The following is a 569,047-nucleotide window of genomic DNA, read 5'->3' as shown; positions in this document are numbered from 1 at the left end:
TTGGTTGTTTTGGTAGATAGGCCTTGAAGGAAGTTTAAACAGTTTTTAAACATAATCCTTGTCAGACAGTAATGCAAACTAATAGTTGATTTATTTTATAAACTGCTGTTTTTGTAAAGTGGAATATAGAAGGTTTTGTTTGACTCATTAATTAAGATGATAAAAAAAGAAACTTACTTTCTGTGTACAATGAGATATTTGTGTAATTATTCACACTGGGATTTTGTGGCTGTGCCCTTCTGTAATTTTTAGTGTTTCCTGGCTGGATGAGGAGAGGGTGGGCTGATAGGGTGGGTGGGCTGATAGGGTGGGTGGCCGGTTTCCTCTCACAACAACACAAAATGCACAGGTGTTTAAAATACACTTAATTAAAGGAACTAATTGAGTTCTTAACTTCAATGATGTCCAATCTGAAGTTCTGTGGTTAACAGCAATCAAATAACATATACTAATTCTTGAATATTGTCCGTGTCCATGTCACAACTATATACAATGACCAACGTTCCCTCACAGCTAGCTAAGGTGCGAGGTGACGACTATCAGTGTGGAAGACTAGAGCACAGTGTGACATGTTGCGAACTGAGTCCTGATGCCACGTAGTGACGTACTGCAATTGAGAGATCAGCCTATATGCACGTTGCCCAGAGGGCGTTATTGCCGCGTAGCCTGGGGTATGTCTTGGTCTTATCTTGTCAAAGGCATGCCTAGTTCAGCACCTGCTATAAAATGTTTCATAGTGCTGACCAGTGTGCTGGTGAAGGCGTATGCCAGCACAGGGTTTCTTTTGTTCCTACTGTGTTTACACATTATGGAAGTTTGTGTAAAAGGCAAGAGAATCAAACCAAAGTGCAGAGTTTGGAGTGCCTGCTATGGCTATAGATAGGGGTGGACAATGCACAAAACTTTTTAGGTTGTATGTAAACACTTGCAGAATCAATTATAACCGTGTCTACACTCAAGGACGTCATTGCTCTTGCCATGGGGTCTATATAAAGAAATTGGACTCTGCAACAAGGAACTATGTCCCTGTGCTGTATAAAGTATCTTTAAAATTATTCAACTCTGTGGCAGTGAACAAGAAGTGTATTTTTTGCAACCTGCTGAAAGTGTCATTTAAAAGATCTGATATCAAAAGAATGATACTGGTTCTACTCACTTACGTACTTACCAAATGTGTGGAGTTAGTGGTGGTTGCCTTTGAAGCAAGGCTCATTTTTCAGTCCATTCATTGTGCAGTTGTGCCTTCTGGTGATGCTCAAAATGTAGTTGTATGTTTTCTTTGAGACTGTACATGAAATCTGACACTTCAGCTTCCAGTGGTGTCTGTATTAAACTGCTCGTTCACTGCCACGGAGGTGATTCATTTTAGTGAAACTTGTCACAATATAAGGCCACTATTAAGGTAAAAATGTTCACTAATACGTCATAACAAATAGTTCCTTCACAGTGCAAGTAGTGGTGATTCTTTTGTGTTGTGGTGCTGTCAGTATCTGTGGCACTTATTGGAAACAGGATCCCATCAGTTTTGTGCAGTGATAGGCCACTGCACTTCTAAATGCTTGCTCCTTGTTCAAAGAAACTACTGATTATAATTATATCATACTGTCATATGATTGCCTTTATTTGCCTAAATTGGTTACCACATGATGAGCCACTTGAGGACAATATTAGAGGTATTTTATCCCATGTAATTGCAGGTGTTTGATTGGGGGTAAGTAAGAGTTTACATACTTTTTTCAACAGGTTTTACCAGTAACTTAATTCCTACAGCTTTGGGATGTGAATAACAAAGTGAGTTCTGAAGTCTCCCCCCCCCCCCCCCCCCTCTTCCCACTCTCCACCCTTTTACCATATTCCTGACATTTGTGCTGCATTGTTAGCAGCTCAATGCAGAGCAACTCATTTTAGACATTAAAGCACCCTTTTGGCATGTTCAGTTATTTCCTAACCAAAATTCAATGTAAAATGTATATGGACATAGGTAATACCAGTACGATGTGCAAACTGTGGAGTCAATGTTCCTGGATAGGTTAGTTTCTGCCAAAACCATGCTGTCAAAGATTTCCAGTGCCCATTGGCATGTTCTCTACACAGTCTTAAGATATAGTAGTTAAAAACATAAGCAATGATAACATTGGTTTATCCCAGAAGAAAGAGTGGAGATGAACCGCTATTTTGTAAGTGGTAGATGCAGCCCACTTTTGCAGAATGAACAATGAGTGACATGCTCATTCAAATGCTTACCATATTAATGGGGTTTAAATAGGTTCAAGACATGTGAAAGAATGAAAATTTCTGACACAGTGTACACCTGTAACAATATATTCATGGTCCAGTCACATTACTGTGACCAAAAGCCTAAATAACCGCCTTTTCTCTGTGGACTGCTGTGAGATGTGCTGGAAGAGTGTCAGTGAGGTTATGGAAGGTAGTTACAGTGATGTGGAGCTATGCCAATTCCAGTGTCATGACCAGCTGTGCTAGGTTTCTCACTTGAGGATTCATGGCACAAACAGTCCAACTGACATGTTCCACAGATTCTAGATTAGGTTTAAATCCAGGGAGTTTGGTGACCAGGGGACTATGATTAACTCATCAAGCTGCTCTTTGAACCATGCACATACACTGTAAGCTGTGTGAATTGATGCATTGTCCTGCTGGTAAATTCCATTGTACTTTGGAAAAACAAACTGTATGTAAGGGTGGAACTGGTCTCCAAGGATCGTATTGATCCATTGTGCCTTCCAGAATGATGAGATCATCCATGGAATGCCACAAAAACATTCCATGGACCATAGAGGAGAGGTACGTATTATGCGATAGTTCCCTAATATGAGACACCCCAACTGTGCTCATGTTAGGGGTTGCTCTCTGGTGGAGAGTTTCTTAAACACATCTATTGCGTGCCAGACGACGACACAGCGAGCAGGACGCCATAGCTGAGCCGGACACAGTACGTAGAGGTTGATACAAAATTTCTTGTGTTTGGTTCAAATGGCTCTCAGCACTATGGGACTCAACTGCTGAGGTCATTAGTCCCCTAGAACTTAGAACTAGTTAAACCTAACTAACCTAAGGACATCACAAACATCCATGCCCGAGGCAGGATTCGAACCTGCGACCGTAGCGGTCTTGCGGTTCCAGACTGCAGCGCCTTTAACCGCACGGCCACTTCGGCCGGCTCTTGTGTTTGGAGTTTTTGCGACATCGGTGTTGAGACAATATTTCAGCTTAAAGGTGAGTGGACATTACTGCGCTCTTTTATTGTTGTTATTTGTAATGGTATTACCTATAATTATTGACAATTAGGTTCATTTTCCAACGAACGTTGTTAGCAAGTGCGTGATTCTTTGTGTAAGATGGCGAAATTCCTAATATGGGATAGTATGGGGATCCAAATACGCGACATTGTCGCATATTACGATACCTATCGCATATTGGGGAAACTCGTTCTCTCACGAATTTTTATATGTAATTTACGCAATACTATCATGAGATAACAATATTTCATCATTTATTGTAGTAAAATTTTGGCAACTGCGTTTATTTTAATTCGATTAAACTATCATAACCAGGGATTATTTTGACTAGTCTTATGATCAGATATTGGAATGTTTTCTGCAACTTGATGGACGGTACACCTGCAGGATCAATAGCAGCTTGTCATCCAAGTGGCTGGATATAAACTTACATTTTTACTCAGTGGTTTGATCATTTTGTGAGTCATGTAAAGCCATATTCAAATGACCCTGTCATTTTGATTCTTGATGGGCATTATTCCCACACAAAGAATCTCGATGTGTTAAATAAAGCACGTGAAAATAATGTTCATATTGTATGTTTGCCACCTCACTCGACGCATAAAATGCAGCCACTTGTCGTCCGATTTATGGGGTTTTTGAAAACCTACTATGCCCAATAGGTAGAAACGTGGTTGGCAAGTAACCCAGGTCGTGTTATCACCCCATTATTAATATCCAAGTTATTTGGGGTAGCTTACAACTGAACAGCAAAAATGGAAGCATCTGTGAATGCCTTAAGAAAAACAGGTCTCATCCCATGCAACAGAAACCTCTTTAGGGAACATGAATTTTCAATTCATCACCATGCTGACGCTCTTCAAGAAAGAGATGCCAAAAACGAAAATGGAACTACTGATGGTGATGGTCAGGCTGTCAGCCCGGCAGACATCAGACCTCTCCCACACATCGCAAAACCACCTGGAGTTAGTCAAATAGGTCAAACACCGCATTTGTGCTCTGCTGCATTACTAACTTCAACTCCTTATGTGAAGCAATTGCAAGAATCTAAACAGAAGAAATCAGAGGCTGAAGCTAAGAAAACAGCGAGAAAGTTATTTGGGGAGAAGAGTGGAAAATCTTCCAATCGTAGACCTGAAGCAGAAGAATCGTCTAGTGACTCGGCATCCGATGTCCATCTTGATGACAGTGGGGATTCAGACAGCAGTGATGACGATGACGCAGAGTGTCTGTTCTGTACTGGGTGCTTTTCTGAAAGCAAACACGGGGAGAAATGGGCACAGTGCACAAAATGTTATCGCTGGGCTCATGGAGATTGCAGTGTCACAGAAGACAATTTTGTTTGCCCCGGATGTCATAAATATAAACCTAAGTAGCGTGAAATGAGTGAAGGATATCAGAAATGAATGAACATGTAAAAATTGTGTATTCATAAGTCATTACTATGTAATAAAATAATTAAAGCAAAATATTATTACTGTCTCATATTAGGAAACCTTGATCTCATTTCTGTGAAATGCCTTATTTGTGAAGATTTAATAACTACTCTGAAAGATTGTTTATTATTGCAAATACGATAATTGTATGATAAAATTAAATAATGTAAGATCTTATTACCATCATAAAACATACAACTGCACTTACTTTTAGGTCTTTCAAATGGGTTTACAAAAGTGTGTCTCATATTAGGCACCTTTCCTGTAACGCTCCCTGCTCTGCCATGGATACTTCCGACAATTGTTGCAGGTAGTTTGTTTCAGTGTGCCAAAGGCTGTATGTCTGATAGAGCATAAAACATCATTCATTTGAAAAGGCTACCTGTCACCACTTGATGGACGTCCAGTTGCGTTATTGGGATGCAAGTTCAAGCCTTCATGGGGATGAACAGCAGCTGGCACGGGCGTATGAACCAGACACCAGCTGCGGAGGCCCATACGTAGCAATGTTAGCACAACGGTCGTTGAGAAGACTCCATTGGTAGTCCCTTGGTTCATCTGGTCAGTCAGTTGCACGTCTGTGCACATGTACACACCTCCGCAGCCATCGTTCACCTGTTGTCTGTGGCCCGTGGTGCACCACAGTTGCCTCGGCGCCAGTGTTTGACAACTCCACTTTGCCATGCACAGTATACTATAACCACAGTGGCACACGAACAGTTTACAAATTTAGTTGTTTCGGAAATGCTTCCACACTTGGCCATAATGTCAATGATCATGCCCTTTTGGCGTCAGGTAGATCGCTATTTTCCCTACGTTATAACGGCTGCAATGTTTACTGCATCCCTCAGACATGCGTCTATACCCTCCACTGCTAGTGCTGCCACTTATCGTCTGTGAGTGATTATTGCACATTGACGTCAAGCATAGATGGTGGTCACATTGTGATTGGACCATGTAGTTTAAATATAATGCGAAGGAAATTTCTTATTTTCTTTGTATTAGTATAATCTCCCTGAATTTGTGATTCTAACGAATATCCTGCAGTGATTTTGTTTATTGTATATGAGATGTGTCTCCAAAGAATCGCCAGACGCATTGTATCTGGTGTTTCAGTATATCTGAAATTTCGTTTCTTGCATTGTGTAGTTGGAGTTGGCCCAAACAAATAGCGACGCAGTACTTCTACATGCTTGGTGGTAGCAGTCAGCGTGGGCCAGGACATTTCTGTTGCTGCTGGAGTACTGGTTGTTCTTAGTGTTTCACAGTCCCTGTTAATACATATTCACAAAAAATATCGTACTAGACTAATCTGAGATCACTCTGTCGCATAGGCATCTAAAGTTCAGCTTTAAAAATAATTTTGTTTGTAAGGGAAACAAACCGACGCCTTCCGTCGCACTGTCGCATGAAAGACGTGATGAACACTATTTTTTTATGCTGTTTCCAGCTGATGATGATGATGATGATGATGATGATGAAGTCCCATACTCCGTGATGGAGTGTAGGGGAACGATGCGGGAGACCCGCACCGCCGTACTAGGCAAGGTCCTAGTGAAGATGGTTTGCCATTGCCTTCCTCCGACTGTAATAGGGATGAATGATGATGATGATGAAGACGACACAACAACACCCAGTCATCTCGAGGCAGGAAAAATCCCTGACCCACCGGGAATCGAACCCGGGGCCCCATGCTCGGGAAGCGAGAACACTACCGCGAGACCACTGTTTCCAGCTATACAGTGCAAAACCGAAGTTTCAAATATCTGCTGAAACACCAGAGAAAATGAGCCTGACGATTTTTAACAGACACCCTGTATAATGCAGTATTATACTCGAAGGTTAATCTTCGGTTAGAAATACTAGCGGCATTGGAAGATGAGATACCTGTGGTAAGTAATTTGTTAGTGGATGGGGGCATCATCACTAAGAAAGTAAACACATTTTTGTTGGCATTATAACTTATACAACAGGAGTAGCTGGCGTAAGAACTGAAAAGAAAATTGCTATTCACACCTAGTTGGTGGAAACATGGTAAGTGGTACTGGAAATTTGCAGAAAAGATGGATGGGAAGGAGCAGATTAGAGATAGAGAAAAGGCGGTTGATCGCAATACTGCTGGTATTATACAGGATGCCCAAAACAAAACTTGGTCTTAAAATATTTCATGTGCCTTAAGCAACCCTGCCCCCAGATGTGTATAATGTAAGTTGGATTGCCTGTCTTAAGGTTCACGCAATATTTCAGAGCAAGTTTTGTTTTGCCCATTCTGCGTTATGGAGGAGCAGAGGTGCAAGTCACTTTCTAACCGCCCTGATAAGCATGCGCGCTTGTTTGAAACAGTCTTCCTCTATGTGTATGATGCAAATGGACAGCCACAAGTGCCTGTCTTCAGGGCTCCAAAAATGTGCAAATTGCTGGGGAGAGAAAGGGACTATAAAGAAGATGTGTAACGACTTCACAGCGAAATGTCTACAGCTTACTCTTAAACAACCTTGGCAACATGTGGGCAGGCATTATACTCTAACTCAAAGATACTGTCCATCAACATCACTGGTCATTTGAACTTGATGGCGTGCTTCAAGTTTTCCAAAGTGTCCATGTACTAGAAGAAAAAAATTACCACATGTTAGAATGACGAGCAACTACCAAATAAGAAGTGGAGCACTTTACATCTACATACATTGAGGGGACAAGAGAAATGGGATACTTCCTAATATCGTGTCGTATCTCATTTTGCCCAGTATAGTGCAGCAGCTTGACGGAGGAGAGGAGCCCATGCCAGAGACGCTAGAAAGAGAGTTCTTCCACAGATGGCTCACAGTAAGGAAACAATTTAGAGGGGTCAGACCCCAACGATAATGAGAATAATCCGAAAAATATGGCAGAGTGGAAACACGAGAGAAGTCTGTTAAAGTGATAGTGGAACAGAGGGTATAGCTGGGTCGTTGTAAAGGGGAACACTGAGGGAGAAACAGGGAGGAAAGAGGAGGAGCAACTAGAATAATTGGATATGGGGAAGGAAATGTAGCCTGGGAGATAAGAGAGGCTGCAATAGCCTGGGGCCCCATGTGCACAATACACACACTCACAAAAGAGCTGTGGGGTCCCTGGGGGCTATAAATCTGTGGTTACAGTCCTCTTTCTTTTTCTTTGGTTTCTTTTTCTTTTACTAACTCCACTATGACTAATACTTATTTGGTGCCTGCATCGAGGTGAGATGTGATGTATGGGTCAACCTATTCTCGCTTTAGACTTCTTACTCAACTCATATCGCGCCATTTTAAACCGCTGTTTGCAGCAGTGTATGAAACATTAAAGAAGAAAAAACTATATGCATATCATCTTTGGTTTCAGGTATATAAGAACCATACCGAGAGCGCCACAGTTAGTTCATCACATGACATACATTGAATAAAGTCATGGTATTAGACACTAAATGTGACAATAAGAGAGTAGTGGTATTATTCATTAATTTACATGCAGGCAACAAGTGTATATTGCAAGTTCTCAGCACCAAAACATCATTCAACACACTGCAGTCAACTGTTAAGGTGCTGCTAATGCAGAATGACGATTGTAGGGCACTGGTGTTTTCGAGGAATTTTCTCAGTCCAGCCATTCTAAACACTTCGGAACAAATTATACCAGAATACATGATGATAGTGCAGCCAGAAGACTATGGATTCGACAAGGAGAGTGTTGATGCATATTAATATGCAAATGGCTTAGATCTGCAAATGTATCTAACATGATTCTTGAAATTTGTAAGAAACTTATGGACAAGTACTATAATTTGATTCCTGTGGATCTGTGCCTGTTTCCTAAAGAACGATACCTGCTTTGTGTAATATGACACACAAATTTCACAAGCTACTGCTAGTGTTTCAGAGTGATGAGTTCATTTTCACGTATGACTACTGTTGTGATAAGTATTTTCAGTTGGATGGGCACTGCGAAGCTAATGGTACACCACCTATTAAACTACGATGTTAAGATTGTAAATAAGGGACCAAATGAAAAGTAAGTTTTTTTTAGCGATGGTGGAGGCAACGCCCTTTTCTATATTTGCAAGTACCTACTGACTGTGCTAAACTAGTTGCATGTCTCCACTGTCTTTTAATAAAGTTTAGATCCTACAGTGAATGATTGTCTGGTTGGTTTGGAGTGAAAGGGGCTAAAATGTGAGGTGATCAGTCCTTTCATCCATTAAGTGGTAAACCAGGAGTAGTCGTCAAAGGAAGGAGGCGAAAGGCAAATCCTTGAAAGCCTAGGTGTAACTTATACAACAAAAAACAAAGCCCGAAAAAAAGGCAGCACAGATAAGTCATTAAAAGATCAGGCAAGACAAGACATTAAATCCAAGAAATGAAAAAGAGTAAAGTGAATAAATAGGTGGAAATGGTAGAGGACAAGCTGGCCACCCAGCAAGGGCTGCCATGGGACCCTGGGGGAAGAGGGGGGGAGGGAGACAGAGATGTGCCCCACCAACCTCTCAGGTGGTCAATGAGGCCAAAAAGCCCTACCCAACAGGGATGAACAGAAACCATCATCACAGGCAAAATGTAACACAAGGTCTGCCAAGTTGGTGTCATCTGCTAGTGCCAGAGGTAGCGTGTCAGGAAGGTTAAGATGCCACCTCAAAGCAGCCAAATTACGACAGTCTATGAATAAGTGGGCCACTGTCAGGTAGGCTCCACATCAGCAGTGAGGGCGGTCTTCATGTCTGAGAATGTGGCCATGGGTCAGCCAAAAGTGGCCAATGCAGAGTCTACAGAGGACGATGGATTCCCTGTGATAAACACACAGGAAAGACTGCCATGTGGTCGTGGTCTCATTGATTGTCCTAAGTCTGTTTTGGGAGATCAGGACAGACCAATCTGAGTTACACACTTCCAACAATTGATGACATACAAACGACCAAAGGTCCAGTCTGGAACCCCCATTTCCAGAATCAGCATCTTGGTGGCCAGCTTGGCCAACTGTCAGTTTATTCATTTCCCTGGAATCCCAAGGTGACCAGGGGTACACATGAAAACGACTGGCTGCCCAGCTTGATGGAGGTCAGAGACCAGATCCTGGATAGCTGCAACCATTGGATGAGAAGCACTCGTCTATAGCCCGAAGGCTGCTAAGGGAGACGCTACAGATTAGGATACTCTTCCCAGTGCAAGAACGAACATGGATAAGGGCTAATTTAATGGCCATCAATTCAGCAGTAAAGACTCTGCGACTATACATATGTGTATGCAAAGCCTGTTTATCCATTGACTGCTGAGCCATCGGTGAATACCACTTCTGGGCCCAGATACGGGTCAATGGAATCTTTTCAACCAAATGAGACTTGGAGGCAAATCTGAGGTTGGGGCACAAGCCATTTGGGCAGATTCAATGTCTCCCTGATCAGCGGCGACAGTTGAGGAAGTTGCAGTTCTGACCAGAGACAATGGAGGCATGCAGCAATTGTAAACCCAATTCTGGGTCACTGCTGTGGGAGGTGGGGCTCCATTCCAGGGAAAAGGACACAATAGTTGGGATGTTCATGGAAGCTACGAACGTTTATAGCATAATTCAGTAGCTATGTTGTTGCCTGATAGGTAATGGAGGGATTCCAGTCTCGACTAGTAGGCTCTTCACAAGGCTAGTTTGGAAGGCTCCTGTCGCAAATCAGACCCCACAATGGTGAATGGGGTCCAGTGTCCGCAATGCTGAGGGTGATGCTGAAACATATGCAAGACTCCCATAATCAAGACGATTGAGTCACGGCTTTTTAGAACCACAAAGCGGTAGAGCGATCTGCACCCCAGCTATTGTTACTGTGGCAGTGAGGTACTGAGGTGTCGCCAGCACTTTCATTTAAGTTGGCCATGTCAGCTGGGAATCGAAGACTAATCCCAGAAAGTGGTGTGTCTCAACTACAAGAAGTAATTGATAGACAAGGTAAAGTTCTGGGTGTGGCTGGGCAGTACGATGGCGACGAAAGCGCATGACATGATGATTGGCAGCTGAAAACTGAATGCCATGGGTTAGAGCCAATGACTGCGCCATTAGTATGGGCCCCTGTAGGCTATGCTCAGCAACAACCAAACTAGAGGAACAATAATAAATGCAAAAATCGACGACATATAAAGAAGAAAGAAGGCGACACCAAAGACCTTACAGCCGCCGCTAGACCATTGATGGCCACCAGAAAGACCCCACTCGAGTAACGTAGTAAGGATGTGGTGACGCCATGTGTCATAAGCCTTCTGTAGATCGAAAAAGAGAGTGATTAGGTGCTGACAGTGTGCAAAGGCCGTCCGGATGGTTGACTCGAGGTGAACCAAATTCTCAGCAGTGGAGCGGCCTTGGCGAAAACCCTACTGAGATGCAGCCGAAAGGCCCTGAGATTCGAGGAGCCAACACAGCCTTACAGAAAATGTCAGTAAGGCTGATTGGGCGATAACTGTCCATCTCGACAGGGTTTTTGCCTGGTTTCAGTACCAGAACTATCGCGCTTTCTCGCCACTCAGATGGGATCTCACCCTCATTCCATATCCGATTAAAGAGGGCAATGATGTAATGCTGACAATACACTGAGAGATGTTTCAGCATTTGGTTGTAGATGCGGTCTGCCCTGGGGCAATATCCAGGCAATGGGCTATGGTACTGGAGAGTTCCCATTCACTGAATGGAGCATTATATGGCTCAATGGCAACCAGACTATCTATTCCAGTTGCTCATGCTGTGGGAATGAAGGAGACCTATGAAACAATGAACACTCTCTTGGTGCTGATTAAGTACTCTGAGCATAATTGGAACATTTGCGGTGACTTGAAGGTTGTAGCCCTTCTGTAAGGAATGCAGTATGGGTATACAAAGTACATGTTCTTTCTTTGCCTATGAAATAGTCGTGATGACAAGAATCACTACATAGTGAAAAATTGGCCACCCAGAAATTTACCTGTAGTCAAATAGCACAACGTTCAACATGTACCTCATGTGGATCGTAATAAGATTTACTTATCCCCACTCCATATCCAACTGGGTCTTATGGAAGGGTCTGTTGCAGCGATGGATAAAACAAATTGCGTTTTTCAGTACCTAAACGGCAAGTTTGGAAAGACTAAACCTGATGCAAAGTTGAAAGTGTGAGTCTTCGCTGGACCAGATCCACAATTCACATTGGAGCTCACAGAACGAGAACTAGCTGGTTAGGATGCATTTGTGCTTGTCGTGAACAACTTTCTTGGGAACCACAGAGCAGACAACTACGCAGAAACTGTGGACAACTTGCTAAGAGCCTTCCAGCATCTCGGTTGCCGAATGCCACTAAAGATGTGTTTCTTGCATTCGCATCTCACCTCCTTTCTGTCAAATATGAGAACTGTGAATGACGAGCATGGTGAAAGATTCCACCGTGGAAGCAAGATACCAAGGCCGCTCCAGTGCGAACATGATGGGAGATTACTGCTGGTTTCTACAGGGGGCAGTAGATGTTCACAGGCGGAAAGCAAGAAGCTCTACACACATTTAAACGAAGCCATTGTCAAGGAAGACTTACAGCAAACTTAAGACGTATAAGGGCCAAAGAAATGTCAAAGAAATCGGGTCACGAGTTTCGAATGACTTTATCACCTAAAAAGACGAGTTTATTTTGTATTTGATTTGAGAAGTGAAGTTAAAGTGGAATCAAAAAGAATTATTTGCCACAAACTGCAGTCGAACTGATGATTTTTCAGTTTTTGCTGAAGAAAATTGTCAGCTGAAAGTCATACATCAAAGTCACCATTAAAGACGAACTCAAGAGAGCATTGCATGTATGGAACTATTTTCTTTAGTGTCATTTAGGTAAATCTCCGTAAATCTAAGTTTCTGATGAGGCGTTTAAAAAAAAGCAGCTGTTCTAAAATCCAATTTAAACGAAATGAAAAGCATTTTCGTTTAAAAAATGACAAAGAACTGGAGCAATAAGTGCAATTGGATTTCAAGTTTGTCTATTATTCTTAACACTTTTTATTCACAGATGACGAATAAGTATTTTTATTTGTGGAAGGGAATAATGTTTCGAATAATATTTGTTATTCACGAATAACAAGTAATAATTTATATCTGTATTCGTTTTTCATCATTCGCGTAAATTTCGCCCAAGTGTGGCACAGAGCTAAGCGCAAATACGCATCCTATCTGCAAGTGTGTACAAGTTTATGAAACTCACATGGCTGCAGACAAGCCCTCACACGGCTGTGCCAACTGCGTGGCTGCTGTACATGCACTTACACGACTGTCTTTAAAATAAGTAATCTTCAGCAACTTCTGCCAACGTTCGCCAAGCGTATTCGCACTCTCATTCACACAACGTAGGCGCATGTGGACCATGCCGACAGGCCACGTGGCTGGCACAACCGCTTATTCACAGCCACACGGGTTTCTCGTGCCTAAATTCACTTGCACATAGGCTATGAATTTGCAACATGCACATGCTCGATGTGTTCTGGCATAAAGTCAAGCGCTGGTACACCAGGTGGGAATGTTAGCACAGAGAAGGCTGCGAGACGATGTCAGCTAATTGCACACTGACCGAACCCTCTCCAGGATCACAATGTAACGGCAGCGCCCTCAACATGAAGATGACATAAGCGCCGCGATGCTTGGCAGCGGCGAGTTCTAGGAGTTCTACGGGAAGTGTAAAGACCAGCGAGCTGGACAGAAGCATCCACTGTATTACTTGTCTTGCGTTACAAGTTGTATATACTGAAGAGATTTCTTGTTTCTCTGTCGCCCTTTGCTCACGACACATCGGTATTTCTCAGAGTTAAGTATTGTCATTTATTTTCTGTAAATAAAATTCAGTAATACGATTTGATTGAATTGTTGTCTAGCTATTCGAGAAAGCAGATTTCCTAGGCACCCCATACTTGATGAGTAGGCAGGACACAACACAACACACTTTACTTACCACCAGACTTGGGCGAAATTTATGTGAATGATGAATACAGATATAAATTATTATTCTTATTGTTTCGAATAATATTTGTTATTCACGAATATGCACTTACACAAAAACACTTATTCGTCATCTGCGAATAAAATGTGTGACAAATAATAGATAAATTCAAACTCCAGTGCCATTTACTACTCCAATTCTTTGTCATTTTTCAAACGAATATACTTTTTGTTTCTTTTAAATTAGTTTTTTGTCAAATGTATCAGAATCTTTGTCTGATTTTCGAATATCTGCCATTGTGAAACTAAAGAAAATACGTTCTACACACGAAAAAGCATATCAGTGCATTAAATGTATCTCCTGAATTAATCTTTATTTCATAACAATATTTGACTTCCAACTTCCAATCTTTGTCGTCAAGTATTGAGAAATGATCAGAGCCACTGCAGGTTTTGGCTAATAATTGATTGCAATTCCACATTAACTTCACTTCTCAAATCACTTCAAAAAAAAAAATCTTTTTACATCATATCAGTGGAGATTCATGACTCAATTTCTTTTACAGTTCTTTGGCTGTTATATGTCTGCCGTTTTTTGTAACCATCCCTTGGTCACCGACAGCTACGCAGATTAACCACTAGTTTTTAAATTGTGGGTAAGACATTGCTACAACAATTACAGTTGGTGCAGATGGCGAGAAATTTCTTCAATCATCTCTTTACACTTTTGTGATACAAAAGTTGACAGTGTGCTGCAATATTATGAGCCCTTATGTGCTCAAACCCAGTATCTCTTCTGAAATTTTTGAATCTCTGAACTCTATATAGCTGCACAGATGAAAAACGGATCGAAAAACTATTTCATATTCCAATGACAAGCTTACTCAGAGTAAATCCTAAAATACTTTTGAATGACTTTGACTGATGTCGATGGCCAGTAGAGGGCAGTGTTGGCGCAGCATTGCACTCGCCCAGTCAGTGCGCCACCATGTCGTCACGTGAATGCACTGGCAAATAGTCTCCCTCATGGCTGGATAAATACCACCACATCTCGACCGCTGAATCAGGCAATCAATGTAGGCAACACCACCCCTACCTTTTGTCTCCTAGATTTTTACCTAACCATATATGGCCACCTCATTAACCTCAACCCTACCCTCAAGTACCTTGGTGTCACCCTCGACCGCCACCTTTCCTGGACCCCCCATCTCTGGACAGTCCAAGCCAAGGCACATACCTGTCTCCTTATACTCCTCTCTCGCCGAACGTGGGGTTTGGACCCCTCCACTATCCTCTGCACTTATAAATCCCTCATCTGCCCCATCCTCTGCTATGACCATCCCGCTTGGATTTCCACCCCTCCCACCTACTATAAGTCCACCCAAATCCTTGAAACGCCATGCACTCCACCTTGCCTATCGCATATGCCTCCCATCCCCCACGTGGATCTTTTATGACTTGATTCCCTTCCCACACCTTCTCCTTTTCCTCGAATGGATACGAATCCTTTACACCTCCCGCAAGCTCTATCCTCCACACCCACTTGTATCTCCCATTCTCACCCATCCCGGCCTGTTGCCCCACCTGTATTCTTGCATCCCGCCTGCTCTCCATCTTCACACTCTCCATACCCTTGCCCAAGGTGGCTTCCGTCAACTTCCCCTCCCTGATGATGTCCTTGTTCCGCCCATCTACCCCTCCTACTAGATCTAACCCGCTCCCTCTCCCCCTTTTTCCTCCTGGGCTCCCTCTCTTCCCCCCACATTCCTTTCTCCCCCCCTCCTCTCTCCCTTGTCTCCTTCTTTCTCCCATCCCCCTCCCAGGGCTTACGACCCCTACCCTCTCCCTTCCCTTCTTTCTCCCACTGGCTCCTTCCCCCCTCCTTCCCCCCTGCCTTTCCCCTACACCCAGTAGCAGCCCCCCCTTCATCAGTGCGTTGGTGTCTGTTTCGTGGATGATCATCTCCACAGCGGTTCTGTGCACCAGTGTTTCTTTGCTTTGTGCAACAGTTTTTTCATCGGTGTCCTACGTTCGCATATCCAACTGGATGTCTACCTTTGTTTTAACTGTTGACCACCTTTGTGTACTCACTGCCTTCAGTCGAACGGCTTCATTTTTATCGTGTTACGTTTATCATCATGTTTTACCATGCACTTTTTTCTATTCTTTGTCTTCTATTGTATCTAACGTTGTACCTATTGGCTGAAGAGCGGCGTATGTAGGGCGCTGCCGGACCGCCTCGTATGAGGAATGAATTTACAATATAGGAAAAAAAAGACCGTTGTACGATAGCGTTCGCTTTCAGTCTCCACCGTACTACTGACTACTTGCAGACGACGTCGGTTTGATTTTGGTTCTTCCCTCTGGTCTCGTTTTGCATTGTAGTTGTACTTGATCTGTTGACAGCGTTGTGTAGAGTGTTCGTCACTCTTTTTGTTGTAGGTTAGATTGCCGTGCTGTTGTTGTGTAGGGTTCACAGGAGTGGGTTTGAGTCCTGACCGCAGGCGGTCTTCTCGCCTTGCGTCAGCATTATTTCTCGCCTGTTCGCTGAGAGGTGCACCAGTGTCCGGCAACTCGCGAATATAGCAACTGGCGACGAGGGAAAAGGAAGTTGCTTCTTAGCATGGAAGCTAAATTGGTTAGCCTGCTCCAGCAACAGCACCAGCTGATGCACCAGCAGCAGATACAGACGGACTTGTTACAAAAGTCACTTCAGTTCTTAATGGACACGCTTCGTGTGCAGGAAGCTGCTGCGCCCCAAGGACCGGCGCCCCCTGCACTCGACACCACATACTGTCCTCCGTCGTTTCCTCCTTTCAATGACGCTACGGAGGACTGGGACACATATTTGCATCGACTGAAGCAAAATTTCACGGCGTTTAAAGTCACAGACGTCTCACTGCAGCGGTCGCTCTTTCTGTCTTGGGCGTCACTGGACAACTTTTCTCTACTCCGAAATTGGCGCACCCGTCTGACCCTATTGCTATCTTCTCTCAGGAGATTTGCGCTCTGCTGACTAATTATTATCCCCAGTGGTACCATGTGGTTGCCTCCAGGCTAGAATTTCATCAATATCATAAACAGCCGGAACAGTCATTCCACTTGTGGGGTCACTGACTTACAAGGACTTAGTGAAAAACGTGATTTTTATTGCACTAATCAAGGTTGTGAGGCTTCTTACGCTGATTCCTTGATTCACGATGTGGTGGTTCAACTGGCATCTGACCTGGAGGTTCGCAAGGCGGCGTTGAAACTGGATGACCCTGTCGCTAGAGGACATCTTCCACATTGCTCATTCATCCAAATTGCACAGGTGGCTAACGAACGACTCATGGCAAGGCCGCAAGTGGCGACAGCTCATGCACCACCACATTCGCGTCCCCAGCGTCGTCATCATAGGACGACCGCCAGGTTGCACTAACGTCTTATTTCGTCTTCTTCAGATGTCTCTATGACTTCTGAGCCACCAGTTGCCCTCGGCAATGGGGGGCAGGTATTAGCAGGTGGCTCTGAGGGCTCATTGTAAGAGGCGCAACAGGAAGCACCACCAGAAAAAATATTCCATCGACGAACAAGGTGGTGATGTTGCGGCTGTAGCGTAAGATTGTGTCATTTGCATGGGATTAAGATGCTCATACTTTTTTTCTGGCCTCTTGATACGCGAGACTGGATTTTACTCTCGAACATAAAAATGGAGCAATCTGGTGAGCAGGGAGAGTTTAGTTCGCTGCAGATTGCACAGATGAGGAAAGGGCACAAGGAACATTCACATGCAGAAGATGTCCACAATCCCTGCAGATAGTGCAATGGGAAGACATATGTCTGAACTTCATACACCTGAAGCATCTCATAGCAGCAGGAACATAGCGTTTTAAGTCACACCAGTAGACCATCACCTTCACCTTATCAGGCAACGTACCACCCTCAAAGGCCAATATGAAGGCCCTGATAGAAACTGTTTTCCCTTGGTCCCCTATGGACATAAGGGATGAAGCGCACATTCTGTCGCTCTAAGATGGCCCACAGCTCATCGTCAGATTGCAAAAGAAGATCACAGTGAAAGATGACACCCTGGACGATCTTGAGACTCTTGTGTGGAATGACACTCATGGGAATGCCACCCAACTTTCCCCAATAGAGCATCGCCTGTGACGGGGCAGGAGATGACATTTTAATCAGGAGGGATCCCTGTATGGTCAGGTACTTTACAACCACCCCATAACGGGATAGCCACTGTGCTGGATTTTGGGCATATGACAAAAGTAAGGAACAGTGCCAGGGCGTAAGTGCACAGAGGTGGCAGTGGGTGACCTTGCCTGGACGACATGAACTTCTGTAGATTTTGGAAAAGATGGCAAGTCAAACCCAATAATGAGGACCATGTAATTATGTTAAGATGGTGAAGATAGCACCGGGACTGAACCTACACTCATGCTCATAAATTAAGGATAATGCTGATACATGGTGAAACAACACTCTGGCGGGTGGTTTGCTGGTTTAAATCACCTCGGGGTATGACCATGCGGTGCATTTGACCTGCGGTCGCCACACGGTGGCGCTGGCAGCAGGCCACATACACAGAGGTGTGTTGGTGTATGTCAGAGTACGATGCAGCGAGTAAGTGTGCAGACGTTTTCAGACGTGCTAATGGTGACTGTGTGTTGAAAATGGCTCAAAGAACACATATTGATGACGTTATGAGGGGTAGAATACTAGGGCGACTGGAGGCTGACCAAACACAAACATGGGCCCTCTGTGTGCCACAAAGTGTGATCTCAAGATTATGGCAACGATTCCAGCAGACAGGAAACGTGTCCAGGCCATACAGTACGGGACATCCACAGTGTACAACATCACAAGAAGACCGATATCTCACCATCAGTGCCCGCAGATGGCCACAGAGTACTGCAGGTAGCCTCGCTCGAGACCTTACCGCAGCCACTGGAACAGTTGTCTCCAGACACACAGTCTACAGACGACTGAACAGACACGGTTTATTCGTCTGGAGACCTGTAAGGTGCATTCCACAGAGCCCTGGTCACAGGAGAGCCCGTAAAGCCTGGTGTCAAGAACACAGCACATGGTCATTGGAACAGTGGTCCCAGGTTATGTTCACGGACGAGTCCAGGTATAATCTGAACAGTGATTCTCGCCGGGTTCTCATCTGGCGTGAACGAGGAACCAGATACCAACCCCTTGATGTCCTTGAAAGGGACCTGTATGGAGATCGTGGTTTGATGGTGTGGGGTGAGATTATGATTGGTGCACGTACACCCATGCATGTCTTTGACAGAGGAACTGTAACAGGTCAGGTGTATTGGGACATCATTTTGCATCAGTATCTCCGCCTTTTCAGGGGTGCAGTGGGTACCATCTTCCCCCCTGGTGGATGATAACACACGGTCCCACCGAGCTGCCATCGTGGAGGAGTACCTTGAAACAGAAGATATCAGGGGAATGGAGTGGCCTGCGTCTTCTCCAGACCTAAACCCCATCGAGCACGTCTGGGATGCTCCCGGTTGACGTATCGCTGTATGTTTTCAAACCCCTGGGATACTTCAGGAACTCCGACAGGCGCTGATGCTAGAATGGGAGGCTATACCCCAGCAGCTGCTCGACCACCTGATCCAGAGTATGCCAACCCGTTGTGCGGCCTGTGTATGTATGCATGGTGGTCATTTCCCATACTGATGTCGGGGTACATGCGCAGGAAACAGTGGCGTTTTGTAGCAAATGTGTTTCTGGACGATTTTCTTAACTTATCACCAATCCCGTGGACTTACAGATCTGTGTCGTGTGTGTTCCCTATGAGCCTACGCTATTAGCGCCAGTTTTGTGTAGTGTCACGTTGTGTGGCACAACATTCTGCAGTTATCCTTAATTTATGAGCATGAGTGTGGAAAACAAGACCAAAATCGTGAATGAAGTCCAGGGAGGGTCTGCACCAAAAGGACCATCCAACGAGAAGGTAAGAGATAGTCGAACTTTAGGTTTGCAGCACAGAAAAAGGAGGTAGTGGTGCAAAGGCTGAGGCCCCGTAGTAGTCAAGCACATACTCACCAAAGAGCAGTGAGATCCTTGGGGATTCCTACAGTGAAGGCTGAGTGTTTATCATCCAGTGTGGAGGAGCAGGGACAGTGGCTAGCACACACTGCCCCCGCCTCCACTTGCATCGCAGCCATGTGCCCCTGTCACTCACCGATGCACCACTGTCTGCCACATGTGCTGGCAGCTGCAGTTCGCTCTCGGAGATGCCTGTGTGCTGCTGCACCTCTGTAACTCACCCACATGCCACTGGTCGAGCACAACGTCAGTGTGTGAAAAAAGAAAGTAGACAGATAACCTATTCCACTGTTACTTACTGTGATATATGAGTAACAAGAGCATATTTTGTCGGAGGAGAGTGATGTTACTTTGGTATTTTGTTTTACACATGATTGCAGGTTATGCATTGTGATGTTAGTCGCAGTAGCATTATATCACAATGCTCTTGCTAGGGCGTATTTTTTACTGCACTTTGGTGTTAAGTTCCACATTAAAACTATATTCTTTTAAAAAATGTAAATCAGTGAGTAGCACTGGGCTGCACTTTGTGCTGGAAATTGAAGACACTTCACGGAGGCGGTGTTGCTCGAGTGACATACAGATTAAAAATATTGTTCTCAGGATGCTCAGGGTGCTAAGAAGCAGTAGGGGCGATGTTGGGGAAGGACCACAGACGAGAAGATGCCAATATTTTGGGTCATTACTTACCATAATTTAAATGAAAGTTATCACTTTACACTAAAAGTGTTTGGACACCAGGGTACACATAAACCCAAGTCCCCCACTGAACCACCATTTTGCGTATAAATTACACAAATCATAAGGGCAATAATTGCCCATTGATTATGTCCCAAATAAAAAAATATAAGCACAAGTGAGCAGTTTGTTTACATAAGGGGAGCTAGGGCATCTAAGCGGAACAATGGGATCTTTGTCTTTGAACTGGCCTGCTGCCACTACTGATATGTATATAATTAAAGTTATAGGCAGACCCCAGTAAAAGTTGCAGATGCGTAACATAAATGTGCAAAAAGAAACCATCTATGGAGAATACTCAGTATTGGAGAACACTCAGTATAATGTCGTTTATTGAAACTGGACTTCACTTCTCGAACAATCACTATATACACACAAAAACAAATGACTTGTAGACGTCCATTCATCAAGAGCGTCGGTGAGGTCCGTCGGAGCTGGTTCTAGCTCGGCGTGGAACTGGCTGTACTGCTGCTGCGCTGGCCTTATAAAGCCGGCGGAGTACTCCAACTTTCCCTGTATCTGTGCGGCGACCTCTGCAGAAAAAGGTTCGCATCAGTCTCTAGCAAGTTCTGTTTGTTTTGAAGAATTGTTTTCCTCTTGGTTGCGCCTGCAAGTGCTTGTATATGTTATATGGTACATAGGGGTGTCTTGAGTGTAGTCTGTCTGGCAGGGGCCGTCTGTGGCAGACGTAACAATCTACAATATATCTCACATTTGGGTATTACTGTGTTGCACTAACTCCCACCAATAACATATTCTCCATTAAAAACTTTGTAGCTAGAGTATATTAACTGTTGCACTGCAGTACTTGTTAAACATTAAAAAAACATATAACGAGTGAAAGGTACTTGCTGTCTGACAGGCTGTTTTGCTGGCTGCTAGATGGTGTCGCTGCGCTGACATGAACAATGCGTGATTACTGTAGTGCTGTAGAGTTAGGTAAAGCCACGCAAGCGCACGGTCTGCACGTGTCTGTGGTCTCCAAGAGAGTGCAAATACACTTCACAAACATTGGCGGAAGTTGCTGATTTACTATACGTAAGCTCACAGCTGTCAGTTGACTTACTCGGTATCATGGGGCGCTCATTAATGCAGTGACAGACAATAGCCGCGTGCCCTTGCCACACGGGTAAGGAAACATAGCCTCTACAGTGTATACAGCTTCGACACAACATAGCGGCACTAATGGGCCTGGCAAGTTATGAAATGCATTTAGAATTAGAATTTCTTTTCAGCGGACGATTTTCCATGTTTTCTGTGGAGAAGGTGTGTGCTGTATACCTGAGATTCACCAAGTGTTACCACAATATAACGAAAATTAAAGTGAGAAGCGAATATTAAATGTTGTCGGAGGTCATTGTTTCAGTTGTGGAACTGTATATTTTCGTGAAACCATAGCTGATGAATTAAAGTTCGCTTTCAGTCAGCTGCTAAATCTCACTGACAAAATGGTTCAAATGGCTCTGAGCACTATGGGACTTAACATCTGAGGTCATCAGACCCCTAGAACTTAGAACTACTTAAACCTAACTAACCTGAGGACCTCACACACATCCATGCCCGATCAGGATTCGAACATGCGACCGTAGCAGACGCGCGGTTCCGGACTGAAACGCCTAGAACCGCTCGGCCACCGCGGCCGGCCCTCTCACTGACATGTAGACATATTCTGAACAGAACCAATTAAAAAGATTTACGTTGAGGAGTGTGGCAACAGAATATAACAGTCAGCTTTGTTCACAATTAACAAAAAAGCTTAACAAAACAACAAAAAAGCTAAGGTATCTAGATAATTATTAGAATAAGCAGATCATGGAAACAAATTTATTCACCAACAAATTATCTGTAAATTAAATAACGAGCAACATATAATGCCGCCTATTTTCGTTGATTACTTCCTTCAGTATTTGTTCCCTTGGATCAGTATAGTTTTTATTTGATAAATAACTTGTTAATGGTTTGTCCAGAAAGGTACCTTTGTGGCTCAGTGACTTGAGTTCCAGGCTACAAAATTCTCGTCGCTTCTTTCATCTATAACAATGAGAATAATGTCAAGTTAAATTGCACCGTAGTTTGGAGTATGTGTACAACTGTACATCCCAGCATATATGTTTGTTCAGAGGTGGGAGGCAGTCAAGAGGACACCACCATGCCTAGTAAAGCACTGCAGCGTTGAAACCATACTTCAAGTTGAGCACAGCTTCTCTTGATTTAGAGCATAACAAATGAAACAAAAATAGGCGAATAGCCTCAGCGGTTTGGGCTATAACGCACTAGGCAGCCGCAATGTTTAGCAGGCAATTTTGTCAGCTGGCTGACCGTCAGTCGTGACTGATCAGCCAAGCGAAATGGACATGAAATATGTTACGCCTATTTTCTAATAACAAACGTAATTTTCTATAATCATAAAAATATTTTTCGGTCGTTTGACTTGCTTTATACGCTGCGGATTATAAGTTTACTTACATGGATTTTGGAGCATACAGAAAATATAGTGACTCATCTATTTTTATACTATCAATTTTGCATGAAAATCTCGTTAGTAAAAATTTACGAATAATGGAGAAAAGCCCTGTATGAAACAATGGAGTATAGTCCACGCAGAATAGCATAGCCAGCAGATGCACAGATGGCAGGGCACGCTTAAGCCGTCGGCACATGGACCGTGCATCCGAACGTTGAGCGTGCCGAGTTTCTGACGTCACAGCGTGGAATAGCACGTTCGGGAGTCTTTCCGAACGTGGAGAGCAATATCTGGCATGTCAGATATTCTGAGCGTGCGTCTGAGCGTTGACCAACGAGATGGCACAACGCCACCTACGTCACAGGCACGCCGTCTCCCTTCAGTACAGAGTTGTAAGGCGCCATATTGGCATTAATTTCAAGCCTATATGTATATATGCCGTTTCTGAGCACCAGCAAATTGAGAATTACTGGAAAACCCGTTGTTAGTTGTGTGATTCGTTCCAATAAATTAATGAGAAACATCATATTCATGGCAAAAGAATTATTGTAACGAGCGTTTTATGAGAGTAGGCTATTTGAAGGCAGCGACACACTGAAGATCCACCCAAAATGCATGGTTCTTCGTACAATTTGTTATAATTATATTTCAATTAATAACATAATTATCTACGATTAAAGTCCGCTGTTAGCAGCGGTGGGGCAAGGTCGTCGTGCCTTTGTCCCCCTGTTAGCGTACCGCGCGCGCGAGTATTTACTGTTTACCTTCCGCTGCGACGAGTGTCACGCGTCCGTGTCTCGGTAGTGCCATGGCGCACTCATACTGCAAGTCCACAATTAAGATCACATTTCAAGCGGACTACGCAAGACGTCGAGCACTTGACATTGAACGTTTCATCCGGAAGAACTTCATATTGCACCTCAATACATCATTGGGATCCACTTTTCTATAACACAAAGTGTCGTCTACATAAAACTGATCAATGAAAAGGCGTGCACTGATGTTGTGTGCCGACACACTCATGGGCTTAAATTTAAGCATCCTGATGGCCACACAGGAACTGTCACGATCGACCACGCTGGATTAGGCCTTCGCATTCTGTGGGTCTTCGAGCTGCCATTCGAAGTCCCGCCAGATGTTGTGATGACAGCTTTCAAACCGTACGGCAACGTGCTAAGCCACTTAGCTGGAAAATGGCAAACGTTTGAGACGTACCCCGTCTTAAACAGAGTGCGACAAATTAAGATTGAACTGACGAAGCATGTGCCATCCTATTTAGTAATTGGCGGCTGCAGAGCCATTGTCATGTACGACGGACAATCGCGTACTTGCGCCAGCTGTGGCCAGGAAGGACATGTCCGATCGGCCTGCATTCAACGCCGACTGACTCAGACACCGGTTGGTGAAGTTCCATCCCCGGCGACGCCTACTTCACTCCCCATCACGTATGCAGCGGCTGCAACCGGAACAGCTGTTCCTGCCCAGGATCGTAACACCATATTGCAGTCAGTGGTCCATGGCAGTGTGGCGGACAGCATATCCCCCTCTACGACGTCATCGGCAGACTTGCCTCAATACGGTGATCAATTCTGCCACCAAGACGAGCCTAAAGAGAAGATGGAAATAGAAACGGAAATTGTTCCGACTTCTGCCTTCCTACCAATGGAGACCGCATCAGACGATTGCCGCCCGCACTCTGACACAGAACAACATGTCCGGAAACAACGGTCCTCTCGAAAACGCAAGAAACGGCGCCTTACGCCATCCGATGATTGCCTGCTTCGGACGTGTGACCCAGACGAACATCCGGCGTCGGACGACACTCCGGACTCTACCACCACAACTCACCCTTCTCATCACGATGCTACGGCGGATACAAATTCTGAGCCTCGGTCTGACAACATCACTTCTGCTACTGAGCATGTGCGCAAGCGCTCTACTGACAGCACTAATCAACAGTTACCAATTGGTGCATCTGATTCTTGGGCGGATAACGTCGAGGATGAGCCACAGCATCAGGAGGGTGCCGAAGGCAGAGATGCTCCTTCGGCTGTACCCAGCACCGACCAACCACTGTGACTACGGTCGTATCGTCAGCCTCTGTGGGGCCGCCCCTGCCGCCCACACCTGGCCTCCTAAACAACCCCGTTGCCGACCTGGCTGACCAAACATACCGTCTAGCGATGATTAACATCAACAACATACGTGCCCGACATAAACTAGCGATGCTACAGGATCTGCTCAACGCAGCAGACATCGATATTGCGCTCCTTCAAGAGGTGTATGTCGCAGACTTCAAGGAACCCTATGGCTACAAGACTTGGGTCTCACATGCGTCTGCCAATGGCAGTGGTGTGGCGATCCTCCTCCGCGAGGGTATATCTGCAGAAGACGTCGAGTATCTCCATGACGCCAGAGGCATGGCTCTTACTATCCAAGGAGTCAAACTTATTAACATCTATGCACCGTCAGGATCTGGTCGGCGACGCGAACGATCCACCTTTTTCGCTCATACAATCACGCCCCTCTTTATGGGCCGTCAGGACGCCTTGATAATCGGAGAGGACTTCAACTGTAGCCAAGCACCTAAGGATCAGTTACCACATCATTCTCCCTGCGCAGAACTTGCGACAATTATAAATAATCTTCAATTGGTGGACTCGTGGGAACATGTTTGTGGCGATCGGCCCGGATTTACTCACTACATCAGCCATTCCTCCAGCCGCATCGACCGGATTTACATCTCGCGCTCCATAGCTGTGGGGACAAGAGCTGCCGAGGTTTGGCCCACAGCTTTTTCTGACCACGAGGCCTACATCTGCGCTATTACCCTCGGCCGCCAGAAGGTATGGCACAGCCGTGGTCCTTGGAAGTTGAACGTCGCCCACCTAGCCTCTCAGGAATGCCGCCGCCTTATAGAGAACAGTTGGGACTCTTGTAGCCGTCGGCGTGGCACCTACCGGTCTACACTGTCGTGGTGGTTACTCTGCGCCAAACCAGCCCTCCGGAAGACTTGATAGGCTACGGCCGAGATGTTGCAGCATGGAAGAGACATACCATGGACTTTTACTACAGCATCTTAAGGGAATGTACAACACTGCCGTACTCACCTGCACGGCAGGTGACGGTGAACCGTGCCAAGGCACAGATCATCAGATTAACACGTTGCCACCTTGAGGGTGCGATAGTCAGAGCGCGCACTCAATACAGAGTGGGCGAGGAGGAACCGTCCATGTACCACGTCATTGCAGAACGACGGCGCCGACGCAGGACACTGATCCATGCTATCATGACGGGAGACGGACGACGCCTTGATACCCAGCGTGACGTAGGAAACGCCCTTCATGCTCACTACACTAGGCTGTACTCGGAACATCGATATCCCCTAGAGGCGATCGCCGAAGTCTCTCAACTCACTTATGGCACGATCTCTCCGACAGCGGCAGCGGATTTGACTGCAGATGTAACAGAAGAGGAAATCATTGAAGCAATACAGGCTGGGGCTGCTCTTAAGTCCTAGGGACCTGATGGCCTTCCTCTGGAATTTTACCGGACATAACAATTGCTGGCACCAGCATGGACTGATCTTATGTCTCCCACGACACAGATCTGTGGGGCTTTCCTAGAAGGACTGATTGTGCCCATACACAAACCACGAGGCGGATCCAGGATCAGTGACTATCGGCCCTTGACCTTACTCAACAGTGACTTGAAGATTTTCACCCGGCTTCTGGCGGCACGCCTAAAGCTATCAGTACGATGTGTTGTGTCGCAGGACCAGGCATCGTTAGGTGGTGACCATAATATTCGCACTGCACTGTGCCAATATCGAGATATGATCGCGCTAGCCAAAGCTCGCCAACTGCCAGGAGTTTTGGCCTCACTCGACTTTAGCCAGGCCTTTGACAGAGTCGACCACACATTTTTGATGGAGGTACTGCGACACATAGGGTATCCGGACATCATAGTTAAGGTTCTGTTGCGTCTCCTACGCGGCGGCCGGCCGAAGTGGCCGAGCAGTTCTATGCGCTACAGTTTGGAACCGCGCGACCACTACGGTCGCAGGTTCGAATCCTGCGTCGGGCATGGATGTGTGTGACATCCTTAGGTTAGTTAGGTTTAAGTAGTTCTAAGTTCTAGGGGACTGATGACCTGAGCAGTTAAGTCCCATAGTGCTCAGAGCCATTTGAACCTACGCGGCGCGACGTCCAAGGTGTTATATAACGGCCCTCTCACGCCGCCGATACAGATCCAGCGATCGGTGCGACAAGGCTGCCCTCTTTCGGCGATATTGTACGCCCTCGTCTTGGAACCACTCCTCTGCGGCCTCCGACAACGCCTGACTGGGATGTCCTTTGGTGGACACACTTTTTGCTGCACCGCCTATGCGGATGATCTGGTACTCCTTCTTCGCAGTAATGACGATGTTCGTGCAGCACTGGCGTGGGTGGCGACCTACGGCGCGGCATCGGGGAGCCATCTCAATCTCCACAAATCACACGCCCTGTCTATAGGCAGAGGTCTATCCGACGAGAGCGCCGCACCGCTACGAATCAGTGACACATTCCGCTGTCTTGGCATTGAATTTACATCTGAAATGAAGCGTTAAACAGCCATTAACTACAGGCGTTTATTGAATCAGATGAGGGCAGGAATAAGTGACCACCGTCTTAGACATCTAGACCTCCTGCAACGGACGCGATATGCTAACGTCTATTTGGCGTCCCGTATCCTCCATTTTGCACAGATACTGCCGATACCACCTACCCTGGCTCACCGCATGTTGGCGGTTTTGGGATCCTTTGTTAATGCGGGCATGTTATTTAAGATTCGTTACGAGTCCCTAACCCTCCCGAGCTGAGGAGCAGAGGGGTTTAGGCCTTTGTGATGTTCAGAACAGAGTGAAGGCCCTGTTCGTCAGCTGTCACCTGCAACTGTGGCGACGATGTCCGACGTGCCTCATTAGTCTCTTACTGGAAGCCTTACGACCAACCTCACTCGCACCCCCTGTGATGATATCGGACATTCCAGCACCTTTCTTCTACATTATCCAATTCTTCCTTGAATTAAATGGTTCAAATGGCTCTGAGCACTATGGGACTTAACATCTATGGTCATCAGTCCCCTAGAACTTAGAACTACTTAAACCTAACTAACCTAAGGACAGCACACAACACCCAGCCATCACGAGGCAGAGAAAATCCCTGACCCCGCCGGGAATCGAACCCGGGAACCCGGGCGTGGGAAGCGAGAACGCTACCGCACGACCACGAGATGCGGGCCCTTGAATTAAGCTACATCCGCACCGCACTACTACCCACACGCTTGATGACGACGAGGGCGATATATGCTGCCATGCAAATGAACAGGACGCCGAATTTGATTGAAAGTAAACACTCCACTACAAAGTGGCATGCTATGTGGCAGGCAGTGAATTCCACCACCCTTGATACTGATGTGCAATCTGCATGGTACGTCACTGTTAATGGGAAACAGTTGTGCCAGTTCCGCCTACATCACATCCACCTCTCTGATTCACCCTTGTGTGCCACATGCCAAGTGATTGACACGGATGAACATCGTTTCGAATGCGGGTCGGCAAAGGACGTTTGGTATTTGGTGCGTCAGATATTGGCTTTTCTCACACGCAATACTGCCGACAGGATAACTACCCGATCACTTCTTTTCCCCGATAAGATTTATTTCCCAAGAGCAAAAACGAACTCTGTGACGTGGATCAGCGGCCACGCTGTTCACTACCTATTCGCTAATGGCGAAAAGACAGTACCCGATTTTTGGTATTACCTCAACGACCGACATTGTGCGATCGTCAAGAACCCTAAATATAGGCAATATTTTTCTAATTTTCTTTGGAGCGCATTCCATAATACGCCTCGCGGCTGGATTATCGATGACATGAGAAGATAACCATAGCACCTCTTGCCAGTTCCTTTTTTTATGAGATTGAACAAAAACAACGGAAACAACACAGGAACGAGACGGCAGTCATCGAAAAAGTCAAAATGGCTCTGAGCACTATGGGACTTAACGTCTATGGTCATCAGTCCCCTAGAACTTAGAACTACTTAAACCTAACTAACCCAAGGACAGCACACAACACCCAGCCATCACGAGGCAGAGAAAATCCCTGACCCCGCCGGGAATCGAACCCGGGAACCCGGGCGTGGGAAGCGAGAACGCTACCGCACGACCACGAGATGCGGGCTCGAAAAAGTCGCAGCGGGTTTTAGTATGGAGCATCCTTTGTCGTAACGGGACGACTTCCTATTATTCTGTTTATGTAGCCGAAGAGAGACGGCCTTCCTTTTATCCATTTGTATAAAAATAAAATAAAATAAAAATAAAAAAAGCTGAAAAACAAACCTTCCAAAATCCTTTTTCCTTTTTTTCATTTTTGTTAAAAGAAGTGGCTAGGATAGCTGGCTATATATAAAAAAAGTGGTAATCGCCGTGCATTCTAAACTTGTGGTCGCCTGTTCGAGTACACCTGTATTTTTTTTTACCACAAAAAAAGTGTAATGAGTAGCGTCTCTGTCCGGTAACAAGTCTTCGTTGGGGAGGTGGTTCGCGTCTTAACACTCGCAATTTTTTTTTTCCTAACATTCGCGTTTTTATTTAGTTCTGATACTTTATTATTAGTTTAATATAAGTATATGCTATAATATTTGATGTTATGTAAATATAAGTTCACCTTTCTTTGAGGGATGACTTTGTTCGATTGGCTTAATTACAGGACAGCTTGCGCTACTCGTATAAAGATATTTTGCTCCTTTTTCTTTTACGCTTCGTAATTCACGTGTTGCAAAGGTTCTGCTACTGGGTAGGAACAGTGATCAAGTAAGACTAACCTTGGGGTTTTACTAAAATGTGGGAATGATGAAATAATGTTTATCTTATGCGGAGAAGTATTCTAAACTTGTACCGCACTGTTTGTAATGTAACTTTTATAAGGCTGTGTCCTTATTGATTGGACATTGTACTTTCCTTTTCGTGGACGATGGAGGAAATGTGCGTTTTAATAGAGCTAACGTGGGAATTTTACGCGCGCCCGTTGAGTAAACAGTGTGATTTACGAACTAGAAACATACCTCAACTGCCGCTGGAGTGCGTTGCGATCGCGTATACCACGTTGGGGCCCACGTACCGTATGCACAAGTCGCATCGTTCCTGAGCGTTCAGCAACACGTAGAACTCGGCACGCTCAACGTTAACGTTCGACAGCACGGTTCGTGTGACGACGGCTCGAAGAGCGGTAGTGGTGCGGGCTGCAGGCAGGCGCTGTAGCGGAAATGCTGAGCGCTGGAGGGGAACTGCCATTCTAAACTGAAGCCGTCATTTACATTTTTTGTAAATATTAAGCGGGCCCTCTCCACACCCACACTTGCACACTTGCATGGTGACCATTCAAAAAGATCTGTCACATTTGCTATTGTTAGTATCTTGTTAACCGTTTGTAACTTTCAGAGGAGTGTCAAGAGTGGCGAATTATGAGTGAAACCTACACATTTCTCTTGTTTCCATGTTAAAATTTGCCTCTTTTGCCAAAAAAACAGAGAAGTTTACACAGTCTCACCTCACTAAGATGTGCAGACGCAATTGCGAAAGAATTCTGAAACAGTGGTTTATTAAGTGAGGGACTGACGAAAAGTAAGGTCAGTATCTTATTAAGAAGCACTTCCTCGGTACAAAATAAATGTGTAATGTCTGCACTTGTGTTGTTCCAAAACCCACAACATTACTCGTTTCATCAGCTATCAGTGACCCTTAAAAATTACATTCTTTCATCGAAGAAGTCCGTAGTTGGGGGGATAACAAGGTAGATAAATAAGTTTTGCATAATAACCATATGGCAAAATACTCAGCTCTTTGCGTGCTATCATTTCCCAAAATCTCATTTCGATATCTCAAACTGTTTATGAAATATGAGGAATGTGGTGGATATGGCTCTGAGCACTATGGAACTTAACATCTGAGGTCATCAGTCCCCTAGCACTTCGAACTATTTAAACTTAACTAACCCAAGGACATCACACACATCCATGCCCGAGGCAGGATTCGAACCTGCGACCGTAGCGGTCGCGCGGTTCCAGACTGAAGCGCCTAGAACCGCTCGACCACATCAGCCGGCGGTTGTGGATATTTCACTCTGACTTTATCGCTGGCGCGCCTCGATCGCAAATGAGTGTGCTACGTCAGATCAATTTTCTCGAGATGGGCGACAGATGGAGACCTGCACCCAAGTCTAAAGAAAAATTCAGTACATTAGCTAAATTTCATACACTGAAACATATGATATAATATGCACCAAAGGCAAAATCATAGAACCCCTATGTTTTATTGCAGACTTCTTCGAATTTCGCGCAGTGTCTTACGTCCATGTATATATCACAATACCTATGACCACTAACAAAATGATGGACACATCATAGTGAAGCTGACATGTAAAGCTACAAGTAAAGCAAACATAATTTTTTTAACTAATATTATCGGATACGCGTGTCTCCATGACATAATTACGCAATTCGTGATCGTAGTGCTACAAAATGAGTTAACCAAGCCAAGCACTAAGTGGTTCCTAACGATTAACATTACCATATTTTTAATCCAAAGTCTCCTAAAACGTTTTTGGAATGCTGCTGGATGTCCAAAGTCATCCAGAATGTTTTAGGATTAACTCTGAGTAAGCCTGTCATAAGAATATGCAACAGTTTTTCGATCCGACGTCCGCCTATGCAATTAGATAGACCTTTGACATTTAAAAATTTCGGAAAACACACTGGGTTCGAGTATATGCGAGGGTTGCCCAGAAAGTAATGCACCGCATTTTTTTTTTCTCAGCTGAAAACATTGTTACGGATGTGAAACATTACGTATGTACGAGGGGCGTTCAGAAAGTAAGCTCCGATCGGTCGCGAAATGGAAACGACTATGAAAATCCGATAAAGCTTTGCACAGATGTGTTGGGTAGTGTCTCTAGTATAACCCCAGTTAGCATCACGTCGCTCTTCTCATTTCTGAGCTCGCAGTGAGTGCGTAAAGATGTCTAGAAAATAGTGTCTGCCGCCAAGTACGAGGGCCTGGTGAGAAATTTCGCCTGAAGCTATGCAGCTAACATTACATAACTGTCGTGCTGTTTCTTCTTCAAGACAATTCTCAGCCGCATTCTGCAGGGGCAATGAAGATGCTCCTGCATCGTTTTCAAATGGAAATGTGAGATTACCCACAATACAGTCCGCAATTGTCTCCCCCTGAGTTTCATCTCTGGTCACATGAACCGCTGTCTTTGAAGACAATATTTTGACACAGACAACGAGGTGTAGGCCAGCGTGGAGAATTGGCGGAAAGCACTGGCGGCTGCCTTCTATGATGAGGCTATTGAAAAGTTGGTACAACGCTATGACAAAAGTCTAAGTCAGAACGGCGACTACGTAGAGAAGTAGCTGAAAGGTGTAGCTAATTGTTACAAGTAAAACATTTCTGATGTTCACTGTGGTTTCAATTTGGCAATCAATCGGAGCTTACTTTCTGAACAGGCCTCGTATTATTTGAAGTCTACTGAGCGAGCGCGCCAAGTTCCTGTCACTTCCGACTGATAGCTTAGATGCAGGACAGTTTCAAAATGGCGTCTGTAGGTGATGTAAGTTACAAGCTAGTACTAACTAGTCCACGATAAGTTCTAACTTGTCTACGAGCTACAGCATGGAGACAGGTTTCAACACGTTTTATAAAATTAATTCCTCTGCAATTTCTCTTGTTCGTCCATCAGTCTGATTCGGAGATGACTCGAGAATAATTCGTGCTAGTGTGGTTCTCTGTTTTATTAATCAAAGGCGCAGTAAAATGCATTTATGTGATGTCGTATAAGACGATTCAGTAATTCGGTATATAGTGATTCAGTAAACGAAAGATGAATAGGAGCAGTTGTGTGAACCGTTCGGACTGCTTTTGCTGCATTTGTGGCAAGTATACGACGTCCGACCAGCGCAAGAAAATGACCAGAACGCTATGTACAGCTTACAAACATTACTTCGCATGTGAAATCGGAGATCAAACAAAATCCTGGGCTCCTCATCTCTGTTGTACCGTCTGTTACTCTGGCCTAACGCAGTGGTTAGATGGTAAGCAAAATCGAATGCCTTTTGCTGTTCCCACGATTTGACCAGAGCAGAACGATCGCCACTCTGATTGGTATTTCTGTTTCATCAACACATCCGGGTACAGCAAGAAGAACAAGTTAAAAATCGTGTATCCAGATTGTCAGTCTGCTCTGAAGCCTGTGGCGCATGGTGCAGATTACCCTGTGCCAATTTCGCCTTCATTCGATGCAATGAACAACGAAGAAAGTGATACTGAAGGTAATGACAGTGACACTGGAGCTATGGAATACAAGAATGATCCCGAAAATGACATTAAAAGGTCAAGCCGAACTGGTTCGCGATTTGTCCCTGTCGAAAGGAAAGTCTGAACTGTTGGGTTCCAGACTGGAGTCGAACTTACTCGAGAGAGGTGCTACAGTTACGCATTGTCGGGATCGCCACATGAAATTCGCAGCATACTATCTGCTGAATGCGGTGTTTCCTTCTGTCATGACCTCATAAAGGAACTACACTCCTGGAAATGGAAAAAAGAACACATTGATACCGGTGTGTCAGACCCACCATACTTGCTCCGGACACTGCGAGAGGGCTGTACAAGCAATGATCACACGCACGGCACAGCGGACACACCAGGAACCGCGGTGTTGGCCGTCGAATGGCGCTAGCTGCGCAGCATTTGTGCACCGCCGCCGTCAGTGTCAGCCAGTTTGCCGTGGCATACGGAGCTCCATCGCAGTCTTTAACACTGGTAGCATGCCGCGACAGCGTGGACGTGAACCGTATGTGCAGTTGACGGACTTTGAGCGAGGGCGTATAGTGGGCATGCGGGAGGCCGGGTGGACGTACCGCCGAATTGCTCAACACGTGGGGCGTGAGGTCTCCACAGTACATCGATGTTGTCGCCAGTGGTCGGCGGAAGGTGCACGTGCCCGTCGACCTGGGACCGGACCGCAGCGACGCACGGATGCACGCCAAGACCGTAGGATCCTACGCAGTGCCGTAGGGGACCGCACCGCCACTTCCCAGCAAATTAGGGACACTGTTGCTCCTGGGGTATCGGCGAGGACCATTCGCAACCGTCTCCATGAAGCTGGGCTACGGTCCCGCACACCGTTAGGCCGTCTTCCGCTCACGCCCCAACATCATGCAGCCCGCCTCCAGTGGTGTCGCGACAGGCGTGAATGGAGGGACGAATGGAGACGTGTCGTCTTCAGCGATGAGAGTCGCTTCTGCCTTGGTGCCAATGATGGTCGTATGCGTGTTTGGCGCCGTGCAGGTGAGCGCCACAATCAGGACTGCATACGACCGAGGCACACAGTGCCAACACCCGGCATCATGGTGTGGGGAGCGATCTCCTACACTGGCCGTACACCACTGGTGATTGTCGAGGGGACACTGAATAGTGCACGGTACATCCAAACCGTCATCGAACTCATCGTTCTACCATTCCTAGACCGGCAAGGGAACTTGCTGTTCAAACAGGACAATGCACGTCCGCATGTATCCCGTGCCACCCAACGTGCTCTAGAAGGTGTAAGTCAACTACCCTGGCCAGCACGATCTCCGGATCTGTCCCCCATTGAGCATGTTTGGGACTGGATGAAGCGTCGTCTCACGCGGTCTGCACGTCCAGCACGAACGCTGGTCCAACTGAGGCGCCAGGTGGAAATGGCATGGCAAGCCGTTCCACAGGACTACATCCAGCATCTCTACGATCGTCTCCATGGGAGAATAGCAGCCTGCATTGCTGCGAAAGGTGGATATACACTGTACTAGTGCCGACATTGTGCATGCTCTGTTGCCTGTGTCTATGTGCCTGTGGTTCTGTCAGTGTGATCATGTGATGTATCTGACCCCAGGAATGTGTCAATAAAGTTTCCCCTTCCTGGGACAATGAATTCACGGTGTTCTTATTTCAATTTCCAGGAGTGTATATAACTAATACGTAGCAGAAGAGTAGAGACATTTTATTGTGGGTGGCCACCATCTGCCCTCTGAGGGACTTCAGCTGACGGACTGAAAGCTGTCTACAATCTATCTGAGGGAGGTGCACTCACGCTGCCTTCTAGCCACCAAGATACCATCGAGCGTCGTCCTGGTTGAGCCCTGGAGGTTGGGGTGACCAGGCGATTGCTACTCAGCAATGGACGTCTGGTGTCAGCTACTACACCCAACCACACGACATTGGGACAATGCAGGCTTGTATCGCTGGTAAGAATCAGGAAGACCTGACCAGGCTGCACTCGTTCTTCACCGCTGGCAGCACTCATGGCTTCGCCTGTTGGTGGGTTGCTTGGCAATGAGGTAACTGTTTCCCACGACCCAGAATAACAGGTGTCACTGACGGATTGGGGTGTCAGTGCATTCTGCAATCGGCTTCATTTTTAAGCACACAGTACACCATGAAGGCAGCTGGAGTGCTGTATAAGACTGCTTGAATAAACACCTATCAATTATACTACTGTTCACATCTGTACCCTGGCGTAAATCTGCCCTCTCCCCCATCCTTATGCCCAGCAGTCTGGAATAGGCTGGGCCGCTACAGATGGTGTCAGCAAATGGTCGTTACACCTCCCAACGCAGGTTGTGTTGGGAGGTGTTCGTCCAACTGCTATGGTTTGGTGAGAGAAGTGATTGTTGGGTAATTCTTGACACCCAGACACTGAGATTTGATGATGAGCAGTAAGACTCGGTACTTTAGTAAATTACATACGAGCGGTGGTACTTGGCATACCTCCACTTCGGAATTATAGTCTCAGCACAATGAGGTTCAGTGAGTCTCACTTTGCTTATGTTTAATTCAGTATTTGTTCTCAGTTATTAGACCCAATCTGTGGAATCCTGGATAGAGTATGTTTAAGGCTACTTTTGCAAAGCCACCCAAACCCGTGGGCTTATCATTGTTTAAGGGCAATAGTTAACCCAATAATCTAATACCAGTAGGGACTCAGTGTTTCTGACTTCCCGGGAGGAATTGCTGTTCACTATGGCTGCAGCAGCCACATGTTTTACATGTAGACATGTAGTTCATTTGTCTCGCAACTGCCGGCCGCGGTGGTCTCGCGGTTCTAGGCGCGCAGTCCGGAACCGTGCGACTGCTACGGTCGCAGGTTCGAATCCTGCCTCGGGCATGGATGTGTGTGATGTCCTTAGGTTAGTTAGGTTTAAGTAGTTCTAAGTTCTAGGGGACTTATGACCACAGCAGTTGAGTCCCATAGTGCTCAGAGCCATTTGAACCATTTTGTCTCGCAACTGTTCAGAGTGTAGATGGGTGGATGACAATCCTAGTTTCATCGTTCTTGTTAAATGTGGTGGATGCATAAGGTCCATGCGAGAAGTATTCCTGGCGTATAATATTCTCGTCATATTAGACTCCGGGCTAGTTATATCGAACGACGTCACTGCACGACTTCAGGCCCACTGATTTAAGAAACTCGTAGTTTGCACTTGTCATCACATTGCTGTTCTGCTGTGAAGTGCCGTTTTATACCTTACGCCTATCCTGTCTTCGTTGGCAACACGGGGCTGCTGCGATCCCCTGCCAGGTTGAAGGTCGCTGCCACCGCTTCTGGGTCTCTGCATGTTCATGGTCGTTGCTGGTTCCGCTATGGATATAGTCGTGCAATGATTTCCTCCCTGCGAAAATCGACAAGTTGATTATCCTGGTCCACAACATGCGTTTCCAGATAGTCCAAAGCCTGAACTGTTACTGGGAGCGGCTGGCCGTTGTGGCCGAGCGGTTCTAGGCGCTTCAGTCCGGAACAGCGCTGCTGCTACGGTCGCAGGTTCGAATCCTGCCTCGGGCATGGATGTGTGTGGTGTTCTTAGGTTAGTTAGGTTTAAGTAGTTCTAAGTCTATGGGACTGATGACCTCAGATGTTAAGTCCCATAGTGCTCAGAGCCATTTGAACCATTTTTGTTACTGGGAGGTAAATAGCGTTGGTAGAGGTCTCAACTATCTTATACCCTGTTCCCACTGATGGAAAAGCCGCGCAGGATTAGCCGAGCGGTCTCAGGCGCTGCAGTCATGGACTGTGCGGCTGGTCCCGGCGGAGGTTCGAGTCCTCCCTCGGGCATGGGTGTGTGTGTTTGTCCTTAGGATAATTTAGGTTAAGTAGTGTGTAAGCTTAGGGACTGATGACCTTAGCAGTTAAGTCCCATAAGATTTCACACACGTTTGAACATTTTTTGAACTGATGGAAAGAATCCGTAAATTGTATAAATCAATCTGTTGTTGAGATATGAGTTTGTCGCGATGTTACACTCAACACGGATTGTACTGATGGGGAGTATATCCACCGACTGGTCGGATCTGTAGAATTTTCTTCAAAACCTGTCCTTTTGTGAAACACAGCAGCACTCCTACTGATCCTTTTTGGTTAAAGTCAGTCGTTGCACTCATTGTCTTTATTTCAGATTTAAGTGTATTGATGTCTGCACGTAGCGCAATCCCTTTTCCAGACCGTTTTAAAAACTTCGTTTTAATCGTCAATATCGTATGCACCAGGTTCTATTTCCACAATTTTTTTCCGCCATTAATTTCCAAATGAAGTTTATTGTTAGCTTCTGTGATATTCGGGATGCTGTTGTAAATCTCCTGCCCAGTCAGCGCAATACTCCACTCCTCGTTGCTTAGATCATTCGGTTGGAAGTAATTCACGCGTAATACTGACAATCGTTCTTTTAAAGTCGGAGTGTACGACATTGCATCTGTATCTCCACTGACGGGTGGATGCTTAATGCATCTCCTTATATACTGTATATGCTTCTTTGTAAACGTTACGAGTAACATGATGCACAGATGTCCGCATAAATAGGGATTAAAGTCTTGGTAGCGATGAAAATTGTTCAAATGGTTCAAATGGGACTTAACATCTGAGGTCATCAATCCCGTAGAACTTAGAACTACTTAAACCTAACTAACCTAAGGACATCACACACATCCATGCCCGAGGCAGGATTCTAACCTGCGACCGTAGCAGCAGCGCGGTTCCAGACTGAAGCGCCTAGAACCGCACCGGCCACAGCGGCCGGCTCAGTAGTCATTAGACATCGTGAGAGAGCAGAATGGGGCGCTGCGCGGAACTCACGAGCTTCGAACGTGGTCAGGTGATTGGGTGTCACTTGTTTCATACGTCTGTACGCGAGTTTTCCTTCACTCTTAAACATCCCCAGGTCCACTGTTTCCGATGTGATAGTGAAGTGGAAACGTGAAGGGACACTACATCACAAAAGCGTACAGGCCGACTTCGTCTGTTGACTGACAGAGACCGTCGACAATTGAAGAGGGTCGTAATGTGTAATAGGCAGACATCTATTCCAAACCATCACACAGGAATTTCAAACTGCGTCAGAATCCATTGCAAGTACTATGACAGGTAGGTGGAAGGTGAGAAAAGTTGGATTTTTTGGTCGAGTGGCTGCTCATAAGCCACTTGTCACGCCGGTAAGTGCCAAAGGACGCCTCGCTTGGTGTAAGGAGCGTAAACATTGGAAAAACGTTGTGTGGAGTGACGAATCACGGTACACAATGTGGCGATCATATGGCGGGGTGTGGGTATGGCGAATGCCTGGTGAACGTCATCTGCCAGCGCGGTTCCAGGCTGAAGCGCCTAGAACCGTTCGGCCACAACGCCCGGCCGAAAACTGTAGAACACACCTCGGTGAAGTGTCGTTGTAACTCTTCTGGTGGCTGCAAGTCTCCAAATGAGTCCAAGTAGTTGACATTATTTGTATTTTTCTTGACATACGCCACCCAGTGAGTTCCTTGTCAAATGGTTCAAATGGCTCTGAGCACTATGGGACTCAACATCTGTGGTCATAAGTCCCCTAGAACTTAGAACTACTTACACCTAACTAACCTAAGGACATCACACACATCCATGCCCGAGGCAGGATTCGAACCTGCGACCGTAGCAGTCGCGCGGTTCCTGACTGAGCGCCTAGAACCGCTAGACCACCGCGGCCGGCAGTTCCTTGTCCCTCAGCAACATATAAGTTTACAGTTCCACGGTCTCCAGGTTTCCACATAGTCTTCGGTAATGTATCCCGCATACACATCACAGTATCTTGGAATGCTGAATTTTTTCCTGACAAATTTGAGCAGATATGTATTTGTAAGCGGTCTGTCCGGTAGAATAGCAAATTAGCTTTTTTTTATTTATGAAGACACCAAACCCTTTCTTGTATGGTTTTAGTTATAGTCCTTTTCCGATGGCTGTTGCTTCCACCATGCGGTTATGTCTTGTTGCTTTCTCTAGCTGTTCCTGGGAGTTCTGTGTGTTCTTTATTGTTCTGGCAATAGCCGCAGTACCACCAACAAGTGAACCCATCGCTGAGAGACCTTCGGGGGCAGGAATGAGGAAGGGGGTAATTCCGCCTTATGTCTTGGGTATCGGCAGAACCCTAGGTGCTTTAACCGGTCCTTTATGCTTCAGGACACTTTTAGTTGCATACATCGCTGTCAGGATACAGCATTTTAAACACCAGTGTTTCTTCAGTGCAAGAAGTGCAGCATTCATAACTTGCTTGATTCATCACCCCTAAGCCCAACTTAATTTTAGCACGCATTGTTTTATCAACTACAGATGCAGTATCTTTTCTTCTCCATATTGCCTTGGCTTTATCAGCCAAAACTCTATCTGCAGCGTGACGTCCTGGGAAATCTGTATGTTTGCGTATGCAGTGTTGTGTTCCAAAGACGCCTTCTCAAGCAGGTTAATCCTCTTATCACCACGAGCCAAACGTTTCTGAAGCCTTTGTACCATGTCCACAATAATTATACCCCAGAATGTGTAATTCCACTGGCAGTTTGTCTAGAATTCCACCGCCTCCTATAATGCGTGCTCTGCTGGATGTGCTCTGTGCACCCCATTATACAAGAAGTCACCAGCGTCAATCCAGCAGTTTTGGTCGTCGGAAAAGCAAGCCATTTAACTAGTGCTCTATTCCCTCGACGTCTTATGACACGCACTATGAGAAACACGTGTGGTCCTGAACTCATCTTTACTTCCTCGGTGTAAAAGCATCATGAAATTTCAGTCCCATTGCTATCCTTTAATACACTCCTGGAAATTGAAATAAGAACACCGTGAATTCATTGTCAAAAATGGCTCTGAGCACTATGGGACTCAACTGCTGTGGTCATAAGTCCCCTAGAACTTAGAACTACTTAAACCTAACTAACCTAAGGACAGCACACAACACCCAGCCATCTCGAGGCAGAGAAAATCCCTGACCCCGCCGGGAATCGAACCCGGGAACCCGGGCGTGGGAAGCGAGAACGCTACCGCACGACCACGAGATGCGGGCAATTCATTGTCCCAGGAAGGGGAAACTTTATTGACACATTCCTGGGGTCAGATACATCACATGATCACACTGACAGAACCACAGGCACATAGACACAGGCAACAGAGCATACACAATGTCGGCACTAGTACAGTGTATATCCACCTTTCGCAGCAATGCAGGCTGCTATTCTCCCATGGAGACGATCGTAGAGATGCTGGATGTAGTCCTGTGGAACGGCTTGCCATGCCATTTCCACCTGGCGCCTCAGTTGGACCAGCGTTCGTGCCGGACGTGCAGACCGCGTGAGACGACGCTTCATCCAGTCCCAAACATGCTCAATGGGGGACAGATCCGGAGATCTTGCTGGCCAGGGTAGTTGACTTACACCTTCTAGAGCACGTTGGGTGGCACGGGATACATGCGGACGTGCATTGTCCTGTTGGAACAGCAAGTTCCCTTGCCGGTCTAGGAATGGTAGAACGATGGGTTCGATGACGGTTTGGATGTACCGTGCACTATTCAGTGTCCCCTCGACGATCACCAGTGGTGTACGGCCAGTGTAGGAGATCGCTCCCCACACCATGATGCCGGGTGTTGGCCCTGTGTGCCTCGGTCGTATGCAGTCCTGATTGTGGCGCTCACCTGCACGGCGCCAAACACGCATACGACCATCATTGGCACCAAGGCAGAAGCGACTCTCATCGCTGAAGACGACACGTCTCCATTCGTCCCTCCATTCACGCCTGTCGCGACACCACTGGAGGCGGGCTGCACGATGTTGGGGCGTGAGCGGAAGACGGCCTAACGGTGTGCGGGACCGTAGCCCAGCTTCATGGAGACGGTTGCGAATGGTCCTCGCCGATACCCCAGGAGCAACAGTGTCCCTAATTTGCTGGGAAGTGGCGGTGCGGTCCCCTACGGCACTGCGTAGGATCCTACGGTCTTGGCGTGCATCCGTGCGTCGCTGCGGTCCGGTCCCAGGTCGACGGGCACGTGCACCTTCTGCCGACCACTGGCGACAACATCGATGTACTGTGGAGACCTCCCGCCCCACGTGTTGAGCAATTCGGCGGTACGTCCACCCGGCCTCCCGCATGCCCACTATACGCCCTCGCTCAAAGTCCGTCAACTGCACATACGGTTCACGTCCACGCTGTCGCGGCATGCTACCAGTGTTAAAGACTGCGATGGAGCTCCGTATGCCACGGCAAACTGTCTGACACTGACGGCGGCGGTGCACAAATGCTGCCTGCGCAGCTAGCGCCATTCGACGGCCAACACCGCGGTTCCTGGTGTGTCCGCTGTGCCGTGCGTGTGATCATTGCTTGTACAGCCCTCTCGCAGTGTCCGGAGCAAGTATGGTGGGTCTGACACACCGGTGTCAATGTGTTCTTTTTTCCATTTCCAGGAGTGTATGTAAGTTCTGGAATTTGTTCTCTGCACCTTGGAAACAGAATACCTCATTCGACCAGTCTGGGACGCATGACTTCTTAAATGTTGTCTTGTGTTTTGAGATACGTACCAAATCACCTGTATCTAATTTCTGTTTAGTTGGATCAAGAATTTTAATACGATAGTACACCATATCCATGAGACCATTTTATAATTTCATTTTCATTTTTTTATGTTTGGTTCGATTGCATAGAGCAGTTAATTCTGGCAGGATATATATCGATTTGTACGAGCCACGAAGATTCAAACGCATCCACGTTTGACCTTTTATTGTTCTTTTCAGACGTTCCACGGTACTCGCCTTCAGGTGGGTGAATGTTGAGTAGTGATATATTCCATACGGCTGCATCACGGTCTTGAAATACCTATCGCAAAACTCTCCACCGAAAGCGGTTTAGAAGTTGTCTGGACATCGATTCATCCCTGCCTGCAACAAATGCTCAAACACATCCGCGACATTTCTCCACTCTTTTGTTTTAACAGCTAATGCCCAGACAGATTTGGAGAATGTATCAATAGCCATTAAAACATACACTACTGGCCATTAAAATTGCTACACCACGAAGATGACGTGCTACAGACGCGAAATTTAACCGGCAGGAAGAAGATGCTGTGATATGCAAATGATTAGCGTTTCAGAGCATTCACACAAGGCTGGCGCCGGTGACGACACCTACAGCGTGCTGATACGAGGAAAGTTTCCAACCGATTTCTCATACACAAACAGCAGTTGACCGGCGTTGGCCGGCCGGAATGGCCGTGCGGTTCTAGGCGCTACAGTCTGAGGCCGAGCGACGGCTACGGTCGCAGGTTCGAATCCTGCCTCGGGCGTGGATGTGTGTGATGTCCTTAGGTTAGTTAGGTTTAATTAGTTCTATGTTCTAGGCGACTGATGACCTCAGAAGTTAAGTCGCATAGTGCTCAGAGCCATTTGAACCATTTGACCGGCGTTGCCTGGTGAAACGTTGTTGCGATGCCTCGTGTAAGGAGGAGAAAAGCGTACCATCACGTTTCCGACTTTGATAAAGGTCGAATTCTAGCCTATCGCGATTGCGGTTAATCATATCGCAACATTGCTGCTCGCGTTGGTCGAGATCCAATGACTGTTAGCAGAATATGGAATCGGTGGGTTCAGGAGGGTAATACAGAACGCCGTACTGGATCCCAACGGCCTCGTATCACTAGCAGTCGAGATGACAGGCATCTTATCCGCATGGCTGTAACGGATCGTGCAGCCACGTCTCGATCCCTGAGTCAACAGATGGGGACGTTTGCAAGACAACAACAATCTGCACGAACAGTTCGACGACGTTTGCAGCAGCGTGGACTATCAGCTCGGAGACCATGGCTGCGGTTACCCTTGACGCTGCATCACAGACAGTAGCGCCTGCGATGGTGTACTCAACGACGAACCTGGGTGCACGAACGGCAAAACGTCATTTTTTCGGATGAATCCAGGTTCGGTTTACAGAACCATGGCCGGCCGGAGTGGCCGTGCAGTTCTAGGCCCTACAGTCTGAAACCACGAGACCGCTACGGTCGCAGGTTCGAATCCTGCCTCGGGCATTGATGTGTGTGGTGTCCTTAGGTTAGTTAGGTTTAAGTAGTTCTAAGTTCTAGGGGACTGATGACCACAGCAGTTAAGTCCCATAGTGCTCCGAGCCATTTGAACCATTTGAACAGAACCATGATGGTCGCATCCGTGTTTAGCGACGTCGCGGTGAATGCACATTGGAAGCGTGTATTCTTCATCGCCATGCTGGCATATCACCCAGTGTAATGGTATGGTGTGCCATTGGTTACACGTCTCGGTCACCTGTTGTTCGCATTGACGGGACCTTGAACAGTGGACGTTACATTTCAGATATGTTACGACCCGTGCTCTACCCTTCATTCGATCCCTGCGAAACCCTATATTTCAGCAGGATAATGCACGACTGCATGTTGCAGGTTCTGTAGGGGCCTTTCTGGATACAGAAAATGTTCGACTGCTGCCCTGGCCAGCACATTCTCCAGATCTCTCACCAATTGAAAACGTCTGGTCAATGGTGGCCGAGCAACTGGCTCGTCACAACACGCCAGTCACTACTCTTGATGAACTGTGATATCGTGTTGAAGATGAATGGGCAGCTGTACCTGTACACGCCATCCAAGCTCTGTTTGACTCAATGCCCAGTCGTATCAACGCCGTTATTACGGCCAGAGGTGGTTGTTCTGGGTACTGATTTCTCAGGGTCTATGCACCCAAATTGCGTGAAAATGTAATCACATGTCAGTTTTAGTATAATACACTCCTGGAAATGGAAAAAAGATCACATTGACACCGGTGTGTCAGACCCACCATACTTGCTCCGGACACTGCGAGAGGGCTGTACAAGCAATGATCACACGCACGGCACAGAGGACACACCAGGAACCGCGGTGTTGGCCGTCGAATGGCGCTAGCTGCGCAGCATTTGTGCACCGCCGCCGTCAGTGTCAGCCAGTTTGCCGTGGCATACGGAGCTCCATCGCAGTCTTTAACACTGGTAGCATGCCGCGACAGCGTGGACGTGAACCGTATGTGCAGTTGACGGACTTTGAGCGAGCTCGTATAGTGGGCATGCGGGAGGCCGGGTGGACGTACCGCCGAATTGCTCAACACGTGGGGCGTGAGGTCTCCACAGTACATCGATGTTGTCGCCAGTGGTCGGCGGAAGGTGCACGTGCCCGTCGACCTGGGACCGGACCGCAGCGACGCACGGATGCGCGCCAAGACCGTAGGATCCTACGCAGTGCCGTAGGGGACCGCACCGCCACTTCCCAGCAAATTAGGGACACTGTTGCTCCTGGGGTATCGGCGAGGACCATTCGCAACCGTCTCCATGAAGCTGGGCTACGGTCCCGCACACCGTTAGGCCGTCTTCCGCTCACGCCCCAATATCGTGCAGCCCGCCTCCAGTGGTGTCGCGACAGGCGTGAATGGAGGGACGAATGGAGACGTGTCGTCTTCAGCGATGAGAGTCGCTTCTGCCTTGGTGCCAATGATGGTCGTATGCGTGTTTGGCGCCGTGCAGGTGAGCGCCACAATCAGGACTGCATACGGCCGAGGCACACAGGGCCAACACCCGGCATCATGGTGTGGGGAGCGATCTCCTACATTGGCCGTACACCACTGGTGGTCGTCGAGGGGACACTGAATAGTGCACGGTACATCCAAACCGTCATCGAACCCATCGTTCTACCATTCCTAGACCGGCAAGGGAACTTGCTGTTCCAACAGGACAATGCACGTCCGCATGTATCCCGTGCCACCCAACGTGCTCTAGAAGGTGTAAGTCAACTACCCTGGCCAGCAAGATCTCCGGATCTGTCCCCCATTGAGCATGTTTGGGACTGGATGAAGCGTCGTCTCACGCGGTCTGCACGTCCAGCACGAACGCTGGTCCAACTGAGGCGCCAGGTGGAAATGGCAAGGCAAGCCGTTCCACAGGACTACATCCAGCATCTCTACGATCGTCTCCATGGGAGAATAGCAGCCTGCATTGCTGCGAAAGGTGGATATACACTGTACTAGTGCCGACATTGTGCATGCTCTGTTGCCTGTGTCTATGTGCCTGTGGTTCTGTCAGTGTGATCATGTGATGTATCTGACCCCAGGAATGTGTCAATAAAGTTTCCCCTTCCTGGGACAATGAATTCACGGTGTTCTTATTTCAATTTCCAGGAGTGTATATTTGTCCAATGAATACCCGTTTATCATCTGCATTTCTTCTTGGTGTAGCGATTTTAATGGCCAGTAGTGTATTTCTGGCACTCTCATATCTCGAAACGAGACACCTTTCTCGAACCTGTCTGCTACAGTAAAATTCCAACATGGTTTCAGTCAGTCCCTACGCATCCTGCAACTGCCCCCATTTCTGCAGCTTTGCACATGTGATCGTTCCAATTGAAGTCGGAACTGAGCAGAAGTCGGAGAAAGCCATATCCAGCACCTTCTGCAACCCATGTAGAAACAGAACGACCTGAGTTAGTGCAACAGGACCGTGTTTTGACCATTCGGTGGAAATGCAGGTGCGTCTCCAAACTAGATACAGATACTACAATCCGAAGCAGATCCACGTCCATTCACATCTATCTCCCCAACATGCTATCATCGTTATTTTGTACCACCAAACAGAGAAAAATTACGAACTATAAAAGCTCCACTAACTTCATCCGATATAGAACTCACCTAGGCGCCGTTGCGGGCGCGATGACGGATAGCTGCGATGTGGGTCCGGCACAGAGAGAGAGTTGTTGCGACGCTTCCCAGAATAGCATTCCTAATGGGACACAGCGTCCGTCATAGAATTTATCTGTCAAACTGCTGCTGCTGCCGATGCGGGACGATCCTATTAAATATACGTTTTTGATCCATTACAGAGGCCAGTTTAAGGTTTCATCACCCATACTATAGGAGGATGGTCCGCAGCTCGTGGTCGTGCGGTAGCGTTCTCGCTTCCCACACCCGGGTTCCCGGGTTCGATTCCCGGCGGGGTCAGGGATTTTCTCTGCCTCGTGATGACTGGGTGTTGTGTGCTGTCCTTAGGTTAGTTAGGTTTAAGTAGTTCTAAGTTCTAGGGGACTGATCACCATAGATGTTAAGTCCCATAGTGCTCAGAGCCATTTGAACCATTTGTTGTAGGAGGATGGCCGTGTCCCACAGCCTGTACTGCAAGTTGCAACAGATACTCCCTGTGACCCTGTGTCCATGTTTGAAATACTGTTTTCTAACATGCTTTGTAAACTGCCATACATTTTCGTTTTCTGCCACGACTCCGAGGTCTGTGTCAGGTCCTCAACTGACATTACGATGCTATGATCCACGACCTCTCGCAGAGAACTAGACATCACACAATGTAAATCATATTGTTACTGTAGCTACCATAACACGCCACAAACACTGGATGATTTTAAATAAAACAGAGTTACAACATAAGCAAATTGGAGGAGTTTTGTGGCGTTGTGGATGGTTTCCAAACTACAGTACGAAAGTGATTCACGAGCTCTGCATTTAAACTCATCTGTCACAGTCATGGAATAGCTGATGACTCTACGTTCCGTTATGACTTATTCATCATATTGCAGTCATGTACGCGATCACTGTTTCGGTGCTATCCACCCCAGAAGGTGTTGTCCATCCACCAAAACTCTTTCTCCAACTCAAACAAGCGATGTCAGTCAATCATTATGCGGTAACCAACAGTGTACCAGTGGACAGATGGGGTAGAAAAGACACCATCAATGTACTCTAATAATAAGCATCACAGTTGATAGTGTGAACGATTTTAGCAATTTTACAGTAATTTCAGTACTGATCAATGATGTGACAGCATGTTTCCCAATTTCAGTATCATAGCTAAACCACCCCTTCTCCACTTTGCGAGTATCATTGCGAACGTGGATAGATGACTGTGCAGTACATCCATTCATTGTTAATACTCGAACACATACACCATCAAAGTATATCAGACAGTGCTTTACATATTTCTAACACCTCGAGCACAGTGCTTAATTTACGATCTATCTCTCTGCGTATGGGAGTCACAGAGCATTCACGCTGTCTTAGGGTAAAATTAGAGAGTGAAAGACCCTCCTCACAATGTCATTGACCAAACTGCCCTGCAGCCCCGTTACCGATTTAATCTGCAACCGACCGGAAGTAGGCCGCTACACTCCACGTCTCGTGAATGAATGGAGCTTGCCGAGTCCTCACCCATCAAAGTGCACAAGATTTCTCGAGATGCGCCCATGTGGAGGAGGTTAGCACTCCTTATCGATGTATAGAAGCAGATTTCAAAGTGGCGTGATGTAATAGCAGACAGTTAAGAAGAACAGGAAACGAATGATTTTTATGCACGATGGAGCTCCAGACGGATGGAGTTCGACGCATTTTTACGTAAATCAACCAAGCTATCAACTCTTAAAGTATTTTTCGAGAGTCTAGGATCAGTACCTGGAAGATAATGGTAGGAGAGAACATAAACACACGCACTCCTAAGGATATAACGTTCGGCACTTAAAACGGGCTATAATGTTAGATCGCTTGCGTTTCCGACCTATCAATCGTATGGAATGTGGCGCTGTTAATATTACAATGTAAGAAATATAATTTCAAGCGGATGACATACACCCTTCTTCCCGGTTTCTCTACGATAAACTATGTTATTGAACGGTAAAACAAAAAAACTACTTCCTTAAAACATTGGCTCTGTGTGATATGAGTACAATACAACTTTCTGGAGATGTATAGCGCCCACTGTTCACATCTGATCATGGTTCGGAAATTATACTATACCTGCATCAGCCCTATATAAAATGATCGTTAGTAACGGCGAATACCTCTTACAAGGAAACAGATAAACGCATAGCAGCAGCGTCTGACATGTGAAAATTACAAGCCATTGCGCCACTAACTCTGTAAACAGCACATCTGTCAGGCAAATGTCTACATGGGGATCGCAGTGCCTCACTAGCATCTATCGCTAACTTAGTTATGAAGCTGAACTCTCGATTTTACACCCAAGATGCGACAGGGTGATGGAGTACATCGCATAAATCAAAGTTCGTTTAGTGGAATGTCTCACGTTTCATCATACATGAGATGGAAGTTCTCCGATGACCGACAGGTTTACCGTTCACGATCGCAAGTAGACAGCGCTTTAAATCACATACAGAACATGTGGCTGTATACGAGTCGAATACAGGTTATGTCACGAGAGTGATGCACCGTGACAGAAAAACTGACCTGCAGCAACTTCCCCCTCTCTAGAATGCATCATCAGCCCACCATTAAATCGTACCTCATTACAGATCCATCTCAATCGATCACCCTGTCCACTCTCTGTTATCCTTTAACACAGATGCAAGTAAGTTTAGAGGTGGATGGTTCTCTGTCTTCCTGAAAAGCATCAAATACAGTAGTCAACGCACGTGTACCACTGGTACCTCAATAGACATACAGTACAGGGTGATTCAAAAAGAATACCACAACTTTAGGAATTTAAAACTCTGCAACGACAAAAGGCAGAGCTAAGCACTATCTGTCGGCGAATTAAGGGAGCTATAAAGTTTCATTTAGTTGTACATTTGTTCGCTTGAGGCGCTGTTGACTAGGCGTCAGCGTCAGTTGATGCTAAGATGGCGACCGCTCAACAGAAAGCTGTTTAGTGATGAAGCAACTTTCCACACTAACGGGAAAGTCAACCGTCACAATGTCTGTATATGGGGCACTGAGAATCCGCGGGAAACAACTCAGTATGAACGTGACTCGCCTAAGGTGAACGTTTTCTGTGCCATTTCAGCCAATAAAGTTTTTGGTCCCTTTGTCTTCGAAGGTGCTACTGTAACTGGACTACAGTATCTGGAGATGTTAGAGAATAGCTGTTCCCTCAGCTCGAACAAGAAGCACAACAATTCATATTTCAGCAGGATGGAGCGCCACCACATTGGCACTTATCTGTCCGTAACTACCTGAACGTCAACTACCCGAGGCGATTGATCGGCCGCCAGGCAGCCCGTGACAGAGCACTTCATCACTGGCCTCCAAGAAGCTAGTGTGTCTGGAGGGGGCCATATTGAACATCTCTGAACTTGTTTTTGAGTGAAAAAAAAACCTTTTTAAATACTCTTTGTAATTATGTATAACAGAAGGTTATATTATGTTTCTTTCATTAAATACACATTTTTAAAGTTGTGGTATTCTTTTTGAATCACCCTGTATAATGCTACCTCAATGGAAAAATATTGATGTCTTTTCTGATTCCCTTCGCTTCCATGTCGACGTTTTCTCAGATGCTCTTCTTCCCGCATACTTGTTCCCCTGTACAAATTGTTCTGCGTGAACCAGAAGATACTCAAGTACTTCCTCAATTTCCCTGCATTTCGGTGTATATTCGCTCAATTTATATCTATTCCCCATCATTTTTCGCAATTCTATCGATTTTATATCAGTTCTACCCATGCGATCATGACATAACCTCTCGTTCTGTGTTCTAAAATTGCTTGCAAAGATAGCACAGCTGCCAACACCTAGCCCAAATGCATTGATTGCGGGGTGTAGTATAGCACTGTACTTTACTATATCCAGTCACCTCCACATTTGTAGAGCGTCTCCTCTGTTTTCTGTATGTCTGTGTATGTGCATGTGTTGTGAGAGGAATTTCTCAGGTGTCAAGTATGAAAGGAATGTTGCTGCCTTATACTTGAGGGCACCTGTGCATGGTTTGGCAGCGGATGCAGAGTCACTTTGCGGGGGGTGCCGGTAGCATCCTGTGTGGTCTAGTGGACAGGGGGTGGTGGACGATGCTTGCGCGTTTTGATTGCATGACTGTTGCATTACTTTGCTAGCAGGTCTGTAGACTATGTTATGCGATATTTGGACAGTTTATGAGTTGATTTCGTGTCTGCACATCGGTGTACTGCATTATTTAGGAGTAGTTTGTTGGACTGTACTGAAATTATTTCCGTAATTTAGGAGTTGTTTGCATGTCTACAGAGCATTAGTTAGGAGTAGTTTACAGGTCTGTAGGCTGTGTGGCATGAACCCAAGCATTTCAGAGCATGTGTTTTGTATTGGTGTGATAAATATACTATCTTTCAAAATCCATCCCTAAATAAATTGTTCCAAAATAAATAAAGTACTCATACACTCTTTCCTTATTCTCTCCAGCAGCCCAATGCAGGCTGAGTCATTTCTCCCTTCAGACAGTCATCTTGAGTTACGTCACGGAACAGATGTTCAAAAATGGTTCAAATGGCTCTGAGCACTATGGTACTCAACTGCTGTGGTCATCAGTCCCCTAGAACTTAGAACTACTTAAACCTAACTAACCTAGGAACATCACACACATCCATGCCCGAGGCAGGATTCGAACCTGCGACCGTAGCAGTCGCACGGTTCCGGACTGCGCGCCTAGAACCGCGAGACCACCACGGCCGGCACGGAACAGATGACAGCGCCCTCTGGTGACAGTACTGTGTACTATGTCCAGACCTCATGGTGACCACACTGTTTCCCGCCATTTTCCCCCAATGTCTTGGGCTACATCACGGAACGAACAACAATTGTCTCTGGTGGCAGTACTGTGTACTAGGTGCAGACCTCTTGGTGAACACACTGTTTCTCGCCAAAATTCACCGTGTTGGATAATAGTACTTGCGTCATCAGCTGGCGTCATGGTGGCCATCTAGGATTACGTCATGGATGAGAGCGCTCTCTGGTGGCAGTACTGTGTACTAGGTCAGTTGGACTCTGGACCTCATAGTGACCACACTGGATGGCTGCACTATATTTTTTCCTCTCCCTGAGAGCTGTCGTGGGGGGGGGGGTGTAGGGTAGGGCACGGGCCCCCCTTGCCCTCGGATATGGGCACGCTTGTTCCCTTGTTCACCTTTAAGGTGGCCTCTTGGTCTCGACTTGGAGTACTCATTCTTTTACTCACTAACCTTGCAGTGTAATCATTACCATCAATTTAATTTCACCATTAAAATTCAGCTAGGACAGGTGGGTATGATCCTCATCAATTCTGTTTATTCTGTTAGAGCATTTCTGCTCAGTTACTCCCCAGTGCCCCATGACTATCACACACTGGCGTGAGGATTACCACCCATTTTCTCCTAACGAGTTGTTTCATTCAGTGTTTGTTCTGAGCATTATTATTTGAATTCTCAGTCAATAAATGTACATGATTTGCGGCCCCTGTTTCCTTACAGGAGTTGATAGCCTCCGTCACTACTTAGTAATTTATTAATGTTTATGTCAGGGCCACCCGTCCTTCACTTCCCTTGCACACAGTTAATTACCATACAACGACCATAGTGGGGGACTTGCACCTTTAGAGGGGATACTCAGTGCATGTCTGTAGCAAACTTTATTGAGTATAGCCTAACCCCAGTGGCGCCTTGCAACATTATGCCTTGATTCACTTAAAATTTGTTAAAATCCTTGATTTGATTTTACTACATAAATTGTGGTTATGACGTGTGTGCAATTGATGTTGTTGTTGTGGTCTTCAGTCCTGAGACTGGTTTGATTCAGCTCTCCATGCTACTCTATCCTGTGCAAGCTTCTTCATCTCCCAGTACCTACTGCAACCTACATCCTTCTGAATCTGCTTATTGTATTCATCTCTTGGTCTCCCTCTACGATTTTTACCCTCCACGCTGCCCTCCAATGCTAAATTTGTGATCCCTTGATGCCTCAAAACATGTCCTACCAACCGATCCCTTTTTCTAGTCAAGTTGTGCCACAAACTTCTCTTCTCCCCAATCCTATTCAATACCTCCTCATTAGTTACGTGATCTACCCACCTTATCTTCAGCATCCTTCTGTAGCACCACATTTCGAAAGCTTCTATTCTCTTCTTGTCCAAACTGGTTATCGTCCATGTTTCACTTCCATACATGGCTACACTCCATACAAATACTTTCAGAAACGACTTCCTGACACTTAAATCTATACTCGATGTTAAAAAATTTCTCTTCTTCAGAAACGATTTCCTTGCCATTGCCAGTCTACATTTTATATCCTCTCTACTTCGACCATCATCAGTTATTTTGCTCCCCAAATAGCAAAACTCCTTTACTACTTTAAGTATCTCATTTCCTAATCTAATCCCCTCAGCATCACCCGATTTAATTTGACTACATTTCATTATCCTCGTTTTGCTTTTGTTGATGTTCATCTTATATCCTCCTTTCAAGACACTGTCCATTCCGTTCAACTGCTCTTCCAAGTCCTTTGCTGTCTCTGATAGAATTACAATGTCATTGGCGAACCTCAAAGTTTTTACTTCTTCCCCATGAATTTTAATACCTACTCCGAATTTTTCTTTTGTTTCCTTTACTGCTTGCTCAATATACAGATTGAATAACATCGGGGAGAGGCTACAACCCTGTCTCACTCCTTTCCCAACCACTGCTTCCCTTTCATGCCCCTCGACTCTTATAACTGCCATCTGGTTTCTGTACAAATTGTAAATAGCCTTTCGCTCCCTGTATTTTACCCCTGCCACCTTCAGAATTTGAAAGAGAGTATTCCAGTTAACGTTGTCAAAAGCTTTCTCTAAGTCTACAAATGCTAGAAATGTAGGTTTGCCTTTTCTTAATCTTTCTTCTAAGATAAGTCGTAAGTATAGTATTGCCTCACGTGTTCCAACATTTCTACGGAATCCAAACTGATCTTCCCCGAGGTCCGCTTCTACCAGTTTTTCCATTCGTCTGTAAAGAATTCGCGTTAGTATTTTGCAGCTGTGACTTATTAAACTGATAGTTCGGTAATTTTCACATCTGTCAACACCTGCTTTCTTTGGGATTGGAATTATTATATTCTTCTTGAAGTCTGTGGGTATTTCGCCTGTCTCATACATCTTGCTCACCAGATGGTAGATTTTTGTCATGACTGGCTCTCCCAAGGCCTTCAGTAGTTCTAATGGAATGTTGTCTATTCCCGGGGCCTTGTTTCGACTCAGGTCTTTCAGTGCTCTGTCAAACTCTTCACGCAGTATCTTATCTCCCATTTCATCTTCATCTACGTCCTCTTCCATTTCCATAATATTGTCCTCAAGTACATCGCCCATGTATAATCCCTCTATATACTCCTTCCACCTTTCTGCCTTCCCTTCTTTGCTTAGAACTGGGTTGCCATCTGAGCTCTTGATATTCATACAAGTGGTTCTCTTCTCTCCAAAGGTCTCTTTAATCTTCCTGTAGGCAGTATCTATCTTACCCCTAGTGAGACAAGCCTCTACATCCTTACATTTGTCCTCTAGCCATCCCTGCTTAGCCATTTTGCACTTCCTGTCGATCTCATTTTTGAGACGTTTGTATTCCTTTTTGCCTGCTTCATTTACTGCATTTTTATATTTTCTCCTTTCATCAATTAAATTCAATATTTCTTCTGTTACTCAAGGATGTGTGCAATTATCAGATAGAAAAAAACTCTGCATTGATCATTGTACTCGTAAAAATACTTATAGGTTCTACATGCTACTAACATGCAGGCAAATTTATACACTCCTGGAAATTGAAATAAGAACACCGTGAATTCATTGTCCCAGGAAGGGGAAACTTTATTGACACATTCCTGGGGTCAGATACATCACATGATCACACTGACAGAACCACAGGCACATAGACACAGGCAACAGAGCATGCACAATGTCGGCACTAGTACAGTGTATATCCACCTTTCGCAGCAATTCAGGCTGCTATTCTCCCATGGAAACGATCGTAGAGATGCTGGATGTAGTCCTGTGGAACGGCTTGCCATGCCATTTCCACCTGGCGCCTCAGTTGGACCAGCGTTCGTGCTGGACGTGCAGACCGCGTGAGACGACGCTTCATCTAGTCCCAAACATGCTCAATGGGGGACAGATCCGGAGATCTTGCTGGCCAGGGTAGTTGACTTACACCTTCTAGAGCACGTTGGGTGGCACGGGATACATGCGGACGTGCATTGTCCTGTTGAAACAGCAAGTTCCCTTGCCGGTCTAGGAATGGTAGAACGCTGGGTTCGATGACGTTTTGGATGTACCGTGCACTATTCAGTGTCCCCTCGACGATCACCAGTGGTGTACGGCCAGTGTAGGAGATCGCTCCCCACACCATGATGCCGGGTGTTGGCCCTGTGTGCCTCGGTCGTATGCAGTCCTGATTGTGGCGCTCACCTGCACATCGCCAAACACGCATACGACCATCATTGGCACCAAGGCAGAAGCGACTCTCATCGCTGAAGGCGACACGTCTCCATTCGTCCCTCCATTCACGCCTGTCGCGACACCACTGGAGGCGGGCTGCACGATGTTGGGGCGTGAGCGGAAGACGGCCTAACGGTGTGCGGGACCGTAGCCCAGCTTCATGGAGACGGTTGCGAATGGTCCTCGCCGATACCCCAGGAGCAACAGTGTCCCTAATTTGCTGGGAAGTGGCGGTGCGGTCCCCTACGGCACTGCGTAGGATCCTACGGTCTTGGCGTGCATCCGTGCGTCGCTGCGGTCCGGTCCCAGGTCGACGGGCACGTGCACCTTCCGCCGACCACTGGCGACAACATCGATGTACTGTGGAGACCTCACGCCCCACGTGTTGAGCAATTCGGCGGTACGTCCACCCGGCCTCCCTCATGCCCACTATACGCCCTCGCTCAAAGTCCGTCAACTGCACATACGGTTCACGTCCACGCTGTCGCGGCATGCTACCAGTGTTAAAGACTGCGATGGAGCTCCGTATTCCACGGCAAACTGGCTGACACTGACGGCGGCGGTGCACAAATGCTGCGCAGCTAGCGCCATTCGACGGCCAACACCGCGGTTCCTGGTGTGTCCGCTGTGCCGTGCGTGTGATCATTGCTTGTACAGCCCTCTCGCAGTGTCCGGAGCAAGTATGGTGGGTCTGACACACCGGTGTCAATGTGTTCTTTTTTCCATTTCCAGGAGTGTATTAATTGAAATAATGCATTTATGTGTAAACATCAAACCTTTCTTATCCACACTGTCTAACTGATAATGGAAAATTTTAATAAACCATGGAAACCCATGTACGTCCCATAACCCTACTTAATATGGAACCGTATTGCTACGGACGCTAAGACAGTGTAACTTCATGCTCTCATACCCATGTAAAGGGGTAGATCTAACAACAAATATATCACTTTCAATTACTATGACATTTGGAATAATTAGATCATGGGATACATGAAGTTAACTTGTAATGAAAATTGACAATTCCCTGTATCATAAGGTAGGGCCAGTAACACGGACTGTAACAATAAGTACATTCATAGACAGCAGCAATAAAATTAAATCTGGAAATACGGAAGCGTCCGATCCCGCCCGTCTGCTTTGACCCATGACGTCACAAATATGGCGGAAACAAAAACAAACACACACACTTTCCACAAGAAGCCTAATGACACTAACGGGACAAGCGCGGGAAATGGGGTGTTTTGGGTGGGGGAGGCAAACTAAATATAAACAAATTTAGACGCCTTGCGTAGCTACAACGTGTAAGTGAAGACAGCCATGCATGAATACCCACCAACCTCCCCAGGGGTCGTAACCCCTGCAACCCATAGAAGATAAAGATGCTTCAGTAGCTGATTAGTGTTTTTTGTCTTTTTTTAAAAAAAAATCTCACGGGATAGAACGAACAGATCAGAAAGATAAATATAATAAACTAAAACAGAAATTGTAGGAAACAGATAATTAAAATAAGTAATAAGTGTTTTTAAATAAAAAAAAATCTCACGAGATAGAACGAACAGATCAGAAAACTAAATAAAATAAGATAAAACAGAACTGGAGACAGCCACACTCGAACCAAACTCCGCGCCGTCATGACGTCACACTCGACAACACACTTACGTCACGGGTCAAAGCCGACGCGTGGGATCGGACGCTTCTGTCGACCCATAAATCTTACAAACGAAATAAATAGGTATTATTTGAAAATGGGTAGTACTGGGTTTAAATGTGTGGCTCTGAAGCGACTGTAGTAAGCACTGGTATCATTAAGAATGTGCTTAATAAGGTAAACACGATATAGATTAATATGGCTAACAGCTTACTGGATATGCACAAGGAGAGTAAAAGGAGGGCTCATTTTGAACAGCAAAGACACGTGACGGGGTACTTGCGAACACTGTGGAAGATACGCTGAACTATCCTTCTTTGACAGAAGAAGAGATAGTGTCGGCCTCGAAGAGATACAGAATAGCGTAAGTAGTACAGCAAGGGGGCAAGATAAACAGTGGGTGAAAAAAATATTAAGGCTGGCCGGGGCGGCTAAACGGTTCTAGGCGCTTCAGTCTGGAACCGCGCGACCGCTGCGGTCGCAGGTTCGAATCCTGCCTCGGGCATGGATATGTGTGATGTCCTTAGGTTAGTTAGGTTTAAGTAGTTCTAAGTTCTAGGGGACTGATGACCTCAGCTGTTAAGTCCCATAGTGCTAAGACCCATTTGACCCAAAAAATTAAGTGGGTAATGTCAGAGGCAATCGTCCACCAATATTGACAGAAGATACGATTGTGATCGCACCGCCTCAACAGCGTGAAGAAACTGTAAGACTGGAAATATGCAAACTAGCCCCTGGTCGCTGCAGATGCAAGTCATTCCACTCATAATTCTTTACCAGTAAGGGAACAACACTGACTACGAGTCTGTATGAGTCTTAAAGCAAATACACAAGTTAATCTTACTTACAGATCAAGATGAATTGACACAGGAACCTCAACAGAAAAACGACAATATAAACTAGCCAGATAATCTACACTCCTGGAAATTGAAATAAGAACACCGTGAATTCATTTTCCCAGGAAGGGGAAACTTTATTGACACATTCCTGGGGTCAGATACATCACATGATCACACTGACAGAACCACAGGCACATAGACACAGGCAACAGAGCATGCACAATGTCGGCACTAGTACAGTGTATATCCACCTTTCGCAGCAATTCAGGCTGCTATTCTCCCATGGAAACGATCGTAGAGATGCTGGATGTAGTCCTGTGGAACGGCTTGCCATGCCATTTCCACCTGGCGCCTCAGTTGGACCAGCATTCGTGCTGGACATGCAGACCGCGTGAGACGACGCTTCATCCAGTCCCAAACATGCTCAATGGGGGACGGATCCGGAGATCTTGCTGGCCAGGGTAGTTGACTTACACCTTCTAGAGCACGTTGGGTGGCACGGGATACATGCGGACGTGCATTGTCCTGTTGGAACAGCAAGTTCCCTTGCCGGTCTAGGAATGGTAGAACGATGGGTTCGATGACGGTTTGGATGTACCGTGCACTATTCAGTGTCCCCTCGACGATCACCAGTGGTGTACGGCCAGTGTAGGAGATCGCTCCCCACACCATGATGCCGGGTGTTGGCCCTGTGTGCCTCGGTCGTATGCAGTCCTGATTGTGGCGCTCACCTGCACGGCGCCAAACACGCATACGACCATCATTGGCACCAAGGCAGAAGCGACTCTCATCGCTGAAGACAACACGTCTCCATTCGTCCCTCCATTCACGCCTGTCGCGACACCACTGGAGGCGGGCTGCACGATGTTGGGGCGTGAGCGGAAGACGGCCTAACGGTGTGCGGGACCGTAGCCCAGCTTCATGGAGACGGTTGCGAATGGTCCTCGCCGATACCCCAGGAGCAACAGTGTCCCTAATTTGCTGGGAAGTGGCGGTGCGGTCCCCTACGGCACTGCGTAGGATCCTACGGTCTTGGCGTGCATCCGTGCGTCGCTGCGGTCCGGTCCCAGGTCGACGGGCACGTGCACCTTCCGCCGACCACTGGCGACAACATCGATGTACTGTGGAGACCTCACGCCCCACGTGTTGAGCAATTCGGCGGTACGTCCACCCGGCCTCCCGCATGCCCACTATACGCCCTCGCTCAAAGTCCGTCAACTGCACATACGGTTCACGTCCACGCTGTCGCGGCATGCTACCAGTGTTAAAGACTGCGATGGAGCTCCGTATTCCACGGCAAACTGGCTGACACTGACGGCGGCGGTGCACAAATGCTGCGCAGCTAGCGCCATTCGACGGCCAACACCGCGGTTCCTGGTGTGTCCGCTGTGCCGTGCGTGTGATCATTGCTTGTACAGCCCTCTCGCAGTGTCCGGAGCAAGTATGGTGGGTCTGACACACCGGTGTCAATGTGTTCTTTTTTCCATTTCCAGGAGTGTAATAAAATGTCACTACCTCAACTTGAATACAGTCATTTGGAGAGACAAAATAACCGCATGAAAAAATGACAGGTGAGTAAACCCTCAAGGGAACTTAAAAACTATAGGCTTCTTCTTATATATACCAAATTCATATAAAAAATAGAGAATGGTGAACCATTTCATTATCCTACAGTAACACACATCATTCGCAACACTAAACCTACATAATATTATCACAAATTCTACGATGATGTGTCCATGTAGCACATTTGAACTGAGACAAGTGAAGTTTCACGTAATGTAATGACGAGACAAACATGTACTCAAATTAATTACTAAGTATAATGTTTAAGTTAACAGACATAATTGTTGAGGCATAAGACAAGACGCTTGAGACACGAGACAGTGGGGCGCTCAGTTGACGCAATTATCCCGCGGTCATTTCAACTTAACAGTAGAATGCTAAGAAGGTTGACAATATAGCAGTATAACTGTTGTACACGGGGAAGAAAAAATTGTATCTAACTTACAAGAAGCGCACGAAATATTAAAATGCTTGGTTCCGTTCAAAACATGACATGTTGCAAGGCAAGAAATCATACACAGCCAGGAAAGAGCATGTGTGGATAAGAGGCTGAACGCTGTGATAAGTCACCAATCCTTGATGGCAGCCAAGAACGTGAGAGGAGGGGCAGTAAGACACAGCTTCCACGAGACGGGAGGGGTAGGAGTAGGCACTGCAAAGTGCTGAAGGTGGGGAAGCGGGGAATGGTAGCGGTACGTCGTTGCATGGCCAGTTTTTTGCAAATGCGACAGCTGTGTGCCAGGTCACGCAAGGCATTCTACAATAACACAGTTTTGTACTGGTAACTCGCTACGTAACTGTTCCAAACATCTTGCTGTTCCTGATGAGGATAAAAGAGCAAAGACATCAACATAAAAAAGGTATCATAATAGTAGTGTACATCGCTTCCACACCATTTTCCGGAAGAGGGCCACCTCTGTATCTTCACATCGATTCGTCTTTATCAGTGATCACTGTATCTCATGTGTATCAACGCTACTTTCATTTGCTTCGCTGCCTTCTCGGGGTCACAGAGGCAAATCAACACAAGTGCCCTTCATCTTCTACATCTACATATACATCCATACTCCGCAAGCCACCTGACGGTGTGTGGCGGAGGGTACCATGAGTACCTCTATCGGTTGTCCCTTCTATTCCAGTCTCGTATTGTTCGTGGAAAGAAGGATTGTCGGTATGCCTCTGTGTGGGCTCTAATCTCTTTGATTTTATCCTCATTGTCTCTTCGCGAGATATACGTAGGAGGAAGCAATATACTGCTTGACTCCTCGGTGAAGGTATGTTCTCGAAACTTCAACAAAAGCCCTTACCGAGCTACTGAGCGTCTCTCCTGCAGAGTCTTCCACTGGAGTTTATCTGTCATCTCCGTAACGCTTTCGCGATTACTAAATGATCCTCTAACGAAGCGCGCTGCTCTCCGTTGGATCTTCTCTATCTCTTCAATCAACCCTATCTGGTACGGATCCCACACTGCTGAGCAGTATTCAAGCAGTGGGCGAACAAGCGTACTGTAACCTACTTCCTTTGTTTTCGGATTGCATTTCCTTAGGATTCTTCCAATGAATCTCAGTCTGGCATCTGCTTTACCGACGATCAACTTTATATGATCATTCCATTTTAAATCAATCCTAATGCGTACTCCCAGATAATTTATGGAATTAACTGCTTCCAGTTGCTGACCTGCTATATTGTAGCTAAATGATAAGGGAACCTTTCTTTCTATGTATTCACAGCACATTACACTTGTCTACATTGAGATTCAATTGCCATTCCCTGCACCATGCGTCAATTCGCTGCAGATCCTCCTGCATTTCAGTACAATTTTCCATTGTTACAACCTCTCGATATACCACAGCATCATCCGCAAAAAGCCTCAATGAACTTTCGATGTCATCGACAAGGTCATTTATGTATATTGTGAATAGCAACGGTCCTACGACACTCCCCTGCGGCACACCTGAAATCACTCTTACTTCGGAAGACTTCTCTCCATTGAGAATGACATACTGCGTTCTGTTATTTAGGAACTCTTCAATCCAATCACACAATTGGTCTGATAGTCCATATGCTCTTACTTTGTTCATTAAACGACTGTGGGGAACTGTATCGAACGCCTTGCGGAAGTCAAGAAACACGGCATCTACCTGGGAACCCATGTCTATGGCCCTCTGAGTCTCGTGGACGAATAGCGCGAGCTAGGTTTCACTCGATCGTCTTTTTCGAAAGCCATGCTGATTCCTACGGAGTAGATTTCTAGTCTCCAGAAAAGTCATTACACTCGAACATAATACGTGTTCCAAAATTCTACAACTGATCGACGTTAGAGAAAAATGTTCAAAAGGTCATCAGTCCCTAAGCTTACACACTACTTAACCTAAATTATCCTAAGGATAAACACACACACCCATGCCCGAGGGAGGACTCGAACCTCCGCCGGGACCAGCCTCACAGTCCATGATTGCAGCGCCTAAGACCGCTCGGCTAATCCCTCGCGGCGACGTTAGAGATATAGGTCTATAGTTTCGCACATCTGTTCGACGTCCCTTCTTGAAAACGGGGATGACCTGTGGCCTTTTCCAATCCTTTGGAACGCTACGCTCTTCTAGAGACCTACGGTACAGCGCTGCAAGAAGGGGAGCAAGTTCCTTCGTGTACTCTGTGTAAAATCGAACTGGTATCCCATCAGGTCCAGCGGCCTTTCCTCTTTTGAGCGATTTTAATTGTTTCTCTATCCCTCTGTCGTCTATTTCTATATCTAGCATTATGTCATCTGTGTGACAGTCTAGACAAGGAACTGCAGTGCAGTCTTCCTCTGTGAAACAGCTTTGGAAAAAGACATTTAGTATTTCGGCCTTTAGTCTGTCATCCTCTGTTTCAGTAGCATTTTGGTCACAGAGTGTCTGGACATTTTGTTTTGATCCACCTACCGCTTTGACATAAGACCAAAATTTCTTAGGATTTTCTGCCAAGTCAGTACATTGAACTTTACTTTCGAATTCATTGAACGCCTCTCGCATAGCTCTCCTCACACTACATTTCGCTTCGCGTAATTTTTGTTTGTCTGCAAGGCTTTGGCTATGTTTATGTTTGCTGTGAAGTTCCCTTTGCTTCCGCAGCAGTTTTCTAACTCGGTTGTTGTACCACGGTGGCTCTTTTCCATCTCTTACAGTCTTGCTTGGCACGTACTCATCTCCATCGTCTCTTCATTTACATATACAACAGATCAATTCATCCATCAATAATGCATGTGCGTGAGTATGGAGTATTAAGACGTGAGGAAGAAAGAAGGTAACCACTACAGTGAGAAGACATACAAAGAAAAAGAGTAACTATGACATACAAGACGGAGGGGAAGGATTCAGTCTTTTAGTCTCACGATACGGTAGGTCACACAGCAGGTGCTTATCGTTCTTCCATGACTGTATATGCACCTGCAGGCCCAAAGTCGCCTACACACACTAGTAACCAGGATGGACGGGCTTAATGGTATGTGACGTTCCCTCCAACGTCTAGAAGCCGATGTAGCATCTGTCTCTGGCCCTGAAACAAAACTTGCACCCAAGATTCGAACGACTCGATAGCACTCAGTTGGTTTCAGTCCTCCCTAGAGTTAGCCACTGTAGATCTGTTTGGGCACCTCCCAGGAACCAGAGATGGTTTTAATAATGTTTTAGAGATTATGGACTTTTTTCGAAATTTTTGAGTGTGTGATCATTAAGAAAACGTACTGGAAGGACGGTGGCCAGTGAAATGAGCAAAGTTGATGTATCTATTGAAACTAAACGTAAGAAAATACTCAGTGATAACAGTCCTCATTTTTGCACAGACCTTGGAAAAACACAATGGAAAGGCTAGTTTTAAAGGCCATTTATATATCCAGATGTCACCAAACGACGCCTCGCTTGGTGTAAGGAGCGTAAACATTGAAAAAAACGTTGTGTGGAGTGACGAATCAAGGTACACGATGTGGCGATCCGATGGCAGGGTGTGGGTATGGCGTATGCCTGGTGAACGTTATCTGCCATTGTGTGTAGTGCCTATACTAAAATTCGGAGGCGATGGTGTCATGGTGTGGTTGTGTTTTTCGTGGAGGATGTTAGCATCCCTTGTTGTTTTGCGTGGCACTATCACAGCACACGCCTACATTGATGTTTTAAGCACCTTCTTGCATCCCACTGTTGAAGAACCATTCGGGGATGGCGCTTGCATCTTTCAGCACGATCGAGCATCTGTCCATAATGCACGGCCTGTGGCGGAGTGGTTACACGACAATAACATACCTGTAATGGACTGGCCTGCACAGAGTCCTGACCCGAATCCTACAGAAAACCTTTGGGATGTTTTGGAACGTCGACTTCGTGCCAGGCCTCACCGACCGACATCGATACCTCTCCTCAGTGCAGCACTTCGTGAAGAATGGGCTGCCACTCCCCAAGGAACCGTCCAGCATCTGACTGAACGTATACCGGCGAGAGTGGAAGCTGTCATCAAAGCTAAGGGTGGGCCAATACCACATTGAATACCGGCATTACCGATGGAGGGCACTTGTAAGTCATTTTCAGCCAGGTGTCCGGATACTTTTAATCACATATTGTAGATGGCCGATCCTCTCGAATGTGAGCGAAGTAAGCCAACCACTGCGTCACCTCGTTCACTCAACTTTTCTTGTCACACAAGGAACGTCGTTGCTGGGGTACCTTGCACAGTTTGCACACTCTGAGCTGACACGGCGCGATAGCTGATGGGACCGTAAACAACGCCACCTTGTCTCTAGAATGCATTGCCGTAAATGGGAGAATCTTTCCCATCAGCCACTGCGCCCAGTGTCAGCTTGCTTGGACTGCGCGAATAGCACCACTTTACCCTTTATCTGCAGTCATAAACGCTACTGCCGATTCTAGTCTCTCACAGTTTCCATTCGTTTTGACCATCCTTTTTTAACGTTGTAATTTTCACAAAATGTTGTGTATATGAATTTAAAAATGTCTGTCTCGCAAAAATCAACCGCCTAATTACCAAGATTAAATGAGGATACTAATATTAAATATTTATCGCACCAGAATGACACTTAAACTGAACCTTGGCAACACATTCTGATACAGGAGTACATAATTATAATGGTAACCACGAACAGAGGAAAACCACGAAAAAGTTTATTGAAAAACTAATGAGGGCAGTTACACGGCCGGCCGGAGCGGCCGAGCGGTTCTAGGCGCTACAATCTTGAACCGAGCGACCGCTACGGTCGCAGGTTCGAATCCTGCCTCGGGCATGGATGTGTGTGATGTCCTTAGGTTAGTTAGGTTTAAGTAGTTCTAAGTTCTAGGGGACTGATGACCTCAGAAGTTAAGTCCCATAGTGCTCAGAGCAATTTGACCCATTTTGAACCAGTTACACGAATCATACTCAAAGCGTGAAAGACATGGCACAGAGTAAATAAACCTGAAGATACTATTGCCATCAGTGAATTTTCACTCTCACTGTAATTAAGATGTTTTTGAAATTTCTTGTTTTCATGGTTCAGTTTTATACAGCGTAGTTGATGTCATATCGGTGCGCTATTACCTCAATCAGCAGTTACATTAAACGAGGAGGGAAGAGGGGGCATTAAATAACGGAGTTCCGTGCCTTTGCGGATAAGCGGGATGTAGTTGCAAGTTCCGATACCAGGTGGAGTTAGCTGACGGGATTGCGCACGAGACTGCAGAGCTCTAATTTGGCGGAGCGGCTTTTGTTTCAGAGGACGCCTGAAAAGAGTACTTATGTTCTTTATTTTTGACGAGAGGCCGTTTATGACCGCGCGATTCGATTGGTAAAATTGTTCTACAGTGTTTTAAAAATCGAATGTTATTTTGAATAGAATACAATTTTTTTATGATTTTTGTGTCGCAGAACCCGCAATTAAAGCCCAAATTTGGTGACAGGCTGTCATTTTTGAGAAAATTATATTTATGGCAATGTGTCTTACAATAAATGACGAAAAAAGTCAGATACCTTAACAGCGTCTTTTGTGGTCTGCCTTTGGTACCGGTACTGTGTTGCAGCAGCGTCCCTTTTCACCCTGTAGGAATCATTACGTAACACAACAACGGTCGATTTACCTCCGTAGCTTTGCTTTAATACTGAAATATCCCGGTGAAAGCGTTCACCACGTTAATCTTTCATATCACCACAATTAAAAGCGGAGAAATCGGCCTGTCATTGCAAATAGTGCATTTCTAGTGACATGTTACACTATAATTACTTACTCGCCCAGATAGCAGTGCACGTTAAGGCAGAGACGGGACAGAACTATGTGCGGCCCCGCATCCAGTCCGCCCGGCGGTTTGTTAACGGGGGTCGATGTGCCAGCCAACATACATCATGTGTTTAGACGGTTTTCCACATCCCACTAGGTGAACACTGAGCTGGTACCCGAGTGGCAATGGGAGATATCAGTTGTAAAAGCTGCTATGAGAATACTGTAATTATGAACTATTTAGTACACAAATGGATTGTTTGAGACAAATAGTCAATAGTATGGTACGAAGCACTTTGTTACAGAGTTTACTTGGCTACACTATCGGAGGCAAAAAAAAAAAAAAAAATGCAAGTCAGGAATAACAGCATAGTCAGTGCACAGGCAGTTCTCGCAGTATGCACATTTAATGAAAGGAGGTTGGTCACAGTTTCCAAATGGTTCAAATGGCTCTGACCACTATGGGACTTAACATCTGAGGTCATCAGTCCCCTAGAACTTAGAACTACCTAAACCTCACATCACACACGTCCATGCCCGAGGCAGGATTCGAACCTGCGACCGTAGCAGTCGCGCGGTTCCGGACTGAAGCGCCTAGAACCGCTCGGCCACAACGGCCGGCGGTCACAGTTTTCATGGAGACACTATTCCGTTAATCCTTCTTTGAAGCAGTACTCCAAGCGTGTGTGAAATACACGGGGAAAGTCTTTGGTGTAGCCGTACTGAAAAAAAGCAAATTTGATTAAGCTGGAGAATATACAGGGTGTTTAAAAAATGACCGGTATATTTGAAACGGCAATAAAAACTAAACGAGCAGCGATAGAAATACACCGTTCGTTGCAATATGCTTGGGACAACAGTACATTTTCAGGCGGACAAACTTTCGAAATTACAGTAGTTACAATTTTCAACAACAGATGGCGCTGCAAGTGATGTGAAAGATATAGACGACAACGCAGTCTGTGGGTGCGCCATTCTGTACGTCGTCTTTCTGCTGTAAGCGTATGCTGTTCACAACGTGCAAGTGTGCTGTGGACAACATGGTTTATTCCTTAGAACAGAGGATTTTTCTGGTGTTGGAATTCCACCGCCTAGAACACAGTGTTGTTGCAACAAGACGAAGTTTTCAACGGAGGTTTAATGTAACCAAAGGACCGAAAAGCGATACAATAAAGGATCTGTTTGAAAAATTTCAACGGACTGGGAACGTGACGGATGAACGTGCTGGAAAGGTAGGGCGACCGCGTACGGCAACCACAGAGGGCAACGCGCAGCTAGTGCAGCAGGTGATCCAACAGCGGCCTCGGGTTTCCGTTCGCCGTGTTGCAGCTGCGGTCCAAATGACGCCAACGTCCACATATCGTCTCATGCACCAGAGTTTACACCTCTATCCATACAAAATTCAAACGCGGCAACCCCTCAGCGCCGCTACCATTGCTGCACGAGAGACATTCGCTAACGATATAGTGCACAGGATTGATGACGGCGATATGGGCAGCATTTGGTTTACTGACGAAGCTTATTTTTACCTGGACGGCTTCGTCAATAAACAGAACTGGCGCATATGGGGAACCGAAAAGCCCCATGTTGCAGTCCCATCGTCCCTGCATCCTCAAAAAGTACTGGTCTGGGCCGCCATTTCTTCCAAAGGAATCATTGGCCCATTTTTCAGATCCGAAACGATTACTGCATCACGCTATCTGGACATTCTTCGTGAATTTGTGGCGGTACAAACTGCCTTAGACGACACTGCGAACACCTCGTGGTTTATGCAAGATGGTGTCCGGCCACATCGCACGGCCGACGTCTTTAATTTCCTGAATGAATATTTCGATGATCGTGTGATTGCTTTGGGCTATCCGAAACATACAGGAGGCGGCGTGGATTGGCCTCCCTATTCGCCAGATATGAACCTCTGTGACTTCTTTCTGTGGGGACACTTGAAAGACCAGGTGTACCGCCAGAATCCAGAAACAATTGCAACAGCTGAAGCAGTACATCTCATCTGCATGTGAAGCCATTCCGCCAGACACGTTGTCAAAGGTTTCGGGTAATTTCATTCAGAGACTACGCCATATTATTGCTACGCATGGTGGATATGTGGAAAATATCGTACTATAGAGTTTCCCAGACCGCAGCGCCATCTGTTGTTGACAATTGTAACTACTGTAATTTAGAAAGTTTGTCTGCCTGAAAATGTACTGTTGTCCCAAGCATATTGCAACAAACGGTGTATTTCTATCGCTGCTCGTTTAGTTTGTATTGCCGTTTCAAATATACCGGTCATTTTTTAAACAACCTGTACTAACGGATGACGGCGTAAGATGTAGTCTCTTTGCCAAAAGTTAATGTCATTGTAAGAAGATATCGTAATTGTATCTTTGATAAATGTCACAAAAGTTTTTTATGGACTTACGAAGAAAACGTTGGCAGGTTGCACGATGCGTGTGCACTTTGCTGGAATCAACTTCTTGATGACTTCGGCGTCTTCAGGAACTGCAGAGTTCGTCATCTCTATTAGCTGCCCAGGAGTCAACTAAAAGAAGGGCTTGATTTTTTTCTTGTGTATCTGGCCACATTACTTGTTCTAGGAAGATTTTTAAATCCCTTGTCACCATATTAGCAGATCTGCTAGCAAACGCGTTGATGTTCGGTAAATTTGTATTCATATTTGCAGGAAAATGACCGGTGGGATCCGCTACAAGGACTAAAAATGGGGTAACAGCGTACCATCCATCACAATGTCAGGCATTATCATATAAGAATGTGGTTGCCGCAATGGATCCAACAGCACCAAAGACTAGCTTGCTTCCCTTGACTGCGAGAGTCCGTCCAGATTGTAACTCTTTATCAAGTATTGGCTGATCAGCATTAATTACTAGATCTGCTGACAGACGTTTTTCCTCAATACGAGACCTGATTTCTCCCACGAACTGATAAGAGTTTTGTTGAAAATCGGTATCCCTTTCAACCAACCGCTTGCTAACTTTTGCGACAGATAGTCTTACTGTTACATTTAAATTTCTTTACTCACAAGTTGGAAGCTTTGAACTGCAGTGAATTGTGAGAGTCAGTGATCTTCTTCATTTTCATTGCCTAAAGTCTCAATGTGCGACCATGTATTGCGGTTTTCTGTCTCTCCGCTATAAAATGACCACGTAATTCACGATTGATATCATTGAGAAGTTTTGAGTTTGACGAATGCCGTTGATTTACCCTGTTTTCAAAGTTTTGCAACACAGTCTTACTCTTTATTTTCCTTTTCAGTGCCGACACTGTTTAATTTTCAGGCGCGGTGTCATGTTGTTGTTGTTGTTGTTGTGGTGTTCAGTCCAGAGACTGGTTTGCTGCAGCTCTCCATGCTACTCTATCCTGTGCAAGCTTCTTCATCTCCCAGTACCTACTACAACCTACATCCTTCTGAATCTGTTTAGTGTATTCATCTCTTGGACTCCCTCTGCGATTTTTACCCTCCACGCTGCCCTCTAATACTAAATTGGTGATCCCTTGATGCTTCAGAATATGCCCTACCAACCAATCCCTTCTTCTAGTCAAGCTGCACCACAATCTTCTCCTCTCTCCAACTCTATTCAATACCTCCTCATTAGTTATGTGATCTACCCATATAATCTTCAGTATTCTTGTGTATCACCACATTTCTAAAGCTTCTATTCTCTTCTTGTCCAAACTATTTATCGTCCACGTTTCACTTCCATACGTGGCTACACTCCATACAAATACTTTCAGAAACGACTTCCTGACACTTAAATCTATACTCGATGTTAACAAATTTCTCTTCTTCAGAAACGCTTTCCTTACCATTGCCAGTCTATATTTTATATATTCTCTACTTCGGCCATCATCAGTTATTTTGCTCCCCAAATAGCAAAACTCATCTACTACTCTAAGTGTCTCATTTCCTAATCTAGTTCCCTCAGCATCACCCGATTTAATTCGACTACATTCCATTATTCTCGTTTTGCTTTTGTTGATGTTCATCTTATATCCTCCTTTCAAGACACTGTCCATTCCGTTCAGCTGCTCTTCCAGGTCCTTTGCTGTTTCTGACAGAATTACAATGTCATCGGCGAACCTCAAAGTTTTTATTTCTTCTCCATGAATTTTAATTCCTACCCCAAATTTTTCTTTTGTTTTCTCTACTGCTTCCCCAATATATAGATTGAATGACATCGGGGAGAGGCTACAACCCTGTCTCACTCCCTTCCCAACCATTGCTTCCCTTTCATGTCCCTCGACTCTTATAACTGCCATCTGGTTTCTGAACAAATTGTAAATAGCCTTTCGCTCCCTGTATTTATCATATCATGTCATATCAATCGCTAATCCACGACGACACAAACGTGGAGGATCAACATTTTCATTTTTGTCCCTTGGTTGTTTAGTCCATATCTTGTACGCACCAGCCATATATCCTTCTGGAAACTCCGTTAGTATTCTTGGAGGTGACGGCTGATAAGATGAATCGCTGCTTCCGTGAATATCCGCCACTGATGACGTTACTTCATCCCTCACTGCAATGGCACTATCATTTTCTTCATCTCACGCCTCTTCATCTGTTAAAGGTGTAATAAACTCTGATTTTACAGCATCTTCTTCTGTGAGCTGTTGCTTTATTTGTTCATAAATAACACGCATTTATCCTGCGATTCATTTTCTGCAGTGTCAAAGTACTCCTCCAAATGTTTCGCAATTACAGTCAGTCTCATTTTCCAGGGTGAAACGCTTACTAACTTTGTATACACACTTCCACACCACAAATATAATCTGACCTACTCTAACAGCAAACACAAACCCATCTGACGTACTCTGTCCACTCCATTGCTTGCAGAGCAATAAGTAAATAGGGGGTGTTAGAAGAGAGGAGAAGCGTATTACCGCCCCACCTGTTTCTCCCTCTCCTGTCCATGCCGTTTCAGCATAGTAGCTAAAACTTTACAAGGAGTTTTTCTTTCGAGTCAGTAACAAAACAATAATAGTTTTGTTCTATTCCCCGCGACAACTACCGTGACCTTCCCTTGTTAGAAAGCTGGAATTTTTTTCTAAAATTATGACTGGCGACTCGACATTATACTAAGATTACGATCTGGCTTCCAAACATCGTTCTAGCCTCTGTAACAAATTGTCGTCATCGAGGCCATAAAACTCATGTAGAATGAGATCTGACATGAAGATGATGCTCAGTTGTTTCTTTAGTGTGAAAGGAAATTTTCTCTAAGAGTTTGCTTCACCAGAGCAAACTGATTCAGAGATTGTGAATATCATAGAGTAGGAATATACAGGGTGTTTCACCAAATGTGTTTGCCTCTGCCGGCCGGAGTGGCGAGCGGTTCTAGGCGCTACATTCTGGAACCGCGCGACCGCTACGGTCGCAGGTTCGAATCCTGCCTCGGGCATGGATGTGTGTGATGTCCTAAGGTTAGTTAGGTTTAAGTAGTTCTAAGTTCTAGGGGACTGATGACCTCAGCAGTTAAGTCCCATAGTGCTCAGAGCCATTTGAACCATTTTTGTTTGCCTCTGAAAGTTATGAAGTAATAGGCAACGGAAATATTTATTGCGGCAGATCACCATAAGAAACGTTACACCGTCTGCAGAGCTATGAACATAGTTTGTTGTGTTATTATCCAAAGAGAAAAAATCAAATGGCTCTGAGCACTATGGGACTTAACATCTGTGGTCATCAGTCCCCTAGAACTTAGAACTACTTAAACCTAACTAACCTAAGGACATCACATACATCCATGCCCGAGGCAGGATTCGAACCTGCGACCGTAGCAGTCGCGCGGTTCCGGACTGAGCGCCTAGAACCGCTAGACCACCGCGGCCGGCTATTATCCAAAGAGTTACAGGAAAAAGATACAATTTTTTAAATGGAACAATAGCTGTTTCTATCATGCATTGGAACAAGAAACACCAGCTGTGTATACATCAATTTAAATTACATTCCTGTCACTTTTAGTTTTGGAGCTACAACCCTTCAAAGTTTCAGGGGCAGATACCACACACGCTGCGCATAACACATTGCGCCTTCTAAATGTGGTGAGTCCGAGTTGTAACGTCGTCGGTGTCACGGAACGAGAAGCTTCCTCGATGCGCTATTTGACTGCCGACTGTCGCCGCACACGGCCGTATACCCGACAGTTCGAGCCACACAAACAATCGGGGCTCAATACACCACAGTTACTGACATCGGATGACGATGGCATGCACGAACGAGTACGTTGACATGTTGCTGGTGCTCGGCGAGTGCCGACACAATGCCACTGAAGCAGCCACGGCGTACGCCGTGAGAGATCCTAGGCGAAGAGATCCGGCAACCATTACGTTCTTGCGTGACGAACAACGACTTCGGGGAAACAGGCTGCACAGTCTGGAACCGCGCGACAGCTACGGTCGCAGGTTCGAATCCTGCCTCGGGCTTGGCTGTGTGTGATGTCGTTAGGTTAGTTAGGTTTAAGGGGCTCCGGAAAGACTCAAAATCATGAAAAGTTCAGTTTTTACTTTTTTGCGTTTTCTGAATCTGCAGACTATTACCTTTTAATAGATATATAATTTATTCAATTCCGAAGACTACAACTATTTTTAAATTTTTTTTTGAAATGTGTTCTACATGGGCGTGACCCACTGTGGCGCTGTTAAACTGCTGTCAAATGGTGTTATTATTAACGTCCGTGTTCATCAGGTACATTTTAGTGATGTGAGATAAAGTATGTGTTGTGGCTAACCTGTGATGGTTCAATATATATCGCTGGTGTGATTGTCGATTGTTTCATGTTTATTTACTCTGTCGTTATCTCGAAAATATTCGTAATTAATTCTGTTTCTTGAGTCTCTGTTTTGTTGAAGTATAATAATGAGTAAAAGTAAAGTTATTAGAAATCCTCTGAAGGCTTTTAAGAAAAGGAGAAATGTTGGAAAGCCAAAGGTATGTGTTATTACTGTAAACAATAAAGACGATGAAAATCCCCAACATAGCTTGTGTCCCAAAGAAGAAGACAGTTGGTGTAAATATAACAAAGGATTGCTAACTGATGAAGTGTACACTCATAAGCATAGTCTGCCTCATGCAATAATGGAGGTGATAAAACCTATTTTCAGAGACTTAGCAGCACCTGAACTGTTGAAAAAGTGTATTCACGGAAAAACTCAAAACCCCAATGAAAGTGTAAATAGTGTTATATGGTAGAGAATCCCCAAGACTGTATTTGTTGGAATAGAAACACTTCACTTTGGTGTGTATGATGCTGTTGCGACTTTCAATGATGGCAACATTGTAAGGTGCAAGGTATTTAGAAATATGGGAATGAAGATAGGTTCTAAGATGGTACGAGCGATGCTTGCTTTAGACAAGGAACGCCTTTGGGCTGCAGACAGGGCTGTAAAGAGTCTAGAAATACAAGCAAGAGTAAACAGGAGGAGGAACAAGAGGAAGCTGGAGGAGGAGTTTGCAGAGGATGAAGATAATCCATCCTATGGACCTGGAATGCACTAAAAAGTTAATCCAATCTTTGTCGCTCGATTCCCAAAACTTTTATTTTCTCATACTAATTACATGTTTTCTAAGGATCTTCCAAACATATTTGTTTCAAACTTTCAGTAAATGTTACACAGTACCTTCTGCATAATTTAACACAGCCTTTTTCCAAAAAACTGTATATTTTTGAATGTATAAATAAAAAATTGCAAAAAAATGTTGTGAATTTTCATTACAATTGAAAAAAAATCATCTTTAATAACTGAACTAAAATTTTGTAAAATCCCTGTGTTAAGTTGTAGCCCATATTCCAATAAATAATCTGTAAAAAGTTCAACTTCCTACCTCAAATACTTTGTGAGGAAAGATGTAATTTATAAGCGTTATTTTAACATTGCAAGTATAGGGCGTTCCGGAGCCCCTTAAGTAGTTCTAAGTTCTAGGGGATTGATGACCTCAGCAGTTAAGTCCCATAGTGCTCAGAGCCATTTGAATCAAACAGGCAGCTTGGTAATGCGCCGCAGTAACAGACGAAGAACTGCAAGAAGTGAGGAGACAGAGGTGTTTATTTTAGCTGCAGTACACCACGATCCTCATGTCAGTTTATGAGCCGTTGCTGCAGTCGATGGTGTCAGTCTCACATCTGTGTGACAGATAGTACACGGCCACAGGTTTCACCCGTACCGCCTGTCACTGACCCAGGAGCTGCATGGGAACGATTTCCCTGCGAGAGTTACATTCTGTGAATGGGCCATTCGTAATTTCACTCTGGAGTCTTTGCAAGGTGTTATGTTCTCTGATGAGTTCATGTTCACAAATTATGGTGCAGTGAATCGCCATAACGTGACTACTGGGCCGCAGACAATCCTCGGTGGGTACGACCTGTCGACCGTCAACGTAGGTGGTCTATTAATGTATGGCGTGGAATCCTTTGGGATGAAATCATCGGTCCACACAACTTCCCAGGTACACTGACAGGTGAGTTATAGCGCGCGTTTATAGTCGACAGTTTGGGTGGTCTCCGTGAACATGTGTGTCTACACACACGAGAGTCCATATGTGGATGCAGCACGATGGTCACCTAGCCCATTCTGTCCGTGCTTTTGTGGAAGAACAACAGGTTTGCCGGAAGGTGGTTGGGGTGCCATGGTCCTCATTCATGGCCCGCAAGGTCACCCGATTTACCACCATTACATTTCTTTTTGTGGGGATATCTAAATGATGGTGTTTATGTCACTGAGCCCACATCTCCAGATGATCTAAAACGGCGCATCGAGGACGCATGTTGCTCCGCGACACCAGCGATGTTACATCTCGTCGGCAGATCCTTTAGAAGGTGCATTGCATTGTGCATTCAGGAACATGGACACACATTTGAACATCTCCTTTAAATCAACTTCCCACCGCCAGAACATCCATCACCCACCACACAGCCATGTATTATGTACAGCGTGTGGTATCTGCCATTGAAAATTTGAATGGTTGTAGCTCCCAAACTAAAAGTGATAGGAATGTAATTTAAATTGATGTATACACAGCTGGTGTTACTGATTCCAGTGCATGATAGAAACAACTATTGTTTCATTTAAAAAATTGTATCTTTTTGCTGTAACTCTTTGGATAATAACACGATAAACTATGTTCATTGCTCCGCAGACAGTGTGACGTTTCTTATGGTGACCTACCGCAATAAATATTTCCGTCGCCTATTACTTCGTAACTTACAGAGGCAAAAACATTTAGTGAAACACCCTGTATATGGAGCGAGCAGAGTGTGCTGAGCATGTCACTACCCCCGGCCGGGGTGGCCGAGCGGTTCTACGCGTTACAGTCTGGACCCACGTGACCGCTACGGTCGCAGGTTCGAATCCTGCCTCGGGCATGGGTGTGTGTGATGTCCTTAGGTTAATTAGGTTTAAGTAGTTCTAAGTTCTAGGGGACTGATAACCTCAGAAGTTAAGTCCCATAGTGCTCAGAGCCAGCCATGTCACTATCAAACTGGAATTATCACTTTAGTTCAGTATAAAGCTGTTTGTATTTTGCGCTGAGATGCAAACTGTAATATTAGATGAAACTTCCTGGCAGATTAAAACTGTGTGCCCGACCGAGACTCGAACTCGGGACCTTTGCCTTTCGCGGGCAAGTGCTCTACCAACTGAGCTACCGAAGCACGACTCACGCCCGGTACTCACAGCTTTACTTCTGCCAGTACCTCGTCTCCTACCTTCCAAACTTTACAGAAGCTCTCCTGCGAACCTGCAGAACTAGCACTCCTGAAAGAAAGGATATTGCGGAGACATGGCTTAGCCACAGCCTGGGGGATGTTTCCAGAATGAGATTTTCACTCTGCAGCGGAGTTGCGCTGATATGAAACTTCCTGGCAGATTAAAACTGTGCGCCCGACCGAGACTCGAACTCGGGACCTTTGCCTTTCGCGGGCAAGTGCTCTACCAACTGAGCTACCGAAGCACGACTCACGCCCGGTACTCACAGCTTTACTTCTGCCAGTACCTCGTCTCCTATCTTCCAAACTTTACAGAAGCATATTAGATGTACACTGATCAGCCAAAGCGTTATGGCGACTGCGCACTGCGACGTTGGATGCCGCCTGGTGGCATTGTGGGCACCTGACGCGGTAACAAAACTATGTAAGTGGAACAGACACGAATGGGGGATCACGCTAGCGAGGATGTGGGATGAAAATGGGACAATCCATTGAGATAAACGTCTTTAACAAAGGACAGATTATTATTATGCAGAGCCTATGAACGAGTATCTCGAAAACGGCGAAGCTGGTCGAAAGTTCACGTGCTACTCTCGTGAGGATCTACGGAAAAAGGTACGACAATGAAACTACCATTAGACGCTGAATGGTTGGACGTGTACGAGTCTTCACAGAACGTGGGGTTCGCAGGCTTGTCTGCTCTGTAAAGCAGGACAGATGGTGATCTGTGGCATCTCTGCCGAAAGAGCACAAAGAAGGTGCACGCACAAGCGTTTCGGAGCACAGCTTTCATCAAACATTGTTGAACATGGAGTTCCGCAGCAGACCACCCGTACGTGTTCACATGCTGACCTAACGACATCGTCAGTTACTATTGTAGTGCACACGGGACCATCGGATTCTATCGTCGACCAATGAAACCTTGACGGCTCTTCGAGTGATTCACATGTTTGCTACGCTAGGTCCATGGTCGTCTCCATTAACGCCGTCATCGAGGTGAATGGCGGCCCGAAACGTGGAGCCGGCCGGAGTTCAATATGGTTCAAATGGCTCTGAGCACTATGCGACTTAACTTCTGAGGTCATCAGTCGCCTAGAACTTAGAACTAATTAAGCCTAACTAACCTAAGGACATCACACACATCCATGCCCGAGGTAGGATTCGAACATGCGACCGTAGCGGTCGCGCGGTTCCAGACTGTAGCGCCTAGAGCCGCTCGGCCACTCCGGCCTGTCCCTGAATTCGCCCAGTGAGCCGGCCGTAGTGGCCGAGCGGTTCTAGGCGCTTCAGTCTGGAACCACGCGACCGCTAGTGTCGCAAGTTCGAATCCTGCCTCGGGCATGGATGTGTGTGATGTCCTTAGGTTAGTTAGGTTTAAGTAGTTCTAAGTTCTAGGGGACTGATGACCACAGCTGTTAAGTCCCATAGTGCTCCGAGCCATTTTTTTTAAACGTGCAACGAGCCACGGACGCAGGCTGTTGGGAGCACTTTTATTCTATGGGAGACAACGTGTGGTGTATCCATATTTGAACCCTATCCCAGATGTAACACATGGTGGATCCACCTTCTAGCTCTATCACGGTCCTATACCAGGACTATCCTGTACTGTGCGGCCCCGTTCTCCCCCCCCCCCCCTCCCCCTCCCTCCTCCCTGCGAGAAACCGATACACACACATATAGAAAAATAGCACAACTGCACTACATGTTTACAGTTCTACTACATTTGCAAACAAATTTAGAATATACGGCCAGAAGCGACGTCATGATCACGTGAGCAGAAGTCTTGGCATCTTGGATCTTTAGAAAATTGTATTTGTAAAGGAAGCTTTGAAAGCAGGTCGCTCTGTAACACAATGGAGCCCGCCCGGTTAGCCATGCGCCCTACGCACTGTTTTCCGGGCGGGAAGGAGTGCCGGTCCCCGGCACGGATCCACCCGGCGGATTAGTGTCGAGGTCCGGTGTACCGGATAGTCTGTGGATGATTTTTAAGGCGGTTTTCCATCTGCCTCGGCGAATGCGGGCTGGTTTCCCTTATTCCGCCTCAGTTACACTATGTCGGCGATTGCTGCGCAAACACTGTCTCCACGTACGCGTACACCATAATTACTCTAACACGCAAACAATGGGGTTACGCTCGCCTGGTGTGAGACGTTCCTGTGGGGATCCACTGGGGGTCGAGCCGCACAATAACCCTGGGTTCGGTGTGGGGCGGCTGTGGGGTGAGCGGACTGCTGTAACCTGTTATGGGGTTGTGAACCACTGACGGGTATGGCGTGGACGATGCCTCTCCGTCGTTTCTAGGTCCCCAGTTCCATACAATACAATACAACACAATGGACGTCTGAGTTTGTTGGGTAGGTGTATCGATGGGCCTCACTGTTTCTTTTGTACGATATTTGTAACCTGTACAGAATGGAAATACTCCCACGTTCATCTCCTGAATCAGCATAGTTATGCGGTTCAACATCTGATGTGTGGGAGATTAGGTTAGATCATTCTACATGTAGAACATATGATGCGAGGCTGGCAACTTTCAAAGGCTAGTCTTTGGCTATTAAAAAGCGTCCTGACAAACTAAGAGAAGCCGGTTTCTTTTAAACTGATGATTGAGAGGAAACTGTTTGTTTCTATCATGGTGGATGGTTGAAATATTGGAGTGAAACGAATAACCCATGCGTTAACATGGTGTGTGGTTTTCCAAGTGCTTGTTCGTGCTTCTTGCAAGGGGTAACGATTTTGTGGATAATATTTGTCAGAACAGAGATGCAAAATTTACTGCTAAAGTTGCAGTTAATATTAAGTTCTCATCAAATTTTCTCAAAATAGCATCAGAACTCTAGGTGACTGTGAGAGCTTCTGACTATGCTCACCTGTGTAAAATTTGCTTCCAGGAACAAGTAGGAGTATTATTATCTCCCTACAGGCATATTGCTGTTTGGGTTAAAAGTGGACCTACACTTTCCTCTTATGCTGTGTGTCAAAGACCTATTTCAGCTACAGTAAGAGAATTTTTGAGAAAGGAAACGATGTTCTAAGATATACTATTATTTTACGATGTACTTTTCATTCTTTTTTAATACACATTGTGAAGAATAAAGTATTATAGTTAATGTAGTGGCGTGGCAAGACAGCCAAGCCACTCGGAGGTAGCCGAAAGGCACACGTTAAGCTCACGCAGATTGGCGTGAGGTCTGGAACAAGGTAAAGTAATTATCCTATAAAGAAAAGAACGTAGTTCTTGGAATACTTAACTTTAATCCACAATTGGAGAACATCGCTCTTGTTTAGACATTATTACACTGAATATAAACTGGTAATGGCACCTTGCTAGGTCGTAGCAAATGACGTAGCTGAAGGCTAAGCTAACTATCGTCTCGGCAAATGAGAGCGTATTGGTCAGTGTAGCTTCGCTAGCAAAGTCGGCTGTACAACTGGGGCGAGTGCTAGGAAGTCTCTCTAGACCTGCCGTGTGGTGGCGCTCGGTCTGCAATCACTGACCGTGGCGACACGCGGGTCCGACGTATACTAATGGACCGCGGCCGATTTAAAGGCTACCACCTAGCAAGTGTGGTGTCTGGCGGTGACACCACAGTTAAAATGCGTTCTTTTCTTTTTTTCTTACATTAACCGCACCTAGGTCTGCTCTTAATGTGACAGCTATGATTACACTGTGATCTGTGTTGCAGAATCGCGATTATTTTAGTGTCTAAGCATAGAATTGACATATAATACCACCTTTCTGCCAACGTGCGACACTGTGCCATATGATCCGCTAACAAGTGCTTTGTGAAATATACACCCCACTAAGCTAGTAGCGACTAGAGTCTGTATTGGGGTGTATTGCAGGGAGAAAAAGAAAAACTGTGTACTGCCTATGGCCATACATCATATTAATTTAATATAAAGCATTATACATCACATGTAATTGGAATTGGCGGTTGAAGGTGTTTGGTTTCCTTATGTATGCACTATATGTTGGATGAAAGGATGTCATATATCAGTACTTTAATAGGGGGAAGTGTATGCACTCTAGAGACATTGTACCATTTTCCATAGTCAAGAGCAGGGTGTATATTATGTTGAGTGGTACTTAAGATAGGTAAATAAATTAGTGAAATCAATGTGAAGTGAAGTAGAAATTAGAAAATAAATGAAAAACTTAGTTTAGTTTAGAAGAATTGCACACTGGCAAACAGCGGGCAGAGCAGCAGTGACAGAAGAGCCAATGACCATGAAGTCAGCACATTCAGGAAGCTGTCGATTCAGCCGTCAGGGCATCGCCGGACCAGCTCACGTGTTTTTCATTTGTCACATGTGATCAAAGGCCCTCGCCTACATTCCAAGAGCCAATGACCGACGTTAAGAAGATTCTTCGAGAAACTTTTCAACGTGACAGAAGAAGCAATGACCGTGAAGTCGTTCACCTCCAGCGAACTGAAGTGAATAAATACGCGAGACACAGTGGGCCTGACAAGAAGAGTAGTTTTCAGTTCAGTTTCGGTGCTGAAAGACCGTCATGCAGGAAGAGACTACATCGTACACAGAAGCACCAAGTCCGCCGCTGTAATGGAATAGCAAGCAGCAGCCTCGCCGCCAGAAGACAGAAGTTAGAAGGTATTCTAAGACTGATTTTTACGTACCCGGGTGACTCGTGAGGACGGGAAGGAGACGGCCTCACATCAGCAGTCACCTGTGAGCTGGGATGATGATCTGACAGCCGAAGACGGGCAACCTGGAGTCCGTTGTTCGAGTCCGGGACACTGGCCTTCCCCCGCCGCGCCGCTCCGCTGGCCGACGCACAACACTGACACACGCGGCCGCTTAGAAAACAGAAACACTGGGACGCCACATCCAAGGTATCACCATCCGATTCACGACTTCGTTCTCAATAATTAAACGGGCCACCACGATGCGCGTCTCCAGTCAACTGGGCGAGACGGCGACACGAGTTACACACCGCCAGGCGTAATTAGACGCCACCGCTGCCGCAGCAGAAGGCTTCGCAAACGACACAGCTGCCGCTCTCCCAGCCAGAACATCCAGTAAGGAAACAATTGTACAAAATTTTCAATAAAAGTTATCTTATGTAAAAATGCTGTTTCACTCTACCTCATACCCGAGCCAAGGAAGAACCCACGCTGCCCACATGTTGTTAAGAGAGAAGAAGTAATTTATTTAGTGTTTTTCACTCTGACATAATGGCTCTGAGCACTATGGGACTCAACTGCTGTGGTCATAAGTCCCCTAGAACTTAGAACTACTTAAACCTAACTAACCTAAGGACAGCACACAACACCCAGCCATCACGAGGCAGAGAAAATCCCTGACCCCGCCGGGAATCGAACCCGGGAACCCGGGCGTGGGAAGCGAGAACGCTACCGCACGACCACGAGATGCGGGCTCTGACATAATGCTTTAGAATCAAATACCGTTTGCAGTAATGCCCATCCTGACAATTGACTAGCGTCAAAAGAGAAAACCCAAGTTACAATTAAGATAAATTGGTGTGGATGCAGCAGGAATGTAAAACTCTATCTAAAGCAGAACTGGCTGACGCTGAAATGGGTCATCGGCCTGTATTATTGGAATGGCTTTCTATAGATAACTACTAGTTTATGGATTTGTTTAAAACGCTAGATTTTTTTTTTAATCTGAATTGATATGTGGGACTAAGTGGGACGTTGAAAAGTTCGTGCAAAGTCCGAGAGATGACACCACCGGTAGGTATCGAGTTCATGTTTAATTAGTAGCATCTTTGGAAAGAACGCACACTAAGTTTCAGCCATATTTCTTTGTCTTTGGCATCGTGTGAATAAAGGAAGTCGAGTGATTGTCAAAAAATGGACGAAAAAGAGTTTCTTATGGTGATTAAACATTACTTTATGAAAGGCAAAACGCTACAGGAGACTAAAGAGAAGCTTGATAAACAATACGGTGACTCTGCACCTTCGATTACAACGGTTTATAAGTGGTTTCAAAATTCTCGGAGTGGCCATATGGGCCCAAGTGATGCTGAACGTTCTGGACGCCCTGTGGAGGTTACGACTTCAGAAATCATTGATAAAATCCGTGATATGGTGATGGATGACAGAAGAGTTAAGGTGCGTGAGATTACTAGTGCTGTGGGCATCTCGAATGAACGGGTACATAATATTTTGCATAAACATTTGGACATGAGAAAGCTATCCGCAAGATGGGTCCCGCGGAATCGTGTGAACTGCAACACATCTTTTTGCAAAGCTTTAGGAGTCAACACACGTGACTCTCCACTGTCATTTTGAACAAGAATCACTCCTTTCTGTATAGCGAGGCTATGCCGACGTGCAAAGTTTCGGCGCACTACAGAGTTCTTTATGCTATGCAAGGAACGAGGCAGAGATGTGCTAATGTACGTTAGCAAAATGTTCAAATCTGAATCAGCTTCCGTGGCCTGTGCAATTTTCCTATAGATCAGCGGAAAAGATTGAAGCAATTCAAAATCCTGAGCATAGATGTGACAACGAGATGCAGCAGAAGCGTCAAAGTCTGTGTCAGGGCCAATCGGAAGACGTGAAAGTGCGTCCGCATTACCATGCTGAGCTGTCGGACGATACACAATCTTGTACTGGTACTGAGACAACAACAAAGCCCATCTCTGCCATTTTTGGGCATTTCGTACAAGAAGCGGTTTCGAAGGATGAAACAAGGACTGCAATGGCTTGTGATCCGTTACTAAGTAGAATTTTCTGCTGTACAAATAGTGGAGGAATTTGGTGACACCATACACAATAGCCAAAGTCTCTTTCTCAGTTTGTGAATAGTTACACTGACCTTTCAACAACACTTTTGATGCGAAAGCAATATGCCTGCTTTTATCACCAATTCTGTGCGAAAGCACTGCACCGATTCCGCAAGAGGAATCGTCAACTTGAAATACAACTGGTTTTTAAGAATTGAAGTGAACTAACCCAACCTCTGGGCGTGGCAATGGATAAGTATCAGTTACAGTTTGTGGGTTAACTGTAAGCTTAAAGTAAACACAGAGGCGAATATGACCTGAAGGTTTGGGGAGAGAAACCAGTGGACTTGCCCATTGACTAACTGGTACAGGTGCAATAGCTCTGCTATCTTGTAATTCTTTAAGTACAGCAGCGACTGTCCCATAATGCAATGGGAACAGTTCTGGCCCAGAAAAATTTCGACTGAGCATTGTCTATCAGAGTAATATGTGCAACAAAATTGTTAGCCTTGCCTAAACCTTCAGAAAAGAGTTCCGGGAATTCTTTTAGCAACTGTCTTTTGCATGGACAACATATTGTCCTGAATGTTAAAGCCAAACAAATCAAATGAGTCAAGACCAATTATGTTCGCAAAATCGCGCAATTGTAGCGCCATAGAAGTCACTGTTCGCATATGCGAGCGATACATCGCAGGCAAAGTACATTTTCTGAGAACAGGAATGTCTTGTCCAGGATAATCATTCAGTTGCGTGCTAGTTTTAGATAGTCGTGGGGAGGCTAACAGTTCATATGTGTGACAATTTAGCAATGTGAAAGAGGCACCTGTGTCCAACTGAAATTTAACGTTTCCTACAAAGAAACAATTGAACAAAGAATCATTCCATAGGCAAAACTGAAAGTCATATTAAAAACTCTCTACACTTCATTGAGAAATTGAGGGAAATTACTGTCGGTCCTAATGACATCCTTGTCAGTTTTGATATAGTGTCTTTGTTCACGATGGTTCCAGTTGATGAAGCTCTCTCCCATATAGCCGATATGTTCCCTACTGATGTAGTAGCCTTATTCCAACACTGTCTATCCTCGACCTATTTTCAGTACAATGGTGAATTTTATGAACAGATCCATGGGGTAGCCATGGGAAGCCCCCTAAGTCCCGCAATTGCGAATTTATTCATGGAATATTTTGAACATCAAGCACTGCAGTCGGCCAAAAAAAGCCCCTCGAAGTGGTATCTCGGACAACTTAACTTCTTGGATGTATCAGTTATCAAACGGGCGGATGGGTCCTTAGGCCATAAGGTCTACAGGAAAGGAACACATACTGATCGCTACCTCCGTAAGAACTCAAACCACCACCCTAGGCAAAAGAGGGGGATCATGAAAACATTAGTGGATAGGGCCAATAATATTTGTGAACCAGGCTACTTACAAGAAGAACTAAATCATTTACGAATGGCCTTTGCAAAAAATGGTTATACGAAAAACGAGATTAACCGAGCACTTCACCCAAATAGAAAAATGCCTAAAAATAGGAGACAGCAACAACCATCAGCTGGAAAAGTATTTCTTCCGTTCATCCATAATATCACGGATCGCATTGGGAAAGTACTAGCCAAGTTTCACGTAGAGACCATTTTCAGACCTACTAAGAAAATTAGTGAATGCCTAAGATCAACAAAAGATGCTCGTCACCCCCTAGCCACCCCAGGGGTATATAAAATTCCGTGCAGTTGTGGCAGGGTTTACATAGGAACTACAAAAAGAAGCATCAATACACGGTTGACGGAGCACAAAAGAAACTGTCGCTTGGGACATATCGACAAATCGGCAGTAGCGGAACATGTTTTTAAGGATGGAGATCACGAAATAAAATTTGGTGAAACAAGCGTGCTAGCGAGGACGTCGCATTATTATATACGTATGTATAGAGAGGCAATTGAAATCCACAAACATCAATACAATTTTAATCGTAAAGAAGAAGGATTAAAATTGGATAAGATATGGCGGTCGACGTTGCATCAATCACGTGAAAATCGATTGCCTGCAATCGAGAGAACAGACGATAGCCAGAGATAGCTGCACATCGACGCCACGTGACGTGCGGTGGCGCCCTCTACGATATCCATATAAGCGGCGGCCCCAGCTCCTAGCGGCCAGTCGTTGACTCACCTCCGAGGATGTTCTCCGTAGTTGAGAACGAAACGTCAGGGAGAAGAAGTTCTACAGATCGACCACGGCAACTTAGCCCGGAAGTGTTTACTGATGAACTGAACAAAGAGTTTGCTGGACTGGCGTATCAATCAAGAAACTGCACATTTGCTAGTTTTGCTAATGCCTAATGGAGACTTTGAATATACTGTATTAATGACATGGGACTTGTGACTACATTTTTGTGAGTGGGCCGAATTCTTATGATTCTTCCGTTGCAAACATACGGATTGTACATGTCCTTTCCTGCCACAGGCGTAACACTGAGCTTGTATGGAGGGGCAGTCTTGGCGTTTATGCCATGTAGGGTAAGACTTAGTTCTACTCGCCCGTGTAACCGCCTGTTTAGCGACCTACTTACGTGGCATGGATAGGTGTTTACGCAGCATGGTGAGCGCAAGCTGCCACTGAATGGGCTAGTCGCAAACAAGGGACTCAACCCGACAAATTGCTGGCTGCTCAAATTTATCGGCCGACAGGGCACCTGGATCGTACTGATCTGGTATTTGCACTGCCTGCTGAATGATGGACTGGACTGTTTCAAAATCTGTTCTCTGAGTTTGGCATCAGGTACATTGTACACGATCGCATCACGCAACATAACATCGGAATATACAATGCCACAAGCACATATGGATTTGTATTTCCTCGTCATACCCTGAAAATCTGTTACCCATTCGCGATAAGTTTGTTCTGACCGTTTTTTTCCAATTAAAGTATTGATACCTAGCTGCTATCACATTCACTTGTTGGTCATAATAGTTAGTTAGCGAATCTACAACCTGTTCGTACTAAAGTTCACTCGGAGTGGCGTTAGGAAACTGTTGTGGCGTAACAAGCTCGCTACGCCACACTGAGAAGGAAGCCGAAAGGCACGCGTACAACACACGCCGACTGGCGTCAAGTCTGGAACAGGATAAGTTATGACTGCTATAAAGAAAATACGTAGCTTTGGAATATACTTAACTTTTAATCACTCCTTGTGATACATCTCTCTTGACTATACAAATGAGACTCGTAAGATACATGCAATGATACAATTGGCGCCTTGCTAAGTCGTAGCCATTAACTTAGCTGAAGGCTATTCTAACTGTCTCTCGGCAAATGAGAGCAAAGGCATCGTCCGTATAGTCGCTAGCAACGTCGTCGTACAACTGGGGCGAATTCTCGTACGTCTCTCGAGACCTGCCGTGTGGTGGCGCTCGGTCTGCGATCACACAGTGGCGACACGCGGGTCCGACATGTACTAATGAACCGCGGCCGATTTAAGCTACCACCTAGCAAGTGTGGTGTCTGGCAGTGACACCACAGAAACAGCTTCTGGGTTAGTCTGAACACTGCACTTCCTACTGTTGAGAGAGAGTAATGGCTTTTCACAGCAAAAAATGGTTCAGATGGCTCTGAGCACTATGGGACTTAACTTCTAAGGTCATCAGTCCCCTAGAACTTAGAACTACGTAAACCTAACTAACCTAAAGACATCACACACATCCATGCCCGAGGCAAGATTCGAACCTGCGACCGTAGTGGTCGCGCGGTTCCAGACTAAAGCGCCTAGAACCGCTCGGTCACCCAGGCCGGCTTTTCACAGCACCTGGTACGATGTGGGCAATTACGTGGGTTGGAACTTAAATAGTGGCTACTATTTATTCACAACCGATACAAACGAGTTACACGTTTACACCTGTTACTGTCCTTCAAAGTAGCCACCAGCGTTGTGTAGAACCTGTTGCCAGCGATGTGGAAGGCGTAGTATACCATTAGCCGAGCCCATTCTATTGATGGTGCAAATGGAACGATTTACTGCCTGTCGAATCTCTGGAACAGTTATAAAGCGAATGCCACGAAGTGGTTCCTTCATCTTCGGAATCAAATCAAAGTCACAAGAATTTAAGTCCGGGGAGTATGGTGGATGGTACAATACTTCCGTCCCATCTACTGAACAGAGCAGCCACAGCTTGCGCTGTATGTGCCCGTGCATTGTCGTGCAAAATGATGGGTGGGTTGCTCAGAAAGTGTCGCCGTTTCTTTCGCAAAGCATTATGGGTCGCCACGAAAGTCGAAAGTGTGTCAAAGCGCCAGTATGTTGGAAACTACGGTGATTCTCGGGTACGGCTGTGATGGTGTTATCCTAACGCAGCCGGCCGAAGTGGCCGTGCGGTTAAAGGCGCTACAGTCTGGAACCGCAAGACCGCTACGGTCGCAGGTTCGAATCCTGCCTCGGGCATGGATGTTTGTGATGTCCTTAGGTTAGGTTTAACTAGTTCTAAGTTCTAGGGGACTAATGACCTCAGCAGTTGAGTCCCATAGTGCTCAGAGCCCATATCCTAGCGCATTACATTCCTCCACAGCAGACCGTCGTCAATGCACAGTATTACTGTTCGTTTTATGAGCATCACCTGCGACCAGCTTTGCGAAAGAAACGGCGACACTTTCTGCGCAGCCTAGACACGACAATGCGCGGGTGCATACAGCGCAAGCTGTGGCTGCTCTGTTCTGTCGATGGGACTGGGAAGTACTGTACCATCCACCATACTCCCCAGACTTAAGTCCTTGTGACTTTGATTTGATTCTGAAGATGAAGGAACCACTTCGTGGCATTCGCTTCAGAACTGTTCCAGAGATTCGACAGGCAGTAGACCGTTCCATTCGCACCATCAACAGAACAGGCTCTGCTAACGGTATTCTACGCCTACCACATCGCTGGCAACGGGTTCTACACAACGCTGGTGACTACTTTGAAAGACACTAACAGCTGCAAATATGTAACTCTTTTGTACCGGTTGTGAATAAAGTTGCCACTATTTAAGTTTCAACCCTCGTATATGGGCTACAGACTGTTTGCAACAACTAGAGCCATTCCTCTTCCTGCTTACGAAACTGGCGAAAAGGCGGTATAGCTGTAGGTGTTACTGTAGGTGGTGCTTGTTCCGTCAAGCGCGCAGCGTTGACCAGTAGCTGCTGCACCGTGTTGATCAGCGTAGAAATTTGCTGTGTCTGGGTCTGAAACATCTGCATTAGCTGGGTTGCATCTAACACTGGCTGCTATGGCACCTGAGCTGGGGGTGGGATAGGTGGGGTGGACATTTTGAAAGAGACAAATCCAAGAAACAGACAATGAAAGCAAGAAAAATAAGTACACAAGCAAAGAAAATTTCTGCAACACCCATCTGAAAACACTGATTAGCAAAAGAGACTGTTATTGCAAGTAAACGCCCGTGCAAAGTAACGACAAGAGAGAATTAAATGGTTCAAATGGCTCTGAGCACTATGGAACTTAACATCTATGGTCATCAGTCCCCTAGAACTTAGAACTACTTAAACCTAACTAACCTAAGGACATCACACAACACCCAGTCGTCACGAGGCAGAGAAAATCCCTGACCCCGCCGGGAATCGAACCCGGGAACCCGGGCGTAGGAAGCGAGAACGCTACCGCACGACCACGAGCTGCGGACAGAGAGAATTAAGGCGCCAGCAAAACACAAAAGAAAATTTAGTGGCCGCGAGGCGAGGGATTTGTTCGTGAATCCTCGTCGTCAAAATGTCATGTCCGGCCCACTCGTCTAATATAGGGTGCCTAGGAAGCTGTTTTCTCGGATAGCTACACATCAATTCAAGCAAATCATATTAATGGAGTTCATTACTGTAAATTGAATTGACAATACTTAACTTACCGGATTTACAATGAGGTGTCGCTAGCAAATGGCGACATGCAATTAATCAATGTCCTTCGATATACACAATTTCCATGCAAGCAAATAATACTGTTCACAACTCACGGCTCGTCTTCAAATGGTTCAAGTGGTTCTGAGCACTATGGGACTTAACATCTGAGGTCATCAGTCCGTAGAACTTAGAACTACTTAAACCTAACTAACCTAAGGACATCACACACATCCATGCCCGAGGCAGGATTCGAACCTGCGACCGTAGCGGTTGCGCGGGCTCGTCTTCCAGTGCGGCTCTTCTAGTGCGGCCGCGGCTATGCGGAGTGGAGCTTATATTCTCTTCGTATAGTGGCCGCTTCATTCGTGGTGCGGTCCTAGTCAGTGTAGTATTGGCTGACGTCGTCTCACAGCCTTCTCTGCTGTTAAGTTCCAGGCCGACGTGTCGGCGCTTGATGTTACGCTGGAACTGATTTGCTTAGTGATTTCTGTTTAAAAGTGTGTAAGATGTGTTGTACGGGCAGCTGGTCTGTTAGAATCTCCAAGTTAGTCCAAGGTTACGTAAATATTTACTTAGAAGGGGCACTGACTGAAGTGGTAAATTTGTCTTTGAACTGTTCTGCTCAGAGTCTGCCGGCGTCATTTGATGTGCACTGGTGTTCCCATTTCTTATTCCTTAGTTTTAGGCCGGCCGGAGTGGCCGAGCGGTTCCAGGCGCTTCAGTCTGGAACCGCGCGACCGCTACGGTCGCAGGTTCGAATCCTGCCTCGGGCATGGATGTGTATAATGTCCTTAGGTTAGTTAGGTTTAAGTAGTTCTAAGTTCTAGGGGACTGATGACCTCAGAAGTTAAGTCCCATAGTGCTCAGAGCCATTTGAGCCTTAGTTTTAAGTAATTCCTTTATCTGTTGTAAGTTTTGAGCAATGTTGAACCAGCTTTTGATTTTTTAATCCAATGTTTTTTTAAATTTGTTTTAGATGGGTTTAGATCTTGAGGGTCTGCAACCTCAATGTTATCTGTAAATGTTAAGCCTAAAGTCCGTGCCAGGTGGGTATGCTTGTATCTATTATTCTGTAGTTTCAAAAGAGCATTCGATGTCTGTCGATAAATCTGCTATTGGTTATCGCAAATGTCTTATCCTGCCGGCTGCTGTGGTCGAGCGGTTCTAGGCGCTTCAGTCCGGAACCACGCGGCTGCTACACTCGCAGGTCGAATCCTGCCTCGGGCATGGATGTGTGTGATGTCCTTAGGTTAGTGAGGTTAAAGTAGTTCTAAGTCTAGGGGACTGATGACCTCAGATGTTAAGTCCCATAGTGCTTAGAGCCATTTGAACCGTTTTTTTGTCTTAGCCTTTTATATTAGCTGTTTTAGTGCAGTAATTGAAATTTCTGGTTATAATTAAAAGATTTAAGCCTTATTCACTCAGCTTAGAATTAAGTAATTGCCTAGCGAACTTTACGTTACTTTAATTGCTTTATTAAGTCTTGAAAGACCTGAACACCTTACTGCCTTACGGCGCTCTTGACTCTTGCACTGTGCACGCTATTTGTTGACATCCTTGGCTTCTGAGCCGTGACATTGTAATTGACTCGGCGCTTGGCCTTGTGTAAGCACCCTTGTCGTTCGGCCTGAGCATATAGCCGGACGGCGTCTCTGGTGGCCGTTAGCCCTCGCTGGAGTTTTGATTCCAGCTGTGGCTGCCGAACAAGTTTTCCGGATATTCTATTTAATGGATGGTTTTAAGTAACTGCCGTTTTGAGCTTGCCCTGTCGTGTGATCTAGCGTAACGAACCTATGAATCTATTTTCTGTACTTAAGTTTACCAACATTTACTGCTCTTATTTTTTTGAACGTTTACATTCCATCTGTAATTCACTGCCCTTCATAGTCAGCTTGCACAAATTTGGTTGCACACTTCTTGTAACTCACTGGATGATTATCAGACTTAAAAGGTGTAAATTTGCACTTTTTCTTGGAGGACTGATTCTTGTTCTTGATTGTTGTGTAATTTAACTTAGGAACCTTTACTTAATTCCACAGTTATACCTATGTGGGTTTTATTTAAGAGCCTGATGGCTGTTTAAAATTTTGGGTTACTTTAACTTGTTGCCGGCCGAAGTGGCCGTGCGGTTAAAGGCGCTGCAGTCTGGAACCGCAAGACCGCTACGGTCGCAGGTTCGAATCCTGCCTCGGGCATGGATGTTTGTGATGTCCTTAGGTTAGTTAGGTTTAACTAGTTCTAAGTTCTAGGGGACTAATAACCTCAGCAGTTGAGTCCCATAGTGCTCAGAGCCATTTTTTTAACTTGTTGTCTACAGAGTTTTAAGAATCGCCCCAGCGGAGGTAAGGGTGGCTTCGGTCTACTCATTGTGACAAACAATAGCTATTTCATTATTGTTGTTTCATTACAAATTTGCTTGTGTAAGTGAAAATTGTCGTTTAAATTGATGTTTCTCTTAAGCACTACTTATGTAAGAGAAACTTGGTGTTAGTTATTATACATCAGCTGCAAGAGAAAATTGTGGTTTTAATTATCATTCTGACTGTTGGCGTGCCGGTCGGAGTGGCCGAGCGGTTGTAGGCGCTAGAGTCTGGAACCGCGCGACCGCTATGGTCGCAGGTTCGAATCCTGCCTCGGGCATGGATGTGTGTGCTGTCCTTAGGTTAGTTAGGTTTAAGTAGTTTTAAGTTCTAGGGGACTGATGACCTCAGAAGTTAAGTCCCATAGTGCTCAGAGCCATCTGAACCATTTTTGAACTGTTGGTGTATTTTGAAACAAATTTGTAATTTCTTAGGGAAAAACGCGCTCAGCCGGGTTTCGCCCTTCCACGTCTCCTATCCTTTGCCCATCCTAGATTCGGACATTTCAGTAGTCTTTTATAGAATCTGTCATCCCCAAGCCTCGAATCTTTAATTCCTTCTCCCAAAATTTAATTCTCTTTCCAAACATCCCCTTCGTTTTCTTTATATGGAGCAACTCGAACTGCTACATCTATGTCTTTATAGATGAGTATCACACTTAAGTGCCCGGCAGAGGGCTCGTCGAACCACCTTCACAAAAATTCTCTACTATTCCACTTTCAAGCAGATCGCGGAGAAAAAAAAAAGCGCCTATCGTTTCCGTGCGAGCTCAGATTTCCCTTATTTTTATTATGATGATCGTTTCGCCCTAGAAAGGTCGGTGTCAACAAAATATGTTCGCATTCGAGGAAAAAGTTGGTGATTGAAATTTCGTGGGAGATCCAGCCACAATGAGAAATTCCTTTCTTTTAATGATCCTCCTCCTCCCCCCCCCCCCCCTAAAATCCTGTATCATGTCCATGACACTCTCTCCCCTGTTTCTCGATAGTACAAAACTTGCTACCTTTTTTTTTTTTTTAACTTTCTCGATGTACTCCGTTAACCCTATCTGGATAGGATCCCACACCGAGCAGCGGTACGCCATTACAGAACGGAGGAGCGTAGTGTAGGCAGTGTCTTTAGTAGATCGGCTGCATCTTCTAAGTGTTCGCCAACAAAACGCAGTCTTTGCTTCGCCTTCCCCACAACATTTTCTGTGTGTTCTTTCCAATTTAAGTTGTTGGTAATTGTAATTCCTAGGTATTTAATTCAATTTACGGCCTTGACTGATTTTATCGTGTAACCGAAGGTTAACGAATTCCTTTTACCACTCATGTGGATGCCCTCACAGTTTTAGTTATTTGGAGTTAACTGCCAGTTTTCACACCATACAGAGACCTTTTCTAAATAGTTCTGCAATTGGTTTTCATCTTCTGATGACTTTACTAGGCTGTAAACGACAGCGTCACCTGCAAACAACCTGAGACTGTTGTTCAGATTGTCTCCTAAATCGTTTATATAGATAAGAAACAGCAGAGGGCCAATAACACTACCTTGGGGAACGCGAGAAATCACTTCTGTTTCACTCGAGGACTTTCCGTTAATTACTACGAACAGGAAATCACGAATCCAGTCTCATAACTGAGACGTTATTCCAAAATGGTTCAAATGGCTCTGAGCACTATGGGACTTAACATCTATGGTCATCAGTCCCCTACAACTTAGAACTACTTAAACCTAACTAACCTAAGGACATCACACAACACCCAGTCATCACGGGGCAGAGAAAATCCCTGACCCCGCCGGGAATCGAACCAAGGCGCGGGAAGCGAGAACGCTACCGCACGACCACGAGCTGCGGACCAACGACGTTATTCCATAAGCACGCAATTTGACTACAAACCACTTGTGAGGTACGGTGTTGAAGGTCTTCTGGAAATCTAGAAATACGGGATAAATTTGAAATCCCTCGCTGAAAGGAATGAACACTTCATTTGAGTAAAGAGCTGGTTGCGGTTCACAAGAACAGTGTTTTCTAATTCCGTTTTGACTATGTGTCAATAAACTGTTCTCTTCGAGGTAATTCAAAATGTTCGAAAATACACTACTGGCCATTAAAATTGCTACACCAAGAAGAAATGCAGATGATAAACGGATATTCATTGGACAAATATATTATACTAGAACTGACATGTGATTACATTTTCACGCAATTTGGGTACATAGATCCTAAGAAATCAGTACCCAGAACAACCACCTCTGGCCGTAATAACGGCCTTGATACGCCTAGGCATTGAGTCAAACAGAGCTTGGATGGTGTGTACAGGTACAGCTGCCCATGCAGCTTCAACACGATACCACAGTTCATCAAGAGTAGTGACTGGCGTATTGTGACGAGCCAGTTGCTCGGCCACCATTGACCAGACGTTTTCAATTGGTGAGATATCTGGAGAATGTGCTGGCCAGAGCAGCAGTCGAACATTTTCTGTATCCAGAAAGACCTGTACAGGACCTGCAACATGCGATCGTGCATTATCCTGCTGAAATGTAGGGTTTCGCAAGGATAGAATGAAGGGTAGAGCCACGTGTCGTAACACATCTGAAACGTAACGTCCACTGTTCGAAGTGCCGTCAATGCGAACAAGAGGTGACCGAGACGTGTAACCAATGGCACCCCATACCAGCACGCCGGGTGATACGCCAGTATGGCGATGACGAATACACACTTGCAATGTGCGTTTACCGCGATGTCGCCAAACACGGATGCGACCATCACGATGCTGTAAACAGAACCTGGATTCATCCGAAAAAATGGTGTTTTGCCATTCGTGCACCCAGGTTCGTCGTTCAGTACACCATCGCAGGCGCTCCTGGTTAAAGGCGCTGCAGTCTGGAACCGCAAGACCGCTACGGTCGCAGGTTCGAATCCTGCCTCGGGCATGGATGTTTGTGATGTCCTTAGGTTAGTTAGGTTTAACTAGTTCTAAGTTCTAGGGGACTAATAACCTCAGCAGTTGAGTCCCATAGTGCTCAGAGCCATTTGAAACATTTAAAAAAAAAAAAAAACCGTTCAGTACACCATCGCAGGCGCTCCTGTCTGTGATACAGCGTCAAGGGTAACCGCAGCCATGGTCTCTGAGCTGATAGTCCATGCTGCTGCAAACGTCGTCGAACTGTTCGTGCAGATGGTTGTTGTCTTGCAAACGTCCCCATGTGTTGACTCAGGGATCGAGACGTGGCTGCACGATCCGTTACATCCTTGCGGATAAGATGCCCGTCATCTCGACTGCTAGTGATACGAAGCCGTCTGAATCCAGCACGGCGTTCCGTATTACCCTCCTGAACCCACCGATTCCATATTCTGCTAACAGTCCTTGGATCTCGACCAACGCGAGCAGCAATGACGCGATACGATCAACCGCAATCGCGATAGGCTACAATCCGACCTTTATCAAAGTCGGAAACGTGGTGGAACGCATTTCTCCTGCTTACACGAGGCATTGCAACAACGTTTCACCAGGCAACGCCGGTCAACTGCTGTTTGTAAATGAGAAATCTGTTGGAAACTTTCCTCATGTCAGCACGTTGTAGGTGTCGCCACCGGCGCCAACCTTATGTGAATGCTCTGTAAAGCTAATCATTTGCATATCACAGCATCTTCTTCCCGTCGGTTAAATTTCGCGTCTGTAGCACGTCATCTTCGTGGTGTAGCAATTTTAAAGGACAATAGTGTAAAATGTGATAACACTGTAACGCCATAGGCTGACGTTACATTGGATGGCAGTCGAGGGCAGGCCTGAGTCAGGATACAGAGGACCCTTACTCTGAGATGCGGGTGAACAGTCCCTTGCTGAGTGGATTCCTGTCACATTCCTGGTTGACGTTAGTAAAGCGGTATTAAAGAACCAAACATTTATTGCCCAACCATACATAAACGTTGCGCTGAAGTTCTAGGCTACCCGCAGAAGCAGGGCAGAATCAGCGGGCGCCCCTCCAGAAATGTGCCAGCGTGTGGTCGGCGTGGACGCTGTAGTGGTACAAGGTCGCTTGTGAGACGACTCTGGACGTCTGTTGAGTCCGTTTTATACGTGCGACTTTCTGTTCAAAATCGACTACTCAAATTGCTTGCGCCTTTCGTGCCTGCAGGTAAATCGGCAATAAACCACGACACGAGTGTATCTGTGACGTTAATGATCTATAGACTGTGCCGCGTGTGAGTTCCAAATGTCTGAGTATGCTGCACACTGCGCATGCGCGGAGACAAAGGACTACAACGGTGCCTGCTAACATCGGAAGGTATAACGCATTCCAATGGAGCTCATTTGTATTATAGAAACTGATTTCGTGTCTTCTTAATCTTCATTTCGTTGTCTGCGGTGTTTTCGTGACACATTGAAAAGTTACACAAATTCCTGGAATTTTTTCCTACTAGTATTCATCTACAAAGGAAACAAAGTAACTGAAAGCGAAAAGTATTTACGTTTTGCAAGGAGAAAAAGAATAAAAAAAAACACCCACACTATACGTAAATAAGAACGCCAACAGACAAAGATGTTTTAACGAAAATTATTTCAACAGGGAAAAAGTCAGATTTATTGGACGAGAAAAATAATGTTCGTTGTTATTTTACACCTAGCAAGAAAACAAGATACAAAGGGTAAAGCAAAAAGGCACTATTTCCTGCGTTCTACATATTGTCTGATGAGCTTGGAAGTACACACATAAAAAAAGGTTTTGCATCGCCCCAGTTCCCAGAACTCCTGATTATAGACGTTGACTGTGGATACTGTAGCCGGCCGGTGTGGCTGAGAGGTTCTAGGCGCTTCAGTCTGGAACCACGCGACCGCTACGGTCGCAGGTTCGAATCCTGCCTCGGGCATGTGTGTGATGTCCTTAGGTTAGTCAAGTTTAAGTAGTTCTAAGTTCTAGGGGACTGATGACCTCAGATGTTAAGTCCCATAGTGCTCAGAGCCATTTGAACCTTTTTTTTTTTTTGTGGATATTGTATCACAGACACAGTCCCTTTGTTTGTTCAGAGATGTCACTAAACTCGCCCAAAGATGTAAACAACCATACATGAGCAGCGCCTATTAGACGGAGGGGGTCCTGCAGCCGATCAGTTCCAGTCATTCCACCAGGAAGGATGTACACCGCTCGTGTTGTCTGTAGTTCAACCGTGCCTAGACGGTCAATACCGCGGTTCTATCGCGCCCGCCTTGTTTCTTTGTGCCAGGAAGGACTCTCAACAGCGGAAGTGTCCAGGCGTAAGCGATGTTCGGACATGGAGGAGATACAGAGAGAGAGGAACTGTCGATGACACGCCTCGCTCAGGCCGCCCAAGGGCTACTACTGCAGTGGGTGACCGCTACCTACGGATTATGGCTCGGAGGAACCCTGACAGCAACGCCACCATGTTGAATGATGCTTTTCGTCCAACCACAGGACGTCGTGTTACGACTCAAACTGTGCGCAATAGGCTGCATGCTGCGTAACTTCACTCCCGACGTCCATGGCGAGGTAAATCTTTGCAACCACGACACAGTGTAGCGCGGTACAGATGTGCCCAACAACATGCCGAAAGGACCGCTCAGGATTGGCATCACGTTCTCTTCACCGATGAGTGTCGCATATGCCTTCAACCAGACAGTCGTCGGAGACGTGTTTGGAAGCAACCCGGTTAGGCTGAATGCCTTAGACCCACTGTCCAGCGAGTGCAGCAAGGTGGAGGTTCCCTGCTGTTTTGGGGTGGGATTGTGTGGGGCCGACGTATGCTGCTACGCTGCTGGTAGTCATGGAAGGCGCCGTAACGGCTGTACGATACGTGAATGCCATCCTCCGACCGATAGTGCAACCATATCGGCAGCATATTGGCGAGGCATTCGTCTTCAAGGATGACACGTCGCGCCCCCATCGTGCCCGTCTTGTGAATGACTTCCAACAGGATAACGACATCGCTCGACTAGAGTGGCCAGCATGTTCTCCAGGCAAGTACCCTATCGAACATGCCTGGGATAGATTGAAAAGTGCTATTTATGGACGACGTGATCCACCAACCACTCTGATTGATCTACGCCGAATCGCCGTTGAGGAGTGGGACAATCTGGACAAACAGTACGTTGATGAACTTGTGGATAGTATGCCACGACGAATACAAGAGGACGTGCTACTGGGTATTAGAGGTATCGGTGTTTACATCAGTCTGGACCACCACCTCCGAAGGTCTCGCTATATGGTGGTACAACATGCAATGTGCGGTTTTCATGAGCAATAAAAAGTGCGGAAATGATGTTTATGTTGACCTATATTTCAATTTTCTGTACAGATTCCGGAACTCTCGAAACCAAGGTGATGCAAAACTTTTTTTTGATGTGTGTATATATTTTCTAGAGCACAAAGATGTATATGTTCTCAAATGTTTGGATGACTTTGCTTATTCTTTCCGTTCTCAGGAGTGTGAGCAGTTTACCACACGACCTTTGACATGAACTTCCACTGCGAATTCTGCTTTGGTCATTAATAAACTCTGTTGTCATTGCTTGCTGCTACAATTTGTTACTATATTTCGTTTTTTCCGTAAAAACAATAGTCATTCATAACCTCGCTATCACCACTCAGATGCCAAACTGCACAGTAGACAGCTCACACAACACCGGCTATTTTGTCGCTGACGTGTAAACGAAAATGACCATTCGAAACAGACGAGACTCAGTAAAACGCTGGCCGGTTTGGAAGGGGTGATATGAGGGGGGGGGGGGGGGCACTGCAGCAGACACACTTGTCTCGAGCAGTCAGTTGAGACAAAAAAAGTCGATCGGGTAAAAGAGGCTTTACTCTGCCAGAGGCAGTCGGCAGCCGTGGGTGAAGTGTGTGGAGTCGTGCTGAGTCATCAAGTGGCCAGCTGCAGAGGAGCAGAAGGTGGACAGCGTCATGAGGGAAGAATGGCTGCACTTCTGAGTCCGCAAGGCTGCCACCGACAGCCGACATCGGCCGGAGACGGCCGATCTTTTCAAATCAGTACGCCACTACTTGTGCGGTCACACTACAGCCGATCCTACCTCCCGAACGTACAGACTGCCGACGACAATCGGTGAAATTCAAAAAGGTTTGTTTCCTTCGATCAAATCGATCGACGTTCTCGCACACGAAATATGGAGCGTGAGAAACTGATAAGTTTAGTCCAAGAAAGAGTGAGTTAGTGGCATCATGAGGCTGAAAATGTAATGAAACTGCAGGTTTATTGGAAACCTCAAAAAGGCAAAATCTTTATTAGAAATTTTAGGCATAGCTTATAATCTCAAAAATTAATTTGTTCAAGTGAAGAGGGTGGCGTATCTTATATACAGGGTGTTTCAAAAATGACCGGTATATTTGAAACGGCAATAAAACCTAAACGAGCAGCGATAGAAATACACCGTTTGTTGCAATATGCTTGGGACAACAGTACATTTTCAGGCGGACAAACTTTCGAAATTACAGTAGTTACAATTTTCAACAACAGATGGCGCTGCAAGTGATGTGAAAGATATAGAAGACGACGCAGTCTGTGGGTGCGCCATTCTGCACGTCGTCTTTCTGCTGTAAGCGTGTGCCGTTCACAACGTGCACGTGTGCTGTAGACAACATGGTTTATTCCTTAGAACAGAGGATTTTTCTGGTGTTGGAATTCCACCGCCTAGAACACAGTGTTGTTGCAAAAAAATGGTTCAAATGGCTCTGAGCACTATGGGACTCAACTGCTGTGGTCATAAGTCCCCTAGAACTTAGAACTACTTAAACCTAACTAACCTAAGGACAGCACACAACACCCAGCCATCACGAGGCAGAGAAGGTGTTGTTGCAACAAGACGAAGTTTTCAACGGAGGTTTAATGTAACCAAAGGACCGAAAAGCGATACAATAAAGGATCTGTTTGAAAAATTTCAACGGACCGGGAACGTACGGACGAACGTGCTGGAAAGGTAGGGCGACCGCGTACGGCAACCACAGAGGGCAACGCGCAGCTAGTGCAGCAGGTGATCCAACAGCGGCCTCGGGTTTCCGTTCGCCGTGTTGCAGCTGCGGTCCAAATGACGCCAACGTCCACGTATCGTCTCATGCGCCAGAGTTTACACCTCTATCCATACAAAATTCAAACGCGGCAACCCCTCTGCGCCGCTACCATTGCTGCACGAGAGACATTCGCTAACGATATAGTGCACAGGATTGATGACGGCGATATGCATGTGGGCAGCATTTGGTTTACTGACGAAGCTTATTTTTACCTGGACGGCTTCGTCAATAAACAGAACTGGCGCATGTGGGGAACCGAAAAGCCCCATGTTGCAGTCCCATCGTCCCTGCATCCTCAAAAAGTACTGGTCTGGGCCGCCATTTCTTCCAAAGGAATCATTGGCCCATTTTTCAGATCCGAAACGATTACTGCATCACGCTATCTGGACATTCTTCGTGAATTTGTGGCGGTACAAACTGCCTTAGACGACACTGCGAACACCTCGTGGTTTATGCAAGATGGTGTCCGGCCACATCGCACGGCCGACGTCTTTAATTTCCTGAATGAATATTTCGATGATCGTGTGATTGCTTTGGGCTATCCGAAACATACAGGAGGCGGCGTGGATTGGCCTCCCTATTCGCCAGACATGAACCCCTGTGACTTCTTTCTGTGGGGACACTTGAAAGACCAGGTGTACCGCCAGAATCCAGAAACAATTGCAACAGCTGAAGCAGTACATCTCATCTGCATGTGAAGCCATTCCGCCAGACACGTTGTCAAAGGTTTCGGGTAATTTCATTCAGAGACTACGCCGTATTATTGCTACGCATGGTGGATGTGTGGAAAATATCGTACTATAGAGTTTCCCAGACCGCAGCGCCATCTGCTGTTGACAATTGTAACAACTGTAATTTCGAAAGTTTGTCTGCCTGAAAATGTACTGTTGTCCCAAGCATATTGCAACAAACGGTGTATTTCTATCGCTGCTCGTTTAGTTTTTATTGCCGTTTCAAATATACCGGTCATTTTTGAAGCACCCTGTACTTATAGCTACTGTACTGGATCTTTTTTGTGGTAGGTTATCATTAGTTGTCTACAAATTATTATTAGTGCTTACTGGCGTTTTATGTCACTAGGGTAGTTATACTGTCAATATGAAGTGGTTTGCTAGTTTGGTGGACGGTATGTACTTCCACTTTTAAGTGCTTTAGGTTTTCAGAGTACTTTATGCTACACTTTATGCTTGTCTTTCACTCGTGTGCTAAATGACAGACACTGAAGGTTAACTGACGTACGTCAGCACAACTTCAGATGCATACAGCGAAACAGAGTGTTTATAACCTGCATTTGAAGATCACCACGAATTATCTCGAGTATGTAACACAACGTTTCTCCCGTCATCTCATATATTCGTAAAAGTTGTTTGGTTATTCTGATGACTGATGACAGAGTGTATAGTACTCCCCATGTTCTTTACGAGACAGTAAAGTTTTGTTGAGTGTGGGATTGTAACCCAGAAAAATAATTTGTTCAATTGACAAGGATGGCTTATCTTCTACTTATGGGTTGTGGTAGGTCGACATCAGCTGTCTACAGATTATAATTAGTGCTTACTGGCGTTGTTTTTATGGCACTAGGGTGGTGATTCTCTTACGTGAAGTGGTATGCAAATGTGGTGTACGTATTTGTTCCCCCTTTTCAGTGCTTTGGGTGTTCAGAGTATCTTACACTAAACTTTGTTTGTCTTTCACACTTATACTGAATGAGAGTCATTGAAGGTTATTTGACGTATGGCTGAACGACGTTAAATAAATTCAGCAAAACACATTTCTAGTATCCCCCTACTTGTAGAGGTGATATTCGAGCTCTATTAAAAATTTCAGTTCTCACATTAAAGATGCAGTTCTGGTTCAAGTAAAACCAGAAGCCACACTTTGATATTTGACGTCTGTCGACTACATCTTTCTAACAATTAGACCTATACCACACAATGAAAAGTACAGTTTCAAAGTTTTTGTGTGATATTTTATATGTTATTTATTTTATATGTTATGTTTGGGTAACAGAAGAAATATTGAATTTAATTGATGAAAGGAGAAAATATAAAAATGCAGTAAATGAAGCAGGCAAAAAGGAATACAAACGTCTCAAAAATGAGATCGACAGGAAGTGCAAAATGGCTAAGCAGGGATGGCTAGAGGACAAATGTAAGGATGTAGAGGCTTATCTCACTAGGGGTAAGATAGATACTGCCTACAGGAAAATTAAAGAGACCTTTGGAGATAAGAGAACCACTTGTATGAACATCAAGAGCTCAGATGGAAACCCAGTTCTAAGCAAAGAAGGGAAAGCAGAAAGGTGGAAGGAGTATAGAGAGGGTCTATACAAGGGCGATGTACTTGAGGACAATATTATGGAAATGGAAGAGGATGTAGATGAAGATGAAATGGGAGATACGATACTGCGTGAAGAGTTTGACAGAGCACTGAAAGACCTGAGTCGAAACAAGGCCCCCGGAGTAGACAACATTCCATTGGAACTACTGACGGCCTTGGGAGAGCCAGTCCTGACAAAACTCTACCATCTGGTGAGCAAGATGTATGAAACAGGCGAAATACCCTCAGACTTCAAGAAGAATATAATAATTCCAATCCCAAAGAAGCAGGTGTTGACAGATGTGAGAATTACCGAACAATCAGTTTAATAAGCCACAGCTGAAAAATACTAACACGAATTCTTTACAGACTAATGGAAAAACTAGTAGAAGCCGACCTCGGGGAAGATCAGTTTGGATTCCGTAGAAATACTGGAACACGTGAGGCAATACTGACCTTACGAATTATCTTAGAAGAAAGATTAAGGAAAGGCAAACCTACGTTTCTAGCATTTGTAGACTTAGAGAAAGCTTTTGACAATGTTGACTGAAATACTCTCTTTCAGCCGTGCGGTTAAAGGCGCTGCAGTCTGGAACCGCAGGACCGCTACGGTCGCAGGTTCGAATCCTGCCTCGGGCATGGATGTTTGTGATGTCCTTAGGTTAGTTAGGTTTAACTAGTTCTAAGTTCTAGGGGACTAATGACCTCAGCAGTTGAGTCCCATAGTGCTCAGGGCCATACTCTCTTTCAAATTCTAAAGGTGGCAGGGGTAAAATACAGGGAGCGAAAGGCTATTTACAATTTGTACAGAAACCAGATGGCAGTTATAAGAGTTGAGGGACATGAAAGGGAAGCAGTGGTTGGTAAGGGAGTAAGACAGGGTTGTAGCCTCTCCCCGATGTTATTCAATCTGTATATTGAGCAAGCAGTAAAGGAAACAAAAGAAAAATTCGGAGTAGGTATTAAAATTCATGGAGAAGAAGTAAAAACTTTGAGGTTCGCCGATGACATTGTAATTCTGTCAGAGACAGCAAAGGACTTGGAAGAGCAGTTGAACGGAATGGATGGTGTCTTGAAGGGAGGATATAAGATGAACATCAACAAAAGCAAAAAGAGGATAATGGAATGTAGTCGAATTAAGTCGGGTGATGTTGAGGGTATTAGATTAGGAAATGAGACACTTAAAGTAGTAAAGGAGTTTTGCTATTTGGGGAGCAAAATAACTGATGATGGTCGAAGTAGAGAGGATATAAAATGTAGACTGGCAATGGCAAGGAAAGCGTTTCTGAAGAAGAGAAATTTGTTAACATCGAGTATAGATTTAACTGTCAGGAAGTCGTTTTTGAAAGTATTTGTATGGAGTGTAGCCATGTATGGAAGTGAAACATGGACGGTAAATAGTTTGGACAAGAAGAGAATAGAAGCTTTCGAAATGTGGTGCTACAGAAGAATGCTGAAGATTAGATGGGTAAATCACATAACTAATGAGGAGGTACTGAATAGGATTGGGGAGAAGAGGAGTTTGTGGCACAACTTGACCAGAAGAAGGGATCGGTTGGTAGGACATGTTCTGAGGCATCAAGGGATCCCCAATATAGTATTGGAGGACAGCGTGGAGGGTAAAAATCGTAGGGGGAGACCAAGAGATGAATACACTAAGCAGATTCAGAAGGATGTAGGTTGCAGTAGGTACTGGGAGATGAAGAAGCTTGCACAGGATAGAGTAACATGGAGAGCTGCATCAAACCAGTCTCAGGACTGAAGACCACAACAACAACAACATCATTTACAATGCTCTGAATACTAATTTAAAATCTAATATTTTCACTCTTGCACCTCAAATACCTGTTCTACGTAATTTTTAATTTTTTCTAAACCGAATTTTGAAGCTATGCAAGTGTACTAAAAGACACTGTAATATTGATTTTCTTTATTAAAAGCAACACTCAATCTGAAATAGTACTGCGACCAGGAATATCGTTACCTCCTTTCTCAAATCCACTAGTGTTTAGAGAGCAGTGAAGTGTACTAGAATCTGATTATCTGAATATCGAGCCAGTACTGCATAAATCTTCGCCATGTTTACAATAAAGTGATCGACTGTGAAAACACAAATCTATCTTTCATTAATTAGATAATGCTTGCTTCCTTAAATACAAATTTTATGCATGCATCATATAACTGAAACATGTACTTTCACCACGTAAGTTAACCATTATGTGCTCATAACCTCTTTGGCAAAAACTTTAGAGACCGAAGTCGCACATCCTGCCACTGTAGCATAATAAACCACTCTCTGAACAACGTGTCTTGGTGAGATCATTAGTACAGTGTATCACTGAAACTACATTTTTTCGTAATACACGCGTATAAATATGAAATACATCAGTTACGACCTGTTAGTCTGTAAGGTGGTGGTACCATCTGACGCTAATTGCTGGTGAGAGAAGACAAGTGGCGTAACAAAGTGAAAGCGTTTTTAACTTTTGTGGTATGGTGTTTTGCCCTTCATCTCGTATATTCGACGAAACTTGTCAGGAAATTCCAGCAACTGAGGACAAAGTGTACAGTACTCGCCAAGTACGTTTGGAGACAAATACAGCTCATTTACATGTATCTTATAATAGGAAAAGCGGCACTGCAGCACTCGTCTCCAGGCACAGAGGCGTCGTGGTATCCACACCGTCCTTGGAGGTTAAAATACACAAATCAAAAAAAGTTTTGCATCACCTCGGTCCCGAGAGTTCCGCAACCTGTACAGGAAATCGGAATACAGATCAATGTAAATATCATTTCCGCCATTTGTATCGATCATGAAAACTACACATTGCATTCTGTACCACCATACAGTGAGACCTTCAGAGGTGGTGGTCCGGATTGCTGTACACACTGGTACCTCTAATACCCAGCAGCACGTCCGTCTTCTTGCATTGATGCATGCCTGTATTCATCGTGGCATACTATCCACAAGTTCATTAAGGCGCTGTTGGTCCAGATTGTCCAACTCCTCAACGGCGATTCGGCTTGGATCCCTCAGAGTGGTTGGTGAGTCACATGGTCCATAAAAAGTCCTTTTCATCTATCCCAGGCATGTTCGACAGGGTTCATGTCTGGAGAACATGCTGGCCACTCTAGTCGAGCGATATCGTTATCCTGAAGGAAGTCATTCATAAGATGTGCACGATGGGGGCGCGAATTGTCGTCCATGAAGACGAATGCCTCGCCAATATGCTGCAGATATGGTTGCGCTATCGGTCGGAGGATGGTATTCACGTATCGTACAGCCGTTACGGCGCCTTCCATGACCACCAGCGGCGTACGTCGGCCCCACATAATGCCACCCCATAACATCAGGGAAACTCCACCTTGCTGTACTCGCTGGACAGTGAGCCTAGTGCGTTCAGCCCGACCGGATTGCCTCCAAACACGTCTCCGACGAATTTCTGGTTGAAGGCATATGCGACACTCATCGGTGAAGAGAACGTGATGCCAATCCTGACCGGTCCGTTCGGCATGTTGTTAGGCCCATCTGTACCGCGCTCCATGGTGTCGTGGTTGCAAAGATGGACCTTGCCATGGACGTTGGGAGTGAGTTGCGTATCATCAACTTATCCATGTACCATGTACTTAACTTCCTACCTCTTTGTAAATTCTTAAGTTTTAATTTACAGTTCATAACCATTAAATTGTCGTCAGAGTCCAAATCTTTCCCTGGAAACGACTTACTGTTTACGATCTGTTTCCGAAATCTCTGCCTTACCATTAATCAGTCTCAAACCTTCCGGTGTGTCGCGGTCTCTTCTAGGTACACAACCTTCGTACATAGTTTTGGCTTCCTCTTTCATTCTTGTCCCCAGTCCATATTTTCCTATTACTTTTCCTTTTCCTCCACTTCCACTATCGAACTGCAGTCCCTTATAAAACTTAAATTTACGCCTCCCTTAATGAGCTGAATAGTTTATCTCATTATCGATTCTTCATTATCAGTGTTAATATCCTGCTGGTCTATCACTTAGAAAAAAATCTGCCTGTCGAGGCTTTAAATAATTCCTGGCAACTTCTTCTTTTCTGTCTTTTTAACCCCGTCTAGCTTCTTTTATTCCCATCTCCTTTGGCAGAAAAGAAGAATGCAACATCACTGCGTAGAACTCATCGGAGCATTTTTAAACCTTCTCACTAATTAGACACGCCTACCTAGTAGCTGGTGAGATCCCCTTTATTTGCGACGATGACGGCGATACGAAGTGTAATGGACTCCAGGGGACACCGTAAGCGTTGGGAAGCCATCCTGATCCGTGGACGCTCAACCGTTAACAACAGCTCCTGCAGATTGCTAGGAGGTGGGTACAAGAAACTTGTAGCCTGATGACGTGCCAGACACTCTCAGTATGAGTGAGAACAGGTAAACAAGCATGGAATGTTCCTCAAACCTTTGTGGCCTAATTTAGGAGTGATGGACTGGCGCTTTTTCTTGCTGAATATGCAGGACGCCTGTGGAGCACTGTTGCTGAACAAACGAATGCAAGTTCAGTGATGTTCGGAGGGGATAGACGATGGTAAGCGCATCTGAGGCATCAGTTCTTCTGATATAAACGTCACTCATGTGAGAATATTTCCAGCACTTGAAAAAACGGAACTTTATTGAAAAGTGGTATGTTTCCGCTTGTGTGGTTTTTGGCCTACTCGTATTCTGCCCCTAGCGTGGATTAACGCGTACGGTGATTAAATAGTGCAGGCGATCCTCATTCAAGCGTCGAATGTTCATTGCTGGTGTTTCTGATCCCATATCACATTCCGTGTGCTGAGCAGAGGTACGTGGCTTTTTTGTGCATCTTGTGAAGTGTTGATAGTGAACGGCAACTCATCATCAATACGTTGAGTTGCGGTAGTTTTGGTACAGCACATATGACGTAATTAGTTGTGGGACTATCGCTAGCATTGGTAGAGAAATAAGGGAAAAAAAAAGAATGTGTAAGAGAGAAACTGAGAGCGGACTATTCCTCTTCGTTTTCTGTTTGTTTGTTTTGCACATAACTGGAACAGCATATCGTCCAGTTTTAGTCCGCCAAGTAGTTTATGTCTTTAAAAATATAAATTGCATTTTATGGGTAATAAAAATTAGTTGATCTCGTAACTTCTGCGTTTTTATATAACCAAAGAAATTACTTTTGATGCGAGTACTGTTTACATGTTTTATATAAGCTCGACGAAGTATTCAAGCGATATTTGATACGTTTTTGTTTTGTGGTTTTCTTATTTTACCTTTTTTGAGGAAATTGTGTTTTATAGTGCAGGGGCACCTGGTAAGTGACCGATCACATACGCAAACAAGACGATCGAAATCATGTAACACCTGATAAGTATGCAACACATCTAATGTACAGGTAAGGCGGTTACGATCTTAATCGACCAAAGTTACTAGGAAAACTACCGTAGCCTACGCTGACTTACGATAGTCTACGGTAGTTTACTGTAGTTTTAAAACTTAACCAATACGCTGTTGTCCACGGCAGTTGTCTTTGGCGGCAGAGGCGGTCCTATGCGATCTGAGGCACGTAAGCCATTCCACCTCGGCAAGGTCCACATTCCACGGCGGGACTGACAATTATCCTGTGTTAAACGTAGCTTGTAATTTATAGAAGTATTGTAAGACAGTGATAACTTTGCACTCGATAAACCGGCAGACACCGAGGGATCATATAAAATCTTAAGTACTGCAACATAGGAGTGTTTGTGTAAAGGCTGCTAAGCTCAGATTGCAGTGTCAAAGAGTTCCAACGCAATTTTAAAATCAAATACGTTATTTTCACGGCTGCAATCGCTTGGACCTATCTAACAAATACAACATTGTACAGCATCTGGAGAAAACTGTGTTCCAAACTGGTCGAAGGAGCCGAGATGGAAAGTAATGTAAATAATGACGAGTTGGCAACCATTCGCTCTTAAATTGCACGAATGATAAATCCTGTATCCATTAATCAACTGAGTGCATTTTCAACAGAAGTGGTTGACGAATGGAACGACATTGACAGAAATTCAGCTACCGAAGATCTAACTGACGATGTGATATTAAAAAGCGTTTTCAATCCTCGGGAGGCACCAGAAACTGGGAGTGACAAAGAAAAAACGCCTACAACTCACATCTCTTTGGATGAGGCTTCGGAATCGTTAAACACTTTTGTAAAAATCGCTGAGAGTAGCCAACAGATTCATAACTTCAGAAGCGTTGTATTGATTAAAGTGCTCAATCCAAGAAACAAGTTAACATTCCTGCAATGTTCCATAGGGTTCAGAGGAAAATTTCAGCTAAACTATCATAAACTATCATTGGTAGATACCAGTCAGTCATATTCGACGCCCTAGGCAAAGTGAGACATCTGTGCTTCTCCTAAAGCCAGAGATGCTAATTAAATTGGGCCAATTTTTTGGTAACAGTTTTTATTATTTATCTTGATCTGGATCTTTTCAAATCAGTGTTTCTTATTTCGTTTCGTAGCTGGCGCACAAAAAATTATTTGCGTGTACTGCACTTTACTAAAACTTCGAGCCCTAAGCTGATTTAATAGAGCACTTAGTTTTTTTTAAAAAAGTAATAAATATTTTAATTTTTTTTCTATAGTCTCTCCTGTTTAATAAATAAATATTATTTGTCTTTCTCAATTTAAACTATAGGTTCTGCTTATATCGCTTTTATAAAACCGGATTTTTAAAATGTATTTGATAATCCAGCACTGACAAAAACCCGAGCATGTCGGATTATCAAGGCCCTTATGTACTTAGTATTTTGGAGAGGCGCAGTTTCCGTTCTGTTCTCCGCAAGTTAGCTGATAAATTTGGAAATTTATAAATGTAAAAAAATAAACGTTGCCTCTGCCAAAGTAGTGTATTACCAGCGTAGTGTAAATCTAATATATAAAAAAATCAATGTTTGTTTGTTCCTTTGTGAGCACGTTATACGCTGCTGTGTCGTTCGTGCGATTACGATAAAACTTTGTCTGCTCTTTGCTTGCACAAGTGAAAAACAAGTGTAGCTCACCACGCACCAATTCCCACACTTCAGTTATCCATTATTAGAGAGTAGGAGTACTAAGTGACTTGCAACAAACTTAACACACAATTTCGAATCTTTACGAAACTTTTTCTCTTTCACAACCCCCACAAAATAGAGAAAGGAAAGAAGTTTATCGCCAACTACATTTTCGCTGCGTGAAAACGAAACTGCAGGGCGAAATTCGCTACATATTCAGGTGAAACATAAGTACAAAGATGTGTGACGTATGTTAAATATATTGGAAATATATGACATGTGCATACTATGGCAAAGTTGCTGGAAAAAACCACCTCCTAAAGCCTTGGAACAATTTCCCCCAAATTTGGTACACATAGTACATACTGTCTGGAAAGAATTGTTATAGGGGTAAGAACGACCTTCCTGCTATTTTAGTAGCGGTGATAACTTGGCGATGGTGAGAAAAGGTGGAGAGGAGGAGATGGGAAGAGGCCGAAGGTGAGGGCGAGAGAGATAGAGAGAGAGAATGGGAGAAAGAATAGATGGACACATATGGGGGGGGGGAGGATGAGGAGATTGGCATAGAGAGGGGATGATGAGATTGATAGATAGAGGGAATGAGGAGATTGAAAGCGACAATGGATGAGGAAAGAGAGGGAGAAAGAGAAGATTGACAGAGAGAGGGGAGGAGGAAACTGATAGAAAGGGGTGGGTGAGGAGATTGAAAGCGAGAGGGGATGAGGATATTGAAAGAGAGAGGGGATGAGGAGATTGAAAGAGAGACAGAATGAGGAGATTGACAGAGTGAGGGGAGGAGGAGATTGACTTAGTGGGGTGAGGAGGAGATTGACTTAGTGGGGTGCGGAGATAGAGTTAGTAGGGTGAGGAGATGGACATAGAGGGGAGGATGAACTTAAAAGGGAAACTCCTCATCGTAACCTCCCTCCCCCCCAGATTTAGTGGTAAGATGGACCCATTGGATAGCATGTCAAAAACTGAACTCAGATGAAGCATGAAAACAGGAAGAAGGTGTACTGAACTCTGAAAAAGAGAAACAAAATATAAACAGTGACAGGTCCAAGACCAACATGTGCAACATCAAGCCACTTTACATGAGAGAGGTGTCGTGGTTATATGCTCACGGTGTTGGACTATGAAGGGGAAATCCGGGTTCAAATCTCTCTCGTGCTATTTTTTTTCCACAACTGTTTGTCCAGTTATTGAGATGTCATTTCGCTGTATTCAAATTTGTGTCTTTATGGTGGTGTAACGTACGTTTGCAACAGCAAAGTGTAACGAAGGGATCTCCAGACGTACGTACCTCCTGTTCGGTCTACACAAGTACCACCCTGTTATGCCTCGTGCGTTCCGTTTTGGAAGTTTTGACTCTCGAATTCCTTCGTTGTAACATAGTTCAGACCCTTTTTTTGCTGTTGTTTTCATTTCTGTCAGTGATTTATGAGGCATCTCGCCTGCTCTCACTATTCATCACATTTACTTGTGACGATCATATAACCTTATCACATGACACATATTCTATAACCAGTGTGTAGTGTGACAATTACCAAGACTACAGAAGGAGAACAGATACGTCAACGATCGGACGGGCAGTTCATAAACTGGTGGAAAAAATGAATAAAAAAGACAGGAAGGTGATTTGGACACAATCTCCCACTTTGTAGTCCAACACCGTGACCATACAACCACTAGGCCGGCGCTCTTGCACGTCGCTCAATGTTGGACATCTTGAGCATGGACCGTTCACTGTTCCTATTTTGCTTCTTTTTTCACAGTTCGGTACGCCTTTTTTTATGCTTCCTCACAAGCGACTTCTAATCAAGCTGCGGGCCTATGGCGTATCGTCTCAGTTGTGCGACTGGATTCGTGATTTCCTGTCAGGAAGGTCGCAGTTCGCAGTAATAGACGGCAAATCATCGAGTAAAACTGAAGTGATATCAGGTGTTCCCCAGGGAAGCGTCCTGGGACCTCTGCTGTTTCTGCTCTACATAAATGACCTGGGTGACAATCTGAACAGTTCTCTTAGGTTGTTCGCAGATGATGCTGTAATTTACCGTCTAGTAAGGTCATCCGAAGACCAGTATCAGTTGCAAAGCGATTTAGAAAAGATTGTTGTGTGGTGTGGCAGGTGGCAGTTGACGCTAAATAACGAAAAGTGTGAGGTGATCCACATGAGTTCCAAAAGAAATCCATTGGAATTCGATTACTCGATAAATATTACAATTCTCAAGGCTGTCAATTCAACTAAGTACCTGGGTGTTAAAATTACGAACAACTTCAGTTGGAAAGACCACATAGATAATATTGTGGGGAAGGCGAGCCAAAGGTTGCGTTTCATTGGCAGGACACTTAGAAGATGCAACAAGTCCACTAAAGAGACAGCTTACACTACATTCGTTCGTCCTCTGTTAGAATATTGCTGCGCGGTGTGGGATTCTTGCCAGGTGGGATTGACGGAGGACATCGAAAGGGTGCAAAAAAAGGGCAGCTCGTTTTGTATTATCACGTAATAGGGGAGAGAGTGTAGCAGATATGATACGCGAGTTGGGATGGAAGTCATTAAAGCAAAGACGTGTTTCGTCGCGGCGAGGTCTATTTACGAAATTTCAGTCACCAACTTTCTCTTCCGAATGCGAAAATATTTTGTTGAGCGCAACCTACATAGGTAGGAATGATCATCAAAATAAGATAAGAGAAATCAGAGCTCGAACAGAAGGGTTTAGGTGTTCGTTTTTCCCGCGCGCTGTTCGGGAGTGGAATGGTAGAGAGATAGTATGATTGTGGTTCGATGAACCCTCTGCCAAGCACTTAAATGTGAATTGCAGAGTAGTCATGTAGATGTAGATCTGTGTTCAGATTATGACGGGGTGTCCACTGAGCCACTTTACCATTAAATCGGAAGGGGGAGCGATGGGGAGTTTCCCTTGTTAGAGGGGGTAATAGGGGAAGGAATTAGAGGTAGGAAGGAGGTGATGGGCAGAAGTAGTGGAGGAGCAGAGAGGGGTGGGGGAGGCGGCAGAGGGATAGAGAGAGGGGGGAGGAGCAGACGGACAGGGAGGACAGGAAGAGATGGGCAGAGAGTGTTGAGAGGAGATGATGGATAGAGGTGGTAGGAGGAAATGGACTGACAGAAGATTGAAATCAATACATAACAGGGCAACGCCGGGAACTCGGCTAGTAGAAGATCAAAACGACAACAAAGCCTTCGGTTACTAGTAGCGCGCTGAAGAGGATTTAAATTCCCGGCTCATTACGTTTGTTAGGTAGCTACGCTGTGCTGCCGAAACAGGCGGTTACCAAAGAAGTGGTGACGCCTAGAGTGACACATTTTGCGGAGCACGGTGGCCAGGCCGTCCACCTCGACAGCAGAGGCGCATGCGTGTGGCGGGACTTGTCCGAGCGGCCGCGCGTACCTGCGGCAGGGAGGCGGCGTGGCGTGGTGGAGGGGAGTGAAAGCCCGCTGGAGTAACGGCGGCAGCGGCGCTGGCGTGCCCCACATCTCAGCCCCAGCTGACTGCCGCCTGCAGTGAAGATGTAGCGCGCCGCTGGACAACATGCTAGCGGCTACCCTCTGCGCTGGCGCATTGCTGCACCTCCTGCTGTCATGGGGTGAGTCGACTCACGCTGACAGACCGGCGCGCCTGCCGACAGTCGAGAGTTGTCGTGGTCCCGGAAGTGCGGCTACGTCGTTGTCATCGATGTTGCCGACCTCGTACCGGAAACACTTCCGTAGAAGATCAGTGACTTCGCACGAACATGCTCGCAGCAACAATACGGTTAATTTTGCATTAGCGAGACATATACACCAGTGGCACGAGCGCGCTCGCTAACACGTGTTTGTTGCTTTATTTTAACATTGCACGCACTAGCGTCATTCTGGACGAACAATCGCCACGACTTAGCTATAGCATTGTTCCAGCGTCTCTGACTCAGAAAGCTTGTTTGAAATCGCCAGAGAGAGTGCGTGCAGAACTGTGTCCTGAGTGATATTACGGCCTGTTAATAATGAGAAATATATCTCGCGAGACAAGAGAATTGGAAAATGTGGAATTATCGATACGGAAGTGGATACTTCTTGTGGCCACCGAAACATTCTGTACGGCTGTTCAAGTTCGCAACATCTGCTGTACAGTGCTCTTACCTGATGATTGCATTGCAAGATAATCGCTTGCCTAGACAAGCACCGCACGCTACTCAAAGGTGTAAGTACACAATGAGGAATGATAAAAACGCGTGTAGTTTTTAGAGTATAAACGGTTTTCCTGATTGCCCTTTTTGCAATAAAGAAAGAGATTGGTACTATATGCTATGGTGGCGCGGAGCAACGCCAATTTGTCAGAATGTAATAAGTAGACTGCCGTCTCATACGCACTTAATATTTTATTGACGACCGGTTCGGATGTCAGATCATCCATTACCGAGTTTCAAACCACGTTGAACCCTCATCACTGTTTGGAAATTAATTATGGCTGCTTACCCATCCGAAACCGGTGGTTACTAAATTGTAACCTGCCGTGTGACTGTATTTTACGTACCAAATAACAGAGTGTTCAGGAAGCAATTCCTCTTCCAATTCATATGAAATAATTTACGACCATACGAAAATCTATTGCGTGCTAAGCGCGTACGCACAAGCGCAAATATTGTTAATTCAGTTCAGTACAGTTCGTACGAAATAAGCAAATACTATGATACTAGAACCCAAACTGACCTCAGACATAATGAAGTATTTCGAATAGAATGACCTCCTTCATGACAACGAATGTGGATTCCGAAAACATGGGTCCTGCAAAACCCTACTAGCGCTTTTCTAACATGGCACTCTGAAAGTCACGAATGAAGGCAGTCAGGTGAATGAAGTGTTTCTTGACTAGCGAAAATCACCGACTCGCGACCACACCAACGTTTATCAACAAAAGCACGATCGTATGACGTATCAAACAAAATTTGTTACTGGTTAGAGGATTTCTTCATAGGGAGGCCTCGGCATGTTATTTCGGAAGGAGAGAGATCGACAAAACTAGAAGTAACTTAGGGCGTGCCTCAAGAAACTCGTAGACAAAATTAATAATACCCTCCGACTTTTTTCAGATTGTGAAGTCACTTGTGATGAAGTGCTGGTTGAAGAAAGTTGCACCGATATCCAGTCGTATCTTCATAAGATTTCGGAGGGATCCAAAACCGGCAATTTGCTTTAAATGTGCAGAAACATAAAATTGTGCTCTTCACAGGACATAGACAAATATTATCACATAATATCAATAAGTCACAACTGCAATCAATGAAATCGTTAACATACCCAGTTGTAACAATTTATATGGAATGATCACACAGGCTCAGTCGTAGCTAAAGCAGGCGATAGATTTCGGTTCATTAGCAGAGTAGTGGGAAAATGCAGCCAATCTACTGAGCAGACAACTTAAAAAATACTTGTGTGTCCACTCTGAAAACATTGCTGAATAGGGGTAACAGCGGATGTTCAACGTATTCAAATAACGGTGGCACGGCTGGCCACAGGTTTGGTTTGTCAATGTTGTGAAATACTATTGTTATCATATTGCTTGTAGAAGTATTCGGACGACATTGTGAAAAAAAAACCTTAATTGGCAGCATGTGCGGATCAAAATAGTGGTGAGCCATGACCCCTCCCCCCCTTCCCCCCCCCCCCAAGAAAAAACGTGTTAGTACAAGAGTTTCTATATTTCTCTGCGAAACTAAAACGCTGGAAAATGTCAAGGAACTCTAGAAATGTCAGGCTAAGTTTTACAGAGGACACTTTGTAGTTCCCTAAGCTCGTGGATGCGCTTGCGACCTGGTAAGAAAACAGTTCGTGAGCCCACAGGCGAACCAGCATACCTCCGGAAGATGAGTAAAGCAAAACGGAAAGGGAAAGACCCTCCACCTGAAATTCCGATATTGGCGAGTGCACACTTCGATTTCATCTTCTGTAAATTATGTCGTTATCAGTGTTGAGAGGTACGATTGTTATTATATATCTTCTTGTAGTTCGCAAATATTCGGACGAATGCTTTTCGAATGCTGTCTCTCTTTGAACTGATGCAAACAAAAAAATGGTTCAAATGGCTCTAAGCACTATGGGACTTAACATCTGAGGTCATCAGTCCCCTAGACGTAGAATTACTTAAACCTAACTAACCTAAGGACAGCACACACATCCATGCCCGAGGCAGGATTCGAACCTGCGACCGTTGTAGTAGCGCGGTTCCGGACTGGACCGCCTAGAACCGCTCGGCCACAGCGGCCGGCGATGTAAACAAAGGATGATTATTATTACGTTTTAACATTTTATGTGTTTTATTGTTGATATAATTAAAACTGTAGGCATCTATGGTATGTGCTTCCCCCATTCCTTCCTCGTCCAGAATAGAATCCTGGATAAACGCCTGTTTGGGATACGCTTGACGATGGACCTCAGAGTCAGTCTACGGCAGCCTGCTTACAAAAGTGAAGAGAACTAGTACTAACAAGGGAACCTCCCCATCGCACCCCCCTCAGATTTAGTTATAACTTGGCACAGTGGATAAGCCTTGATAAACTGAACATAGATCAATTGAGAAAACAGGAAGAACTTGTGTGGAACTGTGAAAAAATGAGCAAAATATACAAACTGGGTAGTCCATGGGCCACATAGGCAACATCAAGGAGCACATGAGCTCAGGAGTGCCGTGGTCCCGTGGTAGCGTGAGCAGCTGCAGAAGGAGAGGTCCTTGGTTCAAGTCTTCCCACGAGTGAAAATTTTACTTTCTTTATTTTTGCATAGTTATTATCTGTCCGTTCGTTCATTGACGTCTCTGTTCACTGTAATAAGTTTAGTGTCTGTGTTTTGTGACCGCATCGCAAAACCGTGCGATTAGTAGACGAAAGGACGTGCCTCTCCTATCGGAACCGAACACATTTGATCGCAAGGTCATAGGTCAACCGATTCCTCCACAGGAAAACACATCTGATATATTCTATACGACACTGGTGACGACATGTGCGTCACATGACAGGAATATGTTGTCGACCCTCCCAACTTGTACACTTGGCGAATGGGTAAAAAGATTCTTCTACCTTGCCCGATTTAGGTTTTCTTGTGGATGTGATAATCACTCCCAAAAAAGTGATGAAAACATAAGAGTTTGTCACATAAACTGAAAATAAAAAATTAAAGTTTTCACTCGATGGAAGATTTGAACCAAGGACCTTTCGTTCCACAGCTGCTCACGCTACCACGAGACCACGGCGCTCCTGCAGGCCCAGTGCCCTTGATGTTGTCTATCTTCCCATGAACTACTCAGTTTGTATATTTTGCTTATTTTTTCACAGTTCCACACAACTTCTTCCTGTTTTCTCAATTGATCTGTGTTCAGTTTTTCAAGGCCTATCCACTGTGCCAACTTATAACTAAATCTGAGGGGGGTGCGATGGGGAGGTTCCCTTGTAAGCGAAGAATCTGTACAAGGTGTCCCAGGAGGAATGCTCAATATCCAGGCATTTGACAGGAACGGTCATTCGAAGCAAAAAAAATCTAGTAAGCATGGGCTCTAAAACATATACCTTAAGAGCCATGAGCGTGGCTTCATCTGCGATACTGTGAAACATATCTCTTCTGCTACAAACGTTTTGCTTTCCATATTTTGAAAGATGGTTGCGAGGACCAAAACAAGAAAAAAATGTGCAGTAAACAAGGGCTTTAAAGTGCATATCTTAAGAGGAGGAGGAGGAGATTAGTGTTTAACGTCCCGTCGACAACGAGGTCATTAGAGACGGAGCGCAAGCTCGGGTGAGGGAAGGATGGGAAAGGAAATCGGCCGTGCCCTTTCAAAGGAACCATCCTGGCATTTGCCTGAAGCGAGTTAGGGAAATCACGGAAAACCTAAATCAGGATGGCCGGAGACGGGACATATCTTAAGAGCTATGGGCACTTGTTCCTCTTTGCTAATGCGAAACACGTCTTTCTACTGAACAAGTGCTCATAGCTTTGAAGAGATGCATTTTAGAGCCCATATTTACTAGACAAATTCTTATTATTTTGGCCCATACTACCTCCTTCCAAAATATGGAAAGCAAGTAACTTGCAGCAGAAGATACTTGGTTCACATTATCGAAGATGAAAGTACTCGTGGTTCTTAAGGTATATATTTTACAGCCTGTGTCGGCTAGACTCTTTTGCATCGAATTATCGTTCCTGTCATATACCTGAACGTTGATCATTCATCCTGGGACACCCTGCGTAGATTGCCTAGCGTTTGCAGACGATTCAGCAATCTTAACTCGCGACATTTCGTGAAACCAAAATCGTTTTGGGATAGAAACTACAGAAAAAGTTGGTCTCCAGGTACCTTTTTCTGTAGACAGAATAGATGACCTGCAACAAACAAGTATCAGAATTCATATAGGTGAAATATGGCAAAAGTGTTCCACAATATAAATATCTCGGTGAAACCATTCATGGAAATAGTATCGAAACAAAAGCAAACGAAGTTAAATGCAGATGGAAATTACATACCGACTTACGCAAAGTATCCACAACAAGAAATATATCTCCAAGCACACGAAACTAAGACATTACAATACAGTAATTAAACCAGAATGCGTTTATGGATCAAAAACACTAATTTCTTAACAGAAAAACTGACACTGAAAACATTGAGGGAAAGCAACGCAAAATCGTAAGAAAAGTTCTCGGCCAAAATCTTCTAGACAAACAATACCGACTCAGAGGCAAGCAGGAGATCAAAGAACACACAAATATCGATCGTTTCGTTAGAAAACGCAGGTTAAGATTCTACGGATACATTAGGATAATGAACCCAGGCAGACTTAGAAAACAAATAGCCTCATTCTTTGACTACTGGAGAAGGCCTAAACGGATACGATGAAACAGATTGACAAAGTCAAAACTAATCTGAAACTGGTAGGAATTCCACCGGATGATCTCGAAATCGGTGAAGTCTTCGGGTCGAAAATTCGCAAGTGGTAAGCTGCTTGGGGGGGGGAGTGAAAAAGAGCGGACAAGCATGAGCTGAAGAGAGAAATGAAGCCCACAGGAAGGGAATGATATGGGCTCGAAGGAAGGCAAATGACCACCTCTAAGTACTTTGATAAGTCCTAATCGATTTATTCGCAAATAATAATAAAGGGAAATTGTGCCTGGTAGAGTTCAGTTTTTCAGCATCTGCGTGACGTTCTCCCGTGGATGAAACAAACCTATGACCATTCGTGTGCAAGGAGTATCTGCGTAGGCAAAATCTAGAAGTTTCGAGTGGCTAGAACGTTTTACACGCGAGAACCAACGGAATGGGACGAGGTGTAATGTGCAGTCAAGTGAGTGGTGTAGAAGCCTGTGCGGATGGCGCTGTATTGGCGCGTGTGTCGCGTCGCGTACAGTTACACGAATGGCCGTATTTCGCCGACTGTGCGCTGAATGGAACGGCGTCGTTTTTGTGTGCTGAAGCGGCAAGTTTCGGGCAAAGACACAGGAAGTGTCCGGTACGGCTGTGGCGGTGCAGTGGCCAAGAAACTGGAGCCTCGTACGGCAGCAGTCATTCCGATCCACGTTTTTTGTGATTCGCCCCAATTACTCCAGGCGTGGGCCGAAGTGGCTCCTTTAACAACTCTATTACCTATTCATGCCCGCTCCTTGTCCATGTCAGCTAGTTTTCCCTCTCTAATGACATCGCTAGTGAAGGGACGGTAAACTCAAAAAAAAAAAAAAAAAAAAAAAACTGTGCGAGGCAAGAAGTACGGACGGTTCGAGAAGGTGGAAATTTTAAAAATAATTAGAGACTATTAGTAGCCAGCGTTTTAGCCGCGTGAGGGAAGTCGGTGTCCCGTCATTCAGATCTGCGATAGCAAAGCGGACCATCATCGCTTTAGCTCCCACGTGATATTTCTGACAAGCGAAGTGCGTGTCCTCCAACGCTCAGAACCGCACGAAAATGTGCTTAGAATATAAATCGCTCATTTCAAATAACAGTGGTATGAGACATTCGTATGTAAAAATGCGTATCTTAACACGAGAGACATTTGAATGATCACCTATTCCAGGTCTAAGAGAAGAAATCTGGCAACGCGAAGATACAAAATATCAAGAATACACCGAAGACAACGAAATATTTCCACCCTCATGACGTGTACTTCTTTAGGCAATATGAGCTCTACGTGAGAAGGGCACTATGTTTGTTGGACTACACTGCCAAAAACCACAAGTAATGTTACACGATCGTCATTTCATCGTCAGATTTCACTCTGTGCTATACAATCAAGTACAAACCTATGTTAAAATATGCTTTGGAAGAGGCAGGTTATGACAATGGCATACTAATATCATGCTTTCAGAATGTATTTAGCATGGCGTTTGATATTGGACAGCTTGAATGCAGAAGTGACGTTGAATGTGAAGGTTTGTGGTAACAGAAAGGGCACCCGGCCATTCTGTACTACATCATTACCAAATCCAATAATTAACAAGCCGACCTCGTGAATATGTAGGATAAAAGCCAGGAAAAACAATATTTAGACAGGAAATTACGTCGTCGTCTCGGCAGTTTCTTATTTTTTGGAAAGCTGCAAAGAACTTCCTGCGTCCATTTATTATCCATTCTCGTGGATACACGGTCAGCCCATTTCTGAGTCTCCCAGACCAGCCTGTTCCCTGATCCATTTCATGTTTTCCTGTCTCTCCGAGTCACGCATCTTTACGTTGTTCAATGAGACACCCTCAGTATATGGATGATTTTCACATTACACGTCCATGTCACACTGCCATACGTCGGTAGTGATGCTATAATTATTTTTATTTCTTTTAGTACAATCACACAACACGTTTTAAATTGTGATTCGTTTCGACCACACATTAGCGGTATTTAGATTCCATACCCCGGCGTGCCCTTAAGTAATATACGGAAAGCACGGAAAATCAATCTAGACAAACGAAGGATATTTGATAACCGCTTGTCTCGAATGCTAATATTTATGAACAAAACTGAAGTATCTTCGGGAATCTGTCGCACCGAGGTAGCATAGTGTCATGTTTCACGTTGGAGGATAGACCCAGAAACATTTCACTGAAAACCACAACCATGCCCTGCGCGAGGAACGAACCCGCCATTCCGCCTCACCACCCAGCGAAGCTACTCCGAGACGGCTGACATCAACAAACAGGCGTTGTCCTAAGAGTAAAACGGCTGATCTCTTCACTGGGTGCTAGCGTTGCTGCCTCTGGATTGTGGGGTGCCGAGATCGATTCCCGACTGGATCGAGGATTTTCTTCTCCTGGAGGCTGGGTGTTTGTGTTGTCCTCACGATTTGACCATTATTCGGGAAAGTGGCGAGACTGGACAGTGTAAAGGTTGGGATTTGGTACAGGCGCCGATAACCGCGCAGTTGAGCACCCCAGCAACTGAATATCATCATCATCATCATCTACCACTGGTGTCGTGTATTTCCAGATATTTGTTCATAGGACCTCGTGCGTTACATATCCTCTAAAGTCTAAAGAGTCGTCTCGCACAGTTTGACTGTATTGTTCAAAATGAAACTGTGTTAGTAAATCATTAACAGCCCCACGATTTTACATTTGCTCAAAACCCACACCATAAAGAAAAAGTTTTATCAGAAGTGGTTTGGAATTGCTACATTATTAACGGGACGAAATTGTTAGATGTAAACATAGCTTCGGGAGTATGGCCCACCCCGAGGCAGTGTTAAGGTGCGGTCACTGTTTAGCCTACAACACCTATAGATGAGCTAACTATTGGATGAGTCGGAAGCTCGGCGAGCTGTTGTTTATAGGACGGTTGTGCCGCCGAAAGGCTGTAGCGAAATGCAGTAAGATTTGCAGAGGATCAGCGATTGGTGCAGCGAGTGGTAGTTTGCCGTGTATGTGACGTGTTGCGCCTAAATAGAGGTATTTTTTTTGGATCACACTATTAGCGATAATACACAGGGATCAGTAGCATCCGTAAAATACACAGGGGAAATCCCCCGTAACGACCTAAAGCTGTATTTTTTTTTTAGATCTTAGGGGACTTAACTGCTAAGGTCATCAGTCCCTAAACTTACACACTGCTTAACCTAACTTATCCTAAAGAGAAACACACACACCCATGTCCGAGGGAGGACTCGAACCTCCGCCGGGACCAGCCGCACAGTCCATGACTGCAGCGCCTGAGACCGCTCGGCTAATCCCGCGCGGCACGACCTAAAGTAAAATCGTCATATAAAACTAGTTGTAGGATAATAAGATGCAAGGATGAGATTCGTTAGAAAAATATTTAACTTGCGAAATACTCGTTCGGTAGATTACTGAATATTATTCGTCAGTCTCGGACTCTCCCCAGGTGGGATTCGTCCGAAAGATACAGAAAATCTAACAAAGAGCGACTGGTTTCGACACACGTGTTCGTTTAGTAAATTCGACGACTTTACAGAAATGCTCGTGAAACTCCAGTGGAAGACGTTACAAGGGAGGTGTTAACCATCACTGAGTAGTTTAAAAAAAAAAAAAAATGGTTCAAATGGCTCTGAGCACTATGGGACTTAACATCTATGGTCATCAGTCCCCTAGAACTCAGAACTACTTAAACCTAACCAACCTAAGGACAGCACACAACACCCAGTCATCACGAGGCAGAGAAAATCCCTGACCCCGCCGGGAATCGAACCCGGGAACCCGGGCGTGGGAAGCGAGAACGCTACCGCACGACCACGAGCTGCGGACGGAGTAGTTTCTTCTGCCGGCCGCGGTGGTCTCGCGGTTCTAGGCGCGCAGTCCGGAACCGTGCGACTGTTACGGTCGCAGGTTCGAATCCTGCCTCGGGCATGGATGTGTGTGATGTCCTTAGGTTAGTTAGGTTTAAGTAGTTCTAAGTTCTAGGGGACTGATGACCACAGCAGTTGAGTCCCATAGTGCTCAGAGCCATTTTTAGTAGTTTCTTCTTAAAGTCCTTAGAGCGTAGGTTGGAAGAAGAACCAGACAGTTGTCCGTTCCACGCGCCATTCGCACATTGAACAGGAAATGACTTTGGTATCAGGGGTACTCGCCGCTCTATACCCTTACATGATCTGCGGAAAACAGATGTAATGTGTGTGCTACACAGTAATTAAAATTAAATGTCGTGTCATTATGGCCTCCCGTCGGGTAGACCGTTCGCCGGGTACAAGTCTTTCGATTTGACGCCACTTCGGCGACTTGCGCGTCGATGGGGATGAAATGATGAAGATTAGGACAACACAACACCCAGTCCCTGAGCGGAGAAAATCTCCGACCCAGCCGGAATCGAACCCGGGCCCTTAGGATTGACATTCTGTCGCGCTGACCACTTTTTTTTATTTTTTTTAATGATCTCGGGACCTCTGCCTTTCACGAGCAAGTGCTCTGCCAACCCTTTTTTTTTTTGAATAAACGCCTCAGACCGCTTTTTTAAGAACCTAGAACTATTTTTTTTATTTTATTATTTTTTTTTTTTGAAAAAGGTTTAGTAGGTCAGGGGGCAGAGTGGTCAGGGGTCGTACTTGGAGGCCTGGCCACGGTGTCCCCGTCTCCTGACAGGATAAGGGAGAGGCAGCGGGAAGGAAACATTGTACATGTATGTAATTTTTTATTATTATTAACAATATTATGTGATTTATTCATGTAATTTGAATGTCCCAAAAGAAAAATCATATATGAAAAAATATATGAAAAAGAAAGGAAAGAAATATATGGCCGAAGTGAATCAGCTACCGGGGGCGGACTACACAGTAATAAACGGTACTCTTTTCGTGATCATTAGTACACCAAATGAGGGCGTTTTAGTGAGTTGTATTCCTTCAGCAATTAGTTTTCATGTTGGTAATGAGTTCCGAACGCATCCTAACTATCATTTTCATGATCATCCAACACAATACAGACATAATGCCACTCTTAATACACAGTTTCACCACCATACAACCATCTACGCCGCGCTGAGGCGTAATCCTCCGGGCTTAGAATGACCTCGGAAGGCTGCCTCAGCCAACACTTTCCTTAATTCTTTCCATTCCTCGAGAAGACCTGTACCATATAGAGCTTTTTATCGTCATCACTCCTTTTATTATTTTTTCATTTGGGAATGGGGACTTGGAAGGCTATCTTTCAACGTATATTATTTCGTTTCCCCATTTGTTACGCATTATATGTGAAAATATGGGGAATGCGACAGAATAGCTCAGAAAAAAACTCTGCTACAGGTTTACACGAGTAACATCTTTCTTTCAGTAAGTTTTATTTGTTATTACTGCACTCTGCGTCCTCACACTATAAGGCACCGTAAGGTATACGGCAGAGGACACGTAATACCAGCATCACTTGACTCCCCTCCTAAGAAATTACAAATGTTATTTTAACTGCATATATTAAGGGGCTCCGGAAAGGCTCAAAATGATGAAAAGTTCAATTTTTACTTTTTTGCGTTTTCTGAATCTGCAGACTATTACCTTTTAATAGATATATAAATTATTCAATTCCGAAGACTACAACTATTTTTAAATTTTTTTTGAAATGTGTTCTACATGGGCGTGACCCACTGTGGCGCTGTTAAACTGCTGTCAAATGGTGTTATTATTAACGTCCGTGTTCATCAGGTACATTTTAGTGATGTGAGATAAAGTATGTGTTGTGGCTAACCTGTGATGGTTCAATATATATCGCTGGTGTCGATTGTTTCATGTTTATTTACTCTGTCGTTATCTCGAAAATATTCGTAATTAATTCTGTTTCTTGAGTCTGTGTTTTGTTGAAGTATAATAATGAGTAAAAGTAAAGTTATTAGAAATCCTCTGAAGGCTTTTAAGAAAAGGAGAAATGTTGGAAAGCCAAAGGTATGTGTTATTACTGTAAACAATAAAGACGATGAAAATCCCCAACATAGCTTGTGTCCCAAAGAAGAAGACAGTTGGTGTAAATATAACAAAGGATTGCTAACTGGTGAAGTGTACACTCATAAGCATAGTCTGCCTCATGCAATAATGGAGGTGATAAAACCTATTTTCAGAGACTTAGCAGTACCTGAACTGTTGAAAAAGTGTATTCACGGAAAAACTCAAAACCCCAATGAAAGTGTAAATAGTGTTATATGGTCGAGAATCCCCAAGACTGTATTTGTTGGAATAGAAACACTTCACTTTGGTGTGTATGATGCTGTTGCGACTTTCAATGATGGCAACATTGTAAGGTGCAAGGTATTTAGAAATATGGGAATGAAGATAGGTTCTAACATTGTACGAGCGATGCTTGCTTTAGACAAGGAACGCCTTCGGGCTGCAGACAGGGCTGTAAAGAGTCTATAAATACAAGCAAGAGTAAACAGGAGGAGGAACAAGAGGAAGCTGGAGGAGGAGTTTGCAGAGGATGAAGATAATCCATCCTATGGACCTGGAATGCACTAAAAAGTTAATCCAATCTTTGTCGCTCGATTCCCAAAACTTTTATTTTCTCATACTAATTACATGTTTTCTAAGGATCTTCCAAACATATTTGTTTCAAACTTTCAGTAAATGTTACACAGTACCTTCTGCATAATTTAACACAGCCTTTTTCCAAAAAACTGTATATTTTTGAAAATATAAATAAAAAATTGCAAAAAAATGTTGTGAATTTTCATTACAATTGAAAAAAAATCTGCTTTAATAACTGAACTAAAATTTTGTAAAATCCCTGTGTTAGGTTGTAGCCCATATTCCAATAAATAATCTGTAAAAAGTTCAACTTCCTACCTCAAATACTATGTGAGGAAAGATGTGATTTATAAGCGTTATTTTAACATTGCAAGTATAGGGCGTTCCGGAGCCCCTTAAGCCTACACGAGCATTTTGGGGTGACGAAGTGGCAGAAATGTGCCGTTGTCATCATTTAAAATTATAGATCACCCAATAAATCTTTAGAAGGTACATGCTGAAATGGCAAGTACAATCTTTCACTCCGTTGACTGGGCACATAGATGCACCTAAAATAACACTTATGGTGGTCTTCTTAACATTCATTCTCTGCCCCTGTAGCCGAGGTGGTTAACGTGCTCTGACGGAGTGGTGCTGGACCAGATGGTAGCGGTGGCACAAATTGTCATCGCCTTTGTTTAAGTGACGATGGGAGCCAAGGACAGTTCCTAGTCACTAGACTTTGGACCAATGTCCTGTGTCAAACTCGAAACTTCTCCACGTGTATCGCTGTTGATGGTGACGTGCCTTCGGCTGCGAATGTTACGTGTGGAGTCCTTAAGGATCAGGCACGTCCAGCATGAGATTTCACCCTCTAGGGTTGGCACCTCACGACGGCACCACAAGCTAGAGACAGTCGCTGCAAGACACAACCACGATTGAGAGACGTCGGTGAAGACATGCCCTCCAGAGGTTCCATACGCTGCCACTGGTGGATGTCTACTTACGTCAGAGCACAGCCCTGCTCGACCCACTCCGTGATCGCCGATTAAGAGCAACATCAACATAGTTCAGATACAGCAGCGTTATTAGTCAGAACTGTTTATCAAAGTTGGAATTTAAATGTACATTGATATGTAACTGTCCTTCAGTACTACTCAAGTACGGGGTGTTCAAAAAGCCTCTCCGCAGTGCCGTATGATTGTTCGCCTGCCTGGATTACTTTCCTTCAAGTGGACTCTCCCACCATTCCACTGTTTCGTTTATCTCAGCCAGCGTCAGTAGTATCGTTGGTGTGTGTTGTTACGTGTTGACGTGAACGTTTAAGTTTTGTTCCTTTGTTCGTTTGTTTCGTTTTTGTCACTGTTAAAATGCTAACCATTGAAGAACGTGTTTTTAGTCGAACAAGTGTTCAAAGCTGGCGGTAAATACACAGTTTCAGTTCGTCAAACATTTAATTCAGTGTCCCAGGAGACAACACTCCCACATCGCGATACTGTGCGAGATTTAATTAACGAATTTCGTAGTACAGGTTCAGTGACAGATGCACCGAGAAGTGGTCGTCCTAGCGTTCTGTCTGAGGATAAACTGCTCCATATTTCCGATAAAATTCCCACGAGTCCGAATAAGTCAATAAGAAAACTCGCCCAGGAAATCGATGTTAGTGTCGTAACGACCCACACAGCTGTAAGGAAAAGATTAGAACTTTTCCCATACAAAGTGACAGTCGTGCAAGAACTGAAAAATACTGATCATGGCAAGAGACTGCATTATTGTCAATGGTTGAAAAATTTCGTTCAACAAAATGGAAGGGATATTTTTAATGAAACGTTTTTTACTGATGAGGCGTGGTTTCATTTATCCGGGTACATGAACTCGCAAAATTCTAGTACGTGGTGTACTGCAAATCCATTGTATATTCATGAGGAACCACTTCATTCTGTGAAAATAGGAGTTTGGATTGCAATTTCCAGACGTGGGATTGTGGGTCCCATATTTTTCAACGAAACAATAAACACACAACGATACTGCAGTGATATTCTCTTCCCATTCATAGGAGAACATGTGTTAAGTGAAATACTGAACGGTTATTGTCAGCAAGATGGTGCAACCGCGCATACAGCTCGCGTTTCAATGTCACTACTTGCTGATGTGGTAATCGCATAATTTCATAGTTTCACAGGGACTTTGGCCTCCACGATCGCTTGAGCTAACACCACTTGACTTTTCTTCTGGAGTGCAGCGAAAGCAACTGTCTATAAAAACCGTCCAAATCAATCGATGAATTGAAAACTGCAATATCCACTGCTTCTTTTACAGAAGAGATGTTACAGCTTGTGTTTGGAATCATGATTAGACGAATTGAATTCTGTATTCAACAACAGGGGTGACGCTTTCAACATTTAATGTGAAAATTTGTGAGTAAAAATGAATATTCAATAAATTAATAACTTGTATTTCACTGAATTTCATTTCGGTATATTCACTGCGGCATACGGCACGCGCGGCTAACAATCATACGGCACTGCGGAGAGACTTTTTGAACACCCGTATAAACAGTATTCTTGTACTCTGTGGCAGTAAAACCTATACAGGGTGTTTCCGTAAAAGCGTGAAAAAATTTCACAGGTCGTAGAGGATGCGCCACTGAACAGTTTGAGGTAAGGAACCTGATGCCGGAGAAGCCAAGTTAAGGAGATAATAGGAATAAAATCACATTACTGTGTACTTTTTAATTTACATCAGCGACAGTTAGCTGCAAATGCCATCATTGACACAATGAGCATACCATTTGTACTGTATCGTACAAAATGTGCTGAAACTGACGGCCATCAACCTCAATTCAAGCGTGACGTCACCGAACAAAATTCTGACGCTCCCTGACAAATATCCCTGGTGTGTTTCGATTCACATCACAGGCAGCTACAATTCTGGCAACTAATTCCATCTCCGTATCTACTGGGTTCTCATACACAAGTGATTTTAGATATCCCCATCGGAAATAATCAAGGGTATTCAGGTCAGGTGACCTCGCAGGCCATGGAATAAGACCTCCCCTTCAAATCCAGCGGCCAGGAAATACAGCATTGAGATAGTTGCGGACAGCCACACTGAAGTGAGGCGGTGCATCGTCCTGGTGTATCGGCGTGCTCTGACGAACAGCCAAGGATACGTCCTGCAACAACTCAGGTAGAACTCTTTGCACGAACCTTAAGTAGTTGGGGGCAGACGGCCAGTTAGACTTCCTAGTTCAAAAAATGGCTCTGAGGTCATCAGTCCCCTAGAACTTAGAACCACTTAAACCTAACTAACCTAAGGACATCACACACATCCATGCCCGAGGCAGGTTTCGAACTTGCCGCCTTAGCGATCGCGCGGTTCCAGACTGAAGCGCCGAGAACCGCTCGGCCACACCTGCCGGCTAGGTTTCCTAGTAATCAGGCTCGTTCTCCTCGTTTCCTTGCTGGAAACAAAGAATTTAAATGTAAATAAACAGCATAGTACATGTAAAATTGTACGCATGTTAGTTGTAAATAAGCAGGAGAAGAGTAATGCTAGACAAAGCGGTAGACAAGTTTGCTTCTGAAACTTCCTGGCAGATTAAAACTGTGTGCCGGACCGAGACTCGAACTCGGGACCTTTGCTGTGAGGACGGGGCGTGAGTCGTGCTTGGGTAGCTCAGATGGTAGAGCACTTGCCCGCGAATGGCAAAGGTCCCGAGTTCGAGTCTCGGTCGGGCACACAGTTTTAATCTGCCAGGAAGTTTCATATCAGCGCACACTCCGCTGCAGAGTGAAAATATCATTCTTGAAGATTACTTCTGTATCTCCTTAAGCTGGCTTCTCCGATCCCAAGTTCCCTACCACAAATTGTTCAGTGGAACATCCTCTATATCCTGTTACATTTCGTACACTCTTATGGAAACACCTTGTATATTGTCATTCAAGTCGACTGGAACGCATCTACGTTAAGTATTCTGTGTTAAAGAGTTGTCGTAAAATGAACCAATAATTTATGTGTTTTGTAACGGTTTGACCTAATCCTGATGTAAACCCGGGCTTGCTACGATGTACAACAAATGCCGACGATGCTGTCTCAAATACGTATTTTCGTCTTCACCCAGCTGGAGCGCTGGGATGTGACAGGATAGCAGTCGTGATCTTCTCAAATGAACCATCTCAGCATTCTGCTGAAGGACATCACAGAAAAAGGAACTCTGGCTGGTGAGACAGGGATCTGAACCCTGTTCCTCCCCAGTCCCTTAACCATTGCAACACTTCGCTCGGCGTTCATTTGCGACAGTAGTGTAAACATGCACATACGTTTCTGCGGATGCGCGGTACATATCTAAAACATCAAATTACTGTAGTTACCCCCTTCCCTTCGTACTTTGCTGTCGTATTAGTTAGTGGTACACGAACGTGTGTGCCTGTTTTTCGCCATCTTTCCGTCGTTTATCCTCACATTTTTTGAGCTTCGAAGTGACCACAGTGGGAATGAACGGCAAAGACGAGCTATGTCGCAGACAATCTTGGAAGCCAGCCCAAATCAGATAATGAATAGTTAAGCTGGGCTTCTATTCGCGTCACAACAGCCGCTTCAAGGTCAAGCGGGCTCTTTGCAAAATGGTGTTCACATTTCGGTCGTTACTCAATACAGCAAGAACATCATGTCTCTTTCTTTATTCATTACTTTGAGGTCTTGGGAGTTTACCATCCTTATACTGAAGCGGGTGGAGTGACGCCTTGTGACGCGTTAAGTTTTCTTTTTATCTGATGATTTGACAACAACGTTATTGCAGATGGTTTTGAAGAGAGTCGGCAAAAGAGATAGGCAACATCGTTTGGAAGGAACCCGCCCAGCATCCGCTAAAGTGAACTTGAGCCACAGTGATCGAGCCCTGGTTAGAACGGTGTACATACGGTATTATCTAGTGGTGTATTTGTTCGAAAAAAGCTCTCTGGTTTCACAGTATCGACTTTCCGCAGCCAAACAAGCGGATGATGTCACATGCATTCATGCTCCACATCTCTATTTCTCTTACACTGTGGCAAAGCTCCACAGGTACCAACACACTATGTCGCGCAGAACTAACGGTGAAACTGAAATCACTATTGCCTGCATTTTGAGAGGGAGGTACAAGCTTTCTGAAAAGCAAGTACTACCTTCTGATACTATTATATGTGCGTACAGTGCAGCGAGTAAGTCGTTAACCGGCAAAGCGGGTTGATGAGCAAGTCCCGGCTATAATCGGAATGAAAAATATTAGAATGGTACAGACCTTGTCATGTCGCTCCAAGGGAAAACCAACATTTCACGTTAACGGCTGATCTTGGCGGCCTGAAGTAGTATCACAGCCCCAACCAGTTTTCAATTTAGTTTTTTCGCTTTTGTGGCTACGTTATTCCTATAGGGCGACGTAGTCTGGTTATCACGAGGTAATCAGACATCGCATAAAATTGCTGTATCTATGTTATAACCAGGAATAACACAATAACCTCTTCAGTCTGGTTTATTGAATCACAAATCACTTTTTAACAATTATGTTAGCCAAGCGTCTACCCAGGCTCACACTCGGAAGTAATGCAGAATTAAAGTTTGGTTATACCAATGTCCGAATGTGCATGGTGGGGTGCACGTCCCGTAAATATTCCCAAGTCCAGTGAAGTTCAGTCTCTCCAAGTGAAGTCGCAAGATTTTCCGCCGAGCAGCCAGGTAACTTCGAGTGGTGCGGCGAGTCATCCACAAGCAGCTGGAACACGGCGTACTGCACTTCCCGATGAGAACTGTCGTTTGCGGCGGCGGCCGGGTTTATATAAGGCTTGATAGTTAATGGAGCCGTCGGCTGGGGTCACTGTTTTCCAGGGAAAACCAATCGCAATGTTTCCTGGCGTAGCCAATTGCTGTGTGCTGACAAACGCGCGCGCGCGAAGGCGGCCAGTGATGGTAGCCGCGAGCCGCCCGGAGAAGTGCGGCCAGCGATGTATTTGGCGGCCGCGTACTGGAGCGCGTTGTTCGGTGTTTGTTAGAAGCGGTGTATACCACAATCTATCTTACTCAAGGAACAGCTTGTGGAGAATAAAGATTAATTATCTAACGGCCATATGGCCTCGAGGTCAATAGGATATACTTATGAGCAGTTGAATGGTACTGACTGACAAAGAAGTTGTTTTAGTGTTGTTCGTGTTTACTGTTGTTCAAAAATGGTTCAAATGGCTCTGAGCACTATGGGACTTAACATCTGAGGTCATGTCCCCTAGAACTTAGAACGACTTTTACCTAACTAACCTAAGGACATCACACACATCCATGCCCGAGGCAGGATTCGAACCTGCGACCGTAGCGGTCGCACGGTTCCAGACTGAAGCGTCTAGAACCGCTCGGCCACAACGGACGGCTTTACTGTTGCTACCAGATGTGGTAGAATATACAGGGTGAAGAAAAATTCGCGCACTCGGACTTCGCTGCGCGATTCCTCACATACCAGCAATACAAAAATGTCTCTCACAAAATACCGTCCTGCGCATGTTTCGAGTATTAAATAGATGTTAGACATTTGCAGTCTGACAACACTGTAATCACGTGTACGGTAACTACCTCTGTCAGGATACGGTAGCAGCGTTGTGTAGTTGGTGCGATGGATAGCGTTTTGGGCTAGGATAAAGGAGGTCGAGGGTTGGATTCTGGATCGAGGCTTATTTTCTTTTATTTTCTAAAAGTAGTCTGCGTGGTACGATATCTGGCGTCTTAATTGTTATACCCAGTTCTAAGCAAAGAAGGGAAGGCAGAAAGGTGGAAGGAGTATATAGAGGGTCTATACAAGGGAGATGTACTCGAGGACAATATTATGGAAATGGAAGAGGATGTAGATGAAGACGAAATGGGAGATAAGATACTGCGTGAAGAGTTTGACAGAGCACTGAAAGACCTGAGTCGAAACAAGGCCCCGGGAGTAGACAACATTCCACTAGAACTACTGATGGCCTCGGGAGAGCCAATCATGACAAAACTCTACCATCTGGTGAGCAAGATGTATGAGACAGGTGAAATACCCTCAGACTTCAAGAAGAATATAATAATTCCAATCCCAAAGAAAGCAGGTGTTGACAGATGTAAAATTACCGAACTATCAGTTTAATAAGTCACAGCTGCAAAATACTTACGCGAATTCTTTACAGACGAATGGAAAAACTGGTAGAAGCCGACCTCGGGGAAGATCAGTTTGGATTCCGTAGAAATGTTGGAACACGTGAGGCAATACTGACCTTACGACTTATCTTGGAAGAAAGATTAAGAAAAGGCAAACCTACGTTTCTAGCATTTGTAGACTTAGAGAAAGCTTTTGACAATGTTGACTGGAATACTCTCTTTCAAATTCTGAAGGTGGCAGGGGTAAAATACAGGGAGCGAAAGGCTATTTACAATTTGTACAGAAACCAGATGGCAGTTATAAGAGTCGAGGGGCATGAAAGGGAAGCAGTGGTTGGGAAAGGAGTGAGACAGGGTTGTAGCCTCTCCCCGATGTTATTCAATCTGTATATTGAGCAAGCAGTAAAGGAAACAAAAGAAAAGTTCGGAGTAGGTATTAAAATTCATGGAGAAGAAGTAAAAACTTTGAGGTTCGCCGATGACATTGTAATTCTGTCAGAGACAGCAAAGGACTTGGAAGAGCAGTTGAACGGAATGGACAATGTCTTGAAAGGAGGATATAAGATGAACATCAACAAAAGCAAAACGAGGATAATGGAATGTAGTCAAATTAAGTCGGGTGATGCTGAGAGAATTAGATTAGGAAATGAGACACTTAAAGTAGTAAAGGAGTTTTGCTATTTAGGGAGTAAAATAACCGATGATGGTCGAAGTAGAGAGGATATAAAATGTAGACTGGCAATGGCAAGGAAAGCGTTTCTCAAGAAGAGAAATTTGTTAACATCGAGTATAGATTTAGGTGTCAGGAAGTCGTTTCTGAAAGTATTTGTATGGAGTGTAGCCATGTATGGAAGTGAGACATGGACGATAACTAGTTTGGACAAGAAGAGAATAGAAGCTTTCGAAATGTGGTGCTACAGAAGAATGCTGAAGATAAGGTGGGTAGATCACGTAACTAATGAGGAGGTATTGAATAGGATTGGGGAGAAGAGAAGTTTGTGGCACAACTTGACTAAAAGAAGGGATCGGTTGGTAGGACATGTTTTGAGGCATAAAGGGATCACAAATTTAGCATTGGAGGGCAGCGTGGAGGGTAAAAATCGTAGAGGGAGACCAAGAGATCAATACACTAAGCAGATTCAGAAGGATGTAGGTTGCAGTAGGTACTGGGAGATGAAGAAGCTTGCACAGGATAGAGTAGCATGGAGAGCTGCATCAAACCAGTCTCAGGACTGAAGACCACAACAACAACAACAATTGTTATACAGGGTGGTCGGAAATTCTCGTTACAGACTTCTAGGTCTTGTAGAGGGAGTGAGCACTAGAAGGTACAATATGTAAACGTTTGGCTAGAGTGTAATATCCTCCCCCCCCCCCCTTCCCGCTCCTGAAATCTTGGTTGTGGTTACAGACTGATCTGTAGTCTAGTACGAGGTATAGAGTAGTTCCTTCTGATAAATATTGCAGCCTTCTCCAGTATGGAAAACACGAGCCGCGCCTCATCCCGAATGAATCGTTCATTCTGCAGTGAAGTGTGTGCTGTTTTGAAATAGTTTGTAATGTAGAATAGGGTACTGCCAAAACTGAGCTGTGAACACCGTTCTGGAGTCGTGGCTTTATCACAAACGCCCCTATAAGTATGATAAACGTCGACCAAGTTTTGCGACTAGATTGAAATTTTTCTCGACGCTAAACACAGTGCATGTACCTGGCTTGTTGGAAACTTGACAGTTTTTCTTGCCAAACTCAAGGAAACTGACATACAGGAATTTATTGACTAATTGTCAAATGTTCAAATGTGTGTGAATTCCTAAGGGAATAAACTGCTGAGGCCATCGGTCACTAGAGTTATTCTCATTGCAACATTTGAGTCTTAAATCTCACCTAGAAACCAGATATGGGCCGAAGGCGCAGCGTTATTTGCGTATGATTCTGGAGATAGAATAAGAAGGGAAAATGACGATGAAGAGTGCCAATTAGCCAGTAATATAGACACCTGCTGGAAAAAGGCAGTTGGGAAAGCCATGTTACGTTACAAAGAAAAGAGACTTAAAACACAGACTGCTTTGAGACTGTGAATGAAACAGAGGCAATAATAATATTATTATTACTTTAAGTGTAAGAAGGAAATGTTATGTACGTCTAATATCATGTGTACAGTTTTAATTAACAAAAACTGGACAGATCACTTTCATCTACAAAAAGTTTTAACAAATCATTCATATCAAAAACATAAATATTGATTGTTCATTTTCTTGTAATTCACGTGAAATTATTATTTTGGGAGAAAACTTAAACCCTACAGCAATTGTTACAATTCTGCTGTTTAATTTCTCTGATTTACATCTAAAATTATTTCAAACAATATATAACAGTATAAATAAAACTATTTGCAAGAAAAATTAAACAACTATTGTTGTTTAAAAATATGTTTCTGTGGATAAAAAATATTCACTGCTATAGTAGGCATTTTCTCATAATCATGACATCATCACTGTTATTATTATTATTATTATTACACTACTGGCTATTAAAATTGCTACACCACGAAGATGACGTGCTACAGACGCGAAATTTAACCGACAGGAAGAAGATGCTGTGATATGCAAATGATCAGCTTTTCAGAGCATTCACACAAGGTTGGCGCCGGTGGCGACACGCACAACGTGCTGACATGAAGAAAGTTTCCAACCGATTTCTCATACACAAACAGCAGTTGACCGGCGTTGCCTGGAAAAACGTTGTTGTGATGCCTCGTGTAAGAAGGACAAATGCGTACCAGCACGTTTCCGACTTTGATAAAGGTCGGATTGTAGCCTATCGCGATTGCGATTTATCGTATCGCGAAATTGCTGCTCGCGTTGGTCGAGATCCAATGACTGTTAGCAGAATATGGAATCGGTGGGTTCAGGAGGGTAATACGGAACGCCGTACTGGACCCCTACGGCCTCGTATCACTAGCAGTCGAGATGACAGGCATCTTATCCGCATGGCTGTAACGGATCGTGCAGCCACATCTCGATCCCTGAGTCAACAGATGGGGACGTTTGCAAGACAACAACCATATGCACGAACAGTTCGACGACGTTTGCAGCAGCATGGACTATCAGCTCGGAGACCATGGCTGCGGTTACCCTTGACGCTGCATCACAGACAGGAGCGCCTGCGATGGTGTACTCAACGACGAACCTGGGTGCACGAATGGCAAAACGTCATTTTTTTCGGATGAATCCAGGTTCTGTTTACAGCGTCATCATGGTCGCATCCGTGTTTGGCGTCATCGCGGTGAACGCACATTGGAAGCGTGTATTCGTCATCGCCATACTGGCTTATCACCCGGCGTGATTGGTTACACGTCTCGGTCACCTCTTGTTCGCACTGACGGCACTTTGTACAGTGGACGTTACACTTGAGATGTCTTACGATCCGTGGCTCTATCCTTCATTCGATCCCTGCGAAACCCTATATTTCAGCAGGATAATGCACGACCGCATGTTGCAGGTCATGTACGGGCCTTTCTGGATACAGAAAATGTTCGACTGCTGCCCTGGCCAGCACATTCTCCTGATCTCTCACCAATTGAAAACGTCTGGTCAATGGTGGCCGCGCAACTGGCTCGTCACAATACGCCAGTCACTACTCTTGATGAACTGTGGTATCGTGTTGAAGCTGCATGGGCAGCTGTACCTGTACACGCTATCCAAGCTCTGACTCAATTCCCAGGCGTATCAAGACCGTTATTACGGCCTGAGGTGGTTGTTCTGAGTACTGTTTTCTCAGAATTTATGCACCCAAATGGCGTGAAAATGTAATCAATTGTCAATTCTAGTATATTTGTCCAATGAATACCCGTTTATCATCTGCATTTCTTGTTGGTGTAGCACTTTTAATGGCCAGTAGTGTATCATTATTATTGGTTCAAAAATGGCTCTGAGCACTATGGGACTTAACATCTGAGGTCATCAGTCCCCTAGACGTTAGAAGTACTTAAACCTAACTAACCTAAGGACATCACACACATCCATGCCCGAGGCAGGATTCGAACCTGCGACGGTAGCAGTCGCGCGGTTCCAGACCGAAGCGCCTAGAACCGCTCGGCAACTGCGGCCGGCTGGAAACAATACGCTAGGCTGTGTATTAGCCATTTTTCCACCATACCCTTTGTTCCAAGTGTGCCAGTAACACAAGCTATGCAGGAGAAATTCTGTCACGTTCGGAATGAAAGACGGAAGTTCTGGCAGAAGTCAAACTGTGAGGGCGGATCTCGAATCGTGCCTTACTAACTACATTTCCCTACACTTCCTGACAAACTGAGGCACCCACAACCGGAGGAGTAAACTAAATGAAACTTCACTTGTTGAGAGGGTATGCGATGTTATTTCAGTGATTACAATATCGAGTCAAATTTGCAAAGAACCTCGCAGTATTTTCCCACTGATCAGTATGACGTTGCACCATCTCTGGCGTGGATGTATGTAACTATTTGGATGAGAAGCATGACATAAATTCTGAGCCAAGCTAGTCCAAAACTGTTGTTCAAATGGCTCTGAGCACTATGGGACTTAACTGCTGAGGTCATTAGTCGCCTAGAACTTAGAACTAGTTAAACCTAACTAACCTAAGGACATCACAAACATCCATGCCCGAGGCAGGATTCGAACCTGCGACCGTAGCGGTCTTGCGGTTCCAGACTGCAGCGCCTTTAACCGCACGGCCACTTCAGCCGGCTCCAAAACTGTTGTAACTGGTTCTCGATATCACGGATAGTAACATTGGGACAGTGTTGATGTCCGATCTGGAACCACACACGTTCTATCGGTGACAGATATGGAGATCTTGCTGTGCACAGGTGTACCTCGACATCACGCAGACAGTTCATAGAGACAAATGCCATTTGTGGACGATCATTGTCTGTAGAAAAATGGAACCGTGGTACCATCTCATTCGAAGGTAACAAATGAGGACACAGGATGTCCGTGACGTTCTGTTGTGCTGTTAGGGTTTCCTCAATCACTACCAGCGGAAGTCATTCTCAATGGCTGCTCACACAGTGACGCCAGGGGCAAAGCACTGTGCCTCTCCAACACATTGGAAAGATGAGATCTATCCTCAGGTTGCCTCATACTCGCCGATGGGATAGCACAGTGCAGTGACTCTCTGCTGAACGAAGTGAGACGTCCATGCTTCCGTGTTACAGCACCACTCCAAACGCAGCCATTTGCCTTGTTATGTTAATGGCAGCCAATCATGGGACGGTAATTCTCTAGTCCAGTTGCTGCTAATATCCGATCAACGTTTGGCAATGTTGACTGGAATACTCTATTTCAAATTCTGTAGGTGGCAGGGGTCAAATACAGAGAGCGAAAAGCTATTTACAATTTGTACAGAAACCAGACGGCAGTTATAAGAGTCAAGGGGCATGAAAGGGAAGCAGTGGTTGGGAAGGGAGTGAGACAGGGTTGTAGCCTATCCCCGATGTCATTCAATCTATATATTGAGGAATCAGTAGAGAAAACAAAAGAAAAATTTGGGGTAGGAATTAAAATTCATGGAGAAGAAATAAAAACTTTGAGGTTTGCCGATGACATTGTAATTTTGTCAGAGACAGCAAAGGACCTAGAAGAGCAGCTGAACGCAATGGACAGTGTTTTGAAAGGAGGATATAAGGTGAACATCAACAAAAGCAAAACGAGGATAATGGAACGTAGTAGAATTAAATCAGGTGATTCTGAGGGAATTATGTTAGGAAATGAGACACTTAAATTAGTAGATGAGTATTAACGTGTAACCGAAGTTAAACGGATTCCTTTTAGTACTCATGTGGATGACCTCACACTTTTCGTTATTTGCTGGCAACTTTCGCACCATACGGATATCTTTTCTAAATCGTTTTGCAATTTGTTTCGATCTTCTGATGACTTTATTAGTCGATAAACGACAGCGTCATCCGCAAACAACCTAAGACCGCTGCTCAAATTGTCTCCAAAATCGTTTATATAGATAAGGAACAGCAAAGGGCCTATAACACTACCTTGGGGAACGCCAGAAATCACTTCTGTTTTACTCGATGACTTTCGGTCAATTACTACGAACTGTGACAGGAATTAATTAACGTTATTAAAAGACTATAGACTCAGCCAAGCTCGGTAATTGTGTTAAGTGGTCATATGGTAGATTTTATAAACATAAATCGATCCGTCAAACAAGAGTGTCCCGTATCCAAACAAAAAATTCTGGTAAACCTGGGCTCTAAAATGCATACCTTAAGAGCCATGTTCACTTCTTCATCTTCCATACTGTGAAGCAAATGACTTCTATTGCAAGCTCTTTGCTTTCCACATTTTGCGGGATTTGGTACGGACCAAAACAAGAAAAAAATGTCAGATAAACGTGTGCTTTAAAATGAGTATGTTAGTAGTTATACTTAGCGAAGATGAACAGGTGCTAATAACTCTTAAGGTATAGGTTTCAGAACCCACAGTTACTAGAATTTTTTGCTTCGAACGATCGATCCCGTCATATCCCTAAATATTGACCATTCCTCATGGAACACCCTGAATAATGGACCGAATATGTCACAAAACTTTCATAAAAGCAGCGGAGGTGTAAAAGATGTGCTCCATTAATCCGAGATGAAGGGGACGCAAACGAAATGTAGAAATAGAAGCTGAACAGTAATATGGGCAAACTTATCCAACAAACGCTTAATTCTTAAAGTGCATTGCTAAGTGTCAGGTACAGAATGAAAAAGTACCAAATGAAAAGCTTAACTCAATTAAATTACGCAGAATTAGTAACTATTCACTCTGCAGAGGAAAAGAAAACCAGTAGCTCATGTTTGTGCAACAAATACGAGATGATAAACCTATGGACAAAAATTAAACTTGCTTCAATGAATGGAGGAACAGATCCAAGACGTATGAAAATAACAGAAATTTTTAAACCGGAGAGGAGGCACTATCCGCCAACAAAACAATATTTTATACCATAGTTGATCGAAAAGTTTGTCCGCTTCGTCCTAAGTGAAAGTGATAAAGAACTGGAGAGGTCTGGCGATTTTTTATGAATAGATTGGTTGTGAATAAGAGAATTTAAAAAATACTACATGTTTCAAATGTACTTGGAAGTTATTTCACAATAAAAGAATTTTTTAAAGTACAATTATTTCAAGACTAAAGAGATCTTTCCTTCACCTTAACACGTATCTTTTAAATTATCTGTATTCCTTTTTTGTAATCAAGAATAAGCAGTTCACTTCCTTTTATACGTTTAAGACTTGTGTCACAAAAAAATTCAGCTCATCTTATATATGTCTACAGAAGTTTAAATTATAATATTTGTGAAGAACGGAAACGAGTGACCATAAGGAAAGAAGGGAATAGAAATATCAATCGGTAAGGGCATTATCCACAAACTGCAAAGTTCCGGGTTCGAATTCAGGTCGAGCGTACAGTTAGTTTTAGTCTGCCACGAAATTTCAAAACAGCGCACATTCTGTGGTTTGTAACAACCCCTTTCGCGACGACGCGTTGTGATATGGTCTCCGTGAGACACCGAAATTAGTCGAAGCTGGGTCTAGGGTGCACACATTTCTATCCATGGCTCTCCCCATATATCAGTTGGATTGATTTCAGGCGATTTGGTGCCACACAAACACTCCCGTGTCCGCAGAGTATTTCTGTCCGTCCTCACACAGTTACGAAGCGACAGGGTAAAGCATAGTACTTTTGAAGATGGTTCTAGACGACTTAGTAGGCGTTCCATTTCATCCCATGTAAACATTCCACATATGAGAATACCTCCACTACCGGCCTGAACAGCGACCAGTTGGTAGTCTGCGTGGAGTGCCTCAAATTACTTCTCGACATGCTTGTGGCATTTATTGTGACTTATCAATTCAGGCGACCTTTTTCTAGGCTTAGAGCAAATAATGACAGGTTTCCTGTTGCCATTCTAATCTCTGCACCCTTTGATTTGCAGGGAGCACAGGCACACTTGTGGGCCGGAAATTTGTGTACCCTACGGCTATGAGGTGTGTCTGGATGGTATGGCAAACTCACAAGTTTTTCTTGTGCGGCATTTGACTGGCTAGTGATCTGCCGCTCTGTGGTTGGCTTATCCTCTGTAATAATCTGCGAAAGTCGACGGTGACCTTTGTCAACCATTCATTGTCGGTCACAGCAGTTTTCTCTGATGCCGGCTGGTTTCACCGATTCGGGTTACTCATGGCACATTCTAGACACGGTAGCAGGTGAAGAGTCCAGTGCCTTCACCATCTCGGAGATGCAGTGTCGAATGCTTTGGGCAGTCCGCAATCTAATTCGCGAAAAAAGTAAACGTGATGTCGCTACCAGTGTGGTGTTAGGCTTTCTATTTGGTGCCGCTTGGACAGTTTGCGTGACAATTTCACTTCGCTGTTCTATTGTAGGATCTCGTAGATTGGCGAGTGGATGCTGAGGCAATTATGCTACTTGATCGAAGGTTTCCGCATTTTACCGGTCTGTGCCGACTGAGGACTCGAGCGTGACGCGACGGTGGAGGAGCAAGATAAAATATGGAGGAGATATGTAATTTAGAATACTTTCCCTCCCAACCAGTACTTTTGCTGCTCTCAACTTTCACTTGCTACGATCTGCTGTGTCAATGAATAACGATCCAAGAACAAGCCTTCTGTGGTCGATTAATACACTATTGGCCATTAAAATTGCTACATCAAGAAGAAATGCAGATGATAAACGGGTATTCATTGGACAAATATATTATACTAGAAGTGACATGTGATTACATTTTCACGGAATCTGGGTGCATAGATCCTGAGAAATAAGTACCCAGAACAACCACCTCTGGCCGTAATAACTGTCTTGATACGCCTGGGCATTGAGTCAAACAGAGCTTGGATTGCGTGTACAGGTACAGCTGCCCTTGCAGCTTCAACACAATACCACAGTTCATCAAGAGTAGTGACTGGCTTATTGTGGCGAGCCAGTTGCTTGGCCACCGTTGACCAGACGTTTTCAGTTGGTGAGAGATGTGGAGAATGTGCTGGTCAGGGCAGCAGTCGAACATTTTCTGTATCCAGAAAGGCCCGTACAGGACCTGCAACATGCGGTCGTGCATTATCCTGCTGAAATGTAGGGTTTCGCAGGGATCGAATGAAGGGCAGAGACACGGGCCGTAACACATCTGAAATGTAACGTCCACTGTTCAAAGTGCCGTCAATGCGAACAAGAGGTAACCGAGACTTGTAACCAATGGCACCCCATACCATCACGCCGGGTGATACGCCAGTATGGCGATGACGAATACACGCTTCCAATGTGCGTTCACCGCGATGACGCCAAACACGGATGCGACCATCATGATGCTGTAAACAGAACCTCTATCCATCCGAAAAAATGACGTTTTGCCATTCGTGCACCCAGGTTCTTCCTTGAGTACACCATCGCAGGCGCTCCTGTCTGTGATGCAGCGTCAAGGGTAACCGCAGCCATGGTCTCCGACCTGATAGTCCATGCTGCTGCAAACGTCGTCGAACTGTTCGTGCAGATGGTTGTTGTCTTGCAAACGTTCCCATCTGTTGACTCAGGGATCTAGACGTGGCTGCACGATACGTTACAGCCATGCGGATAAGATGCCTGTCATCTCGACTGCTAGTGATACGAGGCCGTTGGGCTCCAGCACGGCGTTCCGTGTTACCCTCCTGAACCCACGGATTCCATATTCTGCTAACAGTCATTGGATCTCGACCAACGCGAGCAACAGCGTCGCGATACGATAAACCGAAATCACGATAGGCTACAATCCGACCTTTATCAAAGTCGGAAACGTGATGGTACGCATATTTCCTCCTTACACGAGGCATCACAACTAGGTTTCACCAGGCAACGCCGGTCAACTGCTGTTTGTGTATGAGACATTGGTTGGGAACTTTCCTCATGTCAGCACGTTGTAGGTGTCGCCACCGGCGCCAACCTTGTGTGAATGCTCTGAAGAGCTAATCATTTTCATATCACATCATCTGCGTCTGTAGCACGTCATCTTCGTGGTGTAGCAATTTTAATGGCCAGTAGTGTAATATTACGGGTGTCGCTAAGCGTCAATGTTAGCTGTCTTGTCGTTGGAATACGTCACATTCAGTGACATAATGAGTATGCTTCGGTCACAGCAAGGAAATGCACAGTGAATTTGTTTTAAAAACACAATTCCTGCGAAGAGTTATTTTCTAAACTATTAATTATAACCCTTTTCCTTTTAGTTCTAATTAAAAATTTACACGTTGACAGTAATTTATGAGGAGCAAATATAAGCTGTGGATCAGAGTTTTGTAAGTCTACCGCAAGCTAGAACTTGTACACTATGTAGTATTGTATCTGAGACTCTGGGTTAGTGCCCTACAATCCACCTTACCCGATCCCACACCGCGCAGCAGTATTCTAAGAGAGGACGAACGAGTGTAGTGTAAGCTGTCTCTTTAGTGGACTTGTTCCATCTTCTAAGTGTCCTGCCAATGAAACGCAACCTTTGGCTTCCCTCTATGTGGTCTTTGCAACTGAAGTTGTTCGTAATTTTAACACCCAGGTACTATTTATCGAGTAATCGAATTCCAACGGATTTCTTTTGGAACTCATGTGGATCATCTCACACTTTTCGTTATTTAGTCAACTGCCACCTGCCGCACCATACAGCAATCTTTTCTAAATCGCTTTGCAACTGATACTGGTCTTCGGATGACCTTACTAGACGGTAAATTACAGCAGCATCTGCGAATAACCTAAGAGAACTGCTCAGATTGTCACCCAGGTCATTTATATAGATCAGGAACAGCAGAGGTCCCAGGACGGTTCCCTGGGGAACACCTGATATCACTTCAGTTTTACTCGATGATTTGCCGTCTATTACTACGAACTGCGACCTTTCTGACAAGAAATCACGAATCCAGTCGCACAACTGAGACGATACCCTATAGGCCCGCAGCTTGATTAGAATTCGCTTGTGTGGAACGGTGTCAAAAGCTTTCCGGAAATCTAGAAATACGGAATCAACTTGAGATCCCCTGTCGATAGCGGCCATTACTTCGTGCGAATAAAGAGCTAGCTGCGTTGCATAAGAACGATGTTTTCTGAAACCATGCTGATTACGTATCAATAGATCGTTCCCTTCGATGTGATTCATAATGTTTGAATACAGTATATGCTCCAAAACTCTACTGCAAACCGACGTCTGTAGTTCGATGGATTACTCCTACTACCCTTCTTAAACACTGGTGCGACCTGCGCAATTTTCCAATCTGTAGGTACAGATCTATCGGTGAGCGAGCGGTTGTATATGATTGCTAAGTAGGGAGCTATTGTATCAGCGTAATCTGATAGGAACCTAATCGGTTTACACTCTGGACCTGAAGACTTACCCGTATGAAGCGATTTGAGTTGCGTCACAACCCCTAAGGTATCTACTTCTAAGAAAATACGAGAGTTCTCGTGTGTCAGACGGCCCTGATCTCAAAGAGTGCTACGGTGAGTTGCCATATAGGTGAAGGACTTCTGCATTCAGACGTACCTACTACGAATGTATCCGTGCTTCTATGCTGGCCACTACACATAAATTGAAGCCGGCCGAAGTGGCCGTGCGGTTAAAGGCGCTGCAGTCTGGAACCGCAAGACCGCTACGGTCGCAGGTTCGAATCCTGCCTCGGGCATGGATGTTTGTGATGTCCTTAGGTTAGGTAGGTTTAACTAGTTCTAAGTTCTAGGGGACTAATGACCTCAGCAGTTGAGTCCCATAGTGCTCAGAGCCATAAATTGAAACTCAGAGCAATAATAGGACAGTGCGTTGTGTAGATGTCTGTTGTTTCTCTTGTGTAACAAATGCGTACTTGTTCGTTATAATGTAGATAATTGAAGTACAGCTTCCGAATACATCAGTGTTTAGAACATAGTTACCGTTTGTACTCGTATTTGTACCGTTTCAGTTGTCAACAAACATGTGATGAACATCACACGCGTGTGTTACTAGGCAATATTGTGGTAAACATTTCAGTGACGTGTTGTGTGGAATACAAGCGTGCGCCGCCGAGTTTTTCCTTCAAAACTTGTAATTCCTCCCTTCTTCGGGTTATGTAAGTTTCTCATCTTCATTGTTACTGCACTGGCGACGTGCGTATAGACACTTTGCAACTGTGCCACTTAGCGACAAAAAGTTTTATTTTTAATTCATTACCTGCACGTTTCATGCATTGTCATAACTAATAAAATACTTAAAAGCTGTCTGGCTTCACATTGTTTACCATATGCAGTTCCAACTGTTCCTGTAATGGAATAGACGCGATTCTACAAGGTTGGAAATTCATCGAATAGATGGTAGATGGCCATAGCTACAAGACAGAAGCAAAAACGCTGCTGTTGAGTATTTTGAGTGCCTTCTGCATGGACTATTAATTTGTTGGGCCATCCTCATTAAGTTGTGTTTTAGTTAAAACATTAGAACGATTGCCTGTAACGTTTGAGTTGGTCAGATATTCCAGACGGTATCTACAGAACATCAAAGAAAAGCACAAAGTCTTCCGATTGAAACGTCCCCTTAGAAAAATATATGAATTACTGTGGTGATAAACCTCTTACATTATTTGATTTTCAAACAGCTGAGCAAAACTGAACGTACTCAGACATTTCTCTCTTTACTTATTCTGATCATCACTAAACTGACACACAATAGCCGGCTTTGGTCTAGCGGTTCTAGGCGCTCAGTCCGGAACCGCGCGACTGCTACGGTCGCAGGTTCGAATCCTGCCTCGGGCATGGATGTGTGTGATGTCCTTAGGTTAGTTAGGTTTAAGTAGTTCTAAGTTCTAGGGGACTGATGACCACAGATGTTAAGTCCCATAGTGCTCAGAGCCATTTGAACCATTTTTTGACACACAATATTTTTAGCGCAACGCAATCTGACTTTCAAAAATCCCTACAAAAGAATGGCCCTGACCAACAGTAACCTATACCTTTCGTGAATCACTTACTTCCCAAAAATCTTCGTTACTCGAACTACTGCAATACAGCGAGCGCCAATACTGTCAGCTAAATAACAGATTCTAACTACTGAAGTCACTAACTACTGATAGGCATAGTTAGCAAATGAAAGATTTTGATAGAGGACAAACAATGTATTTACCTTAATAGTGTTCAAAAGTCATATATATATATATATATATATATATATATATATATATATATATATATATATATATATATATCAGTTCATGACATCCAGTCTTACAAATTTACTGTCTCTGATGGACACACGTTCAGATCATCCGCTCTCAAAACTCCGCCATTTCTCTCCCCACATCCACCACTGCTGGCGGCTCACCTCCAACTGTGCAACGCTATGCGCTGTTAACAGCCAACTGCCCAACACTACAATAGCAACTATTCCAACAATGCAAACCAGCCACAGACTGCACACAGCACAGTCAGTGATTTTCATATAGAGCGCTACATGGCGTTACCAACACAAAAACCTAAACAGCCTACTTACGCGATGGTCCCACCACGAATTAGCAAAAATGTTTATTGTGTTCAGTTCACAAGAATCTAGGTGATCAAGTAAACGACAGTGCTCTGAAATTGTTCGGTGATTGCAGTAGCCATTTCAGTGTTGCCGAATGCAGCTTATAGCCTTAGCGTTGCATCCTAAGCATCACGGAAGCGATTTGCGGCCAGCAGAAGTGATGCTACCGTTTTGTGGCAGTCTTTCTGGAAAGATGCTGACAGTTAACGGAGAGTTCAATCCGAAATGGTGCTGGATTTAATGACGGCCTTCTGTGGAATGTGGGAGCCTGTAGGAGGTCAGTGACTCCGGGCACGGGGTGACCTTGCAGCCCTCTGAACCAGTTTCCAGTCAACGGAGGAGCAACACGGCTCCGCACGCTGCAAGCTGCCGTTGTCGGACGGCGTGATGGACGGCCGCCGCTGCTGTATAAGGCGACAAGTTTCGTTACCGTTCTGATGCCAGTTTCGGCTGTGTTCGACAAGGGACGTTAATGCTCAAGCATATGCGAATTTGTCAGGCACGCTATTGGAAACGACATTATTTGGAATGGTGACCTCTTTAAGCGTACATTCTACGCGACTGAGCCTCCAAACAATGGCTCGATCGAATTACGATATATCGATATTTTCTCCACAATATTTCGATATGCATCGGCGATACTTATTTGTCCGATGTACAGAAATATCGATCTCGAAATGGCAATAATGAGTGCCGATATTTTTATTTTATATTATATTTTTTCGCAATTTTCGATAAATATTTGAAATTGTTCTTTTGAGATTGTAGTAGAACATAATTTTACTTTCACTGTGGGAAGTCGTGTTACTACTTTTGAGCTTTCATCACGTCCCGTCTTTCTCTTTGACTGTGAAAAGCATGTATACAGGGTGTTACAAAAAGGTACGGCCAAACTTTCAGGAAGCATTCCTCGCACACAAAGAAAGAAAATATGTTATGTGGACATGTGTCCGGAAACGCTTACTTTCCATGTTAGAGCCCATTTCATTACTTATCTTCAAATCACAATCATGGAATGGAAACACACAGCAACAGAACGTACCAGCGTGACTTCAAAAACTTTGTTACAGGAATTGTTTAAAATGTCCTCAGTTAGCGAGGATACATGCATCCACCCTCCGTCGCATGGAATCCCTGTGGCGCTGATGCAGCCCTGGAGAATGGCGTATTGTATCACAGCCGTCCACAATACGAGCACGAAGAGTCTCTACATTTGGTACCGGGGTTGCGTAGATAAGAGCTTTCAAATGCCCCCATAAATGAAAGTCAGGAGGGTTGAGGTCAGGAGAGCGTGGAGGCCATGGAATTGGTCCGCCTCTACCAATCCATCGGTCACCGAATCTGTTGTTGAGAAGCGTACGAACACTTCGACTGAAATGTGCAGGAGCTCCATCGTGCATGAACCACGTGTTGTGTCATACTTGTAAAGGCACATGTTCTAGCAGCACAGGTAGAGTATCCCGTATGAAATCATGATAACGTGCTCCATTGAGTGTAGGTGGAAGAACATGGGGCCCAATCAAGACATCACCAACAATGCCTGCCCAAACGTTCACAGAAAATCTGTGTTGATGACGTGATTGCAAAATTCAACATTACCTTCCCTCAATTGGGCCAACTGGCGGTGAATCCAGGAAGTACAGTACATACTGACGAAACTAAAATGAGCTCTAACATGGAAATTAACCGTTTCTGGACACATGTCCACATTTTCTTTATTTGAGTGTGAGGAATGTTTCCTGAAAGTTTGGCCGTACCTTTTTGTAACACCCTGTATATCGGCGATATTTATTTCACCACGTACAAAAATATTGATATTGAAGTGGCAAAAATAAGTGCCGATATTTTTATTTTATATTATATTTTTTTCGCAATTTTCGATAAATATTTGAAGTTGTTCTTTTGAGATTGTAGTATAACATAATTTTACTTTCACTGTGGGAAGTGGTGTTACTACTTTTTGAGCTTTCGTCACGTTCCGTCTTTCTCTTTGACTGTGAAAAGCAAGTATGGATGGTACAAAGAAAAAGTCCGACTGCAATGGGTGGTGCCGGTGTGAATGGAATAAGATATCCAATTTGAAGGAATCGCACACCACTTGCGGAAAGAATGGTTCAAATGGCTCTGAGCACTATGGGACTTAACATCTGAGGTCATCAGTCCCCTAGAACTTAGAACTACTTAAACCTAACTAACCTAAGGACATCACAAACATCCATGCCCGAGGCAGGATTCGAGCCTGCGACCGTAGCGGTCGCGCGGTTCCAGACTGAAGCGCCTAGAACCGCTCGGTCACTACGGCCGGCTGCGTAAAGGAAATAACGCAGATAGTGTGCTATTTCTTCACATCGGAATTCTTGAAAACAGTTGCTGGAACTGATGAGCAAAAATCTAAATGACAAGATTGGTCTTTGCGGTGCCGGAGACGTGTGAGGGCAAATGCTGACGTAATCGGCGTTCGGCGCTACCAACTAAAACTGCAACTCCACCACGCAATTTTGGCACCATAACTGCTAGGTCGCTGGTGTTTGTACAAAAGGAAAAAACAGGGAAGTCGACACGAAGTGTTCCAGACAAATCCGATATGTGACGAAACCGAACGACGGACCCATCGGACACCTTTTATTGTGCCACTTACTTGCAGTTACCATTGTTAGTAAAGTGGTTATCGCCAAGCGTGAACGTGCATCGTTTTCCTATCAGTTATTCTCTGAGGGGCATAAGCTATCTGTAGCTTGTTGATGTACAGAATATCTAACAATAAATCAATAATTAAATATACAGCTCAAAAACTGACAGTATATTTACAATGTGCAGCCGATATTTATTTGGCTGGTACGTAGATATTTTTTCTCTCGATATATCGAATATTCTTGCGATATATAAGAGCGATAAAGATAATTATTAAGTATCGATATATCGGATTTCGGTTATTTTTAAAAATTACAACAGTCCTACTCCAAACTCGAATTTGTAGAGGTTACATTTTTCAAGAATTTATACGTACACTTGGGGCGATTCGTCAGTCCACTTCCTTACCTGGGATTTGCAGTGTAAGCTTGGTTCAAATGGTTCAAATGGCTCTGAGCACTATGCGACTTAACATCTCAGGTCATTAGTCGCCTAGAACGTAGAATTAATTAAACCTAACTAACCTAAGGACATGCCCGAGGCAGGATTCGAACCTGCGACGCAGTGTAAGCATTGTGGGCTTAAGTCTACTTAATTTTTCTGACATTGTATGACACTGAATGTGTCTATTTTCTACCAACACATTGTGTAACAAGATGACATGCTAAGTCTTCTATCCGCATCTGCGGATATTAAAATATTGTAAACCGCTTCAACATGTTAGGTACGCGGATGCTCTGGCGGTAGGCTTGACTCTGACTTTTGAACAGTCTTCTGTTGAAGACCGATCTCCTAATTTACATTCCACAGACTGATAACGTTCCTTAACTTTTGAGACGGATTCTGTTAAATTTTCTGCATAAGATTTCCGCAACATTGGGAAGACAAATGAAATCGTCTTGAAAGTGTAATATACCGAATATTGTGCTGTATTTGTGAAACGTTATTTCGTTTCCCTACGGGAAATCTGAACAATATTTTTACGATATCCCGCGAGTTATGCGCCAGATATATGAGATGGACATCGTCGATTGGTCTGCGAGAGAGCTTAGCGCTCTTTGAATTTCGGCATGAACTCCGTGACAATAGAGTTCACAAAAAAGGAACTGAGGTATACTTCATTTACGTTCGTGAGCTTGTACGAAGATGGTCGACGTTATAGCAACTATATTTTTTTGTATAGTCTAGGCATTATTAGCAGGCGTCATTACCTAAATTTCAGTACATGTTCACTTTATGTAACTACTGTGAGCTGTTTGTGAAAGAAATCGTAGCGAATGTGTAGGGCAAACGTGTACTGCTTCTTCAAGAATATACGAGGTTTGGAACTTTAATAGTGGCAACTATTTATTTACAGCTCGTACAAAATAGATACGTGTTTCAAAGTTTTACTGACCTTCAAAGTAGTCACCAGCGTTGTGTATAAGACGTTGCCAGCGATGTAGAAGTCTTAGCAGTGCCTGTTGTGTTGACAGTTCGAGCGGCGTGGTCTATTGCCCGACGAATTAGTAGCAGTTCTGAAGCGAATGCCGTGAAGTGTTTCCTTCAGTTTAGAAATCGAGTTGAGCTCACGAGGGCTTAAGTCAGGGGAGTGCAGCAGGTGGTACAGCACTTAGCAGCCTCATCAGTCAAACAAATCAGTAACAGCTTGCACTGTACGTGCTTGAGCATTGTCCTGAAAAATAATGGTCAGGTCCTGCACAAAGTGTCATCACTTCTGTCTCTAAGCTGGTAATAGGTTGTGTTCCATAAATGAACAGCATAGAGACAGAAGTGATGACACTTTCTGCAGAACCTGACCATCATTTTGCAGGACGATGCTCAAGCACGTACAGTGCAAGCTGTTAATGATTTGTTTGACTAATGGGGCTGCTAAGTGCTGTACCACGTACTGCACTCCCCTGACGTAATCCCTCGTGAGTTCAACACGATTTCTACACTGAAGGAAACACTTCACGGCATTCGCTTCAGAACGCCTACAAATGCGTCGGACAATAGACAGCGCCGCTCGAACTGTCAACACAACTGGCACTGCTAACAAGGAAACCTCCCCATCGCACCCCCCTCAGATTTAGTTATGAGTTGGCACAGTGGATAGGCCTTGAAAAACTGAACACAGATCAATCGAGAAAACACGAAGAAGTTGTGTGGAACTATGAAAAAAATAAGTAAAATGTACAAACTGAGTAGCCCGTGCGAAGATATGCAAGATCAAGGACAATGAGTTACGGAACGCCGTGGTCCCGTGGTTAGCAAGAGCAGCTGGGGAACGAAAGGTCCTAGGTTCAAGTCTTCCCTCCAGTGAAAAGTTTAATGTTTTATTTTCAGTTTATGTGACAAACTCTTATCACATCACTTTTTTGGGAGTGATTATCACATGCACAAGAAAACCTAAATCGGGCAAGGTAGAAGATCTTTTTACCCATTCGCTAAGTGTACAAGTTAGGTGGGTCGACAACATATTCCTGTCATGTGACGCACATGCCGTCACCAGTGTCGTATAGAATATATCAGACGTGTTTTCCTGTGGAGGAATCTGTTGACCTATGACCTTGCGATCAAATGTTTTCGGTTCCCACTGGAGAGGCACGTCCTTTCGTCTACTAATCGCACGGTTTTGCGGTGCGGTCGCAAATCACAGACACTAAACTTATTACAGTGAACAGAGACGTCAATGAACGAACGGACAGCTCATAACTTTGCGAAAATAAAGAAAGTAAAATTTTCAATTGAGAGAAGATTTGAAACAAGGAACTCTTGTTCCGTAGCTACTCACGCTAACCAAGGGACCACGGCGCTCTTGAGCTCACGTTTTCCTTGATGTTGCATATCTTCCACATGCACTACTCAGTTTGTATATTTTGCTTATTTTTTCATAGTTCTACACAACTTCTTCCTGTTTTCTCGATTGATCTGTGTTCAGTTTTTCAAGGCCTATCCAGTGTGCCAACTTATAACTAAATCTGAGGGGGGTGCGATGGGGAGGTTCCCTTGTAAGAGTATCGCTGGCAACAGGTTATACACAACGCTGGTGACTACTTTGAAAGTCAGTAAAACTTTGAAACACGTATCTGTATTTTGTACGAGCTGTAAATAAATAGTTGCCACTATTAAAGTTCAAACCCTTGTATTTTGTTACCTAGTTCTAAAGGTACGCTGGAGTTCAATTTTTGTAGGTAGAATGTCATACGTCTTAAACACACTGAGGGAAAAAGTATCGCAACAACAAAATTAGTCAGGATAGAGTAATGAAATTTCGGGAATGCATTTGCCTGGGTGACCTATATAAGTGATTAACATTGCCAGATCACAGATTAATGCAAGCGCGAGATAACAGGTTGCAAATATGAAACTGATTGACGTACAATTCTGCAGTCACGGTGCGTGGGATAATAAGGAGAGCGTTCGTGCTGTCATACGAAATCACACTCCAGACCGTAACTCCAGGTGTAGCTCCAGTGTGTGTAGCACGCAGACAGGTTCGTTTCAGGCGCTCGACTGACCTCCTCCTAACTAACATACAGCCATCACTGGCACCGTCGCAGAACAAGCTTGCATCAGAAAACACAACAGACGTCGACCGCTCACTCTAATGAGCTCTCGCTTGACACCACTGAAGTCGCAAATGGCGGTGGTTTTGGGTTGGTGGATTGCAGGCTACAGGGCGTCTGGCTCGGAGCTGTCCTTCAAGTAGCGCATTTGTAACAGTTCGTTGTGTCGTCGCTGTGGTGGAAACTGTTGCTCACATTGCTGCTGCAGATGCATACGCTGTAAAAAAAATGGCTCTGAGCACTATGGGACGTAACATCTATGGTCATCAGTTCCCTAGAACTTACAAGGGAACCTCCCCATCGCACCCCCCTCAGATTTAGCTATAAGTTGGAACAGTGGATAGGCCTTGAAAAACTGAACACAGATCAATCGAGAAAACAGGAAGAAGTTGTGTGGAACTATGAAAAAAATTAGCAAAATATACGAACTGAGTAGTCCGCATATGCAACTTCAAGGGTGACATGCAGCCAGGAGCGCCGTGGTCTTGTGGTTAGCGTGAGTAGCTGCGGAATAAGAGGTCCACGGTTCAAGTCCTCCCCCGAGTGAAAAATTTACTTCCTTTATTTTCGCAAAGTTATGATCTGTCCGTTCGTTCATTGACGTCTCTGTTCACTGTAATAAGTTTAGTTTCTGTGTTTTGCGACCGCACCGCAAAACCGTGCGATTAGTAGACGAAAGGACGTGCCTTTCCAATGGGAACTGAAAACATTTCATCGCAAGGTAATAGATCAACCGATTCCTCCACAGGAAAACACGTCTGATATTTTCTATACGATACTGTTGACGGCATGTGCGTCACATGACAGTAATATCTTGTCGACCCACCTAACTTGCACGCTTGGCGAATGGGTAAAAAGATTCTTCTACCTTGCCCGATTTAGTTTTTTTGTGGAAGTGATTATCACTCCCAAAAAAGTGATCGCATCGGACGGACAGACAATAATTGTCTGAAAACAAAAAATTAAAATTTTCAGCTGCGGGAAGACTTGAACCGCGGACCTCTTATTCCGCATTTACTCACATTACCACAAGACCACGGCGCTCCTGGCTGCATGTCACCTTTGAAGTTGCATATGTTACACGTGGACTACTCAGTTCGTATATTTTGCTAATTTTTTTCATAGTTCCGCACAACTTCTTCCTGTTTTCTCGATTGATCTGTGTTCAGTTTTTCAAGGCCTATCCACTCTGCCAACTTATAACTAAATCTGAGGGGGGTGCGATGGGGAGGTTCCCTTGTTAGAACTACTTTAACCTAACTAACCTAAGGACATCACACAACACCCAGTCATCACGAGGCAGAGAAAATCCCTGACCCCGCCGGGAATCGAAACCGGGAACCCGGGCGTGGGAAGCGAGAACGCTACCGCACGACCACGAGCTGCGGACGCATACGCTGTACCCGAGCGATACGCCGCACACGATTGTCTCCCATCTCGGCAGTGCCACATAGCCGTCCATAGCCATTTCTTCGTGCGACCATACATTTTCGTGAACATCGCTACCATCAAATCATGTAAAGTGGCTACATTCCTATGAAGTCTTTCTGCGGTATCGTAGAAGGAACAAAAAATGGTTCAAATGGCTCTGAGCACTATGGGACTTAACTTCGGAGGTCATCAGTCCCCTAGAACTTAGAACTACTTAAACCTAACTAACCTAAGGACATCACACACATCCATGCCCGAGGCAGGATTCGAACCTGCGACCGTAGCGGTCGCGCGGTTCCAGACTGAAACGCCTAGAACCGTAGAAGGAACATCCAGCTTCTGGTAGCCCTATTCGTTCAAACTAAATGAGATGTTGGTAATGGAGTCATTGTCGCTTTAAATTCATTCTTGACTAACATTACTCTCTACGTCGGACCTCAGAGGTAACTAATGCTCACAACCGTTGCAATGTGTATTTAAAGCAAACCTGATATGCATCCCCATAGTGGCACCACTAGCGCCACGCTTGTGCGATTGTCGCGAAATTTGAACAGAAATCATCTTTCAGACGTAGAAAAACGCCTACCAACTTTCAGTTATGTCGCAGAAGTCCTTTTCGGCGTTGCTATTTTTTTCCGTGTGTTTCGGCGATTCAGAGATTGTGCGAATCCATGAAGAGTCGGTGGATGGTTAGAACCTGCAAACACGGCCATATTCGTTTTTTTTATTTCTAAGACTTTTTTAATTACGGCAGTGCGACGACTACCCTCCACTCTCCATCTGGTGTGCCCTATTAGCACACGCGCGGACTCCTGACGGTTTATGAAGGTGAAAGTAATTATTTTATGAAGATTCTAGGGACAGATAACTTATAGTTTCTGAACGAGGTCGCAGAAACGCCGTCGAATCAACTACGAGACTTCGTCAGAAATGTTCAACAGTAAATCAAGCAAGCATTAAATACAGCTTCTCCTGAAATCGGAATTAGTATCTTTTCAGTATTAAAGGCAATGAACAGGTTTAATTTTATGAATCAGGGAAGTGTTTAAAATGTGCAGCCATTAAAAGAGAATATCTTCCCCCTTGGTCGCTACATTTTCAATTCAAAGACATTAAGTATTCAAAGCTTTCGCAATATTTCACTTTGAATTAGATTGTAGCTAATTGATGTTAGAGCAGTAGGGAAGTATTTCACAAGTTGTCGCCACACCTTGCTTATTGTTAAATGTTAGTCATATAGTTCGCTTATCAAATTGTCTTAATTCACTATAATCTGAAATCACGCTAACGTGCTGCACTTCTCACTGTAATAAGCGTTCCATTTGGTATTTATAACTTCATTTAAAAGACACTGGTAGATTCCGTAATTCCATACTGAACATGGTTTGTGTCGTATGTGATAGACAAACACGTGTCTGAACGTGAAGCGAAAATTTTAATCAGTGGATTGTCCTAGAATAGTATTTATGTGGAAACTTCCAGTAACTGCGTATGTGATCTTTGTTAATATAATCAAAGAGAAATAACTCAAACGCAAGGCAACTGGTAGTCCGATGAAAGTAGAGTTACCTGTAATTGTCGCAATCTTTAGCCGGCCGCGGTGGCCGAGCGGTCCTAGGCACTTCAGTCCGGAACCAAGCGGCTACTACGGTCGCAGGTTCGAATCCTGCCTCGGGCATGGATGTGTGTGATGTCCTTAAGTTTAAGTAGTTCTAAGTTCAGGGAACTGATGATCTCAGCTGTGAAGTCCCATAGTGCTTAGAGCCATTTGAACCATTTTTTTGTCGCAATCTTTAGCCTATGCAGATATCAACAACTCACATACTTTCGCCAAGGCAATGCACACTCAGTTCAACACAGTAGCACTCCGTCCGAATTGCGTAACAATAATTATTCTTATTGCTTAAGTAGACTGTTAAGGAAATACACAGTAATCATAATATTCTCAACTGTAATTTACTTCTTAGCAAGAAAGTAATTGTTAAGACGGATATCTGCAGAGCCATGGATGTCCACATCCATAGAGATCTCTAACGTAACTGAGAGGTGAGATGGTTTTCTGGTCTGAAGAATGCAAGGGAGTACCGTTTCCAACAGTACTATGCCAGTGCCGCTCTGCCTGATGCTTCCTTTCCTTACGATCTTACAAGTAAATTCCTTATGCTAACTAGGTGTTCGTTTCAGAAAGAGTTTAAAAAGACTATTTTTTATTTAATTTTAAGCACATAATAACAGGACGTAGACGTGTTTATCTTCCACAATTTTAAAAGTTTAGACGTTGTTTTTCTGTCTCTAAAATCAGTGCCTCGCTGTATTTTACACCCGAAAAAAAAACTTTCAAGAAGAAGGTTCTTTGCGGGAGTGAAGGGTCACCACAAATACAAATACTGAGCGGAATACTATTGCTTGCAGAAAATGCTTTTAGCACTTAAGATCGTTTCGTATATTCCTTTGAATGAGATGCTGACAGAATTTGTGGGCAAACTGATGGGAAAAGCGTCACATGGAGAGTAGTAAATCTTATTGAACGATGTTGTATTATAGGAGAAATCTGGTTTTACAATCTGGGAGAGACTAATAGAAAATTCATATGGTACCTCAGCAACATGTAATTATATCTGATAATAATAATGACAGTGTTAATAGTAATTAATAATGTGGAATGTAAGAGATGTCAGTCTTATTAACTTTAAGCGATTTCTTCATTACGTTCTTGTCGAAAGTGAGTAGTGATATCTAAAAGAAACGTATGAGAACAGTACGGAAGGAATCAATGTGGAGAAGAAGTTGGCTGGTAAGACGAAGAGCATGTAAGGGTAATAAGATTACCAGGTGAGACGGAAAGAAGAAAATACAAATGGAAAGAGATGAGTAAAAACGTAGAGGGGAAAGCTACGCCGATAATAATAAATAAAACTTAAATTTCCTCAAATCCGCGCCCGGACATCCATATTTAGATTTTCCATGATTTTCCTAATCCTTTAAGGCAAATTCCGGGATGGTTCCTTTGAAAGGGCAAGCCAGATTTCCTTCCCCATCCCTCCCCAATCGAGCTTGTGCTCCGTCCTGAATGACCGCTCAATCGAGGGGACGTTCAACTCTAATCTTTCTCCCCTCTTTTTTTCCCTCCATCTCTTCTTGAATGCAGAGTGGTTTTCGATGAGACGCACGTTACAGGGTAAGTCATATGGCTGATACGAATGAGGAGGCGGAGGAAGATTTAGCGTTGCGCAAAGGTGCAAAAATGGTTCAAATGGCTCCGAGCACTATGAGACTTCAACATTTGAGGTCATCAGTCCCCTAGAACTTAGAACTACTTAAACCTAACTAACCTAAGGACATCACACACATCCATGCCAGAGGCAGGATTCGAACCTGCGACCGTAGCGGTCGCGCGGTCCGAGACTGAAGCGCCTAGAACCGCTCGGCCACACCGGCCTGCCGCAAAGGTGCAGTCAAGGAGCTGGGCGTATCCCGTCTGGTATTGTAATTCTAAAATGACAGGTATTTCATGTGTGAAGAGGGGTGTTGAAGATGCTGGTGACTAAGAAACCGATGAAATGAACAGGTAATGTAAAAATCACGCCTCCTGTCCGGTCGCATCCAATCTGAGTATAGGAAGGACTGATATCATCAAACAGCCGAATTTTGCACACACATCTTACGCAAGCATTCATCGCTAGCTCGAGTCCTCTGGAGTTTTCATTATTTTTGCCGTGTGGAACTAAATCATAGCAGTAAAGATTTGGCAGGACTAGAGAGACTGGACTAATTTTTGTTACAAGTACGTATTTGAGGAATTGTTTCACGAAAATGTCATCTGACCAGCTTTCGGTGAGACATGAGGATGATCTGACTTCTTACGGTTTAATGTAAGACCTAGGTTTTCTACGCATCGTGAACCTGGACTAAGATCATCATACATATGCGGCACGACAGCAGCAATATTCTTAGGGCCGGCAGTTATGAGTAACTGGATATCGTGGGCACATGTTTGGAAGTTATAAGAGTGAAGCTGAGATGAAATTTCATTGCATTAGATCAAGAAAGCAACTGTCTCCGCAGCCGCGGTCGGTAATGCACATCTGTATGGAGGCGCTCGACTCGGACGTAAGCCGGTTCGAATCCTGATGGTGGATGAAATTTTCACATCCAGAATTTGGCCGGCCAGCGGAGCCTTGCTGAAATCAAGTAGTGTTAAAATGGTCGCTTTACGTCTATCCATGACATGTGTCATGTTGTCAGTCACTTTGATTGATGAAATTGCTGTACTATGGTGATTTCGGATACCTGAATGATATATGTTACGGTTGTTAGTAAGTTTTGACGTAATCCGTCAGCTGTTCACGAACAATGCGCCCCAATGCTTTAGATACTCCAAATAATATGCCGATGGGCCTAGAGTCTCCTCGTGATTCTGGGTTATTGGTTGAATTAAACTTTGCTTCCACTCAGTAGGAGATGTACCATTATAAAAAGGGAGAAAAGGATAATGAAGACAATTTTAGACCTATTTCTGTGCCGTCCGTGTTTGCTAAAGTTATTGACAAGGCTGTGTATGTAAGGATAATTAATCATTTTATATCACGTAATTTGCTATCAAATATACAGTTCGGCTTTAGAAGTCGTTTAACAAGTGAAAATGCTATATTCTCTTTTCTCTGTGAGGTACTGGATGGGGTAAACAAAAGGGTTCGAACGCTAGGTATATTTTTTATTTGACTAAGGCGTTTGATTGTGTTGATCAGAAAATATTGCTCCAGAAATTGGACCATTACGGAATACGGGGAGTAGCTCACAATTGGTTTACCTCTTACTTTTAACAACAGACAGCAAAGGGTCAATATTCACAGTGTTGAGAATGGCTGTGATGTAGGGTTTGAGTGGGGTACAGTCAAATGGGGGTGCCCCAGGGATCAGTGTTGGGGCCACTACTGTTCCTTTATATAAGTGATATGTCCTCTAGTATTACGGGTAATTCTAAAATATTTTTGTTGGCTTGGTAGTAAAGAATGTAGTGTGCAACATTGGCTCGGTTTCAAATAGTGCAGTTCATGACATAAGCTCATGGCTTGTAGAAAACAAACTAACGCTAAATCACAGTAAGACTCAATTTTTACAGTTTCTAACACACAATTCAACAAAACTCGACGTTTTAATTTCACAGACTGGGCATTTGATTAGTGAAACTGAACAGTTCAAATTTCCAGGTGTTCAGACAGATAGTAAACTGTCGTGGAAAGCCCACGTTCAGGATCTTGTCCAGACTTAATGCTGCCATTTTTACTATTCGAACGGTATCTGAAGCAAGTGATCGTTCGACACGAAAATTAGTCTACGTTGCGTATTTTCATTCTGGTATGTCGTATGGTATGATATTTTGGGGTAACCCCATTCTATTCTAAAAGGATATTTTTGATTCAGAAACTGGCGGTTTGGGCAATAAGTGGTGTAAGTTCACGAACCTCTTACCGACCCCTGTTCACGAGTTTGGGTATTTTGACATTGGCCTCTCAATATCTATCTTCCTTCATGTCATTTCTTGTTAACAATATCACCTTATTCCCAAGAGTAAGCAGCTTTCACGCAGTTAATACTCGGCAGAAATCCAACCAGCATTTGGATCGCACTTCCTTATCTCTTGTGCAGAAAGGTGTGCAGTACACTGCTGCATCCATTTTCAGTAAGCTACCACAAGAATTCAAAATCTTAGCACTAATCCACGCGCGTTCAAATCTAAACTGAACAGTTCCCTCAAAGGTCACTCCTTCTATTCTGTCGCGGAGTTTATGGAAAAATTAAGCTGATTCTTATGTTATATTGTTGACTGCGTTTACTTAAACTTATGGCTTGATTTTTGTTGGGTTCATAAACATTTTTTTATCTGTTATTACTTTTATGTTGTAATTTCATGTACTGACACGTTCCATGACCTTGGAGATTTGCCCCGCGATTTGGTCCTACGGAACTTGACGTGTAAATAAAAAATAAATAAAAATCACAAGAGAGACAGTGAAGATGTCTGTGAGAACTGAAGTAACGAAAATGTTTTTAATCGTACTTAGGCTCATTAAATCATTAACTACTGCATGAGAGGAGATTCTCATGACCAGTTTTCGCACAGTGAGTGTAGAAATACGTTTTCAGAAATACGAATCTCCCGAGAAGTTACCATCTTATGGCTGTTAAAAAAAATCATAGCTTGAGAATTGGCTGCTGTTGAGAAAAAAGCCATTCATTTCGTTTGCAGAGGCTTGAAAAACAGTATCAGATTTGGCTTTTCCTATGTTGAAGCTGCGCAGCTTTTCGCATAGTGTTACAGGATTCGATATGCTACATGTAACAGCGGACATGCCTTATTTTGGCGTTGCATATGTTTTGTTTCGCTTTGTTTCGAAGATTCCTGTATACGTAATATAGTTCAGGAGTTGCATTTCGCTTGAATTTTCCGTCTTCAGATCCACATTTATTAATTATCTGGCGTAATTATGCAGTCATCCACGAAACAGAAGTACTCTTTACTTCGACAGAACGTTAAGGGGCATAGTTATCATATAATGCAATAAGTCTACGACTTCATTCCCGGGCATTGCCGTTTAATATCGGCTAATTCCGTGTATCCTGTTATGGAACGTCTGAACAGTCCTCTTGTAGTGCACCATTGTTAACTTGTATTATGTCTATTTAGTTATTAGATTATATTATTCTCTGGTGGTCTGCACTGAGTACATTGAGTGTCTCACATCATGCAGAGCATCCTGGAGCAGAAGTCTGACTATTCTCTTTGTTTCTGTTGTATCTGCAAAGGTGTGGTGGCTGTGTGGCGTGTTGTAGGTTGTATCCAGAGGTATCATACTTATGTCTTTAGAATAGAACGGCCTCCTTAAATTCTCTGCAGAGCGAGATATTAACTGCAGGTGTGTATTTGTGCCTCCCATGACGATTAAATGTTCGTACTGTGACACTGATGAGTACATGCCTGATTACAAGGATGATAAAGTACGTATTTTGAATGTTTCATAGATTACTCAAATACATTTATTTCGAAAAACAAAAACACTGCTTCTCGTTCACCATTTCCGTCAGATAAAGTTGGTATATTCGGGTTTAGATCAGATCGAATATACGCTCTCACATCGCCTCCACGATGAGTTACACGATCAACCGCACTCTCCAAAGTATTTCAGACGATTCACACGTAGGCCTCTCCCACAGACCACGGTATATCCTTTCCATCTAATGCAACGAAAGTAGTGCTCAGTCTGAAATGACCGTCCAGTTCATGAATGTTAAAACTAAGAAACTTACCTGGGTAGTCGAGGTCACTGGCACACGTTTGTGCTGGACGCTCCGAAAAAGGGCAACCGGTTCGAATCCTGACTCCTGTTTTAAATTGTAAACCGCAGGGTCTCGTGGAAAGAAGACAAGTTACAATGTTACTTTTAATATGTCTGTCGGGCGCGGACGTCACTGGTACTAATGAAGAGGAAAAGAAAATGTTCTGGCAAGGGGTGTCACCCTGTCAATTATGTCTCATTTGCATCAGCAACACAAATATGACATCGCACCCTATCTAAAGACAGCAAGTAGCTACACGTGACACGCAAGCCGCCGAAGTGAGGTCAATTAGAAAGGCTCATACCAGGTCATAAGCCACACGAGATTAATAACACACGGAAGCGCCAAAGAAACTGGTATAGACATGCCTATTCCAATACAGAGATATGTAAACAGGCAGAATACGGCGCTGCTGTCGGCAACACCCACATAAGACGACATATGTCTGGCGCAGTTGTTAGATCGGTTACTGCTGTTAGAATGGTAGGTCATCAAGATTAAAGTGAGTTTGAACGTGGTGTTATAGTCGGCGCACGAGCGATGGGAAACAGCGTCTCCGACGTAGCGATGAAGTGGGGATTTTCCCATACGACCATTTCACTTGTGTACCGTGAATATCATGAGTCCGGTAAAACATCAAATCTCCGACATCGCTGCAGCTGGAAAAAGATCCTGCAACAACGGGACCAACGATGACAGAAGAGAATCGTTCAGCGTGACAGAAGTGCAACCCCTCCGCTAATTGCTAATTGCCTATATAAGACAACAAGTGTCTGGCGCAGTTGTTATATCGGTTACTGCTGCTACAATGGCAGGTTTTAAAGATTTAAGTGAATCTGAAAGTGGTGTTATAGTCGGCGCACGAGCGATGGGACGCAACATTTCCGAGGTAGCGATGAAGTGGGCATTTTCCTGTACGACCATTTCACGGGTGTACTGTGAATATCAGGAATACGGTAAAACATCAAATCTCCGACATCGCTGCGGCCGGAAAAAGATCCTGCAAGAAACGGTTTCAAACGGTTTCAAATGGTTCAAATGGCTCTGAGCACTATGCGACTTAACATCTGAGGTCATCAGTCGCCTAGAACTTAGAACTAGTTAAACCTAACTAACCTAAGGACATCACACACAGCCATGCCCGAGGCAGGATTCGAACCTGCGACCGTAGCGGTCGCTCGGTTCCAGACTGTAGCGCCTATAACCGCACGGCCACTCCGGCCGGCTGCAAGAAAGGGACCAACGACGACTGAAGAGAATCGTTCACCATGACAAAAGTGCAACCCTTTCGCAAATTGCTGCAGATTTCAATGCTGGGCCATCAACAAGTGACAGCGTGCGAACCACTCAACGAAAAATAGTCGATATGGGCTTTCGGAGCCGAAGGCCCACTCGTGTACCCTTGATGACTGCACGACACAAAGCTTGACTCCTCGCCTGGGCCCGTCAACACCGACATTGGACTGTTTGTGGCTGGAAACATGTTGCCTGGTCGGACGAGTCTCCTTTCAAATTGTATCGAGCGGATGGACGTGTACGGGTATGGAGACACGTCATGAATCCATGGACCCTGCATGTCAGCAGGGGACTTTTCAAGCTTGTGGAGGGGGTTGGGTTGGGTTGGGTTGTTTGGGGAAGGAGACCAGACAGCGAGGTCATCGGTCTCATCGGATTAGGGAAGAATGGGGAAGGAAGTCGGCCGTGCCCTTTCAAAGGAACCATCCCGGCATTTGCCTGGAGCGATTTAGGGAAATCACGGAAAACCTAAATCAGGATGGCCGGACGCGGGATTGAACCGTCGTCCTCCCGAATGCGAGTCCAGTGTCTAACCATTGCGCCACCTCGCTCGGTAAGCTTGTGGAGGCTCTGTAATGGTGTGTGCCGTGTGCAATTGGAGTGATATGGGGCCCCGTGATATGTCTAGATACGACTCTAAAATGGTTCAAATGGCTCTGAGCACTATGGGACTTAACATCTTAGGTTATCAGTCCCCTAGAACTTAGAACTACTTAAACCTAACTAACCTAAGGACATCACACGCATCCATGCCCGAGGCAGGATTCGAACCTGCGACCGTAGCAGTCCCGCGGTTCCGGACTGCAGCGCATAGAACCGCACGGCCACCGCGGCCGGCTACGACTCTGACAGGTAACACGTACGTAAGCATCCTGTCTGATCACCTGCATCCATTCATGTCCATTGTGCATTTCGACGGACTTGGGCAATTCCAGCAGGACAATGCGACACCCCACACGTCCAGAATTTCCACAGAGTAGCTCCAGGAACACTCTTCTGGGTTTAAACACTTCCGCTGACTACTAACTCCCCAGACATGAGCATTATTGAGCATATTTGGGATGCCTTGCAACGTGCTGTCCAGAAGAGATCTCCATCCCCTCGTACTCTTACGGATTTATGGACAGCCCTGCAGGATTCATGGTGTCAATTCCCTCCAACACTACTTCAGATATTAGTCGAATCCATACCACGTCGTGTTGCGGCACTTCTGCGTACTCGCGGGGGCCCTACTAGGAAGGTGTACTAGTGTCTTTGGCTTTTCAGTGCATGACAACGCACACTCACTAAAGATACTCTGTCGCTACGCATTACACGCAAGCCGCCGAAGTGACGTCGATTAGAAAGCCTCATACCAGGCCATAAGCCACAACTGATAATTGTATTTTATATGTGTTCAAAAGAAAAAAGGAATAGATTTAGCATGCGTTCTTATGGCATCGCAAAGTCGTTGGCTCTACTCAACAAAACGCTTGTTCAACCTGAAGGTTGGTTTGAGGCATGGTCCTGTTGAAGGTGGCACACTATCTAATCAAAAGTATCCGGACATATCTTAGTGAACATTAATACAGGGTGTGTCCACCTTCGTCTTTGTAATGGCTTGACCTCTTTTGGGGACAATTTCAACGAGGTCTCTGAATGCCTGTGGACGGATGGCACCCCGTTCTTCCTCAGGAGCCGAAACCAGAGAAGGTAACGATGTAGAGCACCGGGTTCTGCAGCGAAGTCGACGTTCAAGTTCGTCCCAAAGGTATTCCATTTGGTTCATGTCGGGACTCTGGGCAGGCCAGTCCATTTCGATAACGTTATGTCAGGTAATGTTCCCTAGGCATTCGCTTAACCGAAACACCTACATCGGTTTGGCACAGGGTGTGGCGTGATTCATGAACCCAAATTACTCGTTTCCAGTCAGCCACTGTCCAGTGGCATCGTTCTTTACACCATCTCAAGCGTCACTTAGCGTTGACTATAGAAATTTGTCCCTTTGAGGAGTTTCTACACCATTCTTTTAACTCCCTATGCACATTTGCTAGCTGCACTGCTGGTAACATTTTGGAACTCACAAGTGATTCCTTCAGTTCATTTCATGCGATTTTTACAACCACCCTCGGCAATGCTCGGTGGTCCCTGTCCATTAGCGCATGAGGTGTGTCCGGTCAACCGCGCGACTGCTACGGTCGCAGGTTCGAATCCTGCCTCGGGCATGGATGTGTGTGATGATGTCCTTAGGTTAGTTAGGTTTAAGTAGTTCTAAGTTCTAGGGGACTGATGACCACAGATGTTAAGTCCCATAGTGCTCAGAGCCATTTTTTTGTGTCCGGTCTTAGTTTATCGGTGGTTGTTGCTTCGCATTCCCATTTCACAATCACATCAACAAGAGTCGACTTGGGCAGCTTTAGAAGGGTTGAAACGTCCCTTGATGTATTTTTTACTCGGGTGACATCCAAAGACTGGTCCAGTTCGACGTCACTGAGCTCTCCTGACGGACCCATTCTGCTGTTACAGCTTCTCTGCTGACAACGCAACACTCGCCGCCTTCTGTGATACTGGCGGGTCCGTCTCTCGTGACATTAGCGGTCAATTCCGCTTTACATAGGGGTCTCTGGACGCATTTGATCAGATAATGTTTGCACATCTTCTTCTGACTTGAACCGTATTACCCAGCACGATATAGGAGGACCTAAAATTTAGCGTGCACTCCGAACTGCGATGTTCAAATGGCTCTGAGCACTATGGGACTTAACTGCTGAGGTCATCAGTCCCCTAGAACTTAGAACTACTTAAACCTAACTAACCTAAGGACATCACACGCATCCATGCCCGAGGCAGGATTCGAACCTGCGACAGTAGCAGTCGTGCGGTTCCGGTCTAAAGCGTCTAGAACCGCTCGGCCACAGAGGCCGGCTCAACGTAGATAGTGTCGGAAGTTCCATGCGGCTTTTCGCGGATGATGCTGTAGTATACAGAGAAGTTGCAGCATTATAAAATTGCAGCGAAATGGAGGAAGATCTGCAGCGGATAGGCACTTCGTGCAGGGAGTGGCAACTGACCCTTAACATAGACAAATGTAATGTATTGCGAATACACAGAAAGAAGGATCCTTTATTGTATGATTATATGATAGCGGAACAAACACTGGTAGCAGTTACTTCTGTAAAATATCTGGGAGTATGCGTACGGAACGATTTGAAGTGGAATGATCATATAAAATTAATTGTTGGTAAGGCGGGTGCCAGGTTGAGATTCATTGGGAGAGTCCTTAGAAAATGTAGTCCATCAACAAAGGAGGTGGCTTACAAAACACTCGTTCGACCTATACTTGAGTATTGCTCATCAGTGTGGGATCCGTACCAGATCGGGTTGACGGAGGAGATAGAGAAGATCCAAAGAAGAGCGGCGCGTTTCGTCACAGGGTTATTTGGTAAGTTCAAATGACTCTGAGCACTATGCGACTTAACTTCTGAGGCCATTAGTCGCCTAGAACTTAGAACTAAATAAACCCAACCAACCCAAGGACATCACACACATCCATGCCCGAGGCAGGATTCGAACCTGCGACCGTAGCGGTCACGCGGTTCCAGACTGAAGCGCCTTTAACCGCACGGCCACACCGGCCGGCTATTTGGTAAGCGTGATAGCGTTATGGAGATGTTTAGCAAACTCAAGTGGCACACTCTATAAGAGAGGCGCTCTGCATCGTGGTGTAGCTTGCTGTCCAGGTTTCGAGAGGGTGCGTTTCTGGATGAGGTATCGCATATATTGCTTCCCCTACTTATACCTCCCGAGGTGATCACGAATGTAAAATTACAGAGATTCGAGCGCGCACGGAGGCTTTCCGGCAGTCGTTCTTCCCGCGAACCATACACGACTGGAACAGGAAAGGGAGGTAATGACAGTGGCACGTAAAGTGCCCTCCGCCACACACCGTTGGGTGGCTTGCGGAGTATAAATGTAGATGTAGATGTAGAACGTAAGGTATTTGGCCGATAAGATGAGGACCAGTATTCTGGTACAATTCCCCATCACTGGTGTGTGAGTCATTGTTTCTTGGTTAAATTCCAAACCTCTCTGTTATGTCGCATGGAATGAATTGTTTCTTCTCCCTTCACTTCCGTTCCAAAATTAACATACACAATACAAGCATTCATAACGGTCTTCCACGCCGTACAGATACACTCTTGACGCATTCTGGCTACATCTACTCCTATATCTACGTCTACAACCACATATACTCCGCAAGCCACCTTACAGCGTGTGGCAGAGGGTACTTTGTGTACAAATGTCACTTCGCCCTATGCTATTTCAGCCGCGAATGGAGTGCGTAAAAACTGCTGTTCACAAGCCATCATAAGAGATTGAATGTTTCTAGACTTATCTTCATCGAGATATGTGTGGGAGGAAGCAGTATTGCTTGGTTCTAGGAAGGGCAGGAAAGATTAATGGCAATGTGAATCATTTGTACACATAGATATAAGTTATAAACGTATGAAACGAAAGTAAATGAAATAATACGGTAAACAGTCAACGCCGTCGATAGACGTTTTGAGGCTCATGCCTCTTCAGTCTAGTTTCCCGGACACCACGTTCCCGTCTAAAATATACAGTAGAGTAGCCTCTACTATCCGATTAGGTTTTACACACTTTTACAGATGCGCCCTATAAAATGGAGAATGTTAGACGTTTCTCTTTAATCGAAGGAATATTAAACGGCGACCTCCAGGTAACTTCCCGATAAACAAACATCTCATCGACCTTGACGGCCTTCCGATTTCCAGGCCACGCGATATACTGCAACGTGTTCCAGTTTTAGTAAGAAGTGGAAATCGGCCGCGACCTTCGTAGGACGACCATACGGTAGGCTATCCATGGTCATGTAAGAGGAAGGCTCTGGAAGAAATCAGACGCGCTGCTTGGTATTTCGACTGTGAGCTCGTTTCCATGTATTTTTTTAAATTAAAATATGCCTGTGAAATTCACTAGATCTTAGTTTCTCATTGTGAAATTTCTTTGTCAAGTCACACAATATCTTTCTAACTGCAATACAAACCGGAGAAGTAGCTTTTACGGAAACTATTCCTTCTAGGAAAAGGCTTACCGTGATAATCCAATCGAATTGAAAGATATCCATTACGCTGTTTTGTACTCCGAAGAAAGGAAAATTGGGGTTTTAACGTATCTTTGACGGTGAAGCTATTATGGACAGAGGCCAATCTCGGAGTGCACAATGACTGGAAAGGAAGTCTCGTCCGTGTCCATCGTCTCACAGGAAAAATTTCAGCATTTACCTCAAGTGATTTGGAAAAACTACGGAAATTTGGATGACAGAACAAGGATTTGAACCCTTCATCCCAAATTCGAGTGAACTTCTCCGATTCGCGCTGTCCTTCATGAACAAACGACTCATGAAGCCAATAACTTCAACGTATCAACAGCCAGTTCCAAACAATAACTGGATCCTGAATTCGCCGAATGATGTGATCGAGCCTGATACACGTTCTGAAGATACCGATACCAATGGGTATCGGTCATTTCATTTATAAGTAGGAAAGCTTGTGTAAACTTATACACTCCTGGAAATTGAAATAAGAACACCGTGAATTCATTGTCCCAGGAAGGGGAAACTTTATTGACACATTCCTGGGGTCAGATACATCACATGATCACACTGACAGAACCACAGGCACATAGACACAGACAACAGAGCATGCACAATGTCGGCACTAGTACAGTGTGTATCCACCTTTCGCAGCAATGCAGGCTGCTATTCTCCCATGGAGACGATCGTAGAGATGCTGGATGTAGTCCTGTGGAACGGCTTGCCATGCCATTTCCACCTGGCGCCTCAGTTGGACCAGCGTTCGCGCTGGACGTGCAGACCGCGTGAGACGACGCTTCATCCAGTCCCAAACATGCTCAATGGGGGACAGATCCGGAGATCTTGCTGGCCAGGGTAGTTGACTTACACCTTCTAGAGCACGTTGGGTGGCACGGGATACATGCGGACGTGCATTGTCCTGTTGGAACAGCAAGTTCCCTTGCCGGTCTAGGAATGGTAGAACGATGGGTTCGATGACGGTTTGGATGTACCGTGCACTATTCAGTGTCCCCTCGACGATCACCAGTGGTGTACGGCCAGTGTAGGAGATCGCTCCCCACACCATGATGCCGGGTGTTGGCCCTGTGTGCCTCGGTCGTATGCAGTCCTGATTGTGGCGCTCACCTGCACGGCGCCAAACACGCATACGACCATCATTGGCACCAAGGCAGAAGCGACTCTCATCGCTGAAGACGACACGTCTCCATTCGTCCCTCCATTCACGCCTGTCGCGACACCACTGGAGGCGGGCTGCACGATGTTGGGGCGTGAGCGGAAGACGGCCTAACGGTGTGCGGGACCGTAGCCCAGCTTCATGGAGACGGTTGCGAATGGTCCTCGCCGATACCCCAGGAGCAACAGTGTCCCTAATTTGCTGGGAAGTGGCGGTGCGGTCCCCTACGGCACTGCGTAGGATCCTACGGTCTTGGCGTGCATCCGTGCGTCGCTGCGGTCCGGTCCCAGGTCGACGGGCACGTGCACCTTCCGCCGACCACTGGCGACAACATCGATGTACTGTGGAGACCTCACGCCCCACGTGTTGAGCAATTCGGCGGTACGTCCACCCGGCCTCCCGCATGCCCACTATACGCCCTCGCTCAAAGTCCGTCAACTGCACATACGGTTCACGTCCACGCTGTCGCGGCATGCTACCAGTGTTAAAGACTGCGATGGAGCTCCGTATGCCACGGCAAACTGGCTGACACTGACGGCGGCGGTGCACAAATGCTGCGCAGCTAGCGCCATTCGACGGCCAACACCGCGGTTCCTGGTGTGTCCGCTGTGCCGTGCGTGTGATCATTGCTTGTACAGCCCTCTCGCAGTGTCCGGAGCAAGTATGGTGGGTCTGACACACCGGTGTCAATGTGTTCTTTTTTTCCATTTCCAGGAGTGTATTTAACTACAATTTACTATTTCATACAGAACTATTTATATTTTATGTTCTACGATAAGTTTGAACCTTAACTCGAAAATCTATAAAATTAGTGTTTGCTAAGTTTTGAGAAATTATGTAGCAATTAGTTGAAACAATGTCCTTGACAACGATATACATCATTTTAATCTCTTTGCCTCAGATGTAATCTTTGCGCTTCTTCTAGTTCGCACTTGGAATGAAATTGTGCAATAAAGCAGACATGTTTAGCTGGAATTAGTGGCTCCAAGAAGCGAATGGATGTTAAATGTTGTCAGTCTGATATTCGAAGAGTTGAAAATGCAAAAGTTAAAAGTGTAGACTTTTATTTCATTTCGGTGTTAGTGATTCATTCAAACAGTCACAGCCTTGGAATCAGATATATATTCTTAGTACACTCGAGACCTGTGGCCATAGTCGGACGCCTGATAAAACGACAACGAGACCAACTTCAAGGCAATAAAAAGTTATACTTTAATAAAGTGAGCATTCCCTTCAGTGACATTTTATTCAGCATAATGACAAAAGTCTGTTCCGAGAACAAGTAGTTCTATAGATGTTACTGAAGAAGCGTGTTACATCCGTAAGCGTAAACAAAGTAGTCTTTTAATGCACTATCGTCACCGTAACCGTTTCAAGAAAAACTTTACTGCCCGCTGAAGAACGTATAGTAGGTTTCGATAATAATCGGTGGATTAAGAAGAAAACTTCATGAACAGCCTTTGAAAAGTCAATGAAAATCACCAGATCGGCAGCCTATTCTACAGCTTCAAGTTAATACCACATATCAGGGAGAGCCCCCCATGAACCATGGACCTTGCCGTTGGTGGGGAGGCTTGCGTGCCTCAGCGATACAGATGGCCGTACCGTAGGTGCAACCACAACGGAGGGGTATCTGTTGAGAGGCCAGACAAACATGTGGTTCCTGAAGAGGGGCAGCAGCCTTTTCAGTAGTTGCAGGGGCAACAGTCTGGATGATTGATTGATCTGGCCTTGTAACATTAACCAAAACGGCCTTGCTGTGCTGGTACTGCGAACGGCTGAAAGCAAGGGGAAACTACAGCCGTAATTTTTCCCGAGGAAATGCAGCTTTACTGTATGATTAAATGATGATGGCGTCCTCTTGGGTAAAATATTCCGGAGGTAAAATAGTCCCCCATTCGGATCTCCGGGCGGGGACTACTCAAGAGGACGTCGTTATCAGGAGAAAGAAAACTGGCGTTCTACGGATCGGAGCGTGGAATGTCAGATCCCTTAATCGGGCAGGTAGGTTAGAAAGTTTAAAAAGGGAAATGGATAGGTTAAAGTTAGATATAGTGGGAATTAGTGAAGTTCGGTGGCAGGAGGAACAAGACTTTTGGTCAGGTGATTACAGGGTTATAAATACAAAATCAAATAGGGGTAATGCAGGAGCAGGTTTAATAATGAATAAAAAAATAGGAGTGCGGGTTAGCTACTGCAAACAGCATAGTGAACGCATTATTGTGGCCAAGATAGACACAAAGCCCATGCCTACTACAGTAGTACAGGTTTATATGCCAACTAGCTCTGCAGATGATGAAGAAATAGATTAAATGTATGACGAGATAAAAGAAATTATTCAGGTAGTGAAGGGAGACGAAAATTTAATAGTCATGGGTGACTGGAATTCGTCAGTAGGAAAAGGGAGAGAAGGAAACATAGTAGGTGAATATGGATTGGGGGGAAGAAATGAAAGAGGAAGCCGCCTTGTAGAATTTTGCACAGAGCATGACTTAATCATAGCTAACACTTGGTTCAAGAATCATAACAGAATGTTGTATGCATGGAAGAATCCTGGAGATACTAAAAGGTATCAGATAGATTATATAATGGTAAGACAGAGATTTAGGAACCAGGTTTTAAATTGTAAGACATTTCCAGGGGCAGATGTGGATTCTGACCACAATCTATTGGTTATGAACTGCAGATTGAAACTGAAGAAACTGCAAAAAGGTGGGAATTTAAGGAGATGGGACCTGGATAAACTGACTAAACCAGAGGTCGTACAGAGTTTCAGGGAGAGCATAAGGGAACAATTGACAGGAATGGGGGAAAGAAATACAGTAGAAGAAGAATGGGTAGCTCTGAGGGATGAAGTAGTGAAGGCAGCAGACGATCAAGTAGGTAAAAAGACGAGGGCTAATAGAAATCCTTGGGTAACAGAATAAATATTGAATTTAATTGATGAAAGGAGAAAATATAAAAATTCAGTAAATGAAGCAGGCAAAAAGGAATACAAACGTCTCAAAAATGAGATCGACAGGAAGGGCAAAATGGCTAAGCAGGGATGGCTAGAGGACAAATGTAAGGATGTAAGAGGCTTGTCTCACTAGGGGTAAGATAGATACTGCCTACAGGAAAATTAAAGAGACCTTTGGAGAGAAGAGAACCACCTGTATGAATATCAAGAACTCAGGTGGCAACCCAGTTCTAAGCAAAGAAGGGAAGGCAGAAAGGTGGAAGGAGTATATAGAGGGTTTATACAAGGGCGATGTGCTTGAGGACAATATTATGGAAATGGAAGAGGATGTAGATGAAGATGAAATGGGAGATAAGATACTTCGTGAAGAGTTTGACAGAGCACTGAAAGACCTGAGTCGAAACAAGGCCCCGGGAGTAGACAACATTCCATTAGAACTACTGATGGCCTTGGGAGAACCAGTCATGACAAAACTCTACCATCTGGTGAGCAAGATGTATGAGACAGGCAAAATACCCTCAGACTTCAAGAAGAATATAATAATTCCAATCCCAAAGAAAGCAGGTGTTGACAGATGTGAAAATTACCGAACTATCAGTTTAATAAGTCACAGCTGCAAAATACTAACGCGAATTGTTTACAGACGAGTGGAAAAACTGGTAGAAGCCGACCTCGGGGAAGATCAGTTTGGATTCCGTAGAAATGTTGGAACACGTGAGGCAATACTGACCTTACGGCTTATCTTAGAAGAAATATTAAGGAAAGGCAAACCTACGTTTCTAGCATTTGTAGACTTAGAGAAAGCTTTTGACAATGTTGACTGGAACACTCTCTTTTAAATTCTAAAGGTGGCAGGGGTAAAATACAGGGAGCGAAAGGCTATTTTCAATTTGTACAGAAACCAAATGGCAGTTATAAGAGTCGAGGGGCATGAAAGGGAAGCAGTGGTTGGAAAAGGAGTGAGACAGGGTTGTAGCCTCTCCCAGATGTCATTCAATCTGTATATTGAGCAAGCAGTAAAGGAAACAAAAGAAAAATTCGGAGTAGGTATTAAAATTCATGGAGAAGAAGTAAAAACTTTGAGGTTCGCCGATGACATTGTAATTCTGTCAGAGACAGAAAAGGACTTGGAAGAGCAGTTGAACGGAATGGACAGTGTCTTGAAAGGAGGATATAAGATGAACATCAACAAAAGCAAAACGAGGATAATGGAATGCAGTCAAATTAAATCGGGCGATGCTGAGGGAATTAGATTAGGAAGTGAGACACTTAAAGTAGTAAAGGAGTTTTGCTATTTAGGGAGTAAAATAACTGATGATGGTCGATGTAGAGAGGATATAAAATGTAGACTGGCAATGGCAAGGAAATCGTTTCTGAAGAAGAGAAATTTGTTAACGTCGAGTATAGATTTAAGTGTCAGGAAGTCGTTTCTGAAAATATTTGTATGGAGTGTAGCCATGTATGGAAGTGAAACATGGACGATAACTAGTTTGGACAAGAAGAGAATAGAAGCTTTCGAAATGTGGTGCTACAGAAGAATGCTGAAGATACGGTGGGTAGATCACGTAACTAATGTGGAGGTGTTGAATAGAATTGGGGAGAAGAGAAGTTTGAGGCACAACTTGACTAGAAGAAGGGATCGGTTGGTAGGACATGTTTTGAGGCATCAAGGGATCACAAATTTAGCATTGGAGGGCAGCGTGGAGGGTAAAAATCGTAGAGGGAGACCAAGAGATGGATACACTAAGCAGATTCAGAAGGATGTAGGTTGCAGTAGGTACTGGGAGATGAAGAAGCTTGCACAGGATAGAGCAGCTTGGAGAGCTGCATCAAACCAGTCTCAGGACTGAAGACCACAACAATCAGGGAGAGAGAACTGCAGTGTGAGAAAGTTTGCTCAGCATTCTGTTGGATCCAGAACATTTTCTTTATTGAGTAAGTGTTTGGTAGTTTATAAGTGGTATATAGCGATGCACAGACGGTTAGGGCTATAGAACTGTCCACGATCTCTGCCTCTGAGGATTCAATACGTTGTGAAGATCCCTCTTGCTGCGAGCTAATGCTCTAAACGACGTGGCATAGAGCCAAATATTGGATGACGTACATTCTTATGGAATCGTCTTCCATGTGGGTGGAATACGGCTGTACAAAGTGTAAACAGAAGTTGATAGTGGATTTTGGCGAACAAGTTATCGACCAATTACATCTCAGACGTGTTTGGTGCACGTTGTATGAAGTGAACATGCTGGTCTGGGAAGCGGTTATGCTCGGAATTCTTCGAAAAATGTTTGCTCACATTCATGTGAATGACAATATCTGGCCATATATAGCGAAGAATGACCAACCCTTAAAAATGTTTTGAAGAATCTTTCGTGAGCAAAACACAATTTCTTTTGTTCTCTTTTCACCCATATATGTTTCAGTTATGTTATCCCATAATCATTGCGTTTGCCTTTATTTTTGTTCGTCGTCTGCAGTACATCTGCTATTTCAATACAGTTTGTCATCTGAAATTTTAAACTACACTGAAATGTCGGCATTACTGCAGAAGACATGAACGACTTGTGCAGCTGGATAAAATGATGATGGTTCAAATGGCTCTAAGCACTATGGGACTTAACATCTGAGGTCATCAGTCCCCTAGACTTGATGATGATGATGATGATGATGAGGTCCCATACTCCGAGGAGCGCAGGGGACGATGCGGGAGACCCGCACCGCTGTACTAGGCGGTGGAGGTGGTTTGCCATTGCCTTCCTCCGACCGTAATGAGGATGAATGATGATGATGAAAACAACACAACAACATCCAGTCATCTCGAGGCAGGAAAAATCCCTGACCCCGCCGGGAATCGAACCCGGGACCCCGTGCGCAGGAAGCGAGAACGCTACCGCAAGACCACGAGCTACGGGCCCACTAGACTTATAACTACTTAAACCTAACTAACCTAAGGACAACACACACATCCATGCCCGAGGCAGGATTCGAACCTGTGACCGTAGCAGCAGGGCAGTTCCAGACTGAAGCACCGAGAACCGCTCGGTCACAGCGGCCGGCAATGATGATGGTGTAACATCATCGAAACATGTATGGGCGAAGACAAGAAAAGAAAAAAAAAACAACAAGAAATTGCGTGCTGTTCAAGGCAAAATCTATTTAAGGCTTGAAACTTCCTGGCAAGTTAAAACTGTGTGCCAGACCGAGACTCGAACTCGGGACCTTTACTTTTCGCAGGTAAGTGCTCCACCAGCTGAGCTCTCCAGGCACGACTTATGACCCGTCCTCACAGCTTTACTTCCGCCAGTACCGCCAGTATCTGCTACAATATGGATTGCGTAGTAACCTCAAGAAGAAGCAATAATCTGAGTTTTAATCCCTTCGTGAGGCAGCGTCTGCTGTGCCGATTGCCCCAGTACGTAGCGGTCGACATCTCGTATTGTATGAAATAACACGTAAACCATCATACTTGGCGTTTGTCGCCTATGCCACTCGACAATACAGGTTGCCTTATGCGGACAGCGCGTAACATTTTAACACGTATGCAGCCGCAAGTGTAAGGGAGGCTGAAGCGGGACTCGTGTGAATACAATCGACGCCGTTTACTTGTCAATTGTTGTCCGGGCGTTTGTGGTTTCGAAACACTGCAAGCCGACACAGCGGTATGTGTGCCACGGATCCACCTCATAGCCGACGCCACTGAACCGTCTACGCAAACAGGTCGGCGCCCTTTGCAGTGGTACGGTGTCGAGCCAACACTGCGTACGAAGTTGTGCGACTCGTTGGGGTCATGCTATGCCAGTGATCCTGTATCACTGTTGCAGATCCGTGTCCTGTACAAGGAAAATGCTACGGTATGTGAAACTCATTTTCCGGGGACGAATCCTGAGGAGCCTATCGACGTCACTCACATGCTGATACTACCAACTTCGGAACTTTGTTGTCTATAAGGTACACTAGCCGGTGCATTGAATTCGCTGCTTTTAAATGCCTCAATTTGATGTTTACCTGTGCTCCGCGTCTACTGAATTGTCGTCGGTGGGTCGTTAAACACTAATATTCTTTCCATGAGCCCCTTCAGACAGTAAAGGCAGAAGCTACTGGGCTCTCGCATAATTTCCTGTAGTCTTTCTCACTTATTGCTGGTTCACCGTTCTACCCATATTGCGAGTTCGGATTCCTTCAGGTTCATCTCCCTGGATGAATAAATTTTCACAAACGGTACTATACCGTAATGATTTAAGGTGGGTCACCCTTTTTGCAAGAGCACTAATTATTGTTTTAACACTCAAACATGTTTCACCACGGTTGTGGCATCGAGAGTGGGTTTCTTCCTTTATTTTTCCGAAATACATGCATACAGCTTATTTTTTGGGTTAGAAGATATGTTACATCTGATTTTGTTGCTGTTTAAATTATATATGCAAACACACACACACACACACACAGAGAGAGAGAGAGACAGAGACAGAGAGAGAGAGAGAGAGAGAGAGAGAGAGAGAGAGGAAATACAAAATATCATGAGAAAACAATGTATACACTATGTGATCAAAAGTATCTGGACACCAGGCTGAAAATGACTTACAAGTTCGTGGCACCCTCCATCGATAATGCTGGACTTCAGTATGGTGTTGGCTCACCCTTGGCCTTGATGACAGCTTCCACTCTCGCAGGCATACGTTCAGTCAGGTGCTGGAAGGTTTCTTGGAGAATGGCAGTACATTCTTTACGGAGTGCTGCACTGAAGAGAGGTATCGATGTCGGTCGGTGAGGCCTGGCACGAAGTCGACGTTCAGAAACATTCGAAAGGTGTTCTGTAGGATTCAGGGCAGGAATCTGTGCAGGCTAGTTCATTACAGGGATGTTATTGCCGTGTAACCACTCCGCCACAGGCCGTTCATTATGAACAGGTGCTCGATCGTGTTGAAAGATGCAGTCGCCATCCCCGAATTGTTCAACAGTGGGAAGCAAGAAGGTGCTTAAAACATCAATGCCGCGCGGGGTTAGCCGAGCCGTCTAGTGCGCTGCAGTCATGGACCGTGCGGCTGGTCCCAGCGGAGGTTCGAGTCCTCCCTCGGGCATTAGTGTGTGTGTGTGTGTTTGTCCTTAGGATAATTTAGGTTGAATAGTGTGTAAGCTTAGGGACTGATTACCTTAGCAGTTAAGTCCCATAAGATTTCACACACATTTGAACATTTAAAGAAAACATCAATGTAGCCCTGTGCTATGATAGTGCCACGCAAAGAACCAAGGGATGCAGGCCCCCTCCATGAATAACACGACCACACCATAACAACAGCCTCCGAATTTTACTGTTGGCACAACACACGCTGGTAGATGACGTTCACCGGGCATTCGCCGTACCCACACCCTGCCATCGGATCGCCACATTGTGTACCGTGATACGTACTTCCGCTGTTCAATTGTCCAATGTTTACGCTCCTTAAACCAAGCAAGGCGTCGTTTGGCATTTATCGGCGTGATGTATGGCTTATGAGCAGCCGCTCGACGATGAAATCCAAGTTCTCTCACCCCATGCCTAACTGTCATAGTACTGACAGTGGATCCTGATGCAGTTTGGAATTCCTGTGTGATGGTCTGGATAGATGTCTGCCTATTACACATTACGACCCTCTTCAACTGTCGGCGGTCTCTGTCAGTCAACAGACGAGGTCGGCCTGTACGGTTTTGTGCTATACGTGTTCCTTCACGTTTCCACTTCACTATCACATCGGAGACAGTGGACCTAGGGATGTTTCGGCGTGCGGAAATCTCGCATACAGACGCATGACACAAGTGACATCCTATCACCTGACCACGTTCGAAGTCCGTGAGCTACGCGGAGCGCCCCATTCTGCTCTCTCACGATGTCTAATGACTACTGAGGTCGCTAATATGGAGTATCTGGCAATATGAAAAACGTGTGTTTTTCGGGTGTCCGGATATTTTTGATCACATAATGTACATGTGGCATATGAAACAAACAACACTCTACAGAAAAAATTTAAAATGTCCAACAATACCATAGATAAATTCAATAAGGTAGCTATATAGTAGCTCACCTGTATATACGTATACAGTATACATGAGACAGACATTTAGAAATTTCAGGATAAGATGCTCAGAACATTTAAGAGCACTGAAAAGTGACAGCACGCATTCATTTGCAACGCATCTCATCAAAAAGAACCACTATCCCAGTGCCCAGTGGAGTAGAAGCAGGACTCCAAATCCTAAAACACAGTAATCATCTGTGCCAATTTCTAACAACAGAAGAAAATTACCACATCCAAAAAGCTGTCACATTGGGCAAAAAAGTTATCAATAACGAATAGTACTATGTAACAAAGCACTATTCAACACTCTAAACGAACTATTGGAAACGTAAAAAAATAACACACACACACACACACACACACACACACGTTCATGAAGAACAAACTGAACAGATTCATTGCGGACGTCAAACCAAACCAAAACAATAAACAGACAGCAGTGAAAAGCGCATCAGAAACGTAAATTAGAGCAGGGAAAGGTGTGTCCAAGTCACAGCAACATAGCAAGACGTAGTATCCACAACTGAGCAGGAAAAAACGGGAGTAAACACTGTCAAATTACGAAACGTAATCCGTGAATAACAAACTACACCAAATAGTTCTCCAACCGAAGCTTCACAAAATTTTGCCTATGTCCACAGGTTAGACTGACTACACAAAAACACATTAGGCACACAGAAACAAACCTGTCACAGCTCAGACTAGCCAAACAGTACAATTGTAAGGCCAAAAACGGGCATAAGCCACGAATTTTACCTGAACATACATTTTAAAGATCGGATTGCCGGCCGGGGTGGCCGAGCGGTTCTAGGCGCTGCAGTCTGGAACCGCGCGACCGCTACGATCGCAGGTTCGAATCCTGCCTCGGGCATGGATGTGTGTGATGTCCTTAGGTTAGTTAGGTTTAAGTAGCTCTAAGTTCTATGGGACTGATGACCTTCGAAGTTAAGTCCCATAGTGCTCAGAGCCATTTGAACCATTTGAAAGATCGGATTATAAGCGAAAGTTCAACGTGGTAGACGATATCCTAAAATCCTCTTGTTTGCAAATTACATGTTGTGCTAATTTAGACCTGTGGCTGATTTCGGTTGGTAGCCACAGGACACACACAACGTAAAATGAAAAGTAAAAGTGCATATGTAATTTAAATAGGAACAGAATCTGATGTAATGTATGTCCTAATCCATACATAATATGTATGTATGTATTCCAGAAAAATAAAAAAAAACACTGAGGATGCCACATCTGTGGTGAAACATGTTTGAGTGTTAAAACAAAACAATAATGTGTACGTACAAAATGGCGGACCCATCCATTATCCATTATTATTTTCTCTAAATACGGGAGCGGGGCTCAAAACTCCAATATGATAGTGCTATTATATATAATGTTAAGAGTTTCGAAGCGGCACGAAGTTGGTGAAATATACAAAATCTGTTGTATGAGTGGTAGGAAGGAGAGTGGATGATTTCGGTTTAATGAAAAAATTCAGTGAATCTGTTGCACATTTCCAAGCAAGACCGTGGACAAACTCTCTTGTGATATGTTAGTGAGTGTTCCTCGAGTGACTTAGACTCTTTCTAAGTCGCAGTGAAGGAAGAGAACGAAGGAATCGGAGATTTGCCTCCGAGCTGATAAATGGCCGCTTTAATCCATGGAAATGTTTAGTAGGTCCAGAGGCAACTTAAAGTATCATCAGTGCGACATCTTTCCTGGCAAAATGATGTTCAGTGAATTTAGGCAAAAAGTACCTGTCACAGACGGAAAAGGATTTTTGCTGCCGTTGTTGGTTTATCCGAGCCCTGTAAGTGCGACAAAAAGGAGGTTTTGGGAGTATAGGGATGCATACAATAGCATTTTTCTCGCTCTTCACGTGAATCGGACGGAAAAGGAGATGAATAATAATAACAACTGAATACTTTACGCCATACATCGTACACTTGCTTACGGAGTACATATACAGGTATTTCAGTCGATGTCACTGAAAACTACGTAAAAATATAGTCGATTTGCGACTTCATTTGAACGAACTGGTATACGTGGCAGGAGATTTTTGGCCACATGGTGTCTCTGATGGTTTTTTGAATTAGTCTTCACGTCCGGAGACATTTTAGGAGTACCAATATTGTATAAGTTATGTTTGTTTCTGTCTATATCCTATAGCGATACTGGGTTGTTCCCCACTTTCCCGGCTAGAAACTTTAGCTCATGAGTCACCTTTTGACCTCGTCTTTATTTTATCGGTCAGCTCTGCGAGGATTCCGTGGTACCAAATGTGAGTCGAAGCAATTGTCGAGATACAGTAACAACATTGTGGCTGATACTGTATGTGTCTGCCTTCTGAGACCGTATTCTCGCTAACGATAATTTACCCATTTTATTAGCTGTTGATCTCTGTGGCTGTTGATTACATTATTTTAAGATATACAGCGAGCAGCCACTTTTTATGTTCGTTTGTTTAAGCCACTGAGCATTTTGGGCTTTCCCCCATCATCAATTGGCGTGATAGTTTCTTAATGGCCGTCGATGTTTTTAACGGTGTGCTAACTGAAGATGAAATATGTTCAAAATGGCTCAAATGGCTCTGAGCACTATCGGACTTAACTTCTGAGGTCATCAGTCCCCTAGAACTTAGAACTACTTAAACCTAACCAACCTAAGCACATCACACACATCCATGCCCGAGGCAGGATTCGAACATGCGACCGTAGCGGTCGCGCGGTTCCAGACTGAAGCGCCTAGAACCGCTTGGCCACACCAGCCGGCTGAAATATGTCCTACACCAATTGAAGATGGGTGAAAGCCCTAAACGCATGTTGGCATGTTTAAAGATTTGTGAAAAAGTGGCTGGTCGCTGTATTTCTTAAAATAACGTATTCTCCATTTCAGTTCTCAAGCAGACGAAAATGACGATAGCGTAAATTCGGACGCTGACACAGAAAAGATTTGCAGATGACTCTCAAAGTAACTGAAGCACCTGTGTTCCTCATCGCAGCTTCTTTTTGGTGTAAAAACTCTGTTTACTGCATTTTTGTTCGTTATTTCGATAAAAGAAGTTAGTCTGCAGTGCACTAGGCTGTGCAAATGGGCACGTGGAAATTAGGGAAGTTCGGGACCTCTCCGACTTTCAGTGCGGTTATCTTTAGCCAAAGTATTGAACACTGGCAGTGTAGTTCATGGAGACGAACAGTGTTGAAGGTGATGCTCAGTGATCAAGATCGACGAACAGTGACGAAGATTGCTCCACGTAACAGTAGAGATTATGCGACGCAGGGTAGCGCCAGGACTCGATCCCGACAACCGATTTCTGCTCCCACAAAACTCGGTCCCGACAACCGGTTTCTGCTATCACAAAGCTCGATCCCGTCAGTCTGTTTCTACTATCACAAAACTCGATCTCGACAACCGGGTTATGTTATCACGGTGCGACACAGGTTGCACAAACTGCATCAGCGGCAATCGCCTCCCGCCAACATTGGCTCTTCATAAAGTAGCGTCAATACGATGCAAACGGAGCCAAGACCATGCAGTATGAAGCACCGATGACTGAGAGATTATATATTCCAATAGGTTTTCTTACATCTTGTACACATCAGGTCTGGTTTCTGTGTACCGACACAAAAAGAAGATTATTTATGGGATACGACTTTCTGCCCCTGAACATGTAGGTGGTTATCTGATAGCGTAGGCAGTAGCTCCATGTTATTCTATAGGATCCAATGTTACTTGCCAAGAATGCCTAATTTTGAAGTACAACGTTACTACTCACCAAAAAATAAGTTTTCTTTTAAAATTTACGACGTGTTTCGGAGGCCGTCTTCATCATCAGGTAGCAGATCAGGTGTTAAGTTGAGGTTTATAATGAAATAACAAGCTACCAGTTGCATAAAGGAAATTTTATTTCATCACCGGTTTCGGGCACTTAGTGCCCTTCTTCAGAAAGTTATCTCCACCGCATTATTTGCGAGTGTCAATAATAAAGTGCATACAGCAAAATGCCATGGTCCTAAAAATATGCAGGAGCAATAAGTAAAACAATACTGAAACCACTGATACAATAAAAGCGCTTAGATGCCTATATGTAGTTCACAGTATATGCACAAGTTTATTTATTTCGGAAAACAAACAATGTTGAAATATCTGCAATCCAGTGCATCTTATTTTTATACTTTCCTCGACAGCACTTCATTTGAGATCTGAACATTCACAGTGAATGTGTCTGTAGCTCTTTCCTCTTTTCATACCTCAGAAACCTTTATACATTTGATCGGATATTATTTCAGAAATGTTATTATATACATTGCAAAGTACCTTGGCTTGTGATTCATCTTTTGAACTCTGCAAAAATTTGAAGAAATTTGGAAATAATAGCAACATTTCCTCCCATTTGTTAGTTTCTGTTACTTTTGTCATTTGAACTGATGAAATGTGATATTTGCTCATGATAACTTTCTATTTTCTTTTTCATTCTCTAACACATTCCTATTATTATATCGCTTGCCTAGTTTTTATAGTATCTTCTCACTTCCCCTCGAAAACATATGTAGGACGTCAGGAAGTAAGTTACATATGTTGTAGCATGCTAAGGCCGATGTGTAGCAAATGTGTCACATTGTCAGGAGAGAATGCATGTTCCATGTTTTCTGCTGACACAGTTCGGCTGTGGTGCATCGAAGTGTGGGAACACAACTGGTAAAGTCCTTCAAAGTTGAGGTACAAAAGTCCGCAGCTCGTGGTCGTGCGGTAGCGTTCTCGCTTCCCACGCCCGGGTTCCCGGGTTCGATTCCCGGCGGGGTCAGGGATTTTCTCTGCCTCGTGATGACTGGGTGTTGTGTGATGTCCTTAGGTTAGCTAGGTTTAAGTAGTTCTAAGTTCTAGGGGACTGATGACCATAGATGTTAAGTCCCATAGTGCTCAGAGCCATTTGAACCATTTGAGGTACAAAAAAATGGTTCAAATGGCTCTAAGCACTATGGGACTTAACATCTGAGGTCATCAGTCCCCTAAACTTAGAACTACTTAAACCTAAGAGCATCACACACATCCATGCCCAAGGCAGGATTCGAACCTGTGACCGTAGCAGCAGCGCGTTTCCGGACTGAAGCGCCTAGAAGCGCTCGGCCACAGCGGCCGGCAGTTGATGTACAAGGGACGATACTGTTCTTGTTGACAAAAAGTCTAAACTGCACACAGATGCTCCGTGAAATTTCGGCGATATATGAATCAAATGCAATGTCGCGTCCAGCTGTAGCGAAATGTTGCCAACAATGTAACCAAGGCCGTACATACGGTGATGGCGATCGGGAAGAAGGCCATAGACATCGGCCACAGTCGACAATGTCTAGACAATTGACAAGCTGAAAGAACATCTGGGGAAAGAGATTTTGGAACGATGAGGACATTCACACCGCAGTTCTCGGGTGGTTCGGTGACGAAAGAGCGGATTTCTGTCGTCGAAGAGTTGAACGGTGGTAGGATGTTCCGACCATTACTTACAGAGACCTGATGGCTATGTTAAAAATGGTGTAATTATTTGTGTCACTTAGAAGTATAGTGCAGCATTCAATAAAAGTTACTTGCCGTGACATAATAATGTTTAACTTACTTTTTGAAGACCCCTCGTAGTTTAGTTTAAATGGCCATCACATCTTCGAGCTACGGTTCGGTAAATCGAGACATACGAGAGGGTACCCAAAACAAACCAGAATAACACTGCCGAGGGCGAAGCTTGCGTAGTACGCATTTATGCCTCTAGGCATGTATAGCAAAATTCATTGCCAGTTCAGTGAGATAAAAGAAATTATTTAGATGGTTAAGGGAGAAGAAAGTTTAGTAGTGATGGGGGACTGGAATTCGATAGTAGGAAAAGGAAGAGAAGGAAAAATAATAGGTGAATACAGACTGGGGGAAAGGAATGAAGGAGAAAACTGCCTGGTAAAATTTCGCACAAGGCATAATTTAATCACACTAACACTTGTTTTAAGAATCATGAAAGGAGGCTGTATTCTTGGAAGACAATTGGAAACACTGGAAGGTTTCAGACAGATTATTTAATAGTAAGACAGAGATTTAGGAACCAGGTTTTAAATTTTAAGACATTTCCAGGGGCAGATGTGGACTCTGACCACAATCTATTGGTTATGAACTGTAGATTAAAACTGAAGAAACTGCAAAAAGGTCGGAATTTAAGGGAATGGGACCTGGATAAAATGAAAGAACCAGAGATTGTAGAGAGTTTCAGAGAGAGCATTAGGGAACGATTGAGAAGAAAAGGGGGAGGAAATACACTCCTGGAAATGGAAAAAAGAACACATTGACACCGGTGTGTCAGACCCACCATACTTGCTCCGGACACTGCGAGAGAGCTGTACAAGCAATGATCACACGCACGGCACAGCGGACACACCAGGAACCGCGGTGTTGGCCGTCGAACGGCGCTAGCTGCGCAGCATTTGTGCACCGCCGCCGTCAGTGTCAGCCAGTTTGCCGTGGCATACGGAGCTCCATCGCAGTCTTTAACACTGGTAGCATGCCGCGACAGCGTGGACGTGAACCGTATGTGCAGTTGACGGACATTGAGCGAGGGCGTATAGTGGGCATGCGGGAGGCCGGGTGGACGTACCGCCGAATTGCTCAACACGTGGGGCGTGAGGTCTCCACAGTACATCGATGTTGTCGCCAGTGGTCGGCGGAAGGTGCACGTGCCCGTCGACCTGGGACCGGACCGCAGCGACGCACGGATGCACGCCAAGACCGTAGGATCCTACGCAGTGCCGTAGGGGACCGCACCGCCACTTCCCAGCAAATTAGGGACACTGTTGCTCCTGGGGTATCGGCGAGGACCATTCGCAACCGTCTCCATGAAGCTGGGCTACGGTCCCGCACACCGTTAGGCCGTCTCCCGCTCACGCCCCAACATCGTGCAGCCCGCCTCCAGTGGTGTCGCGACAGGCGTGAATGGAGGGACGAATGGAGACGTGACGTCTTCAGCGATGAGAGTCGCTTCTGCCTTGGTGCCAATGATGGTCGTATGCGTGTTTGGCGCCGTGCAGGTGAGCGCCACAATCAGGACTGCATACGACCGAGGCACACAGGGCCAACACCCGGCATCATGGTGTGGGGAGCGATCTCCTACACTGGCCGTACACCACTGGTGATCGTCGAGGGGACACTGAATAGTGCACGGTACATCCAAACCGTCATCGAACCCATCGTTCTACCATTCCTAGACCGGCAAGGGAACTTGCTGTTCCAACAGGACAATGCACGTCCGCATGTATCCCGTGCCACCCAACGTGCTCTAGAAGGTGTAAGTCAACTACCCTGGCCAGCAAGATCTCCGGATCTGTCCCCCATTGAGCATGTTTGGGACTGGATGAAGTGTCGACTCACGCGGTCTGCACGTCCAGCACGAACGCTGGTCCAACTGAGGCGCCAGGTGCAAATGGCATGGCAAGCCGTTCCACAGGACTACATCCAGCATATCTACGATCGTCTCCATGGGAGAATAGCAGCCTGCATTGCTGCAAAAGGTGGATATACACTGTACTAGTGCCGACATTGTGCATGCTCTGTTGCCTGTGTCTATGTGCCTGTGGTTCTGTCAGTGTGATCATGTGATGTATCTGACCCCAGGAATGTGTCAATAAAGTTTCCCCTTCCTGGGACAATGAATTCACGGTGTTCTTATTTCAATTTCCAGGAGTGTACAATAGAAGAAGAATGGGCACCTTTGAGAGATGAAATAGTGAAGGCAGCAGAGAATCAAGTAGGTAAAAAGACAAGGGCTAGTAGAAATCCTTGGGTAACAGAAGAGATATTGAATTTAATTGATGAAAGGTGAAAACATAAAAATGCAGTAAATGAAGCAGGCGAAAAGGAATACAAATGTTTCAAAAATGAGATCGACAGGAAGTGCAAAATGGCTAAGCAGGGTCGGCTAGGGAACAAATGCAAGAATGTAGAGGCATATATCACTAGGGTTAAGATAGAAACTGCCTACAGGAAAATTAAAAAGACTATTGCAGAAAAGAGAACCACCTGCATGAATATCAAGACCTCAGTTGGAAAACCAGTCCTAGGCAAAGAAGGGAAAGCAGAAAGTCGGAAGGAGTATATAGATTGTCTATTCAAGGGCCATGTACGTAAGGGCCATATTATGGAAATGGAAGAGGACGTAGATGAAAATGAAGTGGGAGGTATGATACCATGTGAAGAATCTGACAGAGCACTGAAAGACCTAACTCGAAACAAGGCCCCGGGAGTAGAAAACATTCCATTAGAACGACTGACAGTCTTGGGAGAGCCAGCCATGACAAAACTCTACCATCTGGTGAGCAAGAGGTATGAGACAGGCGAAATACCCTCAGACTTCAAGAAAAATATAATAATTTCAATTTCAGAGAAAGCAGGTTCTGACATGTATGAAAATTACCGAACTATCAGCTTAATAAATCACGGTTGCAAAATACGAACACGAATTCTATACAGAGGAATGGAAAAATCGGTAGAAGCCACCAATGGGGAAGATGAGTTTGGATTCCGTAGAAATATTGGAACGCGCGAGGCAGTACTGACCCTACGACTTATCTTAGAAGAAAGATTAAGGAAAGGCAAACCTACGTTTCTAGCATTTGTAGACTTAGAGAAAGATTTTGACAATGTTGATTGGAATACTCTCTTTCAAATTCTGAAGCGAAAGGCTATTTACAATTTGTGCAGAAAACCAATGGCAGTTATAAGTCGAGGGGCATGAAAGGAAAGCAGTGGTTGAGAAGGGAGTGAGACAGGTTTGCAGCCTATCCCCATTGTTATTCAATCTGTAGATTGAGTAAGCAGTAAAGGAAACAAAAGAAAAATTTGAAGTAGGAATTAAAATCCACGGAGAAGAAATAAAAACTATGAGTTTTGCTGATGACATTGTAATTCTGTCAGAGACAGCAAAGGACCTGGAAGAGCAGTTGAAGGGAATGGACAGTGCCTTGACAGGAGGCTATAAGATAAACATCAACAATAGCAAAACGAAGATAATGGAATGTAGTCGAATTAAATCAGGTCATGCTGAGGGAATTAGGTTAGGAAATGAGACACTTAAAGTAGTAGATGAGTTTTGCTATCTGGGGAGCTTGGCTACGGCAAGAAAAGCGTTTCTGAAGAAGAGAAGTATGTTAACATCGAGTATAGATTTAAGTGTCAGGAAGTCTTTTCTGGAAGTATGGAATCTAGTGAAACGTGAACGATAAAATTTTGTAGACAAGAAGAGAATAGAAGCTTTTGAAATGTGGTACTACAGAAAAATGTGATGTCACCGCCAGACACCACACTTGCTAGGTGGTAGCCTTTAAATCGGCCGCGGTCCGCTAGTATACGTCGGACCCGCGTGTCGCCACTATCAGTGATTGCAGACCGAGCGCCGCCACACGGCAGGTCTAGAGAGACTTCCTAGCACTCGCCCCAGTTGTACAGCCGACTTTGATAGCGACGGTTCACTGACAAATTACGCTCTCAATTGCCGAGACGATAGTTAGCATAGCCTTCAGCTACGTCATTTGCTACGACCTAGCAAGGCGCCATTATCATTTGCTATTTATCTTGTGATGCATGTACCGTCAAGAGCGATGTTCACCAATTATGGATTAAAGTTAAGTATTCCAGAAGCTACGTACTTTATTTGCTAGTCTCCATTACTTGTCCTGTTCCAGACCTCACGCCATCCTGTGTGAGCTTAAACGCGTGCCTTTCGGCTACCGGTCATAGTGGATTGGCTGTCTGGCCAGTCCACAACAAAAAATGCTGAAGATTAAATGGGTCGATCACGTAACTAATGAGGAGGTACTGAATAGAATTAGAGAGAAGAGGAATTTGTGGTTCTACTGGAGTACAAGAAGGGATCGGTGTTAAGGACATATTCTGAGGCATCAAGGGATCGCCAGTTTAGCATTGGAGGATAGCATGGAGGGTAAAAATCGTAGAGGGAGACCAAGAGATGGATACACTAAGCAGATTCAGAAGGATGTAGGTTGCAGTAGTTACTCGGAGATGAGGAAGCTTGCACAGATAGAGTAGAACAGAAAGCTGCATCAAACCAGCCTCTGGACTGAAGACCACAACAACAAGAAGGGATCGGTGTTAAGGACATATTCTGAGGCATCAAGGGATCGCCAATTTAGCATTGGAGGATAGCATGGAGGGTAAAAATCGTAGAGGGAGACCAAGAGCTGAAATATTAAACACCTTTTTCCAAAGCTGTTTCACAGAGGAAGACCGCACTGCAGTTCCTTCTCTAAATCCTCGCACAAACGAAAAAATGGCTGACATCGAAATAAGTGTCCAAGGAATAGAAAAGCAACTGGAATCACTCAACAGAGGAAAGTCCACTGGACCTGACGGGATACCAATTCGATTCTACACAGAGTACGCGAAAGAACTTGCCCCCCTTCTAACAGCCGTGTACCGCAAGTCTCTAGAGGAACGGAGGGTTCCAAATGATTGGAAAAGAGCACAGGTAGTCCCAGTCTTCAAGAAGGGTCGTCGAGCAGATGCGCGAAACTATAGACCTATATCTCTGACGTCGATCTGTTGTAGAATTTTAGAACATGTTTTTTGCTCGAGTATCATGTCGTTTTTGGAAACCCAGAATCTACTATGTAGGAATCAACATGGATTCCGGAAACAGCGATCGTGTGAGACCCAACTCGCGTTATTTGTTCATGAGACCCAGAAAATATTAGATACAGGCTCCCAGGTAGATGCTATTTTTCTTGACTTCCGGAAGGTGTTCGATACAGTTCGGCACTGTCGCCTGATAAACAAAGTAAGAGCCTACGGAATATCAGACCAGCTATGTGGCTGGATTGAAGATTTTTTAGCAAACAGAACACAGCATGTTGTTATCAATGGAGAGACGTCTACAGACGTTAAGGTAACCTCTGGCGTGCCACAGGGAAGTGTTATGGGACCATTGCTTTTCACAATATATATAAATGACCTAGTAGATAGCGTCGGAAGTTCCATGCGGCTTTTCGCGGATGATGCTGTAGTATACAGAGAAGTTGCAGCATTAGAAAATTGTAGCGAAATGCAGGAAGATCTGCAGCGGATAGGCACTTGGTGCAGGGAGTGGCAACTGTCCTTTAACATAGACAAATGTAATGTATTGCGAATACATAGAAAGAAGGATCCTTTATTGTATGATTATATGATAGCGGAACAAACACCGGTAGCAGTTACTTCTGTAAAATATCTGGGAGTATGCGTGCGGAACGATTTGAAGTGGAATGATCATATAAAATTAATTGTTGGTAAGGCGGGTACCAGGTTGAGATTCATTGGGAGAGTGCTTAGAAAATGTAGTCCAGCAACAAAGGAGGTGGCTTACAAAACACTCGTTCGACCTATACTTGAGTATTGCTCATCAGTGTGGGATCCGTACCAGATCGGGTTGACGGAGGAGATAGAGAAGATCCAAAGAAGAGCGGCGCGTTTCGTCACAGGGTTATTTGGTAACCGTGATAGCGTTACGGAGATGTTTAATCAACTCAAGTGGCAGACTCTGCAAGAGAGGCGCTCTGCATCGCGGTGTAGCTTGCTGTCCAGGTTTCGAGAGGGTGCGTTTCTGGATGAGGTATCGAGTATATTGCTTCCCCCTACTTATACCTCCCGAGGAGATCACGAATGTAAAATTAGAGAGATTAGAGCGCGCACGGAGGCTTTCAGACAGTCGTTCTTCTCGCGAACCATACGCGACTGGAACAGGAAAGGGAGGTAATGACAGTGGCACGTAAAGTGCCCTCCGCCACACACCGTTGGGTGGCTTGCGGAGTATGAATGTAGATGTAGATGTAGAACAAGGTTGTATTGTAAAAAGTTTGAAAAGATATTGCTTTCAAAAAGTAATTCCGGTTTGTTTGGGTACCCCCTCCCATTTTCCTTCATTGGAATACGTGCGGAACTGGAAATTTAGAGCGAGGTAGAAGCGCCGAAACGGTGCGATACGCTGGGCGCAGTCAGTAAGCGCGGGGCTGTGGCCGGCTGGACACGAGCGCAACCGGAAAGCACGTCCGCCCGCTACCGTAACGGTGCTTCCGAGTATTGCCGGCTGTTTCCTTGTCTGACTGGCTGTCCTCCGGCTGGCCGTGCTCGTCGCTAGGTACGTTACACAGCGGTCCCCACCGTGACCACGTCGATCAAAGTATACAACTGGCCTCTGAAATTACAGTACCGCGAAGGCGGCGTGCGACAAACGTGAAATTGGCACGAATTTAAACTACGTACGTGGATATGCGAAATACCAATCCAGCGCAACCGCAGAAATTACCCAGGAGTAACGCCATCTAAATTTTGCATACAGGCTGTCTTAAGCCTTTTTGGTCATATTGAAACAGGTGATAGTGGGTTCAAAATGGTTCAAATGGCTCTGAGGACTATGGGACTTAACTTCTGAGGTCATCAGTCCCCTAGAACTTAGAACTACTTAAACCTAACTAACCTAAGGACATCTTACACAGCCATGCCCGAAGCAGGATTCGAACCTGCGACCGTAGCGGTCGCGTGGTTCCAGAATGTAGCGCCTAGAACCGCTCGGCCACATCAGCCGGCGTGATAGTGGGTTCACAACCCCAGTTAGGGAACCAATGGTCGGAAATTCATATTTATTATGGTACTGACATAATAAGCGCACACTGAATAACAACAACGTAGCTAACTCCAAGACAAAATGGAGACCGCCAGTCTCAATGCATGCACGACAATGGCGTATGAAGTTCTGCCGCTCTCTCTCAATGTTACCTAGTGTCTGCTGCACCGGGAGACAGGCAGCTTGGACCGTAGCAAGCAGGTCTTCAACCGTTTCTACGGCGGTTTCGTACACCGACGTCTTGACGTAACCCCGGAGGCAAAATTTGAGAGATGTGAGATCCGGAGATCGCGCTGGTCATGGAAAAGGACCTCCACTTCCGATCCAGCGATGATAGCAGGAGTTGCTCAGGTGCTCGCGGACGTTAACATCGAAATGGGCTGGTGCACCATCGTGTTGAAACCATATCCTTTCCCGCGGGCAAGGGGTACAGTCTCCAAGAACTGGGGTAACAAATCTCTTGGGAACACGAGGTGACGTGGACCAGTGAAATGAAGAAGCAGCAAGTGAGAATGAATACGACAAATACGGTGTGTAAGTTACCACAGCGGTTGCTCAGGTTTCTCATGTCAGCCAATCAAAGCACAAGATCCGTGACGTCATGGAGACATCGTTGTTTCGTCATGCGGACTCATAGACGCCGCGGATTGAGCACGCAAACATTAAACATCTAAGATTGAGAAATGAGAATACCACAAACATTAGGCATGCAGAGAAGCTAACATACACTGCATTAAAGATCTTTCCAAAACGCGTCTTTTAGTACGATTTGTTGTGGTAAACTGTCTGGAAATGTTACGTTTGGGGATAAGCTACTTGAAGATTTTGTCTTGGAGTTCAAAAATGGCTCTGAGCACTATGTGACTTAACTCTGAGGTCATCAGTCCCATAGAACTTAGAACTACTTAATCCCAACTAGCGTAAGGACATCACACACATCCATGCCCGAGGAAGTATTCGAACCTGCGACCGTAGCGGTCGCGCGGTTCCAGACTGAAGTGCCTAGAACCTCTCGGCCACAACGGCCGGCTCTTGGAGTTCGCTTTTGATGTTATTTAGTTGTTGCTTATGAAACAGAAAGTAGATACAGTATGTAAACGTTTGTCTAGAATGTGATATTTCCCCCGCCCCCTCCTGAAATCTGTGTTGTGGTGACAGACTGATCTGCAGTGTAGCTCGAGACCTAAATTAGTCCCGATTGATAAGTGTTGCAGCCTTCCGCAGTATGGAAACCACGAGCTGTGCCTGGGCTAATCTAAAATGGGAGGGAAGTTCGTGTATGTCACAGCTGTAAATCTGGTGAAAATTGTGGGTTTTCGTGTTTAAAAAGTGGGTATGTTACGCCTCTGACGTATTTTGCCTAAGTGAGTATAGGAAGATACGTACACTCAGGCTGGCCGATATATCAGCAAGCCGTCGTTAATATCCGGGACGTGGTTTATTGTTTCTGGTTAACTTCGCTGTCTCTGCAGCTAAGGTCGTATGATCAGGCTTCTAGGATAGTTTTAATGATGTACACCAAATTTGACACTGCACACTGACGGGACAGCAGTCAAAGGAGTTTAGGGCGAAACAGAGCTATGAATTGTATATGTTACCGGCAAACTGTGATCCGGCATGTTATGGAAAGCCTAGGCATTATATAGAATACCAAAAATCGTTAATCAGGGTATAAAATTCATCTTATTTAATACTTTGCTTATGCGTTTAAGAGAATACCAGTTACGTTTAAGGTAAGGTACGAAGGAAAGATAATTTAAATATTTTTACAATTGCAAATTGCACAAACATCATTGTTTTAACAGTTTCAGTACATTTCGGCTGGAGTTCAGTTGGGTCAGTGTGTTACTTTCGATAAAATGGAGGTTGCACGTGATGATTTTGGTAATGTTGTGGTTGATGGTCGTGTAAATGCAATGAAATAAAGATTTCATAGAGAGTGGTCCTTGTCATTGGTGGGGAGGCTTGTGTGTCTCAGCAAAACAGATATCCGTGCCGTAGGTGCAACGACAACGGAAAGGAATCCGTTGAGAGGCCAGACAAACATGTGGTTTCCGAGGAGGAGCGGCAGCCTTTTCAATAGTTACAGGGGAAACATTGTGGATGACTGACTGATCTGGCCTTCTGATGTCAACCTAAACGGCCTTGCTGTGCTGGTACTGCAAACGGCTGAAAGCAAAGAGAAACTACAGCCGTAATTTTTCATGAGACATTGCAGCTCTATTGCATGGTTAATAGTTGATGGCATTCCCTTGGGTAAACTATTGCGGATCTCCCGGCGGGAACTACTCAGGAGAAAGTCGTTATGAGGAGAAACAAAACCGGCGTTCTACGGATCGTAGCATGGAATGTCAGACCCCCTAAATCAGGCAGATAGGTTAGAAAATTTAAAAAGCGAAGTGGAGAGGTTAAAGCTGGATATAGTGGGAATTTAGTGAAGTTCGATGGCAGGAAGAACAAGACTTTTGTCAGATAAATACAAGGTTATAAATACAAAATCAAGTAGGAGTAATGCAGGGGAAGGTTTAATGATGAATAAAAAAAATAGGAACGCGAATAAGCTACTATGAACAGCATAATGAATGCATTAGTGTAGCCAAGGTAGACATGAAGCCCACACCCACCACAGTAGTACAAGTTTATATGCAGACTAGCTCCGCAGATGATGAAGAGATTATAGAAATGTATCATGAGATAAAAGAAATTATTTAGATAGTTAAGGGAGACGAAAATTTAGTAGTGATGGGGGACTGGAATCCGATTGTAGGAAAAGGAAGACAAGGAAAAATAATAGATGAATACAGACTGGGGAAAAGGAATGAAGGAGGATACTGCCTGATAGAATCTTGCACAAAGCATAATTTAATCTCACTAACACTTGTTTTAAGAATCATGAAAGAAGGTTGTATACTTGGAGGAGACCTGGAGAAACCGGAAGCTTTCAGATTGATTATATAATGGTAAGAAAGACATTTCGGATCTAGATTTTAAACTGTAAGACATTTCCAGGGGAAAATGTGGACCCTGATCACGTTTTATTGGTTATGAACTGTAAATTGAAACTGAAGAATTGCAAAAATCTAGGAAATTAAGGAGATGGGGTCTGGATAAGTTGAGAGTTTCAGAGGGAGCATTAGGTAACTATTGACAAGAACAGAGGAAAGGAATACTGTAGAAGACGAATGGGTAGCACTGAAAGATGAAATAGTGAGGGTAGCAGATGATCAAATGGGTAAAAAGACAAGGCCTCGTAGAAATCCCGAGGATATATCACTTGCCTAGTACATACATAACACAGGAGATATAAAATTTAAGTAATGAAAGCAGAAAATTAAAAATGTAGTAAATGAAGAATGTGAAAGGGAATACAAACGTCTACAAAATGGGATTGGCAGGAAGTACAAAATGGCTAAGTAGGTATGGCTGGTGGACAAATGTAAGGATTTAGAAACATATATCACTAGGGGAAGATAAACATCGCCTATAGGAAAATAAAAGAGGCCTTTGGAGAGCAGAGAAGCAGCTGTATGAATATCACGAACTTTGATGGAAAACTAGTCCTAAGTAAAGAAGGGAAAGCTGAAAAGTGGAAAGTTGTACTTGAAAGTAGTAGTATAGAAATGGAAGAGGACGTAGATAAAGATGAGATGGGAGATGTGATACTGCGAGAAGAATTTGACAGAGCACTGAAAGTTCAACGTTGGAACAAGGCTGTGGGAGTAGACGACATTATGTCAGAACTACTGACAGCCTTGGGAGAACTAGCCATGACAAAATTGTTCCATCTGGTGTGCAAGATGGATGGGACAGGTAGTATACCCTCAGACTTCAAGCAAAATATAATTTCAATTCTCTATTTGACTGTATTCAAAACAAACACGAAATCTATGGAACACTATTAGTAGTACTCGAAAATTAAAGCTTCCTAAAAGCAAAAACACACGGAAGAAGAAGTGACAAGTAAGAAAAATACAGTGAATACTTACATTAATGTAGCTCGCTACACAGCAGATGTGAAGCAGACGGCAGTTACGACGACACTGACACACATGTTGACAGCTAACGTTTTTCAGGCATTCGCCAAACCCGGTCGGCTCCATAGGATTGCCACGGGTCATAGCGCGATTCGTCACTCCAAATACCTCGATTCTAGTCATCCACCGTTTCTTCGCGTTTCCATTTCAGAGTCACGTCCGCAACAGTCGACGTTGGCAGCTTTAAATGCGTTGAAATGTCCCTGGCAGATTTGTTACTCAGGTGGCATCCAATGACTACTCCACGTGGGAAACCATAGAGCTCTCTTGACCCACTCTGCTGTTGTTGCTTCTATACTGACAATACAATGCTCCCCGCCTCCTTGTACACTGGCCGGCATGCCCCTTTTGACATCTAGTGGATAATTCTGCGTTAGATAGGGCTGTCTGGATACGTTTGATTCAACAGTTTACATAACATTGCGACATCAGGCCATGTACGGGCGTGTGGTAAATAATCAATATGTTCGTACATTATGGCTATTGTAATAAACTGCTCAAATTGATAACGCCGCATTTGTACAACAATCGGTGAAAGCTCTACAGTCCAACGCGAAAAGGTTCCGCCTCCTCTAACTAGGGATGGTTCATGCTTTATTTTTACTTTCACGTCTATGTACCTACGGGAAAAGCGCGCACAAAGAAAGAATGTACAGGGAATATAACGTATTATCGTTATGAGGGCCATAAGAAGCGCGTTTGGACCAGCGAGAGGAACGAAATTTGAAAAACTGCCGTGACCTTTCTTAAGGAATTATTCCAGCGCTCGCTTGAAACGAATTAGGGAGACCGTGTGAAATATCAATAAAGTTGACTGGACGTGGGATAAAACCGGTCCTCCCCAATGCGCCGCTGAAAATTATTTGAGTGAAGATTACAACTTGTTTACAATGAGTCACACATAAGTCTTCAAATCTTACCATCTTGCACCAGTCACATTTTCCCCTGACCAGTAACGGAGACAAATAAAAACCATAACACAAGTTCACCTTGAGAAAACCTAGTAAATGGATAAATATTATAATGTTGTTTAGTAACAGGAAAAATGGTTCAAATGGCTCTGAGCACTATGGGACTTAACTTCTGAGGTCATCAGTCCCCTAGAACTTAGAACTACTTAAACCTAACTAACCTAAGGACATCAAACACATCCATGCCCGAGGCAGGATTCGAACCTGCGACCGTAGCGGTCGCGCGGTTCCAGACTATAGCTCGTAGAACCGCTCGGCCACTTCGGCCGGCTAACAGGAAAAGGTAGTAAATGCGAGATCATTCCTGTCCTAAGGTGACGCGCGATAAGCGTACTTGAGATGGCGTGACGCAGCTGACAAGCCCGCAGAAGGCCAGGGTCACTTTCTCCTAGCATCCTAACTCGGGTGGCCGTAAGCGAAACCGTGCACTCACAGACAGCGCTGTGACTCGCTATTTGCATCTCACAAACCAGAAGGTGACAGAACTTTTCTTCAACTGTTTACCTAAAATAGTTGCTTGGTTGCGCATTTGACATTCGTGTACCACCTTCATTTACTGAGAAAAGTTTTTGCAACTAATGAATCTATCACTTTTCGGCGGAGTGTGCGCTTTTATGAAACTTCGTGACATTAAAACTACATCTAGAAGCTGGAGTGGAATCCAGACCACTGCCCCGGGAACATAAAGCTTTTATATAAACTAATGGTGCTTCTATCTGTGACACGGTTCTCATAGGATTTCCACTACTAACTGCTATCAACGTTGTTCTCTGCTATAAATTCTTGTGTCTATAAACTTCATTATTTCTCTTGACTGAATTTTACTGTTTGCATTTTTTCAGTTACACTACTGGCCCTTAAAATTGCTACACCAAGAAGAAATGCAGATAATAAACGGGTATTCATTGGACAAATATATTATACTAGAACTGACATGTAATTATATTTTCACGCAATTTGGGTGCATAGATCCTGAGAAATCAGTACTCAGAACAACCACCTCTGGCCGTAATAACGGCTTTGATACGCCTGGGCATTGAGTCAAACAGAGCTTGGATGGCGTGTACAGGTACAGCTGCCCATGCAGCTTCAACACGATACCACAGTTCATCAAGAGTAGTGACTGGCGTATTGTAACGAGCCAGTTGCTCGGCCACCATTGACCAGACGTTTTCAATTGGTGAGAGATCTGGAGAATGTGCAGGCCAGAGCAGCAGTCGAACATTTTCGGTATCCAGAAAGCCCCATACAGGACCTGCAACATTTGGTCGTGCATTATCCTGCTGAAATGTAGGGTTTTGCAGGGATCGAATGAAGGGTAGAACCACGGGTAGTAACACATCTGAAATGTAACGTCCACTGTTCAAAGTGCCGTCAATGCGAACAAGAGGTGACTGAGACGTGTAACCAATGGCACCCCATACCATCACGCCGGGTGATACGCCAGTATGGCGATGATGAATACACGTTTCCAATGTGCGTTCACCGCGATGTCGCCAAACACGGATGCGACCATCATGATGCTGTAAACAGAACCTGGATTCATCCGAAAAAATGACGTTTTGCCATTCGTGCACCCAGGTTCGTCGTTGAGTACACCATCGTAGACGCTCCTGTCTGTGATGCAGCGTCAAGGGTAACCGCAGCCACGGTCTCCGAGCTGATAGTCCATGCTGCTGCAAACGTCGTCGAACTGTTGGTGCAGATGGTTGTTGTCTTGCAAACGTTCCCATCTGTTGACTCAGGGTTCGAGACGTGGCTGCACGATCCGTTACAGCCATGCGGATAAGATGCCTGTCATCTCGACTGCTAGTGATACGAGGCCGTTGAGGTCCAGCACGGCGTTCCGTATTACCCTCCTGAACCCACCGATTCCATATTCTGCTAACAGTCATTGGATCTCGACCAACGCGAGCAGCAATGTCGCGATACGATAAACCGCAATGGCGATAGGCTACAATCCGACCTTTATCAAAGTCGGAAACGCGATGGTACGAATTTCTCCTCCTTTCACGATGCATCACAACAACGTTTCACCAGGTAACGCCGGTCAACTGCTGTTTGTGTATGAGAAGTCGGTTGGAAACTTTCTTCATGTCAGCACGTTGTAGGTGTCGCCACCGGCGCCAGCCTTGTGTGGATGCTCTGAAAAGCTAATCATTTGCATATCACAGCATTTTCTTCCTGTAGCACGTCATCTTCGTCGTGTAGCAATTTTAATGACCAGTAGTGTAAATAAAAAGAAATCACTCAATCAAACAAGTAAGTATTTCTCTGATCAAAAATGAAACCTCTGCTAAAACGAAGTGAATTATTTTACAGCGTCAGAAGTGAGTTAGCAAGATAGTTCTGTATTCACACTTCCTATTTAGATTTTAACTATAACAACACGCCTCACTGTTGAGTCCTAGAGAAAGTCCGTCAATGAAGCATCACTCTTGGCTATTATGTAGCGAGCATACTGACCCAGCAGCCAAGCACACTTTTAATTTTTGCACTGAGATATCAGTTCTTGTTAGATTTTCTAATATGGTTTATAATTATTTGCGATTCCTCAGATCTAGTGATAGTGGCCACTTTCTTCTTTTTCCGTTTCCAAGTCTCAGTCTGATCCACGCACAAAAACATGTGAGGGAGGTAGTCAACTATTTGACATTGTGGACATATAGGGTTTGAAGTTAACTTGATTTTATGTAGTTTTTATCCAGTTGGGATGGTGTTATTAACGACGTAATGTTAATTGGCCTAGACGTTACATTGCAGTGTGGGGTTGTTTACAGTCTTCAGAATCATATGGCAATTTGTCTTAGGATGCTGTTGTTCTAATAGATGGCGTGATTTAGCATACAAGAGTTTCATGGTAGGTCGATTCAGTAGTTCTTGCAAATAACCGAGTTTTAAGTAGTTCAAAATTGTTCAAATGGTTCTGAGCACTATTGGACTTAACATCTGAGGTCATCAGTCCCCAAGAACTTAGAACTACTTAAACCTATCTAACCTGAGGACATCACACACATCCATACCCGAGGCAGGATTCGAACCTGGGACCGTAGCAGTCGTGCGGTTTTGGACTGAAGCGCCTAGAACCGCTCGGCCACCTCGGCCGGCTTCTAAGTTGTATCGCCGTACATAATACTGCTGCCAATACATGGGGCCCACGTTAATTGAGGATAGATGGTTGGTGGTTCCAATTCAGTAAATAAGCGTTTCGTTATGGCATTACATAGTAGTTGTTATTTATAAAGTGTTGCTCTCAGAAATAGTGCTGTTGCTTGCGCCATTTTATTTTTTTATTTATTTTTTATTCTTCAGTGGACCAAATTAAGGAGAAGTCTCCATGGTCATAGAACGAGTCAATACATGACATTATAACACGATAGTAGAAACAGCTAAAATGAAATATAAGAAACATATTCAGGCGACAAGTCGTAAGTTTAAATAAAGAAAATCAACAATGTAACACTGGAATTTGCTTAATTTTTCAGCTCTTCCAGGAGCTCCTCGACAGAATAGAAGGGGTGAGCCATGAGGAAACTCTTCAGTTTGGACTTAAAAGTGTTTGGGCTACTGCTAAGATTTTTGGTAGCTTATTGAAAATGGATGCAGCAGAATACTGCACTCCTTTCTGCACAGGAGTCAAGGAAGTGCATTCCACATGCAGATTTGATTTCTGCCTAGTATTAACTGAGTGAAAGCTGCTAACTCTTGATTCCTAAACCTCCTTCGGCCATGTTAGGGGTGGCTGTGTTAAAGGAAGTCTTAAAGATATTACCGTATCAGACGTACCACCAAGCTTTGGATTTTTTTTAGCATTTATCCATACACGACTCACAGCTTTAGTCCCGCCCATGAGTGCTGAGGTTCCGTTTTGGAGTCCTGGTCTAGCACACAGTCTTAACCTGCCAGGAAGTTTCAAAACTTGATACGCTGTGGTAGCGGAGTTACGCACGCAGCAGCTCGATCGAAGTGTGAACAATACCTCGTTCGACTACACTAATTAAATTGCCAATGAAGTTCAGCCATCACGATAATATTGATGTCTTACACGAATCAGCCAAACATAATAGCTAGTATGTGCACCCTAGGCACGGATAACAGCGGCGACGCGTCACGGCATGGAAGCAATGAGGCCTTGATAAGTCGCTGGAGGGAGTTGACACCAAATTTGTACACACAAGTCACCTAATCCCCTTAAATTCCGGAAGGGGTGGTTGGGGGAGGGGCATGAGCTCTAACGCTTCGATCAGTCACATCCCACATGTATTCGAACAGGTTCAAGTTCTGGCGAGTTGGGGTGCTAGCTCGTCAACTGGAACTCCATCACGTTCGTGGCTTTGTGACATAGCGCATTATCTTGTTGAAAAATACCACTGCCATCGGGAAACATGATTGTCGTGAAGGGATGTACACGGTCTGCAACCAGTGTACGATGCTCCTTAGGCGTCACGGTGCCTTGTACGAGCCCCACTGGACCCATGGGTGCCCCTGTGAATATTCCCCAGAGCATAAGGCACCGCCGCCAATTCGTCCCCGACCCGCAGTACAGGTGTCAAGGGGCTGTTTCCCTGGAAGACGACGCATTCACGCCCTCCCATCGGCATGATAAAGAAGGTGTCAGGATTCAACAGACCATACAACGCTCTGCCACTGCGCCAACGTCCAGCGTCGATGGTTACGTGCCCATTTCGGTTGTACACTCCTGGAAATGGAAAAAAGAACACATTGACACCGGTGTGTCAGACCCACCATACTTGCTCCGGACACTGCGAGAGGGCTGTACAAGCAATGATCACACGCACGGCACAGCGGACACACCAGGAACCGCGATGTTGGCCGTCGAATGGCGCTAGCTGCGCAGCATTTGTGCACCGCCGCCGTCAGTGTCAGCCAGTTTGCCGTGGCATACGGAGCTCCATCGCAGTCTTTAACACTGGTAGCATGCCGCGACAGCGTGGACGTGAACCGTATGTGCAGTTGACGGACTTTGAACGAGGGCGTATAGTGGGCATGCGGGAGGCCGGGTGGACGTACCGCCGAATTGCTCAACACGTGGGGCGTGAGGTCTCCACAGTACATCGATGTTGTCGCCAGTGGTCGGCGGAAGGTGCACGTGCCCGTCGACCTGGGACCGGACCGCAGCGACGCACGGATGCACGCCAAGACCGTAGGATCCTACGCAGTGCCGTAGGGAACCGCACCGCCACTTCCCAGCAAATTAGGGACACTGTTGCTCCTGGGGTATCGGCGAGGACCATTCGCAACCGTCTCCATGAAGCTGGGCTACGGTCCCGCACACCGTTAGGCCGTCTTCCGCTCACGCCCCAACATCGTGCAGCCCGCCTCCAGTGGTGTCGCGACAGGCGTGAATGGAGGGACGAATGGAGACGTGTCGTCTTCAGCGATGAGAGTCGCTTCTGCCTTGGTGCCAATGATGGTCGTATGCGTGTTTGGCGCCGTGCAGGTGAGCGCCACAATCAGGACTGCATACGACCGAGGCACACAGGGCCAACACCCGGCATCATGGTGTGGGGAGCGATCTCCTACACTGGCCGTACACCACTGGTGATCGTCGAGGCGACACTGAATAGTGCACGGTACATCCAAACCGTCATCGAACCCATCGTTCTACCATTCCTAGACCGGCATAGGAACTTGCTGTTCCAACAGGACAATGCACGTCCGCATGTATCCCGTGCCACCCAACGTGCTCTAGAAGGTGTAAGTCAACTACCCTGGCCAGCAAGATCTCCGGATCTGTCCCCCATTGAGCATGTTTGGGACTGGATGAAGCGTCGTCTCACGCGGTCTGCACGTCCAGCACGAACGCTGGTCCAACTGAGGCGCCAGGTGGAAATGGCATGGCAAGCCGTTCCACAGGACTACATCCAGCATCTCTACGATCGTCTCCATGGGAGAATAGCAGCCTGCATTGCTGCGAAAGGTGGATATACACTGTACTAGTGCCGACATTGTGCATGCTCTGTTGCCTGTGTCTATGTGCCTGTGGTTCTGTCAGTGTGATCATGTGATGTATCTGACCCCAGGAATGTGTCAATAAAGTTTCCCCTTCCTGGGACAATGAATTCACGGTGTTCTTATTTCAATTTCCAGGAGTGTAGTTGCTGATGTGGCATTGACATTGGCACATGCTTGGGTCGAACGCTGCGGAGGCCCATCGTTAGGAGTGTTCGTTGCACTGTGTGTTCAGACGCACTTGTACTCCGTCCATCATTAAAGTCTGATCGACGTTAGTTCCGCCACAATTTGCCGCCTGTCCTGTTTTACCAGTCTGCCCAGCCTACGACGTCCTACATCTGTGATGAGGGGTGGCCGCCCGACACCACGACGTCTGGAGGTGGTTTCACCTTGGTTTCGCCACGTGTTGAAGAAACTCACCGCAGCACTCCTCGAACACCCGGAAAGTCGTGCAGTTTCCGAACTGCTCGTGCCGAGCACCCGGGCCATCATAATCTGCCTTCGGTCAAACTTAGACAGATCGCGCGCCTTCCCCATTCTACACACGGACAGCGCGCTCATTGATACTAAATGCATGTGTCTGACTAGCAGTCATTCCTCGCCAGGTGCCACTGCTATTGACTGGACGGGTATATATCGATATTAGGTCGGTGGTAATAACTTTCGGGCTAATCAGTGTATGTTTCTCGCGGTTTCTCTTCTTCACTTGAAACCAACACTGCGATTGTTCCTTCCCTCTCCTTGTCCAATACAAGATAGCATTTCGTCGCTAATGACTTTGCTGCCGACGAGACATTAAATTTGCAACCTTCCTTCCTTCCCTGAGTTACGAAAATGTTGATATGATTTATTAAATAAGATCTTCTCCCATTTCTACCCCTTCCTTCTTCATCTGAGGTTTTCTCTGTTTCTAATGATTTAAGTATCGACGTGACATCATACTCTAACCTGCCTTTGTTTTTATAACATCTTTCCTATCGTGATCTATCATTGAACGCAGCATGTCATTCTCAATGGAGAGAAGTCTTCCGAAGTAAGAGTGGTTTTAGGTGTGCCGCAGGTGAGTGTCGTAGGACCGTTGCTATTCACAATATACATAAATGACCTTGTGTAGAACATCGGAAGTTCACTGAGGCTTTTTGCGAATGATGCTGTGGTATATCGAGAGGTTGTAACAAGGGAAAATTGTACTGAAATGCAAGAGGATCTGCAGCGAATTGACGCATGGTGCAGGGAATGGCAATTGAACCTCAATGTAGACAAGTGTAATGTGCTGCGAATACATAGAAAGAAAGATCCTTTATCATTTAGCTACAATATAGCAGGTCAGCAACTGGGAGCAGTTAATTCCATAAATTATCTGGGAGTGAGCATTAGGAGTGATTTAAAATGGAATGATCATATAAAGTTGATCGTCGGTAAAGCAGATGCCAGACTGAGATTCATTGGAAGGAAGTAGGTTACAGTACACTTGTTCGCCCACTGCTTGAATATTGCTCACCAGTGTGGGATCCGTACCAGATGGGGTTGATAGAAGAGATAGAGAAAATCCAACGGAGAGCAGCGCGCTTCGTTAGAGGAACATATAGTAATCGCGAAAGCGTTACGGAGATGATAGATAAATTCCAGTGGAAGACTTTGCAGGAGAGACGCTCAGTAGCTCGGTACGGACTTTTGTTGAAGTTTCGAGAACATACCTTCACCGAGGAGTCAAGCAGTATATTGCTCCCTCCTCCGTATATCTCGCGAAGAGACCATGAGGATAAAATCAGAGAGATTAGAGCCCACACAGAGGCATTCCGACAATCTTTCTTTCCACGAACAATATGAGACTGGAATAGAAGGGAGAACCGATAGAGGTACTCAAAGTACCCTCCGCCACACACCGTCAGGTGGCTTGCGGAGTGTGGATGTAGATGTAGATGAGGACGTAATTTGACTGTCATGCAGTGGCGTGTAGATAGGAAAGACGACAAACTGCCAGACACGTACGTGGAGATCACAGCGCCTTCACAGACAGAACCTGCATTGGAGGAACGTACAGAGCTATTTGAATGCATGATGGTACTACTTTGTCCGTTTACGTGATGCATTGAAGCTGAAGTTGTACTGCCGGTTTAGACAAGGCCTTGATGAAGGTCCTGACGAGGCTTTTCAATCCTTACTGGCACTCAGACAGCCGACATTGGAGACTCTGCGGTTTCAACATGACTCCTTTTAAGCGCAGTCGTCGACCTCTGTAGTTCTGTCGCTGCCTCCAAAAACGGAGACTGAAAGTTACACTTCCTTTCCGGACATGAACGTGATTTTTAAAGTGTCGTTAGTATGTATGTCGTGTTTATACATCAGAATGTTCGTAGAAAACGTTATGCTTAAAGCTGATGTGGCGTGTGCTATCTAAATGCATTGTGTGTTTGCAACATGCAGGGCGTCCCATGAGGAATGTCAGTATTCGGGGATATGAGAGGAACTATCATTCGAAGCAATAAACTCTTGTAAACAGTGGCTCTAAGATGTATATCTTAAGAGCTATGAGCACTTCTTCATCTTCGATACTGTTCTACTGCAAGCTCTTTGCTTTTCCTATTTTGAGAAATGGTAGTATTGACCAAAACAAGAGAAAAATATCCAATAAACATGGGCTCTTGAGTGCATACTTTAAGAGGTATGAGAACTTGTTCATCTTCGATATGGTGAAACACATTCTCTGTTGAACCAGTGCTCATAGCTGTTAAGGTATGGATTTTAATGCCAGTTTTGCTAGATATTTTTGCTTCAAATGATCTTTCTGTCATATCCCTGAATCTCGTTCAATTCTCCTGGGACACCCTGTATAACTTATAATTCCAAAAAGCATGTATAGCTAAATTACCGTATGCTAATTAAAAGCATGAATACACTAAGCAGATTCCAAAGGATGTAGGTTGCAGTAGGTACTGGGAGATGAAGAAGCTTGCACAGGATAGAGTAGCATGGAGAGCTGCATCAAACCAGTCTCGGGACTGAAGACCACAACAACAACAACAACAATTAAAAGAAAATAAAGTACACTTCGCTCGCACTGACGAAACATTACCGCAGCTGGTTATTAGAAAGTACACATATAAAAGCTCAGCCAGTTAGGCTGTATAAATTGGAGCCTAGCTGGAGAAGAGTGGAATCACTTAATGGAAGATATAGTAGAATGAGCACCGATGAAATCAGAAACAACGCTTCCAAAGAGCTAATCTAGAAAGTAGGAGAGAATTAGAAACGATTGAGTCTCACGTCGGCATGTAGAGACTGCTCTGATGGTTTTGCTGGTAAGTCTTTGATCAGATTCAAGTCCCGAACAGGCACACCATTATCATCTAGAATGTACAATACTTTTCTGCGTGCCATGAATGAGACAGAAGAAAATAAAGATTATTAGTGCAGATTTGAATGGAATTATTGAGGGTTTTGAAAACAGGACTTACGGTTCCTCTCCATCTGTCACAAAAATAAGGTGCCAATGCAACAGCCCACTAGTGGGGCTTATGTGAACTTTCAGAAAAATGGGAAGGGAAAAAGACTTTAATAATCATCCTAACCATTCGCCTGAAGTGAATGAGGGATATGTTACGATGGCTGAAAGTGTGTAAGTGATGCATGACGTGTGGGTTTCTGCATAACAGCACTCAAAGAAACTTGCTTTCTATACGTACAGAACAGTCACTAACGACAATTTTTGGCGCATTTGTGTTGCAGTGAAATCGCGAGGATCATACAGCACCTTAACACAGAAGCGATCATGTGTAAGATGCTATTATGTAGAAAAAAAGCACGTGTGCTAGATCAACTAAATAAATAAAAAACGTGCCTGACCATAACAAATGCTGTAATATTAAAATCGGGACAAGACCAGGAAGCTTAAAAAACATCACCTCAGTAACTGCAATTCCAAGCTGCTACAATGTGTGCCGTTTCAGATATAGACTATAAAAGGGGATAAGATGTTCTCGTGGGGGGCTGTTATGTTAGCTATCTCCTCCCATGCAGCTGATGCCCTGGCGACCAGAGGCTAACCGAAACTGATACATGCGAATGAATTTTATGTTAACGGAAAAGGAAGTTAAGAAATGAACCTGCAATACTGGTTACACAAGCCTACTCGATATTAATAAAAAGGCGAACTAGAAGATTACCTGGGTGACTTTTGACATATTTCTACTGTTGCCATTTTTCGGAGTGCACTCAGCCTAGTGATGCCAATTGAGGAGCTACTCGACCGAATAGTAGCGGCTCCGTTCACAGAAAACCATAATAACGACCAGGAGAGCGGTGTGCTCACCACACACCCCTCCTATCCGCATCCTCAACTGAGGATGACACGGCGGTCGGATGGTCCCGATAGGCCACTTGTGGCCTGAAGACGGAGTGCTGCTAGCAGAAACAACAGTCTAGAATAAGTCATACTAACGTCTTGTATACGATTTCCACTGCAGATGCACTGCATTTTTCTGTAACCCTTCCAATAATATAAGTATTACATTCGTCTTTTCCAATGCCGATTTTGCGTGTCCGCCCAGTTCATATCACTCCTTAATATTTTTTTCATCAGTAGAGAGAGAGAGAGGGGGGGGGGGCGTAAAACAGTGAAGTCGTTGTCGTAGTGCGGAAAATGAGTGATTTATCTGACGTCCAAAACAGCATGATCACTCGCTTTCGGGCCAAGGGTGGAAGCATTTCCGAAACGGTTAAGTATGTAAACTGTTTGCGTGCTGCCTTGGTTAAAGTATACCGCGCATAGCAAAACGGCGCTACCCAAACCGGACACCGAGACAAATGAAGTGCACCACGAGCCATAGAAGACGGGGCGAACGACGGTTGCAGAGATGTGTGCAGGCGAATAGACGTGCAACTGTTGAGCAACCGACCGCCCAGATGAGCAAAGGGGTTACTAACAGTCTTTCCTCAACGACCGTTCTGCGAACGTTGCTACGTATGGGCTTCTGCAGGAGGCGCTTGGTACATGCACCCGTGCTGACTGCTGTTAATCGTTGACGAAGGCTGGAATTTGCTACCGGACGTCCACTAAGTGCGACAGGGGACCTTTTAGGAGGTATCACATTATATTCTCCATCGTACAGACGGCCCTTGGCATCTACGGCATGAAACGTCAGAAAGCAAACACCCTACAACTATCATTGGAAGGGTTCAGACCAAAGGAAGGAACGTTATGCTCCGGCGAGTGTTTTCGGGGCATTCCCTTGGTGATCTCAACATTCTGGAAGGCACAGTGGATCAACACAAGTATGCGTCTATCCTTGGGGACCATGTTCACCCATAACACTACACTCATGCTCATAAATTAAGGATAATTGCAGAACGTGGTGCCACACAACGTGGCACTACACACAACTGCGCTAACAGCATAGCCACATAGGGAACACACACGACACAGATCTGTAAGTCCACGGTGTTGGTGATAAGTTTAGAAAACCGTCTCGAAACACATGTGCTACAAAACGCCACTGTTTCCTTCTCATGCACCCCGACATCAATATGGGATATGATCACCATGCACACGTACACTGGCCGCACAATGGGTTGGCGTACTATGAATCAGTTGTTCGAGCAGCTGCTAGGGTATAGCCTCCCATTCCTGCACCAGTGCCTGTCGGAGCTCCTGAAGTGTCGTAAGGGTTTGAAGACGTGCAGCGATACGTCGACCGAGAGCATCCCAGACGTGCTCGATGCGCCTTAGGTCTGGAGAACAGGCAGGCCACTCCATTCGACTGGTATCTTCTGTTTCAAGGTACTCCTCCACGATGGCAGCTCGGCGGGGCCGTGCGTTATCATCCATCAGGAGGAAAGTGGAACCCACTGTACCCCAGAAAAGGCGGACATACTGGTGTAAAATGACGTCCTGACACAGCTGACCTGTTACAGTTCCTCTGTCAACGACATGCAGGGGTGTACGTGCACCAATCATAATCCCACCCCACACCATCAAACTACGACCTCCATACAGGTCCCTTGCAAGTACATTAAGGGGTTGGTACCTAGTTCCTGGTTCACGCCAGATGAAAAGCCGGCGAGAATCACTGTTCAGACTATACCTGGAGCCGTCCGTGAACATAACCTGGGACCACTGTTCCAATGACCAAATACTGTGTTCTTGATACCAGGCTTTACGGGCTCTCCTGTGACCAGGGGTCAGTGGAATGCACCTTACAGGTCTCCGGGCGAATAAACCATGTCTGTTCAGTCGTCTGTATACTGTGTGTCTGGAGACAACTATTCCAGTGGCTGCGGTAAGGTCTCGAGCGAGGCTACCTGCAGTACTCCGTGGCCGTCTGCAGGCACTGATGGTGAGATATCGGTCTTCTTGTGATGTTGTACACTATGGACGTCCCGTACTGTAGCGCCTGGACACGTTTCCTGTCTGCTGGAATCGTTACCATAATCTTTAGATCACACTTTGTGGCACGCAGAGGGCCCGTGCTACGACCTGCTGTGTTTGACCAGCCTTCAGTCGCCCTAGTATTCTACCCCTCATAGCGTCATCAAGATGTGTTCTTTGAGCCATTTTCAACACACAGTCACCATTAGCAAGTCTGAAAATGTCTGCACACTTACTCGCTGCACCGTACTCTGACATGCACCAACACACCTCTTCGTATGTGGACTGCTGCCAGCGCCACCGTGCGACGACCGTAGGTCAAATGCACCGCATGGTCATAGGCCGAAGTGATTTAAACCCGCAAACCGCCCACCAGAGCGGTGTTTCACCATGTATCAGCATTATCCTTAATTTATGAGCATGAGTGTAATTTGTTTTCCCTCGGCAGAGTGACATGTACCAGCAGGACAACGCCGCGTGTCACACAGCTCGCAGTTAACGTGCGTAGTTCGAAGAGCATCAGGATGAGTTCAGGATACTCCGCTGGCCATCAAACTCCCCGGCTTTAAACAGAATCGAGAATCTGTCTGACCAACTCTATCGGGCTGATTGTGCCATGGATCGTCAACCGAGGAACCTAGCGCAGCTAGCCACAACACTGGCGTTGGCATAGTTCAACATCCCAATAGGTACCTCCCAGAATCTCATTGACTCTGTTTCTGCACGTCTCGCGCTGCAAAAGTGGTCATTCAGGCTTTTGACAGGTGGTCACATTAACGTGACTGGACAGTGTAATTTCTCTCTGTCTTTGTTATAGGCATTTTCTTTCATTTATACGCGTTTTAAGAGAACTGTCGTTCATTTATATCAGGTGTAAATTTTGTCCAAGTTCTTCTGCTCTTCCTTACGATTGTGCACTGACGGTGCTTTTTTTGTGTACCACAGAATCCCTAACGGATTATATGGTCAGTCCCGTAAGGTAACACACGACTGAGTTTTCAGGGATTATGGTGGCTTTACATGGATGGTTTGCTGACCATACTGGATGGAACCTTTCACCGGAGAAATGGCTCTGAGCACTATGGGACTTAACATCTATGGTCATCAGTCCCCTAGGACTTAGAATTACTTAAACCTAACTAACCTAAGGACATCATACAACACCCAGCCATCACGAGGCAGAGAAAATCCCTGACCCCGCCGGGAATCGAACCCGGGAACCCGGGCGTGGGAAGCGAGAACGCTACCGCACGACCACGAGCTGCGGGCCTTTCACCGGAGAAAAGCTGTACAAAGTGTATTCCCCTAAAAAGAGACACCATCGGAAAGTAAGTTCGTCTTAAACCTAAGATACACATTCGGTGAGATCAGTTCGAGAAATTTTATCCTTGTCCTCATGGAAGCGAGAGAATTTGTCACAGTAGTGTTTGGCGATTGGTAAACATGTGTTGTAGCGAGCACTGACTGGTCACAAGGGTTGTTCATGGTAAATTAAACCTCTTCAGGTCGAGAAGCAGGATTCAGGAAATCAATGGAACAAACGAGTTTAATCGTTATACTATGGCGGCGCTGCTACGGGAGTAGAATGAGGAAAAAAATACGTTCTATCACCAGACGACGGTGACTGCGGGCACATGAAAAAGAAAAGCAAAAAAGAGCGAGACTTCGAAGGCGAAAGTTTGAAACGTTTCCCGCACTGTCATCGATGGCCCGCTAGTTTCGCCATTCAGTGCAGAAACGGCCGTTTTTCTTCTATTAGCACATTTCTCCTAGGTCTTCCCTTTCACTATTGTCTGCTGTATTCTCGCTGCCGTCCTTTAGGAGCAATGTAGGGCAAGACCTTTGCTGACTCAGTGCAGTTAGTTGGTTTCTACTGCCAGTCATGACAGCAGAACGATCGACTTAACATTCATTTTCGTCGGTGCAGATTGAATTCCTCTGCCTCAAGTAGGGTCAAAAAGTTTTAATCTCTAAACCAAAATCGGGTGAACTCATAATACAAAATTTATATACCGGTCTGATGTTGAGGGGCATTATAAGCACACAAAATCCACTTCTGTAGGGTGTAACCGAAGACCTCTGATGACAAAGCTGCGTGCCCAGTATACAACCCCGCAGAACGTACGCACCCTATCTAATAATCCATCAGTGTAGTATGCGGTAGACATCCAACTAGAGACTCAGTAAAATGTGGCAGTTATTGCAAATGGAGTATTGTTCTGATATTAGTCTCTGACTCGACTTTACTGAAGAGTCTCAAAAAACCTAAACATAAAAATTAGAAGTCATCGTCAGTAGTACTTTATTAAAACTCTGCAATAAACCGTTTGCGGATGCGTGACCGCGCCGTCATGATGTTAACAAAACCAAAGTTTCGGCTGCAGTAGCGGGTAGTCTTCATCAGGGTGATCTATTTTCTTCATTATTAAAAAGGTTATCACGTCGAAGCACTGAGGATTGGTAACAATTTTGTGTGTGTGTTTGTGGGGGAGGGGGGGGGGAGGGGGATGGAGGGGGGGGGTCACAGTGGCATATGCTATTCCAAAACGTCATTCAGTCTTACCAAACGCGCACTAAACTTCGAAGAAACGCAAAACTATACATTTCCTTACAACAAAATGATAAGCTTAATAAACAGTAAGGCGTTGAAAGACTGACGCACATGACGCAGTTCATTAAATAATGCAAAAGGAATCCATTGTGATTAGCTGGAAAAAAATATTGGTTAGTGACTCCTTGCTTTAACGCCTGATATTACTAAAAAGTAATATATATAATTTATGTTGGTTTGGGGTCAGGGATTAATTCTACATATAGCTGCAATAGACATAACCAGCGTTTGCAGATTCTCTACTGGCATGCCGTGTCTCTCCAAGGTCCGCAAAGAAAGAAAGAAAAAAAGAAAGCAACTTAGGTGTGCAAAACTTAAGCACGAAAGTAACTTTCGCATTATGTTTAAATGTATGTGAATTCCTAAGGGACCAAACTGCTGAGGTCATCGGTCCCTAAGCTTACACACTACTTAAACTATCTTATGCTAAGAACAACGCGCACACACACCCATGCCCGAGGGAGGACTCGAACCTCCGGCGAGAGTGGCCGCGCAATCCGTGACATGGCGCCTCAAACCGCGCGGCCACTCCGCGCGCTACCTCAATAAAGAAGGACAGAAAATTTCTGTGTAGCGCATGTATGCATGCATGTATTGATTTGTAAATGTATATATGTATGTTCCATATTTCTGCCTAAACCACTGTACTGATTTCAACCAGACCTGGTGCTGATATCATTTACTGCCTGGAAAGATCAGTGTAAGATTTTCTGTCTCTCTGATATCAAGCTACGTGCGGCGTTACTAGTCAATCAACAGGTGAAATTATCTGATGGTACTGAGGAATATTTAGCGGGAATTCTATACGTCTTGATGAGTTCCGAAGTTGGTGCCCCTAGCGTGAGCACTGCGCGAGGGTAAGTCGGAACATGAGTAGACTTTAGGTTATACCTTTCGACTCCTTCGTTCCCGGACTAGGGTCCCTTACCTCACAATGATACAATTACCCTTCCCTATTATCGCTGAAAGATTGTAACATCATCACGGAATAACATTGTATGTGCATATACTGCTGGTCATACATATTGCCACACCGGAAAGAACGAAAAATAACGAGAGTCCACTTATTGTCCGTATACACATTAGGAAGAAAATGTCATTAAATTTGTAGGTGATTTGGGGTGTAAAGGGTGCGAAAATTAATACACAGTGATGCCACTTCTGACAGCAACAATGGCTCGAACCCCGATGGGCATCCAATCGAACTGAGCTTGAATGAGAGATACAAGTACGTCATTCCATGCTCCTTCAACTCTATCGCAGAGTTATTCAATGGTGAAATGAAATAATCGTATAAGATTGATTGCCATGAGTCTTCATCTGAGGAAATTCGGCCACAGAGTTACAAGTTGTTTCAGTTGACGCCTTACTGGGCGACTTGTGTGTCTATGATGATGAGGACAACACAACACCCAGCCCCCGAGCGGAGAAAATCTCAGACCCAGCCGGGAATCGAATCCGGGCCTGCTGCATGGCAGTCAGACGCGCTGACCACTCAGCTAAAGGGGCGGCTTTACTCTATGACGTGCCTGTCTGTTGGCAACCCATGCTTAGATCTGCACCTACGTGACTACTCTGCAAGTCACAATTAAGTGTCCGCCAGAGGACTCCTCGAACCATCTTGAAGCTATTTCTCTACCGTTCCACTGCCGAACAGCACGCGAGTGGAACGAGCACTTAAATCTTTCCCTGCGAGCTCTGATTTCTCTTATATTTCAGTACAATGATCATTTCTTCCTGTGTTGGTGGGCGCCAACAAAATATTTTCTCATTCAGAGTAGAAAGATGGTGATTGAAACTTCGTGAAAAGATCCTGCCGCAACGAAAAATGCCTTTGTTTTAGTGATTGCCACCCCAACTCAAGTATAATATCCGTGACACCCTCTCCGCAATTTCACGATAACACAAAACGAGCTGCCGTTCATTGTCCTCCGTCAGTCCTATCTGATGCGGACCCCACACCGCGCAGCAGTACTCCAGAAGAGGATGGACAAGCGTAGTGTAGGCAGTCTCTTTTGGTAGGCCTGTTGCATCTTCTAAGTGGTCTGTCAATAAATGCACGTATTCGGAAAGCTTACATTTCAGATTCAGTTTTAGTAACTAGGAAACTGTCTATACTGATCTCAGAGACGGCATGATGCCACACGTTCACAATGACGTCTCGAACCGCACGTTTCCAGATCGATATTTACTAGGACCTTTTTATTTCTAGTTTAGTATATTTTCACCCATGTAAGTTTTCGCTATTATGATGCACGCTGTTTATTGCTTTCTTTTTTAGGGGTGTCAAGCCTGAATCTCTTGTAGGCGCACAGAGCAAGGTGTCAAACTGATAGCACTAAACTCTACGTGGGAGGACAAAATTTAAAACTTCCGTCCAGTCGTAAACAATTACATTTTTCGTGATTTTCCTAATTTTCTTAAAGCAAATGCCGGGAGGATTCCTATCTTCCTTCCCACACTTTCTCCAAACCGAGATTATGCTCCTCTACAATGATCTTGTCAACGGCGGGACGTCAGACCTAACTTTTTCTTTGTTTGTACACGGCAATTATTTGAACGTTAAGTAGTGTGCGAGCTGAGATTGATGCTATGTACGAGGGGCTCTCAGTAAGTAATACAGGGTGATTCAAAAAGAATACCACAACTTTAAAAATGTGTATTTAATGAAAGAAACATAATATAACCTTCTGTTATACATCATTACAAAGAGTATTTAAAAGGTTTTTTTTCACTCAAAAACAAGTTCAGAGATGTTCAATATGGCCCCCTCCAGACACACGAGCAATATCAACCCGATACTCCAACTCGTTCCACACTCTCTGTAGCATATCAGGCGTAACAGTTTGGATAGCTGCTGTTATTTCTCGTTTCAAATCATCAATGGTGGCTGGGAGAGGTGGCCGAAACACCATATCCATAACAGACCCTCATAAGAAAAAATCGCAGGGGGTAAGATCAGGGCTTCTTGGAGGCCAGTGATGAAGTGCTCTGTCACGGGCTGCCTGGCGGCCGATCCATCGCCTCGGGTAGTTGACGTTCAGGTAGTTACGGACAGATAAGTGCCAATGTGGTGGCGCTCCATCCTGCTGAAATATGAATTGTTGTGCTTCTTGTTCGAGCTGAGGGAACAGCCAATTCTCTAACATCTCCAGATACTGTAGTCCCGTTACAGTAGCACCTTCGAAGAAAAAGGGACCAAAAACTTTATTGGCCGAAATGGCACAGAAAACGTTCACCTTAGGCGAGTCACGTTCATACTGAGTTATTTCCCGCGGATTTTCAGTGCCCCATATACAGACATTGTGATGGTTGACTTTCCCGTTAGTGTGGAAAGTTGCTTCATCACTAAACACGATCTTTGAAACGAAAGATTCATCTGTTTCCATTTGAGCAAGGATAAAATCACAGAAATCGATTCTTTTAATCTTATCAGCTGCAGACAGTGCTTGAACCAATTTCAGACGATAAGGTTTCATAACTAACCTTTTTCGTAGGACTCTCCATACAGTTGATTGTGGAATTTGCAGCTCTCTGCTAGCTCTGCGAGTCGATTTTCCTGGGCTGCGAACAAATGCTTGCTGGATGCGTGCTACATTTTCATCACTCGTTCTCGGCCGTCCAGAACTTTTCCCTTTGCACAAACACCCATTCTCTGTAAACTGTTTATACCAACGATTAATACACCACCTATCAGGAGGTTTAACACCATACTTCGTTCGAAATGCACGCTGAACAACTGTCGTCGATTCACTTCTGCCGTACTCAATAACACAAAAAGCTTTCTGTTGAGCGGTCGCCATCTTAGCATCAACTGACGCTGACGCCTAGTCAACAGCGCCTCAAGCGAACAAATGTACAACTAAATGAAACTTTATAGCTCCCTTAATTCGCCGACAGATAGTGCTTAGCTTTGCCTTTTGTCGTTGCAGAGTTTTAAATTCCTAAAATTGTGGTATTCTTTTTGAATCACCCTGTATAACACTTTTTTTCTGGTAGTAGGCTGGTTTTATTCACGATTCCAGTACACCACATTATTTCCCCACTCTTTTGGCTGAAAAACCCTATTTTTCAACATAATCTATGTGCAATGCGACTGCCGTAAGTCACCTAACTGGGAAGGCCTGTATGCCTGCGCGTTACCATTCTACTGGTCAACGTCGGAGCCAACGTCTTGCTCCATCAATAACCTCATCATCATCCGCTTACTGCTTCCGGCAGAGAGCCTCCTCCATTGGGCTAGACAGATGGAAGTCGGAAGGTGCGAGGTCTGACCTGTAGAGTGGATGAGCAAGAACAGTCAATGAATTTTAGTGAGCTTCTCTCGAATGCACAGACTTACGTGAAGCCATGCGTTGTCTTCGAAGAAGTTCGTTTGCAGTATTTTCATCAATTCCCTGAGAAATTTGAATGGAAATGGAAATGGCTCTGAGCACTATGGGACTTAACTTCTCAGGTCATCAGTCCCCTAGAACTTAGAACTACTTAAACCTAACTATCCTAAGGACATCGCACACATCCATACCCGAGGCAGGATTCGAACCTGCGACCGTAGCGGTCGCGCGGTTCCAGACTGTAGCGCCTAGAACCGCTCGGCCACTCCGGCCGGCAATTTGAATAGAGATCAACATAAACATTATTTCCGCCCTTTTTATTGCTCATGAAAACCATACATTGCATGTTGTACCACCACATAGCGAGATCTTCAGAGGTGGTGATCCAGATTTCTGTACACACCGTACCTCTGATACCCAATAGCACGTTTCTTGCATTGATGCCTGCCTGTATTCCTCGTAGCGTACTATTCACAAGTTTATGAAGGCACTGTTGGTCCAGATTGTCCCACTCCTCAACGGCGATTCGGCGTAGGTCCCTCAGAGTGGTTGGTGGGTCACGTCATCCATAAACAGCCCTTTTCAATCTATCCCAGGCATGTTCGATAGAGTTCATGTCTGGAGAACATGCTGGCCACTCTAGTCGAGTGATGTCGTTATCCTGAAGAAAGTCATTCACAAGATATGCACGATAGGGGCGTGAAGTGTCATCCATGAAGACGAATGCCTCACCAATATGCTGTCGATAAGGTTGCACTATACGTCGGAGAATGGCATTCATGTATCGCACAGCCGTTACGGCGCATTGCATGACCACCAGCGGCATACGACGGCCCCATATAATGCCACTCCAAAACAGCAGGGAACCTCCACCTTGCTGCACTCGCTGGACAATGTGTCTAATGCGTTCAGACTGACCAGGTTGCCTCCAAACACGTCTCCGACGATTGTCTCGTTGAAGGCATATGCGACACTCATCGGTGAAGAGAACGTGATGCCAATCCTGATCGGTCCATTCGGCATGTTGTTAGGCCCATCTGTACCGCGCTGCATGCTGTCGTGGTTGCAAAGATGGACCTCGCCATGGATGTCGGGAGTGAAGTTGCGAATGGTTCATGAAGTGTTGGCAGAAGACCCAACACCGTTTTGCTAGAGGAGGCCGAAATGCACGCGCTTAATTACACGCAGACTGGCGTGAGGTCTGGAACAGGACAATGTCTTGAGAATTGCAAATAAAGTACGTAGATGATGAAATACTTAACTTTAATCCATAATTGTAGAACATCGCTCTTGATGATACATGCTTCACAATAATAAATATCAATTGAATACGGCGCCTTGCTAGGTCGTAGCAAATGACGTAGCTGAAGGCTATGCTAACTATCGTCTCGGCAAATGAGAGCGTATTTTTCAGTGAACCATTGCTATGAACGTCGGCTGTACAACTGGGGCGAGTGCTAGTGAGTCTTTCTAGACCTGCCGTGTGGTGGCGCTCGGTCTGCAATCACTGACAGTGGCGACACGCGGGTCCGACGTATACTAATGGACCGCGGCCGATTTAAAGGCTACCACCTAGCAAGTGTGGTGTCTGGCGGTGACACCACAGTTCAAATGGCTCTGAGCACTATGGGACTTAACTTCTAAGGTCATCAGTCCCCTAGAACTTAGAACTACTTAAACCTCACTACCCTAAGGACATCACACACATCCATGCCCGAGGCATGATTCGAACCTGCGACCGTGGCGGTCGCGCGGTTCCAGACTGTAGCGCCTAGAACCACTCGGCCACCCCGGCCGGCGAAGTTGCGCATCATGCAGCCAATTACGCACAGTTTCAGTCGTAACACGTCATCCTCTGGCTGCACGAAAAGCATTAGTCAACATTGTGGCGTTGCTGTCAGTGTTCCTCCGAGCCATAATCCGTAGGTAGCGGTCATCCACTGCGGTAGTAGCTCTTGGGTGGTCTGAGTGAGGCATGTCATCGACAGTTCCTGTCTCTCTGTATCTCCTCCATGTCCAAACAACTTCCTTTTGGTTCACTCCGAGGCACCTGGACGCTTCCCTAGTTGAGAACCCTTCCTGGCACAAAGTAACAATGCGGACGCAATCTAACCGCGGTATTGACTGTCTAGGCATGGTTGATCTACTGACAACACGAGCCGTGTAGCTCCTTCCTGGTGGAATAACTGGAACTGATCGGCTGTTGGACCCCTCCGTCTATTAAGCGCTGTTCATGCATGGTTGTTTACATCTTTGGGCAGGTTTAGTGACATCTCTGAACAGTCAGAGGGACTGTGTCTGTGATAAAGTATCCACAGTCAACGTCTATCTTCAGGAGTTCTGGGAACCGTGGAGATGCAAAACTTTTTTTTTTATGTGTGTGGATGTAAATGAACCAGGCGCCTGCTTTGGAAACCTATATGCGGTTATGTTCGCTGAACGGTCGTTGAGGAGACATTGTTAGTAGCTCATTAGTTCATCTGGGCGGCCAGTTGCTCAACAGTTGCACGTCTCTTTGCCCGTAGACATTTCCGCAGCCGTCGTTCATCGCTGTCATTTGGTTTTCGATAGCGCCATTTTGCCATGCACGGTATAGTTTAAACACGGTGGCACAGGAACAGTTTACAAACTTAACTGTTTCGGAGATGTCATTTGGATGTCAGATAAATCGCTCCGTTTCCACATTACAACGACTGCACTGTTGTGCACTCCGACACGCTTTATATATAGTGCTGCCACCTGCCGTCTGTGAGTAGTTATTGGACGTTCACGTCGAACATACACGGTGGCACATTAATGTTACTGGACTGTGTGCAAGCAATTCAATTTTTACGGCGGAAACAGTGACAATTTTGGAAGCACTCAAATATGCATCTTCAACTCCTTTCTTAAAGATATTAACAGTATTCGACTCCCAGATTGTCATTAAAATTTTTTAGTATCGGAAATGGAAGAGATAACCGACCGTTATCTATTGAATGTCGTTCTAAAACATGTTCATAGTAAACTAAGGGAGCAGACAATCCCTCTGCTGTCTGTACATTCCCACATTGGCTTCCGGGATAATGAGGAAGTTGACGATTTAGTGAAGAAACTTACATCTTTAGAAACTGCCGCGTACAGACTAACTATATGAGGTCAACAACCAGAGAAAACAGCATTGGCAAAAGATGTGGAATGTGTCCCAACAAACAAAAGATGACATTACAACCTGAACTTCCAACAAGGCACTTGTTTACGGTCGGTACATTTGGACCGATAAACGATTTCCACCATCATTCAAAAATGGCTCTGAGCACTATGGGACTTAACATCTTAGGTCATCAGTCCCCTAGAACTTAGAACTACTTAAACCTAACTAACCTAAGGACATCACACACATCCATGCCCGAGGCAGGATTCGAACCTGCGACCATAGCAGTCCCGCGGTTCCGGACTGAAGCGCCTAGAACCGCGGCCGGCCACCATCATTCGACTCCACTGTAACCGCGCCTCTGTTCCTGTACATTTACACAGAATCTACATTTACTATTCTTCTCCATGTTAGTGTACTTGAGTTAGAAGCTGATTTAAGGCACATTTTGTTTTCGTGTCACAAATTTGTCTAAGAACGATAGGAATTTTTTAAAGACATTGATGATTATGGGATACCAGCTCACTCAGTCAGTTTCTTCCCTTTTGTTTACTAAAGACATTCGGCTTATATAGTTACCGTTCATTTCTTTAAAAGTGTAGTGAATATTCCATATTCTGTATACGATTCATACTTTCATCTTTATGGCTGCGCGGAGTGGCCGCACGGTTAGAGACGCCATGAACGGATTGCGCGGCCGCTCCCACCGGAGGTTCGAGTCCTCCCTCGGGCGTGAGTGTGTGTGTCGTTCTTAGCATAAGTTAGTTAAAGTAGTGTGTAAGTCTAGGGGCCGATGACCTCGGCAGTTTGGTCCCTTAGGAATTCACACATTTTTTAAACATTTTTTAATATTTTTATTTATCGCTTCTCATTAAATTTAAGAAATAGTCTGAATTGATAGCACAAAACTGTCTACTTTGCTTCTAATGTTAATCGTTAAAAATTCATTGTGGAAACTTGAGCTTCTAAATCTGTAAATACGCATTTATGTATTTTCACAGCGTATTCGAGTATACTATGTAACCATCTGTTTTAGATGCCCAAATAGTGTACAAAATCTAGAGGCCAAACAGAAAGAAAAGTTTAGATGTCCCAGTGGTTATAATATTTGACTCGCATTCTGGAGAAGCAGGAAACGAACTCCCCCCCTTTCCTAGATTTAGGCTTTCCATGTTTTCCCCATATCAATTAAATCGAATGCTGGGTTGGTTCCTTCGAGAAGACCATAGCCGATTCCCTTTCATGTCCGCCTCCATTCCGAACCCTGACACTGTGTCAAATGACCTCGTCATCGTCGACCTCAAGTTTGCTTCCTTCTTTTTGCGTCAGTTGCAATATGCGGTGTAGAAGAGGTTGCCGTTTTGAGGCGATTGTTAAAGGCTCCTCCAAAGGGAGTATTATTCATCATATTCAGAGACATAAGGAACAGATTTAAATTGCCGGATGCGTACGTGTTCAACTATCGACCTTGGCACATTGCTAAATCTTGGTAGTCAAATGGCGCTTATCACAGGGGTAGCCTGTTTGAATCACAGCGTTATAATATATTTTCATCGGTAGAATGCGGATAGGAAGGTATCCCTCTCCACTTGACATTGCGAAAGTGATCCGGGCTACATTTCAGATTTATCCACAGCGTCTCGTGGAGTGAGGACTTCACAGACAAGAGATCTGCCCGTAGGATGGGATTTCAAAGTCTACATTACCCACAGAGATCATCGAGAGGTATGGAGTGTACGATAGCACCGTATTTCAACTATTCACATCCTCTTATCCGATTATTTCCTAGCCACCCAGAACAAAATATACACTACACTACTTTAGAAGTCCATGCACTCATAGTTACCAAAACTCTGTATGTCATTGTTCCATAACAACTGTCAAGAAATGCAGGTCCTAGATTCTATTCTTGTTGACTTATAAGTTGCTCGAGGCAGCAGACGAAATTAGAAGCTACCGCAAAATGTGTGTGTGAATTCGTAAGGGACCAGACCGCTCATTGGTCCCTAGACTTACACACTACTTAAACTAACTTATGCTAAGAACAACACACACACACACCCATGCCTGAGGGAGGACTCGAACCTGCGGCGGGAGGGGCCGCGCAGTCCGGGACATGGCGCCTCAAACCGCGCGACCACTCCGCGCGCTACCGCAATAAAGAAGGACAGACGATTTCTGTGTAGCGCCAAAGCAAAATACTTGTACCAGCCAGTTACGACTGAGGGACAGATGGTGTGACAGTGAGACGGGAGTGCACTTTCGCCTTTTTCCTCTTTCGAAGTAAAATCGAAAGATACGAAGCAACCATTGTCCAGATAGCGCTTGCTGGCAAGGGGAAAGGTGGCAGGCATTTCTCCCGCAGAAAGGAAGTGTCTGGTGACGGCGAGTGCAGAGTGGCAGTGCGCCGACCCTTGCTTTCACTGGCGGCGAGAAGCCCGCCCACACACTCAGCCACCAGGGTCAGCTGCTAACTACTACCAGTTCCCATTTCGCCACTGGCCTCGCCTTCCAAGTTATTGAACTCCTACCTTTCTTCCTTACTCAACAGTAAACAAAAGTTTCGAGGCAGCTAGAAAGCTGTAACTCCATTTTACAGTCTTTTTTTCGGAATTTAAATGATCAATTATTTTTTCCGGACTTTTGCTGGTAAACGAAATAAACGAGTCTTATATTCTTTTGCTTATTTTCCGATAATAACGCTTTTATTAATTTTTTTTATTTAGCAACCATGACGCATTCCAATTTTCAATCTCACTTCGTAATTATGACTTGAATCGATTAAAAACTAATCAATCTACTGCACTGAGGTGACAAAAGTCATGGGATAGCGATATGCACATATAGGAGATGGCGGTAGTATATAAACATTCTTATTACATTCCAGTTCGCACGATTTTTATTGCTTTCATTACCTTCTTTATAATCCCTCGGAGGTGTTCGAAACAGATGAACATCGGATGCGGCCAAGTCGGGACTCTGTGGAGGATAATCAATGACAGTGAATCCAAGGCATCGGACTGTTGCAGATGTCGCAGCCCACGTGTGTGTTCTGGAATTGTCATGCTGAAGGAGAGGGTGCTCCATGTGTGAGCGAACACTTCTGCTGTCCGAAACTCGATTACAGCACGCTGTTTCTCACGCACCAACATAGTTACATGACACACCGACATATTATACGCTACTGTTCGGAGCCCCCTAACGGCAGTGGGATTGCAGCTTACGTCAACGTAGCGGAAAAGTCGACCGAGTAATACAGCGTGAGTCAAAAAGGACTTTACAATTTTGGAATGATATAGAAATTTATTGAGATAACTTACAGAGTCGGTAGATGTGTCACTTTGTAGCAAACAACCTCAAGATTGATTCACGTAGTACATCAGTACCCCACTCCGCCGCTGGAAGCGCCAGCGTTTGTGCACAGTTAAAATGGGTACTTTCACTGGTGCGCAGTGTGCTCGCTGTGTGTTTTGGTTGCATGAAACGAACTCTTCAGCAACTGGTCGTTTACTACCAGCAAGACGGTGCACCACCTCATTTCTTCACGGAAGTTTGAGGTTTCGTCGATAATCGCTTCCCAGGTCGGTGGACTGGACCTGAAGGGCAACTCCCATGGCCACCTCGCTCCTGAGACTTGACACCACTGAATTTCTTTCTCTGGGATTTCATTAGAGACAGCCGGCCGGAGTGGCCGTGCGGTTCTAGGCGCTACAGTCTGGAACCGAGCGACCGCTACCGTCGCAGGTTCGAATCCTGCCTCGGGCATGGATGTGTGTGATGTCCTTAGGTTAGTTAGGGTTAATTAGTTCTAAGTTCTAGGCGACTGATGACCTCAGAAGTTAAGTCGCATAGTGCTCAGAGCCATTTGAACCATTAGAGACAATTTAGCCGACCGGAAAAATCGAGTCTATGCTGCCATTTCACAAGTTACACCCGATTTGCTGCAACGAGTGTGGGAAGAAATTGATTACCATTACGATGTTCGCCATATCACAAATGGTAGTCATATGGACCCAAAATGTCATTTGACACTTTTAAGTGAAACTTGAAGTTGTTTGCTACAAAGTAAGTTATCTCAATAAATTTCTGTATCATTCCAAAAGTGTAAAGTTCTTTGTGACTCACCCTGTATTCATTACATGTAAAATCTCAACAGAAAATGAGAACAGTTTCAGTGTTAGAACATTAATTTGTAGCGATTTATGTGAAGGATGTTAACGTTGGTAACATTTGACGTAATTTACATCAATTCACGATGTACAGAGCTTCGCACTCGTCTGATGTTCTGCACTTCCACAGTCAAAAGGCTTATTTTTGACAATGACATGAGTACATGTTGGAGGATTTTAATATCTGACATATGCTGAAGCAAAATCTTTTGCAGTACGGCTGGCGCAAAGGCCGAAATTTCAATTGTGAAATAAATAACTTCTACAGTCAAAATACGATGTCCTTTATAAAATGTGAACCCCAACCATGAGCAGTTAATCCACTGATAATGGCGATCGCTCTGGTCGATCGTCAACTGGAATAACCAAAGAAAATGTTAAGGAAAATAGAGGTCTGATTCTGCAAGATCGTAGACATACCATCCAAGACCGTGTGACGTATTCTGTCAGGATAATTGAACAAGAAAAGGATTACTGTGAAATTTGTGCCAGAACTGCTTTAAAAAGCTTAGTAGCAACATTGCGTGAAAGTCTGCAGGGAGCTTAAATAACTCCAAAGCAGCCCATTGCCTGTCTCAGGGGCATGTGACCAGGCAGAAACGATCCGGCACAGCCAAGCAAACGATATGCATGCCCTCTCAGGTGCTAGTCATGTGAGGCCTTTGAGTTCCTGCATGGCGTTTAGCATAGCCCTCTTGCACCCATCGGTTCCATAAAAATGGTTCAAATGGCTCTGAGCACTATGGGACTGACAGTCCCCTAGAACTTAGAAGTACTTAAACCTAACTAACCTAAGGACATCACACACATCCATGCCCGTGGCAGGATTCGAACCTGCGACCGTAGTGGTCGCGCGCGGTTGCAGACTCAAGCGCCTAGAACCGCTCGACCACACTGGCCGGCTCGGTTCCATATTCGCATGGGATCATGACTAGTGCGAGCAGCAACATCGTGGAACCACAGCCCACGATCTTCCCACTGTCTAAGTTCGATACGTGCTGGTAGGCGTTTGTTGAATGCCGCTTCATGGTGTCGGAGCTATAGTGGCCATCAGTGCAGTTAAACCACTGCCACGTTGGCTTGCTGCCGTACGGAAGGCGAAAGGAGTGTCAGCGCAACATTAGATCGGTTGTAAGGACTCAGAAGGAAGGATGATTAGAGTTTACGAATAACGTCGCATTTAATGGCGCGGTCATTAGACATGGGGGAGTACTCGGTTCGACAAGGTTAAGGAAGGGAACCTCCCCATCGCACCCCCCTCAGATGTAGTTATAAGTTGGGACAGTTGATAGGCCTTGAAAAACTGAACACAGATCAATCGAGAAAACAGGAAGAAGTTGTGTGGAAGTATGAAAAAAGTAAGCAAAATACACGAACTGAGTAGTTCATGCACAACATAGGCAACATCAGGGAGAAGGTGATCTCACGAGTGCCGTGGTCCCGTGGTTAGCGTGAGCAGCTGCCAAATGAGAGGTCTTTGGTTCAAGTCTCCCTCGAGGGAAAATTTTAATTTTATATTTTCAGACAATTATTATCTGTTCGTCCGATGCGAGGTAACTGCGCTGTAGTATGGGGACACTACACCTAAACAAACTTCGAAACACACGTCAGTCGACTACAACGCACGGAAGAGAGAGTATTCCTCCTAACGAGGCTCCATGGCTGACAGTTGACTGTTCGCTACTTTGGGCGAGAGTGCATTAAATACGTGAGATGAATCCAGCAAATATAGCGCACGGACGGACAGATAATAATTGTCTGAAAATAAAAAATTAAAATTTTCCTCTGAGGGAAGACTTGAACCACGGACCTCTTGCTCCGCAGCCGCTCACGCTATCCACGGGACCACGGCGCTCTTGTGCTTGTTTTGTCCTTGATGTTGCATATGCTACGCATGGACTACTCAGTTTGTATATTTTGCTTATTTTTTTTTTCATAGTTCCACATAACTTCTTCCTGTTTTCTCGATTGATCTGTGTTCAGTTTTTCAAGGCCTATCTACTTTGCCAACTTATAACTAAATCTGAGGGGGGTGCGATGGGTAGGTTCCCTTGTCAGACGAGACGTCACGGTACTGTTTTAAGTTATTTAAGGAAAGATGAAATACATTAAATGTATTCCGAATTGCGAATGTGAACAATTGTCAGCTGTGTAATGGAATGACGACAGTAAAAATTAGTGCCGGACTGAAACTCGAACCTGGATTTCCCACTTATCGCGAGCGGTCGCCTTACCATTAGACTTTCCGATCAGGACTTACAGTCAGACTCAAACTTCCCTATGTCGTCAGCTATTTGTTGAAAACCTGTACTCGTACATACACTGTGTATATTCTCGTACAGAGAGACATTTTACTCGAAAGTCGCTTGCCCGGTTTCGGCGTATAAGTACGATATTACAGAGCCTATGCAGTGCTTGCATGTCCAGAGGAACATTGCATCGTGATTCGGAATAACAGAGGCACTGTAGTAACGCATTTATTCGCCGACACCGGGAAAGCGAGTTTCAAGTAAAATGTCTCACTAGTACGGGAATGAACATAATGGATGTACGAGTACAGGTTGTAGACACATGGTTGACGACATACGGAAGCTTTGGTCTGCCCGCGAGTCGTGCACGGATAGCCAAATGGTAAGGAGACTGGTCCGACACCAATTTTCATTGTCGTCATTCCATTCTACAGCTGATGACTGTCTGTATTCGCAATACATGTATTTCATAAAGGCTATAGTCGCCGCAGTGCCTGTTCCAAAGAAACATTGCATCGTAATTGGGGATAACAAAGAACTGAAATATCGTATATAAGGAAACGGTGGAAAGCGTAAATCCCGGTCGCCGAGCGGGAATTTGCACTCTGCTCGCCATTGTCGTGGAAGGTGCTCCACTTCGCTCGGTATCAGAAATCACCGTTCACGGAGTGGACATTTTTAAGACCGATACTCCACCAATCTGACCATCCAAGCTTATAACGGTGCCACGAGTAGTAAATAGGAGAAACAAAACTTGTAGATGAAGCTGTAAAAGTAACGCAAATGCCAATAATTTCGTGAAACCAGATGGGGGAATCAAAAAGATGAAGCAACTGTTGCGGTTATTAGCAGGAGACACCGTATTAGAGTTGTCAAAACTCGTCGTTCCTGTCCAGCAAAACTATTTTTGCCGTTCATTCAAATGCTGACAGGAACGCCACACCCTTCACTTCGAGTAACTGCTACTAGAAATCCGTGTCCTAGTGAAATCGCCTTCTACTCTAGGGTGCGGCAACGCCGATACAAGTTCCTGAATTGGGCAGAAAAACACTTCCCCTCGAAAAACTCACACGTAGAAACTCTTCGTCTAGGCTATTAAAAAATGTTTCCTAACAACACGCCTTTCATCACACTGAGGAAGGCCAGCTTTCTTCTCTCTGTTTCTCTTGATTTCGCGCTCCTGTATAATAAGAATTACAAACAAATGACCGAACGTCAGTTAAGGTAAGTTAATCCACTAAATTACAGGCCCATATCGTTAACGTCGATATGTAGCAGGATTCAAGAACATATATTATGTTCGAACATGGTGAATTACCTCGAAGAAAACTGTCTATTGACACACAGTCAACGTGGGTTTAGAAAACATCGTTCCTGTGAAACACAACTAGCTCTTTATTCACATGAAGTGTTGAGTGCTACTGACAAGGAATTTCAGATCGAGTCCGTATTTCTGGATTTCCGGAAGGCTTTTGGCACTGTGCCACACAAGCGGCTCGTAGTGACATTGCGTGTTTATGGAATATCGTCTCAGTTATGTGACTGGATTTGTGATTTTCCTGTCAGATAGGTCATAGTTCGTAGTAACTGACGGAAAGTCATCGAGTAAAACAGAAGTGATTTCTGGCGTTCCCCAAGGTAGTGTTATAGGCCCTTTGCTGTTCCTTATCTATATAAACGATTTGGGCGACAATCTTGGCAGACGTCTTCGGTTGTTTGCAGATGACGCTGTCGTTTAGCGACTAATAAAGTCATCAGAAGATGACTCCGAAATGATTTAGAAAAAATATCTGAATGGTGCGAAAATTGGCAGTTGGCCCTGAATAACGAAAAGTGTGAGGTCAGCCACATAAGTGCTAAAAGGAACTCGTTAAACTTCGGTTACACGATAAATCAGTCTAATCTAAAAGCCGTAAATTCAACTAAATACCTAGGTATTACAATTACGAACAACTTAAATTGGAAGGAACACATAAAAATTTCGTGGGGAAGGCTAACCAAAGACTGTGTTTTATTGGCAGGAGACTTAGATAATGTAACAGACGTACTAAGGAGACTGCCTACACTACGCTTGTCCGCCCTCTTTTGGAATACTGCTGCGCGGTGTGGGTTCCTTACTAGGTAGGACTGACGGAGTACATTGAAAAAGTTCAAAGAAAGGCAGTACGTTTTGTATTATTGCGAAATATGGGAGAGAGTCTCACAGAAATGATACAGGATTTGGGATGGAAATCGTTAAAAGAAAGGCGTTTTTCGATGCGACGGAATCTTCTCACGAAATTCCAATCACCAACTTTCTCCTACGAATGCGAAAATATTTAGTTGACACCGACCTACATAGGGCGGAACGATCACCACGATAAAATAAGGGAAATCAGAGCTCGTAGGGAAAGATATAGGTGTTCATTCTATCCGAGCGCTATACGAGATTGGAATAATAGAGAATTGTGAAGGTGGTTCGATGAACCCTCTGCCAGGCATTTAAATGTGATTTGCAGAGTATCCATGTAGATGTAGATGTAGATGAAGTTATAGTTGCTCGCCCGAACTGTGCTCTGTAAAATGTTCTCACAGTTTGGTTTAGCAGATGTATAGAACTCACCTGTTAGCATTTAAACATGAAAGAGGAATTCAATTTTCTCCCTATTTATGTTGCTATTATGTGGTAAGACTGTGGATCGTTGGCTGAACGGGTAAGTGTCAGATTACGAATTTGTTGGTCGGGGTTCGATCAGCTGTCTGCCCTAGGATTTGTTTCTGACAATTTACCTGTAGAAATGATTCGTTTATCTGAAAAATGATCCGTAGTTCGAAGTCACGTTAAACTGTATGCCTCCCTATGACTGTCTGGATAAGTCACTTCAAAGCCAGTAAAGCAGTCTGATCTTCAAACCAGTCCTCCGTTTGAGAACAGCTTTACGTATTTATGCGGCAATAATGTAGGGAGCATTTGATCGTGCCTTGCGTAAAGGAACAATTGCAAAATTCGCTGTAATTTATTTACACTAAGCCGAAACATTATGACCACTGATTACCGCGACATTGGATGCCGCCTGGTAGCGTTGTGAGCACGTGACGCGGTAGCAAAAATATGTAAGCGACGGGCGGGGGATCTCCCTAACGAAGATATGGGTTGCAAAAGGGGAAATCCATTGACATAAGCGAGTTCGACAAAGGGCAGATTATTATTGCGCAGAGCATGTGCGCAAGTAATCTCGGAAACAGCGAAGCTTTTTTTTATATGTGTGTGGAGTCCAATGGGACTTAACTGCTAAGGTCCTCAGTCCCTAAGCTTACACACTAATTAACGTAAATTATCCTAAGGACAAACACACACACCCATGCCCTAGGGAGGACTCGAACCTTCGCTGGGATCAGCCGTACAGTCCATGACGGCAGCGCCTTAGACCGCTCGGCTAAAAACAGCGAAGCTGCTCGAATGTACACGTGCTACTGTCGTTAGAATCTACGGAAAGAGGTAGGACAGCGAAACTACCACTAGGCGCTAAATGTTTGGACGTCCACGACTCTTTACAGAACGTGGGCTTCAGAGACTTCTCTGCTCTGCAAAGTAGGACAGATGCTGATTTGTGATATCTATGACAAAGGAGCACGAACAAGTGCTTCGGAGCCCACTCTTCATCGTACATTGTTGAACATGGAGCTCCACAGCAGACCACCTCTTCGTGTCCACACGTTGACCCAACGACATTGTCAATTACGTTTGCAGTGGGCAAGAGACCACCGGGATTCGACCGTCGATCAATGGAAACGTATCGGCTCTTTGGGTGAATCACATTTTTGCTGCGCTAGGTTGATGGTCGTTTCCACAAACGCCGTCATCGAAGTGACCGGCGACGCGAAATGTGTAGGGCGCCACGGAAGCAGGCTGTTGGAGCAGTCTTATGCTATGGGAGACATTCTCCTGCGCTTGCGTGGGACCTGTGGTAGTAATCGAAGACACGCTGACAGCTGTGACCACCTGCGTCCCTTCGTGCTTGATTTCTTCCCCGACGGAGATGTCCTCTTACAGTAGTATAATTGTCCGTGTCTCGAAACCAGAACCGAGCTAAAGTGCTATGAGGAGCATTATAGTGAACTCACGTTGAAATCTCGGCGACCAATTTCGCCTGATGCAACTAGTATGGAACCCATCTGGGTCGCTATCGGGCGCCATCACCTCGTACGCGAATCAGCGACCCATTATTTACGCGAATTACATGACCTGTGTGAACACATGTAATACCACATACTTCCACAAACCTATCAACAAACTGTCGGATCCGTGATACGCAGAATCAGTTATGTATTTCGTTCCAAAGACGGACAAAAAAGCAATTAAGCAGGTGGTCATAATGTTTTGTAGAGAAAGTACAGAGAACCTAAGCGGGACAAAAGACACTGGTTTTTTGAAGCCTTGATCGATATAGTGAAACTAAAGCGTACGAGTGCCTCAATGAGTGGTATGCTGAAAGGAAGTTCTCGCGGGCACTTGAATGGCTGTTAAAAGCGTTTTAACTCTCAATTTTTCTATTAAATACTGACAAGAAGTCACTAGAAACAGTAAGTTCCACATAATACCTAGAACTTTCCATCAGGAACTGCCTAAAGTGGAATGACCACACGAAATAAGTTGTACGAAAAGCAGACGCTATTGGATATATCTTAAGGGTATGTAATTAATCCATGAAAGAAGTAGGTTACAAAATACTTGTTCGACCGATTCTTGAGTATTGTATTGTATGGAACTGGGGACCTAGAAACGACGGAGAGACTTCGTCCCCGCCGCAGCCCGCACTGGTACACAACCCCACAACAGGCTACAGCAGTCCACTCACCCGAGCGCCGCCCCACACCGAACCCAGGGTTATTGTGCGGTTCGGCCCCCAGTGGACCCCCAGTGCAACCCCAATGTTTGCGCGGCAGAGTAATTATGGTGTACGCGTACGTGGAGACAGTGTTTGCGCAGCAATCGCCGGCATAGTGTAAATGAGGCGGAATAAGAGGATCCAGCCCGCATTCACCGAAGGAGACGGAAAACTGCCTTAAAAACCATGCACAGGCTGGCCGGCACACCGGACCTCGACACTAATCCACCGGGCCGATTCGTGCCGGGGACCGGCACGCCTTACCGCCCCGAAAGCAGTGCGTTAGACCGAACGGCTAACCGGGCGGGCTTCTTGGGACTGCTCATCAGTCAAGGACGCTGGTACCAGGTTGCATTATTAAAACAGAGAAGATACAAAGCAGTGTGGCTCGAGAGTGTAATAGAGATGATCAACAAACTCCAGCGGCAGGCGCTATAAGCAAGAGCTTGTGCATCGCGGAGAGGTTTACTGTCTAAATTCCGGCAACGTACGTACCGTAAAGAGTCGGGCAACGAATTACTTCCTCCAAGATAGGTCTCGGGAAACGACCACAACGAGGAAATAATAGAATTTAGAGCTCATTCGACTTGCTCGTATAGCGTAGTGCGCAGCGCACAGGCTGTTTTCCGCGCTCGTTTAGATAAATTCTGGGCTGTTACCAAGAAACAGTCACAGATTGTACTAGGCACAAGCAGTTTAAAGATTCATCTTGTAGTTGAATCTTACTTTTTGTCCACGTTTTCTTCTTATCCTATAATTATAGAAATACGGTTCTTACTTGAGCAAACATAATATTATTCTTGTTTGACACTCAAACAGGCTTCGGTGAAGTTTCATCATCGTCAGTGCGTTCATTATTTTTGTGTTAGTGTCACATACTGATGTTATGTGGTGACATTCGCAGTACAGCTGATATTTTTTTCCAGTGTGTCATTTTTTGTTGATTCCGCTTTTTCATGCCCCTTCTGGTATGTAAACTCTGCCTTCTAATACACACTGTCGTTGTCATTGTAACAGATATTAGTATATTAAAGCCGGCCGTTGAGGCCAAGCGGTTCTCGGCGCTTCAGTCTGGAACCGCGCGACCGCTACGGTCGCATGTTCGAATCCTGCCTCGGGCATGGATGTGTGTAATGTCCTTAGATTAGTTAGGTTTAAGTAGTTCTAAGTTCTAGGGGACTGATGACCTCAGATGTTCAGTCCCATAGTTCTCAGAGCCATTTAAACCTTTTTTGAGTATATTAAATATTATACCACACAGCACAAAGTTTACACGATTTACAGACTGATGGCGAACACTACTTCCCTATCTCTGGTTACCTTGGCGACCTTGTACTCAGGAAGGGCATTGGGGTGCAAAACTGAATAATAAAATGAAATTTGCCAAGTCCTGAAAAAGCAGACCCCGTACTAGATGGGATAAAAGATAAGGGAAGAAGAGCAAGAACTTACACTGAAATTTTCCGACAGAAATTCTTCCTAGATGTTATTTTCAAATGGAATAGGGAAGGCGAGGAAAAGATATTGGTACCAGAAGTACCCTCCAGCAAATACCGCAGTGTGACTTACCGAGTGTAGATATAGCTGTAGATGTAGAAAATATTGCAACTTCTGGAATGAATATTCCACACTGTAAAAAGTATGTAAACTGTAATGAAGGAAGGAAAGAAGATTTGAATTTACGTCTTGTCAACATCGAGGTCATTAGAAACGGAGCACAAGCTCGGATTGTGTCGAGGATGCGGAAGGAAATGGGCCGTGCCCTTTCAGAGGAACCATCTCGGCATTTTCGTGGAGCGATCTAGGGATATCACGGAAAACCTAAATCTGGATGGCCGGACGCGAGTTCGAACAGTCGTCCTCCCGAAAGCGAATCCAGTGTGCCAACCACTGCGCCACCTCGCTCGGTAGCTGTAATGAAGCTTCCTGACACGTTGTATGTGTGTGTGTTTTTCTTTTTGTCGTGCCGGTAGTATAACTTGGATACTTGCCGTTCACTGGCAACATCCTTTCAAACTGAGTCACCAGACCAGACTGAAACCGTGAGTTGGCCCTCAGGCATACTCAGAAGCTAAGACTGGAAGAGAGTTGCGAGGAAAAGACAAATGGTTCAAATGGCTCTGAGCACTATGGGACTCAACATCTGAGGTCATCAGTCCCCTAGACCTTAGAACTACTTAAACCTAACTAACCTAAGGACATCACACACACCCATGCCCGAGGCAGAATTCGAACCTGCGACCGTAGCGGTCGCGCGGTTCCAGACTGAAGCGCCTAGAACCGCTCGGCCACACTGGAAAAGACAATGCTGAAGGTTCGAACCCCCGTTCTGTTACAGATTTAATTTGTTAGGATGTTTCATTTTCAAAATCTGTTCAGCAGCGATGTTGATATGTCCTTTAATAACATATGCTAAAGCGAAATGGTCGTATTGGATGAAATACGAGCGGGTGGAGAGATACTAGGGTAAGTCTCGTTTAGTAGCGCAGCCTAGCCTGTTTACGAGTGCGGTGGTATCCATTACTTGTGTCCGCGTCGGTGGCAGGGCGCTTGTATCGGGGTTAGTAAGTCGCTTACATCACGGCTTTCTTCCGAACGCGAACAGTGAGTGGTCAGAGGAGCCGCTCTAGCCCTTTCACTAGCACCGATCCCGTCACACCTCTGTGGTTCACAAAAACAAACATCACTATTCACACCCAGCCACTTCGGTTTCCACTACAGGTAAAGAGAAAAAGACGGACGAGCGGTAAAAGCTTTTTCTAAACCAGGGAAATGAGGAAAGCAGTTGGCAGTAGGACCTACTCATCCGTCTAATAGTGATGCACAACAAATTGTATGTAGGATAGATCAGTTCATTTCCTGTATATAACTGCTAGATTTCTTTGGTAATGAAGGTCAGCTAGTACCTGAATCTGTGGTAAGTTCGTAACTTACAAGGAGAGGTCAGAGATTTACTTCATCCTTTGTGTTCCTATAGTAGGCCATTAAAAGAACGTAATGTGCAGGTAAACTATGGAAATTCCGGGGCCGGCCGGAGAGGCCGTGCGGTTCTAGGCGCTACAGTCTGGAGCCGGGCGACCGCTACGGTCGCAGGTTCGAATCCTGCCTCGGGCATGGATGTGTGTGATGTCCTTAGGTTAGTTAGGTTTAAGTAGTTCTAAGTTCTAGGGGACTAATGACCACAGCAGTTGAGTCCCATAGTGCTCAGAGCCATTTGAACCACATAATAGATGCGTAAAACTTCTCTTGCGATTTTCACGGAATTCTAAGAGCAGTGCATCTTATTACTTGCACATATGTTGTTTTAATGGCCTACTGAAGGTGTACAAAGTTTCAAGTAAATCCTTGATCCTAGCGTCGTGGTCTTCACCTCTTAGTACCCAAAAGTGAAATGGAAGTGGTGGATTTGTTTGATCACATTCAACGATAGCATGAGTAAGTCACTCCGATGATTTACATGTGGCACGTATTAGTCGACCACAATATAATTGCACCTGCGAGTGAGGGCGCTTCGATCGGCTTATCGTGCGTTTTTATTGAGATATTTAACGAGGACACGCTGGAACACTTGACAATATATGCACAGTCGTCTTGAAATCATTCGGAGTGCCGTGCGTTTTCCTGGGCTTGTTTACTGTCAAGCCACCGCGTGTTTCCGACAACGGCCACGGGAGGCCAACTGCAATAATATTGTGTGGTGTAGTATCGTGTGCTTACAGTTTTAAGTGAGGTTGTTGTTGATGTCGCTGTTATGGTAGTCAGTACGAAGACTGCTTTGATGCAGCTCTTCACCTTACTCTATCTTGTGCAGGCCTCCTCACCTCTACCTAACTACTCAAACCAACATCAATTTGAACCTGCTTCTGTAGTCAAACCTTGGTCTTCTTCTTGCGTTACAGCCTCTGTAGGACCACGGGTAGCCCCTTCGTGGACTGCATTTTCCTCTTCTTCTCCCAGAACCTCTTCATTCTTTCTCTTCTTCTCTCCAGCTCTTCTTCCGAGATCTTCAGTTTCCGTTTCTCCTGGCGGCTCCTCTGGTGACATTCTAATCTTTTCCTGTATTCTTCTCTGTCATTGATATCCGGCATATTTGTCGGTGTATATTTGTTCCTCCAATTTTCCTTTCCTTCGACCTTGATCCCGAATTCCAACCAGTCCTTTCGAAGTTCAACAATCCACTTGGTTCCTGTCTTTCCCCTTGTCCTCCCTGTTGTTTCCCACACTCTCTTCGTCATTCTGTCCATACTCATCGTAACTACATGCCCAGCAAACCTTGCCCTTTTGAGTCTGATTTCCCCGGATATTGTTCTCATGTTCCGGTTCAATTTTTCCCTAGGTCTTCGCATCCGCCGGCCGGAGTAGCCGAGCGGTTCTAGGCGCTACAGTCGGGAACCGCGCGACCGCTGCGGTCACAGGTTCGAAGCCTGCCCCGAGTATGGATGTGTGTGATGTCCTTAGGTTAGTTACGTTTAAGTAATTCTAAGATCTAGGGGACTGTTGACCTCAGATGTTAAGTCCCATAGTGCTCAGAGCCATTTTTTCTTCGCATCCACCTCTCTCCACCTCTTTTGGGACCTAGTATTTTTCTCAGTATTTTTCTCTCTTCTTTCTCTAGTTGTTCTGATCCATTTCTTCCTAGTGTTATCGTCTCAGCAGCATATAATACTGCATTCCTCACTGTTGCCTTGTAGTGGCTTATCTTTGCCTCTGTGGATATATTCTTTTTATTGTATTTCTCTCTTGACATGCAGAAGGCTGACCTCATCTTCTTTATCCTCTCTGTTATTCCCTCCTTGTTCCTGTTGCTTCCTGTTATAAATTCTCCCAGATATTTAAAGTCGTCCACCATTTGCACAGTGCCTTCCGGTGTTTCCCAGTCTGCAGTGGTGTTTAATGTCTTTGTCTTGTTATAGTCAATCCTCAGTCCCACCTTTCTGGCTACCTTACTTAAGTTGTCGAGTTGTGTCTTTGCGTCTTCTGCCGTCTCACTTACTATTGCTATGTCATCTGCAAAGGCTAGGCAGTCTATTTGAGCCCTGTTGTCCTTTTTGTCCCCCACATGGGTCTTTGGTATTCCCATTTCCTCGTTTATTGCTCTCCACTGCCTGATCGCTTCGTCCAGTGCTATATTGAACAACAATGGTGACAATCCATCTCCCTGTTTAACACCAGTCTTGATCTCAAATTCTTCTGACAGTGCTCCTCTGAATCTCACCCTTTCTTTTGGGTCTGTCAGAATTTCTTTTATGAGTTCTTGTGTCTTCCTCTACAATATTTACATCCACACACTTCGCTCCGTTACTAAACTGATTATTCCTTGATGTCTCAGGATGTGCCCTGCCAACCGATTCCTTCTTTTAGTCACATTCAAGCATTCATTTCTCTTTTCCCGAATTTGATTCAGTACCTCCTCATTTGCTATTCGAGCTACTCATCAAATCTTCATCACTATTCGATAGCATCACATTTCGAAAGCTTGTATTCTCTCCTTGTATGAACTGGTTTCGTCCGTGTTTATACTAAGCTGCTGCCAGCCCGCCCCCTTCGGGGGGGAATTGAAAATCAATAAAGGAGAAACAAAAAAGGGGCAGACTACTGTTTTGTTCAGCGTGTTTATGTTCATCGTGTGTAACAGGTTCTGTACAAATGCTCGTTGAATGGAGATCTTACACTGATGAGCCAAACCATATTGCTGACTGCTAACTGTCTGATGACGTAGTGGGTACGCGGCGCGGTAAGGAAAGTGTATAAGCAGAACAGAGACGAATGGGGAACAACTCCCCCTCCTGAATGATGCCCTCTCTTCCTCCATTTATCCCTCCTATCAACTCTGATCCTCACCTCCCCCTCTCTGCCTCTGTCCTTTTCCCGGGCTCCCTCTCGCCCCCCCCCCCTTTCCATCGCTTTTTCCCCGCCTACCCTCTCTTTGCCTCCATTCCCCCCCCCCCCCAGTCCTTTTGGTTTCCCCTCTTCTGCCTTCCCCACTCCTTCTCGCGTCCACCCTGCCCCCCTTTATATGTGTCCTCTCCCTCCATCGGCTCCCACCCCGTTTTGCTTTTTCCTCTCTTCTTCCCATTTTTCGCCTCATCTGGTCGGCTGTTCGCTTGCAGCTGCCGTGAGCCTCTATGGAAAGTACCTGAACGACAGTGAAACCACGAGTAGGCGTCAATATTGTTGGACGTCCACGCCTCATCAGAGAGAGGCGTGCACGGTCTGTAGAGATCTGTGGCAGATCTGAGGAGTACAATGCTGGTGCAGAAACAAGAGTTTTTACGCGGGTTGGCTTACAATGTTGAAAATTGTGCTTCGCAACAGATGACTTCCACATTTTCCAATGTTGACCCGACGACATCTTCAGTTATGATTGTAGTCGATACGGGGTCATTGAGACTGGGCCGCATATCATTAGAAACATTTCACCTCGTCGGGTGAATCACGTTTCTTATTACTCTAGATCGTTGGACGTGTCGGAATAAGTCGTCATACAGGCGTTAGAGCCGGCCGCAATGGCAGAGCGGTTCTAGGCGCTTCAGTCCGGAATTGCACGACTGCTACGGTCGCAGGTTCGAATCCTGCCTCGGGCATGTCTGTGTGTGATGTCCTTAGGTTAGTTAGGTTTAAGCAGTTCTAAGTTCTAGGGGACTGATGACCTCAGATGTTAAGTCCCATAGTGCTCAGAGCCATTTTGAACAGGCGAAAGGCTGCTCAAAACGTGCACCGCACCATGGATGCAGGTCAGTGGGCATTGGTATGATATGGGGAACATTCACATTGGCTTCCATGGCTAAGGCGCTACAACAGCTGTGGACTACGTGAACATTGTTCCTGACCACCTATAGCGATGCCTGCTGGATGTCTTTTTCAACGGCAATGGCACCTTCCAGAGGGGTAATTGCCTCCATCACAAGGCCGGAATCTTGCTTACACGTTTTGAGGATCACGGTATTGATCTCATGTTGATATAGATTGCCCGGCCACTAAAATTGCCTGATATGTACCAGATGAAGCGCCGCTACGCGTAGACAAACCACCGACCCGAAATTTATGGGTATTGCGTCACCTGTACATAGACAAATTACATACCTGCGGAAATCTAACAGGGACTCGTCAAATCTGTGCCAAGAAGAAACGTTGTGTACTGCATTCCAAAGATGGGCCAACATGCTATTAAACAGGTGGTCAGAGTAGTTGGATCACATGGCACTGAGCACTATGGTACTTAACAGGTGACGTCATCAGTCCCATAGAACTTAGAACTACTTAAACCTAACTAACCTAAGGACATCACACACATCCATGCCCGAGGTAGGATTCGAACCTGCGACCATAGCGGTCGCGATGTTCCAGACTGTAGCGCAATATATATATATATGTGTGTGTGTGTGTGGTTAGATGTTAGGTTTCACCTGAAAAATAGCTTGTGAACGCCCAGCACAAACATCGTGACGGAATCACAGCCAACGTAGAGAAATCGGGACAGGTATAGAATCATAAAGGATATGTTTTTCTCCCTTAGAATCGGTGTAAGCAGAAAATCACTAGCTGCATTTCACGTTAGCCGTACATTTCTATTACTTGTGCAATTTCGAGTGCTCTTATAAAAAGAAACAGTGGTTCGAATTTAATAGAATTTTTTTGTTGAGAAAATCTCGTTTTCTTCCCAATTGTTTTTGAGATATGATGTCGAAATTTCTTAAAAAAAGGTGTAGATGAATCTTCTTCCTTTTTTTAGCATCTCATCTTGCATGAACAAAACTTTTATGCAAATCGTATAAAAGCTTTAACAGTACGAATTATAGGATTATTTTAGTGATTTCGTTTAAAAATCAGTCTTTGGAAAAAAGTTTCTGAGCCCAAGACTAGTGTACTAAAAGAGCAGGCGACAAAAATGCCTGGTGAAACTGGGAAGAATGGAAACTGGTCCCCAGTTTCATAGAAAAACTCTAAATGTAACAACCTGGCTTTCTATGATATGCAATGTAGAGTGATAATTAGTAGACATAGTTAATAATGACGAAACACTAGAAGTGAAGTCACGAATCACAGACAGCTTTTTGATGTAGGTTCTGCGCAGACATTCTTAAACTACTGTCTTCGAGACTATATTCATTAGCGTGCCTTTGCGTATAGATTTACAGAGGTAGGTCCATATTGTAAATCCATCAGTAAAATGAAACTTCAGGTGTGCTGTGCATATAAGACTCGAATTTATTCGTTTCATCCTTTGTCGGGAACAGTTATAGCCCTTCTTGCCGATACGTGCACTGCAAAAGAGTTGTCCAGTGTAACGTTAAAGACAATCCTGCTGTCGTGCATCCTAGAATTAATATTTTCTCTCTTCCACCTCTTAAGATTTTCGCAAAACAGAGACCGAGGTTTGAAAAGTGCAGTAAAACTGCAAACAGGAAAAGTAGCTTTTAGTCGGCTCGAAAGGCTGTTACAGGGAAGTTCGTGACATGTGTAGTGACTTTAAGTTCCGGGACATTCTCGTTGTTAAGTTGTAATCACATGAGAGAGAAACCTTTTTAATCTAATCTCATCCATTGGAGACGTTCAGCACTGCACTTACTGTGCAGAAACAGCAACCTGTCTGAATTTATTCTGTTGAAAAATTGGTATATCAAGAAACTTGTTTCTAGCCGCTGTTGGCTAATAATCTGTTAGTTGTATTTACAGTACATTACCTTACAGTACAGTACTCTTAACAGTGCACTAAATTGTAAACAGCGAGTTGATAGTCGCCAAGTGGTAGAGGTGGTAGTAGAGGTGGTAAAGATATGTGATCTAAAATATTGCAGTATTTGTAGCGAATGAGTTTGAACCAACAAACTTCCATTATACACCGACGTGGATGAACATCACTCCCAGGTCCACGGTTTATTCCGCTGATTTTCTTCTAAAAAAATCTGAATATGTTTATGGCGACCTTGTTCCATTGCCACAAAGGTCCAACTATCAAAATATTAAATAATAAATAAAATAAATTGTTCTCAATAAATCTTTCTTTTTATTTAATTTACTATTGATTACAAAGCATTGAACGCCAGGTCATTTTCGGAAATGAAACGAGAAACCACCCGCGGTATCGTTCTATCCCAGGCGACCGACGGAAACCGAAAAGAAAATCTAAACTGCCAGGCCAGAATACGAGTGCTGTGCCTTACGAGTGTTCCATCTACCATGGTGCCAAAATATTTTGGAACTATGGAAAAGAAGAGCCAAAACGTAGCAGCCGTGTCAGAAAGGAAACGACATTGCGTCTGTATAGACAATTGATTGAAACATACAGGGTGAGCAGGAAGTCTTTCCTTGATTATAAAAATTTTATTTCTGAGGAATTATTTTTGGTACAGCTATGTGATTTGTTGCAAATGATATCTTAACTCGTGAAGTTTTTACCTGGACGTGTCGGAACTTTACGTTCCTCCTCAGTTACAGGAATTTCAGCCATAGATAGCGTGTCAACAAGATGGTGCACCACCAGTTCTTGGATGAATGCTTTCGGCACAGACGGATCGATATAAATGGTCCAAAATCATTGCCGCCGTGTTCACCAGACATAGCTCCTCTTGATTTTTTTTGGTTGGTTTACGTTGAGGACAGTGTTCAGTTCGCCAATTGCGGATGTTCAACCTCGTACGGCACGAATACGAGATGTTGTAGATGATGTCGAAAGAGATGTTGGCAAAGGCATGGAGAGATATTGAGGATCGTCTAGAAGCTCTACAGACAATAGAGGCAGCACACATGGAAGTGGATCCATAAAAAACTTTGAATTAAGGTACCATTTACAACAAAGCACATAGCTGTATCTACCATACCTCCTTAAAAATAAATTTTTGTGATCAGGAAAACATGTAGCCAAAATACTACGATCATCTAGAAAGCAAGATTGCCTAGCACACTGAAATTTGAGAGTCGTACTTTCAATTGCTTTTTCGTGTGATCGTGTTAAAAATTTTCGTTTAAAATGGAGGACATTGAATTATGATCTGTGACGAGATATATCGTTTCAAGTGCTTTAATCACATTGCGTATATAAAGAAAGTTTGAGTCGATATCAAAGAATTGTTTCCATTCATTCTCAACGATTAATAATCGGGTTGCTAAATTTAATCGCGTAGGCGCATCCATTGAAGATGATGAGTGGTCAGGACGTCAAAAAAGCTGTACGCCAGACGAAACTGTGTAAGAACTTCGTAGCATCTTACTATCATTAGAGCCCGCATCTCGTGGTCGTGCGGTAGCGTTCTCGCTTCCCACGCCCGGGTTCCCGGGTTCGATTCCCGGCGGGGTCAGGGATTTTCTCTGCCTCGTGATGGCTGGGTGTTGTGTGCTGTCCTTAGGTTAGTTAGGTTTAAGTAGTTCTAAGTTCTAGGGGACTGATGACCATAGATGTTAAGTCCCATAGTGCTCAGAGCCATTTGAACTATCATTAGAAAGTATCAATCTTTCCAACATCTCGATAGGTCATATACACCACATATTATACGAAGTTTTGGATACAGTGAATCTTTCCGCTCTATGGGTGCCGAGTATGTTAATCACTAGCCAACGCGTTCTAACTAAAATTTCTTAAAAATGTGTAGGCTTGCTCCAACGAAAGCGCTGTGAGCTTCTCCGACGTCTCACAATAGAAGATGCATCCTGGTTTCCTCATTGCACACCAGAAACGAAGGAGCAGCCATAACAGTGAGCAATAAAAGGCACCAGCACAAATAAAAATGGTTCCATCCACAGAGAAAAGCGTGACTAGCGAGCTCTTATGTTATTCCAGTATTTTGCTCATGGACTACCTCCACATGGGTAGAACCATAACCGAGGAATTTTGCGCTTCAGCACTGGACACACTGAAGGGTACTGTTTAGGTTAGACAGTCACATTTTATACAGAAAACAACAGCTCTTTCAAATGGCTCTGAGCACTATGGGACTTAACATCTGAGATCAGCAGTTCCCTAGACTTAGAACTACTTAAACCTAACTAACCGAAGGACATCACACACATCCATGCCCGAGGCAGGATTTGAACCTGCGCCGTAGCAGCAGCGCGGTTCCGGACTGAAGCGCCTAGAACCGCTCGGCCCTCGGCCACAGACAGCTCTTTCATAACGGTAAAGTGTTCTCATGTACTTCTCTCATTGTTACAGCAAAAATGTATCAAGTTCGCTTTGTAGTGCTTCCACAGTGAACTTAGCTCCCAGCGATTACCTTCTATTCTTAACATTGACACAAAGAGTGAGTGGACGAAGATACTCGCCAAATTAAGAAGCTCAAACTTATACAGAACATAATTTTGGGATTGGACAAACTGATTTTACTAAGGACGTTAACAATTTGAAAAGTTGTTGCCATTAATGTAGAAATTTACAATCTGTCGTGTAAAAAAATGAAAAAATAACATTATCTCTTAAACTTTTGTGTTGTGATTGCCAGGCGGAAAATTCTTCTAATGTCTCTCGTTCTGGGCAAGGGAATGCGCGAGAAGTGTCCAGGGATAACGATCTCCACGTAATTGAAGGTAGTTCGTGGAATGAAACAGTCGCGTTTGATTGTAAAAGGTGAGGGCAATCCAGTGTGATACACTGGACATCCAAAGTGACAGGGGAACATGGAGGAAGGAATAAGAGAGAGCGGCAACAGGGATGTAAATAAGCGTCCGAACTGCAAAACGAAAGCGTGAAGGACGGGGCCAGTCCGTGCAGAGTAGATGTGCCATGTGGGAAGCAAATGTAGGCGGAACTCAACCGTAAATTGAGGCGTGCACGGCGTGTGTGCTAGCTTTCGCCTGCGGTCTTGAGTTGCGCGAGTCCTTGGAAGGCTGCAGCCGGAAGTCAGCTCTTCTAACCCTATACAGCGATGAGCCAAAACATTGCGACCACCTGTTTAGTAGGACGAAATTAAAATTATATTAATACCGTCAGCTGCGCACGGGCGTTGATATACACTCCTGGAAATTGAAATAAGAACACCGTGAATTCATTGTCCCAGGAAGGGGAAACTTTATTGACACATTCCTGGGGTCAGATACATCACATGATCACACTGACAGAACCACAGGCACATAGACACAGGCAACAGAGCATGCACAATGTCGGCACTAGTACAGTGTATATCCACCTTTCGCAGCAATGCAGGCTGCTATTCTCCCATGGAGACGATCGTAGAGATGCTGGATGTAGTCCTGTGGAACGGCTTGCCATGCCATTTCCACCTGGCGCCTCAGTTGGACCAGCGTTCGTGCTGGACGTGCAGACCGCGTGAGACGACGCTTCATCCAGTCCCAAACATGCTCAATGGGGGACAGATCCGGAGATCTTGCTGGCCAGGGTAGTTGACTTACACCTTCTAGAGCACGTTGGGTGGCACGGGATACATGCGGACGTGCATTGTCCTGTTGGAACAGCAAGTTCCCTTGCCGGTCTAGGAATGGTAGAACGATGGGTTCGATGACGGTTTGGATGTACCGTGCACTATTCAGTGTCCCCTCGACGATCACCAGTGGTGTACGGCCAGTGTAGGAGATCGCTCCTCACACCATGATGCCGGGTGTTGGCCCTGTGTGCCTCGGTCGTATGCAGTCCTGATTGTGGCGCTCACCTGCACGGCGCCAAACACGCATACGACCACCATTGGCACCAAGGCAGAAGCGACTCTCATCGCTGAAGACGACACGTCTCCATTCGTCCCTCCATTCACGCCTGTCGCGACACCACTGGAGGCGGGCTGCACGATGTTGGGGCGTGAGCGGAAGACGGCCTAACGGTGTGCGGGACCGTAGCCCAGCTTCATGGAGACGGTTGCGAATGGTCCTCGCCGATACCCCAGGAGCAACAGTGTCCCTAATTTGCTGGGAAGTGGCGGTGCGGTCCCCTACGGCACTGCGTAGGAACCTACGGTCTTGGCGTGCATCCGTGCGTCGCTGCGGTCCGGTCCCAGGTCGACGGGCACGTGCACCTTCCGCCGACCACTGGCGACAACATCGATGTACTGTGGAGACCTCACGCCCCACGTGTTGAGCAATTCGGCGGTACGTCCACCCGGCCTCCCGCATGCCCACTATACGCCCTCGCTCAAAGTCCGTCAACTGCACATACGGTTCACGTCCACGCTGTCGCGGCATGCTACCAGTGTTAAAGACTGCGATGGAGCTCCGTATGCCACGGCAAACTGGCTGACACTGACGGCGGCGGTGCACAAATGCTGCGCAGCTAGCGCCATTCGACGGCCAACACCGCGGTTCCTGGTGTGTCCGCTGTGCCGTGCGTGTGATCATTGCTTGTACAGCCCTCTCGCAGTGTCCGGAGTAAGTATGGTGGGTCTGACACACCGGTGTCAATGTGTTCTTTTTTCCATTTCCAGGAGTGTAGATCAATGGGGACAGGTGTAAGTGTGTGCCCCGACCAGGACTCGAACCCGGGATCTCCTGCTTACATGGCAGACGCTCTATCCATCTGAGCCACCGAGGGCACAGATGATAGTGCGACTGCAGGGACTATCTCGCGCACGCCTCCCGCGAGACTCACATTCTCACCTTGTATGTCCACACACTACATTCGTAGTGTCCCACCCCAACACACTCATTACTCGTGGAAGACATTCTTCCAAGTCCCGTAAGAACATACACCATATCCATAGAAATGTATACTTCTAGCGATACCGGCCATGACCTTCTTTTCTGTGCGGATGCACACATATTCCCCGAACTCTTACGGGACTTGGAAGAATGTCTTCCACGAGTAATGAGTGTGTTGGGGTGGGACACTACGAATGTAGTGTGTGGACATACAAGGTGAGAATGTGAGTCTCGCGGGAGGCGTGCGCGAGATAGTCCCTGCAGTCGCAGTATCATCTGTGCCCTCGGTGGCTCAGATGGATAGAGCGTATGCCATATAAGTAGGATATCCCGGCTTCGAGTCCCGGTCGGGGCACACACTTTCATCTGTCCCCGTTGATCTATATCAACGCCCGTGCGCAGCTGACGGTATTAATATAATTCTAATTTCGTTCTAGACGGCTGCAGGTCATCAATGGTGTCTGTTCTTTCGGACATGTCCGAAAGAACATACACCATATACATATAAATGTTAAGTAGGATGTTGATCCAATTTTCAAACACAGTAGAACAGAGACTCTACCTGGCATAGATTCTAAAAATCCTTGACAGGATTCCTGAAGGCACTACGCACTGGTCAAGCAATTCCCCCAAATTATGGGATGGTGGTTTACGAGCTTTGCTAGCAAAGACATCAGTGTGAGTTCACTATAATGCCCCTCAAACCACTGTAGCACGATTCTGACCTTGCAGCACCGACAGTTACCCTGCTGGGAAATGTCTTCGCCGTAGGGGAAGACTTCAAGCATGAAGCGATGCAGGTGGTCCGCAATAATGTTCACATAGTTCACTGCTATCATGACGCCTTCTATTACCACAACAGACCCCATGAAAGTCCAACTCAATGTACTTCATAGCACAATTCTGCCCTCAGCAGCCCGCATCTGCGGCGCGATGCATGTTTCGTGCAGCCATTCGCCTGGATGATGGCTGTAAGGACCCAATCAGCGATCTGGTGTTATAAGAAATGCGATTCATCCGACAGGCGACACGTTCCTATTGATCCACGGTGAAAAATCAGTGATGCTGTGCCCACTGCAATCATACACTATGTGATCAGAAGTATTCGGACACCCACGAAAACATACGTTTTTCATAGTAGGTGCATTGTGCTGCCCCCTACTGCCAGGTACTCCATATCAGCGACCTCAGTAGTTATTAAACATCGTGACAGAGCAGAATGGGGCGCTCCGCGGAACTCACGTACTTCGAACGTGGTCAGATGATTGGGTGTCACTTGTGTCATACTTCTGTACGCGAGATTTCCACACTCCTAAACATCCCTAGGTCCATTGTTTCCGATGTGATAGTGAAATGGAAACGTTAAGGAACACGTACAGCACAAAAGCGTACAGGCCGACCTCGTCTGTTGACTGACAGAGATCGCCGACAGTTGAAGAGGGTCGTAATGTGTAATAGGCAGACATTATCCAGACCATCATACAGGAGTTCTAAACTGCATCAGGATCCACTGCAAATACTATGACAGTTAGGCGGGAGGTGAGAAAACTTCGATTTCATGGTCGAGCGGCTGCTCATAAGCCACACACATCATGCCGGTGTGTGTGTGCGTGTGTGTGCGGGCGTGTGTCTGTGTAAGCTCCTTAGCTGGTGTTGCCTTTTCTATAAAGGCAAAAGAGCTTACACACACACACACACACACACACACACACACACACACATACGCATTGAAAGAGAGAGAAAAAGTAAACAAATTTCAAATTCGGCGCCAAACTCTCTCGGGAACAAATCTACGCCGACTGGGTTAGGAAACACAACATAGTGCTCACCACATCTTGCGAAGTAAAAAGGCGTTTATATAGAAATAAATTACATTAATATTTGTGTGCAGTGTCCTCGGAATCCGAAAGAAGGAGGATCAGTCACAACAAAACGTGAGTAGTAACAAATATACACTCACAACATTTTGACACCCAAAAAATCAAGTTTTTAAAAGTCAAGGGATTGGTTTGCAGATGACAAGCTATCAGTGCTGGACACTATAGAGTTGGTTCCGCAAAAAGACATAATTTAAAATCACGGTAAGAAGCAAAACGAACGAGAACTTTCTTTAGGCCTCACTTGTTAAATCAATTATATCGTAAAATATTTTGAGTGTTTACAGTTTTTCAATAAACAAGAATCCCATTGATGTTGGCACAGAGAGGCTGAAACATGTTGGGAAAAAAGAAAAAGCTGTGTGTTTGCAAAAAGGCGGAATCCATATCCTATAATTTAACTGCAAATGCGGAAGGAAAGGACCAGAGCTGCAGATCCAAAAGATGAATATCCGTCTACCAACTTTCGTTTATGTCGCGCAACACCTTCTCGGTTTTGCGATTTCTTTCCGTCAGTTTATTTTCATCGAATATTGACTGTTGGCGTACACTAGAACCAACAAGTCGTCCGCATACATTGCAGCTTTTGCCTGACTTTTAATTTCTCGAGAAGTGGTTCTAAGCGAACAGCTCTAAATTTGTGGCCTTATACTGAACTTTAAGGTGTATATGATGTAGCAACTGCATAAAGTGGGTTAGGGGAATTTTGGAAATTTAATTCAAGACGACCGGCCGAGTTTTTTAAACCTACTCCACTCGAACATGAATCAAAAAGCTTTAAGCACTGCGCCACCTCGATTGTTGATCAACTTTGGAGGCAACGCGAAGTGCTGGAAGTGGCCACGCCGAGGTCAGCAGTTCTTCGCATTCAGGTTATTTGATTCAGTAACTTACTAATATTCTTCATTATCGCTTAAGTCACGTTCCTTTAATTTTGCTAGTCATATACAGTAATGGTAAACAGTATAAAAGCATGGATATTTGTAGGGAAATTAACATTGTTGGTTGAAACACTTGTGCATAGTGTTCAAATGTTCAAATGTGTGTGAAATCTTATGGGACGTAACTGCTAAGGTCATCAGTCCCTAAGCTTACACACTACTTAACCTAAATTATCCTAAGGACAAACAAACACACCCATGCCCTAGGGAGCGCCGGCCGGGTGGCCGAGCGGTTCTAGGCGCTACATTCTGGAACTGCGCGACCACTACGGTCGCAGGTTCGAATCCTGCCTCGGGCATGGATGTGTGTGATGTCCTTAGGTTAGTTAGGTTTAAGTAGTTCTAAGTTATAGGGGACTGATGACCTCAGAAGTTAAGTCCCATAGTGCTCAGAGCCATTTTTTGAACCCGAGGGAGCACTCGATGGTTCAAATGGCTCTGAGCACTATGGGACTTAACAGCTATCGTCATCAGTCCCCTAGAACTTAGAACTACTTAAACCTAACTAACCTAAGGACATCACACAACACCCAGGGAGCACTCGAACTTCCGCCGGGATCAGCAGCACAGTCCATGTCTGCAGCGCCCAGACCGCTCGGATAATCCCGCGCGGCTGTGCATAGTGTACATGCAATTGTGTGAGATCTAGTATACCGACAAATGGTATCGCGTTTGATGTCAGTAGTACAGTACATAACAAGACATCAACGTTTCGCGTGGCAGAGGGTGGAACTCGGTATAGAGGCAGTGGGCCCTGTGCGATGTTAAATTGGTTGGTTGGTTGATTTGGGGAAAGGAACCATACAGCGAGGGCGTCGGTCCATCAGATTAGGGAACGAGGTTGGCCGTGCACTTTCAAAGGAAAAATCCCGGCATTTGTCTGACGCGATTTAGGGAAATCATGGAAACTCTAAATCGAGATGACCGGACGCTGGTTTGAACTTTCATCCTCCCGAATGCGAGTCCAGTGTCCTAACCACGACGTCACCTCCCTCGGTCGGTGTTAAGTGTTTGCGTACATGTCTTAACTGTAGACAGGAAACAGACACCATTAGTGACAGTGCGTGTTGTGTTCATAAACCACGATTGTGACAATACCACGCGGAAAACAGTTGTCATGTGTTGAAGAAGCAAAAATTGGTGCGCGCGAGGAAATGGGACACTAATCGTCAAATCGGCAAGAAGGGTAACCGTTCTAGTACAGTGACTGATAATTTCCTTAGACTGGGCGCACGATGTGAACAGAACGGAAAATATGGGCAAAGTAGAAAATTATCGGAGGCATCTAAACGGCTAGTTTTGGGCAAAGCAAGGGCCACAAACCGTTATTCATCTCGAGTTGTCGCTGGTGTACAGTCGCCAGTAACTGCCAGACATGTACGACAAATTTTGTCACAGGACAAACATCTAGCATTCAAGAAATGACCGCAGAAACCTGCTCTAACACCCTAAAATAAACAGGCTTGATTGGAGTTTGCTGAAAAGCATATGTCATGGACTTCAGAATGGGATAAAGTGATCTTCAATGATGAGAAAAATTTACTTTGGATGGACTGGATACATTTCAATATGATTGGTATGATGTGAGAACAGAGCACCAGGTGAGAATGAGCAGAAATTTTGGTTGTGGAAATGTTAAGATTCGGGCAGCGTTCTGCGCTAAAAGTAGTGACGCATTTCTTGGTTGCACATTAGAACGACCTGTGCGAATGTACACGGAGATGGTAGAGACAGAACTGATTAGAAGGCATACATTCTAGGGGACGAAAGTCTAATGTTTCAACAAGATAATGCGTCTGTGTAAGTTCCTGCTACAACCAAAAGGCGATTTAAAGATAAAGATATCGATGTCTTTCCCTAGCTTGCACGTATCCCGGATTTGAACCCATTGAAAATCTTCGGAGAATACTTGCAAGGTGTGTGTATCACAATGGAAGGCAATTTGAGGCCGTATGTGAGCTGAAAATAGCGATAAGAGAAGAATGGGCGACAGTTCCACTGCAAGAATCAAAATCAACGCCGAAGAGAATTTTTGAGGTAATTAAGGAGAGCAGAGGTTGGAAAAAGTACTAGCAATACAATAAGACACCAAGACAGTGAGTGCAGTTATATCAATCTCTATTCAGGGAATGCGAACGCCTTATTTTGTTATGCATATTACGAAAGAAACTATGTAATTCCATCATGATTGTTTGTCTCTTATATGTATCTACTATTTTCATAATAATTTCGATACATATATGCTTCAGACATAACGGCCTTGCCGCAGTGGATACACCGGTTCCCGTGAGATCACCGAAGATAAGCGTTGTTGGGCGTGGCCGGCACTTGGATGGGTGACCATCCAGGCCGCCATGCGCTGTTGCCATTTTTCGGGGTGCACTCAGCCCCGTGACGCCAATTGAGGAGCTACTCGACCGAATAGTAGTGGCTTCGGTCAAGAATACCATCTTACGACCGGGAGAGCGGTGTGCTGGCCCCACGCCCCTCCTATCCGCATCCTCCACCGAGGATGACACGGCGGTCGGATGGTCCCGGTAGGCCACTCGTGGCCTGAAGACGGAGCGCTTTTTATATGCTTCAGACATTGTACTATTACTTGCGTAGGAAGCCTGCCTTTACACTGATTTCCACTACTCTGTGAATTTTGTCGACTTGTGCATATAGAATTATACAGGTTGTAACGGGTATAATTACGGATATTTTTGTATGTCTTATCTTAAAATAAGTAAACACATCAGTGTGTTGGTTTTTTTCTCTGTGCTTCAAACAGGCTTCCAACAAACATGTCACAGACCGTACTAACTGATGTTCTCTGCGTTGTCGTAACTGCTCAACTAAGTGATTACGCCTGTCAGTATAGACTAATCGTTTTGTATCCATATGTCCACACTTCGACACCTGACCTTTTGCCCAGGGGGATATAAGCGTTAGAAGCTTGCACTTGCCACAGGTACTTGGAGATATTACCCAACCTAAAAATATATGCCTTGTAATAGCTATAGGTATTAGTCTGGAAATGATATAAATACTGATGTAATGTTGTTCACAACACCGTCCTTAGACATCAATAGAAATATCTGCACTTACGCCTATTACGTCCTATGTATGAATATAATAAATGGTTCAAATGGCTCTATGCACTATGGGACTTAACATCTGAGGTCATCAGACCCCTAGACTTAGAACTAAGTAAACCTAACTAACCTAAGGACATCACACACATCCATGCCCGAGGCAGGATTCGAACCTGCGACCGTAGCAGCCGCGTGGTTCCTGACTGAAGCGCCTAGGACCGGTCGGCCACCGCGGCCGGCTGTATATGAATATAGAGAGTGTAAAAGATAACTATTTATAATGTATCACAGTGGCGTAGGGGAAGTCGAGACGAACAATGATATGAGGAATTGTGGTTTATCGAGTCGGTAAAAAAACTCAAATTTGCCTACAAAAGCCACCTGAGCTACAGTGTGTACACATCGTGTGATATTTTTAATATTCTCTAGCCCTCTTGTGCCTAGTCGTGCACTCACAAAGTGTAAAATTGACGCTTCTTGAACTTTGCTCCGCAATTTGTTGAATTTTAACAGCTTAAAATTAACAATTAAACCGTCTTGTTTATCTCGCTTTCTTGCTACGAGATGACAGTGCTTGTAAAGGTTGGGTTTATATCGAATTGGAAACGCAATTAGTTTTTGCATAATGTTTTCAAAAGTCTTTTCCTATCATTACCCTCACAGGAAAAGTTAAATTACTAATTTTAACGTAAGCTGGCCCGGCATAAGTGGGCGAGAGGATATTCAAGATCTCGCGTGGCGCGCAAGCGCTGTGTCTTAAGCAGCGTTTGTAGGGCAGTTTGAGGTTGTTTCCAGATTTCATAGACCACAAGTGTCTTATATCAAACTGTTCGTTGCTAGTTCCTCTGCACCATTGTGGTACGTTGTAATCAGTTATCGTTTACACGCTGTATACAGAGTGTTCCCGTAAGAGCGCAAAAATGTAACAGGACATAGAGAATACTCCATTGAACAATTTGAGGTAGGGAACTTAGGGTCGGAGAAGCCAAAGGTGATATGGAAGTAAACTTGTATACCACTTTGTCTAGCGTTACTGTTTTCCAGCTTATTTACAAATAACATGCGTACAAGTTTACATGTACTGTGCTGTTTATTTACATGTATATTCATTCTTCTGCAAGGAAACAAGGAGGACGTGCCTGATTATTAGGAAGTCATGATGCAGTAGGCCACCTGAATGGCCGCTTGTATTTGATGTTCGTGCAAAGAGCTCTACTTGAGTTGTTGGAGAACGTACCCTTGGCTGTTCGTGAGAAGATGTGGATATAACATGACGGTGCACCGCCTCACTTCATTGTGGATGTCTGCAACCATCACAGTGCTGTATTTCCTGCTCGCTGGATTGGATGGGGAGGTCCTATTCCATGGCCTGCGAGGTCACCTGACCTGAATCCCCTCGATTATTTGCTATGGCGATATCTAAAGTCACATGTGTATGAACCTCCAGTGGATACGGAGGTGAAATTCGTTGCTAGAATTGTAGCTGCCTGTGATGTGATTTGAAACACACCAGGGATATTTGTAAGGGTGCGTTAGAATCTTGTTCGCCGATGTCATACTCGCATTGAGGTTGGTGGCCATCAGTTTCAGAACTTTTGTAAGACACGGTACAAATTGTACGTTCATCGTGTCAATAAGGGTATTTGCAGTTAGTTTAACTAATGTAAATAAAAAAGTGCACCGCAATGCGTTTTTATTCCTGTTATCTTCCTAAGCTGGCTTCTCCGACCCCTGGTTCCCACCCTCAAATTGTTCAGTGGAGCATCTTCTATGTCCTCTTAAATTTTTGCACAGTCTTACGGAAACACCCTGTGTGTATCCTCAAATCTGTTCTTATATACCCGTTTCGAAAGCAATCTCTTACCGTTTTTCAATTTACGGTTCCAGACTACACTACTGGCCATTAAAATTGCTACACCAAGAAGAAATGCAGATGATAAACGGGTATTCATTGGACAAATATATTATACTAGAACTGACATGTGATTACATTTTCACGCAATTTGGGTGCATATATCCTAAGAAATCAGTACTCAGAACAACCACCTCTGGCCGTAATAACGGCCTTGATACGCCTGGGCATTGAGTCAAACAGAGCTTGGATGGCGTGTCCAGGTACAGCTGCCCATGCAGCTTCAACACGATACCACAGTTCATCAAGAGTAGTGACTGGCGTATTGTGACGAGCCACTTGCTCGGCCACCATAGACCAGATGTTTTCAATTGGTGAGAGATCTGGAGAATTTGCTGGCCAGGGCAGTAGTCGAACATTTTCTGTATCCAGAAAGGCCCGTACAGGACCTGCAACATTCGGTCGTGCATTATCCTGCTGAAATGTAGGGTTTCGCAGGGATCGAATGAAGGGTAGAGCCACGGGTCGTAACACATATGAAATGTAACGTCCACTGTTAAAAGTGCCGTTAATGCGGAGAGGTGACCGAGACGTGTAACCCATGGCACACCATACCATCACGCCGGGTGATACGCTAGTATGGCGATGCCGAATACACGCTTCCAATGTGCGTTCAGCGCGACGTCGCCAAACACGGATGTGACCATCATGATGCTGTAAACAGAACCTGGATTCATCCGAAAAAATGACGTTTTGCCATTCGTGCACCGAAGTCCGTCGTTGAGTACACCATCGCAGGCGCTCCTGTCTGTGATGCAGCGTCAAGGGTAACCGCAGCCATGGTCTCCGAGCTGATAGTCCATGCTGCTGCAAACGTCGTCGAACTGCTCGTGCAGATGGTCGTTGTCTTGCAAACGTCCCCATCTGTTGACTCAGGGATCGAGACGTGGCTGCACGATCCGTTACAGTCATGCGGATAAGATGCCTGTCATCTCGACTGCTAGTAATACGAGGCCGTTGGGATCCAGCACGACGGTCCGTATTACCCTCCTGAACCCACCGATTCCATATTGTGCTAACAGTCATTGGATCTCGACCAATGCGAGCAGCAATGTCGCGATACGATAAACCGCAATCGCGATAGGCTACAATCCGACCTTTATCCAAGTCGGAAACGTGATGGTACGCATTTCTCCTCCTTACGGGAGGCATCACAACAACGTTTCAGCAGGCTACACCCTGTTTGCGTATGAGAAATCGGTTAGAACTTTCCCCATGTCAGCACGTTGAAGATGTCGCAACCGGCGCCAACCTTGTGTGAATGCTCTGAAAAGCTAATCATTTGCATATCACAGCATCTTCCTGTCGGTTAAATTTCGCGTCTGTAGCACGTCATCTTCATGGTGTAGCAATTTTAATGGCCAGTAGTGTACAAGACACGGTCAAAAAGTTTCCGTTCGAAGGCCGTACAGACCAGAATCGGTATGCCAATTGGGCAAAATCGCTGTGAGCCTTGAGGCACTCATCCCACCGACGCACAAGGTTGAAGATATCCGTTCGGTAAAACACCATGTCTTTCTGTGTGAAGAAGTCCGTAACTGCCTGCTGCACATCCTCGTCCGACAGGAATAGTCGACACTCCGGGACCTTTTTTAACGGACCAAAGGCGTGATAATCGCATGGGGAGAGATCGGGACGGGAGGGCGGGAGCTCGAGTGTCTCCCACTGGAGTTGACGTAACTTCTGCGCTGCAACATTTGCGATACGAGGCCGTGGGTCGTCATGAGGCAGTACGGAACTTGGCGCACCATTCCACAAATGTGGCAGCCAAGAAAAGGATAACAGCGCGTCAGTCCTGTTTGGAAGCATTTGGTAATAACTTCGCCATAGTTCACATTTCCCGCACGCACGTCGGAAAGACAGGAATGCCTCACTATTCCCTTGCCTACATGTCGCTGATCATATACTGGCATCGGAGTAGCATTACGGGTGCATGTACGCTGCAGAGACGTCCTGAAGCGGAAATTTTTTGATCGCCTCTCATAAATTCTGATGCAACATACACGACCTGACAAAAAACATGAAGCAACCAGAAGACATGGTCGGATGCCAATGTAACTTCGTACACGTACACATCATTGGTGGGTATGTAAATGATTAGAGTTACAATTCTTTGTGACAGGTAGGACGACCTTCAGAGTGGACTGGTGTTGCTTGTTTTGGTGTTGTTACCGCGCCTGGCCGGGTAAATAAATAGTGTGAACAGCGTCACATGCTGAGTGATTACTGTGAAGGACACAGAGATGCCTCGTATTCATGCAAGACAGCGTTTTCAGCACCTGACAGAGTTTGAAAGGGGCCTGATTGAAGGCCTCCAATTGGCTCGCTGGTCGAATCGTGCAAATTTGTGGTGCATTCAGGTGTGACAGTGGGCTGGTGTTGGACTGCACACTCGTCATCAAGGTTCCGGTTGACGACAGTGGAGGATCGCCATATTGTGCACCGAGCACATCTTATCCCCTTCTCATCCGCGTCTGTCATCCGAGACCAAGTAATGGACTCCCTGCAACATTCGGCGTCATCCTACACCGTTGGCGTGAGACTAGCAGCAGCTGTAATAGGGAATTGCCATACCGAGCGTTAGCTGCCGTCGTCAGGAAGCATGGCGTCACGCTGTGCTCAGCAATTAATCACGGTTCTACACCAACGCGAATGACCGTCGTCGGTGCGTATAGCGGTGACCTCGTGAGAGGTCCCATTCCTCCAATTTTTTGAAGTGCAGCGGAGTTACTCCTAGCGGCATTAGGTGGAAAGCCATCGGATGTGACTACAGGTACTGACTGAAGGAACTATTGACTGCGCAACGGTATGTCACGTACATAGTACGTCCTCATCTGTTGCCTCTCATGTGAGAGAATTGTGGTGCCATTTTTCAACAGGACAACGCTCGTCCACACGTAACACGTATCTCTATGAAGTGTTTGCGTGATTTTATACTCCCGTGGCCAGCAAGATCCCCGTATGTGTCCCCGTTAGAACATGTGTGGAACCATCTCGGACTCCGTCCCAGCGCAAGCATCCAGGATATCGACAACCCCTTGCAGTAACCGTGACCTGGTTGCCTCAGGAGAGGACACAAAAGCTTTGACACCCTTCCCAACCGAATCTGTGGATGGTACTGATGAGAGGGCTTATACTTACAAAGAATTTCGTAAATTTGCGTTGTTTTTGTAATCAGTGAAACATCACATACCCTCTCAACCGTGAAGTTTCATTTCGCCTCCTCCTCCCCTTTGAGTGCTTCACTGTTTTAGTCACGCAATATATCTGAAAAATGTTCGTATATTCTGCAACATCTCTCCAAGTATCTGTTTCAATGTGACAGTTGCGAAAAACATGAGAAGATTCTGGTAATGCCAAAAATAGGTATTTTCCATCGAATCTTAGGCGACTATTGCAGTGACTAGTCCGCCCCCGGTAGCTGAGTGGTCAGTGCGACAGAATATCAATCCTAAGGGTCCGGCTTCGATTCCCGGCTGGGTTGGAGATTTTTCTCCCCTCAGGGACTGGGTGTTGTGTTGTCCTAATCATCAGCATTTCATCCCCATCGACGCCCAAGTCGCCGAAGTGGCGTCAAATCGAAAGACTTGCACCCGGCGAACGGTCTACCCGACGGGAGACGTTAGTCACACGACTTTGCAGTGACTGATCTTATTTTCAAGGGAGGCTTATTAGGTTTTTTTTTATTCTCGTTCTAGATCTTGATGTAGCATTCTAGCTGCTCTTTGACATCATAAATGACAACAACTTCAAAGAGCTCAACCTAACCTCCACTACACGAATAAATTCTCTCATTAGGAGTTCGTTGTGTCATTTCATTTGCTTCTTGAAGTCCTCTTCAGTTTCATTGACGGTCAGTAGAATATGTAGCAGTTGAAGATCTCCCACTGACACGAGTCTGTTCTTTTTTTTGCTACTGGTAATAGCATTATGGCTCAGTTCGTGTGAATTTATATTTTAGACAAGATTCATTGAATGTTCCGTCGGTGCGTGGCAGAACACTTTCATAATATTACACTGATCAGCCAGAACATTATGACCACCTATGTAATAGCCCCCCCCCCTCCCCCCCATGAACCATGGCATGGACCTTGCCGTTGGTGGGGAGGCTTGCGAGCCTTAACGATACAGATAGCCGTACCGTAGGTGCAACCACAACGGAGGGGTATCTGTTGAGAGGCCAGAAAAACATATGGTTCCTGAAGAGGGGCAGCAGCCTTTTCAGTAGTTGCAGGGGCAACAGTCTGGATGATTGACTGATCTGGCCTTGTAACACTAACCAAAACGGCCTTGCTGTGCTGGTACTGCGAACGGCTGAAAGCAAGGGGAAACTACAGCCGTAATTTTTCCAGAGGGCATGCAGCTTTATTGTATGGTTATATGATGATGGCGTCCTCTTGGGTAAAATATTCCGGAGGTAAAATAGTCCCCCATTCGGATCTCCGGGAGGGGACTACTCAAGAGGACGTTGTTATCAGGAGAAAGAAAACTGGCGTTCTACGGATCGGAGCGTGGAATGTCAGATCCCTTATTCGGGCAGGTAGGTTAGAAAATTTAAAAAGGGAAATGGATAGATTAAAGTTAGATATAGTGGGAATTAGTGAAGTTCGGTGGCAGGAGGAACAAGACTTCTGGTCAGGTGAATACAGGGTTATAAATACAAAATCAAATAGGGGTAATGCAGGAGTAGGTTTAATAATGAATAAAAAATAGGAGTGCGGGTAAGCTACTACAAACAGCATAGTGAACGTATTATTGTGGCCAAGATAGACACGAAGCCCATGCCTTCTACAGTAGTACAAGTTTATATGCCAACTAGCTCTGCAGATGACGAAGAAATTGAAGAAATGTATGATGACATTAAAGAAATTATTCAGGTAGTTTAGGGAGACGAAAATTTAATAGTCATGGGTGACTGTAATTCGAGCGTAGGAAAAGGGAGAGAAGGAAACATAGTGGGTGAATATGGATTGGGGGTAAGAAATGAAAGAGGAAGCCGTCTGGTAGAACTTTGCACAGAGCATAACTTAATCATAGCTAACACTTGGTTCAAGAATCATAAAAGAAGGTTGTATACATGGAAGAATCCTGGAGATACTAAAAGGAATCAGATAGATTATATAATGGTAAGACAGAGATTTAGGAACCAGGTTATAAATTGTAAGACATTTCCAGGGGCAGATGTGGACTCTGACCACAATCTATTGGTTATGAACTGTAGATTAAAACTGAAGAAACTGCAAAAAGGTGGGAATTTAAGGAGATGGGACCTGGATAAACTGACTAAACCAGAGGTTGTACAGAGTTTCAGGGAGAGCATAAGGGAACAACTGACAGGAATGGGGCAAAGAAATACAGTAGCAGAAGAATGCGTAGCTTTGAGGGACGAAGTAGTGAAGGCAGCAGAGGATCAAGTTGGTAAAAAGACGGGGGCTAGTAGAAATCCTTGGGTAACAGAAGAAATATTGAATTTAATTGATGAAAGGAGAAAATATAAAAATGCAGTAAATGAAGGAGGCAAAAAGGAATACAAACGTCTAAAAAATGAGATCGACAGGAAGTGCAAAATGACTAATCAGGGATGGCTATAAGACAAATGTAAGGATGTAGAGGCTTATCTCACTAGGGGTAAGATAGATACTGCCTACAGGAAAATTAAAGAGACCTTTGGAGAAAAGAGAGCCACTTGTATGAATATCAAGAGCTCAGATGGCAACCCAGTTCTAAGCAAAGAAGAGAAAGCAGAAAGGTGGAAGGAGTATATAGAGGGTCTATACAAGGGCGATGTACTTGAGGACAATATTATGGAAATGGAAGAGGATGTAGATGAAAATGAAATGGGAGATACGATACTGCGTGAAGAGTTTGACAGAGCACTGAAAGACCTGAGGCGAAACAAGGCCCCGGGAGTAGACAACATTCCATTAGAACTATTGACGGCCTTGGGAGAGCCAGTCCTGACAAAACTCTACCATCTGGTGAGCAAGATGTATGAGACAGGCAAAATGCTCTCAGACTTCAAGAAGAATATAATAATTCCAATCCCAAAGAAAGCAGGTGTTGACAGATGTGAAAATTACCGAACTATCAGTTTAATAAGTCACAGCTGCAAAATATTAACGCGAATTCTTTACAGACGAATGGAAAAACTTGTAGAAGCCGACCTCGGGGAAGATCAGTTTGGATTCCGTAGAAGTGTTGGAACACGTGAGGCAATACTGACCCTACGACTTAGAAGAAAGATTAGGGAAAGGCAAACCTACATTTCTAGCATTTGTAGACTTAGAGAAAGCTTTTGACAATGTTGACTGGAATACTCTCTTTCAAATATTAAAGTTGGCAGGGGTAAAATACAGGGAGCGAAAGGCTATTTACAATTTGTACAGAAACCAGATGGCAGTTATAAGAGTCGAGGGGCATGAGAGGGAAGCAGTGGTTGCGAAGGGAGTGAGACAGGGTTGTAGCCTCTCCCCAATGTTATTCAATCTGTATATTGAGCATGCAGTAAAGGAAACAAAAGAAAAATTTGGAGTAGGTATTAAAATCCAGGGAGAAGAAATAAAAACTTTGAGGTTCGCCGATGACATTGTAATTCTGTCAGAGGCGGCAAAGGACTTGGAAGAGCAGTTGAACGGAATGGACAGTGTCTTGAAAGCAGGATATAAGATGAACATCAACAAAAGCAAAACGAGGATAATGGACTGCAGTCGAATTAAATCGGGTGATGCTGAGGGAATTAGATTAGGAAATGAGACATTTAAAGTAGTAAAGGAATTTTGCTATTTGGGGAGCAAAATAACTGATGATGGTCGAAGTAGAGAGTATATAAAATGTAGACTGGCAATGGCAAGGAAAGCGTTTCTGAAGAAGAGAAATTTGTTAACATCGAATATAGATTTAAGTGTCAGGAAGTCGTTTCTGAAAGTATTTGTATGGAGTGTAGCCATGTATGGAAGTGAAACATGGACGATAAATACTTTATACAAGAAGAGAATAGAAGCTTTCGAAATGTGGTGCTACAGAAGAATGTTGAAGATTAGGTGGGTAGGTCACGTAACTAATGAGGAGGTATTGAATAGGATTGGGGGGGAAGAGAAGTTTGTGGCACAACTTGACTAGAAGAAGGGATCGGTTGGTAGGACATGTTCTGAGGCATCAGGGGATCACAAATTTAGCATTGGAGGGCAGCGTGGAGGGTAAAAATCGTAGAGGGAGACCAAGAGATGGATACACTGAGCAGATTCAGAAGGATGTAGGTTGCAGTAGGTACTGTGAGATGAAGGAGCTTGCACAGGCTAGAGTAGCATGGAGAGCTGCATCAAACCAGTCTCAGGACTGAAGATCACAACAACAACAACATCTAATAGCCGTTATGTCCACCTTTGGCACGGATAACAGCGGTGATGCGTCGTGTGATGGAAGCAGTGAGGTCTTGGTAGGTTGCTGGAGGGAGTTGGCACCACATCTGCACACACAAGTCACCTAATTCCCGTAAATTCCGGGGACGAGGCCGTGAACTCTGACGCCACGTTCAATCACGTATTGTATGTGTTCGATCGGGTTCAGAGCTGGCGAGTTGGGGGGTCAGCACATCAATTGGAACTCGCCAATGTTTTCCTCGAACCACTCCATCACACTCTGGGCCTTGTGGCAGGGCGCATTATCTTGTTGCAAATGCCGCTGCCGTTGGGAAACATAATCGTCATGAAGGGGTGTATGTGGTCTGCAACCAGTGTACGATACTCCTTGGCCGTCATGGTGCGTTGCACAATCTACGCTGCTCCCATAGACGCCCACGTGAATGTTCTCTTGAGCATAATTGAGCCACTGCCAGCTTGTCTCCGTCCTGCAGTACAGGTGTCAAGGAGCTGTTCTCCTGGAAGACGACAGATTCGCGCCCTCACATCGGCATGATGAAGCGGGTATCGGGATTCATCAGACCATTCAAAGCTCGCTCTGCCACTGCGCCAACATGCAGTGCCGATGGTCACCGATGTCGTGGTGTTAACACTGGCACGTCCGCAGCTCGTGGTCGTGCGGTAGCGTTCTCGCTTCCCACGCCCGGGTTCCCGGGTTCGATTCCCGCCGGGGTCAGGGATTTTCTCTGCCTCGTGATGACTGGGTGTTGTGTGATGTCCTTAGGTTAGTTAGGTTTAAGTAGTTCTAAGTTGTAGGGGACTGATGGCCATAGATGTTAAGTCCCATAGTGCTCAGAGCCAGCCAACATTGGCACATACAGGGTGTTTCAAAAATGACCGGTATATTTGAAACGGCAATAAAACCTAAACGAGCAGCGATAGAAATACACCGTTTGTTGCAATATGCTTGGGACAACAGTACATTTTCAGGCGGACAAACTTTCGAAATTACAGTAGTTACAATTTTCAACAACAGATGGCGCTGCAAGTGATGTGAAAGATATAGAAGACGACGCAGTCTGTGGGTGCGCCATTCTGTACGTCGTCTTTCTGCTGTAAGCGTGTGCTGTTCACAACGTGCACTTGTGCTGTAGACAACATGGTTTATTTCTTAGAACAGAGGATTTTTCTGGTGTTGGAATTCCACCGCCTAGAACACAGTGTTGTTGCAACAAGACGAAGTTTTCAACGGAGGTTTGATGTAACCAAAGGACCGAAAAGCGATACAATAAAGGATCTGTTTGAAAAATTTCAACGGACTGGGAACGTGACGGATGAACGTGCTGGAAAGGTAGGGCGACCGCGTACGGCAACCACAGAGGGCAACGCGCAGCTAGTGCAGCAGGTGATCCAACAGCGGCCTCGGGTTTCCGTTCGCCGTGTTGCAGCTGCGGTCCAAATGACGCCAACGTCCACGTATCGTCTCATGCGCCAGAGTTTACACCTCTATCCATACAAAATTCAAACGCGGCAACCCCTCAGCGCCGCTACCATTGCTGCACGAGAGACATTCGCTAACGATATAGTGCACAAGATTGATGACGGCGATATGCATGTGGGCAGCATTTGGTTTACTGACGAAGCTTATTTTTACCTGGACGGCTTCGTCAATAAACAGAACTGGCGCATATGGGGAACCGAAAAGCCCCATGTTGCAGTCCCATCGTCCCTGCATCCTCAAAAAGTACTGGTCTGGGCCGCCATTTCTTCCAAAGGAATCATTGGCCCATTTTTCAGATCCGAAACGATTACTGCATCACGCTATCTGGACATTCTTCGTGAATTTGTGGCGGTACAAACTGCCTTAGACGACACTGCGAACACCTCGTGGTTTATGCAAGATGGTGCCCGGCCACATCGCACGGCCGACGTCTTTAATTTCCTGAATGAATATTTCGATGACCGTGTGATTGCTTTGGGCTATCCGAAACATACAGGAGGCGGCGTGGATTGGCCTCCCTATTGGCCAGACATGAACCCCTGTGACTTCTTTCTGTGGGGACACTTGAAAGACCAGATGTACCGCCAGAATCCAGAAACAATTGAACAGCTGAAGCAGTACATCTCATCTGCATGTGAAGCCATTCCGCCAGACACGTTGTCAAAGGTTTCGGGTAATTTCATTCAGAGACTACGCCATATTATTGCTACGCATGGTGGATATGTGGAAAATATCGTACTATAGGGTTTCCCAGACCGCAGCGCCATCTGTTGTTGACAATTGTAACTACTGTAATTTCGAAAGTTTGTCTGCCTGAAAATGTACTGTTGTCCCAAGCATATTGCAACAAACGGTGTATTCCTATCGCTGCTCGTTTAGTTTTTATTGCCGTTTCAAATATACCGGTCATTTTTGAAACACCCTGTACATGGGTCGTCGCCTGAGGAGGCCCATTCTTAGGAGTGTTTGTATACTCATACACTCTTGTACTCCGCCCGATATTAAAGTGAGATGATAGTTCTGCCACAGTTCGCCGCCTGTCCTGCTTTAGCAGTATCCCCAGCTCGCGACGTCCGACATCTGTAATGATGGTGGCCGCCCAACCCCACGATATCTGGACGTGGTTTCGCCTCGGTTTTGCTGCCTGTTGAAGACACTCATCACAGCACTCTTCGAACACCGAACAAGTCGTGCGGTTTCCTAATTGCTCGTGCCGAGCCTCCGGGCCATCGCAATCTGACCTCGGTCAAACTCAGATAGATCGCGCGCCTTCCCATTCTACACACCAAGAGCACGCTCACTGATACTACACTCCTGGAAATGGAAAAAAGAACACATTGACACCGGTGTGTCAGACCCACCATACTTGCTCCGGACACTGCGAGAGGGCTGTACAAGCAATGATCACACGCACGGCACAGCGGACACACCAGGAACCGCGGTGTTGGCCGTCGAATGGCGCTAGCTGCGCAGCATTTGTGCACCGCCGCCGTCAGTGTCAGCCAGTTTGCCGTGGCATACGGAGTTCCATCGCAGTCTTTAACACTGGTAGCATGCCGCGACAGTGTGGACGTGAACCGTATGTGCAGTTGACGGACTTTGAGCGAGGGCGTATAGTGGGCATGCGGGAGGCCGGGTGGACGTACCGCCGAATTGCTCAACACGTGGGGCGTGAGGTCTCCACAGTACATCGATGTTGTCGCCAGTGGTCGGCGGAAGGTGCACGTGCCCGTCGACCTGGGACCGGACCGCAGCGACGCACGGATGCACGCCAAGACCGTAGGATCCTACGCAGTGCCGTAGGGGACCGCACCGCCACTTCCCAGCAAATTAGGCACACTGTTGCTCCTGGGGTATCGGCGAGGACCATTCGCAACCGTCTCCATGAAGCTGGGCTACGGTCCCGCACACCGTTAGGCCGTCTTCCGCTCACGCCCCAACATCGTGCAGCCCGCCTCCAGTGGTGTCGCGACAGGCGTGAATGGAGGGACGAATGGAGACGTGTCGTCTTCAGCGATGAGAGTCGCTTCTGCCTTGGTGCCAATGATGGTCGTATGCGTGTTTGGCGCCGTGCAGGTGAGCGCCACAATCAGGACTGCATACGACCGAGGCACACAGGGCCAACACCCGGCATCATGGTGTGGGGAGCGATCTCCTACACTGGCCGTACACCACTGGTGATCGTCGAGGGGACACTGAATAGTGCACGGTACATCCAAACCGTCATCGAACCCATCGTTCTACCATTCCTAGACCGGCAAGGGAACTTGCTGTTCCAACAGGACAATGCACGTCCGCATGTATCCCGTGCCACCCAACGTGCTCTAGAAGGTGTAAGTCAACTACCCTGGCCAGCACGATCTCCGGATCTGTCCTTCATTGAGCATGTTTGGGACTGGATGAAGCGTCGTCTCACGCGGTCTGCACGTCCAGCACGAACGCTGGTCCAACTGAGGCGCCAGGTGGAAATGGCATGGCAAGCCGTTCCACAGGACTACATCCAGCATCTCTACGATCGTCTCCATGGGAGAATAGCAGCCTGCATTTCTGCGAAAGGTGGATATACACTGTACTAGTGCCGACATTGTGCATGCTCTGTTGCCTGTGTCTATGTGCGTGTGGTTCTGTCAGTGTGATCATGTGATGTATCTGACCCCAGGAATGTGTCAATAAAGTTTCCCCTTCCTGGGACAATGAATTCACGGTGTTCTTATTTCAATTTCCAGGAGTGTACATGCACATTGCGTGTTGGTGGCAGTTATTCCTCGCCAGATGACGCTGCTATCGCCTGGATAGGTTTATGCCTACAGTATGTCGGTGGTCATGATGTTCTGGCTGATCAGTGTTTTAAGGAAAACACTTCCTAATGTTCTGTAAACTTATAATTATTTGGTCATGAACCGGCTTTCGGTTTCTCAGCTCATCTTCAGACCTGAAGATAGCTTCAGAATGCGAAAGCAAGTTGGTGACCAAATAAATATTAGAAATGTTTTCCTAACGAGAGCTGAAGCCTGTCATACCCGTAAATATTTAACGGAATTATTCAACAGAAAATTCACTTACTCAGTTTCGTGTTTACGTAGGCATATATTTTTAACTCTGCAACAGCGTCAGTCACATAAACGTATCACACAGAATTATTACAAAAAGAAAGTGCTGATCAGAAAAAACTTTTCGAGTTGCTTAGTCGCCAATTGATTATTTTCTGTTGAAAAAATTTTAATTGCACTAAAAAAACTACCCGAAATAAAGTGACTTGCAAAACATAAGATCCAACACCGCAAAGACATTTTGTGTTTATACGTTTTCTTGAAATTGGGACTGTTTTTGATCTGCTCCTTCTCATGTTACGTTTCCATTTCTGCGGAAACAGCCCACTTGTTAATGCAATTTTACACAATTAAGAATAGTACTAACTCCAGGTCACGTCTTATGCACGGTAAGACAAGTTGTTTCACAAATAAAATTTGTTTTTGACATAAAGGTCATGCTGTGGAAAAAATACTGTTATCCAAATCAAGATACAGAGAACTGATTTGAAAGAAGTCAAATTGGAAGAGTAGTTCCTATCGACATGACACACAAGAGATACACAATAATGAAAGTACAGCGACAGGCACATATTATCCACTGCTCGCTTCAGAAACAGCCAAGTCTCTGTTAGCCTTATGCATTTAAACTGACAGCGGAGCACCAGAAAGAAATAGACTCCGCAGAAAGAAGAATAACATCAGCTGCGCAGTGTAACACCGAATGAACTGACAAGACGCATCCGTTGCTCTAGAAGAACTAAGACTGTACTAGAAACCAGCGACCAGAGGAAAAATCCCTGTTAAACGCAAATGCCTGCCTTCCATTTGCTAAAGAGAATAGACTGAAAAGAAACTGGATATCCCGTGCTGAGATCTGTGTCTCTCCACCGTGGAAACCACAAATATCTGTGAGTGAAATCAGACCGCAGCCTAACATTAAACCCCACTATAAAAGCACCTAGCAGAACGCCATTTCCACCAACCACAGTGTTCGAAACCTAACGGACACCACCAGCATGGCCTAACCTGAATTCCTTTGCACTTCAACCCCAATTCCCTACTTCTTCATAGCCGAAAATGAGGCCTCACTCTTGTGTAGTTCATCTTATACAAAACTTGTCACCACAGTTCTCTAATCAAACCAATATCTATTTGACTGATTGCTTAACCTAAATCCAGTCGATAAACTGTAGTAGATTATACACTGAAGCGCCAAAGAAACTGGTACAGACATGTCTATTCCAATACAGAGATATGTAAACAGACAGAATACGGCGTTGCTGTCGGCAACACCCACATAAGACGACAAATGTCTGGCGCAGTTGTTAGATCGGTTACTGCTGTTAGAATGGTAGGTCATCAAGATTAAAGTGAGTTTGAACGTGGTGTTATAGTCGGCGCACGAGCGATGGGAAACAGCGTCTCCGACGTAGCGATGAAGTGGGGATTTTCCCATACGACCATTTCACTTGTGTACCGTGAATATCATGAGTCCGGTAAAACATCAAATCTCCGACATCGCTGCAGCCGGAAAAAGATCCTGCAACAACGGGACCAACGATGACAGAAGAGAATCGTTCAGCGTGACAGAAGTGCAACCCTTCCGCTAATTGCTGCAGATTTGAATGCTGGGCCATCAACAAGTGTCAGCGTGCGGACCATTCAACGAAACATCATTGATATGGGCTCTCGGAGCCGAAGGCCTACTCGTATACCCTTGACGACTGCACGACACAAAGCTTTACGCCTCGCCTGGGCCCGTCAACACCGACGTTGGACTGTTGATGACTGGAAATATGTTGTCTGATCGGACGAGTCTCGTTTCAAATTGTATCGAGCGGATGGAGACAACCTCATGAATCCATGGACCCTGCATATCAGCATGGGTCTGTTCAAGCTGGTGGAGGCTCAGTAATGGTGTGGGCCTTTTGCAGTTGGAGTGATTTGGGACCCCTGATACGTCTAGATACGACTCTGACAGGTACCACGTACTTAAACATCCTGTCTGATCACCTGCATCCACAAATGTCCATTGTGCATTCCAACGGACTTCGGCAATTCCAGCAGGACAGTGCGACACCGCACACGTCCTTTATTGCTACAGAGTGGCTCCAGGTACACTCTTCCGAGTTTAAACACTTCCGTTAGCCACCAAACTCCCCAGACATGAACATTGTTGAGTATATCTGGGATGCCTTGCAACGTACTCCTACGGATTTATGGACAGCCCTGTAGGATTCATGGTGTTAGTTCCCTCAAGCACTACTTCAGACATTAGTCGAGTCCATGTCAGGTCGTGTTGCTTCACTTCTGCGTGCTCGCGGGGGCACTACACGATATTAGGCAGGTGTACGAGTTTCTTTGGCCCTTCAGTGTTGTTGCGGTGCTACCAGGTTAAGGAATATAATGAAACCAGAAAAGCAAAGAGTCCAGTGAGATTTTATTGTGTTTTTTGCATGACCATTTTCCACAGCAACTGTTATACAGCGTGTTCTACAAAGTTCCTATAACTATATTTCCGGAAACCAATACCGATTTACGTATGGGCCGTTTTACTAGTGATGAGTTATGTTTAGTGTCTACGGTTGAGGCAGGATTCACGATGGGTAATCTAGTAAATTATGGTAATATATAGAGTGTCCCAGTTCCATTGCAACTGTGGCTGTGAAAAATAAAAGTGATGGATTATGTTCACAAAGCCACTGTAATTATTCAAAATAGTCTTCCCTTGAAATTAATACAAAGCTGAAATTGTTTTAAAAGTGTTTTGAAATAGTAGTAGTCTCATTTTGGAATTGCGAGTAGTAATGCAGTACTGTTATCTTGGATGTCCTTAACTGCGTCGTAACTGTGTCCATTCATTGCCAGCTTCCCTTTGGGGAACAACCAGAACTTGACTGGGGCCAAATCCAGCGAATACGGTGGGTGATCCAGGACTGTGATCCATTTGCCGGCCAAAAACTCGCCAATGATAGTGATCCTGTGCCTTCTCCTTGTTATTGTTTTCCACATATTCCTTTCCTCTCCTAATCTGCGCAGGACCTCCTCATTCCCTACCTTATCACTCAACCTAATTTTCGACATTCGTCTGAAGCACCACATGTCAGATGCTCTGATTTTCTTTTGTTCCGGTTTTCCCATAGTCCATGTTTTGTTTCACTACTATACAATGCTGTGCTCCAAACGTATATTCTCAGAAATGTCTTCCTCAAATTAAGGCCCATGTTTGATAGTAGCAGACTTTTCTTGGTCAGGAATACCCTTTTTGCCAGTGACAGGTTGGTTGGTTGATTCGGGGGACGGGAGCAAACAGCGAGGTCATCGGTCCCATCGGATTGGGGAAGGATGGGGAAGGAATTCGGCCGTGCCCTTTCAAAGGAACTATCCCGGCATTTGCCTGAAGCGAATTACGGAAATCACGAAAAATCTAAATCAGGATTGTCGGACGCGAGTTTGAACCGTCGTCCCCCCGAATGCGACTCAAATGTACTAACCACTGCGCCACCTCGCTCGGTGCCAGTGCTAGTCTGCTTTTGATGTCCTCCTTGCTGCGCCCTTCAGTGGTTATTTTGCTGCCTAGGTGTTAGGATCCCGTAACTTAATCTACTTCGTGACCATCAGTCTTGATGTTCAGTTTCTCGCTCTTCTCATTTCTGCTACTTCTCATTACTTTCGTCTTTCTCCAATTTACTCTCAATCCATATTCTGTACTCAATACACTGTTCATTCTATTCAGGAGATCATGTACTTCTTCAGTTTCACTTAGGATAGGAATGTCATCAGCGAATCGTATCATTGGTGTACTTTCACCCTGAATTTTAATTCCACTCCTAATTTTTTCTTTTATTTCCGTCATGTACAGATTGAACAGTAGAGGCGAAAGACTAAATCCCTGTCATACACCCTTTTTATCCCGAGCACTTCGTTCTTGGTCGTCCACTCTTGTTACTCCCTCTTAGTTCTTGTACATATTGTACGTTAACCGTCTCTTCCTATAGCTATTTTTCTCAGAATTTTTATTGTCTTGCACCATTTTACATTGTCGAACGCTTTTTTTTTTCAGGTCGACAGATCATCTGAACGTGTCTTGATTTTTCTTTAGTCTTGCTTCCATACCAACCGCAACGTCAGAATTGCCTTTACTAAAGAATCACTGTTTGCCAAACCCGTTGACATTTGCAGGCGTTACAGGAGCGTATGGCCAATGCATGTGACGCAGTCGGAATGGAGCCAGGTGTATTTGAGGGAGTGCGTGATTTACTGCGAAAAAGGGCTGAAGGATTGTCATGATGCATGGTAACCACTTACAGCACTGCCTATATGAGTAGTGTCTACTTCTTCGTAACAAACAGATAGGAGTGAGAGGACAGATTGGCCCTATTATGACGAGACGAAACTACAGTCGTCCGGCGATAACTGTGGGTTCCGTAATTGCTCTGGGAGATGGATCATTGGAACTACAACAGATCAAATATTAGTTCACTTTATTACATGAATGATAAAAAGATTTACTTTACTTGACACAATCCTTTCCCACAGGACTGCTGATAATTTGCAACTTTCGTTGACTATTAAAGCATCACTTGATGCACTAAATAACAAAATCTTCTTTTGGAGTACAATATTCAACATTTACAAAAGTACATTTCCATCTGAGACTCGAATAACTCTTTAATCCTACTCGATGATGCTGACTGCTTCAGCTGAGGTCACAGACTGGGAGAGCGCTATGCTGACCACGCGCGGCCGCTGATCTGCTGAGAGGGCGTGTCTTCGTTAGCCTCTCCCACTCGTCGTTTCAGATTGAAGCGACATATCGCTGAAATCTGTGGCATCAATACGCATAGGCGACTGCTGTGTGGCATCGTTATCTTTGAACGAAACCACAGGTCCATATACACTCCTGGAAATTGAAATAAGAACACCGTGAATTCATTGTCCCAGGAAGGGGAAACTTTATTGACACATTCCTGGGGTCAGATACATCACATGATCACACTGACAGAACCACAGGCACATAGACACAGGCAACAGAGCATGCACAATGTCGGCACTAGTACAGTGTATATCCACCTTTCGCAGCAATGCAGGCTGCTATTCTCCCATGGAGACGATCGTAGAGATGCTGGATGTAGTCCTGTGGAACGGCTTGCCATGCCATTTCCACCTGGCGCCTCAGTTGGACCAGCGTTCGTGCTGGACGTGCAGACCGCGTGAGACGACGCTTCATCCAGTCCCAAACATGCTCAATGGGGGACAGATCCGGAGATCTTGCTGGCCAGGGTAGTTGACTTACACCTTCTAGAGCACGTTGGGTGGCACGGGATACATGCGGACGTGCATTGTCCTGTTGGAACAGCAAGTTCCCTTGCCGGTCTAGGAATGGTAGAACGATGGGTTCGATGACGGTTTGGATGTACCGTGCACTATTCAGTGTCCCCTCGACGATCACCAGTGGTGTACGGCCAGTGTAGGAGATCGCTCCCCACACCATGATGCCGGGTGTTGGCCCTGTGTGCCTCGGTCGTATGCAGTCCTGATTGTGGCGCTCACCTGCACGGCGCCAAACACGCATACGACCATCATTGGCACCAAGGCAGAAGCGACTCTCATCGCTGAAGACGACACGTCTCCATTCGTCCCTCCATTCACGCCTGTCGCGACACCACTGGAGGCGGGCTGCACGATGTTGGGGCGTGAGCGGAAGACGGCCTAACGGTGTGCGGGACCGTAGCCCAGCTTCATGGAGACGGTTGCGAATGGTCCTCGCCGATACCCCAGGAGCAACAGTGTCCCTAATTTGCTGGGAAGTGGCGGTGCGGTCCCCTACGGCACTGCGTAGGATCCTACGGTCTTGGCGTGCATCCGTGCGTCGCTGCGGTCCGGTCCCAGGTCGACGGGCACGTGCACCTTCCGCCGACCACTGGCGACAACATCGATGTACTGTGGAGACCTCACGCCCCACGTGTTGAGCAATTCGGCGGTACGTCCACCCGGCCTCCCGCATGCCCACTATACGCCCTCGCTCAAAGTCCGTCAACTGCACATACGGTTCACGTCCACGCTGTCGCGGCATGCTACCAGTGTTAAAGACTGCAATGGAGCTCCGTATGCCACGGCAAACTGGCTGACACTGACGGCGGCGGTGCACAAATGCTGCGCAGCTAGCGCCATTCGACGGCCAACACCGCGGTTCCTGGTGTGTCCGCTGTGGCGTGCGTGTGATCATTGCTTGTACAGCCCTCTCGCAGTGTCCGGAGCAAGTATGGTGGGTCTGACACACCGGTGTCAATGTGTTCTTTTTTCCATTTCCAGGAGTGTATTTACAAGTATTGGCTTGCAGGCATATCTTTATAGGAATTTTTCTTCTAGTTTTGACCAATACTACCTCCTCTAGGAATGTGTGATCTTTTTAATCGCCTTATACAGGGTGATTTTTTCCACCGCGTACAAACTCTAGGGATTGGTCGTTGAGAGGATACGGCACAAAAGAGGTCTAATGGACTTATGTCCGGAAATGCATGGTTTCCATGCTAGAGATCATCTATACAGTCATACTTTGTTACAGAGACTGCGGTCTAATACGCGCTGTACCATGCAGCCATATGTACAGTATACATGGTTTCCTCCAAGAGGGTGGTAGTGTTCCTCATACGTCATGCTCTAGTGCCCTCTCCTGCCATAGTAACTGGTAATGTTGTGTCCGATTCACTTCTCTTCCTGGCTCACCTTGAACGTGATACAGCGTTGTACACAGTGGTTCCATATTCGAATCGAGAGCTTGCCGACATGGTGTTTACTTACGGAAAGGCATATGGCAACAGCCGGCGGGCAGCAGGGTTGCAGCCGGCCGGAGTGGCCGTGTGGTTCTAGGCGCTACAGTCTGGAGCCGAGCGACCGCTCCGGTCGCAGGTTAGAATCCTGCCTCGGGCATGGATGTGGGTGATGTCCTTAGGTTAGTTAGGTTTAATTAGTTCTAAGTTCTAGGCGACTGATGACCTCAGAAGTTAAGTCGCATACTGCTCAGAGCCAACCAGCAGGGTTGCATCAGGAGACCTATTCCTATCAACAACCACAGCATTCAATGTTAGCAACAGTGTTTCGTCGTTTGTCTCAGGCAGGGTCGTTTCAGGGAGCAGGAAACCGTGAAGGACGTACCCGGAATGTTCGGACACCAGACCTTTGGGAAAATGTAATTAACACTGTGGAAGGCGAACGCCGTGTCAGTACCAGGCAGTTGGCCCGCCAGTACAGGGTAAGCCAGACGACCGTGTGGAACATTCTCTTCAAAATGGTTGAAATGGCTCTAAGCACTATGGGACGTAACATCTGAGGTCACCAGTCCCCTAGAACTTAGAACTACTTAAACCTAACTAACCTAAGGACATCACACACACCCATGCCCGAGGCAGGATTCGAACCTGCGACCGTAGCAGCCGCGCGGTTCCGGACTGAAGCGCCTAGAACCGCTCGGTCACAGCGGCCGGCAATGTTACCACAGTTCATGTTTTCTTCTCACCAGAGGCTTTTCGCTTTTATTTACAAAGCGCATTCAATGGTCATCATTGTTTTTGCTCTTGTGTACATTCTCTGAAGATCACTGTTTTTTCCCTGGTTGCTAGCGGGGACTGAAGTCGCTCACGAGGAAAAACGCTGTGGACTTCAGAACACGTAAGTGATAAAAAGAAAACCACCACTGACCACCGAAGATGCTTGGTAAATAAAAGCGAAATGCGTCTCGCGAAACCACTCTTAAATTATATTTGGGAAAAACAATAACAATTAATACAGTGACATTTTGTTGTCGATGAACGTTATCCATCATAACTTACTTGACAAATTCAACAAAATTTTCAGATGGCGAAAATCATTCGTTGGTAATTCGGTACTAGGGTAAAAACGAATATTCAGGGGTATCTCGATTCCGACTTCCCCAAGAGATGGATAAGTACCACTCTCGGTACAGAAGTACGTAAGCCAGAGCTGGTCAGAAGATGCGGTTATCAGACGAGTAACTCTGAGGTTACAATTAGTGCGGACCCGGTTCTCTCCGGTGCTGCCATAGGAGCGACGAACATGTCGCAAGATTCGAAGGAGGCGGTTAACTGACTGAAGAAGAGCAGCCGGAGGTACCGACTAGTGCACTCCGAACAAAAGTTTTCGATACTGCCTTAAAAGGTGATGAGAAAACGGAGGAGGTGCTCATGTTCAGGAAACATACACTATGTGATCAAAAGTATCCGGACACCCATAAAAACATACGTTTCTCATATTAGGCGCATTGTGCTGTCACCTACTGCCAGGTAATCCATATCAGCGACCTCAGTAGTCATTAAATATCGTGCGAGAGCGGAATGGGGCGCTCCGCGGAACTCACGGACTTCGAACGTGATCAGGTGATTGGATGTCACTTGTGTCATACGTCTGTACGCGAGATTTCCATACTCCTAAACATCCCTAGTTCCACTGTTTCCGATGTTATAGTAAAGTGGAAACGTGAAGGGACACGAACAGCACAAAAGCGTAAAGGTCGACCACGTCTTTGACAGAAAGAGATCGCCGACAGTTGAAGAGGGTCGTAATGTGGTATAGGCAGACCATCACACAGGAATTTCAAACTGCATCAGGATCCATTGCAAGTACTATGACAGTTAGGCGGGAGGTGAGAAAACTTGGATTTCATGATCAAGCGGTTGCTCATAAGCCACATATCACGCCAGTAAATGCCAAACGACGCCTCGCTTGGACGACTGAACAGTGGAAAAGCGTTGTGTGGAGTGACGAATCACGGTACACAACGTGACGATCCGATGGCAGGGTGTGGGTATGGCGAATGCCCGGTGACGTCATCTGCCAGTGTGTGTAGTGCCAATAGTAAAATTCGGAGGCGGTGGTGATATGGTGTGGTCGTTATTTTCATGGAGGGGACTTGCACCCTTTGTTGTTTTGCGTGGCACTATCACAACACACGCCTACATTGATGTTTTAAGCATCTTCTTGCTTCCCACTGTTGAAGAGCAATTCGGGGATGGCGATTGCATCTTTCAACACGATCGAGCATCTGTTCGTAATGCACGGCCTGTGGCGGAATGGTTACACGTCAATAACATTCCTTTCATGGACTCTCCTTCACGAAATCCTGACCTGAATCCTACAGAACACCATTGGTATGTTTTTGAACGCCAACTTCGTGCCAGGCCTCGTCGACCGACATCGATACCTCTCCTCAGTGCAGCACTCCGTAAAGAATGGGCTGCCTTTCCCCAAGAAACCTTCCAGCACGTGATTGAACGTATGCCTGCGAGAGTGGAAGCTCTCATCAAGGCTGCGGGTGGGCTAAGACTATATTGAATTCCAGCATTACCGATGGAGGGCGCCACGAACTTGTAAGTCATTTTCAGCCAGGTGTCCGGATACTTTTGACCACATAGTGTACATCATCTGATCATCATCTTATTAGTGGACATTAATATAGGGTTTGTCCACCCTTCGCCTTCATCGACTTAAAGTCTTTGTGGACACTTCCAGTGAGTTGTGTGAATGTTTGTGAAAGAATGACAGCCCATTCTTCCTCAAGAGCTGAAACCAGAGAAGGTAGTGATGTTCTAGTGAGAAGTTGACGTTCTAACTCACCCGAAGGTGTCCCATTAGGTTCAGGGCGGAAGTCTCGGCAGGCTTGTCCGTTTCGGGAACATTGTGGCAGGTAATGTTCCATAGGCATTCGCCAAACTCACACTCTTCCATCTGATTGCCACGGGATGTAGCGCAATTCATCACTCCAAATGCCTCGATTCCAGTAGTCCACTGTCCAGAGCCGTCTTTCTGCACACCACCTCAAGCAAGCATCTTCCGCCAAGATCGATGATCCCTGTCCTCGAGTACGTGAAGTGTGCGTAGTCTTGTTTCAGCTGTTGTTTTTCCTTCGTGTTTCCACTTAATAATCACATCACCAAGAATATACTTCGGAAGCCTTGGAAGGATTGAAATGTCGCTGACGGATTTGTTACTCAGGTAACACCCAATGGATAGTCCACGTACGAAGTCACTGAGCTCTGCTGACCGAGCCATTCAGTTCTTACTGATAACACAACATTCCCCGACGCCTTTAACACTAGCGCTTCTACCTCTCGTGACATCTACTGGACAATTGGTTCAAATGGCTCTGAGCACTATGGGACTTAACATCGGTGGTCATCAGTCCCCTAGGACTTAGAACTACTTAAACCTAACTGACCTAAGGACATCACACACATCCATGCCCGAGGCAGGATTCGAACCTGCGACCGTAGCGGTAACGCGGTTCCAGACTGAAGCGCCTAGAACCGCACGGCCACACCGGCCGGCATACTGGACAATTCCGCGTCACATACGGGTGTTATACTTTTGGTTAGGTAGTGTAAACTGTTATCTTTGAAAGAATGAAACGTTGCTTTCATGAAACTCTGTTGATTAAATTTAAAGAACAAGTATTCGAGGAAGCCTGTGCAACAATTCTATTCCCTCGTCGTATGTCTCACGTACCACAAACGTTGGAAAAGAAAGATAAGGGTGCGTTCAGAGGATAGAGAAAAACATTGTTGCATTGCTCCATACCCAGATGTAACAGGAAAGGGAGTGGCTAACATTTGTGCTTTTCATAGTCTGCAGAGGTTATCTGTAGATGTGAAATGAAAAACAGAAATAGTTTTGTGATCATCTCAAGAGGACAAAGCTCCATGACAATAGTTAGTTAATGTTATTGCTATCAGACAGATAGCAGCGGAATTGTAGTTCCTTAAAGTGGCGTCTTCATTCGGAATGCTCATGAATTGCTCCATGTGCAAGAATCTGCACTTCTGGGATTCGTTGGTGTTCACTGAAAGTCGACGGAGGCGACGCAGCCGTTAGAGGGTAATAAGGACTGTGCCTCAGCAGCGACAAAGTTGACACGAAAAGCGTCGTGTTCGAGACTACTTTGGCATTTTTTTTAAAGGACTATAGCTTTACGGTATGAGAATCTGGCCTCATGGATCTTATATTATTTCGGTTTTAATATTTTGCATGAGAACAGGTAAGAGGCATTAACATTTGAAACGATCCTTGCGGTTCATTGTGTGAAAAGGGAGGGATGGAATATTACGGTTAAGCGTACCGTCGACGAAACGGAGTGTAAGGTCGGATATGGACGTGAAATGGTCGTGTTCTTACACAAGAACCATCCCTGCTTTCACCGTAAGCGATCTATGTAACCAATATCTGCATGACCCGATGGGAATTTGAACCGGCCCCTCTTTAGATACGCGTACATTGTCTTACCACTGCACCATCTCACTCTGTCATTGTGTATGATCGTGACGGTCTGCTGACAGCAACATTAGTGTATACGAAAAGCACTGGGTCAGAAGCCGAGGTTGGACCTCTGTTCAAAAGGGTTCAAATGGGTCTAAGCACTATGGGACTTAACATCTGAGGTCATCAGTCCCCTAGACTTAGAACTGCTTAAGCCTAACTAACCTAAGGACATCACACACATCCATGCCCGAGGCAGAATTCGAACCTGCAACCGTAGCAGCAGCTCGGTTCCAGACTAAAGCGCCTAGAACCGCACGGCCATAGAGGCCGCCGGCCGGGGTGGCCGAGCGGTTCTAGGCGCTACAGTCTGGAACCGCGCAACCGCTACAGTCGCAGGTTCGAATCCTGCCTCGGGCATGGGTGTGTTATGTCCTTAGGTTAGTTAGGTTTAAGTAGTTCTAAGTTCTAGGGGACTGATGACCTGAGAAGTTAAGTCCCATAGTGCTCAGAGCCATTTGAACCCTTGTTGAACCCAAAACAAGTACTAAATTCTATTAGGTGGAGTAAATCAATCGGAAATGATATTACAGTATTAATACATCAGAAATTTGTATATTTAATGAGAAGAAAAGGAATAATAGGAAAGCTTATGGATGGATGTAGTAGTAAACGGCAATAAAGTATAAAAGTTAGTTCTTACAACAAATCGTAAGAAACAGGATAAAGAAGTCGTAATATATTGCAGATAAAGTAAAATGAATGATTGATTTGATATAGATATCCTGGAAGAATGGAGCACGAAGAATATTTGTCAAAAATATGGACGTCCTCTAATTCCGTGACGTGCTGCGCATGGAAAACGTACTAAGATGTAAACACAACTGTCAAATCGCAACAATAACAGAGAGGGGGGGGGGGGGGGAAGGAAGGAAAGACGTGAAAATAGATACAATTGCCTTCAAACCAAAATCCTCCCGATTAAATGGTTCAAATGGTTCTGAGCACTATGGGACTTAACGTCTGAGGTCATCAGTCCCCTAGAACTTAGAACTACTTAAACCTAACTAACGTAAGTACATCACACATATCCATGCCCGAGGCAGGATTCGAACCTGTGACCATAGCAGTCGCGCGGTTCCCGACTACAGCTCCTAGAACCGCATGGCCACCGCGGCCGACTCCTCCCGATTAAGGCTATAGTCGTGAACATCGATGCTATGTCTCGAATTCAATAGAAATTAACACGTCTTTCCGCTGACGAAACCAACGAACCAAACGCGGTGACGTGACGTTGTTCTATCGTTTAGTGACCATTAAGGAATCTGCGAATGAGAAAGTAGAGCGCGACTGAAAGTGCTATTCAAACAATGGCATACGGATCAGCCCAGTTAGGCAGCGTCGCTTTCACCGCCCCCTGCGCCACATTCTGCCCGCCGCCTTCATCCCGCGTCGTTTGCAACACCCTCGTCAGCGAAATTCGAGCGCGAGCGTGATAGCGCTTTCCGTAGGCCCACGCACGCGGTTTTGCATTCCTCTTCTTATCGGAAGGTTATTGGTTCAATTATAGGGGCTCCGTCTCCAAGAAAGTTGTGCAGTGTACGAGTAATAAACTGAATGGAAACACATCTCAAAAGCTTCTGCCATGTTGCTTGTTCTCGCTAAGACGACGAGAAGATGCATGTAGACTCACAGGATCTATAGTGAGGGGGATGGGAACAACATTGATTTTTACTTTCCTTGTTTACGCGGTGACGTGTGACCCTTCGGTGCTGACTACGTGTGATATTGGTCGCATATCAACACAGCCTTGCGTTGTGTCGCCATCGAGGATAATTTTTCACTTGTTAAGCAAGGAAGAATTAGTTTTTAACAACCCGTCGATGACAATATCATTAGAGACACAGAACTAGCTACGATTGCACAAGGATGGGAAAGTAAATCAACTGTGACTTTTTCAAATGAAACTTGCCAAGAATCGCTTTGAGCGATTTAGGGAAACCACAGAAAACTAAAATCTTAATCGTCAAACGGGGCTGCAGTAGGGGATATTAAGGTGCCTGAGGGTAAACTACGGAACGCTGAGCCGGCCGTTGTGGCCGAGCGGTTGTAGGCGCTTCAATCCGGAACCGCGCTGCTGTTACGGTCGCAGGTTCGAATCCTGCCTCCGGCATGGGTGTGTGTAATGTCCTTAGGTTAGTTAGGTATATTACGCTTGTGGGGCATACCCCAGCTGATTGGATTGACAGACCTACTGGTCAGTTTCTAGTGTGTTCCTCACTTGCATCTCTGCTTCATATGTGGAGTCAGATGTCCGCAGCGAGGAGATCAGATGAGAACGTTGTTACCTCTGGCACATCTATTCACCTTCTAGTTTCCAGGTCTTGTAATTTACAGATAAGACAGAACTAATACTATTAGTTTACGGGGAAGAGCGCAGTCTTTATCCTACTATATCTGTCCTGATAAAGGTTCCACGTAATTTCTCTGAAACCCTCAGCAAATGCTGACATAGCTTTTCGTAAGACAACATGGACATTTGCTTCGCTGTCCGTTCTTAGAAACTAATCGACAACTCGCCTTGGACATTCTCATTACACAATACAGAGCGCATCTGTAGGTCAGTGGTCAGCGTGTCTGGCTACTCTGTGCGACACACGGGTTCGATTCCCGATACTGCCAGAGATTTTTTCCTTGGTACAAGGGGCACTCAGCCTCGGGCAGACATTTGAGAAGCTACTTGAGTGAGAAGTAGCGGCTCCTATGTCAAGAAAGCCGAGCGGTGTGCTGAAAAAAAAAATGTTCAAATGTGTCTGAAATCTTATTGGTACTTAACCTAAATTATCCTAAGGACAAACACACACACACCCATGCCCGACGGAGGACTCGAACCTCCGCCGTACAATATCTCCAAAGATGCCGTCGCTAGAGGATGACACGGTGGTCGATCGACGCCGACTGGCTCATCAGGGCCAGAACGTGGAGTTTTGCTTTGCTTTGATTTGCGCAATACAAAAGTTGTGACTTCGAAATACTGTACCTGCAATAAAGCATGAAGTAATATGCTTGTTTGCATGGCCGTCTGTCGAAGCAGCTGTTAAATACAGTTATTATTGGTTTTTCTGTCTTAGACCAGGCGCGTTTCGCTTTTCTTTATAAAGCATCTTCCATGGCTATTCTGCAAATTGGATACATGTCTTTGTGCATTTTTTGTTATTTTCGATTAAAAAAAGCGTTTTGTTTTTAAAGTTGAAGGGCAAACTACTCACGGTATTTCTGACACTGTATTCTCCAAACCACTGCTTTTTTTTTCTCTTCTTGTTAGACATTGTCGCTAATTTGCATTAACTCACACACACACACACACACACACACACATCCACAAACACACATACGCAACCACACACATTCACCCACTACGATCCCCCACCTTCTAATCTCTCTCTCTCTCTCTCTCTCTCTCTCTCCCTCCCTCCCTCCCTCCCCCTCCCTCTCCCACCATCCCTCCCTCCCTCGCCCCCCCGCCCATCCCATCAAGGCACTGTTGGTCCAGATTGTCCCACTCCTCAACAGCGATACGGCGTAGATCCCTCAGAGTGGTTGGTGGGACACGTCGTCCATAAACAGCCCTTTTCAATCTATTCCAGGCATGTTCGATAGGGTTTATTTCTGGAGAACATGCAGGCCTCTCTAGTCGAGAGTTGTCGTTATCCTGAAGGAAGTCATTCACAAGATGTGTACGATGGGGGCGCGAATTGTCGTCCATGAAGAGGAATGTCTTGCCAATATGCTGCCAATATGGTTGCACTATCGTATGGAGGACGGCATTCACGTATCGTACAGCCGTTACGGCACCTTGCATGGCCACCAGGGGCGTACGACGGCCCCACATAATGCCACTCCAAAACAGCAGGGAACCTCCACCTTGCTGCACTCGCTGGACAGTGTGTGTAAGGCGCTCAGACTGACCGGGTTGCCTTCAAACACGTCTCCGACGAATGTCTGGTTGAAGGCATATGCGACACTTATCGGCGAAGAGAACGTGCTGCCAATGCTGAGCGGTCCATTCGGCACGTTGTTGGGCACATCTGTACCGCGCTGCATGATGTCGTGGTTGCAAAGATGGACCTCGCCATTGACGTCGGGAGTGAAGTTGCGCACCATGCAGCCTATTGCGCACAGTTTGAGTCGTAACACGACCTCCTGTTGCTGCACGAAAAGCATTAGTCAACATGTTGGCGTTATTGTCAGGGTTCCTCCGAGCCATAATCCGTAGGTAGCTGTCATCCACTGCAGTAGTAGACCTTGGGCGGCCAGAGCGAGGCGTGTCATCGACAGTTCCTGTCTCTCTGTATCTCCTCCAAGTCCGAACAGCATCGCTTTGGTTCACTCCGAGACGCCTGGACATTTCCGTGTTGAGAGCCCTCCTTGCACAAAGCAACAATGCGGACGCGATCGAACCGCGGTATTGACCGTCTAGGCATGGTTGAACTACAGACAACATGAGCCGTGTACCTCCTTCCTGATGGAATGACTGGAACTGATCGGCTGTCGGACCCTCTCCGTTTAATAGGCCCTGTTCAGGCACGGTTGTTTACATCTTTGTGCGTGTTTAATGACATCTCTGAACAATCAAAGGGACTGTGTCTGTGATACGATATCCGCAGTGCGGCATGCAGTGCTTGTAATCTGTACAGCATAAGAACGGAAAGTTATGTTTTGGATTATTTCATTTTTAAAACCATGGAACACTACTCTTAAACGTTATATTGAGCATGACACTGGGGACAGAACAAGGCTAATTCGTATTTGAATCCGATAACCAGCTTTTTTTTTATCTTACTTTCAGGGCGTTCGAAAAATTTTGAGCGATAGTGCATATACCAAACTTTCAGAATAACCACGGAAGATGCTTCATAAATAACAGAGAAACGCCATTCTGTTTAATTAAACTGCAATAAGCCCAAGATGGATAAACCGATAATAACTGTAAACCATGAAAATTCAACAAATATTTTCAGTTGACAGTCATATCATTGATGTGCTTGAATAGAATTTCAATTTTGGTTGCCAGGTTTCGTTTGCACTGAGTTTCTATATTGCTTAGTATTCCTAGGATTGCATTTCTCGTTTCAATTTTGTGTTTCTGCCAAATATTTATATTTTTGCAGTAGCATGGGAATATATTCCTTAAAAAGACCGTTATAAATTCGGTATATGTTTTATATTTCATCATTATAAATGCTTTTACGTTCTTCGTTGGTGTGCAATAAGGTGTACCTGTAGGACTATTTGGGGACTGTAATTTGCAGTTAGTAACACGAAGCAGTTGGAATATTGCAGAATATTCCGAGTAGGGGCTGAACAATCAAGTAACGAGTGAAAAGAGGAATACTTTAATTCGTTCCCAGAGGGCAAATATTAGAAATCCGAGGCCGAGGAGGGAGCCTCCAGTCACGTAAAACGTAAGGTGTTGGCATGAAGTCGATATATGAGTGTAACGGAAGACGGTGTATCTCGCAGCAGTAATCTGCGAAACCTGATCAACCATCGCCACAAGAGGAGGAGAAGGAGGAGGACGAATTTAGGGGAAGGATGAGGAGGAGGAGGAGGATGAAGAAGAAGAAGAAGAAGAAGAAGAAGAAATAGAGGTGAACGACGGAAGAATAGCAACAAGAAGTAGAAAGCTCTTTGGATTTATTAAGACTGCAGTATTGTATTTTAGCATACTAAACTAAACTCCTCCCGCACAGGCCATGAAGGCCCAACGGTACCGACGGCCGTCGTGTCATCCTCAGCCCACAGGCGCCACCGGATGCGGATATGAGGAGCATGTGGTCAGCACACCGCTCTCCCGGCCGTATGTCAGTTTCCGAGACCGGAGGCACTACTTCCGGATCAAGTAGCTCCTCAATTTGCCTCACAAGGCCTGAGGGCACCCCGCTAGCGAGCAGTGCTCGGCAGACCGGACGGTCACCCATCCAAGTGCTAGCCCAGCACGGCAGCGCTTAACTTCAGTGATCTGACGGGAACCGGTGTTACCACTGAGGCAAGGCCGTTGGCTGTATTGTAGGATGCTAAAGAAAAATAATTCTACAAATAAAGTAAAGCGTGCAGTGATACAAACATTTTGATTCATCACCGCAAGCTGGACGTGTATAGTGAGGAAATGTTTGTCATCGACATTTTTAGATATATTTCTTAAAACTGTTAATTACATGAGCGACGGAGATAGCTCACGAAAGGCACGGCACATACTTGGCAACACGTAGCTCGTGATGCTGTACTGCGAGGAAGTTTATACAATGGCCGCTTCTTGGCAAGATAGTCAGAGCGAAGTTGTTAAGTTCAGATTGGGCGTGGCTAGCACACTGGACTCGCATTCGGGAGGACGACGGTTCAATGCTGCGTACGGCCATCCTGGTTTAGGTTTTCCTTGATTTCCCTAAACCGCTCCAGGCAAATGCCGGGATGGTTGCTTTGGAAGCGCACGGCCCACTTCCTTCCCCGTCCTTCCCTAATCCGATGAGACCGATGACCTCGCTGACTGGTCTCCTTCCCCAAACAACACAACTCAGACTGGGCAGAGAAGACAGAGATACACTATGTGATCAGAAGTATATGGTCACCTGGCTGAAAATGACTTAAAAGTTCGTCGTACCCTCCATCGGTAATACTGGAATTCAGTATGGTGTTGGCCCACCCTTGGCCTTGATGACAGCTTCCACTCTCGCAATCACATGTTCAGTCAGGTGCTGGAAGGTTTCTTGGTGGAATGGCTGCCCTTTCTTCACGGAGTGCTGCACTGAAGAGAGGTATCGATGTCGGTCGTTGAGGCCTGGCACGAAGTCGGCGTTCCAAAACATTCCCAAGGTGTTCTGTAGGATTCAAGTCAGGACCTGTGCAGGCCAGTCCATTACAGGGATGTTATTATCGTGAACCACTCCGCCACAGGCCGTGCATTGTGAACAGGTACTCGATCGTGTTGAAAGATGCAACCGCCATCCCCGAATTGCTCTTCCACAGTGGGAAGCAAGAAGGTGGTTAAAACATCAATGTAGGCCTGTGCTGTGATAGTGCCACGCAAAACAACAAGGCGTGAAAGCCCTCTCCATGAAAAACACAACCACACCATAACACCACCGCCTCCGAATTTTACTGTTGGCACTACACACGCTGGCAGATGACGTTCACCGGGAATTCGCCATACCCACACCCTGCCATCGGATCTTCACATTGTGTACCGTGATTCGTCACTCCACACCACGTTTTCTCCACTGTTCAATTGTCCAATATTTACGCTCTTTACACCAAGCGAGGCGTCGTTTGACGTTTATGGCAAGGAACCAGATGGCAGTTATAAGAGTCGAGGGGCACGAAAGGGAAGCAGTGGTTGGGAATGGAGTGAGACAGGGTTGTAGCCTCTCCCCGATGTTATTCAAATGGCTCTGAGCACTATGCGACTTAACTTCTGAGGTCATCAGTCGCCTAGAACTTAGAACTAATTAAACCTAACTAACCTAAGGACATCACACACATCCATGCCCGAAGCAGGATTCGAACCTGCGACCGTAGCGGTCGCTCGGTTCCAGACTGCAGCGCCTAGAACCGCACGGCCACTCTGGCCGGCTCGATGTTATTCAATCTGTATATTGAGTAAGCAGCAATGGAAACAAATGAAAAATTCGGAGTAGGTATTAAAATCCATGGAGAAGAAATGAAAACTTTGAGGTTCGCCGATGACATTGTCATTCTGTCAGAGACGGCAAAGGACTTGGAAGAACTGTTGAACGGAATGGACAGAGTTTTGAAAGGAGAATATAAAATGAACATCAACAAAAGCAAAACGAGAGTAATGGAATGTAGTCGAATTAAGTCGGGTGATGCTGAGGGAATTAGATTAGGATTGAGACACTTAAAGTAGTAAAGGAGTTTTGCTATTTGGGGAGCAAAATAACTGATGATGGTCGAAGTAGAGAGGATATAAAATGTAGACTGGCAATGGCAAGGAAAGTGTTTCTGAAGAAGAGAAATTTGTTAACATCGAGTATAGATTTAAGTGTCAGGAAGTCGTTTCTGAAAGTATTTGTATGGAGTGTAGCCATGTATGGAAGTGAAACATGGACGATAAATAGTTTGGACAAGAAGAGAATAGAAGCTTTCGAAATGTGGTGCTACAGAAGAATGCTGAAGATTAGATGGGTAGCTCACATAACTAATGAGGAGGTATTGAATAGAATTGGGGAGAAGAGGAGTTTCTGGCACAACTTGACAAGAAGAAGGGACCGGTTGGTAGGACATGTTCTGAGGCATCAGGGGATCACAAATTTAGCATTGGAGGGCAGCGTGGAGGGTTAAAAATGTAGAGGGAGACGAAGAGATGAATACACTAAGCAGATTCAGAAGGATGTAGGTTGCAGTAAGTACTGGGAGATGAAGAAGCTTGCACAGGATAGAATAGCATGGAGAGCTGCATAAAACCAGTCTCAGGACTGAAGACCGTAACAACAACAACATGTGGCTTATGAGCAGCCGCTCGACCATGAAATCCAAGTTTTGTCACCTCCCGCCGAACTGTTATAGTACTTGCAGTGGATCCTGATGCAGTTTGGAATTCCAGTGTGATGGTCTGGATAGATGTCTGCCTATTACCCATTACGATCCTCTTCAACTGTCGGCGGTCTCTGTCAGTCAACAGACGAGGTCGGCCTATACGCTTTTGTGCCGTACGTGTCCCTACACGGTATTTTCTATTAGTTATTTTCTAACATAAATAATATTCGCTTAGAACTTGTCCTCAAATTTTGCTGGATAACACCAGTTATCTTAAAAAAATTAGTTTTTTAGTCTTATTTTGTCCACAACAATGCAATGACCACCAGTATTATTTTCTCATTCACTAAATCTAAACTCAGCACTGAGGAGGATAAAGGCGCCTCGCTTAATGGAACGACAATTACGATTCTTACGGCGTTCGATTCATAAAGCATGCATAGCAGGTACCTGAAGATGAGGATGAAACGTCCCCTTAGAAAAATTTATGAATTACTGTGCTGGAAAACCTCTTACGTTATTTGCTTTTCAAACAGCTGAGCAAAACTGAACGTACTCAGACGTTACTCTCTTTACTTATTCTGATCATCACTAAACTGACACACAATATTTTTAGCGCAGCGCTATCTGACTTTTAATAATCCTTACAAAAGAATGGCCCTGACTAACAATAACCTATACCTTTCATGAATCACTTACCTCACAAAAATCTTCGTTACTCGAACTACTGCAATACAGTGAGCGCCAATACTGCCAGCTAAATAAAAGATTCTAACTACTGACAGGCATAGTTAGCAAATGAAAGAGTTTGATAGAGAACAAACAATGTATTTACCTTAATAGTGTTCAAAAGTCATAATATATATATCAGTCCATGACATCCAGTCTTAAAAATTTACTGTCTCTGATGGACAGACGTCCAGATCATCCGCTCTCAAAACTCCGCCATCTCTCTCCCCACATCCACGACTGCTGGCGGCTCACCTCCAACTGCGCAACGCTACGCGCTGTTAACAGCCAACTGCCCAGCACTACAATAGCAAACAACTATGCAAACCAGCCACAGACTGCACACAGCACAGCCAGTGATTTTCATACAGAGCGCTACGTGGCGTTACCAATAAAAAATCCTAAACAGCCTACTTACAAGCAATATTATCTGAAAATTAACGGCACACTGATGAGATAAACATCAAAATGAAATTAAAACAATACAGCTGCGAGGAACCTGACTTTCATTGGAATGAAAGCTAAAGACCTCTGCAACTTGCTGTGCGTATGGATGTAGTAAGGATGTCTGGTCGTCATCGTGTGACGCAAGACGAAGAAGATGTGGCAGATATGAGCGGCGGCTCTCTCCAGTGTCTGGTAGCCGTGCAGAAAGCAGAAAGCGGCACGCCAGCCCACACCAGCGCCGGGAACGAGCCGCCACCAGTCCCACACTTCGCTGCCTGCTCGCTGGCCTCTCAAGTTTCTATTACCATATAACCACGAAATCTTTCTTGTACTTGTTCTTTGTGGCTCTGTCGAGTGAACATGGGGGAAAAAATCGAGCTTACGACAATATGCTCTCATTTTCCACTGTGTCCGTGCGAGAATGTCTCCGTTGAAAAAGACACACCCAATTTCTCTCCCTATCTCTACCCAATACGAGCTTGTGTCTGTCTTCGTTGTCCTCGTTGTCGATGGAACGGACCAATCGACGGACCAATCGACGTCGGAGCCAATGTCGTGCTGCGTCAATAACCTCCGTATCGTCCACGTACTGCTTCCTGCGGAGTGCAAACTTCAATGGCCAAACAAATGGAAGTCGGAAGGTGCCAGTTCAGGGCGCTAGGATGTATGAGGAAGAACGTTCCAAGAAAGTCTTGTGATCTCCTCTCGGGTGCGTAGACTAGTGTGAGGCCTTGCGTTATTGTCGAAAAGATGTTCGTTTGCACTTTTGCAATTTCCTGAGTGTTGTGTTGGCAGAAGAGCCAACGCCGTGTTACTAGAGGAGGCCGAAATGCACGCGTTTTAGCTCACTCAGGCTGGCGTGAGGAGGGAAGGACTATACTGACGTGAGGTCTGGAACATGACAAGGAATTAGAATTCAGAAAACGGACGTAATTAGTTTGATAATTAACTTTATCCATTGATGATGAACGTCGCTCTTGACGGTACATGAGTCACAATATTATCTGTTCAGAATACATTCATAGTAACTGAATATGGCGCCTTGCTAGGTCGTAGCAAATGATGTAGCTGAAGGCTATGCTAAACTGTCATCTCTGCAAATGAGAGCGTATGTAGTCAGTGAACCATCGCTAGCAAAGTCGGCTGTACAACTGGGGCGAGTGCTAGGGAGGCTCTCTAGACCTGCCGTGTGGCGGCGCTCGGTCTGCAATCACTGATAGTGGCGACACGCGGGTCCGACGTATACTAACGGACCGCGGCCGATTTAAAGGCTACCACCTAGCAAGTGTGGTGTCTGGCGGTGACACCACGCTGAGGGTAGCACAGTACGCTTCAAAATTGATCGTTGCACCATGAGGGAGGACATCAGAGTCCCACAAGGCCATCGTCATGATGTTACTGACTTCGAATCTTTTCTTCGTTGGAGAGGTAGTATATCGCCACTCCATGGATTAACGTTTTGTTTCCGGTTCGACGTGATAACGTGATGGACCTATGGTTCATCGCCTATGACGATGTTCGACAAAAAATTGTCATGATCACTCTCGTAACGCACAGATGGTCCTTCTATTAGGCGTCTAGCAAACCCAGCGGGCACACACTCTTGAGTACTCCAACTGGCGGACAGGTGTGTCAGCACCACCAACAGAGATGTCCTGTTAAGCAGCAAGGTGTTTGATTGTTACCCATCGATCATCTCAAATGAGAGTGTCCGCACGTTGCAACGTTGTAGTAGTCACAGTTATGTGAGGCTGGCCGGCACACGGGATATCTTATAGGTTGCGCGACCTTGTTCCAATGATGACAGACACCTCGCATAACAATTGACCATGGTTTCGTTCCTCGCCAGGTCTCCATAGACATTCTGCAAGTGCCAATGAATATATACGATGCTCTGATTTCCGGCCAAAAAACTTAACGACAGCTGTCTGCTTGGAAAGCATCACCGTTAGAGACGCCATTTTGAAGGTTACGTATAGCGGCGCCGCCTGTAGGAACTTCATGAAACTATAGGAGCTGATGAGGGAATATTCCATGATGTCTCACAAAAAATCCGCATTTTTTCAACCTAAATTGGCCAAGGAAACAAATGTGTTCCATTATTTATTGAATGCCCCTCTTAAAACTCTAATGCAACGTTTTCGTCCTTTCGGTATCGGGCTTGGTCATCTAGCGATAAAGAGCGTACCTGTATACCGAGAGGTCGTGGGATCGAATCCCAGGCGGACCACGGAAACTTTCAGTTTTATTTTAATTTAGCCTTCACACCTCAACAATATGAGAAGTCGCCAGGAACGACACGTGTTTTGGATTCTACATTAAACTGTAGGTCCCCTTTCCCCGACTGGATAACTGGGGTTAATTATGGACACGCAAGTCGTCGAAGTGGAGTCGAATTGAAAGACTTGTACCCGACCATTGAGGCACAAACAAAAAAAACAAAAAACTCCTTCGGTAAGGTATCACTGTTCTCAACAGTGGTCTGTGGACTACTCTCATATTAGTTGGATTATCACGCAGTAGAGAGAGAAAATCATATTTGCGAATCACTATAAAATGAGGCAGACTGTACTGTTTATTATATTACGTTTTTAAGACATTCTTGAGTTACATTCGTTAATGCAACATGGGTGGAACGGCTGCTTATAAACCACTGTGTGATGATAATTGTTTTGATATGTGGGCCTTGTGGCTTAGATTAAACCAGATGATGTCAGTGTTTCTATACTTCAACTGGAGGGTTATGTCTGGTGGCTTGATAACAGGCTCCAGGTAGATGAGCAAATGAAATGAGGTCAAAAGCACGAAAACGGAATGAGGAGTAGGATGAGGAGTTGATTTGGGAAGTTGAAGGAGGTAATTTGTCAGATGAAGTGATAGGAAAGCATCTAGCTGTCCTCCTAATATCGATTTGGTGTTGTAGGATTAAATATAATGAACATGGGAACGCAGAAATGGTATCAGGCGAAGATACCTAGATGAGAAAGAATGAAGTGGAAGTGGTTCTGGGACTTTGTCGCCATGGCATGCAGAGGCTGCCAGCCAATTTGATGAAGGCTGTGGAATCGCTAAAAGAGATGGATATTTTGGAAGGCAGTTGTGAGAAAAAGGGTCACATATCTGTGATGGAGTTGAGACGTAAACAGTTCTTAGCATGGACTGGTGTGTCTGTGGAACAGTCCTTTCAGGTTTTTTGTGCTGTGGATTTGGTTCGCAGGTACAGGGTTTGATTCTGAAGGGGGCCACAGTTTGTTACTGTCTCCCCCTTCACCCTCAAAATAATTCCCATCACCTCCACTAATTGCCATCATGTCCACTTTTAACGTGCCAGATATGCTTACGATTTTAGTAATATCAATAAAATACGTACACGCTTCAAAAAACGTTTTGCATCACCCAATTCCCAGAACTCTTGAAGACAGACGCTGACTGCGGATATCGTATCACAGACACAGTCCCTTTGATTGTTCAGAGATGTCATTAAACACGCACAAAGATGTAAACAACCGTGCCTGAACAGGGCCTATTAAACTGAGAGGGTCCGACAGCCGATCAGTTCCAGTCATTTCATCAGGAAGGAGGTACACGGCTCATGTTGTCTGTAGTTCAACCATGCCTAGACGGTCAATACCGCGGTTCGATGGCGTCCGCATTGTTGCTTTGTGCAAGGAGGGCTCTCAACACGGAAATGTCCGGGCGTCTCGGAGAGAACCAAAGCGATGTTGTTCGGACTTGGAGGAGATACAGAGAGACAGGAACTGTCGACAACACGCCTCGCTCAGGCCGCCCAAAGTCTACTACTGCAGTGGATGACCGCTGTCTTCGGATTATGGCTCGGAGGAACCCTGACTGCCACGCCACCATTGTGAACAATGCTTTTCGTGCAGCCGCAGAACGTCGTGTTACGACTCAAACTGTGCGCAATAGGCTGAGTGGCAGCTTCACTCCTGACGTCCATGGCGAGGTCCATCTTTGCAACCACGACACCATGCAGTGCGGTACAGATGTGCCCAACAACATGCCGAATGGACCGCTCAGCATTGGCATCACGTTCACTTCACCGATTAGTGTCGCATATGCCTTCAACCAGACAATCGTCGGAGACGTGTTTGGAGGCAACCCGGTCAGGCCGAACGCCTTAGAAATACAGTTCAGCAAGTGCAGCAAGGTGAACGTTCCCTGCTGTTTTGGGGTGGCATTATGTGGGGGCGACGTAAGCCGCTGGTGGTCACTGAAGGCGCCGTAACGGCTGTACAATACGTGAATGCCATCCTCCGACCGATAGTGCAACCATATAGGCAGCATAATGGCGGGGCATTCGACTTCATGGACAACAATTCGCGCCCCCGTCATGCACATCTTGTGAATGACTTCCTTCAGGATAACGACATCGTTCGAATAGAGTGGCCAGCGTGTTCTCCAGACATGAACACTATCGAACATGCCTGGGATAGATGGAAAACGGCTGTTTACGGACGACGCGACCTACCAACCGCTCTGAGGGATCTACGCCGAATATTGAGGAGTGGGGCAATCTGGACCAACAGTGCCTTGATGAACTTGTGGATAGTATGCCACGACAAATACAGGCATGCATCAATGCAAGTGGACGTGCTACTGGCTATTAGAGGTACCGGTGTGTACAGTAATCTGGACCACCACCTCTGAAGGTCTCGCTGTATGGTGGTACAACATGCAGTGTGTGGTTTTCATGAGCAATAAAAAGGGCGGAAATGATCTTTACGTTGATCTCTAGTCTCGTCCGAAAATTTGAGAAGTTAATGTGGCACAAACTTCATTAAGTAGGTTACACATGTCGTCCCACGGTAAGGCCACTGCGTAGCAAGAGTGGTGCATTGTCATATTCTGGTTTTCCTGCAGCGACAGCACTGCTGCGGTACGGATAACAGGTGTAATACAACGTGAGCAGTAGCTGGAAACATACTACAAAGTTGAAGTACGCGGGACAGTATGATTCTTGTGGGCAAACAGTCTACATAGCACAGAGATTCACGGTTAAATTCTGGCGATATGTTCGACCAAATATAAAGTCGCGTCCAGTCGTAGTGAAATGGTGACAACTTGACCAAGGCCGCACAGACGTAGGTGGTGTTTATTCGGAAAGCAGGCCATCGACACTAATCACAGACGACAATCTCCAAACAGCTGAGGAACTGATTCGTGGCAGTCGCAGGATTTCCTTCAATGAGGACGTTCGTACGGTGGTTCTAGAATGCCTCCTTGACCAAGGAGCGGATTTCTATCGTCGAGGAGTAGAACGTTCTGACCGTTGTTTACATAGACTTGGTGACTCTATTGAAAAATTGTGTCACGTGTTCGTGTCATTTTGAAGTGTAGTGCAGCATTTCATATAAGTTACTTGGTCTGCCATAATAATGCATCACATATTAATACTTTTTTAGGTCCCCTCGTATAACAGCAACTTAAACGCTAGCACAATTTACAAAATATAAAATCGTAGTTTACACTCACCAATATTAGTATGTCGCTGAGCAGTTCGATTGTGAATACAGGTCTGTAGACTATGACTCTGTGAGTATGTAAATTATAGGAATGCTGTTTATTTCGTACGTTTCCACCTTACGTTTGGGAAGTCGGCCTTTTTGATATTCTTTTCGTAGTGGAGGGTCTGTCCTGCCCTACTCAACTTCCTGTGGTTTGCCATTCCTACCTGTCCACTCATAAATGTCACATTTGTTGTTGACGGCGGGTACAGTGAGTTTGTGAATGGGCATCTTTTCCTAGCTGGTATATTCTTTGCAGACAGTATGTCTGGAATCCCAGCCATGTGAGCAGGTCCTTGCAACTGAGAGGTTTCCTGAGTTCAGTATAGTCTGAAGTTTCTATAACTCCTTGCTATTCTTTAAACTATTAGCTGTGGTACTACTTTATTTTCTGAAAGGTACTGGTAAATTTGAAAACTGATTTATGTAAAAATACAAATGCGTTTACGAAGATTTTTTTTGTGGAGGTGGAGTGTCATGTACTCCATAACCCTTCCGTTCGCCTTTGATCCGTGCCTGGTACCACGTTGGGTGGGATGAAATGCAGGCGTTACATTGGAGTGGGAATTGCGACTCTAGGCTCTGTTTACGAATGTGATTGGATTTCAATGGGGGCAGCTTGGTAGTTTCTAGAGTGCTTTATTTAATCTATATAAAAGTTATAAATATTAACGGAATTTAACCGCTAAAATAAAAAGTTAGCTTCTTTCATATTGGCTTTACGTTTCCTTAATTGGAACTTTGTAGTTCAGTTATACCATTAACAATAATACGCCTCTTTTTTGCTTCAGTTAATATAGAATAAGGGTAAATATTTACCAACCTTCCAGGTTGAAACTGAGTGCAGTAGTTCGCATCTTATTCGTTTAAGGTTGATTGATTATACTGGACATTGTAGGAAGGAAATTTTTAGTAACGAAATGTTAGGGATCAGGAAATTCTACGTGATGTTTGAAAGGGTAAATGAGTGTGCCATGGGCAATTAGGTAGACAGTAAATAATGGGGATTAAGAAAACCTAGAGATACTATGTTTGACAACTGAAAGAGCGAGAACATACATTTCTTGATGAGTCGAGCAATGTATTTCTTCCTCCCATATACATCTTAAAAATGTTGATGGCTAGAAAATCAGAGAAATTAAATTAGAGCCCATTCAGAGATTTACCAACATTAATTGTACCCATGGTCATTTGGGAAAGGCGGCGGGAGGAGAGAGAGAAAGAGAGAGAGAGAGAGAGAGAGAGAGAGAGAGAGAGAGAGAGAGTGAGTGGGAACCCTGCTCCCCCTCACACCATAAGGTGGCTTGCAGAGTCTATATATATAGATGTAGAAGAGAAACGAGGCTAAGAACTGTGAGCATAAATTTCGTCCAGAAGAACCCACACACTGGAGATTCTGAATCTGTACGGATTCTTGTACACTACTGGCCATTAAAATTGCTACACCAAGAGAAATGCATATGATAAACGGGTATTCATTGGACAAATATATTATACTAGAACTGACATGTGATTACATTTTCATGCAATTTGGGTGCATAGATCCTGAGAAATCAGTACCCAGAACAACCACCTCTGGCCGTAATAACGGCCTTGATACGCCTGGGCATTGAGTCAAACAGAGCTTGGATGGCATGTACAGGTACAGCTGCCCATGCAGCTTCAACACGATACCACAGTTCACCAAGATTAGTGACTGGCGTATTGTGACGAGCCAGTTGCTCGGTGCAACATTCGGTCGTGCATTATTCTGCTGAAATGTAGAGTTCCGTAGGGATCGAATGAGGGGTAGAGCCACGGGTCGTAACACATCTGAAACGTAACGTCCACTGTTCAAAGTGCAGTCAGTGCGAACAAGAGGTGACCGAGACGTGTAACCAATGGCACCCCATACCATCGCGCCAGGTGATACGCCAGTATGGCGATGACGAATACACGCTTCCAATGTGCGTTCACCGCGATGTCGCCAAACACGGATGCGACCATTATGATGCTGTAAACAGAACCTGGATTCATCCGAAAAAATGACATTTTGCCATTCGTGCACCCAGGTTCGTCGTTGAGTACACCATCGCAGGCGCTCCTGTCTGTGATGCAGCGTCAAGGGTAACCGCAGCCGTGGTCTCCGAACTGATAGTCCATGCTGCTGCAAACGTCGTCGAACTGTTCGTGCAGATGGTTGTTGTCTTGCAAACGTCCCCACCTGTTGACTCAGGGATCGAGACATGGCTGCTCGATCCGTTACACACATGCAGATAAGATGCCTGTCATCTCGACTGCCAGTGATACGAGGCCATTAGGATCCTGCACGGCGTTCCGTTTTACCCTCCTGAACCCAGCGAGTCCATATTCTGCTAACAGTCATTGGACCTCGACCAACGCGAGCAGCAATGTCGCGATACTCGCAATCGCGATAGGCTACAATCCGACCTTTATCAAAGTCGGAAACGTGATGGTACTCATTTCTCCTCCTTACACGAGGCATCACAACAACGCTTCACCAGGCAACGCCGGTCAACTGCTGTTTGTGTATGAGAAATCGGTTGGAAACTTTACTCATGTCAGCACGTTGCTCTGAAACGGTAATGTCACAACATCTTCGTCCTGTCGGGTAAATTTCGCTTCTGTAGCACGTCATCTTGGTGGTGTAGCAATTTTAATGGCCAGTAGTGTATATTGTTGCGCAAGCTTGCACTGTAGCGACTACGACGCGGAGATTACGACTGGCGTATTGCGTGTTGCAGCTCTCGAGGCGGAGTGCGGTGGATCGCCGTGGGCGACGGCTGCGCAGGAGGCGGCCGACGAGCAAAACGACGCGGAGATCCTGCGAGCAGTGCTCACCTCCGTGGCCGCCTGGGAGCGCCGACAGCGCCTCAGACAACGTCACAGGTAAACACGGCTGCGCGGACGCAGTCATCATTCATTTTCGGACAACACCTCACCCCGAAGTGGATACCCGTGGGTATACTAGCTCAGCTATCCGGTGCTGAGTGGCAACCGTGTCTCCCTCTGCCTTGCGGCATCATTTACATGCGATATTTAGGACCGTGGGATCAGCACATCGCTCTACCGGTCGTTGTCGGCTTCCCAGACCTGGAAACCGATACTTCTCACTCAAGCAGTTCCTCAAGTGCTAAATGCACCTCTGTCTAGTAACCCCACCACGAAAAAAATCAATGGCAGTACCAGAAACTTTTTAAATATTTTCTTTTATCATTTTTGTTTTCTTTATTTTTTACTTTGAAACTAAAATTTCTTCGTTTCTTAGAACAAAGATAAAATCTTTGCTCTTCAAAATAAATATTCCCCGTAAGTTGGTATTAGTAGACCTCTCTCCAGCAAGTAACACAAAACAATGAAATACTTCAATTTTGAAAATAACGAAAAAAATAAGAATAACTTCTTTCTTAAAACTGACATTCTAGTCCTTAAAACGCAATATTCAACTTGGATTATTAAGATGATTCTTTGGAAACCAAAATATGTTCATATCTAATTAAATGCGCAGTGGCTAGCACACTGGACTCGCATTCGGGAGGACGACGGTTCAATCCCACGTCCGGCCATCCTGATTTAGGTTTTCCGTGATTTCTCTAAATCGCTCCAGGCAAATGCCAGGATGGTTCCTTTGAAAGGGCACGGCCGACTTCCTTCCCCGTCCTTCCCTAATCCGATTTGACCGATGACCTCGCTGTCTGATCTCCTCCCCCAAACAACCCTATGTATCTAATTAAATAAGTAACACTGTGTTCAGCTTTCAAGTATTTCTTTTCTAGATTAGATTAGATTAGATTAGTTCTTCTAGTACTGTATTAGCGATCCACCTCGGCTTCGCAGGGGTAGCACGAAGTATATACGACACGACGACTTGTCTGTAATAAATTATTCGTCGTGAATCAGACTACCTATCAGTGAAAAACGCAATCTAAATCCTCACAATACTTTCTGAGATTAGTCTTGACATACAAATAGAAAAACGCGGTGGGGGACTTTAAATTATCGTATATGAGCCAACTGGTACGAAATACTTACAAATTATATACACAAAACCTTCCTCGTAAATCAGTCTATTTAACGTTGAAAACAGTATCAAAATCCGTACGGTTGTTCTTCACATTAGTCTTCACAAAGAGACAGAAAAACGCGGATGGGGTCTTTAATACATGATATGTGCAGATAGATTCCTGTATTTTATCCGGTTACATTATCTGGTATATGTTTAGTTCGTACTACGATGTTTGTTATACACGATTTTCACGCGATTAAAGTATATTTAGCGTAAGTATTCTTAGCATATTTCCAAAGATATTCGTGTTGTTTGCATTCTCTGAGATTTTCCAAAATTCGTACGGTAAATAAGAAAGGAAGTCATTGATATTAGCTTCTCTGTTTTCTACACTGACTGAAAAAAATCACAACACCAAGATGGGGTTGTGCTACATAAACCAAAGATGCTACCCGTATGTCTACATCTCAAAGATGATGTCTATTTAAATTTCGCCCCAGTAACATAAGAGTGGCGCTAGTAGCTCCACTAGAAGGATACAAATCAGATTTGATTTAAATATATGTTGTAGTAGTCGTGAGTGTTAATTACCTTTGAGGCAGGACGTAGTGAGTTCATGTTAGTCAGGAATGTCTTTAAGGTGACAAAGACGCCATTATCAGCAACTCACTGAGTTTGAACGAGGTCATGTTACAGAACTACGAAAAACTGAATGTCCCTTTTGCGATACTGCAGAAAGACTTGGTACGAACTGTGCTCGATCGTTCGCAGCCGTGGCCACGAGAACGCACAATCGCAACAAGACCGGGCGCCAGACGGCCACGTGGTACTACTGAGAGGAGGGAAGACCGTCGTATGGCTATGGCTATGGTGTGTCGTACTGAATCAGCAATCTGAGAAGCAGTTGGCACCACTGTCACACTACGAACTGTTGCAAATCAGTTACTATAAGAACAGCTCCGGGCCAGACGCCCTGGACCCCAAACCACCGCCATTTGCGTTTCAGTGGTGTCAAGCGAGAACTCATTGGATAGCACGGTGGAAATCTGTTGTGTTTTCTTATGAAAGTTGTTTCTACTCGGTGCCAGTGATTGCCGTGTGCTGGTTAGGAGGCCAGTTGAGGGCCTACAACAAACCTGTTTGCGTTTAGACGCACTGGACATACATCTGGTGTTGTGGTCTGGGATGCGATTTAGTATGACAGGAGGAGCACTGTTGTGGTTATCCCACGCACCCTGACTGCAAATTAGTTCGTCAGTCTGATGATTCGACCAGTTGTGCTCCCATTCATGATCATCATTCCAAGGGGTGTTTTTCAACAGGATAATACTCGCCTACACGCCACTGTTGCAACCCAACATGCCCTCTGTATTGGTGGGATTCGAACCGTCGCTTCGCCCTAATCTTTCCTGCCACGGCGAACGCTAATTGCTTGCATTTTTTCATTTTGTTCTTTATTATTCGTTGTATTCGGTCATAGCGGACGTCATATGACATCCGTTTAAGTTCGTTGTTGATCCCTTCTCAGTTATTGTATTCGGTCATAGCGGAGGTCGTATGACATCCGTTGAAGTTCGTTGTTGATCCCTTCTCAGTTTTTTTATTACAGAGAGTAGCCAGCTCTCTGAACGAACACGCTCAGCTACCGTGACGGCGTTTGTTTGACTACAGTGACTTCTTGCGGTCGGTCCCTTCGCGCAGATATATCAGGTACATAATAGACGCATAAAACTTCTCATGCGGTTTTCTCGGAATTGCCAGAGCAGCGCACCTTACTACTTGCCCATCGTCTTGTTTTAAAGGCTTGATAAAGGTGTGCAATGTTTGAAGTAGACCTGTGATCCCAAGGTCGTTGCCTCCCCTTGTGAGGTTTTCCTCTATATCTAACTTCAGAAAGATAGGAACATACATAGACTGACAAATAAGTGAATGACCCAGAAGATATGGTCGGATGTCAAATGGTTCAAATGGCCCTGAGCACTGTGGGACTTAACTTCTGAGGTCATCAGTCCCCTAGAACTTAGAACTACTTAAACCTAACTAACCTAAGGACATCACACACATCCATACCCGAGGCAGGATTCGAACCATCGACCGTAGCGGTCGCGTGGTTCCAGACTGTAGCGCCTAGAACCGCTCGGCCACCCTGGCCGGCTGATCGGATCTGAATGTGATTTTCGTACAGGTACAAACAATCGGTGGGTATCAGAATATTAGAGCTGCATTCTTTGTGACAAGTAAAACGATCACCAGCGTGCATTACTGTTGTCCTTGTTCAGTGTTGTTACCAGGTCTGGTAAGTAATATAATGGCGTGAACAGCGTCAGTTGCTGAGTTATTACTGCGAAGGACGTGAAGGTGCCGCGTACACGTGTGAGACAGCGTTGTCAGCACCTGACAGTTTGAAAGGGGCCAATTGGTCAAATCGAGCAGTATGCGGATTTTGGGGAATTCTGATGTGACAATGGTCCAGTGTTGGAATGCATGGAAACGTGAGGGCAGGCATACGTGTCAAGGTTCTGGTCTGACCACCACAAGGCAGGATCGCCGTATTGTGCACCAAGCACATGGTAACCACTTCGCATCTGTGCCTGCCACGTAATGGACTCCCTGAAACATTGTGTGTCAACTCTTACCATTGGTCGTAGACTAGCAGCAGCCAGACTGGAGACTTACCGTCCCATGCGCTGCCTGCCGTTCCATTGGCTCTAAGCACTATGGGACATCTGAGGTCATCAGTCCCCTAAGACTTACAACTAATTAAACCCAACTAATCTAAGTACATCACACACATCCCTGCCCAAGGCAGGATTCGAACCTGTGACCGCAGCAGCAGCGCGTTTCCGGACTGAAGCGTCTAGAACCTCTCGGCCACATCGGCCGGTTACCTGCCGTTAAGAGGACGCACATTAATTACGTGAGTTTTTTCTTTTTAATTTTGGAACCCCTCCCCCATGGTGAGATGTAGAAGGGCCCCGTCGCCCTCCTCATTAGAGATGTTTGCCGCGCAGGCTGGTAAAAATTAATAAAAACGGAAATTTATGTATTTGATTGAAACACTTTAATAAAAAATAGTTTTATTTATATAGTATATTAAACAGTGTTTTAACACGCGATTAAAAACATTTTATTTCAAACAAACCTGAGTAATATTCGGTGGGACGGACAGACAGGGACAGACAGACAGAAATGCTTTACGAACGTAGTATTAACCATTTTGACGGATCCCTAAAAAACTGACCTTTCTTTCACATGTTACATACATTAAATGTCCTGAACCTTTACTTGCTTTTGCAGATGAAAGACAACACCGTTTGTACATTTCCTTGAGCCTTACGATTATGTAGGTTTTCAGTCTCTTTTTGTACGATCGTTAAGAGATTTTTTTGTCGGTGAACTTCATCGTAGCTTCCTTCCACAAACGGATAATTTCTTGCTCGCACTTGTGTTTCGACTCGTCTGTCGACATGCTGCTTTACATATGCATTTTAAAAATGTTGATACAAATTCGTGTCGAACACAATAACATCGGCTTTATATGAGATGCAGAATATCACGATTAACTCATTGACTGACACTCTGTTTTCAGCCAGTGCTGCAGGGGGAACTCCCGAAACGAAATTTCACACTTGTGCGGCACTTCATTCAAATCTGGGAAATCCAGGCATGCAGACGTGTAAAGCATTCATTTCACTTCAGAGAGGCCACAAAGGCTGGGGCACTTTCTGTGTGGCGCGGCATACATTTTATAAAACAAAATGTTATCCATTATAGTAATGTGTGTTCTCTGAATTAAAAAGTTGACGAGAGATTTTGATTGCCACCCCGCCCGCTTTAAATGGGGTACGGTGAGATTTTGCCGAACCCCTTCCCCTCTCGCGCAATGAATGAACGTCCCCTAACAGCACGACACAAAGGGCTGCGTTTGGAATGGTGCCATGACCGGAAAGCACGGACTGCTGACGAATGGCGTCGCATTGTGTTCGGCGATAAAACGCGATACTGCACTACTCCGGATGACCATCGTTGACGATCATGGCGTTGGCCTATGAAGACGTCGGGAAGTGACGGTGTGGGAAACCGTCGGGTATGACTTGAGGCCACGGCTGGTAGTGACTTGAGGGAACTCTTGACGGTACGTCGCAGATCTCCTGCACCGTCGTGTGTTACCTCCCGTGCAAAGTATCGTGCTATCTGCTGTATCCGGTGCAAACGTCAGAGAAACAGGTGAGAAACGGTGACGCCGGAATCGAGCAATGGGGAGGACCCGACACAACGAGAGAAAGTCAATAGCAATTTACACGCTACATAAACGATCTGGTTGATGGTATTGACAGCGGCCTTAGACTGTTTGCCGATGATGCTGTAGTCTACAGGAAAGTAGTATCACACGAAAGTTGTGATTAAATCAATGAGGATTTGCAGAAAATAAATGCGTGGTGTAATGACTGGCAGTTATCTCTCAATATTAGTAAGTGTAACCTACTGCGTATAACAAGGCGAATATCCCCATTAATGTACGAGTACAAAATAAATGCCCAGTCTTTGGAAGCGGTAACACCCGTCAAGTATCTGGGTGTGACTATTCGTAATGATCTCAAATGAAATGACCAAATTACACAAGTAACGGGTAAGGCGAACTCTAGATTACGGTTTATTGGTAGATTCCTGAAGCGATGCAGTCCTTCAACAAATGAAATAGCTTACAATACGTTTGTTCGTCCAGTCTTGGGAGTATTGTTCGTCTGTATGGGAGCCTTACCAGTTGGGTCTGATTCAAGAGATTGAGAAGGTCCAAAGAAGAGCGGCATGTTTCGTGACTGGTACATTTAGCCATCGCGAGAGCGTTACAAATCTCATAGAAAGTTTGAATTGGGACACCCATGCAAATAGACGGCGCGCTAAACAGAAGAGGCTGCTCACTAAATTGCGAAATGCGATCGTCACCGAGGATGTAGAGCATATATTATTACCACCAACTTTCAAATCGCACAATGATCACCATTCAAAGATAAGGGAAATAAGAGCTCGTACTGAGGCGTTCAGACAGTCGTTTTTCCCTCGCACGATCCGCGAGTGGAACCGACGGGGGGCGGGGATATGACTTTGTCGCGAATTGTGCCCTCCGCCACACACTGCTTGGTGGCTAGGGGAGTATATATATAGATATGTAGATAACGAAGTGCGACGAACTTTCGACACGAAGCTGTCAACAGATCGAGTACGAGCCACAGACCAAATCGAGATCAGAGAGGAAAACCAATATCAAATAGTCAGTAGTACGGTGGAGACTGTAACGAACGCTATCAGACGAAGTACGTGACTGAATGAGCGGCACCTGCTCTTCTCCTAAAAGACAACCCTGACTGTCTGTTCTGCACAGGGTAAGGTTTGTAAAATTGTTCCTGCATTCCCTCGAAGTGTATTTGTGTTCGCCGGCCGAAGTGGCCGTGCGGTTAAAGGCGCTGCAGTCTGGAACCGCAAGACCGCTACGGTCGCAGGTTCGAATCCTGCCTCGGGCATGGATGTTTGTGATGTCCTTAGGTTAGTTAGGTTTAACTAGTTCTAAGTTCTAGGGGACTAATGACCTCAGCAGTTGAGTCCCATAGTGCTCAGAGCCATTTGAACCATTTTTTGTATTTGTGTTCACCTAACTGTTTTGTTTGTGATCCCTGCGTCGTGAGCTCTGACGCGTGTGTTTTGAGCGTAGCTCACTGCCGAAGCAGGTCGGACCACCTGGTGGTCCGTCGTCTGTGCTGCTGGTATCCCAGCCTTGAAACTAGCCGATTGTCAGACTGCCGCGAAGTTTCATAGAACCTCCAAGTAGTCCGTTTAATGCAAACCCATATTGGGGATGCGTTATCCCTCGTGCAAGGCCCTGGTCGAGTAATCACGCGGCAAGTGCAAGGCGAGTCACAGAGCTCTCCCTCGCACCCCTTGGAGACGAGGAATATGGGTATCGGCTGCGTTTCCCCATACTGCGGACGCGTATTCTAGCACTGGTCGGATCAGTGCTAGATATAGCGTAATTCCACAGAGTGGAGGAAGCGTTGATTCCGGATTTAATAGGGGGTAAAGTACCATCAAACGGGCATGCGCTTTCCCGCAGACCTCATGAATATGCAGCTTCCAGGTCATATGCCTATCAAGTGCTACACCTAGATTCTTAGCCGTGCGAGACCAGGGGACGGGACCTCCCACAATTCGCAAAGGGTGAAGGTCCTGGGCACTCTACGTCGCGTTATTACCACAGCCTGGTTTTTAGTGGCATTGAACTTATGGCGCCTTTTCATAGCCCAGGATCATAGGACATCGCATGCCTCCTGTAAACAGCGACGAACGACGTCCATCCTTTGGGAACGCGCTTTGAGTGTGGTATCATCTGCGTATAATACTAGGTATACCCTATCTGTGTGCGGTACATGGGCTGTATACAAGGAGTACAGCAGGGGGCCGAGAACCGACCCCTGCGGCATTCCCGCACGTATAGGTCTGTTAGCTGAGATGCCGTCTTCGGCACGAACGTGAAAAGTCCGGTCACGCAGGTAAGACGCGATGAGTGTGACATGCGACGCCGGAAACCTCAGTACAAAAAGTTTGTAGAGGAGGCCCTCGTGCCACACGCAGTCAGAGGCCTTGGAGATGTCAAGAAGCACCGCCCCTGAGTACTCCCGACGCTCCAGGGCTCCCACCGCGTCCTCGACAACACGCAGTAGTTGGTGTTGCGGTCGAGATGTGGCGGTTTTATGACAGCCGTGAGGGACACTATTGGCAGGTGTATTCACGTGGCGACACGGTGGGGCACTCAAGGCGAGTGCAGCGCTGCAGCGACATTGCCCTCAAGCGGCCATCGAGATCCATCTATTCCGGCGGGCATTGAACTTCCGCGCGGCCCGATACCAGATGATGATGATGAAATTTTGGTTTGTTGGGCGCTCGACTGCGTGGTCATCAGCGCCCGTACCAAGTCCCAACTTTTTCGCAGTCCTATTTCTTACACAGTCCGATCTAGCCACTGTCACGAATGATGATGATGAATTGATGAGGACAACACAAACACCCAGTCCCCCGGCCAGAGAATATCCCCATCCAAGCTGGGAATCGAACCTGGGATCCCGTGATCCAGCGGCAGCAATGCTAGCCACTAGACCACGAGCCGCGGACCCCGATACCAGGCTATCGTTTTTAAACACGACATTGCTCAACTACACATAACACGTATCTCTATGAACTGGCTACATGGTGTTGAGGTACTCTTGTGGCCAGCAAGATACCAGCTCGAACGTCAGCTGCGTCCCAGCGCCAGCATTCAGGATGTCGAGGCCCAGTTACAACAGCTGTGGCCCACTTCTTCAGGAGAGGATACAACAACCTGGTCAGATACTGATAAGTGGGATCATACTACAAAGTACTTAGCACATTTGGTTCTAATGGTTCTGAGCACTATGCGACTTAACATCTGGGGTCATTAGTCCCCTAGAACTTAGAACTACTTAAACCTAACTAACCCAAGGACATCACACATATCCATGCCCGAGGCAGGATTCGAACGTGCTACCGTAGCGGTCGTGCGGTTCCAGACTGAAGCGCTTAGAACCGCTCGGCCACACCGGCCGGCTCTTAGCAAATTTGACTCGAATTTGTGAGCACTCAGATAACATCACATACCCTCTCGACACGTGAAGTTTCATTTCGTTTCCTCCTCCTCCTGTGGGTGCTTCACTTTTTTTCGCAGGGCAGCAAAATAGGGCTATTCAAAAAGAAGGAACAGATTTCAACATTTATTGCTTCCAAACTACTAAAGACAGAAACAGTTCCAACGTTCCTAAAAAATGGTTCAAATGGCTCTGAGCACTATGGGACTTAACATCTGAGGTCATCAGTCCCCTAGAACTTAGAACTACTTAAACCTAACTAACCTAAGGACATCACACACATTCATACCCGAGGCAGGATTCGAACCTGCGACCGTAGCAGTCGCTCGGTTCCGGACTGAAGCGCCTAGAACCGCTCGGCCACCAACGGCCGGCCAACGTTCCTAGAAAGAGAAAGGTTCATAATTGTATGCATTCAATGTGAGCACCATGTGTTATACGACAAATATCAAAACGGTGGCTCATTTCCTGCCACACACGAAACAGCTGGTCTCTCGTTTCCGAATTCACAGCTTCAACAATGCGACGTCGCAGACTTTCTTCAGCATCTTTTTCGTAACCCCACAGATAAATTCTCTAAGGACGGCTGACGTTACCTGAATAATACCATTCCAGGACGCTGGATTGGAAGAGGAGGAGCAGTGGATGAACGTCGTCACCGCTAGCGTCCCAGGTCTCCAGACCTCACACTTTTTGAGTTTTATCTGTGGGGTTACGTAACAGACAGCCCTTTTATCCACCCAATGCCTGACACTCTCGAAAGTTTGCGACATCGCATTGTTGAAGCTCGATAACGAGAGACCAGATGCTTCGTGTGTGGCGGGAAATGAGCCACCATTCTGATATTTGTCGTGCAACACATGTGCTCACATTGAAAGCATAAAAATTGTAACTTTTATCTTTCCAGGAGCTTTGGCATTGTGTTTCTATCTTTGTAGTTTGGAAGCAATAAATGTTTGAAATCTGTTCCTTCTGTTTGAATAGCCCTGTAGATTCACATTAGATCATTTAATCACTCTAAGGTAAATAACTGAGAAGGCATGGGAATTCAGTATAGATGTGCCACATGTTACTTCTGGATTTCAAAAAGGCCCTTGATAGCATACGTCGGCAGACACTCCTAAATATACTCTAAAAAAGTTCATCTGAGTAGTTAAAACGTGTACAGACGATACTTTTTGTAGTATGTCGTATAAGAGAAACTCAAAATTTCGAGGTGTACGGAGGGCTGAGACAAGGGGACGCCATTTCACCTACTTTATTCATTGCACGCCCCCCCCCCCCCCCGCCGGAGGTTCGAGTCCCCCCTCTGGCATGGGTGTGTGTGTTGTTTTTACCATAAGTTAATTTAAGTGGTGTGAGTCTAGGGACCGATGACCTCAGCAGTTTGGTCTCTTAGGAATCCACACACATGTGAACATTTTTACTTTCTTCAACCTTGTTTTAGAAAAGATCGATAAAGAATTTGATTCAAATAATCCACAAGGAATCCAACTAAATGAGGTGAACATTAGTAGACATGCCTATGCAAATGATGTAGTATAGTAATTGCAAAACATAATTAATCAGAATTATGCAAAATTATTACAAAAATGCTCAGAGAAGATGATTATGTGTTAAAGAAGAAAAGACAGATTACCTGTTCATAAGTAAGAAAATCAGAAATGATGTAGAATTGACTTCACTCTGAAGACTATTGACCGCTTCAAGTACTAAGAGACTCATTTTCAGTAACAACAATAGATGGGACATAGAAATAGGTGCCCGTCTAGAAACAACGAGCAAAACATACTTCAGTTTCAGCAAAATTCTAAAGAAAAGCTCAATAAGTACTAGCTTCAAAACGCGCTTGTATCAGTCGACTATTATACACGTAACATTGTAAGGATGTGAAGCATTAATATTTGAATATAAACGTTAAGCAAAACTATTAAAATTGGAAAGAAAAATACTAAGGAAAATTTTTGGACATGTACATTATAAAAATAACATGGAATGGAAAGTAAGAAATAAGGAAAAATCTTGGAAAACCATAACATCGTCGAAGTACTAAAGAATAGAAGGCTGAACTGGGCAGGCCGTATAGCAAGAATGGTAAAAAACAGAATAGCTAGAATAACATTCTGCAGAACAGTAGGTGGAACGAGAGGAAGAGGAAGACCCAGAATTAAGAGGAGAGATAACATCCAAGAAGAGACAACTAGGACGAACATCAACAGAAAATTTGTCATTTGCTATTGTTAAAAAAATGACAGCTCGGAAACTGGCCGAGTAGTATCTTTACAGTGGGCGTTTAAAGAAAAAAGTGTTGTGAAAAATGACCAGTTTAGTTCAAAGTTTTCGTTGTATGATTCTTTACAATTTTCGTAAAAGCTTAACTCATTCGGTGGATGATTTTTTACGATTTTAATAAAGACGTAAACCAACTAAAATGCCTCGAATGGATTCGGTCAGCGTTTGGAATCCAATCTTATTCAGAAAAGACTGTTCCATATTGGTTTGCAGAATTTCGTCATAGTCGTACTTTCGTCAGCGAATAATTTCGTTGAGGTCGATCAAAATCGCTTGTTGCAAATAAAATTGATATTGTGCGCAGAATGATATTATGAAGCGTAACGTAAGATAGACCCAACGTTACACGTATCGCAGACTGCAGTACGTTTCATTTTGCATCTAAGAAAAAGATGTGTTCACGGTGGATTCCGCACAATACGGTGGACAGCCTCGTATTAATTAATATTAGAAAACCCTCAAAAAGTCGACCAAGGAAACACAAAATCCGCGTACAACGTCGTCACAGGAGACGAACTTTTGACATACTCGTACGAGCCGGAAACTAAGCAGTAGTGAACTATTTACGTGGTTCGAGTTGAACAGAAACCAACAAGGTGGTTCGTTCGCGGACTTCCTGCAACCAAAGGATGGCCGCTTCCTTGGGTGATGCACTATATGTCGCAACCATTGCTTTGGAGTTTAGAAAGATCCAAAACGGTTTCGGCTGAATATTATACGACAAACTTTTCCACAGGTCATCAATGAAATCAGGAAAAGCAATCGCAAACGTCGCACCATTCTTCATCGTAAAAATAACAGCTGTCACAGCACGTCAGACGTTTGAAGGGTGAAAATGTTAACCCTTAAATCCATGATTTTATTTATTTCAAGCTGTAAAAATTACCACGTTTAGTTTACAGGGCCTACATTACGAAAAAAATATTAAAACTTTTTGAAATTAAATTAACAAATCATTATTGTTGACAATCGCTACAAACAAAAAAACAGACCTAATTTCAAATCTATCGTAAAGACACTCGAATTAACTGTCTACACCATATCTACTTACGTTTTCAAAATAAAGTAATTTTCAAACCTACAAATAAATGCACAAACACCAAAAAAACGTCTCTACTTCCCGCCAAAACACACGCGCGGCAGTAAATCCACACAGCTGATTGTCGATCTGGTTCAGTTCATCCTGCCATTTACGATCGCTATGAAGAACTACTAGCAGCTTAGCAGCTGCAGTAGAGTGTATACACTTAACTACATAACGAATTTGATACAGAATGTTGCTCAGTATAGGATACATCAAAGAAATGAAGTCTGTAGCTGATCCGCTACACTATGCATTAAACGGTTAAATCTCCCATTTGTCAGGGGAATAAAAAAACAATATATCTCTTTTTTTACATAATTTATTTATATCCAAAAAACTGAGAAGGTATTCTGACACCGCAGAATTATGCTGCTCGCTTCATCATTGCAAAAATTAATGAGACAAATTAGAGAATAAACAATTTATTTAAAGCTTTCGAAATGTCATACCAGGGAACTAACTGGTTCTAAGTCCGGTAACAAAGTTTTTGTCTCAAGTTACTGTAACACTGAAGCACGACGTTTTATGTCTGATAATGTAAGTGCAGCGATATAGCAGTAATGTTTTAACTAGTGGGATGATAGACAACAATAACCATTTCTTATATCTTTTTAATATTGTACAAGGGAATAACAAAATTAAATTCAAGAAAAAATCCCTCGGTATTGACTTTGTTCCCTACATAAATGCATTGTTGGGATCAGATGTTGCAAAGTTTACTGTAGAGCTTCCTGAGATATTGTGGAACAAATGCTTACATTGTCAAACTGATTACGCAACTGATAAACATGGTTGGCCTGAGACGAAGTACGGCAAAACACATATTAGCCATAGCCTTTCCTCCTTTGGATATATTGACATTTTTTAATTCTTCTGCTTCAGAGTAAGAATTTCAGTAGGTATTTAAAACAGATGAGTATGAGGCACTTTGATCATACTGCACTTTGAGATATTACACACCGTCTTTGAGCCTTCCAAGGCTTGATCGGACGGAGTTTAGAGTTTAGTTTAGTTCTTTAACAACAATGTTTCACCAGAAGCTTTAAAATCAAAGGAGTCAGTTTTGTACGTTTGAATTACATGGGATGGGTTTATAACTTTAGCTGGCTCAAGAATTTTGTAGAACGAAAACTTTAACGCATGGCACTTGTAACTCTAGGGAGAGGCACTGCTTGGTCCGAACTCCATGCACCATCTAGTAACGAATGTCTGAAATATTTCCTTCGCGATTTGGCACTTGGAACAAGTTTAGGGATATGCAACAGAAAACCGAGAACACAGTAGCATAAAAACGGTTTTTTATTCAAAAATTTCATATAGCACACCTGTCATGTCCATTCTTCAGTTGATTATCTGACAGAGGAAAAGCATCGGGTTCATGTCTCATTGGCCGCATTCACTGGACTTATCTCCTCACGATTGCTTTTCGTTCCCTGTTATCAAATGACAAATGCATTGACAGCGAGCTTCTTCAACGTATGGAATCGTTGAATCCTTCGAAAACCATTTTTTTTCTTGAGGCACTGACATCAGAATGAAAAAATGTTCCAAAGAATTACTTCCAATGCATGCGAAAGTATGTAAATTTTAAGGGCGAATGTTTTGAAGAACAGTAAAACGATTTGTATAAATTTTTTCTGTCATTGTTTTTGCAAAAACTGAAAATGTGGCTTCCCTATTCGCAGCACTGATTTCTGTTTCTGAAGTTTTTATGTGATTATGAGAATCATTTCTAACCACGTTACCATGAAATAAATTATCACGAAATGATACTGGATTCGTAATCGACTACAGCTCGACGTAGCCCGCATCCGGCCATACTGATCGAGGTTTTCCGCGGTTTCCCTAAACAACGTCAGATGACTGCGATTTCTTCATATTTTTTTCTTCATTGTTGTTTCATCCCCCTCGCCGCCTATGGGCGGAGGTTGGGCTGTCAGCTGTACAATCAATCCCCTCTTAACCGAAAGGGTTTATACAAACCCAAGACGAAAACAATAAATTATAATACAGGTATAATGTAGTTGCAAATATGAACCAGAGTCGGCTGCGTTGGAATGACGAGAATGAAATTTTGTGCCGGAGTGGAACTCGAACTCGTACACTACTGGCCATTAAAATTTCTTCACCACGAAGATGAGATGCTACAGACGCGAAATTTAACCGACGGGAAGAAGATGTCGAGATGCCGTTATATGCAAATGATTAGCTTTTCAGAGCATTCACACAAGGTTGGCGCCGGTGGCGACACCTACAACGTGCTGACATGAGGAAAGTTTCCAACCGATTTCTCATACACAAACAGTAGTTGACCGGCGTTGCCTGGTGAAACGTTGTTGTGATGCCTCGTGTAAGGAGGAGAAATGCGTACCATCACGTTTCCGACTTTGACAAAGGTAGGATTGTAGACTATCGCGATTGCGGTTTATCTTATCGCGACATTGCTGCTCGCGTTGGTCGAGATCCAATGACTGTTAGCAGAATATGGAATCGGTGGGTTCAGGAGGGTAATACGGAACGCCGTCCTGGATCCCAACGGCCCCCAGCAGTCGAGATGACAGACATCTTATGCGCATGGCTGTAACGGATCGTGCAGCCACGTCTCCATCCCTGAGTCAACAGATGGGGACGTTTGCAAGACAACAACCATCTGCACGAACAGTTCGACGACGTTTGCAGCAGCATGGACTATCAGCTCGGAGACCGTGGCTGCGGTTACCCTTGACGCTGCATCACAGACAGGAACGCCTGCGATGGTGTACTCAACGACGAACCTGTGTGCACGAATGGCAAAACGTCACTTTTTCACATGAATCCAGGTTCTGTTTACAGCATCATGATGGTCGCATCCGTGTTTGGCGACATCGCGGTGAACGCACATTGGAAGCGTGTATTCGTCATCGCCATACTGGCGTGTCACCCGGCGTGATGGTATGGGGTGTCATTGGTTACACGTCTCGTTCACCTCTTGTTCGCATTGACGGCAATTTGAACAGTGGACGTTACATTTCAGATGTGTTACGACCCGTGGCTCTACCCTTCATTCTATCCCTGCAAAACCCTACATTTCAGCAGGATAAAGCACGACCGCATGTTGCAGGTCCTGTACGGGCCTTTCTGTATACAGAAAATGTTCGACTGCTGCCCTGGCCAGCACATTCTCCAGATCTCTCACCAATTGAAAACGTCTGGTCATTGGTGGCCGAGCATCTGGCTCGTCACAATACGGCTGTCACTACTCTTGATGAACTGTGGTATCGTGTTGAAGCTGCATGGGCAGCTGTACCTGTACACGCCATCCAAGCTCTGTTTGACCCAATGCCCAGGCGTGGTTGTTCTGGGTACTGATTTCTCAGGATCTATGCACCCAAATTGCGTGAAAATGTAATCACATGTCAGTTGTAGTATAATATATTGGTCCAATCAATACCCGTTTATCATCAGCATTTCTTCTTGATGTAGCAATTTTAATGGCCAATAGTGTATTTCCCACTTTACGTCAGCGGTCGCCTTAACTGCTTCGGCTATCCCTGCACGAATCACGGCCAGACCCAAACTTCCGTATGTCGCTGTCCATGTGGCACGCAAGCTGCACTCGTACATCCAGGTATGTCCGAAGGAACATTGCATCGTACTTCTTAATAACGGGGGCACTGCTATTTCGTAATAAATTAAAAGGTGAAGTATTAGCAAATGATTTTAATGTTTGTGAAAGGATGAATTTTATAAAGGTTTTTATGTGAAAGAAACTAGATTTTTTCGTTAAAAAAATAAGACAGGAAAAAACTAAAAGGTAAAATAAAAATAAAAGGAATTCCTTCAAAACAGGCGCAGCCGATTTTCCACCCCATCCCCGCCCAGCTGAGCTTCGGTTCGCATGCCCACGATTTGGACACGGCGCTTAGCTCATGCCTTCTGCCGTCTCTACATTTTTCGTGTGCTTTTACTAGAACCGAGAGGAAAGGAAATCACTCGCGCGTACTTGACAGCGTATATGAAGAGTTATTTGCGATACGGAAGTAGCGCTTGACGGTGTGTAGGAAGAGAAAGTAACTAAGCCGCCCTAGAAAGTAAGCTGCACCGCGTTATAGCGAAGCGCTGCTGCACACCCACACCCGCAGCTCTAGCTGAGGCGAGAGTGGTAGACGTGGCGCGCCACGCGCTCGCGAAAGGCAGTCAGCGGAACCAAACGGTCGCTTGTTCTAGCGACATGCGTCTGGCGCCTGACCCCCCACAATCGACTCAACTTGTTTCTAACGAAAAATGTGAAAGCGAGACTAACCAACTGGCACAGATTTCCCTATCGCAGAAACTTTTTAATCCGTAGAGAGTGCGGTTTTGTTTGAGGAACGATTGCTTCTTGCAGTACCAGGTGTGGATCGAGAGCTCGAATCTGGCTAGGGGAGCGGGAGGCACATTCTGTTACTGCCCTCTCCTCCTCCATGCCAATAATGGCATGCTGGCGCTCCTATTATTAATGTACCACGGACGCCTAGGATATTAATAACAGTAACAATAAAAATCTATAATACTAAACCTGAACGACATTTTCACTCTGCAGCGGAGTGTGCGCTAATATGAAACTTCCTGGCAGATTAAATCTGTGTGCCGGACCAAGACTCGAACGCGGGACCTTTGCCTTTTGCGGGTAAGTGCTCTGCCATCTGAGCTACCGAAGCACGACTCACGACCCGTCCTCACAGCTTCAATTCTGCCAGTACCTCGTCTCCTACCTTCCAAACTTCACAGAAGCTCTTCTGCGAACCTTGCAGAACTAGCACTCCTGGAAGAAAGGATATTGCGGAGACATGGCTTAGCCACAGCCTGGGGGATTCCAGAATGAGATTTTCACTCTGCAGCGGAGTGTGCGCTGATATGAAACTTCCTGGCAGATTAAAACTGTGTGACGGACCGAGACTCGAACTCTGCACCTTTGCCTACCCAGGCAAGTGCTCTACCATCTGAGCTACCCGACTCACGCCCCGTCCCCACAGCTTCAATTCTAACAGTACCTCGTCTGCTACCTTCCAAACTTCACAGAAGCTCTTCTGCGAACCTTACAGAACTAGCACTCCTGGAAGAAAGATATTGCGAAGACATGGCTTAGCCACAGCCTGGGGGATGTTTCCAGAATGAGATTTTCTGCCGGCCGCGGTGGTCTCGCGGTTCTAGGCGCGCAGTCCGGTACCATGCGACTGCTACGGTCGCAGGTTCGAATCCTGCCTCGGGCATGGATGTGTGTGATGTCCTTAGGTTAGTTAGGTTTAAGTAGTTCTAAGTTCTAGGGGACTTACGACCACAGCAGTTGAGTCCCATAGTGCTCAGAGCCATTTGAAGGCAGATTAAAACTGTGTGACGGACCGAGACTCGAACTCGGTACCTATTGCCTTTCGCGGACAAGTGCTCTATGGTCCTGAGTTCGAGTCTTGGTTCGGCACACAGTTTTAATCTGCCTTGAAGTTTCAATACTAAACGTGTAATTATTTAACAGCTTACAGGGGCAATAAAAATTTTATTTCTAATATTTAATATAATTATTGACCAAATTTAAAAACTTAAAATGCTCTTAATCTTCTTGTTAAGAGGTATAATCTCATATTAAAGATTTAACATTGTGTATACAGAGTGTATCATAATTAATGGCACAAACGTGTACAGTTGAAAGTAGGCGGTACCAGAAGGTAAAGAGTCTAAGTAAACATGGGCTACAAAATACCTTTAGATCTATGTGCTCTTCATCTTTAATACCGTGAAAAAATCTCTTCTACTTCAAGCCCTTTGTTTTCCATATTTTGAAAGATGGTAGCACGGACCAGAACAAGAAAAAAATGTCTAGCAGGCATGGGCTCTGTAGTGCATATCTAGAGATCTGTGAGCACTTGTTCGGTGATGATGATGATGATGATGATGATGTTTGGTTTATGGGGCGCTCAACTGTGCGGGTATCAGTGCCCGTACCAAGTCCCAACCTGTGCTCAGTCCAATCTCACCACTTTCATGAATTATGATGAAATGATGAGGACAACACAAACACCCATTCATCTCGAGCAGGTGAGCTTGTTCGGTAGAACAGATGTTTCACATAAACGAAGATGAACTGCTCCTAGATCTTAACATATGCTCTTTAGAGCCCATGTCTACTGGACACTTTTATCTCGTTTTGGTCCGTACTAGGCCTTCCCAAAGTATGGAAAGCAAAGAGCTTGCCGTTGAAGAGATACAGTGGAGTGAAAAAGTCATGGGATACCGATATGCACATACACAGCTGGCGGTAGCATCGCGCACACAAGGTATAAAATGGTAGAGCATAGCGGAGCTATCATTTGTACACAGGTGATTCAAGTGAAAAGGTTCCCGACGTGATTATGGCCGCGTGACAGGAATTAACAGACTTTGAACGCAGAATGGTAGCTGGAGCTAGACGCAGGGGGAATTTCATTTCGGAAATCGTTACGGAATTCGATATTCCGACATCTACAGTGTCAAGAGTGTGCCTAGAATACTACATTTCATTCATTACCTCTCACCACGGACAACGCAGTGGCCGACGCCCTTCACTTAACGGCCGACAGCAGCGGCGTTTGCGTAGCGTTGTCAGTGCTAATAGACAAGCAACACTGCGTGAAATAACCACAGAAATCAATGTGGGACGTACGACGAACGTATTCTTTAGGACAGTGCGGCGAAATCTGGCGTTAATGGACTATGGCAGCAGACGAACGATGTCTGTGCCTTTGCTAACATCACGACATCACCTGCGGCGCCTTTTCTGGGCTCATGACATAATCGGTTGAACCCTAGACGACTGGAAAACCGCGTCCTGGTCGGATGAGTCCTTATTTCGAGATGATGGTACGGTTCGAGTGTGGGACAAACCCCGCGAAGACATGGTCCCAAGTTGTCAACAAGGCACTGTGCAAGCTGGTGGTGGCTCCATAATGGTATGGGTTGTGTTTACATGGAATGGACTGGGTCATCTGGCCCAACGGAACCGGTCATTGACTGGAAATGGTTATGTTCAGCTCCTTGGAGACCATTTGCAGCCATTCATGGACTTCATGTTGTCAAACAACGAATTTTTATGGATAACAATACGCCCTGTCACCGGGCCACAATTGTTTGCGACTGGTTTGAAGAACATTCTGGACAGTTCGAGCGAATGATTTGGCCACCCAGATCGCCCGACATGAATCCCATCGGACATTTATGGGACACAATCGAGAGATCAGTTCGTTCACAAAATCCTCCACTGGCAACACTTTCGCAATCGTGGACGGCTATAGAGGCAGCATGGGTCAATATTTCTGCAGGGGACTTCCAAGGACTTTTTGACTCCATGCCACGTCGAGTCTCTGCACTACATCGGGAAAAAGGAAGTCCGACACGATATCAGGAGGTCTCCCATGACTTTTGTCACCCCTGTGTATGTTTCACAGTATGGGGGATCAAGAAGTGCTCATAGCTCTTAAGGTATGCGTTTTCGAGCCAATGCTTACTGAGACTTTTTTAGCTTCTTTTATCGTGTACTTTCAACTGTAGTGTAACTCGCGGCGAGCAATTTATCCAGACTAGATGCATCCTGTATCTGAGAATGAGAGTACTTACCGACGTTCAATAAAAACTGACCGAGCGAGGTGGCGCAGTGGTTAGCACACTGGACTCGCATTCGGGAGGACGACGGTTCAATCCCGCGTCCGGCCATCCTGATTTAGGTTTTCCGTGATTTCCCTAAATCGCTCCAGGCAAATGCCGGGATGGTTCCTCTGAAAGGGCACGGCCGACTTCCTTCCCTAATCCGATGAGACCGATGACCTCGCTGTTTGGTCTCTTCCCCCAAAAACCAACCAACCAACCAATAAAAACTATTTCAAACCTTTCCGAAACTTTTTCTCGCTGACACCCCACCAAATGACGTAAGGAAAAAAGTTTATCACATTCTACATTTTCGCTGTTCAAGCAGTAAATCTTCAGCATCCGGTTTGACGTTCTGATTTATTACTTCTTTACTACTAACTCTATACGGAGCACATGTTCCAAACATTATCCATATATACCACTAAACGTACATGTAAATCATATCATTATACGACACGTAGTTCAGAAGATATGAGGTCATAAATATTGAGATGCGTGCAAAACTAGCTTTTGTTTAAAGCGGAGCACAGATTAATCAGACTTTATTAATCTAGTGTTTATTAACGAGTGCACTTAGCAACTTCCAACAAATTTGAAACATAATTTCAAACCTTTTGTAAACTTTTTCTAGCTTACGTGCTTTACGTCAAATATTTAACACGTTAACTCATTTGTAAAGTAATCAGACGTTCTAAACTATTTTATTAACGGTAGTACGATGCTTTAATCAAACGGAGGTGGGATGTTTACTGGTATAAAACATCCTAACATAATAATAATTTGTTTATATCAGTAATTAGTACATCGCTTTAGCATAATTTCGAAGAGACGGAAATTCAGAGAAAACGATCGCATGAAAAGTATTGTCTAAACTCTGTTTCCATGTTACTTTATCGTCCGAAAGTTTGCTGAGGTATAATCAAAATCCCCGAATGTGCGCAGCGGATAATTGACCAAATTGTCTATTTACGGCCCTAAATGTACGTCTTACTGTCTGTTAAATAAACCTCTTTTCTATGTAAAAGTTTAAGGTTCAAAGAATGTTTATATTTTCCAAGGAGCAATTATGATGCTCTAATTCTTACGTAATGTTGTTCAAATTAATAAATGTAGTGCACTGCGTGTAGATCACCAAATAAAATATCACACTGCAACGTTAGCAGTCAACTATACTCATAAAATAAAAGTGCTATATTGGAACAAACTGGTGCATATATTGTGAAACTGATTATAATTATTGTATTGTATTGAAATGGGGACCTAGAAACGACGGAGAGGCTTCGTTCCCGCCGTAGCTCTCAGTGGTTCACAACCACACAACAGGCTACAACAGTCCACCCACCCCACCTCCGCCCCACACCGAACTTACGGTTATTGTGCGGTTCAGCTACCAGTGGAGGCATTTCAGCAAGCTGTCGTGTCGACACACATCTGTCATTTTGGATGATTTGATCAATGGTCTCCTTATTCACATTACTCACTGCCGTCGATGGTCTACCGCATCGTGGATTGTCCAGAAGAGAGAAATCGCCTTCTTTAAACCTCTGCAACCACCGCTGGATACTGCTGCGATCCACTGTGTCCTCCCCATAAACAGGGAGCAACTTCCTGTGAATCTATGTGGCAGAGTCATCGCCGGTCTTGAAGAGCAACTCCCATCACCGACCGTTGCCGCAATCTGACATCTAATTCACGGTCCATTATGGCTAACCTGTAAATAAAAGAAAATACTTTTATTTACCAACTTGTAGCTAAATGTTCCAAGTATGTTCACAAAAAATTGATTCTCCTCCTGCAAAAAATAAAACAATTAGAGACGTATGCGCAAAACTTTTTGAACGCACTTTGTAGTTAAAGGAAGTCAAAAAAAGGGCGCAATGAAGGCGGTATAGGCGGACCGTTACAAGCAGCGTGCTACGGATCTGTGGCGCAGGGATTTAAATACACACCAGAACAGCAGACATGTACCTGCAAACAAACAACCAAAATATAATTGTATCATTTTATTTTTTCGAGGTGATAATTAAAACTTTGACTACCGCTTGTATCATACGAAGGTTGAAATCTGCGTGCTAAAACAAACAGGAATTCATAGTTTGCATTTATTGTGGGCAAGCACACAAGTGACAACCTATTGATTACAAACTGATACAAAAAAGATCGGTTATTGAGACCCTATATAATCTCGAAGTGCTTATCATTGTGCGTGGTGTTTGCAAGCATATTAGAAGTGGAAAAAAATGGTTCAAATGGCTCTGAGCACTATGGGACTTAACATCTGTGGTCATCAGTCCCCTAGAACTTAGAACTACTGAAACCTTACTAACCTAAGGACATCACAAACATCCATGCCCGAGGCAAAAAAATGGTTCAAATGGCTCTGAGCACTATGGGACTCAACTTCTGAGGTCATTAGTCCCCTAGAACTTAGAACTAGTTAAACCTAACTAACCTAAGGACATCACAAACATCCATGCCCGAGGCAGGATTCGAACCTGCGACCGTAGCGGTCTTGCGGTTCCAGACTGCAGCGCCTTTAACCGCACGGCCACTTCGGCCGGCCGCCCGAGGCAGGATTCGAACCTGCGACCGTAGCAGTCGCGCGGTTCCGGACTGAGCGCCTAGAACCGCTAGACCACCGCGGCCGTCTATTAGAAGTGGATTTAGAACTTCGCGTGTGGGGCTGTAGAATTCATTGGACCATCGATGTACATGATGTGGAACGTTGTGTTACGAACGTGTTACGTCTCCATTTGTCAACGGCGGCTGGAGACTTTTTCTGGCAGTCACAGGGCATGCTGCGAGATTTCTTAGCGTCTCGAGTATAGAACTGCAACTAGCATGAATCTTCTGAACAACGTGACTGGGAGGGATCAAAAATGGTTCAAATGGCTCTGAGCACTATGGGACTTAACTTCTGAGGTCATCAGTCCCCTAGAACTTAGAACTACTTAAACCTAACTAACCTAAGGACATCACACACATCCATGCCCGAGGCAGGATTCGAACCTGCGACCGTAACGGTCACGCGGTTCCAGACTGTAGCGCCTTTAAGCGCTTGGCCACCCCGGCCGGCTGGGAGGGATCTTCAGGCTCTTCAGAATCAAACAGAACAGAACAGAACTGCCCTCACAAATGCATGTTGGCACTTATTAAATCATAGGTGCACACCTCCAAGTTGCCTGTGGAGTGCTTAGACGTAGGTCCTCAGCCATTGGAGAGAACACGATCCTTTCCCACCAATCGTAATGTTGTTGCAACACATATGCACTGTCTTCCCCATCCAAACTTCCCATAGTCGTTCTACGGACTTCAGTGGCTGTCATACCAAAAATGCTGCTATTTCGGTCGAATCCATTTGAGGTAACCCAACGTGTTCTTCAGGTTAACGCGTTCTCCTCACGGTTAATCCTCTAGCTAGACGTGATGAGATCGAGACGTTCGTCGGTGTTCATTCCTTGGCATCGTTAAGTTTTAAGTAGGCTAACGTTGTCAATGGCTGTAAATCCTCTTCGGGGTCGAAAATTTTGTCGGCATATTGGGTTGGACGAATACTTGCATTTTAGTCACAACAAGTTTTGACGATTCGTCGTAATGAATTTAGGGCATTGTAAGCCATGATGGAGCATTGAGGAAGTGTTGCATCAATCTGTATAGTGAACGACAGTCTGTTTACTAGAGTAGGCCTACAACACAGCAGAGACTAGCCTTTTCTCTGGCCAATGTGTTCGTCCAGTTCAGGATAGTGTTTGATCAATAGAGCCGGCCGAAGTGGCCGTGCGGTTAAAGGCGCTGCAGTCTGGAACCGCAAGACCGCTACGGTCGCAGGTTCGAATCCTGCCTCGGGCATGGATGTTTGTGATGTCCTTAGGTTAGTTAGGTTTAACTAGTTCTAAGTTCTAGGGGACTAATGACCTCAGCAGTTGAGTCCCATAGTGCTCAGAGCCATTTGAACCATTTTTGATCAATAGAAGCGAGTCAAATCGCTGATCAGTTTGTTAGTCAGAGGAAATGATTCGCTGAAAAACAAGACGCCATGGAACACCTTCGATTTGGAGGAATCATAGTGGTATTAATATGTGCTGTCTGGGAGTTGAAGGGGACGACTGGGTGGAGCCGGCTTTCATATAACACATCGATCTGTTCCATGATTTTCTCGCCTTTTGTCACCGTATAACTCTAGGGAAACTTCGATACTCTATACGTTTACCACGAGATATCGATTAAGTTTGGCATGCCGTTCTTCGAGCCAGTAACTGTTTTTATCGCAATTAAAGCAGATTAAGGTTACGTCTGTAAAGTTTTTCTCTTTCTTTTTCACTTCTTGGAACTACATATAAAAAAATGATAGTACAGCCACAAACTAATGAGCGCAGTAAACGTGAAAGAATATTTTTCTGAAATGCTCTAGTTGCCTGAAAAATAAATAGCCACAGTTTTAGATGCCATCTCTCAACTCCGTTGATGTTTCTTCTGCAGCTTTCATCCCGCACAGAAATCAGTGTGCTGTATTTTAGAACCATTTTCCTTTTACTCCTTCCATTCTGTAGGAGAATTTCTATTTTTGTAATGTGCAAAAGATGGTGGGTAGAAATTACTCGCTCATACCTGTATTTTTTAAAAATATAAATGGTAAATGGCCAGCAAGTAGCCATATTTACAAATGAAAGTGAACGTACAATGACTCGTTCTACATCATTAAGAGTAATCGTACAAATGACTCGTTGAGTACGAAACCAGCTCACCATCATGGGCGACTGGCCTCTACTGCGGATTACGAGGCGAGCGACGATGGGGTCTTAAACTATAGGATGCAAGATTAAAGAGCAACATTTTTTGCCATTACTCCACCTCTTGAATGTCCTTGACTAGACGAGAAAAGGGAAAGACGGAGTGGCCCCCTCTCTCGCCAGGGGCGGCACGTACTGCGTGAACAAGGCCAGCCGTCATACGTGGGCAGGGCGAGAGAGCGAGTCCGTGACCGGACAAAGGCCCACACCTTCGCTAAACGCTTTCCATCCTTCCGCACCAACACACACTACCTACATCTACGTCTGCATCTACATGGCTACTCTGCAAATCACACTTAAGTGTCTGGCAGATGGTTCATCGAACGACCTTCACATTAATTCTCTGTTATTCCACTCTCGAACAGCGCGCGGAGGAAACGAACACCTATATCTTTCCGTGCGAGCTCTGATTTTCCTTATTTTATTATGAAGATCGTTTCTCCCTGTGTAGGTCTGTGTCAACCAAGTATTCTCGTATTCTGAGGAGAATGGTGATGATTGAAATTTCATGAGAAGATCCCGCCGCAACGAGAAACGCCTTTTTTTAGTGATGTCCAACCCCTATCATGTATCATGTCCGTGACACCCTCTCCCCTATTTCTTGATAATACAAAACGCGTTGCCCTTCTTTGAACTTTCTTAATGCACCCCGTTAATCTTATCTGGTAAGGATCCCACACAGCGTAGCAGTACTCCAAAAGAGGACGGACAAGAGTAGTGTAGGCAGTTTCTGTAGTAGATCAGTTGCACCCTCTAAGCGTTTTGCCAATAAAATGCATTCTTTGGTTCGCCTTCCCCACAACATTTTCTCTGTGTTCTTTCCGATTTAAGTTGTTCGTTGTTGTAATTCCTAGGTATTTAGTTGAATTTACGGCCTTTAGATTTGATTGAGTTATCGTGTAACTGAATTGTAACGGACTCCTTTTGGCACTCATGTGGATGACCTCACACGTTTCATTATTTACGGTCAATAAAATGATGAAAAATAAAAGGAAGGCTTCTGAAGTGCCAGTAAAGATGGAAACAGGGGACGGTACCGTGATTGAAGATCTACGGAATATAAAAGATCTCTGGAAAGAACATTTTAAGAAACTGTTAAACGCTGAGGAACAGGTACACGAGGAAACAACAAATAATAGAGAAATTGAGAGAAGTTGGGAGGCAGAATTAGGACAAATTACACTGGAAGAAATGGAAATAGCTGTAAAGAAGATGAATGGGGGGGAAAGCCCCAGGACCTGATGAAGTATCAGTGGACATGATAAGAGCAACAGGTCCAGTGGAAATGCAGTGGCTGTATAGAGTACTATCAAGTGTGTGGAGAAATAGTACAATACCTGACGATTGGAGGAGACATTGTTCCCAACTTCAAAAAAGGCAATAAAGGAGTTTGTAAAAACTGCAGAGGAGTAACCCTTATGAGTCATACAACCAAGATTTTGGAAAGAATTCTACTAAATCGAGTAAGTGAAAAGATAGAAAAGGAGCTGACTGAAGAACAGCAGAGGTTTAGGAAAGGAAGAAGCACGATCGACCTGATATTTTCTATCCGTCGCCCGCATCTCGTGGTCGTGCGGTAGCGTTCTCGCTTCCCACGCCCGGGTTCCCGGGTTCGATCCCCGGCGGGGTCAGGGATTTTCTCTGCCTCGTGATGGCTGGGTGTTATGTGCCGTCCTTAGGTTAGTTAGGTTTAAGTAGTTCTAAGTTCTAGGGGACTGATGACCACAGCAGTTGAGTCCCATAGTGCTCAGAGCCTACTTACTTCTATCCGTCAACTGATGGAAAAAAGTTGGGAGTATAACAAAAGGGTGATAATGGTTTTTATAGACATAGAAAAGATTAAAATAACAGGGAAAGACTCTGGGAAGAAATGAAGAAGATAGATATAAAAGATGGATACATTAATGTAATAAAGACAATGTACAGAGGACACAATTGTAGAATTAGAGCACCGTCGGGGAACTCTGAATACTTCGAAATAAGACAAGGACTTAAGCAAGGAAGTATTCTATCTCCTGCACTTTTTAATGTTGTGATGGAGGGAATGAATAGGGCAGTTAAAGATATAATAAAAGAAAAAGTCAAAAAGTTGATTTTTGCAGATCGTATGGTAATATGGGTTGATAAAGAGGTAGATGTACAATTACAACTTGATGTGTGGAAGGAAATGATGAAAAGGTATGGATTAAAAATAAATAAAGATAAGAGTGAAGTAATGGTATTTGGAAGAGAGAAAGGGATAAACGGAAATATTACCTTGAATGGAGAACCCCTCAAAGTGGTAGAAAGTTTCACTTATTTAGGGAGTGAAATATCTAGGGATGGAAGAATAACTAACGAAATTAATAGGAGGTTACAGAAGGGAGGCAATTTCTACCAAACAATAAAACACCTGATTTGGAATAAGGAAGTTTCAGAAAAAGCAAAACTCCTTATGTATAAGAATTATTAGTTCCCTATTGTCACCTATGGTGGAGAAACATGGACAATGACAGAAAGAGACTGGAGCAGACTGCAAACAGGGGAAATGAAATTTCTCAGAGCAGTTAAGGGAAAAACAAGAATGGACAGAGTAAGGGATGTATAGATTAGAAAGGACCTTAAACAAGAAGATATGAGAGAAGAGATTGAAGAAAAGAGATTAAGATGGTATGGGCATGTTAAGAGAATGCATGGGCAGAGACTCCCCAAAATTATGGACGAACTAAAGATGGATGGGAAAAGACCTAGAGGGCGCCCAAGAACACGGTGGAAAATGGGAGTGAGAATATCTGTGGAAAGGAGAGGTGTGATCTGGCAGCAAGTGGAGGAAGAAAGGTGGTGGGAGGACCGAGCCAAATGGAGAGGACTCGTCAGCACCCAGACCCCCAGTAGCTGGAGCGGGATCCGGATATACATAGACGGTCAACTGCCAATTTTCGAACCACACAGATATCTTACCTGGATCGTTTTGCAATTGGTTTTGATCTTCTGATGATATACTTGCCGATAAACGACAGCATCACCTGCAAACAACCTGGGATGGCTGCTCAGATTGTCTCCTAATTCGTTTACAGAGATAAGGAACAACAGATGGCCTATAACACTGCCTTGGGGAACGCCAGAAATCAGTTCTGTTTTACTCGATGACTTTCCGTCATTTACTACGAACTGTGACCTCTCCGACAGGAAATCACGAATCCTATCGCAGAACTGAGACACTATTATATAAGCACGCGTTTTGATTACAAGCGGCTTGTGAGATACGGTGTCAAAAGCCTTCCGGAAGTCTACAAATATGGAATCAATTTGAAATCCCTTGTCGGTAGCACTCAACACTTCGTGTTAGTAAAGAGCTAGTTGTGTTTCACAAGAACGTTGTTTTCTAAATCCGTGTTGACTATGTGTCAGTAGACAGTTCTCTTCAAGGTAATTCATAATGTTCGAACACAATACGTCCCAAAATCCCGCAGCGTATAGACGTTAATGATATGGGCCTGTATTTTAGTGGATTACTCCTGTTGCCTTTCTTGAATGTTGATGTGACCTGTGCAGCTTTCCAGTCTTTGGGTACGGACCTTATGTCGAGCGAGCGGTTGTGTGTGGTTGTTAAGTACGAAGCGATTGCGTCGGCATACTCTGAAAGGAAAGTAATTGATATATAATCTGGACCGAAGACTTGCTTACCGGATGACTTGCTTTTATTAAGTGATTTAAGTTTATTCACTTCTCCGAGGATATCTGCTTCTAAGTTACACATGCTGGCAGTTGTTCTTGATTCGAATTCTAGAATATTTACTTCTTCTTTGTTGAAGGAATTTCGGAAAACCGAGTTTAGTAACTCTGCTCTATTCATCCTGCTTACGGTTTTTAAATTTTTTCTTGCTTTCTTCATCTACTGCAATTATATGTTTTTCGGTTAAGCTAGTCGTTTAATATTTTACATTGTTCAAATCTCTTGTTTCTTGCAATTTACCTTCCCAACTCAAAAATACATTGTATCGGACCGTCTAAAGAGAGCAAGGTAAAAAATTTCTCAGACTGGCGTTTAAGATTGTTTGTTTAAGATTCCATCCGTAAAACGCTGGAAGGTCTATGAAACACCCATCGACGGCGCCTGTAATATTTATTGGACTCAGAACGTTTAGCACCCTCAAATTTCTCTAAATGCGACTGTACGTAGAAACAAGCGGTGTCGACTTCGTGAACAGGATAAATGTTCCAACAATTCGTACCTCAAACTCTACAGTATTCCGTTGACAAAGCACATATGCTCTTTGGTCTGGCATTTTCTGCAGACCAGGTCTACTGTTACTTAATTGGTCATCCAGCTGGTACAGAAGATCTTTTTTCTGTCCCAGTTATTGTTTTGTCGTCTGAGTGGATATAAGTAAGAGAAAACTTTTCGTCACAGAAAACTCTGGAACTTTCAGGAAATTAACCAGCTTTCGCCTTTTTTTTTGGCGGGACATTGGCGTACAACTACTGCTTCGATTATTTTTTTCGTTTCATGTTTGAGTAGTGGGCCACGTCTCATCCACATCATAGAAACCAGTTGGACTTTTTTTAAACGTTCAGCGGTCCAGACATTACATACAAAATTCGTTTTCCCATTTACTTTTCATCGAAATTCATAAAATAATATTCCTCACTTGGATCTGAGGCTTCCGTCCTTTCTTTCCTCATTTGCAGTTAAGTTACAGGATTTGGGTTCCGCCTTTTGGCAAACATATTGCTTTTCTTTTTACCCAGACATGTTTCAGTACCTCTAACAAAGTGAGACCTAAAGAAAGTTTTTGTTCGTTTTGCTTCTTACTGTGATTGTACATTTTGTGGTTTTGCAGGACCAACTCTATAGTCTCATAGGCTGATAGCTTGCCACCTGCAAATCAAACGATGTAAATGTAAATTTCATCTGCGATTTAACACATCCCTCGATTTTTAAAAACGTGATTTTTGGCGTGTCAAAATGTTTTGCGTATATACTTGTTAATACTCATGTTTTGTTGTGACTGATCCTTCTTCTTTTGGATTCCGAGGACACTGCGCACACATGTTAATGTAATTTATTTCCTTATGAACGCCGTTTTACTTCGCACGATGCGGTGAGCACTATGTTGTGTTTACTAACCTCGTCGGCGTTCATTTGTTCCCGAGAGAGTTTGGCGCCGAGTTTGAATTTTGTTTACTTTTCTCTCTCTCCGTGTGTGTGTGTGTGTAAGCTCGTTTCGCTGTTAATGTTGCCTTTTTTGTAAAGTTCCTTTAATGTCTTAAATAATGTGCATTTACAGAGTGTAGTGTTTTCATTTAAAACTTGTTTGCCTTTTGCTATTGCCTTCTATATGTGGAAGTTCTGCTCTATTGTCAGTTTGTGGTATAGGCTGTGGCCGGATTTCAGTATTTTTAAGTCTGCTTCTATTGTAGTTACGGGGTGGATTTGGGCTATTAGGTGGTCAACAAATGTGGAATGGGTGCTGTTACTTTTTGGGGCTCTGAGGTGGTCATTGTGAACAACCTAGAGAACAGAATCTTCACACACATATTAATACCAAAAAAATACAAAGTCATATACTGGTACCGTTACGTCGATGACATCATATGCCTAACTTATGAACCACACACACATATAGAATAGCTACACAAGGAAATCAACAAATTACACCCAAAAATTCATTTCACATTAGAAACAGAAACAGACAACACTCTAAATTTCCTGGATCACACCATACGAAAAACGAACAACACTCATGCTTTCACAATATTCAAGAAACCGACAACCACAAGCACCACCATTCACAATCTGTCGAACCACCGGTGGCAAACAAGCAAGCAAGCTTCAGATTCATACTCAACAGATTGGGGAGAACACCCGTAAACAAACTGAATCACACACAGGACCTAAACACAATAAAACAGATAGCAGAGGAAAATGGTTACAAGGCCCACATGATAGAGAAATTAAACCAACAAATTTGTAAACAGGAAAGGAACGGAAGCACAACACAGACACAAAACTTTACACAACACAACATACAAACAAAGACCACATGCAAGACAAAACAGTACAACAACACACACACAAATCAAAATCGCACATACTCACTCTGCAATAACAAAATTGTCCAGAGAACAGGCGACATATTGAAGAAACAGGGACTTCAAATGGGGTACAGGACAGACAACACAACACAGAAAAAACTCAGAACACAGGAGACACCCACAGATAAATTCAGCAGATCAGGAATATATGAGCTCACACGCAACACTTGTCAGTCTGCATACAACGTACAAACATGCAGGAACTTTAAAACGAGTTACTCAGAACACCTCAGAGCCCCAAAAAGTAACAGCACCCATTGCACATTAGCTGACCACCTAATAGCCCGAATCCACCTCCTAACTACAATAGACTCAGACTTAATAACACTGAAATCCAGCCACAGCCTATACCACAAATTGACAATAGAAGAGAATTTCCACATACAGAAGGCAATAGCAGAAGGCAAACAAGTATTAAAAGAAAAGGCTCGTTATTTAAGAGATTAAAGGAACTTTACAAAAAAGGCAACTCTAACAGCAAAAGGAGCTTACACACACACACACACACACAGAGAGAGAGAGAGAGAGAGAGAGAGAGAGAGAGAGAGAGAAGTAAACAAAATTCAAATTCGGTGCAAATCTCTCTCGGGAACAAATAAACACCGACGAGGTTAGGAAACACAAGTAGTGCTCACCGCATCTTGCGAAATAAAAATGCGTTTATAAAGAAATGAATTACATTAATATGTGTGCGCAGTGTCCTCGGAATAAAAAAGAAGAAGGATCAGTAACAATAAGACGTGAGTAATAATAAATATGTACGCAAAACATTTTGACACTCCAAAAATCACGTTTTTAAAAATCAATGGATGTGTTAAATCACCGATGAAATTTACATTTTGATTTGCTGATGAAAAGCTATCAGTGCAGGATACTATAGAGTTGGTCCTGCAAAAGCACATAATGTAAAATCACGGTAAGAAGCAAAATTAACAAAAACTTTCTTTAAGCCTCGCTTTGTTAAATCAGTTATAACCTAAAATATTTTCACTTTTTACAGTTTTTCAAGAAACAAAAAAACCCACTGATGATGGTACAGAGGTACTGAAACATGTTTGGGTAAAAAGAAAAGCAGCGTATTAGCAAAAAGATGGAACCCATATCCTATAATTCACAAAATATATAATCCAGGAACATCGTACTACAGAAAGCTATACTTACTGTAAAAGCAGACTAATTTTGCATGGAAGTAACTTACATTTTTTTAAAAAAACAAGCGTTTAATAACTTTATCATCCTGTATCCTCCTACAGTCACTAAACGACGACACTCTATAGCGCCGTTAGCAAACAATCGCAGATGGCTTGCGCAACTCATGATGCTTCGTAATGGTGTATTCTGGATCCGTGGTTTCCTATCTTTAAACAGTCAGTTTGAACCCGTCTCTTACCTGTCACGTGTTGACCCAAGATGTCAGATATACTACGAGGGTAATCCCAAAAGTAAGGTCTCCTACTTTTTATAATTACAGAACTGTTTGTGTGGCAGTTTGTCACACTGTTATGAAGAGTGCTTCATGCACTGTGTGTAAACATGCGCACGCCGTGCGGAGGCGCTCAGTCTTGGCTTGACAGCCGTTGAGAATGGAGCTCCCGCTGGATGTTACCGCCAAGTGCGAATTGCTCGCAGTTATTCGGTTTTTGAACGCAAAGGGCACTGCGCCGATTGAAATTCATCGACAATTGATGGAACTGTATGGTGAGTCGTGCATGGATGTCAAAAATGTTCGTAAGTGGTGTAGAGAGTTTTCAGCTGTTCGGACCGAAATTCACGTCCGCAGCTCGTGGTCGTGCGGTAGCGTTCTCGCTTCCCACGCCCGGGTTCGATTCCCGGCGGAGTCAGGGATTTTTCTCTGCCTCGTGATGACTGGGTGTTGTGTGTTATCCTTAGGTTAGTTAGGTTTAAGTAGTTCTAACAAGGGAGCCTCCCCATCGCACCCCCCTCAGATTTAGTCATAAGTTGGCACAGTGGATAGGCCTTGAAAACCTGAACACAGATCAATCGAGATAACAGGAAGAAGTTGAACTATGAAAAAAATAAGCAAAATATACAAACTGAATAGTCCATGTACAACATATGCAACTCAAGGATCACATGAGCTCACGAGCGCCGTGGTCGTGTGGTTAGCGTTAACAGCTGCGGAACGAGAGGTCCTTGGTTCAAGTCTTCCATCGAATGAAAATTTTTCTTACTTTATTTTCGCAAAGTTATGATCTGTCCGTTAATTCATTGACATCTCTGTTCACTATAATAAGTTTAGTGTCTGTGTTTTGCGACCGCACCGCAAAACCGTGCGATTAGTACACGAAAGGACGTGCTTCTCCAATGGGAACCGAAAACATTAGATCTCAAGGTTATAGGTCAAGCGATTCCTCCACAGGAAAACACGTCTGATATATTCTATACGACACCGGTGACGGCATGTGCGTCACATGACAGGAATATGTTGTCAACCCACCTAACTTGTACACTTGGCGAATGGGTAAAAAGATTCTTCTACCTTGCCCGATTTAGGTTTTCTTGTGGATGTGATAATCCCATTGGAGAGGCACTTCCTTTCGTCTACTAATCGCACAGTTTTTCGGTGCCGTCGCAAAACACAGACACTAAACTAATTTCAGTGAACAAAGACGTCAATGAACGAACGGACAGATCATAACTCTGCGAAAATGAAGAAAGTAAAATTTTCACTCGAGGGAAGACTTGAACCAAGGACCTATCGTTCAGCAGGTGCTCACTTTAACCACGGGACTACGGCACTCTTGAGGTTACGCTCTCCTTGATGTTGTCTATCTTGCACATGGACTACTCAGTTTGTATATTTTACTTATTTTTTTATATATATGAAGACAGTAACTGTTCTTGAAAGAACAGATACTGTTGATGACCGTGCAGCTTTTCCCTGGAATAAATGATGACTAACTGAAACCCTCAGCTGCCGACAGGTGTTGTTAATATACCTCGATGTGGACAGCTGAAAATGTGTGCCCCGACCGGGACTCGAACCCGGGATCTCCTGCTTACATGGACAGTTGGGAATGTGAGTCTCACGGGAAGCGTGCATGGGATAAGTCCCTGCAGTCGCGCTATTCTTCTGTGTCCTCGGTGGCTCAGATGGATAGAGCGTCTGCCATGTAAGCAGGAGATCCCGGGTTCGAGTCCCGGTCGGGGCACACATTTTCAGCTGTCCACATCGAGGTATATCAACAACACCTGTCGGCAGCTGAGGGTTTCAGTTAGTCATCATTTATTCCAGGGAAAAGCTGCACGGTCATCAACAGTATCTGTTCTTTCAAGAACAGTTACTGTCTTCATATATATATAGTTAAAAGGCTACCCAGCCATTGACCTTCGTCTGTGCGAATGCGCACAAGTTGCCCAAACTCTTACGGGAATCGCCAAAGCGTGCGCGAGTAATGAGTGGATGGGCAAATGTCTATAAGGTACTTTACATATGTAGAATTGTGGACAGTTGGGAATGTGAGTCTCACGGGAAGCGTGCATGGGATAAGTCCCTGCAGTCGCGCTATTCATCTGTGTCCTCGGTGGCTCAGATGGATAGAGCGTCTGCCATGTAAGCAGGAGATCCCGGGTTCGAGTCCCGGTCGGGGCACACATTTTCAGCTGTCCACATCGAGGTATATCAACAACACCTGTCGGCAGCTGAGGGATTCAGTTAGTTATCATTTACTTATTTTTTTCATAGTTCCACACAACTTCTTCCTGTTTTCTCGACTGATCTGTGTTCAGGTTTTCAAGGCCTATCCACTGTGCCAACTTATGACTAAATCTGAGGGGGGTGCGATGGGGAGGTTCCCTTGTAAGTTCTAGGGGACTGATGACCATAGATGTTAAGTCCCATAGTGCTCAGAGCCATTTGAGCCGAAATTCACGACGAACAAAGGGGCGGGAGACCGTCAATTTCTGAGGAGACAGTGTTGAAGGTTGAGCAAAGCATGCGTGAAGATCGGCGAATCACACTGGATGACCTCTGCACGTTGGTTCCTGACGTTCCCCGAAGCACTACCGGAAGGTGTGCGCAAGATGGGGTGCCACGCATGCTGACTGAGGACCACATGCGGCAACGAGTTGATGCTTCCCGCGCATTTCTTTACCGCCTTGCAGCCGAACAGGACAACTTTCTGGACTCAATTGTCACGAGTGACGAAACCTGGGCATACCACTTTACACCTGAGACCAAGCTACAATCACGTCAGTGGCGGTATCCTTCTTCGCCAAAGCCGCGGAAATTCAAACAAACACAGTCTGCCGGTAAAGTCATGACAACCAGTTTTTTGGAGTCGGAAAGGAGTATTGTTGGTCGACTTTATGCCCACTGGGACGACAATTAACGCTGACAGGTACTGTGAGACTCTGAAAAACTCAAACGGGCAATTCAGAACCGGAGAAGAGGAATGTTGAGCAAGGGCGTACACATTCTCCATGACAACACTCGTCCACACATCGCTCGACATACCGTTGCTCTCCTGCAACAGTTTCAGTGGAACATAATCACCCACCCACCCTATAGTCCTGACTTGTCGCCCAGTGACTATCATCTGTTCCGTAAGTTAAAAAAAAGCCGGAAAGCGATTCAGCTCCTACGACGAGGTGAAAGAAGAGGTTCATAACTTTCTGAACAGCATGGCGGCGAGGTCGTATGACATGGGCATACAAAAACTGCCACAGCGTCTACAAAAATGCATCGACGGAAATGGTGATTATGTCGAAAAATAGCTAAATGTTCAAGCTGTAAACTGATGTAAACCATTGTAGAAATAAACAGGTCTATGTACTTATATAAAAATAGGAGACCTTACTTTTGGGATTACCCTCGTATGTATGAGCACTATAGCTGTGTAAATTTTAGTTTATCGGTGACAGAACTGTGTACGTTTTTGGGACATCGGCACAAAGAAGCCCTTGATTGCTTGAAAGATGGTGCAGGCAGCGACTAATCTTCGTATGATGTTTTTATGGCAATATTTCGTCGCTCAGAGAAAACGATAAACTGATACGAACATGAACATCATAAAAATCTTGCTCAGTACTTCTTCTCCTCTAAGGAAATGGGAAATTTAGAAGGAAAGAATCGCGGCGTCAAGTGCAAGAAGACTGTCGGACAGAGTGGTCTGAATTCGGAACAGTAGCCGGCGAAAGGAAGCATGTCTGCCAAGTAGGTGCCACACGAGGTGAATGCTGAGAAGCTCAAGTTCGTGGGGTGTGGCTTTCTCGTCCTTGCATTTACAACGACGCTCCGGAGAGGACGTGTTCTCGCTGTACTACCTGTATGACTCACTCACTAGTGAGTGTATTTCACGCATTGTTTAAATGACAAAAATACCTTTGTCGTTCGAAGACGAGAGATGGCCCCCTGAAGATAATTCATCATTCTCGTGGTATGTCTTCGCATTTAGCTTATCATAATGCCTGGTAAATCATTTGTGATGTTCGTGCCATTAAATTATCTTAACGACTGCATATGCCCAATTAAGAATAGGTTTTATTTTGTGTAGCACAAATTTGCATTTCTTACAGCCAATGCTTCCATTTAAGAGTTTCAGTTGACTAATGCAAAAATGGATAGCAGTTCTTTCTTTCGCTTACGCCATAGTCCTGCAGCGATCGCAGGGTCGGCGTGGTTACAACGGATTTGGCAATGTTAGTTTTAGGGGTGGCCAGATGCCCTTCCTGCCGCCACCCCGTACCCCTATGATGGAATCAGTGTACCCCAGCTGTCTGCATCTAGTGTGAATCGTGAAATAGTGCGAACGTGTTTCAAATGTCTGCGACGCGTGTAACTGAGGCGGAACGTGGGGACCAGCCCGGTATTCACCTAGCGGGATGTGGAAAACCGCCTAAAAACCACATCCAGGCTGGCCGGCACACCGGCCCTTGTCGTTAATCCTCCGGGCGGATTCGATCCGGGGCCGGCGCGCCTGCCCGAGCCCAGGAAGCAGCGCGTTAGCGCTCTCGGCTATCCTGGCGGGTAAAAGTGGACAGCAGTGTCCGTAATTAATGTTCTGTGATGACGGGTTTATGAGTGAAGATATTTGGCATAAGACATAAAATCCCGGACGTCCCCAATTACTTATTTGATTCAGTTTGACTGGTATTTCTAGAAGCTACACGTATGTTAGTTATTTATGTTAAGCTGTCAGTAATCGCAACCACAGGCATTCAGCGTTTGAAACTTCGAAGTATAATTCTGTGCAGTTTTTGCCTCAACAGAGTAGAAGTATACATCGCCCTGTCTTGTAGACCTCACAAAGAGTCATATCATTGCCTTAGCCATCAGGCTGTCAGTTTATGATACTCAAACAAGCCGTAGAGGGATTTTGCCCATGAGAGTATGTAACAGACAGATATTCGTGATGCCTTACAGATCACGCGAAAATAAATTATGGCAAGTATTCGCCAAATTCTACACCTTTCGAAATGTCATTGGAATTCATATAGCCTGCAGAGCTGTTTAGCACTGTTATTGCAGTCATTTTTCGATGTTGTGTGCAACTCTAGTTTACGCTAAACCTTAAAATTGACGTCATAGCAGACAGAACTTTATATAAAGTATGACTTATATAAATTTAAAAACACGGCAATTTTTTAACGCCCTTACACTTAAAATTAACTCAGGGAATCTCTCTGCAGTACGTATGATACGTAATTCTTAACGTATCGTAATCTAACCCCTCCCCAAAAATGGCTCTGAGCACTATGGAACTTAACTTCTGAGGTCATCAGTCCCCTAGAACTTAGAACTACTTAAACCCAACTAACCTTGGGACATCACACATATCCATGCCCGAGGCAGGATTCGAACCTGCGACCGTAGCGGTCGCGCGGTTCCAGACTGTAACGCCTAGAACCGCTCGGCCACTTCGCCCGGCTAAACCCTCCCCCCCCCCCCCCTCTCTCTCTCTCCCTCTCTGAAATTGCTTCCTTTTCTTTTGCAGATAATTTGGGTTGAATATTTTTATTTTATGGAGAGTGTTTACTTTCCAGAATGAGATTTTCACTCTGCAGCGGAGTGTGCGCTGATATGAAGCTGTGAGTACCGGGCGTGAGTCGTGCTTCGGTAGCTCAGTTGGTAGAGCACTTGCCCGCGAAAGGCAAAGGTCCCGAGTTCGAGTCTCGGTCGGGCACACAGTTTTAATCTGCCAGGAAGTTTCAGTGTTTACTTTACAAAAAAGTTGCTCAGCATTAACAGCGTACTATTTTCATCACTCTAAGTTGCGCAGTAGTTTGTGGGGGTCCTAACATACATATTAATGAATGAAGTTTGAAGAGTTTTGTGTAATTCTCTATATGATCCATCTGGATGGGGCAACAGGGATGGTTCTCCACCTGAGCTAACTCACAAAGCTCGATCTGTGTCTTTGTTCGAATTATACACTGCCCAAAAGAATTAGGGGAACATGACTTTGAGCGTCTGCCATACTCCATCGAGCAATAATTGAGGACTGGGTATGTTAACAAATTATACCTTTGCCTATCTCAAATGAAGTACACCACAAAACTTCATTACATCCTCGATCGTTTACCTAAACACAACTGAAATGTCCGCCAGGTATCGAAAACAAAGCGGAAACAGTCATTTATGCCATCATCCTGGCTGCTATTCATTGAACGTCGAGAGCTCCCGTAACGTGTATGCTCTCCGTGAGCGTTTATCACTGCCTGACGCCTTCGTGGAATGCTCCGTATAAGTGTGCAGAGATCACCCTGCTGTATCCGTTCCCACTCTTCAGTGAGAGCCCATGTGAGTTCTTGGAGAGTCTGTGGTGGAACGAGATGACCACGAACACGACTTCCAAGCATGTACCACATATGCATAGGTCGGCACTCACAGCCTCCCATTCCAGGTTTCGCAAAACATTCCTGCTGACGCCCGCCACTTAGACGCTGACCTTAGAAGGAATTCAAGGCTACCACCGGATGCATCAGCCACCACATAGTCCAACAGCATCTGTTCGATGTACTGCCTGGCGGTAAGACGACAATGGACAATGACAAGATCCGTATGGCTGTCCACACCGAAGCCTCCCCACAACATCTCAGAGCCTTGGAAATCTGTCGATTCCCTTGACAACATTTGAAGGGCTTATTTCAGTAGTATTACAAGTCTATTTTTGTTCATTTTGAGATACAGAGTCCTAAAGTTAGAAGAGCGCTGAAAAATCTGCAGTTGAGATACCAGAAATATTCAAGTACGAGGGTGAGTCAAATGAAAACCTTAAATTTGTAATAACAAATCGAAATTTCGCGCCGTTATCCTGTAAGTTGGTGTGCGTGCTACAAACAGCGTGCAGAATGGCCTGTAGGTGGCAGCATAGTGCAGATGCACACATACCGTCGCAGTATCAGTATAAAGATGGCCACCCCACTTGCGACTTGTACGAGGGAAGAATAGCGTTCTGTTACTCGGTTTTTGTGTAGTGAAGGTGTGAACCCTATTGAAATTCATCGACGAATGAAGGTTCAGGACGGTGATGCATGTTTGTCACAGCAGCAAGATTACAAATGGAGTAGGAAGTTCGCAAATGATGTGACTTCAGTGGGAGGTGCTCCATTGTGCATGATGCGCTCCAGTTTCACAAAGTGTCTGCAAAATGGGTGTCACGGCAGCTGACTCCTGAAATGAGAGAACGACGTGTTGATGCTTGTGAAGAACTTCTTCGGCGCTTTGAACGAGAAGGTGATGGCTTCCTTGCAAGAATCATTACTGGGGAGGAAACCTGGGTTCACTTCCACCAACTGGAAACGAACAGAGCGAGCAAGGAATGGCGCCATTCCTCATCACCAAAACCAAAGAAGTTTCGAACAGAACCATCAGCAGGGAAGATTATGCTGACTCTCTTTTGGGACGAAAAAGGCGTCATTTTGGAGTATTACATGCCTAGAGGGACCACTGTCACCAGTGCATCATACACAGATCTCCTAAAAAATCATCTGCGGACTGCAATCAAATCAAAGCGACGTGGATTGCTGTCAGCAGTGTCCTTTTGCAACATGACAATGCAAGGCCCCACACTGTCCGTACAACAGTTGCAACAATCACAGACCTGCATTTTGAGTGTCTTCCTCATCCAACATACTCACTAGACATTGCCCCAAGTGATTTCTATATGTTTGGACCACTCAAAGACGCAATGGGAGGAAAGAAGTTCCGTTCTGATGTAGAGGTACGTCACGCGGTGCATGAGTGGTTGCGCGGACTACCAAAAGAATTTTTTTCCTAAAGGAATTTATGCACTTTGTAAGCGCTGGAGGACTAGCATTGAGCGTGGGGGAGATTATGTTGAAAAGTGATACAGCTTTGTACCACTTCTGTACAATAAATAATATTTTAAAAAATATTTAAATTTTTCATTTGACTCTTCCTCGTATATATACTTGAATATTACTGGTATCTCAACTGCCGGTTTTTTCAGCGCTCTTTTAACTTTAGGACTCTGTACCTCAGAATGAACAAAAATGGACTTGTACCACTATTGAAACAAGCCCTTCATTTGGTAGGTACTGGTTACCACGGGTCTCCACAAACCAACACGGCCATCACCTTGCGTCAGAGGATACCTGGACTCGTCTGCAAATAACACGTTTCGCCAATGACGAAGTTTCCAGTTGACAAGAGAAAGGCAAAATGAAGGCGAGCTACAAGATATTGTCGTATCAAGTGGGGTACTCGAACAGGACGTCTGGATCATAAGGTCCTTTCTCGTAACCTGTTCATTACAGCCTGATAAGACAAAGCGGCTCCAGTGGCACTTCTGAGGTCGTCTTCCAGTGCTCCGTACGACGCCGCAACGCAGAGACGGCCAGATATCGGTCTTCACGTGGGGTTATAATGCGTTGGCGACCTTGTCCAGCTCGCCTTGGTCTCCCATGTCCTCAACCTATGGATGACACATGGAGAGGCATTGGCATCTGCAACAACATGACCGAAAGTCCAGCCGGCCGGAGTGGCCGTGCGGTTCCAGGCGCTACAGTCTGGAGCCGAGCGACCGCTACGGTCGCACCTTCGAATCCTGCCTCGGGCATGGATGTGTGTGATGTCCTTACGTTAGTTAGGTTTACTTAGTTCTAAGTTCTAGGCGACTGATGGCCTCAGAAGTTAAGTCGCATAGTGCTCAGAGCCATTTGAACCGAAAGTCCATTCTTTTTGGAACAAACAGACCGCCCTTGCAATTTGCATTGCATTAAGATGTTGCTTTGTATGTGCGTGGTGGAATACTACTGCCGTTTGTGTACATCACTAGAAAACACTGGGACACTGGTAATCACTTCCTTCTGAGGGGTCATATGATACTGTAATACATAACAAGCCAATAAATGGCGATTGATTTTAATTGTTGCCTACACTGAAAGCGAAAATCTCAAGCCATGCAATAAGACCACACGTACTGCCTGTATCAAAATGGAGTTAACATACCGGACGTTCATACACGTGTTCAAATGGCTCTGAGCACTATGGGACTTAACTGCTGAGGTCATCAGTCCCATAGAACTTAGAACTACTTAAACCTAACTAACCTAAGGACATCACACACATCCATGCCCGAGGCATGATTCGAACCTGCGACCGTAGCGATCGCGCGGTTCCAGAATGTAGCGCCTAGAACCGCTCGGCCACACCCCGGCCGGCTATACACGTGTTCCCCTAATTCTTTTGAACAGTATACAAACTGAAGCACAACAGTCGCTTTGATGTTAATTCCCATCTTCATGGTTGCTAGAGACGCCTAAATGCAAACTCTATTTTTTATCCCTGTGTTAATTTAATAGCCAAATGGAAGATGCGTTTCCTATAGAAATTCTGCGGAACAAACTCACCACTTATGTGTAAGGCAGCTTATTTACGACGTAATTAATTACATAGCTTCACAGTCTGTGGTCAAGCAAAGGTTTACCATCGAAGTGTTGGCCAATCTGCGCTTCGTATATTGGTTTACTGAAATCAATGGCGGAATGGCACAACAACGCTACGCTGCGCTGTTCCTGCAGGACGGCAATCAAATAACAGAGTTTTTGCATTTCATCAGTAAACCCATCAATAGTTCTGCGTACAACTAATTCTGCCGGAAAAAACAAATCCGAGACAGAACAGTGCAGTACTGAGTCAACACCAAAACCATGACTGAATGGACCAGTGCTCTTGCAGTATTACCTTCATTCAATTTATTATTTACAATTACTCTACAAAGATTTCGGATTAGAGCTCTTATGAAAAGACCGTAATAAATAACACAGGAACAGAATTTAAAACCAAATGAGTGCCAAGCGGCGAGTGAGGGTTCTTTGCGCGAAACTGAAATCAAAATCGTGAGATACAGGTTTAAGATTGTGGTAGAGACAATCCGATATTAGATTAGTAACCATTCTGCAGCACGACATTGATTACGAAGAGAGACGAAATGTATTCTTAGATTGAGAATATGATTACGCGTTAGCTGTACAATATATTAGTGAGACGTGAATATTTGTGCTGGACCGGGACTCGACTCCAACATCTTCGGCTAGCTGAGCACGCCTCCCGGACCAATCCATGTCTCCATGTATTCTACTTGCAAACTGTCTGGCACATAGTATTAATGTACATGATCTGTTGTGTGTCTGTTGTTCTGAATAACTTTATATCAAGTGATGATTATTACCACTGCAAAATCATTTCACTGCCATTGAATCTCATACAGTTGCTTAGTTTGCTAGAACAGATAAAGGGCAAAGATAGACGCACAGCTAAGTAGACACTAAAACCTTTATTTAATGCAACGTTAACTCAAAAAACTGTATCATCCCAGTCGAAACATGCGCATATTAGAATTATTCCGAAACCTGGAAAACTCAAAAACAACCCTACCTCAGACAGACACATCGCATTATTTCCAATAGTTGGCAAACCTCTGAAGCAATAATTAACAACAGACTACAACAGTTTGCAGAACGCAACAGCATTATTCCACATGAACAAGCTGGTTTCAGTACCGCTGATCCATTATTAAGACTAACTAGCAAAGTAGCAGAAGCCTGCAATTAACACATACTGCTGCCCTCCTTCTGGACACAGAACGCGCCTTCGAAATGATATGGCATGCGACACTTCTTCACAAAAGTCTAAAATACAACTTAACACCTGAAATACACTACTAGCCTTTAAAATCGCTACACCACGAAGAAGACGTACTACAGACGCGAAATTTAACCGACAGGAAGAAGATGCTGTGATATGCAAATGATTAGCTTTTCAGAGCATTCACACAAGGTTGGCGCCGGGGTGACACCTACAACGTGCTGACATGAGGAGAGTTTCCAACCGATTTCTCATACACAAACAGCAGTTGACAGGCGTTACCTGGTGAAACGTTGTTGTGATGCCTCGTGTAAGGAGGAGGAATGCGTACCATCACGTTTCCGACTTTGATAAAGGTCGGATTGTAGCCTATCGCGATTGCGGTTTATCGTATCGCGACATTGCTGCTCGCGTTGGTCGAGATCCAATGACTGTTAGCAGAATATGGAATCGGTAGGTTCAGGAGGGTAATACGGAACGCCGTGCTGGATCCCAACGGCCACGTATCTCTAGCAGTCGAGATGACAGGCATCTTATCCGCATGGCTGTAACGGATCGTGCTGCCACGTCTCGATCCCTAAGTCAACAGATGGGAGCGTTTGCAACACAATAACCATCTGCACGAACAATTCGACGACGTTTGCAGCAGCATGGACTATCAGATCGGAGACCGTGGCTGCGGTTACCCTTGAGGCTGCATCACAGACAGGAACGCCTGCGATGGGTACTCAACGACGAACCTGTGTGTACGAATGGCAAAACGTCACTTTTTTGCATGGATCCAGGTTCTGTTTACAGCATCGTGATTGTCGCATCCGTGTTTGGCGACATGGCGGTGAACGCACATTGGAAGCGTGTATTCGTCATCGCCATACTGGCGTATCACCCGGTGTGATGGTATGGGGTGTCATTGGTTACACGTCTCGCTCGCCTCTTGTTCGCATTGACGGCACTTTGAACAGTGGACGTTACATTTCAGATGTGTTACGACCCGTGGCTCTACCCTTCATTCTATCCCTGCAAAACCCTACATTTCAGCAGGATAAAGCACGACCGCATGTTGCAGGTCCTGTACGGGCCTTTCTGTATACAGAAAATGTTCGACTGCTGCCCTGGCCAGCACACTCTCCAGATCTCTCACCAATTGAAAACGTCTGGTCAATGGTGTCCGAGCAACTGGCTCGTCACAATACGCCAGTCACTACTCTTGATGAACTGTGGTATCGTGTTGAATCAGCATGGGCAGCTGCACCTGTATACGCCATCCAAGCTCTGTGTGACTCAATGCCCAGGCGTATCAAGGCCGTTATTACGGCCAGAGGAGGTTGTTCTGGGTACTGATTTTTCAGGATCTATACACCCAAATTGCGTGAAATTGTAATGACATATCAGTTCTAGTCTAATATATCTGTCTAATGAATACCCGTTTATCATCTGCATTTCTTCTTGGTGTAGCAATTTTAATGGCCAGTAGTGTAGTACAATTAATAGCTAATCTCATTGGTAATAGAAAGGTACAAGCACGAGTTGGGGATCAAAAATCATCCTACTTCACACCCAAAACGTGACTCCGACATCTTCCTATTGTTATATTCGATATATACAGCCGACGTCCCAAGACCCAGGTGGTGGAATGAAGGCATGGCTCTGTACGCAGACGTCACCACTTATTGGTGTCATGCACCCACCTGCAAAGCAGTCAATGAAAAAGCCATCAGCTACATCAGCGAACTTGAAACCTGGCTCAGTAAATGGAGAATCCGACCTAAACCAACCAACAGCAGGACCCCAAAAACTCAGCATTCGACTTTGGGGACAAGAAATTACGCCACAATCAAACGTCAAATGTTTGGAATCAATCTAGATTAACTCTTAAATTGGCAGAAAAACACGACTGAAAAGATTAAACAAGCTGAAAGCCGACTTAGCTTAGTACTTCTCATGAAATACCGCACGCGTGGAATGGAGCAACCAGTTGGCCTTCTTACATACAAAAGATTTGTTCGACGCATTCTCGAAGATGGATCTCAAGCATGGATTATGTCGTGTAACCAAACGACAAAAACTGTATCTGCTGACCGGAGGACGCTTCGAATAGCTGGAGATCTAAGCTATTAGTTCCCAACAAATTTCCTTTACGAAGCACTTAAAACCAAGAACATACTAGACAGAATAAAAGAACAAATCACCTTATTCAGGCTCAACGGACTACGTAAGAATTAACTTACAAAATCACTCTTGCGGCACAATCGTACAACGTTTAATTTTCCGAAATTCAAATATATATGTCTTCCTACATCATTCTAGAAGCAGTATCGAATTAACTCCAACAGAATCCTCTGGAAAACGAAGAAATCAATGAAACTATCAACAGACCAAGAACACCTACAAGGATTTGGGATGATGTAGCAGCCCGATATAGAAAGAATAACTTATTGAGCAAAAGTACTCGGTCAACTCCTATAGAAGAAGACAATATTCTCTACATCGACTAGACTCCCAAGTCTTTCATCTTCTACAGAATTGGACGGAAATTTTCTACATCAACAAAATTCCAAGACCACAATATAAATTATCAAGACAAATGGCTCTAAGCACTATGGGACTTAACTTCTGAGGTCATCAGTCCCCTAGAACTTAGAATTACTTAAACCTAACTAACCTAAGGACATCACACACATCCATGCCCGAGGCAGGATTCGAACCTGCGACCGCAGCGGTCGCGCGGTTCCAGACTGTAGCGCATAGCCGGCCGCGGTGGTCTCGCGGTTCTAGGCGCGCAGTCCGGAACCGTGCGACTGCTACGGTCGCAGGTTCGAATCCTGCCTCGGGCATGGATGTGTGTGATGTCCTTAGGTTAGTTAGGTTTAAGTAGTTCTAAGTTCTAGGGGACTGATGACCACAGCAGTTGAGTCCCATAGTGCTCAGTGACATTTGAACCATTTGTAGCGCCTAGAACCGCTCGGCCACTACGGCCGGCCAATTATCAAGACCACTGAGATAATATGAAGACATATAGGCCGAACAACAGCCAATCAATACCAGCTGGGATTTTTTCGACCGAGAGGTTTTTTCGACCGCGAGGTTTTTTCGTCAGCCGTAAGGCAAGTGACAGGATTTGTAATGTCCTAAATAAATGGTGTCACAACAGCATAAACTGCAGCTGCCGGCTGATAAGGGCTATGCTCTCCTACAGCCCACATCTCCTTCAGAGGTGGAATGAAAGATTAAAAAGAAACGATATGGAACAATATTTTTTCTGGATCACGCTTGAATTTCACTAGTTGTGTTGTCATCACGGCAGCTACGTGACCGTTTTCAGGTGAAACATTGTGACCGAAACCTACTGTTTATGTGTCTGTATGTCACCGGTTACTTTCGACAGAAATGCATCAAATGTTGCAAAAACAATAGAATCAAAGTACTCGTTCTACCAGTACTAACCAGAAATGTATATTTAGATGTTTAACTGGGATATCAGTTCCATTTTCCACACGTTTCGAAGGCTAGACAAGTGTTATTCTTCAGATACTTTTGACGAGGATCTTTGGTATGCATGCTGTGTGGATTACAACCATAAAACGCCTAGGTTTGTGGTTGAAATATAAGTCGAACTGTGAAAGCCTAAAAACTCGTATTACATCATTTTCTGTTTTTGATTCGGTATCGTCTACGACAGTAGGAGTACCTTGTCCACAATGTTCACAGAAGTTTCAAAGACAGTTTCAACATTTCCCTCTGGAGAGAACAAGAGAGTTTAAATTACAGTTATTTGGAACAGGGTGAGGAAAGAAATGTACAAAACCGCTAGCGAATTTTGCCGAGCTGTAACCACTGTGGAATTATGCAACACATTATGTGTTGAAACATAATGAACGCCCTCGCACTCTACAGCTTTCTGCACGCAGGCAAGCGCAAATAACGGCCACGAGTCGTTAGAAACCCATTTCATTAATTACTTGGGAGGGGCCCTGAAAAATGTATATAGTGTATAAAAGTGCACAGATTTCATAATTGAAGACATGACGCCTGGAAGCATCGTGACCACTTTTAATGTAACCTCCTCAGTCCTGAGCTTAGATTTTATGTATGAGAAATTTATAAAAGTGGTCAATGCATTGTTCTGGGACAAAGTAAGACTAAAATGCTGAACTTAAAACTTGGTGTGACTCGCAAAAAAATTGCAACATTTTCAAAGTAAATACTGTTAACGTTAGAAAATAATTGAAATATATGAATTATCAGAAAATTCAAAATTAATGTAACACCTGATAATCATGAAAAATGTCACTGGACTGTGGAAGTATACGTCGTTGCCCAGTGCAGACCCAGTGCTACATCGAAAAATACATATCGCTGCATTGTTATGATGCAATAGTTAATCATTTATTCGATAGCGTAGGGCACATTAGAAGTTACAGCATATTCTAAAAGAATTCCAGTTCAGAATTACTAAAAACACACAGAAATTCCTTGAAGACATGCTGACAATACGATGAACAGCTTTCTTCAAGCAAATGCGGCCACCTCCTGGGAACATGCAGAAATGAAAACAAGTGATACACAAAGCGCATACTCTAAAGTATATGCCATAATCAGGCACAGCGAGTTTAGTTTATTCACTGAACTTGAAAAAGATAAAAGTAGGATGTAGGATATAAGCTACATAAGGACAGAGGAGAATAGTGAAGAACGGCAGACAGCGTCCAGATCACTTTTTATGTTTATCTGGATTACCGGTTTTAACCTTTGTTACAGCTTACCCTCAGATCCAGTATCTAATTTTTGCGATGCACAGCTTATCAGCAGGACGAAGAATCAGTGAAAACTACGGAAGCTGTGCAAATTTACTTGTCTGTACGTCTTCATTATGTAGTACATTGACTGGGTAGAAGCACAATACTTGCAAAAAATTCATTATGTAGTCCACAGCCATCCGATACCTTAAAATTTCTTACAGAGGTGTGCTTAGTATCTATCCCTGAAACCTCCGAATAGTGCAGTTGCTGTACTTATGGCGATTACAATGTACAGAGCATATTATTTCGAGTTTGCATTTTTAAATAAATCCCATTGACTCGGAAGCTATTATCCCTATGTAATCCAGTTCTATCTATAATTTCAGTGACACACACTATGTAAACCGTTGAAGTGGGTCAGATAGTGTAGAAATAATTACTATCACCAGATCTGTAACAAACCACGGTTCATAGGATACGCAGGGCACTACGAAATAAATTATTCGCTAGTGCAGCGGTCTCATTTGTACTTCTACAGTTTACAGAAGCCTACCGCTGTAATAATACATAGCTGTAGTTTATAAATAGGCCTAAAATAAGAAGACTCTAAATATAATGCTTGATTTTCGAAAGGAAGGAGTCAGATAGATCAGAGCTTAATGTGCTGTATACGTGTAGATACACTACTGGCCATTAAAATTGCTACACCAGGAAGAAATGCAGATGATAAACGGGTATTCATCGGACAAATATATTATACTAGAACTGACATGTGATTACATTTTCACGCAATTTCGGTGCATAATGGCTCAAATGGCTCTGAGCACTATGCGACTTAACTTCTGAGGTCATCAGTCGCCTAGAACTTAGAACTAATTAAACCTAACTAACCTAAGGACGTCAAACACATTCATGCCCGAAGCAGGATTGGAACCTGCGAACGTAGCGGTCGCTCGGCTACAGTCTGTAGCGCCTAGAACCGCACGGCCAGTCCAGCCGGCTTCGGTGCATAGATCCTGAGAAATCAGTACCCAGAACAAACACCTCTGGCCGTAATAACGGCCTAGATACGCCTGGGCATTGAGTTAAACAGAGCTTGGATGGCGTGTACAGGTACAGCTGCACATGCAGCTTCAGCACGATACCACAGTTCATCAAGAGGAGTGACTGGCATATTGTGACGAGCCCGTTGCTCGGCCACCATTGACCAGACGTTTTCAATTGGTGAGAGATCTGGAGAATGTGCTGGCCAGGGCAGCAGTCGAACATTTTCTGTATCCAGAAAGGCCCCTACAGGACCTGCAACATGCAGTCGTGCATTATCCTGCTGAAATATAGGGTTTCGCAGGGATCGAATGAAGGGTAGAGCACGGGTCGTAACATATCTGAAATGTAACGTCCACTGTTCAAAGTGCCGTCACTGCGAACAAGAGGTGACCGAGACGTGTAACCAATGGCACACCATACCGCCACCCCGGGCGATACGCCAGTATGGCGATGACGAATACACGCTTCCAATGTGCGTTCACCGCCATGTCGCCAAACACGAATGCGACCATCATGATGCTGTAAACAGAACCTGGATTTATCCGAAAAAATGACGTTTTGCCATTCGTGCACCCAGGTTCGTCATTGAGTACACCATCGCAGGCGCTCCTGTCTGTGATGCAGCGTCAAGGGTAACCGCAGTCATGGTCACCGAGATGATAGTTCATGCTGCTGCAAACGTCGTCGAACTGTTCGTGCAGATGGTTGTTGTATTGCAAACGTCCCCATCTGTCGACTAAGGGATCGAGACGTGGCTGCACGATCCTTTACAGCCATGCGGATAAGATGTCTGTCATCTATACTGTTACTGATACGAGGCCGTTAGGATCCAGCACGGCGTTCCTTATTACCCTCCTGAACCCACCGATTCCATATTCTGCTAGCAGTCACTGGTTCTCGACCAACGCGAGCAGCAATGTCGCGATACGATAAACCGCAATGGCGATAGGCTACAATCCGACCTTTATCAAAGTCGGAAACGTGATGGTAAGCATTTCTCCTCCTTACACGAGGCATCACAACAACGTTTCACCAGGCAACGCCGGTCAACTGCTGTTTGTGTATGAGAAATCGGTTGGAAACTTTCCTCATATCAGTACGTTGTAGGTGTCGCCACCGGCGCCAACCTTGTGTGAATGCTCTGAAAAGCTAATCATTTGTATACCACAGCATCTTCTTCCTGTCGGTTAAATTTCGCGTCTGTAGCACGTCATCTTCGTGGTTTAGCAATTTTAACGACCAGTAGTGTAGTTAAACGCGGTGCTCTAGTGTCTAGTTCAGCTGGAAAAGGATGAGGGCAGAAATTGGTGACGGTTTCTTCCGAAGAAATTAATCTATCATCCACCTGGTGTAACTGAGAGAAACCTCAGAGCAACAAAATAAGTTACCCGATCGGGAAACTGAATGCCGCTTCTCGATAACACGAGTCCAGCGGTCACCTCACTCAACCGACGGCTCACCCATTTTATTCGCCTTTCGCACGGCTGTGTTACATATTTCGACGTAACAGAGGATGCTCTTGTACGATACATATCTCAAGTTCTTTAGAGAAGTCGAGGTTCAAAATGTTACGAGCCTATTGAGTAACATACAAGAGCGTCAGTCGTCGAGCAGCAGCGTTGGCGTAACTTGCTATGGAGATAGACAAAATATCGCCCCTAATGCGTTCGAGTTTCGCCATTTTCTTCCTAGTCTTCCACCAAACACTCTAATCGACCATCTGTCTTTGGAAACGAGCATTAATAACAGGAATAATAATAGTAATAATAATAGTGATACATTCGAGGCGAGACATAATCGGGATATAAAAAGGAATCACCGAGCGAGGTGGCGCAGTGGTTAGCACACTGGACTCACATTCGGGAGGACGACGGTTCAATCCCGCGTCTGGCCATCCTGATTTAGGTTTTCCGTGATTTCCCTAAATCGCTCCAGGCAAATGCCGGGATGGTTCCTTTGAAAGGGCACGGCCGACTTCCTTCCCTAATCCGATGAGACCGATGACCTCACTGTTTGGAGCCGGCTGGTGTGGCCGAACGGTTCTAGGCGCTTCAGTCTGGAACCGCGCGACCGCTACGGTCGCAGGTTCGAATCCTGCCTCGGGCATGGATGTGTGTGATGTCCTTAGGTTAGTTACGTTTAAGTAGTTCTAAGTTCTAGGGGACTGATGACCTGAGATGTTAAGTCCCATAGTGCTCAGAGCCATTTGAACCTCACTGTTTGGTCTCTTCCCCCAAACAACCCAACCCTAATAAGGAATAGTGATGAAATGATTCATTTGCCGATACTTTCGCGCGCTTGTCGCAGTGAAGCCGTACACACTATTCTTGGAGTGGAGTAATACTGACTAAGCCTGATTCGCATAGTGTACACAGTAATTATATTGCTTTTAATTACTTACTTCCTCGTCCACGATTACGCTGTTAACTTGTTCTGACCTCACTTTTCCTGCCATCTCCTCACGGATCGACCAATATCTCTTCCTCCGGTAAAATAATATCTAAATACAAAGTTCAGAATTATATTGCCCTCCATTCTAAAACTGTGTTTCTTTTTTCAGTTTCCTTTGTTTTGGAAACTTGCGTCATTCAACGAGACTTTACACTGACGGAAAAAAATCACAACACCAAAAAATAATTAATGTAGACTAATGAAATGTCGGTAATACATTTGTCTAGGTAGCATATTTAAGACATTAACATTGCAAAATCACAGGTTAATGGAAGCGTGACGTAAGCCATTGCAAATGTGGGATGTTGCTACATTAATAACCGGCGTATCCGCCAGAATGTTGAATACAAGCACGCAGACGTGCGTGAATTGTGTTGTATAGGTACCCGATACCAGTTTGTGGGATGGAGCTTCAAGCGTGTTGCACTTGGGTGGCCAATAAAGGAACGATTAAGGCTGGGCCGTGCGGTTCTAGGCGCTGCAGTCTGGAACCGCGTGACCGCTACGGTCGCAGGTTCGAATCCTGCCTCGGGTATGGATGTGTGTGATGTCCTTAGGTTAGTTAGGTTTAAGTAGTTCTAAGTTCTAGGGGACTAATGATCACAGAAGTTGAGTCCCATAGTGCTCAGAGCCATGTTTGATTAAGGCTGTTCGTGGACAACGCCGGAGTTGTCGTCCGATGATGTGCCATATGTGCTGGATATAGACTGATCTGGTGATCGAGTAGGCCAAGGCAATATGTCAACAATTTGTAGAGCACGTTAGTTACAATGGCAGTGTGTGGGCGAGCGTTATCCTGTTGGAAAACACCCCCTGAAATGCTATTCACGAATAGCAGCATAACAGGTCAAATCACCAGACTGACGCAGAAATTTGTAGTCACGGTGTGTGGGATAACCACGAGGTTGCTCCAGCTGTCATTTGAAATCTCATCCCAGACTACCACTCCAGGTGTAGATCCAGTGTATCTAGCACGTAGACAGATTGGTTGGAGACTTTCAAGTGACCTCCTTTTAATCAACACACATCCGCCGGCCGGAGTGGCCGTGCGGTTCTAGGCGCTGCAGTCTGGAACCGCGAGACCGCTACGGTCACAGGTTCCAATCCTGCCTCGGGTATGGATGTGTGTGATGTCCTTAGGTTAGTTAGGTTTAAGTAGTTCTAAGTTCTAGGGCACTGATGACCTCAGAAGTTGAGTCCCATAGTGCTCAAAGCCATTTGAACCATTTGAACACACAGCCATCACTGGCACCGACGCAGAACCAGCATTCATCAGAAAACACAACAGACCTCGCCCGTGCCCTTCAATGAGCTCTCACTTGACACCACTTGGAACGTCCCCTTTGAAAATTATGAATGACTGTGCTGGAAAAACTCTTACGTTATTTGATTTTCAAACAGTTGAGCAGAACTGAACGTACTCAGACATTTCTCTCTTTACTTATTCTGATCAACACTAAACTGACACACAATATTTTTTTTTTAGCGCAACGCAATCTGACTTTCAATAAACCATACAAAAGAATGGCCCTGACTAACAATAACCTATACCTTTCATGAATCACTTACAAAAATCTTCGTTACTCAAACTACTGCAATACAGCGTGCGCCAATACTGCCAGCTGAATAAAAGATTCTAACTACTGAAGGCACTAACTACTGACAGGCATAGTTAGCAAATGAAAGATTTTGATAGAGAACAAACAGTGTATTTACCTTAATATAATGAGATTTTAATGCAACATTTTGGTTTACTTGAAAAGACATTTTTTATTTGAAGTACTTTTTGTGAGATTAACGATGACTCAGTATTTGGTTTCTTTGACAGCTACACGATTATATCACGACGCTACTAATGTGTGACACAGTTTACATTGTTGCTTTTGCGCTGTATCTGTTTTAAATCTGCACAGTTTTTCTGAATCATTCTGGAAAGTGAAACATGTTTTAGTAGTAACTTTGTGGTATAGCTACAATGAGACAGCCTTTTCCGTAGCACAACAATATGTTACAGTACAGTACTTCCTTCATCACAGCAATAAGCATAATAACTACGATATCTATACGCAAAGCATTTCACTTTTGTTTATTATGAGGTAAGTACATTGACGTCTATAGAACTTTGCTTACGGACGACGATGATTACGACACTTGGCACATTTTTTTCCCTTAAGTAATGACAGAGATTATCTTACAACAAGACGCACAGTTTAGCGCTACAGTAACGTGTTTGAGTGATTAATTTTGCACTTAAAATATTTATTCTTAAAGGTTTTTGAATTACAAAGATAGCCGGCCGCGGTGGTCTCGCGGTTCTAGGCGCTCAGTTCGGAACCGCGCGACTGCTACGGTCGCAGGTTCGAATCCTGCCTCGGGCATGGATGTGTGTGATGTCCTTAGGTTAGTTAGGTTTAAGTAGTTCTAAGTCTAGAGGACTGATGACCTCAGATGTTAAGTCCCATAGTTCTCAGAGCCATTTGAACCAGTTACAAAGATACAAAGATACAAAGGTTTTCCGTGATACATTTCATTCCATTGCTGTAATCTGTAACACCTGAGAGTATAATTACATTAATCCTCAGGGGGTACACGCCTACTTTGTGTACTAAGTGTGGCAAGCGCTGATTTTCATATAGAGCGCTACGTGGCGTTACCAAGATAAATACCTAAACAGCCTACGTACACAATGAAGCAGCAAACGGCGGTGGTTTCGGGTTCAAATGGTTCAAATGGCACTTCAAATGGCTGAAATGGCACTGAGCATTATGGGATTTAACATCTGTGGTCATCAGTCCCCTAGAATTTAGAACTACTTAAACCTAACTAACGTAAGGACATCACACACATCCATGCCCGAGGCAGGATTCGAACCTGCGATCGTAGCGGTCGCGCGGTTCCGGACTGAAGCGCCTAGAACCGCTCGGCCACACCGGCCGGCGTGGTTTGGGGTCAGCGGAATGCACGCTACAGGGCGTCTGGCTCGGAGCTGCTCTTGAAGTAACCGATTTGGAACAGTTCGTCGTGTCACTTTGGTGCTGCAGTTGCAGATTTAGTACGATACGAACACGATGGTGCTCCCTTTCGGTAGTGCAACGTGGCCGTCCGGAGCCCAGTCTTCATGTGACCGTGCGTTCGCGTGACCACCGCTGCCAGCAATCACGAACAGTGGTTCTGTTCCTGCCAATTCTTTCTGCGGTAACGCAAAAAGAGCATCCACTTTCTCGCAGCCTAATTACACGACCTCGTTCAAACTTCTTTGTCGCCTTATGGCATTCCTGACTAACATCAACTCACCACGTGCAGTCTGAAATGCAACTAGCGTTCACGACCGTTTCAGCGTGTATTAATAACCTGACTTGCATCCTCATATTGGCGCTACTAGCCCCACTCTTATACGACTGACGCAAAATCTGAATAGACTTCATCTTTCAGATGCAGAAACAAGCCTACCACCTTTCGTTTATGTCGGACAGCTCCTGTCTGGTGTTTCGATTTTTTTCCGTCAATGTATTTAATTGTTGGCTTATCTCTTCATCACGTTTTTTGTATTTTGGGAAGTATCCATACACTGATCTGAGGAACCACATTTCAGACGACTTTATTTTCACCTACGTCTCGCTCCCATACATTATTGTTGGCACAGTTATAGTATTACAAAATTTGAATCTCTTCTCTCACCTCACCCTTCAATGTTCGCCTAGTTATTCCACATGTATACTGAAACTTCGTCACCGTCGTTAAAAGGTAAAACACAACGAAGATAAATGAAGGTTGAAGCTTGTTCTGCTGGTTGATTTTCAATTATTATCTTGTCTCTAATTGGATAATTTCGTTGTTATTCCGTAATTTTTGTTTTTGTCGTAGATATCAGGAAATTGTTGTAGCCTATCCCCGATGTTATTCAGTCTGTATATTGAGCAAGCAGTAAGGAAAACAAAGGAAAAATTCAGAGTAGGAATTAAAAACCCATGGAGAAGAAATAAAAAGTTTGAGGTTCGCTGATGACATAGTAATTCTGTCAGAGACAGCAAAGGACCTGGAAGAGCAGCTGAACGGAATGGACAGTGTCTTGAAGGAGGATATAAGATGAACATTAAGGAAAGCAAAACGAGGATAATGGAATGTAGTCGAATTAAGTCGGCTGATGCTGAGGGTATTAGATAAGGAAATGAGATGCTTAAAGTAGTAAATGAGTTTTGCTATTTGGGGAGCAAAATAACTGATGATAGTCTAAGTAGAGAGGATATAAAATGTAGACTGACAATGGCAAGGAAAGCGTATCTGAAGAAGAGAAATTTGTTAACATCGAATATAGATTTAAGTGTCAGGAAGTCGCTTCTGAAAGTATTTGTATGGAGTGTAGCCATGTATGGAAGTGGAACGTGGACGATAAATAGTTTAGACAAGAAGAGAATAGAAGCTTTCGAAATGTGGTGCTACAGAAGTATGCTGAAGATTAGATGGGTAGATCACGTAACTAATGAGGAGGTATTGAATAGAATTAGGGAGAAGAGAAATTTGTGGCACACCTTGACTAGAAGAAGGGATCAGTTGGTAGGACATGTTCTGAGGCATCAAGGGATCACCAATTTAGTATTGGAGAGCAGCGCGGAGGGTAAAAATCATAGAGGGAGACCAAGAGATGAATACACTAAGTAGATTCGGAAGGATATAGGTTGCAGTAGGTACTGGGAGATGAAGAAGCTTGCACAGGATAGAGTAACATGGAGAGCTGCATCAAACCAGTCTCAGGACTGAAGACCACAACAATAACATCAGCAAATTAGAGCTTTTACAAAAGTTATTTAGGATATATAAATGGTTTTTAAAGCTTATATTCATTGTCCTGCGTAATGAATTAATCGTTTACAGAAAGCAAAGTATTGCTTTTGGAACATCAATATTAAGCTGTTGTGTCTCCTATTAGCGGAATGGGACAGAGTTGCCTATTCTTGTACGTGCTGTCGTGCGGACAGGTTCAGTTCGATTACAGAAGTGATCTACCTTTTTGTGAACGGTTCATAACCGCTAAAGACGCTAGTTCGTTACTTTACAGAGTATTCTATCAAGACAGGTTTACTATGTTTCCTAAAAGGAGCGTCTGGTTGGACCTTCAAAGGCTACTGAATAGCCGGCCGGTGTGGCCGTGCGGTTCTAGGCGCTTCGGTCTGGAACCGCGTGACCGCTACGGTCGCAGGTTCGAATCCTGCCTCGGGCATGGATGTGTGTGATGTCCTTAGGTTAGTTAGGTTTAAGTAGTTCTAAGTTCTAGGGGACTGATGACCATAGATGTTAAGTCCCATAGTGCTCAGAGCCATTTGAACCATTTTTTGCTACTGAATACTCTTCATACAACTGAGAGATTAGGAAAAAATAACCGACGAGGCTGGAACGCAGTACAGATATTATTCCAATCTGCCGCTCCTCAATCGGTGACGCTCTCGTATGTTCTTCGGGTTGTTCGTGGTATCCCTCCGTTGGGTGCCAACATAGGAAGACAAGTGGCCAGGAGTAGCGGCACCGCATACTGTCGCCGTGAGAGATCTGCACAAGGGCAAATAATTAATCAGTACCAATAGTCATTAAATGTATTTTTACTTAACTTTAGTCAGTCCTGAAGTGCAACCCAACTATCGCCAGACGCTGATTGCTGTGGCATCGACTGCAACGACACCACTGTCTTAGCACTCTGAATCTCGATTTCTCGAAAACGCTTGAAAAGCGCTTCATACGAGATCAGCGTTTGTTACATCTAAGTACAAAATTAAAGCAACAAACAGAAATTTTGCCACAAAACAGTACAAACAGGTGACAGTGAAGGAGAAACAATGTAAAGAATACAGAACGTAAACTACTGCAACATAAATCACGGTAGACAAATATGTTCTTCCTTTTTTTTTCCTACTTACGGATTTAGACACACATTCCGACAACTGTTTAATGTGCTCATCCACTGGAACATCGTTGGACCAAGTGCATTAATCTACAAGGAGACTACATTGAAAAATTAAAAAAGTTTCAGTGACGTAAGTACTTTTTTTCTATTCCGTTCCGATAACTTTTCAAACCACCGTCGTACATTCAAATCATTTTAATTATATTAATACCATTTCATTACTATCTATCAGATTAAAAGTACTGTCGTTTCTTAAGTAACTATTATTTTAAAAATACTCCATTTGCAATGCTCTGATCCGATGTAAGAGAGAGACTTAAAGCCCTAATCTGATCAGGTTAAATAAATGAATAAAATATAATTACTGGTAAATTTCGGCGAATGTCCATGTTTTCAGTAACATTATGACGGGTCTCTTCCAAACATCCCGACTGCTTGCTCAGTTCTGCACAGTCATCGTCCCGCGGCCACTTTCATTGCCGAGTGGAAAGTGACTTGCAACTATAAACTTTTTGTTGATTCAGCTATCCACGTCGCACTCGTGTTGCTGTTGACCCCGATAACGCCGCAACTGTGTCAGCCGTGGAAAAGCTAATAGCAGGCATTGTTCTCTAAAATTCTGCATTGTTAAAACTACCTTATATGCTTCCACTAAATCACATTACTCAACCTTATCGTTTCCAGTTATAACACAAATGCAAAAAGGTTATTTCCGTCCTGAGACACCTCTTTCTCTCTGTCTCTATCTCAATCATCTTATCTTTTGGCCAGTTCCTCTCCTTCTCGTACTGATAAATTTTATCTCGACGTTCATATAATTACTAGAAGAAAGAAAACGCTCGTGAAATGTGACACATTGGTTGAAAATTCAAACGAAATTGTGGAGGAGGGGAGGCGGTCTAAACGAGCTTTCGCCTAATTATGTTTAGTCGACAGAAAAACACGCCCATGACCTTTAGCACAGTGGCACTCCTACTAACTATTTGAACGAAGACAGAGAATCAAATTGGATGCCAAGATCTTTTTTCTAAGTGAGTTATCGAAACTATGGAGAGCCGTAAAGTGAAGAGCCACTTGTGGAATTGGATTCTGCGCATTGCGGTTACGATTTTAACCCGTGTGGCATCATGTTCGGTTATTATATTGGCTATTAGTAGAGCCTTACTAAATTGCCACCGTGCTGGCGAGAAACACATGCTCGGCGGGCGACTTCTTACGCCAAAGAGCATATCAGAGAAAAAGTGGGATCTGTCGTTCATAAAAGAAGTCTTCAACCTTTACTTTAATATTTAGACGTAATGCAGTTCTTGGAATGGTGAGAGAAGGGGACGACTTAATGCTCTACAGCTTCACAGGTGTAGCTGTTACCGCTGAAAAAGTGAAAACGAGACAGCTTTGCACGTGTACTGTTGACCATCAAGGGAAATCCGATTAAAGTCCGGCTTATCGCTCTTGAGTTTATTTGAAACGACGTACGTGTGTTTTTCAGTCACGCAGTGCATTTTAAGGTAGTTTTTACAATACGTTGTTACAGCAAATTATTACATTCAGAAGATTATTAATCAAAATCTTTCGCGAGATTCTACAGTGTGTAACAAAAAGATCCATCCGATTTAACAGGGCTATAATGTCTTCTGCATGAATGAGATATAAACTTGAGATGACGTCTAGGACAACAAACTTTATATTTTCAATAGAACCATTCGATTTTTCTATGGTATATAATTTACATGCACATTTTAGTACTTTTTACAATTACGTTTAGGGTAAAAATTTTGTATACACCTGACACGGTCAGTCAGGTCCGATCCGCAGTGTATGATAAACGAAGAAAACTTCACAAGCCAAGATCATTAAAAAAACATTTTATTGGATCACCAGTTTCGAAAGAGCTATGCTGCCATCATCAGATCTGCAAGAAGATGAGCAGTAGTTGATAGGAAAATCATAACACTACAACGTAATAAACTGTAGTGTTACATAAACTATGGAATTATAACATACCTTATGCTTTAAAAATTCTACAACATATTGATTATCAATGTCGCAAGTTACTTCACACTGCATATGCGCTTCCCACACCATGCCGATCACTATGCATCGGTATGCCAAACGTAAAAGTATTATGTACAAAATTAACATAACTATATTGCACCGATGTTCAGCACAAGCTGCTGACTGACATAAACATAGCTATATTGTACCGAGTACTAATGTTGACGTTCACCACCAGCTGGCAACTGACAGAGAAGTGGTGTAAACACAACGACCACCATGTACGTTCATGAGGCAGAACTGTGACAGTTGACAGATTAAAGTTTTCTATGTAACATAAAACATAGATACATAATACATATAACTGATAATACATTATGAAGTACTTTTTTAAATTTACGTTATTATACAAAAAAAATGGCTCTCAGCACTATGGGACTTAACTTCTGAGGTCATCAGTCCCCTAGAACTTAGAACTACTTAAACCTAACTAACCTAAGGACGTCACACACATCCACGCCCGAGGCAGGATTCGAACCTGCGACCGCAGCGGTCGCACGGTTCCAAACTGTAGCGCCTAGAACCGCTCGGCCACTGCGGGCGGCTATTATACAAACCAGACCAGAGATATATAGAAATTTTACGTATAATTCATGTATGTACCTTCGATAATTTTGTAGGATAAAATACACATGAACCTTTGGAGAGTCTCGGTAGCGTGTGTCTGCTGCGTTTCCCATTTTCTTACGTTATGGCAGTTCACTTTTCCACTTAAGAAGGATCGTAGCCTCATCACTAGAGTGGCACCGTACCAAAACTACTGTTCGGTAGTTTTGGTACAATACACAAATGTCGTAGTAAATGGGTAGGTTTACCGGTAGTATTGGTAGCATTAGTAGGGAAAGGTACATAAATGAATGTATGAGCGAAACTGTGAGTCCATGACTTCTCTGTGTTTCTTGTTTGTTAGTTTGTTTTGTACAAAACTAGAACCGCACATCGTTCAGCGTTAGTCCATTTTATTTCCCTACATAAATTGCAAAATAAATAAATAAATAAATAAATAATGGTTCAAATGGCTCTAAGCATTATCGGACTTAACATCTAAGGTCATCAGTCCCCTAGACTTAGAACTACTTTTAAACCTAACTAACCTAAGGACATCACACATCCATGCCTGAGGCAGGATTCGAACTGTGACAGTAGCAGCAGCGCGGTTCTGGACTGAAGCGCCTAGAACCGCTCGGCCACAGCGGACGGCCGTAAATTGCATTTTGTAAGTAATAAAAGTTAGTTGGTCGCGTAAATTTGCTCCTTTATGCAACCAAAGCAATTACTGTTGATGCCAGTACAGTTCACACGCACAAAAATTTAAAAAATCTATATTATAATTGTTTTTTGTACTCAGTAGAGCATTCTTCATCATGATCAAAGGCAAGAGTTTCGTGTTAGTATTGATAAGTGCGAAAGCTTTTTATGAATAACGGAAACGTGTCTTATACAAGCTCTAAGAAGTATTGAAGCGAAGTTTTTTTATTTTACCTTTTTTTAGGAAGCTGCGTTTTCAAGCGCTGTAAGAAAAAACTGTATTTCATCTTTTTAATTTTTACAGAAACATCCCTCTGTTTCACGTTTATAAATAAGCAATTTTCGAATAAAACCTGAATTAAACATTGACAATTTCAATTTTGCTGCAAATACTGTTTATTTTCAAATAACAGGCAGGAGGATAACTAAGCAGAACAAAAATGTTCTGTAGAGTACGTGACGCTTTATATATCATCACTTAGTTTCTAGACAGCTCAACACTTCCGGTTTCTACGGGAATCTGACATTTACCCCATATGCAAACAAACCGATCGAAATGAGGTAACGCTCGATAGGTATGCAACACACCTAAGGTGCGGATAAAGCGGTTACGATATCGAGAGGTTGTAACAATGGAAAATTGTACTGAAATGCAAGAGGATCTGCAACGAATTGACGCATGGTGCAGGGAATGGCAATTGAATCTCAATGTAGACAAGTGTAATGTGCTGCGAATACATAGAAAGAAAGATCCTTTATCATTTAGCTACAATATAGCAGGTCAGCAACTGGAAGCAGTTAATTCCATAAATTATCTGGGAGTAGGCATTAGGAGTGATTTGAAATGGAATGACCATGTAAAATTAGTCGTCGGTTAAGCATATGCCAGACTGAGATTCATTGGAAGAATCCTAAGGAAATGCAGTTCGAAAACAAAGGAAGTAGGTTACAGTACATTTGGTCGCCCACTGCTTGAATACTGCTCACCGGTGTGGGATCCGTACCAGATAGGGTTGATAGATGAGATAGAGAAGATCCAACGGAGGTCAGTGCGCTTCGTTACAGGATCATTTAGTAATCGCGAAAGCGTTACGGAGATGATAGATAAACTCCAGTGGAAGAGTTTGCAGGAGAGATGCTCAGTAGCTCGGCACGGGCTTTTGTTGAAGTTTCGAATACGTACCTTCACCGAGGAGTCAAGCAGTATATTGCTCCCTCCTACGTATACCTCGCGAAGAGACCATGAGGATAAAATCAGAGAGATTAGAGCCCACACAGAGGCATACCGGCAATCTTTCTTTCCACGAACAATACGAGACTGGAATAGAACGGAGAACCGATAGAGGTAATCAAGGTACCCTCCGCCACACACCGTGAGGTGGCTTGCGGAGTATGGCTGTAGATGTTGATGTAGATGTAGAATACGCTTGCGTCTTGAACGGACACATGCGCGCGACCTGTAGGTTGCCTCTTTTATAAACAAGCAGTACCTGCCGGTGCTATCATCGCATGCCGTGAGCTGTAGTAGGCGCAGAGCCCAACTCTCGAACAAAATCACACCATACAGTTGCAACTGAATTGCACCTCATGAAACGGAGAACGCAAAACGTCCTTTGTTGATGTGTTGTCACGTTCTCGATTCACGCACACTGGTTAATGAATGAGCAAGCAAGCGAGCGCGCTAGCTAGGGAGATCCCTACCGCTAGCCACAAAAACCGGCAACTTAAAACTAACACCATGGTAAACTTTTAGATTCGAACCTGCTACGGTAGCAGGTTCGAATGCTGCCTCGGGCATGGCTGTGTGTGATGGCCTTAGGTTAGTTAGGTTTAAGTAGTTCTAAGTCTGGGGACTGATGACCTCAGATGTAAAGTCCCATAGTGCTTAGAGCCATTTGAACCATTTTCGATGCGAGACTTAAAATTCACCCCAACTTTCTATCTTCATTCTTGTAGAAAACATAGTCTTGTGAAATTAGGTTAATCTCCTTGAAGCACGCTGTATATTCCTGTTACTTTCGAAGCTGTTCTTCTACAAATCCTCCAAAATATCCCACGATTCTGAGTGACTTGCGTCAAAAGAAGACCAACGAAACCACCAGACATTTGTCGACAATACTCTTTGAAGTAAGCCATTCCGAAACGTTTCGAATCTTTTGCTTGTAATTTTGCTTCCTTTATTACTTTCAGTTAGGTACCATCTTCTTATACCAACACATTTTACTTGCTTGTGTCAGATACATAGGATGTAGATAAGCAAGTGCTGTTGGCTGCGGGACAGGAAATCGCAGGCTCTAACTGCGTGCCAAGGTCCTGCGCGCAGGGGACCGCGCTTTCACACAGTGCAAAAATCTCCAGAAAGTGGAACATGTCTAGTGCCAATTTGACGGCCTCACTCTTTGTTGAAACTCTGACAGCACTATACTTTCAGAAGATTCACAGTTACTACGCGTAAAGTGTTCTTTATAGCTACTAAAGGTTTTCTGAGCACCTCTAGATGACAGCCGAAACTGCTCTTTAATGACAGGTGCAACAATTTTAAATCTACTGTTACCGCAGAAAATTACACTAGCCGAAGTTCTCAACGTTGAAAAGATGTTAAGCATGCCCCAAAGTTTCGCCTCCAGTTTCTACGAAACACACCCCGAGTCTTTTCTTCCTGCTTGTACGGAGTAGGTGGTCCAGCGGTGTGTTATATCCTCACTAAATATGTCTCGGAATAACTTACGTACTAAACTCACAAAAAGTTGAAAATTTTTATGGAGTTCACTGTGAAGTTCCGGACCAAGGTGGTTCGCTCCCCAGGTACGGGCGCAACTACAGTACAAAAAGTGAACTGCCGCAGTGGTTAGCACACTGGACTCGTATTCTGGAGGACGTCGGTTCAAATCCCCTTCCAGTCAGCCAGATTCAAGTCTTCCGTGATATTTCTAAACCCCTCAAGACAAATGCCGGGATGGTTCCATTGAGAAGGCACGGCTCTTTCCCTTTCGCATCCTTCCATAATCCGAGCTTGTGCTCTGACTCTAATGAACTCCTTGTCGATGGGATGTTAAACTCTAATATTCCTTCCTGTTTGCATCTACATAAAGTTCAGGAGTCTTTTATGGGGAGATACTACACATATTATGGGACAGTCTTGCGAAACCCTATAGCCTTAATGATAGCGCAGTATCGTCAACAATTCTCATACATTAAAACTATCTACCCGGCAAATACTCGAATCTGGAGCTGATCTTTAGCGAAAAACATTTTTTGCCAACTGAGGCATCGGAACATGTGTTACGAGTCTCATCAAAAGTTTCGACCCAACAGTATAGAAGGTGTCCCACGAGGAACGGTCAGTGTTCATGTATATGTCACGAATGATCATTCGAAGCAAGATAGTCTAATAAACGTGGGCTCTCAGATGCATACCTTAAGAGCTTTGAGCTCATCTTCACCTTCGATACTGCGAAACATCTCTCCTGCTGCAAACTCTTTGCTTTCCATATTTTGAGAGGAGGTAGTAAGGATCAAAACAAGAAAAACGTCCTACATAAATGGTCTCTAAATACATACCTTAAGAGTTATCTACATCTACATACATACTTCGCTAGCCACCAAGCGGTGTGTGGCGGAGGGCACAATTCGCGCCAAAATCATATTTCCCCCCCTCTGTTCCACTCGCGGATCGCGCGAGGGAAAAACCAGTCTGAACGCCTCAGTACGAGTTCTTATTTCCCTTACCTTTGATTGGTGATCATTGCGCGATTCGAAAGTTAGTGGTAATAATATATCCTCTACAGCCTCGATGAAAATCGGATTTCGGAATTTAGTGAGCTGCCCCTTCTGTTTAGCGCGCCGTCTATCTACAAGTGTGTCCGACTTCAAACTTTCTATGAGATTTGTAACGCTCCGCGATGGCTAAATGTACCAGTCACGACTCTTGCCGCTCTTCTTTGGACCTTCTCAATCTCTTGAATCAGACACAACTGGTAAGGGTCCCATACAGACGAACAATAATCCAAGGCAGGACGAACTAACGTATTGTAAGCTATTTCCTTTGTTGAAGGACTACATCGCTTCAGGATTCTACCAATAAACCGCAATCTAGTGTTCGCCTTACCCATTACTCGTGTAATCTGATCATTCCATTTGAGATCATTTCGAATAGTCACACCCAGATACTTGACGGACGTTACCGCTTCCAAAGACTGGGCATTTATTTTGTACTCGTACATTAATGGGGATTTTCGCCTTGTTATACGCAGTAGGTTACACTTACTAATATTGAGAAATAACTGCTAGTCATCACACCACGCATTTATTTTTCTGCCGGCCGCGGTGGTCTCGCGGTTCTAGGCGCGCAGTCCGGAACCGTGCGACTGCCACGGTCGCAGGTTCGAATCCTGCCTCGGGCATGGATGTGTGTGATGTCCTTAGGTTAGTTAGGTTTAAGTAGTTCTAAGTTCTAGGGGACTGATGACCACAGCAGTTGAGTCCCATAGTGCTCAGAGCCATTTGAACCATTTATTTTCTGTAAATCCTCACTGATTTGTTCACAACTTACGTGTGATACTACTTTCCTGTAGACTACAGCATCATCGGCAAACAGTCTCAGGCCGCTGTCGATACCATCAACCAGATCGTTTATGTAAATCGTAAAAAGCAGAGGACCTATTACGCTGCCCTGGGGCACACCTGAAGTTACGCTTGTTTCTGTTGAAGTCACCCCGATCAGGATGACATACTGCTCCCTGTCTGTTAGAAAACTTTCTATCCAACCGCATATGTTATCGGATAGACCATAAGCGCGCAGTTTTTGTAGCAAGCGACAGTGCGGAACTGAGTCGAACGCCTTTCAAAGGCGAGGAATATGGCATTAATCTGGGAGCCGGTATCTAGAGCCTATTGTATATCATGCACAAAGAGGGCCAGCTGTGTCTCGCATGACCGCTGTTTCCTAAAACCGTGCTGGTTTCTGCAGATGAGCTTCTCAGAGTCTAGAAAGGTCATTATGTCTGAACACAAAATATGTTCCATGAGCACTTGTTCATCTTCGCTTCTGTAAAACCCATGTCACTTATTAAATGACTGCTCATTGCTCTTAAGATACGCGTTTTAAAGTCCATGTTTACTAGACCTTTTTGCTTCGAATGATCGTTCATGTCATATTGTGTCGTTTATGCCACATCCCGCCGTTATTATATTTTTGTTGTTGAGTTTTAATGCACAGTATAGGCAAATTTTGCTACGGAAGGCTAGCGAGTAGGAAGGATGACAAGGCTGACTCATCGAACGAGGCTCCGGATAGTCACATAGTGTGAGAACTGCTGGGAGAGCAAGGGCCGTAGCTTACTGGTACAGAGAGACATTGGGGATTCACCTACAATGCTGAGCGCCAAGAAGCGAATCTTTTAGTATTTATATTTACTGTTTAAATATTAATATACAGCTCCAGCCGTGCTGATGACGTTACTTGCACTGAGAACGTGACGGAAAGGAAGGACCAATCGGAAGCGCGCCCTGAGAGGGCAGACGCCAAATTGTTTAGATATCTCACTAATAGTCTGTGATCTGTTTTCGAGGAGGTAATACATGGTTCCGTATATAAAATCTGATCCCACGTAAAGACGGAACAATTTTTTTGAAAAATTGTACTTGTATGATGTATTAATCCAGAACAGTCTACGATCGGTTTCAGAGGTGGCAACTCGCGAACTGGTGTGTGAAGTGCAACTCCACGTAAAGACGGAATCAGTTGTTAAATTGCCTCCGAAAACATATTTGTACGATCCCATGTGGATTCTAAGGCCGCGTAAAGAATTTTATGACTTTTGCGGTGCTCGTGAACTACTGATTAACGATCATGAATCTTGTGATGAATATTAACGATAGACTGGCTCTAGAAATCGTTTTACTAATTTTGCAGTTGGACAAATAAAATAATATTAGTTGGCATTCTGACATTTTACGATTCTCATTACACTTCGCATTTAAACCTACCCACTTGCTGCTTTGTTATGCACTGTTTATTGCAAAGCTTTAGAGCTCGCCACAGACGGAGACTGGAGGAAAGAAAGTTGGCTAGAATTTCGTTACGAGTAGTGATTCATATTTGAATCACACTTAGACCGGTATTACACTATCAGATTTCTTGGCCAAAGATTTGATGAAATATTCGTCAAATATATTTAACAAAGACCTTTGACGTGGCGCTATAAAGTGGTATTACACTGTCATCATATTTTTCGTCAAAGTTCAAGATGGCTGACAACAACAACTTATTATTAACCGCAGCAGTTGCATGTACCGCAACTGCACTGTGTGCACATGCGGAAGAGAAACGGGGAAAAAAAAGGAAACGTACCTTGGTGAAGCCGTGGATTTTACGACGACACGATGGAAGCATTCAACAAAACTTGTTACGTGAGCTTATAGTGGAGGACGTCAAGTCGTACATCAATTACTTAAGAATGGATGAGCATACATTTCAGTATGTGCTCAGTGAAGTGTATCCTCACATCACACAGCACAACACTCACTTAAGAACTGCTATATCTGCAGAAGACAGGCGCACTGTACAACTGAGATTCCTTGATACAGGGGAGAGGTAGGTTAGGTTACGTTAGGTCTCCAATATTATTAATCTGTTTTTATATTCAGGGTGCCTCACGTTGTAAAGTGCCTCAGCAGCTTCATACATCTCTATTAATTTTGTAGTTGTCTGTATACACCAATTTTATTTACCAGCAATGTTTATAAAAACACTACAGATGACAGAACGCTGCAGCGATGCTAGTGCTCCACGTGGTAACATGTCACATTGCAGTGAACAGAAGACAAGCGACTTCTTTGATCAAAACTACAGCGAGGCCGCGCGGGATTAGCCGAGCGGTCTGAGGCGCTGCAGTCATGGACTGTGCCGCTGGTCCCGGCGGGGGTTCGAGTCCTCCCTCGGGCATGGGTGTGTGTGTTTGTCCTTAGGATAATTTAGGTTAAGTAGTGTGTAAGCTTAGGGACTGATGACCTTATCAGTTAAGTCCCATAAGATTTCACACACATTTTTGAACAGCAAGGCCCTAGATTTGATCACATTTATTTGACGACAGACGAGATTTGAAAAAGTTCCCTATTACACCATCAAATTTCTTTGATAAAGATATTTGACAAAGAAATGTGATAGTGTAATACCGGCCTTAGCATCACTGTGCGTCCCCGTGTACATATTGTGACAGACGATATTTCGAACATTCATTCCCCTGTCTGCCGTGACAATGTTAGAATATCCCTGAATATTGACCGTTCCTCCTGGGACAACTTGTATCTCTACTACTTTTCCAAACCCAGCAGAAGCTTCCCTGAATGCCAAGGTCCCGTCAAATTATCGTCTGTAAAGAAGTTTAATGACAGCGTACACTGCACTGCAGCATGAAATATTCATTCCGGAAAGAATCTAGAGGTTCTGCTGAAGTCATTCTCCTCCTTATCCTTCTTCCGAGGTGGATCAGCTCGTCGAGCTATGCAGAAGTATCTTTGTAGGTAAAAAATAAGATTATAGATTAACGTCCCGTCAAAATCGATGTCTTTACATACGCACCACAAGCTCGGCTGGACGAGAAAGGGGCAGCAAATTTACAGTGGTCTTTACGGGGGAACGATCCTGCAGTGCTCCATTTAGTCACGTTTTCTGCTTTTCCGTACGGGACTGGAACGTCCAAAAACAAGGCAGTAGAAGAATCGTTATGCTTTGACGGACGTATTCCTGGGATTCTCTTGAACCATATTCAAAATGGAACGCTCTCTTGCTTGTATTGATTCTTAGAGATTACGTTGTACCGCATATGATGGTTGTCTGACATGGCGAGAATCGGAGTTTTAGTATAACAGTGCTTCTTGCCACAATTCTAAGTGCGCCTCCAAATTCATGGCATTGCACCATGAACATGTCAGAGTAGCTCCCTGGTCGCAAAAATTCCCCAGACTCAACCCAACTGAGCGTAAGTGGTGACGTCTCGAACGTAGTGTTTAAATGAGAATCATCCGCCACCCATTGTTCAACAACTGTATGACTTTCTGCGAATAACATGGCTCCATATATGTGGGGAGATCAGTGAACATTCCAGCGATCAAGCCCAAATCTTGTCGCAGCCGTATGCACTGATCCGTATGATAGTAGTTGTTCATAATAATAATATAGTTTTTCGTTGCACATCACCTTTTAACTCTAATGCCAGGAACATAAATTACTACTTATTGTTAGCTTTAAATGCCTAAATGCTGCAACATCTCTGTTCACTTCGGAGAAAGGCATATTTTGTCGTTTCTGAAACTTAGTACCTTTTGAAACTATCGTCTTTAAAACTATCTTCGTAAATAACCGAAATCTCAGTCAACAATATGTTGCGTTTCCCTTCCGCCTCCTTTGACACATTTCGATTAGTGGTTCAACCCAAAAGTTTTTCACTCTCTTTAACAAGTAAACAATAAAAAATGAACATACTTGCAGGAAGAGGAAAACGTACACGCAGCTGAATATAGTGAAAGAAATACTAAAGAGCATACATTCTCTTCAAAGAGAACTATATCCTAGTCGCTTCTGACGCTACTGGAGTTCTTGTGCTATTCCTCGGTAAGACATAGACAGATCTAGTAACTTTCTATACGTCAATGTAGCGAATTGCCAGACACACGCACTTAACATACGGATAAAGGTAATACCTGGTTTTGCTTCCTGAAAGTAACTTGCGAGTCGTAAGATCCTCACCCTGCTCGAAACCCAACACAGAAACTGAAGCTCAGATGTCGGCAAATGACTGCTGCGCATTTGACAATTGGCTTAACTAGCGCTGCTGATTCAAGTCCCGCCGCCTACAAACTTGGTTGTCTGACCAGTAATAATAGCGATCCTGTACGGCTGCATAGGCAGACAAGGAGACAGTATTTCTGCCTCTCGTCACAAAACCACGGCCCTGCTTCTTATTGGGCGTCAACAGAGCACGAAGATTTTCTGATCTAACGTGCCTTCGTTCTGTATATGTCGCTAAATTATTCTTATACAGGGTGTTACAAAAAGGTACGGCCAAACTTTCAGGAAACATTCCTCACGCACAAAGCAAGAAAATATGTTATGTGGACATGTGTCCGGAAACGCTTACTTTCCATGTTAGAGCTCATTTTATTACTTCTCTTCAAATCACATTAATCATGGAATGGAAACGCACAGCAATAGAACGTACCAGCGTGACTTCAAACACTTTGTTGCAGGAAATGTTCAAAATGTCCTCCGTTAGCGAGGATACATGTATCCACCCTCCGTCGCACGGAATCCCTGATGCGCTGATGCAGCCCTGGAGAATAGCGTTTTGTATCACAGCCGTCCACAATACGAGCACGAAGAGTCTCTACATTTGGTACCGGGGTTGCGTAGACAAGAGCTTGCAAATGCCCCCACAAATGAAAGTCGAGAGGGTTGAGGTCAGGAGAGCGTGGAGGCTATGGAATTGGTCCGCCTCTACCAATCCATCGGTCACCGAATCTGTTGTTGAGAAGCGTACGAACACTTCGACTGAAATGTGCAGGAACTCCATCGCGCATGAACCACATGTAGTGTCGTACTTGTAAAGGCACATTTTCTAGCAGCACAGGTAGAGTATCCCGTATGAAATCATGATAACGTGCTCCATTGAGCGTAGGCGGACGAAACTAAAATGAGCTCTAACATGGAAATTAAGCGTTTCCGGACACATGTCCACATAACATCTTTTCTTTATTTGTGTGTGAGGAATGTTTCCTGAAAGTTTGGCCGTACCTTTTTGTAACACCCTGTATACGAGGGGATCTCAAAAAGTAAGTTACACATAACTTAAATTAAATGCTACACTAAACTTCAAAGTGGCGCAGATAATTCACACTGTTTTTCAACATACTCACACAGTCTCTGTAAAGAACGATCGGAACCCTCTAACAATCGTTCAATTCCTCGACGATAGGAATCCGTGTCTTGGTCACGGAGCCACTGAATAACGTTTGTGAGAATGTCCCCATTGTCGGAAAGTCTACAGTCGCTGAGGCCGTTGCCGTTTGTAGTCCATATCGATGCCTATCCTTCCTGGTCAACATCACCCACGCCTATGCGGCCTTGGGCAAATTGTCGACACCGATGAGGCGGCTTAGTGGTTAGCACACTGGACCATCATTCGGGAAGACGACAGTTCAAATCCGCGTCCGACGATCCTGATTTATCTTTTACGCGATTTCCCCAGATCGCTCAAGGCAAATGCCAAGACGGTTCCTTCGGAAGGGCACGACCTATTTCCGTCCCAGCACTTGAATCAACCCGAGCTTGTGCTACGTCTGTAATGACCTGGAAGTCGACAGGACGTTAAACCCTAATCTTTCTCCCTTCCTTCAAACTGTTTCCACCATTTAACTTCAACTCGACGCGACATTGCGTTTGGTCCATCTCTCTCCTGGTGAAACTGTGTGCAATTTAGACATTTTGCCCACTAGAATATTGCATTGCACCTCGTATTTCAAGTTATGAGTACACTTCCAGTTGTCGAGCCATTTCAGTCCCATATTGTGAGGAACCTGTTATCCATACCGCAGCGGAACATCTACTCGCTTCTGACTGTGCGGCATTCTTGTTACGCCAGGGTCTTAGCGTGGGAAAACTGGTATAACTTGCTTTTTGAAGTCTACTTGGCTATCCAAATTTAGGTTTTCCGTGATTTCCCTAAATCGCTCCAGGCAAATGGTTCCCTAGAAAGGGAACGGCCGATTTCTTTCTCCATCTCTGACAAAATCCGAGCAAGCGATCCGTCGCCAATGACTCTGATGTCGGCGAGACGTTAAACTCAATCTTCCCTGTTTCCATCCTTCTTCCAATCGTTTGCTATCACCTACCTTACTATCCTGCGTAGACTCCTAGGTGTACTCCCCTATGCTCCACAATAGTACCTGTTCGTGTGTGTAGCACATTTGCGTCTTCGAGACTAGTTCTGTGTGTGTGTGTTCGTCACTTTGTGGATCGTCGGCAATGTCGCCGCCTTCATCCCGCTTCGCTTCCATCTCACACCGCCGACGTCGGCGCCTTTACCGCAGACGCTGCTCTCGCTGCTACCGTCGACAACGTCAACCAACCACCACACCTCAACCGCCCTCTCTCTGCTGTCGCCACCACCTCCATCTGCTTGTGGTCACCACCAAATCACCCATGACGTTGCTGCTGCTATCCATATCACATTGTAGACATTCTCAGTGTTCACAACTTCACCGCTGTTCATCACTGTCATCCTAGTGCCGCAGCGGCACACACACACACACACACACAGACACACACACACACACACACACAGACACACACACACACACACACACACACACACAGACACAACACACAGACACACACACACAAAGACGCAGACACACAGACACACACACACACACACACACACACACACACACACACACACACACACACACAGGCACACACACAGACACAGACACACACACACACACACACACACACACACACACACACACACACACAGACAGAGAGAGAGAGAAAGAGATAAAAGTAATCATAATTCAAATTCGGTGCCAAACTCACTAGGGAACAAATAAACGCCGACGAGGTTACGGCACACAAAAGCATCGTGCACACCGCGTTTTGCGAATTAAAAAGGCGTCTGTAAAACCGAAATTATACGAAGTACATTTGATATGCGTCCGCAGGCCCTCAGAACGTGAAAGGAGGTGGATCAATCACAATATATAATAACAGTAACAAATATATACGCAAATCACTTTGCCACACCAGAATCACTTCTAAATTAAGGGATGTGTTAACTCGCTGATAAAATTCACATTTACACCTTTTGGTTAGCAGATGACAAGCTGTCAGTGCAGGACACTATACAGATGGTCCTGCAAAACCATATATTTAAAATCAAGGTAAGAACAAAAACGAACAAGAACTGTCTTTAAGCCTGATTTCGTTAGATCAGTTCTAACCTAAAACATGTTCACTTTTTACAGTTTTCCTATAACCAAAACCCACAGATGACGGCACAGAGGTGCCGAAACATGTTTGGGTAACAAGAAAAAACAGTGTTTTGCATAAACGGCGGAAGCTATATTCATATTTTCGTTTATTAGCTGTTAGCCCTTTCATTTTAAATAAAAAAGAAAACAGTGTTAATGTTTTTTATGTAGACGCTAGCAAAATTCATCTTTTTTTTCTTTTTTTAAACACGTCTAACGTTTATCGTTCAGTAACATTTATTCTCATTTTTGTTATATTTTTAAAAAATCTCTTGGCTGAAGAGTGGAATACAACCGCTGTCAGCCCACCCAACGCCTATATAAGGCGAGGGGTATGAAATCACAACAAAGGAAAAAAATTATAATGTTTTGCATACAGGGAGAGATGGATGGATGGATGGACGGATGGGTGACTGCAAGGTGGGAGGGAGGGAGTGAGGGGGGAGGGAGTTCAGAATGGTTTGTCAGTAACATCTGCTCACGGAGCTGAAATATTGCAATTTAACAAGCGCCTCTGCACGATACGAAAACAGGATTGTGGTGTGCAGTTAGTGCAACTCGAATTAGTGAAGCAATTTTTTTTAGCTGACGGTAACTTCTGATAGGTACGTGAACCAATACCTTGCTACCCTATTTTTAGAGACCTCACAACTAATGGAAAGACCTACGGTCGTTTCTTGCAGGACAGAGCCAGAGCACACACTGAAAATGCTTCCATGACAATTTCTATCATAGGATAAGAATTACCTGTGACAGGGTATTTCGTGTTATCAAAAACACTTCGTAATACTTTTTTTAAATTCGTATTTGCAAATTCTTTCAATTGCGCGCCACATCCACGACTCCCCTACCCCACTCAATCTAAATTTACCAGGGAAAGGGGGCCTCCTGTGCACGTCATTGAGACCTGATGGCTAGTATCGTAAAGGCAGATTGAAAATTCGGGTGTCTTACTGGGATTCGATTCCGCAGCCTTACGGTTTCAGGCTCACATTTTACCACCAGACCGCCAAGCCGGAGATTGTGTTTGCGTCATGCGTGAAACACCTTGTATTGTTAGATAGATAACTGTCAATCTCGGATGTTTCCGAAATCGTTGTAAGATAATCTAGATACTTTTTTCAGTCAATTGAATTATAGGAAAGTCCTTACTAAACGATATATAATATCTTATACTAATATAGGAAACTTGGAATCAATTTTATTAATTAGGTATAGAATTTCTACTCTTAGTATTGTAGATCTGAAGGAGACAGGTTTAACGGTCGTTTCGCTCACCGAAATCCGATAACCACCTTCGGAGAAATTTCAGTGTTTAGAACTTATGATTTCTCTGTTTTGAAGATCCAAGTCGTTGTTGTCTTATACGGATCTTTGCGTTTTCATACCAAATAAGGAAATATGTCCAGTTGGATAAGGAGGAAACGAAATATAGCACCGCAACGATACTGGTATAGAAGGAACAGACAGGAAAGCAGCTTTTGGTACTGCGTGTCCACTGCTTTGCATCTGTAATTAATATCACGTATTTAGTACCTGTATCGATCTGGAAAGACTCATAAGCCGGGCGCGACATTTACACGCATCACGAACTTCCACTTAAGACAGAAATCCAATTGTTTTTCAAAACTGGGAAGTGCTAAGCTCTAGGTTACGGGATATCTGAGAATAAAACGCCATTGAATTCTGGTACTTTAGATCTTCGACTACAATACTAATTGCAGAAGTATTGCTCGAAAAAAGCGAAATTGACATCGGGATCTTTGTAACTAATATTGCTAGGAAAGTAGACTATACTTCACTTACCGTGGACCTTCTTACAAATTACGTGGTTGTGAAACAGAATTGCATTACCTTAAACTTTCCCGGCATTACTTAAGGTTAACAATTTAGCGAATCATTGTGTATATTGAAATAAACTGACTTTGGTGCGGCAAAGTTCTTGTCGCTGTGTCTAAAGAGGTGGGAGAACGTTTCTGCTCCGGTGGAATAGCTTATAAAGCGGCAAAGCGACCATCATTACTGCCCCTAATAACGGTGTGTGGTCACTAGCGTACCACCATTGTTGCTTCGTAACTGTTTGACGTGGTTTCAATGACAGCGTTAGTAAGGACATTATGAACAGCTCAGATAGGGTAGTCTCCATCTTTGGAATAGTCAGGGAAGGTGCTAGCTTGTCTTCAATACGACTTCCAAGCGAATCCCCAGTAAATTCAATTCCGATAAATTACGTTTCTAAGAAGACGGTGCACCACAAGTTTTAGTATCGAAATGAGTCATCCGACGAAAACCGATGGTTTCTACGGCTCCAATATACACTCCTGGAAATGGAAAAAAGAACACATTGACACCGGTGTGTCAGACCCACCATACTTCCTCCGGACACTGCGAGAGGGCTGTACAAGCAATGATCACACGCACGGCACAGCGGACACACCAGGAACCGCGGTGTTGGCCGTCGAATGGCGCTAGATGCGCAGCATTTGTGCACCGCCGCCGTCAGTGTCAGCCAGTTTGCCGTGGCATACGGAGCTCCATCGCAGTCTTTAACACTGGTAGCATGCCGCGACAGCGTGGACGTGAACCGTATGTGCAGTTGACGGACTTTGAGCGAGGGCGTATAGTGGGCATGCGGGAGGCCGGGTGGACGTACCGCCGAATTGCTCAACACGTGGGGCGTGAGGTCTCCACAGTACATCGATGTTGTCGCCAGTGGTCGGCGGAAGGTGCACGTGCCCGTCGACCTGGGACCGGACCGCAGCGACGCACGGATGCACGCCAAGACCGTAGGATCCTACGCAGTGCCGTAGGGGACCGCACCGCCACTTCCCAGCAAATTAGGGACACTGTTGCTCCTGGGGTATCGGCGAGGACCATTCGCAACCGTCTCCATGAAGCTGGGCTACGGTCCCGCACACCGTTAGGCCGTCTTCCGCTCACGTCCCAACATCGTGCAGCCCGCCTCCAGTGATGTCGCGACAGGCGTGAATGGAGGGACGAATGGAGACGTGTCGTCTTCAGCGATGAGAGTCGCTTCTGCCTTGGTGCCAATGATGGTCGTATGCGTGTTTGGCGCCGTGCAGGTGAGCGCCACAATCAGGACTGCATACGACCGAGGCACACAGGGCCAACACCCGTCATCATGGTGTGGGGAGCGATCTCCTACACTGGCCGTACACCACTGGTGATCGTCGAGGAGACACTGAATAGTGCACGGTACATCCAAACCGTCATCGAACCCATCGTTCTACCATTCCTAGACCGGCAAGGGAACTTGCTGTTCCAACAGGACAATGCACGTCCGCATGTATCCCGTGCCACCCAACGTGCTCTAGAAGGTGTACGTCAACTACCCTGGCCAGCAAGATCTCCGGATCTGTCCCCCATTGAGCATGTTTGGGACTGGATGAAGCGTCGTCTCACGCGGTCTGCACGTCCAGCACGAACGCTGGTCCAACTGAGGCGCCAGGTGGAAATGGCATGGCAAGCCGTTCCACAGGACTACATCCAGCATCTCTACGATCGTCTCCATGGGAGAATAGCAGCCTGCATTGCTGCGAAAGGTGGATATACACTGTACTAGTGCCGACATTGTGCATGCTCTGTTGCCTGTGTCTATGTGCCTGTGGTTCTGTCAGTGTGATCATGTGATGTATCTGACCCCAGGAATGTGTCAATAAAGTTTCCCCTTCCTGGGACAATGAATTCACGGTGTTCTTATTTCAATTTCCAGGAGTGTACGTGAGTTTTTCAATAAAGAATGATCATAATTTTTTATGGTCATAATTTCTCTCGCTAAAATTTAATCTTATGATGTTCTGTTCGCTTAATGTGCAACAAACATACCGTAGTAGTTTCATTGTTGGGACTCCTGGTTCCCGCCTGTGAGAGGCAGGCAAGGTCAGACATGTTCAGTATCGCCTACTGCTGCAATGGAGGTAACACGCGAAGAACAATATGCGGCTTTGAAATTCTGCTTTCGTGTCAACAAATCTTCTGCTGAGGCCTATACAATGTTACAGGAGGCCTATGTAGAGTCTGTTCTTCGCTACAGCACAGCTCGAAGATGGTTTAAAATGTTTAAAGAGGAGAAACAATCAATTTCAAAGGAAGGCGGATCCGGTGCTCCAGTTACTGCTCTTACGGAAGAAAACATCAATACTGCTGCTGTCATTGTGAGAGAGGCTCGACGAATTACCTTAAGATCACTTTCTGAAATACATTCATTGGGTGCCACCCCCACGATGGTGAGAGAAAAATTATACATGGCACGTGTTTGTGCGCGATGGGTTCCAAGACTGCTGGTTCGCGAACAAAAGGACATTCGCGTGCAGGTCTGCATGCAGTTAAAGTTGATGGTAGAGGAAGGTTCGGAGTTTCTTTCAAATGTAATCACTGCTGATGAAAGTTGGCTACATCATTTTGATCCTGAGAGCAAACAGCAAAGCTCAGTGTGGAAACCTCCTTCATCACCAACCCCCAACTCCCAAAAAAGCGAAAGTGGTTGCTTCTGCTGGGAAAGTTATTGTCATCTCATTCTTTGATATTCACGGAATGGTTTGCCAGCATGTTGTACCTGCACACACATCAGTTACTGGACAATACTACAGGGATGTCGTGAAAACATTGCAACACCATATCAGGCGCAAAAGACCACATTTCCGTGAAGCAGGCTGGATAATGCACGGCCGCATATTACTAATGTTGTTGCTGAATATCTTGCAAAAATCAACGTGAAGTGCATCCCTCACCCTCCCTATAGTCCGGATTTAGCCCCATGTGACTTTTTTCTATTCCCTAACATGAAGAAACGCCTTCGTGGGAGGCATTATCAGTCATCAGAAGCAGTCGTGAAGGCTGCGGAGGCGATTTTGAAGGACCTCTCAAAAAATGGTTTCCAGCGGGTGTTTGAAGAGTGGTAGAATCGCTAGGAAAAGTGCATCGCATTCATGGGAGACTACTTTAAGAAGGACCATCAAAATTAGGAGGATGAGTAAAGGTATCTTGTCAAAAAAGAAATAATGATCATTCTTTATTGAACAGCCCACGTATAAAAGTATCGTAGTTGTCCTTCCCCCGTTTAGTTGACGTGTCTTTTCCCGTAATAATATTCAGAAATTGTGCTTCAGTGTAACCTTATTTTGTCTTTTCTGTTTGTATTTGCATACAAAACATTTCTCCAGATTCGTTTCCATTAAACGAAATTGATATTCGGCGTTTCTTTTTTCTCTTTCTTGGAACGGACAAAGATTAGAGTTTGTCTCGTCGACATCAAGCTCTCTAGGGAGGACGCTCTAACTCAGATGGACTAAGATAGAAAATTGGCCGTGACTGATTTTGAAAAATTACAGGATTTCCCTGAAATGATTGAGGGTAGCAACGAACAACCAAAATCAGGATTGTCATCGGACAGGAAAACGAGCCTAGTTCTTTCGTGTACAAAGAACCTGGCAACCTTCGTTTATCAGTGGTATTTAGATGATCATATAGATTATAAAATCTATCTGTTGGCGAACTGCAGAGCGTTCTGAGTTGTCCATGCACAGTGGAGCGCCCTTAGCATAAGTCGAACTCCTTCGAATAATGAGAAAGATGTACATGTAATCAAATAACGAATAAAATTACAGTCTCTACTTTTATTTGTATCTAAGGAAGCATGCCTATAAAATTTAACGTGTTGAGCGGTGCAGGAGGTGCCATAATTTTTGACGAAACGCTCATTAATCCCAACGACTTGAGAATGTCACTGGAAACGTCGTTGACGTTATTGTCTCCAGTCCGAATACCGGTTTGCAGCTCTCCACGCTATTCTATTCCGTGCAAGCCTCTTCATCTCTGAGTATAACTATTGCAAACTACATCCATTTGAACCTACTTATTGTGAGTCTCCTCCTTTAATTTTACACCCTCCTCCCTCCCTCCCCCCCCCTCCCCCCCCCCCCCCCCCACCCGCTTACCTCAGTTACCAAACTGACGACCCGTTCATGCATCAGGATGCGTTCTATGAACTGATCCATTCTTTTAGTCGTATTGCGCCATAATTTTTTCTTCTAATTCTGTTCAGCACCCCCTCATCAACTATTCGATCTACCCACGTAGTCTACAAAATTATTCTGTAGCACTACATTTCAAAAGATTCTATTCTCTTTATGTCTGAACTGCTTATCGTCGACATTTCACTTCACAACAAGGCTACGCTCCACAGAAATGCCTGCCCCCCACCCTCCCCCGCCGTCACTGGACTTGATAACCGCCTGGAGTCGTTTAGGAAGTGAGTCCACAAAGTTGTGCAGGAACGTCGTATCCAGCTTAAGCCACTCACTGAGGATCTGATCGCACAATTCCACCAAATTTTGGGGATGCTGACGTCGGCGTTTTATCCGCCTTACGTTCGTCGTACGTCCCGCGTTGCTTTCTGCGGTTATTTCACGTAGTAATGCTTGTTTGTTAGCAGTGACTACAGAAACGCCAGCGCGTTGTCCGTGGTGAGAGGTAACACCTGAAATTTGGTACTCTTGACACACTGTCGACACTGTGGTCTCGGAATAATGAATTCCCCAACGATTTTCGAAATAGAATGTCCCATGCGTCTATTTCAACTACTATTCCGCGTCCAAAGTCTGTTAATTCTCATCGTGCTGCCACAATCACGGTTGAAACCTTTTCACACGAATCACCTAAGTACAAATGACACCTCCGCCAATGCACTGCCCTTTTATATCTAGTGTACGCAATACTACCGCCATCTGTATGTGTGCGTAGCACTATCCTATGACTTTTGTCACCTCAGTGTACAATGTCATTGGCTAACACCAAGGTTTTTATTTTTTCTGCCTGAACTTTATATGCCTTTCCAAATTTTCCCTTCTCAGCCACAGCCTCCTTTTCATGTCTTTCGACCCTTAAATCTGTAGTCTGGTTTCTGCACAAGTTGTAGACAAACTTCCTCCCCTACATTATATCAGGGCTGCCACCAAAATTCCAAAGAATACACTCCAGTCAACATTGTCGAAAGCTTTCTCTAAATCTACAATTCTGCAATTCTGCAATGTGAACATTTTTGTTACATGATTATAAAATTATGTGCATTTTTAGTTCAAACGACAGATCGTTTATTTTTGTAAATACCTTTACATTTGGTGAGCATGAATTTTCTGGACCACCAAATGTAAAGGTATTTAGAAGAAGAAACGATCTGTTGTTTGAACTAAAAATGCACATAATTTTGTAATCATGTAACAAAAATGTTCACATTGCAGAATAAATAAAAACGAAAACCCACTGATGATGGCACAGCGGTGCCGAAACATGTTTCGGTACTGAGAAAAACGGTGTTTTGCATAACTGGCGGACCTCAAATCCAAAAAATTTTAACTGCGCACACGGCCAATACAAGGAGCTGCAAATCAAAAAGATGGATAAAGCTGTGAGGACGGGTCGTGAGTCGTGCTCGGGTAGCTCAGTTGGCAGAGCACTTGTCCGCGAAAGGCAAAGGTCCCGCGTTCGAGTCTCGGTCCGGCACACAGTTTTAATCTGCCAGGAAGTTTCATATCAGCGCACACTCCGCTGTAGAGTGAAAATCTCATTCTGGACTCTTCTTGAAGTCTGTGGGTGTCTCGCCCGTCGCATGTACCATCCAGACTAGGTGAAACAGGACGTCACTATAAACAAATAAAACAGTGACAGACGAACTAATTCCAAGTGTGCTTTGAGAGCCCTCAGGGAATTGTTGCTAATGGAAAATCTGTGAGGTTGCGTAATCAGAGAGGAAACAACTATGCAACACGTTAATGAGACTTTCCTTATTGCCAGAAAAGTATGCTCGTAGAATTCGACATACTGTTTCACAAGGCCTGTGCTGGCTGCCACTACAGTCTTGTGACATAATCAGGCTTTCGTGAGGCCGGCAGAGCTCGTCGGCGTGCTTCCGCGTTGGCGGATGTGCCTTATTGTTTCCGAAGGGAAAGCAGAGCACGTTACCATAGCTCGCGTTTCATGTCTTGATTGCCACCTTGCTCCGCACGCCGATTTCCCCGTACGCAGCTCTGCAGAACACAACTTTTAGAGACAACGTGCCTACCCCACTTTCTGGACAGTTCGAGGAAACGGATATCTGCACTGGTGGTTAAGCGAGCAATAGCGGAAGGCGCTTCTCAGGATGGAGTGACTGATACGTATGCAGTGCTGCATGCTGTACTGCGTACCGCCCTCTCTAATGACTTCGATGTCGACGGGACGTTAAATCCTAATTTTCCTTCCTTACTGCGTACCGCCCCTTAACACTGTCAGCAGCGCTCCGAGAGATATTGCTTTCCGCCCTCGGAGACGTGATGTTATTACGCGATTTCCTGACTTCGGCTGGACGGACATTTGTGTTCCAATCTCAGTTTGTACCATTCCCCTCTGATAGCTTTCTACATTATCAAATCGCTAAATTATCAAATGGAGACACCAGTCTCATTGTCACTTGCAGGCACGTGTAAACCATCGACAACACCCTGACACGTCTATATTCCAACATAATGAAATACCCCGAAAAAAAAAATGGTCTGTTGACACATGACTTGCACGGACTCAGAAAATATCGTTCTTTTGGAATCCAATTAGCTCTTTCTTTGCACGAAGTAATGAGTGCTGTCGACTGGAATCTCAAGTTGATTCTCTATCTCTAGATTTGCGGAAGGGTTTTGATACCGTTCCTCACAAATGGCTTCTAATCAAGTTGCATGCCTATAGAAATTCGTCTCGGCTGTACCATTTGATTAGTGATTTCCTGTCACAAAGTTCACAGTTCGTAGTAACTGAGGGGAAGTCATCTAGTGAAATCTAAGTTATATCTGGGATTTCCTAAGGAGGCTTACAGGCCCTATGCTATCCTTAGTCCGTGTAAAAGATTTATGAGACAACGTGAGCAGCCATCTTGATTGTTTGCGGATGTTGCGATCGTTTATTGTCTAGTGAAGTCGTCAGAAGTAAAAACTGACTCACAGAATGATTTAGACAGGATGCCTGCTTGGTGCTAAAGGCCGTAATTGACACTGAACAGTAAAAAATGTGAGATCCTCCATATTAATACTAAAAACATTCGGTTACATTGCGGTTATACGATAAATCAGACAAATTTAAATGTTGTCGATTCAACTAAATATCTAGAGTTTACAGTTACCTTCAACTTAAACTGGAACAATCACATAGAGAATGTTGTGTGGGAGGCGAATCGAAGACCTCACTTTATTGGCAGAACACTTAGAAGATACAGCAAACCCACTAAATAGACTGCTTACATTCCGCTACTCTTCTAGAGTACTGCTGTGCGGCATGGGATCCTTACCAGATACAACTGACGGAGGACGTAGATAAAGTTCAAAGAAGGGCAGCTCATTTTGTATTATCGTGAAAAAGGGGAGATAGTGGCACGGTTATGGTAACGTGGTACTCATTAAGACAAAGGCGATTCTTCGTTGTGGCAATATCTTTTTAAGAAATTTCGCTCATCAACTTCGTCCTCCAAATGCCAAAATATTTTGTTGACTCCTAAGTACACAGGGAGAAATGGCCATAGTGTTAAAAAAAAAGAAGAGAAATGAGAACTTGCGCTGAAAGATTCGGGTCTTAATTTTACCCATGTGCTATTCAATAGTGCGACGGTTGAGAAATTGTCTGAAAGTGATTCTATGAAACCTCTGCCAAGTGCTGAGTGCGAGTTGCGGAGGAATCATGCAGATATAATATACTGTAATATACATGACTAAGTTCAGAAAATTCAGCAGCCATACATTCTTACGGGTTTTAATGTGTTCACGGCTAACATCGACAGACAGTACTGTTAGCTGCAGGTACACAAAGAACTAAATAGAAGATTTAGTTTTTGAACAGAAACACTCGACTACGATTTAAGTAAGTAAGGAAACAAGTTTATATTTTAACGTCGCGCAGAAAACGACGTCACTGAAGATGGAGCACTATTTCAGTGCGATGGAAATGTGGAAGGAAATTTATTTATTTATTTACGCGTCAAGTTCCGTAGGACCAAACTGAAGAGCAAATCTCCAAGGCCATGGAACGTGTCAGTACATGAAATTACAACATAAAAGTAATAACAGATAAAAATAAAATGTTTATGAACCCGAAAAAAGTCAAGCCATAAGTTTAAGTAATCGCAATCAACAATACAACAAGAATCAGGTTAATTTTTCAAGAAACTCCTCGACAGAATAGGAGGAGTGACCCATGAGGAAACTCTTCAGTTTTGATTTGAAAGTGCGAAGATTACTGCTAAGATTTTCGAATTCTGGTGGTAGCTTACTGAAAATGGGTGCAACAGTATACTGCACACGTTTCTGCACAAGAGTTAAGGAAGTACAATCCAAACGCGGTTGGAGTTCTGCCGAGTATTAACGGAGTGAAAGCTGCTTATTCTTGAGAATAAGCTAATATTGTTAATAAGAAATGATAGTAAGGAATATATATATATATATATATATATATATATATATATATATATATATATATATATATATATATATATATTGAGAGACCAATGTCAAAATACCCAGACTCGTGAACAGGGGTCGACAAGAGGTTCATGAACTTACATCACTTATTGTCCGAACCGCCCGTTTCTGAACCAAAAATGTCCTTTTACGAGGGCCGTTCAGAAAGTAACCTCCGGTTGATTTAAAAAAATACACCAAGTTAAATAAAAATATTTTAATATATACATCTTACAACTACATCTTTGCACTATTTTTCTACATAGTCTCCATAGCGATTGAGGCACTTATCGTATCTCTTCACAAGCTTTGAAATTCCTTCTGCATAAAAATCACCCGCTTGTGCCTGGAGCCAGCCTGTGACCGTATCTTTGAGCTCTTCGTCGTCATCAAACCGCTGTGACCCGAGCCATTTCTTCAAATGCATGAAGAGGTGATAATCACTTGGCGCCAGGTCTGGGCTGTAAGGTGGATGGTTGATAACGTCCCACTTGAAGGACTCAAGAAGGGCAGTTGTTCTGCGAGCAGAGTGAGGACGGGCGTTATCGTGCAAAAAAACGATACCGGAAGTCAGCATACCACGGCGTTTGTTCTGTATAGCCCGTCGTAACTTTTTTATTGTTTCACAGTACACGTCTTGATTAATGGTCGTACCACGTTCCATGAATTCAACCAACAACACTCCTTTGGCATCCCAAAACACCGTTGCCATCAGTTTTCTGGCAGAAAAATCTTGCGAGGCTTTTCTTGGTTTGGTAGGCGAATTTGAATGTGCCCACATCTTTGATTGTTCTTTTGTCTCAGGGTTCACGTACTTAATCCAGGTTTCGTCACCGGTCACGATTCTGTTTAACAATGGTTCTCCTTCGTCCTCATAACGTGACAGAAAGTCTAATGCAGAGGCCATTCTTTGAGTTTTGTGGTGGTCGGTAAGAATTTTGGGCACCCATCGTGCACAGAACTTACGGTAACCCAATCTTGCTGTCACTATCTCGTACGAGAGAGTCTTAGAAATCTGTGGAAAACCAGTAGACAACTCCGACATTGAGAAACGTCGATTTTCACGAACTTTTGCATCAACTGTCTGAACGAGTTCGTCAGTCACCAATGATGGTCTACCACTCCTCTCTTCATCATGAACGTTTTCTCGTCCACTTTTAAATAAATGTACCCATTCACGGACAACTCCTTCACTCATAACTCTTGGTCCGTACACGGCACAAAGCTCACGATGAATAGCTGCTGCAGAATATCCTTTGGCTGTAAAAAACCTTATGACAGCACGCACTTCACATTTGGCGGGGTTTTCTATTGCAGCACACATTTCAAACTGCCACAAAAACTAAACTAGCGCAGGTACGACGTTCACTCGACCACGGCTTGATGCCGACTGACCTGTTGAGTGCGTGAACGCACAGATGGCGTCGCTACTCCTCCCACAACCCGCACTGTGACCAATCGGAGGTTACTTTCTGAACCGCCCTCGTAGATTGGGAGGAGTTACCCCAAAATATAACACCATACGACATAAGCGAATGAAAATAAGCAAACTAGACTAATTTTCATGTCGAACGACCACCTACTTCAGATACCGTTCGAATAGTAAAAGTGGCAGCACTAAGTCTTTGAACAAGTTCCTGAACGTGGGCTTTCCACTACAGTTTACTATCTATCTGAATACCTAGAAATTTGAACTGTTCAGTTTCAATAATCATATGCCCATTCTCTGAAAGTAAAAGTCAGGTTTTGTTGAATTGTATGTCAGAAACTGTAAAAAGTGAGTCTTACTGTGATTTAGCGTTAGTTTATTTTCTACAAGCTGTGAATTTATGTAATGAACTGCACTACTTGAAACTGAGCCAGTGTTGCCCACAACATCCTTTACTACCAAGCTAGTGTCATCAGCAAACAGAAATATTTTAGAGTTACCTGTAATACTAGAAGGCATATCATTTATGTAAATAAGGAACAGAAGTGGCCTCAATACTGGTCCCAGAGCACCCCCCACTTGACTGTACACCACTCTTACCCCACATCACATCCATTCTCAACACTGTGAATAATGACCTTTTGCTGTCTGTTGCTAAAGTAAGAGGCGAACCAATTGTGAGCTACTCCCTGTATTCCGTTATGGTCCAACTTCTGGAGCAATATTTTGTGATCAACACAATCAATCGCCTTAGTTAAATCAAAATATATGTGTAGCGTTCGAAACCATTTGTTTAACCCATCCAGTACCTCACAGAGAAAAGATAATATAGCATTTTCAGTTGTTAAACGACTTCTAAAGCCGAATTGTACATTCGATAGCAAATGTGTGATATAAAATGATCAATTATCCTTCCATACACAGTCTTTTCAATAACTTTAGCCAACACTGATGGCATAGAAATAGGTCTAAAATTGTCTATATTATCCCTTTCTCCCTTTTTATAAAGCAGCTTTACTACTGAATACTTTAATCGTTCAGGAAACTGACCATTCCTAAAGGAAAAATTACAAATTGGCTAAATACAGGGCTAACATGTGCAGCACAGTACTTTAATATTCTGCTAGGAACTCCATTATATCCATGAGAGTCCTTAGTCTTCAGTGATTTAATTATTGACTCTATCTCCCCCTTGTCTGTATCACAGAGGAGTATTTCAGACATCGACCTCGGAAAAGCATTTGCTAAGAGAGTTATATGATTCCCTGTAAAAACAAAATTTTTATTTAATTCACCAGCAGTTCTCAGAAAATGATTGTTAGATACTGTACATATATCTGATTTATCAGTAACAGAAATATTTTTACTACGAACTCACTTCATATTGTCGACCTTGTGCTGCTGACCAGACACTTCCTTCACAACTGACCATATGGTTTTAATTTCATCCTGTGAATTAGCTATTCTATCTCAATACCATATACTGTTTGCCTTCCTAATAACATTTTAAGCACCTTACAGCACTGTCTGCAATGGGCTACTGTAGCTTGATTCTGGCTACTTCTAACATTTTGATATAATTCCCACTTTTTTCTATATGATAACTTTATCCCACTAGTCAGCCACCCGGGCTGCCTTTTACTGCTAGTACCCCGTTAAGAACGTCCTAATGGAAAGCAACTCTCAAAGAGCATGAGAAATGTGTTTAGGAAACCATTATATTTGTCATCTATGTTGTTGGCAGTATAAACATCGTGCCAGATTGGTTCCTTGACGAGGTTTACAAATCTCTCTATTGCTGTTGGATTAACTTTCCCACATATTTTGTAATAATATGTGACATTTGTTTGAGTACAAAAGCCTTTTAATGTTAAAATTTGTGCATCATGTTCTGAAAGGCCATCCACCCTTTTACTAACAGGATTTCCATCTAGTAATGAAGAATGAATAAAAATATTGTCTATGGCTGTGCTAGTGTTCCCCTGCACCCTAGTAGGAAAAAACACAGTCTGCATCAGATCATATGAATTTAGGAGATCTACCAACATCCTTTTTCTTGCGCCATCATATACAAAATTTGTATTGAAGTCACCAGCCATAACTAATTTCTGGTACTTCCTATAAAGTGAATCAAGAAACCTCTCTAGCTTGAGCAGAAATGCTCTGAAGTCAGAGTTAGGGGACCTATAAACAACAACAACTAGAAGTTTAGTTTCACTAAATTCAGCTCCCTGCACAACATTTAAATATCTGTTCAGTGCAGTGCCGCGATACGTCTATGGACTCAAATGGAATACCGTTTTTTACGTACATAGCCACTCCCCCACCGCACGAGGAACTCCGTGAAAAACAGCCATCTGATCTGTATCGTGGTAAAGGAAGCCTCTGAATTGTCAAATTATTTAAGTGGTGCTCCGATATACCAATAATTTCAGAGTCAACATCTATAACCAGTTCACTAACTTTATCTCTAATACGTCTTATATTTTGATAAAATATGCTAATTCCTTCTCTACTTGGAAACATGTCCTCTGGAGGTGATTCCTTAATTAGAGGGACTTGGTTTAAGCAGGTATACCTACCAGCTGACTTGAATCTAAAAAAGGTGCAGCTCTAACACCAACTAGTACAGGTATTTTTCCATGAGTGATCCCACCACCACCCACTACACTGTCACCTATAAGCTTTGCCAGCCTCCCATTCCCGTACCTATTGAGGTGTAGGCCATGCCTAGTGAAACCCAATCTACTGATAGACTCAACTGGCACCACTGAAATGTGACCCATGCCCTCCGCCATAAGTGCCTTCTCCATGCCCATGTTAATTCGCCTAACACCTGCATTAAGATGAGACCGATCATAACGCTGAAACAGTTGCACAAAGTGCATATTAGTGCTACCAGTTTGAGTAGCTATCTGCACCTGGTCACCACCTACATCATATTCCCCGTCCCTATCAAGATTTTTCCCTGCTCCACCCACTATCACTACCTGATCACCTTCGCAAAATTCCTACATAACTCCCGTATGCTGTCAGTCACCTGAGCCAACCCTGCACTAGGCTTCACAATGCTGGTGACCTGGTACCCACTTCCCAACACTCCCAACACTTCCTGCAACTGCTGGCCCACACCTCCACCGTGCGAACTACCTAACAGCAGAACCTTCTTCTTTCTGCTAGACTTTACAACTGACCTAGGCCTCCTAACTGCTGAGGACTGTTACATGTTCCCTACTCCTACAGCTACAAGGGGCCCCTTTCCACGCAACTCTGACAGTTGGTCAAATCAATTGCATATACGCAAAGTATTACTGTCTGAATACCTCCTTCTCCTAGCTGCCTTCTTGCCAACTACCAGTTCCCATACCCCAGCACCCTTCACCCTCCTCAACCTATCTACTGTAGTTCCTCCTTTGCGTGTAGTAACTACACCTGAAGAGGAAAGATATTACGCTCCGGCTCCTCTGTCAACTTATTTCTACTACAGATTCTGCGTTCTCGGGAGAGGATCTCGCTAGAATGCCCACTGGATTCCCCACTGCATTGTCCGCAATGAAATTACTTTGAACAAATCCCACACTGCAACCCACTACTTACAAACCTAAGACAGAGCCCACACTTCTCACTCATGGTAAAATTTTACAGTTACTGAAAAAAAAACTATATGTCTACGCTACCTAAGTTCAGTTACACCAGTAGAACTATTTATAGAACAAACAATAGCGTTCTCGAAAATCTCTCTCTACTAAGAAAGCAACTACTTGTATTAATACTAGTGGACGACAACTAATACCAATACCATCAAAACTTCACAAAATTGTTAGCTAAAACTAAAAATTCAAGCGGCCAGTGGAAGACTCAACGAAGTTAAATGGTTCAAATGGCTCTGAGCACTATGGGACTTAACAGCTATGGTCATCAGTCCCCTAGAACTTAGAACTACTTAAACCTAACTAACCTAAGGACATCACACAACACCCAGCCATCACGAGGCAGAGAAAATCCCTGACCCCGCCGGGAATCAAACCCGGGAACCCGGGCGTGGGAAGCGAGAACGCTACCGCACAACGAAGTTAAAACAGTGAATGAAAATTTTACTGAAATATTTCACTATAAACAATAAGAAACGTCAGCTGAAAACTAAATCACGAAATTTACTAAGCGACTTCAACGCACAGAAAACTCTAAAAACAAGCGATCGAACGTTTCCAAAAGTTTATTGAATCGTTATTTCGCCACAAGTCACACAAAACATCACTGAAAGCTATTAAATTTAATAACTGTATAACAGTGCACAAGTAACTTAGTCAGTACTTTGCTTTTTAACCGCAACAGCTGCAAATGCACCCCGCAAAATGTGAACACACTACCAAATCTGCCCTATAATGCTCCTCAAACTACTGTAGCACAGTTCTGGCTCCGAGACACGGACAACTATACTGCTGAGAGATGAAATCGCCGTCAGGGAAGACATCAAGCGTGAAGGGACGCAGGTGGTTCGCAGCTGTCATCGTGTCTTCGATGACTACCACACGTCCCATGCAAGCGCAGGAGAATGTCTCCCACATTGTAATACTGCTCCCACCAGCCCGCGTCCGCGGTTCGAGCCGCCGTTCACCTCGATGACGACGTTTGTGGAGACAACCATCGACCTAGTGTAGTAAATATGTGATACACCCCAAGAGTCGACACGTTTCCATTGATCGACGGTCGAACCCCCATGATCCCGTGCGCACTGCAGTCGTAATTGACGATGCCGTTAGGTCAACATGTGAACATGTAACGGTGGTCTGCCGCAGAGCTACGTGTTCAACAATGTACGATGAACAATGTGCTCCGAAACGTTTGTGCTCTTTCGGCAGAGATGCCATAGATCACCATCACTTTACAGAGCAGACAAGCCTCCGAACCCTGCCTTCTGTGAAGAGTGTTGGACGTCCAACTACTTAGCGCCTACTGGTAGTTTCACTACCCTTCTACGTCTTTTCGTAGATGCTCACGACAGTAGCACGTGAACAAAAAAAAAAAAATGAAATGATCGTGTGGCACTGATGGCGGGAGGCCCCATCCGGGGAAGTTCGGCTGCCGAGTTGCTAATCTTATTGCAGGTGACGCCACATTGGGCCATTTACATGTCGGTGAGGATGAATGATGGTGAGGACAACACAACACCCCCTCCACGAGCGAAGAAAATCTCCAACCCGGCCGGGAATTGAATCCGGGCCCGCTGCATGGTAGGCCAACACGTTACCGCGTTATTATTTATTTATCTATTTCCGCTCAGCTAAGTAGGTAGAGAGCGCGTGAACATTTGACCAGCTTCACCGTTTTCGAGATACTCATTACAGGCTCTGCGTAATAATACACTCCTGGAAATTGAAATAAGAACACCGTAAATTCATTGTCCCAGGAAGGGGAAACTTTATTGACACATTCCTGGGGTCAGATACATTACATGATCACACTGACAGAACCCCAGGCACATAGACACACGCAACAGAGCATGCACAATGTCGGCACTAGTACAGTGTATATCCACCTTTCGCAGCAATGCAGGCTGCTATTCTCCCATGGAGACGATCGTAGAGATGCTGGATGTAGTCCTGTGGAACGGCTTGCCATGCCATTTCCACCTGGCGCCTCAGTTGGACCAGCGTTCGTGCTGGACGTGCAGACCGCGTGAGACGACGCTTCATCCAGTCCCAAACATGCTCAATGGGGGACAGATCCGGAGATCTTGCTGGCCAGGGTAGTTGACTTACACCCTCTAGAGCACGTTGGGTGGCACGGGATACATGCGGACGTGCATTGTCCTGTTGGAACAGCAAGTTCCCTTGCCGGTCTAGGAATGGTAGAACGATGGGTTCGATGACGGTTTGGATGTACCGTGCACTATTCAGTGTCCCCTCGACGATCACCAGTGGTGTACGGCCAGTGTAGGAGATCGCTCCCCACACCATGATGCCGGGTGTTGGCCCTGTGTGCCTCGGTCGTATGCAGTCCTGATTGTGGCGCTCACCTGCACGGCGCCAAACACGCATACGACCATCATTGGCACCAAGGCAGAAGCGACTCTCATCGCTGAAGACGACACGTCTCCATTCGTCCCTCCATTCACGCCTGTCGCGACACCACTGGAGGCGGGCTGCACGATGTTGGGGCGTGAGCGGAAGACGGCCTAACGGTGTGCGGGACCGTAGCCCAGCTTCGTGGAGACGGTTGCGAATGGTCCTCGCCGATACCCCAGGAGCAACAGTGTCCCTAATTTGCTGGGAAGTGGCGGTGCGGTCCCCTACGGCACTGCGTAGGATCCTACGGTCTTGGCGTGCATCCGTGCGTCGCTGCGGTCCGGTCCCAGGTCGACGGGCACGTGCACCTTCCGCCGACCACTAGCGACAACATCGATGTACTGTGGAGACCTCACGCCCCACGTGTTGAGCAATTCGGCGGTACGTCCACCCGGCCTCCCGCATGCCCACTATACGCCCTCGCTCAAAGTCCGTCAACTGCACATACGGTTCACGTCGACGCTGTCGCGGCATGCTATCAGTGTTAAAGACTGCGATGGAGCTCCGTATGCCACGGCAAACTGGCTGACACTGACGGCGGCGGTGCACAAATGCTGCGCAGCTAGCGCCATTCGACGGCCAACACCGCGGTTCCTGGTGTGTCCGCTGTGCCGTGCGTGTGATCATTGCTTGTACAGCCCTCTCGCAGTGTCCGGAGCAAGTATGGTGGGTCTGACACACCGGTGTCAATGTGTTCTTTTTTCCATTTCCAGGAGTGTAATATTTCCTTTGTCAAAGTCGCTTACCTCCACGGGTTTCCCCATTTGCAGCCCATATTTTTGCTAAATGATCCTCCGCCCGTATCTGCTCCGCTTACATACACTATGTGATCAAAAGTATCCGGACACCCCCAAAAACATACATTTTCATATTAGGTGCATTGTGCTGCCACCTGCTGCCAGGTACTCTATATCAGCGACCTCAGTAGTCATTAGACATCGTGAGGGAGCAGAATGGGGCTCTCTGCGGAACTCACGGACTTCGAACGTGGTCAGGTGATTGCGTGTAACTTGTGTTATAGTCTGTACGCGAGATTTCCACAATCCTGAACATCCCTAGGTCCACTGTTTCCGATGAGATAGTGAAGTGGAAACGTGAAGGGACAAGTACAGCACAAAAGCGTACAGGCCGACCTCGTCTGTTGACTGACAGAGACCGCCGACCATTGAAGAGGATCGTAATGTGTAATAGGCAGACATCTATCCAGACCATCACACAGGAATTACAAAATGCATCAGGACCCACTGCAAGTACTATGACAGTTGAGCAGGAGGTGAGAAAACTTGAATCTCGTGGTCGAGCAGCTGCTGATCATTCCGGTAAATGCCAGATAACGCCTCGCTTGGCGTAAGGAGCGTAAACATTTGAGGATTGAACAGTGGAAAAACCTTGTGCTGAGTGACGAATCACAGTACACAATGTGGAGATCCGATGGCAGGGTGTGAGTATGGCGAATGCCCGGTGAACGTTATATGTCAGCGTGTGTAGCACCAACAGTAAAATTTGGAGGCGGTGGTGTTATAGTGTAGTTCTGTTTTCTATGGAGGGGGCTTGCACCACCTGTTGTTTTGCGTGGCATTATTACAGCACAGGCCTACAATTATGTTTTAAGCACCTTCTTGCTTCCCACTGTTGAAGATCAATTCGCCAGTGGCGATTGCATCTTTCAACACGACCGAGCACCTGTTCATATTGTACGGCCTGTGCCCGAGTGGTTATACGACAATAACATCTCTGTAATGGACTGGCCTGCACAGAGTCCTGACCTGAAACCTATAGAACACTTTTGGGATGCTTTGGAACGCCGACTTCGTGGCACATCTCACCGACCGACATCGATACCTCTCCTCAGTGCAGCACTCCGTGAAGAATGGGTTGTCATTCCCCAAGAAACCTTCCGGCACCTGAGTGAACGTATGCCTGCGAGAGTGGAAGCTGTCATGAAGGCTAAGGATGGACCAACACCATACTGAATTGCAGCATTGCCGATGGAGGGCGCCACGAACTTGTAAGTCATTTTCAGCCAGGTGTCCGGATACTTTTGATCAAATAATGTACCTTTGTTATCGCGTCACGTGCCCGCAACGCCGCCAGGCGGCATCCAACGTCGCGGTGGGCAGTGGTCATGATGTTTTGGCTTCTCAGCGTATGTCATGTGTCTGCGAGCCTGATGCAAAATTTTGGATTCGACGGGACATTAATATGGGATGTCTTCACCCATCGCCTTATGACGGCTAAAACTCTGCTGAAGTCTCTAAATGTGTGCGGATGAATGGCAGCGAATTCTCGTACAAGAACCGAAACCATAGAAGGTAGTGATATTGCGCACTGGGGTCTAGAGCAAAGTCGACGTTCTAACTCATCGCAGAGGTACAATCTGCAATGCCTGTGTTGTTAAGAAGAACGGTGCAGTGCTCCTTCCGACATGGATCCATACCCGAAGGAACATTGCACCGTTCTTCTTATATATATAAAAAAAAATTAAAAAAATGATTCAAATGGCTCTGAGCACTATGACTTAACATCTGATGTCATCACTCCCCTAGAACTTAGAACTACTTAAACCTAACTAATCTAAGGACATCACTCACATCCATGCCCGAGGCAGGATTCGAACCTGCGACCGTGGCGGTCGCGCGGTCCCAGACTGTAGCGCCTAGAATCGCTCGGCCACCCAGACCGGCTCTTAACAACACAGGTACTGCAATATCGTACTTCCAGTTAAAAGATATGTCCTCCCCAGTGTGGGAATTATATAATGTGTGTACGAGTAGAGGTTGTGACGCAGGAGCGAGGACATACGGAAGTATCGCGAATCATGCACGGATAGGCAGAGCAGTTAAGGCGACTGCTGACGTAAAGCGGAAAATCCGGGTTCTAGTCCTGGCCCGGCACAAATTTTCATTTTCGTCATTCCCTTATATAGCTGATGGTTGTTCATATTCGCAACTGCGAATACATTTCATGTCATCCCAAAGGGGTTCCAATACATTCAGGTCGGGGCTCTGGGCAGCCCAGTCTATTTCAGGAATGTTATCCACAAACCATTGCCTCGCAGATGCTGCTCTATGATAGGGTGCATTGTCATGCTGATAAAAACAGTCATGTTTTTGAGTTGTTCCTCTACTGCACGCTGTAAAAGTGCTAAAATCTCTCCGCATTTAGTGTTTTCTTAAACGCAGTAAAGGGCCCATATTGGCCCGTCAGGTTAGCCGAGGGCACTAATGCGCTGCTTCCTGGACTCGGGTAGGCGCGCCGGTGCCGGATCGAATCCGGCGGATTAACGACGAGGGCTGGTGTGCCGGTCAACCTGGATGTGGTTTTTAGGCGGTTTTCCACATCCCACTAGGTGAATACTGGGCTGGTCCCCATGTCCTGTCCCAGTTACGAGGGTACGGGGTGGCAACAGGAAGAGCATCTGGCCACCCTCTGACACTAACATCGCCAAATCCATAGTAACAAGGCCGACCCCACATTGAAGTGGGACAGAGGCCCACGAAAATAATGAATAAAGAGCCCACACACTAACCACGAAGAACATTCCCATACTGTAACACCACCTCCTCTGTACTTTCCTACTCGCCTCGGATTGCCACAAAGTATAGCGTGATTAATAACTTCAAATTATTATTTTCCAGTCGTCAACTGTCCAGTGGGGTCGCTCTTTGCACCACCTAGAGCGCCGTTTAGTTCTGATTGCAGAAATGTGTGGCGTACAAGGGGCTTGTCGAACATTGTAGCACATTCTTTTAACTCCAGACGCACGAGCATTATGCTAGCTGGACTGCTGGTACCACTTTGGAACTCACGAGTTATTCATTCCGCTCAGTCCATGCGATTTTTTACAACTGACCTCCTCAGTGGTCGACTGACCCTATCAGTTAGTATACGCGATCTGCCTGGTCTCGTTTGTCTGGCGTTATTCCTTCGCGTTTCCACTTGACATTCACATCACTGACAGTTGACACGGGTAGCTTTAGGAGGGTTAAAATTTCTCGGATAGATTTGTTACTCAGGTGACATCCAATGATTATTCACTGACAGGGAACCCCTCGAGTGCGAATACGCAAAAGGCCAATGATGTTGCCAGCACTCTACGTCCCACATACTGTTATCGTGCAACCACAATATTGGATACTGATAGCGATTAGAGGAGAGGGGGACTGGAGGTATCCAGTGGCGAGCACAGCCTGAGAATACGGAGCGTAGTTAAACTGTTTAGTCGACGAGTAATTCATAACAGGGATACAGTGCTGGTGGTGTTAATGCAAGGCAGAGTAATGACAACCATAAAGCAAACATTGCATTATATCTACAGCAGCAGTTACCGAAGTTGACTTTTCATCAGAAAGAGACCCAAGAAATTTTGCAGAGTGAGAAAGAAGTGGCAGATGATATATTAAAGTTTTTGCAAGATGAGTCAGTGGAATGTGTGGTGTCGTATATGCTCGACTGTGCGAGAAATGTAGATGGGGAGTACAGTGATGACAATATATGCATAACAACGAAAGTGCTACTGAAACGGGTATCGAGCAATGTAGTTCATTACCCTTGTCGGACACGGAGCCACAAATCCCATCTCCAGTGAAAGGTAGCAAAGGATAATCGTTGTCCAAGGAGCGGGTACTAAACATAATTACGTGCATGGAAGATCATTCGAAGCATAGTAAAAAAAATCATTAACAGATTTCGAATAAGTCCGCAGCAATATGGCCGTGTAATGTGTAAGAATAACTACGGATATTCGAGGGAGGACAAGGCGCGCTTGCTACAAAAACTGGTGTTTGCGCCTTTCAAGGATACTCGATACAGCTTACAGGATGTGCATGTTAGTGACCTACTACACTATGCACATCAATTTGCGCACGAGATAGATTACAGTGATTTGAAGGGAAGCAGAGAATGGTTGCAAAACTTCAAACAGTGCTACAAAATTGGATGACGTAAAATAACGAAATTTCGAACAAAGCGTCAACTTGGCGATGCACAGCAAACTGCAGAATCGGCCCGAAAATTTGTAGACGAGATAAACAAACTAATCAAAAATTCAAATGGTTCAAATGGCTCTGAGCACTATGGGACTTAACTGCTGTGGTCATCAGTCCCCTAGAACTTAGAACTACTTAAACCTAACTCTCCTAAGGACATCACACACATCCATGCCCGTAGCAGGATTCGAACCTGCAACGTAGCGGTCGCGCGGTTCCAGACTGAAGCGCCTAGAACCGCTCGGCCACTCCGGCCGGCAAACAAACTAATCCCATCGTTCAGTAAGGAATATGTTTTCAACTCAGACCAGTCGGGAACTGAAGAGGAAATGCATATGAAAGGAGCCCTGGAAATTAGAGGTACCGAGAGAGTTGTATCAAGATCAACTAACATCAGAGCCTTACGCATTCGTATACAATTATGCTGACTGTTAATCTGGGTGGTAAATTGGGTGGAAGGTTATTTATTGAGCTGTGAGAAGTTGGAGGTGCCCTGGCCCCTACGAACCTTTCTCGTGTGCGAGATCTTGCAAGTGCAGATTGAACTTGCGACCTCGCGCCTAGGGGGTTCCTTGCAAACTCTCCTGATCGACTCACTCTGTTGTAACTTATCTTCTATTGACAACACAATACTCCCTGCCTCCCTTTATTCTGGCACATCCACCATTAGTTAATTCTACATTACATAATCATGTCCGAATACTTTTGATCAAATGGTGTAAGTATCCTAGGTGGGTCTACTTTGCCGACACGAGGCTGACTAAATCCAGAAAACAATCCTCAGAAAAACAAATCATGGTGCTCACGAGGAATCGAACACATTACTTTCGCGATAGCAGGCAGCGGTGTAGGCCATTGCACTACGTTGTTCGGTACCACAATTTTAGTTTATAGAATTATGTTAGTATCTCAATAATTCAGGGCCGAGATCATTAACTAATTATTACAGTAGCTCGTTGGTGCTAAGATCTCTGACATGTTACTCAGAAATGCATGAAACGTGGCCCATGTAAAGAAACGGTTAAATATAAACATAACTTTGTCATTACAGTACTGGAATCAGTGTTTGCAAGAGTAGATGGTCAGCAACCAGGCAGTATGATGAGATACTTTGGTTAGTGGCAAGTCCCCTAAAGCCCGTATTACACGAGTCACGAACGAGTGAACGATTTACTAGACCGCAGTTGGGTAGTACTGGATATCTACCCTGTAACCAGGCCAGTAGTCACCGTCTAAGAGTCAGTTTGCACATTAATCAGCTTACACGTCAACTGCGGTCGCGTGTGTCTTGTTCCTGAATCGTATAATAGATAACCAGACGGTCATGTATTGCGTACTCCATATGCAAATAGGGATTTAACCTAACGTTTGCCTCAATCTGTGTGAAAAATGGTCACGAAACTACTTCATCACGTATCAGACCAACGGTAGACTGATTCGACTGAGAAATGTCAAGTAAAGACTCTACAATCTGAGACAGAATTAGTGGAGAGAACAACCATACAAAAGACGCCTCTTAAAAGTTCAGAGAACAGTATCAAGAAGCAGCAAATACTGTTACTCACCTCCAGAGAAATCACTACGCACGACACTACACTTCTGGCAACGTTTATTAAGGTCCAGGAAACTCTTAGCGGTGACTATTTTTGACGTCACGCGTCTTTCGATGCACTTCGGAATACGGTGCATACCGACCATGGGTTAGCAATAAGACACCTGTGTTTAAATAGTTCTTAATAACTTGAGAATGTTCTTTGGTCCGACATGTTTAATAGTTGTCATGTACTTTTTAATTTACAAATAATTATAGCAACTAATACAGTTAGGATAACCACTAATGAGAAGATATGGTTTTATTTTTGTATGTAAAATAAATTAGTTTACCTCTGTTAGGCATGTGACAGAGAAAAGAATGAAAGAAAATTCTTTTCGTAATTTGAGAAAATCTTCTGAAATTTTGTTACAAATGTGATGTATAATATTTTTTCTGGTAGTTATAACCTTTCATTATAATTACATGGTAATGACACTTTATTTCTATGTTTCTACTACTTGTTATATATTATTATACAGGGTGTTACAAAAAGGTACGGCCAAACTTTTTAGGACACATTCCTCACACACAAATAAAGAAAAGATGTTATGAAACGCTTAATTTCCATGTTAGAGCGCATTTTAGTTTCGTCAGTATGTACTGTACTTCCTCGATTCACCGCCAGTTGGCCCAATTGAAGGATGGTAATGTTGACTTCGGTGCTTGTGTTGACATGCGACTCATTGCGCTACAGTACTAGCATCAAGAAGCCCGCATCTCGTGGTCGTGCGGTAGCGTTCTCGCTTCCCACGCCCGGGTTCCCGGGTTCGATTCCCGGCGGGGTCAGGGATTTTCTCTGCCTCGTGATGGCTGGGTGTTGTGTGCTGTCCTTAGGATAGTTAGGTTTAAGTAGTTCTAAGTCCTAGGGGACTGATGACCATAGATGTTAAGTCCCATAGTGCTCAGAGCCATTTTGCATCAAGCACATCAGTACGTAGCACCAACAGGTTAGTGTTCATCACAAACGTGATTTTGCAGTCAGTGCAATGTTTACAAATGCGGAGTTGGCAGATGCCCATTTGATGTATGGATTAGCACGGGGCAATAGCCGTGGCGCGGTACGTTTGTATCGAGACAGGTTTCCAGAACGAAGGTGTCCCGACAGGAAGACGTTCGAAGCAATTGATCGGCGTCTTAGGGAGCACGGAACATTCCAGCCTATGACTCGCGATTGGGGAAGACCTAGAACGACGAGGACACCTGCAATGGACGAGGCAATTCTTCGCGCAGTTGACGATAACCATAATTTCAGCGTCAGAGAAGTTGCTGCCGTACAAGGTAACGTTGACCACGTCACTGTATGGAGAGTGCTACGGGAGAACCAGTTGTTTCCGTACCATGTACAGCGTGTGCAGGCACTATCAGCAGCTGATTGGCCTCCAGGAGTACACTTCTGCGAATGGTTCATCCAACAATGTGTCAATCCTCATTTCAGTGCAAATATTCTCTTTACGAATGAGGCTTCATTCCAACGTGATCAAATTGTAAATTTTCACAATCAACATGTGTGGGCTGACGAGAATCCGCACGCAATTGTGCAATCACGTCATCAACACAGATTTTCTGTGAACGTTTGGGCAGGCATTGTTGGTGATGTCTTGATTGGGCCCCATGTTCTTCCACCTACGCTCAGTGGAGCACGTTATCATGATTTCATACGGGATACGCTACCTGTGCTGCTAGAACATGTGCCTTTATAAGTACGACACAACATGTGGTTCATGCACGATGGTGCTCCTGCACATTTCAGTCGAAGTGTTCGTACGCTTCTCAACAACAGATTCGGTGACCGATGGATTGGTAGAGGCGGACCAATTCCATGGCCTCCACGCTCTCCTGACCTGAACCTTCTGGACTTTCATTTATGGGGGCATTTGAAAGCTCTTGTCTAAGCAACCCCGGTACCAAATGTAGAGACTCTTCGTGCTCGTATTGTGGACGGCTGTGATACAATACGCCATTCTCCAGGGCTGCGTCAGCGCATCAGGGATTCCATGCGACGGAGGGTGGGTACATGTATCCTCGCTCACGGAGGACATTTTGAACATTTCCTGTAACAAAGTGTTTGAAGTCACGCTGGTACGCTCTGTTGCTGTGTGTTTCCATTCCATGATTAATGTGATTTGAAGAGAAGTAATAAAATGAGCTCTAACATGGAAAGTAAGCGTTTTCGGACACATGGCCACCTAACATATTTCAAAAATGGTTCAAATGGCTCTGAGCACTATGGGACTTAACAGCTATGGTCATCAGTCCCCTAGAACTTAGAACTACTTAAACCTAACTAACCTAAGGACATCACACAACAACCAGTCATCACGCATAACATATTTTCTTTCTTTGTGTGTGAGGAATGTTTCCTGAAAGTTTGGCCGTATCTTTTTGTAACACCCTGTAGATGCTAGTGTGTTTTAAGCATGTGACTGTTGGGCATATGACACTTTGTCCATAAGAAATTTAGTTACCATAGAGCTTAAAAAATTATGGAAATATACCAGAAGAACACTATAAAACAAGAATAATTACTTATTTATTCTGTGAGTTTATTGCGCAATCCCAAAAAGGTGCTGGAGTGAGGTACACAATTACTCTACATTCATAAACAGGCATTAAATATCAAACAAGGCGACTATATACTTAAGGCTACATACATAAATAGACATTAAATATCAAACAAGGCAATAGTATATCCAGACCAACTACTTAACACATACTGTACCCAGAAATCCTAACAAGCACAACTCAGTTCATCCCTGCTACCAGATGTTGGTTCACTTAAACAGACTATGTTCGTATCATTAGTCAGAACACATTCATCCTTGTCATCTGGCCTCACAAAGATGGCACCGTTTGTTTTTACAGAATTAGTCTCCTTAATCTCATCAGCTATATTTGGCATACCTAACAGCTGAGATATGATGTAGGCCTGTATTAGACTCAGAATTGATAATTACTAATATCACATACATAAAAAGCCTTATCCACATCACATATATTATGTACATTGTTATCACATTTCTCCTGGCATGATGTTTCATCATCAATTATGTCCTTTTCTGATGGCGCCAATTTGCAGTAGATTTGCTGTTTTCCACTGCCTGTTTATTAGGTGACATTAGCCCCCCGAACACCGGAAAATGGCTCGTGGTTTGTCAGAAGACGGTCAGAGTTTCGTCAGAGAGGCTACTTTGCAGCGTTAAAAGGGAGTGAGAAGTTAAGCTTCAGGGTTGGTACTGCAACTCGTGAGACTAGAAAAGGCGACAACTTTGGCCACTACATAGGATTCGAACTTGTCCCACATGCTCCCTATAGCAACAATCAACGAGGAAAAGGGGAGCCATCGTGGCCACTCCAGGGAGACTGCTGAATTGGGGTTCACGAAATAACGAAAAATATCCTGCGCCCATCCTCGCCCAGTGACCAGCGTAAATAGGAAATTGTCCACCCATATAGGCATCCCACTGCAATTGTAAAATAATGAAAGTATAGCAAAAAGAATAAAATATGTTAGGCGTGCATAGGGAATGAGAATGAAACGCACTTGTTTCACCTTACTTTTGGTTCCGTCGTGAGGTACCAACTTTGCCATGGGACCTCGTTCTTCGGACGACACCTCATACCCATAGATATTTTTAAAAACTGCAACAGTCTACAAAGGTTTGTTACTGATTTCGTAATCGGTTGTCATCTTGTTATGGGCCTTATCTTGCCATTCGCCCACATTACAAGAGAGGAGACATTCACTACACCACATATAAATGCTAAGTCGTTGTGCATTTCCTTAAGGTCATCCAACGACGATATTTTTGTGTAAACAACACCGTCGACAGTGGCCCATCTGAGAGTACCGCTGGTGGCACCTTATGAATCATTTATGTACTTTGAAAATATTTCCGCCCTATTACTCTCCCTTAGGGCCTTCCCGAAATTACTATTTTTTGGTTGAACATTGCCCGTCCAGTGCAATGTAGGGGATTTTCTTCGTCGAACCTTCTTCAGTGCAATCAAATGTTCGTGACGATACTTCGTAAGATTGTCATCATCACTACCATCTACTTCACAGGTAAGACCTGCCACCCTGTTCCACTTCGTCAACTTCGTCAACTTCATCTCTTCCTTTGTCTTCCCAAACATCTATTGCTTATCGGTCGGTTCTAGCTTCTTTTGATAGTCGCCCGTCGGAGATTCGAGGGACATGGTCAAGCCATTATTTTCCTGGATTCTACGATTTTTTCTATTGTAAAGAAGATTTCAGTTCCCTTCTTATTTCTTCGATGTCGGTGTAATCCAGTCTGCTACTACTTTTGACTTGCTCCATAAACTTCTTTTCTGTGGCTTAAATTCTTTAGTCTACGGGATCCATTCTTCGCTGTCATACACAAATCTTAGAACTGCCATTGCCTTGTACTGTTTAATCTGGCTTTCAGTGAGGCAGATTTTCCCAGTTGTTTTCTGACTGTACTGCCCATCCGTGAGAAACTATGTATCTTCGTCTTGATTCCTCGGTCATATTCATATGTGATTTTGCGACGAGATATTTGTTCGGGACAGGTGTCATCTGTGCATATTTTTCTCGGCGTAGTTGCTTAACCCTTAAAACCCATAGCTTTGCGTATCAGTCGACGATACGATACTGTTTCAAAATCCTTCTGTCATTTAGGAAGACAGAATTTACCTGTTCACCTTTGTCCACTCTTTGAAGAGGTGATGGGTGACACCGATGATACTGCATCATATAAAGGGCGGCTATAATTAAACTTGCACTACTAGAGAGTCGTACTCATGAAAAATAAATGACCGTAGAACAGTGAAACTTTGTGGAAGGACGCGCGGAAGAGAAATAACGAATAAACCATTGAAAGACACACGTCTTAATTTCCACGTGAGAGGGTATCATTTGTTAATTGCAGCCGGCCGAAGTGGCCGTGCGGTTAAAGGCGCTGCAGTCTGGAACCGCAAGACCGCTACGGTCGCAGGTTCGAATCCTGCCTCGGGCATGGATGTTTGTGATGTCCTTAGGTTAGTTAGGTTTAACTAGTTCTAAGTTCTAGGGGACTAATGACCTCAGCAGTTGAGTCCCATAGTGCTCAGAGCCATTTTGTTAATTGCATACCATTATTACCTTCCAGGTTACAGACGTTGCTCAATGTCACGACCATCAGCAACCACGAGAACCTGGAACTAGAGATACCATTTCACAGTTGTTGGCAGCCCTAATGGAACGTGACACAGCTCGTACTCGGCTTGAAGCTCGCACATTGCATCCATCATCCTCAGCAATGGCAACAGCAACTTCTTCAACAATTTTTGGGCCGTCGTCCTCTCCCAGGAGCAATTCCAAAATCGCCAGTTAATTCTAACTTCCAAATCATGTTCAACTCCGGTGCGGAAAGAGGGCCTCTCCGTATTTCTTTAATGCGTCAATACTTGCGAAGAGGAGCGTCACTACTGTTGTTGCTTTGATAAAACAGTTTTGGGAGTAAATCTCTGCTCATCTTAACCATCTACATCTACATGGTTACTCTGCAATTCACATTTAAGTGCTTGGCAGAGGGTTCATCTAACCACAATCATACTATCTCTCTACCATTCCACTGCCGAACAGCGCGCGGGAAAAACGAACACCTAAACCTTTCTGTTCGAGCTCTGATTTCTCTTATTTTATTTTGATGATCATTCCTACCTATGTAGGTTGGGCTCAACAAAATATTTTCGCATTCGGAAGAGAAAGTTGGTGACTGAAATTTCGTAAATAGATCTCGCCGCGACGAAAAACGTCTTTGCTTTAATGACTTCCATCCCAACTCGCGTATCATATCTGCCACACTCTCTCCCCTATTACGTGATAATACAAAACGAGCTGCCCTTTTTTGCACCCTTTCTATGTCCTCCGTCAATCCCACCTGGTAAGGATCCCACACCGCGCAGCAATATTCTAACAGTGGACGAACGAGTGTAGTGTAAGCTGTCTCTTTAGTGGACTTGTTGCATCTTCTAAGTATCCTGCCAATGAAACGCAACCTTTGGCTCGCCTTCACTACAATATTATCTATGTGGTCTTTCCAACTGAAGTTGTTCGTAATTTTAACACCCAGGTACGTAATTGAATTGACAGCCTTGAGAATTGTACTATTTATCGAGTAATCGAATTCCAACGGATTTCTTTTGGAACTCATGTGGATCACCTCACACTTTTCGTTATTTAGCGTCAACTGCCACCTGCCACACCATACAGCAATCTTTTCTAAATCGCTTTGCAACTGATACTGGTCTTCGGATGACCTTACAAGACGTTAAATTACAGCATCATCTGCGAACAACGTAAGAGAACTGCTCAGATTGTCACCCAGGTCATTTATATAGATCGGGAACAGCAGAGGTCCCAGGACGCTTCCCTGGGGAACACCTGATATCACTTCTGAAGCAAATTGGCGACCACGCAAATCATCCTTGATTGGCCCAAACAAGTGAAAGTCACTTGGAGTAAGGTCTGGTCTGTAGGGAGGGTGTCCCAATACCTCAGATTTCATCCTGTTGATGGTTTCAATAGTGTGACGGACCGTGTGTGGCCGTGCACTGCCATGCAACAACACCTTCTTCGACAGAAAACCTCGGATTTTGGTGCGAATCGCCGGCTTCAGATTCTTTCGCAATTCACTATACCTCACACTGTTGATATTCGTTCCCTTTTCCATGAACTCTGCGTCACGGTCTTGGCGCCTTGTCACGGTCTACGCGGCTACCCCCGTCGGAGGTTCGAGTCGTCCCTCAATCATGGATGTGTGTGTGCTGTCCTTAGCGTAAATTAGTTTATGTTGTGTACATAGTTCCGCGTAGTCAGCGCGTACACAACTTTCCCACTAGAGCGCGCCCCGCTAAGCACAACAGCGCAGGCGCAGCGCTCGTCCGTCTCCGCACTACGAGATGGCGCTGCCATAAAGACGGACCAAATTCTGCTTCCGCCGATCCGCGTATTAATATGTAACGCAGCCAATGAGACTGCTGCTAACGTAGAACCTTTTCTCTTCGCGGATCACACTCGTGCAGTGATGCCTGAACGCGCGAGGTATTACAACAAGTGTACAGACCTCCGAGTAGTCAGTCTGCATTAGTCTGTAGTCAAGTTTCAGTCTGCGCCTAATAAGATTGTCATATTCCTGTACATAGCCATGAAGATAAATGTATAGACACTTTGTCAAGTATCAGAGATATGTGAGAATAATATTAACGTACCAAGACCAAAGGAACTTCAGATTGTCAATTGTAAATAGCACCCAGAACCAAGTTATTTTTATGCTTGTTATTGTTTTAATAAATGTGTGTGAAAATTAATCAAGTTCTGTTTAAAGTTGCTCACCGTCAATCTGCTACTCTAAGCGTGCAAGTGGCATTTCTATCGTCTGACCTAACGGCAGAAGATAAACACGCCACGATAAGACCACGAGACATATTGCTGACACTCGTCTACTTCGCTAGAGTGACAAGTCAAATAATCTGATGGTGTGTGTACCGAAGGTCTTACAGTACGCACACCACAGTTTAGGTTAGATTAAATAGTGTGTAAGCCTAGGGACCGATGACATCAGCAGTTTGGTCCCATAGGCACTTACCACAAATTTCCAAAGCTTCCAAATTTAACAACACAATAGTCGAACAGAAAGGTATTGTAATACAAGCTTTTCATCTGCACAAAGTCCCAATGTTAACTTACAAAGTTTCAACTTAAATGTTTTTCTTTCAGTTCTTGCTCTAAGGCTGGCTGCTGGCTTGTTGATGTACAAAATATCTAATAAATCAATACATAAATTTACAACTCTAAAATGCGCAGTATATTTACAATGTGCAGCCGATACGTCGATATTTTATCCTTCAATAAATCGATTCCTTTTGTCGATATATCGGATTCCCGAAATTTTTAAAATCATCAAGTCCTAGCCCGGCGCCAGACAGGAAACTAGCTCATGAATGGAAAGGTACCCACTAAAGTCCTGAAATCTGTCATATGTTATCAAAAGTGTGAATGTAGTCAAACACACAGCTACGAAATATTAAACTGGTCTAAAATAGTAACTTGCTTCCCACCGGAGATGGTCGCTGCAACTCGTAAGACCTATAGTGCTGTGACGCACGCCACGGGGCCCGTATATCTCGCTGGCCCCGAGGTACGTCACGTGACGTACGAACCTGCACAGCAGAGAGAACAATATGTCTGTCCTCTGGGACAATATGTCTGTCCTCTGGGACAATAGTTGTGTGGGGCCGTTGAGATGCATTATGGCGTTGAGTAGCGCCGTCCTGAACCCATGGATTCCATAATTGCATGACGGTCGTGGGATCCCGACCAACGTGAGTAGCAGTGGCGCGGAACGATGAACCACAGCCTCGATCGGTCACGATGTTGCCGCCGTACACGTGGTGGTAGACGTTTCTTATTCATACACGAGATGTAACATATCTTATTCAAATGCAATTTCTAGATCAGAAACCCGCTGCGTAATCTTTCCATATACCCAGTACTTATAATTAAAATGCAACTACTCACGGAAGTGTGGGCTGCAATTATCGTATGGCAGCGAAATTTGGTAGATATGCAAATGCGTTAATACGAAACCGATTTACGGTGGAAAAAATTAGTTCTAATTTTGGTCACCACGTGCAAATGTGGCGCTGTACTGCATCTCTTCGACGACTCCGGTGCTAATACTAAACAAATTTTGCAAGCGGAATTTAATAATAAAATCAACGTTATGCCTTTTTCACTTATTTGATCTTTTCTGCCCTGCCTCGCTCCTAATGTATTACATATGCAATCATCTTTCTTGCGTTCACAGTATCAGATTTCCAGCTAGTGGCCAAAATTAGAACTATTTTTTTAGTGTAAAACGGTATTAACGCATTAGAATATTTACCGATTTTCGCTGCTATACGATAATTGCAGCCCTCACTGGACCTCTGTGGGTAGCTGCTTTTTAATTATAAATACCCAGTGTAAAGCGTGCAGATGGCTTTAATCAGATTTTGTGGGGGTGCAATGAATTTATATCCAAGTACTGACGTTTGTTGCATTTCGTCTTCATGGCGTCGCAGTTGTAATGACCAGCAGTGTGCCACTCAACAGGTGTGGTAACGATGGAGGATCAATGTAAACTTATTTTCGGAACGTGGACGATACACAAGAAGGTTGTGAAAAAATGTGTGGCAAGACCGGCCGAATTGATGGCAGATAGCGGAGAAGTAGTCCATTAGCAAAGGCTGCTACATACCACAAAGCGGTGGGCCACATCCATCCAAGCGTGACGACCTGGTTCCCCGCACGTAGCGGCCAGCGCCACTTTCGGAACAAAAGTGTGCGCATTGTCTTTCGAGGAGCCCACCAATCTGGCTGCTTCGTGGAAATTTGTGCAGTCATCTTCTACCGACGGTCGTAATATTTTGGCTCATCAGTGTACGTATACTGTCTCACAAAAAAAAGTGAAGCACCCAGAAGACATGATCAGATAGCAATGTAACTTTTGTACAACGTGAGCGGGTATATAAATGACTAGATTTGCAATTCCGTGTGACAATTAGAACGGCTACCAGAGTGCATTACTCTTGTCCGTGTTTTGTGTTGTTACCAGGCTTGGTAGGTAATATAAAGGACGTGAATAGTGTTGAGTGATCCCTGTGAAGGACACGGAGATGCAGCGTACTCATACGAGACAGCGTTATCAGCACCTGGCAGAGTTCGAAAGGGGACTCACCGTGGGTTCTCCATTTAGCCGGCTGGTGAAATCGTGGAATATCCTAATTTGAGGGGTATTTGGATATGACAGTGGCTCGATGTTGGACTGTATCGGAAAAAATGGTTCAAATGGCTCTGAGCACTATGGGACTCAACTGCTGTGGTCATAAGTCCCCTAGAACTTAGAACTACTTAAACCTAACTAACCTAAGGACAGCACACAACACCCAGCCATCACGAGGCAGAGAAAATCCCTGACCCCGCCGGGAATCGAACCCGGGAACCCGGGCGTGGGAAGCTAGAACGCTACCGCACGACCACGAGATGCGGGCGGACTGTATCGGAACGTGAGGGGAAGCATACTCGTCGGAAAGGTTCCGGCCGTCCACATTTGAGCACAATAAGGAAGGATCACTGTATTACGCACAAAGCACATCGCAACTTCCTCACATCTCCGCCAATCGTCCCAGAACAAGTAATGCACACCCTGCAACATTCTGTGTCATCCCGCACAATTGGCTGGCGACTAGCAGCACCAGGACTTGGCAGTTATCGTCCCAACATAGGCTGCCACTGGAAATGCCGTGTGGCTAGGGCCTCCCGTCGGGTAGACAGTTCGCCTGGTGTAAGTCTTTCAAGTTGGCGCCACTTCGGCGACTTGCGTGTCGATAGGGATGAAATACTGATGATAAGGACAACACAAGACCCAGTCCCTGAGCGGAGAAGATCTCCGACCCAGCCGGGAATCGAACCCGGGCCGTGAGGCATGACATCCCGTCGCACTGACCGCTCAGCTACCAGGGCGGACAGGCTGCCATTAACATCGCAACACAAACTACTGTGTTTGGAGTGGTGCCGTGACCGAGAAGAATGAACTGCTGATAAATGGCGTCACATTGTGTTCAATGATAAATCGCAGTTCTGCATAGCCCAGATGACTGTCATCGGCGAGTATGCCGACGATCTGAGTAGAGCACCCATTCTTCCAATGCTTTTGGAAAGATATGGCAATGTTACTCACAGTGTCATGGTATGGGCAGCCATCAGGTGTGACTTCATGTAATGCCTGGTAGTGATTAAGGGAAGTGCAATGTGCTGCGAATACATAGAAAGAAGAGATCCCTTATCATTTAGCTACAATATAGCATGTCAGCAACTGGAAGCATTTAATTCCATAAATTATCTGGGAGTAGGTATTAGGAGTGATTTAAAATGGAATGATCGTATAAAGTTGATCGTCGGTAAAGCAGATGCCAGACTGAGATTCATTGGAAGAATCCTAAGGAAATGCAATCCGAAAACAAAGGAAGTAGGTTACAGTACACTTGTTCGACCACTGCTTGAATACTCTTCACCGGTGTGGGATCCGTACCAGATAGGGTTGATAGATGAGATAGAGAAGATCCAACGGAGAGCAGCGCGCTTCGTTACAGGATCATTTAGTAATCGCGAAAGCGTTACGGAGATGATAGATAAACTCCTGTGGAAGACTGCAAGAGAGACGCTCAGTAGCTCGGTACGGGCTTTTGTTGAAGTTTCGAGAACATACCTTCACCGAGGAGTCAAGCAGTATATTGCTCCCTCCTACGTATATCTCGCGAAGAGACCATTAGGATAAAATCAGAGAGATTCGAGCCCACACAGAAGCATACCGACAATCCTTCTTTCCACGAACAATACGAGACTGGAATAGCAGGGAGAACCGATAGAGGTACTCAAGGTGCCCTCCGCCGCACACCGTCAGGTGGCTTGCGGAGTATGGATGTAGATGCAGATGTAGAACTCTGACGATACAACGGTACGTCAGGGACATGCTGTGTCCGCAGGTGTTGTCTCTCATGTGACAGTATCGTGCCCGCATCTCGTGGTCGTGCGGTAGCGTTCTCGCTTCCCACGCCCGGGTTCCCGGGTTCGATTCCCGGCGGGGTCAGGGATTTTCTCTGCCTCGTGATGGTTGGGTGTTGTGTGCTGTCCTTAGGTTAGTTAGGTTTAAGTAGTTCTAAGTTCTAGGGGACTTATGACCACAGCAGTTGAGTCCCATAGTGCTCAGAGCCATTTGAACCAACAGTATCGTGGTGCTATTTTTCAACAGGACAATGCACGTCTACACGTGCTGTTGAGGTACCCCGTGGCCAGCAAGATCCCCAGACCCGTCCCCCATAAAAGATGAGTGGGACCAGATCAGACATCAACTCTGTCCCACTGCCAATATCCATGATACAGAGGACCAATTACAACATTAGTGAGCTAGTTGGCCGTAGGAAAGGATACAACGACTTTTATGGTGCCCTTCCCAACAGAATCAATGCATGAATCCATTCCAGAAGGGCCGCAGTGTTATAGTGGTGTTTTCATACTGCCAAGTTCTCTCTAAATTTGACTCGATTTTGCAATCACTGCAATAGTATCATATACGCTTACAATCTGTAACGTTTCATTTCGTTTCCTTCTCCCCTTCTGGAGTTTTCACTTTTATTGTCAAGCAGTATTCGTGTGGACTCCTGTTTATAGTAAAATTAATCCTGCAAGACATGACTGTCTGTTCTAGCTGGTGACAGGTAATTAGGTATTTAGCAGTAGTTAATCCAATCCCAATATCCACACATCAAAAAAAGTTTTTCATCATCTGGGTTCCGAGAGTTCCGGAACTTGTACAGAAAATTGGAATAGAGATCAACATAAACACCATTTCCGCCCTTTTTATTGCTCATGAAAACCACACATTGCATGTTGTACCACCATACAGCGAGACTATCATAGGTGGTAGTCCAGACTGCTGTACACCTCTAATACCCAGAAGCACGTCTTCTTGCATTGATGCATCACTCTGGAGTTTGAAAACCAAGTAACGTAGAAGTTTTACCAGCACAGCCACTCTTTACATTCAAAGGGAAGTTTCAGGCTGTTTCAGTGTCATTCTTGTAGGATGTAAATCCATCATTCTGACGTTAAAACTGATTGCGGTCGTAGATTTTACGACTTACTAGAATCAGGATAATAAAATACTTCGCAACAACCATATACGAGGGGCGTTCAGAAAGTAAGCTCCGATCGGTCGCGAAATGGAAACGACTATGAAAATCCGATAAAGCTTTGCACATATGTGTTGGGTAGCGTCTCTAGTATAACCCCAGTTAGCATCACGTCGCTCTTCTCATTTCTGAGCTCGCAGTGAGTGCGTAAAGATGTCTAGAAAATAGTGTCTGCCGCCAAGTACGAGGGCCTGGTGAGAAATTTCGCCTGAAGCTATGCAGCTAACATTACATAACTGTCGTGCTGTTTCTTCTTCAAGACAATTCTCAGCCGCATTCTGCAGGGGCAATGAAGATGCTCCTGCATCGTTTTCAAATGGAAATGTGAGATTACCCACAATACAGTCCGCAATTGTCTCCCCCTGAGTTTCATCTCTGGTCACATGGACCGCTGTCTTTGAAGACAACATTTTGACACAGACAACGAGGTGTAGGCCAGCGTGGAGAATTGGCGGAAAGCACTGGCGGCTGCCTTCTATGACGAGGCTATTGAAAAGTTGGTACAACGCTATGACAAAAGTCTAAGTCAGAACGGCGACTACGTAGAGAAGTAGCTGAAAGGTGTAGCTAATTGTTACAAGTAAAACATTTCTGATGTTCACTGTGGTTTCAATTTGGCAATCAATCGGAGCTTACTTTCTGAACAGGCCTCGTATATGAAAACAAGGGGGAAAGTAATTTTTTTTGGTGTTCTTCAGCTTTTGCGACGTTCGTTTCTATATTTCCAGGTGTCACGGAAGCGTCAGTTCATGTCATTTAGGATGCAACACATCTCCATGAATCTCTAACAGGAACGCAGTAGGTTACAGATGTCCCTTGCCGCGGCCTCTGTAGGCGGCCACTAGAATGAGTTGGCAGTTTTGGAGGGATTGCATCTGAAAGTAAGCTTTACAGTTTCTCCTCGCTGTAGAGGCGCTTTCTGTTGCGTCACGAGGCTCATGTATGATACTGACTTGCAACTTCTTTTCTATTCTTTACCCATTCACGTTTTGTAGAAGAGATCACTGCGAAAGCGCGTAAGTGGACAAAAGAGTTTCTTTAGCCTAAGATTCTGACACATTTAATTTATATGAACCAACGAAGCTATAAACAAGAGGAAATTCATTTATACCGTTATCCACCGATCAGCCAAAACATTATACCACTGCCCACCGCGACATTAGTCTCCGCCTGGTGGCGTTGTGGGCACATGATGCGGTAACAAAAGTATGAAAGCGAAGCAGACATGGACGGGGGTCACCCCTGCGAAGATTTGGGCTTATGGGCTACAAATGGGGAAATTCATTGAGATAAGTGACTTTGACAAAGGGCAGATTATTATTACGCAGAGCCTGTGAACGAGTATCTCGAAACGGATGTTGCTAATGTTGTGAGCATCTATGGAAAGAGGTAGAAGGACAGCGAATCTACCACTGGGTGCTAAATGGTTGGACGTCCTCGACTCATCACAGAACGTAGGGTTCGGGCGCTTGTCTACTATGTAAAGTAGGATGGATGGTGATCTATGGCACCTCTGCTGAAAGAGCACAATGCTGGTGCACGAACAAGTGTTTCGGAGCCCACCGTTTATCGTACATTGTTAAACATGGAGCTCTGTGGCAGACCAACCTTACGTGTTCACATGTTGACCCAACGACATGGTCAGTTACGATTGCGGTGGGCACGGGACCACCGGGATTCGGCCGTCGATCAGTGCAAACGTGTCGGCTTTTCGGGTGAATCACATTTTTTGCTACACTAAATCTCCACAAACGCCATCACCGAGGTGAACGGTGGCTCGAAAGGTGTAGTGGGCCACGGACACAGAGTTGTGGGAGCAGTAGTATGCTATGGGAGACACTCTCCTGCGCTTGCATGGGACCTGTGGTAGTAATCAAAGACAAGCTGACACCTGGAAACCGCCTGCATTCCTTCATGTTTGATATCTTCCCCGATGGCGTTGTTATCTTTCAGCAGTATAACTGTCCGTGTCTCAGAGCCAGAACTGTACCACAGTGGTTTGTGGAGCATTGTATTGAACTCACATTGTGTCTCGGTGACCAAATTCGCCTGATGTGAATCGTATGGAACCTATCTGGCTCGCTATCGAGCGTCATCATCTCGTACGTAAATCATCGGCTCGTTATTTCCGCGAATTACAAACCTGTACGTAGACATCTAATGCGACATACCTCCACAAACCTACTAACGAACTGTCGGATCCCTTATACGCAGAATCAGCGATGTATTTCGTTCCAAAGACGGACAAACAAGCTATTAAGCACGTGGTCATAATGTTTTGTCTCATCAGTGTACATTGTGCCACACAAATAAAGGATCACTTTTTTGAAATCCCTTAATTGTCTCCCACTGCTACACATTGTTTTAAAATTTCTGCAAAATCACCATCGAGCTCGGCGGCGGTTCACACAACAAGGTGTCAACACATGCCAAAAGAAAGCCAAAGTTCAGAAGAGCATATGAGGTGTAAGACGGATTAATAACGTCACATTGGCACCAAATTTCACCAAAATTGTGAGCAACGGCACCGTTGACGTGTCACACGATAGTAAGATCGTCACATCTCGTTTTACGCACTTTTCACCCCTTCTTTTGGTCTCTCTGCACTTGAGGTGAGAACCGCAGCGCTCAGCGTTGAAATCGTGCACTCATCTTACGGGTGGCTGAGGAAAACATTTCAGATACACCCCTACTTAGAATGGACACGAAAAGGCCCCAAGGGGTGGCAAGAGAGCGTCAATGAAACCACCCCTTTTCTTTGGGGCATTCATTCCCACACATTCGCGGTCGGAAATGACAGGTCACAGTGCGATAAGTAAGAGGACGACGTTTTTGACAGCCTTGCCCTGCTGAATGTGGTCACACCCTTTTGGAGTGCAATGCGACTGCGATTCTTGCTCTGGTGTACTGGGTGGAACCATTATAGGTTGTTCAAAACCATTCCACGAAATTTGAATACGATCCGAAGCAGCGATTGATACTTAAGCTTTTTCAGCCACCCTGTTTCGCACCCTCTTATGACATGATCACTGAGGGGAGGGGGAGAGGGGTTGACGCCCCCAGTTTAGCGGCAACACCCTCGGTGCCATCACCCTCCATTGTTGCTCAGTTTAAAATATACCTGTACAGAGATGACCCATGATGGAGTCCCAGGCGCCTGCAGGCAGGCAACCCCTGACACCCCTTTAATTCTGCATGCCCACTAGCAGGCGCTAGTGCAGGAGTGTAGCCTCCCTGCAGGTGCCCATGACTCCATCACATCTTGTCTCTGTACTGAGACATTATTAACGTGTTGAACAAACGGTGGTCTTAAACAGGCCATTGCCCATTTTATGCATAGATCTGCCAATATCACACCCCCACCCCCTTTGATCACGCCACAGGAGGGCGCAAAACAGGAGAGATGAAAAAGCATAAGCACCCTTTGCCGCTCTGGATCATGTTCAAATTTCTTCAGACGGTTCTAGTGGTCCATAGTGGTTGCACCCTCTCCATCAGAGCAGAAATTGTAGTCGCACTGTACTCCGAAGGAGTCAGCATCTGCTGACCCGCAATGTCCTCAAGAGAAGGGTTAAATTGTCCAGGGTGAATGTTCAATGTCAAAGGTTGTCAATAACATCGTCCTGTTGCTCTTCGTACTGCAGACTGTCATTGTTGACCTCGAAATGTGTGAGAATCTACATCTACATCCATAGTCCGCAAGCCACCTGACGGTGTGTGGCGGAGGGTACCTTGAGTACCTCTATCGGTTCTCCCTTCTATTCCAGTCTCGTATTGTTCGTGGAAAGGAAGACTGTCGGTATGCTTCCGTGCGGGCTCCAATCTCTCAGATTTTATCCCCATGGTCTCTTCGCGAGATATACGTAGGAGGGAGCAATATACTGCTTGACTCCTCAGTGAAGGTATGTTCTCGAAACTTCAACAAAAGCCTGTACCGAGCTACTGAGCGTCTCTCTTGCAGAGTCTTCCACTGGAGTTTATCTATCATCTCCGTAACGCTTTCGCGATTACTAAATGATCCTGTAACGAAGCGCGCTGCTCTCCGTTGGATCTTCTCTATCTCTTCTATCAACCCTATCTGGTACGGATCCCACACTGCTGAGCAGTATTCAAGCAGTGGGCGACAAGTGTACTGTAACCTACTTCCTTTGTTTTCGGATTGAATTTCCTTAGGATTCTTCCAATGAATCTCAGTCTGGCATCTGCTTTACCGACAATCAACTTTATATGGTCATTCCATTTTAAATCACTCCTAATGCCTACTCCCAGATAATTTATGGAATTAACTGCTTCCAGTTACTGACCTGCTATATTGTAGCTAAATGATAAGGGATCTTTCTTTCTATGTATTGGCAGCACATTACACTTGTCTACATTGAGATTCAATTTGCATTCCCTGCACCATGCGTCAATTCGCTGCAGACCCTTCTCCATTTCAGTACAATTTTCCATTGTTACAAACTCTCGATATACCACAGCATCATCCGCAAAAAGCCTCAGTGTACTTTCGATGTCATCCACAAGGTCATTTATGTATATTGTGAACAGAAACGGTCCCACGACACTCCCCTGCGGCACACCTTAAATCACTCTCACTTCAGAAGACTTCTCTCCATTGAGAATGACATGCTGCGTTCTGTCGTCTAGGAACTCTTCAATCCAATCACACAATTGGTCTGATAGTCCATATGCTCTTACTTTGTTCATTAAACGACTGTGGGGAACTGTATCAAACGCCTTGCGGAAGTCAAGAAACACGGCATCTACCTGGGAACCCGTATCTATGGCCCTCTGAGTCTCGTGGACGAATAGCGCGTGCTGGGTTTCACACGATCGTCTTTTTCGAAACCCATGCTGATTCCTACAGAGTAGATTTCTAGTCTCCAGAAAAGTCATTATACTCGAACATAATACTTGTTCCAAAATTCTACAACTGATCGACGTTAGAGATATAGGTCTATAGTTCTGCACATCTGTTCGACGTCCCTTCTTGAAAACGGGAATGACCTGCGCCCTTTTCCAATCCTTTGGAACGCTACACTCTTCTAGAGACCTACGGCACACCGCTGCAAGAAGGGGGGCAAGTTCCTTCGCGTACTCTGTGTAATATGGAACTGGTATCCCATCAGGCCCAGCGGCCTTTCCTCTTTTGAGCGATTTTAATTGTTTCTCTATCCCTCTGTCGTATGACATTTAGTATTTCGGTCTTTAGTGTGTCATCCTCTGTTTCAGTACCATTTTGGTCACAGAGTGTCTGGAGGCCTTTTCGTATCGATTCTGAGTGGCCGTGTGTCTGAAATGTTTTCTTCCGCCACCTTCAAGAAAACCGACTGATTTCAACGCTGGGCGTCGCTGTTCTGACTTCCATAACAGAGGGGTCAAAAGAAGGGGTGTAATGTCGGTAGTAGGGCATGTAATGAGCTTCTTGTCGTGTGACATGTCCACGGTGTCGTTGGCGAAAATTGTGGTGAAATTTGGTAGCAGTGAGACATCATTATCACATTTTAAATCGCAGGTGAATTTCTGAGCTCTTGTCTTTTTCCTGAATGTGTCTATACTTAGCAGTCTGAAGCGTGGACGAGTCCGACGGCGACATCGCACGACGCCGCGCTTTTGTATCTTTACAGAGGAATGTTAGAGGTACCTTTTGATCCAAACTCCAAACTTATGCGTCGCAATGAGAGACATTTACGGCATTTCGAAAAAGTGATCCTTTAATTGTGATGTACAGCGTATATGTGTTTTGCCGTCATATTTTGTACAACAGTCCTGGCAAGTAATGATAGTCCGACATTTTGGGGGCTAGTAACATAGAAATGCCAAAATAAACTACTGGCCATTAAAATTGCTACGCCAAGAAGAAATGCAGATGATAAACCGGTATTCAATGGACAAATATATTATTCTAGAACTGACATGTGATTACATTTTCACGCAATTTAGGTGCATAGATCCTGAGAAATCAGTACCCAGAACAACCACCTCTGGCCGTAATAACGGCCTTGATACGGCTGGGCATTGAGTCAAACAGAGCTTGGATGGCGTGTACAGTTACAGCGGCCCATGCAGATTCAACACGATACCACAGTTCATCAAGAGTAGTGTGACGAGCCAGTTGATCGGCCACCATTGACCAGACGTTTTCAATTGGTGAGAGTTCTGGAGAATGTGCTGGCCAGGGCAGCAGTCGAACATTTTCTGTATCCAGAAAGGCCCGTACAGGACCTGCAACATGGGGTCGTTCATTATCCTGCTGAAATGTAGGGTTTCACAGGGATCGAATGAAGGGTAGAGGCACGGGTAGTAACACATCTGAAATGTAGCGTCCACTGTTCAAAGTGCCGTCAATGCGAACAAGAGGTGACCGAGACGTGTAACCAATGGCACCCCATACCATCACGCCGGGTGATACGCCAGATTGGCGATGACGAATGCACGATTCCAATGTGCGTTCACCGCGATGTCGCCAAACACGGATGCGACCATAATGATGCTGTAAACAGAACCTGGATTCATCCCAAATAATGACGTTCTGCCATTCGTGCACCCAGGTTCGTCGTTTACACCATCGCAGGCGCTCCTGTCTGTGTTGCAGCGTCAAGGGTAACCGCAGCCATGGTCTCCGAGCTGATAGTCCGTGCTGCTGCAAACGTCGTCGAACTGTTCGTGCAGATGGTTGTTGTCTTGAAAACGTCCCCATCTGTTAACTCAGGGAACGAGACGTGGCTGCACGATCCGTTACAGCCATTCGGATAAGATTCCTGTCATCTCGACTACTAGTGATACGAGGCCGTTGGGATCCAGCACGGCGTACGTTATTACCCTCCTGAACCCACGGATTCCATATTCTGCTAACAGTCATTGGATCTCGACCAACGCGAGCAGCAATGTCGCGATACGATAAACCGCAATCGATAGGCTTCAATCCGACCTTTATCAAAGTCGGAAACGTGATGGTACGCATTTCTCCTCTTTACACGAGGCATCACAACAACGTTTCACCAGGCAACGTCGGTCAACGGTCAACTGCTGCTTGTGTATGATAAATCGGTTGGAAGCTTTCCTCTTGTCAGCACGTTGTAGGTGTCGCTACCGGCGCCAACCTTGTGTGAATGCTCTGAAAAGCTGATCATTTGCATATCACAGCATCTTCTTCCTGCCGGTTAAATTTCGCGTCTGTAACACGTCATCTTCGTGATGTAGCAATTTTAATGTCCAGTAGTGTAGAAACTTTGAGATCCAGGTGAAGAAAACAGCTACTGAGCGAATTTCTAACCGAAGTAATATTATTGACTCCTTTTTCAGCATCTTCGGTCCATTCATTAGGAGATTATGCCATATGCCTACTTGTAGAACTGTACACGACTTTTAAAAGTACAGTTTTATGATATTCTGTAATTACTCAAAAAGGGCTGAGGTGAATTTGTTTTCTTTTCCACTACAAAGAAAATGAAGGCTAATGCTATATCTGTGATTTTATACATTGTTGCTAACCAATAACTACATTGGTCCAAAGTATTCAGTTTTGGCAGCTGTGTGCAAATATAATTCTTAAAAGGTGGCTCACAATGTACCTCTGTAGCTCTGTGAAACTTTCTGGAAAATTTAAGACACAGTTCTGGATAACATACACATCTTTATCTTAGTGACTAATGAAATTAAAGCCTCTTTAGTATTAAGTCCACAAGTCCAGCAGTATTAGTTTCTCTTACATTAAAGTAATGTTTTGTGGCCAATTCTAAATTAAAAGATACAGTTTAAACTACGCAAAGTTTCGTATGAGTTATGAACGTAAAACTGTTGTTAAATTATTGCTGTTAGAGAATTATACTCATAGAACTGATTCTATACATGAGCACAGACAGTGTATTATCCTATAGAGAAGTCGGTGGCTGTACTTTGATGCTATGCTTCCACAGCCTGCATGAAACTGTCAATAAACAGTCACATCGTTATCAAACTGTTATGGATGTTGGAATTTTGTGGAATGTATTTCTGTTGTTTAGCAACAAATCTATGCCACGAGGAGTTACATTTTTTAACTGTTTCCAATGTTTGCAAAAATTAAACATTTAATATTGACCTCAAATCTATCTATTTTGTATGGAATTTGTAGAGGTGAGCGTCTGCATTATAAATTTATGAATTTTTTTGTGCTTCAGTCACTTTTTATTAGTATTTGTTAACTCAACGCATTTTGGCAGCATGCTGCCTTTATCAGTTGCTTAACAATTACATGTACATTTATCTGAACTGTGATGAGGTCTATTAGCTGTGTGTAGCAGTGACTTTACGTACTGAATTTTATCCCTGTAAGAAAGATTTACTTATTTCAGTGCATACCCTAACAGAAAAATAAGTCTAAATTGTCTCATTAATTTCCTCGCATTTTTGCTGGATATGTGATTGCCTGGCACACAGAGTAAAATATACACACAGTACCATCACTTAACACTTTCATATTCAGTCGTTTACATTCCATAGACTCTTAATTGCTAAAATAAAATTGTATGAGGAGGAGGAGGTGGTAAGTATTAAAACGTCCCATCGACAATGAGGTCATTGGAGATGGAGCACAAGCTCGAATTAGGCAAGGATGGAGAGGGAAAGCGACAGTGTCCTTTCGAAAGAATCATCCCGACATTTGCCTTAAGGGGCTCCGGAAAGGCTCAAAATCATGAAAAGTTCAATTTTTACTTTTTTGCGTTTTCTGAATCTGCAGACTATTACCTTTTAATAGATATATAATTTATTCAATTCCGAAGACTACAACTATTTTTAAATTTTTTTTGAAATGTGTTCTACATGGGCGTGACCCACTGTGGCGCTGTTAAACTGCTGTCAAATGGTGTTATTATTAACGTCCGTGTTCATCAGGTACATTTTAGTGATGTGAGATAAAGTATGTGTTGTGGCTAACCTGTGATGGTTCAATACATATCGCTGGTGTGATTGTCGATTGTTTCATGTTTATTTACTCTGTCGTTATCTCGAAAATATTCGTAATTAATTCTGTTTCTTGAGTCTCTGTTTTGTTGAAGTATAATAATGAGTAAAAGTAAAGTTATTAGAAATCCTCTGAAGGCTTTTAAGAAAAGGAGAAATGTTGGAAAGCCAAAGGTATGTGTTATTACTGTAAACAATAAAGACGATAACCAAGTGAGTGAACCTAACCTCTCAAGTACACCTGCCCATAGCAGTCAAAGTGGGAAAGAAAATACTTCACAGAAGAAGTTTGGTTCAATGAGTGAAAACTATGAATGTTTTATGGGCGAATCGGATGTGAATGAAATATTTGATATGTCGGTTCTCAAAGGAATTTTTTCAAACTGTGTAAGATGTATTCATTGTAGTGAAGTTGGTCTGGAACTCTCCATAATAAAGCACGTAGGACTTGCTAGTGAAATACAACTGAAATGTGATAAGTGTTCATACATGACCACCTTTTGGAACAGTGTTGCAGTAACTGCAACTGAAGGAAATGGTAGCAAAATCTACGAACACAAAATTAGATTTGTTTATTCCTTGCGTTCAGTTGGTAAGGATGCTACTGCAGGTGCAATTTTCTGTGGCATCATGAATCTTCCAAATCCCCCAACCAAGTTTACGACCTATAATAAATTAATAGGGTCTAAAGTAGAAGATGTCTGTATAGAATCTATGAAGAACGCTGTGGAAGAGGCAGTAATGGAAAATAATGGTAACAGAGATTTGACTGCAGCGTTCGATGGTACCTGGCATAAACGGGGACACACATCTCTTCATAGTGTAATATCTGCCACCAGTATGTATACAGGGAAAGTTTTAGATGTAGCAGTAATATCAAAGTATTGTAGATGTCCACAAAAATATAAAGGTACACATGAAAATAATTGCAAAGCTAACTATAGTGGCAGTAGTGGAGGAATGGAAGTGGCTGGTGTTGCCAGTATATTCCAGCGTTCTGAGGCGTGTGATAAAGTGCGATATGTTAATTACCTTGGTGACGGTGATTCTAAAAGATTCAAACATGTTCAAGGACTGAAGCCCTATGGTGATGATGTTGTAGTGCAGAAATTTGAGTGTATTGGACACGTACAGAAGCGAATGGGAACAAGACTTCGGCGACTGAAAGCTTCGTACAAAAAACAAAAACTCAGTGATGGTAAAGGGTTGGATGGGAAGGGAAGGTTAACTGACAGTGTAATTGACAAAATACAGAACTATTACGGAATGGCTATTAGGCAAAATACACAAAGTGTCGACGAAATGAAGAAGGCTGTTTGGGCTCTTTTTTTCATACTTCTTCAACCGATGAAAATCCCCAACATAGCTTGTGTCCCAAAGAAGAAGACAGTTGGTGTAAATATAACAAAGGATTGCTAACTGGTGAAGTGTACACTCATAAGCATAGTCTGCCTCATGCAATAATGGAGGTGATAAAACCTATTTTCAGAGACTTAGCAGCACCTGAACTGTTGAAAAAGTGTATTCACGGAAAAACTCAAAACCCCAATGAAACTGTAAATAGTGTTATATGGTCGAGAATCCCGAAGACTGTATTTGTTGGAATAGAAACACTTCACTTTGGTGTGTATGATGCTGTTGCGACTTTCAATGATGGCAACATTGTAAGGTGCAAGGTATTTAGAAATATGGGAATGAAGATAGGTTCTAACATGGTACGAGCGATGCTTGCTTTAGACAAGGAACGCCTTCGGGCTGCAGACAGGGCTGTAAAGAGTCTAGAAATACAAGCAAGAGTAAACAGGAGGAGGAACAAGAGGAAGCTGGAGGAGGAGTTTGCAGAGGATGAAGATAATCCATCCTATGGACCTGGAATGCACTAAAAAGTTAATCCAATCTTTGTCGCTCGATTCCCAAAACTTTTATTTTCTCATACTAATTACATGTTTTCTAAGGATCTTCCAAACATATTTGTTTCAAACTTTCAGTAAATGTTACACAGTACCTTCTGCATAATTTAACACAGCCTTTTTCCAAAAAACTGTATATTTTTGAATATATAAATAAAAAATGCAAAAAAATGTTGTGAATTTTCATTACAATTGAAAAAAATCATCTTTAATAACTGAACTAAAATTTTGTAAAATCCCTGTGTTACGTTGTAGCCCATATTCCAATAAATAATCTGTAAAAAGTTCAACTTCCTACCTCAAATACTTTGTGAGGAAAGATGTAATTTATAAGCGTTATTTTAACATTGCAAGTATAGGGCGTTCCGGAGCCCCTTAAGCGATTTAGGGAAATCATGGAAAACCTAAATCAGGGTAGCCGGATGCGGATTTGAACCGTCATCCTCTCGAATGTGAGTCCAGTGTGCCAATCACTGCGATACCCTGTTCAGTAAACTATTATATAAGGATATTTATGTGATCACACTTATAAATTGTATTTATTGGTTATTCAATGTTGTTAAGATATTTTTTCTCATTTAACTAAGTCTCTTTGTATTAACGAAACAAGCATTCCACATAGGAGAAATTTTTCAAATTACATTGTTACTTTCTAGCTTATAATTTAGCAACCTGTTAGCATGTATTTTGCCCTGAATGCAAATCTCTAATTCTTCATGCAAGTCCGTATGGTGTCCCTTGGCCATTTTATATTATATATGGAGATGATTCACAGCATCATGGAATGGGTGGCCAGAGTCCTTAAAGTGGGTAGCTATTGCTGATTTAACACATGTTTTGTGTGGTGGGAATTCATGTGTTTATTGCATATTTTTTGGAAGTCGTTCCCAGTTTGTCTTCCATAGAGAATTTTGCATGTGTTACACAGTAGTTTGTAAACGTCTGATTGTGTGTGTTTATTTATCTGTGTGTACATATTTTGTCTCTGAATGTGTTGTAGTTTTTTATGTCTAGTCAAAGCCATGTTAAAGTTGTACAGTCTGAAAATATTTGCTGTTTTGTAAGAGAATGTGATTGTGAATGTTATGCGACTGGTGGGTTTATTATTGATTTCTGTTTAGCGGTTAGCTCAGTGTTGTATCCTCTTTTCTGTATGAGGCTGTCAATAAGTGTGAGATCGTAGCCATTTGCTGAGCTATTTGCTTGCTTGTGCTTAGTTCATCAGGCTTCACGTATTTAACCAATGGTACATTACTGGCTCTGTCTGTATGCAGCGTGTTTATGTGTTGTAGAATGGCAAGGTGAGCTGTTTATGCTCTTGTCTGTTTGTTGTTGTTTTTCTGTAGATTTTCAAGGTGTCTATTATTTTCTTTATTGACGTTCATGTCTGGGAAGTTGATGCAACCATTGTTTTCATATTCCTCAGGCACCAAAGCAAAGATCCAAACCAAAAATACACAATGTCGGTTGTTCAGTTAGACCCATTGTTGACTGAAGAAACAGCTCAAGTCAGAAAATGACAAACTTAACCTGATACTAGTCAAGACAGATACATACACTAAAAACTACTCGATAAACAACAGTCTGCAACTAATATATGGAATTAGAAACCTCAGAATCCCCCAATTAGCTCAGTTAGTACTATGCAGTGTCACAAACCTATGCACAAATTTATCTGTTCCAGAACCCCAGAACCACTCAGTCATCACGTTAAACATTGCCTGAAATTGTTGAATTCATGGAGCTGCTTGAGTAGTACTAAACTACAACTAATTCACATTTAATAATAAAATTTACGTTAATAAAAAGGTCTTGCAATGGGTTCAAGTACTGTGTACACAGTTGCCAATATATATATTAAATATACATAGAAAATCGTCACAATGAAATCATCCTTTGCGGATAAAAATTATTTACTGTAAACTTTATGTTGATGATGGCTCAAATGGTTCAAATGGCTCTGAGCACTATGGGACTTAACATCTATGGTCATCAGTCCCCTAGAACTTAGAACTACTTAAACCTAACTAACCTAAGGACATCACCCAACACCCAGTCATCACGAGGCAGAGAAAATCCCTGACCCCGCCGGGAATCGAACCCGGGAACCCGGGCGTGGGAAGCGAGAACGCTACGTCACGACCACGGGCTGAGGACCTATGTTGATGATACATTGTGATAGGTTGGTACTGATAGGTGGTGACATAAGTGATACTAACAACATACTCGATTCACTCAGTGAACAGGTTTGAAATTGTTTTATAGGTAATGCACTTTGACTTATGTTAATCCAGTGAGGTTATTTTAGCCCCAGAGTGCAATTTTGAAAGGTTTTCAACATTTTCATGAATGATGTTTCTCGCCATTGGACTCATAAAATTTTTCACACGTAAATTTTCTTAGATGTGGGGATAACTGAATGTAACGCAGTGTCAAATCTTATAAATACCATGGATGCTCCACTAATGCGTAATTCAAGTCCTCTAGTTGTTCATAACAAAAGCATTTTTCATTATCCTGAAGAAATTTCTATTCTGCATTTCAGGTGTAGTGTTGGGCTTATGTCTCACTCACAGCAACAAACTGGCCCAAAAAATTGCTTGACTTGTTCTTAAACTTTTTAAATGTCGCTGAGAAACTCGTTTGCGCATTCCTTTTGGTCAGGATTCAGTAATTATGCCAACCATCTTGCACAAAGCATTCTCATAGTTCACTCTTCATATGCAACGTGTGGTACTTTTACTCTTGTAATGTACCTGTGACGTCAGCTATTCCACATACGTTTAGTCGCCGGTCGTACCATACCATATTTACCACTCTGTGAATGATTTAATTAGTGGTTACAATTCTGAAAGACTCTTCACGATTAATCTTCAAGAACAGTACGGTCATTTTTTTTACTCAGCTACCCATTTCTTATCTGTTGGAAATAAAGGACGGACGCCTTATAGCCCTCCATAAAGTTTAGATGATTTTCCATTGGTTATAAATTGGCCAATCCAAAAAATTTCATGTTAGGATGGTATTACGAAATACACACAGCACAACCACTTTAACAATCCGTATAAATAAAGCTATTCTCAGAATAATTGGCCCTTGCCTGTCACTGTGCAACGCATACCAACACAAAAAATTAAAATGTTTGGTTCAACGTCATCTCCATACTAGGAAGAGAAATTGATAAATCTTCGCCAATTTGTAGGACACATGACTCTGTATAAAAAAAAAGAATTTATAATCGGATTTAGTACATGTTTAGAAACGTCCAAGAAGTAGTATTAACACAGAGTGTGATTATCTCGACCAATAGTATTACACATACAGTATTTTAGGATGGTGCCTATGAACTCTGTTGGAGTGAATTTTATTTTTCTTGGATGATTGCTCTCAGGACGGCAAACGTGTAAAGATGTCTACATTCAGAAACTTGCCTGCCGAGAGTATTGCAAACTTTAGCACTGTGATGCGGCATTTTTCGGTCATCACGACTTTCTTATGCTCGGCAGAGTCGTGGTATGAATGCTGTTTACCCTTCGCTATTTGCTGATGGTATAAAAGGAGTTCACAGCTCCTGTGGCTGTCTGCACAAAAAGAGGCAGTCTAGCGATCTATTGTCACGAACCTTTCAAAATAAATGAAAATAACAGAAGAGAAGGATTATGAATTCTCAAGATCTATTATGCGATATACAGTTGCGTTATAGCCGGGTACTGCAAATTTGCTATGGAATGACAGAACACCACGCAGAAAGAATTTAAAGATTTAGTTGACGATGAAAGAGCAAAAAATTAGAACGATCGACAGACGAGATTCATTGTTCTATACATCAAGAAGCACTTAGTGCTAAATTTGCAGTTATGGAGGACGTAATGGATCTGGTGGTACGATAAATAATTTTCCTCAATCCGCACGCAGTATTCCACTGTCAGTTACAAAAGTTTTCGATAGCATTGAACAAAGAGCGTGGATTGAAAATTTTATTAATAAGTGGTGTCTGTTTTGTCAGACATGTGACCGAGCGAGATGGCGTGGTTGTTAGCACACTGGACTCGCATTCGGGATTACGACGGTTCAAATCCGCGTCCGAGTTTCTGTGATTTCCCAAAATCGCTTCAGGAAAATGACGGGATGTTTCCTTTCAAAGGTCACGGCCGACATCCTTCCCCATCCTTCCCTAATCTGATGGGGCTGATGACCATCAATCAACCAACCAACCAATCAGACATGTCCGACAGAACAGGCACCATGGTGGTACAGGACTTCAGAAGCCTTACAGGCATTGAAATAAATCAATGGTGAAGGTTGAAAAATTATGCTGGATCGGGACTCGAACCCAGATGCTTCCTTTCTCTAGAATGGATGCCTTACCCGCCTCGACCATCCAGACACGCTTCTTGGCCAACCCAAAGTCTCAACCTGTCACGTGCAAGTAGCGGCCCCTTCCACTAACCCCACTGCTCGTACCATTCGCTAAATTCCGAAAAAATGAAGTGAAATGATCGTGTGGCATTGTTGGCTGGGAGGCTCCAACCGGATAACTTCGGCCGCCGGGTGAAAGCCGTATTTCAGGTGACGCCTCAATGGGGAACTTGTGCGTCGGTGAGGATGAGATTATGAGAAGTACAACACAACACCCAGTCCACGAGCGGAGAAAATCTCTCACACGGCCGGAAATACACGCATCAAAAAAAGTTTTGCATCACCCCGGTTCCCAGAACTCCTGAAGATAGTCGTTGACTGTAGGTATTAGATCACAGACACAGTCCCTTTGACTGTTCAGAGATGTCACTAAAGCCGCCCAAGGATGTAAACAACCATGCATGGGCAGCGCCTATTAGACGGAAGGGGTCCGATAGCAGATCAGTTCCAGTCATTCCACCAGGAAGAATGTACACGGCTCGTGTTGTCTGTAGTTCAGCCATGCCTAGATGGTCAATACCGCCGTTTGATCACGTTCACATTGTTACTTTGTGCCAGGAATGGCTCTCAACAAGGGAAGTGTCCAGGCGTCTCGGAGTGAACCAAAGCGATGTTGTTCGGACGTGGAGGAGGCACAGAAAGACAGGAACTGTCAATGACATTTCTCGCTCAGGCCGCTCAAGAACTACTACTGCCGTGGATGACCGCTGCCTACGGATTATGGCTCGAAGGAACTCTGACAGCAACGCCACCATGTTGAATAGTGCTTTTCTTGCAGCCACAGGACGTCGTGTTACGACTCAACATGTGCGCAATAGGTTGCATTATGCGCAACTTCACTCCCGACGTCCATGGCGAGGTCCAACTTTGCAACCACGATACCATGCAGCGCGATACAGATGCGCCCAGCAACATGCCGAATGGACCGCTCAGGGTTAGCATCACGTTCTCTTCACCGATTAGTGTCGCATATGCCTTCAACCAGACAATCGTCGGAGACGTGTTTGGAGGCAACTCAGTCAGGCTGAACACCTTAGATACACTGTCCAGCGAGTGCAGCAAGGTGGAGGTTCCCTGCTGTTTTGGGGTGACATTATGTGGAGCCGACGTAAGCCGCTGGCGGTCATGGAAGGCGCAGTAACGGCTGTACGTTACGTGAATGCCATCCTCCGACCGATAGTGCAACCATATCGGCAGCATATTGGCGAGGCATTCGTCTTCATGGACGACATTTCGCGCCCCCATCGTTTACATCTTGTGAATGACTTCCTTCAGGATAATGACATCGAGTGGCCAGCATGTTCTCCTGACATGAACCCTATCGAACATGCCTGTGATAGATTGAAAAGAGCTGTTTATGGACGGCCTGACCCACAAACCATTCTGAGGGATCTACGGCGAATCGCCGTTGAGGAATGGGACGATCTGGACCAACAGTGCATTGATGAACTTGTGGATAGTATGCCACGACGAATACAGGCACGCATCAATGCAAGAGGACGGGCTTCTGGGTATTAAAGGTACCGGTGTGTACAGCAATCTGGACCACCACCCCCGAAGGTCCCGCTGTATGGTGGTACAATATGCAATGTGTGGTTTTCGAGAGCAATAAAAAGGGCGGCAATGATGTTTTGTTGATCTCTATTCCAATTTTCTGTACAGGTTCCGGAATTCTCGGAACTGAGGTGATGCAAAACTTTTTTTGATGTGTGTAAAACCTTGGCCCGCTGCGTGGTAGTTTTGCATTCACGATGCGTGGGTTAACCACGAGAGTGCTCCTGCTGTGATACGAAATCGCACCGCAGACCATAACTCCAGGTGTAGCTTCGGTGTGTCTTGCATACAGGCAGCTTGGTTGCAGGCTCTCCACTGGTCACCCAGTCAACATACGGCCACCACTGGCAACGAGACAGAAACAAATTTCATCAGAAAACAGAACAAACCTCCAGCCTGCCCTCCAGTGAGCTTTCGCGTGACACCAATGAAGTAGGAAACGGCGGTGATTTGGGGTCAGTGGAATGTACGCTACAGGACGTCTGGCTCGGAGCTGTCTACATCTACACCCATACACCGCAAGCCACCCAACGGAGCGTGGCGGAGGGTACTTGGAGTACCTCTATCGGTTCTCCCTTCTATTCCAGCCTCGTATTGTTCGTGGAAAGAAAGATTGTCGGTATGCCTCTGTGTGGGCTCTAATCTCTCTGATTTTATCCTCATTGTCTCTTCGCGAGATATACGTAAGAGGGAGCAATATACTGCTTGACTCCTCGGGGAAGGTATGTTCTCGAAACTTCAAGAAAAGCCCATACCGAGCTACTGAGCGTATCTCCTGCAGAGTGTTCCACTGGAGTTTATCAAACACCTCTGTAACGCTTTCGCGATTACTAAATGATCCTGTAACGAAGCGCGCTGCTCACCGTTGGATCTTCTCTATCTCTTCTATCAACCCTATCTGGTACGGATCCGACACTGGCGAGCAATATTCAAGCAGTGTGCGAACAAGTGCACTGTAACCTACTTTCTTTGTTTTCGGATAGAATTTCCTTAAGATTCTTCCAATGAATCTCAGTCTGGCATCTGCTTTACCGACAATCAACTTTATATGATGATTCCATTTTAAATCACTCCTAATGCCTACTCCCAGATAATTTATGGAATTAACTGCTTCCAATTGCTGACCTGCTATACTGTAGCTAAATGATAATGGATCTTTCTTTTTATGTATTCACAGCACATTACACTTGTCTACATTGGATTCAGTTGCCATTCCCTGCATAATGCGTCAATTCGTTGCAGATCCTCCTGCATTTAAGTACAATTTTCCATTGTTACAACTTCTCGATATACCACAGCATCATCCGGAAAAAGCCTCAGTGAACTTCCGATGTTATCCACAAGGTCATTTATGTATATTGTGAATAGCAACAGTCCTACGACACTTCCCTGTGGCACACCTGAAATCACTCTTACTTGGAAGACTTCTCTCCATTGAGAATGACATGCTGCGTTCTCTTATCTAGGAACTCTTCAATCCAATCACACAATTGTTCTGATAGTCCATATGCTCTTACTTTGTTCATTAAACGACTATGGGGAACTGTATCGAACGCCTTGCGGAAGTCAAGAAACACGGCATCTACCTGGGATCCGTGTCTATGGCCCTCTGAGTCTCGTGGATGAATAGCGCGAGCTGGGTTTCACACGATAGTCTTTTTTCGAAACCCATGCTGATTCCTACAGAGTAGATTTCTAGTCTCCAGGAAAGTCATTATACTCGAACATAATACGTGTTCCAAAATTCTACAACTAATCGACGTTAGAGATATAGGTCTATAGTTCTGCACATCTGTTCGACGTCCCTTCTTGAAAACGGGGATGACCTGTGCCCTTTTCCAATCCTTTGGAATGCTACACTCTTCTAGAGACCTACGGTACACCACTGCAAGAAGGGGGGCAAGTTCCGTCGCGTACTCTTTGTAAAATCGAACTGGTATCCCATCAGGTCCAGCGGCCTTTCTTCTTTTGAGGGGGGCAAGTTCCGTCGCGTACTCTTTGTAAAATCGAACTGGTATCCCATCAGGTCCAGCGGCCTTTCTTCTTTTGAGCGATTTTAATTGTTTCTCTATCCCTCTGTCGTCTATTTCGAAATCTACCATTTTGTCATCTGTGCGACAATCTAAGAGAAGGAACTACAGTGTAGTCTTCCTCTGTGAAACAGCTTTGGAAAAAAACATTTAGTATTTTGGCCTTTAGTCTGTCATCCTCTGTTTCAGTACCATTTTGGTCACAGAGTGTCTGGACATTTTGTTTTGATGCACCTACCGCTTTGACATAAGACCAAACTTTCTTAGGATTTTCTGCCAAGTCAGTACATAGAACTTTACTTTCGAATTCATTGGACGCCTCTCGCATAGCCCTCTTCACATTACATTTCGCTTCGCGTAATTTTTGTTTGTCTGCAAGGCTTTGGCTATGTTTATGTTTGCTGTGAAGTTCCCTTTGCTTCCGCAGCAGTTTTCTAACTCGGTTGTTGTACCACGGTGGCTCTTTTCCATCTCTTACGATCTTGCTTGGCACATATTCATCTAATGCATATTGTGCGATGGTTTTGAACTTTGTCCACTGATCCTCAACACTATCTGTACTTGAGACAAAACTTTTGTGTTGAGCCGTCAAGTACTCTGAAATCTGCTTTTTGTCACTTTTGCTAAACAGAGAAATCTTCCTGCCTTTTTTAATATTTCTATTTACGGCTGAAATCATCGATGCAGTAACCGCTTTATGATCGCTAATTCCCTGTTCTTCGTTAAGTTTCAAATAGTTCGGGTCTGTTTGTCACCAGAAGGTCTAATATGTTATCGCCACGAGTCGTTTCTCTGTTTAACTGCTCAAGGTAGTTTTCAGATAATGCACTTAAAAAAATTTGACTGGATTCTTTGTCCCTGCCACCCGTTATAAACGTTTGAGTCTCCCAGTCTATATCCGACAAATTAAAATCTCCACCCAGAACTATAACATGGTGGAGAAATCTACTCGAAATATTTTCCAAATTTTCCTTCAGGTGCTCTGCCACAACAGCTGCTGAACCAGGGGGCCTATAGAGACATCCAATTACCATGTTTGAGCCTGCTTTAACCGTGACCTTCACCCAAATTATTTCACATTTCGGATCTCCGTCAATTTCTTTCGACTATTGCACTTTTTATCGCTATAAACACGCCTCCCCCTTCACTGTCCAGCCTGTCTCTGCGGTATACATTCCAATCTGAGTTTAAAATTTCATTACTGTTTGCATCTGGTTTCAGCCAACTTTCTGTCCCTAGCACTATGTGGGTATTGTGACCGTTTATTAATGAGAGCAGTTCTGGGACCTTTCTATAGACGCTCCTGCAGTTTACTACGCTCCTTGAAGTAACCGATTTGTAACAGTTAGCCGGCCGGATTGGCCGAGCGGTTCTAGGCGCTACAGTCTGGAACCGTGCGACCGGTACGGTCTCAGGTTCGAATCCTGCCTCGGGCATGGATGTGTGTGATGTCCTTAGGTTAGTTAGGTTTAAGTTGTTCTAAGTTCTAGGGGACCGATGACCTGAGAAGTTAAGTCCCGTAGTGCTCAGAGCCATTTGAACAATTTTTGTAACAGTTAGTTGTGTCACTGTGGTGCAACTGCCGCTCCGACTGCTGCTGCAGATACAGTACGATGCGTTAGAGCTATACACCGAACACGATGGTCTCCTCTCCCTCGGTAGTGCCACGTGGTCGTTCGGCAGCCAGTGTTCTTGCGGCCGTTCATTCCCGTGACCATCGGTGCCACCAGTCATGTACAGTGGCTACATTCCTTCCAAGTCTTCTTGCAATATCACAGAAGGAACATCCTGCTTCTCGTAACACTATTACACGACCTCGTTCAAACTCCGTGAGTTGGCTTTGTTGACTTAAAAGCATTGCTGACTAACATCAACTCACCACGTCTAATCTCAAAGGAAACTAACGGTCACGACTTTTACAGCGTGTGTTGAAAGTAAACCTGGTTTGTTTCCTTATAGTGGCTCAACTAGCTCCACTCTTAGGCGACTGGCACGACATTTGAGTAGAAAACATCTTTCAAATGTAGAAACAGGCCTACCAACTTTCGTTTATGTCGCACAGCTCCTTTTTGGAGTTGCGATTTTTTTTCCGTCAGTGTATTTACTCACTTTTAGTTATAGGTCCAGTTCGGCCAACTTTTGCCAAAAATGTATTGTCTGTCGTTTTTTTTTAAGGTCACAAAAATAAAAACATGAGAATATTGCTCACACGACAATGTTTCAGGTGAAATTATCACGAAGAAATACAAAAAGTGCTGAAAACGTTTATTTATCAGGAGTATAGTATGTGGGGCGGCGGGTTGGAAAATATGTTGCTGTTATATAAATATTCTGTAGAATGTAGAAACACTTCCCGGCCGATTAACCATATGTGCGGCGGCGGGTGAAATTATTGTTCTTAAAAATGTTCCTATTATTTTTGCTGTTGTTTGCCGTTCTCAACACTGGCTCTCTAACTACAATATTGGCTACGAGAAAGTGATTAGCAAAACGTGAAGCCTGTAGTTAGAATTCCTAGTGCCCACTTCATCTGAGAATACACTTATAGTTACAACTTATAGCTCTGATGAATTAGGAGATTGTCCGGGATTTATAATCAAAAACGATTTTCTAAAATAGATGAGTATATTCTGAAAGTCACAGATGAAAAACAAAAGAATCCACACAACCTAACTAACAGAGCAGTTCAGAGTCTAATGCGCTGATGCAACTATAATTGTCCAAATTGAATATTTAAATGAATGCTCGCCATAATTTGATGATTAGGTTCATCAAACGCCACGCTAAATAATGGTAGAATGTTTGTACCACGGCGGCACGTGAAAATATGACAATACGCAAACTGAAGGTAGATAATGAAAATCATCCCAGAATTAACACTTCACTCAAAAATGATTTCATGGTTACGCGTATCTCGAGTAACTTAATACGGCATCCGAGGCTGTTTGTAGCAATGATACCGACGCGACGCGACTCCCGACACATATGGTGTGCTATTCAGCGTCTGGAGAGAACTGGGGCCTTGCTTCCTTGCGCAGCGTTCTTATATATAAAGCCGCGGTGCGGACGGCTAAGGGAACGCCTGATCAAATCGGCTCTCCCGACTAGCCGCTGGGCTAGTAATGCACCACTTTAAGTTACCTAATAAATCATAGCTTCTCTTGCTGATGGCCGATGAAGCTCTTAATTTAAATGTGCATTCAGCACGCAGGTAAGTATTGGTTCAAAAATGGTTCAAATGGCTCTGAGCACTATGGGACTCAACTGCTGAGGTTATTAGTCCCCTAGAACTTAGAACTAGTTAAACCTAACTAACCTAAGGACATCACAAACATCCATGCCCGAGGCAGGATTCGAACCTGCGACCGTAGCGGTCTTGCGGTTCCAGACTGCAGCGCCTTTAACCGCACGGCCACTTCGGCCGGCAGGTAAGTATTGATAATAAAATTTTGACGTGGCTAAGTTAAATATTTTGGGCGAGAGAATTAATTTAATTACACTGCACGCAGTAGACGAGCTCTGAACTGGCCCTTTGGAGATACGCTATCGCTATAGTTTTTTTAGGTATTCAAATGAAACTTCTCACATCTTCATAGTTATAGCGGATCTCCAACCTACTTAAATATAAACATCCTAGCCTTATTTATTAGCCTACTTAATCTATCTTGCTTCCTTTAGTTTTAAGACGAAAACCAGAAAATCATGAATTTCCTACAGCGTGAGTAGGCTGCTTCCCTACAAGTAGACGGCAGCGTAACACGCTAATCAGTTGCCTGACGTAACACATTGTTGCGCAGGGTCTACAAAACGCTCACGAAGCCAACAACGCGCATCCGACGTAATAAACATCGCACTATTCAGTTTGAATACAAACTCAGTCTGGTTCAACATACCGAAAGTAAAGTGATCCATCAGCGTGATTTGCAAGGTTTTGTTCGTAATTAGAGAGAGAAGTTCTTCAGCATTGAGCGGAAAATATTATTTTATAAACCATGTGAATTTAAACTTAGTGCATAAAAGCGCTTTAATGTACAACAACGCTGTATTACTAGTAACAAAGCAGCTATGTGAAGAGAAGTGCAGGAAATGACAGCAGAGAAACGCCGGTATTTGAGCAGACAAGTCCATTTTCAGCCCTGCAATCGTCTTTCAGGGAGAAGATGATATCTTACAGCATCCCATTGGAGTAGCTGAAGAATCCATGCTTCAGATAGTTTTTAGAGAATTATACAACATAGCCAGTTACAAATGAATCTATAACGAGAAAGAAGTACTTATCCGTGGGTTACGAGGAGGTGCTGAACAAAATACGAATTAGTGTTGTTGACCAAAATGTCTGGGTGTTCATAGATGAAACCACAAATGTATTTTGGAAATGTTATTATTGGTATTCTGAAGGTTGAAGGGCCTAGAGAAATGTTCCTCCTGAGGTGTGAAGATCTCGAGAGAGTAAACAACTCGACACTTGCTATTTTGTCTGGCAATTTTATGAAGCTTCTGTTGCCGGATGGTGCGAACAGAGACAACGTTTTGCTGCTAGTAACAGATGGTGCTTCATACATGGCTAAAGCGGCGAAGGAGGTTCAGATTCTCTAGTATGGTGTACATCATTGCCTTGCACCTGCTTACACAGAGTTGCAGTAGAGGTACCATCAAATTACACTGATGTGAACAAATTAACTTCCTGTGGCAAGAAAATGTATGTGAAAGCTCTGCTACAGTTGCACAAATTAAGGGAACAGGCGCCTTCACTGCCCCTCCCCTTTAGTCTCTTCTTATACGATGCGGTTCTGTGCTTAATGCTGCTGACAATTAAACCTACCCAAGGGATACACTTCGATCTTGATCGGTGCTGAATATATTGTAATGTAGAGCAAAATAAGAGACACAGTTTTTTTTATATGTGTCCATATGGCCGTACGGGGGTGAAACGGTAGCACATGTGAAAAAAAAAGAAACTTCAATGGCTTTTAATGTATGTTACATTGGAGCATTCAGATTTGTCGAAAAAGCAATTGTTTTCAAAAGCCCCTCTCTTTTTGTTTTTCGTTTGATATTTAACTAATGGTAAAACGTATAGTATTGTTAATATCAAATTTAGTCATATATGATGGACTGATCTTCCAAAGATGCATTTGTCAGAAATTAGCTAGATGTTCTCTGTGTCAAAATGCATTCAGCTTTCATTTTGAGCCAAACAGTTCTGCGCCTTCCTCATTACTGCAAGGATTTACAATAATGTTGCAACAATAATATGCAAACAATTTCAAATATAGCTTAATTAAATATAAAAAAAGTTGCAACTTGAAAATAAAAAAAGATACACCAGATGTAAAAAGGAATAACCAGTTATATATACAGGGTGTTTCACTAAATGTGTTTGGCTCTATAAGTCACGAAGTAATAGGCGACGGAAATATTTATTGCGGTAGGTCACCATAAGAAACGTTACTGTCGGCGGAGCTATGAACATAGTTTATTGTGTTATTATCCAAAGAGTTACAACAAAAAGATACAATTTTTTTAAAGGGAACGGTAGTTGTTTCTATCATGCACTGGAATCAGTAACACCAGCTGTGTATACATCAATTTAAATTACATTCCTATCACTTTTAGTTTGGGAGCTACAACCCTTCAAAGTTTCAGGGGCAGATACCACACACGCTGCGCATAACGCAGTGCGCCTTCTAAATGTGGTGCGGCCGAGATGTACCGTCGCCGGTGTCACGGAGCCAGAAGCTTCCTCGATGCGCTGTTAGACTGCCGACTTCCGCGGAGCGCCCCATTCTGCTCTCTCACGATCTCTAATGACTACTGAGGACGCTGATATGGAGTACCTGGCAGTAGGTGGCAGCACAATGCACCTAATATGAAATACGTATGTTTTTGGGCTGGGTTGTTTGGGGAAGGAGACCAGACAGCGAGGTCATCGGTCTCATCGGATTAGGAAAGGATGGGGAAGGAAGTCGGCCGTGCCCTTTCAAAGGAACCATCCCGGCATTTGCCTGGAGCGATTTAGGGAAATCACGGAAGACCTAAATCAGGGTGGCAGGACGCAGGATTGAACCGTCGTCCTCCCGAATGCGAGTCCAATGTCTAACCATATGTTTTTGGGGGTGTCCGGGCACTTTTGATCACATATTGTGCTGCAGCCTCCTCCGTACAGCCTGGATCTTTCATCACGTGGCTTTTTCACATCTTTAACGATCTGAAGAAAGACGTGCATGGACGTCGGTTTCAGTCGGACGAAGAAATGCAAGAGTGGGTGCGGTTGTGGATCTGTAAGCAGACGTCCGCAGTCTACGTCACAAGAGTTGATCGCCTCGACTCCAAAAAATGGTTCGAATGGCTCTGAGCGCTATGGAACTTAACATCTGAAGTCATCAGCCCCCTAGATTTAGAGCTACTTAAACCTAACTTACCTAAGGACTACACACACATTCGTGCCCGAGGCAGGATTCGAACCTGCGACCGTAGCAGCAGCGCGGTTCCGGATTGAAGCGCCTGTAACCGCTCGGCCACAGCGGCCGGCGTCTCGACTCCCAATAGGATAAATGTCTTAAGATGTATGCTGATTACTTTTGAATGGAATCATTCCACGGTCCCGTTGTGGCGGCTGTTCGGTTTTCATTTGGGTGCCCCTCGTCTATAGCAGAGGTCCATCATCTCAGTTTCGTGTCAGCTGACGCGACCACGCTGATTTGAGAGAAGCGGTGTACTAACAGCGTGTGTTCCACAGGCAGCGACGAGCGGCGAACGTGGTGTGCTACGACGAGGTGGGCTGCTTCAGCGACTCGGGCGTGTTCGGGTACCTGGACATGCTGCCCGCGCCACCACAGGAAGTGGGCACGCGCTTCATGCTGTACTCGGGCCGCACCGTCGCGCCGAGACACCTGAACGCCACCAGCCTGCGCTCCGACGTCGCAGAGGCCGCCGCCGCCTTCAACGCGTCGCTGCCCACCAAGGTCATCGTACACGGCTTCGGCTCTAGCTGCTCGCACGTGTGGGTCTACGAGATGCGCTCTGCCCTCATGACCGTCGTAAGTACACTGTCTCTGTCTTCACAAAATCACATTCTTGATAAATCGCTACAAGAACTTGTTTCTCACCCGTTAAGGTTGTTCAGGGATATTTCCTGAAGTTTAATAAGCCACAGCTGCAAAATACTAACACGAATTCTTTACAGACGAATGGAAAAACTGGTAGAAGTCGACCTGGGGGAAGATCAGTTTGGATTCCGTAGAAATGTTGGAACACGTGAGACAATACTGACCCTACGACTTATCTTAGAAAATAGATTAAGGGAAGGCAAACCTACATTTCTAGCATTTGTAAACTTAGAGAAAGCTTTTGACAATGTTGACTGGAAAACTCTCTTTCAAATTCTGAAAGTGGCAGGGGTAAAATACAGGGAGCGAAAGGCTATTTACAATTTGTACAGAAACCAGATGGCAGTTATAAGAGTCGAGTGACATGAAAGGGAAGCAGTGGTTGGGAAGGGAGTGAGACAGGGTTGTAGCCTCTCCCCGATGTTATTCAATCTGTATATTGAGCAAGCAGTAAAGGAAACAAAAGAAAAATTCGGAGTAGGTATTAAAATCCATGGAGAAGAAATAAAAACTTTAAGGTTCGCCGATGACATTGTAATTCTGTCAGGGACAGCAAAGGACTCGGAAGAGCAGTTGAACGGAATGGACAGTGTCTTGAAGGAAGGATATAAGATGAACATTAACACAAGCAAAACGAGGATAATGGAATGTAGTCAAACTAAATCGGGTGATGGTGAGGGTATTAGATTAGGAAATGAGACGCTTAAAGTAGTAGATGAGTTTTGCTATTTGGGGAGCAAAATAACTGATGATGGTCGTAGGAGAGAGGATATAAAATGTAGACTGGCAATGGCAAGGAAAGAATTTCTGTGGAAGAGAAATTTGTTAACATCGAGTATAGATTTAAGTGTCAGGAAGTCTTTTCTGAAAGTATTTGTATGGAGTGTAGCCATGTATGGAAGTGAAACGTGGACGATAAATAGTTTAGACAAAAAGAGAATAGAAGCTTTCGAAATGTGGTGCTACAGAAGAATGCTGAAGATTAGATGGGTAGATCACATAACTAATGAGGAGGTATTGAATAGAATTGGGGAGAAGAGGAGTTTGTGGCACAACTTGACAAGAAGAAGGGACCGGTTGATAGGACATGTTCTGTGGCATCAAGGGATCACAAATTTAGCATTGGAGGGCAGCATGGAGGGTAAAAATCGAAGAGGGAGACCAAGAGATGAATACACTAAACAGATTCAGAAGGATGTAGGCTGCAGTAAGTACTGGGAGATGAAGAAGCTTGCACAGGATAGAGTAGCATGGAGAGCTGCATTAAACCAGTCTCTGGACTGAAGAACACAACATTTGGTATAAGGGGCCAGGCGCGATTCCAGGGTTCGGTTCTGGGACGGTGAAAGAGAGGGCGGCAACAGGGCACAGTTTGTCACTGTCTCTACCCTTCCTGCGCCACAAAGTATGCTAGGGGGTACCCAAAAAAACCGAAATTACATTGTCGTAGGCGGAGCTTGTGTAGTACACATTTCTGCCACTAGGCGTGTATAGCGCTGCTTGTTACCAGTTCAGTGCCCCCTGTGTTGTGGACCTAGCTAGTTCTGTTCATCTGCAGTGATTGTTTTTGCTAGCGCTGTTTTGTCCTTGTTTCGTTTTTTATGATGGCAAGTTTAAGTGTACAACATGCATTTCTGATAGCAAGTTTAAGTGAACAACATGCACCTATAGTTTGTTTTCTTCTTGGTAAAAACGCTGCTGAAACTGTTTTAATGTCGAAAACAGCGTACCAAGATGACACTATGGGAAAAACTCCAGTGTACGAGACGTTCACTCGATTTAAAAATGGCGGCATGTCGATTGATGACAAACCTCGTTCTGGACGTCCACCAACTGCCTCGAAACGTCAATCAACTGCCCAAATCGACGAAATATTGGAAAGTTCATTCAGAGTTTGTTCCCCCAGATCAGACCGTCATTTAAACCTGTTATTTGGAAGTTTTAAGAAGATTGCGCAACAGTGTTCGTCAAAAAAGACCCGATTTGTGGCAGACAGGAGACTGGTTCTTCCATCATGACCATGCATCTGGACACACAGTCCTCTCTGTTAAACAGTTTTTGGCTAAAACTGGCATTGTTCCACTGCCCCACGCACCGTACTCGCCTGCCCTGGCACTGTGCGCCTTTTTCTTATTACCACGTATGAAAGGAGGCGTGAAAGGACACCAATTTGACCACATTAAAGAATTCAAGAAAATAAGGAGGGAGGAGCTGTCAGCCATTTCTAAAGATGACTACAAAAGATGTTTCGAACAGTGGAAGCATCCGTGGGACAAATGTATTAGTTGTAATGGAGAGTATTTTGAAGGGGATAAGGTTGTATTGCAAACAATTTGAAAATATATGGCTTTTTTTAAAAAAAATCCGTTTTTTTGGTACCACCTCGTAAGTTGCTGCCACCCATATATTTAGTGTATCATAGATTCCTAGAATTTTAACAATAATTAATCCACACCCATTGCTGGTCCAATGACGGAAGGAGCGTAAACAGAAGAGGAATGATGCATGCGCAGAGTGCTGAAAAAGGGAGAGTAGCAGCAGACCGGCGTGCCTTAGGATATTCGAGTACAAATAACGATTGCAGACGGACGTGTTCCGACTACGTGGTCGCTAATGGAAGTGCGTGCTGTTATCCGGTAAAAATGGGCACAAGGAACTACTGTATCCATCATCCATGAATGCCTACAAATCATGTATGGTGAAAAGTTCATGTTGCGTCGGATGGATGGGCGCTAGTGTTGCATTTTCAGAGAAGGACGGCAGAGTGTGGAGAATGAAGTTCGAAGAGGGCATATCTCCACATTCACAAATGAAAACAACATTGCTAGAGTACAGGGCATAGTGTTAACGGACAGGCTCATAACAGTATCAAACATGGCATCTACATTTTGTACTCGCCGTGCTCAGGCCGATTACATGTTTCGTGAAATTTTGCGTTACCGAAAAGTGTCTGCAAGATGGGTGCCGAGAAACCTGACTCTGGATCACAAGAGTACAAGAATCGGAATCAGCCTCAGTCACTTGATGCGGTATGCACAAGAGGGAAATGAGTTCCTGTTCAGAATCACCAATGGTGATGAGACACGAGTGCACTGCTCTATCAAATGGTTCAAATGGCTCTGAGCACTATGGAACTTAACATCTATGGTCATCAGTCCCCTAGAACTTAGAACTACTTAAACCTAAGGACATCACACAACACCCAGCCATCACGAGGCAGAGAAAATCCCTGACCCCGCCGGGAATCGAACCCGGGAACCCGGGCGTGGGAAGCGAGAACGCTACCGCACGACCACGAGATGCGGGCTCACTGCTCTATCCCAGAACCCAAGGCTACCTCAATGACGTGGAAGCATCACAGTTCACCAGTGCGGAAAAAATTCAAAGTGCCAGCCTCCACAGGAAATGTTGTGGCCACAGTGTTCTGGTATGCAAATGGTGTGATTGTCATTGATTTCCTCCAGCAAGGGACCATCAATGCAGCACGCTGCTGTGACTACCTCATCAAACTCAGGTGTACCATTCGATGAAAGAGACCAGGGCTCTTGAGAGAAGGTGTTGTGCTGCTGCACGACAATGAAAAACTACATACAGCAAGGCTCACACAGGATCAGATTCATCGCTTCGGATCGGAGAGAAAGGATCATCCAGCCTACAGCGCCAGTCTAAGACCATCAGTCTTTCTTGTGTTCCCTGCATTGGAAGCCGCATTCTCGGGATGTCACTTCCAAACCAACGATGAGGTGGAACCGGCTGTGCAACAGTTCCTTTCATTCCAAGGCACCGAGTTTTACTAGAGTGATTTCTTCAAACTGATTGTATGCTACAACAAATGTCTCAGCTGTTGGTGGCGACTATATGCAAGGTTTATAGTTCATGATTCCATGTTGTATTTGTTTTTGGCAATAAACTTTCCGTTTGAAAAACAATGACGAAACTTGCTTTCCATAAGTCCCTCGTAACAACAATAGCATATGTAAAATGTCATAGCATAATAATGACAATAATAATCTGTTTCCATCAATGCTTAGCAAATCGCTTTGAAAAACTTCCAAGAAAATGTGATTCGGAAAAATACATCGTCTGGAAAGCATTTTTGAGACTTGTATGAATGCAGAGTCTCGCGGCGATAACATTGAATAAAATGTTCTTGGGTTTAAAACCGCGTCAATTGCTTAAAACTACACGAACTTTCGGCCAAGCACTCCTTGGCCATTGTCAAGTGGTATGACTGCCAGTGGGCTGTTGGTGTGCCCTTATATACGCTAGCTGCCGGCTGTGACGTCACAGGTGCCCGTGACATTGCCATATATGGGTATGTTTTGAGTCGGCGTTCGATGTGCCCTCTTCAACCGCGCAATCGCTGGATCCCACGCAGCACTGAGCTGCAAGCCGCCTTCTCTATTCAGGGTGTTTGCGGTAATTTTTATTTCAATAGCTTCCTTTATTAAACTATCCCAGAAGCCGTTAGTGCGAGCCACGACAGAGGTATCGTCAAATTTTATGTGGTGACCGTTTTCTAACGCATGCTCAGCTAATGCAGATTTCTCTGGGTAGCATAGGCGATAATACCTCTCATGTTCTTTCCTGCGTTGTTCCACAGCGCGCACTGTCTGTCCGATGTACTTCTGGCCACACTCACAAGGTATTTCGTAGACTCCAGGTGTTCTGAGACCTACTGAGTCTTTAACTGGTCTCAGTAATTGACGGATTTTCGTTGGAGGGCTGAAGATTGATTTGATCTTGTGTCTTTTCAACAGGCGGCTTATCTTGCCCAACGCAGAGCCACAGAATGGCAGCAGAGCAAGTTTATTTTCCTGCTCTTCGTCGGTGGTCTTATTCTGGTATTTCCCAGAAATCGCTTCTTTCACTTGATGGGCGCCGTAGCCGTTATTCCTGGAAACCTTGCGTAGGTGGCTCAGTTCATGGAACAGGTTATCGTCGTCTCCTATTTCGTGTACAATGGCCAATTTACGATCAGACAGACGGCGTAGCAATGGGTAGCCCGTTGACAGACAGTGTCATTCTGTTGCAGTATAATGCCCAGCCACATGTTGCCATATTTGTTTCGGCTACGCTACAGACTTTTTGCTGCGAAGCCCTTACATATCCACCATGCAATCCTGATCTCTCTCCGTGTGATTTCCATATTGTTGGAGTTCCGAAGAAAGACTTTGCTTGGCCATCGATTTGCTCCGGACAAAGAGGTGCACGCCTGGGTACAATCGTGGTTCCGCAGGCAACAGCAAACATTTTTCTGTAAAGCCACAGAATATCAAGTGCATTAACAGCTATGGCCATTACATTTGAAATAGTGAAGAGCTTACTTAATTTTTAGGGCTGCGTGCCTCAATCTGTAAAAACGGAACCCACATAGGATCGCTTTCTTGTCCGGTTGTCTGTCTCTCTGTCTGTCCGACTGTTAAGAAACTTACATCTACACTATGTGATCAGAAGTATCTGGACACCTGGCTGAAAATGACTTGCAAGTTCGTGGTGCCCTCCATCGGTGACGCTGGAATTCAATATGGTGTTGGCCCACCCTTAGCCTTGACAGCTTCCACTCTCACAAGTGCTGGAAGGTTTCTTGGGGAATTGCAGTCCATTCTTCAAAAAAATGGTTCAAATGGCTCTGAGCACTATGGGACTCAACATCTTAGGTCATAAGTCCCCTAGAACTTAGAACGACTTAAACCTAACCAACCTAAGGACATCACACACACCCATGCCCGAGGCAGGATTCGAACCTGCGACCGTAGCAGTCCCGCGGTTCCGGACTGCAGCGCCAGAACCGCTAGACCACCATTCTTCACGGAGGGTTGCACTGAGGGTAGGTATCGATGTCGGTCGGTAAGGCCGGGCACGAAGTCGGCGTTCGAAAACATCCCAAAGTGTTCTATAAGATTCAGGTCAGGACTCTGTGCAGGCCAGTCCATTACAGGGATGTTATTGTCGTGTAACCACTCCGCCACAGGACGTGCATTATGAACAGGTGCTCGATCGTGTTGAAAGATGCAATCGCCAACCCCAAATTGCTCTTCAACAGTGGGAAGCAAGAAGGTGCTTAAAACCTCAATTTAGGCCTGTGCTGTGGTAGTGCCACGCAAAACAACAAAGGGTGCAAGCCCCTTCTATGAAAAACACGACCACACCATAACACCATTTACTGTTGGCAGTACACACGCTGGCAGATGACGTTCACCGCGTATTCGCCGTACCCACACCCCGTCATTGGATTGCCATGATTCGTCACTCTACACAACGTTTTTCCATTGTTCAGTTGTCCAATGTTTACGCTCCTTACACCAAGCGAGGCGTTGTTTGGCGTTTACCGGCGTGATGTGTGGCTTATGAGCAGCCACTCGACAATGTAATAGTACTTGCGGTGGATCGTGAAGCAGTGTGGAATTCCTTTGTGATGGTCTGGATAGATGTGTGCCTATTACATATTACGACCCTCTTCAACTGTCGGCGATCTCTGTCAGTCAACAGACGAGGTCGGCCTGTTCGCTTTTGTGCTGTACGTGTCCCTTGACGTTTCAACTTCACTATCACACTGGAAACGGTGGACCTAGCGATGTTTACGACTGTGGAAATCTCGCGCACAGACGTATGTCACAAGTGACACCCAATCACCTGACCACGTTTGAAGTCAGTGAGTTCCGCGGAGTGCCCCATTCTGCTCTCTCACGATGTCCGATGACTGCTGAGGTCGCTGATATGGAGTAGCTGGCAGTAGGTGGCAGCACAATGCACCTAATATGAAAAACGTATGTTTTTGGGGGTGTTCTGATACTTTTGATCACATAGTGTACATCTACATGGATACTCTGCAAATCACATTTAAGTGCCTGGCAGAGGGTTCATCGAAACACCTTCACAATTTTCTATTATTCCGATCTCGTACAGCACGTGGAAAGAATGAACACCTATATCTTTCCGTACGAGCTCTGATTTCCCTTATTTTATCATGGTGTCGTTTCTCTCTATGTAGGTCGGCGTCAACAAAATATTTTCGCATTCGGAGGAGAAAGTTGGTGATTCGAATTACGTGACAAGATTCCTCAGCAACGAAAAACACATTTTTCTAATGATGACCATTCCAAATCCTGTATTATTTCAGTGACATTCTGCGTCCGGTGTTTGGCGATGATACAAAACGTGCTGCCCTTCTTTGAACTTTTTCGATGTACTCCGTCAATCCTATCTGGTGAGGATCCCACACGGCGCAGCAGTATTCAAAAAGAGGACGGACAAGCGTAGTGTAGGCAGTCTCCTTAGTAGATCTGTTACATTTCCAACGTGTCCTGCCAATAAAACGCAGTCTTTGGTTAGCCGTACCACAATATTTTCTTTGTGTTCCTTCTAATTTAAGTTCTCCGTAATTGTAATTCCTAGGTATTTAGTTGAATTTACGGCCTTAAGAGTTAACTGATTTACCGTGTAACCGAAGTCTAACGGTTCCCTTTTAGCACTCATGTGGATGACCTCACGCGTTTCGTTATTTAGGGTCAATTGCCAATTTTTGCACCATACAAATATCTTTTCTAAATCGTTTTGCAATTTGTTTTGATCTTCTCATGACCTTACTACTCGATGAACGACAGCGTAATCTGCAAACATGAGACAGATGCTCAGATTGTCTCCCAAATCGTTTATACACGAGGGTTGCAACTTAAATAGTGGCAACTATTTATTCACAACCGATACAAAACAGTTACACGTTTGCACCTGTTACTGTCCCTCAAAGTAATCACCAGCGTTGTGTAGAATCCCTTGCCAGCGATGTGGAAGGCTAGTATATCGTTAGCAGAGCCTGTTCTGTTGATGGTGCGAATGGAGCGGTCTACTGCCTGTCGAATCTCTGGAACAGTTCTGAAGCGAATGCCACGAAGTGGTTCCTTCATCTTCAGAATCAAATCAAAGTCACAAGGACTTAAGTCCGGGGAGTATGGTGGATGGTACAGTACTTCCCAGTCCCATCGACAGAACAGAGCAGCCACAGCTTGCGCTGTATACGCCCGCGCATTGTCGTGTCTGGGTTGCGCAGAAAGTGTCGCCGCTTCTTTCGCAAAGCTGGTAGCAGGTGATGCTCCAAAAACGAACAGTAATACTGTGCATTGACGGTCTGCCGTGGAGGAACGTAATGCGTTAGGATAACACCGTCACAGTCGTACACAAGAATCACCATTACTTTAGACCGCTCCATTCGCACCATCGACAGAACAGGCTCTGCTAACGGTATACTACGCCTTCCACATCGCTGGCAACTGGTTCTACACAAAGCTGGTGATTACTTTGAAGGACAGTAACAGGTGCAAACATGTAACTCTTTTGCATCGGTTGTGAATAATTAGTTGCCACTATTTAAGTTCCAACCCCCGTAGATAAGTAACAGCAAAGGGCCTATGACACTAACTTGAAGAACGCCGGAAATCACTTCTGTTTTACTCGATGACTTTTCGTCAATTACTACGAACTGTGACCTCTCTGACAGGAAATCACGACTCCAGACACATAACTGAGACGATATTCCATAGACACGCAATGTCACTACAAGCCACTTGTGTGGTACAGTGCCAAAATCCTTCCGGAAATCCAGAAATACGGAGTCAATTTGAAATCCCTTGTCGACAGTAATCTTCACTTCGTGCGATTAAAAGCTAGTTGTGTTTCCCAAGAACGATGTTTTCTAATTCCCTGTTGACTGTGTGTCAATAGACCGTTCTAAAAAAAATGACTCTGAGCACTATGGGACTTAACTTCTGAGGTCATCAGTCCCCTAGAACTTAGAACTAGTTAAACCTAACTAACCTAAGGACATCACACACATCCATGCCCAAGGTAGGATTCGAACCTGCGACCGTAGCGGTCGCACGGTTCCAGACTGAAGCGCCTAGAACCGCTCGGCCACTCCGACCGGCAATAGACCGTTCTCTTCGACGTAATTCATGATGTTCGAACACAATATATGTTCCAAAATCTTGCTGCATATCGACGTTAATGATATGGGGCTGTAATAACCTTTTTCTCAGGTACGAGTAGATGTATCAAGTTCAAATTTATATCACATATTAAGCCTATGTTCCCTCAACGGTGTTAAATTTTTAAGCTTGTATGTCAAAGCAATGAAGATATACGGCTATTTATGTCACATATTTTGATACTTTAAAACTCACTCATCAAAACCTACAAGATACTCCCTGATGACCTAGAATCATGAAATTTGGCAGGAAGCGAGGTTTCACAGTACAAGTGAAGGAAAAATCCGAAAAGTCTTTATTTGTTATTCTATAACACGAAAAAATATTTTTTGTTGTTTTTTATCCGTCTGTTTGTCTGTCCATCTGATAAAAGCTTTTTCCTCTGCAAGAGGAGGACGTATCAAGTTCAGATTTATGTCACATACTAAGCCCTGTGGTCCCTTGGCGATGTAAAAATTTTAAACTTCTAAGTAAATAGAATCAACAGATACGGCTAGCTATGTCACATATTTTGATACTCGAGAACTCACCAAAACCTTGAGGGTACTTACCGTTGACCTCATAATCATGAATTTTGGCAAGAAGCAAGGTACAAGTAAGGGGAACAGTACAAGTAAAGGGAAAAAACCCGAAAATTGTTAATTTGTAGTGATATCACACGAAAAAATATTTATTTTGTCATTTGTTCAAAAAATAGCTCTGAGCACTATGGGACTTAACATCTGAGGTCACCAGTCCCCTACACTTAGAACTACTTAAACCTAACTAACCTAAGGACATCACACACATCCATGCCAGAGGCAGCATTCGAACGTGCGACCGTAGCGGTCGCGCGGTTCCAGACTGAAGCGCCTAGAGCAGCTTCAGACTTGAAATTAGAACTTTCTCCAAATTCTTGAAATCCCTGATACCCAAATCATGTTACTATCAACGTCGATAACAGGCACAAATCATCGATATCCACGATTTCCGGAATGGATAAACTGTCTATATACATAATTAATTTCTTCCTGAACTGGACTGTGGAATAATCGGAAAGGAATTGAATGGAAGCATTAGTTATGTGATGCTACAGAAGAATGTCGAAAATTAGGTGCATTGACAAGGTAAGGAATGGGGAGGTTCTCCAGATAACTGGCGAGGAAAGGAATATATGGAACTTCCTGGCAGATTAAAACTGTGTGCCCGACCGAGACTCGAACTCGGGACCTTTGCCTTTCGCGGGCAAGTGCTCTACCATCTGAGCTACCGAAGCACGACTCACGCCCGGTACTCACAGCTTTACTTCTGCCAGTATCTCGTCTCCTACCTTCCAAACTTTACAGAAGCTCTCCTGCGAACCTTGCAGAACTAGCACTCCTGAAAGAAAGGATATAGCGGAGACATGGCTTAGCCACACCCTGGGGGATGTTTCCAGAATGAGATTTTCACTCTGCAGCGGAGTGTGCGCTGATATGAAACTTCCTGGCAGATTAAAACTGTGTGCCCGACCGAGACTCGAACTCGGGACCTTTGCCTTTCGCGGGCAAGTGCTCTACCATCTGAGCTTACTGGCAGAAGTAAAGCTGTGAGTACCGGGCGTGAGTCGTGCTTCGGTAGCTCAGATGGTAGAGCACTTGCCCGCGAAAGGCAAAGGTCCCGAGTTCGAGTCTCGGTCGGGCACACAGTTTTAATCTGCCAGGAAGTTTCATATCAGCGCACACTCCGCTGCAGAGTGAAAATCTCATTCTGGAATATATGGAAAACACTGAGAAGAAGAAGGGACAGGATGGTAGGACATCTGTTAAGATATCAGGAAATAACATCCATGGTACTAGAGGGAGCTGAAGAGATTAAAAACCGTAGAGGAAGACAGAGATTGGGATACATGCAGGAAATAACTGAGGACGTACACTGATCAACCAGAACATTATGACCACCGACCTACTATTGATATAAACCCATCCAGCCGACAGCAGTGTCACCTGGCGAGCGTGCTGTCCGTATGTAGAATGGGGAAGGCGCGCGATCTATCCTGAGTTTGACCAAGGGCGGGTTGTGATGGCCCGAAGGCTCGGCACATGCGTGTCGAAAATTGCACGACTTGTCGGGTGTTGGAGGAGTGAGTATCTTCAAAACGTATCGAAACGAAGGTTCAGACGTCGTGCTGTTGGGCGGCTGTCCCTCATTACAGGTGCCAGACGTCGGAGGCTGGGCAGACTGGTAAAACAGGCCAGGTGGAGAACTGTGCTGGAACTAACAGAAAAGAACACAGGTGGTTTCAGTTTTCAAGAAGGGTCGTCGAGCAGATGCGCAAAACGATAGACCTATATCTCTGACATCGATCTGTTGCAGAATTTCAGAACATGTTTTTTGCTCGCGTATCATGTCATTTCTGGAAACCCTGAATCTACTCTGTAGGAATCAACATGGATTCCGGAAACAGCCGTGTGAGACCCAACTCGCTTTATTTGTTCATGAGACCCAGAAAATATTAGATACAGGCTCCCAGGTAAATGCCATTTTCCTTGACTTCCGGAAGACGTTCGATACAGTTCCGCACTGTCGCCTGATAAACAAAGTAAGAGCCTACGGAATATCAGACCAGCTGTGTGGCTAGATTGAAGAGTTTTTAGCAAACAGAACACAGCATGTTGTTCTCAATGGAGAGACGTCTACAGACGTTAAAGTAACCTCTGGCGTGCCACAGGGGAGTGTTATGGGACCATTGCTTTTCACAATATATATAAATGACCTAGTAGACAGTGTCGGAAGTTCCATGCGGCTTCTCGCGGATGATGCTGTAGTATACAGAGAAGTTGCAGCATTAGAAAATTGCAGCGAAATGCAGGAAGATCTGCAGCGGATAGGCACTTGGTGCAGGGAGTGGCAACTGACCCTTAACATAGACAAATGTAATGTTTTGCGAATACATAGAAAGAAGGATCCTTTATTGTATGATTATATGATAGCGGAACAAACGCTGGTAGCAGTTACTTCTGTAAAATATCTGGGAGTGTGCATGCGGAACGATTTGAAGTGGAATGATCATATAAAATTAATTGTTGGTAAGGCGGGTGCCAGGTTGAGATTCATTGGGAGAGTCCTTAGAAAATGTAGTCCATCAACAAAGGAAGTGGCTTACAAAACACTCGTTCGACCTATACTTGAGTATTGCTCATCAGTGTGGGATCCGTACCAGGTCGGGTTGACAGAGGAGATAGATTACATCCAAGGAAGAGCGGTGCGTTTCGTCACAGAGTTGTTTGGTAAGCGTGATAGCGTTACGGAAATGTTTAGCAAACTCAAGTGGCAGACTCTGAGAGAGGGGTGCTCTGCGTCGCGGTGTAGCTTGCTGTCCAGGTTTCGAGAGGGTGCGTTTCTGGATGAGGTATCGAATATATTGCTTCCCCCTACTTATACCTCCCGAGGAGATCACGAATGCAAAATTAGAGAGATTCGAGCGCGCACGGAGGCCTTCCGGCTGTCGTTCTTCCCGCGAACCATACGCGACTGGAACAGGAAAGGGAGGTAATGACAGTGGCACGCAAAGTGCTCTCCGCCACACGCCGTTGGGTGGCTTGCGGAGTATAAATGTAGATGTAGATATAGACTTTAATGCTGGGCAGAGTACAAGAGTGTCTGAACACACAGTGCACCGAACTCTCCAAGCAACGGGCCTCCGCAGCCGATGATCCATGCATGTGCCAATGTTAACATTGATAACGACGACTTAAATGGGCACTTGACCATCGGCACTAGACGTTGGCGCAGTGGCAGAGTGTTCCATGGTCTGATGAATCCCGATACTTTCTTCGTCATACCGATGGGAGGGCGCATATCCTACGTCTTCCAGGGGAACAGCTCCTTGACACCTGTACTGCGGCGGCTCCATTATGGTCTGGGAAACATCCATGTGGACACCTATGGGTCCAGTGAAGCTCGCGCAAGGCACCATGGCTGCCAAGGAGTATCGTACACTGGTTGCAGACCACGTACATCTCTTCACGGCGATCATGTTTCCCGACGGCTGTGGTATTTTTCAGCAAGATAGTGCGCCATGTCGCAAGGCCAGGAGAGTGGTAGAGTGGTTCGAGGAACGCAGTGGCGATTTCCAATTGATGTGCTGGCCCCCCACCTCACCAGATCTGAATCCGATCGAACATATGTGAGATGTGATTGAACGTGAATTCAGAGTTCATCGCCCCATCCCCGGAATTTATGGGAAATAAGTGACTTGTATGTGCAGATGTGGTGCGAACTCCCTCCAGCGACTTACCATGGTCTCATTGTTTCCATGACACGACGCGTCGTCGCTGTTATCCGTGCCGAAGGTGGACATACCGGCTATTATGTAGGTGCTCATACTGTTCTGGCTGATCATTGTAGGTTGCAAGTGCTGCTCTGAGATGAAGAGTTTGGCACAGGAGAGGAAGACTGTTGAGTTTAAAAAAATAAAATAAAAAAAGTCCTACCCGCATCTAGCCAATTTTTTTCCGTCCAGTTTTCATTGTCTCTTATACACTCATACTCATAAATTAAGGATAATGCTGATACATTGTGAAACAACGCTCTGGTGGGGGGTTTGCGGCTTTACATCACCTCGGGGTATGACCATGCGGTGCATTTGACATGCCGTCCGTCGCACGGTGGCGCTGGCAGCAGTCCACATACGCATAGATGTGTTGGTGCATGTTAGAGTATGGTGCAGCGAGTAAGTGTGCAGACGTTTTCAGACGTGCTAATGGTGACTGTGTTGAAAATGGCTCAAAGAAATATTGATGACGTTATGAGGGGTAGAATATTAGGGCGACTGGAGGCTGGTGAAACACAGCAGGTCGTAGCACGGGCCCTCTGTGTGCCACAAAGTGTGATCTCAAGATTATGACAACGATTTCAGCAGACAGGAAACGTGTCCAGGCGCTACAGTACGGAACGTCCACTGTGTACAACACCACAAGAAGACCGATATCTCACCATCAGTGCCCGCAGACGGCCACAGAGTACTGCAGGCAGCCTTGCTCGGGACCCTATCGCAGCCACTGTAGCAGTTGTCTCCAGACGCATAGTCTACAGACGACTGAACAGACACGGTTTATTCGCCCGGAGACCTGCAAGGTGCGTTCCACTGACCCCTGGTCGTAGGAGAGCCCGTAAAGCCTGGTGTCAAGAACACATTACATGGTCATTGGAACAGTGATCCCAGGTTATGTTCACGGACGAGTCCAGGTATAGTCTGAACAGTGATTCTCGCCGGGTTTTCATCTGGCGTGAACCAGGAACCAGATACCAACCCCTTAATGTCCTTGAAAGGGACCTGTATGGAGGTCGTGGTGTGATGGTGTGGGGTGGGATTATGATTGCTGCACGTACATCCTTGCATGTCTTTGACAGAGGTATTGTAACAGGTCAGGTATATCGGGACGTCATTTTGCACCAGTACGTCCGCATTTTCAGGGGTGCAGTGGATGATAATGCACGGCCCCACCGAGCTGTCATCACGGAGGAGTAGCTTAAAACAGAAGATATTAGGCGAATGGAGTGGCCAGCCTGTTCTCCAGACCTAAACCCCATCGAGCACGTCTGGGATGCTCTCAGTCGACGTATCGCTGCACGTCGTCAAACCCTACGACACTTCAGGAGCTCCGACAGGCACTGGTGCAAGAATAAGAGGCTATACCCCAGCAGCTGCTCGACCACCTGATCCAGAGTATGCCAACTCGTTGTGCGGCCTGTGTACGTGTGCGTGGTGATCATATCCCATATTGATGCCTGGGTATATGCGCAGGAAACAGCGGCGTTTCGTAACAAATGTGTTTCGGGACGGTTTTCTCAAGATCTGTGTCGTGTGTGTTCCCTATGTGCCTGTGCTCTTAGCACCAATTTTGTCTAGTGCCACGTTGTGTGGCACCACACAAGGTCATCCGAAGACCAGTATCAGTTGCAAAGCGATTTAGAAAAGATTGCTGTATGGTGTGGCAGGTGGCAGTTGACGCTAAATATCGAAAAGTGTGAGGTGATCCACATGAGTTCCAAAAGAAATCCGTTGGAATTCGATTACTCGATAAATAGTACAATTCTCAAGGCTGTCAATTCAATTACGTACCTGGGTGTTAAAATTACGAACAACTTCAGTTGGAAAGACCACATAGATAACATTGTGGGGAAGGCGTGCCAAAGGTTGCGTTTCATTGGCAGGACACTTAGAAGATGCAACAAGTCCACTAAAGAGACAGCTTACACTACACTTGTTCGTCCTCTGTTAGAATATTGCTGCGCGGTGTGGGATCCTTACGCCGGCCGCTGGTGGCCAAGTGGTTCTAGGCGCTTCAGTCTGGAACCGCGTGACCGCTACGGTCGCAGGTTAGAATCCTGCCTCAGGCATGGATGTGTGTGATGTCCTTAGGTTAGTTAGGTTTAAGTAGTTCTAAGTTCTAGGGGACTGATGACCTCAGAAGTTAAGTCCCATAGTGCTCAGAGCCATTTGAACCATTTTTGGGATCCTTACCAGGTGGGATTGACGGAGGACATCGAAAGGGTGCAAAAAAGGGCAGCTCGTTTTGTATTATAACGTAATAGGGAAGAGAGTGTGGCAGATATGATACGCGATTTGGGATGGAAGTCATTAAAGCAAAGACGTTTTTCGTCGCGGCGAGATCTATTTACGAAATTTCAGTCACCAACTTTCTCTCCCAAATGCGAAAATATTTTGTTGAGCCCAACCTACATAGGTAGGAATGATCATCAAAATAAGAGAAATCAGAGCTCGAACAGAAAAGTTTAGGTGTTCGTTTTTCCCGCGCGCTGTTCGGGAGTGGAATGGTAGAGAGATAGTATGATTGTGGTTCGATGAACCCTCTGCCAAGCACTTTAATGTAAATTGCAGAGTAATCATGTAGTTGTAGATTTTGCAATTATCCTTAATTTGTGAGTGTAGATGATGAATCTATCGTCTTCCAAATGGTGCATTTCTTGAGCTTAGGACTGTGTGTCGTAGGAAAAGTGCAACGTGATCTGCGTGGACTGGGAGAACGGCGCGGCGGTACCCAACTACGTGCGCGCGGCGGCGAACGCTCGACTGGTGGGCCGGCAGCTGGCTCAGCTGCTGCGGTCGCTGGGAGCCGAGCCGGCGCGCACACACCTCATCGGCTTCAGCCTCGGCGCGCACGTCGCCGGCTTTGCGGGAGCCATGCTGCGCAACGTCTCACGAATCACTGGTGAGCACGCCTAGGTAGATAGATATATTCGTCCGTAGAACAATACAAATCGTACGGATGTCGTCAACTGTTAGAACAATGTTTCCTATTAAATAAACGTACGAGAGGGTACCCAAAAAACCGGAATAACATTGCTGTGGGCGGAGCATGTACTGTACGCACTTCTGCCGCTAGGCGTGTACGAGGTGTGTTCAAAAAGTAATCATCATCAAAATGGTTCAAATGGCTCTGAGCACTATGGGACTTAACATCTATGGTCATCAGTCCCCTAGAACTTAGAACTACTTAAACCTAACTAACCTAAGGGCAGCACACAACACCCAGTCATCACGAGGCAGGGAAAATCCGTGACCCCGCCGGGAATCGAACCCGGGAACCCAGGCGTGGGAAGCGAGAACGCTACCGCACGACCACGAGCTGCGGACTAATCATCATCAGTGTTCTGCCAAAAGGCAGGCTTTCACTTGGTAGTTCTCCAGGCTGTCCGCTCTTCTGCCATCCTCTTCAGGTCTGCATAATTTTCTCTTTGTAGTGTTGGCTGATGAGCCAACACCGTGTCACGAATGGAGGCCGAAATGCACGCGTTTTAGCTCACGCAGGCTGGCGTGAGGAGGGAAGAACTATACTGACGTGAGGTCTGGAACATGACAAGGAATGAGAATTCAGAAAGCGGACATAATTAGTTTGATAGTTAACTTTAATCCATTAATGATGAACGTCGCTCTTGGCGGTACATGAGTCACAATATTATCTGTTCAGAAGACATAGTAACTGAATATGGCGCCTCGCTAGGTGGTAGCAAATGACGTAGCTGAAGGCTATGCTAAACTGTGGTCTCGGCAAATGAGAGCGTATGTAGTCAGTGAACCATCGCTAGCAAAGTCGGCTGTACAACTGGGGCGAGTGCTAGGAAGTCTCTCTAGACCTGCCGTGTGGCGGCGCTCGGTCTGCAATCACTGATAGTGGCGACACGCGGGTCCGACGTATACTAATGGACCGCGGCCGATTTAAAGGCTACCACTTAGCAAGTGTGGTGTCTGGCGGTGACACCACACTCTTCCCTTTATGTCGTCTATCATCTTGTATCTCCCTCTTCCTCTCAGTCTTCTCCCACAAACCAATCCTTCCAAAGCATCTGCTAGCAAGCACTCCCTTCTCAATGAATGTCCCAACCAGTTCTTTTTCCTTTCTCTTACAACCTTCAGCAGATATCTTCTCTCACCAACGCTTTCCAATACTCTTTCATTACTCACTCTTTCCATCCAGCTTATTCTCTCCATCCTCCTCCATATCCACATCTCAAAACCTTCTAACCTTTTTTCATCCTCTCGTCTCAGCGTCCATCTTTCTGCCCCATATAGTGCCACACTCCAGACAAAACATTTGCCTAGCCTTTTCCTTAGTCCTTTATCTAATTTGCCGCATAAGAGTCTCCTCTTTCTGTTGAATGCCTCCTTCGCTATGGCAATTCGAGTTTTCACCTCCTGGTGACATCTCAAGTCTTTAGTTATTGTGCTTCCAAGATATTTAAATGCACTTACTTGTCTAATGGTAGATTGGCCTATTTTAATAGTGGACAGTCTGCTTCTTGTACTGATTACCATACTCTTTGTTTTTGCTGTGTTTATTTGCATCCCATATTCCACACAAGCTTCATTCAGATCTTTCAGCATGTTATTCACTGTCCGCTCACTTTCTGCTACTAATACCATGTCATCAGCAAATCTTATTCATTCTATTCTCTTTCCACCAATACATATTCCTCTTTCCCCATCTAAGCCTTTCGTAATAATCTCTTCAAGGTATACGTTAAACAACAGTGGGGAAAGGCAACAACCTTGTCTAACACCTCGTCCAATGCTGCTTCCTTCTGACATTTCATTTCCTATCCTTATCCTTACTTTCTGGTGTAAATATAGATTCTGTATCAGTCGTCTCTCTTTCCAATCTACTCCTTTCCTCTTCAAAATACCCATCAGCTTGTTCCACTGAGCTCTGTCAAAAGCTTTTTCTAAATCTATAAAAACAGCAAAGATTTCTCTACCTTTTTCCAACAAGTAAGGTGACTTTATATTTTTATGAAAAAATATTTGTTTATTCATCAATATTCATGCTGTCCCCTTCAAAGTAATCCCCCTCAGATACAATACATTTGGGCCAACGCTTCTTCCAATCCTCGAAGCACTTCTCAGAAGCAATTTTTGGTACAACCTTGACTACTTCCAGCGATGCAGTTTTTATGTCCTCAGTCGTTGAAAATCTTCGTCCTTTCATAGGTCTCTTCAGTTTTTGGAACAGGAAAAAGTCGCAGGGGGCCAAATAAAGATTCTCTCACAAGCGATGATGCATTCTCGTGATGCAAAAGCCATGAATTGTTTTTCCACAATTCAGGACGTTTTTTGCTTATTGCTTCTCGCAAACGGCGCATAACGTCAAGGTAATACTGCTTATCGACCGTGCGACCTTGAAGCAAAAATTCATTATACACTACGCTGCGGTAATTGAAAAAAACATTGAGCAAAACTTTGACTTTTGATCGAACTTGGCGTGCTTTTTTCATCGTGGTTCTCCGGGATGCTTCCGTTGGGACGACTGGGCTTTGGTTTCGACGTCATAACCGCAAATCCATGTTTCGTCATCAGTTATGACCATTTTGAGCAAATCAGGATCATCATTGACGTCATTCAAGAGCTCCTGAGCGATGCTCATGCGGCGGTTCTTCTGATCAAAATTGAGAAGTTTTGGAACAAACTTCGATGACACACCAAGAGCAATAAGCATCGAACTCCATCCCACAAACTGACAGCCGGCGCCTGTTCGACACAATACATGCACGTTTGTATGCTTGTATTCAACATTCTACTGGATACACCCGTTATTAATGTTTGATCCTCGCATTGCCTTTTTGTACTCTTTCTGGGGTGTAAACGCAGGCCATCTGGAGCTCCCACTTCCGTCACTTTCATTTCTGGTCAAGCCCTGCAGATACCATTAATTTGGACGAAACCGGTGGTGATGAATAGGCGGGGTACCCTTGTAAGGTAGCGTCACTGGTTTCGGGATAAATTCGACAAACTGCAAAAAGAGTTACTAGATGAATGTGTCATATGGCATTGTTGACTGGGAGACCTTAGCGTGTTGTTCAGTCATCTAATGAGAATAGGTTTCCCTCCTCTGGGCACAACGTCGCTTTCCCATATGAAGTATGAGAGCTGTGGCTAAAGAACACTTGCCTAATTAATTTTTTGAGGCGAGGGTTCACAGTCATATAAACTTTCTGAAACATCTCATCGTCGTCTATGACTGTTAAAAGCGTGTATTTAAAAAACCCACTTTTTGGGGTTTCGACTGTGTACCTGTTATAACCCTCACTTTGGCCCAACGACGTTTATTGAACACAAGAAACTTCTGTAACAACAAATTAAAATTGTCGATTAGTCTGATAATCAAACATTAATAGTTAATGGCGGAATATTCATCTGAGCTACAATAGAAGTTAATAAGACAGTTTCTGGTTAAGATGAATGAAATCCGAGCACTAAAAAATGGCTCTGAGCACTATGGGACTTAACTTCTGAGGTCATCAGTCCCCTAGAACTTAGAACTACTTAAACCTAACTAACCTAAGGACATCACACACATCCATGCCCGAGGCAGGATTCGAACCTGCGACCGTAGCGGTCGCGCGGTTCCAGAGTGGAGCGCCTAGAACCGCTTGGCCACTTCGGCCGGCAAATCCGAGCACTACTTAGCCCATAATCACGCATTTGGTTACCTAAGTTCCATTAACCCAGTGGTGGTGAAAACTCGTAAGTTCATAATTTGTAACACTATGTAGACAGTAAGGAGCTGAAGTGGTCAGTCCACAAGTAGAAGTAACTCCGACAACAGTAGTTGAGGAAGAGACCAGGCAACCATTGCAGAAGGTGGCGATAACAGAATCCCTGACTGTCTGTGGAGTTAAAACTTCACAGTTATTCCTCCAAATGTGGCGTTCTTGGTCAGCATCGCGTTTTATTTGCCCTTGCTTGTCATCCGTTGCCTTGCCTAGTGGCATCTTGTGTGTCACACAACAGGTATGCTCATCTCGTAGTTGCTAACCACTGCACTCCTCTGCCCTGAGTATGGATGTATCTGTCACTTTACCGTGTGGCCTTTGTGTAAAATAGGACTATTGATATTTTTAAATTTAAAAATATCGGGAATCTGATGTATCGATATTTAAAAAATATCGTTACCGGTTTTCATATATATACACTCCTGGAAATTGAAATAAGAACACCGTGAATTCATTGTCCCAGGAAGGGGAAACTTTATTGACACATTCCTGGGGTCAGATACATCACATGATCACACTGACAGAACCACAGGCACATAGACACAGGCAACAGAGCATGCACAATGTCGGCACTAGTACAGTGTACATCCACCTTTCGCAGCAATGCAGGCTGCTATTCTCCCATGGAGACGATCGTAGAGATGCTGGATGTAGTCCTGTGGAACGGCTTGCCATGCCATTTCCACCTGGCGCCTCAGTTGGACCAGCGTTCGTGCTGGACGTGCAGACCGCGTGAGACGACGCTTCATCCAGTCCCAAACATGCTCAATGGGGGACAGATCCGGAGATCTTGCTGGCCAGGGTAGTTGACTTACACCTTCTAGAGCACGTTGGGTGGCACGGGATACATGCGGACGTGCATTGTCCTGTTGGAACAGCAAGTTCCCTTGCCGGTCTAGGAATGGTAGAACGATGGGTTCGATGACGGTTTGGATGTACCGTGCACTATTCAGTGTCCCCTCGACGATCACCAGTGGTGTACGGCCAGTGTAGGAGATCGCTCCCCACACCATGATGCCGGGTGTTGGCCCTGTGTGCCTCGGTCGTATGCAGTCCTGATTGTGGCGCTCACCTGCACGGCGCCAAACACGAATACGACCATCATTGGCACCAAGGCAGAAGCGACTCTCATCGCTGAAGACGACACGTCTCCATTCGTCCCTCCATTCACGCCTGTCGCGACACCACTGGAGGCGGGCTGCACGATGTTGGGGCGTGAGCGGAAGACGGCCTAACGGTGTGCGGGACCGTAGCCCAGCTTCATGGAGACGGTTGCGAATGGTCCTCGCCGATACCCCAGGAGCAACAGTGTCCCTAATTTGCTGGGAAGTGGCGGTGCGGTCCCCTACGGCACTGCGTAGGATCCTACGGTCTTGGCGTGCATCCGTGCGTCGCTGCGGTCCGGTCCCAGGTCGACGGGCACGTGCACCTTCCGCCGACCACTGGCGACAACATCGATGTACTGTGGAGACCTCACGCCCCACGTGTTGAGCAATTCGGCGGTACGTCCACCCGGCCTCCCGCATGCCCACTATACGCCCTCGCTCAAAGTCCGTCAACTGCACATACGGTTCACGTCCACGCTGTCGCGGCATGCTACCAGTGTTAAAGACTGCGATGGAGCTCCGTATGCCACGGCAAACTGGCTGACACTGACGGCGGCGGTGCACAAATGCTGCGCAGCTAGCGCCATTCGACGGCCAACACCGCGGTTCCTGGTGTGTCCGCTGTGCCGTGCGTGTGATCATTGCTTGTACAGCCCTCTCGCAGTGTCCGGAGCAAGTATGGTGGGTCTGACACACCGGTGTCAATGTGTTCTTTTTTCCATTTCCAGGAATATATATATATATATATATATATATATATATATATATATATATATATATATATAGAGAGAGAGAGAGAGAGAGAGAGAGAGAGAGAGAGAGAGTGAGAGAGAGAGAGAGAGAGAGAGAGAGAGAAAATGTATCGATACATCGATATTCCGGCGGGAAAAAATCGACGTACTGCCTATAAGAATATCGGCTGCACACTGCAAATATACTGCCAGTTTTAGAGTCGTACATTTAAATATTGATTTATTATTAGATATTCTGTAAATCAACAAGCTAGCAGCCTACCTATCCTCCTTAGAGCAAGAACTGAAAGGAAAACGATGCACGTCCACGCTTGGCGATAACCACTTTGCTAACAATGGTAACTGCATGTAAGTGGCACAATAAAAGGCGTCTGGTGGGTCCATCGTTTGATTTCGTCACATATCGGATTTATCCGGAACACTTCATGTCGACTTCTCGTTTTTTTCGTTTCTGCAAACGCTAACGACCTAGCAGTTGTAGTGTCAAAATTGCTTGGTGACGTTAAACGATGTAGTTTCTGTTGGTAGCGCCGAGCGCCGATTACGTCAGCATTTCCCCTCACGCGTCTCCAACCACCGCAACGACCAATCTTGTCATTTAAATTTTTGTTCATCATTTTCAGCAGTTGTTTTTGAAGAATGCCGATGTGAAGATGTAGCACACTAGCTGCGTTAAAAATTGTTAAAATCTTCAAGATACTCGCGTATTTGGGAATCTAAGCAGTATGCTGTCGCAACTTTCCTGAACTCTAGGAATATTGAATCTGCCTGTTTTCCTCCATCCATGGTTTGTAGGGTATCATGTGAGAAAAAGGCAAAATATCGTCACCCTTAGGTATTTGCAGCAATTCCCCGGACGTTAATAGGTGTCAGTCACGCTGGCCCGTATCGTCTGGCAATAATGATGGCACAGGTGAAAAACTGGCGCGAATTCGTCGGCCATTGACTGGGAACATCGCACATATTTGAACGCTGCAGTTAAGATGAAAAACTCACGCTCTTGAGCAGTGATACAGATCAGGACAGCGTCGAGTAAGGCAGTTTCCATTGTTGGAAACGCAGGCAGCAAGGCTGGTAATGCCATACGGTGCCGAAGGTAGCAGTGGTATGGGAAGCTGTATGAGTCATGGGAGCGAATCTAACTTAGCGATCTTCAATTTCGGGGACCACCCGACAGGCTCGAATCTGCGACTTTTTCTATATCAAACGTGAATGGTTCAAAATGGTTCAAATGGCTCTAAGCACTATGGGACTTCACATCTGAGGTATTCAATCCTCTAGACTTAGAACTACTTAAACCTAACTAACCTAAGAACATCACACACATCCATGCCCGAGGCAGGATTCGAACCTGCGACCGTAGCAGCAGCGCGGTTACGGACTGCAGCGCCTAGAACCACTCGGTTACAGCGGCCGGCCAAACATGAGTAATTAAAATCCTCTTTTGACATAGTAAATGCTAAGGGCAGTCTAAAAGTCATTAATGCATCTTTAGCATAAATCTGCTATTCAGTAAACTAGTTGTAGTAAGAAACAAATTATCGTTAAATGGCATCGACGAAGTACAAATCATTGCAATGATATACAACGTTTAAATAGATCATTCTGCTGTGCACCAAGTAGTGTAAGTCAGTCGGCAATAGGATGTGCTTCAGGTCTACTATCTGTCCCGACTACGCTCTCAATTCCCATATTCCTTAAAATTAACTGTACCAATCTGAGTAACTGTGAAGTACTTTACAGTATGCGTCAATAAATGCACCGTAATGGCATCCCAGAATATTATTTGGAGCACGAGAGGGTGATGAAAGGTGATGCCCCCAATTTTTTATTTGAAAATTCTTAAAGCTTTTTAAATAATACGAACTTTATTTAACTTTCTGCATCTTTATTGATCATGTTTACATATTTACTTTTCAACAAGAGACCAGTTTGTTGATGCTGTCGGTGTAGAATGTTTGACTTTGTTGACAGAACCAGAACCTCACCTCAGCTTCCACTGCTTCATCGCTATCAAAGTGAAGACCTCTAAGATGTTCTTTAAGTTCTAGAAACAGATGAGTATCGGACGGGGCTAAGTTGGGACTGTAGACCTATGGAGGATGATCGATGACAGTGAATCCAAGGCGCTGGATTGTTGCACATGTCGCAGCGCTCGTGTGTGGTCTGCCATTGTCATGCTGAAGAGGAGGGTGGACAAACTTTTCGAATTCGTGCGTTCAGTTTTCTGAGGGTCTCGCAATAAAAAATGGTTCAAATGGCTCTGAGCACTATGGGACTCAACTGCTGAGGTCATTAGTCCCCTAGAACTTAGAACTAGTTAAACCGAACTAACCTAAGGACATCACAAACATCCATGCCCGAGGCAGGATTCGAACCTGCGACCGTAGCGGTCTTGCGGTTCCAGACTGCAGCGCCTTTAACCGCACGGCCACTTCGGCCGGCGGTCTCGCAATACTTTGCAGAGTTTATGATGATGTCTTTAGGCATGAATTCCTAATGCGCCACACCTTGAACATCCCAGAACACTGTGAGCATGACTTTCCATGCTGATCTGAAGATTTTCTCTGAAGAGTTCATCATCTCGACTCCGAAGAGTCGTATTTTATCAATGCCATCTTCAAAATTTAAAATTGTGTGTCCCAGTCAACACTGTTGAAAGCTTTCTCTAAATCTACAAATACTATCATTGTAAGTTTACCGTACTTCTACCCATCTTCTAAGATAGGCCATAAGGTCAGTACTGCCTTGTGTATTCCCGATTTTTTCAATGAGCCAAACTGATCTTCCCTGTGGACTGATTTTGCAAATTTTTCCACTCTTCTATGAATAATTTGCGACAGTATTTGGCAACCATGACTTATTAAATATGTACTTTGATAATATTCACACATGCCAACACCTGCCTCCTCTGGAACTGAAATTATTACATTCTTCTTGAAATTTGAGGGTATTTTACCTGTCTCACGTCTTGCATAGCAGGTGGAATTGTTTGTCATGGTATGTTCTACCATGGATCTCAAGAATTCTGAGGGAATGTCATGTGCTCCAAGTGCGTTCTTTCAACTTTTATCCATCATTGCTCTGTCAATCTTTTCTCACAGTATCACATATCCCATCTCCAGTTCTTTTATGCTCTCTCCCTTTCGATAATGTTGTCATCAAGATCATTTCCTTTGTAAAGCTTTTATATATTCCTTCTACCATTCACCCTTCCTTTCTTTACTTACATCTGCTCTCTTAACATTCACACAGCTGTCTCTGTTTTCTGCAAAAGTTTCAGTGATTTTCCCGTAGGTAGCACATACATTTCATGTAGGTATGCAAGGTTCTAAGGCTATGGACACAATCAGAAAAAGGTTGCATCATCCCAGTCCCCAGAATTCCTGAAGATAGACGTTGACTGTGGATACAGTATCACAGACACAGTCCCTTTGAACAGTCCCTTTGACTGTTCAGAGATGTCACTAAACCCGCCCAAAGACGTAAATAACCATGCATGAGCAGCGCTTATTAGACGGAAGGGGTCTGACAGCCGATCATTTCCAGTAATTCCAGCACGAAGGAGGTACACGGCTCATGTTGTCAGTAATTCAACCATGTCTAGACAGTCAATAACACAGTTCAATCACGTCCGCATTGTTACTTTCTGCCAGGAAGGGTTCTCAATAAGGGAACTGTCCAGATGTCTCAGAGTGAACCAAAGCGATGTTGTTCAGACATGGAGGGGATACAGAGAGACAGGAACTATTGATGACATGCCTTGCTCAGGGCGCCCAAGGGCTACTACTGCAGTGGATGACTGCTACCTATGGATTATGGCTCGGAGGAACCCTGACAGCAACGCCACCATGATGAATAATGCTTTTCTTGCAGCCACAGGACGTCGTGTTACGACTCAAACTGTGCGCAAGAGCCTGCATGACATGCAACTTCACTCCCGACATCCATGGCGAGATCCAGCTTTGCAAACCAGGATACCATTCAGTGCAGTACAGATGGGCTCAACAACATGCCGAATGGATCGCTCAGGATTGGCATCATGTTCTCTTCACCAAAGAGTGTCTTCAACCAGACAATTGTCAGAGACGTGTTTGGAGGCAACCTGGCCAGGCTGAATGCCTCAGACACACTGTCCAGCGAGTGCAGCAAGGTGGAGGTTCCCTGCTGTTATGGGGCAACATTATGTGGATAGTATGCCACAAGAAACACAGAAATGCATCAATGCAAGAGGACGTGCTACTGGGTATTAGAGGTACCGGTGTGTACAGCAATCTGGACCACCACTTCTGAAGGTCTTGCTGTATGGTGGTACAATATTGAATGTGTGGTTTTCATGAGCAACAAAAAGGGCAGAAATGATGTTTATGTTGATCTCTTTTCCAATTTTCTGCACAGGTTCCAGAACTCTTGGAAACGAGGTGATGCAAAACTTTTTTTATGTGTTTATTTGCTTTCTAGCCATTCCTGCTTGGCTATTTTCAATCTTGGCTATGATAATATATTCGCTATACTATTCATAGTAGCTCACTGTCATTCTTATTTTCATATCACAAGGACAAATCAGAAAGTCTTTGTCCCTATTTTTGTTAACCAAAGTAGGGTACATACACATAATGACAAATATATGTCCTATTATACATGTCTTACAATATTTTTCTACATAGGCCCTACACCGGTTCACACATTTGTCCCATTGCAGCACTAAATTTGAGATGTCCCTGTGGTAGAATTCATCTGGCTGACTATGGAACCACCATCGGACTGCTGTCTTGGCTTCATCATTACTTGTGAATTGCTGTCCTGCCAGGAACTTCTTCAGTAGTCTGAAAATGAGGAAATCACGGAGGATGAGGTGTGGACTGTATGATGGGTGGTTCAGAATCTCCCAGAGAAATTCCTGGACCTTTTTGGCAGTTCTGATTGGCACATTTGGTCTCGCATTGTTGTGGAGTAGAGCCATGTTGTCCATATTGAGAATCCCTTGGCACCTTCACCTGATGGCAGCCCTCAGACATGAAAGTGTGGAACAATAGCTGTCAGCATTGATGGTTCCCCCTTGTTGCATGAAATCCAGCAGGAGTGGTCCACGGCTGTCTCAGAAGCCCATTAACATCACTTTCCCAACAGATAGCACCGAATGGAATTTTTTTGTCACAGGCACACCTGATATTTCCACACTATGCTGTACTGCTTGGATTCCAGCATGAAATGCAGTATCAGTGTTTCATCACCAGTAACAATGCAGTCCAGGAAACCTTCACCCTTCTTAGAGTACTGTTCCAGATGATTCAGTGAAGGCATCATTCACTTGCCTTTCATCATGTCATCCAACTCCTCAGGCACCCACTGACAAGAAATCTTCCAGTACCCTAAGGACCCATAAATGTCATTTCATAAGCACGTAATATTCCAAGTTCCTGGGAAATGGCTGTGATGTGCACACACTGATCTGCTTTCACAATTGTGTCCACAAGGGAAATGTTGTCATCAGTCAGTGACAAATGCGGCATCCCTGACCACTCACTTTCATGCAAGACTTTATGGCCTTTGCTGAACTCACCTCACAATTCTCAAAGCGAGACAGCTTTCACCATATGTGGGCTGTTTTTTCCTGTAGATCTTGATGGGCTTTCATCTCTTGCTCCACAGAAAATGAATCACACTTCATTGCTCTAACGTCACGGACAAGTGAAGCACAACCGCCATCTTTAACAACTGACTGCTGGAGCTGCCAGCAGATAATGCCGGCAAGAACCAAGAAATGTCCAACTCTGGGAATGGATATGTTGACCTCGCATTTACAGCTGCAATTTGGCTAAAAAAAGAAGGGGCAAAGACTTTCTGATTTGCCCTAATGTTATTAGATACTCCAGTATTATCTCTATTTCATTTTTTCTTGGTAACATTGCACTCACATGACCAGAAATACTATTTTTCCTGCCATCATACTTCACTAATTCCCACTATATGTAATATCAATCCATCCATTTCTCTTCTTAAATTCTCTAGCCTATCTACCCAATTATGGAATCTAACTTTCCATGCTTTGACTCTTAGAATGCCTGTTTTGATTTTCTTCATGACAGCATGCTCCTGAATAGTCCCCTCCTCGAGATTCAAATGGATGTTTATTTTCCTTTCTGACTATTTTACTGAAGAGGATACTATCATTGTTAAGCCATATTGTAGAACTGCATTTCCTTGGGAAATACAATGGCATTAGTTTCCCCTTGCTTTTAGCCGTTCACCATACCAATGAATAAGACCATGTTAGCTAGTGTACAAAGTTATCCATACAGTTGCCCCTGCTACTACTGAAAAGCCTGTTGCCAATCTTCAGGAACTGTATACTAGTCTGACTTCTTCACAGATATCCCTCCAATGTAGTTCCAATTGCAGTATGTCTACATGTATCACTGAGGCACACAACCCACCCCCTTGTGGCAAAGTTCAAGATTTGTGATTACATAAAACGTATCATCTTGTCAAAGTATGCTGCGTTTCAGGAGTACATTTGATCAATACATGCATGAAAAATATGTATCCAAGTCAATCATGGCAGTACAGTGCTATGTGGAACATAGGGCTCCATAGGAGCTACAGCTGTTACTGAAAGCACCAAAATGTAGATTATGTCAATATTGTTGATAACTGATTTGAATTTGTTCATTACCTCTAGAACTTAGTTTATGTCATCAATACTCAGAGTTTATTTTCTATTATTTTCAACACTCATGTTCCATAGAACCACTTATACCTTAATGTAACTGGGAAAAAATCAGTTGACTGACTCTATGTCTGCTCATACCCCACTTCTTTTTCTTTGGTATCAATTCAGAAATTCTTGAAATCTACTAGCCCAGAAAATCGATATGCATGAAAATCTCTTAAGCAATATGTCAGAATAGAGAATGTGTTCTCCTTCCAGGCCTGTGATAGTTTTCAGTCACATCACAATGCCGCTAATTGTTCACTGCACATCTTTTTGTCCCACAACTGTAGAAATTGTGTGAAATACAACAATATAGCAACAATATTTTGTGAGTGATAATGCTCTTAACCTCCTTCAGTCAAACAGTATCATCTGTGGACTCACTGGTATCAAAACATTATTTTTTCCTTCACTGATAAACAGTTAGTGTCCTTTAGGCAGTACTGATGTGCGACTTACTGCAGCATGTCATGAATAATAAGATCCATAGGTCCACAACTAATGTTCAGTTATGTATACATGTTGTGAAATGTGGCTGCAGATGCTACATCATTGATGATTACACAGTATGCCATCAACTATAGTACTCCACATCAGTCAGTATTGACAATCAACTTTTATGCTTCCCTTGCAACTCAGAAAACTGCCGTAGTGATAACTAGTGAACTCTTACTGTTTATATGACACTACATCAAACACATTCCATGGATCCAAGGGAAAGTGTTCTTTTTTAGGTGATATTCAAAAGATTTCCTTAAAATAATGAAGTATTATAATATTAATATGAATTATTAGCTTTTCCTGGATGCATGGACATGTTCCACACTGCCACAGTCTTCCCTTACCCCTTCTTCTATTGTTTTCCCCCATCCCACAACATGCTTCTTCCAATTCCTCACCACCATCACCCACCTCTTCTGAGATCAGTACTCATGCCAGTCAAGTTCGATAGCATGTAAAGAAAGCAATGTGTGTGTTTTTTATTGAGAGGGGGGGAGGTAGGAAGGATGAACATGCATGCATTTTATCTATCCTGAGACACATAATTACGTTACATCATACATTTCTCAGTTTTGTGTAAATTTAAATGCACATAACAAACAAATCTTAAATTATTCATATACCAGAATCATATTTTGTTCTTTATTATAATTTCAGGATTGGATCCAGCAGGTCCCTTATTTGAGAGCCAAGATCCACATGCCCGTCTTGACTCCAGTGATGCAATGTTTGTTGATGTTATCCATTCTAATGGAGAAAATTTGATTCTTGGAGGGTTAGGTTCATGGCAACCAATGGGAGATGTAGATTTCTATCCAAATGGTGGCAGAATGCAGAAAGGATGTAGCAACTTATTTGTGGGAGCAGTCAGTGACATACTGTGGTGTAAGTATCATTTACACTTTCTGATATATAGTGACTTAATAGACAGTAGCTGGTACATTCAAATTGGTCTCCTTATTTTCTTGCAATTTTGTTAGTGACACAAGTGCTCTAATCTTCTTCTTTTTCCTTGTCCTTTCCTACTTCTCTTCTGGGTCACATTTGCTATATGGTGACAGTGGGTGGCTGTGTGCCATTTCTGACACCACCACTCCCCAAAGGATGGAATCTGTGTAGCCCATTTGTCTGCATCTAGTTTAAATCCCATGTTCAAGTATGGGAACATTTTCTAAAAGTTTACACACTGTGTATCTGATGTGGGACGTGGTTACTAGCCCAGTATTTACCTAGTTGGGTGTGGGAAACTGCCTAAAAACTATATCCAGACTGGTGGGCTTATCATTCCTCATTGTTAATCTCTGAGGGGGATTCGATATGGGGCAGTCTCACATCACCAAAGCCCAGAAGCAGCACATTAACACACTTGGCTCTGTGGGTGGGCATGTTCTACTGTTTTAGTTAATTTTCAGGCACTCTTTAATAGGCGAGAAAGCAATATATTGAAGAAAAACAGACAAGACTTCAGAAGATCAAATTATCTTGAATCTTCAGAACTGATGTTCTTCATTTTGTGTGTAAGAGATTGGGTAAGAAATAAAATGTCTTGAAAGTTGAATATCATTATCCATAAAGAAATTAATAACTTTTTCTGTTGAAACTGAAAGGAAGGAAAAATGAGTCTGTGGCAAGTAATGATATTACAGTGAGATAATAGCATTTAACACCACTTTATCATAATGATACACTTTATTCACTTCATGATAACAAAACATAACAACACATAACAAAACTAGACATCAACTAAGTTCAAAGATCATTGTAAAGACAGGTCACACGGATCTATGTATCAAACCGCCACTTGTTTAATGTCCCTTCAATGACAAAGACATAAAAGGTTGATAATAAATTTGGCTTAGGTAAGGAGTGGGCAGATTGGTTGTAGCCTTTTTAAAGGATCCTTCATAGCATTCATATTAAGTGCTTTTGAGGAAGCCATGGAAAACTTAAATATGGATAACTAAACAAGGATTTGATCTCCACTCCTCCTGAAGCAAGTCCAGTGTTTTAACCACTGTGCTTTCCTGCTCAGTTGAAAGTGTCCCGATGATTGCTTGATTATTGTGGTAATGTACAAAATGCCATATTGCAGACTGGAAATTTACTGTTGCTGGTGTCTCACTGATGCCTTCCACCAATGTGTGTATAACTCATCAGATATAAACCTATATTATAGTTTGAATGAGAAACTGTCAAGTGTTGTTGTTTTTGGATGGATATGTAATTTAAAAGAATGGGTAGCAGACATGATCAAACAATGGGAAATCCAGGATGGCATGGTAAATATAATAAAAAGGATAGTTGCTACCCACCATATAGCATAAATGCTGAGTCACAGAAAGGCACAGCATAAAGATTGTACACACACACACACACACATGACTACAATCTCTGGCAGCTGGAGTCAGACTGCGAGCAGCAGTGCATTATGGGAAGGGCATTTGAGTGGGGGTAAGAAGGAGGCTGGGGCAGGGAGAGGGAGGGATAGCAGGGTAGGGGTGGTAGATAGTAAAGTGCTGCTGCGAGTGTGCAGGCACGAGGTGGAGAGTAGGGCATCTAAGTGCAGTAGGGAGGATAGATGGAGGGCAGGGGAAAGGGGGGGATTAGTGAAAAAGAAGAGAAGTAAAAAGACTGGGTTCATTGGTGGAATAGAGGGCTGTGTCGTGCTGGAATGGGAACAGGGAAGGGGCAAGATGGGTTAGGATAATTACTAATGAAGGTTGAGGCCAGGAGGGTAACGGGAACATAGGATATATTGCAGGGAGAGTTCCCACCTGTGTAATTCAGAAAAGCTGGTGTTTGTGGGAAGGATCCAAATGGTACAGTCTGTGAAGCAGTCACTGAAATGAAAGAAGAAATTTCCCATGAACATGCACAATGTAGTCAAAGTATGTTGTAGCTAACATAGGTTTTATTTTCACAGCTCCTACTGCATGTTATCTAAATAATCCTTATTTTATATTGTGTATTATGCTGTAACTGTCTTTTTACTATGTTACTAGTGGTTATCTATTTAACATTTTAGATAATTAACTGTACAGCTCAATTCCCTGGTGAAATAGACTTACTGTTCTGAATTTTTATTATTTTTTCTTGGTGAGTATAAGTCTGTCTCTTGTTCCATGATTAGGTATATAATGGACTGGTATATTTACTCATAAGACCCATCACTTTAGACAGATTTCTGTGGTGATCCTGACTATTCTCTGATACCACAAATAAATTATTTCATAACTACAGACTGTGTACATAGAATAGTCTGTAACTACATGGCATTTGCTCTTGTGCACTAACATCATGACTGTTATTGCATAATGTGCTCGTTCCACTTCCATTGGCAGTCAAATTCATCCCTAAAAATATTGTGTTCCTAACAAAATTTACAGAATTCTCATCTACATTTAATTTCATTGTATTATTTACCCTCCTTCAGCTGAAAAATAATGCTATTTATTTTCTTTGTCTTCAATATCTTTTTATTACATAATGACCATTACGTAAATGTTTCATTTGCTTTTCCTACCAGAAGTTCTGGAATTTTATCTTACTTCGTGTTTTATTTTATCGATCCTCTTATTTGCTTTAGTGGCTTAATTACTAGATATTGGGCACGTCGAGTTATTTCCTTGTTAGGTGCATATGTACAGGTAGAGGTGAGATGTTGATTTATATACAACCCATTAGTCATACAATATACATTTCTATTGATATGTATTAATATTATAGTGCTAACTTTGGTTCCTGGATACACATTACTGAGATGTGGGGTGGCTGCTGCAGTCACTGAGATACAAATGGGGCCCAGAGCAGAACAGGCAGAAACATAGGCTGAATTCTCCGCCATCCCCACACTTACTGCTTCACCACATTCGACCAAGCAGAGCCCTTTTTGCTACATGAGCTTATGGGTACAATTAGAGTTGTCATTGTATGATACAATTTACAGACTGAAATTTTCATTGGTGGAGTAAAAACAGTGACTGCTTTTATATGTACAAAGTATTTGTTGTAGAGTTTTACTCCCATATGTGATATAGTCCAGTAGTGTTCCATCAGGCAGGAGTGCCCCCTGGCACCCCTCTGTTCACATAGAAGCAGGTTCAGGTGAGGTAGATATCCTGCTAGGTAGCCCTGTTGCACACAATCTGTATATGCATGAACCATTAGGCCACCCCTTCATGTAGCCTGCCAGCAGCCACTCACTCACAGCATTACGATACCACAGGCTACTGCCTGCATGTCAGTTGTTTGTGCACCCTTGCCCACCTGTATCCCTGGATGCCCAAATGCTGGTAGGCACTTGAGCTGGAATAGTTTACACATATGGAAAGTTGCTTTCTGACACAAGGAAGTGTTGGTATGGATCAAGTAAAAGTTTTTGTTTTGTTTGGTGTTATGTCCATGAATATCAAGGTTGTTCTTGCAGTCTCCAGTGACACTTATTTTAAAGAACAAATGTGTTTAAATCCTATATAAACATGGTAACAACAAGCCTGAGATCTTAAATACGAGGACCATTCAGAAAGTAACTTCCGGTTGATTTAAAAAAATACACCAATTTAAATAAAAATATTTTAATATATATATCTTACAACTACATCTTTGCACTATTTTTCTACATAGTCTCCATAGCGATTGAGGCACTTATCGTATCTCTTCACAAGCTTTGAAATTCCTTCTGCATAAAAATCACCCGCTTGTGCCTGGAGCCAGCCTGTGACCGCATCTTTGAGCTCTTCGTCGTCATCAAACCGCTGTGACCCAAGCCATTTCTTCAAATGCATGAAGAGGTGATAATCACTTGGCGCCAGGTCTGGGCTGTAAGGTGGATGGTTGATAACGTCCCATTTGAAGGACTCAAGAAGGGCCATTGTTCTGCGAGCAGAGTGAGGACGGGCGTTATCGTGCAAAAAAACGATACCGGAAGTCAGCATACCACGGCGTTTGTTCTGTATAGCCCGTCGTAACTTTTTTATTGTTTCACAGTACACGTCTTGATTAATGGTCGTACCACGTTCCATGAATTCAACCAACAACACCCATTTGGCCTCCCAAAACACCGTTGCCATCAGTTTTCTGGCAGAAAAATCTTGCGAGGCTTTTCTTGGTTTGGTATGCGAATTTGAATGTGCCCACATCTTTGATTGTTCTTTTGTCTCAGGGTTCACGTACTTAATCCAGGTTTCGTCACCGGTCACGATTCTGTTTAACAATGGTTCTCCTTCGTCCTCATAACGTGACAGAAAGTCTAATGCAGAGGCCATTCTTTGAGTTTTGTGGTGGTCGGTAAGAATTTTGGGCACCCATCATGCACAGAACTTACGGTAACCCAATCTTGCTGTCACTATCTCGTACAAGAGAGTCTTAGAAATCTGTGGAAAACCAGTAGACAACTCTGACATTGAGAAACGTCGATTTTCACGAACTTTTGCATCAACTGTCTGAACGAGTTCGTCAGTCACCAATGATGGTCTACCACTCCTCTCTTCATCATGAACGTTTTCTCGTCCACTTTTAAATAAACGTACCCATTCACGGACAACTCCTTCACTCATAACTCTTGGTCCGTACACGGCACAAAGCTCACAATGAATAGCTGCTGCAGAATATCCTTTGGCTGTAAAAAACCTTATGACAGCACGCACTTCACATTTGGCGGGGTTTTCTATTGCAGCACACATTTCAAACTGCCACAAAAACTAAACTAGCGCAGGTACGACGTTCACTCGACCACGGCTTGATGCCGACTGACCTGTTGAGTGCGTGAACGCACAGATGGCGTCGCTACTCCCCCCACAACCCGCACTGTGACCAATCGGAGGTTACTTTCTGAACCGCCCTCGTAGTAATTTACATGAATATTTACATTCACTTTTGATTCTGTTTATTGAGTTTCCCCAGAAATGCAAACCTATGTTTAGTGTAAGAATGAAATAAGCATTATAATATACCTCTTTTCATACTACTGCAGAATTTTCATTCCATTTAATTATTACATCTAGATTCAATGTAATATTGTATGGATATAGTTACATAGACACTTCTGTTGGCTCCACTTGTTTGAGGATTGTTGGTACTCTATACTTCCATTGTGTCCTTGGATGTCCCCTTGAGCATTTTGCAGTAGGGGGACTTGGTTAGGGAGGGATCCATCAGATTGAAAGATATGCCCAAATCACTGTAGCCTCTTCTGCCCTAATATTCGACCAACGTGTGGCTTTCCAAATGGTCAGTATAGGTCCTCTTTCATTCTTCGTTCCCATTTACCTTCCCTGGTATTGTAGCCAGGTCCATAGATCTTATGAAGTGTGTTCCCCTCAAAGGCACAGATAGCTTCTTCAGTTGTTGCTAATGTTGCCCAGGTTTCGCAACCATATGAAAGTACTGGCTGTAATAGTGTCATGTACAGCTGAATCTTATTCTTCTGTAGTATTAGACATTGCTTGAATAAATTGTTCAGACTAAAGAACATATGATTAGCATTTATTATTCATTGATGCACTTCTTTTCTCAATTCACTTTTAGTAGTCAGTAGACTACTTGTTCAAATATATGGCCATCAAGAACAATGGAAGGAAGGAGAGCTTCACAGTGTGACACAATGAGATATTTTGTTTTATCATCATTCACCACCAGCCCAATTTGCTCCACATTGTGGAGAAATCAGGAAGTATCAGCACATACTTGCTCTAGGATGCCGCCAAGAGTCACAACATCATCAGCAATTGCCAGGATTGTGTCTGCTCCCACCATCTCCATTTTTCTGATTCGACAAGGCCAAGCTGAACAGTATTTGTGCCAATGGATCTCCTTGTCTCCATCTATTTTGAATACTGAATGGTGGCAAAAGTTGGTTGCCAAACTGTACTTGACAAGATGACTGTGAGTAGTAAGCTAAAATTAGATGTATTTCAATTGGATGTAAAATACCTCCAATATTTTGTGTAACATGGAGCAGTCAGTGCTGTCATAGGCTTGTTGAAAATCAATGAAGATGAGGTGCAATTCCTGCTTGAGCTCATAAAATTTTGCTATCAGCTACCTCAAGGTAAATATGTAACGAAAAGTTGACTGTCCAGGGATGAAGCCACATTGATAGGGGTCCACAATTCCATCAGTCAGTGGTTTCATATGATTTAGCTGCAGTGTTGTACAGACTTTATAACCAAATTCCAGTGATGAAATCCCTTGGCAGCTGAATACTTGTATAGTATCACCCTTCTTGAAGCAAGGCCATATAATTGCTCCCTTCCATTCTTCAGGAATTATTTCTGTTGTCCAGTTGGTAGATATTAACAGCTTCAGTGCATTTATCGGTTTTCACCTCCAAAGTGGAGCATCTCAGCTGTGATACAGGAAGCAGTTAAATATCATGGTACCAGGGAAGTATTTGAATGTTGTCTGTCATAACAATTCGTAGAAGTATATTTTCAGTAGGGCTGACACGAGTTCTTTAAAAGCAGGCCTATATGATTCCTTCTGTTTTAAGGTTGACTATGTCTGAGATTGATCCTTTTTGCAGTTTTAATGTTCTATCTACACCTGTTATATAGGTGCGTCCCCACAAAATTGTACTGGAACTTGTTGCAGCATGAAATGAAATGTACATAGTGAATGTTTTTCCATCATAAATAGTGGAAAGAATTGGCACTGCAGTATTTTTTTAAAAAATTACACATGCAACCTAGTGCCTAATAAAGAATAATATATTACAGAGACATATCCAGTGAGGGGCATGGGGTGGCAGCTGCTTGTCCCTCACCCTGTTCCCCTAAGAGAAAAATTTTGCGAACTGAACTTGCAACCTGCCCTGCTAAACAAACAGTTGTAGCAACATACCATCACTCTGAAGAAAGCCAGAACATGTAACACCCATTGACTAGTAGTAAGTGTACCCAGAGATATTTGAAATGAGATCTCAAAGCTGTTTTACCATTCACTACGAAACTAATATCATCACCCATCATCCTCTCCCTGTTAAGATCCAGGGTAGCCTCTCAATAGATTGTATGATACATGTTAATGTTAATATCTAGCTATTGATGGTAATATTACATTAACAGTAATAAAAAAGTAGGCCACTTGAACAAAACATACAATCACAGCAGATACTGCATATTAGCTCTCACATTACATAGCTAAGAGAAGCAAATGAGAAAGTTTCATATATATCAGTAACAAATGACTGTGTATGGTCACCAGGTATTGAATTAAACACTGCACTTTCGGCTGTTGGACTTAAACAACAGAAGATTGGAAAAAGCATACATTGTAGGCTTTTAGCTTCTTCATTTCTGCCATATAACATTAGACATAGAAAGAAATTGATTGCAAGAAGTTTGGAGTCACTAAAATGACAGGTCAGGCCAGCAAGTAAAATGGATCAGAACTGGTAAATGTGAAATGACACAGATGCGTGATGATAGACCAATGTTATTATTTTATGATTATTTGTATTTCAGCTTCTGAGATTGAAGGTCGCAGCCTTTGTAATCACCGCAGGGCATACAAATTTTTCACTGACTCAGTTTCCCCAAGATGCCATTTCCCTGCTTTCCCCTGTGAATCATATGAGAAGTTCTTGGAAGGAGAGTGTTTTCCATGTAATGGTGATCGACAGTGTGGCAACATGGGCTATTATGCAGATCGGTCCCATGGCCGTGGTACATTATTTCTAATAACAAGAGATGAAGAACCATTCTGTGGTAAGCACTGTTTAGTTATTGTTGTATTATTTGCAAGTTATGTATAGACTGCTCATTTAATCTTTCAGTGATGTTGATTTAAATCCCTAATCATGTTTATTATAGCTAATCACTACCATAAAATGCTTTAATCATATTTAATAGGAATTTTAACAATGATTAAATTTTAAAATAGTGAATCTTGCTTTGTCATTTCTGTCCTCTGTAATGTCTACATCACTGGTTGTTTTCTTTCATGGTGGCATCAATAGTACTTTCTGTGTGAGTGAACGAAGATACTTATGTGGACATTGTTTATTAGCAATTTCTGTACTTTACATAGTTAATGCACTTGTATCAAAACTTGCCTATAAGATCATGAATTCACATGCAGTATGGTTTTTTTGTAATATTTCTTTAAAACAGTACCATTTTTGGCATGATATTCCTGTTATAGAAACTGTATTATGTGAACAGATACTGATTTATCTTAGTGTCATTCTTTTACAGCTCATCAGTACCATGTGAGGGTAGAAAATTCAGCTAAGACAGAACCTGTAGCTACTTATGGGAAAATACAGATCACACTCATTGGCAGTTCTGAAATAAATGAAACTTTTCCTCTGACTCAGTAAGTAAAGGAAATTATTGGACTTGTTTATAAATATTAGTTGAAAAAAAAAAGAAAAAGAAAAAAGAAACAGCACCTTCACACTTAATTCTTTGGAATAGTGATTATGTTGTTCCTCATGAAAGTTATTACCCTGTGTAACCAAGTACACTCCTGGAAATTGAAATAAGAACACCGTGAATTCATTGTCCCAGGAAGGGGAAACTTTATTGACACATTCCTGGGGTCAGATACATCACATGATCACACTGACAGAACCACAGGCACATAGACACAGGCAACAGAGCATGCACAATGTCGGCACTAGTACAGTGTATATCCACCTTTCGCAGCAATGCAGGCTGCTATTCTCCAATGGGGACGATCGTAGAGATGCTGGATGTAGTCCTGTGGAACGGCTTGCCATGCCATTTCCACCTGGCACCTCAGTTGGACCAGCGTTCGTGCTGGACGTGCAGACCGCGTGAGACGACGCTTCATCCAGTCCAAAACATGCTCAATGGGGGACAGATCCGGAGATCTTGCTGGCCAGGGTAATTGACTTACACCTTCTAGAGCACGTTGGGTGGCACATGCGGACGTGCATTGTCCTGTTGGAACAGCAAGTTCCCTTGCCGGTCTAGGAATGGTAGAACGATGGGTTTGATGACGGTTTGGATGTACCGTGCACTATTCAGTGTCCCCTCGACGATCACCAGTGGTGTACGGCTAGTGTAGGAGATCGCTCCCCACACCATGATGCCGGGTGTTGGCCCTGTGTGCCTCGGTCGTATGCAGTCCTGATTGTGGCGCTCACCTGCACGGCGCCAAACACGCATACGACCATCATTGGCACCAAGGCAGAAGCGACTCTCATCGCTGAAGACGACACGTCTCCATTCGTCCCTCCATTCACGCCTGTCACGACACCACTGGAGGCGGGCTGCACGATGTTGGGGCGTGAGCGGAAGACGGCCTAACGGTGTGCGGGACCGTAGCCCAGCTTCATGGAGACGGTTGCGAATGGTCCTCGCCGATACCCCAGGAGCAACAGTGTCCCTAATTTGCTGGGAAGTGGCGGTGCGGACCCCTACGGCACTGCGTAGGATCCTACGGTCTTGGCGTGCATCCGTGCGTCGCTGCGGTCCGGTTCCAGGTCGACGGGCACGTGCACCTTCCGCCGACCACTGGCGACAACATCGATGTACTGTGGAGACCTCACGCCCCACGTGTTGAGCAATTCGGCGGTACGTCCACCCGGCCCCCCGCATGCCCACTATACGCCCTCGCTCAAAGTCCGTCAATTGCACATACGGTTCACGTCCACGCTGTCGCGGCATGCTACCAGTGTTAAAGACTGCGATGGAGCTCCGTATGCCACGGCAAACTGGCTGACACTGACGGCGGCGGTGCACAAATGCTGCGCAGCTAGCGCCATTCGACGGCCAACACCGCAGTTCCTGGTGTGTCCGCTGTGCCGTGCATGTGATCATTGCTTGTACAGCCCTCTCGCAGTGTCCGGAGCAAGTATGGTGGGTCTGACACACCGGTGTCAATGTGTTCTTTTTTCCATTTCCAGGAGTGTATTTATCACAGCTTTGAACTTGCGGTATTTATTTTAACACTTTCTTCTTATCACCACAAAAAAACATTAGGCCAGCAGACATTAAAATAGCACACAACTTCAAGTGAGACCTTTTGATGTCATATTTATCTTATAAACTAATGATTGTACAAGGTCAAATGTTCAAAGTTAGTTTTTAACTCAGTAGACAGAATGTACAAAAATATGTTTCCTGTATTCCCACTACACACAGCAACGGAAGAGGAAACCTGACTAGAGTAATTCAGTCTAAATGATTCTGGCATGTATCTGAAGCTCAACGTTGATTGTGAGAGTGACATATGTCAAGGCAGTAGACTTAAAACAAGGGACTAATATTCAGTAGTCTATTGCACAAGGGGAATACGACTTTAATTTGAGGCTAGTCTCATAAAATTTGTGTACTGTTGCCTTGTGGGTTAAGGGACCCCAGTAAAAAAACTAAAAGGAGCAACAAGCAACTTGTCATGGAAATGAGGCATGCCAAAATTACACACCAGAAATTACATACCAGAAAATAAAGTACCACATCATTATGCTGAGACAAACTGTACGTCACCCACCTTAATACTATGGTACCATTAGACAAAGCAGCAGCCATAATGTTATATTTTTGAAAAGAGGAATCCAAGGTTTGACATTTTGGACTGGTTGTCACATACCTTTCCCATGGAGAGGGGATTATCTGTTACTTGTTTTAGTATGTTTTGATTTATGACTCTGGTATTTTTATGTGTCCTTGCAAGTGTTATTTTTGAACTGGTTTTATTAACTATTTTGCCACCTCTATAAATGTTAGTAAATAAACATATGAATTTCTGAGCCATGAAATATTTCAGTAAAACTGCCAAAATAGTGTCTCTGTGGCACACTGGTTAAGTGGTAAAGATCAGTGATTTGATCCCTGTCACTCCTAGGATTTTTATGTCACATATCCGTTCTTTCACCATAGGAAATGTTTGTTAATATTATCTCAGTTGGAGACTCACTGACAGATGCAGAAGTAACTTCCAGTGCATGCCATGAAAGTGTATTTGGAATATTGCTTTTCATGTGATATATAAATGACCTGGCAGACAATATAAATAATAATGCTAGAAATTTCACACATGATACAGTTAGCTATAATGAAGTACTGTCTGAAAAAATCTGCACAAATATTCAGTTAGATCTTGATAACATTTCAAAGTTGAGCAAAGATTGTCAACTTTCTTTAAATGTTCAAAAATGTAAAACTGCGCACCTCACAAAATGAAAAAATGACATATCACATGACAACAATATCAATGATTCACAGTTAGAATGAGTCAACTCTTACAAATACTTGGGTGTAAAATTTTGTAGATGTGAAGTGAAATACTCAAATAGGTTCAGTTATAGCTAAAGCAGGTGGCTGACTTTAGTTCATTGGTCGGATACCAGGAAAATGCAGTCCATCTACAAAGGAGATTGCTTGCAAAACATATGTTTGGTATATGCAGCCCTTCTTCAAATATTATTGAAGTTGTGTGGAGCCTGTGTCAGATAGGACTAACAGGGGATATTTAACATACTGTAAGAAGGCCAGTATGAATGGTCACAGGTTTATTTGCTTCATGGAAGAGCATCACAAATATGCTGAAAAACCTGAACTGGCAGGTGGTTGAAGACAAATACACACCATTCTACAAAAGTCTGCTTACAAAGTTTCAAGAACCAGTTTTAAGTGAGGAATTTAGGAGTGTATCATAAAACCTCCTGCATACTGCTCCTGCAGGGATTGTGAAGACAAGATTAGATTAATAAGAGTGCACACAATGACGTGTAAGGAAATGATACTAGGTGGTGCAATGGGAAGTACCCTCTGCCATGCACTTCAGTATTGTTTGGAGACTATAGTTGTAGACGTAGAATTAGTGATACAATACTCCTGAGTTGCACCATGGTTCAGAGTCCTCATTTAACAGTAGACCCTCTATAACTGGATGGGAAAGTCATTTTAAGAGTTGGAGGGAGATGATGAAATACTGCAGTCAGTAGAGCACTGTTTTTTTCTAACCAACCTTTGAGTTCATGATAACATTACCTTTTTTAACTTTCAAAATCTAGTTACACTTCAAAAACGTTGAATAAGAATAAATTGTAAAAAATATTTAAAATAACAAATAGTATGCAAAATTTCTGCTTTAAATTTCCATAGTTGTACTACTACATAACAAAAGGAATTCTCCAAGCATATGAAGAATTAGTTAACACATTAACTGAATGCAATTGTTCATAAACTAAGAAAGTGCATGTATTTTTTAATGACAGTGTTATGCTGATGCTGGCCTCAGTGGCCAGAGACAGTGGTCATGTGTGTACGAGATGTGCCGGTGTGAATGTGTGTGTGTTTTCTACAAGGGACAGTGAAATGAAAACCAAACACCCACCACAATGGGATCACGGAAGTACCACTCCAAAGTTTATCACCACATGCATTAAGACATTTATCCCACTGGGAGACAAGGTGATCAATTCCTGTTTTATTGAATGTTATAGGATGTTATCAAGCAACAGGATGATTCCATCTGACAGCATCCCAACAGCCCGAGAGCAAATGGCAAAGCCAACAGTGGAAACACCCCATATCTGCCCTGCCAAAGAAGTCTAAAGCTTTCACACAAGTTCCGGTAATGTCTTGATGACCGTCTTCGACTGCTGGGGCCCTCTGCTCATCGAGTTCCTTGAGTGTGGAGCCACAATCAGCATACAGTGCTATGAGGACAGTTTGCAGAAACTGTGACAAGACATAAAGTCAAAACACTCAGGAATGCTATCAGATGGAATCATGCTGTTGCACTATAATATCAACATCAATCCTGTCAATCAGATGAAAGCTATGCCTCAGCAATCTGGATCTTTCCCCATGTAATTTTAACATCTTTGGTCACCTGAGAAAAGACATGCATGGACATCGGTTTCAGTCAGATGAGTAAGTGCAAGCGTGGGTGCGATTGTGGATCCATCAAAAGTTGACCACATTCTATGAAACAGGTATTGATTGCCTCATGTCCTGGTAGGATAAAGTTCTTAATGCATGTGGTGATTACCTTTGAATGGAACCATTCCATGGTCTCATGGCAATGGGTGTTAGGTTTTCACTTTACTGCGCCTCATACTGTAGAAGAAGGCTTTTTACCAAGAATGTCAAATGTATAGCAGTCTTTTTGTAGTGCCTATCTACAAGTCAATATCTCCTCTATATTATAAGTAGTAATGCTTCCTTTTCATAATATTGCCATTATTGTATCCTGGATTTTCCATTGTTTGCATGTCTTTATTATCGATCTAGCAGTAATTTGGTCAAATATCATTTATCTAGGAAAGATGATGAAGAGCTGAAGGCAGGAGAGTCTCTGGCTCGCATAGTGGTTCCCCATCCTGTTCTTCAAGAACCAAATGCAGTTCAAATATTGTACACTGCTTACAATGGCTGGTGGTCTAGTGGATTAACTGCCTGGCATATTGACAAAATTATATTAACAGATAGCTTTGGAAAAAGGTAAGCCTGGAATTCAAAGCTACAGTTTGCTAATATATAAGGAAATGGTGTTGCAGTAATGAAGTAGCTTCAAAATTCTATTGCCTGGTGATGACTATTGTTACTCAAATTTACTTTTTACTTTTAACTATATCTCATTTTCAAAATTTTTTCTTTATCTTTTTTATTGTTTATCTTTTTATTGTTACACATATGTTTAAGTTGGTGTACTTACACCAGCAAATAATTATCTTTATCAATACATAGTTCCAACACCATAATGCTTTAGACTGTAACTTCTGCAAAAATCTTCTGCTTTTTTAGGGAAGCACTTAGGTAGCCTTTTTGTAATTGTCTTCATTAAGTGTAGTGTCCAGAAGTATTGGTCTTTAAAAATCTGCAATTTCAGTGATTTTTTAAAATATCCCATAAACATTTCATTTGTTCTGCTGGCTGAACTACTTTAGATCTCTTCTTTTACACATTTAAAAAAATCATTGATATGGGTGAAATGCTTTGCTTGGTCTGTCAGATGTAAAAAGTAAGCCAATGTACATGACTGTCAGACTACATTTGCTTACCAAAGTCATATCTGCTACACTTTCTGCTGTTGGGCTATTAAGCTGAAGTGAACTGTAGATTTAATAATTTTTGTATCATCTTTGGATGTGGCATTTTGGAAGGAAAAAAAAAAAATCCAACACAGTGCTAATGAGCAATTGCCTTTCATGAAATGATCTTGAACAACAAAAGTAAAATTTATTGTTCAACTTTGTAAAGTAAATGTTCTTAAAATATTTTCATATCATATACAGGGTGAAGCAAAATTTACGCACTCAGGCTTCACATGGCAGCGATAAAAAAATGTCCCTCACAAAATTTCATCCGGCGAGTACATCTGGCAGAAAAGGACCTTAAAGAGTGGCAAATTGGCAACACTGTAACCACCACTGTCAGCACATATTAGTCATGCTGTACAGTTGGTACAGTGGATAGAGTTTTGGGTTAGCATGCAAGAGGTCAATGATTCATCCTGGGTTGAGGCATACGTTTTTATTGGTTAAATGCAGTGGTATGGTATCTGGCATCTTAATCGTCAACATCAATTGCAGTGGGTCCTATAGAAAACATTTGAACTTATATACTACAGTCATAGAAATGGAAGATTGGTCAGCTTTGAAAGAAGCCTTTTCCACGTCGTGAGCATGAATTTATTAGTACCACTTCATCTACTAGATGCAAAACCTTTTTTCTTTCTACCCTCCTCCAATGGTCCCATATATTAGTACCAACTATTATTTGTGCCTCATTCAGGTCCATTACATGTCGTTAGTGCCTTATGTTACTAGTAGGACTAGCAACATGCTTTGCAAATAATGTCCAAACTCGGTTACTATTTGCTATTGATGGGATTGCAGAAACATCACGTCTATTACCATTAGGAAAACAGTGTAATTCAAAACTGAACATTTCACAGTTAGTGGTGTCGGGAGGAATCATGCAGAACAATATCTGTCAGAGGCATAATACATGTAAGGTGGAACAGCATGCAGGACTGATGGTGTGTTTATACTGACAGGGACTAGTTCCAAGTGGAGCAATACACCTGTACATGCGTACACACATCGAATTTTCTCATTGTAAACCTCTAAACCAGAGTGACAGATGTATGGCATACACAAACAATGAATATGTGCATATGCTTCTGGTCTTTGGTGCATCTGGTGACCGGGCTGCTGTTGCCGCTCATGAATATGCTGCTAGATATCCTCGTCGACACCATCCAGATAAAAATGTGTTTCATCATCTGGCGCTGCGCTTTCGGGAGTCAGGTTCTCTCTTTCCACCACCGCATAACAGAGGTCGTCCATGGACTCGCTGTACTCCACCTACTGAGGAAGCTATTCTGGAGGGCATACACCATGAATCTCAGTGAAGTACATGTAGTGTAGCAAGGCAGCTGCGTGTCTCACAATGCATGGTCGTTAATGTGCTGTATCAGTATGGGCTACACCCCTGTCATTATGTTTCACGCTGCACCTGCATCCTGCAGATCGTCATCAGCGGATGCAATTCTGTGAATGTTTCCAACAATGACAGTAAGCCAACAATGACTTCATGAACACCATAATATGGTCGGATGAAGCAGCATTCACTTATGAGGATGTCTTCAATATGCACAATGCCCACCATTGGTGTGAGGTTAACATGCACATCATCCACAACCATGGATATCAAGTTCGCTTTAGTATTAACATCTGGGCTGGAATATTGGACGACAGGTGCTTGGGCCCGTACATGTTGCCTGACCGGTTGACTGCATGAAGGTATCATGCATTCATGTTAAACTATCTGTCTCATGCTTTTATAAGTACAGAACTCTGTTTGTGTGGCAGTTTGTCACACTATTATGAAGAGTGCTTCACGCGCTGTGTGTAAACATGTGCATGCCGCACTGAGGTGCTCAGTCTCGGCTTGGCAGCCGTTCAGAATGGAGCTCCCGTTGGATGTTACTGCCAAGTGCGAATTGCGTGCAGTTATTTGGTTTTTGAATGCAAAGGGCACTGCGCTGACTGAAATCCATCACCAATTGATGGAAGTGTATGGTGAGTCGTGCATGAATGTCAAAAATGTTCGTAAGTGGTGTACAGAGTTTGCAGCTGGTTGGACCAAAATTCACAACAGACAAAGGAGCTGGAGACCATCAATTTCTGAGGAGACAGTGTTGAAGGTTGAGCAAAGCATGTGTGAAGATCGGCAGATCACCCTGGATGATCTCTGCACGTTGGATCCTGAGGTTTCCCGAAGCTCCACTCACAGAATTTTAACAGAAACATTGAACTCCCGGAAGGTGTGCGCAAAATGGGTGCCACGCATGCTGACTGAGAATCACATGCAGCAACGAGTTGATGCTTCCTGCACATTTCTTCATCGCCTTTCAGCTGAGCAGGACAACTTTCTGGACTCAATTGTCACAGGTGACGAAACGTGGGCATACCTCTTTACACCTGAGACCAAGCAACAATCACGCCAGTTCATAACTTTCTGAACAGCATGGTGGTGAGCTGGTATGACATGGGCATACAAAAACTGCCACAGTGTCTACAAAAATGCATCGAGAGAAATGGTGATTATGTCGAAAAATAGCTAAACGTTCAAGCTGTAAACAAATGTAAACAATTGTAGAAATAAGCAGGTCTATGTACTTATAAAAAAATGGGAGACCTTACTTTTGGGATTACCCTCATACTGTACTCCCCCGACGAATGTGCAAGAACTGGTAGCGCATGTTCATGCTGCTCTTGTTACTGTGGATGCAGCTTTGCTGCGAAGGGTCCAGAGCTGTATGATCCAGTGGGTTGCACAATGTTTGGACGTGCAGGGAGGTCACTTTGAGCATCTGTTGTTCTGAGGACAATGTATTCTGTTATGAAGGCCATGCGGTCAATAATATGGACATTATTATTGTTGCTGGTTGCTAACATCTGAGCACTCACATTATATGTGGTATAAATAACAAGTAAATGTTGTGTTATTGTACTGTGCTATCATCTTTAGCATCTCAAAATTGATATTGTTTCCATAGTTATTCTGTGCTATAATAGGTCATTTGTTTCAACTGTCTATTTCTTATTTGTCTAACCATGTGTTTGTTATGTTCACCATTACAAAAAGTTGTAAATTTAGGATACATGTGACCTAAGAAACGGTGTATATTACAGTATGAAATGTCAGAATGAAATTAGCAAATAAAAAAAATTCGCCCCAACTCAGGATCAAACCCTCGAACTCATGCATACTAACCAAAAACCCTATCCACTGCACCAACTGTATAGCACAACTAATATGTGCTGACAGAGGTAGTTACCATACATGAGGTTACAGTGTCGCCAGGCTGTCACTCTTAAACATGCTTTTTCTGCCGGATGTACCCGCCAGACGATGTGAGGAGCCGTGCTGCGAAGCCTGAGTACATGAATTTTGCTTCACCCTGTATAATGTAGTGTGCTGACAAAATTTCTGAAAAGTCTTAAGCTCTAATCGAAACAAAGTTATAATCAAGGGTTAAGTTCAGATATTGAAGATGTTATTTGTGCAGGCAGCAGTGTAACTGGCTAATAAAATTAAAGAGTACAATCCTTGAAATTATCTACATTGACAAATCTAAGTAAGAGGAACTGTTGGCTGCTTGGTGATTTTCTCTGACAATGCATTTGTGATTCCTCTTCTAAATGACTACATTATACTCATATTTGGTATAGACCTCTGTGTGATCATGGTGGTACTGGAACTGATTAGTCAGGACTGAAGAAAATCCATAATATGGAATACCATGTAAAATATTCCCAGCTCACAAAGTGGCCCACTGTTGTTTCGCAGTATTCATTGGTTCAGTTCGTGTTCTTATACAATGTAAATAATTTTTTGTCCTGTTTTGGTGAAGTTGGAATAATTACCTTTATTTATAATACAAGGATGACAATGAAGTCTGTCAAATAAGCTCAATAGAAGAAAACAGTAATTAAATTTTTTCTGTATTGTTGCTTGGTTTTCAGTAAAATGACCATCAACTAATTCAGAAAAAATATCCATACATACAGTCTTATATGAGACACAACACAATTTTATCAATACAGGAGTGAAAGACAAAATGTTAAACACAGTCTCTACAATTTCTAAATTTTGAAACCGAACACAAAAACAAATATTACACAAATACACAAAAGTTAACAAAGCCCAGTAATTCTTGACCTGTGATTGACAGCTGATTTCGGACAAGAAAGTGGAAGACGGTTACTTTATTTCATATATTTGTTGTGAATTAAAAGAACCGTCAGACAATGAAAACAATTTGAACTCACTATTATGAAACAATTCCATATCAACATTGCATGACAAAAAAAATTAAATAAATAAATAAAGCACCGAGAAGACATGGTCAGATGTCATTCTAACATTGTACACAATTACTTCCACTGATGTTATACATTTACTTCCCAACTGCAGACTGGCAAATTTGGGGAAAGGTGGGCTGTTTAAAGACTGGTATAAGAACATACTGTTATTTTTGAAACCACATAATCATTTGAAAAATGAATATGGCATAGTTTTCTATTCTGAATGGATTTTATACCAAGACAACAATGTGGTTCATAAAATATGTTGAAGATAAATATATTAAAAAATACATAGAAACATCTTATGCATCTGCTTTCGTAATACATTACTTACGAGTATGGTTGCCATCTTGAAAATTATTTTACATTATAATAAGTTATCCATAATATTAGTTAGTGGTTTAATCATCTTGTTCACAAAAATTATGGCAACCAAAGAGCAGTGCCAAAGTTCAGAATCTGATAACCACTGAGGCAAAATTGGCCATAGAAAATATGATGGTATGGAGCTTTCAGTGTCAGTTATCTTATAGGTTAATTAGTTTTACAAACATTGGCATTTGATAATGGGAAGTCAGAATTACAGTGCTTCAAACAAAAGGTGTTAATTTATCCAAATATGTTGATTACCTCTCTACATGTTTACAGGGTGACAATTATTGACCTATATGAAAAAAATGTAAATTAGTTACAAACTACAGTATGGATACACTTTATCCAACAAGTAAACATCACTACAGATATTCAGATTTATGTTATGACATGTTCGATATGCCTGCCATCATTGGTGATGATGTTGCACAGACGAATAGCAAAATTCTGCGTGATCTCCTGAAGTGTCGGAACATCAGTGCTATCGATGACCTCCTGAATGGCTGTTTTCAGCTCAGCAACAGTCCTTTGCAGCATCTTGTCCAGGAGAAAATAGCAACCTGAATTCACAGCAGAGCTCATCCAATGCTTGGAATGGAATGCAATCAGAAACAAGATGCAGAAAATGCTGAATGCAAAACCCAAAATCCGTGATTGCAGTGAGATCAAAATTGTTTTCTGACGTTGCACTGTTGACTGCTAAAAATGTAATTGCCTTCATGAGATGCTGATGTGCAATGTCAATCACGAACTAGCCACAAACAGGAATAGGCTGCTAGTCATAACCAACCAAATGATGATCTGCTGAGGAAAGAGTAGGGTGACTCAAGCAGTGTAAAGTTCCAATATTCACTACAGACATATTGGCCCTGGTATGTAGCTGAATGTGCAGCAAATATAGATCTTGCTGGGAACACTGAGCTCCTGGCCATCCATGTGGATAGTACTATGGACCTCAGTAAATACTGAGTGAGGTGACACAGTGGTTAGAACAATGGAGTAGTATTCGGTAGGATGACGGTTCAAACCGATGTCCGGCCATCCTGAGTAGTATTTCCAATATTTCCCTAAATTTCTTCAGGCAAATGCTGAGATGGTTCCTTTGAAATGGCACAGCCAACTTCCTTCCCAATCCTTCCCTAATCCGATGGGGCCGATGACTTTGCTGTTTCGTCTCCTCCCCCAGATCAAGCAGTGAACCAGCCAAGCTCCACAAACTCCACATCCGCAACTGAGGACTGGCAGCACAGGCAACTGCAGCAGGCAGCTGACACATGGCCTTGCTTATAACAAGCTATGCACTGTGCCTGCCAGTGTGGGCAGTAACTGTCGTTGTGTACACAGGAACGATTAGGACATGAGGGGAACAACATCAGAAGGGGGCATTGTCTGACTGTGATCAGCATGAACCTGTTGAGCTTGATGAGGGTGTCACAGAACAATGCCTTCACTGCAGAAACTCACGCACTGATGTGAAATGCAAGACATCCTCAGATTGTTTTCTCGCAGTCTGAGACACCTCAAATGCCTGATCAATAGCCAAAACCTCCGCTACTGTCAGCTCTTGTAAACAAATAGCTTTGCAACATACGTTCCTGTCTGGAGCAGAATGGACAACATCGTCATGTAGCAAAGAGTCTGAATAGGAACCTTGACAATGAGCTCAGGTAAATTTGCATTTCCTGCTTAAACTGCAAAGGTCAGCCACCCATGCCTGATAGGACTGGCCCAATTTCTTTTGTCAATGGTGAAATTCCACATGGGAAGCAACGATGTGGGTTTGCTTAAGATAACAAGAACTGAGCAACTCATAAATTTCAGAAAACGACAACGCTGCTGAGTCCTTTAACACAACAAGTTTTCAAAGCAAATGAAATGTTTCAGGCTCAACCCAAGACAAGAAGAAAGACTTTTGCAAAGACAGGTCCTCCACCTGAAACACTGTGAAATGTTGCTGCAAATGGCATATGTACAAATACGAATCTCCCTTTACTTCCTGCAACACTGGAAAAGTTGAGGGAATGTTAGGCATGGAAACGGGAATTGTGGAGGGCCTACGGCACTGTGTAAAGTCGTAACTAACTGACAAAGCAAACCTAACTGCTATTGTTGTTGATCAAACTGCCATTGCTGCTGAGAAAGCTGCTGCTGTTTTTTTAACGACTGAACCAATGCTGAATCCATCATACTTGTGGGACACATGCAGCAACAAAACAACCTCATCACCAAAAACTGTAGTATATACAGTTCTTTATTGAAAACAACAACAACAATCATATACAACTACAGCGAGCACTGGTATTACACAAGCATGAGAGAACATTGACTGAAGAGTACAAGTCCATGTTGAGTCTGATCACATACTATGTTATCCTATAATGACACGAAGTCTGCGTACCACCGGGAACACTTGTCCAGAGGTTGCACTGCCACCAAGTGAAGCAGGTGCCCTCATAATGTGTTTTCATGGGTGGTGCCGAATATGAACATTGTCATCATGGTGGCAGCATATGTGGGCAGTCCACCACAAAAATAGCCAGAGTTTTATCACTATATAAAAATGGAGATTGACTGTGCTCTGGCAACTGCAGACCAGTTAACCTACTGTCCATTTTCTTAAAAGTTATTGAAAAAATAATATACTACTGGCCATTAAAATTGCTACACCAAGAAGAAATGCAGATGATAAATGGGATTCATTGGACAAATATATTATACTAGAACTGACATGTGATTACATTTTCACGCAATTTGGGCGCATAGATCCTAAGAAATCAGTACTCAGAACAACCACCTCTGGCCGTAATAAAAGCCTTGATACACCTGGGCATTGAGTCAAACAGAGCTTGGATGGCATGTGCAGGTACAGCTGCCCATGCAGCTTCAACATGATACCACAGTTCATCAAGAGTAGTGACTGGCGTATTGTGACGAGCCAGTTGCTTGGCCACCATTGACCAGACGTTTTCAATTGGTGAGAGATCTGGAGAATTTGCTGGCCAGGGCAGCAGTCGAACATTTTCTGTATCCAGAAAGGCCCGTACAGGACCTGCAACATACAGTCGTGCATTATCCTGCTGAAATGAAGGGTTTCGCAGGGATCAAATGAAGGGTAGAGCCATGGGTCATAACACATCTGAAATATAACATCCACTGTTCAAAGTGCTGTCAATGCATACAAGAGGTGACCGAGACATGTAACCAATGGCACCCCATACCATCACGCCGGGTGATACGCCAGTATGGTGATGACGAATACACGCTTCCAATGTGCGTTCACCGCGATGTTGCCAAACACGAATGCGACCATCATGATGCTGTAAACAGAACCTGGATTCATCCGAAAAAAAAAAAAATGACGTTTTGCCATTCGTGCACCCAAGTTCGTCGTTGAGTACACCATCGCAGGCGCTCCTGTCTGCGATGCAGCGTCAAGGGTAACCGCAGCCACAGTCTCCGAGCTGATAGTCCATGCTGCTGCAAATTTCGTCGAACTGTTCGTGCATGTGGTTGTCGTCTTGCAGACGTCCCCATCTGTTGACTTAGGGATCGAGCCGTGGCTGCACGGTCTGTTACAGCCTTGCGGGTAAGATGCCTGTCATCTTGACTGCTAGTGATACGAGGCCGTTGGGATCCAGCACGGTGTTCCGTATTACCCTCCTGAACCCATCGATTCCATATTCTGCTAACAGTCATTGGATCTCGACCAACGCGAGCAGCAATGTCACGATACGATAAACTGCAATCGCGATAGACTACAATCCGACCTTTATCAAAGTTGGAAACGTGATGGTATGCATTTCTCCTCCTTACACAAGGCATCACAATAATGTTTCACCAGGTAATGCCGGTCAACTGCTGTTTGTGTATGAGAAATCGGTTGGAAACTTTCCTCATGTCAGCACGTTGTAGGTGTCGCCACCGGCGCCAACCTTGTGTGAATGCTCTGAAAAGCTAATTATTTGCATATCGCAGCATCTTTTACCTGTCAGTTATATTTCGCATCTGTAGCATGTCATCTTCATGATGTAGCAATTTTAATGGCCAGTAGCGTATATATTAGATTTATGTCATATTTTAAAAGAAATGACATCATCAGTGGTAGACAGTTTGTATTCCAGAAAGGAAAATCAATGGTTTCAGCAGCATTTGAATGTATAAATATAATCTCAGAGGGATTAGATCAAAGCCAAAATGCTCTTGGTATATTTTTTGACCTGGTTGACCATAATATTTTTAATAAGGACAGTTGATTGGGCCTGGTGGTCTAGCTGTAAAGCATTTGCCTGGATACTGATAGGTCACAGGATTAAATCTTGGTCAGACAGCAAATTTTTCAGCCTTCATTTTAAGCTAACATTTGCCTCTTGATTATGTGAGGAGTCACCAGAAATGATACATGGTTTGGATTCGACATTATACTGTGGTCCCCTTTCGCCAGTTGTATAACTGGGGTAGGTCAGAAACATGCAAGTCACTGAAGTGGCATCCAATTGAAATACTTGCACTAGGACATTGAGCCACACGAAAATATTATTTTTATCACTATGGGAATAGAGGAACAGCTCTTAGAATCATTTAATCATACAATCAAAATAGGAAACAAGCAATAGAAATACAGTTCAAGTGAAAGAAATATTTATCAGAATTACAACAAATAAGTCATGGTGTATGACAAAGCAGCTTACTGGGATCCCTGTTGCTTCTCATATAACTTACTTCTTAACACTGAAAGTTAATGATTTTTTTTGCAGATGACACCACCAGCATAACCATTGGCACAAATTTACATGATACCATAACAAAATGCAGAGTAATATTTGAGCATAGTGGCTAGGAAATAACTGGCTAATTCTCAATAAAGAGATGATGAAAACAGTACTATTTAGGGACAACAATAACAGAATGAGAATAGAGGAATCATCACTATTACAAGAACTGGATATGAATTTAGTTCAAAACACGTAATGCTTAGGGCTCGCCATACATAACAGTTTACTAAGGAAAGCTCCCAAACAAGTGAACTTGTTTCAGCTATATTTGTTCTGAGGAACATTAAACCACTAGTAACATATGATGCTATGTGAATGATGTATTTCTCATATTTTAATGGTATTATACCCTGTGGAACAGAAATATGGGGTCAGTCAAGTGATGCAAAAAAAAGGTGACCATCAGAATAATAGCTAATGCAAGAAGAGCAGATAGCTGTAGGCCACTGTTCTAAAAGTTTAAGACATTAGCAATTTACATCAATTTAAGCAAATAATAAAACTGTAGTTTATAGAAAATCCTTTCTATTCAGTCAATGAATATGTATTAAATGAAAAAAATTGGAAACAGGGATACAGTATAATGAAATTAAAATATGCTTAGATAGATACATACTAAATTAAAGATGTGTTCTTATGTATGGCAGCATAGAAATAATATGCATGTAGGTAGACTGTACAGATGCTACAAAATGTGCAATTATGTCTGTATTTAAAAATGATTTACCTTGATAATTAAGTAGTCCTATATGATCATTATTGTGTTAAACTGATAATGCAAATATGTACTTGGATCTGATCCATATATGTACATCCAAAGCTGATAAATAAATAAATGCAGAGCAAAGCTTTCACAAAGACTCAGTAACTCTGAATATCATATAAAAGGAGTTGTTCAGTCTGGCATAAGAGTTTACAGTAAGCTTCCAATGAATATAAAAATGGACATTGAGAACTCTCATTAAGAGGAAACTGAAAAAAATCACCATAAAACGTACCATACACAATTTAAATGAATTTGGAGAGCTATAATTTTTGTAAAAGATGTGTCATATTGTAAATTACATCATAAAATTCTGTGCTATCTATGTATATAATATTGCATGCCTTGTATGTAAATTATTTGCAGTATTATTGTCTTTATTTATCTTTTTCTCAATGTAAAATTGTATTCTTTGACTTGTCCTGCTTAGCAGTACAGCCTTTGCACATAACAAAATTTAACATTACTAAATAAAAACTCAACTCAATCATGATGATTTTTAAATGTTCTCAGGTTTCTAGCCAGGTGGCATCATGCAAATGGTGCGATATTTTGGCAAGCTGATTTGTTACTATCTTCAGTCACCATACCAATGGTGCAATATTTCAACAAGCCAACTTGCCAAAATATTGCACAGCCGAGCTGAATACAAGAGAACATGTCAAAATTATAGATGTTATTTCATTTAACAGCTGAAATAGAGGTGACACATAGACAAAAACACAGAATAGAACCAAACATTTCTTTGGCATCTGAATCTATATACTTCATCAGCAGTTGAAATGTGAATGCACCAGGAGAGCTGCATATGTTAACAGACTGCCTCTGGGATTCAGGCTTTGTATCAGCCCCAGACTGAATCCACTCCGTGGATTAACAATGGGGGCCGGTGTTCCATCAGCCTGGAAGTAGTTTTAAGGCAGTTTCCCATATGCAACTAGGTGAATACTAGGCTGGTACTGATTTCCCACATCAGTTACACAATTCCCAAACTTTTAGAAAAAGTTGACAACCTTTCACATGGGTTACACTACACACAAACAGTTACAGGACAAATGCAAAAGAAAAAGATGAGAAGATCAGCTGTTGAAATACGTGATGTATAGTTTTCCGCCTTCCCCCATGAACCATGGACCTTGCCGTTGGTGGGGAGGCTTGCGTGCCTCAGCGATGCAGATGGCTGTACCGTAGGTGCAACCACAACGGAGGGGTATCTGTTGAGAGGCCAGACAAACATGTGGTTCCTGAAGAGGGGCAGCAGCCTTTTCAGTAGTTGCAGGGGCAACAGTCTGGATGATTGACTGATCTGGCCTTGTAACATTAACCAAAACGGCCTTGCTGTGCTGGTAATGCGAACGGCTGAAAGCAAGGGGAAACTACAGCCGTAATTTTTCCCGAGGACATGCAGCTTTACTGTATGATTAAATGATGATGGCGTCCTCTTGGGTAAAATATTCCGGAGGTAAAATAGTCCCCCATTCGGATCTCCGGGTGGGGACTACTCAAGAGGATGTCGTTATCAGGAGAAAGAAAACTGGCATTCTACGGATCGGAGTGTGGAATGTCAGATCCCTTAATTGGGCAGGTAGGTTAGAAAATTTAAAAACGGAAATGGATAGGTTAAAGTTAGATATAGTGGGAATTAGTGAAGTTCGGTGGCAGGAGGAACAAGACTTCTGGTCAGGTGATTACAGTTTTATAAATACAAAATCAAATAGGGGTAATGCAGGAGTAGGTTTAATAATGAATAAAAAAATAGGAGTGCGGGTTAGCTACTACAAACAGCATAGTGAACGCATTATTGTGGCCAAGATAGACACAAAGCCCATGCCTACTACAGTAGTACAAGTTTATATGCCAACTAGCTCTGCAGATGATGAAGAAATTGATGAAATGTATGAGGAGATAAAAGAAATTATTCAGGTAGTGAAGGGAGATGAAAATTTAATAGTCATGGGTGACTGGAATTCGTCAGTAGGAAAAGGGAGAGAAGGAAACATAGTAGGTGAATATGGATTGGGGGGAAGAAATGAAAGAGGAAGCCGCCTTGTAGAATTTTGCACAGAGCATAACTTAATCATAGCTAACACTTGGTTCAAGAATCATAAAAGAAGGTTGTATACATGGAAGAATCCTGGAGACACTAAAAGGTATCAGATAGATTATATAATGGTAAGACAGAGATTTAGGAACCATGTTTTAAATTGCAAGACATTTCCAGGGGCAGATGTGGATTGTGACCACAATCTATTGGTTATGAACTGCAGATTGAAACTGAAGAAACTGCAAAAAGGTGGGAATTTAAGGAGATGGGACCTGGATAAACTGAAAGAACGAGAGGCTGTACAGAGTTTCAGGGAGAGCATAAGGGAACAATTGACAGGAATGGGGGAAAGAAATACAGTAGAAGAAGAATGGGTAGCTCTGAGGGATGAAGTAGTGAAGGCAGCAGAGGATCAAGTAGGTAAAAAGACGAGGGCTAATAGAAATCCTTGGGTAACAGAAGAAATATTGAATTTAATTGATGAAAGGAGAAAATATAAACATGCAGTAAATGAAGCAGGCAAAGAGGAATACAAACGTCTAAAAAATGAGATCGACAGGAAGTGCAAAATGGCTAAGCAGGGATGGCTAGAGGACAAATGTAAGGATGTAGAGGCTTATCTCACTAGGGGTAAGATAGATGCTGCCTACAGGAAAATTAAAGAGACCTTTGGAGAGAAGAGAACCACTTGTATGAATATCAAGAGCTCAGATGGCAACCCAGTTCTAAGCAAAGAAGGGAAGGCAGAAAGGTGGAAGGAATATATAGAGGGTTTATACAAGGGCAATGTACTTGAGGACAATATTATGGAAATGGAAGAGGATGTAGATGAAGATGAAATGGGAGATAAGGTACTGTGTGAAGAGTTTGACAGAGCACTGAAAGACCTGAGTCGAAACAAGGCCCCTGGAGTAGACAACATTCCATTAGAACTACTGATGGCCTTGGGAGAGCCAGTCATGACAAAACTCTACCATCTGGTGAGCAAGATGTATGAGACAGGCGAAATACCCACAGACTTCAAGAAGAATATAATAATTACAATCCCAAAGAAAGCAGGTGTTGACAGATGTGAAAATTACCGAACTATCAGTTTAATAAGTCACAGCTGCAAAATACTAACGCGAATTCTTTACAGACGAATGGAAAAACTGGTAGAAGCGGACCTCGGGGAAGATCGGTTTGGATTCCGTAGAAATGTTGGAACACGTGAGGCAATACTAACCTTACGACTTATCTTAGAAGAAAGATTAAGAAAAGGCAAACCTACGTTTCTAGCATTTGTAGACTTAGAGAAAGCTTTTGACAACGTTAACTGGAATACTCTCTTTCAAATTCTGAAGGTGGCGGGGGTAAAATACAAGGAGCGAAAGGCTATTTACAATTTGTACAGAAACCAGATGGCAGTTATAAGAGTCGAGGAGCATGAAAGGGAAGCAGTGGTTGGGAAAGGAGTGAGACAGGGTTGTAGCCTCTCCCCAATGTTATTCAATCTGTATATTGAGCAAGCAGTAAAGGAAACAAAAGAAAAATTCGGAGTAGGTATTAAAATTCATGGAGAAGAAGTAAAAACTTTGAGGTTCGCTGATGACATTGTAATTCTGTCAGAGACAGCAAAGGACTTGGAAGAGTAGTTGAACGGAATGGACAGTGTCTTGAAAGGAGGATATAAGATGAACATCAACAAAAGCAAAACGAGGATAATGGAATGTAGTCAAATTAAATCGGGTGATGCTGAGGGGATTAGATTAGGAAATGAGACACTTAAAGTAGTAAAGGAGTTTTGCTATTTAGGGAGTAAAATAACTGATGATTGTTGAAGTAGAGAGGTTATAAAATGTAGACTGGCAATGGCAAGGAAAGCGTTTCTGAAGAAGAGAAATTTGTTAACATAGAGTATAGATTTAAGTGTCAGGAAGTCGTTTCTGAAAGTATTTGTATGGAGTGTAGCCATGTATGGAAGTGAAACATGGACGATAAATAGTTTGGACAAGAAGAGAATAGAAGCTTTCGAAATGTGGTGCTACAGAAGGATGCTGAAGATAAGGTGGGTAGATCACGTAACTAATGAGGAGGTATTGAATAGGATTGGGGAGAAGAGAAAATTGTGGCACAACTTGACTATAAGAATGGATCGGTTGGTAGGACATGTTTTGAGGCATCAAGGGTTCACAAATTTAGCATTGGAGGGCAGCGTGGAGGGTAAAAATCGTAGAGGGAGACCAAGAGATCAATACACTAAGCAGATTCAGAAGGATGTAGGTTGCAGTAGGTACTGGGAGATGAAGAAGCTTGCACAGGATAGAGTAGCATGGAGAGCTGCATCAAACCAGTCTCAGGACTGAAGACCACAACAACAACAACAACAACAGTTTTCCGCAGCTACAATACTGCTAATGGGTAAACTTGCAGTGTTCAGCAGTATACAGAGAAGGGAGGGAAGAGAACCTGAGTAGTGACAGGGTTAGGCAGTTAGTGGGAGTGCAAAAGTGGTAGGCCATATAGAGTAGCACCTAAATGAGAGAAAGTAGGGAATATTATTCAAAAAAGGTAAGAGGCCAACCATTAAGGGAAAAATTATAAGTTGGATGACTCAAAGTACAGAATGAAGGATATCACAATTTGGATCAAATAGGATACAATGCATATGGAGGCAGAAGTAAGGGTGTTTAGTAGGAAGATAAAAGGGGTTGAAGTGCAGAAAAGAATTCATAATTTTATTTCCTGATTTTTTCTCTCTTTTTGTCCCATTCTCCCCCTTTTGCTCCATGCTGCACACTAGCTCATTCTCTCTTTCATCTCTCTTATCATCTGTTTGAATCTGTTTCTACACTACATCTTCTTTGTTTCTATTAGTCAGTAGTTGTGCACTGATATGAACTGTTTTGCTCGTTACACTCTACAACTGTCTGCAACTTCACAGTTAAGACTACTAGCTATCTCAGTGCTATGTTGATTACAGTGCATAGATACTTTCTTGTCTCTCTCTCTCAACTTCTGACAAGAAATTTAAATATGAAATATTGAAGAGTTTATGTCTCTGTTCTAGAAGTCCATTTGTTGGTGGTAGTTTCATTTGTATAGTGAATGCTGGTATGTTGTTCCAAAAGACATACATTTTAAATTTTGGTACCTTCAACCTGAAATTTAAAATGTTGGTTACATCTGAGATATACTGCTGTGTGCCTTTCTCACCCAGAAGCTTTCTGTATCACAATCCAGAGAAGATTGTAATAAATTATGACATGGACAATAAAAGAAAATAAATGAACTCAACTATAATTGCTTGACACTGAAGGATGCTTCAACAAAAAAATTAATCAAAAACTCATTCGGGTGGAACTCCTGAAAATCTGAACCTCACATAGATAAATAGTTCATGTGAAAATCATAAGCTCTGTTTCTTAACTTAATACCACCAAACATATTCAGTGACACTCATGCTTTCTGCAAGATACTTATGTCATCATTATATGCTTAATATTTTCATGTGACGGACAGAAAGTGATCTGCTTATAGCTGTAAACATCATGGCATTTCATTGTTTCAGTTTATCAGTATGCAAGAAGGATCTTCCTTTAGAGTCTGGCACACCATGGATCCTGCCTTTATTTCCTGGCGACTGCAATCCTCCAAAGGCAGCTAATGACTCTACTACAAACACTGAGGTAAATAAAACTAGAACCTGCTTTCAATTTATAACTAATTTTCCTCTTTTTTAATTTACTTTACACACATAAATATAAATACATAAACACAGACGGCAAAGTCTTCTTTTGCAAACTAAAAAGAACAGGAAAGACACTCACTTCATTCAGTGTTTATTTAAAATGCTTAGAAAAGCAAATTAAATGAGATGAAGGTATCTATTAGGTCTACAACTTTGCTTCCACCATTTCGCAATAGACGGCAGTAGCGGCGAGTGGGGTTTAAGTGGTTGGTCATAGGTGTAATACAATAAGCTTAGGCATCTGTAAATGTAATGCCATAAAAATATTACTCGATTTGTGACTGCATCATAAGGTTATTCTCGATTAAGTACGTCAACTTATGTACCCATTTCTTGCCATTTGTGGGAAGTTTTAATTTTCTGCTGTAATATGAAGAAATCTGCAGCTGTGGCTCTTAAAATGCTGGGTAATACCAATGTTGATGGAACTATTAGTGGAAGTATGTGCAGGGAATGTTTTCAACACCTTAAGAACGGTGATTTTGATGTTGAAGACCGGCAAGGCAGGGGAAGACAGAGCGTTTTCATAGCTACTGAAACAGACGAAGGCCACCTGGTTTGATGGAGCGGTTCTAGGCGCTTCAGTCTGGAAGAGCACGACAGCTACGGTCACAGGTTCGAATCCTGCCTCGGGCATGGATGTGTGTGATGTCCTTAGGTTAGTTAGGTTTAAGTAGTTCTAAGTTCTAGGGGACTAATGACCTCAGATGTTAAGTCCCCTAGTGCTCAGAGCCATTTGAACCATTTGAAACAGACGAAGACAGTCACAGGACATGATTATTATCAAAAGTAATTGATGCATTCGAGCCCAGCACTGAAACACAAATGGCCACAATACAGCAGTAGACATGTAAAGGTAATTTTGCAGCAGGTCAGTGCTTGACCCCATGTCACAAAACCCATCAAAATATACATGGAAATGCTTAAATGAGAAATCCTATCCCTCCTGCCATATTCTCCATACATTACTCTCTCTGACTATCACCTTTTCGGATCAGTGGCATACAGTCTGGCTGACCAGTACTTCCGAACATATGAACAAGTGCAAAATTAAATCAATTCATGGATCCCCACAAAAGATGTCCAGTTCTTCTGCCATGGGATTCGTCTGCTATCTAAAATATGGGAGAATGTAGTAGCCAGTGATGGGCAATACTATGAATCATAATTTTTTTGTAAGTTTTTCACAATAAAGTCCCAAACTTCGAGGAAAAATGGCGGAGGCAAAGTTGTAGACCTAGTATAAGAACAAAAGATGTGTGCTTAGTCTCAACACAATAAACAAACGTGAAATAAAAAAGAAAATTTCTGTTAAAATTCACTTTTGATTTCTTATACTGTTCACTTTAGAGACTATGTAGACAATGATGAAGGGAGTTTACTACTACATATGGCCAACCGAGATGGTGCTGGAACAAAATGCAGATACATACAGAAAATGGCACTAAATTAAGAAAGGCTAATAACAAGACAGAATAACCAGTGAAATTGGTGAACTTTCAATTTGGTATGATGAAGACAAAAGGGCAGACGAGAACAGATAAAAATGTTAATGTACATGAACACTGATTAAAAATAATGTACCAGTATTGTATAATAAGTACAACAGTTCACACATTTAATTTGGAATGTTAATTTTTCTGATAACCACTGATGAATAGCATCAAACAATAGATAATTAGAGGGTAATAGCTTTCATTGAACAAAGGTTACCACTAGAGCTAGGCATACATCGGCAAAAATATAATGGAATTGGCAGAATGGTTACTTGTTAAATGAGCACCGTGGCAGGATGAAAATACAAATATATTGTTTCACAAGGCTCAGAAAATATGTATATTCAGAGGCAACTATTTTCAAAATTTGCCAGCATACATGACATAGTGAATGGTAGGCAACATAAGCAATGCTGCTCAGGATTGGCTAGTAATCTAAGCAGTTTGGTGAGCTTGCCATGTAGTAACCAAGCTATTCTTTTTAGAGGTTCATAATAACTCTTTATTAAGTCATGTCTCATGCATTTGAGCATGCATTGTGTTTTACTGGGTTGAATAGAAATTATTATATTTGAACATTTGGTTGCTAGGATTTTAAGGCTCACTCAAATAAATCTGACTGGCAGTGCTCGTGGACATTCCACCAGCTGAATGGATGACAGCAGTGATTGTTTACCTCCTTTGGCCTGTAACTTATTAATAAATAAATAACTGAAAATAATTGGAAGGGATGATCCTGTGCAGAACAAATTTTTAACTTGATGTCAGTAATTCACCATAGAATGTTAGCCAGCAAACCAATAATAGTGTCATTTATTGATTTCAAGAAAGCATTTGATTGTATAGACAGAGAAACAATAGATAAGGTCATTAGGTAATTTGGTGTTAAATCAAAATTAGCAAATATAATTCATGAAACACTAACAGGTACAATATCTAAAGTCAAATTTGTGGGATAAGTATCTTAGCCATTTGAAATAAAAACTGGTGTTAGACAAGGCGACAGTTTATCACCTTTAATGTTTAATTGTGTTCTAGAAAAAATTGTAAAGATCTGAAATTTGGAGCTAAAAAGTGACAAAATTGAACCAAAATTCTGGGAAGGAAAACAAATGGAATTAAGGTAAACTGCTTGGCTTTTGTGGGTGATTTTGCAATACTTTCAGAAAACCTGACAGAAGCAGCTATTCAGAGAAACCTTCTGGAAAAAATAGCAAACAGCACTGGTCTCAAAATTTCAGCTGAAAAAACAAAATTCATGACAAATATAAAAAATATATAAAAATATAAAAAATATATAAATAACTGAATATATAAATAACTGAATATATAAATAACTGAAAATAATTGGAAGGGAAGTTCCTGTGCAGAACAAATTTTTAACTTGATGTCAGTAATTCACCATAGAATGTTAGCCAGCAAACCAATAATAGTGTCATTTATTGATTTCAAGAAAGCATTTGATTGTATAGACAGAGAAACAATAGATAAGGTCATTAGGTAATTTGGTGTTAAATCAAAATTAGCAAATATAATTCATGAAACACTAACAGGTACAATATCTAAAGTCAAATTTGTGGGATAAGTATCTTAGCCATTTGAAATAAAAACTGGTGTTAGACAAGGTGACAGTTTATCACCTTTAATGTTTAATTGTGTTCTAGAAAAAATTGTAAAGATCTGAAATTTGGAGCTAAAAAGTGACAAAATTGAACCAATAATTCTGGGAATTAAGGTAAACTGCTTGGCTTTTGCGGGTGATTTTGCAATACTTTCAGAAAACCTGACAGAAGCAGCTATTCAGAGAAACCTTCTGGAAAAAATAGCAAACAGCACTGGTCTCAAAATTTCAGCTGAAAAAACAAAATTCATGATAAATATAAAAAATGCGCCAAAATTCATAGAAACACAAATAGGTAAAATAGTAAATAAATTTAAATATCTTGGAGAAACTATACAACAGAATGGACTAGAAAAATCTGCAATAGATATTATAATTAACAAAATGGAAAGAGCATATGGTTTGACCAAAAATGTTTACAACAAGAAATGTATAGCTAGAAAAATAAAACTAAAACACTGCACAACAGTGGTATGACCAGAATGTTTATATGGATCTGAATGCTTAATGATGAACTATAAAATGGACAAACTAGAGTTACTGGAAAGAAGGATTATTAGAAAAATAATAGGTGCAATAAAAACTGCAGATGGTTGGAAAATAAGAAGTAATGAGGAGATCTACAAAAATATAGAGAAAATATCTGAAGTAATGGCCAAATGAAGATTAACCTTTTTCAGACATCTCTGCCAAATGGATGGAAATAGACTAACAAAACTAATACTCCTATATTTCTGGAAGAAGAAATTGTAAATAGCATGGATTACAGAAGTAAGGAAAGAGCTAGAAAGAAACAACATCAAAGAATCAGAAATAGCAGAAAGAAACCATTTTAAAAAAATACTAAATTTGGAAGGCTTTCCAAGCAGAAGAAATAAAAAATCGGGAACAACATGGGCAGAAGAAAGGAAGAGACTTCATGGGGAGAAAATGAGGGAATACTGCAAAAACAGCAAACAACAACAAAGGAAGAAGAGGAACTGAAGTTGTTAATGTGATCCTAGTTGGAGGAAAAAAAAGAAAAAAAACTCAAAATAAGTCAATTTTAAAAATAAATACACTAGTATGTGGTGATTATTTGCACCTCCATTGGAAATATACAAATCTAATCAATTCATCAGCTTCAGAACCTGTGATTTGTGAGAGTATTGTGCTCTAAGGCATCCTGTTATTAAGAAAAAAGTGATAGAAGGGTTTTAATTATAATAAGTAAACAATTAAAAATCTCTTGTTCTCTTTTCAACTCAAGTATCAGACTACATATTTGAATTCCCACAAGCTTGTCTTTAATGCAACAAATACTCGTGTTGAATCAGTCAATATAAGAGGAAACTGGCAGAACTAATTCAGTGGGATTTTTTTATTAAACAGGAATAAGTAGTAACTGCTATAACGCAAAGGAGTTTCACATTTCTTGCTTGTAACAAGCAAGGCAATCTGTGGAAGTAAACATTGTACTGGTTTATGATGAATATTTCCTGTGTCTCAGAGGGTTATTTGCAATGTGTTCATTCACTTTTCTTCTTTAAATTTTCCTCTCTTCTTAGTTATTAGGTAGGTGGCGCTAACCTGATCATGGATGTTATTACAGACAACAATGGGATACACTGATATGACTTATTTTACTTTTTATATTACCATTTACAAACCTTCATTCATTATCATAACCTATAAGCCACCATATGACATGAGATGGAGGGTGGCTAGTAGTAACTGTATTTTCCCCAATCTCCTGCATCGTTTGCCATGTTGAACACAAAGGATAATGTGACCTGATCTCATAAATTTTACAATTTTGGCTCTTGTGACGGTTTTTCACAGCCAAATGTGGAAATGTAAACATGCAGTGAGTTAAAAATATCAATTTTTAGAGTTCATCTCCGTCTGTGCAATTAGATTAGGAAATGAGACACTTAAAGTAGTAAAGGAGTTTTGCTATTCGGGGAGCAAAATAACTGATGATGGTCGAAGTAGAGAGGACATAAAATGTAGTCTGGCAATGGCAAGGAAAGCGTTTCTGAAGAAGAGAAAATTGTTAACATCGAGTATAGATTTAAGTGTCAGGAAGTCGTTTTTGAAAGTATTTGTATGGAGTGTAGCCATGTATGGAAGTGAAACATGGACAATAAATAGTTTGGACAAGAAGAGAATAGAAGCTTTCGAAATGTGGTGCTACAGAAGAATGTTGAAGATTAGGTGGGTAGATCACGTAACTAATGAGGAGGTATTGAATAGGATTGGGGAGAAGAGACGTTTGTGGCACAACTTGACTAGAACAAGGGATCGGTTGGTAGGACATGTCCTGAGGCATCAAGGGATCACCAATTTAATATTGGAGGGCAGCGTGGAGGGTAAAAATCATAGAGGGAGACCAAGAGATGAATACACTAAGCAGATTCAGAAGGATGTAGGTTGCAGTAGTTACTGGGAGATGAAGAAGCTTCCACAGTATAGATTAGCATGGAGAGCTGCATCAAACCAGTCTCAGGACTGAAGACCACAACAACAACAACTCCGTCTGTTAGAGCAAACTATGAATTAAAAAGTGGAAGCTGTTGCTCAGTTTGTGTTATCCATGAAAATCTTCAAAAAATATGGAAAGGATAGACTACTACTCACCACATAGGGGAGGCACTGAATCAGCACAGTGCAAAAGTCTGCTAGAAATAATTCAGGTTTCAGATAAATTACTTCTTCAGAAGTAGAAAACTCAGACACATTCACATAAGAACAACTCACACACACACATGTCCACTGTTGTCTCCAGGTGCAAAATCACAGCTGTGACTGCCTCCGATGTGAGCAGCAATCTAGTTGGGATGAGGATGGGAAGGAATTGCAGGGTAAGGGTGGGGAAAGATGTTACTGCTGACTGTAGGAGCATGCAGGGACATGGGTGGGACGGGTTAGCAGCATTTGGAGGCTGTGCTGAGAGAGCAAGGAGGGGGAAAAGGGAGAGCAGAGAAGTAAAGAAGAGGAAAGAACTAGTGAGTGCATTGGTGGGATAGGAAGTGTGTGTAGTAGAGGAGTGGGAGTATGGAAGAGGATAGACAGGTGGAGGACAGCAAACAGTGAAGATTGAGGCCAGGGCATTGCAGGAACAAAGAATATATTCTAGGGAGAGTCCCACCAGTGCAGTTCATAAAAGCTGATGTTGGTGGAAAGAATCCAGATGGTACAGCCTGTGAATTAGTTATTAAAAGGAAGTACATTGTGTTGGGCAGCATGTTCAGCAATTGGATAGTCCTGCTTCCTCTTGGCCATGATTTCCCGTGGCCTTTCATGTGGACAGACTGCTTGTTGGTTGTCATGACCTTGTAGAAGCTGCACAGTGGTCGCAGCTAAACTGGTAGATCACAAGGTTGCTTTCACGGGTGATCTTTTCTTTGATGGGGTAGGAGATGTCAGTGGCAGGACTGGAGTAGGTGGTATTGGGAGGATGTATGGGACATGTATTGCATCTAGGTCGGTTGCAGGGATATGAGCCATGATACAAGTGGGTTGGGAGCAGGGTTGGAGTAGAGATGGACAAGGATATTGTTTAGTTTGAGTGGGTGGCATAATACTGCTGTGGGAATGGTGCAGAGGATACTGTGGAGAATATTTCTCATTTCAGGGCAAGATGGTAGGTAGTCTAAAAGCTGCAGGAGTCTGTGATTCAATTACTCTAGTACTGGGTGGTACTGAGCCATGTTCCTTTGTGGCCAGACATTGGGTGTGCAGGGGGATGGTTGATGACTAGTGGGACAAGGCACAGGAGATCTGTTTCCAGACATGGTTCGGATGGTAATTTTGGTCTGTGAAGGCCTCAGTGAGACCCTTGGCGTATTTGGAGAGGGGCTGCTCGGCACTACCGATACAACAACCATGGATGGCTTGGCTGTATGGAAGGGGCTTCTTGACGTGGAATAGGTGGCAGTTTGTTGAAGTGTATGTACTGTTGGTGGTTCATAGGTTTGATGTGGATGGAGGTAACCATCCTTGAGGTGGAGGTCAACATCAAGGAATGTGACTTGTTGGACTGAGGAGGTCCAGGTGAAGCAAATGGGGGGAAGGTGTTGTTATGGAGGAATTTTGGTAGGATGTTCTCGCCCTCTGCCCAGATCAGGAAGATATCACCAATGAATTTGAATCAGATCAGGGTTTCTAGATTTGGAGTAATTAGGAAGGATTCCATTAGATGGCCCATGAATAGGTTAGCATAGTATGGTGCTATGTGGGTTCCCAGCGATGTCTTCAAAGGAGAAGTAATTGTGGTTCAGGATGTAGTTGGTTTTGGTAACCAGCAAGGGGGTTGTAGGTTTGGAGTCAGTCAGGCATTGAGAGAAGTAGTATTCAATAACAGCAAGGCTATGGGTACTTGGGATGTTAGTGTAGAGGAGTATGCCATTGACAGTTCTAACAACCCTACCACAACAAAGGTCAAAAATTAATTATGATTGTAGTGTTGCTCACACTGCTAAATATTGCATTTTCGGGCAACAACAAAGTAATATTGTGTGGCAGGTGTTATTAGAGCACAGTTAATAAAGTCATTTCTTGAAATAATGGATCAACTAGGCACTCATCTTTTCGTGTTTCCCACGCTGGTCTCGTTGTGAACTCATGGCTCAATCATCGACAATCTAGGTAGTGATGATTCCAAGCTCGGATGCAAAGAGGCCTAGGTGTTATTCTGCGATATTCAAAAGTTTTATAGATGTGTTTCATAAACCATTCTTGAAGATTAAACCTTTCAAAGTTATCACAATGGTGATGCAAAAAAATAATCAGCACTCCGAATTTAAGTTATACTTCTTTTTTATTGCTTTTGTTGCAATAGCACATAACACACAAAACATCACTTCACAATATAAAACATACTTGAAAACATCTTCCTCATTGTTAAAGTTCACATTTTATAAGCTGACTACGTTATGCGTCTTTCCAACATGACGTCCAAGACTTGACTTTTTCAAGGTCTGACTCTCTAACAACCGCTTATGCGCCCAAAAAATCAAGAGTTTCAAGTACGTCAAAGATCATAGTGACAAAAGAAAGAATACACATAAGAATAATATCATTGCAATATAAACATATTGATGTATCACAAATGAAATCAAATCTGAATGTTGTCTCAGAAATATGTTAAATACCTTACAGAAACACAGTAGAATATTGCTGGTATTGAGAGGTTGAGTTGAGGTGCCGTAATGGTTACGTAATTCAAGTACCATTACACAGTAATGAGCAGAGCATCAGGTGATAAAGGAACAGGAGCTATGGAGAGTCAGTGGAGGAAATGGTTGGTGTCTTGTGTATGAGATCATAGCTTACAGATAATGGATAGAAGGCGTTGGTCCACAGCAAAGTAAACAGCCACAATGTGGTTTCCAGTGCTGTTGCGTTTATGAACTTTAGGAAGCATATAGAAGGTTGGAATGTGGGGAGTGGTAGGGGTGAGGAGAGAAGTAGACTTTGGGGAGAGGTTCTGAGATGGACCTAAGACTTGAGGATGAACTGGAAATCCTGCTGAATTTCTGGAATGGGTCACTGTAGTAGGGGTTGCTTGGTGATATATCTGCCAGCTGGCCTACCCGCTTAGCTGCAACCACTGTGCTGCATTTTATGTGGGTATGACAACTAACAAGCTGTTTGTCCACACCAGTGACCACCACCGAACTATGGCCAAGAGACAGCTGGACTATTTGGTTGTTGAACATGCCACGCAAAATGCATAACTTTAATGACTACTTCACATTCAGTGCCTTCTGGATTCTTCCCACCAACATCAGCTTTTCTGAACTGCGCAGCTGGGACTCTACCTAGAACATAACATATCCAGCGTTCCTTAACCCCCAGGCCTCAACTTCGCTGGTTCCTATCCTCCACCTGTATATCCCCTTCCCTACTTCCACTCCAGTACTACACACACCTTCTACCCCTACCAATGCACCTACTAGTCCTATCCTCTTCTCTACTCTTCTCCTCTCCTATTCCCCCTCCCTACCCCCTCAGTGCTGCACCTAACAGCCCTATCCTGTCACCACCATGTCCCTGCATGCTCCTATAGTAAGCATCAGCACTAGCATCTTCCCCCATCCCTATCTTGCTATTCCTCCCCCTCCCCACCACATGCCTTTTTTCTTAGCACCACTACCCACCCCAACTAGAGTGCTGCTCATAACAGATGCAGCTGCAGTTGGGCCTTTGCACCCAGAGTCAACAGTGGCCATGTCTGTGTGAGTAGTTCTTGTGAGAATGTGCATGAGTTTTCTGCTTCTGAAGTAGTACTAAATCAAAAAGATGAAATATTTTTAGCATTCTTTTTCATTGTGCCAATGTGACTTAGTGCCTCCCCTATGTGGTGAGTAGAAGCAATTTACCCTTTCCATATTGTTGTTGTTCCATCCTGGACTTTCAATTGTTCAAAAATCATCAAAAAGTCCTTCTAAGCTGCTTAAGCATCGAAAGAGTTTTGAATTTGGTATTCTTATAGTTCTGTGCAATCAGTCTTCTAATTAATCAAGTAAAATATCTCAATATGCCATATATTCATAATGCTATCTGTAATTAAGAACGCATTCCTCCTTGATTAAGCTGCTCATAGCATATTACATAATGTAAAAGGAAGGTGAGTCACCTCTGCAAACATATGGTGCTTATTATATTCATTCCCTAAGGATGATGTGCTGTTATGTGGCACATCCAGCCACATAAACAGTGTTTGAGCCATGAGAAACAAGATTGCAGATAAGGAAAATAGAAAGAACCTCTTAGGGGATTATTTTCAAATGGACAAATTACTTTGAGCAAAATAGTATATGACATATTAAAAATGATTTTCTTGAGTATCACAGGTCATTATGTCTAACATATTTTTTGTGTATATGTCAATAAATTCCAAATTGAATTTTTCTTTTTTTGCAGAAGGAGAAAACAGAAATACAAGAAATTAAACTGAACTCAGCTGGTCATACATCAGCAAATGAAAGCTACAATCCTGCACCAGAATACCAGCTCAGTGACAACACAGATAATTCTCCAGAGAAGTTAGATGTGAAATACACAGATACAGTGCAAAGTGACAAAGAGATAGACAAACTGTCGTGGAAGCCAGTGAAATACCAAGAGGCAATCCATACTAACACAAACAGTCTCGACAATGTTAAGGAAGACTCCAGGTCTCTTAGCACTCATGAATCACAATTGATTTTGTTCAATGTTGCTCCAGATAGTGTTCCACCTCAACACACCAATAACTCTGATGGAAACAGTAGCAAGATTGCCATATCAAGACGATCTGGCAGTACGTCATCTGCAACTGATGAGAATACTGCTAGACCAGAAATTAAAGAACCAGTTCTACTTGCAAGAACACCTGCTGCCAAGAGCTCCTGGTTAGGAGACACATCAAATAAGCAGCCCTCTTGGAGTTTGCTGGAAAATTATGATGCCACATTTTTGCCAGGAGAACTGATAGCTACTCCTAAACCTGAAATACGAGAACCTATCTTGAATCCCAAAACAATAAAAGACAGTGTCACCATGCCTCCCACCTCCGTTAATGCTTCTGAGAGTAGCTCCGTACCCATTCCAACAACAAACAATAGTGCAATTGCATCAACAGACAACGTTATTGCATCTTCAGTCCGTACTCTTCTACCTGTAAGGAATATAAGAATTTCATCGGACATTTTAGAGGACAGTAATCTAAAAGCGAAAAAGCAAACAAGGAGCCCATCTACTGAATTAAGCCCTCCACCATTGAATGCAGAGCATTCATTTACACTCTGGAAAAGCACCACTGAGAATACTTCCAGGGCTTATAGTAATGGGTCTGCAAGTCAAAATTTTCAAAGATCAATGAAACCAGCTCATCAACAGCTCACAGTTCAGTTTTTTCCACAACGACTGGCCTCTCTCTTAGCTCAGGCTGAAAGATATGCACGTATGACAGTAATGAGATTTCCATCTTTTGGCAACTCTTTGAAACCATTTTCAGCAAGTAACAAAAAAGCTGAAAGTGTCAAAGATACTTTTATAAACAACGGCCTAGCAAATACACAGTACACTCAGCGAAAGCCTAAGCATGTAGGAGCAGCTGATTCAGGCAAAAATATATCAGAGTCATATCTTTCAGATGAAACAAAAATGATGGGCGATCCTGTTTCAGAAAGACAGGGAAATTTATCACATATACAATCACAAAGTAATACTGATAAAGTCTTGTCCGATAAGACAGCTGTATTAGTCCCTTACACATACAGTTATAGTATTACTGATCCTGAGAGGAAGGACAAAAATAAAGTCAAATATATACCTCTTCATTATCTGGAAGGTAATAAAACAGAACATTTTGTAGAAAAGATTACAGTAACACCAGAAGAGTTCAAGAATTTTAGAACTCAGAAGGTATATCCACACAATCATGCCCATCACAACCTAGGGGGATATGTTGATGGTTTTCATCCTGTTTATTCTAGAGTTCCCAATAGGTGACAAATGTATTTATCAATATTTGACTGTGATTCAGTTTTCTGCAAGACTGCCAAATATTTATTAAATGTATTAAAGAAACTTAGTTTGTGATAGATCATTCATACTTTTCATATTTGCTCTGTGTTCATGAAAGAACAACAGTGACAGGTATACATAGTCATTTTCAAGAGGTTCTAGATTGTGTTTATGAAGTCATCTGTTTGGAAATAATGTTTTAGGTTTCCTACTAAGCAATTAAAAATTCTGTTCACAATGTATCATTAAAATTTAACTTTTTACTTTTTTGCATAGCGTGCTATTTCCTTTCAGGCCATCCACTTTTATCATTGTCATGTGATCATAATTATTTGTTCATAAAATAAATTCGTAGAGGTAGTTATAAGATATTCATGTTATCATGTAAAGTAAATGATATATTTATTGAATATAAATTGCTCTTTTTTTTGCAATAAATGAGTTTTTTATTGAGTTTTTTTGAAAGTCACAAAAATTTCATATTTAAGGAAAAAAGATGTGAAGTTGTTTTTACTTCATGGGAGAGATCAGTATTTGCAATGCAAATTATTTTGCTATCACTGTTCCTTATTCCTTCCTTCATCCAGTTTGAACCCATTCTGAAGCAAATTCCCAGAACTAATTTTTATCTTTTATGGTATATTTAAACCTCATTGAAACTGATTCTTACAATTAGTTCAGACATCAAATAGGGCATTTCATTAGACAGGAAATTTTCATTGTTGGGAGGAAGGAAGTATAGGGATTATGTCCCGTCAATAATGAAATAATTAGAGACAAAACACAAGTTCAGATTTGGGGAAGAAATTGGCTGTGCTCTATTGAAGAAATCATTCTGGCATTTGCCTTAAGCAATTCAGATAAATCACAAAAAAACTAAATCTGAGTGGCTGAATAGGGATTTGAATTGCTGTCCTCTCAAAAATGAGTTGTGTCTTATCACTGCACCATCTCACTCAGTGTGTCATTTTTGGAAAAGTATCATGTATTTATGTAATGCTTTGAGTGTGACGTCTCAAGAAAGATCTGAAGGTTATTATTTTGTGTTTGTAAAACAAACTAGTTTTTTTTTCAAAGATTTTGATGAATTGGAGTTCAATTTAATAATTTTGATAATTATTCTGGGATATTTTAAAAGTTAGAGAAAAACATTAATGGTAATGGCTGCATCTAAAGTTTTTCAACTTATCTTTATGTACAATAATAGTTACAAATGAACTCATAACAGCCAACAAAATCATAAGGATGGAAATAAGGGACATGAAATTAAATTTTTAGTTTCCTGAACCATGCATCATAAACAGTCTGTTAGTTAATCTATTAATCTACAGATCATTTAAAAAATAGTATTTGACATGCATCTTAATACAAAGAGATTAAAAAGAAAATTAATTCACTTGTGGGTTTTCTAGCTATAGCAACTGACCACGCACAAAAACACCAACTGATTACAATCTGGCACTTTTATTTCAGCTTGTATAATTGCACCAGACACAGGATAAACATTACAGACAAGAATGACTCAAACATGTTCACCAGAGTCCTAAGCACACACAGCCCAAAGAACACCAAGTCCAGAGACAACTTACTCTGCACTTGGCAGGTGGAAATTACTGGTGGTTGATGGCCATCACAGAGCCCCTCCTCCCCCCCCCCCCCTCTCCACCAGAAATGCGGAACACTGGAGGGAGGACGTGGGGTGTCTTCCTGTTTGTGGTGTTGTGGGACACTTGCTGTATGATAGAGGCATGTGCAAAGAGTCCATGCTGTCTGTGCAGGGTGGACTAGCGATGGTCTAGTCCATCATCCAGTGAGGAGGATGGGCCGGTCAACCTGCACATGTGAACTAGACTGCCACAGAAGATGTCAGCATTTGAGTACAGGCAAAGAGGGGGATGTGAATCTTGAGCATCCCGTCGGTGCTGAATGTTGCAGCTATGCCAGCCTAATCCACCCCATTTGGGATAGGAACTATGTGCAGAATGGTGATATGTGATGTGGGTGTGGACTCATGCGAAGTGTCCCCTATGCGGAGGATGAAAACGGATCCCTCATGGAGCTATAAGGAAAGCTTATCACGTGGACACCCAGAGACGTTGATTGAGATGCGAAATTTTGAAATTTCGACATAGTGGGTACTAGGGGGGATGGGGGGGGGGGAAACTAATGTAGTTCGGGGGAAGCACTAGAACACACTGTAGGGTCATTGGGAGCCAACACTTGCGACGGGGTAACATCACACACAACACGTGCTTGGACCTGAGGTTGTGCATCGTCACACACAAGGCCTGAGTGAAGCAAGGATAGGATATCAACACACACAACAACTGAGTTGCTCAAAGGTGTAGGCTCGGTGCACATATGATCAGGGTGCAGTGCAAGGGAGGGGGCAGTATATGTGAGATCGGAGCCATCGTGCGACAGAGGAGCATTTGGCTCGAGAAGTTGTGGTGCAGATTCCTCGATCATCCAGGTCAGTTTCACACATTGAAGAGAAACTGTCTGCTGATGGCCACTGATGAGAATGTCCTTAGTATTGTCCATGTGAGCCAAAACTCTGTGTGGTCCATAGTAAGGTGGCTGTAATGCCAGTTTGACTGTATCATCCCATAACATAATGAGTCCAGAGACAAGAGTCCAGAGTCGAATGCAGAAAAACCTGAGGACGGGTCTGTGGTCGTGGAGGGGGCATGCAGATTGTGGTTATGTGTGACTGGAGATGATCGACTAGAGCAGGGAGGTTGCGTAGGTCAACAGTTGCTTCATCATTGATGAACTCTGCAAGGAGAAATAGGGTCTCGCTATACATCAGCTCCGCAAGTGAAGCCTAGAGGTCTTATACGCCATGAGTATTCCTAACATAACCCAGGGAAGGGCATCAGATCACTCACCACTGTGGCACATAAGGGCTGCTTTCAAAGTCCCGTGCTAATGCTCGACTAGCCCATTGCTCTGTGGGTGGTAAGCTGTAGTGTGGAATCTACCCACTCCACAGAGCACGCAGAGTTTGTTAAACAGCAGGGATTCAAGCTGCCTACCCTGTTTGGTGGTGATGGATGTAGGGCAGCCAAATCAAGCTATTCAGGAGCTGATACAAATGCTCATGTTATGGAATCAGTTGTAATGTCCTGATGGAGTATTGCCTCTACCCAACATGTAACACGGTTGACGGGATATACCTGAAACTATCAGACACAGGTTACGGCCCTAAGAGGTCCAGATGCACATGTCAGAAGAGGCGTTTGGGGATGTTGAATTCCCTAGAGGGTGTTGTGTGTGCCTGCCAACTTTGCTGTGCTGGCACCTTATACAAGCAGGAGCGCAAGTACGACAATCCCTCTTCACACCCAGTCACACAACTTGTTCTGTAACAAAGCGTGTAGTAGCCTTAGGAACAAGATGTGAAAAGTTATGCAACATAGTGAATACTTGGCGATGCAGCACGGACTGAACAATAGGGCGGGCAGTGCCTGTGGACATATTGCACCACAGTGGGTTGGCTGAGCCTGGTAGTCTGGTACTGCACGCCACGGAATCTGAATCCCCGCCAGACGTCATGGACGTCGAAGACCCCTAGAGGTCTCTGCACAATCGCACCTTAAGCTGTGGTGGCACAAGCCTTCTGGCCCGCTTTTAGTGTGAGGGTGCCACAGTGGAACACGTGGTTCCAGCGGCCAATAGTGGTGCCCCCGATATACTACTTAAGCGCATGCCTCTCGCTCAGCCAGCCAGTCTAATCTCGCATACGTCTGTGGACACCTCGCCTTGCGTTAGACAGCTTACTTATTTTCTTGTTCTTTGTACGAGTGGATGTGTTTGTTAGGTTTCCTTGTGACTCCGTTGTTCGATCTTGTTGTTGTTCATTCTGTCCTTCGTTGGTCGTGTCCATCCTCTCCTACTGTGTTGTTGTTCGCGGGTCCCGCCGTGCATTCCGTCATTTCAACCCCGTCCCGGTCGCAGTTACAACATTTTGGCGAGGAGGTAAATGGTGGTCTTTGTTGGTATGGAGGCGAAGTTGGTCTGTCTGCTGGAGCAACAGCAGCAGCTCAGGCAGCAGCAGCAGCTCCAGTTAGACATCTTACAAAAGTTGCTGCAGTTGCTAACGGACAAAGTCGATGCCCGGGACGCGTTACCGCAACAGCTTCAGAATCCTCGGGTATCCAATGCTTTCCCGCGTCCGCCGTCGTTTCCACCCTTTAATGACGCTAAAGAGGACTGGGAAACCTACTTACATCGGCTGAAACAACATTTCACGGCTTTTCAAGTCACGGACGACTCCTTGCAGCAGTCGTTGTTTTTGTCTTGGGCCTCTCCAGACACGTTATTTCTTCTCCGCAAGTTGGCACCGTTGTCCGATCCTGTGGCTCTCTCTTTCCAGGAGATCTTCCTTTTGCTAACAAACTATTATTCCCAACGCTACCACGTGGTCGCCTGTTGGCTGGAGTTCCATCAGTACCATAAACAGCCTGGTCAATCGTATCGTTCCTGGGTCACGGACTTGCAGGGTCTCAGCTATCGATGCGATTTTACATGCACAAATCAGCAGTGTAAGGCTTCGTATGCAGGCTCCCTGATCCGGGATGTGGTGGTTCAGCTGGTTCCCGATCCTGAGGTCCATACTGCGGCGTTGAAACTCGACAACCCCTCCTTGGAAGAGATTCTCTGCATTGCCCACTCCTTTGAAATTGCTGAAGCGCCTAATGAGCGTCTTATGGCGCGACCGCAGGTGACAGCAATCGCGGCGTCACGGCGGGTTCCGCCCTCGCGATGTCGACGTGGCCCGGCGGCCAGGGGCCAGCACCGTCGGGACTCCTCGTTGTCCGACGTCTCTATGGCATTGGCGCCTTCAGTCGCCCCTCGTCGCCAGTCGCGCGGCAAACTTCCATCTTGCCCACAGTCCTTTACTGCCCATTCGCAGGCTGATTGTCCCCACGCTGTGTAACAAGGAGGGCCACATATGATCTGTTTGTCATAGTCGCTCGAGTCGCTCCAGTCCTGCCCCTCCTGGGCCTCAAGATAACGTCCACGCTCTGCAATCGGTCGTCCCACAGGATGCAGTGTGGAAGCTTTTCCTCACTCTCTGCATTTTCACAGAGGATGTCAGTTTTCAGGTTGACACTGGGGCCACCGTCTCCCTGCTTAATATGGCGACATATACCCGGCTGGGCTCTCCTGTGTTGTCGCCTCCCTCTCGCCATTTGAACGCCTATGGAGACGGTTCCATTCCACTTCATGGGTAGTTCGTCGTCCAGCTGACGTACAAGCGTGTTCCCCAGCTCCTTACCCTCTTTGTCGTCGATCATCCGTCGGCTTCGAATATTTTTGGCCTGTATGCGTTTCAACTGTTTGGCTTTTCAATTTCCGACGAAGTTAAGGTCGTTTCCATGGCTGTTCCCTTTCAGGACTTGGATGATCTGTGCTCCGCTTTTGCGTCGTTGTTTGCACCGGATCCCGGATGTGCTTCTGGCTTTCAGGTGCACATCACCCTACGGCCGGATGAACAGCCTCGCCTTTTCCAGACCCGGCCCCTTCTGGTGGCCTTACGGCCAGCAGTCAAGCAAGAACTTGATCGGCTTCAGGCTGCTGGCGTGCTGGAGCCTGTAACTTACAGTGCATGGGCGACACCACTGGTGGTCATACGGAAACCCAATGGGTCCCTTCGGCTGTGTGGGGATTTCGGTGCTACAGTCAATGCTCAGTCCCTTGTTTACACTTACCCCATTCCCCGACAGGAAGACCTTCTTGCCAAGCTTGGTGGGGGAGAATATTTTTCCAAGATCGACCTGGCTGAGGCATACCATCAGTTGCCCTTGGATGCCGAATCTTGGAACATCATGGTTATCAACAAGCCTTTCGGATTGTATAAGTATAAGCGCCTTCCCTTTGGTGTCTCTTGGGCGCCGGCCATTTTCCAGCGATTCCTGAAGCAGCTTACACAGCCTATCCCTGCCTGTGTGAATTACCTGGATGACATCTTGGTCACCGGGCGTTCCCGCCAGGAACATTTGCAAAGCCTCAGCACCTTATTTCACGCTCTGCAGTCTGCTGGTCTACGCTGTCCGCTGGACAAGTGTTGTTTTTTTTTCAACCGGAAGTGGAATACTAGGGTCCACTGGCTTAGCAAAGATGACATTCGCCCTTTGGGTCGTAACGTCGCGGCCTTTGAGGCCCTTCCTCATCCCAAGTACTTATCTGAACTGCAGGTGTTTTTGGGCAAGGTTACTTATTACTTAAAGTTCTTGCCCCAGGCTGCCTCCATTGCTCAACCCCTCAATCACTTGCATCCAAAGGGGTACCTTTTGTCTGGACTCCTGCCTGTGACCAGGCTTTTCCCTGTTTAAAGGCAATGCTGGTCCGCCCCTTGCCTTACTCCTTTCTCTCCGGACCGCCCATTGGTTGTGGCGGATGATGCGTCAGCAAACAGCATTGGGGCTGTCCTCGTGCACCGGGATGCCGATGGCTCCAAACAGCCCATCGCTTATGCCTCAAAGACGTTGACCCCAGCACAACGGAACTACCCACTGATTGAAAAGGAGGCCCTGGCGAACGTGTTCGCCGTCCAAAAATTTCACACCTACCTCTTTGGGGCAAAGTTCACCCTCCTGACGGACCATAAACCATTGGTTACACTTTTCGGACCCCACTCTCACCTTCCAGAGCGGAAGGCTCAAAGTCTCCAGTGCTGGGCATTGTTTTTATGTAATCACGCTTACACCGTCCGGTATAAGCCCACCACCCACCATGCTAATGCACACGCTTTGTCATGTCTCCCAGCAGGCCCAGATCCTGCCTTTGACAATAGGAGGTCCTCTGCTTTCACAATGATTCCGCCTGCCAGGATGTGCTGGACGGTCCGCCTCTTATGGCTGCTCACATTGCTGCAGCTACCCGCCGCAACCCTGTCTTGTGGCAGGTTCTCAACTACGTGGTCCACGAGTGGCCGTCCTATGTTACTCATCAGATGCAGTCCAATTTCAGCCCCGGCGCCACCTGTCCCACAGGCTCTCCGTGGTCGATGTCCTTCTGTTGGCCACGGAGTCGGATGCCTACCGGGTGGTCATCCCTCCGGAATTGCGGTTCAGGTGCTCAGTTTGTTACACTGCAGGCATTGGGGTATGTCCTGTATGAAAGTTTTGGCTTGCCAGCATGTGTATTGGCCCAGCATCAATGGCGATATTGAGCACTTGGTCCGTGGGTGCACTGTCTGTGCGCATCACCAGGCAAGCCCCCCTCAGTCGTTTGCACCCTGACCTGTGCCTCACTGGCCCTGGGATCACATCCATATCGATTTTTCGGGCCTGTTTTTGGGGTCCATGTGGTTACTCATAGTTGAAACCTACTCCAAATACCCATATGCTGTCCGCCTGGCATCCACCACCACGGAGGCTACACCCACAGCCCTGGCCCAGGTTCTCACCATTGAGGGCCTGCCACACATGTTGGTCTCCGATAATGGTCTCCAATTCATGGTGTCCCCCTTCCACAACTTCTGTCAGGCCAACAGTATCAAACATATCTGCAGCCCCCTTACCACCCTTCGTCCAATGGCATGGCGGAGAGGCTTCTCCATACTTTTAAACACCAGTTGACTAAGGTGGTCGACACATCTCCAACCACGTCGGCTCTCACCCTGTTTTTGAGCACCTATCACACTACGCCAATTGATGGACACAGTCCGGCAGAGCTCCTTCGTGGGCGACAGCCGTGGACCCTGCTCCATTTGCTGATGCCATCCTCCTCCCGCCCCCACTCCCGGCCCTTGCAGCGGTATGCCCCTGGCACTGCCGTGTGGGCCCACAAGTAAGGCCCAAGGTCGGTTGGACACCCGCCACGGTCGTCGCGGCCCATGGGCGGCATGTGACATCGTTGCAGATGTTGAAAGGGTTGGAGCGCCACCTCTCAATCAGCTCTGCCCTCATGCTGCCACGGGACTCGCGCCGCCACCTCTTTCCCTATCTCCTTCAGGTACGGACGTCGTCCTCGAGTCACTGTCCTTGCCCCCGGTTGCCGTCTCCCCGCAGGCCTCCCACCGGCCCTCTCTGACTCCAGGTGGATCGGCGGCTCCCTCCCCTGCCCTGGACTCTGGCTTGGCTGTCATGGATACCTCGGGTGTCCCTTCCTCCGCGCCAATTGTGGTTCATGCGCCCAGTTCCTCTTCCCACTGCCGCCCACCTCGGCACCATCTGTGGCGTTTCCGCCTCTACGTGCAAGTTTCAGGGGGGAGGGATCTGGTACCATGCGCCGCGGAATTTGAATCCCCGCCAGACGTCATGGACGCCGAAGACTCCTAGAGGTCTCTGCACAATCGCGCCTTAAGCTGTCGCGGCGCGCGCCTTCTGGCCCGCTTTTAGTGTGAGGGCGCCACAGTGGAACACGTGGTTCCAGCGGCCAATAGTGGCGCCCCAGATAGACTACTTAAGCGTCTGCCTCTCGCTCAGCCAGCCAGTCTAATCTTGCGTATGTCTGTGGACACCTCGCCTCATGTTAGACAGCTTACTTACTTTCTTGTTCTTTGTATGAGTGGACGTGTTTGTTTGGTTTCCTTGTGTCTCCGTTGTTTGATCTTGTTGTTGTTCGTTCTGTCCTTCGTTGGTTGTGTCCGTCCTCTTCTGTTGTGTTGTTGTTCACGGGCCTAGTCCGGGAACGAGTCATCAATCCTGCATTCTCTGACTACTGATGACTGATTCTTGCCCTGGGGGTTTTCTTCTTAGAACTTCTTTTGCCGCTACGTTCTTCATCACATTTCCAGTTGCTGTCTTTCGCTGGAGCTTCGAATTTACCCTGGGTTGCAGGATCCTTTTAGGGCTTCATTCGAGGGACATGCACCATATCTCTGACCTTTCGTCGTCTTGTGTCAGGGTCGAAATCTTCAACTTCATAAATAACATCAGACAACTGTCTTACAACCTTATAAGGTCCAAAGCAGCGCCTGAGGAGCTTCTCAGAGACACCAACCTTCCGAACAGGAGTAAAGATCCAAACGAGGTCACTAGGCTGGTGGACAACAGGATCGTGGCTCGTGTCATACCTTCGGCAATCGTTTTCTTGAGCCTGCGGTGTGTGTAGTTGAGTTATCTGCCGAGTTTCCTCAGCTCTGGTTAACACCTAGCCGATGTAGTCGTCGTCCACGTCATCAGGATGTAACAGAAACACAGTGTCCATCGTCGTAGTCACCTCACGCCCATACACCAGAATAAATGGCGTAAATCCTGTGGTGTCTTGTTTGACGGTGTTGTAGACAAACGTCACGAAAGGTAGCACCTCATCCCAGTTGCTTTGCTCAACACTGACAAACATTGATAGCATGTCGGCCAAGGTCTTATTAAGGCGTTCAGTAAGCTTGTTACCTTGCGGATGGTAGGCAGTCGTCATGTGATGAGTAATGTTGCACCGGCGGTTTATCTCTGTCACAAGATTCGATTGAAAAACTTTCCCTCGATCCGTAATGAACGACCTTGGGACACTGTGTTTTAATACAATGTCTTCCACAATGAATTGGCTACCTCGGATGCTTTGGCTGTTTTCACGGCTTTTGTAGTGGCATAGCGTGTCAGATAATCAGTGCAAACAATAATCCATCTATTGCCACATACAGACGTTGGAAATCGTCCGAGGAGGTCAATCCCAACACTCTGGAAAGGCGTTTCAGCTGGTGGAATTGGTGTGAGTTGGCCAGGTGGTTTCTGAAGAACTGCCTTTCTCCTCTGGCACTCTCGACAGTGCGACACATAGTGACGGACATTCCTAAATAAACCTGGCCAGAAAAATCTCTTGCGGATTCTATCATATGTCTTGATAAATCCTAAATGTCCAGCCTCAGGTGTGTTATGGAATTTCTGTAGAACATCTAAGTGGATGTGTTTAGGAATCACTGGTAACCACCTCTTTCCAAACGGATCAAAGTTTTTCTTGCAAATTAATCCATTAACTACCTTAAATCGTCCTTTCACATCCTCTGACCGATTTAAGGCAAGCATAATTTGAGATGTCTTGGCGTCCTTCTTCAGCTCAGCAGAGACATCCTGGAGTGCAGCGAGACAGTCACTGTCTTCGTCAAAGTCTTGATGGTCTTGCATAGGGTTTCTTGAGAGACAGCTAGCAACTTGGTGTTTTCTTCCACTTTTGTACACTATGGAAATGTCATACTCTTGAAGACATAGTGCTCACCTTGTGAGTCATCCTCTTGGATCCTTAAGACCTGTCGACCAACAAACTGAATGATGGCCTGTAACAACTGTGAATGGCCTGCCATAGAGATACTGTTGAAATCTGCACATGGCCCAGATCACAGCAAAACATTCTCTTTCTGTAGTTAAGTAGTTTCTCTCGGCTTTTGTAAGTGTCTTAGAAGCATTGGCTATAACCTTCTCTTTTACATCCGAAATTTGCACCAGAACAGCACCAATCCCATACCCGGTGGCATCTGTGTGTAGTTCTGTAGGCGCTCTCTCATCATACAGACAAAGTACAGGGCCAGTCGTCAGAGCTTTTCGCAGCACATTGAAAGAATCTTGTTGAGCACCACCCCAGATAAATTTATCATCAGCCTTTAACAACTCTTTAAAACAACGGTAATAATAACATAATACGAGGAAGCTTCTCACATCTCTAATACTTTTAGGAATAGGTAATTCCATTATAGATCTCACCTTTTCTGGGTCTGGTCGCACACGTTCGTTTGACACAAGGTGTCAAAGTATGTTGATTTCTTTTGCTCCAAAGGGACACTTACCTGGATTAAGTTTCAGTGCGCCTTTTTAGAGACACTTAAGAACGGCCCTCAGTCTTTTTACGTGTTCATCAAATGTCTCTGAGAACACTATAATGTCATCTAAATAACAAAGACACATCGTCCACTGCAGGTGCCTTAGAACATTATCCATCAACCGTTCAAAAGTTACTAGTGCATTGCACAAACCAAACGGCATTACCTTAAACTCATACAGGCCCTCAGGGGTGATGAATGCAGTTTTCTCTCGGTCAGCTTCATCTACTTAGATTTGTCAGAATCCCGAGTACATGTCCATGGTTGAGAAAAACTTAGTCCCCTTCAGACAATCTAGTGTATCGTCAATTCGTGGAAGAGGGTAAACGTCCTTTTTAGTTATATTATTAAGCTTCCTGTAATCAACACAAAAGCGCCAACTGCCATCCTTCTTCCTAACGAGGACCACTGGTGACGACCATGGGCTCTGCAAAGGCTGAATGATGTCATTCTTCATCATTTTCTCTACCTCGTCGCGAATTATTCGACGTTCTGTTGCTGTCACATGGTATGCTCTCTGGCTTATTGGTTGATGGTCTCCAGTGATAATCCGGTGCTTCACTGTCTAATTTGCTCTTCACCTGTGGATTGAAGCATTCAGAGAACTCTTGAAGAATGGCAAGCGGCTTCTTCTGTTGTCGCTTAGTGAGATCTGGTGATAGTCGAGCTAGAAAATCTTGTCTCATAGTGGTAGCGCTAATTTCGCCCACAGACTCGGCATCAGAGGTTTCTATGACGCTCAGCTGTTCTTCAATTAACGGCTCTGCACTTGCTATGCACATGAGTCTTGGAAGGATCTGCAGTTCTCGGCTACAGTTAACTATCCACAGTTCACCAAATCCGTTCTTAAACGAGACGACAGAGGCTGGGATGATCAAGTTATTCTTCAATGATATGCTTCTCTTACATTCCACTACAAGCTCCGTGGGTTGATGCATGGCATGACTCGTGACAGTTACCTCTCTAGCGCTGACTGCAGGAATGATCACTTCATCCAACACACGTAGTCTCCACACACTCGGATGCGCATCTTCCTGTCCACAGTATCTCATCTCGTCTAGCATAATCTTCTAGCGACCACAATCTATAATTGTCTGAGAAGCTTTCAAAAGTCCCATCCGAGAATGACGTCATGACTACACTCTTGTAAGATGATGAATTCTAAGGGCTGTGTATGGCCACTTATACGCACACAAATGGTACATCTTCCTGTAGGTTTTACATATTTTGCATTAGTCGCCTTCAGCAGAGATGTTTTGTTATCGAGGGATACGGTTTTCTGCAACTGGCGATGGTACTTCTCTGAAATGACTGAATATGATGCTCCAGAGTCCACAAGAGCTTGGGCTGGTCGGCCATCCTTGAGGATATCGACGTAGTTTCCTATTATTTTTGTAGTGATCGATGGCAGAGGATTTTTCTCTTCGGTGGCCTCACCTCCAAGGAAGGTCACACCCTTTAGTTTTCCAGGTTGCGGCGGCTAGGTGATAGGCTGGAGCTTCTAAACGGCGATGGAGACGTTGATCGGAGTGTTGGAGTGCGTCCTCTCCAGCGGCTAGCTTGCGGCGTTGGTGACCTACGTCGTCCTGCACCCACATCTTCCTTTTCATCTTCGTCGTCCCGTAGTTGGTGTCGGGTAAGATCAGTCTGCTGTCTTCTGGCGCGGGCGTCATCAAATATCCGCCGCCTTTCTCGACAATAGCGCACCCCATGTCCCGGTCATCCACAGTGGAAACATACTGGTTGGTTAGCCTGGGTCCTCCAGATGTGTCTTCCTTGGTGCCCAAACAGGTTCCTCATGCGGCATTGTAGGAACGTAACTCCGCCTGGGTCTCGACTTTTTCGCCGTTTTCAAGGAAAATGAAGGACTAGAGATTGGATTCAATGTCTGTTCCACTTCCTCCCTTATGGCCTCTTGAAGCGTCTCGGTTTTTTGATCGCCGTGCAATCCAAGTGCCTTCTGAACTTTCTCTCTCACTATCTGACGAAGAACACTTGTGAAATCAGTTGCTTTCTCCATCACAGACATCGATACGACATTTGGAAGCCGTTCAAACTTCTTGCATGTAATTCTTTTTTGATGCATTGTCTCGATATACTGGCACCATTTTATGAAGTCCTCTACTGTCGAAACTTCCTTCAGGAGTTGGGTTTGATACGTGTCCTCAGCAACACCCTTCGTGAGATGTGCAACCGTATCTTCCTCCTTCATTCTAGGATCCACTATTTCACACAGCTCCAAGACGTCTTGAATGTAGGATGCTGTAGTTTCTCCTTGACGCTGTGCCCTGCACTTCAATTTATCTTCAGCCTTGCACTTCTGTCGTGTGTCGCCGAAATACTTGTGCAGTTCCGCCTGGAATACTTCCCAGCTTGTGAACTTCTCCTTGTTGTTCTCATAGCATCACTTGGCAGTGCCCTCCAAGTAGAAAAATACGTTAGCCAAACACACAGTGTCATTCCATTTGTTAAATTTGCCTATACACTCTAATACCTTCAGCTACTTGTCTGGATCTTGGCCATCGTCACCAGAGTACCCGGAAGGATGTCTCATGTGGTGGCATACAGTTGCTGTCATCGTAACGTCCTCTTCTTCCTCTGTCTCCGATATATTGCGATCTGTTGAATATGGCTCTAACTCGCGTTTCTCGCCACGTAAACGGCGGCTCCGTCGTGGCCTGATGGGAGCCACTGTGTCGTCGATAATGTACACTATCACAAGTTCCGGTACCCAGCGTCTCCACCAGAATAATGTCACGTAGAAGAAGGTGTAATTAGATGAATGACGAACACTAACTTCACTTAACGAAAGTTTATTCAGCACTTGCACATACAAGAGCGCGGAGCGAACTGCCTCCGGCCAGAACACATGCAGTATATGTACAGCTACAGAACATTCCAGTACAATGATTCTTGACATTTTTTGATACTTCTAGAATGCACTCGACCCGAATATAGAAATTAATATTGTACAGTCCAGGTGAGTTTTGAACTCACAACCCTCCTTGCAACAGTTTAGTATCATAACCACTACACCACAGTACTACTTAGCTTCTGTCGCGATAACATTGTCAGACCGCGATACCCGGCAATTCCCAGAAGTTTGTTTACCATCCAATGTGTCAGTCAGACGGGCTTGAATGGCTGCCGCCATCGGTAGGTTATAACGGTAGAAATTGATGGTTCCTAAAAATTGGTGTAATCGTGAAACACCACTGGGAGAGGTAGATCACAAATGCAGTCAACCTGCTCCTGAGGAGGATGTATACCTTCAGAGGAGAAGGTGTACCCTAGGAAAGTGACAGCGGTGCATTGAAATTGTGGCTTGTCATTATTGATCTCGACTCTATTGCGTGTTAATAGGCCCTGTATCATGGCCAGGTGGAGATCATGTTCTCTGTTAGAGGAGGAAAAAATGAGTATATCTTCGAGGTACGAATAACAATATGGGCAGTTAAACAGAAGTGAGTCTATAAAACGTTGCCAAGTTTGGGCCACGTTTTTCAGACCACCAGGCATGTAACAAAACTCGTAGAGGCTGAAAGGTGTGATCAAAACTGTCTTTGGCATGTCACTCTGGTCCATGGGTATCTATAAATATGACTTGCGGGAGTCCAAGACACTGAAGATGTGTGCTCCGCTAAGTATTTGTGTGAAGCCTGGTATATGAAGTATAGGATAATTATCTAATACGGTCCGTGCATTGAGGTAGCAATAGCCGCCACAGAGGCACATTGTGCCATTTTTTTGGGAACTAAATGTATGGGCAAAGACCAGTTACTGTCCAACGGATGGACAGTACTTTCCCACAGAAGTTCCTCCACTGTGACCTTAGCAAGGTTTAGTTTATGTGGCGGTAGTTGGCGCGCTTTATGACACACTGGTGGCCCGTCTGTTGTGACAAAGTTGTGTGTCATTCCATTCGTGATAGCGTTCATCTGGGCTGACGAACTCGCTCTGGGGTAGTCACGAACAGGAATCTGTAGTGTTGTGTTGGCAGAAGAGCCAACACCGTGTTACTAGAGGAGGCCGAAATGCACGCGTCTTAGCTCACGCAGGCTGCCGTGAGGAGGGAAGGACTATACTAACGTGAGGTCTGGAACATGACAAGGAATTAGAATTCAGAAAGTGGACGTAATTACTTTGATACTTAACTTTAATCCATTAATGATGAACGTCGCTCTTGACAGTACATGATTCACAATATTATCTGTTCAGAATACATTCATAGTAACTGAATATGGCGCCTTGCTAGGTCGTAGCAAATGACGTAGCTGAAGGCTATGCTAAACTGTCGTCTCTGCAAATGAGAGCGTATGTAGACAGTGAACCATCGCTAGCAAAGTCGGCTGTACAACTGGGGCGAGTGCTGGGGAGTCTCTCTAGACTAGATCTGCCGTGTGGCGGCACTCGGTCTGCAATCAACTGATAGTGGCGACACGCGGGTCCGACGTATACTAACGGACCGCGGCCGATTTAAAGGCTACCACCTAGCAAGTGTGGTGTCTGGCGGTGACACCACAGGTAGCACACAAGAGTCACTAACCTGATGTGCCGGCGGAGCTGTCCACAGTGGTGGCATCAAAGTTCCACGAGGTGCATAGCTGGTTTCGAGAGACAGGGGCGTCAAATTTCCATGCAGTGCATCGCCGGTGTTGGGGGCGGTGGCGTTGACAGGCGTTGTACGAGGCATCGTGCCTCGGTGAGGGCTTGCATAGCTAACGATAAGGCGCGGTTCAGTTTGGCGTTGGAAGTGCAGAGATTGTCAACTGCAGAGTACTCGGATTGAAGCTGGGCAATGGAAGCTGTGTGGCTGTCCGCCAGTAAAAAGCAATCAGTGAAAGCTGTGTCAAAATCGTTGTGAAGCTGAGGGGGAGGGGGAGCTGAGGAGGCGACTGAACACAAATATAAGTAGAAAAGGTGCGGTGCAATAATGCGGCAGACTGGAGGTCCAGAGACAGACCAAAGTGAAGAAGGAAGTCAATGCTTAATACTGGGTCTTCTACGTCAGCCACGTAGAAGGACCGAGTGAAACGTTTGCCAGGTATGAGTTCAATACGTATTTTGGCAAAACTGTCGACACACTGTGACGATTTGTTTGCTGCTCAAAGAAACAGTTTGGCTGGTGTGATGTCTGTTAGAGTAAATGCTATCATCTGCTCCAGTGCCAACGAGAAAATACTGGCGTGAACCTAAATCAAAAGGCGTACAGATGACCTTGTGAGTTGGAGGGTCTGACGGAATGCAATGTCTGTGGGCACCCTTCCATATACCCACGAGCCGTGGTACCTATTGCGGCCCACGTGTGGTGTTTCGGAACACGAGTGGTGACCCCGTAAGTGGAGTGGAACCAACATATGCGTGAGTCAGCAGTATTTGTCCCACCAGCCAAAGCACCAGGAGAGGGGAAGGCGGGGAGGGCAGGCACTAGCCCGGTTGGGGTGGGGAGAGGCTGGCGCTGAACCAGTGGCAATTCCCAGTCTTGGCCACTAGGTGGCCGCTGTTCCATGTGCTGTCCGCAATATGCGTGCCCCTGATATTGGAAGTATAGTCACAGTGTACGAACCTCGGCAGTATTAGGCGCGGTGCTATGCGGAGGGGGATGGCGGTGCTGGATAATGGCATATGCCCGGTCTGCCAGCCGTAGTTTATCCTCGAGTGATGCTGCAGCATGCAGAAGTAAATGTAATTGTAGTTCTTGCAGCAGCTTCACCAACCACACTGCCCAGAGTGCTAAGTTCGACAAGATCTCGGTAGTGACCTGCTCACACAAGTGTCACTACAGCTGGTAGGGTTCTGTCACCTAAGGTCTCGTCATAAATGATGTTGTGAATAGTATCAGTTGGTGGACGAGAAAGGCATTCAATGAGTAGTGCACGCACAGTGACATGTTTGATGCCCTTGAGTGGGTTCAGCAACAAGTCACTGATAAGATCGGGTGGTCATGCAGTTGGTTCACTAAACACACAAACCGAGTGCCATCACCCACAATGCTGTGTATGTCCAACATGTTGTCCACCAAGGTAAACCACATCACTGGGTTGTCCAGTTGTAACGGCGGAAGCTTCAGAAAACGACCTGGGGACAGAGCTTGCAGGGATGTAGGAGAGGCACAAATCATGCAGGGATCCTGCACAGTGTTCACTGACACGAACTGCACCTTGGTGACAGGCAATGTTGTGCATTGAATGTCTGGTAGCTGTGTAGGTGAGATGTGGTGTCCAATAGGAAGGAAATCTGTACGGCCATGCAATGAGCATGGTGTGGCAGGTGTGGAAGGATTGATGGCTGATGCAGACAAAATCTCGAGCACAGGCGCGAAATCGTGATAGAGCACCGAGTGACGAGGCAGAACCACGGCAGGTGCATCGCCCGAGGTGTGCACGGGTTGGCAGAATGGATAGGCATATACATGGCACAGCTGATGCGAGTGTCCCTTCGACCAGCGCAGAGGGGGGACACATTACATGTGGTCCCCGAAACTGGACAGCCATGTGGTCGACATTGGAGTGTGGTAGAAACTCAGGTGAGAAGAATCCAGAATCTTGTGCTGGAGAAGCATCCTGTCAACCGTAGAATGCCATAGAAGGCTTCTGCCCCTGTGTGGTGTGCTGGCGGAGGTTAGGATTGTCTGCCTTGATGAAGCAAACACTAGAGACAGGACCATTTCTGGTGTATTAGTAGCACACAGGGTAAAGCATTGAGATGCACAGTCGAAGATCTGTTCTGTGGTCAAGGTGTCCTGTCCTGCACTGCCAGAAAAACTGGAGGTTGCAACATTGTCTATTGGCACAAAACCAGTGATACACACGAGCAAATGCAACGTGTTTTTATGACTCATGGTCACCAATGTGGGTTTTCTAGCTATACTGACTGACCGTGCACAAAAAACTCCAACTGATTATGACTGGGCACTTTTATTATGGCTTGTATAATTACACCAAACACAGCAAAAACATTACAGACAAGAATAACTGAAACATCTCCACCAGAGTTCTATGCACACACAGTCCAAAGAACACCAAGTTCGAAGACAATTTAGTCTGCACTTGGCAGGTAGCAGTTCCTGATGGTCGATGGTCACCACACACCCATGCAGCCAAATTACAAATATGTTTAACTGACAAAGGGTTTAAAATTTTGTATACAATGAACAAAAATCTCAGTACATACACTCCTGGAAATGGAAAAAAGAACACATTGACACCGGTGTGTCAGACCCACCATACTTGCTCCGGACACTGCGAGAGGGCTGTACAAGCAATGACCACACGCACGGCACAGCGGACACACCAGGAACCGCGGTGTTGGCCGTCGAATGGCGCTAGCTGCACAGCATCTGTGCACCGCCGCCGTCAGTGTCAGCCAGTTTGCCGTGGCATACGGAGCTCCATCGCAGTCTTTAACACTGGTAGCATGCCGCGACAGCGTGGACGTGAACCGTATGTGCAGTTGACGGACTTTGAGCGAGGGCGTATAGTGGGCATGCGGGAGGCCGGGTGGACGTACCGCCGAAGCGCTCAACACGTGGGGCGTGAGGTCTCCACAGTACATCGATGTTGTCGCCAGTGGTCGGCGGAAGGTGCACGTGCCCGTCGACCTGGGACCGGACCGCAGCGACGCACGGATGCACGCCAAGACCGTAGGATCCTACGCAGTGCCGTAGGGGACCGCACCGCCACTTCCCAGCAAATTAGGGACACTGTTGCTCCTGGGTTATCGGCGAGGACCATTCGCAACCGTCTCCATGAAGCTGGGCTACGGTCCCGCACACCGTTAGGCCGTCTTCCGCTCACGCCCCAACATCGTGCAGCCCGCCTCCAGTGGTGTCGTGACAGGCGTGAATGGAGGGACGAATGGAGACGTGTCGTCTTCAGCGATGAGAGTCGCTTCTGCCTTGGTGCCAATGATGGTCGTATGCGTGTTTGGCGCCGTGCAGGTGAGCGCCACAATCAGGACTGCATACGACCGAGGCACACAGGGCCAACACCCGGCATCATGGTGCGGGGAGCGATCTCCTACACTGGCCGTACACCACTGGTGATCGTCGAGGGGACACTGAATAGTGCACGGTACATCCAAACCGTCATCGAACCCAACGTTCTACCATTCCTAGACCGGCAAGGGAACTTGCTGTTCCAACAGGACAATGCACGTCCGCATGTATCCCGTGCCACCCAACGTGCTCTAGAAGGTGTAAGTCAACTACCCTGCCAGCAATATCTCCGGATCTGTCCCCCATTGAGCATGTTTGGGACTGGATGAAGCGTCGTCTCACGCGGTCTGCACGTCCAGCACGAACGCTGGTCCAACTGAGGCGCCAGGTGGAAATGGCATGGCAAGCCGTTCCACAGGACTACATCCAGCATCTCTACGATCGTCTCCATGGGAGAATAGCAGCCTTCATTGCTGCGAAAGGTGGATATACATTGTACTAGTGCCGACATTGTGCATGCTCTGTTGCCTGTGTCTATGTGCCTGTGGTTCTGTCAGTGTGATCATGTGATGTATCTGACCCCAGGAATGTGTCAATAAAGTTTCCCCTTCCTGGGACAATGAATTCACGGTGTTCTTATTTCAATTTCCAGGAGTGTAGTTATACACCATTTATTCATTTTGTTGCATACACACAAACACACCTACACACATGCACACACTCACCCCACTGTAACTGCTGACATCTGGACCATGATGGCATTTTCACTTTTGTCTTGTGTTATTGCATCTGTCTGAAAAACTAAGTCAGCATCCCTTCCCATGTGAAAAAGATGTTGAGCTCATGAAAATGGAAAGAGTTTATATTATCCATCACAGATCATGGGCATAAGACTTAACAGTTAGATGCAATATGTGTTGACTGTATACTGCACCTTTGCAGAGATACTTATTATTTATTTACATTGATTTTTTATCAATCCTTTCTTTGTACCATTTGAATAATACTTGCATGTCTATATGTATTATTTATAAACTATGAGGCAGAGTTGCTGGCCAATGCTTACCTGCAGGAGGTAAAATTCTTATTACTGCCATTTATTTACTACTTGTTACTGTGTCACCTGAGCCTCATGTCTTTTCATTGCCACATGAATTATATTGTGACCAAGGTCCTCCAGTCTGGGCCAACAACCTAAGTTGTATTCTGGTGATAGTTTGTGCCTTTCACTGTCACCAAATAACATCTGGGTCATTCACAGCAGACAACAGCACAGACACTGCTTTACAATCAGAGCGGTTGATTATCCGATTCTAGTATTCTGAAAAATCTGCATTCATAATTCTCACACTTATTAAATTGAACTCCAGTTCATCAAAATCTTTGAAAATACTGACGTCACTGTCCCAGATTTCAGAACTATTAGTACCTTCCCCAGGGAAAAGACATGGATAGGTTGTGGAATGTTACTCAGACATCAGGAGGAGAGAGACCTACTTGCAGCTGAGACAAGAGTAGGCAAAGATGAATTGGGGAAGCATCAGAGAGAGCAGGAGAAGATGAAATGATGGATGGCTAATGTGAAAATGCACCAAACCTGTGTGAGCAAAGGTGAAAGTGCACCAAAGAAGGCAAACATAGTCTATCTGTAGAAAAAGGCACAGGTATCATGTTCTGGGTTTCTCATGATGTAGTGCTCACAGACTACTTTCACTGAGAAAGAGTGTGTGTTATGTCTGGGTGAACTGAAGGATGATATTCAGGCTAAATGTACAAATCTTACAAAGAAGAAGTACATTGGCCATCACAATAATGTTCCTTCACACATTACTAATCATTTCTGCAAGACTACATGAATATCAGTTCAAAGTGCTTCCACATCCACTGTAACCATCAGATTTTACTCCCAGCAGTTACCTTTGTTTTGAGACCTGAAGAAATGATTGAATGGAGAAAGAATGAAGACTAAAATCAAATAATGAGAAGGTACAGGAGGTTTCTCCATATTTTTAAGCTTGATAGAGCATTAATTTTTATGGTATAAAATATTAAATAAACACTCAAGTATATAGCTCATAAGATGATTCACTGAAACTTGTATACCGTAAATAACTAGGCAAAGAGAGTACCAATCGGCATTCAACTTAGTTTCAGAATCACAGCAGAAGAGAGATGTACTACACAGAGAACATGCATATACCAAACAGAATCTATGGAAAAAGTTCAAGTTCACTCTGAAGACTGTGTAAAAGGGGGAAATGTCCCAAATATCATTGGCAGACCCACCAGAGAAGTGCAGACAGGAGAAGTCTCATACCAGTCAGCATCTGTTCTCAGAAGAATATTTACTGGTTGCATCTCTATGTTCAACAACTCCTGTAATGCTGCAAACTGTTCTCAATGTATGAGGAATAGCATTGTCTAAATTGCTGCCAAAATTCAATGATTGTGGAATGAGATGCTGCTGGCAAGCAAACTGTGGTGGCAGTGTGTGTGTGCTGTTGTCTGCTGTGAATGACCCAGATGTTATCTGGTGACAATGCAAGGCACTGACTATCATCAGAATCCACCTTAGGTTGTTGGCCCAGACTGGAGGATGGAATGGCAATGGAAAGGCAAAAGGCTCAGCTGACACAGTAGCAAGACATAGGAACCATATTTGCGAGTACAGCAGTTCAGATCCCTGTCGAACCATTCAGATTTGGGTTTTCTGTAGTTTTCTCAAACTGCTAAAGAGAAATGCAGGGATAGTTCCTTTGAAATGCGCACAGCCAATTTCCTTCCATAATCTGAGCTCCTTCTCTGTCTCTAATGACTTCATCATTGATTGGAATTTTTTTCTTATGTTTGGCCTCATATGTAGCACATCTAAGAATGCGCATGATTGGCACCCCTTAGTCTCTTAGAGCATAGGGCACCAAACTTTTTTTTTAGTAAGATGGTTAAATGACAAAATGATGAGCATGGGTTGCTTCCTCATTCTGTACAGTACTTGCAACCAAGAATGAAAGGTCTGGACGAGAGGATGGAAAAGTGAGTTCATCATTCTGTTAATTATGGGTCTGTGGCATGCAGTGCACAAAAAATGAGGACAGTCAACATATTAATTTCTAAAAAAAGAAGAAGGCTACATTAGCAAAAAGATAGTTACATTAGACCTAGTGTCCACATATATGACAAACTTTAGTGGGATTTGTGAAACTAACATTTGGCTTTCATGATATTAGTTTTTAGTTTGGTATTGCTGCATCCAATCAAGAGAATTGCTTTCAAATGTTCAACAGTTAATCTTGTTTATGTGCTGACTCTACACGCAGCACTTCATTTTTGCAAATATTTGCTCACAGACATAACACTGATGCCATACAAACAGCAAATTTCTTTAATTTCAGGAATCAGGTAAGCAGCAGTAAAATGCAACAAGTTTGCATTCTCTGTGCTTCCCTTTCAAACAGTTATTTGCTTGCAAATCAGTGAGTGCCAACCATACTTCAATCAAACAGATTCTGGAACAGAAGAATGTCACTCTAAGTTCTATCAAGATCTAAAAATCCTTTGATGATTCAGTAGAGATGACAGATAAGGTTATCCTTTCCCTTAAGTTTAAAGTTCAGTTCATTCAAATGGGATGCAATGTTGACCAAGAATGACAACTTTGATAGTCAGGTAGGCTCTGACATCAGCAGATTAGATCTATCTTTTCAATGAGAAAATCATCTATTTTGTTTAGAGCTGGAAAAAATGAAACAGAACTTTACTTAACAGAGCCACCTCACTGCTGTTTATTTTATTATTTTATGTGGTATGTGTATTCTATGGATTCGTACGTGCGATTAATTTCCTTGGACGTGGAATGTGTCGATAAAATTATACAAATACAATTAATACCACAGAATAATAATAATAAATAGTATAATAATATAAATAATAGTAAGTATAAATTTTTCTTATTTACTAGCCAACATTAATCCAGTATTGTCATTCACTGTCTAACATAAACATAGTATTGTATCTTTCATCTAATAACTGAATAACAAGATATGTCTTTTTATTCAAGAAGTGGATTAAAAGTGTGTGTGGGAACATTTAATTGTTTCTGGAAAAGAATTCATCTAGGGATTACAGTGGATGGTCAAGCAGATATTTCTTTAACATACATCTGAATACCATTTCATTTTCCATTGTACATTTAATATAGTTAGGCAGTGCATTAAAAGTCTTAATAGCAGCATACTTTACTCCTTTCTGTACAAGTGAAAAATGTTTTAGGCCTAGTTCAAAATGGAGATCATCTTTATCTCTAGTGCTATAGTTGTGGTATTAAAAATTTGTTTCATGCTGAGCATAATTTTTAATGACAAAATTCATCAGAGAGTATATTTACTAAATTCCTAACTGTGTGAAGGGTCTTCTACATGAGGTTGATGAGAAACCCCACACATAATTCTGACTGCTCTCTTCTCAGCTGTTAGGATTTTTTTTTAGACTTGTGAATCACCCCAGGAGATTATGCCATAACTCATTAATGAGTGAAAGTACCCAAAATAAGCTGATTTTAAAATAGTGATGTCCCCAAGATTAGCGATGATTCTTAAAGCAAAAGTTGCTGTTAACAGCCTTTTTAGAGTCAGAGGCACATGATGTTCGCAGTTGAGCCTACTGTCAATATGAACCCCTAGGAATTTAGTGGAGTGCATCTGTTCTAGTACCTGGCTGTCGTGTGCAATGACTATGTTTTCTGGATTTTTTTTAATGTGGAACTGAATAAAATTAGTTTTTTAATGTTAACTGAAAGAGAATTAATTGTAAACCAAGCTGTAACTTATCTGACTATGTCATTAACAACAGGCTCTAGATCAGTAGGGGATGTACTATGTACCACAATGCTTGTATCATCAGCAAACACTGTGGATTCACATTTTTTACTAATGGACAGGGATAGATCATTAACATATATTAAAAACAGTAAGGGCCCAAGAACAGATCCCTGGCAAACCCCAAGCTGTATTTTACCCCATTCAGAAGCCACAGTATTACGAGATCCATTGTTGCAGCCGTGTAGGACCACCTTTTGTTTCCTGTCTCCGAAATATGATTTTAACCATTTACCTATAGGCCCTTGGATTCCATAATGATAGGCCTTCTCTAAGAGTATCTTGTGGTTTACACAATCAAAAGCCTTGGAAAGGCCATACTTCAACACCAACTGGTGACTTCTTATTGTTAATACACTCCAAGATATCATTTGTGAGTGAGTGTATGGCTTGCTCTGTGGAAAACCCCTTTCTGAAAACCAAACTGTCTATGGTTAAGAATATTATGGTTATCTAGGTGGGCCACAATCCTTTTATACTCTGCTTTTTCAAGAACCTTTGAAAATGTTGTTAACAGAGAGACAGGACGATAATTCGTAACACCTGTAACATTGCTGGACTTGCAAAGAGGTCTCACAATGGCACATTTCATCCTCTCTGGAACAACTCCTTAACAAAGAGATGTGTTGCAAATGTGAGCAAATACTACACTTACTTCATTACTGCAGGCTTTTAACAGCTTGCTAGAGATGTTATCTATACCTGAAGATCTTTTACTTTTTAATAAGTGAATTATTTTTTTCATTTCATTGACAGTTATGGGTGATACATTTATATCATTAGAAATTTCAAGGAGGTTAAGTTTCAGATTATCTGCAGCTTCACCTAGATCACCACTGCAACCTATTTGAGAAGAGACAGTTAAAAAATGGTGGTTAAATGTGTCTGCTATCTGTTTACCATCAACTATTTTTTAATTGTTAATTTTTAAGACAGCAGTTCTTAGATTTTTAGATGGTGAAGTTCCTGTTTCCCTCTTTATTATATTCCAAATCATTCTGATTTTATTATTTGAACAGCTAATTTAAGAATTTATGCACATATGCTTTGATTTACTAATGACCTTTGTTAAAAATGTTACAGTATGCTCTATAATAGTTAAGTTCAAGAGAATTATTAGATTTTCTGGATATTACATACAGTTCTATTTTTCTCTGGTATGATATTTTTATGCCCATGGTGAGCCATGTTTTTTGCCTGATTGCCTGACCTGCAGTTTATAGATGTTTTTTGGGAAAACACTTTCAAATATACATGATACTTCATCATTAAATAAATATTATTTTGTATTACCAGTAGGTAAGTCATAGAATTCACAGTGGGTTTCTTCAAGAAAAGCCTGGAACTGACAGTGACTGAGTGTATGTCCCTGAGTAAAGCTCACAGCAGAAATGACTGGTTTTAGTAGACAAGAAATATCCAAGTCTTTCAACAGAGTGCTTGATTATGCAGTGTATGGACAAGGTACACAGAATTTGCAAATCTTCCGACTAGGTCCTGATCTGCCCCACTACACCCTTCCTCATACCAGCCATGTTTTGTCCTCCATAAATTGTAGCACCTTGAAGCTGATTTCAGTGAAAGTTACAGTCTTCCAAAAATTTTTGCAAATCCATGAAAATGTATTTTCCAGTGTTTGCTTGCCATGCAGCTGAGCTTGCCAAAAGGCAGATACTTCCAAACAAATTGGCTATCTTAGGACACGAGTAATGTACTGCTCCCATCATACACTCTTTGATGCAGTTGCTACCAGTAACAGTTTACCTTGTTCTGCCGTCTTGTTCATTATTTTGTGGCTTGCCTGAGTGACAGATTCATTTCCAGCAACCTTTCTCTTGAAGAGATACCTTTCGGTTTCTAAATTATATTTCATGGACTCATATTTCTCAGAGTATAACTTCCCAGAAAATTTGTTTCATAGTGATGCCAAAGAACCTACTCTCCCAAAACTGTAACACTTTCACTGTATATTATACAAGTAACTTTCTGTTCCTTTGTTTCCACAACCAAGTACTTTACTCCCCATTACCATCCACTTTGATTCCATAGTAGCCACAATGAAAGAGAAGTAAACAGGATCTGAAAAGATGTTGAATTATAAACATAATTAAAATCCTGGAATTGTGTGAAATGAGCAAATACTACAATAAGCAATAAAATACAGTTACAATAATTGAGAACTGGTCATAGTAAATTTAAGGCCAGGAGGTCTCTGAGCATGTGAAGATTTCCTATTATTCTAAACATAATATTTAAATTATATCACAATGCCTCATGACTCATATGTTTTACAAAGCAAATTCAAGTACCATCGGAAGGCCTTATAAACTAATTTTGTGGGCTGGATCTGGCCCATGGGCCATAGTTTGATGACCCATGTTAGAGAGACTGTGGAGTTTGACCAGCATGGTCCTGGAAGTGCATAGAAGCATCACAAGTGCAGCTTTCATTGAAATTTCTGTGATTCTCTTGGGATGTGCTGTTAGAACTTTCTTAGCATGTGTTCGGCATCATGTTTCTCTGATAGTGGAATGGATTTTAGGTGAGGTGCCAGAAACAATTATTTTTCACAACTCGTTGAATTCCTTCAATCAGAATTTTCAATTAGCCTTTAAATATCTGTACCTTTGCATGTGTGCTAAGGGTGACTTCAGCAGTTGTACAAGCATCTTTATGATGTATGGAAAATTAAACTATTAATCAACATGATTTATCACATGGTACCCAAAAATGGGACAGCAGAATCTTGATACATTCATTCTCATGCTGTGAATTTTTTGGGGGAACCAGTTGCTATTTGGTGCATTGTGTGTGAGCAGGGATCTTGTTTTCTAAATCTTTGCTGAGTTCTGGCTAGTAAGCATGTCATTTACCTAATGGTTACATTAGTGACAGTCCCAAAATACTTGTAGGACTTGAGGAACAACTACACAAGTCCATCTGTGTTGCTACCAAGTAGCAACACTCCATTGATGAGCCATAGTCATTTGTGTATGTTATGAAATGCATGTGGTTCATATGATGGAAGGTGTACATTGTGGATTTGAGGGATATTTGAGAGTATGACCCAGTCACCTCTGAAGCAAGAACTGTACTATTTTAAATAGCATATCTTTGACTTCAATAACTATACTGACCCTGATCAGATATATGTCTATGACTTGCTGTACATATACCATTTTTCATTTGAAAACATGCAACCTGCTGCTTCTCAAAATTCAGGATAGGCTGCACAAGCAGTCTTAATCACACTCAGGCATTTGCATAATGCTATGATGTAGGCATTGACTGAGCTTAAGTTATGTGGTCCAAGTAATCCATGGAACAAGGTGTACCGTGTACCAGATGCAACTTACAACATTGTGTATAGCTAGGACACTTGGAAAGCTGAATGATAGGCTTTTGCTTAGACTTATTGGTGTATTTACTGTATACAATTGATTTCCTATGACACTGCTTCTAAGGGGCCTACAAATAACACTGCTGATCATTACAGTTGGAATTCCACGAAGGTGCCATGCAACAAATGGCAAGTTGCCATGAAGTGTACTGCATGCTTGGATATACAAACGATTAGTTTTTCAGTACAACTGTACAAAGTAGATAAGAGTACCACCATGTATATTCTGTATACAAGGGAACACTGTGCAGTGGATTTCTCAGTCAGAAATGTTGATTGTTTGTGAAAAGATATTATGTGTTGTGTGAAAGGGGAAAAAAGTCAAAATTCAACAGCATCAGAAGTGGAATCTACAAAGACCACAGTTTACCATTCCACGATATGTTTCTTGCATTTGTTGGGATCCCACGACTTTCATGCAAATGTGGGATCAGAGAGTTCAGGACAGACATACTCAATGTCATGCGGGATCACAATGGCACCACACAACTGGGACCACATCAAGGGTTGAGTCAGATAGGCCACTGCCAAGAATGTAGGCACAGAGGGGATGCAAACATTGACTGAAAAAATGCAAGAAAAAAGTTGATTTAAGAATTAACCAGGCGTGTTATGTGAAGGCAAGAAAAAAAAGTGGATTTAAGAATTAATTAGGAGTGTTACATGAGTTCTCCTATCCCTCATGTTCCTATCATTTACCTACAAGAAGAAGCCTGTTGTGTGACTGTAAACCCACATTGTTGTCACAGTGTCATTTCATCCAAGTAGAGTCATAAAGGAATGAGTACTACAGAAGAGAAGTCAACCGTTAACATTGTTTATGTGATGAAAATACAGTTGCTACACACAGCTGCAGCCTACACAACTCATTATTCAACAATTGAGTTCTTGCTGCTACTTCTCTGGGTTATTGTAGAATCTCAAATGTCAGTGAGCAGATGCTGAAGGAAGTATGCTATGTGACCAAATGTTTCAGATCATTTCTGATTTCTGATGACTGAGGACTGTAGTGAGGCTGTTAGTGCTTGAGCGTTTCATACATTAATAAGTGAAATGGAAAACAGATCTCATATATATATCACATCATTTAATTTGACTTTGATTGTTAAATGAAGTAGAGATATTGATACAGTGGAGCAAGTCAACAAAATGGCTGCTGTCAAGTCCCAGGTGAAAGAGCTGATAAAGAGCATGAACACAGCTTCCCATTTGCTTGTTTTGAAGGCTTTTTTAGTTCAAAGCATTGGTCAAGAATTGCTTATCTGAACATCTAAATAGCTTTAATAATATTTATGACAATGTCGGTGGCTGGAGCATCTTGTGAGTGCAGTTTCAGCAAATTAAAGTGAAGTACAGGTGTAATCAAGGCCATAAAATTTTGCTTCCTTCTTGATGAATGCAACAAAGCTACCAAACGGGACATCAGTGGCATGGTCAATAAGTTTGCTTTGCTTGAATCAAGGAAACGAAAAGTAAAATTACAGTGATTAAAAATTTCTGGAAAGGGATATGTTCTCAACTATTAATTACAGCCCTTTTTCTTTTATTTCTGATTTGTAAATTCAATTCAATTCAATTCAATTTATTAGCGTCCTTGTAGTATGATGCACTATTAATAATTTATGAGGAACAAATGAAATCTTTTCTTTATTAAACACAATACTAAAACCAATGCACAGTAGGCGCATGAACAATGTGACATAGATCTAGTTCTAATTTCAATTTTCACAGAAAGTTTATATAACTTGCAATTTATATATTGCAATGATAGATTTAGCTTGTTGTAGGCAAGATATTATATCAACAGAATTCATTTAAATATTACTTGTAGAATAATGCTTCATTTTTCTTAAAGCTATGCGTGGTACAAAATTATAAAGCCTCAATAGAAAAAATGTGGAAAGGTAGTGTTATGGGGAACAGGGAGGGTGGGGAGGGGGGGGAGGCATGTCTTTGGCAGTTTTGCCAAGTGTGTAGGATCACCTCAGTACAGTATGGCTGTGCATGCAACTAGTGCCCATAAAACAAACGTGGCTCTTAAGAATTGTTCAGCCACGGCTCGTAGCTTTAGTCAAGAAATGGGCTTGATTGCTTGTTTTGCATGAAGAAAAGTATCCACATTGATGGTACAAGAATGTCTGGAGCACCATGAACTGTCAGCACAGTGATCACTGTCATGTGTTCCCTTGATGTGGAAGCAGAGAGTGGCATGCCAACAATGGTGCATCAAACTACAATGCAGGACACAGGACTGACATCTTGCCATCTTTTAAAATGAGTCCCAATTAAGTGTAAAGCATCATGATGGACATGTCCATATGCAGACAGTCCAAGGGAAACGACTGTTGCTAGATTGTTCTGGTCACCCAGATTGCATCTGTCATCATCATAGGGATGAAGCACTTGGCATGATGGTATTGAATATCCTTGGATGCGTAACACAGTCACATCTTACACTACGTAAAGGGGCAGATGCTTATTTTACAGAGGGTGTTAAAAATTTGCAAAATCATTAGACTAAATGTACTTGCTAGAAATGTGATTATGCTGAAGTAGAAGGAGGAAACTTTATCTCTTAAATCATGATGTTATTTTCATAAGCTCAGAACTTTTAAAACAACCAACATTTTGGACAGGAAATGAACATCCAAGTGTTGAACTTTGATCAAATCACAGGTTGCTTCAAAAATGCTGATTCTATAAAGAAAAGCATTTTGACATTCATGATTTGCTCAAGCATAGGGTACAAAATGCTACAAGAATTAGCATTTACAAATTAACTGCTCATATTACTGTCAATATTTTTGTAAATATGTTACTTACATTTACACATAATTACTATACTGTTCACATTATTTACCAGTGTAAGTTAATATATCACTCACAGTTTTAAGGCACTACTTCACCACATCTGCTTGAAATAACAGAAATCTATCTTAAGGCATACAGAAATATGATGTTTGAAATTTTGTGTCTATGTCTATGCCTAAATCCCATATGTAGCTGTTCTGAGTGTAGTGGAGTATATACTGGGTGCCGCTTTTCTACAGCATTTTTTGAAATCTCTGTGCTATGTTTCTGACTTAATAAAAGAAAAAAGAGGAAAGAAGATTGGGGTTTAACATACCACTTTGCATGTGATGCATTTGTGTTTTTGTTTCAAGAAATAATATAAGAACATAATGGAGATGAAGTAGACCACACAAGAAACTCTGGAATCATATTAGTATTCAAAACTTACATATCTGCTTCAATTCTGGAGCTGAATGCTCTACAAAATGCAGGATGGTTCATTGACTTATTGATAAGTAATCACTTTAGTATGTGCATCCCTCTCAAAATGTTTATGAGGTTCTTAGAGGAAAATAAACATATCATTGTGAATGCCAAGAAGGAACTGATTCTTGTTCAAAGTACAACAGGTAATAATGTGTACATTCAAGAAGCGCAAACTGCAGAAAACAAAATTGTTTTGTGTAAATTGGTATGGAAAGTATTGCACATAGCTACCCATATCAGATGCGGAACACGTAAAAACATTTACATGTACTGAATTCTGGAGATCAGCAGCCATTAAGTCTGCATTTGTGGGAACTCTAGGCATACCCAGATCTGCTGACAATATTAAGACATGTCTGGACAATCAAGATATCTATTCAACTAGAAATGCCTCAATTCATGGCTGGACAATGAAGATATCAATTCAACTAAAAATGCCTCAATTCATTATTGTGGCACTGGAGACAGACAGGAGAGGGGATGTGTATAAGGATTCCATTTTATTTGACAACTGGAATCTAACTAATGCAAAAGTGTTACTGAATTCTATATATTACCCATACAATAATCTACAGCCTTATTGGAACAATGACAATATTGGTCTAGCCTGCTGTATGATATGCGCTCAAGATTCGCTCTTCTTACTATGAGGCTGACGAATTTGGATGCATGGTCAACCCACAGAAGTTTAAAGAAATAGCGCCGGTTGTAAGGATCATTTGCTGTAGGCAAAATCAGGCCAGCCGCTGTGGCCAAGCCATTCTAGGCACTTCAGTCTGTAACTGCGGGACTGCTACGGTCACAGATTCGAATCCTGCCTCAGGCATGGATGTGTGTAATGTCCTTAGGTTAGTTAGGTTTAAGTAGTTCTAAGTTTTGGGGAACTGATGACCTCAGATGTTAAGTCATAGTGCTCACAGCCATTTGAACCATTTTGAAGCAAAATCAGAGTATTAAGACATGCCCTCTTCACATCTGTATTGAATTTGAATCATCAGACAATTTCCTTCCAGGCAACATGGCATATGCATTATTTTTGCATGATTGCATTATTAATTACTCGCTTCTCACAGAAATTGTGTAGTGATCAGCGTAAATGTGGCTCCGCTGCTCCACACCAGAAACATGCGATCATTTTCACGGATGAGCATGGCTTTTATGATGAGAGTGGACAGTTTGTTTGTAAAAATGCTACATTTGTGAACACTGGACAGGTATTCGTGAAATTTTCCACTATTGTCAGTTCACTCAAACACCACAGTGCAGTACAGATTGCCAAGATTCGATGGAAAGCTGCTTGGTTGACCTGCTTTCACCATGGAAAGTGGTGGAATGATGACGGTTTGCAGTGTGAGTAAATGGTGATGTCATACAAAATCTATGACAGCACAGTTCATGTCAAATATCATGAAAATGTGTTTTCAAAAGTGTATCAATAAGGAGCCTTCAGGATTAGAACTGCCCAGCTATTCAGAGACTCAGGAAAAAATATGGTGGACACATATGTGATCATATTTGTGCTTCAGAAAATGTAAAAACACTTTCAAGCTGAATTATGAATAAATGATCCTGTCTTTATCGTAACTGTATGATTTTTTATTTATTCATATCCTCCTCTTATAGAGTTTGCGTAAGGATTCATTATATGCTGCTTGTGCCATTCAGTGGAGATCATAGAGCTTCTATTACATGGAATTTCTTTGTTGATTTTGGGTAGTCTCCTCAATACATTTCTGGAAGTGCCACCTGTTCATAGCCACCTGCATCCAAGGGCTCACACAGGCCCCTCTGTACACAGTAAGTGACCACTCATTTAATACATAAACTGAGCCACAGCATGTCACAGCCAGTGCACGCTGCTGAGCTGTCAAGGCAAACCCCAGTACAGAGCACTAGCAACCCTGTCTGTCCAGGCGGCTAGTGACAGCATTAAATGGTGAGGATAGTGTTCCACAGCTTCATGGCAGATGGCGGTAGCCATCACTCTCACACATGGGTCAAATCTCTAATGTTAATAGAGTGCCCCACACAGTGTTGGAAGAATATTCAACAACATGTGCTGCAATCCATGTGTGACCTCAAATATGACATAGTACACACCTGCACTGAAATACGAATGCTGGAACTTTAATAGTGGCAATTATTTATTTACAGCTCATACAAAATAGATAAGAGTTTGAAAGCTTTACTGACCTTCAAAGTAGTCACCAGCATTGTGTATAACTCGTTGCCAGTGATGTGGAAGTCAAGGGATACTCTTGGCAGTGCCAGTTGTGTTGACGGTTTGAGCAGCACGGTCTATTGTCCAATGAATATGTAGCAGTTCTGAAGCGAATGCCGTGAAGTGTTTCCTTCAGTTTAGAAATCGTGTTGAACTTACAAGGGCTGAAGTCAGAGTCGTGCAGTAGGTGGTATAGCACTCAGCAGCCCCATCAGTCAACCAAATCAGTAACGTAAGTAAGATGGCGGCGCGTGTAGACGTACTAATAAACCGATCCGCGGAAAATTACGAGTTTTTAAATCCTGTGTGTGTAAAATGCAGTAAGAAGGTGAAATATGGCGTTAAATTATGTTCGTGGTCACAGAAATGGATCCATCGTCAATGTTTAAATGTCTTAGAGGAAAAAAACATGACCTGTGACTGTGGAAATGTGCACTGTAACTATCGTCATATCGTGTGTTTACAAACGGAATGCGAAGAAGAATGCACGACTTCTTCATTAAAATATGATCTTATGTTAGCTAAACTATATGTAGAGAAGCTTGAATCAGTGATAGATAGTGTACAGAAGCTGGAAGAAGTAATAGACCATTCAAAGGGTAGTGAAACGGTTGTAAACGAACAAAACAGTAACTTTAATAGGCCTAAAAAGTTTTGTCATGTTAATCGTAACGAAAACAACTTTCGTCTCCCACAAGCAAATAAGTTTGAATTTTTAACGTGTGATGAATATGAAATATGTGAAAAGAGCCAAAGAAAGGAAGTACTTTCATCAAATGCAGCGACCACAAATCATTTCAGTAGGCCTACGAAGTCCTGCAATAACAAGAAAGGAAATACCAGAAAATACATGGAACATACTTATCGTGCAAACAAGACATCTACCAATACAGGTAAGAAGAAAAAAGAAGATATTTTCATACTTTCAGACAGTCATGGAAAGGGCTTAGCCAACATTTTGTGTAACATGCAAACTATATTCAAGGTTAGTGGAATAACGAAACCGGGTGCCCCTTTGCGCGAAGTTTTAAAAGACTGTGAACATACTTTGAAGCTGGGAAGCAACTGTCTAATAATAGGAGGTGCTAATGATGTTTATAGGAACGAGGGCAAACTCACCACAAGAGCTCTAAGAAGTACATTACAGAAAATTACAGATGTTAACTTCTTCATTGCCAGTATCCCACAAAGACATGATCTTATAGAAGAATCCTGTGTCAACAAAGAAATCACAGTTACTAATAGGAAATTTGAGAAAATCTGCCGAAGCCTCCCAAATGCCACATATGTGGACGTACCATCCGCAGAGAGAAGTCATTTTACAAGGCATGGGCTTCACAGAAATAAACTCGGAAAATCATTCATTAGTCGAGAAATCCTTAACGCAGTGAAGGCAGTTAAGGACAAGAATAGCACGACTATACCACTTCCACCACCAAACACAGCAACTGAAAATTTCCAACAAGAAAATGAAACTGAATCACTGACAACAGGTCCAGCACTAGAATCTCCACTCTCTTCAAAAACAGCTGAGATAAATGATTCAACTAGGACAGAAGTTTCCAAAGCAGCTTCAGCAGAAGCAGCTACATACTACACAACTGCATCATTAACAAGAAAAAGAACGCCTGATGTACCAACAGCCAATGACCTTTCATCAGTATTGGCCGCTCCTCAGTCTTCAACAGTGAAAGACTTTTCACCAGCTTCACCATCATCAGCAGTAACAGAAGCAAACAGAAGAAGCACAAGAACCAGGAAACTTTCAACTCTGCAGGATTTTTGGTACCCGGCCTCAGTTACAAGACTAACATAAGGCAGATACCTTCAGATACACCAACTTCCAATTCAAACCGGCAACAGACTCACCTCCACTGTCATCAACAGAAGAATAACCATGCCACCAGCTCATCTAAAGGATTTTTTAGCATCAGGTCTAAAGGGAAAGGCGCCACCAAGATAAGTGAAAACAAATGCCTAACAGTGTTTCACCAAAACATTCAAGCCATAAAGAACAAAGCACAACAGCTAGAAGTAGAATTGGAAAAATTTGATAGCCAAATTTTGTGTATCACTGAACACTGGTGCAAAGGGAAGCAAATTGAACACATTGCATTAGCCTCATTTGACCTTGCATGTTACTATAGCAGAATCTCAATGAATGGTGGAGGTTCATGTATCTACGTAAAAAAAGGTATGTCATTTAAAGTAAGATATGATCTTTTAGATCTAGGTGAGCACAAACATTTCGAACTTTCCGCTGTTGAAATAATAGGACCTGGCATAGCAAAAAAATTAGTCATATTTTGTGTGTACCGCTCTCCCAGTGGAGATATTGATATATTCTTCTCAAAACTGAATCAAACCTTAGACAAAGTTTCTGGACCAAAAGCAAATGTAATTATCTGTGGTGACTTAAACATTAATATGATGAAGCCTGATAAGGCTAGCAACATATATGTGAATATTCTAAGCTGTTATGGAATATCCTCCCTTGTTAATTGTCCAACTAGAATAACGAAAGAATCCTCCTCATCTATAGATCATGTAGCTACAGATATTGATAGTAAAAAATGTCACATAGTTGTCCAAAACCTGGGCCTAGCAGACCACCTCTGCCAGATCTTAAAAACTAACATTCATGTAGAAACTCCTCCTAAACTTTGTACATACCAAAGAATGTTTTCCAAATCAGCCCTGCATCAGTTTAAATCCCAGCTAGAATATGAAGATTGGAGGGAAGTCTATGCAGAAACCAACGCAAATCAGAAATTTATCAAGTTCATGTCAATTTTTAAACTCAGATTTGAAGAGATGTTTCCCAAAACTCTTTATCAAATTAAAACTACAATGAGAAATCAGTGGGTGACTACAGGTATCAAAAAATCCTCAGAAACTCTTAGATATCTCAACTCCATAAAAAATAATCAAACTAACCCAGAAGTTCTGCAATCCTACAAAAAGTACAGGAAAATTTACAGAAAGGTGTTGCTAGCCGCAAAAAAACTTTGAAACAACAAAATATTACTTGAAGCTGAAAACAAGAACAAAGCAGCCTGGAACATCGTCAAACAGGAAACATCTAACTCTGCTAAAAAGGACCTCAATTCACATATTAAAAACAAAGATGTACCAGTAGGTAACCCTAAAAAATTAGCTGATTTTGTAAACTCATATTTCAGTAGTATTGCAAAAAAATTACAGCAGAAATTTCCAGATACGTATGATTTACCCACTCAGAACCAGCCAACAAACTCAATGGTGCTCTTGCCAACTACAGAAAGGGAAGTGGCACTAGTAGTACACCAACTAAAAAATAAAACTTCAGTAGGACTTGATGAAATCCCAGTCTGCGTAATTAAAGATTGTATAGACTCCATAATGGCCCATTAACAGACATAATTAATGAATCTTCCGAATCTGGATACTTTCCGGAGAACCTAAAACAAGCAAAAGTTACACCTATCCTTAAAAACGGAGATGTGGAAAATGTAGAGAACTACAGGCCGATCTCTATACTGTCTATCATTTCTAAAATAATAGAAATACTAGTCAAAAAGAGACTGCTAAATTACCTGAATAAATATAATCTTCTTTCCAATGACCAATTTGGTTTTAGGCCCGGAAAAGGCACACAATATGCTATAGCACAGTTCACTAAAGTAATTTTAGAAGCACTGGACAAAGGTGAAAATGTAAGTGGTATCTTTTTAGACTTGTCCAAGGCCTTTGATACAGTTGACCACAAAATCTTACTTCATAAATTAGGGCAAATAGGAATAAGAGGTGTGACAAAGAAGTGGTTCAAATCATACTTGGAAAACAGAGTTCAATGAGTTGAGATATCACAAGTTTCAAACAATTCCCTTATAAAACACCTGTCTGACCCAGAAAATGTGAACATAGGCGTCCCACAGGGAAGTGTGTTAGGCCCAATATTGTTTCTTATATACATTAACGACTTCCCACAAAGTATCAGACATGGCGAAAAAATACTTTTTGCTGATGACAGCAACATAGTAATAACAGGTGAAAATCCAACACAACTATCAGAAAGAGCAAACGAGGCTCTCAATGATGTCCACAACTGGTCATTAAAAAATAAAGTAACCCTAAATGTAAAGAAAACTAACTATATTAACTTCCAATTGAACAAAAAACACAATGCCACTAGAATAAAAGTTAATAATAATGAATTAGAATGTGTAACAAGTACCAAATTCTTAGGGATGAATGTAGACAGCCAACTGAAATGGACAAACCATGTCAACATTTTGGCAAAGAAATTATCCACAGCATGCTATGCTCTTAGAATCCTTGCACCAGTATGCAATAATACCTGTCTTAAAATAACATATTACGGATATCTACACTCAGTCCTCAGCTATGGGATCATGTTTTGGGGAACAAGTGCCAGTAACATACAAACTGTGTTCAAAGTACAAAAAAGAGCCATAAGGATAATAACAAATAGCAACAACAGGGCCCACTGTCTAGAATTATTTAGAAAGCTAGGAATTCTAACTGTTTCTTGTGAGTATATCTTTCAGAACATAATGTTCATTAAGAAAAATCTCAACATGTACAACACAAACAGCCTAATACATGACCATGAAACAAGAGCTTGTCAGATAGAGCTAGATAGAAAGAACAAGGCAAAGACGCAAAAAAGTATATTTTACAATGGGATAAAACTGTACAACAAATTACCACAAGAAATTAAAGAAATAAATGAGCCCCTCACTTTCAGACAAAAGCTTAAAACCTTTTTAGTAAGTAAAAGTTGTTATACTGTAAAAGAATATTTAACATAGATGTAGATTATTAGCAACATATGACATTATCACCAAAATACAGTATTATGTAATTATAAATATGTGTATGACTAGTTATAAAAACTACACAAAATATGAGAAACCTGTTTAATTGTAAATGTAAATGTGTGCTCATGTGTTGTAATCTGACGACATCCATACAATATTTATTGTTCCATGGATGAATAAATAAATAAATAAATAAACATTTTGCACTGTACGTGCTTGAGCATTGTCCTGCAAAATGATGGTCAGCTCCTGCAGAAAGTGTTATCCCTTCTGTCTCTATGCTGTTCATTTTTGGAACACAACCTTCGACCAGCTTAGAGACAGAAGTGATGACACTTTCTGCAGGACCTGACCATCATTTTTCAGGACAATGCTCAAGCACATACTATGCAAGCTGTTACTGATTTGTTTGACTGATGGGGCTGCTAAGTGCTATACCACCTACTGCACTCCCCTGGGTTCAGCTCTCGCGAGTTAAACTCGATTTCTAAACTGAAGTAAACATTACTGGCATTCGCTTCAGAACTGCTACAAATTCGTTGGGCAATAGACTGCACCGCTCAAACAGTCAACACAACTGGCAGTGCTAAGAGTAGCTATCCCATGACTTCCACATTACTGGCAATGGGTTATACACAATGCTGGTGACTACTTTGAAGATCAGTAAAACTCTGAAACACAAATCTATTTTGTATGAGCTGTAAATAAATAGTTGCCACTTTTAAAGTTCCAACCCTCGTATAGGAACATGGGTGTGATAGCACTGCTGTTAATTGGGAGCTGCAAAGCACTGGAAGAAAATGCATTTCTTTTGATCACAGAGGGTTGCTGAATTGCACTGTCGCTCCCATGATGGTATAGAATGCACACTGCCTTGATAGTGGACAGGCTCTAGCTTACCTGCACCTACACATGCAGGATCCAACCAGTCTATGCAGTAATAAGCATCCTTGATTCCTATTGTCTGAAATATACAATGGAAGTGGCTCTCTCCTATAAAAATGGGCTGCCCTGTTGAGGATGACATTCTGGTCTGAGCACTGATGGAAGTCACTTACCTTCCTGTTTTCTGAGTAGACCGGCCAGAGCCACTCGTGGGTGTTTCTCAGTAGCTATCCCAGTTTCCCTGACTTCCTATACATGGAAGCTCTTGCATACTTACTCATTTTGTTACAAAATATGTAATAAGAAATTATTTTAATCATTTGAATGAAGATAGTATGTCTGAGAGCTGCTGTATCGAGTTAAGGGACCTAAATATCATAGTAGTTTCTATTTACAGAGTACCAGAGAAAGCTGTGATTGAAGCTTTTCTGGCCAAATTTCAGTGCCTCCTTGGAAGTCTAAACAAAGAAAAAGGAAAGAAGATTCTAATAGCTGCTGACTTCAACTTTCATATCCTAGGTGAAAGCAATGATGTTTCCAAATTCACTAACATAGTAAAAAGTTTTGGCTTCAAAGTAAACTTTAAGCAACCCACTAGGCTAAATGCACAGTCAGCCACCTGTATTGATAATATCCTAACCAACAATGTATTTGAAGATGTCCATAAATTTTGCTTAGATCTATGAATCTCTGGTCACTTTGCATTATTCACTGAACTACCAAAAATCAACAATGAAATTCCATGTAATAGAAGCTCTACGAAAAGGAACTTCAATGAATAAAATTTAACTGTATTTTGAAATAAGTTAAGAGAGGTTGAATGGCTTTATGACAGCTATATTTCAAGTAGTAGTAACTTTGACAAATTTTTAAGCAGTTTTCTTGGGGTGTTCAATGAAACTTTTCCACGTAGAACCACATGTAACCAAATTACTGGTAAAGTTAAATGGATAACTCTGGGTATAAAAATTTCTATTGCTGGAAAGAGGCAACTACATAATGAACTGAAATATAATTAAAAAAAGGTATTTTACTGAATATGTTAGACGCTATAAAGCTACCTTCAAAAAAGTTGTGAAAGCAGCCAAACAAATGCAAACAGTAAGTTCATTTCACAACACAAAAGTAAAACAAAGGCAGTCTGGCTTATTGTCAAATCAAAGTTAGGTGTTAGAATTAATAGAAATGTAATATCTAGGATTAAAGTAAATGATAGCCTTATTGTAAATCCAGCTCAAATATCGGAGTGTTTAAATGAATTCTTCATAAATGTGGCAAAGTCAGATGTTGATATAGTAGAGTATCAGAGAAAGTAAACCCCTCTGGACTCCAGCAAGGAGCTGAGTATCTCACAGATTGTAAAAAAGTCTCTATAAAGCACGTGGAAAATATTATATTATCATTAAAAAATAAAAACTCAGCTGGGTGGGATGGAATACTAACTAAAGTGATTAAAGCAGTGTACCACATAATAGCACCTCCACTAAGTAAAATAATTAATCAATCTTTTGAACAGGGATGCTTTCCTGATGTGTTTAAGTATGCCAAAGTGAGACCTCCATTCAAGACAGGGTTGAGGGAAGACATGGGAAACTATCATCCTATTTCTATTCTTCCAATCTTGTCGAAAGTGTTTGAGAAAGTAGCTGCAAACAAGATACAAAATTTATTGTAAAGAATGATACTATTATAAATAATCAATCCGGATGGACTGGATTGGATTGTTTGGGGAAGGAGACCAGACAGCGAGGTCATCGGTCTCATCAGATTAGGGAAGGATGGGGAAGGAAGTCGGTAGTGCCCTTTCAAAGGAACCATCCCGGCATTTGCCTGGAGCGATTTAGGGAAATCTCAGAAAACCTAAATCAGGATGGCCGGACGCGGGATTGAACCTTCGTCCTGCCAAATGTGAGTCCAGTGTGCTAGCCACTGTGCCACCTCGCTCGGTTTTATCAATCTGGATTCCAACCAGAAAAAACCACCCTGGATGCAGTAGAAAACTTTATTGAAAAGATATGCAAAGCACTGGACCAGAGAAGTAAAATTGCTGGTATTTTCTGTGATCTTACTAAAGCTTTTGACTCTGTAAACCATGCCTTGCTTATCTACAAATTAGATATATATAGGATTAAGCGCAATACTCTCAAATGGCTTACATCATACCTGCAGAACAGAAAACAAAGGGCAACTATCACTTCAAATGTGGTGAATTATTTTTCGAAGTGGAATACTGTATCACAAGGTGTGCCTCAAGGCTCCATTTTGGGGCCAATCTTGTTCCTATTCTATGTAAATGACATACACAAATATCAATACCCCATCAGTCCTGTTTGCAGATGATACTTCTGTTTTAATTGAAGATGGTGATGCAGAAAAAATTCCAAGCTTCATTGTGAGCACACTGGATACCCTAGAAAACTCGTTCCAGTTAAATGGGTTGAAACTGAACATTGCAAACACCCAAATGGTACATTTCCAAAACAAACACTCAAAATGTGCATAGCTTAAAATACAAAGCAATAATCAACTTATGGAAGAAGTTGACACTGTCAAATCCCTAGGACTAAATGTGGACAAGAATTTGAACTGGAACACACATATTGACTCCTTATCAAATAAACTAAGCAGTTTTGCATTTGCAATACAGATACTTGCAAATTCTACCACCATGAGTACATGAGAAATAGCATACCATAGTTATTTTGAATCTGTCATTAGGTATGGTACAATTTTCTAGGAAAGTTCAAGTAGAGTATCTCGTATACTGAAACTTGAGACAAAAATTATCAGATACATGAGTACTGCACGGAAAACAGAATCTTGTCGCCCATTATTTCGACAACTGCAAATCCTAACTGTACCCTCCATATTCCTTTAATGAAATTACTACCTTCCTACACAGCAGGTAAAAGTTATTTGAGGAAAATCATTTTAACCACACATACAACACAAGAATAAAAAAAAAATTATGCTTCCCACACACAAATTGAAATTATATGAATGGGCTCCACAGTATATGGGGATGACAATGTATAACACATTAATGAGCAAAAATATATTTAATGTTAAGCCAGAGATACTAAAAATAAGGCTACATCAGATTCTGGAGGAGAAATGCTACTATTCGGTAGAAGAATTTTTAGAGGATGACATGATAAGTTGAGCTAGGGTAATTTAGTGTTAGATTTTCAGATACTATTTTATTATTGTTATTATTATTACCTCTGCCTTTTGTGTATATAAAACAAAATTGTATTATTATTATTATGAGGCTGTATGTAAACATCAGCTTTCTATGTTTACAGTAAATTTTAACAAACTTTTGACATGTCTCCTGTACCTGAATCAGATGATTTTGATTATGTTTGTTATGAGACTAATAATCCACAATTCACATTTCACAATGAATAGACTGTCTAGAGTGTTCTCTAATGATTGAATTGAATTGAATTGAATTCTCAGTACGAACTGCTATTTCCCTGTTCTTTTCCTTCCTAGACCTTGTCAGTATTCTGTGAGCTATTAAGAGACATAGTGGCAGTGATGATACTGCTGCTAATAACCATCCCAGATTGAACTCCAGTGATTCTACAGGTATGTGACGATAAAGATTGCTGTTTGTGCATTTTTTCAGCTGCAATCTGATGACTAATTTCTCCATTTTCTTTTTCTTCTTCTTCTTCTTCTTTTTCTTTTGTTGCAGATCACCCCTGATGAAAGACTGTACACTGGAGGATTTGGTGAACCTTCTTGGTATTCCAGAGGATGATGCATGGGTAACTACAGAAGCTTATGAATGTAAGAACCTGTTCTCTCTCTCTGTCTCCCTTTCTATGTTTATGAAAGATGCAGTTATCTAACACTATGCTTTTTTCTGCTTGTAGAATTTTCAAACAAAATCGCAACTATGGGTATGGACAACATACTACCAAGTCGAATAATAATTAAATTAATGCTGCCGTCAGTTATTGAAATTGATTTGGATATTCAAATAATACAGCCAGAGATCCCCATATCTGAGCAATGTCTTTCTCTGCCATGAGCTCACGGGGGTGACTCCAGTCCTTGTGGAATGCATACATACAGTGATTCATCCTATTCCTCTTCTGTAATAATACACTTGTTAGCCACAGAACTGCAAGCATTACTAAAGTGATGTGTTCTTATTTGTTTGTAGGTGCAGTTGATGATGATGATGATCACAGAGATGATGCCTACTTCCCCCCATCTGTCAAAAAATGAAGGTGGAAGGTATTTTTGCTGTAGATGTCTCAACTTCTTTATCCCGTCATTGATTACTGTAGCTAGGAACTGATACGTATGGAAATACCTCCCAGGATAAATAGTTCATGAAGTTTAAGAATGCCCATCAGCAGGGGTGATGTCCAGTTTTCATATTCACAACTTCTAGTCCCTCCTAGCTCCTGTGGCACATTGTGAAGGCAATCCCCCTTCCAACCATACTACCTTCACAGAATGACACATATCGTATGTGGCGGCATATCAAGTTGTATGCTTGTGTGATTCCAGTCACTATAAATTTGAAACACACATCAGGGATAATCCTATGAGATGTTTGCTCTCTGAGCCCCAAGAACTTATGTGGGAAGTTGATGGGATTTATCACAACAATGTTCCCATTGCCGACTCACAGGAAAATGATACCTTGTACAAGCATGCAATTCACTGTTAAATTTGTGAGTTGCTGTTGGATAGATAAGCAGAACCTCCTTGTAGAGCTCATTGGAATGTAACAGGGAAGTTCCACAGCACAGCCCACAATGCATGAAACTTGAAGTACCAAATATCACAGCCCTTACTTGTCTTCTTTCAGAGTTTGATTGGATACGATGCCCACATTCTCGTTGAGCATTTGGGTGATTTTAGTTTGAAGGGTGATAAGACCACTGTAATTCTTGACATAATAGAAAAGTAGATTTATTTTTCCATACAAATACCTGGATTCAATGAAGACACTGTATCAAACAACACTGACTGTCGTAAAAGCATTCTCTAGTAAAATAACAGTACTTCCATAATGGATGTGGAGCATGAGCTTACAGTGAAATAACAGCACTTCCATAATGGATGTGGAGTATGAGCAAACAGTGAATGTTTGGCAGGAGTTCGGCATCCATGATTTAGGAGAATATGCCATGTTATATATGAACAGCAGTGTACACCTGCTCATGGACTGCTTTGAGAAATTCTGGTGTATGTGCTTGGGCACATACTCTTGTGATACTGCCTTCTATTACAGCATGTCATAGCTTTTGTGGGATGCACTGTTAAGATGAACACATGTCACCATCAAACTGTTGACTGATGTTGCCGTGCCACTCATCTTCGAATGTAGCATTTGTGGAGGGCTTTGTCAGTGCATGCATGGGTACGCCAAAGTGAATAATCTGCAAATGAGCGAGGAGAAGTGCAGCACCTTTGGCAATTTAAGTTACATCCTTTACTTGGAAGTAAACAACCTCTATAGGTATTCCATGCAACAAACTATACCATTTGGAATGTTCTGGTGGCTGCCTAAGGAGGAAATCGTCAGATCGAAGGACAAGATCCATGATGTGGCTGTGGATGCTTGTGCGGGATATGTTCTGGAAGTAGAACTGGCATATCCCACCCAACTGCATTACACACACACACACACACACACACACACACACACACACACACACACACACACACACACACATGGTGACATGCCACTATGTTAGGAATGCCTAGTCCTGCAAAAAGGTTCCATCATGAAGCTGTAGACACTTCTGGGGAAAAACAGCGATATACAGCATCCCTTCAAATAGCATTGTTGATTGAAAGAGTACATTGCTGTAAACACTGAATACAGGGCTCTCGTGATGTGTAACTTTGAAAAAGATTTTTAGCAATTGATCTCAAAAACTCAACTTTTGGAAAACAGTGGGAAATACTATAGAATACCACAAAATTCATTTAGTTTAGCATTGGAGGGGGCGGGTACAGGGGGGGTCGTTATGCCGCAAGAGATGACACCACCAGACCACAATTTCAAGTGGACGAGTTGCTGTGGAGATGGTCAAGGTTTCAGTACAGTTCACAAAGCTTGTCTGTATCAGTATGTACGCTCTAGACCTCTCCAAACCCTACATGTACTGATTCCACTATGATTCTGTGAAACCAAACTTCGCCAATCCTAGGTTACTTGATATGAATACAGGCAGTTTCATCTACTGTGTGAAAGGCTGCAATTCATATGAGGCAATTAGGAACAATCCCAAAACATGCTGCACATCTGCTTATTTGGCTGACAATCCGTATGGAACAAACACAGAAATCAAGAAGGTTATTGGTGTGATGAAGGACGAGGTGCATGGTTTGCAGATTGTGGAGTTTGTGGGGCTCAGATCGAAAATATATGCGTACCTCACAGATGCAGGCTAAGCCGGGCTAAGGGTGTTCTTCACTCAGTATCAAAGCCACTTACAGTTGATGATTAGGTGCCTCCTCAAGGCTGTTGGCACGGCTCTGCATACGGTGCACCAGACAGTCTTTCGACTATGAGGCCATGTGCTACATACTGCACTGCATCTGAATGTAGGATTGTAACATCATTATAACAAACTGTTCATCTCTGGGAATGGGATTCGAACCATCCTGAACTCACACTATTCACTCAGTGATTGTGTGTGTGGCTGGTTAATTTATTTGAAAATAGTAGATGTGTTTGCAAATTAGTTGGATGATCCGCTTCCCATAGTTACATGTGTGAATGTGCATGCCTGACTGCACACAATGTGTGTATACAGGGTGGTCTGGCCGGCCGGAGTGTCCGTGCGGTTCTAGGCGCTACAGTCTGGAACCGAGCGACCGCTACGGTCGCAGGTTTGAATCCTGCCTCGGGCATGGATGTGTGTGGTGTCCTTAGGTTAGTTAGGTTTAATTAGTTCCAAGTTCTAGGTGACTGATGACCTCAGAAGTTAAGTCGCATAGTGCTCAGAGCCATTTGAACAAGGTGGTCCATTGATCGTGACTGGGCCAAATATCTCACGAAATAAGCGTCAAACGAAAAAACTACAAAAAACGAAACTTGTCTAACCTGAAGGTGGAAACCAGATGGCGCTATGGTTGGCCCACTAGATGGAGCTGCCATAGGTCAAACGGATATCAACTGCATTTTATTAAATAGGGACCCCCATTTTTATTACATATTCATGTAGTACGTAAAGAAATGTGAATGTTTTAGTTAGACCATCGCTTTGTGATAGATGGCGCTGTAATAGTCACAAACACACGGCTCACAAATTTAGACGAACAGTTGGTTCAAAATGGTTCAAATGGCTCTGAGCACTATGCGACTTAACTTCTGAGGTCATCAGTCGCCTAGAACTTAGAACTAATTAAACCTAACTAACCTAAGGACAGCACACACATCCATGCCCGAGGCAGGATTCGAACCTGCGACCGTAGCGGAACAGTTGGTAACAGGTATGGTTTTTAAATTAAAATACAGAACATAGGTATGTTTGAACATTTTATTTCAGTTATTGCTATGTGATACATGTACCTTTGTAAACTTATCATTTCTGAGAACGCATGCTGTTACAGAATTGTTGTTGTTGTGGTCTTCAGTCCTGAGACTGGTTTCATGCAGCTCTCCATGCTACTCTATCCTGTGCAAGGTTCTTCATCTCTGAGTAACTACTGCAACCTACATCTGCTTAGTGTATTCATCTCTTGGTCTCCCTCTACGGTTTTTACCCTCCACGCTGCCCTCCAATACTAAATTGGTGATCCCTTGATGTCTCAGAACATGTCCTACCAACCAATCCCTTCTTCTAGTCAAGTTGTGCCACAATTTTCTCTTCTCCCCAATCCTATTCAATACCTCCTCATTATTTATGTGATCTACCCATCTAATCTTCAGCATTCTTCTGTAGCACCACATTTCAAAAGCTTCTATTCTTCTCTTGTCCAAACTATTTATCATCCACGTTTCACTTCCATACATGGCTACACTCCATACAAATACTTTCAGAAACGACTTCCTGACACTTAAATCTATACTCGGTGTTAACAAATTTCTCTTCTTCAGAAACGCTTTCCTTGCCACTGCCAGTCTACATTTTATATCCTCTCTACTTCGACCATCATCAGTAATTTTGCTCCCCAAATAGCAAAACTCTTTTACTACTTTAAGTGTCTCATTTCCTAATCTAATTACCTCAGAATCACCCGACTTAATTCGACTACATTCCATTATCCTCGTTTTGATTTTGTTGATGTTCATATATCCTCCTTTCAAGACACTATCAATTTCGTTCAACTGCTCTTTCAAGTCCTTTGCTGTCTCTGACAGAATTACAATGTCATCGGAAAACCTCAATGTTTTTATTTCTTCTCCATGGATTTTAATACCTACTCCGAATTGTTCTTTTGTTTCCTTCACTGCTTGTTCAATATACAGATTGAATAACATTGGGGAGAGGCTACAACCCTGTCTCACTCCCTTCCCAACCACTGCTTCCCTTTCGTTTCCCTCGACTCTTATAACTGCCATCTGGTTTCTGTACAAATTGTAAATAGCCATTCGCTTCCTGTATTTTACCCCTGCCACCTTCAGAATTTGAAAGAGAGTATTCCAGTTAACATTGTCAAAAGCTTTCTCTAAGTCTACAAATGCTAGAAACGTAGGTTTGCCTTTCCTTAATCTAGCATCTAAGATAAGTTGTAGGGTCAGTATTGCCTCACGTGTTCCAATATTTCTACGGAATCCAAACTGATCTTCCCCAAGGTCGGCTTCTACTAGTTTTTCCATTCGTCTGTAAAGAATTCACGTTAGTATTTTGCAGCCGTGACTTATTAAACTGATAGTTCGGTAATTTTGACATCTGTCAACACCTGCTTTCTTTGGGATTGGAATTATTATATTCTCCTTGAAGTCTGAGGTTATTTCGCCTGTCTCATACATCTTGCTCACCAGATGGTAGAGTTTTGTCAGGACTGGCTCTCCCAAGGCTGTCAGTAGTTCAAATGGAATGTTGTCTGCTCCCGGGGCCTTGTTTCGACTCAGGTCTTTCAGTGCTCTGTCAAACTCTTCACGCAGTATCATATCTCCCATTTCATCTTCATCTACATCCTCCTCCATTTCCATAATATTGTCCTCAAGTACATTGCCCTTGTATAGACACTCTATATACTCCTTCCACCTTTCTGCTTTCCCTTCTTTGCTTAGAATTGGGTTTCCATCTGAGCTCTTGATATTCATACAAGTGGTTCTCTTTTCTCCAAAGGCCTCTTTAATTTTCCTGTAGGCCGTATCTATCTTACCCCTAGTGAGACAAGCCTCTACATCCTTACATTTATCCTCTAGCCATCCCTGCTTAGCCATTTTGCGCTTCCTGTCGATCTCATTTTTGAGACGTTTGTATTCCTTTTTGCCTGCTTCATTTACAGCGTTATTAACTGTAAATACCACATTTATGCAATAAATGCTCAAAATTATGTCCGTCAACCTCAATGCATTTGGCAATATCTGTAATGACGTTCCTCTCAACAGCGAGTAGTTTGCCTACCGTAATGTTCGCACATGCATTGACAATGTGCTGACACATGTTGACAGGCGTTGTTGGTGGATCATAATAGCAAATATCCTTCAACTTTCCCCACAGAAAGAAATCCGGGGACGTCACATGCGGTGAACGTGCGGACCATGGTATGGTGCTTCAATGACCAATCCACCTGCCATGAAATATGCTATTCAATACCGCTTTAACTACATATGAGCTATGTGGCGGACAGCCATCATGTTGGAAGTACATCGCTATTCTATCATGCAGAGAAACATCATGTAATAACATCAGTAGAACATTACGTAGGAAATCAGCATACATTGCACCATTAAGATTTCCATCGATAAAATGGGGGCCAATTATCCTTCCTCCAATAATGCCGCACCATACATTAACCCGCTAAGGTCGCTGATGTTCCACTTGTCGCAGCCATCGTAGATTTTCCATTGCCCAATAGTGCATATTGGCAAGGGCCTTGCCACAGTGCGCAGGTCGCACCAGTGTTTAAGAAGGGTAGTAGGAGTAATCCATCAAACTACAGACCTATATCATTGACGTCAGGTTGCAGTAGAGTTTTGGAGCATATACTGTATTCAAACATTATGAATCACCTCGAAGGGAACGATCTATTGATACGTAATCAGCATGGTTTCAGAAAACATCGTTCTTGTGCAACGCAGCTAGCTCTTTATTAGCACGAAGTAATGGCCGCTATTGACAGGGGATCTCAAGTTGATTCCGTATTTCTAGATTTCTGGAAAGCATTTGACACCGTTCCTCACAAGCGACTTCTAATCAAGCTGCGGGCCTATGGGGTAACCTCTCAGTTGTGCGACTGGATTCGTGATTTCCTGTCAGGAAGGTCACAGTTCGTAGTAATAGACGGCAAATCATCGAGTAAAACTGAAGTGATATCAGGTGTTCCCCAGGGAAGCGTCCTGGGCCCTCTGATGTTCCTGATCTATATAAATGACCTGGGTGACAATCTGAGCAGTTCTCTTAGGTTGTTCGCAGATGATGCTGTAATTTACCATCTAGTAAGGTCATCCGAAGACCAGTATCAGTTGCAAAGCGATTTAGAAAAGATTGCTGTATGGTGTGGCAGGTGGCAGTTGACGCTAAATAACGAAAAGTGTGAGGTGATCCACATGAGTTCCAAAAGAAATCCGTTGGAATTCGATTACTCGATAAATAGTACAATTCTCAAGGCTGTCAATTCAACTAAGAACCTGGATGTTAAAATTACGAACAACTTCAGTTGGAAAGACCACATAGATAATATTGTGGGGAAGGCGAGCCAAAGGTTGCGTTTCATTGGCAGGGCACTTAGAAGATGCAACAAGTCAACTAGAGAGACAGCTTACACTACACTCGTACGTTCTGTGTTAGAATATTGCTGCGCGGTGTGGGATCCTTACCAGGTGGGATTGACGGAGAACATCGAAAGGGTGCAAAAAAGGGCAGCTCGTTTTGTATTATCACGTAATAGGGGAGAGAGTGTGGCAGATATGATACGTGAAGTGGGATGGAAGTCATTAAAGCAAAGACGTTTTTCGTCGTGGCGAAATCTATTTACGAAATTTCAGTCACCAACTTTCTCTTCCGAATGCGAAAATATTTTGTTGAGCCCAACCTACATAGGTAAGAATGATCATCAAAATAAAATAAGAGAAATCAGAGCTCGAACAGAAAGGTTTGGTGTTCGTTTTTCCCGTGCGCTGTTCGGGAGTGGAATGGTACAGAGATAGTATGATTGTGGTTCGATGAACCCTCTGCCAAGCACTTAAATGTGAATTGCAGTGTAGTCATGTAGATGTAGATGTAGATACACCGGTTCCCGTGAGATCACTGAAGTTAAGTGCTGTCGAGCACAGTTGGCACTTCGATGGGTGACCATCCAGGCCGCCATGCACTGTTGCCATTTTTCGGGGTGCACTCAGCCTTGTGATGCCAATTGAGGAGCTACTCGACCGAATATTAGTGGCTTCAGTCAAAAATGCCATCATAACGACCGGGAAAGCGGTGTGCTGACCCCACACCCCTCCTATCCGCATCCTTCACTGAGGATGACACGGCGGTCGGATGGTTCCCGTAGGCCACTCGTGGCCTGAAGACGGAGTGCCAATAGTGCATATTATGAAGGTTTACGTTACCGCTGTTGGTGAAAGACGCTTCGTCGCTAAATACGAGGGCGGTTCAGAAAGTAACCTCCGATTGGTCACAGTGCGGGTTGTGGGGGGAGTAGCGACGCCGTCTGTGCGTTCACGCACTCAACAGGTCAGTCGGCATCATGCCGTGGTCGAGTGAACGTCGTACCTGCGATAGTTTAGTTTTTGTGGCAGTTTGAAATGTGTGCTGCAATAGAAAACCCCGCCAAATGTGAAGTGCGTGCTGTCATAAGGTTTTTTACAGCCAAAGGATATTCTGCAGCAGCTATTCATCGTGAGCTTTGTGCCGTGTACGGACCAAGAGTTATGAGTGAAGGAGTTGTCCGTGAATGGGTACGTTTATTTAAAAGTGGACGAGAAAACGTTCATGATGAAGAGAGGAGTGGTAGACCATCATTGGTGACTGACGAACTCGTTCAGACAGTTGATGCAAAAGTTCGTGAAAATCGACGTTTCTCAATGTCGAAGTTGTCTACTGGTTTTCCACAGATTTCTAAGACTCTCTTGTACGAGATAGTGACAGCAAGATTGGGTTACCGTAAGTTCTGTGCACGATGGGTGCCCAAAATTCTTACCGACCACCACAAAACTCAAAGAATGGCCTCTGCATTAGGCTTTCTGTCACGTTATGAGGATGAAGGAGAACCATTGTTAAACAGAATCGTGACCGGTGACGAAACCTGGATTAAGTACGTGAACCCTGAGACAAAAGAACAATCAAAGATGTGGGCACATTCAAATTCGCCTACCAAACCAAGAAAAGCCTCACAAGATTTTTCTGCCAGGAAACTGATGGCAACGCTATTTTGGGATGCCAAAGGGGTGTTGTTGGTTGAATTCATGGAACGTGGTACGACCATTAATCAAGACGTGTACTGTGAAACAATAAAAAAGTTACGACGGGCTATACAGAACAAACGCCGTGTTATGCTGACTTCCGGTATCGTTTATTTGCACGATAACGCCTGTCCTCACTCTGCTCGCAGAACAACGGCCCTTCTTGAGTCCTTCAAGTGGGACGTTATCAACCATCCACCTTACAGCCCAGACCTGGCGCCAAGTGATTATCACCTCTTCATGCATTTGAAGAAATGGCTCAGGTCACAGCGGTTTGATGACGACGAAGAGCTCAAAGATGCGGTCACACGCTGGCTCCAGGCACAAGCGGGTGATTTTTATGCAGAAGGAATTTCAAAGCTTGTGAAGAGATACGATAAGTGCCTCAATCGCTATGGAGACTATGTAGAAAAATAGTGCAAAGATGTAGTTGTAAGATGTATATATTAAAATATTTTTATTTAACTTGGTGTATTTTTTTAAATCAACCGGAGGTTACTTTCTGAACGGCCCTCGTAGAACGTGTGCTAAAAATCTGTCATCGTCCCGTAATTTCTCTTATGCCCAGTAGCAGAACTGTACACGACATTCAAAGTCGTCGCCATGCAATTCCTGGTGCATAGAGATATGGTACGGGTGCAATCGATGTTGATGTAGCATTCTCAAGACCAACGTTTTGAGATTCCCGATTCTCGCGCGATTTGTCTGCTAGTGATGTGTGGATTATCCGTGACAGCAGGTAAAACACCTACTTGGGCAGCATGATTTGTTGCAGACCGTGGTTGACGTTTCATATGTGGCTCAACACTTCCTGTTTCCCTAAATAACGTAACTATCCTGCGAACGGTCCAGACACTTGGATGATGTCGTCCAGGATACAGAGCAGCATACATAGCACACGCCCATTGGGCATTTTGATCAAAACAGCCATACATCAACACGATATCGACCTTCTCCACAATTGGTAAACGGTCCATTTTAACACGGGTAATGTATCATGAAGCAAATACCGTCCGCACTGGCGGAATGTTACGTGATACCATGTACTTATACGTTTGTGACTATTACAGCGCCATCTATCACAAATCGAAAAAAGTGGTCCATGTAAAACATTCATATTTCTTTACGTACTACATGAATATGTAATAAAAATGGGGGTTCCTATTTTAAGGGGAGCCGGAGGTGCCTTTGCTGCCATGTTAAAATCACTAAGTTTGAGGAACATTTATGAATAAACTACCAAATAGAAATATTTGAATTTTTTTTTTCATATAGAGTGGTTTAGTATTGCAGTTATGACAGAGGGATTTTGGAGTATCTTTTCTAGTTTCCTTCCAATTATTTTTTTATTAATGACCCAAATTTTTTTACAAATAATTGCTTTTTATTTAAACTGAAATGAAACTACTGAACATATTGCCAAATGGCTGTGTTACAATGTAAGTTTGACCACTAGGAGTGCTGTATAAAAATTTCGTCTCTCTAGCTTGAGTGGATTTTTGGAAAATGTTCCTTATATTCGAAAAATTCTAATTTACGGGAAATGGCTATCAAAGTTTCTCAATACATTCCTGCACTATAGGATGGATTACCAGGGTCTTCTTCTTCATCCTCCAAAAGCTTCCTCTTCTGTCTTCTTTTCTGGCCTGTTGTTCCATCATACTTCATATGCCTTTCTCTTCTTTCTGCTCCTCTTATCGTTTCTCTGTCAATATTTCTTAGTGCTCGTACAGTGTTCACTCCAGCTGTAAATCCTAATGCCTTCAGAACTTCACACTTCACACTGTTCCATTGGTTGTAGGTTGCTATTGCATCATAAAAGCCAAAGTGCAGTGTTTTTATGCTTACAAACACCCTTTTAGGAATCACTTTCCAAATCAAATTGTTTACGCTCTCATGAGGATTCTGCGTCTTTCTGTGTAGACATTTGTGTAACAATTCAGGCTGTGCTAAGTCATGAAAAATTGGTTGTATTGCATTTATCACAGCTGCTGGCAAACCATGTTTGTGATCATAGTCCTTTTTTGCATTATATTTGCACCAGGAATCTTTTGGGCACAGGCTGTGTTGAGGGTATTTATTGGAAGAGGCAGTATGAAGGAACAATGCTCACACTGCTTTTCGCATGTCACTAACATTACTAGTATTTTGCCTTATAGCATACCCATAGTATCTCTGTAGACGTTCAATTTCCTCATCAGTAAGCCTGCCTCTCCCTCCTATTGTCTTTCCATCACTGAGCTTACTTGAACCCAAAGTTTGTTTGAGCCTTCGAAGCCGTGCTTCCATACGCTTTTGCACATGCCCAATGCATTCCAACTTTTCAACTACAAATTCATTTCCATATGGTTTCAGTTCCTCTATAGTCTTGAAACCTTTGGAGTCACCATCCCCAAGGTAGTATTTGTACCTAACGTTGTATCTGGGAACTGAACGTTCAAAAATTTGTTTCACTCCATCCACTTCCATTGCTCCACTTGATCCACTAAAATTTGCCTCACAGGTTCCACTGTGCTCTCCTTTGATTTTATTTTTGCACCTACAATGTTTTGATAATATTGCAACATCTATCACAAGTAGCAGTTACAACCCCATTCAGGGATTTATGACCCCTCTTTTGCCAGGAACCATCTAATACCACTACCAAATCCCTAGAACCACCGTTCATTTCTACAGATTCCTCCACTGCTTCCTTCATGATTTTCAAAGCCACATCTTCAACAGAGGATCCTACCAGTTCACAGTAGTACCCAAATTTGCTTGGAGGCGATGGCAAGTTCATAATACCACAAAACAGTTTACCAGCAGCAGACCCTTTTCCAATGGATCGAAGACCATACACAAGTCGAACATTCACATCAAACACTCTAGATCGTCCATTTTCACCAAAGAGACTGGCATGTGAATTGTAGAAAGTCACTTGATCCTTGCAACATGCACAGATTATCTTCATCTCACAAGCTAAACCAAAGTGCTTTGTTATCTCTAGTCCCACTACTACACTTGAACACATTTTGCAGAGAACACTTTCTTTCAGCACAGAAGATAATAATCCAGTATTCAGTACTTCGTTAATATCATCACTGTCACTAACATATTCACGAAATCTGTCACTTCCACCAGTCAGCTTCTTGCTAGAAGATGTCACAGGGCTATGGCCGGCCATGTGTTGCTTAGCAGAAGAACGCACTGTTTCAGTAATTGTAGTATCGCAACTTGGTATTAGTGTTAATTTTCTTTTCCCTATGTTCTTCCTCTTCTTATATACACGGTTACTAAAACGTGGCATCGTAACCATAACAACGCTTTACACAAGAAGTATAATACTACCAACAACAGGCACAACATTGAACTAATTCGAAACGGCAAACAGCAAAGAGACGATGTTCCGCGCTCTTAGCGCTTCATTTGTCACAGAAAACAATGTAGCCAACCCTTTCACACTCGCTGTATGCGTAACATAAGGCGCTGTATGCGTAACAGGCCGAGAAAATCCCAGGCAGTTCACCAGGAAGTCACGAGAGGATGTTAGATGCATTCAGCGGCCGCCCATTTCCTCTGCAGGCGTGGGGAAAAATGGTAATAACTCCACTTCTAGGGCGAGTAGAACAATAATTCAAAGTTTACATTAAAGAGGAATGTTCCAATTAATTTTCGGTATAAAAAAATCGTAATTTTTTGGATTTGACCACCTCCGGCTCCCCTTAAAAAACGCAGTTGATATCCGTTTGACCTATGGCACCGCCATCTAGCGGGCCAACCATGTGTGTGTGCAAATATTGTATACAGAGTGAAGAAAAATTCACGCGCTTGGACTTCACAACACCATTTCTCAAATACTGGCAATGCAAAAATTTCCCTCATAAAATTTCGTCCTGCGCATATTTCGGGCAGTAAATGTACGTTAAAGGCTGGCAATCTGACCACACTGTAATCACATTTACGCTATCTACCATTGGCAGTACACAGGCCACTTCTGTGCAGTTGGTGCTGTATACAGGGTGTTACAAAAAGGTACGGCCAAACTTTCAGGAAACATTCCTCACACACAAATAAAGAAAAGATGTTATGTGGACATGTGTCCAGAAACGCTTAATTTCCATGTTAGAGCTCATTTTAGTTTCGTCAGTATGTACTGTACTTCCTCGATTCACTGCCAGTTGGCCCAATTGAAGGGAGGTAATGTTGACTTCGGTGCTTGTGTTGACATGTGACTCATTGCTCTACAGTACTAGCATCAAGCACATCAGTACGTAGCATCAACAGGTTAGTGTTCATCACGAACGTGGTTTTGCAGTCAGTGCAATGTTTACTAATGAGGAGTTGGCAGATGCCCATTTGATGTATGGATTAGCACGGGGCAATAGCCGTGGCGCGGTACGTTTGTATCGAGACAGATTTCCAGAACGAAGGTGTCCCGACAGGAAGACGTTCGAAGCAATTGATCGGCGTCTTTGGGAGCACGGAACATTCCAGCCTATGACTCGCGACTGGGGAAGACCTAGAACGACGAGGACACCTGCAATGGACGAGGCAATTCTTCGTGCAATGGACGATAACCCTAATGTTAGCGTCAGAGAAGTTGCTGCTGTACAAGGTAACGTTGACCACGTCACTGTATGGAGAGTGCTACGGGAGAACCAGTTGTTTCCGTACCATGTACAGCGTGTGCAGGTACTATCAGCAGCTGATTGGCCTCCACGGATACACTTCTGCGAATGGTTCATCCAACAATGTTTCCATTCTATGATTAATGTGATTTGAAGAGAAGTAATAAAACGAGCTCTAACATGGAAAGTAAGCGTTTCCGGACACATGTCCACATAACATATTTTCTTTCTTTGTGTGTGAGGAATGTTTTCTGAAACTTTGGCCATACCTTTTTGTAACACCCTGTATAATGATTTGGTTTAGCATGCAGGAGGTCGAGGGTTCGATTCTGGTTTGAGGCATATTTGTTTTTATTTGCTAAAAGTAGTCAGTGGTATGGTATCTGGTTTCTTATTTGTCATACAGTGATTACAGTGGGTTTTCTACAAAACATTTGCAATTACGTACTACGAACACAGAAATGGAAGTACAATAGTTTTCATTGGTGAGCTTTACTGGAAGCCTTTTGGAAATTATGGAAGCGAGTTGCTTCGCACCACTGCATCTACTAGATTCCAGACCTGTTTTCTGTGTACCCCCCCCCCCCCCCCCAATAGTACCATCGAAATTATTTGTAAGGCACGTTGCTAGCCCTGCTGGTGATGTCAGGCACAGTGTCATCAGATTTCATGAAAATAATGCAGAAGGTGTTCAATATCCATGATGTTATAACAACGCTAAGTTTCGTCCTCACAAGATCCAGTTTTTCAACACAGATGATGACAGTCTTTGTTGACTGGAAAATGAGTTCCTTACGTATCTTGAGGATATGAAAAAATCATGCCTTGAGAAAGGAGTGGTTTTACTGAGTGACAAGACTTACAAAGCAACTTGGCTGACTACATTCTATAGTATTGTATGTTTGATCCTTACTGCCATCAGGCCTTCATTTCGTGCTAACAAAAGTGTTTAACAGCGATTCTATAGATATATTCTGTAGCTCTTTGGGGAGAACCTCAGGCAACAATGACATGCTGGACTGAAAAGCTGCAATACTTGCCCTCAACAGAATTTTGAAGTTATGTATTCTTTTGCAATAAATAAATCAGCATGCTCATGAGATATTTTGTACCAGACTCGTACACTCGTCGGTGCAACAGCAGTAGGTTCTTTACTTTGCCCTGAGAGGAGACCTAGTGGACATTTTAACACATAAAATATAAGTTCAATTTACTACAACATAGATAACAAGAATCACTTAAGTTTGTGTAATCCATGTCCACAGTAATGTTATGGGTATTTACAACTGTCTCTGAACATTAACGTAAGCTTGAAACAGCCGAAATACAAGTCTCTCAATCAGAGTTCATTTAACAATAACTTTGATGTAGAGTTTCGCGTAACACTTTGATCATACTGCTGACCAACTAGAAGATGATGCTGTTGTAGTCGATGATCATGGACTGGGGTGAGCAGCACTGCGCTCGGCCGCAAGTAGAAGAGTTGTTGCGGCAACAGAACGTTTCTGGGCATGGCTATCCTGGTGTCACTGATTCATCGACGCAGCTTGCTGCGACTATCTTCTCTTGTGGTCATGTTGTGAGGTACCAACCTTGCTTTAGCGCCTCGCCTTTCAAACGACGCCACAAGGTGGATGCTATTAGCTGTTTCAAGTCTTCTGAGTCACCTTCGTTGGACGTGATACCTAAGATTCTCGAAAGAGTGACAAAAGTTCTGCAGAAACTTAATGGGTCACAAGGTATATACGAGGGCTATCCACAAAGTACATTACGTTTTGGAATTAAAAATAAATAAAGTATTGGAAAGTTTTTTATTATATACAGATGAAATCTGTGGTGTCACTGTCAGACATCACACTTGCTAGGTGGTAGCTTTAAATCGGCCGCGGTCCATTAGTACATGTCGGACCCGCGTGTCGCCACTGTGTGATCGCAGACCGAGCGCCACCACACGGCAGGTCTCGAGAGACGTACGAGAACTCGCCCAGTTGTACGACGACATTGCTAGCGACTATACTGACGAAGCCTTTGCTCTCATTTGCCGAGAGACAGTTAGAATAGCCTTCAGCTAAAATTAATGGCTACGACTTAGCAAGGCGCCAATTGTATCAGTGCATGTATCTTACGAGTCTCAAATGGCTCTGAGCACTATGGGACTCAACATCTTAGGTCATAAGTCCCCTAGAACTTAGAACTACTTAAACCTAACTAACCTAAGGACATCACACACACCCATGCCCGAGGCAGGATTCGAACCTGCGACCGCAGCAGTCCCGCGGTTCCGGACTGCAGCGCCAGAACCGCTAGACCACCGCGGCCGGCTTACGAGTCTCATTTGTATAGTCAAGAGAGATGTACCAAAGGAAGCATTAAAAGTTAAGTATATTCCAAAGCTACGTATTTTCTTTATAGCAGTCATAACGTATTCTGTTCCAGACTTGACGCCAGTCGGCGTGTGTGTACGCGTGCCTTTCGGCCTCCTTCTCAGTGTGGCGTAGCTGGCTTGTTACGCCACAACAAAAGCCACACTTAAATACTACTTTTCTACATAGTTGCCATTTAAATTAAGGCACTTATCGTAGCGATGGACGAGCTGGGAAATTCCTTCGTCGTAAAATTCGGGCGCCTGTGCCTTCAACCACGTGTTTACCTGTTTTGGGACAGAAAAGGTGTGATTTTTGTGGATTTCCTGGAAAGAGGCACTACAATAAACTCTCAAAGGTATTGCCAAACTCTGCACAACCTCAGAAGAGCAATACAAAACAAGCACAGGGGAAAGTTGGGCTCAAAGATCTTGCTGATTCACGACAACGCCCGGGCCCACACGGCAAATGCCACTCGTGAAGTTCTCGAATCTTTTAAGTGGGAGTTGTTTCCTCATCCGCCGTACGGTCCCGACCTGGCACAGAGCGACTTCCACTTATTCCCAGCAATGAAGAAGTGGTTGGCTATGCAGCGTTTTGATGACGACGCACAGCTTCAAGAAGAAGTAACCACGTGGTTGAAGGCGCAGGCGGCCGAGTTTTACGACGAAGGAATTTCCAAGCTCGTCCATCGCTACCCCCCCCCCCCCCCAAGTGCCTTAATTTAAATGGCAACTATGTAGAAAAGTAGTATTTAAGGTCGCGTCATCTGTATATAATAAAAAAATTTACAATACTTTATTTATTTTTAATTCCAAAACGTAATGTACTTTGTGGATAGCCCTCGTATAATCTCTTCAAAAATTTCGTCACTGATAGTATTATGAATAACAACAGTATTGGCATTATAAAATAAATATAATAGTATCTATTAAACTTGTATTAGTTGTTTTTCTGTGGTTTCGACACAAATGGAATTAAAAAAGAATGTGAAACGTGCCATAGCATAACAGAAAAGTGTAGATGTCCACTAATGGACATTATTTTTTAAGGATGATCAGTGCAATATTTTCTTCTGTCCTTCAGAATTATTAGTGTGGATAGTAAATAGTGTGTGTGATTTCGTGTATGAAGCTGCGAAATTTGTCAATAGCGAAGCTTGTACAGTTTTAACTACTTCGCTTATCACTGTTTTGAACACCTAGGAGGTTGTAAACTGCAACTCAAGTGTCACTTCACATCATGCTGAGAAATTAGGCCATGTAGTCTGCAAAAGCTCTTATAGCAAACGTCTTAAGGCCAATTCATGTCACGTCATGTCCCGTCAAAAAATTCTGCAATGCATTTTAAATGGCTTCCATACTGGCCGCCCCATACCGTCACGTCACGTCACGTCATGGCACTGTCAGGGTTTCTTGCGAAAAAAGTTTTGACGGCTGACATCATCCATCCGTTGTTGATCATGTGACCCCCAAGTTCATTTCCTTGTGATCTCAGTAGTTTAATTCAACATGGTTTTTCTGGTTAATGTCTGTTGTATGTTGTTCATTCTTCGTTGCAAATTGTTAAATTCGGTACTTCTTTTGTTAAAATTTATAATAAATGACGAAGGATTAATTGAAGCAGTGAGGCAACAGTCTGAATTTTACGACATGAGCATACTAAATTACTTGCCCTTTACTACATTTATAAAGTGTATTTTTATTGATACTGCTACCGTATTTAATAGTTTAGAATGTAATGTGTTGTGTTGGCTGAAGAGCCAACACCGTGTTACTATTGGAGGCCGAAATGCACGCGTTTTAGCTCACACAGGCTGGCGTGAGGAGGGAAGTACTATACTGACGTGAGGTCTGGAACATGACAAGGAATTAGAATTTAGAAAGCGGATGTAGCTAGTTTGATACTTAACTTTAATCCATTAATGATGAACGTCGCTCTTGACGGTACATGATTCACAATATTATCTGTTCAGATTATAGTAACTGAATATGGCGCCTTGCTAGGTCGTAGCAAATGACGTAGCTGAAGGCTATGCTAAACTGTCGTCTCGGCAATTGAGAGCGTATGTAGACAGTGAACCATCGCTAGCACAGTCGGCTGTACAATTGGGGCGAGTGCTAGGGAGTCTCTCTAGACTAGACCTGCCGTGTGGCGGCGCTCGGTCTGCAATCACTGATAGTGGCAACACGCGGGTCCGACGTATACTAACGGACGATTAAAAGGCTACCACCAAGCAAGTGTGGTGTCTGGCGGTGACACCACATAATGGATAGCAAAATGGCTGCAACATGAATTGAAAAAAGTACTGTGGGTAGAATCTGTTTAGTATGTGGAATTTATTTGTATGCTGTCAGGCATTTATAATGTTTGATAAGGAAATGAACAAACCTTCAGGCAACAGTGGTAAAATGTTTTTTTTTTTTTTTTTTTTTTCGAAGTATGCATCAAGTATTGTTTGCTTCAATATGTGTTAGTGGCAGGCTTATTTATTGTTAAGTGGCTCTCTGAACTGTGTGTGAAACAGTTTCCAAGCAAAAGTGTCAATATTTATGTGGTTTCACTAGCTAACCCTAGTACAAAGGAGGCACTTGAACTGTTAAAGGCCGAATACAAGATAGAAAGAAAACCTACACATCTTGAAGGGAAAGGTATTGAGGGAGATATGACTTACACATAAATTTGTACTGCATTGGAAGGTAAATTTCACATCAGTTTTTCACGGGATGCGATGACAGCTCGTAATACAGTGTTCCTTTCAGAAATTCTGGAAGCAATTTGACGTAACAAATGAAAAAAATTGGTTCTTCGAAATTCTAAAATATAAAATTCAGATCCCTCTTCCTCGAGCTCCTTGAAGAAAATGTGTGAAATTTCCCTTCTGTACCACGTAATGACATTTTTCAGATCCACGCTTTTTTTGCGTTGTTTTGCACTTCTGTCGTCCTTCTGCAAGCTGCAAGCCATTTGATCCCAATAAATGTCATTTTCGTACAAGTGTGGATTACACCATCCACAAATGTATGCACCGCATTTTGTATGTCCTCTTCCCGGATATAAACAGTTGAAAATCATCTTGCGAAGATCGTAAATCCCGCGAAAAAACAGCAGAGGTCAGCTATGCGACTTGAGATCACGTGACTTGAGTTGATAAGCCATGCTGTGATGGACAGTGTGAATACACCTTGACGTGACGGTGCCGTGCTGTAATGGTGCAGTGACATACAGTGTGAATTGACCTTTAAAAGCCTTGGAGACGAAGTGATTGAACATCTGAAAGTGTGAAAAACACTGACGGAAAAAAATCACAGCACAATTGAGGAGCTGTGCGACATAAACGAAAGTTAGTAGGTGTGTTTCTACATGTGAAAGATGCTGTCCATTTAAATTTTGCGCCAGTCGCATACGAGTGGCGCTAGTAGCGTCACTATGAGCATTCAGATCAAGTTTGCTTTAAATACACGCTGTAACTGGCATGAATGACAATTGCCTTTCAGATTGGACGTGATGAGTTGATGCCAGTCAAGAATGCCTTGAAGGCGACAAAGACGTCATTATCAACACCTCTCTGAGCTTGAATGAGGTCGTGTAACAGTGCTACGAGAAGCTGTATGTTCCTTCTGCAATGTAGCTAGACACACAGGACCTACACGTGGAATTATGATTTGGTGTGCAATTTCGTATGACAGCAGGAGCACTCTCGTGATTATCCCACGCACCGTGACTGCAAATCTGCACACCAATCTGGTGATTCGACCTGTTGTGCTGTCATTCATAAGCAGCATTCGAGGGGTCTTTTCCAACAGAATAGCTGTCGCCCACATACTGCTGTTGTAATCCAACATGTTCTACGGAGTGTTGACATGATGCCTTGGCCTCCTCAATCTCCATTCGAGCATGTGTGGGACATTGTGTAGGACATTATTAGATGACAACTCCAGCATTATCCATAACCAGCATTAACTGTCCCTGTATTGACCGACCAAGTGCAACATGCATGGAACTCCATCCTACAAACTGACATCCTGCTCCTGTAGAACAAAATGCATGTACATTTGTATGCTTGGATTCAACATTCTAGTTGCTACACTGGTTATTATTGTATGAGCATTTCACGTTTGCAGTGGCTTATCTCGCACATGCAATGCTAATATATTACCTAGCCAAATGTATTTCTGAAATTTCAGTACTGTACATTAATCATTTTATAGTGTTGCATTTTTTCAGTCTGTGTATTTAAATAAGTCGATCCACAGAAAAGTAATCCCAACAGATGTGGTAAGAGCTTATAGTGCTGCTCATTCATACGAGGGCAGTTCAATAACTAATGCAACACATTTTTTTTTCTGAAACAGGGGTTGTTTTATTCAGCATTGAAATACACCAGGTTATTCCCCAATCTTTTAGCTACACAACACTATTTTTCAACGTAATCTCCATTCAATGCTACGGCCTTACGCCAACTTGAAATGAGGGCCTGTATGCCTGCACGGTACCATTCCACTGGTCGATGTCGGAGCCAACGTCGTACTGCATCAATAACTTCTTCATCATCCGCGTAGTGCCTCCCACGGATTGCGTCCTTCATTGGACCAAACATATGGAAATCCGACGGTGCGAGATCGGGGCTGTAGGGTGGATGAGGAAGAACAGTCCACTGAAGTTTTGTGAGCTCCTCTCGGGTGCGAAGACTTGTGTGAGGTCTTGCGTTGTCAAGAAGAAGGAAGAAGTTCGTTCAGATTTTTGTGCCTACGAACACGCTGAAGTCGTTTCTTCAATTTCTGAAGAGTAGCACAATACACTTCAGAGTTGGTCGTTTGACCATGGGGAAGGACATCGAACAGAATAACCCCTTCAGCGTCCCAGAAGACTGTAACCACGACTTTACCGGCTGAGGGTATGGCTTTAAACTTTTTCTTGGTAGGGGAGTGGGTGTGGCGCCACTCCATTGATTGCCGTTTTGTTTCAGGTTCGAAGTGATGAACCCATGTTTCATCGCCTGTAACAATCTTTGACAAGAAATTGTCACCCTCAGCCACATGACGAGCAAGCAATTCCGCACAGATGGTTCTCCTTTGCTCTTTATGGTGTTCGGTTAGACAACGAGGGACCCAGCGGGAACAAACCTTTGAATATCCCAACTGGTGAACAATTGTGACAGCACTACCAACAGAGATGTCAAGTTGAGCACTGAGTTGTTTGATGGTGATCCGTCGATCATCTCGAACGAGTGTGTTCGCATGCTCCGCCATTGCAGGCCAGCCCGCACGCGGGAGATCAGACAGTCTTGCTTGACCTTGCGGCGATGATGACACACGCTTTGCCCAACGACTCACCGTGCTTTTGTCCACTGCCAGATCACCGTAGACATTCTGCAAGCGCCTATGAATATCTGAGATGCCCTGGTTTTCCGCCAAAAGAAACTCGATCACTGCCCGTTGTTTGCAACGCACATCCGTTACAGACGCCATTTTAACAGCTCCGTACAGCGCTGCCACCTGTCGGAAGTCAATGAAACTATACGAGACGAAGCGGGAATGTTTGAAAATATTCCACAAGAAATTTCCGGTTTTTTCAACCAAAATTGGCCGAGAAAAAGAATGTGTTGCATTACTTATTGAACTGCCCTCGTACTACTGCAGGCTTGCAGCGCCCTGTTGACATATGTCAGCTGTTCTCATGTTTGAGCTCTTCCTTATAGAGGGGAGTATATACTCCCCTCTTATAAAGGGGAGTATATTAGTGGACGATAGCTGGACAATTTGACAGGTTGAGGCAGAATTTATCGATGCTGCTCCTGTTGTGGGAGGAGGTGGGACTGTTGTCTCTCAAATGTCTGTGTGTGAGTCAATACTTCTGATGGTGGCTGCTGGTGGTCACGACAAGTTCAGGTTGGCAGGACTGTCATCTTCGTCGTTGGCCAGTGTGACAAAGAGCAACCATTCTCCATCTTCCAGAATGAGATTTTTCACTCTGCAGCGGAGTGTGCGCTGATATGAAACTTTCTGGCAGATTAAAACTGTGTGCCCGACCGAGACTCGAACTCGGTCGGGCACATAGTTTTAATCTGCCAGGAAGTTTCATATCAGCGCACACTCCGCTGCAGAGTGAAAAATCTCATTCTGGAAACATCCCCCAGGCTGTGGCTAAGCCATGTCTCCACAGTATCCTTCCTTTGAGGAGTGCTAGCTCTGCAAGTTTCGCAGGAGGTGTAAAGTTTGCCCGCATCTCGTGGTCGTGCGGTAGCGTTCTCGCTTCCCACGCCCGGGTTCCCGGGTTCGATTCCCGGCGTGGTCAGGGATTTTCTCTGCCTCGTGATGGCTGGGTGTTGTGTGCTGTCCTTAGGTTAGTTAGGTTTAAGTAGTTCTAAGTTCTAGGGGACTGATGACCATAGATGTTAAGTCCCATAGTGCTCAGAGCCATTTGAACCATTTTTTTGTAAAGTTTGGAAGGTAGGAGACGAGATACTGGCAGAAGTAAAGCTGTGAGGACCGGGCGTGAGTCGTGCTTCGGTAGCTCAGATGATAGAGCACTTGCCCGTGTAAGGCAAAGGTCCCGAGATCGAATCTCGGTCGGGCACACAGTTTTAATCTGCCAGCAAGTTTCATTCTCCATCTTCCCTACTCTCCAGTGAGCAGTAGTAGCTTGGTGGCTGTGGTGAGATGGTGACTCTGCACTGGCTACACACATCTTTATAAACGTTTGAATGACACTGTCAATCATAATAGTTAAAACTTGCAGTCATATTGTTCTGCAATATTTCGCAAATCATCGTTTTCTGCATGCCTTAAATTCAACCTGTATCACATTCAAACCTATAAGAGCAACAGAATACTTAAGTATTCCATATGTAAATTCTGAAAATTCTACTTCTATAAATCTGATATTTTTGGGGACGATGATGGCATACTTTGGTAATGCATCAACACATGATTTTCTAACTCATTCATATCTACACTTTGCTCATGTAAGTAGCTTACAAAGTCATAGAATAGCGCTCTGACATATGACTGCCAGCGACTCAACCTGTCTGTTGCAATCAGTAACATGCTATATAGGTCAAGCAAGTTCAGAATACTTGAATACTGTAAATACGCACAAGACTTCAGATTTCAGTTTCAACATTGTTTCTCCATACACACCAATAATGGACATCTTCCTGCCAAGTGTATGGCTGTCAATAGCTGTATGAGATGAGTCAAACTCATAATCTTCCTCTTGATGAACTCCAGTATGCTACATAGATAGTTCAACACAAACTGTATACTGCACTTCAGCACCACCACGCAGAACATTCTACATCTACATGGATACTCTGCAAATCACATTTCAGTGCCTGGCAGAGGGTTCATCGAACCACCTTCACCTGTTATTCCAATCTCGTATAGCGCGCGGAAAGTATGAACACCTATATCTTTCCGTACGAGCTCTGATTTCCCTTATTGTATCGTGGTGATCGTTCCTTCCTATGTAGGTCGGTGCCAACAAAATATTTTCGCATTCAGAGGAGAAAGTTGGTAATTGTAATTTCGTGAGAAGATTCCGTCGCGACGAGAAACGCCCTTCTTTGAATGATGTCCAGCCCAAATCCTGTATCATTTCCGTGACACTCTCTCCCATATTTCGCGATAATACAAAACGTGCTGCCTTCCTTTGAAATTTTTCGATGAACTCCGTCAGTCCTATCTGGTAAGGATCCCACACCGCACAGCAGTATTCTAAAAGAGGACGGACAAGCGTAGTGTAGGCAATCTCCTTAGTAGGTCTGTTACATTTTCTAAGTGTCCTGCCAATAAAACGCAGTCTTTGGTTAGCCTTCCCCACAACATTTTCTATACGTTCCTTCCAATTTAGGTTGTTTGTAATTCTAATAACTAGGTATTTAGTTGAATTTACGGCTTTTAGATTAGACTGGTTTATCGTGTAACCGAAGTTTAATGAGTTCCTTTTAGCACTCATGTGGATGACTTCACACTTTTCGTTATTTAGGGTCAACTGCCACTTTTAGCATCATTCAGATATCTTTTCTAAATGGTTTTGGAGTTTTTTTTATCTTCTGATGACTTTATTAGTCGATAAACGACAGCGTCATCTACAAACAACCGAAGACGGCTGCTCAGATTGTCTCCCAAATCGTTTATATAGATAAGGAAGAGCAAAGGGCCTATAACACTACCTTGGGGAATGCCAGAAATCACTTCTGTTTTACTCGATGACTTTCCTTCAATTACTACGAACTGTGACCTCTCTGACAGGAAATCACAAATCCAGTCACATAACTGAGACGATATTCCATAAGCACGCTATTTCACTACGAGCTGCTTGTGTGGTGCAGTGTCAAAACCCTTCCGGAAATCCAGAAATACGGAATCGATCTGAAATCCCTTCTCAGTAGCATTCAACACTTCATGTGAATAAAGAGCTAGTTGTGTTTCTCATTCTCTACTTCTACCATAGCTTTGAAGTCCATGTCATGTGCTAAGCCTACATTCTCATGTTTTGGTTTGCTCGCAGTCGTGTGATACATACCAGAGAAGAGCAATATTCTGAAACCAATTAACCGTGGCTCATTGGGTTGAAGTAAGTTCAATTGCCCTTCGCTGTGCTGGTGCTGGTGCTGGGGTTTGTTATACATCATCTGTGTTTCCTGATTCAGTAATTCAGGCATGTGCTGCTCCTGCTGTGCCACAGACGGTAGAAACTCCAACATCTGTGTGTCCTGGTCCAACATATCTGCTTTTACAAACAGAATATTAATAAATGAAAAATAATGAGAGAGATGGATGGACTAATGCCTACATTTGTATTGGACAGTCTTCCTATACTTTTTATTCTGTACAGAGGTGGTGGCTGACTTCCACTGGCGATTCATGATGATTCTTGTACAACAGTGCAACCTTGAATGATGAGACTCACAGAAGTGAACCAGGGAGAGAAGGGGGAAGGGAGGAGGATGGGAAATATATTTTCTCGCCATTTTTAATTCATAAAATCATCCTAGTGAGAGAAGAGTGAGGGAGAGGAAGGGACTTGATTTTCGTCCCATTTTTAGTTACCCAATTGGCCTAGATCAATGGAGCAGGGTGACCTTGGAAGTGAGCTTGTACAGGCACGGTGGATTGGTGACTTTGAAGGGGGTTATCTTGGCTCGTAGTATGTACGATGTTACTCAGTGACCTAGAATTACCAGACATAGTTGCTCTATATGGATTGGTGATGACCCTGACTTGGGTTGTTATCATGGCTTCTATATACTCTGCTCCACTACCAGAATCTTGTGAGGATGCAATCTCGCTCATTTGATGCACTTTTGTTAACGATTACATCTATAAGTATGATCATGCCTGTGTAATGTTCATTTATTCTGTTTAAAATTGAAGAAGTACACACACTTTTCTTTAAATTGCACATATACGAGGGTCTTTCCAAAAGAAATGCACACTATTTTTGTAAAAATACAGGTTTCATTCCGCATGTGTGAAAGTTTTGCAGTGTGTAGATATATCCTTCCTGCTTGTTTTCAAACCTTCAACCTGTTCCCGTGGGTGGCGCCGTCACAGCATGTCTTCTAGATGGTTGCTATACTTGACGTTCGTCAGAAGCAACGTGCTGCCATATAATTCCTGTACTGTGAAAACGAGACAGTGGGAAACATCCACAAGAGGTTGAAAAAGGTGTATGGAGATGCTGCTGTCTATCTCAGAACAGTTAGTCGGTGGGCAAGCAGGTTACGTGATGAAAGCGGGCACGGCAATATTGAGGATTGTCCTCGCAGCGGCAGGCCTCGTACTGCACACACTCCAGACAATGTGCAGAGAGTTAACGAATTGGTGACTGCTGACAGACGCATCACAGTGAACGAATTGCCACGCTACGTTGGGATAGGGGAAGGAAGTGTTTGCAGAATACTGAAACTATTGGCGTTAAAAAAGGTTTGTGCCAGGTGGGTTCCCAGGATGTTGACAGTGGCTCACAAAGAAACAAGAAAAACGGTATGCAGCGAACTTTTGGAACAGTACGAGAATGGTGGAGACGAATTTCTTGGAAGAATTGTGACAGGCGATGAAACATGGCTCAATCATTTTTCACCAGAAACGAAGAGGCAGTCAGTGGAGTGGCATCATGCTAATTCGCCCAAGAAAAAAAAAAAATTCAAACCACACCTTCTGCTGGAAAAGTTATGGCTACGGTGTTTTTCGATTCCGAAGGACTCTTGCTTGTGGACATCATGCCAAGTGGAACCACCATAAATTCTGATGTATATGTGACGAAACTGAAGGACCTTCAAGCTCGACTGCGTCGTGTTCGACCACATCGGCAAAAGCAGAATGTTTTGCTGTTTCACGACAATGCACGGCCACATTTCAGTCAAAAAACCATGGAAGCGATCACAAAACTCGGGTGGACAACACTGAAACACCCACCTTACAGTCCTGACCTGGCTCCATGTGACTATCATCTCTTTGGGGAACTGAAAGACTCTCTTCGTGGAACAAGCTTTGAAGATGATGACTCCCTTGTGCACGCTGCCAAACAGTGGCTCCAACAGGTTGGTCCAGAATTTTACCGTGCGGGTATATAGGCTCTGGTTCCAATGAGGTGTAAGGCAGTTGAGAGGGATGGAAATTATGTGGAGAAATGAAAATATTGTTCCTAAAGGATGTATCTACACACTGTAAAACTTTCAGACATGTAGAATAAAAGAAGGATTTTTAAAAACATAGTGTGCATTTGTTTTGGAGTGACCCTCGTAAATTTCTTGCCCTTGCAAAAAGTTTATGGCATCAATATACCAAGGTGTTGGTTGCAGTCGCTTGTCCGCACCAGCTCCACTATTCGATGCACCCGTAATTCTTTTCAATTCTTTCCAATATTTTGCCGCAATGAATTTAATTTTTCTTACTCATTGAAGCTTCCAGGTAAATTTCCTTATATTTAGACAACAAATGATACTATTGTCGTGTTTTCTTTTTTGCAGTTACTATACTCATTTCATTTAATTCACAACAAGGTTGACAGACCCCTATACAATTTCAGTAGCTGTAAATAAACGAGCGTTCTGCTAATTTTGGAGCCATTTCCACCTCGTAACACAACAAATCAGGCAAAATAAACAGTCTAGCACGAAAGATTGAGCTGACAAACATATACATGGTGGTTAGAAATAGGCTGAAGAGCTTGCAAAGATGTTGCGGGGTATGCTGTATTGAGAAATAATTGTTAAGATAAGAATTCGATACGTTACGCACCATGTCCACGTTAATTGAAGTTGAAGTTAGCCAATCAGGCCGTTTCGCGTGCAGATTCAAGCGGCCTGCCAGAGATGGTGTCGCTTCGTTCGGTCTCCTAAAACCGAACAAGACGGTGATACAAAAACTGGACATTGGAAAACTACATCTACATCTACATGATTACTCTGCAATTCACATTTAAGTGCTTGGCAGAGGGTTCATCGGACCACAATCATACTACCTCTCTACCATTCCACTCCCGAACAACCCGCGGGAAGAACGAACACCTAAACCTTTCTGTTCGAGCTCTGATTTCTCTTATTTTATTTTGATGATCATTCCTACCTATGTAGGTTGGGCTCAACAAAATATTTTCGCATTCGGAAGAGAAAGTCGGTGACTGAAATTTTGTAAATAGATCTCGCCGCGACGAAAAACGTCTTTGCTTTAATGACTTCCATCCCAACTCGCGTATCATATCTACCACACTCTCTCCCCTATTACGTGATAATACAAAACTAGCTGCCCTTTTTTGCACCCTTTCGATGTCCTCCGTCAATCCCACCTGATAAGGATCCCACACCGCGCAGCAATATTCTAACAGAGGACGAACGAGTGTAGTGTAAGCTGTCTCTTTAGTGAACTTGTTACATCTTCTAAGTGTCCTGCCAATGAAACGCAACCTTTGGCTCGCCTTCCCCACAATATTATCTATATGGTCTTCCCAACTGAAGTTGTTCATAATTTTAACACACAGGTTCTTAGTTGAATTGACAGCCTTGAGAATTGTACTATTTATCGAATAATCGAATTCCAACGGATTTCTTTTGGAACTCATGTGGATCACCTCACACCTTTCGTTATTTAGCGTCAACTGCCACCTGCCACACCATACAGCAATCTTTTCTAAATCGCTTTGCAATTGATACTGGTCTTCGGATGACCTTACTAGACGGTAAATTACAGCATCATCTGCGAACAACCTATGAGAACTGCTCAGATTGTCACCCAGGTCATTTATATAGATCAGGAACAGCAGAGGTTCAAAATGGTTCAAATGGCTCTGAGCACTATGGGACTTAACATCTATGGTCATCAGTCCCCTAGAACTTAGAACTACTTAAACCTAACTAACCTAAGGACATCACACAACACCCAGCCATCACGAGGCAGAGAAAATCCCTGACCCTGCCGGGAATCGAACCCGGGAACCCCGGCGTGGGAAGCGAGAACGCTACCGCACGACCACGAGCTGCGGGCGAACAGCAGAGGTCCCAGGACGCTTCCCTGGGGAACACCTGATATCACTTCAGTTTTACTCGACGATTTGCCGTCTATTACTACGAACTGCAACCTTCCTGACAGGAAATCACGAATCCAGTCGCACAACTGAGACGATACCCCATAGGCCCACAGCTTGATTAGAAGTCGCTTGTGAGGAACGGTGTCAAAAGCTTTCCGGAAATCTAGAAATACGGAATCAACTTGAGATCCCCTGTCGATAGCGGCCATTACTTCGTGCGTATAAAGAGCTAGCTGCGTTGCACAAGAACGAAGTTTGCTGAAACCGTGCTTTTGACGGCCCGAAGAGATAGTAAATGCTTGTTGTGAGATCATCAGGGTTGTATGGAATGTGTTGCAAGTAGTCCATAGGAAAATCAGGATCGAACCTGAGCCGAAGGCTGAACAGTCTCGTACACTATCATCAATGCTACGATATCAACTGACACTAATTGTATCTGGTGGGCCACTTGGATCTGAGCGTGCAATGACCTGATTGGCTGACTTCAATGGTAATTAATTAGCAAATGTCACAATGAACCGAATTGTTTTCTTAACAATATTTCTCAGCATAAGCTATCCAGCCACACCCTTACAAGCTTTTCAGACTGTTTCTGACAACCCTGTATCGTATTAGCGAGAGATGATACAGTCCAAGTAGTTTGCACAATAAAATCTAGTTTCAGTAGATCCGTCAGTATATTGTACAGTAATAGCACAACTGTCAATCTTACTCATAGATATTCAATAATATTGCACAGTATGAAATATTGCACAACGTACTGACAGTCTAACGACTGCTTTAGCTCCTATAACTCTGATTCACTGTATCATTGTTGTGCAACGTTTTTGTACATGGCTTCCTACAGTAAATTTATTCCTCAAGAAACCTTCTACAGTTAGTTGTAGTTTCTCATTCTGATATACACTCCTGGAAATGGAAAAAAGAACACATTGACACCGGTGTGTCAGACCCACCATACTTGCTCCGGACACTGCAAGAGGGCTGTACAAGCAATGATCACACGCACGGCACAGCGGACACACCAGGAACCGCGGTGTTGGCCGTCGAATGGCGCTAGCTGCGCAGCATTTGTGCACCGCCGCCGTCAGTGTCAGCCAGTTTGCCGTGGCATACGGAGCTCCATCGCAGTCTTTAACACTGGTAGCATGCCGCGACAGCGTGGACGCGAACCGTATGTGCAGTTGACGGACTTTGAGCGAGGGCGTATAGTGGGCATGCGGGAGGCCGGGTGGACGTACCACCGAATTGCTCAACACGTGGGGCGTGAGGTCTCCACAGTACATCGATGTTGTCGCCAGTGGTCGGCGGAAGGTGCACGTGCCCGTCGACCTGGGACCGGACCGCAGCGACGCACGGATGCACGCCAAGACCGTAGGATCTTACGCAGTGCCGTAGGGGACCGCACCGCCACTTCCCAGCAAATTAGGGACACTGTTGCTCCTGGGGTATCGGCGAGGACCATTCGCAACCGTCTCCATGAAGCTGGGCTACGGTCCCGCACACCGTTAGGCTGTCTTCCGCTCACGCCCCAACATCGTGCAGCCCGCCTCCAGTGGTGTCGCGACAGGCGTGAATGGAGGGACGAATGGAGACGTGTCGTCTTCAGCGATGAGAGTCGCTTCTGCCTTGGTGCCAATGATGGTCGTATGCGTGTTTGGCGCCCGCCACAATCAGGACTGCATACGACCGAGGCACACAGGGCCAACACCCGGCATCATGGTGTGGGGAGCGATCTCCTACACTGGCCGTACACCACTGGTGATCGTCGAGGGGACACTGAATAGTGCACGGTACATCCAAACCGTCATCGAACCCATCGTTCTACCATTCCTAGACCGGCAAGGGAACTTGCTGTTCCAACAGGACAATGCACGTCCGCATGTATCCCATGCCACCCAACGTGCTCTAGAAGGTGTAAGTCAACTACCCTGGCCAGCAAGATCTCCGGATGTGTCCCCCATTGAGCATGTTTGGGACTGGATGAAGCGTCGTCTCACGCGGTCTGCACGTCCAGCACGAACGCTGGTCCAACTGAGGCGCCAGGTGGAAATGGCATGGCAAGACGTTCCACAGGACTACATCCAGCATCTCTACGATCGTCTCCATGGGAGAATAGCAGCCTGCATTGCTGCGAAAGGTGGATATACACTGTACTAGTGCCGACATTGTGCATGCTCTGTTGCCTGTGTCTATGTGCCTGTGGTTCTGTCAGTGTGATCATGTGATGTATCTGACCCCAGGAATGTGTCAATAAAGTTTCCCCTTCCTGGGACAATGAATTCACGGTGTTCTTATTTCAATTTCCAGGAGTGTATTTGCACTCTATATATACTTTATATAAGAATTTGGTTCAAAAAGTAAGGTGACAAGCCCTCTGCAAGAAAAGGTTTGTTTAGGAAACCTAAGAAATACATGAAGTTACAAAGGTCCTTGTACGTATTACTTCCCACATAGTCACTATGAATGAGTTACTAAGGTCCTTGTACGTATTACTTCCCACATAGTCACTATGATTGTCTGAACATTGGTTCCGTCAGTAAACCAATCTTTCGAAACTGTCATAAAAGAAATTATGGTCCACATCGAGGAGCAACTTAACTACAGCATCCGAACGTCCGCATCAGTTATGAAGTGGTGATAGACCAGATGCGTCTTTTGACTGTCCGAAGAGATAGTAAATGCTTGTTGTGAGATCATCAGGGTTGTATGGAATGTGTTGCAACTAGTCCATAGGAAAAGCAGAACCAAATCGTGTACAGGGTGGCCCGTGGGAAGTATTACTATTTTATTTGATTATTATGAAGTTTAGCGGACATTTACAGCAATATAACTTATAGACAAGTGTTCTACACACATTTCCGTGACTGGACAGCCAAACGCAAATTTATTTCTTAAAAAGTACGTCACGTTAATGATTTTCATCATTGGTGATGCTTCGCTGAAGACGTTCACCGAAACTCCTCATTAAGTTCTCGATCATTTTGTAACAAATGGAATGTATCGCTTCACGCCGACAGCCATATCGCAGTGGTAATCGTCACATCACCAAAGTCAAGCGCTGTCTGGCTTGGCTAGCACATGGATGAGTGACCTTCTAGGTCTACTGAGCGCCGTTGGCAAGGCATGCAGCCCTTTTGAGTACAATT

At 44.1% G+C, this 569,047-nt stretch overlaps 1 protein-coding gene and 1 non-coding gene across 2 annotated transcripts; one reads left to right on the top strand and one right to left on the bottom strand.

Annotated features, from left to right (window-relative positions):
• Positions 1 to 74,645: 74,645 nt before the first annotated feature.
• On the bottom strand, positions 74,646 to 74,720 carry Trnas-cga (transfer RNA serine (anticodon CGA)). The gene has a single exon. It is a non-coding gene; the product is annotated as a tRNA-Ser (tRNA).
• Positions 74,721 to 110,302: 35,582 nt separating this feature from the next.
• On the top strand, positions 110,303 to 495,941 carry LOC126249547 (uncharacterized). Its single transcript, XM_049951212.1, has 10 exons — positions 110,303 to 110,417; positions 288,333 to 288,477; positions 423,594 to 423,894; positions 439,924 to 440,143; positions 453,713 to 453,940; positions 461,518 to 461,760; positions 462,250 to 462,370; positions 467,296 to 467,475; positions 483,854 to 483,971; positions 494,060 to 495,941. The coding sequence occupies exons 1-10, from the start codon at positions 110,363 to 110,365 to the stop codon at positions 495,629 to 495,631; spliced, it is 3,183 nt and encodes a 1,060-aa protein (XP_049807169.1). The 5' UTR covers positions 110,303 to 110,362; the 3' UTR covers positions 495,632 to 495,941.
• The last annotated feature ends 73,106 nt before the right edge of the window (positions 495,942 to 569,047 follow it).

This window comes from Schistocerca nitens, chromosome 3 (genome assembly GCF_023898315.1).
Source record: "Schistocerca nitens isolate TAMUIC-IGC-003100 chromosome 3, iqSchNite1.1, whole genome shotgun sequence".
NCBI classification, from domain to species: domain Eukaryota; kingdom Metazoa; phylum Arthropoda; class Insecta; order Orthoptera; family Acrididae; genus Schistocerca; species Schistocerca nitens.
Note: the sequence above shows the minus strand (reverse complement) of the source record. Positions and strands in the feature narration are given on the sequence as shown.

Coding starts and splice junctions, on each gene's coding strand:
- LOC126249547 (XM_049951212.1), top strand. CDS start 110,363: ATGCTAGCGGCTACCCTCTGCGCTGGCGCATTGCTGCACCTCCTGCTG. Junction 110,418..288,332: donor GCACCTCCTGCTGTCATGGG/GTGAGTCGACTC, acceptor TGCGTGTTGCAG/CTCTCGAGGCGGAGTGCGGT. Junction 423,895..439,923: donor GCTCTGCCCTCATGACCGTC/GTAAGTACACTG, acceptor TGTGTGTCGTAG/GAAAAGTGCAACGTGATCTG.